This window comes from Rousettus aegyptiacus, unplaced genomic scaffold (genome assembly GCF_014176215.1).
Source record: "Rousettus aegyptiacus isolate mRouAeg1 unplaced genomic scaffold, mRouAeg1.p scaffold_m13_p_16, whole genome shotgun sequence".
In the NCBI taxonomy this organism is placed as follows: Eukaryota; Metazoa; Chordata; class Mammalia; order Chiroptera; family Pteropodidae; genus Rousettus; species Rousettus aegyptiacus.
The window spans coordinates 46318439-46895154 of NW_023416291.1; the positions used below are offsets into that span (position 1 = coordinate 46318439).

Sequence of the window (576716 nt, forward strand, 5' to 3'; positions counted from 1 at the left end):
TCTAAGTTAAACACTCTAAGAAAAAGGAGGTCAGGGGCTGGAGTTAGAAAGGAGCTTGTCTGAAGTTCAGTTGAGGCCAATGTTTAGGTGATTTCGGTCAGCATATGCACGCACACACACGTGCACGCACATACACATTCTCATGTGCTAGCAAGATAATAACCATGATAATAAGAGATGGGTACTATAGGTTCATTGTCTTATTTATTAACTTGATCTTATCTTCAAATCAACCCTATTCTCCCCTTCCTATCATTATCCCAATTTTGAATTAAGAAACCTGAAGCTCAGATACTTTAACTTCCAGAAAAGTGTTAAACATAAATTCGAACACATATAGCTTGAGTTCAGATCCCAAGCTCTTAAAAAGTCGGTGCTAGACAAAATGCTCTTAATTCAAGGTTGTTGTTAGTTCCTTTTGTATGCCTCTGGAGGCTGCTGGGCCCCTTTAGTTAATGAAAGTCATGGAAGAACTCAATTCTGGCCACTTCTACTCAGTCTAGCATTTTGACGGCTCTGTTCAAAGAGATGGCAGTTAGAGAGCCTTTCCTCCTCTTCCTGCGGAAGCTAGAGTGTATTTATTCCTACTCACAGGGAGATATTCCTACCACTCTGTCTCTCCTTATTCCTGTATGTGGTCTGAGATGTGTCTTGAAAGGGAAAATAGTACTTTCCTTCCTTTTCCTTTAGAGACACGAGTCTGCAGGGTGACACAGGTCTGAAGAGAAAGGAACTTATATTATGAATCTCACTGAGCTGACAGGATTAATCAGGAGACAGGTAAATGAGCCAAGAGTAATTTTTAATCTCAGCATCTACATTGGACATACCCAAAAGCCCCCTGTCAAGTCCTCTGTGCTAAGGTTAACATGTTACTTATGACATTATTATGACATTAAGTTGTTTTCTTTCTTTACTAAAATTTCGAAGATGAAAATCAATTCCATCCCTCCTCCCTAAAACCCAAGAGCCCCATCTTAGTTTAGCCAAATATATTTCCATTCAAAAGAAAAAAAAAAAGAGTGCAGTTCTTTTAGTTGTACCCAGGGTAAACTGAAGAAGGGAGTCAGCCTTGGGTTGGAGAAGTGTCCAGGAACTAAAATAGGGAGTTTGCCCTCCAATCCACCCAATAGCCTTTCCTTTGCTCTACTCTGCATTAGAGAGGGAAATGACAACTCCAGCTCGAATTGCAACAGTTTTATTCCAACTTATTCCAGCTAGGTTCAGCCAATCAAAGCCACTGGTGAAAGAATAGAGGATGGGACATTTATTTTTCACAGTTCTGGAGGCTGAATATTCAAGATAAGAGTCAGACGAGGGCTTTCCATGCTGGGTCAGAGCTGGCATCTTTTTTCTGTGCCCTGTCATGGTAGAAGGGGACTCTGGAGCCTCCTTTATTGGGGCACTAATCCTGTTTATAACAGCTCTGCCCTTATGACTTAATCACTTCCTAATACCATCACTATTGGGGTTAGTATTCACCATATGAAGTTGATGGGGGAGGAGGAGGAGGACATAGTCAGATAATAGTAGAAGTCTTTCTCTCCCCTGATTCCCTTAGGTAGGCTGCCAATGGCTGCATCTCCTCTATGGACTGAAAATAGCAGGTTGAGGAAGAATACATTCATTTATATGAGATTCAAAAGAAACCAGTATTGAATGCAAATCAATATAATACAGAAGCAATGAAGAGAGAATGGGAAAAACAAGCAGCAGAAGAACATTCATCAGAATTTGTTACTATGGAGCAGATAATACAGTGAAACAATCACTTGTATAAAAATGAGCGCAAAGCAGTTATATGTAGACTGTGAGTTCTAGGGGCGAAACAAGAAAAATTGATGAAATAATAGAGTTCGGAAGCAAAACATGAAAAGTTATACCATGAAAATTGTAGAGGACATATACCTAAAGAATAAAGTATAAACTGTATCCAAGAAAAAGGTAGAGATATAAGAAACTTTATATAGAATTTTACTAAAATTTCTTGGCTTCAAAGAATATTTTGCTTAGCCAGGTAGAAAGAACAAGTTACCTATATGGAAAAGAAGTTGTTGGCTTGACCTCACATTTCTCCCTAGCAATATTAAGTTTTAGAAGTCATAGTAAGAATGCTCATACACCTCAAGAAAAGATAGTGATAACCAAGAAATTTATCACCAGATTGGCACCAGGAAAACATTTTCAAACATCAGTTCAAATGAACCCTTCCTGAAGTTACTAGTCAATAAAATTTCGCCCATTGAGAAATATATGGGCATATGTATTGCAGATACTGAGCTTTATACCATTACAATTTAGGAACAGAACATAAATATTATGAACTCTACTGGAGTTTTTATGGGATAAATAGTTAAAACTAGAAGAGGAGAGAAGAGGCAGTGTAAGTACACTAATTTTCTCATCTTTAACCTATAGAAATTAAAAATAATCGAATAATAGAATGTAAATATATTTAAAATTTAACAGTTTAATCAAATAACAGTGATATTTCCTCAGAATAGGAATAGAAAGGCTCAAATATATAAAGTTGCTTATTTTCCCTATGATTTTTTTAATAAATTTAACATTAATAAAAATTCGATTTTTTTAATTTAATGAAATTATTCGTGTTCTAGATTCTTATAGAAAATAAAAAATAAAATAGAAAAGTAAAAATACAAGCATAGGCCTCAATACGAATAAGGATTTGTATATGACAAAACGTACACTTTTAGTAATTGGGTCAACTACACATTATTCAATAAATGATGACAGTATATGGATCCATCAAAATAAATTCAGATAGATTAAAAATGACACAATAAAAGTACTCAGACAAGAGAAAATTTGTTTTTTGTTCACTCATTATTTATATTCTCATAGAAGAGTTTTCTAGAAATAGCTTAGAACTTAGAAGCCATGAAGAAATAATTTCATATCATAAAATTTAAAATTTGTAGGTGGGAAATCATTATTAACAAACTTAAAAGCATATAGTAAACTATGGAGAAATATTTTCACCATGGAGCATAAAATAAGAATTTATTTTATTATGGATAAAAAGTTCTAAAAATCAAAAAAAAAAAAGCAATGGATAAAAATGGGCAAAATATGTAATTAGAAACTTAACAGAATAGTTCTTAAATTACTGAAAAGTTGCTCTACCTCACTTATAATAAAAGAAATGCATGAAGTGTTAAAGTAAAACATGTATATTTTTTGCCTTTTACAGTGGCAAAAACTAAAAATTTGAAAGTATGGAATGGTTGAAGGTGTTAGAAAACTAACACTATCAAAAAAGGGTGGTAGGCATGGAAAAGAACAAAAACTAGTGAGAGCAACTTGAGAATTTGCCTCCATTGCCATTTAAAAGAAAATACATATTTGAAAACAGTGATTCTTTTAAAAACCCATTAGACTGCAGTGGTGCAAGGTGGTGCTGTAGAAAGATCCTAGACTCGCTTCCTTTCGTGTACATCACTCGTCTATACCTACCTGTAGAATAACTCCCTCTGAACAAGACCTGAAAACTGGATGAACAAAGCTTTTACAACCAGAAAAGGGCAGCATAACATCGGGCAGGCAGAGGCTCAGCCCAGATGAAGTGGGGGGCGGTGGGGCACCTCAAATGTAGCATCTCAAAGTTACAAAGCTTTTCCCTGAAGAGAGGAGTCTTGTGCTCCACATCAGACACCCTAGTCCTGGAAAGAGAAACCCCCCGATGCCTGGCTTTGAGAACCAGCATGTCCAGGAAAACCACAGAACTGGAGGGAACCAAGAACCTACTCTTAAAGGGCTGGTGTACAGATTCACATACCCCAGAACTCAGCACAAAAGGGACCACTTTGAAAATTACTTAGACTTTATGTGAGGGAGACCCACTTACTCATTTTGAAGTGTTTGCCAGTGAAGCAGGGAACTGTTGGGACTTCCTTTGGTTATGGTGGCACCTGTAGGTGCCATTTTTGCAATCTCATCCCACCTTGCTAATGCTGACTCTGGCAGGTGCAATTCTGGAACAATGTGCTAGAGCTGGTGGGAGTGCCCACCGAGAACCCCGCCCACTGCTGCAATTACAGACCCACATGGGCCTCAGAAGGGGATGCCCCTTGAAAGCCTAGCTCTCCTAATCAGGAAGGATTGCACTCCAGGACCCACGTGACATCTTCTACACAAGCTGCACCTTCAAGACTGAGAAAGGTAGCTGATTTGCCTAATACAAGGACATAAACACACAGAATCAGACAAAATGAAGTGACGAAGGAATATGTTCCAAACCAAAAACGGAGACAAAACCTCAGAAAAAGATTATGAAATAACCAATCTACCTGATAAAGAGTTCAAAGTAATGGTCATAAAGGTGCTCACCGAACTAAGGAGAAAAATGGGTGAAATCTGAGATTTTCAACGAAGAACTAGAAAACATAAATTTCCAAAAAGAAGTTATAGATCTGAAGAAGACAATAACTGGACTGAAAAACAATACTAGTGAGTTTCAATAGGAGACTGAATGAAAGAGAATAATAATCAGTGAGTTGAAAGACAAAGCAAGGAATCTCACCCAAATGGAGCAGAAAACGAAGTTAAAAAGGAAAATGGTCCATAGAGGCACCTTTAGATCAACATCAAGCAGAATAACATTTGTATTATAAGAGTCTCAGAAGTAGAAGAGTAAGGGAAAGAGCCAGAAAATATATTTGAAAAAATAATGACTGAAAACTTATTTAATTTGGGGGAAAGAAATAGACATCTGGACCCAGGAAGCCCAGAAAGTTACAAATAAAAGGAACCCAAAGAGCTCCACACCAAGACACAGTATATTTAAAATGGCAAAATGGTAAATAATGAGAAAATCTTAAAAACAGTGAGAGAAAAGCTTGTTATGCACACAGGAAGCCCCATAAACATAAACTTTGCAGTTCAGAAGAGTGGCTTGACATACTGTACTCAAAGTGCTGAAAGAAAAAAGAAGAAAAAATAATTTCCAACCAAGAACTATTTACCTGGAAAGGTTATCGTTCAGAATTGAAGAAGAAATTAAGAGTTTTCAAGTTAAGCAAAAACTAGAGTTCATAACCACTAAACTGACCTTACGAGAAATGTTAAAAAGACTTCTTTGAGCTGAAAATAAATGGTACTAATGATAAGAAAACATACAAAAGTGAAAATCTCACCAGAAAAGGTAAATCATCTATAAAGCATGTATGAGGGTGAAAAGACAAAAGTAGTAAAAGTAACTAAAAATGGAATTAGTAAAAGGATGCATAACAAAGATGTAAGCAGTGACATCAAAAATATAATATTTGGGTGCATTACAATGTAAATGTTTGGAAAGTGTCCAAATTTAAGCTGCAATTAACTTAAAACAAACCATTATATATGTAGGATGTTACATGAGAACTTTACAGTAACCCAAAAGCAAAAACTTATCTCTCTCTCTCTCTCTCACACACACACACACACACACACAGAGAGACAGATAGAGAGAGATCTAAACAATTAAAAGAATTATGTGACACACTAGGTCACATTATAATTTGTATGTTGCAAAATACATTCATATATATATTGCAAGATGTAAATGTATCAAGTCAACATATTGTATATCTTAAACTTAATGTTATATTCCAATTAAATCTCAGTTTTTTTTAAAGTGATTCTTATCCAGCTTATGTCTTGCCCTTGTGATCCAGTATCTCTTTGATTCGACACACTGAAGATTTAAAAATTTCCGGAGCTTGCTTCCCTTACAATTAAGTCTTGAGCCTCATTCTCAGCCTTTGTACCCTCCAGCTTAGGCGATGTCAGTCTTTTTAAATACTGGCAAAGAGGTCCTCCCTTTCATATTTCCTGTAAATTAGTGGCTAATCAACTTCAGCTTCACTTTGCATTGTTCTATTTCTCAAATGCATCTAGTGATTCTCAGCAAAAGCCATCTAAATAATTGTCTTTATAATTCCTACTTCTCAATAACTTTAGTTTTTATTGCACTTTGCGGTATTTGAAGAAATTTCTCTATTGTCCACAGGTTAATTTCTACATATTGAGTGAAACAGCTTATCTAGTATTTAAGAGGAAATTTTATAGAATTCTATAAACAACTTCAGAATACGTAGAGCCAATTTTCTTAGTTTTATAATAATTTATGCCATAGGTCTCCCTACAGCAGTTTGAATAGTTAAAAATTTATTATAACATTCTTAGCTATTTTTTAAAAACCAAATAAATACTGTTATCACTAACCTTTTTAACTGCCATTAGAGAAAACTTTTATTTTTAGCTTATGACTTCAAATTTCAGCTATCAGTGAGATAAAATTGATTTTTTAAAGACCCTTAAGGTTTGGTTCCTCTAGAACCTTCTTTTAAGAAGGTTATTAAGTCAAGATTTGGGGCTTTAAGGAAATCACAATCCACGGCAAATAGAACAGGGAAATGTGTACACATTTTTATTGAAGTGTGTGTGTGTTTAACATTCCTACACAGGTTCTGGTTCTTACACATTAAGGGGAGGGCTTGCGATCATGGTGTACGAATACTATTTAGCATGTTGTCTTTGATCTCTTCCTATTCTTGAACTTCTGCAGCTCTGAACTGATTATAGATCATGAGGCATGAATCCACAGATCAATGATTAGTATATGAGCCTTGAAAGTAGTTTGATCCTTCGTATTATACCCATGACTATAAGATTTCCATAATGGAAATAATACCTTAATTGTCACCAGTGATAGGGTAGTTTTTACTATGTCAGAACCCCTAATTAATTAAGCTGGCAAGGCCAATGCTAGCACAGCTTTGTTCAATTTATGCCCGAAATAGGTTCGTTGTAAGATTTTAATCAAGGTTTAAAGTTTCTCTATTTGTCGCTGTGTCTCTATGCGTTTCCATGTCTGTAAAGTTGTTTCCTTTTAACTAGTTTTCCTACCGACCTCATTGCCCTGAATAAAAGCTGTAGAAAAAGATACCTCCTCACATAAGCCTTTGATCACAATGTACAGCTGTTAAAAGAAACAAGTTGATTACTCCTAAGAGCAAAGTATCCTATTTTTCTTACAACGGTGTACAGCCATAATGGGCAAAAACTATCTACACCCTCTTCTCTTAACTAGTGCTTTGAATTTGTAATGACGACAGCTAGACAGCAAAAGCCCCCAAAGGTAGCAAACACACAGGAACATGCTGGAGGGCTTTTGTAATCAAATGTAGAGATGAAAGATCTGTGAAATATGCTTTAAAAAAAAATACCATGGAAGTTATGACCTTTAAAATGTCTACAAAAGCCAATCTTTAACTACATGTTGAGAACTAGAGGGTAGTGTTTACATTGCAAGTGATGCTATTCCTGTAAGTGGGGAAACGTGAGAGAGTCCGAGATACCTCGACTAGTTACATGGTTAAGAATAGTGATCACTGTCACCATATCAAAATGTTCTTACATCTATTGATTAGTTCTGATCAATTTGTGGGAGAAAGTAAAGCAAAGGAGTGATTTAGAACCAGAGACTGATGGAAACGACTTAAAGTGATAAATCTCAAGGGCTATTGGATAACTGCAATGAAACTTCTTTGATTGGTACCATTTAAGAATAAATGAAACTAGAAGACATTTTAAGACATTACATGGTGAAAGAAAAACATTTTGAAAGCAAAACCTCTTACTGTATTTTAAATTAGAATGGACACTTTAAGAGAAATGTCCCTGACCTTCAAACACGTAACTTTCATATATTAAACTTCGATGCCTAAAATGAATATATTTATGCAAAGTGTTGTTTTTCATCCATTATTTGACAAATAATTTCAACCCTGTCTGCCAACCTCTGATATTGGAGAAACGGTCCAGTCTCATCCAAAATGAAAAAAAAAAAGTCAACTTTCAGCGCGCTGTATGGGCTGTACACTCCACTTGTTGCCGTGTGAACCATAATTGTACATCATAGTTTTAATATGGTTTTGAGTCTTCCATATGTAACCTCCCTCATAAACAATAGCTATAGGTGAGTCTTCGGATGGTTTTGTTTTCCTAAATTAGATACATCAAAACCACTTCTACATATGCAAATAAACCCAAGCTAATATAATAGTTTTTTGTCTTATTAAAGGCATTTCAGGAAGTTTCATTCTCTATAAACTCCATTAAAGATTTTCAATATAGCATTAATCATAACCATTTCTTATAAGCGCACCTGCTTTTCCTGATTCCATCAGCCTGCCATTCATCTGAGCAGTTATGTAATATTTATAGTGTTCAGAATACCTGCGCTGACACTAATAGATGGTATATATTTTCACAAATCACAAACTACTTCTGCTTGAAGCACTAATAAGAACAATGGTTGGCAATTACCTGGCGATAACAATATCCTTTGGAATAGAGTCCTTTAAAGAATTTCTAATGTTAACCACCCCTCAACTCCAGGGTTTCAGAAAGACCAGTTTATATAAAATATCTTCTTCATTATTATATCACATTAACTAGAATAACTCTGACTCTAAGAACTTTCATTCTTTTCTTCCAGTGCTTAATTCATTTCCCTCTTCCCCCCGTCTCTTCTGCCCATAGTTTTCCTTCGAATCCAGAACTAGTATTTCTTTTCCAAATCCTTTATAAAATATTGATGTGTTTCTGAGAAGTACAAATCCCCAGTTACCTTGTAAAGTTAATCTGTAATGCTGGATGCCAGAGGAACCAACGATGGCAAATACGAGTCAGTCAGTCCAACGTGACTTGTTTGTCTCAGGGGAAGCTCTACATGCTACTTGTATTAGTATGAGAGAGGAAAAGCACAGTCTGGTGAGAAGGAAAGCGAAATGGAAAGATTTCTACCTTATGGCTTTCTTCTAAATGAATAAGAATGCAGTGCTTATGAGTTCAGAGGAGTCTGGTGTTGAGCCACTTGGCCTGAATCCTGGCTTTGCCAATTCCTAACATGTGTGATTTGGGACAGTTAAACATTCTGTGCCTCAGTTACTACATCTAAGAAATGGGAATGAAATTAGCAACACTGACCTCACAGGGCTGTTCTAAGAATTAAATGTGTTAATACAATAGCCACTTAGGATAGTGTCTGACACATCGCAAGTGCACAATAACCGTTAAGGATTGTTAATATCTTTTTCTGTGTGAAGTCCTACTGAGTTACCACCTATAATATGTCCAAGTCAGAAGAAAAGGATCTTCAAGATTATCGATCATAACCACTCAGCTGTGCTTGAATCTTTTCCCCACATTTCTGTCAATCATTTAATCTCTGCTTCCACAATTTGCTTTATCTATTCCGCATATATTTCTGAATGTCATCATCATTTCAACTCCTCTCTCGTGACCTCAGTCTACTTGTGATTACCCCATTAGAATGCGTACCTAGTAAAACACAAAATGCCTCATGCTATAACACATAAAATAACTAACTACTGAATTCTGTATTCTGAATATTGCTTTTTTTATTTGTTGATCTTAAGATAAATGAGACTCTTGGGAACTATACCTGACCAAATCTTTGTCACTACAACAACTTTTTAGCAACTAACATTCTAATAGACAGTATGTCAAGGAATAGGGTTGCAAGTTAACTTTCCTAAGGCACTTAGTCTGGTAAACAAACCACCTAGAATTTCTGTGGTATGAGCTGAGGCAGAAATTTGAGAAAATCACTAATGATCAAAAAGCTCTATCTTTTTCATGAATCCTATTAAGATTTAATCTTCCCATATTTGTTTACTTCCACTTTTAGGAACAAAATAAAAGAACTATCTACGTTTTGAGTTAATAATTTTCCTGTAGTTGAGTTTGATCCATTTATTTATTCACACTGACAAACACATATCTGTTTATTTGATGTGTTTATGATTTTTTATATCTATGTTTAATGTTATCTATACTTTCATTCAAGTAATTGATAAAAATACTAAACATTCCAGGGCAGATGTCTAGTCTTACTCCCTTACATACAATTTTCTATCCTGAAGACAGAGTGATATTTTTGACAATAGCAATTATTTATCTTTATGTAATAGGATGTTGATAAGAATTTTATACATTTCTGGGAATTATGGCCACAGGCGAGGTACCTGCAGTTCAGAGAGGTTCACTGCTACCATTTGGAGCTAGTTAATGTCCTGTAGGTGCCAGAACTCACCTATCCATCAATGTTCCACCCTCTCCCAGGCAATAAAAAAGACAGAGACGTGAGGTTGTTGGTTGTCACCCTTGTAGATAAAATGTGCAACATCACAAGGAGTTATAGCACCCCTTCTTCAAGGGAGAAGCAGTGAAAGTGCTTTCCATTTAAAGTAAAGAGGGATTCCAAGAAAATTATGCCCCTAGAGGAAGAAGGTGATATCTAAATCTTCTGATGGCTGTTGCTGATGTGCAGAACTTTTATAGATGTCGTAATGCCAGCATAAGAAGGCAGTGTAATGAGTGAGTTCATGGGAGAGCCTTATAGGAGCCTAGGAGAGTGTTGGGTTGTCCCTTTCTATATCTCTGAATTTGTGGGGGCGCAAATGAACATTGAGTCTGGAACCACCTTGCGGTCCACAGATTTCTGAAGACAGGTGGCATGCCTACAGTGGTCCATGTTAAACCCCTTTGAAAAGCCCTACTTCATTCAAGTTTTCTCCTGTCTTGAGTGATAAGCAAAGAGAGCCTGTGATTTGTGTGGCTCCCTCCTAGCTCAGTGGATGGTAGTGGGGTAGGAGCAACGTATCTACACAGGTAACTATAAGGCCAGGTGATTATTGTGCTCATCGTGGGGGGAAAAACGAGGTATATATACCTGTGGAGGAAATACCTCTTTGTGAAGAGGGATCCTCAGGCTAGAAAGAGCAGAGCAAAGACAAAACTCAATCTTTATCCAAGGAACTCAAGCACACCAGCTCAGAGACAACAGTGTAATCAGAGTGACCAACATTACCCAGATACTGACTGAACCAGAGGATGACCTTGAACCACCGTTGATTTCCGACTCCACACAAAGAGGCATCTCTCTTAACTCCACCCTCAACCACAAAGACACCATTACCTAAAAAACAGAGTCGAAGCCAGGACATTGGCATCTGACCACACCTACTTTCCTCTACTGCAAACAGGAGTAGACACTTCAGTTACCATCCCTGGGAAGGAGGTGACATTGGTTTTAAACTGAATGTGAGACAAAAGTTTGAAATAAGGCTGAGCATTAAATACAAAAATTAGACTATCCTAATAAAACTAAAATTACAAGATAGTTGCAGAATAGCAGCAAAAAAAGTCTCATTAAGGATCGAGGTAAGAGAAAGGAACAGTTACTGGAAGAAATAACATGAAAGAGCTACAACTGGTTACCCATGTAATAGATACTTAACAAATGGATTTTATCTAAACCTGTCTAGTTCTGGGCACTATAGAAGGATTGTGGTCACACAATGCTAGCTTGGGATGAATATATATTAAGATTTTTTGAAAGAAAACTAACGAGTGGTCAAGTCCCAGTGTGTACCCAATCCCCCAGCACTCATTGTTCCACGGATTAGGCTAAGCATTGCTGGAGGGCTTAATCATCATCAACATTCCAGAAACAACTCCCTGTCTCCCCTAGTACTGCCCATATTTACAGGGAAGTAGAAAGCAGCTCTATTCCTGTATGTAAACAAGGCAGCCCTCTAGCTGGTCAGGGAGGTGGCCTTATTAAAGAGGGCAGCCTCTGGAGCTCATCAGGCCTGTCATCGGACAATTGCACCCCAGAGTTAGCTCAGAGTTCCTGGGCCAAATCTCTGCTAAGTTTTCAAAAAGGGCAGAGGAACTGTGAGGCCCCCCGCCCATCAGATCTGTCATGGTCTTCGCCTTCAGACATTTGCATTCTACAGATAGGCCGTATCCGTTTTCCCTGATCTGCTATTCTAATGACACTGCTCCCAAAAGAAATGAGGTTATTTGACACGAATTGCACTCAGTGTGCCCGTGCTAGGTCTTACTGATTACGCCTTCTCCTAGGTGCTCGAAAACCATCCCCTTAATAATTGGATTTAGAATCATTTGGGGAATTGCCGTCAAAGTCATAGAAATGTATTTTCTATTATACAGTGGCTTTTCCTTCCAGAGCGTCAGAGCAGATCCTCCCGTTTGCCACAGCTCATGCAGAGCCCCTGCCCCGTGATCTCCCTGGTGAAATGCCTCGGTGCCCCTGACAAGCCCTTGTCTGAACCTGGAGAAGGGAACGAATTTAAAGTTGGTAGGTAGTTTTCTTATAAACTCTTCATCTATCTCAAGTTTAAATTCATTTTCTCCAATGTTCATTCAAGAATTTGCCAGAAGTTTATTCTATTTAGAGGAGATGAGAGTCAAATCAATGTATTGATATTCACTTTGTTAAAAGAGAGTGATTATAAATCTTACATAATCTGTTGGTTTCACTGAGGCTTGGTGATGTACTCAATTATGACACCGTATGCCCTGGTTCCATGAGTCATTGCTGATAAATGTCCCCTTATTTCTTAGCTTTGAGAGATCTAACTTATCCATTAGGTCCCTGCTGGGGCATATGCAATGTATAATGATACACATACATTTTTTAAAGGCACAAAAAATGATTTTAGAAGTTTGACTTGAAATTTATACATATTCATGTTCCAAAGAGCTGGAAACAAGTCTTAGAAATAGTTGTGGTAAGACAATGTCTCAGACTCAAACTTTCTTTTCAGTTGTTTACATCTGTTTTATTTCTAAGTTCTTTTGGACTATCTCACATTGCAATATCTAAGAGCCTGCCTTTAATGTAGGCAGGCAGTTTTAACTCTATTAACTAGTAGAGAAGCAAAGCCATATCACGTGGAAAAAAATTAAACATTTTAGTTAAAATTATAAAAAGTTCCTTTCTTTATGTAACCGTCATTCTTAGATTTTCTCTACTGTGTACCATAGAATTTTTCTTTTATTTATTCCTCTGCTTCACGCATAGGTTCTAGTTCTCTTTGGTACAAGTTCCTATAATATTTCAGAATGCACCATACTATTTGGTAAATAGTTTTAGTTTTTTGTTTTTGTGCTTATGCAAGCGTGTGTGTGTTTGCTTCATCACATCCATGTGGAGTGATCATGGGAGTCTGAGTTCCATTCACAAAAGTTCCAGATATTAAAATATTTCCCCAAAATCAACTTTACAGAGTGATGGACAGTGACAGCTCCCTCCCGCCCGCTCCAGGAGTAAACAGCTATGTTGGACTTTTTTTTTTTTTTTAAGTTAGATGCTTAAACTTACATATTTTTAAACGTCATTGATTCTTTAAAAAAATAAAATTTTAGCTAAAATTTTATAAAATAAACCTATTTTTCATTAAAACTTTTTTTTTGGTAGGGATAGGAAAATTCCAGCTTTTCATATTTTTTTTTTTTTTATGGCTTGGAAAATTAAACCTGAAGTTTAAAACTGAACAAAATGTATAATAATGTATGCAACAGATATTAAGCTTTTCAAACAGTCTGGGTTACTGTTAATAAATACTTCAAAAGTTAAGCAAATGAGACAGATATTAAGCTTATATGTTAATTATAACTTACAGGCTTCTAATCATCTACAAAGTCAAATAGTGTAATGTAAAAATGGATATGAAAATATAAAAACTTAACATAAACATATGACATCTGAAAATTTGTGAGAGATAGTGGAATTGAAAGCCTTTTTCCTAGTTAATAATTAGCAGTAACATCTGTCCATTTGTATTTTGTACATCTTTAAGAATGCAAAACTGTTCATAATTTATCTAGTATGATTTCAGTAAGTTCCAAAATACCAACCACATTACAGATGAGTTGTCATTAAACTAAAGCTAGATACTGACAATATTCCCAGAGATAGACTGTTTTAAAATATTGATAAGGAATATATGCTATGCCGCTGAAATTCACCAGGTAAAACTTGTCTAGGCCAAAGGAGGAAACATGGGAAACAATTTTACTCAGAGAAGAAACTCTACTATTAAATTATGTTATGCTGTATTCCAAAACTCTTTAAGAGCATGGTACCATCTTTAGAGCATTGATAGTACCCAATTCTTTATGGCTTAGTTTGTTTCATCTAAAAAAAGATTCATAGATAAGAAGTCACAAAATAAAATACATATCATTCATTTGGAAGCTATTGAGCTTAATAAAGATTCTAGAATTCAAAAATGTTGACTGAATGGTATAAATGGTGTAATGGTATAAATAGGGTATAGTGACCACAACTCCCGAGATCATTTTTACAGATGTAAATGTAAAAACTGTGGACATACAATATAGCCAACAAGAAATTATGTGAAGTGGATAACCTGTCATCCTCATCCAGAGCCACATTATTCCATCTTAGCACTCATTTTTTATCAACCAGTTATACTTTCCAAGACCATGGTCATGACCCAAATCAAAGGGCTGTTAGAAGAATACTTGTTGATTTTAGAAGTGATCACTTATAAACTATGAAGAGACACAGAAACAAAATAGTTAAAATACAGGCGAAGTGTTTGAATTTATAATGGAATAAAATAATACTCTTGATAGTCATGAATATAACAAGTTGAGAATGAGTCATGACAAAAAAGTTTGTGCTCATTTCCATACTTAAAAAAGTAGAGGGTATTATTGTATTAGTTTCCTCAGAGAAGTCCTAACAAATCACCATGAACTGGGTGGTTTACAACACCAGAAATTTATTCTCTTACAATTCTAGAAGTCTGAAATCCGTGTGTCATCGGGGTTCCTTCCTCCTGGAGACTGAGGGAGAATCTGTTTCATGCCCCTCTCTCCCAGTTTCCAGCGCCTCCTGACAATCCCTGCAGGTGCATCGCTCCAATCTCCACCTTTGTGTTCACATGACATTCTCCCTTCCCATGTCTGTCTCCAGATTCCCCTTTAGATTAGGGCCCATCCTAATCCAACATGACCTACTGTAACTTGATTACACCTGCAAAGACTATTTGCAAGTAAGTTCATATTTATAGGTTCTGGGTGTACATGAATTTTGGGGAGCACACTATTCAACTCAATACACTTATATAACAGATTTTTAGACCAGAGATACTCATTTATTTTCTGCCAGCATCACCACAACAAGCTGTCCTCAAAATTATTTCCCTTTGTATGTATTGCTTATTAAAATCTTGGGAAATAGGAGGATATTGAGTCAACGTGTGTCCTAAAATTTTAAAGCCAATTTTATATTATCGAAAACAATAAGTAATTAAGAAAGCACAGGAAAATAGTTAAATATTAAAATTAATATAAGTGACTTCAATTTTCTGCTAGATTATATATTCAAATATTTTGATGTGGACAATCAAGAATTGACTATATTCTCATAAGACAGTAAAACACAGTCTTCCACATTCCTAATGGAGATTTTTACTAAACAAAATAATTACTAGGATTGCCTTTGGTTCTGATTGCATATTCCTCACAACCAGCATGATGTTGAATATGTGTTATATATTTACTATATACAAACATACATATGTCTATAAAATACCTGTGGATTATTTGAATTTAAATTTGAGCTCTACGATTAGCTGTGAGACTATGGTTCAGTTTCTTAATCTCTGTTGCCTCAGTCTCATTTTCTGTAAAATGAGAAGACTTATAGAGGCACTCTCATGTGGTCATGTTAAGGTTCAAATGACATAATGTACATAAAAGTGTTCAACTTGGGGCCTGGAAAATAGTGATTAAGAACATTGCCTATTCGCTTACCTGTTCTGATTTTTACCTGTAGATCAAAGGAGCTTTGTCCCCTACACAATCAGATCAAGAGCAGAGCTCGAAGCCTGCACCTACATCTTGTCAACACACATCTTTATGGATAAGTTAGAAAAAAAAGAGGTAATAATAATGATTAAAGAAAAGAAAAACAATGCATAGTATTTGGAAAATGATTGTGCGTTGGAGGAAGGGAACTCAGGTACATGTCACTCACTCTACCTGGAACACTTTTCGCTGTATATTTATAGACGTGCCCCCTTTCTTCTTCAAGGTCTCTGTTACACATTACTTCCTCAGAAGTACCTTTGTGGACAACCCCATCCACTGCTGCTCTTTCCCCTGATTTGCCTTATTTCTTTCCCCTATTAATTAAGGATACTTGGTAATTTTTATTTATTTTTGTTTTTATTTCTTCCCATTACTATATTTATTGTGTTTACTGTTCAATGTCATAACTCTGATGAGTAAAACCTCACCTTTTGCCAAGTGGGCACCATATAAACATTAATTGAATGAATAGACAAATGTATATTATTTGAAAGAAGCATATTACAGTTTTTGTTCTGTGTGTTAGGCAAAGGCAATAGTTCCGGCTAAGGCGAAACTTCTGGACACTGTGTATATCACACAGAGCTCTTTGTGAGTGAACATGACTGACATACGTTATATTATTTAACCTTCAAATCCCCAGTGAAGTACCTAATGTTTAGATTCCCATTTGACAATAATAAAGTGGGGTTTAGAGAGATTAAATAACTTAACCAGTTCGTGAGCAGCAGAGCCAGGAAAACTACTTGTATCTGATCTCATTGATAAAACGACACAGACATGAACAATGATACAAATCCACTTCTATTCCTTGAAAAGCAATCCAAAGCTCACAACCTTCCATGATAGCTCAGCAGCACCATTTGCAAGTATAAAGACAAAAACATTATAAAGTCCACTTCAGATCTTGACCTATTCATGCCAGATCGAAGAATTATGTGTATTAGCTAATTAGGAACTAAATAGAGTTCTTTAAATCCTCTAAGTGTGTGTTTTAGGCAGAAATTAGGAAACCCATTACTAAATTGCTGGTTCATTTGTCTGAACAGTCAATTTCTGCTTTTAATAATCAGTGTTCCAGTTATTGAAAGTCTTTTAAAATCAATGAATATTGTTCCTGTGTTATCATCAGGCTCCAGACCACATAGCACTACAGCACAGATTTTCAATAAGGTGGTAATTGTGGGCAAAATTGCAATGACAATTTACTCAGTAGTGATGTATTTTCATAATGCCTGTACTCACTGAGAAGTGTTTCAAGCTCCTTTTTTTTTTTTAAGATAGGCCTGAGAAATAGAAAATTGTGAGTTGGATTACCGTTAAATTTTTATGATAATAATTAGCCTTATTCTTATTTAAGGGACAAAGGTTTTCAATATTTAAAATATCATTAGCCAGGAGAACCTGATTATCTTCTTAGTATCTTTTAACTGGAGTATGGAGGTGTTTATTTCTGATTCTCTTTGTGAAATATGAATTGTGAAATGCGATTACCTCTGCCACCATCGGAATTTATGTAGTATGTATGTATTATCAGTCACTAGATCTGTGTATAGTTTATCAGTTTAAATTATCTGTAGAAGAATGACACAGGCAAGCCAAAGATTGAAAGAGCATCAGTTGTGGTCAGAAAGATACCATAAGTAATATTTCCTATGCTTTGAAAATATTGGATATATGGAAATAGTGAACAGATTCAAAAGTGTCCATTTCTCATGATCTTTTTAGAAACAAGCTTTTCTTACCAATTATTGACTTGCCATTTCTCTGACTTACTACGTACCCTACACTGACACAAACTAAGCTTGTTTTAAATCCCACTTTATAAGCCAATGTTGATTACTTCTTCTTAAGCATTTCCTTTAATTAGTTTTTCTGACATAACCACATTGATTTTTCCCTTAAAACTAGAGATACTTCTTTTTCCTTTGAAGACATTCCCTTGTTTACCAGGTGCTTAAATGCTTAAGTTCCTCAAGTTTGGGTCCTCAAGTTTGCACATCCTTAGCCCAGAACTCCCCACGAGCACTGAACTCATATAACAACTTCTCATTGGACAGCTTCTCTTGGGTGACTCACAGGCAACATAAATTCTATTATTTCAGCCATAAATTTATGATATTACTTTCAAATTTCATCAATTTCCAGTGACATTCATCTTAATGGTATCACACTCGATCTTGTCACTTGTCATTCTCTCCTCTTGCTAATTCCCCATGTTTGATTCATCACCAAATATTGCCAATATTGTATCTAATATCTTGACTGTATTTAATTAATTCTGTTTTCATCACAGCTATCTTAGCCAACCTCTCTTCTGATTTATTAAAAGTCTCCAAACTATTAAAATTCACATCTACATTGTTCCTTCTTCACAATGTCGCCAACCAGCATGATTATTCCAGAACACAGATCTACTAATGTCAGTACCTTGCTTAAACCCTTGTTTAAATGGCTTCCTAGCAGGACTTATTCAGGAAAACAAACTGCAATAGGTATTTCAAACAGAGAAGATTTCATTGAGAAGATTGGTTATAGTCATGTTTAAAAGCTGTAAGATAAAAAATTGACATAATCCAAAGTTTAATGACTGCAAGAAAAAGCCACTATCTCCAGTTCTGAGGAAACAAAAGGAAAAAGTATTATAAGAATTAAAGGGCTCAGAAGAGGAGTCCTGCTAGGATCTGGACCAAGCTTCTGAGAGGAAGCTTCGTGCAGCTGGTGCAGAATGTGGCAGTAGAACTTTGGACCCCAATGCTATTGCTGCTGCTCTGCTGATGGAAACTAGAGAACAAGAAAATTCTATCGCCTCTCTTCCTACCTTCCAGTTTTCCTCTAGCCCACTTCCTTAACGGCAGAGTCTAACAAAAAGGTCTGTGAGAACTATGTCTTACTTTGCTCTGACTGCTATAACAAAATAGCATAGACCTGGTGCCTTGTAAATGAAGAAAATGTATTTCTCAATTCTGAAGGTTGGAAATTCCAGGTCAAGTTGAAGAATGACTCAGCATCTGGTAAAGGCTTCCTGGTTCATGGATGACCATCTTCCCACTGTGTCCCCACACGGGGGAAGGGGTGATGGAGTTCTCTGAGGTCCCCTTTATTAAGGCACTAATCTCATTTACCTCCCATGGTCCCCACCTCCAAATACTATCAGATTGAGCGTTCAGATTTCCATCTATGAACATTGGAAAGGGGGCACAAATACGCAGTCTATAGCATCCTTCTCCTAAACCCTCAAAATTCGTGTTCCTCTCACACGCAAAATACAGTCATTCCATCCCAATAATCCCTAAACTCTTAACTTCTTCCAGAATCAACTCAAAAGTCTGAAGTCCAAAGTCTCATCTAAGTATTATCTCAATAAGATATAAGTGAGACTCAAAGTATTTTTTTTGTCCTAAGGCAAAATTTCTTTTCACCTGTGAACCTGTGAAATCAATCAAAGTACATAATTCTAAAATAAACCAATGAGGCTAGGATAGGATACGCATTCCCATTCCAATAGGGGGACAGAGGAAAGAAAGGAGTGACAGGTCCCAGGAAAGTCTAAAACCTAGCAGGGCAAACAACATTAAACATTAGGCTCGAGAACGGTCCTCTTTGATCCAACGTTCTGCTGTCCAGGGCTAATGAGGGGCAATATCACCCCCACAGTGGCTCCTTGCCTGGACCCTGCAGTGTTCTTTGCTAGAGCACTAATGCCCACAGCTCTGCCATGTAGCCAGCCCTGTTTCTTGAATCTAGGAATTGGCAGCCATGGCTTATGCCCTGTGCACACCGGTGAAGATGACATCATGCAAATGCCACCAAAGTTCGCTGTCTATACTCTCCAGAGAGGCAGCCACCATGGCCCATACCATACTGATGCTCACTAAAGCCCAATATTCCAAATCTTTAAGTTCTGCTTTATTTTTCTTACTGCTTTACTCTGTATTTCTTGAATTTTACTGTAAGCAGTCAGGTAGAACTAAGCTGCTCCTTCAACACTTTCATTAGATATTTCCTCAGCCAAATATCCCATTTCACGGCTTGCAAGTTCTACCTTCCACAGAGCGCTAGGACATGAACGTAATCCAACCAAGCTCTTTGCCACTTTATAACAAGGCTTGCCTTTTCGCCAGTTTCCGATAACACGTTCCTCATTTGTCTCAAATTGTCTTTACTGTTCATAGTCCTGTCAACATCCTGTTCAAGATTACTCAGGCGTTTTTGAAGAAGATGGAAACTTTCTCTCCAGCTACCCTCTTTTCTTCTGGATTCTTTACAGAAACACCGGCCACAGTCCATTCACAGAAATGAGGCTTTTTCTAGCATGCACCTCGCAACTCCTCCAACCTCTACCCATGACCCATTTCCAAAGCCCCTTACATTTTATTTTATTTATTTTTTTTTTTAGTTATTTGTTACGGCAGCACCCCTCACCTAGTACTAATTTGTCTTAGTCCATCCTGACTGCTAAGACAAAAATATCAGACTGTGTGGTCTATAAACAACAGACATTTATTTCTCGCAGTTTAGAATCTGGGAAGTGCAAGACCAAGATGCCAGCAGATTCAGTGTCTAGTGAGGAGCTGCCTCCTGGTTTGGGGTTGGCCGTCCTTCCCATGTCAAGGGGGATTCTCCAACTACCAACACGGTGCTCTCTGGGCGGTCTCTAGGATGGGCCTCCGTTCCTTTGCTCTCATGGCTCAAGTCTGACTAGCTACCTAACACATGGTGAGACGAGGTGAAAGGGCCCTCTAGAATCTTTTTTTGATAAGGGTGCTAACTCTACTCATGAGAGCTCTATCCACGTGGTCATTATAATCAAGTTTCCTACCTCCAGCACACTGTGGGGTAGGATTTCGACATGTGTATTTGGTGGAGACACACTCCGTTGACAGCAGACCCTGATGAGTGTCACTGAGAAGTGTGGTACTTCCCCCAAGAGTAAAGTAAAAACTGTTTGTGATTCTAAAAAAATTTGTTCAGTTTTTTAAAGAGCTAATACTGCACTCGCATGCGTACACAGAGACACAGAGACACAGAGACACAGAGACACAGAGACACAGAGACACAGAGACAGACACAGAGACAGACACAGAGACAGACACAGAGACAGACACAGAGACAGACACAGAGACAGACACAGAGACACAGAGACAGACACAGAGCCACAGAGCCACACACAGACACACACAGACACACACAGACACAGAGACACACACAGACACACACAGACACACACAGACACACACAGACACACACAGACACACAGAGACACACAGAGACACACAGAGACAGAGACACACAGAGACAGAGACACACAGAGACAGAGACACACAGAGACACACAGAGACACACAGAGACACACACAGACACACACAGACACACACAGACACACACAGACACACAGAGACACAGAGACACAGAGACACAGAGACACAGAGACACACAGAGACACACAGAGACACACAGAGACACAGAGAGACACAGAGACAGACACAGAGACACAGAGACAGACACAGAGACACACAGAGACAGACACAGAGACACACAGAGACAGACACAGAGACACACAGAGACAGACACAGAGACACAGAGACAGACACAGAGACACAGACACACAGAGACAGAGACACAGACACACAGAGACAGAGACACACAGACACAGAGACACACAGAGACAGACACAGAGACACACAGAGACAGACACAGAGACACACAGAGACAGACACAGAGACAGACACAGAGACACACAGAGACAGACACAGAGACACAGAGACAGACACAGAGACACAGAGACACAGACACACAGACACACAGACACACAGACACACAGACACACAGACACACAGACACACAGACACACAGACACACAGACACACAGACACACAGACACACAGACACACAGACACAGAGACACAGAGACACAGAGACACAGAGACACAGAGACACAGAGACACACAGACACACAGACACACAGACACACAGACACACAGACACACAGACACACAGACACACAGACACAGAGACACAGAGACACAGAGACACAGAGACACAGAGACACAGAGACACAGAGACACACAGACAGACACAGAGACACACAGACACAGAGACAGACACACAGACACAGAGACAGACAGACAGACAGACAGACACAGAGACAGACAGACAGACACAGACACAAACAGACAGACACAGACACAGACAGACAGACACAGACACAGACAGACAGACACAGACACAGACAGACAGACAGACACAGACAGACAGACACAGACACAGACAGACAGACACAGACACAGACAGACACAGACACAGACAGACAGACAGAGACATTTGTAACTGTGACCAAAACCTATGAGTACCACAGGCACTGCTACCTCTGCCTCTTACACCACTGATAGTTAATTTAACATGGGGAAGGAATGACAAAGGGTCAGGTTTGGAAACAGCAAGAGTCATTTATATTGCTTGTGCCGATATGTTTTTGAATATACTTAAACGATCACCTAGTGACTTCTGCTAAAATAAAACTGGGCCAGTACCTATAGCTACATTTCACTCTATATAATCTTGGAACTCAGTTTTCCTTGGTCTGATTCTTATAGAGAAATGTAAAGTTTCTTTATAAAAGCATAGTATAATCACTCTAAAGTTTTTTGGAGCTATATATTTTAGTGATATATAACTATTTTCATTAGTAAAAGCTGTGCTTAACAGGATATAAAAATTAAATTGTTTTCATTTAAAATTTTTCTTGGTATAAAAATTTAATTGGAGAAAATTTTAAGTACGATAAAAGGCAAATTTATGCTGGAAGATGATATTAATATCATTTTCTTATTAAAAAGCCAGGAAAATGTCATAATTACATAACGTTAAAAGCAATATGAAGATGTTCCCTTTAGTTATGCTACCAAAGTACAAAAAGAAATTAATTGTACTCAAAGCAAAAAAATGTCAGCAGAAAGGATTGTCAAAAGGAGGTTTACATCCTCAGGACTCGCTTGAAATTTTAATGAAGATGAAGCATTTGGAGTATGTGAAAAAATTTTTAAAGAAGATTTACAACTGGGGCTAATGAAAAAATATAGACCTCTATGTGGATTGAGCTTGAGAAAAATTTAGACTGAAACAGATTTAAGGATTTTAAGATTTAAACGATTCACTTTCACTTTTCTTATAAGACCATTAAATTTTTCTTGAGCCATTAAAGAATCATTTGCCAAAACAATTTTTCAATATTGCCCCATTATGTAGCTTTTTTCTTTGATTTTGCAAATTAGAAATCTTTATTATAACTGAAATTATGTTTGTCTCTGTTCACATCAATTTTTTTTAAATATAAAAGCTTCTGAAGCAATGATTATCTTAATTTTTAAGACATGGTTTTATTTCTCATGGCTCCAACAGTTAAGCACTGCTTGTCACAGTTACTTATATTCATAGCATTATGGATATTATCCTCATTTTTAAAAATTGATAAACACTCAAACCTGATCGTTTACTCTTGTTTGTTTCAGAAGCCTAATTTTTTTTAAATGAAATTTTAGAGGAAATGATTAAAATTTTTTTCTGAATATATAAATGTACATCATATATAAAGCAATAAATTAAACAAGATAAACTTTCGATGCATTTAATGGTTTGGTAATGTAAAACTTTGGGACATACATAAGCTCAGAACTATACTCAGTCTGATGACGTGATTTAATACAAAGAGTCAATTTTCTTATATTCCAATGTGAAAAAACAATTATTTCATACTTTGATATTTATACTATTATAGTTCCTTTTGTGTAATTTCTTTAGTAGATGACACTCATTTTGCATTTAAAAATTTGTAAGATGGATTTTCACTAAGTAAGTATGAGACATCCACAGACTCTCTGCTCAGCCTGCCTAGTATGGCAAACAATCAAACTAGACATGTTATACATCTGGCATCTCTTATAATCTAAGCTCCTACAAGAAGAAAAATGCATTTATATTCCATAATGAAAGGGAGGTGTCCAACAGTCAACTAGTACACATAAAAGATTACTATCTGAGTTGCTAGGCATGGGTTGTCTGACATTAAATGTTTTAGCAGCTAATTCTTATGAAATACTGATGTTCTCATCATTTAGCAAATGGATCACATCACTGTAGCAATTAGCACCCTGCCTCTTCTGTTTATCATAGTTAATGTGTCATGAAAGTGTTTAGCTTAGGACTTAAAAAATGGTGAGATTTATTTATATTCCATGGCTAAACAGAAAAAAATAATTTAGGTCTAAAGGATAATAGTTCAACAGGTTTATGGTCTCAATAGGGTATACGAAGGTATTGTTCTCTTTCAGGTATTTCTTGAGTGGAATAATAATGATCTGTTTATTTGGAAAGGTGAGAATTTAACATGTTCCCAGTTACCAAAAATCGCATTGCTTCTAATAGTGCAATGGAGTTTAGTCAGGTAGAGGAAAATAATTTTCAAAAGATTTGCCACTTCACAACCAGCTTTACATCTATTATTATTATTACTGATAGTTATAACTGAAAATATTCCACTTAAAATACCTTAAATAATTCCCAAATGCTACGTATTTAAATATAGTCGATATCATGAATATTATACTTTTATTCTTTTTTTGGTTTCTAGCTCCAATTTACAGCGCAGTATAATGTTAAGGCTTCAAACGTCATTGTCACCTGGATTGCATTTAAAAATACTTATGAGAGCAATATGGCATATCGTGATTTAATCATCCTTCAGCAAGTTTTATTTTGTTATGATCATAAAATTTCTTAATGTACTCGATATTAGCAACAACTCGGTTTATGCAAAAGTCTACTATTCCTACTAGCCAAGTAATTTTAGCTTCATATATCCTTTAAGTCATTTAATCTGGGAACAAAATAGCTCTTCAGCAGTTTGTACATTCCTACTGGCAGTAGAATTGTTTCTGGTTGCAGCCAAGTGATTGAATGCCTCTAGGTCCTGGGGTTCCAGGAATGTGATAACTCAGAAGCCAAGAAGTACACCCAGAGATTATTTCCCTTCTCCCTATTTACTCCTGACTGTCTGTAAAATGATTACATTTGCCTTCTCTCTGTAGTACTCAGGCACTGGGCTATCAAGCAGGGAGAATTGTTGGAGCAGGAAGTAGCTTTGTTGCCTGACACTAATTATATCCCTAATAGCTTGAGGGGGTGTGTACCTACAGGACATTACATGGAAATTGTCTTTGCACTATAAAGTTTAAAATTAAACCTAAGGTGATCCTGGCAATCATGAAAAATATATACAAATCAATACAAATGTTGAGCAAAAAAGTAAATCAAGATAAAACATCAAGTTGGAAAAATACAAGTTTTTTTATGGATTAGAGATAAGTGCCCCCAGATGAAGTTGAAAGCAGTGAAGAGGAACTTGGTAACTATAGTTGCTGTTATTGTTTTTTAAAGAGTATTCAGTGATGCTGCTCAACACTCTGATTTCCCTGGAGACATCTTTCACATCAACCCTAGAGCACACCTCAGACCTGGGATCATCAGGTCCCTGCATCTGTCTGGGAGACAGCTTGTGATTGCACAAATACAATTCCACATCATTTGGTGGGAAACTTTAGGTTAGTTCATCTCTTCTGGAATTCAAAACACGGACAGATTTGTCTAAGCTGTGTACATTGTAAAACTCTCAAAATCTCTCATGGTATTTATTAAACCATGTTATGAACTCGATCATCATCATAACCACACACACTCAACCACAAAAATCACGTTTTTTAGATACTCACTGTAAGGAATGTTAATTATTACTACATCCAATGTTAAAATCAGTGCGATTTTATCAGCCTATATTAAAAAACCTATTCTTTTGTTTGGCACAACCTTAGTCTATAAAATCCAGTACAGAAGACAGCATCAAAACTTTAGCGATCCAAACCTCAATCTTTAAAGTGGTCAATAAGTCAATCAAAATATTATTATTGAAGTGTGCTATATGCCAAATTATGCGTTGCACATGCAAAAAATGTAATAATGAACAAGACGTACTGAATGAATCTCTGTCCTCAAGTGCAGACCTGTTATTTTTCTATTCGGAGGACTCAGGCAAAAAAAAGGGGGGGGGGCGGGTGAGGGGACGCACATAAAGTGGTAAATAAAACCATTTTTAGTACCCCTGAAAGATGATCCAGAATATGATAGAGTTTGGAGGTGGAGGAGAGTTGAAGTTCTCTAGAGCCAGGGGAGTAACGATGGTCTTTCAGGAAGAAGACACATGAATTGAGAAGGATACAGTTGTACAAAGATTTGTGAGAACACGGTTTTAAGCAGAAAAGGGTGAGAACAAAAAACTTGACTTGAAAATGAGTACATTGTGTTGAATTAACAAAAAGTAGGAAATAAGACTGGAGCAGAGGTAGCCAGGAGTAGAGCAGAAGATAAATAAATGATGGCAGATAGAGTCCTATATCCACGGGCCAAGTGCAGGGTAAGTAGACAAAAATACTGGTCTCAACCTTTCACACGTACATCCCTTCCCCTCAAATCATTTGCGCTGATGGGATTTAGCTCCTCTAAGTATTGATTCTACTTAAGTGTTTAAGAGTAAACTCCTTAGCAGAGAAGTTCCCTGATAGAGTGGTGGCGCATAATGAAAATGGTCAATAGCGGTATACTGTATAATGTTTGGGCCTCGCCTCCCTTGGATTTATATTCTATTTTCTCTTTCACTCCTACGGATTGACATCGAGCCTAACTTTTTACCTCCCTTCTAACACAAGTGCCAGACAGAATAGCTGATGACCTCGAGGTAACATGAACACACTGGTCAAAGCAGCTAGACCTCTCAAGCTAAGGAAGATGAACTACACAACACGAACCACCTGAAGCAGACTTACTGCAAGATGACAAAGTATTTAAACTTGCCAGAATATATATAAAACATTAAGGAAAATGTTAACAATGTGAAGTAACACAAGATATGATAATAAAGGGCTAAGTGAAACTTGACTCATTGATAAGCTGGAGGGCTAGGAGGTCCTAACATTACCCTCCTTCAGAAAAATAACAAACTACAAGCTGATAAAAATAAGAAAGTACTGGGAAAGCTCTGGAGGACAACAGAGGAGCAGCGAACCCCGGTGAGCTCAGAAACCAGGGGTGGCCACATGGAAAAGCAGAGAAAGCATTTTACCTCGTCACCTCAGCTCCCAGTTCAGAGCATCTCGGCACCCAGAGAGATCCCTTTAGAGGAATTTCACCCCACGGGGGAAAGGAGGACAGAGGAACTTATCAGCAAGATGCACTGTAGTGGGTGTTTGCAGGCTTTGCTACCAAGGACCTCCACAGTCATCACTGGCACTAATCACTGCACACAGAAAAATGCCAGGAGTTCCCACTGCTGCCTCGCCCCTCCAGGGACGGAGCTTTTACTGCAGTGACACCTGCCTCTAGGTCCCTCGGCACTGCTATGTTCCCTCTCTGCGCATCAGGAAGCCGCAGCACCTTGTCATCTGTAGGAACAAAGCTGTTGCTCTGAGCCCTGCTCCTGAGTCCTGACATGTGGGTTTAACAGTGCATTGCCTGGGCTGTGAGTCTGGTCTGCAACAGCCCTTTGGGGCCAGGGATGGAACAGAGACCCGCCATCTCCAGGAGATGCTGTTACTTCCCTCTACCACCTGGGCGCAAACCCCTGCTACACCATGTCATGCCCAGACCCGTAATACTGCTGTATATTTCTGTCAGCCAAGTCACTGTGGGGAGCCCCAGAGAACTCAGCCCCGGTCACATGCTTGTACCTCTGACCCAAGTGCTACTGCTGCACCAAGTGCACCTGTCCCCAAGGACCTGGATACCATGCTAGTTCTGTGCGCACTTATCCCCAGGATCCCAACGCTGCTGCCACTCTGCGTGAGGGTACACCAGACCCGGCACCAAGAGGAATTCGTCGTGGCTAGAATTTACCCCCGAAAGCAAAAGAGGAGAACAGGAGGACCCCAGCAGCCTTGCCCTTGTCTCCATGGGACCCCAATCGCACTGGCCACCACAGCCACACGCAGGGACTCGGTATGGTTGCCCAAAGACAGTCGCCACGGTTTTTGCTGGCACGGGACGGCTGACCGGGCTGCATGGGTACCACCACACTGGGGTGGATCAGGGATCGGAGATGGTGCACTCCACCCAGCCAGCACCCTCCCACCATCTTTGAGGAAAGCCATTCCGAAAGGCTGCAGGGTGTTGTGACCGATTCCTCTAACGTGCAGGCGTCAATGCAAAAATGACCAGAAACACGTGAAAACAAGGAAACACGGCGCCACCCAAGGAATGCGATTTTCCAGTAACGGACACCAAAGAATTGGGGATCTGGGGATTATCTGAAAAACAATTCAAAATACTTACTTTAAGAAGTATAGGATGAGTATAATAAACACGAATTTAAAAGAGAAAGAGAATTGGGGCCCATGACTTAGAGAAGATTCTTCGACGTGGATAAAATTTAGCTAGGACTTAGGGATTTGCTTCGACTGACAAGAGCACATTATTAACTGATATGTATTATGTGTCTGACACCCTACACACTTTATATAACTTAATCCCACCGGGAACCCATTAACTGAGCTCCTGGCAATTTAAGTAAGTGGCCATGGTTGACATGGCCACCTGCTTACACAGTCTGTATTTGCATTCGGGTATTGACGCCAAAGCTCATATACTTTCCATTACATAGTGCTGGAAAGTATATAATATCTGAAGACAGGCATGAAAGATTAGCCAAAATTTGGGGAAGGGAAGAAAAGAACACGTTTAAAACATCCAGGGTTTGTCCAGGATAATTCAACCGAAACAAATGGTCGGTTGGGGAGGAAAGGCTAAAGGTACTCCAAAGATAAATGGAAGATGACGCTATAAATGGTTGAACTTTTCTTGAGAGCAACAGATGGCCAGAGGAATGAAATTATAAAAACATTGGTTCGAGAAGACTCATATTATGTCGAGGAGCAGGAGTGATTAACTGGAAAATAAATTAAAGGGAAGGAGACCTGTTAATTATGGCAACAATAATAGCGATAAATCTGACACAAGTTTGTAAATATTTTCTAAGCTTAAAAACTGGTGTCATAAAAAGAAATAAAAAGTATTAATGTTTAATTGACTAGAATCTTTATTTCTAGGTTGGATAACTACTTTGGCGGCATTTCAAAAAGCGTTTGAATCGCTTTTGCGATCATAGAAAATATAAAAACATTGTAAACAAAATACCTTTTATATATCCCTTGTATTGTAGAATTTTTGGACAGGTGAAAGAAAATTAAGCATGCACGTGTAGAAAATTTTAACATTTTAACATTTTCACAATGCTTACCTCTTTGCCAATATGATAAATATCAACTCATTTAGTTTTCACAATTCGATTAGACGTGTACTCTTGTATATTTATTCAACAGAGAAACAAACTTGGGGCAGGCAGGTTAACCAAGCTGTCTTAACACAGATAGAGGTTAGAAAACCTCGGGGTTGAGCCCAGGTAGTAAAACTCCAGGGACTAGACTCTTAACACCAATTTACTATTGCTCCTAATTTAAATAATGGATACAATGATGTGTATTAAATATGGTAGGCATATTTAATAATTTTGAGCCCTCAGAACTTTTCTAATACAAGTGGTCTATTAGTAGATGGAAACACTTTTTTTTTTTTTGTAAATTCTATACATGAAATTTTGATTAAGGGGGTAAAATTATGATTTTCTCATATTGGCATAAGGTAATTCTTTACCTAAAGAACATAAAGAGATCATCAAATTAGAGAAGTTGCACAAGTCCAGTCAAACCTATTTGGAAGCAGGGAATAGGTTCAAGTGCAAATAAATTCAAATTGATGTATAATTTGAATGCTTATGTGCAAGACATTATGACTGTTACAAAAAATGCATAATATACAACTTCATCTTCAAGAGATGGCAATATAGTGATCGACTAAATGAGAATACAGATAATAATCATGATAATATGATGAGTACAATTAAGATATAAAAACACAGTAATAATTGAAATTGGGGAAAGATCAAACTCAGGTGAAGAGATCAGAAAATGCCCTACGGGGAAAGTAGTTTCTAATGGCAACTTCAAGAAATGAGAAGAATTTCAACAAGCTTAAAATATAAATATTCATCTAGAGAGAAGGAAAGGTATGAACTGGGACAAGAGACCAAGACATTAAGAGATAATGCAGTAAGGCAGAATGATGTGAAGTGTAGCAAAAATATGGTAGGATTTGTACCTAAACAAAAAATAGTCAAATCACTGCAAGTCTTTGTTCTGTGTTAGTGGAGTAGCAGAGATATTTCTGAATTAAAATGATTTTGATTTATAGATGAAGACTAGGGAAGAGAGACATGTCAGGGGCAACTTTAAGACACCAAATGATTAGAGTTCGATGCAGATATTAAAATTAATAAGAACATGGAAATTGAGAATGGGGAGAAAGTTTGCCTATGGGCATGCTGAATTTGAACCCCTGATGAGGATGTGACAAGAGGAACTCGCTTTCGTTGATGGTGGTGATGCAAAATGGTACAGCCACTTTGGAAGGCAGCTTTGGGGTTTCTTACAAAACTAACACACTCTAAACATGCAGCCTTGCAGTTTTGCTCCTTGGTGTTTACCCGAAGGAATTGAAAACTTATGTCCACACAAAAACGTGCACATGGATGTTTATAGTAGCTGTATTCATAATTGCTAAAACTTGGAAACAACCAAAACGACTTTCACTTTGTGAAGATCAACTGCGGTACATTTAGACAATGGAATATTACTCAGCACTAAAAATAAATGATCTATCAAGCCATGAAAAGACACAGAAGAACCTTAAATACTTATTACTAAAGCGAAAGAAGCCAGTCCGAAAAGGCTACATACTATATGATTCCAACTACGTGACATTCTGGATAAGGAAAAAGCTATGGAAGAGTGAAAAGGTTGCTTTCCAGGGCTTGAGGTTTTGGGTAAAATAAATAGAGCAGAGAAGATGTTTAGGGCAGTGAAAATACCATTTGCTATCATAATGATGAATACAGGCTATTATGTTTGTCCAAACCCTTGGAACATACAAGCACTAAGAGTGGTTCATAAACTATGGAGTTCGGGTGATTATGCTGTGTCAATGTAGGTTCATCAATTGGACCATATATACCTGCAATGACTAACTACTAGTGATTGTTAGAATCAATTTTAAAATATAGGTTATTAGTATTCGAATAGATGTTTCTCCAACAGGGCAAATCAGTGCTACTCAATTCTAAATATGTACCTAAATCACTTACGAATTTCAATATATATACAAAACACACGCTCACATACAGCTAGCTCTACCTCTAAAGATTTAGGTTATTTGGTATTAGGCCCCAGAAATATTTGGCTTTCTGGAGATTGGTAAAGATTCAGAATAGCCACTAAAAAGATTACAAACTAAGATAACAAATGTAAAGTGAGAATGAAAGAGCTTAGACTCGGGTTTGTTTGATAATGGGGAGACACATTTGCTTGGCTCCCTTTATGTATTGTTGTAGCTTAGACAAAAGGAAATAGGATGTCCCCGGGCCATCATAGCCATGAGCCTTTTGTAAGGATCTCTTTGGTTTAATATTAAATGCCAACAAGCAAAAATATTAACACCAAAAACCTGTTCTTTAAAGATCTGCCTCAATGTAATTTGTCAAATGTAAATCGAATTCATCTTTAAAGTTATCCTTTCCTTGTTTTCTCATAATATGTTCTCTGGTTATGCTAAGTTAAAGCAATATACAGAATGGTGAGATTCTATGATCCTAAAAGAGAAAGTTATTTTCTTTTGGACTAGGCATTATTTTATGTCAAGTGTATTATAGTTCCCATGGTCAGGCCCTCTAATACAGGACCGTTTAGGAGAAAGAGCTCAGAGGTGAGTTAAGTGCCTGATTACAAAGTTGTGAGCCTGGGCTATGTGCTAAAAAGGGGTAACAATGCGAGAAGGGGATGGAGGTAATTTCTCCTTTTCAGTTTTAATTCATTTTTGCTCTATGCTGTAATTCCTTCCAGCAAAATTTTCATTAAACAAAACTCAGCGTTGGTCTTGTATTAGCCGTAACTAGAGAATAATGAAAGAATGAAAGGTCTGTGTATTTGGGGCAGAGCAAATTAGAAAATGTTGGAACATCCTTTAAGAAGGGGCTATAATAAGCTTTCCAAATGAGTGAAATGAAACTAGAGACTAGTGGTTCAAATAAATGATATGTGCCACACAGATAATAAGCAGTTCATACTTCTCGAGAATCTTTAGAAACGGTCTGATGGGGACTAAGTTTTCTATTATCAACTAGCATTAGTTAATCATATAGTCCATGAGGTAATGGTGCCTCCAAAATAGAAAAATCTCAGTTGTCTGGCCCTAAGATTTCAGAACACGTTGAAGTGAAAGAATAGCCAAGTTTTGACAACATCAACAATAAACTTTTTCAATACCAGTGTCGATGAATCAATCAGTAATGTCTCCATAACTTAATTCCAATAGTCTTACTTCCTAGGGCTTTTGGAAGACTCAGTTTCATTGCAGAAGAAAGTTACCATTTTTATAACTATCTAGATATCTAAATTACGACTTAGGCATTCCTCTAGAAATTTATATGATTTCATTATCAAAAATCTTACTCAGTTTGAAGAGAGCTTTATAAAAGTTCTATAGCTGATCATAGGCTTGAGCTGCTAAAATTACTGATAATGATGAAGAAAACAATATTATTCGATCTGATTCAGGCCATCTTAAAAATGATTAATTTTATTCCTACCCCCAAAATGCAGTCGTTTCTCAAAAGGATGCAACTGATAATTGGTTACTAATCCACTGTGTGGGGAATGCAATTTTTTATTTTTCAAATTACTTTGTGTGACAGATGTGGTCACACGTTGCCTAAACCTTGAAAAAAGGAGTCACAATTTAGTATGCTATTGAAATGAATACTTCAAACAGCTATCTACCTACTAGAAGCTTTTTTATTTTGATGACAAATGTTTTTTCCCCATTTGGAATTATGGAAGTTTCAAAAATACATTGATTTCAAATAGTATTTAATAACTTTTAGTATTACAACCCACAAACATTCTATAGTGTTATGCTGAAAGTGTTATACAATCAGAAAATACAAAAGAATATTTCTTCAAAGTGCTTTTAAAACCTAGAGAAAAAAATATACGTATTAGTAAAACAGATAGCACAATGAAGAGAATACAGGAATCCGAACTGAACTTTAATTTGCAATTTAGTCCTTATAAGACATCGTGAGTTATTTAAATTTTGTTTATAAAAGCTGTACTGAATAAAAGCTGTAGTATGGGAAGATTTTAGAACAAAAAATTAGGTATTAAATAGCATTAACTTATAAGATAATTTCAGAAAGTGAAACCATTAAGTGATTCGCTCTATCAATATTTTAGATGCCATTTTTTTGGTGTTCTGGTGCTAGGAATAGGAAGGAAATATTGAACAAAACCAGATATGATCTCAGTCATCATGTAGTATACAACCTTTTAGAGAGATATTAAGTGTTCAGCAGCTAGATATGAAATTCTAAAGGCTGCACTGAAGATTTCTGATGGAATTAATGCTTCTAACAGGAGGGATCTTCTAAAAGCTTCACATTTTCCCTGTTCTCTATAATTTTAGGATGTTATAAGCTCTAGAAATTTAACAGGGAAATATCTATCTCGTCTTGGACCCACATTTCATCTGCTTTTGTATTTCTTTCTTTTTCAACTGTGAATCTAAAAGGCAATATACCAGTATTCAATCTATTCAATTTTAAAGAGGTTCTTCTTTAAACTTTTGCGAAACTGGTATATGGCTTTGTATCATGTTTTATGAACTGCAGTTCAACATTTACTAAAGTTTGTCATATCTCTTCTGTACTGTCCATTTTGTCTTCCATATTTCTTTTCTCATGTTGAGTTGCTTCCTTAAGAACATTAAATAAGTGTGCTTTACCAAATCTAATTGTAACTGTCAAAAGAAAACTAGTGTCATTACAAAATTGTCAGGACAAATTAAGTCACAGAGAATGTGCTAATTCGTTTGAGAAATTGTTTTACAATTTGTTTCATTTTCTGTAGCTTAATGTAACTCTAAAAAAGAATTTACATTCTTTAGAAAACGTATGCACACCATAAAGAATGAGTTTTGTGAAAAGCTGTCTCTAGCTAAATGATATCTACTTCTAGACTTGAAAACAAACAAATGAACAGTATCTTGAGATTTATGTAAAATTTATTATCTTTGACTTTTGTATAAACATCTTAGTAACATGATTCCTTTAGAATGTGTGATTAATCTCTCTGCCAAGAAAGTTTATGAGAAAACATAGTTAGGTGTCTAACACCACTTTCATTCACAAATTCTACATTCATTTACCACTAGGCAGAAAATAAAGATGGTGAAAGATGAAAAAGATGACTCAGTTTAATGATTAAATCATTTTTGAATTTCGATGTTTCAAATTATGCATTAATAACTGGCTATTAGCATAATTATATGACAAACTCAAATACAAGTTTTTGAGGGTACAATTACATATACACAAAAACTCTTAATATTAAGGGAAAGCGTAGCCAAAAACAACATGTAAATATTCTTTTTGATGTTCTACTTTTGTTCTGATGCCTACTAGTTTGAGAAAAGAAGGCAGCAAAAAGGTAGACAGGACGTATATATGGAGACCAAAAACACTGGGGTTTAATTCTGGTTTTACTACTTCCTAACTATACTAACATATACTCAGTACACTAAAGCAAGTATAGTAAAGCAAGCGACTAGACTAACCAAACTAAAGCTGGCATAAAGCCTCTCTGTACCTCAGGAAAAAAAATGAAAATAAGTTACCTTTTCAGGTTATAGTGAGGATTTTAATAGATAATACATTTAAAGTACTTACAATGGTACCTGGTATATAGGAAAAGACAATGAAAGATGGATTTTCATTGTTCAAAATATTATCTAAAAAAAGTTTATCAAATTTTGACTGCGTAAATTATTTCATGAAACCAATACCTAAAATATATGCTCATGATGTTTTCAAATATCAGTCATGATCAAAGTAGTAATTCTTTTTAAAACATGGAAAGTTGTGTTATGTTCTCTAACATTTTATTTCAAAAATTTAAACATACAGAATAGTTGAAAGAACTTTACATTAAGCACTCATAACTACCACCTAGCTTCTACTATTAACATGCTATTATACTTCGTCATATATCTATTATTTCTCCACCCATCCGTTAATGCATCTTATTTTTCATATTTAAAGTTATAGATATCAGATTCCCTTTCTGAATCTCAGTATACATATAATTATCAATATTTACTATTTTCTTTTTCCAATGTAAAACTTAGATGCAGTTAAATGCACAATTCTTGAGTGTACAGTGTTTTTGACAAATATATATTTCACTATATCCCAAACTATAAAACAGACCATTACCACCTTCCCAGAAAGTACAACATTGTTTTTGAATACATTAGGGATATATGAAAAATAAATTAACTAAATGGCTTTGCCATTTGTGCCATGTCATCTAGAGACAACAGAAAATTGAGATTTTATTACAAAGAGGAAGCCATGTAGAAAAATGAGAGTAGGTAAGAAAATTATTCACTGAAGTACTGGAAGGGTAGTGACCAAATACTGTAGTAAGGGATCATTTTAAGCCCAGAAATGAGAATTCAAAGAACAGGAAGTCACCGTTTACATTTGTGTACCGAATGACAAAACGTTCATATTCATGTGTACATACTCAACATCCATGTTTTATTTAAAAAGTGAACATTTTGATTTCATTATTAAGGAACAAATTTAGGTAAAACTTGTCAAGCAAATGTAATACAAAGAGGAAAGATATTATACAACTTTTACGTTAAATGATATAACATTATTAATAGGGAGAAAGTAAGTGATTCTTTGATGTTGAACAAAAAACAGAACAAGAAACCAAGCAAACAAAGAGATTTGAGAAACATGTTTTCCTTCTTTCCAGCGTTCTATACCTATGACTATGTCATCCTGAAATAAGCTACAAAGTTCAAAGTTAGGAAATTCAAAGGCTTGAAAGTTTGAGGTTAGTAGGATCACCAATTGTGGACACCACAAATTCAAGGTAAGCAGAATGTAATCATGGCATGCAGACCAAGTGAGTTAGAGTAGTATCTCTCATGTAGCTGCAAAGGGTACTTTTAAAATATCTGCCAGAGAAAATTGACTTGATCGAGCCATGTGTAATTATAATACATAACTAGTTTCTAGTTTATTAACATATTAAGTAACAACTTGTATGTTAGTATATCAGAAGAGTGCCATTCTGTATTCACCATGTATACGACGACTGTGCATAACAGCAAGACTAATAAAAATTTTTAGTAGCATGAGTTAATGGCAAAAAGGTGGTCATTACAATAAGTAAAATGAGATGCTGATTTTTGCTTGTGTGATATTCTAGTCTTGTCACTCATTAAAAGGCTTCAATATAATCACATGAATTAAATCCTAAGTAATGATCTTCCTTCACTCATTTAACATGCCCTATAAACCGCACACTTATACATTTATATGCATACCCAATTTGAATCTGCTGCTTTAAGTAATCTATTTTCAATTCATTTCCTGGTATTTGGAAATCTCATCCATAGCCTACTTAACTTCTATACTTTTATGAAACTTCCAAGGTGACTTGAGAAATCATTCTCTTTTGCTGACCCACGGTTCCTAACAGGATGACATCAACCCACGAATGTCCAAAATTTCTTCCTACTATTTGCAATGAGACCCACTTTCTTCCTACATTCAGAATATATGAACTTAAACTTCATAGGTGTATTCCCTCTCTTCCCTCAAGAGCCTCCAAACTCAGTACAGCTACACTATTTTCACCTACCCAGCAAATGGAAAAAAAAAAAAATTAAAGACAAAACCATGGACTGTCTTTGAACCCCACACCTAAAGGCTCCATTTTCTCAGATAAAATAATACCAGTGGCGAGGCTAAACTAGAAAGTATGCAAGTCCGGATGCTGTTTCATTTCAGTCCAGATGCTAAGTCTCTCCTCCTATGCTCATTATATTTTCATTGATTTAAGAGACCTTTATGCTCGTTATCAGAAAATTTGGGCTGAAAATCCTGAAATTTTTAAGAATCTATAATCCTTAGGCACCATAACTTTTGAAACCTCTCCTTTACGTCATAACAAGATGAAACTTTATAAATATCCCACTTTAGACAGTTTTGATGAAAAATCTTTAAAATGATTTTCATTGATTAGGACTATGTTAAATATAAATTATTTGATTTTGTCATACACATTTTATCAACACAATTGAGTTAAAGTTCATTGCTTCATGATTTTATTACTTTAAAAAATGTTTTTTAACATTCATAATTTAAAGAGTATATTCGCACTTATGTTTGTGTATGGCGTAATGCATACATATATGTGCTTGTGTTTAAGTCTCAAAGAATTTTGAACGCTTTTGCAGAGCTTACAAACTTTGGATACTGGGTTTGTAATACCCAGTGTTTAAAATAGCCTCCGTAAACCCAGCATTGATAATGTAGTCTGTAATGACTGCATACAAGAACTTCACACCCAAGACTGACCTGACTTGGCTCATTAACTCACATCTCATTTACCTTTTCCAGTATGAAGACAAGAACAAGAGTCTTAATTTTCCTCCGCTGCCTTGAGTTTTCTCAAAGGTACTTTCTAAAACCATCCGTTCCTGCCTTTCCCTCAGTATTACCTTCTTCATTTTTTCCTGGCTGCAAGTTTCTTAAGGATAGCAAACTACCATTTCATTCTGTTTATCTGGAATCTTCTCACTCACCTAATCACTTTATATAAAATTCCTACATATTTCTTTTAGAAAGTAGGTTGTTATAAAGGTAATATCAAATCAAACTAGAAGTTGCAGAACATAAGAAGCTGTATTATCTGTACCTCTTTATATCTTAAGTTATTGATATTTTGGTATATTCTGTTTACATATTTTTGCCTTTACAGTATATAAACCAATTTGTGTTACTACTTTTTAAATAGATTGTGTGTGTGTGTGTGTGTGTGTGTGTGTGTGAGAGATTATAAATGAAACAACTGATCATCACAAACACTGGGGGAAATTTCAATACAGTAATTTTTAATGAAAACAGCCAGAATCCCCTCACACACAACTATTGTTAACATTTTTCTAAATGCCCTTATGGTGTCTTGTAATGATTTCAACACCTGTACATGCTTACAATTTTTTAAAAACCTGTCATTCTGAATTTTGCTAGAAATTTTCTAAGTTTTATAAACTAAAAGTCAATAGTTACACCTGAGAGAAATAATGCCAAAATGAAGAGAGGAGGAATGATTGAATATTATATTCTGGATAGCGAGTCACCAAAATTATATTTTTCTATTTCACCCTTCAGGCAAAAAATTAGATGTGCCTTGAGGAATTTGACTAATTTGACTAAAAACTTTAATAATGAACAAGGAGCCCCCCATTTCTATGCCCAGTTATAATACACAGCAGTGGAGTTAGCAGTTTACCATTGCTATCCTCATGTTCAGAGTTTCCAATCAGACTTGGTCTCTAAGAACAGATAACAAGGTGGTAACTTGGGACTATGGCAGCGTGAAAGACGTGATAAGGTTGAGAATCTTTTCTCCAAAAATCAAACATGAAACTGAACAAAACGATCAAAAACAACCAATCCCCAGGGCTCAGGACATTGACCAAAATAATTGATAAGCATTTACTCATGAAAACCTTCTAGTATTGTGGGTAAGAAGACTAGCAGGGTTATTGCCTGCAGCTGCTACCATCTCCCCAGCCCCAGCCTCATCAGATTTTACCATGAAAACCAGCAACATCTGTGCCACAGGTGGTAGACCTGTTTTCAGAAAGAAGGCAACAATTCATACCTGGTGTCATTTTTAAACAAGTAGCAGACAGTAAGAAATCAATGTGAAAACATACTACTCTCCTACCTTGAGGTTGTAATCCGAGGTCAGGTGGGTGTGGTATAGCCAAATATTTAACCAAGCGAACCTGGAAATAAGAGACGGAGGAGGGCTAGATAACCTGTCCAAGTGACCCTTCCTGGCTGGGAAATTTTGCTCATTATCAGTACAAGGAAGAACTGATAATGCCTGGAGGAAAGTAAAAGCCAAAGCAGAATTAAGATATGTTTGAACTTTGAATGCATTCCCCAAACCACGCGTAAATCTAGCAGCAAACAATGTAAGCATTATAGACTGAGTGTCTGAATGCATCCTCTGCCCAAATTACTAGCCGACGACTAAATTATGTAGACACACAAGATAATTCTAAAAATCCAGTCTAAACTATAACAAGATTTAGTCAAACTGAACAGTTATCAGTGATCGATTACATTAAAAGACAGTCAAGTCTTGGAAGACAAAAAAATCAGAATCAGGTAAAATAATTGCTGAAAAATATGCTATAGTATGTAAAATATCCAGTTTTCAACAGCAATAAAAAACCAAGAAACATACAAAGAAACAGAATTATGACCAACAATTAGGGTAAAATATCAGCAGAAACTTACAAAAGTAGGCTAAATTGGATCTAACTGGAAAACATTTGAATCAACTATTATAAATACGCTCAAATTAAAAAAATCCATATCTAAGAATTTAAGAACGGTAAATATACACATGGGACAATAATCAGCCTTTTAAATATTCAAACACACTAACACAAAGTACCATATTTTTCTATTAGTTACTTTATAGGAACTTTAAATATGATCCCTAAACCAAGTGAGGGTTTAATGACTAATGTATTCGCATTATTTAATTCCAACACTGGACAAATACTTTTTTGAGCATCTACAAAGTCCTAGGCACTGTTTTAATTTCTGAGCACATAGCAGTGGAGAAAACAAAAATTTCTGCCCTTATGGATGTGATATTCTAAGGCAAATAAGACAATAAACATAACAAAGAACTTTTCGATATTGTAATCATTGAGCAAACAAGGATCCTCAATAAACAGAACTTATAAAAAATGAAAAAAATATTTTGCAGTTGAAAATTACAATAACTAACATGAAAAGTCACAAGATGAACTCAACCACAGATTTGAAATAACAGAAAGTAAAAATGTGCCCAGTAAAACATGAGACAGTACCTGTAGATTCAGGTCCTCCGTGTAAACAGCTTGCAAGTCATCACTCCTCTTCTTCCTGTGTGAAATATCTCGTATGAAGTATGAAATATCTTGACAAACCAAAAAGGAACGACTTGTCTTGGCTCCGTCAAGGAATGGAATTTGCTGGACAAATAGCCAAACTAAAATAGAAAGTCACGTTGTCACAGCTGAGATCTATTTATTCTGAGCAGAAGCTGCCAGCTGCTACCATTTTCCCCAGTCCCGAGAATCTAGTAGGAACACCTGTTGGTAATTTATGCAAATTGCTGAAAGCTGAGTGAGAACTAGCATGAGAACGAAGAACTCCTGTGGTCCACGGTATTGGGGTATCTGTAATTTTGTGGGAACACGCCGGTTCTCACAATGAAAAGCAGGAAAAGAGCCCCTTGTGGCTCTGATTAGGAGAGAGGAAGAGTATCCCTTATGAAATACTCCAGAATGTTCTTTATAACAAAGGTCTGCTCTGCAGAGGAGGAGACTCCACCAGAAATTTATTGCACCTGAGGAAAGAGCATTTCTCTCGGGATGAGGTCCCGTGATCTTCCTGATGGGGAACCACATGGCTGGAGAAACACAGGCGTGCCTTGTTTAACTCTAATTGGCTTCGTTATGCTGCAGAGGTGTTGCTATTTTATTTTATTTTTTTCAAATTTAAGGCAAGACCTTCCACCAGCAAAAAAAGATTCCGACTCACTTTATTGGGATACTCAGTGGTCTGGAACCAAAGCCACAGTATCCCCAAGGTACACTTGTGCTTGTGAAAGTCATGGGCCAGAGAATGCTTTTGATGGGCTCTTGTGAAAAACAGCTGAATCTAGCTGGGCAGGAAAGGGGGAAGATGTGCCCGAAACACCTTGCAGTGCCAGAAAGTAAGAAAAATACTCAACAAATACCACCACACACACACACAGACACACACACACACACGCGCGCGCGCGCGCACACACACACACACAATAGTCACAATGTTAATGGCACACAGGAGGCAACTGTAAGAGCTCCCGGTGGCCAAAGATGGAAAAATTAGAACAAAATTATAAGCCAAAGTATAAAAGAAATACACGTGCCTCCTTGATTTCCAATATAAGTAAATAAGTAAATAAATAAATGGAGAAGAGGTGACGAATCTGTGCAGAAGAATTCCAAGTAACTTATGTAGGTCCCTCTTTCTGAAGGAGTTGTCTTGTGTATCGTGAATTCCTTCTAAAGAGACAGAAAGGCAGAGAAAGAGTAATTTTGCTGCACATCTGCCAGGTGTTTCAGGTTCACATCGATAATGACAAGACGAGTCATGTGGATATTCTGGACCCTTGATATGATATGATGAAAATGGCCTTCCTCTCAAAAACACAAACTCAAAAGAATTAGGAGAAAAACAGCAGACAAATCCCAATAGAGGGACACTTCTAAAAGTGCTTGACCAGAATTCTTCAAAACAGTCAAGGCCACAGGCACAAGGCACCTAAGGAGACGTGAATGGTAAATGTAAGGGCACTCCTGAATGAGACCCTGGAACAGGAAAAAGGACATGAGACAAAATTTAAGAAAATCTCAATAAAGTATGTAGTTTAATGAATAATAATACATCAATGTTGGTTCATTAATTATAACAAATTTACCCAGACTGAAGTAAGATGGCATAGTTGGGAAAAGTGCACCATCACTAATTTTTCTGCAATTCTAAAACTATATTCAAATTAAAAGTTTATTTAAAAGAAAAAGGACGAGGCCTGTTGAAAGGGCCTAGGAACCAAGCCAAAAGATCTATTATACAAATCGAATTGAGATACCTCCGTTAAAATAATTGCATTTCTGAAATGTCGAAACCATGAAAGGCTGGGGAATGTGACTGCTTACAACCTGGATCTCTGACCCATCAGAGCCTCACTTCACAGATCTGTATTCTAACTATTGTCATGGATTCGGAATATTTGTAATTGGATGGATGCAAATGTTACATCCTTGAAGGTAGGGGACCTCAACAAGACATTATCTCAATGCTAACTCTTTAGCTGAGTCTGTAATAACATGTTCCAAATGTTCTGTTTAGCTGCTTCGAGGCATGCATTACCTATAGCGATCAGTGGATTTCATAAAATTGCCTTGAACTGATTCTTTGTGAAACTATTGTAATAAAGCAGCCAAAATGAAGATGAAGACTTGGGTGGTGATGAAGGTAGGGCCACTGTAGGCAGGAAAGACAAATTCGCAACCAGTATTGTCATCAATCCAGTAAAGACTAGTTACAGGCACCTTCAGTGTGGGAAGGTCTGACGTCATCATCTCACTGCTAACTGGCCCGCTGATAGGAATTATTGTCCGTAATCCGGTCTTAGCTTCTGAACATTACATATCAGCATGTTTACAAGAAATGTTCAGTTTTGAAAATATAATAATTAATGAACTGAACTTATCAGGTTGAAAATTAAATTACTTCCTCAGAAGAAGGATATTTTAACAAATTGGATCTTAGAACTATCGGAGCAAAAAAATTGCCTTAGATAATTTTAATCAAATTTTAATAACATTTAAATAAAAAAAAATCATATCATTCTGGCCATATTTCTGTCAAAGGATGCATGACATAATGATTGTTTGCATAATTTTATGATTTGTAAAGTTTTATGTGTTACAAAAGTACCTACCTGAAAAATAAAAGCCTATACTCAACGATTTGAGAATATTTTATTCAGCCTCTTCATTCTTAATTGCTGTATCTCAGTTTCCAGAGTTCTCAATTTCCCAAAGAAGGTAAATGGTAAATAGTTTATCATTAAACTGTTAATGACTAACATGTAAATAACTGCCATTTAGGTGAAATAAATCAACAGGGGTAATAAATGATTTAATGCTTCAGTGCATACAGTTACACAAACATTGATTCAAGCTCTATCATGAATAATGTTCCACAGTTGATCAAAAAATATCTGAAGTAAACATATTCTCTCTTAATTATAAGTTTCCCTTTAGTATCCTTTTGAATTCACATATAATATTTAAATTAGTTGGGAGGCAGCCCAGAAAACTAAACTTGTTAGGAGTATTTCTATACAATGTTTCTTCCTGATACATAATTTAAGTGGCATGGTGATTTTATTCATCTGGACCTAAATATGAGCTAAAAAAATAACCTCATGTTATTGGATTATAATAATATATGGACACCAAGTCATTCTTCATACTTAATTAAGAGATATACCTGGTTTTTGATTAATAGTTGAAGACTTATTCTGTAAAATAAATATAATTATAATATAAAATTATAATCTATCAATATTTATGATTCCCTTGACTGTGAAGTATGCTTCTCTGTTAAAATTTAAAGAGCTGAATTAACACAAAAACATACTCCTCTTTCTATGAAATCATCTTCATATTCTTCCTTTCAGAGCATCAAATGGGAAACTCCATGAGAGAAAGAACTTGTTCATCTTATTCTTTAAAAATTCCAGTTACTAGTTAGTTAGTCTGCCTGGAAAGCATTGAATGAATCTCTTCTTCAGAAAGGCATTCAATATACACGTTATCCATCTCTTTCCCAATCCCTGGATTTTACATTAGATCATAATCTATATTCTGACTGTATTTCTTATTCCATATCAATAACTTCGATCATTGAACAACAAAATATTTTAAGAAACAAAACTTCTAAGAAACAAAATTTCAAAATGTGGAGAGTATATAATGTTTATACATTCCTCTTAAAGGAATGTGGCCAATAAAAAAAAGTTGTAGAGAATACCATATATAATTTTGAATAACAAAAAATTCTTATTAAACATTCGAATATGAAGGTATTTAAAGAAATCAATATAGCAGCAAGGTTGCTTTATGAGGGTACAGACTTTGAAATAACCAAGTGTGAAGGAGCAGCCAGAAAATAGAAAATACAAAATAACGAAATAAACCCATAATAATTTTGTCTGTAGTATTAACTGCAGAGTATGAATCACTAAGAATTAAGCACAACATTTTTTTCAGTTCTTCTTGAAACATGAAAGAAAGAGAGAGAGAGAGAAGGGAGGGAGGGAGGGAAGGAGGGAGGGAGAGAGGAAGGAAGGAAGGAAGGAAGGAAGGAAGGAAGGAAGGAAGGAAGGAAGGAAGGAAGGAAGGAACAAAGATAGATAGGATTAACTCCAGTAGATAGCCAATATGTTAACAGATGGCAGGGGGAAAAATCTCCCTTTCTGTTTAGCTTCTGTATTTTCTGATAAAGAATATAATCTTCAACATGATATAATCAAATAGAATAAAATAGATTTGGAATTAAAATCCATGGTTGAGGAGGATCTGGTGAGAGCTCACCACATGCCTTTACGTGAATTTAGGAATCTTGGTCAAGATGAGTTAGATCACAGGGCCAAAGGTTTGCAAAAATGATCATGGGTCCAGGTACCACAATGTATTTGAGAATTCATAGGTAAGACATAGTTAACATAAGATTTAATATAGACAAATATCATGGATTTTCAAGGGAAAAATTTGCAGTCTCTTACAGGCTGCAGATAGTTGGGTCTTGTTTTTTTTATACATTCAGCTACTGTATGTCTTTTAATTAGAAAATTAAACCATCACATTTAGAGAAATTATTGGCGGGTAAGGACTTCCATTCACCATTCTTTTAGTTGCTTTCTGATTGTTTTCCAGTTCTGTTCCTTTCTTCTCTTGCTATCTTTTTTTGTGAATTGAGGATTTTTTAGTAGTATATACTTTGATTCTTTTCTCTTTATCATCGTGTATCTATTACAGGTCTTTGCTTTATGGTACCAAGAGGCGTATTTAATGTATCTTATAGCTATAACATTTTTTTTTAAGTTCTACACTTAGCCCTTTTATGTTTTTGATGTCTCGATTTCCATCTCTTTATATGGTATATCTATTAAGAGAATATTGTAGTATAGATAATTTTAACACTTTTTTCTTTTAACCTATATGTTAGAGTTCAAAGTGATTTTACACACTACCATTGTAATATTATTTTTAATTTGACTATATACTCACCTGCACAGGTAAGTATACTTTCTTGTTGCTAATTAGTGAGTGTCCTTTTGTTATAGCTGGAAGAATTCCTTTTAGTACTTTTGGCAAGGCAAATGCAGTGGTGGTAAATTCTCTTTTGTTTGTCTAGGAAAGTGTTATTTCTCCTTTGTTTCTGAAAGACAACTTTACATATTATTGGTTGGCAGCTTTTACTATATCATCCCACTCTTTCCTGGCTGGTATGGTTTCTGCTGAGAAATCAGCTTATAGCCTTACAGGTATCCCCTTGTATGTGATGAGTCTTTATTTTCTGTTGCTTTTGGGGGGAGTGGGGGAGCAGAGGCAGCACGGCCCCTAGAATGACAGGGTGCATCTGTGTCTTGGGCCTGGAAGGCAGGGTGCAGTAGCAACCTAGGGACAATGATTCTAAGTCCAGATTCTGGCCCGAGGGAGCAGTCACAGACCGCGATGACAGGTCAAAGCCGTGACTTAGAACCCTGGGTGGTGCACACAGCAACAGCAGCATGACCTTGGTCACGGAAGGTCAGAGCCCCAAATTAGGACTCTGAGGTGGGGTGAGGAGCAGAGGCAGCTCAGGCATTTTAATGACAGGTCAAACCCGTACTTAGGACCTGGTGATGGGATGCAGAGCAGTGACAGCTCTGGTTCCTCAGACGACAAGGCGCTGTGATGTCCCAATCCCAGAGAGAGGGCGGAGTAGCGGCTGGGGCCCTTGGGGGCAGGTGTCTCACTGCAGCACCATCTCCAGCTGCAGGGAGGAGACACAGTGGCAGGGACTCGGCGTGGCTATGTCTGTCACCTGTGTTCAGCATCGGTGAAGATGTGGGAGTCCTCAGTGGCGAAGGCTATAAACATCCACAGTGGTGAGGCTTGGTAGGATCCTGGCTCTCTCTTTCATCCCAGTGGGGTAAAATCTGGCCAAGAGGATCCCATTCGGCTCCGCTCTGCTCTTGACAGAAGGACAGAGTAACTCAGACAAAATGCTTACTCTGCTTTTTTACGTGACTGTCTTTAGTTTTTGAGTTGCACAGGGTTTCTAGTGCCTCTTTATGGTATCCCAGAACTATCTTCATTGGTTTATTCATTGTTTTTGTTGTTTTTTGTATGTGTGTGGGAAATGAGCATTGGTACCTCTTAAACCTCCAACTTGCTGAAGTCACCTTAGATTGTCACACACATCCACAAACATACACATTTGCTGAAATTTTATTGTACTTACATCGACTCTATAGATAAATTGGGGAGAATTGGAAATTTTACAACACTAAACTTTTCTGTCTATATGTGTAACATTATGCATTTTATTTTTTATTTTATTTTTCACAGTGACATTGATTAATAAAATTATATAGGTCTCAAGGGTACAATTCAATAATACATCATATGTATTTTGCATTGTGTGATCACCGCCCAGAGTTAAATCTCCTTCCTTCACCACATATTTAACCAGTTTTGCCCTTAGCTACCTCCCCTCCCCCCTTCCCTCTGGTAACCACTAAATCATTACACATTTGAAAATATTCTTATATTTCTTCAAATAAACTATAAAGTTTTTATCTCTGTATATGATTACATGTTTTGTTAGATTGATTTCTAGAGATTTCTCCGATTATCTTTTTTTTTTAAAGAACTTACTGGTAATGTAAAAAATACATTGTAGTTCAATTATTCATTGTTTTAGACGTTTATATATTGGTATTATCTTTACCCAAATTATTGCTCTGTGAACTATTATTTTAGGTTTTTCTTCAGTTTTCATTTCTTTTTTCTATAAGCTCTTCTTCCTTTGTGGATGTCTTCAGTTCCTTGATATTCTTTTTAGGATGATTATAGGTTATAAACTACTATTTTCATTATGCGGTTAGGTTGCAGAATTCTCTAAAACCCGTGCTGTTTGACAATTCCTTAGGTAAGCAGTTTCTGTGACAATAGTCACTGACAGGCATGACAATGGTGAAGTAAACCACCTGTATGTGTTGTGGCAAGGTCAAGATTGATAACCTTTGTGTTTTCTTTTCCCATGAGGCCATGGCAGCTGTTTACTTAAATAACAGTGACTAGGAGTAAGAATATATACTAACACATTTTTTAAAAGTATTGATACCAGAAAGCAAATAACATAATAATAATATGTAAATAAATAACGATGAATCCCATGAGAAATACAGTTTCACAGACATATCTGTTTAGTACTTGCCTCTTCCTGCAAATATCGTCCATCAGTATAACAAAGAGTAGAAATACAAAGTAAGCTAACATAGGTGAGCAGAGAGGGAAAATCAAATGGAGAATTTAAAATATAGCCTCTCTCACCCCCTAATCTATTTTAGACAGAAATCTTAATGAACATTTTGGTGAATAAGACAAACACATATACTTCTTTTTAGTCAGTCAAGAAAACATATCCTTCGTTTTATAGTCATTGTTCAATATTGAGTACCCACTATGAAGGGAATAAATGTTCAAGGGATAACTGATTCATACTAATATCTCCATATGCTTATGAAGAATATGCAGTGATCAAGTATAGCGGGAAGGGTGTGAATCTCTCACTCTTGTAATAAAGATTGGTTTTAACTGGGAATAAATATAAGACTGTTTGAGTAAGATCAAATGCTATAGAAAAAAATTTACCTATTTATCCTTGGTTTTATTTTTATTGTTCTCAGTATTTAGCAAACATCTACTTTATGTGAGAAGAAAAAGAAAAGAAAGAAAGGGGAAGAAAAGGAAAGAAAAAAAGAATATACATTTCTTGTCCTCATGGAGTTCTCACGTAGTGGGCATTAAAGATTCTGATTTGTAAATGGAGAGTTGATGTTGAATACAAATATTATCATCCTAAAATAGCTATTGATTAATAACAGTGACTATACAATGAGGGTCTAACATGCAAATTTCTGTGGGTAAGCAGGAAAGAATACACTTAACTGGTATAAGAAAAATCTGGAACCTTTTCAATATTAATGAGGATTCGCTGAAAATACTCATTTCTGGTATTCTGAAGCCAATGCCATTGAACATTGAATTTTGATTAATTTTAGAAAACACATAAACGGTGAGTGGCTAACTGAGGCATGTACCTCTTTTATGCAACTGTTCAAAGGCAGATGATTCAGAGATGGATTAAAGTAGATATGTTTCTAGAACCATGAAGTTTTCCTAGTGTTTGGCAGTCCTCAGAGTCCCATCTATAAAAATATACATTGCTGTGTTTCTAGTTAAGTATAATTGTGGAGCTAGGTTCTGGAAGATAAAACACATTTGTTTTCGAAGACATAATAATATTCTAATACTAGATAAATAAAAAACATTCAAAATTGTGAATTTTCAGGATTTTTTTAAGTTATATTTCTTCTTTAAAAAGAAACTGTAAAGGATAGATAAGCTCACATTGTCTTACATATCACTGCTTATCTGTAGCATTATTTCATAAATTAGTTCATGAAATAGTTCTATAGCATTTTATTGAAACCTCTCTACACTTTATTTGGGCAACTTCATTTTCTAAGTATTTCATATTAATATTTTAAAAATTTTACAATCTCTGAATGATTTTTATGTTTTCATTGGAGTTAACAGAAGATAATATTTCAATCACAGTTTCAGAAAGCAAAATTCGAAATGTGCTAAGCAATGGTTCCGAAATTTCTTTCCATTAATTAATTCCTAAAATCCCAGAGAAGATTTTTTTAAGTTTCCTGATTCTTATTTTTTAAAGGAACATATAACGTAAATTATATATATAATAAATTATATATATATAATTTATTTGTGTGTATATATATATATAAAACTATATAGTTTCATGAAAAGAGAATAAAAACTCAAAGAGAAAAAAATGGGAACCAGCAGGAGGCTCTAAAGAGTATATTTTCACTATAGAACTATAGGCAGATTCTGGAGGAAATAAGAAAGAATAAATCGATATTTGACCTTTAATCATGTGGCATTTATTCTGTTTGATAAGTGTTTATTTTGACCAGGAAGTACACTGAACAATTGCCAATGAACTTAAACCCATGACAAAATATTCAGTATCATATACAACCTAAAATAAAATGGTTTCTAATTTTAGTATTGACATCAATCCATTTGCATTTAAAAATTTTAAATTTTATGATGTGGGAAATAAATTCTAGCTGCTAATTGTGAGGTGCGTGATAAGGAAAATTGCCACATTGATTGCCTTGCATTTTCTTAAGTTAATATGTAAAGTACTCTGTTAAGCTACGATTCTCAAATGTTGAAATAAATAAGATTGCTATATATTTTTTTAAATATATTAACCTAGTCATAGCATTCAGAAGGTTTTTGGTAAATGCTTTAAAACTTGCTTTGAAAACTATTTTTTTCTTTTAAAACTATTTTACAGAAAGAGAAGGGTTTAATAAAAAATTTACCTTAACTTAGATATTTTAGTTGAATGAATTATAGCATTTCGATTTATATCAGTTTGCAGTTTAGAGTTTTCTCTAGAATTGTGTTGTTTATTTAACATAGTAAATACGTGGAGCATTCATTATATATTTATTCTATGATACAATGACAGCATAAGAAATCTATTCTCATAGAATTATTGCTTTCCTATTTATCTGTATATATACAGATATTTACAGTTTCGTCAACTATTTCTAATGGTTCAAATAGATTTGAGTGAGTTTTGCTAATGCTGTACTAATTATTAACCACTGTTTTTTCCCCCCATAAAACTGTTTCTATAACCAGCTTATTGGAGAAATAATCTAATATTACACAGAAGTTCTGAGTCTTTGTCTCTTTTATATTTTATGAGAACACAAGGTAAATGTGAAGGAAAATCCAATAGTTCTTTGAATAATATGGGTAAAATATTGACTAGATTCTATATATACATGTTTCAAGCCTTGATGTAACATTAATCTCTAAGCTAGTAGTACCTAAGACCCATATAAATCATCCTTAATAACCAAATATATAGGAATAAAAGAATATAATGTCTTCTCATGTCAATATTTTTCTCAACTCTACACTTTAATAATTACTTTTTTTAATTTGCTTTAATTTTGTTTTTTAATTTTTAACTTGCATGTTTCTAGGATAGAAATATTCTACATATAAAGAACCAAACAAATAATGTCAACTCAACATTATGTTTTCTTCTTCAACTATTATACAAACAAATAATGTCAACTTAACATTATGTTTTCTTCTTCAACTATTATACTTAATCTACCATTTCTCCCCAATTTATTATTATTTCTATTGTTCATCCTTTCATTCTGAGTAGCAAATTATTTAAAAATAAATATCGTAAAAAAAATTAGACATGAAGTGCTTTTTAAACAAAATGTTTCTACCATACAAAAAAAGACTGGGTAGATGATGTATAGGACATAGTGAGACAGCAAGTTTTTTGCCTGCAGTGAGACAAATGGAATGAATGGCAGCATCACCGATGAGCATTGGTAGTGCCCTGTGTCCGTCCTCCCTTTGCTTGCATTCAATAAAAAACGTGTTTGATTGAAGGATTTTTCTCAGGTAGGCCTTACCAGTTACTTCACTAATGATCTCGATTTTGGCCAGTGACCCAGAAATGAAACACTACATTTCACAGAACTCTTGGAGTGCACTATAAACAAGGCTTGCAAAATGTCATGTCCTGGAAAACATGAAATCTAACATACTGGTACGTGTCTTATACTCGAAATTGAGTTCAGAAATAAAATGTTTCATGGGCCACAGAAGGTGGCTAGGTCTAATTTTGAAAAGAAACACAAATCTTTTGTCGCCTAAAAGCAAAACACACCAGGAAACCTGAAATGTGAAGTTACTGTGGTACCAGAATGACCACACAATGCCTTCCATAACCTAGAGGTGGCATTTCAATATTATTTACAGCTCTAGGGAGACTACATGATTTTTGAAAAGCATTGATTTGAGAACTCCTAGAGAATCCAGGTTTGCTCACATACGAAAAGTCTTAAATCTGTCTTAGCATCAGCTGATTGTGAGCTGGTTATTCTTTTAATCAAAATGATAATTATGCTGAACTTAAGAAAAAAATTTGCTTAACAATTTATATCTCGAAATGCTCTGGTTTTTGATTCTCTTGACCAAAGAGAAGCACCATTTAAACCTAATGAATATTCAATTTAAATACAGTATTAATATATATGAAAATAATTTTGATATTATTTAGTTTTCATAATGTTATGGTTTTGAGAAATATCTTTGATCATATATTGATTTGCAAACATTTTCTTGCATCCATGTTTTTCCTCCTTATTCTCTTAATAGTATCTTTTATATCCAATTTGTCATTTTTCTTTTATGGATTATGCATTTGATATTTTACCTAAGCAATATTTACCTAAACCAAAGTCACAAAAGTTTATTCCTATATTTTACTCCTGAAGTCTTATAAATTTTGGTTTAGCGTTTAGGTCTATGGTACAGTTTGATTTAACTTATATATGATGTGATTCACACTGGGTTCATTTTGTTTGCATATGGCTATCCAGTTGGCATAGCATCATTTGCTGGAAAACTTTCCTGTATTCATGATTAGAAATAGATTTTAATGTAAGATGCATAACTACAGATAAAGAGGATCTCTACAAAGTTAAGGGTTTTGCTCTGCTAAGACAATGTAATAAGTTTACTTTTATATACCCTAAAATATAGAAAAGTGAAAATTGACAAAACAATATTAAATAGGTCATTCGACAATCATATTGCAAGATTTTAAAAAGTATCTCTCAATAACAGATACTATACGTAACAGTAATATGTTATGATATATGATAATATAATAAATTTAATGTTGTTTCATACACAAATATATAATTATATTTAATTTTATATATGTATATATATTTTGCAATAGCCAAACCTAGAAAATAACTTCATGTTTATAAAGTTTCGAAAGAGGCAAAACTATAGTGATACAAATCAAAAATGTTTTAAAGAGAGAGAGGATAGAGGTTGGGAGAGGACAGGAAGAAGTCTTTTTAAATACCAGAAATATTTAAGCTCTTGGGTAGAATGTATATGGCTGTTCTCTTTGAGATAATTTACTGGGCTGTATACTGATGTTTGCCTCCTATCTATATGTGTTTTATTTTAGTGTTTTAAATCAAAACAAAAATATGAGAAATCTATAATTATTTAGATGATCTAATATTTTTAAAACGTAAATCCCCTTATATTAGTCGGGATTCTCCAGAGAAGCAGAACCCATAGGATGTATATGTATAAACAAAGAATTCTTGTATGGAGCTGATTCATGTGATTGAGGAGGCCGGCAAGTCCATACTCTACAGAGTGGATGGTGGATGGGCAAGCTGAACACTCGAGAAAGAGCCAAAAAGTGTAGTTTGAGTCTGAGAGTCATCGGTGCCAGAATTCCCTCTAGCTCAGGAGAGATCAGTTTTTAGTTCTATTCAGGTCTTTAACTGATTGGGTGAGGCCTACCTCCATTATGAAGGGCAATCGGTTTAACTCAACATCCACCAATTTAAATGTTAATCTACCAAAAACATTCTTACAGAAACATCCAGGGTAATGTTTGTCCACATATTCAGGCACCACACCCAGCTAAACTGACACATAAAATTAATCATTGCGCTACTTTATTGAAGCATGTTTATGTAAAATTCTTCAAATTAAAATCCTTCAACAACATGAATGTTTATGATACGCAATTCAGAAAGTGAAATACAAAAGACTAAAATCTACTGCTTTCATTCTTTAAATCCCAATCCTCTCTCACCTTTTTCTTCCCTATTCCTTATAATGGAACTAGTATTTAGGCATGGCTAACAGAATGCCGTTAAGTGAATTTGGGATGAATATTGAAAGGTCAAAGTATTTAAGATTATGTTACCAATTTTAATTTTAAATAAAATTTCTTTATAGCCAGAAAAAAAAAATTATGTTTAGCCAAATGTAGTATAATTGAATAATGATTTGATGACTACATATCCTGGAATGCTGAATTTGTATTATCTAAATTCCTGCCTGCAAAGAAATCAGTCTTTATTTAGTGGTGACTGTGCTCTTTAAGCATAATATACAAAACTTCTTTTGATAATTCTGCTGGCAAAATAGGTAGGCTAAATACTAGTTTTCCTGTAGGTCGATTCAAATTTTAAGGATTTACCTTTTGGGTTAGTTTAATGCATCTGTCAGATTGAGTCTTAAATTATATAGTAAGTCGTAAAGGTTAAATTCTTTTGTAATGGCATTGTTTTAAGATCTATTATGCCGATTAACCCAAATCTCTAAATGGCTTTTTTATTATCTGTAAAGCTTGATTCAGTTGAATGAATAGTCTGGGTCAATTGTTTCCATCGGTTAAGTGGTACCTTTCCCCCAAAGTTGCCTCTGTTAGTGTTTTTTAAAATATCATTATATCTTTGACACATTTATAAAATTTAAGTTGTGTGCTTAGAGTTTGAATGAATGAAAATGATACATCTTCACAGTTAGGAGTGTGTTAATAGTCATTTCTGCAGCCTGCCCTGAGACACCTAAGGATATACTTTATTCCTTAGAGATATGCAAGTACATTCCATGATTTCACTTTTCAATAACTGAGCAGAGGGATTAAGTGGGTTTAGTTTATTTTCTGCTTAGAAAACTAAGAATATGACTAATTAATGACCAATTAATAAATATCTTTCAATTACTTTCACCTTGTGGCCTATGATTTCCAAGCTTCTTCTGTACCCCTCTCTAAACCTCGTAAATGTGGACCACAAAAAACACACAAGACAACCAAATTATTCTATTTGCTCACAAGTAATGAGATACATGTTTTTAAAATCTATTTTTTTTTTTTATCTTCTTGCCCTTTTACACACTTTCCTTTATTAAGCTTCATAGTCTAAGTTCTGCCAGAGAGGGAAAGTGGAAACTATGTTAAAGTAGAACTCATATTTAGCATTCGAATTTGTAAAATAAAATTGCATAAAGATAAAGAAATAATGTTTTCCTGATTGATAGTCATTTTTAGAGAAATCTAGAGTAGCATTTTTGAAATCGTAGCCTATAACCACCTATGTGATAGCCACCTGGGTACTTTACTTAGAGATTTCTGAGGCCTCACATGAAATATCTGAACCTCGGAGTAGAAAACTGAGATGTTGTAAGAAGAGAGTGATAAAGCTAGGATTCTACATATTCATTCATAATTTTTCTTTGCACATATTTTTTTAAATCACTGTTCTAGAAGATTTAACAAATGGGTAGAGGTTTTTTCAAGTAAAAGAGAAATGACAATATCTGTAAAGCAAGGTTCTTCCCAACGCAAACATTCAACTTCAGTATGTTTTCAAACGAAGAATTATAAGAAGTGGCATACACAATCTAGCTAAAAAAGGCTGATAGGTCAAATAAGTCTAAATTCTAGGTCTAGAGCAAGTTTCCCACCTCAGAACTATTTCCACTAGATAACTTTTTCATCTGTGCATTTTAGGACTTTAACACCATACCTGGGCTCTACCGATTAGGTACCAGTAGCATCCCCATCCCATTCATGACACAACTAAAAATGTCTCCAGACACTGGCAAACATCCCTGATAGTTAAAATTGCCCCCATTCTGGTTGAGAAACCAGTCTGGGGAGATGTTTATGGGAAACATTCTTCTTCTTGCATATTCAGTTACAAGTGCCTTGCACTTTGATGGCAATGAAATCTGGATAGCTTGTAGAATATTTGTCATTGATATAGTTTATATTTCCCGTTTTCATCACAATTAGCCTACAGAAGTTGGTCTACCGCTGACACATTGGCTTTTACTAGAAAGACTGCTGTTTCTTTCTACTTCCTTCTTTCATTGATCACCCTTTTGTGTTACCCAAGCAATACTCCTGTCCTTTAATATGTTTTTTTTAACCGAGTTAATTGAGAGATGACTTCTTCTTCAGGTCAGAAGCAGATGTCAGTGTGTAGAGACTCAAAAGTTATTTCAGAACTATTTTATTGTCTATAAATGCTTTTTGTCCTTTTTAAAAAGTGTAATACTCTGTAACTTGAATTAGATGCATTGCTCATAAATTACTTCCTCAGTATAAACAGTAGTAAACTTGGTCTAGTAATTTTACATAAAATCCCCAGTCTTCCATTAACTTAATTCCTTAATTTCTAATTGGTAAAGCATTCAGTTCCCAAGGTCGCACCTCTCTCATTCCCAACGTGAGCTTTGCTGTTCTTTTGATCTGCACAGACAGCCCCCCGTTGATATCACCAGAATCCCACTGAGGACCGTAAGCAACATGTGGCCTTTCTATTGTGCCCTTAGGTTCATCATGAAGAACAAGCCTGAAACACGTCAAAAGCTATGCCGCACTGTCAGGCAAATGCTAATCGGTGTAAGCTCAGCAGCTTTTCCCTCTAGAAACAGTATAATACTGTCTGTAGAAAGCCTTCTACTCGGGCATAAAAATGGACAACAGAGGCAGTATATGCATTCCATTAGCTGGAGTACTAGAATGGTCCAGGGTTTTCTTAAAACTATTTTCTGATCAACCCCCATGAAGCACTTTATTCTTTTTCCAGTAAAGTAAATTTAAACTAAAAATTAAAGCAGTTTCATGTGCAAAAAAAAAAAAAAAATTATGTTACTATCTTAAGGATAAAAGGATTTTTTTTTTTAATTAAAAATGTTTCCAATATTAGCAGACCTTGCTGTTTGTATTAAGGTTTCAGAAATCACAAGGGGGCACTCTTACTAAATACATCAGCAGAAAGGACAATGATTTTAGTGTTTCACTTTTTTCAAAAAAAAAATCGTTTAAAATGATGTAATAGTTCTACCCGTACACATCTAATTATGTTTCTCAATGCTAAATTAAAAATATTCTAAACACGTGATCCTATACATAAAAGTAATAATTAAAAATTTTTTTAAAAACTTGTTTGTGGCAAAAAATATTAGAGAATTAAACTTACTTAAAATTATAGTACAAGAAAAGGACTTTCTCTTGAGAATGAGTAAGAATCTTAACTAAGAACATAAGTTTTAGGAAGTTTCTTTTCATTTATGTTTTAGGTATGGAATTTTTTGAAATAGTTTTTTTTTTCTGCTTATATTAACGATATTGACGAAGGTGTAAACATTTGTAAATGTTTCTTTTGTCAGCTAGTAAACATTTTCATCTTGCCCTAAATTTTATATTTTAAGCGGTTCACCAGAAATTCATAATATATTTTGCATTAAAATGAAATATTGTTATTCTTCCTGTATAATGATAATACTATTTTGGGTGATTTAGAGGTCATGGTAATATTTCATGATGAACACATGTACAACATTTACTGTTACGATTAAAATTGGGACTGAAAATATTAGATAGTAGGAATGGAAATAAACTAAGTGATCTACATAAGTACAAAACCAGCATTACAGTAAATAGAAATATAATCCATTATTCTGACTGATAGAAGTACATATGAAAAATAGCGAAGAACCCCAAAATAATCCTAGCACTTATAATTTCAATACTTTCCATGTAAGGGTATTTCAAGATGAACAATAAATGTCAAATTTATTAAAATGGTATTACTATTGCAATTTAAGATGATTCATTTAGACTTCAAATGTTTCAAATGAAAGATTCTGATTAAAGTTAATCAGAATCCAATAGATAAAAAAGTTATAAATCATAAATAGATAAAAAAGTTATAAATCATAAATATAAATACGTTATATTTATGATTTATAACTACCAATGATACCTCTAGAAGACCCAGAGGAGAGAAAATTTGCTAGTTAGCAAAAACAAAACAAAACAAAACAAAACAAAACAAAACAAAAAAACAATGTTACAATTAGAAAACCTAAGTATACCTCTGGCTCTCATTTTATTAGTTGTGCAACTGGTAGTGAATCAATTAACCCCTGGGGTTCTCCATTATTCCACTGAAAAATGAAAAAAAAAATGTAGCTTAAGTTTTAAGATCCTTCTCTCTCATATATATGATTCTAATAATTACCTTTGACACTATGTTTACCCATTATAATAAGCTTCCAGTTGCAGTTTGTTCAAACAATTAAGGTTCAAAACGGTTGGTAAAAGAAGCGAAGCATTTATTTATCGAGTTCTCAAATATCAGGTTACATGGAGCCATGTATACTAAGATTGCAATGACTGTTAAAATTTTAAAACAATATAATAATAGTTTATATTAGGGTATAGTTAAGAAATTTGTAGGATCTATACAAATTTTTCTCAGCAAAGTTATATGAATTTGGAAAGGAAATACTGTTGAACCAACATTAGAGATATGAGAGTCCTCATCATAATGAGCCATCATGAAGGTTTTCTATGGTTTCTTTTCATTATATGAAAATTTCCCTCAGAATTTATATCAGCTGTAGTTATATCTTGCTTGTAATTCTGGTTATAAAATTGTAATATAAAGATTTTTTGAAACATCTTTTGTTTATTATTTTTAAACGTTACTACTAACTCTTACACCAAGCACTCATTTTTGACATTGAATTTAATTATCAAATTTCAATACTATTTGATGAGCTTCTTTTCAGAGAAGCCAAGCTATATATCAAAGGTCCACAATTAGTTTTAGTAACAGGTTTGGAATTAGAACTCATGTTTTCTCACTCCAATCCCAGTGATTTTTTTTTCAATAATGTCATAGTTATCAGGAAATACATTTGCTATACTGGTCACCATGAGGCTCATGCCTTAGAATGACATTAAATTTTGAGGTAGTAAATACTTTTAAAATTATATTTATCATGATTTGTTTCCAGTAAAATAAAATTGACTTTATTAGCATGGATTTCTCCAAAAAGAAAGCCTAAGTTTCCTGTCAAACCATTTTATTAATATTACTAAAGAATATATCTATATCATGGTCAAAACTGTTCTCTGTTTTGAAAAAAAATATGGTAATAACACTTACAAATGGATGGTAAAAACAAAATTGAGATAATTGGAGAAGTGTTTACAAGCTGAAGGCATTAGAAAGAAATAAACCATTGTTCTTTATGACACAACCTATTGACTCATATCTGAAATTCTGAGTAACTCACACATGCCAGGAATGATAAATTACATTGAGTAAGATGGATGCATGTAACTGTATAATATATATCATATCTTATACATATATGCATATAACTCTATAAAATATATCAAGATTTGAGCCTGAAGCATCTCTACTCTTACTTTTTTCCTTCCTTTCTTTTTTTCTTCTTCTTCCTTCCTTTCTTTGGTTCTTCCCTTATCTAATTCTTCTCTCATATAAATCATCCTTATTCTTATCCGTCTCTATCCTTTCCTTAAAAAGTTTTTCCTTTTTTTTTAAGAATGTGATTGACTGACTAACAAACTTTTCCACAGTGCCACACTTTTGTAATATTTCAAAGAGTATTTTTTTAGACATGCTAGTGAGATAATGCTCATGTTTGTTTCCCGTGTTTTTATTCTTCTGGATGATTCATTCATAAATAAGTGATGAGTTAAATTAGACTAGATTTTTATGCCAACAAATCTAACAGTTGGTTGAATTCTTGCCTTTCCGACACAACTTCAATAAAAGGAGGTGACTCACTGTCTTTTTAAATGTATATTATTAATTTTTCCCTTTAGTAAGCAACAACATTCATTATAAAAAACACTAAAATATAGAAAATTAGAAAAAAAACAAAAAATCTATTACATTATTATTATTTTAATGCTTAATATTAATATTACCTTTGTTGTTTTGTGAGTTTTTTTCATATTAATTTTGATAAACTTGAGATCACACAGAATATACAATTTCTTTGTTGTTGCTCTTTTTTTCACTTTTCTAAATACGAAAAGTCACATGTTCTTTTAAGACCTTTGGAAATACTTTTAATTGCTGCGTAATATCCCATTGATTAATTATCTAGTAACATCATACAAATTCTCAGTTGTTTATCATTGCATAATGATAAGTCTGCATTTTTTCTGAAGCACAAGTATTGCTCACACCACTGATTAGGTTATTTCACCTAGGTGTAGCTATCAATGATGCTATAATACATATTTTAAATGTAATAGTTTGCTATTGTTACTGGTTTATTTCCTTTAGTAAACTCCCAGAAATAAAATGTTGTCGCAAAGGATAGTAAAAATGTAAGGTTCTTGATAATAAATGCTGATACTTCTCCAAAGATTATGCTACTTTATTTTCCCACTAGTTGCATAGGGAACAGCTGATTTGATGAACATCCTCTGTCAAGCTGCCAGTGATTTTCAATCTCATGTTATTCCACTGCAAGTAACGTGAACTCCAAAACTTGCCCCAATGCTCTCAATGATGTTGTTTTCCACAAGTGCTAAATGGCACCGAGGGAAGCATCCTTTTTAAAATTCAAGTTGACTGTAGAGAAGATCTCTGTTCTAATTAAGAAATTCTTGTCGTTAACAAAAGAGTAAAGAAATCTTACCCATATTTTTACAGCTATCTTTTGACATCCTTATCGATTAAGTGTCCCTTTGAAGATTATCTTTTTCACTCAATTACTGTTACATTTATAATGTCATCAGAGGATGACCTCAAGAATATTTTTTTCAGTGATAATACATCTTAAATACAAGCTAGAAAGAGCACTACCTAAGGCTAGCATGGTGAGCTGTCAGATTTTGCTATACCCCCTCCTCAGGACACTTTGACCTCTACTTCAGGCTGACCCATATTAATTGGACTTCCAAACTGATTTATATCTTAAACTGGATGTAAGATGCTATCAAAAAATGATTTGGGGATTTCCATTTTTTATATGGCATCTTACTGTTTTTATTTATTTAAGAGACGCATATTTATGTTCCTCAGTTAAGAGCCAAACGTTAGGCACCAAAGATACACATATAGTAAAGAATCTCCCTGCCCTTAAGCAGTTTAGATTCCAAAGGTGAATGAGACAGATGAATAATAAGAAAAGAGATCATTTTGTATACAATGAGCAATTGGTACATAAGGGAGGCACCAAGTGAAGTCTCCTTGAGGTTTCAGAGCCATTTGAAAGAGGAGTAGAAATTTGAAAGGAACTGTCTAGGAAGAGGAAATGGTATATGTTGACATAAGGAAAATTTTACATATGTATTATGGAAATCCAAAGTAAGAAGGACGTGCAGAGGTAGGGGTGATGAGTTGTAAATTGCCCCTGAAATTTCAGAGATGAAAATACAATGTTATTTGTGACCTCAGGGAAAGTAGTTCCAGAAGTGTGGTGTGGGCAAATGCTGAATTGTATTGAGTAGAGCGGTGAATAGGGAGTGAGAAATAGAGAGACAATGAAATAAAATAGAAAATATAGATTAATATCCGGATGGTGAACAAAATTAAGGCAGGTTGTTTTTGTTTCTATTTTCATTAGTAACTCACATTTATTAGCCACTTACTCTGCATTCTAAGTGATAGAAATATGGTAGAGAACTTCTTCTATTCTCAAGTTGCTGACTTTCGCGAGGGATGCAATATTAATATTTACAAAATAAATAGGTAATCTTAGGTATAGAGATTTAATGAAGAAACCAAACAAGGTAATATAGAGGTTAGCCACTGGGAATAGTTGTTTGGGCAAGGGACTAAGAAAGCCTGTATGTCGAAGTGATATTAGTATCGAGAATTACATGTTGAAAAGAAGGCAGCCATGAAAAGATCTAGTGGAAGAGGATCCTAAAAGACAAATAAATGTGAAGGCCTTGATACTGTTACGAGCATCTCATGTTAGAGGGACAGAGATTAGGCTAATGTGCAGGGAATGAAGGAGCAAGAGCAGATGACAGAGGAAAGATTGGCAGGAACATATCACAGGCCATGTGGGGAGGAGTTAGTGGCTGTACTTTGTATTCTAGTTTCAATGGCAACCTATGAAAAACTCTTAATAATATATACATATACATATACACCTGTATATGTTACATATACATATACACCTGTATATGTATACGTATATGTATATGTTTTTTATTTTTATTTTTTTTAGAAAAATTGCTCTCCCTGCTCTGTAGACTTTAAGAAAGAGAGGAAAGAGCATGACAATGAGTAAAACCAATGGGAGTTGAGTTTGCTGGTAATAAAACTGCTGCGTTGGAAGAAAATATTCTTTCGATAGTTACAGTATTTTTTTCAGTATAGTGCATGCAGTGAATTTGTGGATGCTACTTAAGCTTTATAAGCTTATTAGCCTCAGTTTGCTTAACTTTGTGATGGGTTAATAAAAGCAACTTTCCTACTTCTCGCTGGTTTCTTGTTTAGATTAGGGATATCTCTGTAAACGTCTTGAACAAGCCATACTATAAAGTATTTGTCTAACGTCGTTATGGGCTGTTCTGTTAGACTGTCCTTTGGCAGGAACATCTGCTTGCTCAGAATTGACTCTGACACTGAAAAAGTTAAAAAGAAATACAGTTTGCTTCTGCAAACCCACTGAAAGCACACGTTTCTGTGAAATGTGACGGAATGATATTGTTTCTGATGGTTAGTGACTTATCCGAATTCCCACAGCGATTTTAGCAGGCCTGACCCTACTAGTTCACTCATTGTCCTCAAATATCCTTTCGCTATTCAGAGATCAAATATTAACATTCCAGCCAGAGAGTTTAATACCAAGAGATTAAGGGGCATGCTTAATTTAATCAAGCCAAGAAATATGGCAAGTTATTTGTCTATCTATGTATCTTATTTATGTGGGTGATTGTTATCCTAATTATAGGTCTAAAAAGACCCAAATTCTGATTTACAGACACATGTCAGGAAATAGTCAAGGCTTGTGATGGTCTCATCAGTGTTGTTACTATGGTCACTCTAACAAGTTTTACTTTTAAATCCAGTAACACACTGAGCTACCTAGTCTCTAATGATATGTCTGACTTTTGATGTGTTCTAAGTACATTCTTCTGCTAATTCAACTCAGGGATACAAAATGCAATTTAACATCTAAAAGACATTGCAATTGTTTGAAGCCTAGGGTTTCCCATTTGTTTTGCCAATTACCAGTAAATTTAAATATCTCACCTAGGACAGTAGTTGACTTTTTGACCTGTAATTTTCCAACCAATTCCAAACTTATCACGGTGCTCCATTCCATTCGTAATCAGAATTTTTTCCTCTACTGAAACTCTCTAGACTCAAATACTTTTGAATTTTTCAAACTGTGAAATAATTGACCAATAAATCTATGGCAAGATTATATATTGCAAGGAGTAAATCTGTTGCTTCGAAATGAACCCAATTTGAAATTAATATTTATTCATTTATTTAAAAATTGGAAACCATCTATGTGCCAGGCATTATCCTCAGCACTTGGTATAATATTTGGACAAATAATCCATGGAACTAAGTTTCTTGATGCATTTAGACACAAACAATAAGCAATAAGCATAAGGTTAAATAAATTATATATTACATTAGAAAGAAATGTATACTATGGCAAAAATTGAGCAAGGTAAAGATTTCTGCATTTATTTATTCTTTTTTCCTCTGCTGATGCACTTCCACTGAATTGGCAGCCTCAGCATCAAAATCTACATTTACAGTTCCGTTTTGCTGTTCAGCCCAGACTGGCAGGCATTTCTCAATGCCATTTCCTAATTCCCGTGGGAGGGAATCTGATGGTTCCAACTTGAATCAGGGTTCCAGTCAACTACGGACCAGAACCAAAACGTCTTTAAATCTCCATTTAGAGACTCATCCCTGTGTATAGAGAAGCTCTCACAGAAAAGAGATTGGCCTAGACGCACACAGTACATTGCGTTATCCTCCAGTTCACAAGACCATTCTGTGTTATAGGCTAGAGGCAGGTTGGCCTGTTTAATGAAAGAGTTATGTATGGGAGGAATGTCTTCTCCAGAAGTGTTCCTTCAAATTTCTCAGATCTTATCAGTTAGTGCTAAGTCACTAGGTTTGGAAAATTAGTATCTGGCATGTTGATGCATTTGTTTTTTTGGGGGGAAGGCCATTGCCATAAGAAAAAAAAAAGATTTAGGCACCCCAATGGTGTCAGCTGGTATGAGGTTATCAAGAATTTTGACACCCCACTAATATATTTATCTTAGATGTGTCTTCTTTAGTTATTAACTCATACGAAGATTAAAAAGAAATGACTCTTTATTAGGAAAACTAATTTGGTTAAAACATCCAAGAGATATCATTTCGTTAGTTAAATACTGTAAATATCCTGAAGGCAACACTCATATATCTTACTGGGTATGTAATATGTGAAAAAGCCTAAAAATTTAAATATATAACTTAATAAATGATTACCAAACTTTTTGCTAAGGCTGGCCCAACTAAGATATCTAAAATCATGTTTCCATTAAGAAAGACCACATTAAGTGAATTAGTCTACTTTACACATATGGCAAACACGTAGTGTCTACTAAAAAATTAGAAAGTTTTTGGAGATTTGATTTTTTTTGCATATATTCAATGAAACAAAAACTCAAATGTCATTCACAGAAGGAGAAACATTTTATTGTCCAAACCTGGTGAATCACAGGGACACATTTCCTATAATGAAGACAAAAAAAACCCAAAAAACTAAGCATGTTATTCATGCTTTCATTCAATAAATAGTTTTTGAGCAACAGTTAGGAAGCTTAGGGTTCAAATGTTAAATTATTCATATAATCTGATCTTGGAGATCACCATTAAAATATTAAAAATAATAAACTAATTATTAAAACTAATTAAAAGTACTTAAAAATAATTAAAATAAGGTGGCCTTGGGATGTGTCCTGGTCTCTTGACCGTTGACCTTCCCCTTTCCAGTTACCTAGCGCCTCATGGCATGGAGATCTAAAGACCCCTGGGGGTCACCCATCTGCTCTGGGTCAGAGGTTCAGGACATGGGGAGCCGGAGGGAAAATAAATAAAATTAACGATCATCCTCCTCATCATCATCTATACAAATAAGCTAAAATAGATGCATGAATGCAAAACACTATATTCTGGAAGCACAGAAAAGTATCTAGCTTTGCATAGCAGAATAGAAGAAGTTTCCAGAGAAAGGAGGTATATGAGCCGGTCAAATAAAATTATTTTCCTAGGCAGTAGAAAACAAAGGGTCTTCAGTGGGAAGTAATCAACACACATGAAAACATAGAGATGTGCAAGGGAACTGATTATTTAGGAAAACTTAAATCTGTGTATTAAAGTGAGGAGACCTAAAGGTCAGACTAGTTGAGGTAGACACAGGACACAATGTATTCTGGGATTAGGGACCTTATTTTGTAACTCAATAGGAAGGTACAAAGTCATCAAAAGTGTTGAAAGAGGAAATGGTATGAAGAGAGGCTCAATGTTTATGTTGTGAGGGAATAGTAAATTAGAACAACAGAGAGATACCACTACACACCTATTAGAATGACTAAAATCTGAAACGCTCGCACCAAATGCTGGCAACAATGTGGAAACAGGAACTATCGTTTATTGCTGGTGAGACTATAAAATGGTGCAACTACTTTGGGAGACAGTTTGACAGTTTCTTACGAAGTTGAACATACTCTTACTGTACAATCAAGCATTCGAACTCCTTAGTATTTAAGCAAAAGAGTTGAAAACTCGCATCCACACAAACCCTGCACACAATATTTATAGCAGCTTTATTCATAATTAGCAAAACTTTGAGAAATCAATACTTTCTTCAGTAGATGAATGAATAAAGAAACTGTGGTACGTTTATACATGGGATGTTATTCAGTGATTAAAAAGAAATCCTCTATCAAGCCACGAAAAGACACAAAGGAACCTTAAATGCATATTTCTAAGTGAAAAAAAAGCCAACCTGAAAAGGCTACATACTGTACGATTTCAACCATATGATATTCTGGAAAATGAAATAATATAAACAGTAAAAGATCAGTGGTTGCTGGGGAAGAAAAATGTGGAACATTTTTAGGGAACAAAATTATTTTGCATAATGTAGATACATTTTATTACGCATTTGTCAAAGCCCATAGAATGTACAACACAGAATAAATCTTAATGTAAATTTTATATTTTAGTTAATAATAATGTATCAATATTGGCTCACCATTTGTAACGAATATACCACACTAATGCAAGATGCTAGTAATGAGGGACATTGGGGAAGGTTGGTAATGGGACATTTGAAAATTAATGATTTCAGTTTGACATAGATTGTGCAAGAACATGCTTGTTACTAGGTGGAATAATGTGATAGCAATGACTATATCTAAGATCTAATAAGAAATGGATATGCATATGGGTAGAAGAAGAAATAATATAGAACTTATGTTAGGAGTCTAAGAAACATCAGAATTGAGAAACGGATGAAAGAGCCAGCAAAAAAGAGGGTGAAGGAGCAGTTCAGTAAGCGCAGAGAAGAAACAGTGAGCTGGTTTTATGTGAACCAAGGATGAGGACGTTCTGTTGCGTCAAATGCTGCAGAAAGATGAAGTAGTTCATGAATATGAGAAAACAATGTGAAATCTAGGCTACTATTTTTAGCAAAGTGGTGGGATGTAAGCCAATTTTTAGTAACTTGAATGAAGAAAAGGATTTGAGCAATAAAATTGTAAGTTTAGAGTAATAATGGAAGAGTATGATAAAGTGAAAGAGGAAAGGCCAGTATTACTCTGTCATGACTCACTCTGAAAATGTCAAGGCAGCTCTTTTACTTTATAGGTCTTAAAATGGGAGATTTAGGTCTCTGATAAAATTGTGTTGTTGTTGGCATCGCATAAGCGAGTCAATCATATTCTGATGAGTTTGTAAATGTATCCATAAAATGCAATAAGCTTATGTGATACTCAATGTATAAAAGAGATTGCTCCAGAATATATTTAGCAACATATGATTGAATTTTTAAAATAATGTTAAATTTTATACTTGGGATACTAAACAGAATCCTCTGGAAAATTAATGATAGTTTACAAAATTACTTGATGACCTCTAATCTATGCTCTGTTTGAAATTTAAGATGAAATTATTCTGAAAATTATAGCTTTTATTTTCAAATAATGTATTGGGTTATCAAAAAGACATTTTTCTTATTAAAAGTTGATTTCCTAAAATAATCGAATCGATCGTAATTCTGACCAACATTTAGATAATCCAAATGGTAAATCACACTTTGCTTTTGTTTAGCATATTTATATTACTCTCCAAAACTTTTATGCAACAATAAAAATAATCATGTCACTGTAGAGATGATTTAATGAATGAATAAGGCATTCTTTTAGAAACCCTTAGAACAGTAAAAATTTCGATTATTTTCTGAGTGCTTTTGGTTGTTATAAGGTAGTTCTTTAAGTGGGTCTATGTTTCTAAACAACTTTATTAGGATTATTTTTTTAAAGCAATACTGTCTCTTAATCTGAGTGGGTATTTTGTACTGAAAATTTTTAAATATTAAAATATACTATAGAACATATTAAAATAAATGTAAGTTCTCAAACATTCATAGTCTTTAGTTGTGACTATACATAAATAGTGCAATATATCGAAAATATTACCAGAAAAATTGTGCTGTCCATGCGTATTGGTCTTTTGAGGAGATCTGAAGATTAAACTTGTCTCAAGCAAAAAAAAAAAAAAAAAAAAAAAAAAAAAAAGACTCTTAAGAAGGTCATGGCATTGTTTAAATTTTCTATTTAGAACAATTAAATCAGTCCCATAAGACAACTTTAGAAATTACCAAGTATTCTATGACAGCAGGATCTCTGTCAGTGAAGTGCTTATCAGGTTGCTATGGTCAATTTAACTAAATTAAGAAACTTTGCTGGCATAAAAAAAGTCAAATTGCTACAGGATAATTATTACAAATAATTGTAGAAAACTCTGAACCTTTCAGTTTTATCTATGATAAATAACCATGAAACAAAACAAATTTAAGTATATTAATGTAGCAAAGATTTGCAAGAATGTGTGTAATAAAAGGTAATTGGTTATTTTATTTATAATACATACAATGTAGTATTATGAAGTCATTTAAAATTTTTTATTGAAGACTATGTAATGACATAAAAGAGATGAATAATATTTAGATAAGGGGAAAATCCAATTTCAGGGCTTTTAGGGGGAAAGACTAATCTCTATTCTAATAAGTGATGTCCCTTGTGTAGCTTCTTGAGAACTGACCCCAGTCTCACAGTGAGAAGATGCTAGTTCTATAGCCTTTCTGTCTGTGCTTAGATTTAAGACCAATTCATATAGGGAAGACGTTTTCTACAAATAGGAATACCATTATGAAACTCACCTGTTTCATGTGTCTTCTTCAATTTGTACGATAATAAAGAAAGGATTGCAAGTAACTGGTCCCCGAAAGTTATTTAATTTGTTGTAAGTTAAAGTCACAAAACATTAGATTTCGAAGATCCCCTGGAAGTCATCTAGTTTCACTTGTTATTTATTAATAGGAACATTGAAGAATTGAACTGTTGACCTAGTCTAAGTTGTGCCATTGATAGCACATTTGGGGCTAGAATTCAAGACATGAAAGGTATTCAAAATTCATCATAGCTTTTAAATACCCCAAAAAACAACACTAAAAGGAAAATAAGTAATGGCAAGATTTTTCAGGTTTAAAAACTATATCTATTTTTTATTGACTATCTTTGACATATAACCCTGTGTAAATTTAAGGCATACAATATGTTACTTTGATACATTATATATTGTAATATGATTGTCTTGGTAGTTCTATTTATCATATTATAATTAATTTGCTTGTGTGTGTGTATTGGGGAGTAGGTGATAGAGAACACCAGAAAGCAAGAAAAATACCTAACACTGGAAAAATAAAATGTAGTAACGGACATATAATGTAGATATGTGAAAATAAAAGCAAAAAAAAAAAAAAAAAGCTGAAAGAGATAAAAGTAAAAAATAGATAGGAAAGAGGAAGAAAGGGATTGTTTTTTATAAAACTCCATGTAGCATGACTTATTTTTTTAAACTAGAGCATCCATCACTTTGATTAAGGTTTAAAAAAAAAAGCCAGGCTAATGTTTTTTAAAAATTGCATGTCAAGTCCATTAGTGAGTTATGAAATTTATTTAGTTGGTCAGTCCCTGCTTTAACAAAATGAAATACAACTGGAAAGAATAGCATAGAAAATATCAAGGTAATAAGAATCTTGCTGTCAATGCAGTAAAGGTGAGTTGTTTTGTGAGACTTGTGTTTGTGTGTGTATGAGTGTGTGTACTATGAATATACCGTGTCATGTATTTCTTAGTTCTTTTTTGGAAATATATGGTCTGGTCTAATTCTCTAGTTATACAAAGGGAAATAGACCCACATAATTGTTGACTTTTACTCACAATAGCCGACATGGATGAAAACAGAACTTCTCTTACAAGAAGGTTATTTGCAGTATAATGTCTTATTTAATGTAACGGAGTGTCCGGAAACCGTGAACTCCAAAGAACAAGACAGAAGACTCCAACCCAGAAGCTTCAATGGGAATGGGCAATAATGCTCTGAAAAAATCTTGTTCTCCCAAGTCAAAGGAGTGGGAAACGGATTAACAACAGAACATGTTTTTGTCAATAACTATCCTACGTTGATACTCTAGTCTTACCACTTAAATGATGTATAGAATTTTTGACCTCTAAGTTTTCTGCCATCTCTTTCCTATTCTTTTTGTCCATATAATTTATAACATGTGTATCCCTTTACTATCATTTTTGAGACTTCCTCAGAAATAAGAGATAAATGTGTAGACATTATTCATCATAATTAGACAAAATGCTGGCTATCCTTTTTCTATTATTTCATGAGTAGAAAGACTATAGCGCCTGAGGGATTCTGTTACTGATCAACTGTATGGTTTATGATAATATTTATTCTCTGAACTTTAACTTCCTCATGCATAAAATAATAAACCTGGACATGTTTCCTTCTGTCTCTAGAATCTACATTTCAAAAGTCCAAGTATTTCCTAGATTTTATGACATATCCCTCTCCATCCTGCCTCCCCATTTTTTCATTTTTAGAGTCAATATACAGCTTAAATTTGTATACCTAATAATTAGTAATTCTTATAATTTCACTAGGAATTCTATTTTTCAGGAAAGCCACACTAAATTAAAGGCATGTCCTACCAATTGGTAATAACTAGAGTCAAGAGACTATTGTAAATAAAATGAGGTGAGCTGTCTCGTTAGTATTTGAAAAATTATTCCTGGGTCAAATGTCAAAATGAATTGAGCTCAAAAAACTGAGGAGTTAAGTTTGTATGTGTGTGCATCTGTGTGTGTGTCTGACACACACACAGAGATACATGAGTGTTTGACTTTAGGGTTTGTCAACATCACTACCAGAAATCCTAACAAAGGAGAGGAGCGCATTTGGGCTCTTCCAGTAAAACATAATTTAAAAAAGGGATGGTAAAAGCAGATGTGAGTATAGGCAACTAGCATTTTCTGCTCAGAGAGTCAATAAATTAATTCTTTAAAAACAGTCAAAAGACTTCTGATTCTGACAAAGATGGAGTAGACCCATTTCTCCCAAGCCTCCTTTTTATAACTGGAAAAACCCTGTTCATAACTCAAAAACAGAGCTTGAGAAATAAAACGAAGATGAGTTTCTATTGCTGCCCATTTATCCCAGACACGACAGAAGGCTCCAACCTGGAAGCTTCAATGGGAAGGGGCAATAATGCTCTGAAAAAAATCTTGTTCTCCCAAGTCAAAGGAGTGGGAAACGGATTAACAACAGAACATGTTTTTATCAATACCTATCCTGGTGTCAGTGGGGCCCAATGGGAAGCTGATCCTCCACTCAACTGGAAACAAAAAGGCTGACTGAGGTGTTAAGAGGAAAAGATGGTTAGCATGCCTGTCCCTCTTCCCCTCCCCTACTCTCTGGTGTCAGGGGGCTCCAGGGAACTGAGCTTCTACCCCTACTCTGCAGCAACAAAGAAGTAAGAAACAGCCTTCAACTCCTTTCTTTCCAAATGTCATCAGGGAGCTCAGTCACTTCCCTTCTTGTATCTCCCACCTCTCACTCAACTCAGAGGCAATGAGGTATCCCACTTTTACTGGGAAGATGTTAGCAAGAGCTGAGCTACCAACCCAACCATCTATAGAGACAGTATTAGTATGAATAAGTGCTCCACTTTTGCAAGTAGTGGGGTTGGCAGGGGTCAGATTGGAAGCTGAACTTACACAGCCACCCAGCACTGTGACTATAACTTAACAGGGGGACTGCCTACTTAAAAAAAATTAAATAGGAATAAGTCATAACATAATATCCAAAATGAGAAAGATAATCGCCAAATCCAAGATGAATCTATTGTTTGAATTATCTGACATGAATTATGGAAGCATAAAAATGTTTTAACAAGTTGTTGTAAATTGTCTTGAAACAAATGGAAACATAGAAAATCAAAGAAATAAAAGTTAATGGAAGAACTGGATGAAAACATGGAAAATATAAGAAATGAAATATTAAAAATTCACTTGATAGGCTCAACAGTACAACAAAGATGACAAAAAATAAAATCCATGAACTTGAGAATCTGTGAACACATCAATTGAATTTACCTAATATAAACATCAGAGAAACAGACTGAAAAAAGAAAAAGAATAGAGTCTCAGTGACTTGTGGGGCAATAACAAAAGAACTAACATTCATATTATTTGAGTTAAAAGAGAAGACAAAGATGGAGACAGTGACTTGTAATAAATATGTAAGGGGAAGAAGGGTACTGGATTTAGTGGGGTGATCACTCTGTGAGTTGTATGGATCTCTAATCATTACGCTGTACAAGTGAAAAATTAATATATTATTGCATGCCAAATATAATTAAAGAAAAACTCATTGATCGTACAATGTAAATATGAGCAACCTATTGTCTATTATATTTCAATAAATCCAGGAAAAATTGTAAAGAAAAAAGAGACACTGATAAGGTACCTGAAGAAAAAATGAATAAAAAAATCTCCAAATATGGTGACAGAGACTGAGTTAATACCAAACAGGATATACCCAAAGAAATCTACTCTATACATATTATAAACTTCTAAAAAGTAAAACTGACAACAACAAAAACTTAAAGTTGGCTAGAAAAAAAACTACATTACTTATAGAGAACAAGAACTCACATAAGAGCGGATTTCTCATCTGAAATCATGGAGGGCAGAAGGAGGTGGTGCAGTATTTTTAAAGTGCTGAAGGAAAAGGACTGTCAATCATGAATTCTGTATCTGGTGAAACTGCTATTGAAGAATGAAAAGGAAATAAATATATTCTCAAAGAAAAGAAAACTAAAAGCAAAGATCAGTAGCAAATTTTCCTTGGAAGTATGGCTGAAGGAAATTTCCTAAAGAGAAAGAAAGTGATAACAAAAGAAGGCTTGGAAATTAAAACGTTGGACTGGTGGGGAAAAAAAAAGAGGGATAAATAAAATAGACTATCCTTATGAGTTTCTTAAATTATACTTGGTGGTTGAAGCAAAATTATAATATCGACTAAGTGGCGCCCATGTATGTAGAGGAAATGCATAAGACAATTACATTTAAAAAGTGGAGAAGGTAAATGGACCAAAGTTTCTACCCTTTGTTCAAAGAGATAAAACATCCGTATCAGTAGATTGTTATAAGTTTTATATATATATATATATATATAAAAAATATATTTCTATAGAAAAAAATATATTTTAATATCTGGAGAACTCAAGATGGACTATGTGTTTGGTATAAAATAAATCACAACAAATTTAAAAGAGTTGAAATCTTACAGTGCATATTCATTCTCTGACCATATGGAATCAAAATAAAAATTAATAACAGGAAAACAGTTTTGAAATTCTCCAAACATTTGAAAATTAAACAACACAATTGTAAAAACTGAGTCAAAAAGGAAATTTAAAAAGTAGTAAAAAATGCATAGAACTGAGTGCAAATGAACACAAGATATATCAAAATATGTGGGATGCAACTAAAGCAGTGCAGAGAGAAATTTATAGCATTAAATTATTATAATTAGGAAAAAAATTTCTCAAAGTAATCATAAATTTTTACATTAAGAAATTTAAAAAAGAAGAGCAAAATAAACCCAAATAGATAGAAGGAGGAAAATAGTGTATATAAAGAAATAAATCAGTAAGGTTGAAACTAAGAAAATAATAGAGAAAATCAATGAAACAAAAAACTTGTTTTTCAAAAAAAATAATAAAAATGATAAATTTCTAGCATGACTAAAAAAGATGAGAAAAAGATGCAAATCATCAATATTAGGGATAAAACTGGGGTTATTAATACAGATTCTTCATCAACCTAAAGAATGATAAGGAATATAACAAATCACTTTACGCTCATAAATTTGACAACTTAGAAAAAATGAATTAATTCTCTGAAAATCACCAATGACTAAAACTCAACCATAATGAAATATGTAACCTGAATGGTCCCGTACCAAGTAAAAAATTAAACTTGTAATTAAAAGCTCTTGAAAGGAAAAAAAAAGTCAAGAAAAATATCTTAATTCATAGTACAACCTGAACTATAGTACAAGCTGTGTTGTTGATTGCAACTCAGAACTTGACTAGTACAGCAAATCTTTTAAATTAGCATTGCTTGTTTTTTTTTGTTTTGGTTTGTTTTTTTTTGTTTTTTAATCTAAAAGACCAAAGTATTTTCTTATAAAAAAGGATAAGGTTGTACTATTGATGTGTTATCTCTTACTTTTTTTATGTTCTAAAAAATAAAAAAAAGGCCCAACCCTGCTTAGCTTCCGAGATCAGACAGGATCGGGCTTGTTCAGGGTGGCATGGCCATAGACTTTTTTCTTGTGGTTTTTTAAATTAAAAAAAAACCACTATGAACACATCTGAATTTGCTGAGGTAGAGTTTCACATTATTAAGCTGGCTCACGATGGAGAAACCCAATCTTCAGTAGTTTCATTTGAGCTATTTCTCTATAGTCATGCTTATCTCTAAACTTTTCAGTTATATATAGAACAATTAATTCACATTTCAGTGTCCTGGTATTGGTTCCGGAAGAGACCTGCTTGACATAATTCCTATTTTAACACTTGTCATACTGTACTTAAATTATTAATTTATATGATTGTCTCCCCAACAACAGTGTGAGTTTTTTTTCTTTTCTTCTTTAATTTGGTGCCGAAACCCAGGACCAAACCAATCAGCGTGAGCTTTTTGTGGAATGAGATCACGGAGTAGCTTATTCATCATTTTATCTCCAGCTTCAAATTCACTACATAGATAAACATTTTTAAAGTATAATAGTCCCACCATATCTGGCAGAGATATGGACCTCCCCATGGATACCACAAAGAGTATTGAATCCTATATATATTTTGTTTTTTTCCCCTATATATACATACCTATGATATAGTTTAATTTATAAGTTAAGCATAGTAAGAGATTAACAACAATAATAAAATAGAATAATTATAATGATATGCTGAAATAAAGTTATGTGAATGTGGCCTTTTCTCAAAATATATTATAACCATCCCTTACTGGCAGTCAGTGGTTTGATGTCACTGTTTCAGGGGATCCTTTGTGGAAGTCTTCATATAGGTTCAATGCTTTCCGGCGCAAGAGCTTGCCGTAAGTCAAAACACGGTTTCTGTTCATGCCCCTCCACCCACAAATTTAATGCCTTTTCCATCTTAACTGAGCACTTACGGCACACCGTGGCTGTCAGAACCCTTTTGCAGTCTTAGATGCAACAGCAAAACTCCGACAATTTCCCCCCCTCTTTACAATTTCCCTGATAGAAGAGTTGATCTTACCGTAGATCTAGTAACCTCAGCGTACGATTTTTTTCTTTCCTTACTAAGTCCAGAACTTTCACCTTTTCACTTAGAAGCTGCACTCTGTGACTTCTCTTTGGCACATCTGACTTCTAGCATCACTACTCTTGCAGCTTGGGGGCCATTATTAAGTAAAATAAGGGTGACTTGGGCACAAGCAACATGATAACACGACAGTCGCTCTAATAGGTGGCGGCTACTAAGTGACAAATGGGCGGGAACGTACAAAGCGTAGAGGCGCTGGACAGAGGCGTGGTTCACGTCGTGGGTGGGACTGAGCAGGACTCCCAAGATTTCATCATGCTACTCAGAACGGGGCATAATTTAAAACACGAATTGTTTGTTTTTGGCATTTTCCATTTAATATTTTTGGAGCATGGTTGACTGCAGGTAACTGGAACCATGGAAAGCCAAATTTTGGGTAAAGTGGGGACTATTGTAAAATAGCAAGAGAACTGCTTTTTAACTTTAAGAGAGGAGAAACATTATTTGTGAGTTGTTTTATTTTCTTTTATTTACTTTTTAGTTAGATACTTTCTATACTTTCAGCAATCCTATAGTGTCCAGAATTCTTGACATTTTATGTATAAATGGTAATCATAACTTTCCCTCTTTTTTAGTATAACTGCTTCGCATGGAGAGAATTCCTGATTTATCCAAGAGGACGGAATTAAATGGCAGTAGCACTAAGTATGGTTTTTATACTCTGAAAATAGTTAACCAATAATAATTTTATAGAGAATGATATATGATGCCTATTTTGTACTAACCCACTAAAACTAAGTAAACAAACAAATAAAAATTCACAAAGATAAACATAAAACTTTCTTCGTAGACCTTGATTTAGAAACTCTATCCATAGCCATTTGGGAAACGGCCAAATAACATTCTGAGTTAAAGAATAATAGGTGAATGTTATTATTGCATATTAATAAACCTGCAGGTCAAATTGTAAAAAAAAAACACATTTGTCTTAATTACAAAGACAGAAATATTTTTAAAAATCTCTTCGACCTGCAGATTTTTAAATTTAATAACCTTAGTATATGAATGTGCATTTCTGTGCATCTGTGTATATTGTTTAAATATTCTTATACATTTTAAATTATCCATTTTCATGTTAGTACCTTCTACCCCTCAATAGACTTTTTCACAATTAATATTCATTAAAATTAAACATTAATCTATAATATAGTCAATAAATATATTTCAATTTAAAGTAAAAACAATTCTAATTGTCTTATTGGCCACCTTCCAGTATCATCCCTTTAGTAATCAATTAAATTAATCAGATTCACCCCTCTGGTTTAAATGTTGAAAAATGCCTTTTTAAGAATCATAGTACTGTAATTGAACTGACTTAGGTGCTTCTCATATATTTTAAAACTTTCAAAATCTGTTAACATACTGAATGTTTCAGATTAAGTTAAATCACAAGAGGGCCTGTTCATCAAATTAGCTATCTAATATTTTCTAAGTTTGCTAAAGTGGAATTGATCTTTAAAAACAAACAAACAAACAAACAAACAAACGAAACAGAAACAACAAAAGCCTGTTATATTGTTCTAGCACTTCCACTCTAGTTTTTTAAATTTGTTTGTTTTTGAGCCTCTAATGCAAGTCTTGGTAATTAATGCTACCTTTTATTAAATTAAGGACAGATAATATAAGACTTATATATATTCAGTAAATAAAATTCCAAAATGAGGACATAGAATACTCCTTCTTGACATGTTTTTATGATGGTGTTGGCAGGTCTTTACTCCTAAATTTTCAATATGCAGGGTTTTATTTTTCCTTTTTAAAATGCTGAATTCACGCTCATAGATACAATTTGGCATATGGCACCATTCTAGATGGCTGATTTTTATAGATCAGGTATCATTTCCCTCACCTTTTAATGAAATATTTCAGACATGGCTAAATCGTGCCTTTAGGATAACTCATCTATCATTAAACCACAGCTTTTGGTGACTTCAGATGCTCTGCAGAGCCCCTGAATGCCCATCTCTCCTTATCTTCCACCAGCTGGCTGTAAAGAAAGGCAAACGACATTTGCTTGATTGGAAAACAACATTTTTGCATAAGGAGAGGGAGGCAGTCTTAGTTAATTCCCCTCTCAGTCAACCAGGTGAGTTGCCTGCTGGGATCCTGACTTGATACCACTCTGACTGCAGCTCCTAGAGGGCAGAGTCACTTGAGACAGGGTCAGCATGAAGGTACAATGATTTCTGCCTTAATTTAGTCGGCTGCCTGATTTAACCATTCCCTCTTTCTCTGACTTTACTTAGGAATGAATCCTATCTCTTGCTGAAATGGAGATAAATAAATACTCAATAGGTGGGGAGGAAAGATATGGGTGCAGTGGAATTGAAGAACATAAACAGGAGATGATCTAAACAGAGAAGTTTCTATATGGGGGGTGGGGTGGGGCAAATCCTAGAAGCAGTGTGGCATGATCTTTCTGGCGAGCTTCAGAGACTCTCAAGATCCTTCTTTTGTACTTACTAACTATGGGATCCTAGACAAGCTGTGAAGAATGAAGGACATTATGTGTACAAAGTGCCTGGCACACAAAAGATGTGCAATGAATCAGACCTTTCCTACATATCCTCGTGATAGTCAGGAATAACAACACAGTGGTATATTTTTATGGAAGCTGAGGAAGAAAGTAACCTTTGATAGACAACCTATGAAAGACAACTCTGTGTGTGTGTGTGAGTGTGTGTGTGTGTGTGTGTGTGTAAATAAATGGAGTTCTATTGAGATCTTCATTGATCCCAGTCTCAGAGGTAGTTAGAAATAGACCCCCTGTCTCTGGATACTTAGTACCTATCTTTCTAGAACTGTGGCTAATTTAAAAATGAAGGTAAGGAGACCTAGAAAAGAAATTGGTTTAATAAAAAAAATGTTCCTCGTAAAGTATTTTGCACATTTTCAATAATAGATGTTTGTTGATTAAATGTTTAGTATAGGAAGAATTAAAAGGATAAAGAAACAAATAGAGGTAAAGGGAAAGTTCAAGCTCTGTATGGCTCTAAAATTGTTTTTTTATAATGTAGATAAACTCTTTGGCAGAAGTGATAGAAAGGGATTGGGAATCTTAAGACTCCACTCTTGCTACGAAAATGAATTTTGTAAAGCATAATTAGAGACACGAAAATGAAGTTCTGGACCTGCCACTTACTTTTCTGGCACCGGCATCTTACTCTGCACGCCCTAAACACCCCACTCCAATTTCTGCTTTTTTGGCTTTTCCAGTTCCCTACACTAGTTCTCCACACAACTGGGAAGCGCAGTCATGAATTATTCCCTTCTGTACCCACCCACCGTGATGGGCAAGGTTACTAACTACCCCTTCCATATCTTACCTTCCATTAATACCCTTCCTGTCTTCTTCTCAGCTGTGTTTTGTTCCCAGCAAAAGATTTCAATTAATCCCCATTCAGGTGTTAACAGATAACCAAGGTGTTAACTGAAGTGTGAGTTCTCTCAGGATTATTTAAATTTTAATAGCCGGCTCTTTGAAGATTCGAACGTTGAGTTATGTAGAGAAACTGAGAGGAGACTTTCCTGTGATTAATAACATCACACCATCACACTTAGTAGACTTTTACTCGCACTACTAATATGCCTGGAAGCTTAGTCTTGACAATGAAAGTGGCTTTGGAGAAAGGTGAAGGTTTAAGGAGCTCTGCTAGCGATGAAAGTGAACTGTACCTTATCAGACCAGCACAACTACAGAAGTGTTCATTCTACCTCCTTTGATTCAGAGCATTTCAAACTTGCTGCTTATTGGTAAATCCTGCTTTCCTGTCAGATCTGGAGTTTGATACCCTATTAGACACTTTTCTCCTACACAAGTATAACCCACAATGTAGGTTCTTCAAGGAATTTTTACTTCTTGCAGTAGCCCATGAAAAGCTGCATTTGGGGACTTGCCAGTGAAATTGAGATGTGAAGAGCTTCTATGAATGTGTCAGGGTCGTCGGTGGAAACATGCATTTTGAAGCAAATGGAGGTATAAAGATAAGTATATATGCTTCCATAAATCTAAAGGAGGGTATGTTAGCCTTCGATGTCAATAACTATACTAAATAAAATATATTATAGACGCTGAAATGGGGCCAGGGAGATGGGAACAGATACTTTGTGGCAAACAACATACTACAACTTTTTTAAAAGGTAGTTTACAGAGGTTAAAAGGTGATTTTTAATTTAACAATTACTGACTTCTGCTACACATCAGAGATCCATCTAAGGCACAATATCTGGGCTTTAGCCATGAGATGTAGATTGTAAAAAAAAAAAAAAAAGAGGTTTTTAAACATGTCAAAATATTCTCATTGAATTGAGAGAGGAAAGTACTTCTTTAAATTTTGAGGTGGAGAGTCGAGGTCAGGCATGGGAGAGAGGAGGGACCCAAGAGCTGGATGAGATGACCGTGGAGGGTGGACCTCTGAACGATTACCTGTGACATTCTAAACAAGGATCAGAATATTTAAAAATACATGGCGTGTCCAGGTGCTAATAGGCCAAAATAACCATCTTCGCAGAATTGGTACACATCAGCATTAAAATTATCTGACGTGTGTTTACATCGATCAGGGCTTCTATGAATTGGATGTGTAGATTCTATTCCCCCCTCCCTTTACCATTATTCACCAGAGTGGAAATGAGAGACATTAAGAAAAATATCTTTCTTTTTCTGAATTAAAAAAAAATGAATTTTTTTCTTTCATTTATTCTACATATTATACATTCATTTTAAAATCCTACATTTAAAAATTAGAACCCAATCTTAATCGCTGTGTTTGATTTCTACTTTAATATTGTTCGAAGACATTACACAAGTGTCACATGAGATTGAAATAGGAAATATGAGAAAGTATTGCTGCCATTCAAATAGCTCTTGAAATTTGGAAGCTACGTGAAATGTGCAAAGGTCGTAGATTTGGGAGATGTAGTTTGGGCTGAAATAATCTTGAATTATTCAAATAAAGATCCATAACTTTATCCCAGTCTTCTAGCCTCCATAAATCTTTTGATTTACATATATTAATCACTTCACATAAATCTTCCTAAGTCTGTGGGAGAGACTCTTCATTACATTTTCTTTGTAAGGGGCCAGTTACTGATTTCCTTCCAGTTTATTTAAAATATTATGCCGAGAAGTCATAGAGAGCGGAGTATTTTTTCATAAATGGAGGTCTGGAGGGCAAAATTTGTGTTAGGTCCTCAAAACTCACTTCCATTTTGCAGTAGGGAGACATAGATTGGGCTTTTAAAGTTTTGATTCAGGTCCTAGGACGTAAAATACAGTTACCGAGTTTTTATTAAAGGAAAATACAGTCCAGTGGGAGATTTAGGCGTACTCAAATGCCCTACCTGGCAATGATTCTTTCTTGCAAAAAAAAAAAAAAAAGAAAGAAAGAAAGAAAATTCTACCCTTTAATATAAAAGTTTGCAATGTACTCTGTAATAATCCAGAAGTTCACGCAAACACACTTTAAAATCCTGAAATTAAACACATCTCCCAAGACGCTACAGATGGCTTTGCCTCAGGGCGGGAGCTCAGTCCGAGGGGTTTGCAGGCAGCCAAAAAGTCCAGGGGATTCCTGGTGATCCATAAAGTTTTCCTGAGATCCCACTCCCTAGGCCTAACCACCCCAGCTTCTGAAGTGCAGAGCCGAGGCAGCCAAGGGAGAGGCACAGCACACGTTGTGTTAAATAAATCCGGGAGCGGGGAGGATGATCAGGCTGCCGCGCGAACATGAGAACCTCTCCTGGCGCGGAGAGGCGAGTTAGAAAGATGCTAAGGCTTCCTAGGTGAGGAGCAACAGCATCCTCTGCCTCCAGCCAGCAGCGCATTCGGAGTCAACTGCAGCTCGCATCCAGAGAGAGGAAGGTGGGACAGGAGGAGGTGGGAGAGGGGGAGAGAAAAAAAAAAAAAGAGCTGGGGAAGGGAGGGGGCGAACCAACCCGAGTAAGCGGGAGAGCCGCGCGCGGGGGGGAGGCGGGGATGCGCGGAGCGCGCCCGGCGCTGGGCGCTGACTGGACCGCTCCAGACGGCGGCGCGTGCGGCGGCTCCTGAAGGCAGCGAGTCGGCCGAGCCCGGCTGCGTTTCCAGCAGGAGCCGCGAGCACCGAGCGGGCTCACAGCAAGGTGATGTGCCGGGAAGCATTCTTTTCCCCACTCGGGCTGCAGCCGCTGGGGCTTCCTTCCCGATGCCCCCACTTCTCCTCCCCCGGGTCTGCGGGTCTGCATGGGTGCATGTGCGTGCGTGTGTGTGTGTGTGCGCGAGCGCCCAGGTTTGGGGGGCGAAACCTAAGGGAGGGGACACCCTGTCTCTGCTCGTCTCCTCCTCCATCTGCCTCCGTCGTTGCTCATGCATGTTTTCCAGGGTCTCCTCGGTCTTCGTACCCCTTGTTTGATACGGTCTCCCCCCCAACCCCCGCCCCTCGGTTGTATTTCCTTCCCCAGATGCTCAAGGTGCCGGCCGTACTGTGCGTGTGTGCAGCCGCTTGGTGCAGTCAGGCTCTCGCGGCCGCCGCGGCGCTGGCTGCGGCCGGGGGGCGGTCGGACGGCGGTAATTTTCTGGATGATAAACAATGGCTCACCACGATCTCTCAGTATGACAAGGAAGTCGGACAGTGGAACAAATTCCGAGACGTAAGTGCCGCGCGCCCGCATCCGCGGACCCACGAGCGCGCCGCTGCGGGGCCGGGGCGGCGGCGGCCGGGGCTGGGTGGGGGGCAGTGGTCTCGCTTTCCCGAGCAGCCGGGTCGAAGGAGACGAGGCTGCGCGCCGCGGCTGGAGAAGTTGGCGGTTCCGGTGCCCCCTCCTGGCTGGTGCAAGGGGAAGAGTTTCCTGGCCGGCGGCACAGGAGTTCAGGTCTCCCCGGGCTCCCCATCTTCCTCCCAGCACCCCGCTCTCCCACTGTGGACCTCCCCTCCCGGCCTCCGAAGGTTTGCAAAGTGCTGTCTTTTCCCTTCTCAACTTTTGAATGGTATTTCTGGCTCTAGTAAACACAGCAGATGTGCTTTTTGCGAGGTAATGCTCCTAAAGTAAGTAGGATCGATCCCGTTACTAATGGTCCATTAAGGAATTGGAGGGAGGAGGTAGGAAGATGTAAGATTTATAAATGCCCGCTCTCCGAGGGTGGGAGGTTGTTTGGCGGCACCAGTGGGTAGAAGTTGAACTGCTCCTTGATTACATAAAATTGCTCATCAGATTTGTGCTTCGGCATTAACTTTAATACAGAACATGTTTACAGTGCATTCGATTGAGTTTTATTCCAAAATGAATCCCTGGCGTAAAATCTGCGGGGCGAGGGGATCGGGTGGCAGGGACTTCAGCAGGTGGTAGCGATGAAACGGTTAAACTGTAAGCTCCCCTGGGGGATTTCCCTAAAGGGCTATTAAGGTGGAGCCAGGTTTTAAGAGTGGAAGCTAATTTGGAGCCTGGAGGCTGTGATTTGCAAGTCATTTTTTTTCCCCTCACCCTGATCTGAATGAAGCTGCCTAAAGGGCTGTCTCAGCGTCATGAGCGCGGTACACCTCCGCGCGTGTAACTTAGTTATCCCGGACAGGAGGTTGATTACCGCCCCCAGCCGACCCCTGGGACCCAGAAGGCCTGAAAGGAAGCCAACGTGATTCACACGCATATTGGCAACCCTTACTGTGAGTGACATTTGAGAGGATCTCTCGTGGAGTCCATCTGCAGTACACTATGTGCCTATGAGTGAACTTTTCATCAGTTCACACTCTATCACGATTTGGGGAAACAAATGGAAGCTTAGACTCATCTTCATCCTGGCTCCTGTACCCCATCTCCCAGCACCCCTCTATTGAAATAACTTACAAGCCAGGGACTCCTGAACAAGCCCCGATTTTTACTTTAAAATTAGAAGTAGCTCATTGATACTAGGCATGGGTAGAGGGATGAAAAATGATAATGATAATACTTAATGGAGAGCTTTGCTTACATGCTTTATGAACAAGGCTTAAACATTTTATTGCTAAAAGAATGCTTTTATAAGAGCAAACCCCCATACACGTTTGTTTTATATTAGTTTTAGGCGTTGAATGCAGTCAAAAAAGCAGGCAAGTGAATGAGCCATTTGTCAACCTGGGCAAGAATTTCTGTTTATCATGCCCTCATTTAAAAGAAAAAAAAAATCGAACATTTTGACAGTATTTAAACGATGCGTCACATTATGACGTTTCATTTCTTAATGGCTGCTTTAAGACATCTTAAAAGTGAATTTTAGCCTCTAAATTTTATTTTAAATCTTAACTATCTTAGTACTTTCTGACTTTATTCATATTACTTTATGGAATTATTAAGAGCTTGGGAAGTTTGGAAATGTGTTCGATTTAAACTACGTAGGCAAGCTTACTTGCCTAAAAGAAACATTGTAGGATTTATTCAGCCAGCTTCTAGAGTATTTATTGCTATAATATTTTCAGTTATTCTTATGTGATCTCTGGGGGAAAATCCATCAGAATTATATGTTAAATTTAAGTAAAGGATTTACCGAAATATTTTTAGTAAATACCTGTTTTGATATATATATGCAATATATGAAAATATAACAATGATTTAGTTGAAAACCTTATTTGAGGTTTTACATAACCATTTAGTAAGACAATTACATTTTTGTAAGGATGACTTCCGGAGGGCGTAGAGAAGATAAATCCTGTCTTTCCCTCCCTTTAACTACCTGTTGCTTGTTATTAACATGATATAATGTATGCTGACAGTGTGACTTCTCAACACAGAATGCAAAATACTCAATACTTATTCAGACCTTCCAATCCACTGCTAATTTACATATTTTCATGCCCCTTTTTGGGAAACATTAGCTTAATATTTTTATGTATCTTCCAGGATGTTGTTTTTTATTTTTTTAGTTCATTTTCATTTGGAAGCCTATGGTTATGAGGCATTTCCTGAAATAAATCCGTCCTGCATAAATCTACCTTTAAATCTTCTGCATTGGCCTTGATATCTTAAGTAATGGATTTGCATACTCAGTTTATATAAAGGCAAAGAAAAAGGAAACTTGAAGCTTTTCTTATAGAAACACGTTAACTGACATTTAGATTTAGTGCTTTTGTCCCATAAAAATGCAATTAATTTCATTTAGAAAAAAACTTTGGATGATTTAGCATAATTGACACTAGACTTAATTTTTACCTTTCTTCATGTGACTGTTTTATAGTTGATATTATTTTATAAGTAGCTCCTTGATAAGAGTGTGAACTATATCTCCTCTTGAATTATGTTTGAAAACTATTGGGAATAATGCCTGATAATAAAATTCATCGTCATATTTAATTGAATGGTTTTTTAACATATGTACTCTATACATGTTATATGCAATATAAGCATATAAATATAGCTTACAAATGATCAAACTGTAGGAATAAGGAGCATGGATAAGAAGTGTCACCTGAGAGTATATGAATGTAAGAAGCCCTGTCACTGATGACTCATTTTCTCAATTTCCTGAGTATAAAAAACAGAGCAATAATAAACCTGAAAGCCAGCTACGGCAAGTATGTATTAAAATAGAAGAACCTTCCAAATAATTTTGACCACTTTATACTAGCAATGCTCTTTGAATTAAGTTTTGTTGCCCTTTAAAGTCTACGAAATGTCATTATATAGATATAGAAAATTTTTATCCTTTTGAAAATGATTAATACATTTGGTTATTAGTATACAAATACCTGAAGAGATTTTAATCCCTATGTTTTAGGAACAATAGAAATTTAATATAAAAATATAGTGAAGTTAATACATTTAAAAATAAGTATAGTAACTAGAACCATCATGTTACATTTGGGGTATTATTACGTGTTTTTAAAATAAAACAAAGGAACGAAAAACCTGGGGATCATTTTGAGTATCATTTTTAATGATTACCATTTGTGTTGCAAAACTTACCGTCAAGTTTACATTTGTCGTTTAAATCAGCAGTCCCTAACCCTTTCGGCACTAGGGACCGGTGCTCCTATGAGAATCTAATGCCTGATGATCTGAGGTGGAGCTGAGGCTGTGATGCTAGCTAGCCCTGGGGAGTAGCTGCGGATACAGATGAAGTTTCTTGGGCTTACAGGCCACTTACCTCCTGCCTGCTGGGTGACCCTGTTCTGAACAGGTCACGGATTGGTATCTGTCCATGGCCCCGGGGGTTGGGGACCCCTGCCTTTAGTGATTTTTGATACTCTTTTGATGTTTTGAAAGATATAGTCAGGTTTACAATTTAACTTTAAAAATTCAATCCGAATATATGTTAAAGGACATGTAAAATATGAAAATGTAAAATGTAGGTTGAAGTGTCTCAGAGGCACTTAAATTATACATTGACTTTAAAAAAAAAATGCCTGATTTGGATATATGGAACAGTATGTAAGTTTTTCTTAACTTCTTTATTTCCTTTTTTCATCTGAGTTGAGGTTCAAGAGTGCACAGATTATTTGAGATAATGGCCGATGGGGAGGGATATTTCCTGGCACTTAGTGGCTGCAGAGGAATTAAAGCCCCTGGGAGTCTATCAACTTTTAGTGCTCTCAGTAAGTAAATAAAACAATTGGTTTCTAGGCCTACTCACACTATTTCTTTAAATGGCATCAAAATTCCAACAGTGAGAATCTTTAAAGAATACTCTCTCAGTACTTTCCTGAGATTTACGATGCACCCCGGTTGTGCTTCTTGAATAGCCAGCGTACTGTTAGCACAGAGGGCTCCCTCCTTTGTGATACATTTTCTTTTTTTTTCAAAATTAAATTTCCTATCGAGATATAATTGATAAATAAAATTGTGTATATTTAAGGTATACAGCGCAATGATTTCATGTTTACAGTATATTTACACACACAAACGATAACCTTTGTGATACATTAATAGCAGGCAAGAAAGTTTTACTACTTTATTGTTTAACAATATGTACCAAAGGTAAATGAAAGAATTATTAATAATTTGGAGAACAAAGGAAACTACTATTCTCTGTGATCAGAGCACTTTCTCAATGATGGATAACCAGTTGTGATGAAAAACACATTTTCAGTGTTTCTCACTACGAAACAAAATTTTTTACTGTGGTAACTGTTACCTGTATTTTGTCATAGTTGAGAACACGAGATCCCCGTGGGAATTCTTCATAGTTGATTTGTTGCATTTTCATGAGGAGTGTTTCTCTCTCTCTTTTGATGACTGTGGGCCATATTGTATTTAAAAATTCACGAAAACTTTTGTATACAGTGTACATATTTCCAGATCAGAGCTGGTAAAGACTATAGCATGCAAGGGTCTTGATATTAGATTGTTACTCATATTGCTTAAGTCATGCAGGGGTATAGTAAAGAGAGGCCATTGACTGCTGGAGACAGCGTTAGGTGGTCTTTGAAGACTCTGGGGCCAATGAGTTACTGCAGCAGTCATGGGCTACCTGGCCCCATGCAATGTCCTGAACCCTAGCCTTGCCATCTGGGTCCTAGTTAAGCAATGGTGTGGTACAACTTCCATATCCCTATTTCTTAACCACACCACCTACCTCCATCACCACTATCACCCTCACCAGTCAGGGGTTAAGACTGGTTTTGTCAAGTCAGATGTCATATGAGGAAGGCAGGTCGGAGAATGCCCACTGATCTGCTAGTTTCTGGAGAGGGACTCTTAGGTAGAGTTGGTATCACATTGTCAGACCCCAGCAGGAAGTCTGTATTAAGTATAAAATTTAGTCAATTTGCTGTGGGTTCATTCTAACAGATAGAACTTATAGGGAAGTACATGATACTTTTAACTCTCCAGCTCTCATAACTTCTAGTGAATTATTAGGAAAATGTAATTAAGTGGATAGATAAATAAATTACTCTGTGTATGTGCATCTGTCTGTATATTGTATATGTTTATAGGTATGTCTGTATACCTCTATACATAACTGTACAAGTATACATACTTTATGTGTGTATACATGTGCGTCTTCAAACAGAAAACAGATGAGATAATTGGAAATCCAAAATGATTGTATATTATTGTATTATAGATATTATTTTATATGCTAATATTAATATTATTAGCACATATAATATTGCATCTCAAAAATTCAGAACACAATCTCATTTGCTGTTATATGTGTGGTCACTGTGTGTGCCTTCCTGGTCTTGTGGGAAGTCAGCTTGTTTGAGATTACATGCCTAAACTTTTTAGCTTGATGGACTTAAAGAACATCCTGTACTGCTATAAAAACATTTATTTTCCTACTCTTATAATAAGACTACAATGAGACTGCATTTAGATCTCATGACTCTGACTCAGGAACATTTTATGTTCTTATACAACTCTAGATTTCATGATCTGGGCCAGAATTATTTTATGTATGTATTTTTAAAGGCCGATCTGTGAATCGTCTGCACATACTGTCTATCTCCTATGAGCTCCTGCAGTACTTACCTGCATTTTTCCCATTTAGGAAATCCCTTTTATATTTTCTACTTCCAGTTTACAGATTTTGCTACCCTATTAGATTCTGAACTCTGCACAGCTCTACAATGTAGTCTCTTCCCCTCAAAATCCTACAGTTCACCTGGCATTAGTATAGTGACTGGGTCAGTGCTAGCATTAGAAAAATAAATATCTACTAAGTGAAGGAACATTGTATTAAATATACATTGTCAACTGAACGGTCCTTAACTAACGGCCTTTAGAACTCTATTGCTTTTTATTGACCATTTCTATTTCTGACCACCTGTAGTGCAGTTTTATAATTTGAATGAAAATTTAACTTATGTAAAATATAAGATTTCAAGTACTAAATTGACTTAGTTCGTAAGTTCCCAAATGCATGTCAATGGAAATGCTTCGCCAAAAGCGTCGCATTCATTTTTAGAGTGGTAACAGTAGATGGTAATGGTATGTATCTCGGTGCTCCCTCGGCCAGTTCGTCCAGTTCTTTTTCTATGGCTTCCCTTTGACCCCATCATTTCTATGCTCTGAAGTCTTTAAATGCTTTTTGCTGCCTACTAGGTAATATCAAAGGCCAGTATCTTTCCTGTCTTCTTCAACTGCTTCACTGCAACGAAAGGCTATGTGGATGAATCCAGATGTGTCACAGACCAGATTTATTTATTTGCTTCTGCTTCACTTACAATTGCCAATTTATTAGTTAGAGACAGATCAAGTTCCTGCAGTTATTGCAATTAGTTTCTGCAATCCGAGTGCCTGAATTAAGATAGAATTTTATTTCTCAACCATGTAACCATCAGGAAGTGGGCTGTCTAGGCCTCGACTTTCAGCATTAACCTCTCAGGGTTCTTTATAAATTGTCGTTTCCTATTGAACCGGAAGGATTTAAGAGAAAGTCTAGGAGACGTAGCTTACTCCAGAAGTGACCTGAGAGTTGTACATAACTTCTATGTGTATTCCGAAGGCCTACACTTAGTGACGTGGCCATTGCTAGCTACAAAGGAAGTTGGGAAATGTCATCCCTAATGGAAAGGATCGACACTAAAAGAAAAAAAAAGAAAGGAAGGAAGGAAGGAAGGAAGGAAAGAAAGGAGAAAGCGAAGATGGTACTGGGAGGAAAATACTGGTAATGTATCTGTTTCAACATCTGACTATCTCTTGAAAATATCCTCTTTACCCAGTGATAGAAATTTTTATCATTCCCTGTTAATTGTTTGCCTTGCCTTCAATCTCTTCTTCTTCCTAATTCCATATTCTTTATCCCCTATGAATGGTAGAACTGGAGCATCTGGTCCCTAAGATTGAGGTCAAATAGTGCTGTGCTCCTGTCTAAGAGGAAAAGCTGCAGGTGAGAACCAAAGCAGAGCCTCCACGTAGGATTTGAAGGAGCATCTGTACCTGATGACTAGTTCTATTGTCTAGTGAAATTGTTTAGCATTGTCTTTTCTAGTTATCTTTGGTCATAGGTCCAGAGTGCCCTATGTGAGGTAGATAATGGTGATTAGTGGAAAGGAATTAGAATTTCCATGTTATTCTCCTTAATTGAAGGACAGAATACTCTCTGTAGCAAAGGCTGTGTTTTCTATGATGCAGAAAAAGGCAAGTACCTACCATTAACATAAAGTAGCTTTCCCTGAAATAAATTTTAAAAAAGGATGCCATTGCTGGATTCATGTAGCTCTCAGTCCTGGAAGCAAATAAAACAAATTTTTTTTTTTTTTTTTTTTTTTTTAGCAATAGTCGTTAAATAACATCATTTCATTCAACATCATTTTGTTATAACGTTGATGAGGGGAAAAAAATCAATTCTCGGCCTGGAGCCACAGTTCATGTAGGGTTTGCACGTTCTCCCCATGTCTATGTGAATTTTCTCTAGGGATTCTGGCTTCCTCCCACATCGTAAAGATGTGCACGTTAGGTGATTGACATGTCTATTTAAATCGTTCCAGTCTGAGTGAGTGGTGGTGTGAGTGCGCCCTGCGTGGAAGGGCATCTGTCCAGGATGGGGTCCTGCCTTGTGCCTTAAGATATAGGGAGAGAGGCTCAGACCACCTCCGGTCCTGAACAGGAATCAAAGAGTTGGCAAATAATGATCTTACTGGTTTTTATTATTCTTAAATGTATGTATAGCTCACTTTTATTTCAGTGTTTAATACTAGAAGTGTTTTGGGTCTTGAGAAATTTGGTGATGTTTTTCTGACCAGAAATACGCTGTAAGAACTTAACTCTTGTTTATATCAGTTAGCTTATGGTAACATTGGTCGATATGTTTCTGTTATTTCTCTTAATGTCAGTTTCTAAGAACTTATGGATGAGGCTAATAGAGAACTTACTTATCTCTGGGACAGTTTATAAGATAGAAACTGCACCAGGTCCGATTTTCCAGAGGTGCCATAGAGGGTTAAGGCTTTCAGTCTTTTTTCTTGACATCAGAGGTGGCTGACGGCTCCGATGGCTGAGCTCCTGCCTGGATCATAAGCAAAGATGGTGAATTGTACTATTTGTCCATCAGGTTTTTTAAAAGAGATCCGTGACTCTCGCCTTCTTAATACTTCATACTTGTGAAATGAAAACTTTAGTATTTGTTCATTCTTTTTCCATACATATATTTATGGCACAATTATTTTACAAATAGTGATTATATAATTTTTGCTTAAAATTTTATTCACGCTTATATTAGAATATCTTATAATTAAGTTAATAATAGTAATAATACTATAGTGTTCAAATATACAAGGTTGAAAGGTAGGTAAAAAGTCTTTATAAAACCATTTTGTCATTGTAGTCATGTATTTCTTCCAAAGGATTGTTGCTTTTCCTAATATCCTTCCACTGGAAGTCACCTGGCTTTCCATAGTCTACTCTAAAGCTGCTTCCTTTATCAAGAAAATAATGGCCTCATCCAGAAATGTCTACCACTTCTGAATGTTGATAGCAGATTTTTCTATTCAGAATCTAGGGATAATGGCCTAATCCAAATTTTTATTCTGTCCTTCAGAAATAGCCATGATACTTCATTAGTTCATTTAATGGTTTTAAAAGTAATCACATTTAAAAAAAATGATTTTGAGAATTTGAGTGAGATAGACTATTTCCTTTTTTATAGGTAGTTCGTGTGCTTTGGATATTTTTAATCATTATCATCACTCTTATTATAAAATAGAGATAATTGAAGAAAATTCAGTAATCTGTTTTCGTGGCTGTTTCATTAGAAACAATATTGATTTTTAAAATTATGTTATTTAACTATGTGGAAAAGAAATTTTTAAGTAACTTGCTGTTGCAGCAATCTGTGGTTTTATTTTTTTGTTAGATTTTATCATCTGATAGTTTGGTTTACTACTGATATAAATTAGAAAGAGAATTTAAATTTAGTGTATATATGCTTTCTACACCTCAGTACCTAACAAGTGGCAAATATACGAATTTTTGTTTCTACCCCCCATAGCTTTCTTTTATGCTATTTACTATTACTTAGGGATTAAGTGTATGCCATGTGCCTATTTTCAGATGATTGTTTCAATATTTTGTCAATTAGATAATCTGTCTTCATATTTTTTGAACACAGAAGGGCAAATAAACTTTTTGAAGTTTGCTAGATTATTTTTTATAATGGTGATCCTCTTATTTCTCTATTTTATTCTCTGAAAACTCTAACCGTCTGCCAATTATGTTGAAATAAAAAACTCTAATTATGTAATATATATATATAATCACAAAAATATCAAATATAATATAAATGGAAAAATCGACGGCAGGGAAACTAGGCTCAAATTTATAGAAGTAAATGTAACTTTATTATGCACCATAGATAGAAATAATTTGATTATTTTAATTTAATTAATAGCTGTTACTCTAAACAAATGACTTTTAAAATAACTAAAATGGCTGAAATTTCTATATTTTATATGAATAGGCTACTCATAGTTGGACTGATGGCTAAAAATGTACTCATTCAGAATATCAAATATAAAATAAATTATAAAAATATACTAAATAATGACAGACTCTTGTCTAGATATTGATAATAATAATAAGCAATTTTATAGAGCTTATTACATGCCAGCAATATTACAATTTTTATGTATTAGTAACATCCCTGTAAGGAAGGCACAATTATTATCTCATTACATAGGTGAAGAAACTGAGGTCCAAGTCAGACAGTTAGTAAATATCAGTCAGGTATCTCTCTAGTACTGGTATTTTGGCTCCACAATCTTGTCCTTACACCCTGCAGTATAATACTTCTTGGTCTATACACACAATTTTGGGGTGTCTGTTATATGTCAGGCACTTAAAGCATTTTATCCCATTTAGTATAATATTTTAACAATATTTTATTTTTGATTGTAAAAAACATATAACATTTATTACAGTATCCACTTTTAAGCACAGTTCAGTTGTATTAAACGTAACCACTTGTTGTATAATCAATCTCTAGAACTTTTTCATCTTGCAAAACTGAAACTCTGTACCCATTAAACAACTCCCCTTTCTCCTTTTTACTATTCTCTGGCAACCACCATTTTACTTTCTGATTCTACTAATTTGATTACTTTAGGTATCTAAGAAAGCTTTTGACTTGTGGTGACTGACTTTTTTTTTTCCACGTAGCATAATGCCCTCCAGGTTCATCCATGTTAAAAATGGCAGGATTTCCGTCCTCTTTAAGGCTGAATAATATTTCACTGTGTGTTTATACCGCATTCGTTTCTCCATTCATCCATTAATGGGCAGTTGGATTACTTCCACCTCTTGGCTATTATAAAAGAGGCTGCTATGGACATGGATGTCCAAATAGCTCTTCAAGATCTGTTTTCAATTATTTAGATACATACTGTGAACTGGTATTACTGGATCATATGATAATTCTATTTAAACTTTTTAAGGCAACTTCATACTGCTGTTCATAATGGCTACACCATTTTATATTCCCCCAATAGTGCACAAGGGTTCCAACTTCTCCATGTCCTTGTCAACACTTCTTATTTTCCATTTTTTTTTTTTTGATAGTAGCCATCCTAATGGTCTTGAGGTAATATCTCATGTTTTTGATTTGTATTTCTCTTATAACTAGTGGTGTTGAGCATCTTTTCGTAATGTTGGTTGGCCATTTGTACATCATCTCTGGAGACACGTCTATTCATGTCCTTTGCTCATTTTTAATCTAAAAAGTAGACGTTATTAATCTACTTTTGAAAATAGGCAAGCTTAGTTTCAATGAGCCTAATTAACCTGCTCAGAATTAGTGAGATTTGAATCTATTCTGTCTAGCTCTAAAAATCATGTTTACTTATTTATTTATTTTCTTATTTTTTTAACATTTAACCACTTTAAAGGAATCATTACAAGCAACTCATTGGTTTTTTTTATCTTTTGAAATGTTATATTTGGTTCTTTTAAATGGTCACAATAACTGTATTTTCTTTTCTACCATACCAATCAATTGATAAGGACTTTGAATTTTTGTTACATTTAATTGAGAGGATGTTTCATACAAAATTAAAATTATTTTAATATAATTTGATTACTTTATGTTGAAGCTACAATAGAAGACTTTTAATCGCTTGTCCTTCATTAGTCTTTGAGTAAGTAACATTAGTGAATGAAAAGCAGGTAGGTAGTTGCCTAGCACATTATTCAAAGAATAACGATTATCCCTATATGCATACTACATATGAGATTGCACATTACTGACATTTTTACGAGTGAATTTTTTTGATATTACAATGCAATTCTGAATATCTTAGGTGGGCTGGACTGGTTGTTAAAAAGAATACTCATATGTTCTTACAATAGCTGTTGTTTGGCATATAAGTACAACTACAAAATCTTTGGAGAGCGGGAGGCATCGGTGTACCTAATTTTCATCCACTACAGTTGTGTATTTACTGTCAGAGTAGATCAGAGTGGAGAAGGAAGAGTGACTAATTCTTACAATTTAAGACTAGGAACTCACAAATTATTATTATATATGATCGACACCTACAAATATATTACAAGTGTCATCAGCATTGAGTGGGTTCTGAGACTGCCTACCAATTTCTGTCCATAGTAAATCGCTTGTTTTTCTATGTTTTCTTTGTTAAATTTCAAAGATTGAGGTAGTGTGGTTTACTTTAAAAAACGAAAACAAAATTGCATCATATATGTTAGAATATATCCAGCTTTTAAAATAACTTTGTTGCCTACTGATATTTTGGAGACATTTCCATCTAGAATTTCACTGAAGTTATGAAGTATGAACTATTTCCTTGAACATGGATTCTCTATTTTTAGAGTTTTGTAGCAAAAGAGCAAAATTAGCTGCCATACCGAAGAAAGTATGGCGTGAATGAAAATTCAGTGATTTTTATATTTTGTACTTACTGAAGTTAAGTAATACTGAATTTATTTGATGCTAAATTTCATATTAAGTATTCATATTAAACTAAATGGTTATTTGAAATATTCTCTGATAAAAAAAATTCAGTAAATTTATATGGTTGATTTTGGGACATTTTGAGTATTTCAGATAATTCTGTGGGCTTTTCATTCTTAGCAGAAGGAAAAGCCCATTTAGCAGGAATGAGAGGAGAGGGACCAAAAATTACAATAACTTAATCTAATTGTGTCTCCAAAACATAAAATATTACAAAGCATTATCTTCCTGAATATAGTAAAAATGCTTACTAGATATAGGTTCTAAAAATAGTAATTCGATAGCCTCTTAAACACAGCTCACTTTTACCTTTCTGTCACCAGCCTACTTTGTGACTTTCAAAATATTTACATAGGGTACTCTAGGCAGGATAGTCTGAAATATGAGCTTGCTAATTGCCCTGGCACATGGCATTAGCATCTGCTGAAGAATCAGTTTTAGAATATCAGGAGAATATTTATAGGTTTTCGTGGCATACAGTATAGTATGAAATTATAGGCAGCCTCCTAGTCTTCCAGTGAGGCTGTCTAAGGTGCCCTTGGCGACATCCGATATTCTCTCTAAATGTCCCTGAGGCAGTCAGATTCATCTAAAATGAACATTCCCTGAGGCAAAACTTTTCTAGAACATCCTATCAACAAGCATTAGACTCGAATTACCTGACAAAATTTTCTGTGATATGAAATATAATCTCTTTGAGTTGAGACATTATACACTTTACAGTTTTAAAAAACTATTGTATTTACTGACACTAAACTCTGCGAATTTAGGCAAACTCCATGCCGGTAACTGAGGAAATGCTTTTTACAGAAACTGTGAAATTTGAAAGTAACCCTAGGCAAAGTAATGTTTTTATGTAGATCAACACATTTAGCACATTATCCTCAGAGTGTCTTGTTGATTAAACATGCTAACTTTGCTTGGTAATGTTATTGTAATTTAAAATCATTTTAGAATTGAGAGTTTTCTGTTGTTTTTAAATTTTCCAAAGTAAAAAATTTAAAAACATGGTAAAATTGCCAGTGGGGAATGTCATGTTTAATTCAGATAGCAAATTCATAGTAAAGATAGGAGAAGACATTTCACATCATTTTTGGAGAATAAGAAGTCTTTGAAAAAATTTTATTTTGAATGTGTGTCATGCATCACGTTTTGGATATCACTGGGAACCACAGCAGTTTATAGGTCAGTAAATGAGATCTGGAAATCTAATTTCAGAACTGCTTTGTTTGCTCTGCGTAGCTGAAAGCCACCTGGCCTTCGCGGCCAGAAGTCTTGTGTTTATTCTCAGAATGAGTGCCCCTTTATTTACATGTGCTGTTTGCTGTGACATGTGGATTTGGGAAAGTACTAGAGGAAGCTTGCCATCGGTCTCACAGGTGACAAATGTATCTTTGGTGTTAGCCTCATGCGTGGTCTGTGAGGTTCTGAGACAGTCATTTTGGTGTTCACACACAATCACCATTTTAGTTAAAAGCAATCCACTGACTTCTGGTTGGTCTGCCTATTTGCTCTTGAATGGCTTTCAAGTTTTCTTACTCCACAGCCTTTCTTGTTGGAATCCACAATAAGTTCCTTGTAAACTGTTATTCTTAAAAGTAGTAGGCAGTTTGACATACAGGTCATCTTAGCTGTCATTAAAACATGTTTATACATAATTCTTCTACTGGAATAAGTAATTTAATTTTCATTCCTTGTTGTTGGACTAGACCGTGAAGTTTCTGACTTGTTTTTGTGGTTGAATGGACATTTTACTGTGGTTTGTGGGTTTAACTTTTTATTTTGCTTGAATGAACCTATACATTTAAATAGCTTTCTCCTAGATAGAATGATAAAAAATCCACAATTTAAAATTTTCAGGGATATAGCAATATTGCTATCGCATATAACTTCGATTGTGGAAACATCTAAGATTGAGTTTTAAAATGAACAAAAATTATGTTTACTACCAAGTTTCTTTCTTAAATGAATATTGGCTAAATCGTATAGAAACCTAATTAAGCTGTGTAAAAAACATATGATAGAATTGTGTTACACAAATTTGAAGTAGCATATTTTCCAACTTTTTCTAATATTTTAATGAGTTTTAAATGAAATAACTTTGTAAATATTATTGACCAGTTAAGAAAATTCAAGTTATTTTAAACAAGATTTTGTTTTTTCTTTCAAATTGAAATTTATTAATAAAAAGCAAATGAAATAGCACCATAAATTTCATCTCACACTGTTTAACAAACAATTTTTTTTTTTTTTTTTTTGCTCACAAAACCATTGGAATAAGGCAATCTCTGTATCTGTATTTAGTTTTGATATAGAAGTTTATTTCTATGCTCTGATCTCTTTTAATGTTTATTTTAGGATTTCCCTGTAATATTACCCAATTGTGAGTGTTTACTTCTGCAAAATAATAAAGTGTTTCTACATTTATTAAATTGGTGTTTTTCCAGAGCTAATCTCCACTGGGCCAAAAATTTGTAATTATTTTGGAGTAAAGAAACTCAGAATTCGAGGACAGCTATAACCAGTTTCCCAGAGAATGTTCAGATACATGCAAATTTGCATACGGTGTTCAGGGACCGCATAATTCTCTGCTGTGATTGTTTACAACACGGGTGTAGATGAGTTGTGCAATAAAGTCATTTCTACAGAACTTATGATAATCTTTAAATTAAAGCTGTGTAAATATGTTTAATGCTCTTGTGATGATAGGCAATGTCTTATTGAAAGTTCTTATTGAACTCTCGTCTTCCTCGCAGCCAATCCCAATCTAATCACTTGCAAGTCCCGTCAGGGTCTCCTCAGAAGTGCTACTGATCCACAACTCTTCACTTTTCCTTGGCCCAGATCCTCACTACCTTTCACTTAAGCTAGTCTTGTGGATGACCTCCATGTTTTCAGGCTTCTCTTTGCCTGCGGCATCCAATGCTTTCTTGATGAAGGAATTCTCCTCAAATAATAGCTCTGATCCTTTTGATCCTCTGTTCAAAAACTCCCACTCATCTTTTATTTTATTACAGAGTAGAATTGCATATAGCTGCAACTATAGATTACTCTCTAAAAATTTGTGAATGGGATTGCTTTCCGTGAGATAAACTGCGGAATCTCCACAAAATGGGTCAGTTCATGTAGAAGTTATAGTCATCTTAGAGGGAGATCATGTGATTCCTAAATGTTAGAGTTGGTATAAAGTGTTTGAATATCATAAAAGATACTTTGAGCAAGATTGTTCATCAGGAGTCTGAAATGAGAGAGAGGAAAATCATTTACCTCGATTAGCTTTGGCAGTGCTCAGGAGAGAGAGGCAGCATTCACTTTAAAGGTTGGTCTAATATTCTACAACTTGCGGATGATGAAAAAAATCCCTTGTCTGATTCCATGCTCACCCAGCAAACTTCTGATTTAAATGCAGCTCAGCCTCAGGGGGAGAATGTACCAGCCATGCTGACATGTGTTTTATGCTGACAGAACTAGGTTTCTGAGGCTTTGGGGCTGAAGGCCAGATCCTGGATCGTGGTAAATTCATCAAGGTGATACCATAGCGTGAGGTTTTTGGGAGGTAGCCAGGATCTTCCTGGTGACAGACAGGCCTCACCAGGAGCTTCGTATTTAAATGTCAGCACCAAATAAAATCCAAATTTCCTATCCCCAAATCTAAAAGCCCTTCACTACCTGCCTCTAAACTACATGTGTTTTCTCGTCCATATTTCCTCTTTCATTCACTCTTCACTCAGATTAAATTGGAATTATCATCTACCTTCCTGCTTTACTTTCTGCATTCTCTTTTTGTATGGCTTTCTCACAATGAACTGTTCATCTGGAATGGGAGTCCTTTGTCCTATTCTTTGTCTCTTTTCTAATTCTCATTTTTCCTGGTTCATCACATAGTCTCCTTTTTTCTCATACCTTCCATAATTTTCGCAGTCAAATACAGTCAGTCTTTCCTTTCCCTCTGTGCATTGCACTCCAGGAGTGTAGAGGGACAAATTAGTGTGTGGTTAAGCAAATGAGGATGTACCTGGTCTCTTCAGATTAAATCGATCATAGAAATTAATAGTTAATATAGGTATCAAAACCCAGATTAATACCAGTAGTAGATACACAACATTTTCTTCCTTTCTTTTTTTTTTTTTTTCCAGAGGTTTTATTAAGCATGTCATTTATGGAACCTATGTTCATTCCCAATTTTTTAGACAGTCTTTCTTAAATATCTATCTGATTTATTCATTTCAACTCTCATTTGTTTTACAAGAGGATTGTTGCTTTCAACCACTGATTTCGAACTATAGTAAATAATAAAAGGACTATTAGCAGGGGTTTGCTCCATCATCTGTGACATATTTTTGCTCTTCCAAGCAGCCAACTCCTGATCTATAATTACTATGAAAATGTCAACAGTAGGCTGCTGGATTTCTGCCATAAGTCATCATAAAAATTAGCCACCCTAAGGCAGTCTTCCAAAGCCAGGAAAAGTTTTTTCCCTGATGCTTTTTGTCTGAACCCATACTTTCTAAAAAATGAGAGTCCTAAAGATGATACATTGGTAAACTCTAAGACTCAGATGATTGATTTATTCACTGTATGTAACATACGAAGGGGATTTTTTTTTTTTTTTGAATATTCTGGAAGAGCATTTGTTGAAAAGTAACTTCTTAACCTGACTTGATAATAAAAATACAATGTTAAGAGCAATCATTTGGGAAACACCTATCGAAAAGACACACAAACTCTGGGATATATTATGTAGCCTGAGGTTTTATCTTGTGAATTAAAAAAAATATATAATTTTTTATTATCCCAAATGAAATTGAAATGACGATTTCTCACAAACTTATATTTTCTTTTTTACTTGTAATCTTATAGTGTTATGCATTCAATTTGGGAGAATCTAAAATACTAATGAAAGAGCAGATTTATAATCTATGACAGGTTAAAGTTACTTAAGAAAGATAATGACAACTACTTTGTGGCTATTTTATTCTTTAAACTATATACGGATAATAACAACAAATACAAACCCCAGATCAAGAATTACAATGACTATCTGTTCAGTGGTTTCACTCTGTCAGGCTTTGCTATTTTCTTAAAATGGTTTCTAAATTTACATCTTGGAAGACATCCTCAACCAACTATCATGGAAGCACTATCAACACTCGTAAAATCAAAAGCAGAATTCAGGCCTTTGAGAACCTAGTTTGAAATCAAGTCATGTGCTCCAATTACTGGAATATACCATAGCATTTTATAGTATAGGAGTATAGGATTAAAGTGTTTTGATTGCCTTTATAATAAAAATTCAAAGTATTCAAATCATGCAAGCTGTGCTAATGCAATAGATGAACAAATTCGTGATGAAATGTCATCTTGTAGTTTATAGTTTTGTATGGTGACTGCTTATGAACGTTGTAGTATGGTATTTTATATATAGTGTTCTTTTGTAAAATTTTTAAAGGTCCAAAAATTAAACGTTTAATTTGTCATGATTTTAGGATCTGAGGTTCATAAAACAAGATAGTCAAATTATATTAAACCCGTAATTTTTGATTTATAATTGCGTTGGTTCACAGCCTTGGAAATTCCCTCGGGTGAAATTCAGAGCTGGCCTCTCCACATTCAGAGGGCAAGGAAAAAAGCAGGCCACTCCAGATTGGTAGGCAGCAGGTTTAATAAAGAAAAGAAGTTATACGCAAGGCTTGTCTTGGGCATCAGCGAGGTGAGTAGATCTCCGTACCTATCCCACCACTATCTTAAAAGTTTATTAGAGGCCCTATGAGGTCCAGTCATGTACACAGTCCAGATGGCCTCAACATCACAAAACTCTCAAAGCCTCGAAATGGGAACAGGGACGGAGGTACAGGGAACGGGAGGGGGTGAGAAGCCTCAGATTGCCCTCTCTCAGGTCAGCTGGCTGTCCGGTCCTCTCCGGGACCTCCTCCCACAAACTGATGCTGAAACTGATCATGAAGGAAAGGAGATTTCTGTTTTACTCAGATTCGAATGAATAATTCTGGCAATGGTGTCTGTGTTTCAAACTAGAGCTCCACTTTCTTGTTTAACATTAAACAGCAGCTGATACTAGTGAGAAAAAAAATCATAGCAATAAAATAAAATTGTTCTTGCCAAATATTTAAGTTTTCTACATTTTTTGGAAAGCTATTTTTATAATATAACTTAGAACATGATTTTTTAAGATTATCATCAATGGAGTTAAATGATATGCAGAAAATAGAATAAAGAATATCTTCATGTAAATAGCAGAAAAGATTTAAAAATGATTCCAACTTTCGAGTATATTGTTATATACCTAAATGGCAATATCTATATATAGTCATTTGAAATTCTATTCAATGAAATTTCATTATATAAAAATAAATTATAATCAGAGAAGAAGAAGCAAATTTAAAAGTTTGTGATTTGGGTACTGTTCAGAAAAAAAAATTGTCATAAAAGAGGATAGATTTCAATATCATTTTATAGGTATCAGACACTAGAGCAAAATAATAGAAAAGTAAACATTTTTTCTATAGAAAATAGTAACTTCTCTTTTTCTCATACACCTGTAAGCTTCATTAAGTAAATATGATGATAAATAAGGTTAAGGGTAGGTGTTTATTATTGTTGCTATTATACTGTTAATGGACGCAACCACGCCATGAATGGTTAGAATAGCTATAAATGAATTAACTGTTCATTTTCGATTAGAGTTATACTTGGGACATTTTGTACAGGTGGTCCTTCCTTTCCTTTTCTGCACTTCGTTAGGATTCCACGTGACTCACAATGACATCTGCCTCAGCACAAACACAGGAAGAAGCTAATGCATGTAAACAGTTCATTTGATACCATGAGTAAAATTTAAAAAGATATCATGCTTGTCTTGGTAGCTGAGTTTCTTCCAAATAGCTACAGGAGAAGGGCAGAGCTATTTCCCCAGCAAAGAACCGAGACCTACAGGGCAAACTTTGCCATTTATTATGCCATCTATGCAAAACCTAAATGATTCAAGCACATGCTGCTGGGAGGATGAAAATTACTGTTGATGAACACCTGGGAAATGCCCGAATGTAGGTAATGCACCAGCATCTTTGTTACAGGCAGTGGTAGTAGCTAAACTAAACATGCTAAGGTAATTCTTAACTTCATTTAGACTAATACTCTGTTGTTACATTTCTTTTGTGTTTGTCATATATCTTGGAAAAATGCAAACATTCCTGCAATTTTTAAAAAATACCTTGACCTCATTACAAGGTTTCTAGTACCGTAGACTATAAGATTTCTCGTGACATTATGTAAGCAAGTTGAAAATGGTGTGTCATATCAATTTTGAAATGATTTTAAAAGGATTTTAGAATGAATGAGGTTTATGTTTTTTATCAAGATCTGGCTGAAGAAATGTGGCCCTTGATTGATGAGTCTCTGATCTTCATGAAATAGTTCACAGATATAGATATGTTTTTCTCTTATCAAAGCAATAGGAATAGAAAAAAATATGTTTTAAGTTAAAATCGTGAATTTTTTCTTGAATCCAGATCTTTGTGTAAAGTTGAGGTAAAAGAAGAAATCTTTTTTAAAAAAGCAAATAGACAAAAACAATAGCTTCAGTGAAGATTTAAAATGAGGATCACCCAGGAGCAGACAGCATTTATTGAACCTGTTTTTGTTTTGCATTATCTGTTTGTAACAACAACCTCCTAATGTACGTGTCACCATCGATATTTAGCAGAGAGCCTAAGGAACCAGGTGAATAGAAAATAGTGGCTAGGGATTTTTATTTTAAGTAGAAGAGTCATGCTTTATAATGCTAGCATCAGTGTGTTTATACTGTTTACTATATAGCAGTTTCAACTAATTTCATAGACGATAATGCAACTAGATCGTGAAGTCTGTGTTCATACAATTATATGCGTAGCCTAACATAGGAAAATTGCTCGATTAAGATCATAGGTTACAATTATGTTTTTGTCTATTTTTAAAATCTAAATACCATATTTATTAATTCTAATATGCATATTACATATTCCTGAAGGTACAATGAATTTTTAAATTTGTGGGTAGGTTTAATATGGCAATGTTTTTTGTATTGTTTCATGTACATCGATACATGTTAATCATTATTTTTATCATAACTATCATAGTTTAAATTTAAGTCGAACTTATTCAATAACCAGTTAGATAGGAAAAAACATTCCTAATATAATTTAAAGACTGAGAAACTAATCTATGCTAAGTGAACACAAAATTGATTTGATTGACTGTGGTTAGTTCCATGTTAGGTTTTATAGTTAAGTTTCCAGTTCTTAGTGGTCCATTAAAGCCTATTCAAAGAAGTCAAAAAACAGTTCATGTATTTGGTCTTCGGCATTGTCTAAGACACTGTGTATTAGTGGTTGGCTCATTAGATTATGTGGGCAATGTTTGCCTTTTATTTGGAGAAAGATAATTTGAAATGAGCTATCTCACCTGGGAAAAACAAAGTTGTTCCCATTTCCTAAGACTTTATCTGTTTTAAACGAAGGGGTGATCAACATCAGAAAGTGTTAGCATCTGTCTTATTGGAAGGGTTATGCCTGAGAGCTGGCATGATTCTTAAGCCCCTTGGACTACAAATAATATACTGCTTATAAGGAAAGAATTTTTTTTATATAAATTTCTAGAAAAATATGAAATAATTTATAAGAAAAAGCAGAGTTTTACTGTGTGCTGTTTTCTGAGATACTGATTAAACATGAACGAGTCTATTCAGAGATTCTTAGATTCTGTTATTCGGAGATTCCTAGCAATGATAGGCACTGTTTCTGAAAGTTCTTGCTATGTTATTAGCATTTTAGGAAAACCAAAGCCTGATATTATTAATCTGATTGACTCCTGGGCTAGATACATTCAATCATAGCAAAGCTAGAAAGCACTTCAATACACAGTAATAGCGAGGGGCCTTAACCGAAGTACAACAGAATCTTGGTTAGGTCTAGCGTTTGCAGTATAAAATGCTGTCATCCTGCAGCCAGACTCCCTGCGTTTGAACCCTGACTCTACTACTTACTACTAAATTAGTTTGAACTCTGGCGCTACCATTTACTAAGTGACCTTGGACAAGTTTTCTTCCATTCACATTTTATTACTCTTCAAAAAGGAGATCAATCACATGAGCACCTCTTGCATAATGTTGTATTAGAGGGTTACATGTTGATAACACATGACATTTTTAGTTCACAATACCATATATTAAGTACATAATACATGTTAATTATTATTTCTCAGTAAATATCATTGTTGAAATTTAAGTTGAACTTTAAAGAATCATCCATTGAAGACTGAATCACATTTAGATTAAGCATGTTGTCTGAAATATGTAGAATCTAGCATTTTCCAATATACTACATGTATATTCAATAAGGACTAATATCAGATATTAAAAGAAAAATATTTAGATTTGATAGCATGTTACACTTACCTATGTGCTCCAGAGTTAACCACATAAATCTATAAAGACTCAATTACCTAGTTTGTAAAATGAGGATAATATTTGCTCTTTCAGAAAATTAGGGGATTGTTATAAATATCAGATAGTCTAATGCACATGAAAACGCTTTGGAAAAGTGATAAATTGCTAAATTATGGTATCATTTCAAAAGTAAACATTCTATCTGTTTACCAATCTAAGTCTCTTGGCTAAATATACACATTTATTTTTAAATATTTGTAAAATTTATAGTAACTATCGAGACCAAGAACATATCAAAACAATGAGGAAAAGCTGCTTTGTTTTTATACAATTATGTGTTCCCTTTTAAGCCTTCTTTTCCTTGACGAATCCTTAGAGTAATTGAAAAGATTGACGTGTCGAAGAATGATTAGAATGTGTTGCGACAAGGGACGTAAGATAAGTACATGTAGATTGCATCTAAGGGGGAGACGATGGAAGGAAGGCCTCATAGAGTCTATGACACTTAATCTGGGTTTTGATGGATGAGTAGAGTTTGCCATTTGGACAAGGGGAAGAATGTATCCTGACAGGGATCTGCGTGCACAAAGTATGGAGGTGTGAAAGGACACGGGATGTGTCATACCTACAAAAATTTACATGTGGCATAAATGAAGAATGAATGATAGGGAAGCATTGGAGGTGAGACTGAAAAAGTATAAAAAAGTATTAGGACTAGAATTTAAAGATATTTCTAAGGCCTGCTAAGCAGATCGCCTTTCTAGACAGTGGAGGGTTCCTAAAATTACCACGAGCCGCGGTCGCTTGACTGATTTTGATGGAAGTCCCCAGGGTCAGAGTAAGATTTTTGCTGATCCTAATCCCTAATTGGCCCCTTCCCTCCTCCATATGTAATTCAAAATAAAAATCAGTGTGAAATGAGTGTAAGGAATTTCAGTGAAGTCCTGCCTTTTTTCTCCCTGTGATGTCTACTTTGATTCGATTCTTTCTGAAAAAAAGAGAAATACAAAATTCTCCAAGTTTTTTATTTTCACCGTGTGGGTGCCTCTAGTTTGCTTGTGTTCTAAGCACGTTTCATCTCTTGTAATGTTGCACTAAATTTTTAATCTTTGATATAATGGCTGGTGAATACATTCGCATTTTATAGTTTGCCTATTTAAATGAGAATAGGGACCGATATAATTTTGTATTGCAAAATACAAAATCTCTAAGAAAAAATAGGGATGTTTTGAACATAAGGACTTCTACAAATCTGAAAGTTTTCCTTTTAGTCTGCAAGCACAGGAAACATGATTTAATTTCCATACTATAACAGCCGCAATACTTCTCAGTGTTTGCATTAAGTTTCTTTGAAATAACATTTTTCTTTAAAATTCATGCACCATTTGTGTGTCATTCTCATACAAATAAAATCTACTCGTCTATGAAAATCCAGGTTAAGCATCATAAAACTGTATTTGCTTCAATTTAAAAATAATATTTCAAATACTTATTGAAAAACTTATGTGTTGGGAATTTAGAAAGAAATCACTACATCTCTAGCGGCATGAGCATTCTACGGCATGCTGCCTAATACATTTGCCCCATGCACAATGCTGAAAAAGCTAATCCGCCTTTCTCTTGGCTTATTGAAACTAAACTGTCGATGACCTCTGGCTTCAGTTTTGAACTGTAGTAGTTGTGGTTTTCTTTACATTTAATGAGAGAGTAGTCTGAATGTAACAGTTCTGTTCATCCAGTGTATTCGAATATTAAAATGTGAGAGGGGATATTTGACTGTTAGTGATTCATATGCAGCATTCAAATAATTATTAACTAACTAGTATTTTTATTAACTGTAATTTTTGAGAAGAGTGATTGCAAACCTACATAACGTATAGGCTGTCGTCCTTAATGTTTACAAGATTTTAATGTTTCCTTACATGAATAGTATTTTAGATTCTTCTCACCTATAACTACCATGGGAAAGGAGAGTTTTCTGGCAAAATATTAATAAAATAATCACTTATTTTTAATAGAAAAATTAATGCTAAATTCATAGAAATATTTTCTCATATTTTCAATAAGATCTACTAGTATAAATGAAAATTCTAAATTGAATGTCATTCAGTTTACTACCATCAATTAGCAAATGTATGTTTCTGTTTTCAAAAATGTACTTAGTTCAAAAAGGTATAAGTAAAAAGATAAAAATATATACATAAATTCCAGTTAAATTCAGAAAATAGGGTTAAGAATTTAAGATATTTGTTCAAGATAACTTAGCTATTAGGTCTTAGAGGTGACCCGTTTGACTCTGAAGTCCAGGATCTTACTCACTGTTCACTACTGACTTCACAAATTAGATTGAATTTTCTTAAAAGTAAAGGACTTGAGTCTCTAACCATTTGGAGTGAAGTAATAGCTCCAAAATAGAAGAAAACACATATATTTTTTATATTCCTGCTCATAGGAAGGAACAACTATAAATATAATGGCAAACTGCAAATAATTGCAAGATGTTACCTTTCTTGCTATATTATAAAACTTAATTTCACTTATTCAATAAATCGCTATGAAATCGCCTCTCCCAGATGTTCCCCTACTGTGTTAGGCAATGGTGATTCAAAGGCAAGTATTTAAGGCTCACATGTAACAGCTGAAGCATGATCAACCAAGGGCAGGATGGTGTCTGTGCTTCTTTCTTCAGTTTATCCTCTCCAAGGAATTTCTATCTAGAGGTTCGTGGTAGCTACTCCAGTTCTGCTGAAGTATTTCCATCCAAGCTATTGGGAAGGGGAGGAAAGGAGAAAGGGAGGGCAGGATTATGCTCTAGGGCTCAACCTAGGAAGTTGTACACAACAATTTCATTCATATCTGTTTGGCCAGGACTCGGTGACATGAGTTCACATACCTACAACGAGGTTGAGAAATACAGTCTTTAGGTGGAGGTTCTGTCACTGACTCAAGAAAAGCTATAACAAAATTATTATTTTGTAGTACTTATAAAGACCAAATACAATGAACTTAAAAGTCTCCAGAAGGTTTGAGGAGAAAAAAATATATAATATTAAAAAATATTTAAATATATGCTAAGTGCATTGGTATTTCTCTTTATATTTTAGTATTGCTGACCTCTGGTTTTGAGCTAAGAATGCTAGAATGAAAAAAAAGGCAGTCTTTCTAGTTTTGTTCATTAAATACTTATAAGATTATTTTGGTGATGGTTCTTCCTTCAAAAGTGTAAAAAAAGCCTGTTTCGTAGGGTAAAAAATTGACAGTAGGCTTTCTAAGACAAGTATAAAAGATAGAAGAGAATTAGAAAAATTGATCCCATTGCAAATAATGACATTATCTGAACTGATCTGTGGCATAAATGCGAGGATTTGTGTGATATCCCCGAATGCCCAGTGCATTGGTTGGAAAATAATCTCATGATATTAAGTATTAAGTGTCCTTTGAGGTTAACTGCCAACTAATTAAATGATCACCTTCATGAATCACACTATATTTCTTGTGCTTTGTATACATTATCATGTGCACAGTCTATTTTTTTTCTTTCTCTTATATTTGTCTTCATCTGTGTCTATGTCTGCTCATTAAAAGTGGGCCAAAACTAAAACACGATTCTATTGGTATCACTTTAGCCAGAATTGCTGTTTGAATAGAATAAGTAATGGATAGCAGTTTCTGTTATAGAACTGCACAATTGGAACATAATTGGATGAAAATACATTTCAAGCGTGCAGGCAAGATATGGTATCAAAGTATAAATTTTAACAATGCTATAACAAATTGACTTTTTGGATTAAGCTAACAAGCTCGTTCTAATAATGGTCATAAAATTATAAAATAGCATTTACTTCCTTATGATTTAATAAAATGCATTTAATTTTTGAAGCCAAAATATATTGAGTTGACCAAAAGATAAATAAATTGTGGCCTACATAGTAAATAAAGTTTACACAGTTGAACAAATCTGAAGAAAAGTAATTATACCCTTTGATCTTATGATCATGATATATGGAACTGAGGAATTGCTCTATAGAAGTGATGCCTAAATCATATAATTAATTGGGTTTATTCTGGGAATGTCTCCAGGTACAACTCTAACTTCTTTAGTCAGGATCATTCGAAGCTATTCAAGTTTAAATCTAGTTTTCTTGCTATCCAGTTAAGTTTCAGTATGTCACAAAGCTACCAGGTGAAATGTTTGGTTTAGTTTTCAAAATGGGGAAAATTAGACCCATATTGGTAGTCATTTAAATGAAAAAAAAATAAATGTGAGTTATTCTTCCGATAGGTCAGAAAATGTGTTTTTAATATGCATATTTATGCAAGAATAAATTTTATATTTTATTCATTACAGACATGTATACAGATATGTCTACCAATTAGTGTTATCCTAGCAAAATCAGACAGGCATTCATTTCAAACTCTTTGTTTCCAGTTTGTTTCTAAACTTTCCTTTTTAGAAGTACATCAGACACATTAAAGAAAATATGAGAAGTTTACTGATTAGTCTTCATATTTCTTTTCTCCTCAACTCCCATACATTTTGTAGATTTTTTGGCTGCAGATTTTTTTTGCCATACATTGTTCTTTTAAATGGCTAATAAAGATATCGTGGTAGTCTTTGTGATCATCAACAGAAATAGCTTTTATTCCATTAAAATGCTGCACCAATATACAGTTATTCGTTCGTTACTATTACTAGACAAGCGATCATGCATACGGCATAATTCTGATTCAAACCTTTTATGCTTTTACGTAATTCTTAAAGGAACGCATTTTTATTTTTCCTCCCCTGCCCTTTTTTTTTTTTTTTGTACCTCTCCCTCCCTCTCTCGTTCTTTGCTTTTCTTACCAGGAAGAAATTGTCGGTATCCCAAGAAAGACATTTTATTCAGCCCAGTTGTCTCAGAGTTTGATAAGAAGCTTTAATAAACTATGCGGCAAGAGTAAAAATTAAGTCGTTTAATTATAGCCGATGAGTCTGTGTAGAGCCACAGTGGGGCAGCTTCTTCCCCAGGGCTAGATTTAAGAGGAGAGACACAGTGCCACACCAAGGGGATGCATTTTATTTTTTTGTCAATGAAAAGTTCCAGGTATTTTGCTTTTCATAAAATAAATAATTTTTAGATGTTATATTTAATAGGAAGTGTGTTATAACTCAGAATTTCCACTGTGTTTTCTCATCGTCCGAGTTTAGAAATTCAGAGCCTGTTGCGGGACCTGGATGATGCAGAACTCAGCAGCTCCAGGCCAGTTTGCATCATTTGACTGTGTCTTGCTCCTTGATACCCACTCACTACCTGATGACTTTGCTGTTCATAGCTGTTGTCAGTTGTAATATTATATGTGTGTTATTACAGTAAAATTGCTAACGTGTGAAATATCCCAAAAAGATATTTGTTGACAGATGGAGTCCATTGCCTTTTCAATATAGCATTCCCTGCTGTATTTTGTAGTTAATAATTTTAGCTTATGGATTTAGTTGTTAATGAAATCAATGTGGCGTCCTCGAACAACATAAAGGTCATATGTCATGAATGATTGCCTTGTACCTGTTTCAGTGAAATTGACTAGATTTATCATTTATACCTTTCCTATGTATTTAGGCCAGGAGTAGATAATATTGTATTTCTTTGAATGCATAGAAATTTCTAAACCGATCATCCATTTTTAGCAGGATTTCAAACCATCAAGCAGATGAATCCCCTTTATACATCCTCCTTTGCATCTTGAATTTTCAGACAGGCAGTGATTATTAGAAAATGCTTCACTGTATTTAATATCTACTGAACAAATTCCATGCTTTGGTGCCGAGTTTGCCCTCTGGAGAAATAGAGAAATATACTTCCTTGTCCATATGATAATCACACACTCGAAGGCATTTATTATACCTTCTGTTTTATAAGCCAAACGTTCACCATTAAATTGAATAGTATGCATAGACTTTTTTTTTTTTATTTTTAGTAACTATAAAGTTGTTTCCCTTCTTTGTAAGATTTTTCTAAAGAGATTATTTCTTCTTGAAGTAAAGCTATAAAAATACTCAGCTTAGAAAAAAAAAATGCACATAGAGGAAGAGATATTGCCTGTGATTTTATCGTCCTGTGATAAACATGGGTATTTGCATTGGCACTTAAAGTTATTATTATTTTTAATTTTGTACTGTAACTGATTAGGTTCCCAGGGAACAGACTCTGAAACTTGCGTGCGGGAGATTTGTTAGGGAGTGTTCTTAAGATCTACACCTCTCAGGGGGCAGGAAAGCAGGACTGGGCAGAGGTAGAACCTGACTGGAATTTTCCTCACTATTCCTTCTTGGCTTTCAGCAGTGCCTCTTTCCAGACCTCGGGACTGCAGATTTCTGGGTATTCTTCGCCCTCATCTGCTAACAAATAACCTCTCTCTTCTAGTCAGTGAAGAGTCGAGAGCAGTCCCTCTCTCTGCCCCTCACCCTTGCAGGACAGTCCAAGTCTGCCTCATGTTCGCTCATTGCCTAAGGTACCACTCAAAGTCCGGAGTGGCCTTGCATGGTGCCGGTGCTCAGCATCATATCTCTGCAGGACTCAGGATGCACGTACGGCTTTTGCTCGTCTATCAGTGGCAAATGGTTTTGTTTACTATCAGTTTAAGGGGAGGAGGCTGGTTTCTTTCTCCTCTTCCAGAGGCATCGGTCCTTAGTCTGGCGTCAGGTCAGGGACTGGCCAGAGGAGGTGGAATTCATTACCCCTCCTTCAAGGGAGGGTTGTTTTTTTGTCCTTGTTCAGAAAAGGGCCTCATCTGACTCAGAAGCTTGTTCCATAGTCCGTCTTCTAGCAGCAGACAGCTCCTTCTTGTACGAGCCAAGGGTCCGGAGCATGCATGAGCAGGTGTCCTGGCTGTCCCAGACCGGTCATCACTCCACACCTTGTACTCACGCAGGGTCTGGAGGCTCACACGTGCCTCCCCAAGTATTCGGCCTTCATCACCAAACCTTGTCAGGTCTTTCATGAGGCATCAGGCAAGGACTCTCTCAAGTCCCCCTCTGCAGCCTCAAGCTGTTCTGTGTGCAGCCAGTGGAAACCTGGGGGAAAAGAGCTGGCGAACGGATGTGGAATCTCTTTGTTTCTGGGACTCTTACTGGTTCAAAACTGTCATCTGTCCCATACTGCACCTTTAAAAGTTTGTCAACATTTATGTAGTGCTTTTTAAAACTCATTTCTATGCTAGTATCTTTTCTTTCCTTGCTAATATGAAGGGAGAAAGACTAAAAGGAGGGAGGCCATCTGGCGAATTGTTGTTAGGTGGGAAAAAAATCCCAGAACCCTAAGATTGCTTTCTAGAAAGAAGGGGCAATGCTTTGTGCCGGTGACTCAGAGAAGGTAAAGACGAAGTTGAAGCATGGATGAATGGTAAGGTCACAGTCATGACTGAGATGGCATCCGATGGGTGCTTTAGAGGAATGAGATGATCTTTGCGACTCTATTAACTGTACTGTTTTCTTAACATGCAGTTATAATTTCTTACCTATTTTATAATTACATATTTTATATCCTACAACTGGACTCCTTTCTTGAATGGAAATTTGTCTTAATTATGAACAGGTATTGATGAACCATGAGAAATAAAGATAGAATATGTATTTTTGAGAGTATAAAATAAATATTTGGATTATTTGTATTTTTTTTTATTTTTGTTTTACGTTTATGTTTCCATGTGAACGTAAGTTTAAATGTGGTATCCAGGTCTAAAATTTTATAGTTGTTTCATGTGATCGTACGTTTACTGAAGGATGGTTACGTTAAAGAGCAGCTCTACATGTTACGAGAGTCTTCTAAATTATTCCATGTCCTTTTTCCAATATCAGTAATTTTATATTTTTTGAGTACTATTGTAAGTAAATCTGAACATGTGGGAGGAATATGAGGCATATGCTATTTTTGAGGATGTACAGATGTAGTTTAAATAGTAAAAAGCATTTAACTGTCCCCTTATTCTAATTAATACAATAGTGTTTGTCAAAGTGTGTAGGGAAAGACGTAACATTTTTATTTTTTTAAAAACAAGACATTTTATTTAAAAATGGATGAAAACTGTTTTAAAATAATCTATTTCTCCCTTACTAAACTCAGTGTTAGTTAATTGTAGTTAGATTTACCTTTAGTCACCACTTAACATTTTTTTCCTACAATTCCGTTGTCAGGTCCTAAATTCCAATTCATGTGAAGGGCAGCTGTCACTCAAGAGAACTGCTCCTCCCACACTGCTGGTTTAAGCTAAAATATGGAGAGCTCCAATCTGTCCTGGTTTCTCATGTTTCTTGTTATAGGTGTGACTTCATTGTACATGATATTTTCCTAATCATCTCAATTATTCGTGGCGCCAGAACCTGTACAGCAGATGGTATTTATGTAGGTGAACTTGACTCAGCCGGGGGAGGGCTCTGGATAATTTCCAGTTGGTTCAGTGGTGGAGAAACAGAAGGGAAAGAGAGGGAGGGAATGTGAATTGAGGGACAGGATCGGAGAGAAAGAGTGACTGTTGTCGTTTCTGGGTACAGGGTGACGTGCTTGCTCCCAGTAGTGTGGGTGCTTTTGGGGGCTTGGATAAGGTTGCTGATGTATCATGTATGAGGATATTATAGTAAAAAAATGAATGTATGACGTACTTGCCAGCTGAGCTTAGCTATTCTGTTAATATTTCATTAAAAATGTTTCTCATTTCTCCTTTCACATTTCATGTCTTGATGCAAGTCCAATACCTTAAGTTCTTAAGATTGCAGTGGATTTCTAAGAACCTAACACCGTCATAATCACGGCCATGTTTTATTTCTATTTTACAGAATTCATTTAATATATTGACCTTGAGGTAGAACCAGGACCTTTGATTTCCAATCACCCGTAATGCATAAAGTAAACAAAATTTCACTCACAGGAAGGCTGGTGAATGGACCCAACTTCATGAAAATATGGTGGGACAGGAGGTTTTATATTACAAATTCAAACAGCTTACAATTGAATATCAGACATCTGTTTTAAAAAATAGTTTCTATTTTATTTTCTGCTAAATAAGTGTCCAGACTCAACTTGGCTCTCTCTTCAACGCTAAATTGCCATGTATTGCATATTTAAATGAAGTTAATGATAGATTTTATTTTCTTTACTACGAAAACATTCTAAATGAATTCTCTCCGCTTCCAAATGAAGACATTTTTTCAAATCAAACTGTTCTCTCTCTAAGATGAAATCTGGCGATATACCTGTTTTATTTTTCAACATTTTTGAGTTGTGATATAATAGCTAAGAGTCTGCCTGATGTATTATCCTGATTAGCAAACTAATCCTGATTTCTCTAATCTGTAAAATAGAGATAACAATAGAATCCATTTCATAGGGTGGGTATGAAGCTTAAAGAAGTTAATTCTGGTAAAGTGCATATGGTGGCACCTGGCTTCATGTAAATACTCAGTAAAAATGACCTGTTACTGAATCCCATGTGAGTTTTTGCCACAAACTGAAGAATGCCAGTTATTACAGAAGAGAGCTACGTAGTGAATTAGGAGCATTCGAAAGCTAAATAACCAATGTTAATGCCATTGGCCTGAATTCCTGTGAGTTGAAATGTGCCACCTAAAACTGAATTGGCTATTTCCGAATTAAGTTTAGTGATAGATTCTCTTGCCAGACTAAAGGAAGAGCTAATGTCAATATATGCTTGAGGATTCTTTCGGGAAAACAGGTATAAGAGTGAAAGGGGATTAATTTCCAAGTCCAGCAAATCGAAGCCTTTCTTTAAGAGATATGTTCAGTGTGCACATAAAAAGGCTAATTTCTTTCAGTGTATATATACTTAATAAGAACAAATGGGAATTTAAGCAAATTACCTTCTCAACCCTTCTGATTTATTAGTGTCTTGGTGACTCATTTACCATTGGACCTCAAATAAATGATCCTGGTATGATATTCAAAAAAAGGTTTTTTAATCAATGTTTTATGACAAACTCTAAAAAAAGTTTCTTTGTCTAGATATTTCTTTTATATCTTCTTTTAATGTGCCCTGAGGGTAATGTTAGGTTGAATCTGTAAGCTCACTTGGCTGAAGACTATTTTCTGGCATTATTCTCATAGGCTTTCAGACAGTCTCTTATTTACAGTCTGATAAATTGTATGCTTCTCTTCATTCCATTTTTCAAAGATATCTTTTATTATTCTGGGAATTCATTTCTTTCAGGCAAACGATAGTTTTACATGGCTATTGTATGCTAAAATTCTTTATAGAATAATAAAATGCTAACATCAATGAATATCTCGTCTTCTATTTCCTTTATTCCTGTTTGTTTTGTTCCCACTTTTTTTTTTTATCATAAAAGCACTTCAGCATCACATTTTATTCATATCTTTCCCGAGAAGATGATTCATTAGAAATTCTTTCTATGCATTTTTTTAAAGTGTCATTTTTTTTCCCCCGTGCTGACTGTTTTGACCTAAATTTTGGTTGGAAGTCATTTTATATCTCTGCACTTGGTTGATTTTTTTCTGACTTATTATGAAGAAACCTTTCTCAGGAAGTTTAAAGGAATATTTTAGAAAGAAGATTCTATTGCCTTGTTATTAATGCATAACACACTACTTCAAAACTCAGTGGCCTGACACAGTGATCATTTATCTTTCAAATGTCTGTGACTCTTTCGGGATGGGGTTGGCTCAGCTGAGTACTTTCTCCAGGATTTTTGTGGATGGAAAACTCTGCTTGTCACTGTAGTTCCATGGGCTGGTTGGAGTTGCTCAGTTCCATGAACCTTTCTTTATTCTTGGACCACCCGGCTGGCCAGGGCCTGCTCTAACCATTGGAATGACCTAGGAACTTAAGGACAGTCAAAGACCCATACAACTGTTACTGTATGCCCTGAACTGGCACGCTATCACTTATGATATTGGTCAAAGCAGGTTATAAGGCAGAGTGCAATATTATGGGATGGGCACCTGTTCTTTGTCAATAATGAAGCTACAGAAAGGATGTGCGCACAAGGGTATATAAAGGATTAAGGACAAGGGTTCTAAGAACGAGTAAGAAAGGAAATGAGAACTTTGTTTCATTAGTACGTGTCAGTGTGTTTTTTTAATTGTGGAGTTTTACCGTTTATTTTCAGCTTCTTTTAGATATCCTTGAGTATTAGCATCAGGGATAGATCTTTTGTTTTTGTCTTTCTTTGGGCTTCAAAGAACCCCTCGTAGTGTTCTTTTGCTCATATATAAATATGAAAAGGCTGGCTGGAGGTAGGTCGGGTAATGTTAATTCTGGCTTCATGTTATACTTAATTATATGTAATTCTTATTCTGTTGGAAAAATGGCAGATATCACAGTCAGTGGTTGTATTTTGAGCGTTAGAAAATCCACCATGAATTCAGAATTGATAACCAAGAGGAAAATAAGGTTGCCAGTCTTTGCACAATGGATTGTCTAATAATGTGTTGGAATCATAAAAATTGCTGGAATTTTATGAATTGTAATTCTGCACAATGAGTTATTCAGGAAGTTCTGAAAAGACAGATTAAAACAGGATCAATTGATTATTTTAAAAATGTTGCCATTATATAATTTATTCAAAAGACCTTTTTGGAGTATCTGATACAGATATCCCGTGGATATCAGTGTGGACCTAATGAACAGTATCATGACCACATGCTACTTAAATTCTAATGGTGAGAGACAAATATAAGCAAAAAATGAGTATAACTTTGGTAGATTATTGCGATTAAAAAAAGAGATAAAGTTAATGAGAGGAAGAAGGTATACAGTATTGTATTGGGCGATCACAAAAGACCCTCTCTGAAAATGCAATGTTTTTGAGTATAGCTCGGAAAAAAAGGGAGGGAAGGAGCCTCGTATATATTTCACTGAAGAGGCTTTTATGGAGAGGATAAGGTGAATGCAAAAGCACTGAGTTGTGAGTGTGGGAATTAGAGGTATTTGTGGCTGGAATCTGAAGGAGAAAAGTCAGAGTGGTTTGTACTTAACAGCGGTGTTACCGTTGATGAGTTTCTGAAACATCTGTGCCTCTGTTTCTTTATCTGTAATACGGGGATTGAGAAATAGGAAAATAACTCTGATCTTTGGCACCTCGCAGCCAGGCGTTGGTGTTCTCTTATTGGAGATTTAAAAACCTCAGAGAACACTGACATCAGACAAGGTCATTCCGTGACCATCCTAAAGTGAGGCGAAACGAGACCAGCTGACAATTTTCTCAAGGGCAGACAAATGACAATGGCATTTTGTAAAACACAAATTACCTGCTGACATGAATGACCGTTGTTTCAATAGTCTCGGTGTAGTCTGCCCTACTTCTCAAAGAGGCTTAGTAGTATTCTCAATCAGGGAAAAGTAGAATTTCCCCTGCTGTCTGAGGGCGCCCAATCCAGAGTGAACCCTCTTCTCAAACCCCCTAACCAAAGCCCAGATCCTCTGCTAAGTTCTTTCTCTCACTCTCTGAGCTGCCCATGGATCTCCATGGGTCTACTTGCTGAAACAAGAATTAACTTGTCTAACTACAGGTGTTTCCCTGTGGTCTTTGACTGGAGGGCATTGACAAGAGATAATAATGGTAGAGTTTTTATGAGGATGAAATTAATTAGTATGTGAACTGCACTCGGAATATGGTTGGCATGTTAAAAAAAGGAAGGTGACATTAATCGCCAGTGTCCCACGTCTCTGTGTCCTGAGAATTTGGAACTGTGCCCTTCCAGGTGATACACCTTCAATCTTTTCATCTTCTCCTGTGCCTCTGCTCTCAAGCTGCTCAGGCCACAGATCAATAACGTCTTTGTGTCTCAGTGTCATAAAGATCTCACGAAAACTAGTGCTTTCTTAAATAATTGCCCATCTCGAAAATAGCAAACAATTTCATCTATTCAGTAGGGTTTAGTTGAAAATTGCCCTGTTAATGCCACTATTTGGGATATCTTGAAAAAGAAAAATAGCACCGTCTCGCATCTTCATCACAAATTCTTTTAGCAGTTCATACCACTGGGGACATGCTAGTGAGCAGATACGGTCCCTCCACTCAATGCTGCTGCAAACTCCTCCTATACCTACCACCTGTGTGTGCTGGGTCGGATGGGGCTCCGCCCCTGTGAACTCATTGATGGGGTGCCCCGTGCAGCAACTCCAACTATACTTTCATAGAAGCTGAGGAGGCCCCTACCTTGTGTGGACAGTTTTATTTTTACTTTATCCAATTTCAATCTGATTCTGTATACCATACTATTGCTGAGGTTCCATTGGTTTAGCTTTAGCAGACTTGACTGAATATAAGATAACGACTTGATATCCAAGAAATAAAAAAAAAAGATGGAGATATTACTTTTTATGTAGAACACAGTTATATATGTGGATAATAGAGATGTTGACCACAAAAATAACATATAAGTATATAATGTAGGAAGGTTTAGAGCAGAATAATTAATTGAATAAACATACAAAACTTTAAATCCACGGATATAATGGACATAATAATGGTATTGATGCTAGAGAGCTTGATGGGGCGGTGGGTCTAAAAAGGCACCCCTGACCCAGTTCTGGTGACCAGGTCCTTGTCTTATGCCATGAGGAAGAATTCAAGGACAAGGCAAACAGCAAGCAGGAAAGTGCTAGGTTTATTTTAAAGCGAAAATTCACACTTGGGAGGGAAGAGCTTGTTGTAGGGAGGCTGCCTGCGTTATGGGCTTTTGTTTTCCTGGGGGGCTGTATCCCGGAGGGAAGGAGACATCTGAAGACCCATCTATCCTGTCTCCTGGCTCTGGCTTTTCTCTCACACTGGGAGTCAAAACAGGGAGAGCCCTGAGTAAGGGACAAGGGAGAAATACTGGAGCCATATCCTGTAGGGGAGGGGGTCTGCTCCTGGACTGTCAATCTGCCTCAGTATCACTTAATAAAATGGTTGGGAGGATTAAATGAGACTAATAAGGTAAAGTGTTTAATTGGATGCTTCCGCGTGTTAATCACTCATCTGTGATAGGCAGAAAAATGGCTCCCCAGAGTTGTTCACATCCCGATTTCTGGAACCGGTGCAGATACTGCTTTACATGGCAGAAGGAATTTGGCAGATGAGTTAAGTATCTTCATACAGCGATAATCCTGAATTATTTCATGGAGTCAGTGTAATCATGAGGGACATTACAAAAAGGAAGGGTGTGTGGAGGGGTCAGAGTCAGTCAGGGAGATGGGGTGATGGGAGCAGAGGTCAGAGTGTTGAGGCCGTGACTGAGGGCAGCAGGTGGCCCAGAGATGCTAGAAAAGGCAAGAAATGGATTTTCTCCTAGAGCCCTGCTGACGCCTTGACTTTGGTCCAGGGAGATTCGTGACTTCTGGAACGGTAAAATACGAATTTATGTTGTTTAAGCTATTAAGTTTGTGGTAATTTGTCACAGCAGCAATGACATTAGTACTATCTGATGGCTTTATTATTACTAATATTGTTGAATTAGTTTGCTAGGTCTGCCACAACAAAGTACCACAGACAGGGTGACTTAAACAGGTATTTATTGTCTCCCAGTTCTGGAGGCCAGAAACCCAAGATCAGGGTGTCCCAGGGCTGGTTCCTCTGGGAGCCGCGTAGGAAGGATCCATTTCAGTTCCCTTTCCTTGGCTTCTAGATTGCCATTTTCCCTTTTTAGGAGGATTCCAATCATACTGGTTTAGATTCCACCCTAATGACCTCAATTGAAGCTATTTTCGTGAAGACTCTGACTTTGAATAAGGGCACACTCTGAGGTGCTGGGGGTTAGAACTTTAATATATGAATTTATAACCATCATGCGCATTCAGAATAAAATCCTGAAGTGTGAAAGCTATGACTGTACTTAGAAAATGTCTAGGAATTATTTTAACCATTACTTTCATTTGATGAAGGGGGATCTTTTTTAAAGGGCAGGAAGATTGGGGACTTAACCATGTCGTAGAGGTCCTGTGACTTACTGGCTTCCTAGGAAGCGGAACTGTTGCTACCACCACGAGGATGCAGCCAGAATTATGGGAAATGACAATTTAGTAGCTCTAAAAGCAACTCCTTTTTTTTCCTTGTAGAGAATTTCCTTAGCAGTTCAAAAGTTAAGTTACTCATGTTTTCTCATGAGGTCTGCCTAAGTGTGCTGTTACTACATCATGTCGAGTATCCCCAATAATTTTGCAGGTGGTAAGCACAAAGCACGTATAATACAGCAACTGTCAGCTGCATTCTACTAGAGAAGAAGCAAATCAAATCGTATTTACCACTGAAATTCGATGTTGATTAGATTTGTTTTAGATCAGCGGGCCTTAAAACTTCAAGGACTCCTTTGAGAATATGTATTTTTAAAACACTGGTTTATCGCCAGAAAAGTGCCTCTCTCTGTGTGTGTGTGTGTGTGTGTGTGTGTGTGTAAACACAAAGTTTGCATATATGTCATACCATTTGAACAACCTTTAAAGCTTATTTATGAGCCCCCCAGGGCTTTACCCTGTAACTTTTTTCCTGAGGATTCTGGGGAAGACAAACCCTTCTTTCAAGAAATTCACAAAGTATTAGGAATATAGGCTTAACATACCAGAAAGAAGTTACAGAATACAAAGAAACTTAAAAAAATGTAAGGCCATATTGTGTAAGCTATTTACATATATATCAAGAAGCCATAATATCAATGATTGGACCCACTGTAATAGGAATAGCAGAAAATAACGAAAAGTAAAAATACAGATATATTTCAATTTTTGTAGCAACATAAAATTAAGCGCCACTTTTGGAAAGACAAGCAAAGTGCTTATGGGCATCTGTTTCTCCTCTTTCATCCTTATAAATGAAAATAGGAAGGTACAGAAATATAACCCAGGTCAGATACATGGACTGCACCCTTGAATGACAAGTACCTGCTGCTAATGAATGACAGAGGCGAAAGGAGGACTTTCTATTTGCATATGGATCCCTAAATTTTCAGCTAAATTCAAATAAAGAATATGGAAAAAAAGAGAAGAGTATTCATTTTTGTGATCAATTTTGTCAGATTTTTCATTTTTCAGTACATGATTGAAAATAACTTACTTTTGAAAAAGTGTGAGCTCTGAAATGTTGCCAAATTTCCTGAAACCTTTGGTAAACTGTTAACCAGAGGTGTCTTTCTAGACTGAATTGCCCGCATTGATCTACACGCATACACACATATTGACATACATGCATGTGTAGATGTGTGTATGTGTATATACATATACACGCATATATAAGTGCATATTTTTAAAACCTCTATTCTAAATTGTAACTAATTTATATTTATCCATTTATATATTTTCACACATTCCTTTACTTTTCTCTCATCTGGCAACCATCATTTTGTTCTCTGTGTCCGGGACAGTTCCTGTTTCGTGTATTCACTTTTTTAGATTCCACAAATAAGTGAATTCATATGTATTTGTCTTTCTCTGTCTGACTTATTTCACTTAGCATAATATCCTCAAGGTCTATCCATGTCGTTGCAAATGGCAAGATTTCATTCCTTTTTATGACTAATATTTCAGTACATAAACACATTCATACATACACGCATTTTCTTTATTCATCTATCAGTGGACAGCTGGTTTGCTTTCCTATCTTGGCTATTGCAATTAATGCTGCAGTGAACATAGGAGTGCTTATGTCTTTCTGAATTAGTGTTGGATTTCTCTGGATAAATGCCCATAAGTGGAATTTCTAAGTTGTACAATAGTTCTATTTTTAATTTTTTGTAGAATCTCCATACTGATTTCCATAGTGATTGTACCATTATACTGTCCCGCCAACATTGCATGAGGGTTCCCTTTTCTCCACATCGTCACCAACACTTGTTATTTTTGAGTTTTGATAACAGCTGTTCCGACAGGTGTAAAGTGGTATCTCATTGTGGTTTTGCATTTCCCTGGTGATGAGTGTGTTGAGCATCTTTTCGTTCGTCTGTTGGCCATCTGTATCTCCTTTTTGGAGAAAGGTATATTCAAGTCCTCTGCCCATTTTTAAATTGGGTTACTTTTATCAAATTTATTGGAATGACATTGGGTAATAAAATTGTATAGGTTTCAAGTGCACGGTTCTGTAGTACGTCATCTGTATATTGCATTGTGTGTTGACCACCCAAATTCAAATCTCTTTCTGTTGTCATATTTTTGACCTCCTTAACCCTTTTCTATCTTCTCCCTTCCTCTTTCCCTCTGGTAACCACTAAACTGCTGTCCGTGTCTATGGGTGTTTGTTTGTTGCTTTAAGTTTTACATCCCACATATGAGTGGAATCATATGATTCTCGGCTTTTCAGTTTGACTTATTTCGCTTAAAATGATAACCTCAAGATCCATCTATCTTGTCGCAAATGGCAGTACGTCATCTTTTCTTTTGACTGACTAGCATTCCATTGTATAGATGTACTACATCTTCTTTATCCAATCATCTACCGAAGGACATTATCGATGTTTCTATGTCTTGACCACCATGAATAACGCTGCAATGAACATAGGGGTGCATATATCTTTATGGAAAATGTTTCAGATTTTTGGGATAGATACCCAGAAGAGGGATTGTTGGGTCTTAATTTTTTCAGGAACCTCCATACAATTTTCCATAGTGGCTGTACCAATTTGCAAGGTTCCTTTTTCCCCACGACCTCTCCAATACTTATTATTTATTTCGTTGATGATAGCCATTCTTTTAGGTGTGAGGTGGCATTTCATTGTGGTTTTGATTTGCATTTCTCTAATAGCAAGTGAAATTGCCTGTTGGCTGTTGTAAGTCTTCTTGGAAGAAGTATCTGGTCAGGTCTTCGGCTCATTTTTTAAATTAAGTTATTTATTTTTATGATATTGAGTTGTACGAGTTTCTTGTATATTTTGGATGTTAAGACCTTTATTTGATATGTCATTTCTGAATATCTTCTCCCATTCAGTAGGTTATCTTTCATTTGGTTGATGGCTTCCTTCACTCTGCAAAAACTTTTGACTTTGATATATACCAATTTGTTTGATTTTGTTTCTGTTTCTCTTTATTAAAAGACATATCTAAGAAGATATTGCTAAGACTAATGTCAAGTTTACTGCCTATGTTTTCTTCTAGAAGTTTAATGGTTTCAAGTTTTACATTTAATCTTTAATTCCTATTGAGTTTTTTTGTACCTGGTGTAAGAATGTGGTCCAGTTTCATTTTCTTACATATATCATTCCAGTTTTTGCAACACTACTTATTGAAGAGACTGTCATGTCCACATTTTATATTTTTGCTCCTTTTTAAAGTATTAATTACCCATATAAGTGTGGGTTTATTCCTGAGCTCTCTATTCTATTCCAATGATCTGTGTGTCTATTTTTGTGCCAGTAAATTGTAATCGATTTTTAAAAAATGTGTTGCTAGACGTAATTTGAGTATAATATAAATTAACTGATTTAACTAATTTCGACAAATTGGAGAAAAGTAGTTTGAAATTACTTGTGTGTTAGGAAATATGGTTTCTTTTATATTTACATACAGCGATTTGAACTATCTAAGGAAGAAATCCTCTTTCAGTACATAGATATGAATGGTTAGTTGTCATGTTCATAAACGCCGGATCGAGCAGATTCTGCTGGCGCTGAAGATGCCTTCTTCCAGGAAGTGGATGTTTCTTAATTGGGTAAGCGTTACCTTGAAAAGTGATGTTTGATAATTACTTGCAAATTGCCAAAGTAAAATTTAATGTAGTCTCTGACAGAATAATGACATGTAGTGAATCACTGAAGTTTATAAAAATCACCTGGTGATGAAATGCTGGTTATAAACTTTGGTTATCATGTTGGGTAATGAACACTGGATTTGTAAACACGGCATGTGTACCCTGTCTCCTTCGTCTGGCTCTCACTGTCAATGTCTCGGTGTCCCTGAGATTCCGGACTGCACTGCGTGGACCTCCCTTTCTTGGATGCTCACCACAGGGACTCATATAGGCTATGCTTTTCATTAGCTTGTTCCTTTTCTCCTCACCCAGTTAAATGCACCCCATTTGATACCTTCCTACCTCTATAGTCCCCATCCTGTCACTGTTCTATTGCTTTTTAAATGATCTGGGTGAAAAATTTTTTTCTCCTACTATTTTTTTTCTTAACATTTTTTTTCATGTTTCTATTTATCCCTTTTTTTGTTCTATATACAAGAGAATAGAAATTGACCAGCTCATGAGAGGGATACCTAATAGGACAAAGATATTTTATTCGTAAAGAAAAATAATGCCGTAGATTTTTTTAATGCAAAATTAGATATAACGCCAAAATATTACCATTAAGTTTCAAAATATTCTCAAAATCTTATAATCTACTATTGGATTATCCCTCCTGCCCATTCCCTTTTCTCTAATTAAATCTATATTGTTTTCTCAAGCACACAAACATTTAAGAGGAAATGTGAACTTTTGTTACTCGGTAATAACCATATTTTAATATTAGCTATTTTGTTGTAAATGTTAATATTTCTGCTGAATTAAAGACTTGATTAAGCCATTGGTGGTTAACCTAAATACCTTTTATGCATTATTTTTTTCCACATTGGAAAATGGGCTACGAGCTTTATGTGAATATTTAAAAAACACTTTTGGAAGCCAATCTTTTTGTATTTGGTAAAGCCTTTGTTATCTAAGCCTTTTAATGATGAACAGGGTACTTCATGCTTCTCAATAGTAGCAGACTTTTAAATTTGAATATTTTCAGTTTTTATCAACTTACGCACATTGTTCAGACTTTTAATCTATAAGTGGTGATTTAGAATCAGAATAAATCATTTGTCAAACAATCGAGCTCTTCCTTCTTACCTATTTAATAAGTCAGATTTTTATTTATAGCTAAAATATTTTAACTGCGCAACTTGAGAATTGTGTGAGCTGATCTGTCAGATTATCTGTTCTCGATTTCATCAAAAGACTACTTGGAAGCTACTTTTACCTTGATAATTTCTACCTCTTCGTTCCTTGCAAATTTCTCTTGTTTGTCCTCTTCCTCTTTACTCCACTTGCCTGTCTTTCATGAACCCCGAGAGCTGTCTTGATTTTTTTTTTTAGCTATGAGTCAGGCCTCCTGTACTGTCTTATGATTTTCTAAGCCAGTAATTAGAATCATCCAAAGCTCAAACTTAGAACAGCTTCAGTGGTTGAAATGTGACTGACTCTTCTCCACCGTTGGGATCTCATCTTCTCCGCATTCTGAAACATGTTCTTTCTGGTATTTTCTGGTTTTGGATAACAAATGATTTTTTTTCATGTTTCCTTATAAAAAGATAAACTTATAAAATCAATAGAGGCCATTGTTTTAAATCTGCGCTCAAAGCTGAAGTACCACAATTCAAAGATAAGTTCTGCCACTTTCTGGTCACGTGACTTTAGCAAGCTATTAGTTGTGTGCACCTCAATCTCCTCAGCCAAATAATAGGAGAATGATAGGAATAATAGAAGAATGATAGTGAGGCTTTATTGAGTCAGCGGAAGTAAAGTGCTTAGATCAGTGCCTTTTTTATTGAATTTGTTTAGTAAATGTTAGTTCTCTGCATTATCTCAGCTTGGAGAAATATAAGCATATAGTAAATATTTGTTGAATGAATGAATGAGTGAAGTATCACCTCTATACTTCCATAAACAACCTGGTGCAGTTTTAGAGCTTTCTCTTTCAGTTACTAAAAGAAATTAGATATTCAAAATTTGTTTCAAAGCTTGTAAAATTCAGGTAATTTATTCTGGCATTTTATGTAGGACAAATAAATTAGGTAATATCTTTTATTTATATTTACAGTAATGAAACAGCAGCTTTCAATAAATGGTGACCCTGGGTATACATTAGACATGACTAGTCTTTTGAATTGAATTTCAGCAATTTTAGTACTATTTTACTGTTATTAATATATAGTATTGTTATTACTCATCCTACTACTTAACATCATTTATACGTGTGTCAAAAGGACCAACGTGGGCAGTACACTGAACTTCCAGTGCCGACAATATTATATTTATGGATATGTGCACAACACAAAAACTATTAACTAACAACTTAAATATATTCTCGATCATTGATATAGGAATACTCTGTATACATTTATTTCCTTCACTGAACTATTTAAATCAATGATCTTATGTTTCTTAATTAAACTCATTTTATTTCTATTGCACCTTTTCATTATACAGTTCTTCTATCACAAAGAGTGGGGTTTTATATTTGTTAGCCTGAATTCTCGCACAAAACAGAAACTTTGATTTTATAGTCATCTCTTCATAGTAGTGGGAAATACCATACCTTCTAAGTTGATGATTTATTAAGATTTTCCAAAACTATTTTTACGGGCAGATGAAGTTTGACTCAAGATAATTATATTGTACTGCAAGGCACTTGCAGAAATAAGTCCCTGCTTTCAAATCATATCTAATAATTAGGAATTGCTCATGGCAGTTGTTGAAAGAGGAACGTTACAAAAAATCACCTCCGTTCTCACAATGGCCAAGAGACTACACACCCGAAATTCCCACCCAATTCAAAATCATTTATAAAAAAAGTCAAGTTTCAATACTATGAATATTGTTTTGTATGCTTATTCTGAAATGACTGATGATCCGTTATATTTGTTTTTAATTTAACTTTCATTTTTAATCAAGACAGATACAGAAAAGGGTACTAAATATTAAGGTGGAATTTGCAAGGGGAAGACAGGAATGTTACTTAAAAAGTTCAGGTTGGTCCAGCAAGAATTAAAAAAAAAAATCGAATTAGATGTCATGTGAGATAATTCGACTTGGAACTGTCTCATAAACTGAAGGAAATTTACTGGAATTTAATCTTTTTCATGGTTTTTCAACAATGTTTAGTGCTTAGAACTACATCACAATTATTATGAAAAGTTTCAGTCTATTTCTTGTGGTTAAAATCTTTGGGAAATAATCAGAATAGGAATACTTTATTCCACGATGGAGCCATTGGTACAAAACATTGCCATTTTCAAAATCCCATGCGTACATTTTTAACAGTTTTCAAAAGAAATATGTAAACTGTTCTGCTGAGAAGTGAAATTAATGGTTTGTGGGGTGCATTTCAACAGACCATTTACCTTCCATTGTCATAAATATTAGCTGTCTGACAGGACACTATTAACTAGTCCACGGGAAACTAATTGCTGAAAAGGCTTACAGGTGCTTTTATAGCTAGAGTTATAAAAATGCGGCAAACTCTGACAGTAAGAGCATATGAAGTCTTGACAGCCTAGTAAGAAATTCAACATTTTTCTGCTCTTGAGAGATGGATTGTAGTACCAGTGTCACTGACATATCAGTTTACCTTTTAGTGCAGAACAAAGAGAGGGTTGTAGGCTGTCAGACACTTCAGCAAGTAAGAAAAATGGTATAACCTTGAGGTACAGTTGAAAAGAATTGTGCCTATTGATTCTGTGAAACACTGTTATGTTTTAATTTCTTAGAATTTAGTAGGCATAGACTTATTTTTAAAAGATATTTCATCTGAAATGTCCTATTTTTGTCAAGGCAATTTTAAAACAGTGCAAATATTATTTAGTTCTCTTGAATGTCAAAGAAAATAAGCCTTTGGATTTGGTAAAATTCAAGTTTTATAATAGTACTGCAATTTTTTTCTTTGTAAAATTCCGGTCAGATGTGGGTATGAGTTACTCTGTTTTCTGTGATTGTCTCTGTTGAATAGTAATTTACCTTTTGACCTAGAGTTCATTGCCCCTTCAGTAAGATGGCATGTAAACCATGGGAATCTTCATAAATCAGTTTCTGAAATTTATTGTTTTTTACTCTCTCCCTTTCATTGGTTTTGCTAATGATGCCAATTATTGGATGAACATAATAGAAAACCTAGTTTTCCTTCATTCTCCTCCGTGCTGTGAATCTCAATGAGTGGAGCTTTTCCTGACTCGTCCCAAATTGATCTTGTTCCTTTAGCCCATGTGTCCTCTCAACATGATCTAATCTCTATCCATTGACATTTGTTTGGATTTTTCTTGAATCTCTGATAATCCCCAGTCGTGGGCATCGCAATTGTTTTTTGATAGACTATTTTACTGTGCTCAATATGCTTCCCTCATTAGAAAGTCTTTTCTGATTGGTATTTTTATATAGTCTTAAAATAAATATATTGTTTATTCATTTTAAACTTCAGTTGATGTATCTAATTTCCAGGAATGTAATTAAACTTAACATAGGAAGAAAACTAGCTTTTACCTAGTTTCAAATGCCTGTTCCTGATAAATCCCATTTAACCTCATTAATTTCTGGAATTCACAATTTTTATATATTTTTTCAAATCCATATTATAAAGACTTAGGGTAAATCAATACTTTTAAAGGTTAGAGTAATGTAATTGTATTACTTATAAAACCCACATAATTTTTGTATAGATAGGAATATGCTGAAATATTCTGTTGGTTTAAATGTTCATTGGCCTCAGCAATGCAAAAATGAATCAGTTGTTTGGGGATAGAATTAGTTCATTATCACAGTACAGCATGTTGCTATTTCCTGTTCCCAATGGAGCACGGAGCTGTTCTTGTTGGGACAACACTGAATACTCCTGTTACTCCTGGAATGACTATTCTGAAGAAAATGAGATCTGTAAATTTTAACTTCATATCCCATCCATGATCTTATTGTTTATTCTAAGACCTCAAATTAAAGTTTTAAGATTTCACATCCAGTTTTTTTTTTTTCATAGAATAAAGGACTTATGTTCTTATAGAATAATAGATAAGCTATAAAATCATTTACATCATTAACTTTTGTTGGAAGATCTGGTTTATCTTCGTATTTACTCTTGGGTTTTTTATGGATCATACTGACTAGAATTTCATACATTGTCTATTTGAGTGATTATCAGTTAATTTACTGATCAAGATAATTTGGTAAAAGGGTTATATGGTTATATAATAATATTTTCTCATATTTAACATGGTGAGGATTACCAGAATTTTAGATTTGTCAAAAAAAAGTCTACCTTTTAATTGCAAGAGCTTCACTAAAGTAGTACAGAAACTGTTTTTAAAGTGTAATAAATTTTAAAAATCTAAGAAATTACTAAATAATTATTTAATATAACTCGATTAAATAGATTTTGTCATGTACTATGAAACATAAATAAAATATTTGAAAAATTATGTCAGTTATTTACATTTTATTTAATAATCATAAATAAAAAAACATGTAAGAATGAAGAATAAATGTGGATTATTACCAGCACTATAGAGGCCTACTGTAGATCCCTTTCTGCGGTTTATTTTTTTAATTATTATTTTGTATACGGTTCTCTTGAGAATTTAATGTAGCATGATTATTATATGAGGATTGTGCATATTTGTGCTTAATTTTAAAAGTTACCCTTCTGTTTAAAGCCTTATAAAAAATTGAGATAACTACCATTAGCATTTACGAGCATTTGCCACAATGTAATGGAATCAGAAAGCCATGGTTTCTTCCTTCTAGCATGTGGCCTTTGGCAAATTCCTTCATCTTTCTCTGCTTTCTTTCCTCTTTTATTACCCAGAGATGTGTAATAACACATAAATACCTTAGAGCAGTACTGTGCAGTAGATTCACAGCGGAGATGGTCTATGTATTTTTTAATATGGTAGTCACTAGAGACATGTGGCCCTTGAGCGCTTGAAATATAATCAGAGTGATGGAGAGAATAATTTTTAATTTTAATAATTTAAATTTACATAGCCACATGGGGGCTGGTGACTGCCATATTGGAAATTGCAGACTTGGAGGGTTGTCGTTAAGTGAAATAATACATGGGTAGTACTTAAAATAATGCCCAGCATATAATATTATAATAATTATCATGATCCACACAGGGTTAAACGTATTTAACAAACTCTTTCTTTTTAAAAAGCAAGTGTGTAAAACAACCATTACTTTTCATGGGAGAAAACCGTATGTGTTAAATAACTTCTCTCAGGTTATAAAGGATTTAGGGCTCGTACCAAGGATTCATGGCTAATGTGACCTCTATTCATGTCGGCTTCCATGTTTTTGCTAACAAATATCATCTTTCTATATGTTTAATATTCTAGTCCAACTGACCTATTTACTTTAAATTTTTTTTTTTGTCTTTAAACATGTTTATATTAGCATTTTTTTCTGGTTGACAAGCTCTGCCTTCCAATACGCCTGAGTAGACATTTTATCCTTACTAAGCTCCCAGAGGGGGAAAAACAGACAATAAACAAAAATATTTTGATGACTTTTACTTCAATTTTATTTTTTCAAATGTCCTAGTTGATATCTACCTATATTAAATATTTGTAAAATAAATTCAGTGGCAAAGAATCTATAATACGTGTAGATAAATTTTACTCTCCATTTTGTTTCTCCTACACATTTTCAAGGAAATAGAGTTATGAACTATGTAAAAAGTCAAATGCTCTTAGGTTTTTGTTAATAACCATTACATATCATATTCTGAAAGAAAATCACCCTGTATCTTAGAAACTTTCAAAGGTTATTTACGTGGTTCAAGATAGACAAGTATAACCTGGTGAGGAGAGTGATCTGTATATAACACATCCTGACAAAGCTCTAATACACATCAGAATGAAAACAAGATGTGTGATAGTTTGTTGCTGTCAGGCTGGTGATGACACACACTCTATTTCTTACACATGTGTGTGTATTCCATTTGTTGGCCAGGCTTGCTATTTTGTTTTAATATCCTTTTCAATTATCGCAAAGTGTTTTTAAACAATCGTGTTTAAGAACATGACAGAGACCATTCTTGGAAGTGTTGAAATAATAAGGGCTCTATATTTCTGCAAACAGATACTAGACTCTGGTGTGTTCCCTATTTCTACATTTATAAAAGCAAAACCAAAAAACTCGTCTTATGGTAGAGTTAAAAAATATGGTAAACTACAACTGAGTAATCTTAGATTTTTTGTGTTTCTTTATCTTCCTCTGCCTATAACCAATTATTTTTAGCCTCAAAAATCTATGTTGTTATTAGGATGTAAAATGTTTTTTGGATATAGTGATTTTACACTTAATTATACTGCACACCTAAGTTCTTGCATTTTAAAATGAATAGAAATATTCATTTCTGTTTCTATTTCTGTAAGGAATAGAAAGGACCTTGGATTCTTAAGTATCAGATTATAAATATACAATGACTTGCACATGTGACTTATTGCAAAATCTATTACTTCCATGAAACTTTTTAGTGCAGTGGAGTGATGTGACATGAAAGAATAAAGGCAGAACGAATTATAAGTGTCCATGAATTCGGAGAAATGTCTGGGAAAACAAAACTAAACTTTTTCGTGTGTGTGTGTATTTTTTTTTTTTCCTCAATAGTAGAACATTTCTCCAAGTGCGCTTTTCAGAACCCTAGATCAGTAGTATGTACACTGAAATTGCATAAAAAGGGTCTTTTTAAAGACATTCAGTATATGAAAGTGCTTGGTAAATGTCTAGGAAATGGGACATGCTACATGATATTTCCCAAATGTTAATACCAGAAACACCACTCTATATTTTTTTTTTAACTGATCACCAAACGTTAGTAAAAGTTTAGACTTTGATGAGGATTATCAGCCAGGGACATTTCTAAAAACTCTTTCAATATTTTGTTCCTTTGCATGGATACAATTTAAAAACAATGAAAAAAGCTGAAATTGCTTTAGATATTTATTTACTTCACATTTTAACTTCCCATCTACCTAAGTCTTGACCTGGTACTTAACATTTATCAATCGTGGGGAATCTAACCTATTAATCTTTTCATAGCTAGTTGTTCTTAAAGATATAATAGCTAACTAGGCTTTGTAATTTTGAGTTTCCCCCTTCTTTCTACCTCTGTCACTCTTTGTTTCGTGCTTTATTTCATAAGTTATTAAAGCAGAATGAGAACAAAGCCACAAATGAATTTTGAAGGAGCGGTTCTAGAAATTATATTCTGTGTACCACCACTCCCTACCCAAACCAATGCAGTGAGAAATTTTTGTGAATAATTCTTATGCTAGAGATCCTGCATTGACACTCAGAATCTCAGATTAAGATATAGCACCATGATATTCGTTAAAGACTGCAAAACATTTTCAATGAGCACTTTAAGTAGAAAAGCAGTATTTGGCCAAATTCCAGTTTAAGAAATTATATTCTCCTTTCTTAAATTTTGCCCTATAATTTTCGTTCTTAAATTGTGGATAAGTCTATATGATTGTGATCATTTCAGTCTGTGTTTCAATTTAAGGTCTTTAAATGGTTTGGATGGGAAGCTCTCGGGGCTATAAATGCTTCAAACAGTATTTTCTTAGTTGGTCATGCTTTAAAGCATATTTGTCCCTTTCAATGGAATAGGGAATTTGCAGACGTTAGTTGAGCTACAGTATTTTATTTTTCAGGTTCTTTGCTTTAGTTATGTTTTTATTTTTAGCTAAATACTATATTTTATATTCTTTATAATTAAAAGAAAACTTTTATGTTCTAGTCTTTATCAAGTGATCATTGCTCATCTTCGCACATGCCCAGTCTATAAAGTTCTGTGTGATTAACGACAAACGTCTTGCAAGCATCTGTTCCTGATGCAGAGGAAACAAGGCTGCACATGTGTATGTATAAGTGCAGATATTTCTTGTCGTCGATATGAATGGGAGACGATTTAGAAGAAAAGAGTTCTAAATTACTAACTCCATGTGTTTTTATGGATTGAACTTGGAAGTGGGACAGGTCATTGTAATTGCCCTCTGATTCTCATTAACCATGTCTCTCTATCTGCACTGTCTAGAGAGGAGGCTACTGAGAGCTTGAAATGTGTTGTACGAATTGAGATTATGCCATAAATTAAAATAGAAAATGAATTTCAAAGACTTAGTGCTAAAATTGACATAAAATAGGTCAGTTCTTATATCGATTAAATTATAATTTTCAAATATATTGAATTAAGTAAAGCACATTATTAAAATTCGTTTTACCTGTTTTATTTTATTTTTTATATGTGACTACTAGGAAATTTAAAATTGCACATGTGGCTCACATAATATTTCTATTAGACAGGGATGATTTCCATCTTCCAAATATAGTCAATAGTATTCTCCCTGCCATTTGAGTTTAATTTTTTGATGTTTTTAAGCCTTTTATATTTGCTTGTTAACAAAGTTCTCATTTAATACCTCCTGTCCAACGATTTAAAATTTATTCTGTGAAAGTGGTGAAACTCCAGTGAATTAAGGTGTGTTCCAGACTCTTGGACTTTTACGAGTTGAAAAGTGATAGATTTTTAGTGGCTTTAAACAGCAATTTTTATTGTATCTCGTGTTATTTTTTCCCCCAAACTTTTGTTATAACTTCAGTTAAAATTCTTGGGAATATGGCTTTGTTTTATTTTCTGCATTTTAAAGGACTAGACACATGATGAAATCGTAAAATAAATTACATAACGTTACCAGCCGTACCATGTAATTTCCTCTTATGAGGGCAATAGGCACTTACATGGATGGACAATTTAACACAGGTATTAGGTTGAAATAATTTCAAGACAAAACATGAGGATAATTGAATACTGTTTTTCATTCAGTCATCACAGCTCTTAAGTGCAAAGAATGCAGGAGAGATTGGAAAGCATATCATTATTGCCTCTACTTTGCTAGATGCTAGTAATTTCATGGAAGGATCACGTGATCAGATTTTGGAGCTGCTGTTTTTCAGGCTTTGTTTCCCAGTCATTGACTCCAATAAAAATGCTCTGTTGTGATGCCCTTGAAATGTGTAGCAGTTTTGGTACATGAAGGTTGATTCGTTGAAAAGACACAGAAATGGTAGAAATTTTCAGCTTTTGTCAAATCCCAAGTAATTGTAGATAGGGAGGATTTTGAAGAGGTCATGGCAGGATTGTAGTAAAAGTGAATGTTGAAAAAACTTATTTTCGGGTTCTATTTAGGTGATTTTTTTCTTTTGCTCAGTTGTTTAAATCTGTGATAGCCGCATAGAAACTGGGAACTCAAAGTATGTGTTAGTATGGCAGACAGCTATTACTTTTTCTTTCCCATATCTCATATTGGAATAATAACTCATATAAGCCCAGCCTCATCTCACATAAATGATTCTGCTGAGGCCTTTGTGTGTTCATAGGACCTCAGTTCTGATCCCAAGATAGGCATGTGATCCAACTGGGCTGCTCAAACCTTTTCCTGGGAGGTATGGTGCAGAAACCAGAGAGAGAAAAATTTTAGTCTCTCTCTAGATGCAGGTGTTCATAAACATTGTTTTTGTCGCAAAGATCACTTTGCTGACGTCTTTCGACCTTTTCTAGGAATAACGTTTTCAAATGCATGTAATAACACACTTGGGATTGTAAAAAAAAAACAAGTTTTATTGAAATAACAGTTATCAAAATCTTTTTAAAAAACTCCCAAACTTGATATATCACTATATATGTGATTCTTAACATAGAAAACAACTGGCATCAAGGATATTGGGGAAGAAAATGAGAATGGAACAGTTAGGTTGAGAAAACAGAGATGAAAAAATGGAGACAATTCTGACAGTGATTAAAACGTTAGTTTTGGTTTTTTCCTGAAATCCAGCCTTATTGCTGATTTTTTTTCTCCACATAAATTGTGTTAGTTGATGACTTTGAGAAAAAGTTCCTCTTTATGTTTTGATATTGTCATTTTAATGCTAATGCTGTATAAACTATGTAATAGACATTACATATCAGGGAAATATTGCTAAAATTTAATCACAGAATCGAAGATCATTACTACACTTCTTGATTAACGTTTTTAAGTAACTAGTCTACAGTGCTGTCCAGCAGAACTTTCTTCAATTATGAAATTATTTGATATCTGCACTGCGTAAGGCAATAGCCACTAACTGTGTGTGGTTATCTAAGCATTGGAAATTTGGCTAATGTGGTTGAGGGAATAAATTTTTAAATTTTTATTTTAGTTAATTTGAATTTGACTACAAATAGTTACTTATGGGACAGCAATATATAATCGAACACTTTTCAAAGCAAGAGTTTTCAGATCGATGCTAAAAGTTGCTCTGGTTAATGTCCCATGGACACTTCATTTATTACCTGTTTTTAGGGTGTTACTGAGTGCATAGAAGGAAGATAGCCTTATGTAATGGACAGACCCTTGACTTAGAGGTGAGGTGATCTGCTATTCAATGTAAGCTTAGTCACATACTGACTGTGTGTGTTAGCAACCTTAGGGAAGTTATCAAAGCTAACTGAACCTCAGTTTCATCATCTGTAGAATGGGGATAATAATATCCTCGCATGATATTACTGTGAAAATAAAATTAAGAGTATTGAGAATAAAATTAAATACATCTAAAGAGCTTAGCATAGTACCTAACTGTCGTTAATCAGTAAACGTTTGATATTATTGGATTTTTTAAAATTTGGATACTTGTTAAAATATCCGGATAGATAAGTTGACTTTAGTTTATGCTAGAGAAATGGTAAACAATAAAACCATCTACCTTTGGCAGGAGATTCAATTTTTGTCTCAATATACTTGGAACATATTTTGAAAAGCATGCCTTGGTGAATATATTAAGGTAGATATTTGAATAGATTACTATACTTTTTTGAAAACGTGATGCTTTATTTAATTGTTGAAATTTTCCTACCATTTTGAAACAGATTTATTCTCTCAAAGTAGGAAATTCTGCTCTCCACTATCAATAACTGCTCATAATTATATTCTATTTGAATTTAAGTTTATGGTGATTATTAAAGGAGTTTGAATTTTAGTTTAGTCCAAGTTTGGATGATTTTTAAATGTTCGGGTGATACTTTCATTACACGGATTTGTCGGATGTCTGTTACTGACCTGTCAGGGAAATAGGCTTGTAATTATTCTATTCAACAGTCTTGATGAGTTGTACCATCCACATCCAAGAGGTTGAGAAGCTACTCCATGGTCCATTGTTATATCTGTAAAATATCAGCTTTGCCCGTATTCTCCCATATGTTACTACCCTTTATCATTTTGGGACTCATTATTTATGGGCAGTCTGACCTATATACATTGAAATTTATGTATCTAGCAGCTGCTCCACAAATAGTTTTCTAAAACATTTATATTAACAACATACTTTAGCTTGATATTTTAAGTTGTGAAATTATTTATGGATGTTTCTGTAACTAGTGGCTACTTTAGGGTACACAGTGCTATATTTTACAGTGATGTTAAGATATTTATATTCTTATTTTAAAATACCCGATCTCATTTTTAAAAAATCATATGATTCCTCTTTATTGATTTGTACTGGAGACTCCATTATACATTATATTTTAAAACTCAAACAAAAATTTCGGACACCAATGATTGTATTTTATATGAACAAAGAAAAAGGATTGTTAATAAGGCCTCTTTCTAGTATCAGAGCTGACAGCCATTCTGTCACTAATTTTAATTGAAGTCATTAGCTGTGGATTACTTAGCATAGCACAGCACTGAGTATGACATTATTTTCATGGTCAGAGGGAAGATGTTTAAGGCTGATTTCACTCTCTTTAATTTCCTCCCATATTTTCCTCTTTATTACTCTATGGCATCAAAACTAAGCATGAAAGCGAGAATGCTCTGTAAACAAAAGCTAGCAGAGGCTACTTGACGCATGGCAGGCGCGCACTCAGTTCCCTGTGTGCCCTCTGCCCTTAGCTCTCTCTGGCCTTTGTAGTTCTACCAGAAATGAGAAGAACATACAAAAATCATAGCAGCTGACTTTCTCACCTTAGAGTAGAGCACTGAGTCTCAGACTTGGCTACACATTGGATTCACAAGGAAGGCACCAATAAATGTCGATGCCTGGGTCCCAACCCAGAGATTCCAGTTCAATTCGTGTGGGTGTGGCCTGTACATTGAGATGTTTAAAAAGTGTCTCCAGATGATTCTAATGTGTAGCATAGTTTGAGAACAGCCATAGGAAGCCGGACATAACACCGTAGTCTAGTAGAGCATGTTTTAGCAAATGATGAGCTCAAATAGAGTTAACGGTCAGTTGTTTCAGTTATAAAGGTAAAACGAGGCAATCGGTTCTCTAAATTTTTACTTTCATCATAATCTTAAACAACACACATATTGCCGTAGTAACTTGGGTGTCTCTGTTGGTGACACTCTAGAGTACTTGAACTCATAATTTCTATTTTTTCTTTTCCTGGCACAGTGAACACACCAGCACTGGCCATGGGTACGAACTGCCCATCCTTAAGACCATGCTTGGGAAAATGCCACCCCTGGGAAGACGAAGTCAGCACTTGTGCTCTGACCAAGTGACCTCTTGACAGTCTCACACTCTCATTTTATAGACCAGACGTTAATACCTTAATTAGTCTTCAACAGTATAAAATCTTCACCCTCTTTACACATGCAAGGCTATAGTGAGTAACTGCTCCCGAGCCTGTGGTCTTCCTGTTTCTAACTACCTCTGTCCATTTTCCTTTTCCTGTACCATCAAAGCTAGTTTGCTCCTCACGTTTTAGCCTTTTGCTCTGTGTCCCATCCATTCCACCATCTTTGAGGTCATCTCTCCCTCAAATCACTTCAAATTTCAGCCTCTCCTCTCTCCATCTCTCCTACTTGTGTATAACCTTGCCTTTGAAAATCTACGTCTATTTTATCTTTGTCACCTAAATACCGTCTCTTCCCTAGATAATTTTCTGCCACACTTTTCTAATACTATGTTCATTTGTACATTTAAAATAGCATTTATTATCAGGTTTCTTCATAGCCTAAAAACCGGCATTCAGTCAAACCATTCTTTTAACACTTCTTTGTAACAAAATTGAATAAACTGCCCATTGCTAAATTCACGTATGTAGTTTCAGGGCTCAAAATACTCTAGGAAAATGGGACGGAAGCCTTTATTCCACTCATGCATTATTTTTAACAGTTATAGAATATCTACTTCATAGATGTCTCTCTGAGAGATGAAATCAGTAATAATTAAGAGAACACGTTAGCTAATGTTTATTGAGCAATAATTGTCTGTTAGATGCTTTGTCCAGATCATTCCATTTAATCCTCACGGCAGCCATTTAAATGAAATACCTAAACTTAGAGAAATTAAGTAACCTGTCCAAAGTCACAACACAAGTAAGTGGACAAGCTCATGTTCAAACTCAGATCTTTCTGACTGCACGACTCAAGCATTTAGTACATGTGTATATAAATGTGGAATGTTCCCTACAATTCAGGAGCTCATAGTTTAATAATAATATTTAATATTCAGTTATCAGTTTATAAAAATCCTGTGCTGACACATGTAGTTTTTTTAAAGATTCTCAAATAAGAGAAAAAAATGTGTGTCATGCAATGGTAGCAGCCATGTATAAATGGCTAAACACTAATAGAACCAATATTTAGCATTTCTACTTGATTTGAAAATGTTAGTGTATAGATTAACAGTTGAAAGTTATGTATTAATGAGTGATGTCATTGAATCTACATTATTCTTCAAACTACAATTGAAGTCCAGGGTACGTGCACCATTAAAATGAATCTTTTGACAGGTATTCCCTTATGAAAACTTTACAGGAATCTAATTATGTGCAACTGGACAGTTTTTATTCAGAAGTATTGTTTTCTATAGTAACTATAAATTGCTAAGAAAAAAAACGACAAAAAAATAAGTCAATGTATTCAGCCTGAGGACAAAGATCATGCTGAACTTATTTTCTGTTGTTTTCTCAGTATTTAGGAAAATATTTGATCATAGTAGATGATAAATATTTACTGTAGTGAAGAATGAGTTGAGAACTACTTTCAGAGCTGAATGATAGGCAATCATAATTGCTTTCAAATATCCTCCAGACCCAAAGCAGTTATTCTTCTCATAGTTACATGTCCTAGAATTTTTACTTAAATTTGAATCTCTTTATGCATTCTTAATGTGTAATGACTTTAGAGACCTATGAAAATATTCCTTTTATAAAATAGATATTCGGAGGATTATTCAAATTAAATTCATGCTTCAAAGTGAAATAAAGTGTTTATTTAGAACTGTTACGTAACATATTTTAATTATTTTTAGATGTCCTTTGTTTCTTAGAATGATGTTCTGATATATTTTCTTTACATTTCAGACATATATAGTCACCATGTCCACTTTGTCTTGCAAATTATTTTTAATGTGTTTAATCAACTTTATGAAATTAATTTTTCTAAGTTTGGTTTTAAGGAAGACAATGTATTAAAGGAAAATACAGCTTTCTAATGATTTCCAAATCTGACACTGAGAAAAAAATACACATGTCCTGAGGGGTATTGGTTTGAATATACACATCTATGTGTACATGTCAGACTACAAGCTATTGTTATATTTATAGGGCGCTTAGGGAGACAGAGTAAAGCAGAATCCTGCAGTCAGGATTCTTTTATAGAAATAATTATCAAGTCTATAGCCCTCATATTAATGATGGCAAAACTAGGTAGGTGGTAGAAGAGTAATAGCTTAATGTGATTGGTTAAAGTCAGTTAGTTATATTGCATCATAATACTTAAAACTGCTATGCCTTATTTGTATTCCACCAGTTATTCTGTCTCCAACAGACCAAGTAATGAGAAAAGATTTCTTTTGAAACATGTTTTCAATCTTACCACTATTGACATACTTAGTCAAATAATCCTTCGTTGTGGGGAGCTACCTGGTGCATTTTAGGACATTTAGCAGTATCCCTGGCCTGTACCCATTCGATGCTAGTAGCATCTTCCCTTCCCCGCTTCTGAAACTGTGACCCTCAAAAATGTTTCCAGATATTGCCAAGTGTCACCTCGAGGGCAGAATCACTGTTGGAGAACTACTGCACCATCACTCAGAGTGATAACATAGGGAAACGAGGCTTTTCACCTCCAATATTCTACTGCAACCGCTATTTTCAAGATTACCAGTGACCTGCAGGTAGCAGTGGTCATTCTTGGACCTCAATATGTTGACCTATCTGCAGCATTTATCAGTTGATCTTTTCTACCTAAAAATGCCTTGTTATTTTGGCTTCCAGGAAACCACGCTTTTGATTTTCCTCAGTCTTCATTGGCATCTCTATCTCAGCTTCGTTTCCTGGATCCTTCTGATTTTCGTAGCCTTTAAACATGGGAGGAACACACAGCCTCAGTCGTGACAGCTCCTCTGTCTTCACACATTTTCGTGATGATCTTATTCAGTCCTGTGACTTTTCAAAAGCATTTATGTGGTGTCCTGCATTCGTATTTTCAGAACTTACTACAAAGTCTCATATCTCTAACAGCTTAATGATTCCTCCATCGGATTATATAATAGGCATCTCACCATTAATATGTCTAAAGCAGAAATATCATTTGTCTCACCCTGCCAATCTACTTCCATTTTCCACATGTCAATAAATGACAGTCCTGTACTTTGATTTAACCAGAGAAAACAAAGAAATCTGGACTCACCCTTGACTTTTTTCTTTAACATCACATGCCCAATCTATCAATAAGTCATGTTGGCTGCACCTTTGAATAAAACCAGGATAACTCTACCATAACCACTCTAACTATATTGTCATCTTTCACTTGGATTAATTCACTCTCTCACAATTTAATGCCATGAAATCTTTTCTTAATAGCACTTGGATCCTTTTAAACCTTAAATGATCTCATATCGAAGCTTCGCTTAAAACCCTCCGTCATTGAGAGTCTTCACTATGCCCGATGACTCCCTACACCCTCTGGCTCCCGGTTGACTCTCTGACCTCTTCTCTTTCAAGCTCCCTTTGTCACTCTCTGCTTGTTTCCTCTTCTCAAGGGCATCAGGCATTGCTGCCATATCAGGTTCCTTGTACCTGTTTTTCTCTTTCCCTAAAGTTCTTTTTCTCTAGATTTGCATGGCTCCCTCCCTCACATGCCTTTCAATGAGACCTTTCCTGACCACCCTGTTTACTATGATGGCCTCCCCCTTTTCCCTTACCTCTCTTCCCTACTTTCTTTTTTCTCCATATTATTTATCTCCAATCACCATCTTACACTGTACTAATATTCTCTTTCCCCTACTTTCATTTCTTACTCTCCCCAATTAAGCCCAAGACCTAGAGGGACTTCCGAATTGGTCCTTTAATTTCCCTAGCGTCTCTCTCCTACTTTCCATCTGCTTTTCTTTTTGATCCACTTTCTGGAAGATTTGAAGATGTTAGTGCATAATTTCACAGAGCATTATTTTCCTATGTTTGGGTAATTGTACATTATAATGTAAAAGGTATTTTTAGTCGAGTTGAGTAGTTATTTCTATTAAATCACAAAGATAATTGTTAGGATTCTGTTTAGCAGCTTATGAATAGGAAAAGAGAGAAAGTAGACTGTTCACAAGCTTCTAAATTGAGGCTTTTGTAGATGTCGCTGATAGAAGAGAAAGAGCTGAGAATAGGAAAAAGCGAAGGCTCCGAGCAAAAATATGAAGCAAGTAAGTAGCAATTAATAGTCTGAAGGCCAAATACTCTGATTCAGTTGCATTAAATAAAATTTATCTTCCACCTGAACTATGCAATCAAGGACAGTTGGACAAGAGCACACACTGTGGACCCACCGGAGGCAGCTGTCATCGTGGAAAACACAGTGACAGGATCAGTAGCAAGTTTTAAGATCTCCATCATTTGCTACAGTCCAAGGCTGGACTGTAGTTGGGTCTCTTTGGGAGAGAGAGGGACCCTGACTTTAGGGCTGTGGGGATTTTAAACGTTACAACTAGAAAAATACTGGCTGCTCTCTGTTGTGAGTAGACACGAAGACACAATAGCAATGTAATGTGCTGGGTCCCTTGTTCAAGCTGTGTCCTGTCAATGCAGTGCTTCTGGTCAGGAAGATAAGGTCCAAGCCTTTTTGTAAAGACCATGCAACATCTCATCTATGCCAAAGGATTTGTCACGGGGGTATTTCGATGTGTGAAAGTATTCCCTCTTCTCCTGGCATACTCAGGGGCTGAGCACGAAACCCGTTAAGTTGAACAGAATTTATCACCTTAGGCAATTGCCCACAACCAGTTTCCATAGAGCTTTGCTGGAGGCCAGCTCCTCTGGCATAGCCTGAAAGGGGTTAGTCTTAGATTGACCTTGGTCAACACTGAACATTTTAGCTTGACCCCTGAGCATGTCTCTAAGCACCATACATACTTCATCAGCAGCAAATATAATTTTAATCTGCAGTGGCTTCGCTGTCATTGTTTTAGTTTTATAAAGGTATTTCGAATACTTTGTTCATAATTGCAATCTTTTCATATCGTGTCGAAGATATCGATGATAGGTGTTTTTACAAGCTTTCTTTTACCTGTACAGTTTTTGTTTTCTGAAGTCCCCACATCCTTCTTATGGAAGAATAAAAAGTGGAAAAAGTAGAGTGGAATCTCTGAGACTGTGGGAGTGAATTTTCTCAGACCTCATGCTTAAGTCAAGCAATCTTGGCTTCTTTTCTTTGGGGTTTTCTGTTGCCTGGTATGGATGAGACATCGTGGCAGGCTCTTTGTCTGTATCTTTAGGTCTTCTTTGTTAATATGATCACATTTCCCAGAGAGTCGTCCTCCAGTATCCTACCTGGAGGGTCAGGGTCTTCTTGCTAGAATTATGGGACCCTATTGAGAGAGATGCAGGATGTGTCCAAATGCAGGACCCATATGAGATGACTCGCCTCTCGTTTTCTTATGGTACCAGCTCTCTCAGCTGCCTGGTGTCTCTTCTCGTACCCCATCCACAGACCCATTGTTTAATCCTCTTCAGTGAATAAAACTTCAGAACTTTCCCAGAAGTGGGGGAGTAACAATAATCTAGAGATCTAATAGTCTTCAAACAGATTTAACCTAATCTTCTTTAGCAATGTCCTTTATTCTAAGTTCCAATCATGCCTGGTGCTGCTGATTATTGAGCTGTTGGAAGATTTCACAGTCTGAATCAGTTTGGCTCTTAGCTTTCCCGCCATGAACTTTAGATATGCCGTCTGTCTGCTTCCCAGCTCCCCAGATTTTTGTCACCATGCTACGTCCTCTAGTTTTCCATCTTTGGGATTTACAACTTGAATGATCTATTGACTGTAGTGTTTGTGGGGCTTGGGGAGCAAAAATTACACATATATATCTTAACCCAGACCTGAGAAAAGGATTTCAACCTTAAAAAAAACTCCTAGGCCAATAAGATGTTGAGTCTTAAGGTCTAAAAACATAAGAACAAAAGGCATTGATTGACTTGTATAATAATGATAATGAAAACAAACCCAGCTAACATGTTAGGCATATGAGTTATGGATCAAGTGCACGTCACGTGCTTTAGAACATCGTGCAGAGATAAATGCTATTAATAGCTCATTAAAAAAAAAAAGGAACACAGAATGTTTAGCCACCTTGTCCTACTTCACAGACCTGGTATATAGTAGAGCTCGAATTCAAACCCAAAAGTCTGGTTCCAGATTCTCTGCTATTTCCCCCTATGTCATACAGCCTCACCAAGTCATCATACTGAAAGGAAAGAGTCGAATCGCCCCTTGGGACATCACAAGCTCTAGACAGTTGGATCCTGTAGTTGTCGTGAGAGAAGAAACCAAAGTGATTTTGATTCTGAACAAAAATGGAGGTCAGATAATTTATTAGTAATGTAGAAGGGAACAGATTTTTATAAATAGGTAAAATCAACCTATATCACAATGTAGTTACTTCCTATTTCTTAATTTTATAGTTTAGTATAGAAAATTGTACCTATGTATTGCCAAAAGATTGATGTGTTCCCAGTTCTCTGTTCCAATTATAGCTATATATTATTAGGTTAAAAAAAAAAAAGATCTATTAGAGGAAAAATAATAAGTTATTAGCTACAGATTATTTTAAACACAGCCAAGCTATGAGCATCATAAGACTAATTAGGTATTAACTATGTTTATTAAGATAAATGTGTACAACATTTCGTAGTAACATTAATCTTCCAGAATATTTACACCTGTCACCAGCAATATGTTCTGGAAGATTTATTGTCTTAAATGCATTTGATCGTTGGCACAGATACACTCATTCAGCATGATCCAAGGTGTTTTGCGTTGTAAGCAACCTAAAATGAAACTCAAATTTAAAATAAATTATTTTATTATCTCATATAGGGAAATCAAAGGTAAAATGTCTCTATCTGATTAGTTCAGCTATTAATCATGTGACTGAGCACCCAGACTCTCTCTACTTTTATATTCTGTCATCCTCTGTGTGACAATTTTGCAGACTTGAATGTGAGCAGGTCTGGGAATCATACCCAGATATGACAGTGTCCAGGGTATTGAGAGAGTCCGAACACTTTTTTATCTCTTGATAACGATGAGAAAATTGTCCTAAAAAATCCTAGCGCAGACCCACGACTGGGTCACATGGTCTTCCCTAAAAGAAAAATTAGCTATGGTAATGTAATTATCATGAATAGCTTAGAATAACTATCTGAAATATGATGGATATACGCGATAATGGAGATGTTATTTGAATTGCCTTTTAATATTTATTAAAAAGATTTTGTACAATTAAATTTTATGGGATTAGTTTCACAGATAAAATGCTTATGAGGATATGAATCATTGCTGATTGCATTAAGAAAATCTTTAATTTGATCATTTTGTTTTGGAAATTCTTGTGACCATATTCTCCCATTTCACACCTAAAGAGAAATGAAAGCAATGTCATACATTAGAAATATATCGAGAAATGGATAATTAACTGTTAACGTATATGCTCTATTGGTTCAGATTTCGTTCTTCCATACAAATTTAATCTGCAGAGTGGTAATAATTTCAATTCTTTAGTTCTCCTAGAATTACTTTCTGTGCTTTTCGCCAGAGATAATCACAGAAATTTAAGCCATATTTAGGAACACATTAAATATATTTTTTCATTTCTTTCAGTGTAGTTCACTTACACATATATATCAGTTGAGCGAATAACATTCAATGATGGACAAATAAATCATTTTGTAAGTACCTTCTGAAAAATTGTTTAATAAAATAATATTCTTAGATGTATACAGTCAGTTTTTTATCTGACTTCTAATGGTTCTAAATGGATCGTTGGAAAAATGAAGCTATTATATGGACTTACAAATGAAACCTGGATTTAGAAGTTAAGGACTTTTACTAGAATCCCTTCATATTACAGAAAAATAACTTAGTAATAGTCTTCTTAAAAGTTATCTTGTTAAATGAAAATTTTCACCACTTTTACTCTCCAACAGATTTTTTGAACATTTTTTTGCTGTTAAAGATTTAATGAAGTAATTAAATTATGTCATTCATTGAAGATCATAGATCTGCATTAATTTACTCCCATCCTATGATTTTGTTTTTATTTATTTCTCCTTGTATAACTTACTCTTGTAAATGTTTGGAAGAGAAAATATCTGAGATAAAAATTTCTTCATAGTGTGTGTTTCCTCTTCTTCATTTGCATTTGTTCTTTTTTGAAATAAAAACAATAACGTTGCCAGGAGCGTCTTACTTTTTTCTTAAGGCAACTAACTGTTTGTGGAGATGTAGCAGGAAGCGAGTACTCATTCCTCTTCTTTCTGCCAACCTATGTGTTCGTGATATGGTTCTATTTGTATTTTTATTTAACGGGTATGCAACACTGTTTTTCTCACTAGGCTACTGGTCTGTGGGAAAATGAACAGAATGACCCCAGGTTATGGCAATGTAAGCAGTTCTTCTTTCCTCCAGTGAAATAATGTTATTAAATATCAAACCTGGAAGAAGAGATGTGTGAAATACTGAATCTAACTGTTGTTTTTCAGTCACTTCCTAAAGTCTCTCAAACACGAAATATATCTCCAATAAATTTTCACTCATATAAACAATTATGGAAGCAATGAGAATATTAAAGAATTTTTTGTCAATCATAGATATGCAGTAAATAGGACTAAACATTAAAGGAAAAATTACTGGAGATAATAGAAATGGTGTCAGGTTAACACTTGAATGTTTTCCTGGTTTTCTTATTTCTCTCCTTTATCACCTCCATCTTTACCATCTGACCCTGTTAAGTCTGTGGATATTGCAGAGTATTTAAAACAAACAAACAAACAAACAAGAATAGCCACCTCCAAATAGGAGCATACATTCTAGTTATCTAAAAATCATTGGAAAAATGTGACTTCCAGTGAAATGGTGCTGAAATAATTGGTCACTTATTGAAAGATAATTTTAGAACACTTTTAATAGCAGAACTTTTAGAGGAAATAGTAAAATAAATTTTAGATTATTTAAAATATTAAAGTGTAATATCATAAATAGTAGATAAAAACCAGATGTTCAATTTCTAGATCTCATAACAGAGAAGGACCACCTTAGCTTAAAACCAATAGAAAATTCACTTCAGAACAGATGGATAAATTTAAATACAGAAATATATATTAAAACTTTTTGTATCAAAAGTTATGCATATTTTAATATATATTAGCATAGAAGACTGAACATACTTAAATCAAAATATTTTAGTTGATATTTTTATGGCTTATATATTAAAAAAATTTATCTCCTATCCTTTTCTGTATTTTGCATATTACAATGGCCATGATTTAGCTCTGTACTAAAAAATATGAAACAACAAAAAAGTGGAGTTTTTTATGAGAGGGTTAATGATGTCTAAGACTAAGGTCAGGCTGCACTATTGTAATGTCGATAACAAGATAACTAAATTAAAATTTTATTTTGAATTTTAAATAACATATATAAAAATCAAATTCTGTCTAAAAATTGAATTGATAACAGTAATATGAATTTCAATTTTTTTATCCTCCATATTAAAGTTTTTAAAAGATGCAGAGCTATGATTAACATAATCAAATTTATTGTTTCATATTTCATTAATTCGAGTTCTTTTCTTCAATTGATGCTATGTATGAGAAACCCTCTGAAGGAAATGACTCTAAGTACTCATGATTTCCATTTTCACTGAAGGTATTAATTTGTTTATTTGCATCAGGTTGTTTTAGGGGAGATGGAAGTTTCTTCTCTGCCCTGTCTAGGTTAGCCTCAGAGATGTGCTCACCTAACAAAGAAAAAGGAAGATGAGGTGTCACATTCATGGACAATTCAGTATTATACATAAAACTATATTATTTGTCAAATAACCTAACGGCAACTCCAGAATCGTAATGCAGGATTGTTCTGTAGTCAAAGATGTTAATTTTATGAGTGAGACAATTGAGATGCCAAGGTGTTAAATGTCTTGATCAAGATCATTCACTCATCAAACAGTTATTGAGCACATACCCCATACCAGCCATTGCTACTCAATAGTAGAAATCTACCATAATATAACATAGAACTTTCTACTCTCTTGAAACTCATATTGTTAGGGAAGTGACCTAGTTTTCCTAAATGCTATTTCAGTACACAAACCCTTGTGCAGCATCCACTCAGCAATTGAAAATGTAAATATGAGTAAACACTAATGTTTGGAATTTTTTAACAATTAGAAATAAAATATTTCTTGGCTCTTTTCTGTTTACATGGCCTCCAACAATTCTAAATATACCAGAAATTCAAGATTCAGCAAGAACAACTCTATAACTCTAATTAAAATTTAAAAATGTTTTGATTGATATTTGTTATTGCAAATAATTTTGGTAATTAAAATGGATGCTAGGTGACATGATTGAAATATATATAATCTTTGATATGATAATACCTTTCACTTTTTTTTGTGGCATTCCTTACTCGAGTGCTTTTATTGTCACATTTATTTCATACTTTTATAGAAATATATATCGTTGTTCAAAATGCACAGAAAAATCTTAAGAAATTGAAAAGCATTCAAAATCTTATCGCTAGGAAATTGCAGTAGTTAATCTTAATATCATATCTTCACTTATCTAGCATATATTTATGATGTGTAGATTATGTTCGTAGCACATTGAGTATTTTTAGATAATTATAAAGTTTATCTCTCTTATTAATAATACAACTAACATATTATAAACATTTACATATTGTTTGATTTTTCTTTAAAATCTTGTTAATATTAACATAAATGATTAATTGAATATAACCCTATATTGATTTTGTTGTCTAGTTAAGTTTCCAAGAACAAGTATCTTTAGGAAAACAAAGTACAATCCTTATTAATATAATTTCATGTGTAACATACCAGTATTTTGGCAAGTACATCATTGGTAAAATCAGGAAAGTATTAAAGTTTTATGTTTTTCATCTCAAAAGTTATCAAGAGTCAAAAATTCTATAGAAGTTGAATATTCTCATTATTGACACCTACTCACATGGAAATGTGACTGTAGGATGAAGAGAAATTATGAAAAATTGTTTCCTTTAAGTCACTTGGGAATTAATATTCCTCACCTCATTCATATAAATGCCCCTAAATATAGGTAACTCAGAAAAGTTTCGCTGTTATGTAACACCATGGAACCTTTCTAACTTTGAAAAGTAGATCTACTGTAAAATATGAAAAAATGTATACAATACGATTTACAGTCTAACAATTTACTACTGTTCAAAGTGTTTACCTAGATGAAGACATGAAATTGATATTTCCCTTTCAAACAACTTTCTAGCCCAGTTCTGCCAAATGGGAGGAAGTGGTTCCTCAATAAATACAAGTATTACCACAGTACATATAGCTCTTCTGTTTACCTGATATTTTTACGTTGTTAATTTTACAGTAGCATTTCTGTTATTAAATGGCAGTTTGGAAATCATGCAGCAAATGAGTGTGTATTATTGGGTTTGGCAGCAATATATATCTGTGAGAAAACATACACCTTCGCACATGTGTGTACGCACACTCAGAGAGAATCAAATATCTTCTCTTTATAGATGATCACGGAACTTGCATGAGTATCGCATGGGGGCCTTGAAAATTCCTGGGCCCACACCAGTATTTGTGAACCTCATGGTTTAGGGTGGGACTTAAAAGATTTGCTTTTAAAAAAATATTGTAGGCAATGCTGATCCTGATAACTTTGCAGTCACCATTTTGAGAATCACTGTTTTTGAGAGAAATGTTAAAAATAAGCACATTTGGATACTCGCTAAACAGTGGGACGGTCCTTCCATTCCTTCTCTATTTGTAGCTTCAGAGAATTAAAAATGTAACATTAAAAAATGTCCATTTATAATAGGACATTGAGTGAATACCTTGGCTCTTTTTAGCTTAAATGATAGATCAAATCAGAGATGAGATGATACCTAGAGCAGCATTGTGCACACTGTAAAATGGATTTTTTAAAAAATATAGTCATTCACTTAACAAGGATCTACTCAGCAGTAAATTATTAAAATTTGTGTTCTAGTCTCTGGTTGATGAAAATAGCCTAACCATTTCACACACATACACGCACATTTTATATAGGACAATGTTACATTAATGTGTCTAGGTTGGAATCATTGTGAAACATTGCCTACTTGCCTCGCTCTTGAGTCGCTGTGAATTTCTGGTACATTCTCAATGATACGACTCTTAGTGTCTTGGTGGAATGTTTTTAGGTGGGTAAGACAAATGACCTCCGTCTAGTGAGACTGCTGAAAGATGAGGAAGAGTATAACTGCTTGTGACTGAAACTTATTACCTTCCATTGAGGAGAATCCTAAACTATTCTTTTTGATCTGTGTACTTTCTATGAAAAAAGTGATAAGAACAAGAAAGTTTTCCTTTTATTGTGCATCAAGTGTTGAAATTAAATATTTTCATATTTTAAAAATTTTCAAATCTTTAGATTTTATATTTTGAATACTGGTAGTTATTAAGGCTTAAAAGAAGACATTTTCCATATATGCATTTTTAGCTCTTGTAGATAAAATGATTGAATGACCTTTTCATTCTTCATCTAGACTTCATTGTATTGAGGAAAATTCAAATAATCAAAAAATTAAACGTTATATATTTATATATGTGTACTCAAGGCAACAAAGGATCTTAAAAGTATTCCTTTATGCTCTACATACAAGTAGAAAGTCTAGATCAGTGCTAGGATCAATCCTTTTCACTTTATGGATCCATAAACTCTAAATAGAAGTAGGAATAAGATATTACACAGTGCTGACCAACATACTTGGAAAAAGTCAATAAAATGAAATGGAAAAATAAACAAGTTTCTAAGGCAAACTTGTTTCATCACTACATCCTTTCATTTTTTGTTTAAGGAAATCTGATGTGGTGGAGCCAAGTAAATATAATCAGAACTGAAAGAATATATGCAACATAGAAGGTTCTATTAATGGTAAATATGGCTCTTGAGCATCTTTAAATACTTCTGATAGCCTTCGAGGCAGATATTTTTAATTTAAAATAGGAAATTAAGGTTTCTGATGTATAAGTTAAATCAGGAATTTTTAATATGACAACCATATTTATAAAAGCTGTAATATAACTATTCATACTTAATTTTCATGGTTTTAAAATAACAAAAGAAAAATAAGAGCAAACGAAAATTAAATTGAGAAACCGGGTCAATAATAGCAGTATTATCCTTGCCTCCTACCCTCCCACACTCCTGCCCTTCACCAACACAAGCCTTGTATGTAAGTCTTCTTGCTTATTATGCTTTCCACCTACTAATGTGGAGTGGTCCTGTCTCTTTTTATTTTGGCCTCTTCTTGCCATCATCATACTGGGGTCAGTTTTGCAAATCACTGGGAAGCTCACAAGGTTGTGACTCAACATTATGGCAGCCATAGGAAAGTAATGTAGTCTCTGAATATAAAAATTGTTCAAAGACATACTTTGAATACTAGGAGTTTTTCAAAAGATTAAAAAAAATTAGTAATAAATTTCATTGACTGTAAATTTATAATCTTAAAGGCATTCATATGTTGACTTATTTCTAAAAGATTATGTAGACATAACCATATCTCGAGATAAACCCAAAGGGGATTTTTCATTAGTGATAATTGAAAGATAAATTCTTGATCTCTGTATGAAATGTTGTTTTTATAGTTGAATAAAATTTTATAGCATTAGAAAAGGTTTACTGTAGTTCTATTGTTGTTGAATTAAGCAAAGTAAATTTATAAATCTCTTGAATTCATATTGGTTGAGTACAAATAATTTGTAAGGAAAGAAATACATTGGATATGACATGGTTACTCTGGATTCGAAATAGAAAACTTTTAAATAAATTTGAAATACAATGAGTCTTTAAAAGGATACTTGATAACAAGAATGTGTGAATTTTTTATTGGTATCATTATTTGTTTCTTATTTTTGACAGATTTTCTTGGATCGATGCTAGATAGAAAAATGAAATTCAAATATTAAAATCTGGGCCTCATTATAATTTTCCAAGGGACAAGATGTACTTATAGATGTCCTAAATATCATAGGAATACAAATATGCAGAAGGTATTTTTTAGTTTTTGAAATTCAAAGTACTTACACTTTGGAGTTTTTTAAAATTATGTTTCTCATCATTTTAAGAGATATATGTGTAAGTACTTATATGTATATATATACACATATATGTATATATTAATTTTGACCCAAGCTTGAATAATGTCTAAATTACTTTCAACCCAGAATAGTCCTATGGTATAAATGACTGTCAGAACCATAAATGCAGTGTTGAAAGCAGTTCTCAGTGAATGTAATAGAACTGTTATCAGAACCACTCCTGGTTTACGTGCCACGGTTTAGCACATGTTTTTATCTGGTTTGGTGCATTTGTTTTTATTTATTTTTAATAATTTAGTTTTCAATGTGCTAGGGAAAAACAAAACAAAACTGTAGCCACAAACACGATAAATGGCTCTGTCGCCCACCATGAGATCTAGTGGAAGTCTCAATTGTGTGTGTGTGTGTGTGCGCACGTGTAGCTGATTTAGCAACATTTGTAAACTATTCTGAACTTTAGAATTATTCGAATAATATTAATTGAGAATGTATGTTTTATTTGGGCTTTGTCGATATTTTTTCACCATTAGTTACAAAGCTTTAATCTGTGCATGGCCATCAATATGTTTCCTTAATGACCATTAATATGAGTGACATATTGAACTTAATTATTAGTAATGTTTCCATGTGGAATTAAAACATCTTTTCAATGAAGATCAAATTGTATTATCTAGAAAGCATATTGGAATCTAACATTTTCTAATGACGTGTTTATTAACAGTATTCTATAATTCGATCATTTCCTTCTAAATCTTCTATTTTTATTGACTACAAGACAACACTGATTTTATGTAGCTTTTCAGTAGAGGAATGAATTTTTTGGATTAATGTGCTTTTTCCAGTTGTTGACATTTTTTAAATATATAAGATTATTGCTTTCACAGTTTAATGTGATGTTTGGGTACAAATTTCTGGTGGAAAGATGTTTAGTTTAAACACGAAAACATTTAAATTAAATGTATCCCTTTATTTAAAGTTTCGCAAAAGTCACATTGTTTAAAATATTGATAATGAGTGTGAGCCATCAGAAATTTATATTATTATATCTAATGGTTTGACATCTTTATTTTCTCCGTATTCACTCTGCCTCTTTTTCCCTCATATTCTATATATTTTTTAGTTATATATTATATGCATTTTTCAGTAAGGAAAAACAAGTCCCCAAAATTTGATGTCTAAATTTGATGCTTAAATTAAAATAGATTTCATTTTGATATATCTAGTAAAGCGGAAGCCTAAAGAAACAGGAGGAAAGGGGTAATTAATTGATTTTGTAAGTTTCTTTAGAAAGTGGGAGGGGTCCATTGTTCAGAGCATTGGGGAGGAATTAGATCTCAAATGAGACTACTGTGACAGGCATGTGGTAATTTATTATGATAATTTCATTTTATCTCAGCTATAATGGGAACTTGAAGTTTGAAGTAATTTAAGGCAAATTTGAATTTCTTATTTAAGGCATTGCTATTTATCATCACTCTCTTTTGGTACACCTCTATTAAGTGAATAATTGGTCTCCAACTTAAGATATCCCCCAACACTGTTTTCTTGCCTTTTAGGTGGCTTACTTGATTTATTTTTCCTATCATAAAAAAGCAGACTTAGAAGTAATGCGAAGTACAGGGAAGATCAGTTTGACTCAATTAAGTGTGTGAGTGTGTGTGTGTGTGAGAGAGAGAGAGAGAGAGAGAAGAAAAAGAGTAATCTATAAGTTAGGACAACAAACTTAAAAAAAATAGTGTTTGTTAACATATCACACATAAAAGAATGCTAATACTTGATTCTGGATCAAGTCTTAATACCACCTTTCAAAATTACATTATTGGAAACCTTTATATCATATCTCCTTTTAAGCTATCTCTTTTTCCTAGAACATAAATAATAGATAAATAAATCTCTTTAACCATTTGACCATTCTGTACATAGTTCATAGATTTCTGAATTGTCAGCATGGTACTTCCTGGTGCATTTTGCAGGGCAAGATTGGAGCTGTCAGAAAAGGGGAGAGGGAGATACATGGGCCCAGACACATGACAAGGTGTTTCTGCTACCCCCCGCTGCTCACCACCAAAAACAGTGCAAAACTGTAAGGAGGGGCTAAGAGTTTGGTGTGAAAGAGCAAATAGAGGCTGAAACTGAAAGTTAGAATATGATTCAGATGCTTGGAACAGGAAGAAGCAAACAGAGTTTGTCCATTGTGTGTGGCTGTTTATTATACATCACATACTAAGTAGAACTTGGTTGTAAGGATGAGAGATAGGCAGGCACACTTAAAGTAGGTGAGATGTAGGGGGCTTAAAAAGGAGATTGTCGGCTTCTTGAAGGACGTGTTTTGAGTACTGTAATAGTTGGAAACTCGAAGAAATGTGAAACTTGCCAGCATGCCAGCAATAAAGTTTCTTTACAGGCCTCCAGTCAGACAGGATTGACTGACTTTGACGTAAGTGCCAATCATTGTGCTTGAAATGGGCTTGGAAGGTTGAAGGTCTGGTGAAAACTGTTGCCTGTTGTGATCTAGTAAATGTTTATCTTTTTGTTTGTTTGTTTGTTTTTTTTTACAATCAATCTGTGGATAAATACTCTCACATATCTCTTCACTGTATTTATCTCATCCTTCAAATGCCACCTATAAGAAATGAAGAAAGAATGACTGATATGTATGAATATTATGTCAGTGATTTTATTATATCTCTCTGAGTCACAGATAACTTTACCAGTACAGTATGACGATGTATTCACCCTACACTATGGTTTAGTGTTCACTGAGGTATTCTGTCCCGAAGGAAGCAATAGTGACTTTCTCCTCAGTCTTCACAGAGGAAAAAGGTAATGAATGAATGACTCTTTAAATTTTTGTTAAGAGGCAGTCTATTAGCAAAACAAATGTTCTCTTGAAAATTATTAACTGGGAGCTCAGACTAAGTTTTCCATGGTCGAGTTTACAGATTCCCTTTTTATTTTTTGTTGCAGTTATCTGTGCTGCTTATGTAAGTGTGTAAGTGATTTTTCACATTTCGTTCATACTATTTATTATAGTAGACATATTTTTGTTAAGGATATTATGGATTAATATGATAAAATTGCATATATTAATATTTTATAGGACATGACTTATTTTTGACCTCAATTTCTGAGAAATTTCAAAGCAACAGGATTACTATAACAAATCGTTCTTGTGGCTCTCCAAAATCAAAATGAAATGGTTCTTTTGGAATAGCAAACTATCACTGCTATGTCTCTACTTTCTAAAGATGAGAAAATATGGAGTTAGTAGATGAACATGAATCCTAGTGATAACATTTCTAGCCAAGACTAGAAATAAATAGTATAAAATTTTGTTAGGCAATCACATAATACAAGGAATCCTGTCAGATAAAATTTGGCCTTCCACTATCTTTCAATATTCTCTTATCTCTTACTATTGCTTCTTATCACTTGATTTAGCTCTAAGGTAGGAAAATTAATCTCAAATTCACTTTTCTTAGTTGAAACCTGAGAAGAAATCTCTATGAGGCACTAATAGATTCTGGCCTCTCTTACTTAACACTATAACACAGAACTCAGGGGGAGATACAGTAGGATTGCTGACAGATAGAGGGATGAGAATTGGCTAAAAAAGAAATTTTTACAAGGAAGTAATTACTATTATCTATCGTGTGATCTGACAGGAGAACTATAAGCTGTTTATATATATATTTTTAAAAAGCTTCTTTTAGTCCAGAGTGTAATAACCATTACACCATAGCTGTACACACACACACACACCTTACTGTTGAACTGTACACCTGAAACTTACTGGATTTCATTAACCAATGCTGCCATAATAAAATAAATTAATTAATAAATTAATTAACAAACAAAAAAATGTAGAAAATAAATCAAAAGGCTTCTTTAACCTGGAGAAGTCTTGTGCATAAAATGTCGATATTCCAAAGTCTCTTTTGGGTATTAACACATTTATATAAATTGTATATTATTTAAATATATTCTTAGATGTGGATATTGGTATGTTTTGTTCATTATTAACTTTAATTAAAATTTAAGAAAACAACTCTGATTGTTGAACTACTCAGTGCACTAGTTCTGAACTACTCAGAGTTTGGACTTGAAGAATGACTATCTAAACCTACCAAATGGTGAGGAGTACTATTAATCCTGTGGCTATTTTGAAAAAATTGAGATTTGTTAGAGATGTATATTTTTTGGAGAGGTAATCTTTATATAAACTAAGAAATGCTGATATTAATTCAAATGGTAGTATCGAGGATAATAATTCTTTGCTTTGAAGGGCATGAATTTTAAAAATAACATAAATTAACCAAGATGATTATTTTTGACATTAAAATTGAGAAAAATATAAATGCAGCTATAAACACTGTGCAGATAATTTTCCTTGTTATATCACAGGGTCACATCCATTAACATGTATAGCTAGTAGTAAGTTTAGTCACAAGTCCTAAACCCCAGGGGAAAAATTGAAAAAAAAAAACAAAACATCTTTTACATTATTTGGCAACTGAATATGCTACCAGAAATTACTAAGTACAATACTAAGTACAAACATTCAGAGTGATTTCATTATTTGTTTTTAAAAATCATTTTAACAATCAGTGCCAGAGTGTCCAATTATTAGTACTTTGATATGGTAGAGTATCAGTGTGGTTCTTTCTGTTTTCACAAATGGTATTTGGACATAGGTATTAATAATAACTGTAATATTAAAAATTTATGTGTCTTTACTAGGTATCCGATACTGTGATATGCTTTTTATAAATATTAGCTCATTTGATCCCCACACCAAACCTCTAGGATAGAATACTGTTATCATTACTGTTGGGGTGCGATCAATTCTAAGACCCACGGAGCCAAAAGAGATGCATTATGAGCCTTTATTAGCCGACCAGCAACTGACTTTCTCTACCGTGCAGGGTTAGAGAATCAGCCCTGAGCTCCCAAAAGAGGCAGTTTATAAAGCCTAGAACCACACCCTGGTTAACATCAAATAAGCAAGCATGTTAACCACACCCTGGTTAACATCACACAAGTAATCAGATTACAGAAGCAGAAGTTGTCTCAGTTGAAAATTTTCCACCCTGAACAGTTACCATGTTATACTTAAGAAAATTGAGACACAGTGGTAACTCCGAAAGTCACCTGCAGCTAGAAAGTGATGAGAATCTAAACGAAGGCAGCCTGGCTCTGGAGTCAGTCTCATTAGTCTCAACACGATTGTGCCCCTAAAAATTAGGCGTAATTTTGAAACTTGCATTTTAATGTACAAAGAAATCTGTGTGCACATTTATGACCATAATTAAAAACAAAACCTACAATGTATATAATTTAAGTGTACTTAACTTTATTTCTGTATAAGTATTTTCATTACCAAGGAATCTATCATCTATCTTTTCTTTTCCCTTTTTTTTTTTGTTTCTGTTGACAGTTTCGGGTCATTGGTGAGAAGAAAAAAACATTAGTTATAGTAGTGGTGATTATATGGGATCAAAATCCACTTGCCTGCATGGCTCAGCCAGTTAATGAAAAATTTCAAGTATATAAGACAATAAGGAATAATAGGTATGCTGGTAAATTACAAACATAGCATTCCCTTTCTATGCACTTCAAATCTGCTGTTTATACAGTATGCACCAAACAAGCCAATGACTGATGTCAGACTCAGGCCTTCACTTCTGGTTTCTTAACCTGCTGTATAATTATGTAAGTATTTCTTACGATGATTTAAATGACTTCAATAGAAATTATTTTGGAGGTGACTGGTAGAGTAGCAACAGGCATTTCCTTTATTATTCTTTTCAATGACCTTCAGTAGCCTTTTATTTTCAGATGGTAAAAGTGATTTTTAAGAAATAAGGGAATGAAAACCTTCCAAAAAATGTTTCCTTCTAAAGCCCAAGAATGTTCCATCCTAAATTATATGCTCTAACATGCGTTTCTTAGGAATTTTTTCATATGTTTTATCTTTTCACCGGAGTCCTCTCTTGTACAGACAGTTACTCTTGGATCATGTCTTTTCTGTGTGAGTTGGCTGGGACTTGTTCCTCACCCATCTCGGAACCTGCATTCCTGCAAAGCCAATACAAACTTCACTTCTATTTAACCATGGGATTGCCATTACAAATCATTCTTGTGGCTCTCCATAGTTAAAATGAAATTGTGCTTTCTTCTCCCCCTTCTAGTATAAAATATCGGTGAACTAGGTTTTGCATATTACTATTATTCGTGCATCTTTCATCTATCTACCCTGGAGCTGGGGTGAGCTTCTCTATTCTGTCCTGGCTGCTAGGCATATGGATGAATAAAAACGGTGTGATTGATGGCAGAGAGAGAGAGAACAGTTAGAGCCTGAAATAATCTTAGTAAAGGTAAGAAGGCCTGGAATCAGAGAAGTTAATAGTGAAGAAGTGATAAAAATCGGAGGGTTGGTATGGATTATATTAAATCTCTTCTCATAAGTTGGCTATTGGCATTCGAGCATTGAGGTAGAATGTAACAGATTACCCCAAGGAAACCAGCATTTCTCTTTCTTAAGTAATGAATACCAAGTTGTCCTTTTTTTTTTTTGTTTCCTGATGGGAAAAGCATTTAACATACTTGTAAAACAGCATAATGCCACTTTGATGAAGCTTTTTCAAGAATAACTAGTACATGAGATATGAGCAATTTGTCTATTTAAGATTTAACTAGGATGGCAGCTGGTGCTCAGAAGGATTCACTGACGTGAATTTTAAAGTTGAAAATGCTACATAAGCAATCATAAAATATAGACACAGTCAAAATAAATGAGACAGTCTTTTAAGGTATAAACTATTCACAGGAACATTTCAACTCTAAAACTACAGTTTTTAAAGAGAGTAATATGAGTATTTCTAGCTATCGTTAGAGTGAATTTATTTAATTAAGGGTGAATTTTAGAGATAGGTGTCTTTGAAATTTAATGGAACAGTAACCGAAAGAAAACGAAGGAAATAATAAGTTGGATTTATAAAGTGATTATGGAGATCCTCCAATAAGAAAGCCTTTAAACAAGACGTGTGAGTCTCATTACGTTATGTAAGCTTTAAAATCCCTTTTAGCATCTGGATCTAGCCAGTTTACATTTTGGATTAATTATAATCGTATACACACAAAAAGAAATATCATATCCATCCAGCGCATTATTGCTCAGCAAAATTCAGAAGCAGCAAATAGAAGATGATGATGTATGTAGAAAGAACTTTTTGGTCAGGAGATTAGGGTAGAAATACTTGTCTCACCAAAAGGAGTCTATGGCTTCTAATTATGGGTCATATTGCCCAGCACGTCAAGCATTTTGTGTAAAACAATAGTAAAAATGAAGTAGGTACTATTTTTTCTCACTCTGTCATGCCGCTAAGGTGGAAACTGAGTTAATCTAATATGTGTTTGTGCTAGGTCTGGGTTTCGTTGCTCTTTAGTCAGACTCGAATCTCCACTGGTTTCAAATGTTTAGAGTGAGACTAGGAGTTTTCCTGGGGTTTCTGCATTGGCAGCTCCAGAAATCTCATTATGCTTTAAACTTGTTTATTTGTTTGTTTGTTTGTTTTTTGAGGAGGGGTGCTGGGGATTGCCCTTTGTTCTCCAGGCCTCTCTGGGATTTCCACCTTCTCAGAGAGCCCTTCCCACCCTGCTGGTCTCCCCCAGACTTCAGGTGGTAGCTGCTCTTGATGAAAGCCTTGGGTACCCCCAGTGGGTCTCTGTCCCTCTCTGAGTATTCTATGTCCCTCAGGGGTGTTTCTCTCATTTTCATTGCTCTGATTTAGCCTTCTGCCTCTTCCGCTCTGTGTATTCCGGGGTGGATTGTTCAGCACTCTAGCCCAACTCCCAGCCTTCTCCTTGTTGCCGCGTGTAATAGCAAAAGGGCACAGAATAGGAAGGCGGTGAGGACGCACTTTGTGACTGGGGCTTCTTCAGAATTCGACTCCCTCATCCCAGCCCAGAAGTGGCAGTTTAAATTGTTACATATTATGCTATCCTTTTTTTTTTTTAATGCCAGGTTTTGAATTCACTATGGTTCCAGGGTTCAAGGTAGCCATGGGTCACTTCTGTCCTAGGAGGCAGTTGTCCTGAGCTGGAATTTAGTACCTTGTGGTTTCTTTAAATCCTTCGATTCATGATGGGCTTAAAAAACACATATGTTTTTACAGTTTATCTGACTTGTTTTCATTTTTAAAGTGGGAGCAATGGTCTTTTACTTTCTCTTCATTTTAGCTAGAATTGAATTCAAAGGGGCTCTGTGGAGGCACATTTACATTGTTTCTAATTTTTAGGAATTAAAATTCGTATTGCAATAAATTTTTTATCTATGTCCTTTGGGGTGTGTGTGTGTGTGCTTGTGTGTATATGTGTGTGTGTCTATGTATCTATGTACTTCTTGGGTATATTTATTAGAATGGGATTTCTGCATCATAGACTATGTATAGGTAGGTCACACATTTTAATTTTATATATATTTTATACTCATGAGATATTGTTATTGCTTGTACATTTATGATTTATTTAGATCTAACCATTCATTATATTCTTTAATGAATCTGTGTTTTTCTATTATCCTTGTACCTGAAGAACTACTTTTAGTAATTCTTTCAAATGAGAATCTACTGCTGATGAATTCACTCACTTTTAGTTTGGTTGGAGTTATTTTATTTTTATTCTTTATCTAAAGATCTGAGTGGGGTTATAATTCTATTCTGGCAGCCATGTTCTTTCAGGAATTTCAAAAGGTTGACTCACTGTCTTCTGGCCTTCTTCATTTCAGTTTATAATAGTTAACTATTGATTTTCTTGTTACCTCATGAAGGTTTAACTCTTCCCAACACCCTACCCAGTTACTTTTTGGTTTTAAATGTTTTCTTCTTTGCCTTATATTTTAATATGCTTAGGTGTCTTATGCTTTTTTGTCAGCGTTTCCCACTTGGCATCCATAATGATTCTTGAATTTATAGCATGATCTATTTCACCACTTCTAGAAAATCTCACCCATTTCTTCAATATTATATCAATAACACCATCTCTCTTCTTTCTTCAATTATAATTACATTAATTAGACCTTATTAATTGGACACATTTTATCTTACCCTTTCTTCATTTTCACTTAAAAAATTATTCTGGTGCTTCATTCTGGAGATTTTAGGCTAAACTTTATTCCATTCACCTATTCTTTACCTAAGCCAGGGATCAGTGACCTTTTTCTCGAAAAAAACAGATAGTAAACATCTTATGCTTTGTAGTACATACAGCCTTGGTTACAACTAGAAAACTGCATTGAAACACAAAAAGTATCATACACAATATGTAACCAGGTGGATATTATTGTGTGCCAAAAAAAATTAAAAATAGTATGACACATTTGGCCCATAGGCTGTAGTTTGCCAGTCCTTCACCTAATATAACTTAATGAATTTATAATTTCAATTACCGTATTTTTCATGTTAAAATTTACATTTCTCTCCTTGTATAGACTTTAGTCCTCTGATGAAATTTAACAAAATGCCAACTATTTTCTGAGCATTTGTAATTATTTTAACATATGTGTTGGACAATTCCAGCATCTGTATTGACTCTGAGTCTAATTCTATTGCTTATTTTTTCTCTTAGCATATCTCTTGCTGTGCCTGCTAACTTCTTTATGAAACTGAAGTCTTAGTTTGAAAAACTGTAAAGGCTCTGATGAGACATCACCTTCGGCATGTAGTTAGCATAGGGATGTATCACCTTAGTACCACCCAGGTTTGAGCTAGATCGAAGCTGAGAGAAGTTTTAGTACTTAGAAGACCTGGTGTATTTCAACTTCTCCCTTACTCCAAGGATTATTTTCAGGGGTCCTAAGTGAAAGTCTTGAGCATTTATTAGGAACCCTATTCATTAGAAAGCCCCGTATGCCACATTTCATATCCCCAGTACAATGTGACTGTTGAAAGCATTTAAATCTATGTGGCTTTACTGTACTTGCACGGCTCATGAATTGGTGAGTACCTGAGGAACTAGTGCAAGCTCTCTTATTTGGTTGTCTTAGAAGCTCTGGACTTCTGGATTTCAACTCTAGCCTTAAGAAAAGGGGAGAAACTCTGTTCAGATTTTCCTTCTCTTAGCGTTTATTCTATTCAGGGTCTCAGCTCTTTTCCTTGGCTTAGAAATGGATATATAAGCCTTGTGGTGAAGAGTGGCGTATGATATCAGGCTCTCCTCAGTGAGTTTCTCTCTCCCAGGGTCCTGACCCTTTGAGTACCGGCTCACTTGCTAGTTAGTTCTTCAGTGCCTTCGAATAGATGAATGTTTTTTTGTTGTTGTTGTTGTTGTTGTTGTCATTTGCTGGTTTGATTCATTTCTACCTTTCCTCATTTTTAGACTTCAACTATAGGCTAGTCTACATTAACCTGTTACTTTTTAATCTCTTGACAACAATTCGAAATGGTATTTTTTTTCTCTCTCTTTCAGTCACTCTGTACCGATTATTTTCAGTTTGCTGTATCAGATTCCTTCTCTGAATTTTCTTCTCTGCTCTGTCCCTTAGGAGGTCTCATAGACTGCATTACCCACACTCCCTTGCTGTCGAGCTGCCAAGGGGAGCACCTACAGGGAAGGTAGTGCTTTAGGCCACAGCTCCTGTAGGAAGGATGCTCTTCCACAGGTCTGCTTTCATTTGGTTTTAGGGTCATCAAGCTCTCTGCCCCTTTCATGTACTTTAGACCAAAGGAGAGGTAATGGGCTTTCCTGCTGTTGCTTGAAATTGTTGTTTAACTTCCCTTGGTCGTTCTTTAATCCTGCCAATTCCTCTCTTGATAGCCCCTTAGTTAAGGTTTTTATCACTTAATCCTTTGAATGTGCCATCTGCTCAGACCCCTGACTGATATACATTCTCATTTCTACTCTGGGTAATTGGAGAGTCTGTTGAGGCTGTATGACTAAAATGGTTAAGTTTTTGCCTGTAACTATGGACTCCATTCTTGCAGCCTCGTACTGGATTGAGAATAAAACCTAAATAGTAAAAATTTCATAAGAAGAACTCCCCCAGTGCAAGTATACATTGATGTAAATTGTGCATCTACAACATGTAGGATTAAAAAAAAAAAAATTAGGTTATTACGTAAAACAAGATACACAGAGTTGTTAAATAAGACTAAGTGACAAAGATGACTCAGTAATTAAAATGCAGTGTCCTGGACCTAAAGTGAGGTGGAGAAAGTCACCTGGCTTTAGTTTGTCAGTGTCATTGACTGTGAGTATTTTTCATCCCCACAACAATTGGTCTGAGATTTGCAGTTCTTCCCTTGACATGCTGACCTTTTCACATTGATTTTTTTCTACCTGCTGCTAAGATACAAAATCAATATAATCAAGCAGGCAAATCACTTGATACTGAAATAGCCTGATAATAGAAGAGAAAAATCTAGTTATCCAGTGTCCTTGGATGTGCTTATACTGTATAAAGACAGGCACACAGGCCTACTTCAGAACAGTTCTTGATTTATACTCATGTGCTAATATACAACCTGTATTTTTAAAAGAACATGATTGAACAGGAAGCAGGGAGCAAATGTGTTAGGCTAATTTTCGATGTCATCTCTCCTTGATGACAGACACCTCATGGTGTTTTTCCTGCTAAAACGGATCTGTGAAACGTCCTCCAATCCACATTTCTCTGTCTGCATTTCACCTGACACAGATTTAGTTGAAACTAAGTTTGCGATGCAACAGTTTTAAAGGAGTGAACCTAGAAAGGGATGTGAACCTTTGATATTTTTCTTCCTTTTCTATATTTTCCACCTCCTGCTGGAGATAGGCCAGTCATCTGAAGTAACTCCCTTAAGCCCCGTGTTTTTCTTGCCAGTGTCCTGGATCTTATTTATTTAAATCCAAAACAATTTATTCCTTTCACTTGAGAATAAATTTGGTAGAGAGACCTCCACAGAATTCCTAAACTCATAGCAAATCAGTAGGCATCAATTTATCAGTTAGCTTTAATATACTAAACAATTCATATTTAAAAAAATGACTGGAGCACTTGGAACATTTTTGAAAAGTCATTTTTAACACTGCACTCTATTTGGAAAGTGTTTACTGTTACTGTTTTACCTCCTGGGGGCGGGGAAAATACTCTGGGAGATTCATATGATTTAGATAGTTGCTAGAAATCATTTATTCATGTATGTTATATGTTCATAGTTTGCAAGTGTGTATACTGATTTAAGATGCTAGCACATTTCCTTTTGAATATTTCACCAAAGTAAAGTTTTTAAAAGTTATTTTAAAAAATAGTGGCAATATATTTTCTCATCCATTGTTATGAATCCTGGAATCAGCCCTGGTAACAGGAGAATTTTAAAAATTTACAACACACTTTTCCCTTTGGCAGCAGCGTTCATGTAACTCATCTGTGATAATGATACTCCATATTCTCAAAATGTGATGAATTGATGTTAACTGATGATAAGTTGAGATATTCATTTTTAGTGTGTGGTCAGAAACTAGTCTCGAATTTTAAAAATTGCTCTTTAAAGAATTAAGCAGTTCTTATGTAGACTAATGTATTTTTATAGCTTATTTAGAAATTATTCCATGAATAGGGCAGATAGGGCGAATTGGAATCATTATTTCAGTCAGGGCCTCATCATGTTCCGTGAAATTGGGTCTCATGACTGTAATATAAAAATGCATTCTGCCTAAAGACCAGTCATTTATCTCAACTTTTAGTGGAAAAAGAAGTGATCGGTGATGTTGCTTAAATTATGAAAATATTTGAGAATTGAACTAAATTTAAAATATGTTCTTTTTTTGAACTTTATTTCTAAAGAGCATAAGGTGCATAACAGAATCGAGAGAAATAAACAGATTTCCCCTATAAGCCCTGCTACCACGCATTCATAACCTCCTGCATTATTAGCATCACTACAGAGCTGTGCATTCGTTACCAAGGATGAACCTACGTTGACACATCATAACCACCCAAAGTCCATGATGTACCTTACGGTTCACTCTTGGTGTTATGCATTTTCTAGATTTGGACAAATGCATAATGACATGCATCCATCAATATACTATCATATAGAGTAGTTTTGCTGCTCTAGAAATTTTCTGTGCTCTTCCCCCTAAACCCACAACGAACTGATGCTTTTACTGTCTCTGTATTTTTGCCTGTTCCACAGTGTCATATAGTTGGAATTATACAGAATGTAACCCTTTCATACTGGATTCTTTAACTTAGTAATATGTATTTAAGGTTCCTCCTTGTCTTTTTATGGCTTGCTAGCTCATTTCTCTTTAGTGCTAAACAATATTCCATTGTCTACATGCACCATAATTTATTTTCCTGTCTACCTGCTGAAGGACATCTTGGTTGTTTCCAAATTTTGGCAGTTATGAATAAAGTTTCTATGAACATAATATGTAGGTTTTTGCATGGACATAATTTTCAACACTTTTGAGTAAATACCAAGTAGAGCTATTGCTGGATTTTAGGTAGTAAGAGTATGCTTAGTTTTGAAACTGCCAAACTATCTCCAAAGTGGATGTACCATTTTGCGTTCTCATATTCTAGAGTTTCTATCATTCCACATCATCACCAGGAATTGGTATTGTCAGAGTTCTAGATTTTGGAAATTGTAATAGTTGTGTAGTGGTTATCTCGTTTTAATTTGCATTTCCCTGATGACATATGATGTGGAGGATTTTTTTTTTTTTTTCATATGCTTACTTGCCATCTATATAGCTTCTTTGGTAAGGTGTCTGTTAAGGTTTTTGGTGCATTTTTAAACAGATTGTTTTCTTATTTTTGAGTTTTAAGAGTTCTTTGTATATATTGGCTAGCAGTTCTTTATCAGATATATCTTCTGCAAATATTTTTTCCCAGTCTATGGCTTGTCTCTTATTCCCTTGACTTTTTTTTCCACTGTGCAGAAATTTTAATGAAACTCATCAATTATTTCTTCATGGATTGTGTCTTTGGAGTTGTATCTAAAAAGACATCTCCATATCCAAGGTCATCTAGGTTTTTTTCTATGTTATCTTTAGGAGTTCTATGATACATCTGAGTTAATGTTTATGAAGTGTGTAAGGTTTATGTTTAACTGACTTTTTTTTTTCAGGAAAATATGTCCTTGTTATATACCTTAAAACTTTTATTTACATGTTTGTATCTTAAATGTTTCGATCAAGAAATTTTCACCCATCTTTTGTTTTGAAATGTTTTTCTTTAAGAATTTAATCTAAGTACATATTCTTTATAACCACTTTTTGAAATATATCATAAAAGAGAAATAAATAACACCGTAATAGTTTTTATATTAAATTATATTTAGATTTTTTTGGTCTTAAGAGGTCAATGGCTTATTATAAAATGAAATGTATTTGCATACTATTCTGAAACATGATTAGTATAACTATTTGGCATAGATATTTTGAATAATTATTTTTTAAATGAAAAAATTCTCATGCAGTATAATAGATTATAAAGTATCATTAATAACACTGACAGAGTTATCTTTATTTAGGGCAATATTCATTCATGGTTAATAATCTCTCGTTGGAAGAATTTTTGTTTTTGCATTACTTAACTATTTCATTTAAAATTTCCTGGGATACTTTATTGTATTTTAGAATATCCTTCCTACCCATCAATGCATGTCTTCAGTTATCCAGAAAATATTTATTAAATATTTCTGTACACGTAATAAGGGTTTAATGGGTATTTGTATTATGAATAAATAACTAAATAGAACACAAATGAAGATGACATGAATTCCTCCTTTGATGAATACTGACTTATCACCTTCTTTTTTTTGGCTCACCGGTCACTCATTCATTAAGAGTCTCTCATTTATCAGCCCTTATCCTGGATTTCTTACCTATAAGTTAAGGTACTGGAATCCTGTAAATGAGAGATAAGTGTCTTCTCTCTATATATGTATTGTTTATAAACAAAATAAGATTTTAAATGGCATTTTGAGCCCAGATCCCTTCTTAGTGTAAAAGGGAGTACAGATATGCTGGTAGGAATTTGTAGAATAGCTCTTCTTTCTTTTTCATTTGTTAGTTTGTTAGTTTGTTTATCTATTATTTATTTATTTATTTATTTATTTATTTATTTATTTATGTTGAGAAAGAGAGTAAAAGAAGTCATAAACTAAGTAAGGATGGGGAGGCGATATTGTCAATTTGAGGAGTCCAGGGTGTCTTCTGGAACTGGAGGAGAGGGAATGGGCTAGGGAAAAGGGTATTGGGTGCCATTATGGTCTCAGCCAAAGTGAGAGGTCACAAACTGTGACACAGTTTCAGTGGGTGTGTGCTTTTCTCTAGCTAAATGCAGCTTTGTGGATTCAGACCCCAAGGAGGAGGAAATTTGGCTTAAATTAGGATTGTAATTTATCCAAGCGAATTCTTTGAAGGGAGAGAGGTATAAGGGAGCTGTGGGTATTTGCCTGGAATAAATTAAAATAATTTACCATGGAATTTCAACTAGTAAAACTAGAAAGGAAGGCATGAGCGTTGGGTGATAAGGAATGTTGAATATGTAGTTGGGATGATGGATCGAAGGTACAGGTGAGTTCAAGGCATTTTTAGAATTAGAGTACTAGAGGAAGCAAGATGAAGAGATAGGACAAGGTGGTTGTGGGTGGGATATTTTAGTTGAGTTTTTAAAGCAGTGGCAGTTATTAGTAATTATAAAGTAAAGGTTAGATCATGCGAGTGGCCGAGGTATGTGGAAGGCAAAACTATTGGAGAATAGGAGAAAAGGAGCTGAGAGGCCGGCATCGAAAGTCATCAGCATGGATAATGAAATCAAGGATTTCGATGAGAGTACATAGTTATGGAGCAGTGGTCATTGAAAGTGTTCAAAGAATAAGAGGAAAGACAAAGGAGTCAAAAATTATAATTAGGGAGGAGGGTAGTGAGTGTAATAAGGAAGGGTAATTTCTAAAGACGTAGAATCAAAGTCAACGAATTTTAGGAGAGAAGGGGCGAGTGGGAGAGCATGGTTTAGAAATGATTAGCGGGCCCTGGGACAATTCCTACCCCACATCAAACCTTTGCAGAAAGAATATAATGGGGGAAACAGCCATGTTTGAGAGGACGTTGGGGAAAGCAGTATTCTCAGTGGAAAGCCTGTATTGATGGGCATATCGGTACCTGCAGTTAAAGTATAGGGAATTTTACCAAAGGCTGATCATGAGTTTTAAACATCACCATTCAACAGTTTCAGGAGATTTATATAGGAGCATTACAGAACTGAATGTGAATTTGAGACTCGATGATAACACATTGAGGTATTAAATCTTAGAAAGTCATGATACAAATATAAGAAACTACAAAGATTTGGCTAATGTTGCAACATACTCTGTTTCTTAGAGTTTAGAAATCAATTTCATTGGTTACTTGTTTAGGAATAATTTGGTTTGGGAATAAAATGATCTGATTAATGGGTAATTAGTTTAAGTGAGATTATCTCATAATTTAACTAACATTTAAATAATTAGTATATGATAAAATAGAAACATTAAAACTCTTTTGAGAATACTTTATTATTTTTATTAGAAGTAAATTCATTGTTTTAGAGTCGATGTTTTATGTCCTAATTATTTCTGCAGACTATTGATGCAGAAAGATTGGGATATGTGGGTGGGGTGATGAGGTTGACTTAGCGTTAATTTTTGAATAAATCTGAGAAATAATTTTCTGAGAGAGAATGAGGTAGTGTTTGTGTGTGTGCATAAGTGAGATATCTTCTGGTATATTTTTTATCACTGAGCTAAGTATTCAGCAAGAGGATCACTTTTAGCAGTCGAGACGAGAAAGTTGGCAACTACAGAATAAAGGTAGGTTAGAAGAGGTCAGTCAGCCAGGCAGAAAGAGAGAGAGAGAAAGAACATCTAACAGTAGCTGCCTAAGTTAAGTGGCATTTGAAATTACCGAGATAAAAGACCTTGGCAAAAGTACACCTTGGGTCACATAATTTATTAATGGAAATAAAATATTTGATAAGAAGTAAGTTGATAGTGGGAACTTGGTATTCACTACTTTTGAAAGGGATAGAATTATATTTCAGTAGCACAAGCATAAATTGATATAGAAGATGAGAAAAAATAAAGTTCTGAACACATTATTAGAGAAACAGGAAGGATCGAGTAATATTAAGTTATACCTATTATAAGAGCAATGACCAAAATACAGAATTGAGTGTCACGTAGAAAGAAATTAATATGTCAAACTGTACTTCAATTTTGATAACATCTTCAACTTTTCTCAAAGTGATTTCGAATACAATATCTAATATAATTTCCTCTGTAAAGTAATAGGTGAATCATTCAAAACGGAAAAATTTAAGCAGAGAGATGAAAAAATTACAGGCACTGGCAGACATGATTTGAATTGAAGTTCCTTAAATGCTGACCCAATGTTCTTTCTAAATTAAAAGAAAAAAAGTACAAAAATGTAACAATTTTTTAGTGATCACTGTTTATGCAATACTCTGTTGGTTTCAGAGGACAATGAAAAATTAAATTCTGATCAAGAGAGTCTTTAAACTTGTGTAAATGCCTAAGAGAAGATGATGCATAGCTAGCTTTTGTTGTGTGCTACCAATTCCTGAGCCTTCACAAAGTCCTGTCAGTCAAATAATGCTTTACATGAACTCCAACCTCTTGCATTAAGGTTCCGTATATCCCTGATCCATCCACTAAGTCATATATCACATATGTATCTAATTTCCTGCAACAAAAGTTATTTTGATATCTTTTGTGCTGTGGTCTACACATGTGTTCTTTATGTTTATTGTCATGTTAGTAGGAAATCAAGAAGCATATGCTCTATTAATATACTATATTTAACCCATTATTGAGGATTTCTGAAATATATAAGTAAAAATGAATTAAAAATCATAAAACTATTTACTGACAAAAAGGAAATATTGAAATATTGTTATTTGTCTTAGTTTCAATACATTAACCTAGATTCACAGTTACAGTTGCATATATAACTATGGGAAATAGAATGAAAATGAATAGGGAAAAAACCTAAAAAGAATCCAAGTCAATTATATTTTTACTAATCAGAACATAGTTAGTGTAGATAATTCTATTTAAGCAACATTACTTGGTGATTTGGAGAGCATGAAGATGAATCCTCGCCTTCTAGGTACATAAAATCTGGTAAAATAAATAATCCATAAGATAAATAACCATAAGATTATAACCAAGTAACCATAGAAAAGGAGCCATGCATCAGAAAGTGATAGATAAAATGTCTTGAGTATTTAAAAAATAAAAAGAATAGCTTTTCTAGAAGAGCTTTATGGAAAAATTGGCATAAGGTTGGTCATCGGAGGTTAGATACAATTTGGAGTTGGGGACAATAGCAAAGGGTAAGGATGGACCTACCAAGTGAGAGACAAGAACATAAATAAATCAAAATACTGGAAACAGGAAGTCGGCTAAGCCAGAGGGTCGGAGATGTGAGGCACAAAGAGAAAAACAACGTTGGAACTAGGTTAGACTTGGTTACGTGGTTCTGTAAGCAGTGAGGAGCTGTAAGGATTTCATTCAAGACTGTGAGATGATAAGAGCTGTGTATCCAGATTAGTCTTGCAACTGTAGAATATTTTACTAATTAAGGAATTATGTTGACAAATTTAAGTTGGAAGGGTGGAGCATAAATACATATATACTACATACATACAGTTTCACCTTAACTGCTATTCTGTTCATATATTCAGATGCATTCTCTATAACGACACTTAGCCTCCAGTGGGAAAGACTTTACAAAAGCTTTGTTCTATAGTTCTGGGATAAGGACAAAACCTTTCACTAAGGGATACTCTGGCTTTCCTGTCACTCTTAAAGGAGCAAAAAATCTACCATTGGAGAAACACTGTGAAGGGTCACAGCCCAGACACACAGGCGCAGTAAGAGACTAAGATTTAATCATAAGGTAATTGAATGCTTCTCTTCCTTCGTACCCAACCACCGCACCAACTAAGATCCGGTAGAGTAATAATAATCCCTCCAAATAGAAAGATGCACAGCATAGACTCTTTCTGAGGAAGGAGTACTAAAGGAAGTCCAAAGTCAAGAGGCGAGACAACAAGGGCAATCGGGAAGTATTACTGAAATGCCAAGAGAGGATATCAAATGGAATCATTTAAATGCTCGGATAAAATTAGGGCAGAAAAAAAATAACAAAGCAACAATTAGAAACTAGTTGCCGAATGGCAGATATTGGCCTACCACCCAATCATATGTTGTCTATAAGAAACTCACTAAAATAGAAACACTCAGGTAGGTTACAAGTAAAAGGAAGGAGAAATATATACCATGCTAACCTTAATCAAATAAAAGCTGAAGTAGCTATATTAATTTTGGAAAAGTCAACTTCAGAACAAAAAAGGTTATCAGGGAAAAAGAGGGACAGTACCTAATGGATAAAGGGATTAATTTTTCAAGAAGATAACTCTTTTCCTAGAACAAGTCCTTTGTCTACATTCTTTTGGGCAGGCGGGGAGGAAGGTCAAAGGGTTTTTTTTTTTTTTTTTTTTTTTAGTCTTTCTTTTCTTAGAAATAATCAGTTTTAAATAATCAATATCTCAAAAAAGACATTTGGAAATGGCAAAACTTTGCTCCCCGTTGCAGCAATCTCAATATATGTTAGAAATTCCATGGTGAATTGTACTTCGTTTTTCTCAAAATTGAAATGTGAGAAAGAAAGGAAAAAGTGAAATTAAACTAAGATCCAGATTCCTGGAATCACCATGGTATTGCTATGCCTCTATTTCCTAGGCTCATCTAGGTAAATGAAGTGGAAAAAAGCTCAGATGTAGTTCATTTATTTAGTCCATTTATAATTACATTTGCATATATTTTGTAGCCTAAGAAGTTTATCATGATTGATTTTTTATATGTAAGCTGTAGATCAAACTCTTACAAACTCTTGTAAGTATTCACATTAAATCATAATTTTGTATGAGAAAAGTAGATGTGAAATTTCCTCTTTAATGGAAAATGCAGTCTCTAGTGTGAGTTTCGCCCTTAGTGTCACAAACAGTTCCTCTTTGATTTGACTTCCGGTATCATTTCCTTTTTTAATGTCCCCAGCCTCCTTCCGGATCCTCTCACAATTTCCTGGCAAACATTCTCTTTTTAGCCTCCTGCATTGCTTTGAATTCTCTCTTCTCAGAATTACTACATTGATTTGATTTGATAAAATACATTTGAAACTTGCAGTAATTTGGTTTTGATCTTCCTTTTATATTAAGTAACCCTTAATTCTTTATAGAAATTGGGAAGAGTGATTATCTAGAGAATATAAATTTCTGGTATATCCTAAAGACTAACTTTAGTCAGATCCTTCTATGTCCTGGTCATTATTTTTGTAAACTTCCTATTCTATTCTATGTAGTGGGAAAGTTCTGCATCTTTTTTACTTCATTTTTCTAGACCCTGAGGAAGAGAGGTGCTGATAAGAAGTAAAATGTCCAACAGTGAAGAATAATGATTTTTCATTCAAACTCCTGGGTAATTCGTAAACTTAATAGCCAGCTCATAAAATTATTGCCTTTATTGACCCTGAAAATTTCTTCTGTATACTATGTGGTCTTTTTTCAATTTTCATAGTTCCTATAATATCAAGTAAACAGTAAGAGTTTTCCCTGTTTGTGAATTTTATTTTTTCTCTTGTCAAATCATGTATGAATCTCATATAATAAAAAAGGGTAGAGACATTCCAAAGATTACAGATTAGATGATTAATTTTCATTCTCTTCAGTTATTTAATTTTTTTTTTTTACTATCAACATCATGCATCTTAATTTATAAAGTCTTATAACTGCCTTATCATGATGGAAAGACTTTTTTTTACTTATTGCACATTAATCAATCTTGGTGAGCAATTAAGAAAATGTATCCATTTTATATCCTAAAGGCCAAATAAATAAATATGTCATATAATTTCAGGTACAATAAATGCTGAAATCTCATAAAAGAGTATAAGGCTCTAGAATAGGAACAATGATATTTTTCATGGATAGCAACAAGAGCCCTCATGTGGGTGAAAAGAAAAATTACTAGTGATGAACTCAAAAAGAAAGGCGGGGTCAAACTCTTTAGGACCTTGTGCAATAGATGTGGAGAATTCATAGAAACCATTGAATAATAAAATGGAAATGAAAACTCCTTGGGCCCAGCTCCCCATTCTCACATAGCATCAAGGACAGTGACTGGTGAATAGGAAGAATTTATAAATTAAACGTTTAGGACTTTAAAAATATACAAAGTATATAAAAGGAGGGATAATCCTTGAGAATTATTTTGTACGAACCGCCTGCGAACTCTGCTGCTATTTCTCTCTCTTTTTTTTTAAACAAATGTGGTGACCAAAGCTCTTGTGGTTTCCTTCATTTACTTACAGGGTCTCAAATTTTAATTTATAAGAATTACAATCTCAAGTGGAAATTTATAGTTGGAAAATTAGTTTTAGGACCTAAACTTCATATGACTCTACTCAGTACCTCGCACACTTGTAGATAATCAAGTGTTCTAATGAACAATTTTTATTTTCATTTATATTGCTTTTCTAATGCAATATACATTTCTTCGGATTTTTCTACTATTCAAACATCCAAGGTACTGAATTTTAATAATCTCTTTTAAACATATTTTGTGGAGGTTTGAGTGGTTAAAATGGAATAAGAAGCTTGAAACTTAGATACTTACACTTGTTATATTTTTGGTCTCTGAAGACTTTGTCTTAATCTATAACAATGTACTATTTATGAATATAAAGAAATTGATTGAAAATTAAAGATATGTTCTAAATCAGTAATCATATACCTTGTAGGAGGACATTGGATTCTTTTGTCATTATACAGTGACAGTCTTCTCGGCATTCCTAATCCCCCTTGCCCTGCTCTAATTTTTTTTATGCTACTTATTATGTTCTAATTTATACCTAATATAATATTATTGTTAATTTATTGGTAAAAAAAATTCTTAGTCTATCTCACTCCTACTATAATACAATCTCCACAAAGTTAAGAATTTTTGTCTATATTGTTCATGGTGTTCACTCATTGGCATAAAGAGGGCTTGGCACATAGTAGTTAGTAGATATATGGGTGAATAAAAAAGCGGATATATGCATGAAATTATTGCTTTGGTTTTCAAATAATAATGGAAGCAGAGAAAATCTTTGGAGGTCACTAGGTTGATAAATTGAAAGATCAATTCTAAATCACATAGATTTTATCTCTATACTGGACAATTGATAATGAGTCCTATATCATGGGTATCAAACTATTAAATTTCATCAATAAACATGTTGGGGCTTTAATTAGTATTTGCTTGACCTATCAATTTGGATAGTAATGATATCTTTCTAAAACTTATTGCATCTTATCTATAAATATAACATAGTTGTCTGTTGAAGTTTTCTCAATGGCTTCAAGTTTACTAATTATCTCTTTAAGTGTGACTAAGTTAGTTAATATATTCATTAGATTTTAATATTTACAGTTACTTAAGAAATTCCATGGGTTCTTCTCAGATCTGTCTCTGTACCATAGCCCTTTGTTGCTTTTTAAAAAAAATATATAATTCTTTTATCTTTATACTTTCAATATATAAACATGATATTAATCTTAGAACCCAATATATGAAATTTGGATCCGGAAGACTTAAACTTTATTATTATTTTTTTTTTGGTACTAATTATATTTTCTTCTTTTTACTCTTGTAAATGTTGGCTTGTTTCTTCATGTTTGGTTATTTAAATGTATAAATATATTTATATTTATAATATGTATTTATATTAAATATAAATTTGTTAAATTTAGTCTTTGGGAATACTGAGGAACCTGCACTGGTCCTGCTTTTGTCTTAACAAAGATTGGAGTTTGCTCCAGATTCACTAACTGAGTCTGCTTGCTTTAATCGATTATCTCAGTTTAGGGGTTCCTAGAAAGTGGTAGCTGTGTATATTGGGGGTTCCTAGAAAGTGGTAGTTGTATATATTAATGCATGAGACTCATGAAAAAAATCTATGATTACAAATTCCAGAAAACAATATTATTTCTATTGTTAATTTTTTTTTCATGAATAGTATTTCTTATTGGTTATTTTTGCTTGTAATTGGATTTTTTACAGCTCAATTTTTTGTTATATATATGCTTACCCATTTTAAGTATCTTAACTTTTTTTAGTACCTCTGGTTTAACTGTTCAGGTAATGCAAACATGGGGTTAGATTACTATTCCTCTTATTATTAAAAATCATGAAATTATAGGTTTCTGACCATCGTTTCTTCCAAAGTATCTCGAATTTTTAAATGTATTCATTTAATATTGTGTGTGTGTGTGTGTGTGTGTGTGTGTGTGTGTGTGTGTGTGTGTTAGCCTTTGGAGATTCTGGCATGCTTGGTAATGTATTTCACAATTTGTTTCTTATATCTTATCCATCATCTGTATATTTTATGAGAGCAAAGCCTCTCAGACGATCTAAACTTTTCATGTATATGTCCAAGTTCTATGAAGTTAATTCCTGTTCCTATCCACATTCATGGTTTATAGTTCGTATTTAATAAACGTTTAATGTAACAGGTTAAAATTTCTAAACAGTCTTACTATTTGTGGAATTAAAAAAAAAAGTTCTTCATTCCTTCTCTTGCTCTTTCTATTCCTTTATTTTTCAAATCCGCCCTTCCTCTTATTATCTTACCATTTGCATACGATGGAAGACTTACACAATTTCTTTTTGGATCTTATTCAGCAAAATATAAGGTTAGAAATTGTTGTTCATAGAACATAAAGAATTAAAAAGTGAGTAGGGAGAAATGGATAGATGGAAGATTTTCACCTTCTTTAGTCTAGAGAGTATTTTATATTTTAAATAATTCTGTGAGGTACATATTGAAATCACCATTTCACAAATGAGGAAATCAAGCTCTGAGTGTCGATATAAACTTGTCATATAATAATTCACAGTGGGGTACTTCTGTACCAATCTTGAAAATCTGATTCTACAGACATTTAGTATTTGATTTTGAAGGAGTTTGGTATTTGATTAGTGCTCATAATCAGTTCATTGTCAAAATATACGTTTGTTTTGTGACATTATGCAGATATTTAAACATTTCGAAGCTATTTAATATAAGTGGAATACAGTTTTTGACTGGTGCCTGAGGCAAAAGAGGGTCATAGAGGCTTCCTGGGCAAGTCTTAAGGGGACAATTTGTAGCAGTTTAGTGTGACATTCTTGAAACACATGATATTTTTAATTTTAACCGCTATAGTCAATTCTTATATTTGGTCAAGTATGTAGTAATGGGAATCAAAAGCATTTTTATATGATTTTAATTGTCTAATTTTGATTAGTAGTTCAAGCTTTAAAGGTTTTGTTTTCTGACCTCTGGTATCTATCCTCATTTCTACTTTAACCCTTTTTATTACTTAGATCTGAATTGTCAGAACAATGTAATGCTGATTATCAGATTGCTTTTGATTTTAAAACATTTGATTATACTCGTAACAGAAGATATTGGTTAGTAAAATGCTTTTTTAAATACCCATGTATTTAATGGCTCAGAAGTTGAAAATATGACCTGATAAAAATGTTTAAAGTGACTTCATCCAAGAGGAGATAATGGATGTCAAATAACCACATGAAAAGTTGATCAGCATTATTAGTCATTATGGAAATGCAAATTAAAACTAAAATGAAATACCACTACACATTATTAGAATGGCAAAAAAAAAAAAACCCCATGATAATGCCAAGTTCTGACAAGGATGAACAACTGTGACTCAGATGCCTACAGTGGGAATGCAAAATGGAAAACAATTTGGCAGTGTATTTACTTAAACCTATGCTTCTCAGGTGACTCAGCGATCTCAATCCTAGGTATATATCCTAGAGAAATGAAGACATCTGGCCACACGGAAACCCGTAGTAAATATGCACAGCAGTTTTATCTATAATTATCCCAAATTGAAAACTAACCAAATGTCCTTCAACTGTCGAATGGATATACCAGTTGTGGTACATATGTATAATAGAATATTACTAAAAAGAAAAAGACTACTGACAGAACATTATGGATGAACTCTAAAAGTATCATGCTAAGGGAAAGAAGCAAGAATTGGAAGTATACATCCTCTTGATTCCATTTAAATAACATTCTTGAAAAGAAAAAATTATAATGACCGAGAACAGACCAGTGGTCCTTAAGACCTGTGAAAAGAGATTCATTACAAAATGACATAAGAGAACTTTTTGAGGTGATGGAACTGTTTTATATCTTAATTGGAGTGGTATTTACATGATGGTATACACTTTACAAAACTCATTGTTCTATACACACTTAAAAAAGCAAATATTGTACATGTATATTGTACCTCAGTAAAACCAACTAAAATAAGACATATACAATTTCATAGTTTAAAAAGTCTAATTTTTAAGGTTAAAAATTCTCAAATATACTGGATGGTGGAGTTAAGTATTTTGGGCTGAAGATGCTGAAACCTCAACTTTAGACTTTGTTTAAAAGACATGTAAACTTTCCATGGTAACCAATCAAAGAATAAAGCGCTTATGAATTCTGTCAGTGCAAAGGTTAAAGGAATTAGAAAACCAAACTTAAAAAAAACCCTATAAGTTGATATTTTTAAACATAAATATTAGAAAGCTGATTCAAAATAAAATTGAAGTCTTGAGGCTTTAACTCATGTCACTTCCTCTGGAAAGTCATTTCTTGACATCTGAAATTGCAACATTCTAGACATTTTTTATTCTCTCTGTTGTCTGTTTTTTCTCTTTATTAGTTATACTGTCTCAAATACTATATTTTCTACTTATTTTAATCTTTATTGCAAGTTACTTGTGTGAAGGTTGTTATTTTTTCTACTCATGTAACACCAGCTCTGAATAAGTAATAGGTTCAATATGTATTTGTTGAATGAATTAATAAATTATTGAACAAAATTAATAAGCTGGCTTTTGAAATACATATGATAACTACAAAAAGAGTGATTATTCCTTTAGTGTACAGGAACATATTTAAATGACTAAAAATAAGCCAAATATTTACAACCTGTTTAATACAATTATAAGAGCTGAGAAAGTCTGATACATCACCAGGTATAGTTTACAGCTACTATAAAATGGATTTAAAAAATGTATGAGAAGTTATAATGTCTGAATTGGCCTTAAAAATGCAGGTTATTCATTCAAAGACTATAAATATTTCCTACGTCTTATTTGTAAGACATCTACATTTTCTCCATGTTTGGTAGGAGAAAGTCATTGTTTGGTGGCCTTTCCCAACTTGAGTCTGAAGATAAGATTAAGCTCTGAAATTCTAAAGCAGTGATTCTCAAAGTGCTGTCCCAGACCACCAGCAGCAGTATCACTTGGAAAATTGTAGGAAATTCAATTTCTCAGGTCCCACTCAAGACCAGTGGAATCTGAAACATTGAAAGTTAGTGTCAGTTTGTGTTATAATAAGTCCTCCAGGTGATTTCATTGTAAACAGATGTTTTCAAATGGCCTAAAGGATCTGTTACATGTTATTTTTTTCTCCTACACATCTAGAATGATGCTAGTTATGTGTCATCCTTAGGGAGAATTAATAGTCATCTTTCCTTTGACATATATATGAATTCCCTTAGTGTCAGTCATATATGATATCAGTGTTTATCTAATACCATCTTTTCTCTGGTTTCATAAACAACCAAGAGCAAAAAACATCTATACTTACATGACTGGATTTTATTAAGCACAGTCGTGATAGCTAAAAACTTAAAGCTTTTATTTGGATTATAAATAAACAATGTTTTTGAAGCAATGTGTTCTAGAATTGTATCATGGAAGACCATTTTAGCTCTCTAGTTTGTGGAAACTAAATGAAACTTGAGAAAATGAGGTATCCTGCATGTCAATAACTGTGTTTCCTTTCTAGATGATAACTTGAAATAAAGTCAATAACTTTGGGCGATTTTCTGCAGGAGCAATTGCAGATCACATGTACTCACACTGAGCAGGTCCAAGTGAGAATGAATGGTTCTCAACACTTATCTCGTGATGAAATGTAAGATTTGTTTAAGCGCCTGGGGGAAAGTAAGAGACATATTCTTGGGATAAGATTTGTGGATGAAGTATGTTGTTTTTCCACTATTACTAATAAAAGTAAATTTCTTATTCATACCCCACAGGTTCTTACTGTAACCTTAATATGTTAATTACAGACGGTCAAAAAATTATGCTCTGTATTTCGAGAGGGTAGTGATGAAACAGTTTTTGAAATCTGACATTATAATGTAATGGTTAGGAAAGCAGAACCTGAAGATCCTCTGCCTGAATTCAAATTCTGGCTCTGATTTTATAAGCTCTGCGATCTGGGAAATGCTATTTATTTAATCTCTATTTTGTAATTTTCTCATCCATAAAAAGGAAATTGTAGTTAACACTAATACCCCACAGGTTTGTTTTGATTATTAAATTAGTTAAAATTTTTGTATTATTTGAAACAGCACCTGATACAGAGTGTTATATAAGTAATAAAAATGAAGTGTGAGTTAGCTAGATAATTTTGTTTAAGGAAATATTTGTTATTTATATACCTAAATATACAGGTAGGCCAAATATATTCTGTTCTTGCTGCATCATCATTGTAATCTGGGTAGGTTTTCTTAACAATGAATTTTTACTACTGAGTACCTACCATAACTGCAGTCATCAAATTCTGATCAGTAAAAAAAAAAAAAAAAAAAAAGTCATACTTAACGTAGTTTCTATTTCTTATCTCATTCATTAATTCAATGATCAAATATCTCTTAAGCAATTTTATTGTGTATGTCATTGTGACAGGATATGTCGAAGATCTCAGAAGAACGAGACCTTGTTGTTGATCTTGAAGAGCTTTTCATTTAGTAGAGTAAATTATGCAATAATTTAGTAGAGTATATAGATATGCAATATTGCACATGATTAATACCAAGTGGAAAGCGAATACTTACATCTGACAGAGTTTTAATGACATTTCCTCAGTGCTTGGCAGAATGAAAGACAACTGATTCCTTAAAAAATCCTGTAAAATAAAAATTAATCATTTCCATTTAACAGTTGTAAGCATAATAAACCAGAAATTTTGCCTATGGCCATGCCACCCTGAACAAGCCCGATCCCATCAGACCTTGGAAGCTAAGCTGGGTTGGGCCTGGTTAGTCCTTGGATGGAAGACCACCTAGCAAGGTCAGGTGCTGTAGGCATAAAAAATAAAAATAACTAAAGATTGTAAGCTGACAAGGTCCTTGCAATCTGTGAGGTCAACCAAGGATTGTCTCCCCTAAGAAAAATATAAAAAAGACCTTTAAGGTAACTTTTAAAGTAAACTGTGATGAGTCATTGTTAACAAAACCCTGAACCATAGTCAGACTGGTCAGAGTCCAAAGCCAGCTCCTTCTCGTTTATTTCATTTAACCTCCTTTTGTTTTAACCTCTGTACTGATCTTTAGTTATTGGAGAACACTTAAGTCTCAATTTAGTAAATGAATTTTATTATATGAAACTATAATGGAGTTAATATGTGGTTCAGACTAATTTTACCATTTTATTATATTTGTTGAAGAATGGATGAGATAAAGAAAATAATCACTTAAATATATTAGTGAAGAAATGTAAAAATAAAGTTTCTAATGAAAATTTAAATACATCCTAATGTCCAGGTAGGCCAAACTTCCTATCCTGTCCTTTCTTTCTGAGTCATCATTATAATCTGGGTTGTTAGTTTATCCCAACAGTAGATGTTTATTTTAAGCACGTACAATGTCTAACATGTTCTAATGTATTTGACGTAAATATCTGCATCATAACGAGATGTAATTTTTTGTTCTGGGAGTGTAATGAAAAATATATTATATTTTGAGGTAGTATGGACTTAACCGTAATGCCAAAGGAGTTGACATTGGTTTGGGGTCTTTAAAAAATGGGAAGTATCTCCCTAATATGGATGGTAAATGAATTACAGGGACTCAGTATAGCACAAAATGAAAATCCATACTGGATTTCCAATCCATTTCTGGAATGTGCACATAAAATCGATCCTGTCTTTTTTGATTATGACTCATCCACCACGTCACTGGATATCTATTTGTAAAACATAAATTTCACCATTTGTTTCTCTTCCATTAAGAGAAAAATGATCTCCCATAGAATATAGAATAAAATCCATGGTTTAAAGATTGCAGCCAAGATAATGTGATTGTCTCTGACAGTTTAGAAAATTCTTCTACATATTAAACAAAAATTTGCTTTGATGTAATTTCTGAGAGGTTCTAGTTCTGCTTTGTTTATTGACCTGGTGATATATTATCATCATCATCGTCACCATCAGTAACTACTTCTAATGAAAGAGTTTCACTTTCAATCGACCATTGTAATCAGAATTTCACATAGATTATCCCATTTAATTTTCACCCCAATCTTCCAAGTTGGCTATTATACTTTTTGGTAAATAACAAAATTGAAACACCCAACAATTAAAAAGTCAATATGTCAAGTGACTATTAAGTTAAGGAGCAGTTATTTCAATTTAGGATTGTTTGATTCTAAAAACACTATACCATGACCTCTTGGAAATGGTCATGGAGAGAACATTGAAACTGGAAATAGAAGTCCAGGGCCAAATTTAACTTCTGACTTTTAACAGCCATATGACTTTTCTTCTGAGTGCTTGCCAGAGTTCCATTCAATTTGTTAAACAATTTAATATTAAATGAAATTGTTCTTTTACGCTTTTTCCCACCCCTTTTCTTTTTTCCCCCTATTCTTCGATGTCTTTTCTCTTCCAAGATAAGCATACCAAATTTTTCATTTTTCAGAGGACATGTAGTTTCAGATTTTACTATCAGATCACAGAAGAAGGAACTGTGGCTGTGACTTTCTTTGATTCTGACATTTTGCTTGCTTGCAGTAGATGGCATTAGAGTTTATTAAGTGAGGCCACTGTTAACTATGACTCATGTTGGCTCATGTCAACTTGCAGTAAGGTGAACACATCACCCTGGATATGCTTGGACAAAAGCAAGGGGAGGAAGGCAGAAGAAGAATCTTTAGCTAATAAGGCCCTCACAGCCAAACTGCATTTCCAAGAGCCATTGGTACCGATAAAATATTTATCATATAATAGGATTTTATTTATGATTACCCTCATCTTTGATATATGTGTAACTCATACTATCACTTAACTTAACATTTTAGTATGGAACTTATAACAATATAATTTATCACTGATAAATAATACATGTGTAACATGTTTAGTTTTATTCTAATTTTCACTAAAGACACCAAGATATAGGGAGAAGTATTAGGAGGGTAGACACTTAGAGGAATACCTATGTACCTTTAGTATGGATCACCCTGACTTCCTGCTTCCTGTGAAAGAGAATTTAGGACAATTTCAAAGACCAAAGTAATTATTATGACATTTTTGGCTACACAGTTTGCATAGGTGAGGGCAATTGTTGAAGCAACTGTCAAGACAATATTTCTGGACTATGCAAGTTCTATTCAAATTTGACATCAATCTACTAGCCTCAGGGATACTGAGTACCTAAAAAGTGAGCTTATTCTCAGAGAGGGAAACATATTAAAGAGAGAAATATATGAAAGAAGAAAGGTTCCAGGGAAACCGAAAATTAAATGGGAAGAAAAATGATAGGGGAAGAAAAATATGCAATAATTTCTTATTACAGAAATGATACTATTATTTGTCTTTCATATTTTGATAGAGATAATAATTTCCAGCATATTCAGATAATTCTTACCTATATCTTTTAACAGCTTTTAATATATAACCAAAGATTGAGAATATCAAGAGTTCTTGTCCAAGTGATTAGCAACGCATATTCTCTAAGCCATGAAATTTGAACTCAATGATTAGACCATGATAATCTTCATAAGTTCCATATGTCAAAAACAAAAAGATTAGTTCTGCATACTTAGAGTGACCTTGACAAACACCTGACTCCTCTGTTAAATAGTCACCCAAGTTATAGACATTGCCTAACAGATAGGATAGTTAGCCTATCCAGGTGATGTCATTATTTAATATTTAGTGATTTTAGCTGAAAAATATAATGTAGCAATTTAGGTTTAGGTGACTTGAAGCTAAATAAATTAGCTTTTGAGATCCCAATGTTAACTGATTTTCAGGAAATGAATACTCTGCCCAATTATCTAACCCATGTTGAGCATTTAAGCAGACACTTTCACTAGCAGAAGTCCTAAGGTAGGTCAGCCTCGATTGTAAGTATACAGTGAACTTGAAAGGAACAGTCGTGTTTTGTTGTCTAAAAAAAAAAAAAATGGTGATGTAGTATTTACCGAAGTTTAACAGTTTCTGCATACAGAGGCCCGGTTGTAACTTGGCTATGATGTAGACCGTGTTCTGTGAAAGGAATTGCCAAACACCACCAGGAACATTGAGAGTTGAAGATGCTGGGTTTTCAAAGTGTCGCAGCAAGCGAGATACACACTGTGGGCCGCTGTGCAGTGTTTCAAGACATGATACAGGATCTGGGCTTTGGTTGCGTAATTTTAGGGAGAGTCTCAGGAAGTGGAAATTTACTTTGGATAGGTGTCGTCAGCAAGTGGGGGTAAATCTGCTGGTGTCTATCTCAATAGATACATATTTATAGGGAGAATAGGCTAGAGCAAGGGGTAAATTGTAATTAGTAAAGTAGCAGTCATGAGTGGAGGATATTTGACATTATGTAGTTGGTACAGTGACTTTGTCTAAAGTGGATGTTCCGTGAGATTGTTAATGTCCAACAGGATATGGCTTAGCTGTAGGTCAGAGAAGTATACAATAATGGAGAAACCAAGCTGTGGAATCAGATAAATTCTGGATTTTCTTCTTTCTTTCATTCCTTCTTTCTTCCCTCCTTCCCTCTCTCCCCATTTTCCTTCCTCATATTGTATCCATATGAATATCTCAAGCTACTTAATGTACTATCTTGAGTAGATGTTCATCACAATCTGACGTGACTCCATCGCTGTCCCTACAATGCTGATTCCTGTTTAGAGTAATTCGAATGCTACCTCCAGGCTTAATAGGAAAGTCAAATTATGCCCCTGTGCTTCAGACTCTTCATACCAAAGCATTTTAAGGTACGTTACTACTCAGATAATGTATCTGTTTGACTATTATTTGTTAGTATAGAAATTTCCTCTGGTACTTAAGTATTTCGTATTGAACACGAGGATGCATACATTGATGAGAGGCACACAAAGGAGTTACTATATATTGTCATTAGGGATGTTGTTATAGGAGTGTCATTCAGATTTGAGACATGAGCTGATGAGTTTCTTTGTTTTCCTTCCATCTTTCAATCAGGCTCAGTTCTGCTTTCTCTGATCCCACTGCTTTATCTATTCTGTATATATGTTGTCTTCTCCACAACTTTATATTAGCTTCACATTTTGCTTCCTGATCTCTTTGGCTTTCTCCTAACATCAACTCTTTCATTGCCTCTCTTTTTTCAGAGTATTCCAAATATTTAGTACTCTACAGAGTTGCCATTCAAATTTTCCAGAGGGAGATTAATTGACAGAACATGGACTTGTTGTGAAATAACATTTCTGCCTTTCTTAAAAAGTGGGGGTGGCTCTAAAGGGTATGTTAATGTTGTCTTCTTTCCAACATTAACATACCCTTTAGAGCCACCCCCACTTTTTAAAAAACGTCATAAGCATTAAATATACATTAACGTCATAAGCATTAATATACCAAACCATAATGATATAGATGAGTGAGTAAAGACATGAATGAAGAGTTGGAACTATGAAAGTGTTAACAGAAGAGAGCTGACAGCTTTTAATTTGACATTATTTGGGAGCAGAAATAAGGCAGCAAAGTTTTCTTTGTTTGAGAACTCATTAAATGCCAAAAATTGTGCTTGGTGTATTTTCATGTTCTCTTATTGAATATCCACAAAGCCCTGTAAAGGTGATACTATCCAGAGTATTTCCGTTGAAGCAATTGAAGGTAAGACTGTCTAGCTCTGTTAATATCCTTCACCAGTTAATTGTAGAGCTTGAACTTGGACTCATCTCTGTATTATTCCTAAACTTCGTTCTGTACCATGTTGCCTCAGAAGCCAGCATGGTGGCGGAAAAAGGAATCTATGGGGTGAGCTTCAAAAGTGCACCACCCTGGAATACAGAGCATTATTTTCAAGATAAGGCAAGAAGTTGGCATAGAATATGACAAGCACAGTTGATTCCTTCCGACTTTCCACATGGGTGCCTCTCCCTGTCCTCCCTGACGTGGGGTAATCACTACTTGTTTTTTAGTGTTGAGTAGGTGGAAATAGAGAGTGTGGTTTTGTTCCCAAATCCTGAGGAAAAACTGCATGGGAGATGGTAGGGTTTTGTCATTTCACTTAACTTGTACAAGTCTCACTCTTAACCCAAGCCCTTCAAACTGCCCTGTGGATTTCCAAATATATCACCTCGACAGCTCCCTAGGGCTCTGCTTTCCTAAGCTTATGAAGTTCTCTTTTGTCCCTTCTAGTTCCTTCTGGAATAGAGATGGGAGGAAGGCTCATTCCCAGCACTGACACATCTTTGACCAAATTCTGCCAAATTCACCAAATTCACTTTAGTGAACAGGCACCGAAACAATCATGTCCCCTCATCTGTGCTTAAAAACCTTTATATTCTCAGTCCTCAGAAACTGACAGACTCCCAGCAGGAGAGGTTTTATTCCATGGCCTATATGGTCTCTGTCACACCCGCTAAACAACTACCCAATACTACTGTCATTGCTTCTTAGGAAAGACGTCGCATGCTCTCAGGGGTCATTTGCCATATAAAAAGAGAGTTGATTAATCCAAATAACAAAATTGCTGGGAAGATGGGAAACTCCTTTGCAGGTGGCTTTCCCCGTGTCACCTGACCTTAAGCTATTCCATTCCCTTAGGTCCTAGTGGGACAGAACACAGATCACGAGATTGGGACTCTGTTGTTGGGAAACCTCCCTTTCCTCTGTTTTAGAATGCGTAGTATGTTAAAGAGTAGGAAGTTGACTGTTAGGGCTATAGTTAGATCTAAGGGTGAGAACCATGAATACTAGCCAGGTTTGGAAAATGAAGTGGAGAACATTTATAAAAGGAAAATCTGCCAGCAATGCACTTTGAAAGAACTCTGCTTGGTGGGGAATTACCTGCTCCCCCCAGATAACAGATTCTCTTGCATTTTTCATCACAGGGATTTTTAACTCTGCTCCCTGCTTTTACAACTGTCTAAATCCTTTTATCTTTATAGCACATATGGCCTCCCTCCCTGAAACTGGAAAAACACAGTTCTGATCTAATTTAATACCCACATTACGATATGTTTTAAATATCATATCACTAAGTCCATAAACAACTGTGCTAATGTATGAAGTAGCTCAGCACTGCTCAAACACATTACGGTTGCCAACACCATAAAATGCCATTTACTTTTGCTTAAAAGTGTTTGATATTGAATTTGCTTTCCCCTGGATTGTAATTAACAACATTCTGAACTGCTTACAAGATTCAATTGACTGGCAATATTAATCACACATTCACGCAGAGATTGGCTATTGCATTTGATTTTTTTTTTTCCTTCTGCGTTCTTGGCATCTAATCACTGATTAAAACTAAGGAAATAGCTTTTTCACAATGTTCCATGGACATTTATTTTCTCAGTTTGTTTAGTCTACAAAAGTCCCCCCTCCTTTCCATTGGATCTTGCTTCTAAATGTCTACAGACATGGAATAAAACCAAGAACCAGTATTTCTTGTCAAGAGGAACAGTTTATTCCAGATAATTAAATCCAGGAATGTTAAAAGAAAACTCGGCAAGGAGTATAAATTAGATTCTATCAAGGGATGTGGGTTGTTCCCCATGAATGGATACAGACAAAGCAATTTTGTGATAAGCTTTGAAAAGTTATTAATAGTTTGGAAACTTTTGAAAACTAGCACATTTTGTAGATGAAAGCTACACGGTGTAGTTCTGTGTTGTAGAAGGCACTTCAGATATTCACAGATGCTTCATCTTTATATCTGACAGCATTTTTGGATTTGTGTCTATGATTTCTACGCATATACTCTTATGAATGCTATGGTAGTTTTTTTTGTTGTTGTTGTTTTTTGTTTTTTTGTTTTGTTTTGTTTTGTTTTGTTTTTGCATTTTCCTGAATGGCATTTGGAGAGACAAATAACAAAATGTAAATATCAACAGAGAATAAATTGAGAAAAACAAAACGAATCTTCCCAATGACTGTAGAGCCGCTCTTTTATTCATAAATAGTATATAGAATTGTACTGTGACATAGTCCAGAGTCAGACTCTAGGCTCCAGGAAGGCAGGGACACTTGATCTTGTTCACGGATTTTAACTTCTTGCTTAGAACTGGAGCACAATATAGAAAATATAAATATTTGCTAAATAAATCATTGAGCAAAAATAATAAGGTTGGATTTTCTAAATTATCTGCATGGTAAAAGTACGACTTGGACTTGGAAATTAAATAAGAAAATTAAAAATTACAAAATTGAAACAATAAAAATGAATAAGATAATGGACTCCAGAAGCTGGTGGTCCCTGGCTGTGGGACTTTGTCACATAATCTTTTTTTATCTGTTAATTGAAGGAAAGAATGATATTTATATTACATGGTAACAACAGTGTTTAATAAATTGACTGGTATGCAGAAAACACTGTATTAGAGGTGGTGGATATTATTGTTATTCCATGATTCTGGACTCTGTAGGTATTAAGCAATTATGCAAATACACCAAGTGTCTTGCTTTTTCTAGAAGCCATATTACAAACTTAAAACATTCAGACTAGCTTTGATGCTGGAAGCAGGGAAAAAATGTAACTTAAATCAGCAAATCTGGTTGTGATGAGTTTGCCTATCTGTCTCTGCCTAGCTGCCTTGCCTGTCACTATACCACTCACCCCGTCACCATTCCTTCCCAACATACCAGGTCCACACACACACACACACACACACACACACACACACACACAGTTATGATCGAGTGACTCGGGCACACATAGATACACACTTATATTATGATTCCATAAACTGAACTACTTGTAGTTTTCAGACTTCTTTGTGCTTTCTTATGTCAACATGTCTTTTTATTTGCTAGTGCTTCTGCATCAAACATTAGCACTTGCAAATTTTTAATCTTTAGCTCTTATGCTATGTACTCTGACTCTGATCATATCAGGCTAATGCAGACTTAATGCTTCGTTTGTAGCTACATTATGTTGTTACCATGATTATCTCTTTATAGGCTATAAAATATGTGAGAACAGAGATATGTCTATGTATTTTCATTTTCTGGTGGCCGGAGCCTACCATGGTACCTGGCACGTAAAATGTATTAAATGAACATTTAAGAAAGGCCCCCCTTTCTTTCCTCCCTCATTTCCTCTTTCCTTCCTCTGTTCCTTCCTCCTTTATTTCTCTCTTCCTTCCATTAATGAACTCATCTACAATAATTAAGCACAATAAAAATGAAACCAAGTATATAAACTATATTATAATGGTTACCATAATTTTTCTATAATTTTCAAAATGTACTTAACTTTTGACATTATTAAAGTCAAATGAGCATGGAGTACCAGTGAAACCAGATGTTTCATGTTAAATACTAGCATTGAGTCATATTTTTAAAAAATCATGGATTTTTTTTCTTGTATATTCAGAAGAAGGTAGAAGGAAGCAGAATTTGAATGTTTTATAATCTAAGTGCATGAAACTACTTTCTTTTTTTTCTACTTAAAACACATGTAATATAGATGTTGTCTTGCTTTATATCAGATTATTCTAAAGGGAATCTTGTTCCCTTAAAAATGTTCTGGTAATTTGAGCTACAAGATTCAATTAGATAAGAACATCTTGTTCATTTCTTATGAGTTTCAATTCTCTACTCTTTATTTGAGGCATAGCCTTTTGTCTTTTTTTAATAAGGATAAGATAATGGTAGTGCCAAACAGTAGGCAATGCAAGATTATTTGCAAACTGAAGAACTGTGGAAAGTCAATATGTGTGTGCACGTCTACACACAAAAGTATGTACCTATATGCTTGTTAAGAATGATTGTCTTCTCAAAACTGATCTTTCCGAATTATAAAACAAATACTGAAGGAATATCATGCTTTATTATTTAATATACACATTTTATTTAGTGTCTTGCTTAATATAAAGTGAGTGAATTTCAACTAAACGTCTTCTTTTGATTTTTATTGATATGTTTAAACATAATTTTTAAAATATCAATTTAATTCTATGCATACTTTTACACAAAAGTGTCAGATTTTCACTTCAGTCTCGTGTGTGTGAACTTGATATACCCATGGTAAATTTATCATTAGTCTCATTCTAAAAGGATGTAAAAATAGCAAGCAAGTTATTAAATGGACTATACAAATTTTAAAACATTTCTAATTTTAGGTTGCTGGTATCTGAAGTCACACTTTTCTGACTTCAGAATTACATATTTTGGTGATTATACTGCCTAATGCACAAAACAGAAACGACGACAACAAAAAAACACCGTGTCGCAGTGGCACAGAAGCCAAATTAATTAATTAATGGATAGTTAAGGAAATAAGTGGTCTGTATTGTTTTAAAAATTCGTTTATTCATTAGATTGCTTATTGTGCCAAAGGTTATCAAGCAGATTACAATTTTACATTGGCTTCTATCGTGTGTGCTTTAAGGGTTAAAATTTTTTTGTGTGTGTAGTTTATTATAATTAAAGTTGTAAAGTGCACAATTCTATATAAGATTACCTATGTTGTAAAAATTTACTGATTCATTTTATGTAAATTTTAAAATGTGTAAACACATTGACTTCCCATAGCTAATTTGTTGAAGCTGCTTACTTTTTGATCATTATAGGCAAAGAGAAGAGAGAATGAACTGGTTTGTATCTTAAATCACATGCAGATTAGAAGCAAAATATTGTTATTGATTTATTTCACTTATATATTGTAAGGTGAATATTATTTTTTTTTCATTTTTTTTAAGGGTAAAAGGAAAGTTTATTAGAAAAGGGATAACACTCTACAGAGCAGTGGTCTCCTCTAAGAGGCAGAGCGTGAGAGGGACCGTGAATGTTACTTTAATGGAATTTTTTCAACTGTGAGTTAGCTGAGATATTCTCAGCCTCATCTCTAACTACATCTCTATATCATAACAATCAGTGTAGCTCAAAGGAGGGTCCACAGATTGGTGCTGGTCCGCAATCTGACAGTAAACATTGAAAAAACTTTCATGGCAATTTGACAGAACAAATTTATTAATGTTTGGATTTTGTATGCCCGTTTTTTTTTAATTTTTAAAGAATTTATTTTATTGTGTTTTATGAAAGGGTTTGTTCTGCAATGGTTGGGAAAAATAAATAGGTTTGGAAGCACAGCCGCATAGCATAGGCAGACACCACGCGGTGAAGTTTACCGAATCTTAACATTAAGAAAATAAGTGAAATTTGAAATTCCTTTTCTTGAAAGTTTTGACGGTAGAAAAATGAAGTATTCTGATGTCAAATGACAAAGAGAGTTTCCGGCATGCCCTGTGGTAGCAGACCTGGAAGATGGCCCCCGATGGCCACCACTTCCGGCATTCATGCTTTTGTACTTGAATTTGGGCAGGACTTAGTGACTCACTTCTAATAATAAACAAAAAAAAACAAACAAAAATGCAATAGTTATGGCATGTTATGTTGAAATTAACTTTATAAAGACCGTATTCTCTGCTGGAGGCCTTACACTGAGGGGAGCCATGGTGTGACCTGCCCATATAGCAGGAAATTGGAACTGAACCCATGAGAAACTGAAACTGTGAGTCCAAAAGTTAGCAAAAACACACGAGAAAGATTGGAAGATGGTTCTTCCTTGATAAAGACTTCAGAAGAAGGTGCAGCCTGGTTGGTACCTTGATTGTGGCCTGTGGGAGACTGTGGCCCTAAGCTTCACCATGGCCAGACCTTTGGAAACTGTAGGATAAATGCATGTTGTTCTAAGCTTCTAGTTTGGCATAATTGAGTATGGAGCCGTGGGCAACTAACTAATAAGCCCTTCCTAAAAACGAGCGAGGGTGCCTCATTTACTACCGACATGCAGAGAATCTGATGGATTCCTGACAACAGTTTTTTAGCCACTGTCCTTCATATATATAAACATTTACTATTGATTATAATCCTCAATTTCAGTTTTCTGGTATATGAGGCTATTTTTTAAAATTATTATGTTGATATTTTCGCATGTCTTGTTATTTCAGTATTTCAAGAAATCTGCAATATAAAAAATATTGGGACAAACTATAAGATATACACATTACACTGAATTTCTGAACTGAGTGAAGGATCCTTCTTTTAGAAAGTCTTCTAATGCTGAGGATTAAGGAGAAGATGCTGGTCACAAAGGAGGGCTTTGAGGACAAGAATAAGTCATACTTTAGTTTAAAGATTTTTACAAACCAGTGAACTATGAACGTAACACTGTTACTATAGATAATAGTGACTGTGCATTAGAATCTCAATTTATAAATAATGAAATAAAATGATTATACAATGAAAACATCAAAAATCGTCTTAAAAATGAAAACTCAATGTGAGCAAACCAGCTTTCATTTTGTATCTAAAAATAGATATGTTCAAAAAGATATTATTCACAGGTATTAATCATGATAAGGGACCCAGTTGGAAATAATTGAAATTTGCTTATAAAAATTCTTCCCTACTATTTAATCAGTAGAGTCTGAAAAGGCTTATTTTTGCTGCTAGAAGAAAGAAAAAGTGCTGAAATACATTTTTGATTCAATAACGAAAAAACTAACACTTTATTTCTTAAGGAAGCACAATCTAAAAATGATAAATTTTATTTTGATTTCATTTATGATGATTATAGTTTATAAAGTATTTAGTTCATATTTTGAGTATTACTATATTTTCATTGACTGTACCTGCTAATAATTTACATGAGACTGGTAATCTGTTTTTAACATTTATATAACACAATTTTTTTTAAAAATCAGATTTGATATGATAAATATTTTTATTTTTAAACTGTATATGTTTAGTTTCATAGTTTTTAAAAATTATGAATTATGAACACTAAGAAAATAATGTTATAAATAACAAAAAATATGAAATAAATATGGGGATATTCATATTGCCCTTTGTTCCAATAACTAAATGATAACTATAAAGTTTCAATTTGCTAATCTGAGAAGTGTTCTAGGATTAGAAGCACTTTTATAATACCTAGAGGCACTTTACCTTATTTGACTATTTTTTTTAAATGAGTATCATGATGCCATACAGAAAACACATTTGCATCCTGTGCCTAAGAAACTTTTTTTGTATAGTGTATCATAAAGATTTTTAGAATCATATTATTCCTCGATTTCAGATTACTCATCTTGATTTCCTTTGCTAAAAATATAATAGATTCATTTGTAGATTATATGCAAGCTAGTTGATATATTTATAGTCATAAAGAGGAAATAGAATATTTGGAAAACTTATAAGCCTTAAGGTTTTGGAAATAAATCACACAAATTCAGAACATTAAACACCAAAAACACCTCCCCCCCCCCTTCTAAAAAGATTTGTTTCCCTATGTGGAAATAGAGAGGTATTCCATTAAATATTGTTTTCTTATTTTATTTATAAGCATTCTTTTATGGGAATAGTATAGTATAAGATAAATAGGACAGGGTCCTTTTCAGCATAAGACCAGCTTTGTAGGCCTTCATGCTTTGCAGGCTTGTGGTATCAGTCATAACTACTCCACTCTGCTGTAATAAGTGCCAAAAAGACATTTAAAGGACAGGTGTGGCTATGTTCCAGCAAAACTTTACATGCAAAATCAAGGGGCGGGCCTGGCCCATGGGTCATAGATGCTGTCCTGTGGTATCATGTGATGTTTAAGAATGCAGACTCTGAATCACACTTCGGAGGTTCAATTTCCACCTCTACTTTTAACTAGCTGTGTAATTCTCATCTGTAAAATAGGAAAGACGTTATAAACATTTAACTCTTATAGATGCTAAGAGTAAAAAGCTTAGAACAGTTCTTGGCACATGGTGAGTAACTTCAAGCCGTTTAGTCGTCTTATAGTTACAATGATGAGTCTCGATATTTAACGTCTTTGTTGATTAAGGCAAAGTATTTTCATGTCTTTCCCTGATGTGAATGAATCAAGTTTCATATGTCAGTATAAAAGTAGCCAGTACACATTCCATGTATATTCAGAAGGATTTTAACTTCAATTTGCAGATATTTTCAGAGGCAATTGTGGCTTTATCCCAATGGCGCTGTTCTTTTTGCATCATTTATTTTATTTATGTGTTTAATCTGTGGTGAATCAAGGAGCATAAAATATTCTTTAAAAAATAAAGAGTTCACCAAAGTGTTATAAATGTACTCTTTGGGAGTCTTAGGACATCACATGGAAAATGAGTGGTACTTGGTTAATCAGTGTGACACTTGGGGACTGGAACAGGTAGTTTATCTAATATATATAATTCCTTTACACCCAGACAATGCTTATTTACTCAATCTTATGATCGAATCACATTAAGCGTTTCTACACAGGAGAGTTTCTTCTTTTGTGACAATTACTTGCTTAATGATTATACTGGCCATTCTTTCCATGATAGGATGAGATGTGTAAATGAGTCATATAACAATTTCAGCAAAACGGTTTCCACTGCTAAGTTTTAGCTTATAGACCTAGCTTACAGAACTGGCAGTGCTATTGAAACACAACAAGCAATAAGAGTTGAGTTTTTTGAGAATGTTTGGGAGACATAATCACAAAATACAGAAATCCTAGGAAATTTATCTTCCCACTCAGTATAGATTCACACAATCATCACCATATTCTTTTTATTTCTGTGTACATGTAAAAAGTTTAACAAAGTTTTTGTCGATAAGTGGAGCAATAGCTTATTGTCTTTGCTTTGATCCTGGAGCTTTGAATCAAAAAATGTCATTGTTGAGGGTTAAAAATCAGTGGTTATCCTGTCTTTTTATTTCTCCAAATATGAATATTTTGTTTATTTGGCCCAATCTCTCCTTCCCCAGAGAGGACTAGGGGCCTAAAACACTCCTTAATTCTGGATGTGTTTATGACTATGTCCTATTTGGGTGAAATTTGAGACTAAGAACCCTTTGTCTCTTACTGGCTTGTGACTGGAAGCAGACTTAACCAAGTAGAGGCCAGTGGGTCAAGGTTGAGAAATCAGGTTAGTAGGTTTGGATGCAGAGTAATTAATGCATGAAAAGTCCAGGAAGAGAACAAAGTTATTATATAAAGAGGAGAATCCTGGAGAAAAATGATTAGAGAACAGACTGACATCTATATATAGAGCCAAGATGCTGCTGACTCCTCAGGATTTGCTCTGAGAGTCCTCTGCGAGGTCAAGTAACCATGTTCTAAGGCGAAAGCCATCATGCAGCATATGATACTCAGTTGGACTGACATAAGCATTTACCCAGTAGGTTACAGCTTAAATCCTGCAAAGGGCAGTTTGGAGGTCCTGTATTTGTATATCCAAAAACATGTTGTTATGAAAGACATACTAGACAAGATATGGAGATCGTGTGTGTGTGTGTGTGTGTGTGTGTGTGTGTGTGTATTTTCATTTTTACAACTGACTAATTGTATGACTCGGAGGCTTTCCAGCTATTCACTGCATTTGGCTTCAAAGGTCAGAGTCTTCCTTCTAGCATATGCCACATATTTTATTCAAAAATTTTATCTTTACACGATGCCAGTTTAAGAAAGATATTTCTTTGTAATATTATAATGATAGAGGACAATCACTAGAATGTTTTCCTGGTTATAATAATAACAGGTGTCCATTTTTAAATGCTTACTATGAACTAGAACTATACTAATACTTTAGACATACTATCTGATTTACTCGTTACACAGCTTGAGGACATTATTATGAATCTTAATTGCCATAAAAGAAAACTGAAGGCCAACTGAAATATCAGAGTACGGGATAGAGAGAGGATTCTAACCTAGAGTTTTTGGTTGTTCAGAAACCTTACACTTGGCCTTGATATTCTGTTATAATTTTCCTTTTTGTTTTTTCTTTTTTTGTTTCTAATTCATTAATTGAAATTGTTAAGCTAGCATTTGAACATTTACACAAAGATAAATTTGTCTTTAAATCTTCACAATTATTATTTCTGATATTTTCTGAAATTTTAATTTTTTTGTCATAATTTATTCAAAATGCAAAACAGTTACCATATGAATGACATCACCGATAAAACACTTGGTTTTGGAAGTATCCATTTTTGGAAAAAAGTTAAAAATGATATTTTAAATATTGTATCACAAATGAAATACAGTTTGTAAGTACTTAATATAATAAAATATGGCTATAAATGCCTTAGAATAAAAATTATTATATCAAATGGGGCTGTCAATTATAAGAAAAACTAAGAACTGCTGTAAGGGACTTTCTTCTTGTTGAGCATAGTGTGGACCTGATGTAATCACTAATGGGCTAATTCCTTGCAAAGACTTACTGTAATTATAAAGTGTCAGTACATACAGTTGTCAATACTATAACTGAACATGTGTGTCTGTGTGTATTTACTTTGTCTCTGGGATTAAGGCTTTTAGATTTCCATAGTTGTGTATAAGGTAGCTATGCAAAATTTTAAATGTCTTATTAACCTTATTGCACATGGATTTTCTTTACAAAGCCATAATTGGTTAAAATATATCTGACTTCTGAGATGTCTCATATGATTATAATATTTCAATTTTTTAAAATTTAACACTTATTTTACAGAAGCATAATCTTCTGTGTCTTATTTTATAATTATGAAATACTTTTTCTTTAGCTTAAAAATACTTTGTAATAGTTGTGTGATATAAATTACAGAATGCTTATGGGAATATAAGACACAATTGTGTCCATTAGCTGTCAATAGTACCTGTATTGTTTATTATTTAAAAGAAGCATGCTTAGCTAGCAACATCTTTTCAGGTATATATTTTAGCAAAGTTTTATTGACTCTATAGCTCTTTATAGCCACTGGAGCAAGTCGAATGGCTTAATAATGGCTAACATAATGCCTGAGCATTATGTTCATGTCTAGGCATTGTGGAGTTCTTAGGCTTTGAGACTCTCATTTCCACTTGGTCACTTATCACTGTCTATGAAGATGCTTAAGAAATCCCTGATCTAGTTTGCCCCTCCTTATTATTCCTTCAGGCAATGGGAGAATTTATCAGTACAGACATAGTAGCGACTGAATGAACCAAATAGTTGATCTTTGGATATAAATATGTCCTTCCAACCCACTCCATCTGGACAAGCTTGGGTGTAACCAATTATCGTCACAGGAAACTAGTTTCTCTATTCTGGGTACACCGTGTATTCCCAGTGATCACCTTCCTAAACTTATATCTGTATTTATAAGAAATATATGCTTAGGTATTTATGTGTGAGTTGTTATAGCCAAATATAAATGATACGAAAGCATAAACGTATGAAGAGATAACTAAATGGCAGTAAATCATACAAAAGGATATTAGACAGCCATTAAACATTTTGACAAAACACATTGATACAATCGTAAAATGCTCTTAATAAATGTTTACACAGAGACCTGAAGATAAAATTGAATGTATAATCTTATAATAAAACATTTGTGAAGAAAAATCTGTTACTGTTAGCAATCCATTGCTGTAGAATATTTTGATTTATGTATTTTTTTGTGTTTTCTAATCACGATATCAGTAGTCCTCAAATAGGTGATTTTTTTTTCCCCCTGAGGAGACATTGGCAATATTAGGTGACATTTTGATTTGTCACAGCTGGAGGGAGGTCATTACTGGTATCTCATGGGTTGGGAGCATGGATATTGCTAACCAGCCTGTGATGAACAGGACAGCCCGACTCCCCATTTACAAAGACTTCTCTGGCCCAAATATCAGTAATGCCAAGGATGAGAAACTGTGCTCTATATTAAATATGCAATTTTTTTTTAAATTAGGAAGAATAGAGCATTAAAACCACAAGGAAAATGTTTAAATAATAGGATATACAAATCAAAATTACTTAGGCAGATTACTTTTAAAAATATTAACAAACATTACTTAAGTATAGGAAATTGGCAAAGTCATAATATTAAATTGTTGTTGCTGCTATAATTCACTCACGTAAGCTTTGGAAGAAGAGTGACAAGAATTCGGCTTTTCCTGTTGAAACACTTAGGCTTAGTTTCACTCATCTGAACCTATATTTCTCCAATTGGGGACATTTTTTGCAGTTGTTATTTTAAATCCCTGCTTGGCTTATTTTGGATCTAAATTAAAGTCTGAGAACAACCAATATTCGCACAAAGCTTTTGGAGACAAAAGCAATTGCGCCTGAATGAACACTTATGTGAAAATACTTTTTATTTTTCATCCTGGCAAAATTCCTTAGATTTAATGAGGTGAAACCGTTTTCAGAAAAAAAGTCTAGTGATGTGAGAACACAAAGAAAAATACCTAAAAATAGCTGATAGGCTAACTATTTTGCTTTCTCGTACTATATCAGATCCACACAACTCCGAGATTGCCCTTGACATAACAAAAAGAACCTGGCTCGTGTTTTATATTGTGTTATAGATTTTTATCTAACTATGGTTCCAAACTAACCCAACGTGATCATGTTTTTCTGAAGAAGGTTAAATTAAAAGTGGTTGAGGTTAGATTTACCATAATGCGTCTCACACGCACACACACACACACACACACACACACACACACACTCACACAATTCCTGCTAATTTGTAAAGGTGTCAAGTATTTCAAATGTTATGTGTTGTGTCAAATTTGTCACTTCCATGTCATCAGCCTTCAGTGCTTTGACCGTCAGTTCCACACTTATTCCCGCTTCTAGAACTGTGATATTTAGACGGATGGTGTCATTGTTGCAATAAAAACTTACCTACATCTTCTTAGGTAGCTTATACCACTTCAGAATACTCTGAGGTGAGAGCAGAAATACTTGCCTGGTTGCATTAACTACTATAGTCATAAATGTAGGCGTTAAAAAGTTTACTGCAACTAACATTTGGCATTTGGGGCGGGGGCAGTTTGGACATCACTTTTACAAATGTTAGGAGGAGCCCTTGGCTCTTTCTCAAAAAAACTAAAAGATTTTGTTAGCAATGATGAGCTTGTGCGATGATGACATTACCCAAAGATATTTAAAGAGATGAACCTGGCCCGTGTGATCGTCGAGCATGCTTTAGCACCTCCTTTATGCCAGAGAGTGTGCTGGTGTTTACATTTTCTATAACTAATCCCCACAGCACCCTTACCACATAGATACGTATTATTTTCCAACTTTATTCACATGGTTTTGAGGTTTAGATCAGTTACCTTTTCTAAAGTTTTGCAGCCGATAATTGGTAAAGCCAGCCTTAAAATTCAAGTTTTCTTCTAGATCCATCACTTGTGTGCTCATTGTCTAGCTTTTAGTTATGCTTTGGGAACCACTCTAGCTCCTCTCTGTGCTCAGAATGAATAAATAGCCATCACCCCCAAACCAAGAGATACGATCTAAACAAGAAGGATATTAAATGATTGCGTTATGATTCTCAGCTAAAGTTTAGAAATTTTGAGTGGAGTAATTTAATTTGAAAACTTTGTTTTCTAAGAATTCTATCATGCTAAAATTGTTTTAAAAAAGAGATTTAAAAAAGACTCAACAGTCAATATTTATTTAAATATCCAGTGGCGTTATCCTCCCTTAACCTAACCCTAGATAATTTTGCAGAACCTATCAGTGTGGATAATCATAACATGCCCCCATCTTAATATAACCCTATCTCAACACAAATAAGAGACTGACAGAGGTGTCTTCTGTGATTTTTCTTTCTTTCATTTGAAATTGGTGAGGTGAGCATGCAGAAGGTGGTGATGAATAATTAGCCACAATAAGGGAAAGCTTTTGTAACAATTTAAAATTTTTGAATAAATAAATTGGAGAAATGTATTTATTTCCATAATTACAATACGTGCTACCTTTTCCTCTTTGTACATTGGAGGTTGTTAGCACAAAGATAAGGAAGAAGATTCAAAGTCTCTCTGCTTGGCCTTTGTGAATTTCCTATGTTCTGTAGCTTTTCAGTGGATTGACCTCGTGGCTCTAAGAGGATTGAGCTAGGAATTGTTTAATCAAGGATCTTCACCATGATGTGCTACCCTTTCCTACTGTATTGAGAATCGCTTATTAATTTAAACATTGAAATCTATTCTGTTTACCATAAAAGATGATATGTGTGAGGTACAAGGCTTTTAGGATGTAAAAACATCCAATAAAATACAGTCGATTTGGTTTTTCTTTTTAAAAATGATTTTCAGTATACATTACCCCACTTTTGTGTGGTATGGTCATATTTACTAACTATATGATAAATATATTGTAATGATTCTTTTCCATGTCAAAGATTTAAACTTTGGGCAAGATTGAATTAGGTTTGCATCTTTTTTTTTTTCAAGCTTCCAATTACATTTTGAACTCCTTAGATAGTCAATTAACAAGTGACTGATTTGTGTAAAGCATATTTGTACTTTATATTTGCACTGCATAGGCTAGTGCAGAATCGCTTGGTATTTCCTATGCTATATTAAGGGTTCCATTTATTATTGTACTCGTTGAAAATGAAGTCGTATAATTGGAAAATGGTAAAATACCTTTATAGTTTATTAGGTAAGGGTAATTATCTGCATGCTATATTGCACTTTTAGTAGCAATTAAAAGTATTGCATTATAATATTTAGATACAAGGGCAACCAAAAAAAGTTAAATTGTTATAGTAAACATTGGCTCACAATTTATTGAAAATGAACACATTTATTGAAAGACATTTCTATAACATGTGAACATTGTGTTTCCTTTTGATAACTGTTGTTTTTCTCTTGTTCTTTCTTTATTTTTTTATTTTTTATAATTTGCTGCTTGCCATTGCAGGAAGTAGAGGTTTGTATTCAGCTTCTGTATTTCCTATTTTATTTTAGATTTTCTATGAATGTTTACATTTTTATTACTCATATATACTCAATTCACATTATTTTCTCCCTTAGGATGATTATTTCCGTACTTGGAGTCCAGGAAAGGCCTTTGATCAAGGTAAGAATCTAATAATTTTAAAATAAAAAATTTTATGTGTTTATAATCACTGTACTTGAAACATGATATTGTTAGATTTTAAAATACTAAATGGAGCGCTTAGATGAATGGAAAAATTTATGCAATAATTACTTTCATTTCAGCTGTAGTTAGAAATAAGTTAATTAAGTATCATGATTATGTCAGGATAACTCTTATTTTTAGATACACATTTTAGATTACTAAATCGGGCTTGAGAACTATACTGTGCCCATTTTTCTCAGTTAACACAAGTCACTTCATCCAGTTTTTAAATACACTGACGTGCATGCACTACGAATAAATTTATTTGTTTAAAATTTCAAAACAAATGGCTTTGGTGTCTCTTTTTCAGTTAATATAAGCTTTCATTTTAAACAGAGCCGACTGGTAATTAAACTTAGCTGGAGTCTACGTAAGACCTAAAAGGAAAAATCTTACATATAATTACGGTTCCTCCCACCTCTGTACACCGTTTGCAGTTCTGGTTTGCTTACTTGAGAACAAAAAGCAGGAAGTATGCGTAAAAAAGGAAGTTCCCTCGTATGTGCAGTGAGAATGAAAACATCAAACTCAATGCAGTCATAATTATATAAATAATTAAATAGATTCGTGTGCTAATTTGTACAGTATCAGGACCAGAAACTCTTTTCAAGTTTGAAAGAAAATAAATTTCTCCTTCAAGTGGGCTGTAGTAACCTTACAAAAGATATTTACTCCATGAAGTAGTATCACTTACAAATAGAAGTCATTATTAAGAATAGGCCATGATGTGTTATTAAGAAACTTTTAGGGTGTTTGGCCTTGTCTCCAAACTTCTGACGTGATATTAGGAATGAACACCTCCATAGCCAACCTGGCTGGATCTAGACAGTGGCTGTCATCAACATCAATCTCGATCTGCAATTTGAAACACTCATTCACATCCAGTCCCACCTTTAATATTGGTTTGTTTCGTCTGTACATCATGTGATTACACTGTTATTTTCCAGTGTGTTTGTGGAATCTGCATTTTAAAATTCTAAAAAAATATGTAATTTTAATTTGGCTGCTAATAAGTCAATCCAAATGCACACTAAAAAAAGGCAATGAAAAAATAATGACATGGAGACTGAGATATATTTGCAAGCTTTCATGGGAAATGGAACTTTAGGATAGAATCATAAACCTTGAAAAATCAGAGTTATGTATGAAATAGATGTTAACAGTTAAATTTGCCGTAATTGGTATATCCAATTACAATAAAGATGCTTTGTTTTTTATTTTTGTGCATATGATAATGTGATGACCTCTAAAAAAATTAAATGAAATTAAAAAAGATTTCTGTAGGGAGGCTTCCAAACCCTGATGTACTATAAGATTGATTTAGTATAATTTTCAAAGAGGTTTTTCACTTACCAACTTGTCAAAAAAACATCACATTTATCAGGCAGAGAGAAAGCTCATGACATGATAATAGCTAATGTTTATAAAGTGTCCTATATTCAGTTGCTAGTCTAAGTATTTAATATATTAGTTTGTTGAATCTTCGAAACAGCATCACCAGAAGGTGAGGCATTGAAAGAGATTAAGCTCCTGCCCAAGGTCACATTCCTGCAAAGTTACAGAGTCAGGATTCAAGTCCAGACAGTCTGAATCCTGAACCCCTTTTCCTAACTACTGTGTGGGACCGTTACTCATATAATAGCTCGAAAATGAAATAACGGCATACGAACAGAATTTTAAAGTTTATGCTTTCAAAATAAATATGTACCTGAAGGAACATTTGAAATAGAGTTGATTTGTTCTCTATTTTAGAACAATATTTTGCAGATTATCGGACCCAGGCTTTTGATTGATGGAACATGTATAGTTGGTAAACATACATAGGAAAGTTTTATATAGTAAAAAAGTTAGATTCAGATACACGCATTTGTTTTCTGTTTATTTTTGGTTTTAAGTGAAATTAACCAGGCCATTCGCAGTCCATACCAGGAGTGAGAAAGATGATTCTTTTCCCATCTAGCTCTTAATAAGGAAGCATCATTTGGGTAGAGAGGACTTGAAATATGTTTATTTCTAATATGTTTCTTGTTCTTTCTGGTGACAGAATCCTCTAAATATTATTTTCAAAACCTGAGCTGTTGAACGTAAAATAATTTAGACGACTTTTTATGAATGTTTTTAATTTTTAATATAATGTTTTTCATTGGTTCATGAATAGCCATAGCATATTAATCAATATATAAGTTGATTTTTCACACTTTCTTTTTGGAGGAGTTTGCATATTTCCTGAAAAGAGTGACAAAAAAATTGACTTAGCATTACATTTTTATGCTGATATTTATGCCATTATTACCATATTCATTATAACATTTTACTTCTATTTCTATATACTGCCTCATAAAATATACAGAAATTAAAGTAGCACTAATGAGAATGTTAATTAATATTTCATAATTCAAGTGGCAACATTTCTCTGCCCAAAACTTCTCTGTACATATATGCATAATATGGACACACATATACATATATACATATAAACATTTACCTATTTACACATCCATAAACACATGCACAAGTTTGCAGGTGAACCTGAAAAATTGCTTCTAGGTAAAAATCTACTAATAGTTCCTACACATCTTCCTTCTGTTTTAACTGTAACAGATTCTCCAGCTCATGTAAGATTCTCTTCTTTAATTAAAACATTTCTACTCTGTTTACCACAAAAAAGTAAGAGTTTGGGGAAAACATAATAATTTAAAATAAATTTAAGTGAAACTGTTTTGATGGTGGTAAACTTGCTATAAAATAAAAGAAAACATACTGATGCCAAAAATGAATTACTTTAGATATCTCTAGGTGAAATTTTCTGTTCCTTTCCTTCTCTTCCTTAGTGTGGTTAATCATGAGTTGTCATGATAGAAACTGACTGAAAAAATAGTTTTAATGAGGACATGCATCTTCTTGAATACAGCATAAAAATTCTGTTTACTATGACAAACGAAAGAAGAGATATACGGATGAAGCTAAAGTGGTAGCATAATAAATATTTTAAATAATTTAATGAACGCGTTGGATGGATATACTGTAGCTTTAAAAATAATTGTTTTCTCTTTACTGCCTTTACCCTACCTTTCTTTGCATCACAGATTGATCTGGATGTGTAACTGAGAAATTTTTTAGCAGTATTTCCTCACAGTTGTTTAGAGAATCTACTTATATTGAAGTGCTGTATCTACAAGGGTCACCTTTTATGCAAAAGTTCTTTACTCCAGGATGTGATACCCAGATGCCCTGAGATAAAAGAGTTGGGAAGCTGTGTGCATCTTCTGTATTTACCTAATATTACTCTTCAAGGCAACTTGGAATTTCTTCACTTGGTATCTACTGTGGCAGTGAGTTATAAGCAGGAGACTCATAATAAAGAAGCAGGATTTATGTAAATGCAGAGATTTCAGGACAAATTGGTTTTATGTTTTTTGGTGTGTTTCACTTGTGCAGATTTCTAAGGATATGGAATTAGGGGCAAGAATTGTAGCTGTGACTTAGACAAGTGACTTCTGTCATTTCATAGCAGTTTCTTATGCTCTTCTCCTAAATCTGGACCTTTCTGGAAAGGGTAGCCTGACTTCTAGTGGCTCATTAGGTCGCATTTAATTCAAGAAAGATTCCCGTGCCCCTAAAGAAGTGAAGTGTTTGGGAACCATTGCTAAATTCAAGCTGCCCAAAATCTAGTCAGGAGAGATAGACACACGACCGGCTAACCTTGTTTCCAGATGAGCCATTCTTGCAAGGATTGGAAGCGGGGTGAAGAAAAGAGTAAACTTTTCGAAAGGGAAGTCATAAGCGTAACTATTTATGTATCGTTTCTGTTTTTTCAGGATCAGGTTTTAGAGCTTTATCTGATTCTCCTAATTTTTCTTATCCATTTGTAAAATTTGTGGCATATACCAACAGTCACAGTTTGACATGTCCCTTTGCAAAAATGTCTCTGGCTACAAAAGAAAAGCTATTGAGATTTTATCTGGAGCTTTTATCCCTTTCAATGAACAGGCTGTTGTATTATTATGACTGTAATTATTTCTGAAATTGAAAAAGGCTAGCCTCTGAGAAAATGTATTCCCCGGCCTATCTTTTCCTTCTTAAAATATATTACCATGCTTCTTAAGGCATGGCGTAAGTGGATTACGCAGTGTAGACGTTGTCTCTCTCCGAGGTGCCTATAATTTCACTTGTTTATATGAGGATTTTCTTTTTCATGGACTGAGATGGTATTTATTGATAGTAATCTGAAACAATAGCTAGATCTGATCCATGCTTCACAATAGAGGCATGGAAGTACCACAATACTGCTTTGTTTAAGAGTTTTGACTTTTGGCATCTTTCTTGTGGAGAAATGCTGTTCCCACAATTGAAATTCAGTGGGGACAATGTGCAAAGACGATTATATAATTACAGTATTTTTAAAAAATGCTTTAGATTATTTAAATACAAGTTCTGAACCATTATTTGATCAACTCATAAGAATTGACTTAGAATTTTCGTCTCATTTTGGAAAAATTACTTGTTAGGGTACCAAGTGCTGATAACCATGTCAATTTATATCCCACATTAGTTATATCATCCATGTTGGCAAACTTGGCTTATAGCAGCCCTTTGGAAGACCTGCAAAGACATTATATTCAATTGGGAAAACAAAAATGCATGTTAATTTACTCTATATCAGATTTAGTACCTAAGAACTGCATAGGGCTTTTAAGTGGGGAATGTATTTCTTCTTTTCCTAGTTCTGATTTCCCTATACGAGAATGGTACTTAATTTTTTTATACCATAATCTATAAAATATAGAAATCAAGAATCTTAGATTATTTTGTTCTATGTCAAATAGTGTTTTTTTTTAAAAAAATAGATAATATAGTATCAACGTCTTCATTTTTAATTTAGAGGATAAAATTGAGATTGATAATACTTAATGTAGTTTATATCACGGTAGTCTGCATCGGTATGCAAGAAGGCAAATTATACTTATTTCTTTTTAATGACCTTATGTCCTTATGTGTTACTAAATTGTGAATCAAATTTATAGAGTAAGAGGTTGATCGAATATACTTTTAAGGCATTTAGATATTTAATAAAGTGTTCTTATCTCAAACTTCTTTAACAGTAATAAATATGACAAAGATTGATAAAAACAGTAGGTATATACAGGAAGTCACATTTTTAGCAGGATACCTCTACTGGCTAAAGGAGTGATGATTTTCAGTCCTACCTGCACATGAGACTTACTGAGCATTCATTTAAAAATGCATTTGCCAACCTTGGTCCCTGAACATCTCGATTTAATTTCTTTGGGGCAGATTCTGGGCACTGTGTGTGTGTTTAATTAAAAAAATTCTGATAAGATATATATACTCAAGATTTACTGTTTTAACCATTTTAAGTATAAAGTTCAATGCTATATATTCATAATATGTGGCCATCACCATCAATCTGCAGAACTGTCCATTTTCTCAGCCTGAAACTCTGTACCTGTTAAATAGTAACTCCTCATTATCCTCTCCTACCTAACATATGTCACATGAATGGAATCAATCATATAACATTTGTGCTTTGTGACTGGTTTATTTTAGTTAGCATTATGTTCTCAAGGTTCATTCGTGTTGTATAATTGTCAGAATTTCCTTCCTTTTCAGGGCTGAATAATATTCTATCACATGCATGTATCACATTTTGTTTATTCATTCATCCATGGTGGACACTTAGGTTGCTTCCACATTTCAGTTATTGTGAAAATGCAGCTAAGGACATTAGTTCTTTTGACTATATACCCAGAAGTTATAATTGCTGGATCATATAACAATTCTATATTATTTGAGGAACCACCATATTATTCTCCATCCTAGTTTTACCATTTTACATTCCCACCAGCAATGCAGAATGGTTCTCAATTCTCCACCTTCTCATCAACATTTGTTATTTTGTATTTTGTAAAAATAATATTTATACTTGTGGGTGTGAGCGTGTGTTTTAAATTCCTCAATTTATTATTTTATGCAGATACACTTGAGAATCACAGGGTACAAGCAAAGACTTATCAGTCATTCTGTTGCACAGCACTGTTTTTTTTGTTGTTGTTGTTTGTTTGTTTGTTTGTTTTTTGTTAAAACAGCTGTTCTTTTGAGGGCAATCAAAAGTGTCAGGGAATTTAAAAACATATGTACCTTTTCAGATCTGGTGCCAGAAGTAGGTACGAAAGGGTTTGAGAATGGATCGTGGGGATCAAGACAACCCCTAAACAACAAGCATTTCCTAGTATCAGGTGTTATATATAAGGCAATCATTGTGCGAACCTTAAAAATTGCATATGTCCATTAATTTACAAAGGGCACTAAAGCTGAGAGAGGTTTATGAATGTAACAAAGCTAGTAAGAGTTGTAGCTAGGTTTGAAATCTTGCATTCGTAGATTTTGAAGTTCATTTTCTCTTTTATTACATAATACTGCTTTAGATTCAGCTTATCTGCATGCGCATTTGTGGTCTGTTTCTCAATTCAGATGTAACATCTTTTTATGAAAAGATATGATATGGGAATATGGGTAGCAAAAAGGTCAATTATCAGATACACATTGGATCATATTTAGAACTCTAATTCTGCGGAAGAAGATGTTTGTAACTGGTAGTCTAGTTTTTTGAATATAAGAATATAGATTTTAAAGTTACTTATATAATTGTTATCTAATTAGTGAAAGGGTTGCTGTGCTGGGTTTGATTTCCATGGCTTGGGAATCACTTACCTATAAGACAAGAAATTGTTCCAAGGCAGCATGACAGCTTCTGTGGAATACTTTCTTCAAAGTTACTTTTCACTGAAGTATCTTGACCACAATTCTCACTCCACTTTCTTATTTACAATTACAGAAAGGAAATACAGGTGTTTCTAGGATATTAACATTGAAACTTAGAGGTAACTATCTGATCATTAATTAAGGAACTTCTACTTCTTTAATATCTCTGGTGTCTGGCCTTGAATTAGATTTTCTACTTAGATATGTCATTCCCTCCTCACATAGCACTTATTACTTGAAAACAACTTCTTAGAATGTAATCCACGGCATTCTCTCCAATTTTTAGCCCTATGTACTTGACTGAGAATGAGTAAATTCATCCTTCTACTCAAAACTTATTTGAATATTTTAAAGTAACTAACGTGGTATTCTTTTTAGAAGCTTTTTGATTAGTTTTAAAAATGAATGTTTTTGATTAGAATACTCTGCTGCTCATCACGCAGAGGCTGGAATGCCATGGTAATGATCTTTTCTAGTTTTAATATTTCACAGATATTTTTATATGATTTTCCTATTTAGCCCTAGATTTTCTTTTCTTTTCTTTCTTCTCAGCGTTTTTTTTTTTCTTGCTAATCCTGTCCAGGCTCTCTTCTTCTGTGCTTTGGTATTACATGAGATAGCTGAAATAAATGATTGATAGGCAAGATAGTTATGTGAGCATTGTTTGGGCAACGTGGTCATGAGTTCGAGTCACAGCTATGGCAACCCAGGCTAAATTATCTTATACAAATAATTTAACCATAGTATAATTGTTTTGCCTTTAATAAAATATGAATAAATTCCTAATTCAGAGTTGTGAAACTGAAAAAAGGGTACGTAAGACCTATTCACAAAAATATGTAAAATATCAATATTTTTCCTTCTCTTCCTCTCATATTTCTTCTGAAAAAAGTCACAAGGTTTAGTAAACTTTTGCTATTTATTTTAAAACTTTTTTTTGTACGGACATATATTTATCCATTATGTACAATATTTTAATAGACAGAGTGGTCATGGAAATTATTATATTCAATATTCTGGGACAATAATTATTTCGAGGGTTTATATGAAAAAGTATTTCCTTTGGCAAATTTAGAGGGATTTATAATTTTCAAGGCATTGGATATGGCGAATTGTTACTTTATTATATTAATCGAGATAATTTTATAATTAACACAATCAAATCTATTAGTCTTCTAAGTAGCACAATATGCTTTGTTAAAAAGGAATACCAGTCTTAGAGCTTTTCTAATACGAAACTCAATTTTCTATAATTTAAAAGACAGACTTTTGAAGAGAATTGTATCAGACCTCCCCTACCCTATTATAATTACTTTCTTTTTTTAACTTTATATGCTCTGATAGAAAACGTATCTTCTTGAGTGTGGTGGTGTTAAAAAGATTTATCAGTGTTTCACCTGTAAAGCCTCGAAATTTACTTCTATTACTTTTTAAATGAGATGGGAAAGCCTGAACATAAAGGAATTCCTTTAAACAAGATTCAGTAAGTTTTTTCTTTTACATAGATTTTTAGGGGAGGGGGAGCAATTTTAGGTTTACAGCAAAATTGAGAGGAAGCTGCAGAGAGTTCCCATGTACCCCCTGCCCTCACACATGCATAGCCTCCCCCACCCCCATTATCAGCATCCCCCACCAGAATGGTACATTTGTTACAACTGATGATCTTGCATGGTGCACATCATAATCATCCAAAGTCCACAGTTTACTTTATGGTTCATTCTTGTTCTGTATTCCATAGTTTTGGACAAATGTCTGATGACATCACCATCATGATGATATTTTACAGATGATATTTACCACCCCAAAAACCCTCTGTGCTCCGCCTGTTTTTTTCTCCCTTCCCCTAACCCAGGACAACCACAGATAATTTTTTTGTTTGTTTCTGTAGTTTTGCCTTTTCTTGAATGATATGCAGTTGGAATCATACATGTAGCCTTTTCAGACTGGCTCCTTTCACTTAACAATATGCATTTAAGGTTCCTTCAAGTCTTTTCATGACTTGATAACTCCTTTCTTTTTAGTGCTGAATAATGGTTCATTACCTGGATATTCCACAGTTTATCCATTCACCTACTAAAGAACATCTTGGTTGCTTCCTAAGTTTTGGTGATTATGAGTAAAGATGCTATAAACATCCATGTGCAGGTTTTTGTGTGGGCATAAGTTTTCAGCTCCTTTGGGTAAATACCCAGTAGTGCGATTACTGGATAATATGGAAAGAATATGTTCAATTTTGCAAGGAAACACCAAATTGTCTTTCAAAGTGGCCGTACCATTTTGCATTCCCACCAGCAACGAATGAGAATTCCTGTTGCTCCATGTTCTCACACCACATATTTGCATAAATTATTTGCCCCTTAGATATTTCTACCTGTAACCATTATAAAGAATCTGAGAATAAATTTGATCAATTATTCTGTCTATTTTTTCTAGAAATTCTGTGTGCATGTCCAGAACCATGTGATTGTTTTTAATGATATCCAGTGTTTTAACCTTAAGGCGAATTAATTATTTTACTTTGTAGAGGGGTTGTTTAAGTATAAAATGCTTTTAAATGTGGATTCCTTTTTTCCCCACATACTAACTTTAGATATATTGATAAATCAGGAATGATCCAATCAAACCACTCATCAGATATACCTGAGGAGTGTTTCATATGCAGATGTGGGAGCCCACACCCTACCAGCTGTTTTCATGAGCTCCCTGGGTGGATCCATGGACTTGCTACTTTTCATACATTCCAACAGATGCATCTGACCCAGACCTGTTCCTGGCTTCAGTTAAAAAAAAAAATAAAGTTACATAACTCTTTATTTCAATCTTTGTTCTTGTTGTTTTAACTCAGCATTCTTTAAGCAGCATTTGCATTGCATTATGTCTTTTATTTAGGGATATTTTTTCATACATTTGACATGTCTAATTAAAGCACTGAAGAAATCTAATGAGTGGAAGCATAAAATTTTGAGTATGCTTTTGTCTTTCAAAGATAAGCAGATGAACTTGTCTGTTTAGTGCAGTGAATGTGATTAAGGAAGTTATGTTTAACCACATTAAAATTATAATTTACATTTACCATTTATTAACAGTAATTTGGCTTCTTTATAGAGATTTTTCATAGCATTTTCACATAAGTTGTTTCATTTGACCCTCACACAGAAAAAAATCTTCTAAGGCTTCTAAGTGGAGTAAGATTGTTGCTAATTCTAACATATGAAGAGACTGGGAATGATTTGGGTTTTGATTTACTTAGTCACACAAGTATTGATAAATGCAATTGAGCTTAGAATTCAGATCTTCTAGATAATAGGTCCTGTGATTTTTCCAAGATATCATGTAGCCTCTGTTAATTCATTAGTGGTTTTATAATAAGGATTTAATAGCAAAAAATAATAATAATAATTCCTACTTAACTTATTTTTTTAGAGCTTAATTTTCATGGGTTCAAAAATAATAATAATAATAGTTGCCATTTGTTGAATACCTGCCACATACCATGGGCATTTAGGTATTATCCCACTCACTTCTCACATCAACTCTTTTTATTGCCTTTACTTTGCTCCTATGTTTCTTTTTTAAAAATTATTATTGATCCCATCACAAAGAGGAGTAAAACTCATATTCGATGAAGGAAAATCATTTTTCCCTCATGATACAGCTATTCAGAATAAGAACCAGAATTCACATCTATCTCATTTGATTCCAAGTTCTGGGACTTCTCCCCTTAACACACGCTACCTCTGAATCATGACCTGGGCCAGCATTTATGCCAGAGGGCTTGGCTACCTCCATGAGCAATCATTGCAGCTTTAAGTTAGACTGCATGAGGAAGCTGCTTTTGTCATTAGAAAAAGGGCTGAATCCTTGCCACTCACCATAACTGTGTATGAATAATTTAATCACTTTGGCCTAATTTCTGATCTCTAAAAATCAGGAGGTTGCAAAGAATGATTTCCAGGTTTTAGCTCCTAAATTTGATCTTTCCAGTGTTCTATAAGTTCTATGAATGACATACATGTTCATCCTTAAACCTTTTAGTATGAATGTTGACATAACAATGCTATAAATAATTTTCATTCATATTGTTTTTCAAAGAACAGTAATTTGTCATTGGATGATTTTAATTTTCAAGAGAAATTTGCAAAAGTAATGTCTTAGAGTAATCTTGGATGGGATCTTTAGTAGCAATTTTATGGAGTTTATTTTAAAGCACATCCTTCACATTGCTGGCTAAATATCACTGAAGTGTTATGTCTGTAAGACTTTGCAGTTTTCCTCATACATTCTAATTTGAGGCTAACAAAATTTTATATGATTAAAAAAACAGGTCTTGCTATCCCTAACTTCATAATCACTCAGTAAGTAAGGGACGTCCCCAAAGTAATATTAAATCATTATAATGTTAACCATTTATATTAAGCGGCATATCTAGAACTAGAGCTCACGTCATTAATCACCTGGTCTTGTGCCTCCCTACTAAAATATGCTCCAGAATTATCACCTGCTGCTTTTAATCATCATTGTAAAATGAGTTAATTATTGCTGTACCGCAGTGGCATTGGTTATATTTCCGGTCAAGGCCAGAACATTTATAAATAAATTTTAAAGCAGAGAGGAGACAACAGTTTTAAAATTTCAAAGTGACCTTTGATGAAAGATAAGAGGCAGAAAAATTTTAGGAAAATTTTGTGGGCTGGAGAATCAGATAGTACTAGATTTGAGTGTGGGCTCTGCTCTGTTAATGTTTTAGGCTCTTTTTAGATTTTAAGTCTTTTATAAAGTAAGGGTCAGTGTTGTATGTTGAGTTGTGTTCCCCCAAAAGATATGTTGAAGTCCTAACCCCCAATACTTCTGAACATAACTTTATTTGAACATAGGGTCTTTGCAAATATAAACAAGTTAAGATGAGGTTATACTAGTTTAAGATGAGCCTTAATCTAAATGGCCAGTGTCCTTATGAGAAGACAAGGAAAGAGACAGATAGATACACACATTAGGAGAATGTCATGTGACAGTGGAGTCAGAAATTAGATTCTGTTGCCACTGGAAATACCCAGGATTGCTGACAGCCACCAGAAGCTGGAGAGACACATGGAATAGATTCTTCCCCTAACCATCCAAGAAGGAACTAACTCATCTGATGCCAGAAATGTGAGATAATAATTTTTTTTTTTAAGCCAGCTGGTTTGTGGTACTTAGTTACAGCAACCTTAGGAAAGCAGTACAGTTAGATGATGTTTAAATCATTTCTATAATTACTAGACCCATTCCCTTGCATAAGCATGAGTTGATTTACAAACAGGTTAATGTCTTCCTTTAATCTAAATATTAAATGCACTACATAAGATAACTTTTAATATATGAATTTTTAACCTCATGACATTTTATATAAAGAGAGTATGTGTGTGTTGGAGGCCTGTTCTTGCTCAAGCATGAGCTGTTTATCTGGCTTCAGCACCCTGATTTTCTGTTGGAATAACATGCCTCACTATTACTCTTACACCAGCAGGTCTCGATAGGTCGACGTCACTCCCAGAACAAGGAGTGGTTAAGTGATCCAAATCTGACCTAGAAGACAAACCTCCCTGCTCCCTGTTCTCAGCAACTAGCTCAAAGACGAGAACATGACCAAACCAGGCCATTAGATTCTAGGATGTGCATGGGAATTCGAGGAGAGAGAATCTATCTCTTTGCCAGTGTAGCTGTATAATAGGATAAAAGTTTGGTGATAACCAGAACCGCCTTGGCAAGAGCGCGGTGTTCCCAGAGGAAGTTGGCAGAAGCTAATCCTGAACATACACTTTGGGCCCCATGTCTAGCCTGGCTGGAAATAAGTTGCAATCATAGATTTCTCTTACCTTTGGTTAAGCCAGGTTCAATCAATTATTCTTACATCCTTCTGAAAGTATCCTAACCATGTAGAAACTAATAGCTAGGTCTGAGTCATAAGAAATCCTGAAGTGTTTGTACTCAGCTGAGCTGTGGTAGATACCATGGCATGGAGGACTTCCAGTCCTCGCGTGGGGAGCTGTCATCCCATGCTTCATTACAGAAGTACCGTGTCTCTTCTGTGGCCTGTTGCCTGTCTCTAGAGTTTCATAATATGTGCCTGTGGAAACTGATCCTTTTGGGGACTTGGTCAATAATTGTCTTTTCCTGAAAATTCCATATGTTGATAACATGCAATTGCATTTTCCCCAAAGCTTTACTTCATATTTCTGTGGCTTGTCTTGTTATTCTATCAATAGCTTACAAGCAAACACAAAAGTTAAGAAAAAAAGAAAGGATCTGAAAGTCTTTGACCTTATAAACCAAAAATTCACTTTATGTAATTAGATTTGAAGAGATGTTCAGGAAAATAACTGAATTTAACTAAGTCATGTCAAATTAAATAGTTGGTATGAACCAGATTTTCTTCAAAGATCAAAACTACTTCCTCTCATTAAGTTAGTTGTTCTAGGCGATGCATTAATCTACAGCGGATTCTTTCTTTCCCTTTTCACTGGCCTCTACGGTGGAGAGTTGGGAGTGTCTGCTGGGCTCTTTTGCTTGTTGCATATGGAACCTGAACTCCGAAAGCAGTGAACCAATCTGGGCAGTCACATCAAAGATGCTTTGGGATATTTTTTAAAATTCTTGGAAGTTAGGGAGCGTTACTGTTAAAATCTTCGATGTGGTTACCTTAGATGAACCACAGCAAGCATCCCTACCTTCTCCCCTATGTTGAGAATGGCGGTGAGGCACCTCAGTGAAGAGCTGAGCAGCGAGGGTCTCACATTCCCAGCCCAACAATCTCTTTCTTACTAATGCGTAATGTAGAAACCTAAGTCTCCAGTCTGTGTTACCACTTTATAATGGTCAAGCGCTTTCAGGCAGTAAGAACAACATAAGGAACTACATCCAAAACATCTCACCCAGGGAGAAACAATATAATCTCCGAGACTAAAGGTACAAAATAATAAAGCAATATGGATCTCTAACAACGCTCTGGTTATTGTCATAACAAGATGAAAGGGCCTTCGTCCCTTTGGCACACCTATTTTATTTTACTTTTGTATTTAAAACCATAAAAATCTAGCAAGCTAGAATAATATGTACAATATGTGACTTTGTTATCTCGGAATAGCCATTAGTTGCATATTTTCAGTGTAATGGATTATACTTGGCAGAGAAGGATAATAAGCAAATACAATTTAAGAGTACATCATTCTATTTAAGAAGTTTTATATGTTAAAAGACGTGTTCTAAAGGCATTAATACTTTACCACAAATCTTCTACTTGAGAGATCACTAAATAACAATCTAAAATCATCCCAAATAACTGTCAGTGAGAATATTTTAAAGCATTTTTTTTTTTTTTCAATTTTTGTATTTTCTTCTGCATCTTGCTTACAGTGGGATTGAAAGGTATTTCTGGTTGGAGCTGTGACTCTGCATAAGACTGAAATGTGGATTTAAATAAAGAAATGAGGTGAAGGAAGGCAACTGGCATACTTGAAGGAGAAGAAACTCTCAAACTCTGGGTGTTTCCTACTTAACTTAGAGAAGAGAAGCAAAGTGGAGAAAGGCAACTGTGAAGCCAGGCAATCAGTCCTAAATATCCAGGGAAACACATTTAGACGTATCATAAGATATATTAAATAGAACTCAAATAGTTGAGGTAATATCTGTGTTTTATTAGAATTGTCATCTTCTATCAATGGCTAACTACATCAATAGGAAGATTCTAATTTAATTTGTGTTATAAGCTATGTTAAATGATCTTTTATAAAAATTTAAAGTCCAAAGGTGAAAAACAGGATTATCTTATTGAGAGTTGCATTCAGCAGAAGCTCTATCTTTAATGATATTATTTATGCTGTGGTGACGAATTTAATTCAGGTCTAGCCTCTAAGGGATGGAGAAGTGGATGTTATTCGATTAGGTGGCTTGGGATGGTGTCGCCTGCATAGAATGATATAGGATTATAGGAATCAGGAAGAAAGTGATATTTGCAGAACTCCTGGTAGTAGCCATGTGAGTTAGAAGAATTTAGTTGGCCATTGTATTAATGTTCAAAAACAGGACATCTAACCCTTGGAAATGAGAATGAAGATTTGACTAATCTAGGGCAGGTCTAGTTATAAAGCCAGGAAACTGGGAAATGTCTCATAGCAAGGACTCTCGCAGGGAAAGAGATGGAGAAATAATTACCAACACTAAAGAAATTACAGGCTAGGTTTCAGGCTCAGAGAGCAGCCTATCACATGACAGACACATGATCAGAGGAGAGTTTGCGGAAGGAGTTGTGTATGATTAATTCACCTGAGAGTTTTAAACTGGAGTTCTTCAATTTCCTTCTGCCCGAAGAAAGTGTGTCCTATAGGAACTTCTGCTGAGCTGGGATGTGAGATTTCTATTTCATACTCTAGGAGATATATATGTTTTTCATCGTCTTACATTATTTCATCTGCTTGTCATGACACTTAATCCTGCTCCATTTAAACATTGCTCTTCAGTCCAAATTTTGAGTCACATTTAGGTGTTATAACCACATAGAAATAATGAAAGGCATAAATGAAAAATAGAAAAACAACAATGAACAAAAATTCTCCTGATGCATCAGGTTTTTGAGGTAGTCACAATCTATAGAAGAAATGGCATTTTTTTTCGTCGTGTCGACCTTTATCCTTAAGATTTTATCCATTTATGTTTTCTTTCTATTCGGAGATGACTTAAGTGTTAAAGTTAACAGTCAACTCTTTCTTACTTAATAATCACTAGTCTAGTCTAGTTTGTTTTATTGTTTTGTTTTTTCACCTAACCTAGAATAGGGTTCTATAAAGTTTTAAAGTAATTCATGAAAGTAGTATATGTTGTCAATGGATAGATGTTAATTTGGAGACTAATACATTACTCAAAATATACATAAGTGCAAATGTATTGTTGACGAAATAATTGCTTAATATATGAAGAGACTCAAGATTTACAAATTCTGTACGGACATAAATAACCTTTTTATTCAAGTACTCTGACTTCTTTTCCCACTCTGAAGACTACATCATTGTTGATTAGTTTTAAAATATCTATGCCCTTTAAAATAAATTTAGTATTGCTTTATATATAGATGTATTAAACTTCAGTAATTTTTCTAGCTAGAGCATTGTTCAGTCGAAATTCTTACCAGATATAGCTCTCGAAGGACATATTTTATCTTTATTAAAATGTTTGCTATTGACAATGCACATCTAAGAGCTATAGCTTTAATCAAAGAACATGACTTAAGTCTTGCTGAGCTGATAAAAACTGAATCATTGCCATGCTGCTAAGTTAGGTTCCATATTGCAGTTCTGTTTTTAATTAGATGGTTAAATTGCCATCAAATTGTGCTTTCAGACCTTATCTCTATCTTTCCATTAAGCAAATGACATTCAGTATCTCCTGCTGAGAGATACAGGAATGACCTTTTTATTTAAAAAAAAAATATATATATCAGTTTTGCCCTTGGAGGTATATATGTTATTCATCATCTCGCCTTATTTCGTCTACTTATTGTGACAATCCTGCCCCATTCAAACATTCCATTCCTGCTTTCTTAGGTTCTCAGCAGTTTCTGTTTTTGTCTGTTTATTTTGATAAAGCTCGGGCATTTGGATTCAAATTTTATCCCTAATTTCTCAGTTTATTATCTCGTTCAAGAATGATGTTTTTGACATGAAAAATTAATATACAGTATTTTATATATGTGTAATACATTATTTTATCCTGTATTCCTAGGAATACACTTAAATTGCTTTCTAGAATTCAAGAGAATTCACAGGGGTTTGAGAATCTGGAAATCTTTTAGTTCCAATATTGATTCTTTCTAAATGTTAATAAGCTTTGAGAATTGTACTTAGCCTATAGTAAACACTGAACAATAATAAAAATAATAATAATAATGACATAGCATACAATAGGTAAATATTACTCCTTGATTTCCAATGTTAAAGAACAATATATACATTGTTTTTTGTTTTCTCAAACGTGATATTAACTCGTACGTTTATTTAAAGATATAAATTTTTAAAAATACCCAAGCATAAATTATTTTGTACTAGGTGAACGTTCTTTTAAGTTTTAAAATAGTCACATATTAGTATTTGGCACTCCTGATTTCCTACTGCTAAATTAGTAGTAAAATGATGATGATGATGATGTCATGATACGATGATATGCCTAATATATGCCTAATATATCCTGCCAGGGGCTCTGAACTAAATTAAATCACAGCAGTAAGAATGGGCAGCCCTGCTGAGCGTCTCTGCTAAGCATGAACAATTAAGAAATAAAACCATTAGTTGTAACTGAAGAATTCATTTTTGTATGGAGTCGTTTTTTAGAAAAAAACTAAAGAGGATGAATCCATATCAGCCCCAAATAATAAAATAGTCAGTTCTCATTGCCTCGTTAGCATCTTATGAGATAATGGCTATTGAGTGTGTTTTCCAGAACCTAATTAGAAATGCAACTTATAATTTTTAGAACTGGATACAGAATGGGTATCATCAAAACGTCATCTAAATCGAGCCTTATGGGGGTTTTTTTTGCCTTTTTCTATAATAATAAAATTGAAATGAATTAAATACTTATCTCTTAATAGAATACAGTATTTTCTTTCTTTATAAAGCTTGAATATTTAGCCATAAACACACATGTATGTTTATATATGGTAAGATCTCGGCAATCAGTTTACAAGCATTGACTAAGCACGTAGTATCTACTGAGGGTGCTATAAAATACATCGTATGCTTTTCTTACTTGCATAAATCAATGCGATGATTTTACTGATGGAGAAGTCAAAATTCAATAGTGCCGTTTTCTGTGAACCTGACTAACTTCTAGCCCTCTGTACGACACAGCAGGGCAGTATCCGGGCTTCATTCCTGTTTCTTGTTTCCTTTACCTAGTCATACCCAGTTTGCTATGTACAGCAGTATAAGCACTTCCATTTTTGCCTCTAAAACTCCAACTGATAATTGAATATCTTTATATTAAGTAGTTTAGTCATGTGTAAAAATTGGGCACTCTATGTTTGTGTGACATACCCCTCTCCCTATAAAAAGCCCTAAAATGTGTGTTTTTTTTTTTAAATCGTATTTGTTTTTGATATTTCAGGCAGGCTTATAAGTTTGGACTATTTTTCAGCCTTTTTCTCTTCTTTAGTCATATTCCCTATTCATTTGTTGAAGTAATTTAGCAGTTGGCCTTGGCTAAGTTAAGCAAAAAAGGTAATGGCTAAAGGGACTTGGAAATAAAGTAAGGACATTGGCAACCCTATGTGTGGTCCAGATCTGATTGGCATGGTTCAGGCCCAGTGTTCATTTTTGGCCTGAGGTGGTTTCAGTTCTGTTGCTGGAATTGAACCACGTTGGCCTTGAGGATGGGCAGATCCACAGGGGAAAATACAGGGGTGGCAGTGTGGAGAAGGGATGGTTGCTGGCTGATACATAAAAGCCAGGAGTGCGTGCGTGCGTGCGTGCGTGCATGCGTGCGTGTGTTTCCTTCCTTCTCCATTCCTAGATAATAATACTCTACTTCAGGCCCCATCTTCTTTGACTCTAGTTTTTCTTTGCTCAATTCCATAACCCACAGGAGGTGAGCAAACCTCTTCACGTTGTGACGAGTTGAATGCCTCTTGCTCTTATCTGTCGCGCTTTTCTCTTAGCTGAATTGGATGTTTTATAGTGGGTTGTTACTGATAATATTAATATTGTGATGTTTTTCTAAGTACTTTGACCATAGAAACTGTAATTTGTATGACATATTGTCATCAGAGAATTCAATATTTTAACATTTGTGTTTGCTGAGGATAATTAATGCAAGTACCCATTTTCTAAAATAGCTTGTAGGTAATAAAACAATTTCTAAAATTTGGGATATAATAAATACGTTTATTCTATTCATCTTATCTTTACTCATACCTCTAATAGAGGCAGTGCCCTTTGACAGTAGACTCAATAAATATGAAAATATGATTAGACCATATTTTTTATTAATCAAATGGTATTAATCTGAATAGAAATATTATGAATTTATCTTAAGATTAAGGTGAAGATTAAACTCCAACTCCTGGTGATATTTGCTTTTTAAATTTGTTAATTATACTTTAAAGATGTGGTATTATAAATAAAAGATGAAAAAAGAAAAGATATGATCTTATTCAACACAAGACAAACATCTCATGGATCAGAATGGAGCGATAAGCCTGGATGGTACTATAGGCTGTTGGACTTCTGCAGCATAGGCCGTCTGAAATTCTGCAGGGGTGGCCAGCAGTGCACCTTATTGGGGTAATGGATCCAAATAGCCCTGGCGCAGAACTTTGTTTAGGAAGTAGGATTACTATTTAAAAACAAAGATAAGAGTAAGGTCCCTCCCTGCAAGTCAGGAAGTAGATAGTCAACAAAAACATATTCATGCATAGTCTTGATCCATGTGACTATGGCCATGAGATGTACCTGAGATTCTTGAACAATAAGTGGGAAGGATGGAGAAAAAACCTTGGAGGACTAGAGAAAGAGCTGACTGACATTATAGGATCAATAGGTCCCTCTGGGTGGCGTTTATATGGAACACGATTATCTACTTACCCTGTGTCTGTTCCTAGAAGACCATCTGCACATCTCCCCCACTGACTTTCTTGTTTCTGTTCATTCAGTCTTGTTCTTTATATAGCTAGGACCGGCCGGTCAGCATATCAGCCACTGCCCATGATTGCCTATCTGTAACTCAAGTCATCCCACCTCTCTCGCAAAGTGGATGATGTGATATACTGCCCTACACTCTGCCTAATGGAATTTACTTTTATCACTATATTTCAGGATTATCCCTAAATAGGACCATAAGACAGTGGAATTCACTTCTGACCTATCTATATACCTGGGCTTTGTTTTAATCTTATCTTTATCACCATATGAGGCTATAGTTGTGAGTTGAAGGATTTGGCACAGCAGTAAGACCAATTACCACTCAGTTTACTTATATTAGCCAGACCTATTTGAACCTTCTCTTATATATACAATTTTTATCTAATAATAGAACATTGTTACATTTTAGAAATCACCCAGTTTAAAATGGGCCAATGGGGCTACCTATTTACTTGATTTCCACTAGTTAGGCCTTAAATATAAGTTAGAGGTTATTTTTCAGGTTAATACTATTTGACGATAAAGGAGAATTTGCCTTGAATGAAGATCTTTGGGGTCTGTACTGTGATTCTCCTATTTGATCTTGAATCATAAAAGTTAAGTAACCATGCAGGGACTTTACACTGTGCTCCAAACTAATGGAACTCTTATCAACTTTGCCAAATGTGAGAAGTCCCAGGATTTTTTACAGCATTTACCCCCTATTTTCTGGCAAGTAAACGAATAGCTAATTTAGGTAGTACTATAGAACTATAATATTTATGATAGTATTATAGTATTTTCGATTATATATGGTAAAACTCCAAATCTCTGATAAGTGAGGTCCAAAAAACTTAAGCAGTTCAAGTGCAAGTGTTTATCTTGCATTACTGTGAGATTAAGAAACAATCTAGGTGTGTCTATGCATCCAGTCTGGGAGCTCGGTGGGTTGGTGTATGTCATCGGAAATGGTCTTCATTTGGACTGCTGTTTGGTGCCACCTGGTGGTGGCTGTGTGACCTATCTCTGTAGAGTTACAGATGTTTCTGAATCATGTGGCTTCCAACTACTTAGGACAGTGGCTGTGATTCTGGGAATCTCCCAGTTAGTTGATGTCAATTTTGTCTTCCTGATCTGGGGAAATTCAGCTGGGAGAGTCCTGGGAATGTGGAAACTCACCTGCTCTCTGGCATTTTCCTGCTGAGGCCTCCTTGCTTAAGTTACCATCCCTAGAAAAGAACTTTGGGCACCCACTTGAAGAACTTGCTTGACTGGGGAGAAGTAAGGGCATATTGCTCATCGCTGTTTATTTGTGCATTCAGGGGACTGACCGATGGGCTATCACAGATTTTACTATAATTGTTTTTCCTAACATTTTTTTTCCCCATCAGGACAAACTGGCAAGAAAATGGCAGCAATGGAATTGACTGACTTTTTAAAAAATTCCCTATGCTGTACTCTACATTCCTGTGACTGTTTTGTAACTACTAATTTGGTGACTTTCTTTATAAGTAGATTATTTTAAATGCCTTTAAAAATTGAATAAGTATGTTAATTTCTTTCTGTTTCTTTAAATAGTAAATATTTGCTCTAAAAATTATTTATTATTTCAAAATCGAAAATTTTTTAATCTGAATGTTTTGTTTCAAGATTTATTTTTCCAAGCTCCAAAATTTGAGATATTTTCGATGAGGATTTGGAACTCATCGAGAAAAAACACAGAAACCCTAAGTTTGCATCATTTTACCATAACCCTGAACATTTTCTGAAAACTTATAGTTTCCATGAATTTTTTTCTCCCTTGTTTTATAACATGTCTCGACTACATGGTTAGACTAAGAGAGATCCATTCCATACCACAGAACAAACTTCCCATCTTAGTCTTTCAGATTCATTGTTAATATGCTTAAGTAGGACCAGCAATGGTGTAATTGGAATCTGTAAAACACTTTTTTCCAAATATTTTCTTACAACGTATTTGAATTTTCAAATGTAAACTAACTGTTTTCTAGCTCCTTCTCACGTCTCACATGCAAGACATATCCAGCAACACATCCCACTTTCTTTACGGGAAAATTATATGAAATACAGCAAAGATTTTGTATCCAAAAAGACAATAGTGCAACAGAAATTAGCAACTTTTGAAATATTTTATTCATTATGTAAGTTTTAAAGTTGAACAATAATATACAGCAACGTTATATACTCTTCAGCTTTATTTCCCTGTTGATCGATCTTGAATTACTTTAGAATTTCCTGAGTTTATGTTCCATTTTCATTGTTATACAGTATTGTTCTAATTACGTTCGTTTTTTTTTTCCTCATAGCTTAGTCAGAACAATACATTTCTAATATTTCATATCAAAAACTCCTAGAAGTTAACATCATAGCCATTCATCTCTGCTGCTTTCTTCATATTTGGAATATGATATGGTACCACATTTTATAATTATATAGGCTTTTATATCAGTCACTGGAATTGGATTCTGCTGTAATCATTTAATCAGGCCTTATTGGGTCCCATTGTATTGTCAGTTGACCACCCCAAGAAAGAGACTTCTTGAATGTTTTGGAGATTTGGATAAATACCTTAGGCAACAAAAATTTCCAGTGCTTTTAGATTTCTAAATTAGGCATTTGTGATAGTAACTTGTCAGATATGGCAAACCATTCCTTTGATAGATTAATGCTAAAGACACAGTCCTATATACTAAATAGCAATTCGAAATTTTCATTGGCACCAGGATACAATACAGATTAAACTGTCTCGCAAAATAAGCTGACTCAAAGTGCTGTAGACATCAGAAAATGCACTATTATTTGATTTAGTTATCCAGGCAACTTACAGAGAGGTTTTAATCTAATCACACCTAAGTAGGTGGCAGCCAGTGAAAGCTTCATTAAATGATAGTCAGATCAGTACTTACCAACGGATATTTTTAGTAAGCAATGATATTAATTAGAAATGACAAACCGAAGGCTAAGAAAGATCCGTTAAGTCTCACTTACCTGCCATGTGAGTATCGTCATTGCTTTGCTAAAGTAGTGTATTATCGTTATTATTGCAGTTCTCTTAAGCAACATCAATCTCTTGAAAGGAAGAATATTTTTAAAATATTTAAAAGCTTTAATTCCTAAAATATGTTATGAAGATTACTATGTATATTAAAAAGCATTCATAGTTATAAATTCTATTAACTTGTTACTCCAGCCACTATTATCATTGGCTCTATAAACAGTCTTAGTTTTAAAGGTATATGTAAACCCTCTTTCCATTTATAGGATATTCAGATCCCGATAGTTATGTCCAACACCTTTTATTGCTGTTGCCAACAGTATTTGAATACAAATTTGAGAAACTGAGATCCAGTTTTACATCCTCTTGCCCGTTGTTACTCATTCATTAATTTTACCTATCTGTGGTACGGAGTATTTACTTTACCCATTGATGGGGAAGAATTGATTTATAGTATCTAAATTTTGCTGGTGAAATTTGTCATCTTTGTATGCTATGCTGCCCTGAGATAGTTAATTAAGAAAGCTTTAAATATTCTCATGGAGAATGGAGATTTTTAAAAAATGCCTCAGAAAAAAAGAGGAAGTTCTCTTTTTTTGATGCATACTTAACATACAATAATGCAGATAATCGAGATAAAGAACAATTCTATCAACCCAGGAATTCCTCAAACAGCCTGCTCTGCCCCACTCCGTCCCCCCACCCTCAATTCCCTGCCCCCCAGCCCAGGTGACCACTGTTTGGAAGTGTTCTGATTTCTTTCAGTTTTGTTTACCTTGTTTTAGGATTTAATGCAAATGGACCTACACCATTCGTACATTCTTATGTCTGCCATTTTTTGTTTGTTTGTTTAATATGATGTTTTTGAGATTTGTCTAATGTTATTTCATGTTTCAGGGCTTTTTTTTTCTGTCTCTTTTATGGAAAATTTTTGTATAACGATATGCATTCACTCATCCGTTAATGGATATATGTACGGGTTAGCTCTTATAACTCAAGGTGCTCTAAACATTTTGGTAATAGTCTATTTGTAAACATTCAAAATATTATCTTGGGTAAATTCATACATGTGGTATTATTTAATTATTTAATCAAATACCAAATTGTTTCCCAGAGAAACTGTGCAAGGTATCAATATATTGCGTCTCAGCTCTCAATCTGCCTTTGATTACCTGTTCCACAATAATGGAGCTGGATTCTGTAAGCTTGTCACCTTTGTACCGAACAAAACGTTAAGCTTTGTCAATAGAGAAGACCTCAAGGGCATTGCAGGGTGGAGCGTTTCTCTTCTGGATCTGGAGTACTTCCGTTTCTCCTGACTTCTATGAAGTGGTGCGTGAAGGGGAAACTTGCAGGGCGGCTTCACCCCATCTCCATGTCCAGTGGGTGCCGTCCCAAGGTGCTTTTACATACCCCGTCTTGGTGGGCACTGCGCACGCCAGGTCTTGCTCTTGCACGTGAGCTCCCCATGTTCAAACTGCCTCCGAGCACCTACCTGGCAGCTTCAGCCCACCTGTGTACTGGACGAGTGTTTGCTACTTGCCATTGTTAGCTGTGGTTCCCTGCCTGCCAGCTTTGGTGCGCTTGTACCAGATTGATGCATAAGGGACAGGTGCGGTATTGACTGCTTTCCCAATGACTATGGATAGCTCTGGTCCTGGCAACCAAATAGACTTCTTAGCCATGCGCTGGGCTGCAGCCTTCTCCAATGAGACCTGAATCTCAAATCTGGATGGGAGAGCACATCTTGGTTCTTTCTTCGATACCCCATCTCATCACTGAAGTATTCTTTAGAGTTTTCGTTAGAGTTTATAGTTACTCCTCTGCTGTCCTTCTCCATTTGAGTTACTGTGTCTTTTTTTCTCCTGATTGATTTGGACTCATAACAATGCTTATACCATTTTAAACTCCCACCAGCCATGTATTAGGGTTAATTGATCGGCATTCCTGCCAACATTTCTTATCATCAGGTTTTTTTAAATTTTAACATTTCTTCTAGTGGTGAAGAAGAAATGTGCTTTAAATTTTGTATTGAATTGAACAGATGCTATCAGGGGATTATCTCCTGCTTCACACCTAAGATCAAATTAAATGGTTATAATACAATTTCTTGTTTATATGTCTACGTTTGTGTGTGTATGTTGTGCACGTGCATATAAACTATCTAATGACAGCAGTATTTGACACAGCTTTCAGAGGAAACATGTCTATGCTTAGAAGGCTTGTTCTAGTATGCTGAGGATTAACTTTATTGTTCTTTTAGAAAGAGTTCATGTAGGAATTACTACTTTTACTAGTAAGCAAGCAAAAGATTTTATTGAGGGAAATGGTTAGTTTAGTCAGTGAATTTTGTTGCTTGGAGATATTTTGTGCCCTAGGAGAAAGCTGAGAAAGGCAAGAGTGTCACTCAAAATGGGCCAGGCATCCTTAATAGGGTGGTTGGAAGAGCAGCATTGCAAGTTATGAGAGATTTTTTTATGACCTTAATAGCTATCAAAAAAAAATACAAATGATAATGACCAAATATAATTCTATTTTAGTAGGACTTTTCTTTATGATTTTATTTCAGGCAGCCTTTTGACAAGTGCTAATTTAATCATAGATGTACTTCGTTCTAATATTGGAAAGAAAATCCCAAATATAAATTTTTGTGATGTGGATTCAGTATCATCATCTTTACCAAACAATAGATGAGAAAATAGAAACCAGTGATAATAGATTTTTACAGCTAATTTTTTGGGAATGTGTTTATTTTATAAAATAAACACTGTTAGCAATTATCGCTTTAAAAAATTTGGAAGAAAATATGATGAAGTGCTGACAAAGAAAATGAATGCTAAAAAATGGAAGAGAATGATATTTTAAAACATGCATCAATACTTGAGAACAACTGTAGCATGAAATTCTGTATTGTAATAGCATCTGGAGTTTTTATTAGTTTCGATTTATCGATGCAGTAGTAGTTAGATACATTTAACACACCTTTTATGACATATTGAAATAAACACTAATATTTCGATATATATTAATTATAAAATAAATGAATCCACCAATTGCACATGAATCTTCTAATTTTGTAGACCTCCACGTTTAATGTTTGTAATGGGAAGACCAGAGTTAAAGTGGATGGATTTTACATGATTGAAGTAATATTAAGGTTTGAAACTAAGAAAGTCACTCCAAAGACTTGCAGCCACATTTAATCACATTTAGCACCACAAAATTGCCTGTCAAAAGTCTAATTAACTATCAGGCATTAGCTCCATTTTCCAGGCTGCTCACTTGCACAGTCTTTCATTATAACATCTGGCAAGTTTAGAAAAAAATCCTAGAAAAACTCTTCTTCCTATAGTTTTACAAAATGTTATAGCGAAGTAAACTGTTGTTAGAACTACAACAAAAGCATAATTGATGCTTTATCATTGAACCATTAGGAAGGATTTTATCATCATGTTTGAGTTACTGGTCACTTTATTTTATAGGAGAGCATACAATTAAGCTTAAAGAGACATTTTACTAAGTGAATGCAGATATGTAGTTTGACTTCACCGTTTAGTGATGGAATTTTTACCATTTAAAAAAAAAATTGAAACAACTCTCAATTGCACAGTTCACCTGCTATCACGATGAATATCCAATTGAGTCTTTGTTTTCTTGATTTTTTTTCCCAACTGCTAAATCGTTCTTTCATCACCTAAATAGACTTTATGTTAGCAATCGAAATTCAGAGATAGGAGCATATTTGCTTACACGTTTGCTATTGTAGTTGGAGATAAACATTCCACAAAACAAAAACTTGATGGTGAGAAAATATAGTATCTTGGAAGTAAAGGCTGATTGTTTATAGAGAGCTACAGATGATGACAGACTTGTTAATTAATTAGAACTTGAAATAATAATTACTTCACTGTGGTTAGGAAAAAATACTCATCAAACAAGAATTCCAGACATAGCAAAATTATCTTTTAAGAGTGATTGGAAAATAAAGATACATTCAGAAAAAAATATATATATTAAAAGTATAGCATGAATTGCACATGTTGAAAGAACTACGAAAGGAAATGCTTCAACAAATAGATGGAAATTATATAAGAGAACATAAAAAGGAGAGTGAATTGCGAGAAGAAGTGATAGGGAAGGAAACTGGTAGAAAAATAATAATTAAAATGACTAATTTACGGTGGTGAGGTGCTGAAGTCAGATACAACTTATGGAAAATGGTGAGGAATATCAATGATTTGGTGTTAATATATTCACATTTATTTATGCCAGCCGTGCATGTAAACATCTAAAGGCAATCACTAAAAGAGATTTTGTAACTTCCAAAATAGCGGAAAGGAAAAAAGATACGAAATAAAATACATTTAATACGCTATGAGGCAAAAGAGGAAAGAAAAGCGAAGAAAAAAGGAAATGTTGCAAAATAGAAAGCACAAAATAAAGTGTTAGAAAGAGTCCAATTATATTTTTAAAATCACAGTAGATAAAACAGAAAAAGAAATATGTAATCTTATACTGGATTTACAAATCCACCTAAAGGTTTTTGATGGCTGCCCGTAAAATGTAAAGATGAAGAATTAAAAATAAGTGAATTGGGGGAAAACTCTTTCAGGCTAATACTAATCAAAAGAAAATCAGTTACAGCAATATTAATACCAGAAAAAAATCCACAAATTGTGGCAGCGAGGAGCTGGAAGTTAATTCAGTTGATTCAGGGGTGATTGCCCCAGCAAACGCATTCAAACAGATCGCTTGGTCCTCTCAAAATCACGTCTTTTCTGCTCTGTAGTCACCATCGTTCCCACGCCAGTCTTTCTTAGAATAGATTCTTCTCCTTTCGCTTCTGGACATTTGATTTCCCTGTCTTGATCATATATTCTTCGGGGTGTCTCCAAATTCTTGTGCAAACCTAATTAGGCTATTCTCCAGCTTAAAATTGTTAAATGACGTGGCATTACCTATGAGGTAAAACTCCAAAAAGTTAAGAAGTTTCTTTAGTACTCTTTCACAATACCCGTGGGTAGCATGCACATTTTATATTATTTCAGTAATCCTCAACTGTCATTCCAGGAATAGGGCATCTTTTTAATACTTTTATTTCTTCATACTGTCTCCTTATACAGCAGTTTCCTTTCATATCATTCACTATATATGTTTCAAAATCTAAGTTTTCACTCATTTTAATGATCCCAAGTTCACCATTATATGATCCCTTCATCTCTGTGTGCATGTATATTTCTACGCATGCGCGTGCGCGTGTGCTCACACACACACTGAACTCCTAACAATAGTCTAATTGCCTGTTTATACATCTCTCTTTCAATAGAAAAAAATGTTGAGTCTGGCGAGGCAGGATCCATTCCATGGAGGGTATCTAGTGCCAAAAAATGTATGCTAAAGTGCGATATACACTTCAAGAGCAGAATATGAATTTGAAGATCATCTGGTCCAAATACTTTATTTTTTAGATGGACCTAATAGGCTACATAGAGATTACTATTCTTTACTGTATTGGTCTTTGAAAAATCGGAGTCAGTATTGGGTTTCTATTACACTTGTCCAGTTGCTAAGAAATCTTTTCTCTGGCATTGGCTGAGCTAAGGTAAGTGGTTCATCATTAACTCACCAGAAATAATATACGGCATGATTTAAGAGTGCTTTAACCTACAATCATTAGGATTTAATAATAATTCTAAAATTTAGGCTTCTTGGAGAAAAAACACTTTTTTCCAGAAATGAGTTTGGTGCAGAAGTGAGTTTGTGCGGATTAGACAGTTTCAGTGTTCCTTGTTAAAGTTTATCTTAGTTCTTGATACTAACGAGAATACTATTTTTACGACATAGTAAAGCCACCTTTTGCCTTCCCTTCTTGCAAGGCCACCTGCACTAAACGTGATCAGTCATCATGATTCCTCTGCTCCACTGAGGATTCAGCCCCTTCGACCGTCCGTGTTTATTTTCCTGACCTGTCATCTACTTGGTGTCCTTACTTTTCAGTTCCCCTTACGTTGGGACATCTCGTCAACGATTAGATCTTTTCTTACTGACGTTACCTGTCCACACTCACATTTGTTTCCCATTCTCACCGGCGGGCGCAGGTACTTCTACCATTATTAACTGGATCAGGCCGGATACTTCCAAGGTTATCGTGATCTAGCAGTAAGCAGGAAATTCTGGACTAAAAAACAAGCATTCTGGCTAAAGACTGAAGTGTAGCCTACATCACAAATGAAATGCAAGGTTAACTTATCAGGCAATTGTTTGAAATTCAGAATACTTTTTCTGAAACAAAACAAAACCATGCAGTCTTAGGTCCCCAGATGAGTTCACATCCATCAGAAAGATTATGAAAGATTTAGAGAAGAAAAGAACACGGGCAAACGAAGTAAAATGCCATGACTGAAATATTTCTAGGGGTGGTTTTACAGGATACGTAAGAGAAAGTGAAGTACAGTAATGCAGGATAGAATGGGTAGAGCCAATCTGAAAAAGACGGGAAGAGGAGATCAACAGAGGGAGATGATGAATTTATGCCAGGCCTCTCTGAGATACGGGATTGATTTTAATCCATGGGCTTCAGCCAAGAGGATGTTGGTTGTGTTATTGTTGTGATTTCAAGAATAAAATCTCAGACATCTGTATTTACAGTGTGCGATATTTTTTTTTATAGTTTTAAGCTGCCAACAATGTGAATTCTACTAAAAAATACATATGGTTAAAATTACATGAACAGAAAGTGATCTTTTTCTTATTGCAGACCTCATGTATTTGATTCTTCATTTTCACTTTCTATTATATTTTCCCTTTCCTGACAAGTACCTTCGTTCTATTTTATCATTCATGTAGAATTTTATTCAAAACCTTCATTAAATTAATTTTCAATTGCTATATTTGTTCTGATAATTTCCTTGCTATATACCAATTTTTGATATCTGATTTAAACAGATGTGGCGTAAGAGGTGTCATGGAACTTTTAAATATTATTCAATGCAGTCTGTATAAGGAAAATGAAACCGAAACGACTGAAAATATTATTAATAGTCTGGAGTCAAAGATTAGATTAACTGTGTGCGGATTAGATTAACTGTGAAAGGTTTATATGTACTATAGTGTTTTATTTCAAAATTGAACTCTCCTTTTTGTAATAATATATCCTAGATTAACTATATTCACGATGAGTGTATGACATCTGATAATAAGGTGCAGTGTTAGTCACAATGACATTAAAAAACAAAATAGACTAAGAATTAGAAATAGTTCAATGCGTCCTAAGTTGTTGAATGATTTTCTTTTATGTCGTCCAACGGATATCATATAGTTTTAAGATGTAATAGTTCAATGAGATGGTTTAATTGAAACTGATAGTGTAATGAGAATGTTCTAGCAATTTGCATTTGACTAGTGAACAAAGTATCTTCCACATTTTATAGAGAATAAGATAACTAATATAGCTTATCTTAAATGTTGAAACTACTCAAATTAAGAGAAACTATAATTGATCCTAATCATTAGTCGTCAAAAAAATGTTTCTTTAGCGTGGAGGAAATTGAAACATTTGTGTTCCAAATAGATGTATTTAATGCATTGACAATTATATTATGGCATAATATATCTATTAGTTAACATTCAGACTATATGCATATTTTATTTTAAATATCATGCTTATTTGAAACCTCAAATAAGTGCTTTGCAGAACTATACTTTATATTTTTAAAGGAAATATGTGTTCATATATACATCTCTCTATATAAAGTTTATACGTGTATTTTCTTGAATTCATTGATTGTCAAAGCATATTCATTTTATTTAGGGTATTGACTAAATACGCTTAAAATTTAACATGTTTTAAAGCTAAATTTGATTTGTACCACAGATACTAGTTCTGATTTACCCTGGGTTTCAGACCTAGAAAAGATTGGCTCAAATTCACATTTCCTGTTCAGTGAGAGCCCAGGGCCCTCCCGAAATAGTTTTGCATATTCCGAATACACATGCTGGTTACCCCAGCTCCATTTTCCTACATGCATTCGAACTTTATTTTCAGTTTGCCATCTTTCATGGGGTCTTTCTCTCCATTTTGACCTGGACCCTCGGTGCCTTTTGCTTTTTCTTTATCTGTGCCAAGTCTCTCTCTATTTTTCTGCCCACAATAAATCAATACAAAATAACACCAGTGACAGCATTATTCATAATAAACAAAAGGAGGAAGCAACCCAAATTCCCATCAATTAGTGAATGAATAAATGAAATAGGACATATCTATACAATAGTAGGATATCCAGCGACACAAAAGAATAAAGTAGTGATGCAAGCTACAACAAGGTTGGACCTTGAAAAAAAAATATTCTTCCAAATAAAGGAAGCCAGACACAAAAGACCACTCATATGGAACGTCCAGAATAGGAAAAACTGTAGAAATAGGAATGAGATCAGTGGCTGTCCAGTATCGCTTGTTCTGGGAGAGCTAGGGAAGTGGGGGCGATAACTAAAGGGTATGATATGTTTCAAAAGGTATTTTTTTGAGGTGATAAAAACGTTCTGAATCGATTATGATAATAGTTTCAAACTGTGAATATACTGAAAACCAGTGAATTTTAAACATTAAAAGAATGAATTGCATCGTATGTGAATTATGTCTCAATAAAACTTTTAAAAAAATATCACACACTCTTTGTGTTGGCAGCCACGAGGACAAAGGTTTTTTTTTTTTTTTTTTTTTTTTTCTGGAGAAATGATGGTTCAAGTCTCAGGCAAAAACGATTTAAAAATGAAAATGCAACATCCAGTTCGTACCAGGATGCGCTCAGCCTGTCCCCAGCCGTACCTGTAGACGTTTCTTAGATATCCAAAAGTCATTAATGCCACTAACGTCTTTTTGTGTTTTATTCTTTTTCTCTACCCACCTGCATTTATATAAGGAATACGGAAGTATAAATTATAATTTTCTACTCACAGAAGTATTACAGAAACATACCCCAACTTTATTTCTTCACCTTTACTGCTTAGGAGGCAATAGCAACTCTAGAAAGTTTTGGTGTTAAAGTTACTGTTTTGATCATTTATTGTTTGACTGTAGTGCTATATGCATTTTAGCTTCTTAACAGAATGCGCCAGACTGAACTGTAACTGTCTATTAACTCTAAGATATGTGGGTAGAAGCAGCGGTATCTCTAATAGAGCAAGAATGTGAAGACAATTTACAGTTATGTGCTATATAAATTATTGGATCGAAGTATGTTTGATGGGATTCCAGATCTCCGTTTTATACAAACATTTTAATATTTTCTGTACACGTTTCTCTCTGTCTCTCTCTAGCTTTAGATCCAGCTAAAGATCCATGCTTAAAGATGAAATGTAGTCGTCATAAAGTATGCATCGCTCAAGATTCTCAGACTGCAGTCTGCATTAGTCACCGGAGACTTACACACAGGTAAACATTGTTAAATTAAATCCCACTGATTGAATAGTACTCCTTATACTTCAGAGTGTAAATATTTGGTAATGTCTGCTAAGCTCTTATCCAGAGTTTTATGGAAACAGCTTCAGAACCTTGGTTAATACAATTATGATTCACTTGGGTTAAACATAGTTATCAACTAGAATTACTATCGATTATAGAATTTAGGCACATATTATTAAGTAAGGAGGATTTTGTGAAGATTGGATTAAAGTGCTACATCCTCATACTTACACTTTTTCAAGTTTAAGGAATAAATATAGTTTCGGTACCCTCTAAGTATTTTTGTTTATGCCCCACTCAAGCATCTTATTTCCCTCAAGATAATTGGAAACAAAGATAAAGGGCATAAAATTACTTTTCAAAAATATGGAAAGCCACAAAATAGAGACAGGGCGATGGACTACTTCAGGGAACCATGCTTTTTGGAAGCTTTCATGCTGGTGTAATTCTTGTCCATTTCCTGGTTGCTGACACAAAGTCCCAAGAGGAGAAGAAAGGGTTTTAAATATATTTCATACTGATCATCACCGCTTCTGTAAGATAAGCTCTATTTTGAGAAGGATCAGTCATTCACAAGTAGCCTGTATAGTTTGGTACTGAGTCTTAAAGAATTGGAACAGGCCACAACCGAGAATGAAATCACCGGGTACCTGATGGAAGCCAACAGGTGTATCTGTATCTTTTATTACTTTTAAAGGAATTCTCTGTATGAGCACACTTTTCTGTGATAGTGGACCTAATTCGTGTTGTGCTTTTCATCAGATGAGCATTGGGATTTCTCTGTTTGTGTATGTTTAGAGAATAATTGGATTTGGCTTTAGTGTACTTACATCTAAATTCTGTTATTCAAACACCAACAGACTGAACATAAGAACATAAGTAGCATTTCTAGAAAACAGCAAATATTTACATTTCTTTGATGTCCTGTATTAATGTGAAAGGACATATGCATGAAGTCCTTTATTACGTGTTGAGTGGATTAAAGGAAATCTTTATTCCATAATGTCACATCTATCATGGTGGATTTCAAGGACCAAGGCAGGCTAATGTGATCAAGATAGAGGGTTTGGGAATGAGTTCACTTGGGATAAAGACTCATGGAATACTAATAATGTATTTGTAAAAGTAAGAAAGAGAGAGAGAGAGAGAGAGAGAGAGAGAGAGAGAGAGAGCGAGCATGCGCAAGCAAGCAAGCATGCTATGTTTAGGCATGTAAAATATAAAAGTTCTTCTAGGGAAATAGCATTTCTATAAAGTCTACATACTTTCGGAGGGCTCAGACGAGTGAAGCAGTTATTAATAATATATCCCCATTCGATCATGACCTCTATGTTTGTTTTGCAAAGGGATAGCAAAACTTTGGCCAGAATTTTATTTTTTTGTTTATTTCCTTAGGGTTCCTAAAAGCTTCTGAATTTCTTGGAATTCCTATTAATTAATCATCGAGATGTTAGTATGTGAAAATATGTATGGGGGGTGGCTGAGCAGAGAGTAGGTTTTTACTTGATAAATCAATATGGTGACGGTGTTGAAATGAATTCCTGTGTGATCCCTTACCCAAGTTACAGAGACCTAGTCAATCGTTTTGTATAAAAACCAAACACTGTTTTATCGCAAGTTTCAGAGACACTGGGAAAGATTTTCATCTACCCACACAGTTTCACCTTTGGAAAGGTTCATCTGCCATTTCACCTCTGACCCCCCTGAACCCAAGTCATTGAGCAACTGAAGACCTCACAGTATCATGCCGAGGGCAGGAACTCTCTCCTTTCTGCTACTGCTGAACACCAAAGCCCTGAGAGGTTAAAGGTCCTGACTCGAGGTCTCCAAGTTAGGAATTTTCAGACCACCGATGCCACTTCAGATTTAATAAGAGCAGAATCCATTCCTTTTACAACTTTGCTGACTCACTGCCTCTCTAACTTCTTAGTAAACAAAGCTTAACTACAGACAGAAAGAAACTTCTTTAACTGGTGAAGACATTCAGAAACTAATAGCTAAAATGTTTCCTAATGTAAAGTAGGTGGACTTCAAAGTTTTTAAGTAATGTTTAGTCCTGCTCTATTTCTGATAGATACTATTTTAAAATTTGGACTCAATAGGAACTAAATTCAATAAATAAAAAACTAGTTTCCAAAAAATTGATATTAAGATTAATATTTGATACATTTTATGTGCTTTGAGGACTGTCATTACATAGTGAATGTTTATACAAAACTAAGGACAGGAGTTTTGCCAAGCAGTTTGATCTGTAAAGGCAGCTAATATAAATAATGTAGATCTTAAATTTGGAGGTTTTATGTGTGTTTTGGGTATGGAGTACAGAAAACAGAAAAACAAAGAAAAATAAAGTTTGGCCATTTACATAGCTTAGATTAGAGATTTCTACTTTTTCATTTAAAGGAGAGTTTTTTTTTTTTTTTAATCTCCCTGGATCTCGTAAAAGAGAAAAGAAATAGAACTTGCCCTTTGCTTCTGCAGGGAGAATCCTGTTTTTCGAGGTCTCTCTAAGTCTATCTCCTCACCCCCAAACTGTGTATCACACCCCTTTTCTCCGTTGCCTAGAACCCTCGACTTCTCATCTTGTAATAATCACTTCATGTGTAAAAATCGTGTGACATCAGTCTTCTTCGACTGGTTGGAAGTTTCATGAAGGTGGGATCTGTATATTTTATTCACCACCGTATACTACTGCTTTAGTAGGTTTGTTTACATCAGCAGCACCACGAACAGTGCAGTAACTGTAGCGTAACTGCCTGCCTGCCGGCCGGCTTTTCTCTTTGTGATGCAAGGGTACAACTTAAGCTTTGAATGATGAGGATCCACTCCGCTCATTTCAAAAACAGCATTCAATTCCAGGTGGGCTAGCCCGAATAAACGCAGGGCCAGCTACACAGCTAGATGAAGAGACAGGCCACCTCTGAGGCTCCCTTTGTTTTATGTCTTGATTAATTTTGAAAACTAACCATTGGGATTACTTTTTTTTTTTCTTCCTGTGCCTTAACTTCCAGTTCTTAAGTTTTAAATTCACTAATTAGGAGTGAGCCCTAAAACCCTAGGCCCTCACTTTCTACCCTAATAAAAGCAGAACCCCAGGCCCATTCCCTGAAGGTTATCACTGAAAGGCATGTTTCAACCCTAGGAAGAAATGCAGGGGTGAGTCCAGGTGTAAAGTTGGTTTTCAAAAGGGGAGATGTCTGTGGGAAGCTCACAGAGGCTAGGGTGGGTGCCCCAGGCATTTCCAGCTGATGGCTTTATTATGGGTAGGCTGAGACTACAAAGATCAGTAACTCCAGGCTAGGACCGTAGGGTGGCTATGATGTCCAACTAGGTGAAGGGAATTTTTTAGCTCCATTCTAATCTTATGGGACCACTGGTGTATATGTCATCCATCATTTACTGAAATGTCACGTGCTACATGACAGGGATTGTCTTCTGAAATCAGAGCAATAGCCTGATCAGGAGACACAGTACGTGTGTTACATTAGCTCTGATCATTATTGCCAATGCAGAGGATTGTATAAACTATATAAATATGCCATGTTCCCGGTCATGTATTTGGATATTTGTCTCCTAACGGCTTTTTCTGTGAAGAATTGGCCTCAGACTAACATGATACCTGTTGTTTTGTGCCAGTTTTCTGTTACCATTTTCATCACCAGTTAAAACCAAATAGTTTAATGAACAATGAAAAAGAACTAGAGCATAATACAATTTCCAAAGTGTTGTAACCAGTTATTTAGATGGTTTAATATAAAATATAGAATGGCTTCCCAGGCTTTGACCCACTTTTTTTTATATTGTCACCCTGGGGGAAATTTCTGGAGATACTTTTAGCCGAGGGTTTTTTGTTTCATAGTTTTGTGTATTGTCAACAAGAAGCCTCATGTTTTATGCTCTTTTCGCTGCCTATGCAGCTGTAGATAATTAACACTATTTCTAGATCTGCGTTTCAGGCACCAATCAATGCTGCTGATATTAAAATAAAAAAAGAAAAGAAAACAGTTCAGAATAATGAGACAGAGTAAGTTGAAGACGTTGTTATATGACAAAACTAGACACGTTAATTTCTGCTTCATTTACACCAAAGGTTGGGAAAAAAAAATCAATAAGGAAATGCTTTTGGCCTCATAAGAAGGCATAAGAATAATAAAACTTATTTGAAATGCTATTTACCAAAATAGATATCAAAGGTGAGTCTTAAATCTCCTTTATTTTACGTACGCATTTTTGAATTTGTAATTTTAATGACCGTATTCAAAGAAAGACTAAAATTTCTTTAAACGATAATTAAACGAATGACTATGATGTTTATATTTCCATTGCTATCATGTTGAAATATTTATTATAGGAAGATTCAGTCACAAGGACTGAGTTATGGTGGAGTCCCAAAAGCATTTCTTAAATTAAGTTGAATTTATAACTATTTTAAAATAAGACACCTTATATTTATGTAATATTTCATTTCTGTGGTATATGAATGCACTGATATTGTCCTTAGGGAGAATCAAATCCAGCCTCTATTGTACGTTTTAATATGTGCGAAGCTTTTTACTAAGTGCCTTAGATTGATTTAGTTTTTACAACGACCCTAATGCTTTATGCCAAAGATTATTATGTCTATTTTATAGAAACAAAAACTGAAGCTCACAGATGTTGGTTGTTCTGCCTGAGATTAGTTATATAAAAAGATAATAACAGCTAGATAGGTGGCTTGATAGATATAAAGGGGCAGATTTAGGATTTAAAATCATGTCTATCATTTTTATATACATTCTTCGATAATTATAAATAAATTTTAATCATGTTTATGGACAGATGTTTATATAATTTTATAAGTACATAGCTCTCCATAAGTCTCTTTTGGTTAGAACAAAAGAGTGTTTGCAAGACTTTTTTTTTAAATAGACTTTTAAAAGATATCTGTGTGTGCGTGTGTGTATTTGCATATATACAACATACACACATGCATATGTATGCATAACCGATTTAACCTGGCGACAGTGATGTAAGGTAAAGTGGGTTATAATTGACACATGATAAAAGCAGAGACATGGAATTTCTATCATTTGCTCAGGTGCTAGACTTGGACGTTGAACCTGGCCATCAAGATTTCAGAATTTGTTCTTGACTGTTCTGTGGTAATATCTTTTAAAACATAATATTGGACACTTATAAATCATGTTGTATAAATGAGATATTCTTCTAAGCATTTTAGAGATAACTTATTTTGCCTTACAACAATTTTATATTCCTTATAAAAACCTGGATAAACATTGCCTATTGTACAGTTTCTCAGCATATTTTAACCCACATTCTTTCTTGCCGAACGCATAATTCTTAGGTTTTTCTTTTATTCTGGTATCACCCTCAAGAGGATATAATCCTTAGCTACTTGAGAATTTCTCATAAGGAGAAAATTGAATTCATTAAACTATACATCTAGATCAATTCGTATTGATTCAGTCATTTTATTTTAGACAATCCACTTATATAAACAAAAAACATGTTTCTCAAATATAAAAATAAGACAATGTTGACTATATTTTTAAAGTACACATCACATCATTATTGTAATATTATTCTCACTGCTGTTCAAAATCAGGCACCTGCTGATTAAAGCCCAATGCTGTCGGCATAGTCCCTAATAACCTGAACTAGGTAGCTTTATAGCCTGGTCTGCAGCTTTCCCCATGGTACATTATTACAGCAAGAGATTCACTGTGTGGAATGAACTCAGCGGCCAGAGCCAGATGGCCTGGCCTCACAGTCTAGTTCTACTCTCTTAAGCTGTGTGATCTTAGGCAGATAGCTTAAACTCTCTGTGCTTCAGTTTCTTGCACTGTAAAGTAGGAATGAAAAAACGGTATATTCTGATGATGTTGTTTTAAGGATTGAGTTCATACAGAAAAACAAAGAGAACGGATTCATAATAGGCATAATGTGTCAGCCACGACTGTTTTTTTCCTTAAACATATTGTATATTTTATAATCATCGACTGATGTTATGTCTGAGTATTTTTCCTAGTGAAATATTCTCCCCATTTATTCCTTTGTTCTCTGGCAAATATTCCATTTCTGAAGAAGCTTTTAGCATAATGGTTAATGGTATGTAATTTGATGCCAGTCTGGCTGGCTCTGAAGTCTGTCTCTATTTCTTGGTGGCGAAATGACTTTGAGCATATTAAACTCCCCAAGACTCGGTTTTCTTGTTTATATGGTAGAGATGATAATTGTACTATCTAGCTCCCTCTGTTTTTATGAGAATTAAAGACATAATTTGCGTAAAACACTTCACAATGGAAACACTCAATAAACATTAATTATTGAGACATCTCTATTCAGCTTTCTCTCATGTGTTTCCTAGCCCAAAGTAAAATTAAATTCCCCTTTGTCTTACATTTGTGGCCAAGGCAAATTAGCAACACTTTTGTCTACCTGTATTATAATTATTTATATATTTAATAGCTACAAGTTGATATGTTGAGTTGCAGCTGACACAGTATTTGAAAAAATTGGTTGACTCTTTGTCATGAAGAGATGGCATTTAAGATTACTTTATACTTCAGGTAAAAGGAGCCATGTGGTTTTGTCAGTTGAGAATGGAGAGAAAGGGACGATGTGTTGTATGTGTTGGGAAAAAAAATGTGAGAGACAGCTGCTTAAAGGGAAATAGGAAGGAAGTAGGTATATATTTGCTCTATTGAAAGTTATTAGGGTGCTGTCATTTGAACAAATTTGCTGCTTTTAATGATTTTCTAGTTTATACATTTTACCACTGCCCCAATCCCCATGGCCGGAGAAGAGGGGCTTCAGACTAGAAAGTCCAAAATAGGTGAGAGAGATTCACATGCACTAAATTCCTCCTGGGATACCGCCATTAATGATTGTCTATAGGTAAGACCTTTCGCGTCTTTCCAGATAGTTTTACTTCCCCAGTGGGCCTAAAGACCATGAGGTCCTTCTGCCTACTGGGAAACCAACCAGTACTTCTAGGAAGGAAAAACTGGGTCTGAGTGGAGATATTTTCCAACTCTTCTCACCACACATACTGGCTTTGAAGTCTGCATAAAATTTTTAATGAATGTATTTTTTGTGTGTACTTCTAAATCTCCTGAGCCCTAGATTTCAGCTGTTTGAATTGTGATGGTCAGTGATGGAAGGGTGAGCAGCCAGCCACAAGAAGCCTATACGGTAAATGACACAGGAAATAAATGAAACCCGGTTGATAGCTTAGTCATGCTAGCCAACCCAGGTGACGCATAGTGAGTGCAAGGAGTGCGTTTGCTCATAAGCCCTTTTTTCCTGCTATCTACTTCTTGCTTTTATGAATCTCTCTTATACAAGGAAAAGAGTAAGAATTAGAAAAAAGTACAACAAAGGAAGATTCAAATATTTCTTGATGATGAAATACAGTTTCCAAAACAGGCAAGAGAGCAGACGAAGTCTTCAAAGGGAGGAAAAAACTGATAATTCAGAAAGAAGTAACTTTTAAAAGGACACTTTAGATGGACCTTAGTATCTCCTAAGTCTATGTCTCTAAGTGATGAAGATTATAATACTCAGATTTAAAGTCCAATAATGTTACATAGATTTCTGAATTATAGGAAGATATAATTGCATACGTTAAATAGACGCTTCTTTAAATTAAAAGAATGTCCCCTCCTTTTTTCTGTTAGATGGTTAAAACTAATCACCTAGTTAAAAAAATAAATAAATAAAAAGAATATTCTTGTTCTTCTAAATAGAAATCTGTTTCTACATTGTTGTAATTTAGTATATTGAAACAAATCAGAAAAAAATATGATTGAAATGATTGTTTATTAGCTAAAAGTAAAAAGGTAGAAAATATTAATTTCTAAATTTAAACTCTTATGAAAATAACTTGTGGATAAGGGAATGGCTTCCTGTGATAGAAAAAGTAGTAAAGTTTGCATCCTGCGTCTGTGGGTCACTGAGTTCTACTCTCACTCTTTCAGAAATCTTCTACATGTACACAGTTATCTCCTAATGGAAGTATTTTATGCGTGCTTGTTGTGCTTCATTTTATTAACTTAATATATATTTTTACATTTGCAAATCAGCATATGCATTTTATCCTATCATTTAAATGGGCATAAAGAAATCTATTAGGTGTGTGTACCATAATTTACAACAATATGGATGGACCTCAAGGGCATTATGCTAAGTGAAATAAGTCACACAGAAAGGCAGATACCATATGCTCTCTCTTATATGTCGAATTTAAAAACAAAACAAAACAAAACAAAAAAATGAAGTTCGTGGATACAGAGAACAGATTGGTGATTGCCAGGGGTTTGTGGGGCATAGAAGGAGAGAAATAGGTGAAATGGGCATAAATTTACTATAAAAGAAAAAGAAAAAAATAGCAAAGTACAATACACCATATATCTTATGCTACACTTGTGTACGAAAGAAGTAAAAATAAGGCAATAAATATGTAGTTGTGATATTGTGATTTATAGTAAAAATTGAAAACTACTCTGCGAAAGACAATGAGAATTAGAACTGACATGCCACAAATTGGGAGAAAATATTTGCAAAAACCATATCTAATAAAAGACTGTTATTCAAAACATAGAGAACATTTAATACTCTGTTAACAGAACAATGTGACTTAAAAATGTACCATAGACTCTTAACAGATACCTCATCAAAGATGATACATAGAAAGCAAATATGTAAGTGAAAAGATGCTATATATCATACGACATTAGGGAAATGCAGATTAAAACAACATATGATATTATAATGGCCTATGAGAAAGGCCAAAATTCAGAAACTGACAACATTAATTACTATCGAGGCATGGAAACTTTCGTACATTGCTGGACGAAATACAAAACGGTACTACCACTGCAGAAGACAGTGAGACAATTTCTTATATAAATGACCACACTTTTATCATGTTTCAGCAGTCACATTTCTTGGTATTTACCCAATTAAGTTGAAAAATGTATATCCAGAAAAAACCTGTACACAGATGTTTATAGCATTATTCATTATTGCCAAATCCTTTCATAGGCGAATGGATAAATAAACTAGTACATCTAGACAATGGAATACCATACGGCACTAAAAAAGAAAATGAGCTATCATCAGGTCATGATAGGTTTATTATTGAAATGCTGTTATTAAGTACAAGAAAACAAAAGTCGAAAAAGGTTCTATACTGTATGATTCCAACTATATAACATTTTGGGAAAGGTAAAGCTATGGAGACAGTAAAAAGACCAGTGGTTGCCAGGGATTGGGAGAGAATGCAAGGAGGGCAATTAGGCGGATCACAGAGGATTTTTAGGGCAGCGAAACTATTCTGTATGTTGCCATAATGGTGGATACATGTCATTATATGTTTGCCCAAACGCACAAGTGTACAGCACCAGACCGAACTGTAATGTAAACTGTGGACTTTGGGTGATTAAGATGTGTCAATGTAGGCTCATCGAAAGCCTACAAAATACCATTCTGTTGGAGGATGTTAATAATGGAGGAGGCTATGCATGTTTGGGGTCAAGGGGCATATGAAACCCCTCTACCATCCCCTCAATTTTTCTGTGAACCTTAAACTGCTCTAATAAAATTAAGTTTTAATTAAAAATTGGTATAAATAATATCTTTTAATCTCTCTTTAGTTTCAAAAATGTGTGTGTGTGTATCTTTAATGGGCATGGATTGCATGGCTGGTGGTGGTGGTTTAATACCAATCATTTGTTTTAAGTTGTAACATGATGAAACATGACAAAAAATAGTGGCGAATTAAAGAAATTTGACTGTACTGATAACCTTTTTTGAAGTTGAAGCATTTTTTTTCCAGACAAGGGGATAGTTTTATTACATGATAAGATTTAATAATAATAATAATAATAAAGTCCCAACATTGAAAAAGATATGCTAGATATTTAAACTGTAACAAAATGTGCATTATTTACTTATCCTGGCTATTATTTAGACCTATTCTTTCAAAGCAGTTGGTGCTGTGATGTACCTAATTCTGTTTAACATGTTTCTGTTTTTGGTAATCTCATCAAAAGAATATTTCTCATTCTAAATACTTCCCTCTCCAGGTAATCAATTTTGTCTCTTAGTATTTTAGAGAATTTTTATTTTTCTTCTTAATATTGTGATTTCTAACAATCAATCTCAATCTTGCTATTCATTTCATTTTAATCATAAAATTTTAAATCTGAAACCCAAACTTTCTATTACCGAGTTTTTCTTAAAGAATCCAACATCATGGATAAATCACAGTTGAACCTCCTACTAGCCAAGTGTTGGCAGAGAGACAATAGTACTTCTGGGTAATGGACTTTATGGGCCAGAACATATTAATTTTTAAACTTTGCAGAAAGCCTTCTTTCTCTGGCTGACTAATGTAGATAAATAATTAGGAAATGTAGAGTCAAGCACTGGTATATTTCAAATGAATAATGTTTATTTTCCTAGATTTCTGTTTTATTTTATACAGTTTCTGCAGATTTAAAAAAAATACTTTAAAAGCATTTTTAATCTTGAGACTATTAGTGCTTCCTATTTAATTCTCTGTTTACGTTTTGATTTTTTTAATAATGTAATCTATAGTCTCTGATATTCATTTATGGGCGGAAGCAGCTGTCCATACAGCAATGGATCACACTCCCCTTCCAAAGGGTAGGTTTGTTTCTGGCAAGTGGCTACCAAGTCAGGTACCATAGTTTTCAGCAGCTTTTCACAGTAGCCCTTACTTCTTTGTGAGCTCATGTGACTACTTCTTGAGTGTCAAACCGGAATAGAAGTAATACTTGCCATTTCAGAGTCCAGATGGTACAAAATGGATACGAATGCCTTCTCTCTCATTTTCCACTCATGGGCTATATTAGCAAATAATTCTTAGTCCTATGGCATGGTAGAGCCACAGATACAAGGAACCTGATTACTTGAATTACTATGTGAAAGATCAATCAAGGAATAGGTATATTAGCATATTATATGGAAGAAAAATAAACTTGTTCTATCGAAATTTATACTCAAGAATATTTGAGAGTAGCATAATGGTGGAAAATCATGGAAGTATATGATGGAGTAAGAGTAATTATCTCATTAAGTTTTATAATAGTTAAAAAGAAAAGGATAACAGATAAGTGGTTTAAAGAACTTGTCTACTGGGAACCTCATCTGGATGAGATATAACCTTTTTGCTACATAGGCACCTCATCTTCTCTATGAGCAAAAGATACTGTGGGAAATATGAGAAAAATGAAATTCTTAAACAAGTGAACATGGTAAAAATTTGACTTTGAAGTGTTTTGCTTCCTGGCATTTTACTTTGCCTTTAAACCAGTGAGATGAATAGGAAAAATAGGTTTGTAATTGGGGAAATTTGGAAGAGTTAATTTTGAAGTGAAATTATTTCATTTTCAGATTCTTTCTCTATGATTCAAAATTCCATATGTTTTGATGCACTATTGCAGATAAAAGGAGAGAGATATTTTAAATGTTTAGAGCTTTGGGACAGGAAATAGAATGTCAGCTTAACCTTTATCCACTTTTTTTTGCATGAATGTACTAAACTTAGATAGAAATTTTGATATTTTGGCATTTGTAAGAATAAAATTTTCCACTGAGAGACAAGAAGTATCTCCTTTTCCTTTTTAGTTTCATAGAGAAACTAACTCTCACTCCGAGAATTGGTCTTTATTTTTTTAACAAGAAAAAAATTGTCTACCTTTTTATCTAATTGTTCTAGGGTTAATCTGAGTACCAGAAAACATTGTGATTATTTTATGTTCATAGATGCTTTTAAAACTTCATAGTTTTATAGAATAGTTTCCAAGGAATATGATGATCATTGTAGATGTTTTATTATTTATCTTATACTAATATGGGGCACATCATTAAGTTCTGAATTTGTTCTAAAAATATAAAAATGAGTACAAATTGAGCAGTTTTTCTTTATAGGAAGGTGTGCAATACAATAATGTAAAGTGTCATTCCATTTTTAAAAAAAGGTTTGATGCAGATGTAATTTTCTGCTAATTTTCCTGTGTTCAAAATTATGAGCCCAGATGATTTGACTTGTTTCCACTCTCCTGGCCAGGCTAAGTCTAAATTATAGCAAGCCGATGATCTTTGGAAGCATTTTGAAAGGGCATTCCTACTTTGATGCTTATTCCAATGTTGAATTTTCATCTTTAGAGATTTCTTAGATCTCAGGTTTCAAAAAATCCTAAAGTACCCTGTGGGAAAATAGGCTGGAGTTTAAGTGTATTTCATTCCCAGTTTCAGTAGTGACTCAAAAAGCTAATAAATATAACGAATAATGAAACTGTCAATTCTAAAGAATATTATACCCTGGGTTTCTCTTGTGGAAGTTAAAATATGTCACTTTTAATGTAGAGAATCCGTCATCTGTATCCTGAATAGCTCCTACATAGCAATTACCTATTTTCTTCTAAACCAAATATTTTCTATTCTGCTTCATTTATAAAGACAAGAAGTAGATGTAGCCATGCAATGAACTAAAAGTGTGATCATTAAAGACAACAATTAAAGAAGTCTTGTATATAAAACAAACTTACTAGTGAGGACGAACATTAACTTTTAATGGAACTTTAACAAAGATACTATTTTATATGTCTATATGTCTATATATCTATATCTATATCTATATCTATATCTAGAGCTATAGCTATAATCTATAGTTAATCATTTGCAAAAGATAAGATAGCTTCTAGGAGGCAAAAAAGAAGAAACCATGGATTGTGTACAGTCTTAAAGAAGAATCTTACCTATCTAGGCCATCTGTGCACTGTGGGAATGGATTCTTTGACATTGTCCCTATTGATCCAGTTTTTGCTAATCAGAAGTCTCTCTCTCATACTGAGCTAAATGTAACTCTGTAACATCTATCCTATTTACCCTTACATCAAGAATTTTTCAAAAGGGGGAAAATCAACAAACAAAAAGAATTTCACGGTATTTTGCAATAAAGTTAATACAAAGTATTTCACATGCCACAGATTCAGTAGTGAAGTTTGTACAGCAACAGGAAAGATGGATAGCCACTTATGTTGGGGTCAAACTACAAAGTATATCAAATTATATACTTGAATTTTTCTTAGAATTTTTTTCTAGAGTTTGTAGAAAAGCATTATCAGAGGATGGTGGAAGTAGTAAATTTCATAAAAACATTTTAGTAACTCATTTCTATAATGCACATTACATAGCATAAAGTAGAAATACGGTTTTAGGGCAGTCTTTATCTTCATGTACTGAAAGTTTCGTGTTCTTTGTGTTGCTTTAAATATTTTAGATATGAGTGACCAGTCTCACCCAGATCTAAATGGATGCTGAAAAGCCATATAACCATGTCCTTTAATCTCATAAAATATCAAGAAAAAAATGACTAAATTATTTAGAAAATATGAACGTAATGATAATTTAAAATGAATTTAAGTGTATTTGTTATATTAGATTTGTAAGAAATATCATTTTCTAGGGAGAAGTAGAGCTGATTCAGTTGGCTTGCATTATTATATTTAAACCTAATTGTCTGAAGACAGATTAGTATATTGCTGAAAGGAGATACTGCTTCTTGGGTTTTCTTCAATTTTCCTAGGAGAAACCATCACAATAAATATCTCTGTGAGACATAGTCTTCTCTTCCTAACTCCTGTGGAAAATCCAAACTAAAAATAAAATATACTACAGTTTGGATTTCAGACAGCATTAATTTAATAGAGATATAACCATGTAATTCCAATTGGATATAATATACATTTGAACAAAAATTAAAATATTTGTGAAAAAATAAATGATATATATTCAGTTTCATGCAATTCTGTGCTGTGCTATGCATCCAGACCATGTAGACATGAGAAAAGCAGAAACTGGCAGAGATGTAATTAATAGTCATTAAAATAGTCTTTTTTCTACTATTTCATTGCTGTATTTTACTCTGTTGAGTACTGACTCAATTTTATATGGAAAAAAAAACATCTTGGAAGATAATATTATATTATTAGAATGCAAATCCATTTTATATATTCGTACAATGCTCTCTTATTAATGAGAGCTCTATTTATAGTCATTGGACAATTACCTCAGGAAAGAACTTGGGGAAGAGGGGTTAACAAATTACAAATATTGCCACTTATATTTGTCAATAATTGATGACTATGCTAGTTCCTAGGAATGCATTATTTGAGTGCAGACCCAAGCTTTCTAGATATAGGGATGCCATGTTCTTGTCCACAAAATAAATAAGACTTGATTTCTACATCTTAATTTTCTACTCATTTTAACTTTGTCAGTTTAGTGACTCAAATGTATGCTGCTTCTAGATCATGTATGGAAATATAAACATAATATGTCCAAACTGTATTTTCTCTACTTTGTAAAATTCAGAATTGATTTAAAATCATTAACTTGATTAACCCTAAAATGGTTACTTTTATCTATAGAGGTTATTATTTAATGTTTATTGTTATGTGAGATTGCAAAAATGTGTTTTGATTTTTCCACATAAATGATAGGGGAAAGACAAATATCAAATACCAAAAGACAGCTTCATATTATCAGTAAACTCTGTATTAAGGGCATGGCATATCTTCCTCTGCAGTGAGCTCTCAGTTGACACAATCAAGCAAATTCTTGGTGATGACAATAGAGGAACACTAAAGAAGCCATAGCTATAATAATATTGTAATAACTATGTATGCTGTAAGATGGTTACTAGATTTACCAGGGTGGTCACTTCATGAGTTATATAAATGTCTAATCACTATGCCGTACACCTGAAACTAATCTCTTATTGTATATATTAACTGAAAAAAAATTAAAACAGAAGACATTACTGAATTTATTTGTTCATTCATTCATTTAGTCATTCATTCATTTATTTAACCTTTATTTATTATCTGCAATATACCAGTACTTCTAAGCATGTCATGTACATTAGTAAATAAAATAATTTTGTTTGCCTTTATGGATTTTTTAAAAGTAAAGAATAGATAAAGAGGTAAATACAGTATGAGATCACTGTGTAATCAAGATAGAATTGATATGATATCTTAATAGAGTCGTCAGACCTCTTGAAGGTATGATACCAAAGCAAGAACATGGAGGATTAAATGGAAGTTATGAGGCAAAGCACAGGAAGAAGAGTGTTTCAGACAGAGGAAATCATGTGTAAAAGATTTGGCAAAGGAAAGAATGTGACATATTTGAGAACCTGAAGGAAGGACAGTGGAACTAAAGAGTGCGTTGTGGACTAGGATAGTAGTTAGTCACAGACGACGAGAAGCAGATACATCAGTAATACATATCGATGTATTTTGAAGGTAGAAACAACAGGTGTCACTGATTTATTATATGTGGAAGGCAAAGGAGAGGTCACAATCAATGCTGGGTTTCAATTTATCGTGTTAATCAGCTCAGGAGATTATGGCGCCATTTTAAAAGTTTGTTGAAAAAGAGAAGGAACAATGATATAAAGCTCCAATTTGAAAATGTTAAGCTTAAAAGGCCAATGAGATATTAAGTGTATTAAAATTAGTGGAAATGGATGAGAGAGAGACAGAAGACAAAAAGAATAGATCCCTGGGAAATTCCCATATTCAGAGGTAGGCACTGAGGAAGAGCTTCTGCAAAGACATGGCGAAGTAGCAACAAATGAAGTAGGAAGAAAATCCGAAGTCTGTGGGGAAACAGAAGCCAAGAGAGAAATTTTAAGGTGGGAGAAATTGTTGCCTGTGTTCATTCTTCAGAGAGGATGATTGAGACATTTACAGAAAAAATAAGCGTTAAATTTGATAATTTGGGGTTGGAAGTTATAGTAGAATAGATATGGGAGTGAAGGAAAATAAAGAAAGAGAAGATATGTTCTGGGAGAAAATAATGGGAAAGTCTCATTAAAGACCAAGAGATTTTGTTTTGTTTTGTTTTGTTGTTTTGTTTTGTTTTATTTTGTTTTATGGTGGGAGCTTATCACTAGAGACCATTTGGTACTAATGAGGAATTTAGTAAAATAGGAAAGATTTGTGGTGCTATAGAAATAGAATCAAAAGCTTTCAGAAAGTTAGAAGTGAATCGTCCTGTCTACATGTGGGTGTGTGGAGAGTATTCTGTGTTGAAAGGAGAGGTGTTTCCTCGGGCTTCTCAGAAACACAGAATGAAGAAAATATGTACAGATGCATGTGAACCTGTAGATTTTAAATTGAGAATGTTTTTTTTTTTTTTCCCTAACACCTTCTAGTTTCTAAAAACGGTGTTAGTAGGTCATAGTTTTTAGCACATATTATTTTAAAAACTGAATTATTATGGTTTTTCTTGTTATTTGAATAAGGATGAATTCACACGTTTCAAGATTCAAAATATACCAAGTTATATACAGGGAAGGTTCTCCCTCCCTGCTTGTCCAGTGCAGTCAGCGTCCCTGTTCGAATGATGTTTTCGATGTCTTTTATTCTCAACACTAAGTTGTCTTGTCCCATTTCTCTTAACTATTTCCCTATTTGACTCATGAGGACTTGTTTTGATTTTAATTATCTTTTATTCTTACTTGAATCGATCATCTGCTTGTCCTTTGCCGGTCCTGTCTTAGGCAGGACTCACGGACTGAGGTGGATACCAGAGATCCTTCCAGCTAACATTAGGGAAAAAATGGTGGAAAAGAGAAGTAACATTTTTGGAGTCTAGGGGCTCAACAATCTTAACTTGAGAAACTGCTGCTTCTAATATTATTAATGTGGTTCTTGGTTCTGCATTAGTGAAAGCATTCTTATGATATACCTGATTTAACACTAAATCAAGAGCCCTGGATCAATATCTGCTTCCTCTATAACAGAAGACTCGTCCTTTGTTTCAAAAAAGTCAATGGAGACTTTTGAGCAGATTTGTAGCAATAACTCTGAATCATGGCTAGACTTGAGTCAAAAGCCTGTGTTACTAATAGGAATCTAAAGTCTTTGTGTATACGCATTTGCAGTTTTGCCAAGAGAAAGAAAATTGATGTAATGTTATACTGATTCAAATCTGTTTTGCATCCTTTTTCTTAAAAGAGGAAAGCTTTGGCAGCCTTCCCAACTAATGGAAGATTTCCAGAGGCAAAAAAAAAAAAAAAAAAAAAGAGTTAGTGACTATCAGATTCTGGCTTCACTATCAATGGAACAATCATTTAAGAAGCATTAGGTTTAAATGACTTACTCTAGAATGTTCATTCAGACTTATCTGATACCCAACTCTCCAAATCTCCTTGAAAATATGTATTCTGAAATTGAAAACATGAGTATTCAGAATCAATCCATTACACATAACTATGAAAATAAATAGACAAAACCATTAATGGAATTTTTATAATTTAAAATGATAGTCATTTTAAAGATCGACAAAGGAGATTTCCAATATTATTAGGGAATTCTATGTTTATGAAATTTTACAAATAATCTTCTCTTCTCTATTTAATAATCATCATAAATATTTTAAAATATTCATGAGATTTACAACAGTTTATATTTTTTGGTCTGTTATTCTATCTAAATTTTCATAACTGAGATTACATATAAATAAGTATGATTTAATTTAATTGACTCCACATAAAATAGGACCTTTAAAAACAAATGAATTGACTCTTAACTTGTACACTGCTAAGTATTACATGATTATAGAGAGATTAAAAACATAATATTTAAAAAAACATTTAATAATAAGGTATATTGTTTTGAGTTAAATGTCAAGTAATTCATATTTAAGTTCAGTAAAGAAATAGGGAAAAATCATTGGACAGTTCATTTTATTGTGAAAATAAAATGAGTTTTAGTTTTGACCTAAGAAGAGTTTGGTTTGAATTTTGCTTTGCCTCTTATTAACTGTGAGTTTCTGCTTCATCTTTCTGACTCCCAGTTATCCCACGTAAAAATTGGCTAATTTTTAACAATAGTTTAAAAGTAATTTTACAAGACAAATGTTATAACTAAAGAAAAACAATTAGAAGACATGTTCAGTATCTAAAAGATCTTCAATAAATATTAGTTTTCTAAAAACAGCAAGTGCCAAGATACTAGAAAAGGTGGTCAAAGTATTTAATATTTAATAGCTAGATTGAGCTCTCAGAACTAAACGAAATGGTACAAGTACATTTATTTCTTAGTAAATACTTGTTGAGCAAGTCTGTTTTATGTGCTTTAGTAGGCACTAGAGGTATAGAAACCTAGTTTTATGAAGCAAAAGAAAGGAAAGAAAAAAGATAGATGTGTTTGTGAAGTAGAGAGAGAGGGTATTGCAAGTTTAAATAGAGTAGCCAGGAATGTCTGCATTGAGAAAATGAGGATCTGAAGGCACGTGCGTATCCAGTTCCTAATAAGAATATCAAATTCTAAGGCTGAGGGCATGAGCGAGTGTTCTAGGAGCAGCAAAATCCGCTGTCATAATTAGGCTTAATTTTGCTTAAGCTCTTGAGCTCCGCTGAGACTAGAGTGGAATGGGCAAGGGCCCGGGCATGGAAACTAATTGCAGTAATGTGGGTGGGAGATGATGGTGGTTTAGGCTGAGAGTACAAGAGTGTAGGTAGTAAAAGGGGATTAAGCTCTGGAGATATTTTTTTCTTGTAAAGCTGACAGGATTTGCTAATAGACAAGACAAAAGGTATGAGAGAAGGAGAAGAGTCAATGAAACTTCCAAAAAGCATGGCCTGAGCAACTGAAAGGATCATATTTCCATTGAGATTGAAAGAGTGGTAGGAATGGGATGTTCGTTTGTTGGTTGGTTATTTTTTGGTGGGAGAAGGAAGTGTCGTGTGTGGTGTTTGAACAGAAGCTCACTTTGGGACACATTAAGACTGGGATATCTGTGCAATGGGACACATAAGTCTGGCGTTTAAGGGAGAGGCTCATATTCCGAATTATGCCTGTAGGCATGTAATTGGGTAATAATAACAGTGTGTATAGATAAAAGAAGAGTTCCAAGTTGAGAGCAGTGGGAAAGTCCAACATTATGGACAAAGTTGAAGAAGAAATAAGGATTCTGGGAATGAGTAGCCATTAGAGCAGAATGAAAGCTGAGAAACATGGTGTGATAGAATCTAAGTGAGTACGTGTTTCAGTGACTAGGGTGTGTTGAATTGTATCATTTGCTTCTGAGAGGTCAAATCAAGGACTGTGAATTTACCATTTGGGTTTTAGTAATGTGATAATCATTTATAAACTTGACAAGAGTGGTTTTGGCGTGGTGAGGGTTCAACAAAGCTTGGTAAGAGACCAATTAGACTGTACCTATTGTGAGGAATTTAGCTGTATAGAAAAAGAGAAAAGGTATATCCATAGCTTATTGTTAGGTATTAAAACATTTGTTATAAAGATTAGTTTGTAAGTGTTTTAAGTAGATCTAAATAAATAATATCCTAATAGATATGTATGATTCAGTTGTAACTGAATTTTATGTTTTTGCAAATTATCTGAAGTATATTATCTAACAACAATAATTTTAAAAGGTAGAAATAAAGTTTTATCATATGCACTAAACTCCAATTCTACATTCTGAATACACTAATACACCTTCAGAACTAAAAAGTAGACATTGGTGGTTGTTTGATTACCATTGTCAGTGGAGTTTGCATGGTTCGTATGAAAATAATATTCTGTTTATCCACAATAATCTTACTTGTAAAATTATTAAGATTGCTAAGGCTTTGATGAGATTCTTAAAAATGACTGGATTTATCTCCTGAGGAAGACAGGCTGGTGGGCTGGTAGGCTCTGGTAGTTTAATATTTTAAAGAACTGTTAACTCTTCCTATAGAAATAAGCAATATTCATGTTCATCAGATATATTTATTAGCTATAGCTAAATAATTTTATAATTAGAGTTTAAAAATATATATTATGTCCATTCCAAAAACTTGTGTTATAATTTTTTTTTGGTAAAATTTGCTTGATTTACCCTCAAAACTTAAAAAAAATTAGTTGCATTTTCACTGGAGTTGTATTGTTTTATAACTTTTTTTTGGAGAGGGAGGGGATTTTTTTGTTCTCGACTCTGTCTTTTCCAGTGGTAATTAAATCAACTGGAGATCAAACCGCTTTTGTTGTGGCTTATTGTTTCATGACAGTTTATTTAGAGCAAATTTATTTTACATGAGTTTTAATCCAATAATAGTGGACAAATATATTACTTTACATTGCATGCTAATTGTATATTTTATTAAGTTATTTGATAACATTTTAAAATTTAATTGAGAAAACAACTTCATCCAGGGACCACTACTTATAACAAAAAAAATTATCAGTTCTTTCTACTTAGGTATGAAGTGTCTCCCAATTAACAAGTCCTTTACGCTGTAACAATGTTGAATATGTTTTGGAGACACATTAATAATTATGGATATTGTATTATAGAAATAATAACATGAAGACGTCTAAGCCATGATAGTTTAAAATGAGAAAAGCATACTCTTTTAGGCAGAGTTTACTCAAGGTACTTAATTATTTTAATTGACTGTGATTGCCTTCAAGTGTAATTTGATTCATACATTGAGTAATTTTATGTATCAAAACTATTCTATAAATTCCTATATAATTTGAAGTATTTTACATAGTTTAATATATCACTAAGACTGTAGTGTAATTGATTCCATTGTTGATCAACAACTGAAAAAAAATCCCGTGTGTGTTTACTTCACAGTAAATATCTCTGAAACAATGTCGATGGCATGATGGACAAAATTTAATATACATAAGTGTGTATGTATACATTAGTGTACATTAATATCCATTAAGTGTGTTATTTTTTTGACATAGTATTACAGAGCTTATTTTAAACATAGGATTACAGAGCTTTTATTTAAATACTTTGAGAATTTTAAGAGCTGTCAATATAGAAAAATCATCATTGATGCTTTTGTGTTTCCCTCTGAAAGTGTTAAAAAGTGGCTGATGGTCTTGATTTGTGAGTCTTTCTTTATGATGTGCTTGTCAAAACAGGGAGCTAACTTGGGACAGAGTATTCTGAGGCTGCCAACACTGCTATTCAGAATGTCATCATTTTACATTGTAACGTTTCTGTGCGATGAAGGCCAGCTGGTGCATTTAAGTTTCTTATTGGAAATTTTCATCTAATCATTATTGTGATTTGTAGTTTTGTACATAAACACTCAATCATTCTTATGCAGCAAGCACTTCGGAAGCTGCCGAAGGCTTTCTCATTCACTGAGTAATTTGTGCTATCAATCTGCTGGTTTGGAAAAATTTCTAGTTTGTTGTATTATCGTTTGCTTGCACAGGAAGTAACGTACCACAGAAGCTGAATTTGTAGTAATGGTTTGCAATAGACTAATGAGCAGTACTTTATTCTTCATGATAATACTCTACTATAACTTGGATTAGCACAATTACCGTGTACCTATCAGGTCGGAATTCTCTCTTGTACCATCTCAGAGTCCAGCAGAGAATTACTTGTTTTCCTGCAAAGTCAAAGTTAACTGTGTGTCTTGCCTTGGTTGTATTTATTCCTTTATTCTAAAGATAAGGGACCTTAATATTTTGGCATGTTTCTTTAATAATTGTAACCTGCCACTAGTAATTTTACACAGATTAATTCTGCTTTTATCATTATCAAAAATTGATTTAAGAGTTGAGTTTGGTTGTAAACAGAAGCTGCTAATGTCTACTATGTTTCAGAAAAGTACATCCATACGAAATATATTACTTTTATTGCATTTGTGGAATATTAGGTTACTTATAGGAGTTATATTTTTAACCATTGCAAATTTGGGGTCATATTATACATACACACACACATATGTAAGTTTTAGATTCAAATCTAACACAGTTTTGGGCAAATGAAAGGTATTTATAGCAAATCAAGAATGAAAAGTATATTTTCATTAAATAATTAAAAATGTCTTTAATTGAAAGAAATAGAGACACTTCAAACATAGGAATGAATGAAAGTACAAAATGTCCTTAAATATCTGTTAAAGATATTTTTCCTCCCCTGTCCTCGCATCTACCTTCTAAAATAATTGAGCACAATCTCTTTTATGAATGAGCTAAACACTACTAAAATGTCACTGAGTCATGAGGGTATAGGTAACATTAAAACCCACCTGGTAAAATTCTCGACATATTCATGAAAAATCTAAGGAAACTTTCTACACAAATAAGTGTGTATCAGAAAACCTATGGCTCTTTTACACTTCTCTGTCTTATATCTTGGAGACACCCTCTCGATCTTTCTTCCGAATCGTGAAAAGCACACATTGAAATTAGATACCAGAAAATGCCTATGCCCCAGATCTAATTCAGCTTGTCTTTCTTAGTTTAAGAAGTCACATGATTGGAGCTGAAATGCACCAGATAACTTTGATATATGTGTGTGTGTGTGTGTGTGTATATATATACACACACATATATATATGTGTGTGTATATATATATATATATTTTGGTTTAAGATTATGTCATTTTTATGATACATTACCAGTTCTCAAGTCCTGAATTATTCTACTTTATGAAATCTTCATTTCTGTAATCTACAGTTGTCTGTAGAGTTTTACGAGCATGCAAGAAATGTAAGATAGTATGATTATACATGGATATTGCAGCCCCACAGCAGTTTAAAGAAGTATAGACATTCCATAATAAAGTCCCAAACATCTATAATAAAGTCCCAAACCTGGATATGAAAGGGAAAGAACTAATGAATGTCAGCCTGAAGATCTGTATAACAGATAACCGACTAGACAAGGAAAATCACTACATTTGGATAAAAAGGTCAATAAACTCCACAAACCAGAATCCAATAAGATGTTGAAGACATATGAGACAACTGTTTTCAGATATCGGAAGGCTGTACAGGACTTAGATTTCTAAGATCTCTAAGAGAGGCAGGATCACATTAGCTAGGAATCAGACACTGTGCAGATAGATCCCAGAACGGATTGGTCTGGCTGAGCCGGGAGGCAGAGCTCAGAATTTGGGGCTGCTGCAGTGGAAAAAGTTTGAAGGTTGGGCTAATGGAGCTGCACAGAGGAAGGGCTTCATAAATCTGCGTAGGGATTACTGTGCAGTCTTTTATCTTTGGCCAAATACACAAGATTAACCAGTTTACGGCATGGTATGGTTCATGGGCAGCTGTGAGCTAAATGGAGATTCCGGAGGTGGCAACATGTTGGTTGGTATGTAACCAGGCAGAACACAGCGATCCCTCTGTGAATCTGTGTGGGTTCCGTTGACACTCTAGGTGGGTTAGTTTTTGGAATTAGGGTTACATGAACAATTCTGCAGCATTCTTAAAGTGTGATCCATGAGCCCCTGGGGATCTCTGACACCTGTCCAGCTGGTCAATGAGGTCAAACTATCTTATAGTAATATAAAATTATTATTGTTATTAACAATAAGTTATTTGCCCTTTTTCCCCCACAGTGTTAATACTTGCATTATATTTATTTCCAAAGCATGGCAATACAAACCCTGGTACTTCAGCCCAAATTAAGGCCATAGCCATTTTGTTCTTTACTGGCTTGAAACTGCAGTAGCAAATAATAGCTTCACTTAAGAGTATCCTCGATAAAATAGCAAAATATATTTATTTTATTAGCCTCCACGCTTATCATGCCTTTCGATAATCTGTATGATGGAATCGGAATGCATAAAAAACTTTCTGCTTCAAAACGAAGTTAGAATGGTTGTCTCAGCCTGAGTTGCAAACATGCTAGCTACTTCCCCCCCCCCCCCACAGAATAACAATTTATATAAAATAATGACTAATAGAACTATGGTTATTTTGTCTTGGGGGTTTAAAAGACATTCTCAATAATGAATGAAGGAGATCTGTCACCTCAAAGGAAGCGCCTGAGAAACAGTGGATGGAAGAAAGATCAGAATTAAGATTGGTAAACATTTTTCAAAATTAGTGAAGTGAAAAACTAACAGTTTCAGGAAGTCCAATGACTGTCCAGCAAGAGAACAATTACACATTCCACAAAGGAAAACAGTGATGTGAATAATGACTAACTTGTCATCAGAAACAATGGAGGCGCGGAAGACAGTGGAATTACACAGGGTGCTCGAAAGCAAAAAAATGCCAAAGCAGAAATATCCTACATTATTAACCTTTAAAACTGAAGGTGAAATAAAGGCATTTTCAGAAAAACAAGAACAGAAGATTCATCGCTCACAGAACTTTCACTACAAAAAATCTTAAAGAATGTTTTTGAAGTCGAAAAGAATTCAGTCATTTTGAATGAGGTCTATGGGAAGGAATGGAACACATTGGAAATATATACGCGGGTAGATTCATGTTTGTAAATGCACATGTTTTCTTATTTTTCTGAAAAAAAAAAAGACATGACTTTATAAATTTCAGTGTTCATTATGGGGGTTTATGCATGTGTGTTCGTGTATGAACTTTTGTTATATATTATCACATATATATGTGTATATACATTTTGATAGAAAATACTTTGGGATTAAAATTCTGCCTACTGACTACTAAGCGATGGTATAGAATAAAAATAAATGATGAGGACATTAGTTGAGATCCTACATGCCCTAATTATTGTAAATGATTATGATTTTGTGTGCATTCTGAGTTGCCATTTTTCTAAGGGCTCAGAAAGAACCCGATACATAGCATCAACTACACGGTTAGAATTCAGAGATTCGATGTCTAATTACCTTTAAATCCTACAGCATTATAGGTTGATCTGCTGTGCTTTAACTTTTTATTTACACTTTTAGTTAGTTTTTTTTTTTTTTACTTTCTTTTGAAAATATTGCATGAAGAACACTGTTAAGGAGAAAGGAACTGTTTATGCACAGGAAATTTCTTAGGATAAATATAAGTAATTTAATAAGTAATGTGTTTAAGAATGCAGGGCTATTTTTATCCCTTAATTCTTTTATTCAGGATTTATTGACCGCCTAGTACATATTAACTACCACATGGGGTGGTGGCTTTACTCTCAAAGAGTATGCAGTCTAATAGAGGACGTGAGGTGGTGGGTTTACTATTATGTAAAAGTGAGTGTAGATGTTATAGAATTTAAGAGGAACAGAGCACATGGGTATAATATTCCAACCTGAGATTCTCAGGACAAGACCATTCATTTATATTTTAAATCATACTACTAATCAAGTTGTCTTAGCCAATGAATTATGATATCAAATACGTTATATAATAATGATCTATCTCATTTATTTTTTTGAAAATCAGGAGAAAATAAAATCTGATATTGGGATAAAAAACAAGTTTCAAATTGTGCCACCAGGATATTTGTATTCATGTCCTTCCATTGAGAAATAGAGAATGTTAGCCAAGGGCTTTGTATGAAAAGGAAATCAACGGCATTTTCTGTGCAGAATATTCAATAGCACGTTTTAAAAAAATGAATGCAAAATAAATAAAGTGTCATTTTAAAATGAATATTGGCTATTTAGGATTATCTCCTAAGGTTTAAACTAGTGAATTTTAATAATGGAAATTTTTGGCTGATTGACTCCCTTAAAAATTGTCTTAGTGTTATGGTGCAAATACTGAGTATATTTAATATATTTCATTATCAACAATGATGATTCAAGTATAAAATTCTAACTGATAGAAAATAATGTTGACTTCTTATAATACATATAAAAAACATTCATTCTGGTAATGTTAACTTCTCAATTTCTAAATAGCAAGTCATATTATGTTTATATGTGTGTGTGTGTCTATAATAAATATATGTTTATGATAGATATATATGTAATATACATATATAACATATTCATCTATAACATATATGTATAATTATACATTATAATATATATACACATATATTTATACATATAAATGTTTACTCATTTTTATTTATCTCTTCAAATTATCTGTATTTTTATCCACCTGTCAAAAGTATCAATAAGATGGTGCTGCTTAACTATTTTTAGTAATGGTAAAAAATGTATAGGACAAAAATCACAATCAGGGAAAGGGTCGGGAGGTCTGATTTCAAGCGACACAGAAGTAACAGCTAAGGTTTGGGAAAATAATAAGATTTGGCAATGCAGGTTACAAGGACAAGCAGGGATATGCATTGGAGAGATTTAGACTGCAGCAAAGAAGAGGAAAGTCGTGTCTGGCAGACAGTATGAACAAATGACTGACTGATTAAAGGAATGATATTTATTCAATATGAACCTAAATAGGCTAACATATAGCGTTATTTTGAAGCTAGCCATGTTGAGATGCTTACATGTTTGGATTCTCATTTTCTAATGAGCCGATTGATGCCTTCTAGTTTAAAATGAAACTGTAATTCTTGGAGTCCTATAGAGTTCTGTCTGGTGATTCACTGTGATATTTCCCATAGTTGGATTTTGACAATAATTTGTTTTTAGGAAATATAGTAAGTCATTCCCTAGGGCCAGCCCTCTGTTTCCAGGAGTTTCCAGGGTTTATGGAAGTTCTCATAATGTTTTCTGAAATAATTTTCTGGAGCATTATAACACACTTTAAGATGATATACTATCATTTAGGTACAAATTCAAAGAAAATCGGTTTCCACCATTACGCCTTTCTTCTTACTTTTCCTCTCCTACACCTATCCTTCCTAAAATACTTCTAGTTGTAAGTGACATTTGTGGTACCTGTAGAAGATTCTCTAATTCTATTGATAATCATATTACAAAAATTGACCTGAAAAATGTCCGAGTTTAACACTTAGATGACAGAAGAGTTATGAAGTATATGAGTTCACCCTAATCGCAAGCTTCTAAGTTAGCCTGACAGAGTTTCATGGATGCTGGAAGAACTTACGAGAACTGGGTCAGAGACAAAGGACATCATTACTCACGATGATACTAACAGCCAGGGTAATACCATTTGCTTAGGTTCCTTGAGCCCGTGTCCACAGGTTAATACAGCAAGGGCCATGTGACACTTCTGGAACACAGCTGTTTCTCTTCCAGGAAAGCAACCTCAATATCTTATAAGGGGTGAGGTAGACAGAACAGTGGCTTCCAAAGATAGTTCCATCTTAATCCCTAAACCTGTGAGTATGTTTCATTACATGTGAAAGAGGAATTAAGGTGGGAGATGGAATTAAAGTTGCTAATCCACTGACTTTTATGTGAGGGTGAATTTCCTGGATTATGCAGGTGGGCCAGTGTAATCATAAATGTCCTTAATGTGGAAGAGCAAATCAGAAGAGTCCGAATCAGAGTGATGTGATATCAGAAAGACTGCTCGTTATTGTTGGCTTGGAATAGTGACCGGGGCCAAGAGCTAAGCAGTGCAGGCCTCGGTGGAAGCTGGCAAGGATAAGGAAATAGAATGAGCCTCTAGAATGAAAATCCTGGTGACATGTTGATTTTAGTTTAGTGAGACCCATTTCAAATTTCTGACATCCAAAAATGTTAACATAATAAATTTGTGCTGCTTTAAGCCATTTAAATTTCTGGTAATTTTTTATAAGAATAACAGGAAACTAATACGTGAAGACTGTTAGCGAACCTGCCCAACCTTCCCCTGGAGTGGAAGAAGAAATTTACGAATCCTTTTTCTTATTTGTTTCTTTCAAGCCTCCTTTCAATCTCTAATTTGTGTATCTGATCTCCTTACCATCTCTGGATTAGTCATATAGGGATTCCATTCTGCTAATATGATCCAGGACACATGCAATGGGGGCCTTAAAATTGAGTTAATTTTGCTTAGATCAGTGCTAGTTCTGACCTCGGAGCCCAAGAGTGTGGCTCCACTGGGTCCATTTAGAGGTCTTGACTTGGGGTCTATGGTAAAGTCCACATAATTGTGCTGGGTTGTTTTGCAAAGCTAAACCTTATAATGATGACAGAAACAACATTAGTGGAGTAATCTGACTCTCTCTTTGTCTTTATCTAGTGGCACTAGAACTGAGCCCTTTTGATTAAGTAAGATGGCAGGATTCTTTAAAACTTGAAGGGTGGATGACTGAAGAAGGAAATACTGGACTCCACACAGTGACTTATAAGTACTTGAACCAACAATGAAATAAATAGATATGGTCTTATTTGATCGTTGTCGAAGCCATCCCTATTAGTAATATTAGCAATGCACACATACAGCCTTTTCCACAGACCGGAAAGATCTGTGGAAAGTTTTGGATAACATTTCATTACAAAATGTAGATCAACATCAAGCTATAGGAGATGCCAGACAACTGAAGAAAGAACGATATTCCCAAACACACTAAAGAACTCAAAATAATCTACTGCTCACCTTACATCCTGGGGCATGCTTATCTATCTTATCTTCAAATGTGTACTGCCATATTAATAGCTATTTTAGCAGATCGTGTGGAGTTTGTGGTGTTCTTTATATAGGAGGCCAAATTCCATCTAATTGTATAACAAGAAGAGATCCTATATTCATTGGAATGCGTAATGACTAATTCATTAGTATATACAGAACACAGTTGGGGCAGCAAACAGTTTTTGAACAGTAATGTAGTGCCGAAGGGCAATTGTATGATAGCCGTGAAAACTGGAAGCAGGACTTTTTATAATAAAAGGCCTATATTGCTTAATAGCAATTGTTTTGTAATAATGAAACTAACCATCTTGATGTGCTATATTTATGTCTTCACTCCCTTAATGCTCAGAGAAACTAAGAAATAGGAACCATCATGACTCTCCTTTCTCTGAAGATACTCAGGCTCAGAGGAGCTAGCAAGTAAGGAACTCATTCTCCAGGGCTTGTCTTCTTAACGATTATTTTATACTTGTTAAAATTGTTGATGTATTTTCTTTTCTTTGATTTATTGTTGAGTTATAAGTATAGAAACCCTCAGAAACTATCTTTGGAAAGCTTTTGGGTAGGTTTTCTTGTATAAAGATTAAGGACTAACTTACAGAACCCAAAAAGAAAAATTGCTCCAGGCTTCAAGAATAAACTTGAGCTAGGAACTCGAATACTGTCAGAAATCTTTGTACTTGCACATCTGTTTCAGTTTTCTTTCTCAAAAGGGACAGGCATCTCAACTTCTCTTCCCATGATTGCAAGGTTTACACACACAGAATGTCAAGAGCCTCGCTGAATGGATTAAATTTTGCATATGTATTACATTTTTTGACTCCCGCTAAGTTATTCTCTGAAAGATTTCTTCAATACATCAGTCTTCAAATTGTGAGAATACTCAATTCTGCATATCTTTATTTAGATTACATATTTATGTTCAAAATTTTTGTACATTTCTATGGATATAAATACTATGTATCCATGTTTAAATATTTTGTGTGTGTGTTTTTTTTTAAATTCGGGTGCAAGTCACATATTTAAAGGTTTTCTTTTGAATTTAAAATGTTCATGTTTTAAAGTTTTGTCGATTTCATGGCTGCAAATGTTATCAGTTCACCTCGTAATTCACTGAGGTTGAATTTAGTTTCTTTTTATCTTTTTTTTTGACTATTTAAATTTTCTCCTTTACTTTCTGATTATCATGTGCCTGTCTTTTCATTTTTGTCAATTCGTTAAATATATTCTGGATATTCTATTCATTATCTCAACAAACATAAAACTCCAAACCTAAACTGTCAGATTAATCATCCTTTGGTACAAGAGTGGTCATTTCTATCCCAAAGTCTTTGAAACTTTGTTGGATCTGATTTCCTCGTATGTAAAGAATTGACCTCTCCATCATTGAGTTGCTCTACAATATCACCTCCAGCTTCGTTCCAAGTATTCTGTCCTTAGACCTCTACAAGACTCAGCAGACTGGTTTCTCATAACCTGATCACTACTCACGTGCCTGCCCACTGTGACTATTCATCTCTTGCTGTTCCTTGCACGTAAATATTCACACACAACTTGCCCGTTATCAGTGTTTATTCTATTCTGATTGCAAGTACAATTTGTCACTTTCTGATTCAAGCATTGATTTAGCTGACCTGGCTAACTGGATGGGACCTCTTTTGTGTTTACAATTCCAAATGCAGTTGTCGTGCTCAGTAAAGAGGTTGACCTGCCAGAGAAGTTCTTTTATTTCTATGACATCGTATGAGTAACTGTCCTCTCCTGCCAAAGCTCTTAAGATTGATTATTTTATACTCTGGGGTAATGAATATTCTGAGAGCATAGATAAATATATTCATCCTTCTGAGTAAATTCCAAGTGTTTTATATTCAGTGAATTTTTTATGTTTCCCACCTGAAGTTATTTCTCCCTCATATTGTATCTCATAGAAATTTATATCCCTCATTGTGGCTTTTCACTATTATATGAGTGGTATCTACCATCTGCTAAAGTCTATAACTCTCCTTGTCTTTTTTATTTTTTGATTCTCCATATCAACCTGCACAAAGCCTTGCTTTGATGTTAACATGTAAAAAAAAAAATCACTATAAATAAAACTGTTAAAAGAGCAATTCTTGATTGTCAAGAGATTTCACTTCTCAGATCAAACATTTCTATATTGTTTGATATTTTTTCAATGAGTATACACTACTTTCACAATCAGAAAAATAAAAGAATTTTATGAGTTATTAGGTCTGTTCCCTGGGAGTAGTTTTGTGAAACGGTTCCAAACTGATTCAATGTAATTAGACTAAAATGTTTTGATTATTATTCTAACGTGTCTTTGATTGTGCTTCATTTTGAAAATAACCATAAAGGGGAAATAGAATTTTAAAAATTATTTTGTTCCTGCTCCCTTAATTAAAGTCTGTGTTTACTCTCTTATCATGACTATTTCTTTTATTTTCATCATGTTATATGGTATATTTATAAAATAGTGTTATTGTAATTATGATAGTGTTACTAGTAATTAGTGAAAAAATAATATCTCTAGATCTTTGTAAGGTCTAAAAGTGTTAGGTATATTTTTAAGTAAAATGGTGTTTCTTATTTTTATCTAATTTTGTATTCTCTTATTCTTCTATATTCTTTAGTAATTCAGCCTTTTCACCCACTTCCCCATTTAGCCTATTTTTTCTCATTTCTCTCATAAGCATTAATTAGTTGGAAAAAAATCATAAGTTCTGTTTTCTACCTTATTCACATCTTCCTTGATCACTCTTTATTTCCTTCTCTATTTTTTTCTTAATTAACTTAACAGGAACCAGGTAAACAATGTCAAATGAGCAAGCCATATTTGCAGTGAGCACATTTCACACATTCTAAAATCATTAGAAGTAATTAATGGTACGCTTAAAACATCCATTGGATGCTTGTCAAATTTTATGAAAATTAATGCCTTTATAACGAGTTATGATTGAATATAAAATGTTTTTAAAGATTTAAATAACCTTATTTAAGTTTATCACTCTTCTCCCTTCCCCCAACTTATTTAATGATTTCAAGTTCGAAGAGGGAGAGAGGAATTTTCTCTCTTGGTCATCTCTTTCTTGTGCCTATCTGAGTGGTCATAAGCATTTGTCGAAGGAATGTGTTTCTCAGTTCTAGGGATATAGCAGTAAACAAAGAGAACAATCCCACTTTTGTGGACTTTGCCTTATAATAGAAGGAGTAGGAAAATAAGCAAATTAAACAAATCTTCACTTAAACATCACCTTCTCAATTTGGACTTTCATAATCTTATTTCAAATGCAACCTTTCTCCATGCCCTACTCTACATGATTATTCACCATAGCACTCTATGCCTTCCATATATTATATTATATAATTAAGGGAGTAGGAGAAAGAATCGCTGTACTTGCTTGTCAGAAACAAAATCATGGGGTCATGGACAAGAATTGAGGCATCGAGACTTGTTAGAAAGCTACCGTAGTCATCCAAAGGAGAGATGACAATGGCTTGGTTCAACTTCGGGGCGGGGGAGGTTATGATAAGTGGCCAAATTTGGACTATATTTTGAAGAAAGAGCCAACTACTTTTGCTTCAGGTTCTGAGGAATATAGAGGAATCAGTGATGTCTCGGAAGTTTTTGCTTGAGTGAAGAGAACGGTGGATTTATAATTTAATGGGATGGGAAAGACTGAAGGAGAGACGTATTTTGGGATGAAGAAGCCAGAAGCTCAGGTTGGGCTATGTATTTATGTACTGTTTTATCCTTTAGGGAGGAGTAAAGGATAAATGTTCTCGGAGAACAGTGTGTGATTTCAGGGCCTGCTTACATTCAGTAGTCCATTAGTTTAAAGTGAGACCAGATATTGAGATTGCATGCCTCCTTTCACACATGAACATCTGCATGGGTTCAACAGCAGAGTCGAGGTCTTGCTAACTGTATGTTGAAGTGAGAGAGAGAGGGGAGCGATTTGAGTTGTCTTTCATGGACTCTAAACTGGGTAAGTAGAGAAGGGTGGGGAAGCCTGGGAAAATCGTTAGGCTTGGGATAAAAGAGGAAAGGAGTTTGAATCTGAGATCATGGAGCCCCCAGAGATTTATTGGTAATGACATAACTAATGGACGACCACAGAGACGAGTGTCTGCGGTTGGGGTGAGGAATTCTGTTGGAGAGTGAGTGACCCGGAGTAGGAGCCACTTAGGAACAATTAGGACGCGGGGTCCAGAGGTGACTATAAAAAGGAGAGATGGAAAATCTGATGATGTGAGAGTCAAATGTGGGTGTTTTTAGGGGGAAATGACAAAGGATAAGGAGCAAGGGAAATGTCGATCCTGTTCACAGTATGAGTCATACTGTGTCTTCAGGAGATGTGCAAGTTTGCTTGAAGCAGGAGCATGAAGGGAATGAATAAGTGTTTATAAATTGTATACTCGCAAGAGAAAACTGTTAATTACTAATTTATATCTGTGTGCTTTCAGGAATATTGGGAACTGTGCTTATGGGCTACTGAAATGTGCTGAAATGTTTTGAAATAACATGGAACTAAAAAGCTAGAATCAAAAATTAAATGTAGTGCTGATGAGTTTCACCAGGAAAAATGATTATTTTTTTTTCTTAAGGATCTCGTAATTGGAATAGTAACACATTATATCCTTTGATTCAATAATCTCATTTATGAGAATGTTTCCTAAGGAAAATGATTCAAAGGAGGTACAATGCACAGCTTTGCTTACAACAGCATTTTTTCTGCTCATGATAGTATTATAAATGAATAAGAATGAACATTCAATAAATACCGTAATATTTGTACTGTAGAATTTTGTTCATCATGATCACTCTAAGACTTTGAAAGCATGTTAAATAGTGGCAAATGTGGTATGCCTAGTATATTTAACTATTCAAATATATTCATAAATACAAAAACGGAAAAGTTAAAAAAACTCAGGAAGTTATTGAGGAGTTGTGAGGAACTGTTCATTTATATACAGTTCCTATTTAAAAATACAAAGTAATCGAAAATGAAAATGTTTGCATTATATAATTAATGATAACTCGTCATTTAAAAAGTGCAACTAAGTTAATATTAGGAGATAAAATTCTTAAGGAATTTGGCTTTTATGGCAGGGTATCAGGTGTAATATTCAGTGGCATTTAAAAATAAATTTTAAGGACACTTGGTATATTTATAGAACCTTATTGAGCAAATTATTATATACTTTAAATCAAAATATTTGGGGATTTTTCAAAGGTGATGTTGGACTTTTTTGGGGGGGAGGGGTGTATTTGTAGGTGGCCTTCCATCCAAGTACTAACCAGCTTCTGAGATTAGACAAGATGGGGCTCGTTCAGGGTGGCGTGGCTGTAGATGATGTTGGGTGTTTTGTATTAAACATTTTCACTCATTTATTCAGTAGTTGTTTATTGTCCAGCTTCTATGTCCCTGGTACTGTCATAGACATTCAGGAGATGCCTATGAACACAAGAGACACCATTCCTGCTCATGTGGCACTTTATAGTATAGAGAGAAAAGCTGTAATCATTCAAGATAGTAACTCGAGTTAAGAGACTATTTCGAAAAGGGCTAAGTGCTATAAAAAAAAAAAAATGTAGAGTAAGGTCAGAGAGCTCTGCCGTGTCAGGAGCGAGGCGGTCAGACTGCAGCACTAACGAGGTTGGTCAAGGAAGCTTCATTGTGAGCATGATATTTGACCAAAGATTTGAAGTGTTAAGGAAGCTGATCTTTTGAAGAGTATTTCAGGCAGAAGGGAAAAGCTGGATCAAAGGATTTAGGGACATACTGGCATGCTCTGGGCCATCAGGGACTGCAGTGTGGCTGGAGTAGAGTGAGCCTGAGGGATCAAAGTAGATAAGCTCAGAGAAGGAAGTGAGACAGGCTCTGATTATGTAAGACCATGTATACCTCTGCACTCTGAATGGAATGGGGAGGCATTCCAGGGTATCAAGCAGAGGAGTATAATGCATGAGTTATTTTTGAGAGGATTATTCTGGCAGCTGTGTCAAGAATATACTGACAGGTTTGAAAAGAGAAGTGGGAGGGAGATCGCAGAATGGTAGAAGAAGAAGCAGGGTCCTGTGAAGCAATTTTGCAGTAGCCCAGGCAAGGCTCTGAGCAGCCTCATGCCAGTGTAAATTAGAGGAACTGTGTTAAGTTTTGGTTGTGTGTTGAAACGCACGCAACGAGATTTACAAACAGGTTGCAGGCATGCTGTGAGAAGATGATGCTAAAGTTTGTCTCAAGCATCTTGAGTTGTCCTCACCTGGGATGAGAAGGCTGCAAGAGGAGCAATTTTGGGAGGAAGGACAGAATTTAGTTTTGAACATGCCAAGACTAAGATTTCTGTTTGTCATCTAGATGAACATTTTTAGTAGGCATTTAGGTATATGAATCTGGAGTTCAGGGCAGAGATCTAGGATAAAGATAAACTTGGCAGGTCTCAGCAGATAAGTGTTTTTTCAGAGCCACTGTCCCGAATAAGATCACCTATGAGTGAGTGTCATAGAGAAAAGTCTCAAGGAGAGATCCTTAAGGCAACCTCAGAGTTTGAATAGTATATGAGAGAGAGGAAGAGAAACAATTGAAGGGGCCTGGGATGGAGAATCTGGTTAGTAAAGTAGAAGGATAAACTATAGACTGTAGCTTTCTGGAAGCCAGAAGAAGTGACAGTAGCCAATTTAAAGGACTGTGACAGACAAAGTCTTGGCAAAATTTGAGCATCCTCATAACTATAGTACCAGATTATAGCCCATAGAATAAAATTGTAAATCCAAGAACACAATAATATAAATGAATCAAATCAAATGAAATCTTGATAAGGAATGGGATATATATATATATAATATATTATATATTTTATATATATTATATATTTTATATATATTATATATTATATATATATTATATGTAATCTCAAAGTACTTCTACCACAAATACTTATATGGAAAGATTCAAGTGACTAAGTTAGCATTGTTATTAATAGAAAATAAAATCATCGGCCACATAATATGATGCATGAGAAGAAGCCAGCACCTCTGTATTATTCCTGTGAAAGCTGCATAAACGGAATCTAATTATGAAGAAACATGGGTAAATCCAAATTAAGAAACATTCTACAATATATTTGGCCTAGAACGTTCCAAGGTACAAAAATTAGGAAAGCCGAGAAAAGACCAAAGAACTGTTCTAGATCCAAAGAGACATTTTTTAAAACGTCCACTAAATGGAAAAAAAAAAATTATAGGATTCTGTATTGCATTCATTTGCTTATAAGACATTTTTGGGACAATTAGCAAAACTTGAATGAGGTTTGAGGTTAGATGGAAGTAATGTGTCAGTATTAATTTTCTCATTCAGATGGTAGCATTGTTATTACAAAGAAGATATGTCTTTGTAGCAAATACACACTAACATATGGGGGGGGTGGCAATCTGGTGTCATGTAAGTGACTGATATTCACACTTTTGTACAATCCTCTCCATTTGAGTAGAAAAAGGACTCCTCTCTTTTGAAAGTAACTTTCTAGGACAGGATATTGAACCTACTATCTGCGTGACAACTGTGATATCATGGTTATTTATACCAATATCGAATAATGCTCTACATATATAACGTTAAATTGTTCAGTAAAAAATTTAGAACTTCCAGGACTTTTATTTTATGCTGTTTTTATTTTAACTATACACCACTTAAATTTCAGTAGTAAAATATTTGCAAAGTATTAGGAAAAGGGCACTTACTGGCATTTAGTGCTCAGACTACCTTTCCTCATTAATCTGAAGATTAATGGCTTAACCTTTATTTTTAACTGATAATTTAGAAACAAGGAAGTGCAGTTTATATGCATAATATGACCACATTTAGTAATTGTTGAAACAAGACAAGATGTAAGAACATACCTTTGATTAATACTCTGAAATATTTAAAAAAAAAATCTAACATAAGCAAAAAAGAAACACTTGGTATACAGTTCGACTTAACTTTGACAAGCTTTTTCCCCCCTAATTCAGTCTCTTTTCACCAAACTGTCAAAAATTGATCAACAGGTTGAGGTTGATTTTAGCTTAATGTTTCTGTGATTTCATGATGTGTCTTCTTTTTGCCAAATTTAGTGTAATCTTTCACTAAATAATATCACTGAGATCCAATACACTCTGACCTTTAATTGTTATTGGTCTCTTCTAGCTTGTACTTCCCCAAATATGTCTATATGATCTCTTGGTGTGACTGGCTAAAAATCAGTTCTTTATTTCAGATATTAATGTTATACCCATGAATGACAAACTAAAGAAAATCACGTAGCATTTTTGAAAGTTTTGTTAAAATAATACAAGTACAAATCCACAAAACACAAACTACTTAAGTAGAATGCACTCAATATTTTCTTCTTTCTACTTGATATGGAAAAAAAAAGAATATGTGCACATATTTTCTCCCAAACTGATATAAACAGCTTCTACATGTCTAAATTTTACATAATGAGGATTCTAAAATGACTCAAAATTGCTACAAGTCACTTTCATTAAGCTATGCATATTGAATAGCAATTATTGCTTAATAGCTTTTTATAAGACACTATTTACAGTACAGCTGCTAAGTTGCTATAAATTCTACTTGAATGTATCATGCAAATATCAACACCTGTGATACTTTTGAAGTATTAAGCCAAACTCCATAGAGTATTCTTAGTCTAATCTTTTCTGCCCCATAACTTTTGAGGTTTTGCTTATAGATATTTTTTAAATTTTACCTTGAGAGAATAGTATCCTTTTATTGCACGAAAAAGTACATAATTTTCTATGAATGGTGAGGATTTTTTTTTGAGGTAAAAGTTTTCTCAATACTTCTAGAGATCACATATTGGCTTTAACAGGCCAATTCATTAAAAACATATTTCAAGAATTAGAAAAACAAAATGATCTAAGCTCAACCTAGGAACTTAATTGACTACAATTTTATGTGTGGTTATTTTTTAAAAAAAGCTAAAGGAGATAACATTTAAATATTTTTATAAGCTACCTTTAAAATGTCAAATGATATCAAATTAGTTCTTTGTTTCTGTGCAGCAAGTTATTTGAAACCTGAGTCAATAAAACCACAAACATTCTCTGATTGAAGGTCTCTCATGAGGCTGCGTTATAAACTGTTGCTCTGAGTTGGAGCCATTTCAAGACTTGCCTGGGGGGGAAAGATCTACTTCTAAGCTCACCCGTGTGTTTCTTGGCAGGCGTCAGCGACTCATTGGCTGTTAGTCTAAAGGCCTCAGTTTTTATCATGTCATGGGAGCCTCAGAGAACTCACTACTCACAGCATGGCAGCTTGATCCCGCAGCTTGAGTGGTAGGAGGAAGAGCAAGAGAAAGTGAGCCCCTGAGACGTAGAGCAAACACGCTCTTCTTGTAACCTAATCTTGGAAGTAACAGCTCTTCGCTTTTGTTGTAGCCTATGTATTAGATGCAAGTCCCTAAGCTTCGTCCCCGCTGAAGTGGGGAGACTGCAGAAGGATGTGAACTAGGTGGCAAGGATCGTTGAGGACCAACCTAGAGGATGCTCACTCACGGATACTGAATTGTTAAAAAGATAAAATGTGTTACGATCCTCCCCACCCCTCCTTGGTAGTTTATCTTTCAGACTATGGGAAGAGTAATGTTACAACTAATAAAAAGGGAGAAAGTTCCAACATACATGGAATCTGCTGCCTTCAAATGTGTCTATGTTTTGACCTGAAGTTAGTAAATGATATTTTTTCTTAACTTCAATTTTGCTAATTCCAGGACAAAATTACAATAAAGGAAAACCATATTTTTCTATTTCTCTTTTTCAACATTCTATTTTATATTCTGCCCATGGAATTTGATGACTTTTTTCTACATTCTCTGGAGGCATAAATTGGTTGGCCTAGCTTCTCTCTGTTGTCCATTCTGAATCCATTTTAACTATGACCAAACACATCTGCAGGACCCACATCTATTCGTACAGGACGGCCAGTGGCTCTGTTTGAAGGGTGTTTAGGGAAGCTATAGTGGCCAAAACCAACATAAATCATCTGGCAGATTTGAGAGAAAAGGGAATATCGTAATCTGGGCATATACTCAAAGGTGATACCTAGAAACTATATCACGGTAAACAGAAAGATAAGGGAGTCACTAGAAGAAATAATTTTCTTTTCCTGAAAATTCGTTCCTAGGTTGTTTAAGCAAGAGTAGAAAAGGTGTTATTAACTAATCTGACCACTTCACTGTGTATGACACAATTGGCCATTGCATTTTCCCCCATTTCTCCAATTATTTTATTAATCTTATTTTAAATGTCTCTCCTTTATAACTACAGAAAATGTCAACTTTTTTATGTCAGTAAATCGATCCCTCTGGTTAGCATCAAATAAACTGTAGAAAAATAAAATTAATTAATGGATTTTACCCTATGTGTTGCTAGTTTATCATAATTTCAATCAGTGCTACCTCTTTAGTAGAAATGGCTTTTACAAGAGAAAAATAAACTCAATTATATTTATGAAATTTTATTGGGATATATTCATTAGAACACTCTTTTCCCCTCTTAAACATAAAGAGAAAATGGCTTATTTAGAGTATTATGATCAAGTCTCTGTTTTTGAGCTATTTTAAATAGGATTGAGGGGATGAGATAAGAGTAATTTAGAAATCAGTCATCATTTATTGAGTTCCTAATAGATATACTAAAGTGCCCTCACACACTCACACCCAGCCACAAACAGAAGCACATTTTTATCTAGTGAATAACTCCTCTCTCTTCAGATCCTGGCTCAGGTATCCTTTGTTGTTATGAAACTAAATATTTCCTTCCTTGTCCTGTCATAGTCACAATTTTACATTAATGTGGTTTTTTTTTTTTTTAAATCACAATTGCTTCCCACCCTGCTGTTATGTACATAAGGAGGAAGTTCCTGTGGTATTTCTGTTTATTGCTTCATTATTGTTATTGTATTTATGTTGACCTCTTTTATTCGCTGTCATCTTGCATCGTTCACTTTTCATAGTTTACTCTATTGAAAACATGAATGAAAAAAGAATGATTCCATATTATGGCATGGGTGTGCCGTCAACTCTCAACTATATTCAACAAGTAAGTTTTTGCAATCTATTTTCATGCTGCTCAAGTCTAGCAAACTATAATTTTCAGCTATCTTACATTATTCAAATCTGTCCTGTCTTTATGAAGGTAGATTTGGAATCAGATAATGTTCAGGTCATGCCATTTAACCGTATAGAGGATTTATCCTTACTTTAAAAATAGAGATTATAATACCCATGTTATAGGTCCATAGAATTTAATAAAAATCTCTCCTTCTCTCCCTTCTTCTCTCTCTTTCTCTCTGTGTCTGTCTGTCTGTCTTTCTCTCTCCGTCTCTCTGTCTCTGTCTCTGTCTCTCTCTCTCTGTCTCTCTGTCTGTCTCTCCGTACCTAATCAGACATATAGTAAACGCTTAATAAATGTTGGTGCCCTTTGTCTTGACCAGAGATATTTGTTATTGCACATAGCAGATCCTTTCTTGGAATTCTTTCCTTTCCAGACATTTGCAATATTACACTCTATGATTATACTTTCTATTTAACTAGTTTGTTACCAGTATTGTATTTTAATTATTGGCTGCCAAAATGTTGATTATGCCTTTTCTATCCACTTTATTTCCTTGTCTCCTAAATATATATGCATCTCACAATATCTGCTTTTATTCTTTTGTTTCCATGTTCTCTTTTTCAGAGATTTAATTTGTGTCCACAACTGAAACTACTGGCTTTATGTTTCTTAACTTAAATTCAGCAAGTTTATACTTATGTTCTCTTCTGGGTTCTGAGTTTAAGGTTACCTGCTAAAAGTATCTTACTGGATCTACCACCAGCATCCACAATTCATAACCAAATTAAATACCAACATATACTTACACTATAGTCATATTTAATTTTATAGAAATATAGTTTTACCTTAAACCAAGATCAAAACCAGAGGATTCTGGCTTATTCCTGCACCTGATCCATGTCTAAGTTTTGTAAATTTTCCCTTCACAAGTTTCTTTATAATCTGTCCCTTTCTTATCTTTTCTCTGCTTTCAGTTTTGTATCTTTATTAATTTGTAACTTGGCAATTTTTAAATTACTCACCAGGCCTTTCCTCTGTCATTTTTCAGAGGATGCTGTTCTAATCTTCGAAAGTCACCTCTTCTAGTCATTTGTTTAAAAAGTTCTGTTCAAATCTATAAACTCACATTACCTGGAGAATAAACTTGAAATATTTTACCAAACGATTAAATTAATCAAAACCCAATTATTTCTCCAGCTGTATTTGTTAGAACTTTCCAGCTTTTACAAAATTTGTTTCAGCCAAATTAGAAAAACCACAACTACTGAAATTGATTTGCACTGGAAACTCTGTCTATCTATCTATCTATCTATCTATCTATCTATCTATCTATCTATCATCTATCTATCATCCATCTACCTACCTATCATTTATATTTGAACTTATAATTTATAAGTTACTTTATAACATATACATCATTCACAACCTTGATCAAGTCCCCCATTTTCTAAGATTCTCTATGGTAACCGGGGGGGGGGGGGGAAATTTACTTATTTACTTTCTAAATTTCCAGAAATGTATTCTCCTTTATACTCATTTGCTACTGACAACTTGATGCATATTGGAGTTGTTTTCCACAGACGTATGATGTGGAATAATCTCTGTAGCTTTGGCCACTTTTGCCTATCAAGTCTTTATTGTAGCTTACACTAAAAGAAATTCATGTTCTATGGTGAGTGGGGCAAAGCAATCATCAACTAGTTATTCACAGTATGTTCTTTAACCATATGGAATTTATCCCAAAATAGTTAATAAAAAAAACTAACTAGAAAAGCCCTAAATGTTTGGATAGCAAACAGTATTCTTATAAATAACCCATTATCGAATTAAAAAAGCTTAATTAAGGTTAGAAAATATTTTGAATGGAATTGCAATAAAATATCAACTATCACACCGTGAAGACTTTGGAGATCTAGCTAAATCTATGTTAGCAGGAAATATATAATCTTAAATTTTTATTTAATAGAAAGGAAGAAAAGTTGAAAATTAACATTCTAAGTATTCAACTCAAGAAATTAGAACAAGAATTGAAAATTAAAATAAAGAAACTAGAAATAAGGAGACAATAGATATAAGGCAGGTTATTGTTGCAATGTGAATCACATATACGATAGAGAAAATCAACTAATCGAAAGCTTATTTATTGAGGGAAAACTAATAAAAAATATTGACCCCTATTGGGAATAATCAAGACAAAAGAGAGAAGTCACATCTTCAATATCAAACATGGGAAAAAACTATATCACTAGAGATCCTATAGACATTAGACCATAAGAGCTATTAGCAACTATTCTCTATTAGTGCATATGTTGCCTTTGATCAAATGTAAAAATTTTTACAAAAAGTCAATTTATCTAAACAGATTCAGAATAAAATTAAAAATGTGAAATATTTAGCAATTAAATAAGTCAATTCTCTAAAATCTAATCTCTAGAATGAGGTGTTTTTATTATGAATTATTTTAGATATTTAAAGAAGAAAAACACAAATATTGTACAAACACTTCTGGATCTTAGAATTTGAATTTGCTCAAATTAATTGTGATTAATTGTGATTAAAAGCTGGCAAGAACTAAAAAAAGTAACAGGCTAATTTTTTTTCATGAATATAGATGCAAAATTCTTAACAAAACATTAGCATGTTCAATCTGGTACATCACAGCTCAGTTTTACTTATTCTAGAAAAGCAAGTGAGATCCAACAATTTAATAGAGCAAAAGAGATAAACCTTATGATTCTGTCATTAGATAAAGAAAAGTGGCTTTTGAAAATCAGTATCCATCAATCCCCATTTATGATAAAAACTCTTACCAACGTGGGACTAAAGGGAAACTCCCTCGATCTACATTTTCCAGTTCGGATCTTTTTCTATAAATTCAGTTAATTATAGCTACATGCTTTTAATACCTCATTCTGATCTTTTATTTTATTATATAGCGCATCTAATCTGTCAGCAAATCCTCTTAGTGCTACCTTTGAAGCATATTAGAACGCAGCTGCTTCTCGTCATCTCCATGGCTGGAACTTTTGTTCAAGCCACCATCGTGTCGTGGCTTCACTAAGCCTTCACTAACGGAATTGCTTCCTTAACCATGTGTCTTCCTGTTTCACCCTGGTCTTGTTTCAGTCTATTCTCTACACGACTGACAGAGTGACCTTTTTTTTTTAACTGATCACATTAATTCTCTTATTCAGACTCGCTAATGGAACTCCTTATCACTCAGGGTCAAAGCCCAAATGATTACAGTGATTGGTGTGACCTTGTCAACAGCTAGCGAGGTCTAGGATTTTGCCCTGCCTGTTTTATGCATGCTGGCAGAAAATGTGCGACTCCTAGGTCAGTGACATAGTACTTTATTCCTCACAGCAAAACGATAGCCAGAGCTTCATATTTTGATTGGGTTCTCCATGTCCCTTAGTTCCATGATCCTTTTGATGGATACCAGCTCATGCAGTGGGCTACAATCCCGGAGGAGGACACTGAGCTTGGGGTCTTATCACTTTAAGTAAGTGGAGGAAGCCTGCTCTTTGTCCAGGGAGAAACATTACTTCATATCTGAAGCTTACTCTCCGGAAATTCAATTTTGAGAGACAAGATAATAAGTAATCATGGCCTACTTTTGAAATATCCATCAAGAGCCTGTGATCAGTAGCCATGGTGGATTGCCTCTTCCAGAGACCTACAAATCTGGACTGCCGTTATGATTCTGCTTTTCGTGTGCACTCGATGATCCTTGCTTATATGGCTTTGTATGGCCCTATTTGCTTTTCTCAAATCGGTCAAGTTCCTCCCTTCCCCGGCTACCACTCGGGGTAAATTTTCTTGTAGTTTTCACCACTTGGAGTTTTCATAGCTTAGTCCTTCACCTCCTTTAAGTTATTTCCCCTCAAATGTTAACATTTTAGCACTTAGCTTCCTATGTAAAATTGCAACACAATCACCTTTCCCTCTTTATTTTTCTTCAGAGAACTCATTACCGTTTAAACTGCATTTGTGGAGGGCAATGAAGTAAGGCAGTAAGCATTTTGTCTTGGATTTGGAAATCAAATTCTAGGAATTTCTGCTATAGAAATAATCAGAATAGACCTCTTAGAGGCACATAAAATAGTATTTGTTACAATATTGTTTACTATATAAGAAATTATAACAAATACAGGTAGATAGAGAATACTTTTTAATATAAATACACCACACAGCTGACATTAAATATATTTAGGTGGTGATATTATATGTGATTTTTATTTATAGTTCTCTTAATTGCTGGGTATTCCATATTTTCTTATTTCCTTTTCTTCTAAGTTTTTCTTCATATTATTAACAGATCATTCACATCTTTTCTCCGTAATAAAGAACTATGAAGAGTTTGAGATTTTACCCAAGTTGTAAGCTGACAAATTAGCCTGTCTCAGTTCCGCGGTTGCTAGTTACAGACAGCAGACACCTGTTTCAGAGACACAGAGCTTGATTGCTCATTACGGAAAGCAGCATGGCGCATCAGTGCATTTGTCAATTCCTCTGCTCCCAGTCCCACGGGGGCGACGTGGGTGGGCCCAGCTAGATACCTGCACACGTGTGGGTTACGATACAGGAGATAAATTCCGAGCACAGGTAACCCAAGATTTTTATAATGAGTACTAACTAAGCTTCCCTACGTTTAACTCATTATTTTTATTATTCTGGACATAGGGAGACATATCTCCATGTCCCAACGTGGTTTACAACACGTTTGTAAGATGCGTGGAAGTGGGCAGAGACTCACTTTGAGAACTGATTCCTAACGTGGCTTATATTGTTAAAAATAATAATGTAATAATATATATTTTTTTCTATTTGGATTGAGAAATGAGATATTCCAAGAGAGCCATTGAGAGAGAGGGAGAGAGAGAGGGGGGGTGGGAGAGAGAGAGAGAGAGAGAGAAAGAAAGAAACATAACGAGTGTCCCTTCAGTCAGGGCGGGATTCTCCATGGAAGTGACAGTAGAGCTGAGATCTGAAGGATTTCTATGGAGATTTATAGAAAGGGATTTATACAGACATGCCAGGCAGAGGGCAGGGTAGTGCGTAAGCCCCGCCCTGGGAGAAAGCACATGAAAGAACCGAACCTGGACCAGCAGAGCCGAGGGGAGGAGCCGAGGAGGGAGAAGCCCACGATGCTGGATGCTGTCGTTTCCAAGTCCAGCGAAGGCCTTTGTTGTTTGTCCAGAGATCAAAAGGAAGGAAAGCAGTGAAAGTTTCGCTTTTTGTGTTTTGTTGTTTGGTTCGTTTGTTATATTTTTTTAGCAAGAGTGACAGAATTAGATTTTCATTTTAAAAATGTCTTCTGACTTCAATCTAGAGAGATGAGTCGAGAACCCATTAGTGTTATTAGTAAAATCATAGTTTTAATATCGTATTAGTGAAGTTTATTCATGTTTGAGGTTTGATTAAAATTTGGCAGTCACATTTACTTTTCTTTCCCCTCCAGAGAATAACTTTTTAGTGAATTTATCAATGCATGGAGTTGTCAGTGCTTTTGTGCTTAATAGGATTTTTGTAAAAAGTGTAAATAGCTTCTTATGTTAATTATTGTATCAATCACAGTGGCCATGCATGAAGGTCAGATGGACACTAGGCACACAGAAAGACTTCCATGTTTGTGCTGACATCACTTTTAATATCATAGTACTTAGAAAGCCTTGTACTTTTTAATATACATAGATGAAAAGCAGAGAAAATATATTCAAACACATTTATTGATCTAATTTTATCCATGCATCCACCCATACATCCTATAAAATCAAATAGACTATTTCCCGATGAAGTTAAATGAAGCAATTACATTTTTAAAATTTCACCTAGATCTTATTTCAATGAGAAATTGGTTAATGTCCACTGAAACTGACATTTTACAAACAAAAATTTCCCAACATTTTACTTATAAAATAACTTCAGAGGAGTTCATTTGAGGCTGGATTTTCTGAAAGAAGCTTCATTGAAAAACAAGGCTCATTTAAATGACAAAATGAATATTTTGATGTATGTTCACTTAGTCATCATATTGCTGCTTATAGTTTTGATATTACCAGAATTAGTCTGAACTTGAAAGTTCTGAAATTATATGAAGAGTTCCTGAATCCTTTTGTAGGAAAGTGCTTTTAAGAATATTATTGAAGATTAATATTTCAGAGTATTTAGGAATTTTCTTGATAAAAAAATATAATACCTTGCTGTGATTTCCAAAAAACATGACATTAATAACTCACAGAACATCTTTAATTGTTTTCATTTTTACATAAATGGTGGGTTTATTAAACATTGATAATTTAAACAATGCAACAAGCTATCATATTTTCAGGCTTATTTTCTGTGGTTCAGCGATATGTGTGTACCCTTAGAAACCACATGTCAAATGCAATTTTCCAGAGCGATAATGGTAATGAATATGAAATGCAAGTTTCTGTCACTACTTAGAAAATATCGCTATTTATATTATTTGATCTAAACCTCTATATCCATGCACTTTAAATGTGTAAGATCTATAGAAGTGTTGAGAAAGAAAGAAAATAAAAGCCCTGAAAGACTAACAGAAATCAGGAACACCCATTAATAATGGGAAGGTGGTTCAAACTCCACAACAGTTTTCTGAGTGAGGCCTATTGAGCAACTGATACTGACTCCTCCTCTTATTTAAAGGAACTTAAAAACTTTAACTGTGTCACTTCTAGCAAATTCAGCATCAGAAAATATACCACAAGTGATTAATATAAGAAGTAAACTTTTCAGTGCAAATCAACACAAAGCATAAATTTAATTCTCTAAATAATGAAACTGGTGGTATGTAGAGAAGAGATACTTTTTATTGCCAGTTATTCATGTTTTTTAAATTAAGTATTTCTTGAGCGCTTATATATTAGGGAGTATTCTAGTCACAGGGGATATAATATTGAGTAAATATGTAGAAATATCAGCTCTGAAGGAGCTTACATTCTATTGGGGGTAAACCGATGATAAACAATTCAAATGTAGAAGATGGATATTAAATATCAGGTAAGCTAATGCAATGTAAGTTTTTTTTTTTTTTTTAATTTATACCAATGGATTGTTGTGGAATTATATTCTAATTGCAGGTCTAATGGAAATGCAAAGGTTTTGTTTGTTTGTTTTTGTTTTTTGTTTTTGTTTTCGCCACTAGCATGAGCAGGCTTCATACTCACAACATACATAAATATAAAAAGTCCCGTGTGTGTGTGTGTGTGTGTGTACGCGTGCATGCATGTGCGTGTGTGTCTACAAAAACTGTAGAAAAGACATTAATTGAATCTCCTAAATAGCCCATTTACTTTCTTTGGCAGGCGACAAGTTGACATATTTGCATTTTTTTTAGTGGCAGGACTAATTAGTTTTTATTTTACATTTAAAACACATTTTAAAAATGATCTTAAATGAAATCTTATCAAACATGCGATATTTGGGGGCCAAAATAAGTTGATCTTATGGTAGCACATCTTATAGGCTAATGTTTGTTAACTTTCTTGTCTATACTTTATCTTATGGTCACTTGACAGGAAATGCGACTGTTTTTCACAAGTGCCTTCTATGTTAATCTAAGTGTCTGACCTTTTCATAATGCAGTATTTTTTTTTTCATCCTTTCTGTTTGATTTATCTTCTCTCATGAAAGGCTGCCTTTTTTTCATTTTTATGGTGCCAGAAGAATTATTAAAGAGCTGTCAATTGAACTATAGCTGTCATTGTCCCTTTTTACAAGAGGAGAATATTAAACAGAATTTGTGTCAATTTTGTAAGAATAGCTCTTTTCGACATACAATGTACTTGTTACTTATAATGATAGAGTAAAATGCTATAATTGATGATGATAAAAAACCTTCACGAATATAGTATAAACAGTAAAGAAGTATGTTGACAGCTTTTATATATATAAACATTTATTACTTTGTGTTTTATAGCTCAATCTTTACTGCGCTTCTTCCTCCCCTCTACCCACACTGTTTTGAGAAAAAAATCATGTATTTTCTTTATTATTGCATTATATCTAATTTACTTTTGAAAAGCCAGTCATGCTTCTAGCAAAAACGATTTTCTAAAGAAAATCACTCAAATTTATCTAGCAGTAAAAGGATTAAGTTCAAAATGCTGTGTAGAATTAAGGAATAAGAGCTAGCAATTTATTAGAAAGTACCTTAAAACAGCATAACAATAACTTTGTATCCTAGTCCATATTTCTCATTGAAACCTTTTAGTTTGCCATTGTTTAAGTGAAAAGTTCCTAATAGTTTGAGTAAAGAAGACCACTACATTTTGCTATGATTATTTTTCTCACTCTATGAATTGACAATTAATATATATTAATACATTTATTATATATTGATATATTAATGTATATAGAATATAAGTATATAAATATAAAGTGCATAATATATAATAATGTATTAATATAAATTATTATTTTCTCCTGATCACACTTACTTAGAGGAAGAGGTCAGGGATCATAAAACAAGGGTAAAAGGTAAAATATTTCTTACCCACAATTGGGTTGCCATGGAGATGAAGGCACCATGTTAGAATTCTGCCGAAGACAGAATTCTGAAAACTTAGTTCGAATAGATCATCAGAGAAAACAGATCGCAAACCTTTCTACAAAGTTATTTGAAATGAGATCCGGAGAATGTAGCCCGAAGCAAATGCCAAAGGTGACAATTGTCTGTTAAAAGATGTATAATTTTCCTCATTTCCTTGAGAAAACTGAAGTTCCAGCAGATGTGGCTGTGAGTGTGCTGACTCAATCCTAAGCACCCACAGGGGTCCCATGGTTATCCGATGTGAACCACCATGAATAATGCATGAACTTATTTTAATTTCTTCTCATGCCCTATATTTAGTAAAGCTTCACAATTACTCAACATCTGCATTTTATTCCAATCTAAGGGTTTGTAAAATTTAGCTTCACCAAAGGGATTATTATATCACCATTTATTTTTCTCTTGATGACAATGGTCGAGATGCTATTCAAAGAATAATCTCTCCTCCAAAATGTCCTAAGCTCTGAAAAATAATCTGTCTATTAACCATTCACTTAAGTGGTTGTATACATTTAATGTGTGTAACGTCCAAAAGAAAAATATTATTTGATTTCTCTTTAAGATATAGATGTATCTGTGTACTTGTATAAAGTGAATTGTAAATTAATAATAATAATAATAATGCCTTTATGTGATTTATATTAATTATCTTAAAATAGAACATATTTTAGAACTCTTTCATATTGCTTATTAGGAAATTCACAAGCACAACATTAACTTTAATGTAAATTTTGTTGGGAATTATGTTCTGCTTGCTTTATTTCTTCACACTTTCAATACAAGGTGAGAGTCTATACGTGGAGAACTTAGAGAAGATAGAAAATATTTTTAAAATATAAATTTTACTTGGAGTGCTTGAATTGATGCTGGCTTCAAACCAGGAAGTTTGGGAAGTACTTTCTACCCTTTCATTTTTTTGATGATGTTCAAATCAAATGTATTTTAGTAAATACATACAAAATAAGTCTAGATTGTTTCAGATATCTGTGTCATTTATGATAATATTATGTTAGAACAAATTTACCCCTGAATTTCAGTGGTGTGACACAATAAAAATTAATTTATTATACACGTATTAAACCAAGAAATGTAGCCGTGGGTGATGAGAGGCTCTCTTCCTTCTGTCATTTTAGGAATCAGACTTTTATTATGAGCATGCTTACAGAATTCCTTTCTCTGCAGATGCTGTAGTAGTACGTAAACATAGATCTGTATCCACACCCACTGGAGTTTGTGGGACAGAATTACCATAAAGATAGATTTGGTCTATTGTTGGAAAGTGATTAAAAGAACTCAAGAATATCCAAAAATTTCACCAAAAGACACATGTGCAAAGAAAAAAAAATGTAAATAGATATATGCTGAAACTTCAGCATAAAACCCAATGCATGCCAGTCTGCTATGCTATATAACCCATGGAACACTATTTACACTTAGATGTCTGGGTAATATATCAATAAGATCAAAAGAAGCCAAAAGCTTTCATTGTCTACTATTGCCCAAATCCTAAGTAATCCAAGTTTGAATTTTACCAAACCAAGGTGAACAAAACAAACAAAAACCAAGCAAACAAAGCTTCCAACAAGAAACACAAAATGAGTATGCAGAAGTTAATTTGATCTGAAGTCCAAAGCAGAGTTGCTGTACATTAGATTACGCATTTGAGCTTCCTTTTAATATAGAAAGTCAGTGGCAAATTCCCAGCAGAGAATCTTTCAGGCCAGTTTAACTTAGCCTTGTGGGCACACATCTGTTGACTCACTATTCTTTTATTCAGCCTAGCAATTCCATTTGCCAGCCTTGGGTCAGTAAAACAAGAGTAGACAGGGTAAATCATTAGCCATCTTTCTACCTCTTGCAGGCAGAGCAGTGGGAGAGTTGGTTAATGCAGGGTGCTCTTCATCTACTGTGTGTTTTATGGCTACTGATGGTCAGAAAAAAACTGTCACAAGGGCAAGAGGGATGGTGACTGAGTATTTTTCAAAGGAAATGAGCAGGAGATTATAGATTAACTGGATTTTCTTGTTCTGAAAAGTCAAGTGAGGAACAACAACAAAAATGCAGTAAATTAGCAATGTTTTTAAAAGAGTTTAGGTATTGTCGAAAAGAAGCAGCCTATATAAATCTGTCTTCCCCATACAGTTGTGAAGAGCCAAATTGTTCATTTCCCGCGTTTGCTTCCTAAGATGAGTAATAGAGAGCATCTTACAAATTATATGAGCTGAGAGAGAGTCCTTGATAAACTGAAGCTACTGAAGTAAATAGTGTGAAATGCTCTGTCATGTTCCTTTATGCTGTAGCACAAGGTAATTAACTGTTAAGAAAAATAAGACTGTTGTTAGAATTCCGAGACAGTTTTACTCTATTCTAATTGACTGGCTTTAAATACAGCAAACAATGATGATTTTTAAGAAGAACTTAATTTACAAGTTATTCGTAAAAAGTTTATTCGATAAGAAAACAGTGCTATGGAATTTGTATTTCTTAAGTTGGCATGGAGCTAAGAAAAGAATATGGGAACCATTTTTAGTACATTAATCGGAGAGCCCTGAAATATCTCCAGTCAGTCTGTCTGTCTGTCTTTCTGTCTGTCTGTCTGTCTCTCTCTCTCCCTCTCTCTCTCTCTCCCTCTCTCATCCAGTCAGTGATATTTCTTTAGTACTTTGTTCCAGTCTCAGGGAAACATACTGGAAAAGAACAGTGAGTTGTGATTAAAAGATGAAAATATATTAGTGGAAGGAAAGTGAACAGGTGTAAAAATTTGGGAAAAAATTTATCAGCAAAGTACAAAAACAGAAACTTAGCTGACAATGAGAACAAAGCCTATTGATGACATTTTCTGAAATAGATTCCCAGTGTGATGCAATGGCTTCTCTCTTGTCAACCCTGGGTGCCAAGGAGACTTTATTTTTCTCTTTCTTATGACACTTAGTACATCTACCACTACTCCCTATCAACTTTCCCCAATGATGACTATTCCTAAATGCAAAAGAAAAAAAGACTATCATCTTTATTATTTTTTCTTCTCCCAAATAATAACCAAAATGAGGCTCAGATGAGACATGATAATGATTGTTATTTTTATTGTTTATCCATAAAAAGGCAACATTATTGTTTTTCATTCTTCACAACTCTAGCATTCAGATTCTCTAAAACTTAGTAAAGTGAAAAAATAAAATTAATGCTATAATTCACTTAGACATAATGTGAATTTAAGGTACATTGGTCGGGAAGCCCAGAACTGTTCTTTACTAACAGAAGAATCAATTGGGTCTGCCGATGGTTCCGTGGTTCTGACGAAGCCCATATTTCAGAGGATCACAGCCTTGCAGCTGAAAGACAGTACTTAAGTCCCAAGGGACTGTCAGGGATCATATATTTGTTGTTTAGTTGGAAAGGGGTCGATTAGAGTTATCATAGGGATAAATACGCTAAAAATGTGAACGTACACATAGATAGGATTCAGTAAGGCATCCCTCCAAACCAGGAACTCCTTTACTGGAGCTCCTTTCTTGTGAGAAAGATAAAATCTCTCTTTTTCCAAGTAACCTTTCTATAGTAGGCTGAATGGTGGCTCTAAAGATATATCCCATCTTAATTGGCAGAATCTGTGTGTAAGATCCTATATGGCAGAAAAGAGAATATTACCTTATATGGTGAAAGATGAAAATAAGTTAAAGATCTTGAGAGGGAGAGGTCATCCTGGATTATCAGGATGGAGCCTAAATGGAATCAGGATATAGTCTTATAAGAGAGACACAGGGAGTTTTGACAGAGATGCAAAGAGAGGGGAAGATGAGGTAAACATGGAGCCAATAGAGATGCGGGCACAAGCCAAGGAATGATGATAGCAACTAGAACATGAAGGAGGCAAAAAATAGATTATCACCCAGAGCTTCTTGAGAATGTGGTCCTGCCGACATCTTGTCTTCAGCCCAGTGAAAAGGATTTTGGACTTTTGACCTCTACAATTCAGAGAAATTAAACTTCGTTGTTTCAAGACAGAAAATTTTAGGTGCTTTGTGATAGCAGACATAGGAAACAAGTTAAAACTGTTTCAAAGGGCCTTTCTGATAACCTTTTAGATATGGTACAAGTTATTGAGATAGCATTTTTTGAAGAATATTTCCTTGTCTCGCAAATCTGACTCGATTTCACCAGAAGGTGTCGAACATGCTTAGAAGTACACACTTTCAGGAAAGGAATGAAATAAAATCTGGTAGAGAGAAAAAGACTATGGAATCATAAATTTAAACATTCTCTTTAATTTTATTAATTAATTAGCTTGAAACGTACTTTAAGAGCTAATGCATAGTGAAGATTTTGTGTTCTTGATCCTTTCTCTTGGCATGAAAATCAGACTCAAACAAAACATGGTACCTTCTGTCTCTTTTCTAATTTCAATAACTTTCCTTTTCCAACAAGCCACCGGGGGGCCAATGACAGTGACCTCCAGGAAGATAGCACATGGAGGAGAAGCTCTCTTTCCCTTCCCTGAAATTTGAAGGATTTTTAATGACTGTTTTCTTCAGTGAAATTTGTCCTTTATTTGTTAAATGATTCTGATAAAGCTTTCAAGTCTATTTATTGAGTAGTAGCTAAAAAAAATATTTCTTTTCTATTTAGAAGAACAAAAATCAGAAGAATTTTTATAGTGAAGACATATTTTGATATATAAAATATATTTTGATTGATCACTCTTTTCTCATGACTTTTGGTAAATGCTTTATCGTTTCACTGTCATTTTCTTTTAAGTGGAATATTTTCCCCTTTTTAAGCTGCATATCTGTCACTGTTATTTTAAAAATGTGAATACATTTTTCCAAATAGAGAATCTCCTTGACCTTTAAGAATCACGCATTTTTTGTGAACTCAAATCTCAGTTCATATTTAGCTGTGCTGACACTATAGAACTATTTAAGGTTAAACTAGTATTGAAGCTTCTTTATTTATAAACATTAATAATTGAAAAAATGAAAAATTTGCTAATTTTTATTTTAACTATAGTAAGTAGACTTAGCAAACCTCTCCTTTGCTGTATGAGCATATCTGGAATGAATATTCCTGTCAACACAAATTAAATAGAACCAGTATTAGTTAATCTCTATACTGATTCCCTAAATCATATGTATGGTGTTGTATTATTTATTACACTCTATATAAATTTCAGATTTAATTGGCCAGGTATATTTTCTATACAACACTTACTGGTGGTGGTGGATCTTTCTTTAGATACGATTTGAGGCAGCTATGCATTTTTCACTTGTTAATTCAATTGATGTTAGAATAGTTTTCAAAGATATGTTTTATTAATTATTCCTATCACTGCCTTCTGAAATATGTCTACGAGGGAGCTTTCTTTGTGAATCTTAGTTCTTTATGAAATATGTGGAGCAAGTAGATTTTTCTTTTCATATTGCAGAAGAAACTATGCCAACTTATTTTTATATAATGTTTTTTGTTTAGTAGCCACAGTTAATAATTTTTTTCTAGCATAAGTAAAGATTTGTTTCTTTTTATAGTATGTCTTTACTTGAAATTAAAATTAGTTACTTATGTAATTTGGCTCTTTGCTCAAAGTACTGTCATACTGAGTTCAGAAATCATATGAAGAACATAGTGGCCACTATAGTTTTAATGTTTTATATAGGGCTTTCTAACTTTCGTATAATTTTTTTTGCCCCAAAAGATAATTTACCACACCTTGCTAATACCATCTGTTTTTTTCGTAAGGCCCATGATGAAAAAGCAAGAGTGGTCTTGTTTCTTGAAGAGTTACAGCCTGAGGGGAAGAAATTTGGACTTGACAGTCATGCCTTAAGGAAGAATTCCTCCACAGTTCTAGCACAACTTTAAAAAACAAAACAAATAAACAACGACAACAACAAAAAACTGACTGAACAAAGGAATTGAAATCTTAGGTGTAGTGAATAGACAAGAAATACATCGAGTTGCCCTCAGTTGAGAGAGTCACTGAATATCTGTTTACTTGAATGCCGGTTTATCAGATTATAATCAGATTCTTTTGTCTAAGCAAAGTCATTAAAAATTAAGTTAATATAGGTACATAGAGAAAGACAAAAATGCACCTAAAAAAATTAAGACTTAGACACAGATGGTTTCCTTCTAAGGTGAATAGATAATAAATGAATTGGAATTCTATTTGGTTTGCATAGTGTTGGATTCAGAAACTGCAAGGCTTTAAAAAATATATAATCGTTTATAGTATAAATATGAAATGTATTACATTTTTATGATTTATTAGCAATGTTCCTTGATAGTATATCAGAAGTAGTATTAGGATTCTTAGATATGCTTTCATGGCAAACATGCCTCTTTAAATACAACCATGCTTCATTTTCCTTCTTTCATTAATTATGACAAAACGGGGCTGCCTCCATATCTTTCATTTGTTACCTTAAGTTAGCTGAGTTTTATAATTTCAGCATTCCTAGGAGTCCGCTGCCCCACTCGGCATCACCCTTCACACTATAATGACATCTTTGTTTCACTTGGAAACACTAAGTCAAGTTCCAAAATTATAACGTATGGCTAGTATGCACTATCCATGCTTCTAATTTTTGTCTAGTGTCTTCATGTAAGTAATTTTATTAAAGATTATAGATTCATGGAATCCTCAAGATCAAATGATCCATACTAATGAAACTTATCGTATAAGTGAAGAAATAAAACCCAGAGAGATTACCGACTTACCAAAACTGAGTAAGGACACGGTCACATGTGAAACTTAAATCAAATTGAAATGAGATTTTTTTTCTATTAATCATTTTGGTAACACCATTTATGCTCTTTCCAAAATCAATGTAAATCTTAAAACATTGAAGTTATATTCAAAATATGTCGTTAAAATGTACAACATAATTAACTAAATAGAAAACTAAGTACCATAATTGATTAAACATAGGTAGCAACAATTAACATTGTAGTTATTAGAAAAGTAAGAGATCGTTGTGCTTTTGTGTCTCTGAGACTAGAGGGAAAGATAAATCAATAACACAAGAAGGTAGCACAAGTAACAAAAAGATGTTATGACTCAGCTGCCTTGGAATAAGTTATGGAAAGAAATGCTAGCTACAGTATAAATTCTTTGTTAGTTTAATTTTCCATCTATTAGAAACACGATAACAGGTATATTGATATGAAACTACTTAGTGCCTTGAATGGTAGAATATAGTGTGTTTATATATAATATATATCATAGTGTATATATTATATATAGCCCAAAGCAAAAAAGCTTATATACATCCTGTACTGATAAAAGGCTCTTTTATTATTCATTAGAAGCCTGAACTTGGTAATAATTTCTCCTAATGTACCCAAAGAGCAAATAATTCATGTAATTTTATACCTTGTTTTGATTACACAAGTGGAAAAAACAATGCAAATAATTTTTTTGCCCTGCTCCATTTCTGTAATTTATGTTTTAAAGTAGTATAGAATAATGCTTCAGATTTTTTCAGTCATCATTTTAATTTCCATTAGAATATTGTGCCAATAGCAACATGGTTATTTTTTTCCACTGTATCTCTTAGGAGATGAACTCCGTGACCAGGCAAGATTTTAAAGTGGTCTTTTGGCAGAATTTACAAAGTTGAAATGAAGAAAATGTGTTTGCAATTATGATAGGCAATAAGATAATCTTTTATGGGACAGAAACAGTAGAAGATGGGGATGAGGGGGAAGAAGAATAATAAGCATTATCTTAATGCCTACTTGCATTTTGTCAAAATGCGAAATACATAGTTTGAACTTCATTCCTTATAAAGAAGATTCTTGCTATATTTCTTAATCGTCTTTGGGATCTCTTTTGTACATTTGACTTATTCATGAAAAGAAAATGAAAAGCAAAAAGATGCAAATGTTTCTAGTAAATCATCTTTTCTCATCCTGCTATAGACATCATATTACTCTCTCCATAAACAACTTTAATGACTGAGAATGAGTACTGATTTGCTAGAGTACTTCTAAATATTCATTCGGTATAGATTGCCTGTTGCTTTGCTTCTTATTTTTAAGCTCTTTACCCCCTCTATGTAAATTATTCACACAAATAGGCAGAGCAATAACACAGTTTAATAAAAGTGGAAAAACAAGTAAGTGTAAGTGTAGGTAGCCGAAGGGAATGGGTTCTCCCAAGTCATTCAAGGTCAAAGAAAGCCTCTTCGATCTATTTCGAGACATTTCCACACAATAAAATGAGGACTGGCTCTCACTAAACCTCATTTGACTCTCTGAATACTGGTCATTGCTAGAAAAGTGTAGTTCTTGATTGTTCTTTCTATATATGTAAACTGGTCATATTTTCAGTAGAATACGAGATGGCTCTTTAGAAGGTCCAAGATGTGTCCTTTATGGCTGATCAATTGTTGCTTCCATTTCCAGTGCTATCAAAAATGTATCACAACTATGAATTAAAACAAAGAAAACCACATATGATGAAATCTAAGTAATCTATATGTGAGTAGCAGAACATTGTTAAAGAGTGTATTCTTATTTTATTATAGGGAAACTTTGATATATAAAACAAAAGGTTACAATGAAGGCTACTCTATAGATTCATACATGGACCATGAGGATACAATTTCTGATTCTAATTTATTCTTCAATTTGGAGTGACAGTGGAGAAAAAGTATGATGTTAATATAAATTTGTTTTTTTTTTTAAATAAATGCACTAAGTGTGATTGTTTTATTTTATTTTTTTAACAGTATGAAAGATGCGGGATTAGGCCATAAGCAGTGGAGGGGTCCCATATTATCCACCTGCAAGCAGTGCCCAGTGGTGGATACCAGCCCCGTTTGTGGTTCAGATGGTCATACCTACTCTTCTCAGGTAAAGAAAATTACATTCTTTTAGCATGAAGTACATAATGCATATTTATTAGTAAATGATTAAAACTATTAGTTCTCTAATGTAGTTTTCCAAATAATTTATTTAACTTTTAAAACAATGTGAATAATCTCACTGGTTCGAAATATGATTCAATGTTTATTTGTTTCTCCTATATGAGAATTTTTAACTATTTTTTTTTTCCTGTGAGTAAAGTAATGTCCTAGGCCATTTAGGTGCCAAATCATGAACAAAGACCACAGAGGCAAGTGCCTTCTTGAGAAGGTCATTTTTTTTTTTTTTTTTTTTTTTATTTTCCAAACATCTACCTAACAGGAGATGAAAATAGAAGACAGGTGCAGGGCTCACAGGATCTCTCCCTGGCTTTGGTTCACTCATCTTTGTCAGTAGATTAAGCAAACTCTGACAGGACAAATTTAAACATCTTTTGGGGGCTTGTAGGCATTTGAACTCACAAAATTCGTGAGCTCCAAATTCTAAGCTCAGTGTGATCCATGAAGCTCTGTGCTTGAAGTTTCTAATTCCCCAGCTGAGTAATCTTTATATGATAAAATTTAGTCAGGAGCCAGATAACTATCCGTCCAGAGTGTGGGACCCTACATCCAAAAAGGAAGCCCAATCCTCTTCTCTAAGGCTTTTCATTGTTCCGTGTTTTGGACCACCTACATTGATATACAGGTGGTTTTTTTTGTTTGTTTTTACTATTACAATGAATATACCTATAGCTTCTATTTTAGACTAACCACAATGTTTCCTTATTAGTTTCAGTTCAATTTATGGAGACGAGATTCTAAGTTGTATTTCTACTCTACAACTTTAAGTGAAGGTGAGGTCGTTCTGGAATATAATAGGTACAGGAGATGGAGGATGGAGTAAGGAATAGGGTTATCAGAAGGTTTCCAAAAGAGGATTTTAATGAAATGACATAACTAGGATATAATTTTGGAAAGTACACTTCATTACACAATGTGACCGATTTTGAGTGAGTGATTATTTTGTTAGAGTTCAAGTTATGGACTTGTCAGCTTGTCTAGAAATCCTAAGCAGAGTATTTTAAAATGTGTACACAAAAAGACAAAGAACAGATGAGAAACTATGGAAAAATAAATTTAATTGAAAACATATTGGCATTTTTTTGTGATTTCCATGAAAAGTATTTTTGTTCCATTATCTGATTTGTTTTTCCTGTTAAAAACGATTGACTTTTTCTTTTGATTCACTTAATCTTTCTTTTTAAAAGAACCAATCTTTTAAAAAAATTCTTTCAAATTTAACAGTGTCAGAAAATCAAAATATAAATTTGGTCAAGGTTATTTGAGAGGTAATCATTCTGGAAATTGACACAAAAGATGAAGGTTCTTGTTTCTTTATTTCAGGCAAAGTCTGTTTTGATTGTAAAGTCAAGCTTCAGTAAGAACTAGGAATCGTTCTCCGATACAGCATCTGTATTAGACTGTGGAAATATTTGTCACTGACTTGTGTAAATTGTATACTACATTTGCTGAGCAGAAGTCAATAAATAATATTAATGTTTTAGAACTCAGCAGGGCATTTGTAATATAAATTCCCTGGAGACAACACAATGAATGATTTTGAACTCTTTTTCTATCATATTTAGTCATGCAGTGATTGGCAATTGAACTAAATAATGAATTCCTTAAGAATGAACATTGTTTATAAGAAATGCCCCTGTGTGTGTGTGTGTGTGTGTGTGTGTGTGTGTGTGTGTGTGTTCAGGGGAGGCAAATAGAAAGCTTATCTATTTTATACTGAAGTTCCCAACTTGGACTGCAGAGATGATACTTAAATTGGTTTGAGATGGGGCCCTATGAATCTGAATTTTAAATCTTCCCAGCTGATTTTTCTGTTTGGGCATGGTTGAGTACCACTGTTAGCATCTTTCCAAATTATTGGTTTTAAAATCTTAAATACAAAGATTTTTAAAAATATAAAATAAAACATTAACTTTAGCATTAAAGGGGAAGCATTTACCTATTATTGCAACTTGAGAAAATTCCCTTTTAAGTTTCAACATTCTACTATGATTTTTTAATCTTTAATTTTATTCATATTTGAGCCATTCTGTTACTTTCTGTTAATAACTGTGACTAATTCTACTAGCCATATGTACATTTTGAGAGAACATTTCTTACACATCACCATTTTTATGCATTATATCTTATTATTTAGCATTTGACTGTCCTGTCTACCTTTCTTTAAATACTCTGTCTGAGCTGTGATACTTTTATGTTGGAATATCAACAGTCAGAAATGAATGTGCACAATTTCTGTTTGAACTGTTTTCAGCACAGGCTAGGTTTTGCTTTTGGCTTGTGTATGGCAACTTGATCAAGATTACAGCTCCAGCATATTATAGGAATCATTGACTGGGATAAGCTCTTATTAAATCACTGAGTATTAAAGGAAATAATATGAGTTAACTTTATCAGAAAATCTCAGTTTTAAAAAGAACTCAATAGGACATCTAGGACAAACTTTTACACAATATGCAAGTCACTGATAAGATACCGTGTTCTGTGAGATAAATGTCTATATTTGAGGGGAGCTCTAATTGTCAGAAAAGCTTTTCTCTCCTTGCATTGATTTGGCTTCCAACAACTCTCTTTTATTACCCTCTTGGGCATATATTGATGCCCAAAACACACATTCTGTTTTTTTCAGTTATTGGGAAAAAATAATTCTTAAATTTTCCATTTAAAATGTAATGAGAAGCTAAAAGACATTTGCAAAACAACTGAGAGAGTACAATATTATTTAGTTTTTATAGAATTCTATTTCCAGTCTTTTAGAATAATTGTATACACATTTATTAAGATATAAACTTTTTAAATATAGCTTACCTTCATATTATCTAGGACATTTAATGATTTAATATTGTTTTCATAGAAATGCGACACTCTATTTTACCCTTATATTTAATCATATTAAGTCAGAATTAACTAAATCGTATTGTTATCATATTAATTTATTCGAACAGATTTTAAGAACCAAAAATGTGGAGTGATAGTAAACATAAAACTCACCAGACAGAAATGTGAACGTTTAGAGTCATTTATTATTCTTCAGTGTTCATTCAGCATGCTGTGGATGTCTGTTTCTTCCTTAGAGGTTGACCAAGAGAGAACTTTCAGTGTAATATTTTATTGTAAACTAAAAATTATTTATTCAGGAGAAACTAGTTAATATGTTCCTCTTCTGTAAATATTATATGTTTGAGTTAAATATCATTACCAAGTAAAGGTAACACACAATTTTTTCAGTTGAATTTGAAAGATTAAAAATAATCACTGAATTGTTATGATTAAATATTTCCTAGGAAAATATTGAGTGAAAATAAATCTTAATTATTTTGCTCTTCAATTCTGCATTATTTTCTCCTTACAATATTTGATATGTATAGAATATAATGTGTTGAGCAATTTAGGTGTTTTATAATTTACTAATTCATTACTAGTATATTTAAATACACACACAGAGGTAAGGGAAATAATAATTGATAGCGATGAATGGTTTTTGTTTTTCAAAAAGGAAAAGGAGAAATAAGAAAATTAAGTTTAAGCATGAAAACTCTGTGCCATTTCTATGGAAATATTCTTATAGCAAACAAAGTGTAAAAGTTAGAGAGACTTATTATGTTTCCAACTTTGGCCAACATGCGTGAACTGTCAGGAAACTTACTGAGCAGTGTGATTGCATTTATTTTCATAGGAGAATTCTGGTGGCTGAGCCAGAATTGAGTTTAGCCCTCCAAGCCCTCTTTGGATAGGCTGGCATTCAGAAAGTACAGCAACCAGGCCAACCTGTAATTATTGTTAGGGAAGGAAAGAAAAACCCTGAGTGTTTAAAATAGTTACCTACAACTCTTTTCATCCTGTCAATTACCCAAGAGCCAGCTGAGAGGGTATGTTGCCTTTCTGGAGATAGAGAAATTCAGCGACCAAACTCCCTCCAGTGAAGGAAGTAGAGTCAGAAATCTTTGGGAATAGATTTTTGAAGAGACCATCCCAATGCTTACAATGTCAGATGCTTGCTGATGGTAAGGAACATGGAAGGTTCATTAAGTATCTTGCCTGTCAGCCCATAGTTGAGTAAATTTTGAGATAAAAGTTGCACTATTGCCAGACTACAAAAAGTCCAAAAAGTCAAGCAGTTGACACAGGTTAGTTTTAAAGAACACAACGACATGGCCAGAGTCACCTCTTGGAACTGGAATAGCAACAGCATCATCTGGAAAAGTGTCAGGAGAGACTTGTAGCTGAAAGAGTTTATTGGGGTTGTGACCCCAACGTAGGGAGTGTGACCCCGCTCACTGCACACTGCATGGCTTCCAAATCAGCCTGATAGTTTAACGGACAGAAAGGCCAAAGCACAATATCCAGGGGAAGCACACAGACTTTCCAATACCCAAAAAATCCAGTTCAGTGGTAGGACTCCTATTTGGTGATGGTGACCAAAGAGAGAGCAGTATTCCTTCACTGTTGGAGAAACTGAGCATTGTAAATCCATCCTGATTGTCCTAAGAATCTTTACTTAGGAGCAGGCCCCTGAATTTCGTGAGGAGTTTATCAGCCATTTCCGCTAACACAGGTTTACTAATCCTGCAGAATCATAGAGACTGAGGTTTCTGATTTTCCAGCCAATAGCATCCTCTGTACAGTAAGCTAGCTCAATTAATGTCAAACAGCATTTTCAGATAAAAGCGATTGAAGACAAAGACGATTGCTACATGATGAGTATCATGCTAATTCATCTGGAAAACGTAAAATAATAATGCTAATCTTCTATGTATATAATAAGAGAGTCTCAAGATATATAAAGCATTTTCTACAGGGAGAAAATATCAGATCTCGCCAACACATTGTGAGATTTCAGCACTCCTCTCTTAGTATTTGATGGGGATACAGGGGAAAAAGTTAGACTCAGAGAAAGTCAATGAGACCCACTGCCCAGTGGTGAAGGGAGAAGGGTGAACCCCAGAATACAGCCTTGGAGGCTTGGCTACCTATGTCTAAGGACGTGGGTATTGAGTGGGGAATGCTTCTGGAATTTCTATGCTGATGAAATGACCAGAAAGATCATGAAAATGCTTCTGCTGAGCAATTAAGAAAATAGATTGAGCATATACGTAACTCTGCGTTTCTCATTGTTGGAGAAAGTACTGACAAACATGGGAAATAGAAAGTTGGAAAGAATTCCTAGACGTTGGATTGGAATTGGAGCGATTAGCGTGAACTCATTTTGAGTACTTTTAGGGTTAAAAAAATATAGGATACATATGGAATCGTTGCAGATATATGTTTGTGGGCATGTATATCCTAGGATCGTTTATTTAGAATACTTAATTATTAACTTCTGAAAGGTTAACTAGTTCACGTCTGCCTCTCCGTTTCTCTGTACCCTTGTTTTATTTTTTATGTTCACCTTTACTTTTTAAAGTCGTCTTTAATAATACGTTTTAATCACCCCAGTTAGCAGATCCTCCGTTTGCTACAGCCAACCCTGCGGGGAGTCTTCCTCTCCAAACATGCATGAGCCGCGGTCTTAGATGCACATGCATTCCCACAATTAGTCAACAGAGGGCGCTTTCACTCTGGAGGTAACGGCTTCTCACATTGCTCCCTCAGGTCTACCCAAGAAGAAACTCTACACAGTAGAAAAGCTGAGTTTTATATGTTTGTATATTTGTGTTCAGGCTAATCGTATCAGCTCCACCTTTCCCTTTTAGCGCATTCCAAAGTTTATCGTTAATACCAGTGCATAAAACTGTGTGGGGGCTGTGGATTGTTAAGCATATATTTTAGCTATAAGGATAGTACATATTTTTAAATAGGATCTTGTTATTTCTTAAGCATAATAAATAAGAAAGTGTCAAAGTTTAGTTTATTGAAACAGTTAATATGAAACGTTAAGTATGTAAAAACTCCATAGACATTGAAATGTATGCACAAGCTATCACACTTTAGTATTTTGATGTTTGTAGTATAATTGTTGAAGTCATTTACTACATTGAAGTCTTTAGAGTCCTTTCTCTTTTTAGCTAAATTTAACCTCTGTCCTGAATCTTTCAACTTATTGTATGTTCTTTTAAAGTACATCCCTTTTTTTCTTATTTCCATTCTTTTAAAAATATCCACTCCCATTATCTGTAAGAATAATTTCTTCTCAAATGTCATCCTCGTTTTTAGTAGTACTTGATGTCGTGACCTTTTATTTTCATCTATTTTAAAATTATTTTAACCACACATGCACCTTTCTGGAAAATATTATAAGTTATCTGTCAAGCCCATATTATATACTAAGATAGATAATGAAAATATAAATTAGTAGTAAGCTAAAATGATTTCATTAATTTTATGTATGTATGCAAACAACATGTTTTTATAGGTTATATTTTAATTGAAGCTGTTACTCATAATAGAAGCAGCATTGGTCTAAAGTTAAATGAGAATTTTTGTTTAATAATAAAATTCAATAAAACATAAGATAGAGTGGAAGTCAAATAAGTATTCTATCCCATTGATCTTTTAAATGTTTAAATTTATTACCAGATTTTGAAGTCTAAAATATCTGTTTAGGTCTAACAAAGAGGAAAATATATGCATAAATGCTGCCTTATGCACAGAAAACACAAAATAAAAGGCATTTGACTACAGTTGATCTTAACAACTGAATAATTCTGTAATATGAAAAACAGTAAGATATTTTATAAGCATATACTCATAATCTTGACTGAAGCGAAAGAATGGACAATCCTGTCGTTCTAGGACTACTTTGGATTAAATTGAGTTTAAGACAGAGTGTAATGCAGCAATCCTGTGCACATCTGTGAACATATTCAGATACCCTTCAAACCATCCAAAATCCATTACTGTGTCCATTTCTGAGTCCATAAATCACGGGTCGAGTTTTCTTGATACGATGCTCTAATACAAGATAGTGTAACCTGTGTGCCAAATGAGATGTTTATCCTGGATATTTTGAAATGTGTTTAATTTTTGAAGAAAAATAAAATTTTTATAACAATAGTTCACATTTGAAAAGTTGGAGATATACTGATCCAGATAATGTGCTACATCTAAAATAATGTGTTCAGTAAGATCAGGGTTAAGTATACTTCTGTGCCTCATTTTCTTCCTGGCAATTCTCCATGGTCAGGTACTCAATCCAGTTGCCAACCGGAACAATGTTTTTACTGGTTCATGACTACATGGCAAGGATTGTAAACTTCTTCCAAGTTTACAGTGGGTTGACATGTGCTTACTGCCTTCATCTTATCTCACTTGACTTAGCTTTAATTCAACTAGCCCTTTATAATACCCAATTTCTAGATGCTGACTTGAATGCCTGAAATGATAGAAATATATAACAAGGGGAAATTGACCCACATATCAGTCAGCCTTAGAGAAGGCTGAAGTTAAGGACGCTTGGTCTCAGGACTCCCTTGGTCCTTTTGTGATTTTGACTTTGCTTTGTAGCATCCGTGCTCACATCTCTGGCATTGTCCCTGGGAAGGGCCTCAGATCTAATGAAGAACGTGGGAAAGTGACTCTGACCTGCCTCATGACCTATGACTTTAAAAAGAAGAAGTTTCTCAGAACAAAAACTTTCTGATGAGAAGAGCCGTTACCCAAAATAAGCAGGGTATCATCCTTTATGAAAAGCAGGGTGTTAAACAGAGAAAGCAATGATATAGTGTCCACGTTAGTGCGCAGGGTTGTTAAAGGCTGTTGCTCTGTTTAGCTCCCAGCTTGTGTATGGATGATACGATTATGATATGAGTGTAAATGGCAAATCTCAATTGAACGAATGCATGGATTCAAGGCCACATCGAGTCTTGTCTTCTCTCCTTTAGTTGTCTTCGCATAGAAAACACCAGAATAGGGAACAGAAAAACTCAAGTGGAGGGGATTTGCTAGGAAAAGGGTTAGCTGTAGCTAAGTATGCGGAATTCTATGCACGATAGCTCTGCTCATGTCTAAGATATTGGTTGTATAACGTATTCAAGAGATGATATAATGCAATATATTAGTCAGTCCAAGGTAGATTAAAGCAGAGACGAAAAAGTGATCATAATTGCAGGCTTTCAAAGTTGGTTTTTTCACTTGCACAAAAAGTGTTTAGCACTACAAAAGAAATAGAACTTTGTTGCTATTTTTTTCTACTGCTAATTATATACTTGGTCTACATTAGAAGCACTATAAAATAGTATTTGAATCTCATTTTAGCTATGTTTTTGATCTGTTGTGTAAGCTCTCTAAGATTCACTTGCAAACTTTATTTTAAAAAATATCTTACTCTGATGATCAAAAGAGTAATGCATTAAAATTGCTTAATATAGTGCTTGACATGTAGTGATGACTCAATGAAAGTAGTCTTGTATAAACTGTATTTTGTCATTTTAGCTGATTTGTATTTTCAGTTTTTCTGGATAATCAAAATGCTGATAGTCGGTAGTTCACTTATACCATTGTTTTAATTGTATATTCATTACATTAATGAATGCCCAAGAAAAAGTTTCTAAAGGAATAAGGAAGAGATCTTGAGAGTTTAGTTAATCCATTTGTTGGGTTTTAGTGGACCAGTGCCTAAATCAGGGCTTCTCACTCTAGGCACTGTTGACATCAGACATCATATAAAGCTTTATTTTGGGGAGCTGACCTGTGCATTGTAAGATGTTTAGCAGTATTTCTGGGCTCTAGAAGACGTCAGCACCAATCCCTCTGCCCTGCCAGGTGTAACAACCAAAACTGTATCCAGATATCTCTGGGGGATAAAAATCACCCCTAGCTGAGACCCTCTGATTTAAGCCATTTAACATGGCCATGGTGATTGCCATCATCTTGAAAACCTGTAAGAATAGCCTTTCACACTGTTTGCTGACTCCTGATTGTTGGGCTCTTTTCTGTGGAAAACTCAGATCTCTCTTTTAATAATATCGTATTTTCTTCTTTGATCTTGTTATTAAGCAAAAGGCTTTAACTTACTTTCGCTGACAAATGTCAACTTTGACCATTGTGATATTATTCTGTGGGCTTGCTTTTCACAATAACTGATAACTTAAGTGTTCTCAGTACTCAAGTTCTTAATTAGGAATGCATTAATCATGTCTTTCTCTACAGTATTTGCATTTTTTGGTAATTATAGACTAATGAACATGCCCTTTATGTGATATTTTAGTTCACTTATACCTTTATAAATATTTCAGCTTTGTGATAATTAAGTAAATTGAACATTATTAATTAGAAATGCAATCAATGTAGTTAACTTTTTTAAATACTACTTTTAATATCCTAATATTCTTTGAATAATATTCTTCACAAAGTTTTTTTTTTTTTGTCAGAATCAATCTATAAGTAAATAAAACTAAATGGTTTTCTGATTATAGGAAGCTAAATTTGTAAAACTATACATATAGGTTACATTTGCTATACATTTGATTCTATTGTTCTTTATGGAAACAGAAAAAAAAGTGACAGATCACTCTGAAGAAAAATTGTTTCATTTATAAAGTAATTCTTTTGCAAAGCTTTAACTTTATCATATCATGCAAATCTTAAAGATAGCTTCAAAAATTTTAATTTACAATTATGCTAAAGAAAATTAGCTAAAAGGTGAAACTTTTACTGAACACGAAATCGGATTTTTATAGATTGTTCTCTTATAAATTATTTGCTTAATAACATTACAATTAATCATCAATATTTGAGCAGAAAATGATTCCCCTTTTTAATAAATAACTCTTGTATTATTGTTCAAGTATTTTTTGAACTTTCCTTTGAATAAAAATATCATTACTAAAGTAAACCACATTTAAAATGCAAATGAGTATGACATAACACCTTTGAAGGGAGCTAACATTTACAAATTTTAAAATTCAATATTAACTATAAACAATATTGACTTTTGGATTTATCTGTTCACATACGACTTTTAATTGTTCCTGAGAATTTCTTAAATTATGTCATGAGTCAGAATTTTTTTATGACCAGATCCAGGGTTTTAAAGAATTAAATTAAAAGAAGTTACAGGAAAGAAGATTAATTTGAATGTGAAGTTTCAGAGTTTTTCATAACTTATTTGGCTTTCATTAAAGAACTCAAAATTTAACTGTTTATTTCTACTTTTGATTAGCTATTGGGACTTTTTAATTACATTTAAAATTCATCATGATTTTACATGAGAAGACCTTTTTTATTATTTAAATATTGAAAAAAAATGATACATTTGATACAGCTTATCCCTCCAAAAAGACCCACTAAGCCACCACAAACATATTTCAAGTGTAATACTTTTTAATCACTTGTTGCAGAACTAGTTAAAAATTGTGCCTGTCCATTAGAGAGTTATTTGACAAGAAAAGAAAATGTTGTACAGAAGAAGTGAGTAATCTGATTAGTCATTGGGTGTATCATTTCTTCTTGGTATCAGCTGAAGCTGAATTAAATTAGTCACTGGTGCATTTGTCAGTTGGAGCCAGAAAGTCTGCTCTATTTAAATTTAAAATAGTTTGTACTGAGTAAATTATGGGGGTAGCCACTAAAGAAATCACATTACTTCAGAATTAGCAAGATCAATTTCTTTTAGGGTAAGAGATAATTATTGCCCTTTAAAAATAGAGTAGGTTTACAATTTTTTTAGTCATGTCAAACATCCATTTATAAAATATTATGAATGAATTAAAGATACTCAGGCTTAAAATTCTAACAAAGAGTAATGCTTACAAAGGAAATCAAACCTAAACTAAACTGAAAAAAAACTATATGCCATGATAATTTTTATTACTTACCTTTAATTTTATTCAGCTTTTGTAAACATTTGCTGAACCTGGCTCATGGTTGCTATTGGTGTTTGATTCTTAAAACTCTGTAGGTTAGATGTTATCCCAGTTATTCATGTGGGGAAATTGAGTCTGAGAACATTTAAGAAACTAACCCCAAGTGCCACATTTAAAAAGTAGCACTGTTAAAATTTGAATTCCAGTTTGATACTCTTTGTTCTAATCCATTCGTTTATCTTTTCCAATAGCGTGTGCAGTAGAATCACAAGTGTATTATCATCACTTTCTTGACTTTCTACCATTACAAGTAAATGTATTCGAATTATTATTTCTTTTCTCTCTTTATGTAGTGCAAACTGGAATATCAGGCATGTGTCTTAGAAAAACAGATCTCCGTCAGATGTGAAGGACGTTGCCCGTGTCCTTCGGATAAGTCCACAGGTACAAGCAGAAATGTCAAGAGAGGTACGTGGTGAAAACTTATTTATAGTTTTACATTTTTTTACTCTATTTAAGTGTCATTATGTACACAATGAACCATTATATTGTATTGACATTGTGAATATGAAAAAAAAGTTATTTTCTTTAGCCTCAAATATTAGAGCAAGTAATGTTTTACTATAGATATTTTTTATCTTAATTGCAGTAACTGGAGTCTTCTTTTCTACATGTTCACCATATACAATAATCTAAAGCAATGCCTTCTATGAATTACTATGTCTAAAATGTTTTACATTTTGTTTTCTTTTTTGGAGCAAGCAACTTGATCAGCGGTAATATAGTAAGTTATAAAGTAGTTGGGTTCAGAGTAGAACTGATAAGTCAGTAAATAAAACTGTCTATCCTGTGTAGAATGTGTGTGTTTATATGTGTGTATAAAATTTCCTACTAAATAATTTCATAAATTAAACTTTTTGATTAGATTTAGAGTTCTTAAATCTTTATTTTTATAGATTTGATGCCTAATGATGTATGTTGACCCCGATATATGTTATAGTATATAATTTGACTTTTCATCATGGTTTATATGATATTATTTTTATATTTAAGGTATTGTTTATGCCTTTAAAAAAATCTCCATGGGTGCTAGTTTCAGCTCTTTATAACTATATAGATAAAGAAGGAATCATAAAGAGTAGATGTTTCATTAAGTCAGACTGTTTTATAGAACATTAACATCAACATTTATCATATATTTTATAATGATATGAATCTTATAATTTAACAATTATCATGGGTCCTTAGTGCAAAGCCTTTATGTTTGCCTTTTTTTCTGAAAAAAATGTAAATGATATATATGTAGATAAGAAAATACAAAGTTTATTTAATGTAAACTATGTGTTTTCTTGAACATATTATATGTGATATTCTATATTACAGTCCCGTGATGAATATTTAATTCCAGATACAACTTTGAACTTCAGTTATGCCATTTATATTTGTCTTGATTCATTAAGTAATATCTGAAATAATTTAGAATTTAAAATGTGATAGCATCACTTTACTGTTCCGAAGTAAATTCATTGATTTGCTTACTAATGGTAAGCTAGCGTTCAAATATTAGTCAATGTACAGAATGACACCAATTAGTAGGAGAAAGGTTCTAAGCTGTCTCCCAGGTGCCCTGTTCTTTAATCCTCACCCTTGCTGCCTCGACCCAGCCTAGAATCAGTTTCAGCACTTGATTCCTTCTGGACTCTCCACCTCCATCTCCCAATCTCCTCTCTCTAGCATAGCTCAAATGAGGATATTCAGGCATGACCTTGAATACATTAATCAACTCCTAGATCATTAAGAGTAATTATAGTTTTCTTTTAATTGAAGTACTTCGATATCTCTTGCCTTCCTCATTCTAGTTACATAATTAAATATATTTTCCTCTGAAAATTACTTTAGGTATGAAGCAAATCCTACCTTACTGTTCGATATTCTTTTTTTTTTTTTCTGTTGGAGGCTATTGAAAACACCTGATATATCATAGCCCTTCATGAAGATTTCCTTTCAATAAGATTTTCTGCTTTTCAACTCATTTTGAATGCGAAATATGTTTAATGCGGTAGCAATTTATTACAAGCTCTCACAAACTACAAAAGGAACTTAGTATGCATTAAATATGGAAGGTAACACGTCTTGGAAAGATCCCTTCTGAATAAACAATAATTATGTTTCATGTTGCTCAAAGTCTCTATACAACGTTTATATTAATATGTCAAAAAAGGAAACTTCTCTTAAAGTGATATCATCAGGGGATAAAGATCATTTGTGTTCAATTGTGTGTAAAAAGAGAGGCAAGAAGAATTTAAACTAATCCTGTTCCGAGGGATCGTCAGGGCAAAACAAGTATAGGATTTTGCTAGCTACTGTCGAAAAGCAGTACAGAAAATTATGAATGTCATTTCTCCAGAGTGCCAAAGGCCATGAGACATAGGAACTGTAAAACTTAGTTCAGTATCATTTCTCATCTTTCAACTGTCATTTGCATTAGGAGCATGCATTCACTAGAATGTGTAGTGCTGGAAAATTTAATTTAATAGCATGTGGGTTCTAGAAAAAGTGAGAAAGAAACTAACACCAAGGAAATGCCTCTTACATCTTTCTGACTTCCTACATTTGAGGTCAAACTGACACCAGAGTAAGTTTTTGCGGTGTTAAAAGCTGAGTGAATGCTTTCAAGTGACTTGAAATATATTAAAACTATTAAAAATACATTTCCTTTATACAAGAGGAAGAAACGAAGTTCTCTGTTCTCTTAATGCAGTCAGTAATGGGTGTGCATAAATTGGTCCAAACATATGCATTCGAGTAACCCAAATAAAGAAAAATAGTTTACACTTGAAACATTTATTTTTATATTTTTTTATTATTATAAGTTCATACTTTATAAATTTTAGATTCTGACTTTACGTGAGAAGATAATCGTACCCTTCTTCAATCAGTAACCCAACTGTTCCGTTTCTTGCTTTTCTAACTTATGAAAGTAAGAGTACAAAAGCCAGTGCTTTTCATCCTTTTCCTCCTGTATTACTTCTTTCCATTTTTTTTAAGATGTTGTTTGCTGACAAATACAGAATGATCACGTAGAAGGTTAATCAGCTTCATTCAGAGACTATACGTTTTAGCTGATTTTTAACCCCCTAATATATTTTCCATAGCTAGGTTATTATGAGATTCATACCTGTGAACATGGACTATGAACAGACTGTTTTCTACAGATTTCGTATATTGTTTTGTTTTGTTTTTGGCAGCTAAGTTATACTCGGTGACTGATTTTGTCTTTGCCAGTAATTTATTTAGCACAGGTTTGCTGTGGGAATTATAATAATTTCACAAGCCAATAGCATACGTGACAATATTTCTTAATAAGCCAATAAAGAAATAACATATTTCAAACAAATGATAGATTTAATCACACGATCATTCTGAGAAAGGGGAAATAAAGTCCAAATTTGTCAAAAGTGTACCTTTTTACACAGGCTTGGGATTTTGGGAGAGGTGGCTTGATCAACCACGAGCTGACTTCTAGCTACAAGCGTAAAGATGAAAGTCCCTTGGTGCTAGATAGAGCACATTGCTAGGAAAAGAAAGGTAAATGGTGTTGGTGGACAACTTAAGCTGCTCAGAGGGTTATCACTCTGGGGACCATTACATGGTTTAGCACCACTGTTGACCAAATTGCTGCCTTGGCCAGGGCGGGGGCAGGTGTCTTAAGATCTTCAGAGAGCTCTTTAGGTCAGCAAAGTATGCCTCGCCCAGACCAAAACTCTTGAATAGTCCTCACAAAATAGTCCTCTGTTTATTGTCTAACTGTCCCCTTGCCATAGCTGCTTCTTCACATGTTCTTTTCAGTAAGCCCTTAGTGGGGTCCCTCGGCAACTGGACTGCTAGGTACTTAAAAACATCAACAGATGGCATGATGGCGTCTGGACACAACTTACATCATTCTTATAGCGAAAGAACTTTATTTCCAAGAATGATTTGTCTTTATGATAAACAAGTGGATCAAAATGGCTTCACTTAAGTCATAAACAAGGGGATCTTAAATCCTATTAAACCAATACACACAAAAATATTATATGTATTATATATTATATATTATATATATTATTATATTATATATATTATATATATAATTTTATATTATATATAATTTTATATATATTATATATATATATTATGCACTCCTAAATCTAGAAGGGCTTTGCAGGACCAAAGGTGAAGAGCATTGGAAAGGATTCTTTTGCAGATGGTAAGTCCAAACACTTAGGAATCTACCCTAGATGTATCTTAAATCATCTATACAGTAGTGGTTCATGAGCACAGTAAACTTTAAGCTTATGATATATTGTTAAGTCCACCATTAAGTTATTTATTTGATTAGCTATATTCAGAAGATTCTTTTAACTGGCATTTCTCTTTTGTTTCAAATTTGAGTATTTTATGGCCCAAAATATTTTTCTTATTTTTATTAGTTTTACATAGCTCTTGTTTTGTACATCTAATGCCTTCAAATTTTTATAAATTTTAAATAATATACCTTTAATATTTTTACCCTCACCCCAACATGCATCTAAACACACTCATGCAGACCTTCATAATTGAAATGTTGAGTTTGAATAGAGGTAACCATAGAAATGTCATGGCAGCACAATTTACAATAGCCAAGATATGGAAGCAACCCAAATGCCCATCAACAGACGATTGGATAAAGAAGTAATGGTTCATATATACAATGGAATATTATTCCTCCATAAAAAAATGAAATCATACCATTTACAATGACATGGATGGACCAAGAGGTTGTTATGCTGAGTGAAGTAAGTCAAACAAAAAAAGATAAATACCTTATGATTTCATGTATATGCAGAATCTAAGGAACAAAAAGAACAAACTAATCAAAAACAGACTTATAAATATAGTAGATGGTTTGGTGATGGACGGAAGGGACCGGGGTTGGGGGTCTGGGCGAATGAGGTGAAGGGTTAAAGAAGTACAATTAGTAGCTAATGGCTGGTCATTGGGATGGGGAGCACGTCATAGGGAATGCAGATACCGTTAACATATTGGCTAGGTGGAGGGCCAGAGGAGAGAAGGAGTTATTGGGGGATCATTTTATAAATTATATAAATGTCTAACCAATATATACTGAAACTAATTAAAATAAATTATTTTTAAAAAGTAAAAGAAGACAAACTATTAAAGATTTTACATTATCAGAAATATTTTTAAAAACATGTTGTTGAGGATGTAGAGAAAAGATAACCCTTGTACAGTTTTGGTGGGAATGTAAATTGAGACAACACTTCTGGCAAACTATGAAAGTTCCTCAAAAACCTAAAAATAGAACTACTATATGATCCAGCAATCCCTCTTCTGGGTATATAGCCACTCAGAGGAAGTCAGATCAGCATCTCAATGAGATAATCTGTGCTCTCCTGCTCATTGTAATATTATTCACAATAGGCAAGATATGGAAACAGCCTGTGTCTTTTGACTGATGAATGGATAAAGAATTTGCAGTATATATACATTACAATGCAGTATTATTCAGCCTTTAAAAAGGAGATTCTGCCACTTGCAAATATATGGATGAACCCAAAAGACATTCTGCTAAGTGAGTTAGGCAGACAAAAAAAGGGAAAAAAAAAAACCCTGAATAATCACACTTGTATGTGAAATCTTAAACAGTTAAATACGCAGAAGCAGAGAGTAGGATAGTCATTCCTATGGGGGTGGAGTGTATGGGGAGATGTTGGTCAATGAATACGAAGCTATAGTTATGTAGGATGAGTCAGTTTAGAAATCCAATGTACAGCATGATGACTATAATTAATATGTTGTATGAATACTAGAAATTTGCTGAGAGAATAGATTCGCCATGTTATGACCCCACACACCAAAAAAGGAAATTATGTGAACGCCTATGTTAATTAGCTTGAGTGTAGATATTTCACTATACATATGTATATCAAATCATCGTGCTGTACGCCTTAACTATATACAATTTTTAATTAAAAATAAAATTAAGTTAAAAAGGCTTAACGAATAAGGCTGGGTGAGAGAGGATAGAAGAGATGATGAAAACTAAAAGCATTAAAAGCATGGGACACATTGGAAAAAAGTATGTATTCCATTTGTGCTGGCGTGCAGGGTAATTTTAAGGAAGATACAGTGTAAATTGGGCAGTACCCGAGATGAAATCTTTGGATATAATTATGTTAGAATTAGGCACACGAAGGCGTTGAAGTTCTTCAGCACAGAGTTAACGTTTCCAATTTTCCTAACTTTTATCTATGTTATTGTGCGAGAGTTCTTTTTTTTTTTTTTTTTTTTTGGTTTGAGTAGGGTGGGTTAGATGCATTTAGAAGGCTATTTTATTACTTCAGAAAGATGGCAATAAGGTCTCGGCCAGGATAGTAAATGTAGAAATAAGAAGAGAGATTGAATTTGAATAATATTTCTGAGGTGGAATTTACAGAGCTTGAAATTCAATTGGATATGATTGAGAAGGAAAAAGGAATGTATTAAAGATAATTCTGAGTTTAGTAATCTGGGTGATTTATAGAATGCTAACAAAAAATACCGGCTTATATTTTTTGGACCTGTTCATCTTTTTCATTATATCCTCACTTGCAATTTTCTTGTATATCTCAAGCTTCCTGTCATCAGAAGCTGAGAATCATGCAACTCATTGTATTTCTCTGTATGCTTTGTTCTATATTGTGTCAGAATTAAATAGATGGTAACTCTGTTAACCTGCATACTAGACTTACTTGCTTCTAATTTTGATCATTTGTGTATGTATGTGTGTTTTAACTGTTTTACGGAATTTTGTTTTGCGTTGTGATCCTGTGAGATAGCATGATTTATTGGCTAAGAGTACGGATTTTACAATCCCAGTTTTGTGCTGGCTGTGTGGCCTTTGGCAATATATTTAAATTTATGAATCTCGGTTTCTTTATCTGCACAATAGAAAATATATAAATCGCAAAGATTTATGAATGCATTTCCTCAAATTAAACCATCATTGCCTTTCTATTTCATTTGAATCGATGATGCTTGTAAAATACTGTTGAATTCTAATAAGTTATAGAATTTTTATCATACATTAAATATCACTTATGATTTTATTTTTTACACTTTCATTTATCAGGATGGGTTATAAAAAAGTTGGAAAGTTTTCACATTTCCTTATAATCAATAGTATTTATATACTTTGAAAATTTCTGTGTATTTAGTGTTTGAAATAATTCAGCAGTAGCCTTCTATGACCTAAGAGCTATTATTATTGGTTATTTGTTGATAAATCTTCCACAATCTTTCACTGCTACTGGCCTTTGCGCGTGTGTGTATTTGTTCATGTGTGCATGTAGCTTCTTGATGCAATTGTTAATTTATACTTTCTCAAATAAATACCTGCTCATTTAGATTTGAGATGTGTTAACCTAAGTTGTAAATTACATATTATCTTTGTAATGAAGAACACTTTTTTTAAGTCATTTAAGATTCTCAGGAAAGATACATTATAATAACCTTAATAACAGCTCTGAACACATTTGTTAATGTCTCTACCTTAATTTATTCATTGTCTTAGCAGTTATAATTTTGTGAGTTAATTTATTTAGAGTTTCTTAAATTCTTCAATACTTTGTTTTTGCTAATTAGTTTATATCAGAATGTGTTTGTATTAAAATGCATTTGACACTAGAGGACAAGAAAGAAGGTTAGGAGAAAGTAGTTTTGACAATTCGTATGCTGTTGCCAAGAGTGACCAAAAGACATTTTTTTTTTCAAACATTGAGCCTTGAGGTCGGACACACATTTCTAAGCACAGTGGGTTCAGCAATAGTATATTTGCCTGCTTCTGGTCTTCCTTGGGAAACACATCGTCAGATACAGCGTAGAGAAGGAATCATTTCTGAGTCTTTGTTGTATCAGGTATCACCAGCGCCCGTGTAATTTTAGTGTGAAGTCAGAGATCATACAACAACAAAGAAAAAGATACTATCCTTTAACAAGAGATCCTGTATGTAAGACTGATTGAAGTGTTTTTAAATAGATGTGGAGAGCTATAGGGTTGTAGCATCTTTAGTTGTTTTTCAATATACTAAACTAAGAAAACCTGATAGGTTTTATCCACGTAAGATGAGCGGAGGGCATGTTTTCTTCTGTGATCTGACACAGTTTTTTCCTCTTCATTTCATTGCTCTGAATCCTATGGAATCCTTTTAATATACAGAACATATTTAATTGTCATGCTATGATTATAAACTTATTTATTAAAAGAAAGAATATTGACTAAGAACTTACATATACTTTTTAACTAAGTGGCCAAAAATTAGTTTTAACATTTCGTTTCAATAATAGACTTAAAAAAAAATCTCCTTTATGATAGAAAGAATTTTCACTAAGAAACAGTTTAACCTCAGTGGATTAATATACTCTTGGAATATGTATATTTTTCATGAAAAGTAGCATTTATAAATGATAAGTTCTATAATTTTATTGTACTAGATGAATCAAATGAAATAAAGTTATTGGGAAGTATTGCATGATGATTTATGATAGAAATGTTTTAAATTTTGAAAGACAGTCCAGGATTAAAATTAATATTTGCTCAGAAATAGAACATAACCTGGAAAGAGATGGCTTTAAATGCAGAGATTGTTAGAGCTCTTCTCCACAGAACTATTTTTTTTGTGTGTTTGACGCTACTTAATTGGTCGATTTCAAATTTTACACAAATATTATGTCTTAATTGTGAAATTAATTTTTATCTTTTCTATAAATTCTAGTTAGCAATTTGTATTTTGAGTTTATGCAGTTATATGTTATCAGGCGTACATCAAAGAACTATTTACACATAGTCCTTGTTTAACTCCTCTCCAGTTTATACTCTGATGTGGTCTTTGAAACCAATTCGATACAATATGTAATCTAAGCAGAGGTGATGGTCACAATATTTAATAAGGGGTATGGAATAGACTCCAGCAAATTGGAATTGATGTAAACCGAACTAGAGTTAATGTCCCCTGTGCTATGGCCTATAAGCGCTTACTAGTTGAATATGAGGTTTAAAGACAGCCAAATATAAAGTCAGAAATTGAACATTTTTCAATTTAAAATGCATATATTGAGCTTTATTAAGAGTTTGATATCCATCGACCCTTTTCCTGAGATTGTTATGTAAAATGTGCACATTTCTTGAAAGAATAAATAAAATTCTACTGGATGGAAAGATTCTGTTATCCAAACAGTCTCTGTATTCAAACCAATATCCGATTGGTCTTACATTCCACATACTTTAGAGACTTTAATCCTAATCTAGAGACCACATTCTATTCAAATTTAGGAAAAGGAAGAAAATAAATAATAACTATATAACCACAAATAAAGGTACAAAATTATGCTCTTTTAAATAATACATATGCCCACCGTTCCCTATTTCCACACAATACTTATCTAAAAAATATAATTTACCCTATACTCAACAGTATTGGCTTCCACCAAAATTAAATATATGTAAGATAATAAGAAAATGCTTGCTATTCTACTTCTAATATAGAATTATTATCTTTCCTAATGTAGTGGTGAGGCCAATTGATTTGCATTTAGAAGATCTTGTGTGAAATTCTTTTGTGAGTAAAGGAATCATAAAATATACTTAAAGTTTAACTTCACACATTCTAAACAATCTTTTGGAATAATATTTCATAGTTTAAATTAAAGTTTCTTTATGTAGCTTATTAGCTTTTTTCAAACTTCTCAATGAGTTCCCGGGATGCTGATGATAATTTTAAGCCACAAAGTAGGAAAGGAAAGCAAAGTCAATGAAGTATTTATATAGTCTCATAAAAAAATTGTTGATTTGACATTTCAAAAAATAGAAGAAAAACATAGTTCATCAATTTTAGATATAGAAAGAATGTCATCTATATTTTGTAGAAGAAAGAAAGCATGAAGTGAAAGCTAAATTAAAAGCAAAAAATGAGAATATATTCTTTCTGTAAAATGTATTTGGAACAAGTAATTTAGTTGAAATAAGGACAATGAATATACTAATTTCCTTATTTTGTAGTACTTTTAAAACATTTGATGAATTATTGATGAATATACTGAATTATTATATATTAGAAGTAAAATAGATTCTGTTAATTATATATCTATTACCTGTTACCTTGCAAATGACTAAAATAAGAAAAAATTTAGTGCAATTGTGTGATCGACGTGTCTATTTACAAGTTAAAAATGTAAACTAAGCCTGTATATATTTTTTAATTTAAAAAATTTTTACAAAAACTTATATTTTGTTGTATTTTATATACCTCAACAACTACTTTTAAAAGCACATTTTGAGGTCTTCATGCCTTTTTTTTTGTTTTACTATTAGTTTGATTAGTTTACTTGGAAATTATATTTTAAAAATCTATGATTCATGAATAGTATATGAAAGAAGTAATATTTTGAGTGAATATTTTAACGAACCAGTTCATAAAGATATTCACTGAATTCAGCATGTCAAGAAAGGTCATATTTGGAATTTTAAATACTTAATTTAGGATATGTGAAGGTTAAGAATGATGGTGGGAAAATGAAGAGGCAAGAACAGTAGGGAAGCTAGTAATAATTGAGGCACGAGATGATAGTGATTAAGGTATTAGGGATCAAAAGCAAGTAATGAATGTAAGAAATATTTTGGAAGCTAAATGGTCAGGACTTGTTGACTGATCGAATTTGGGAAAGGAGGGGTCTCCAGAACTCAGCAGCAATTCCTGAGAAGATCATAAAAGCAAGATGTAAAAATTGTTGAAATATCTAGTTTAGATGGGAATATCTTTAGGTTCAGTACTGAACACAGTGTAAGTAAGGTGTCTATGGCCCAAGTTTAGACATGTTTGCGCGTTCACATCTGAAAGAAGAGGTCTGGGTTGGAGTAGATACTGGTGATCCACAGAGGCGCAAAACATGGGAAAAGTAGGGTGAGGGATCAGGAACAGGCTAATAATCACAGACAGAAGAGAAAGAAGATTCTTTGGAGAACTTAATGAGGTTAAAAAGAGAAACAGGAGAGAACAGCTTCCAGGAGCTGAAGAATAAATTCTGACTTGGAAGAGATAGTGAGCTTGACTCTTGAATGTTTTGTAAGTAGGAATGTTTTGTAAGATGAACTTGAGAAATGGCTACAGACTTTGGCAATTAGATTGTCGGTAGGGATTATAGAAAGAGCAACTGCAATCTATTGGGAGTTAAATGAAATAATGCAGACAATTTTTTTTTTACCATATATAATAGATATTTAATAAAAGTGTATTCCTTCTTCTACCTGTGCTCATCTCCCGTTCCCAATATGTAATTTATTTCAGCCAATATGGTGGCATTGAGAGAATACAATACATATGTAGAATGTGAAGGAAAGTGGTGAAAATAACATATATCTGACATCTATTATGTGTAAGGTACTTTGCCCCTGTTATTTCATTTACTCTTTAAAACATGTGGGTATTGTTGGTATACCAGTTGGACATTTGAAGAAAGTAAAGGTTATACAGTTAAAAGATACTCCTAATTTAAAGTAGTTACTAGGTAGTCTTTCTGTCTTTTAAGCCCATTTTATACATATTTCTTTCTAAGAATAAAGAGACTGATTTTTAACCCAGGTTTATCACCTTGGGGTGAGATTTGAATAAATTCTTTAAATGTGTTGGGTTTGAACTTTTAGTGAGTAAAAGGGCTGGACTAATATCATTTAGCCCTTATTAGCGTATGCTTGCCACTCCTTTAGGAGCTTACCTGTACTATTTCATTTAATTCTCACAGAACCCTAAGAAGTGGATTCTATTTGTATTCTCACTTTACAGATGATTAATCTGCATCACAGAGAAGTTAAGTAACCAGTCTAAAGTCACATAGCTACTAAATGTCAGAGCGAGGATTTGAAGTTATGCTTGCTTTTCCTTTATAACTAGTCATTAGTGTAGGCTCTTTAGGGTCTCTCTGCTTTCCTGGTCATAGGTCATATGCTCTTTCAATAACAATATATATTTTGAGGTATATATGTAAAATAACTTACAGTATTTATATTATGTTACAGATACCAAGAAGAGATATATAAGAGACGACATTAGGTTTTCAAAATGAATTGAGTACAGGCGAACTTTTCTGTATACATTTAAAAGAAGCAATTTAAATCATTTTAGTTTTCTTATTGAAAGTCTAAAAATTTATTGGCTAACTTCACCTACAATCTTGGGCAACTTCTGATAGTGTATCATTTCTGGAGCCAAATTTTTATAAAATAGTATGTAATAAACATTCTTAGATGCCAACAAGGAAACATACATCATTTGGTTTTCTCTTCTTAGATATTTTGTTTGTATCTTCCCTGGTAGCATTTTTAACGTTTCCAGGGAGATGCAGAAAGATAGTTATTTTAACAATATACAACTCGCTCGATATATTACTAATGAATCTCTTGTGAATTTTCTTCTAAAGTATATTCATGCCAGTTTTCTTCTTATTGGCAAAATGATTACTGTTTCTATTATTTTTACAGAATTAGTAATATTACACAAATATAAAATCACTGGTAATAAAGTTATTACCAGAAATAAAAATCTGTTCAAGAATTTTAATGTGCGATTTTATCCAAATCGTTTCTGATAAAGTATGATTTCCCTCTGAACAAAAATGAAGCCTTTTACCACTTTATTTTCTATTAACTGTTCATTTTAATTTTTTCATGTTTTTCCTCTGTTTATCCTCACCAAAAATCTGATATGAGATACCATTTAATTCATTTAAACTTATATCACATTGCTTTAAAATATATTTGTATTTTTTTTATTCTTAGCTTAGACGTTCTGAAGGATACAGTTCTGACTATTTTTTTTATTTTTTATTATTTTTTTTTTATGCCTACAGCACCTAGGCTTCCTAGGTGGTCTCCCATTCAAGTACTAACCAGGCCTAACCTTTCTTAGCTTCTGAGACCAGATGGGATCAGGCTTGCTCAGGGTAGCATGGTTGTAGACTGATCATTTTTTTTAAATGAAAATCTATACTGAAGTATGACAGTAAAAGGAAAAATTTTAACTTTAATGGTAGAACTCTAACAGTAAAACCAAAACAAATTATCAAAAGGTGTTAAATAGTACCAAAGAAAATAGCCACAAAAAAATATTTTTTTCAAACCACACAAATAAGTTTAAAATGTTTCTGGAAGTTTTAGAATTTTAATTTCTGTAAGAGGAATTTTTTTTGACACTTCAAAATAACTCATACTCATGGTAAAATACTAACTAGTTCCAAGCAAAGTATAATGTCTCAGCCATTAAAATTCCATTTTGTTGTTGGAGGTAACTAATTTAACTATTTACGTATTTAGTTCTTTTAGTTTTTCTCATCATTACTCTAATATATGTACTCCTTTACTCACGATGTATAAATTATAGACAATATTTACTGAATATTTTGAAAGATAAAAATTTGGCTTATTTCACTCCTCAAATGCCATTTATCAATAGTGGCAATCAGGTATTATTACAGTCAGGTATTACAGTTCATCTATTGGTGATTTTCATAACTTTAAATAATATATGTTGGGAAGCAAATTTAGTGGTGTTTTTCTTTAAGTCTTAATATTTTCAAGCAAACCTCTTTGGACCCTAGGTCCAGTGTCGACCTCCAGGGTAGAGGGCAAGTTTATTCCATTACAGGATGGTAGAGCCTCCTGCTTCCCTGGGGAGCCTTGCTTATATCCATCATCCCACGGAGCCACTCTGTAGTGGTCCACTGCGGAGGTTCCACGTTGCCTCTGGGGGGACTCAGGAGAACCCACGTGGACAAGCAGCTCATGCTGCTTGCTGTTCTATGAGTAATAAACTATCTCATCTTTTTTTTTTTTTTCAGGATTGTTTCAGTTCTTACCGAATTTATGGAAATGGGGCAAGCAACATTCCAGTTTCATAGAACCGCTTGCCTTGCACTTGACACTGGGTGTTCTGTAACTTTCTAGCCTTCTGCTCCACCCCAGACCTGTCGTTGTCCCGAGCCTGCAGTAAACCTTCATCTCTAGCTCATGTGACTTGAACTTCTATACTGTATCCACATATTCTTGGATCCAGTATCTTTCTTTTTCTCATGTTGTCCCCTTTGATTTTCTCGAATACATCCTTTCATGCTTTCTTAAAAGGGTTGGATAGATGGTAGACCTCTTTAGAACTGCAGTATCAAAAAGTGTTTATTTGATTTTTAGGACTGGTAAATAGTATAGCTGAAAAAAAAAATCAAATGAAATATCATATTTTCTCAGTAATGAAAAGCATTGATTTTTTGTCCTCTAATTCCAGTGTTGTTAAGAATGATATCCTATATAGTATATTAAATGCTATAGTAACTGAAAAAATATCATAATTATAGCATTATACCAATAACATTAATGGTACATTTATAGACTAAAAAAGAGTGCCTTCCAGAAAATCCAAAGCTATATGTTAAACTAAATAGGGATTTAACGTCCTTCAAATGTAAAAGTTTTAATAATAGTTTTCAGTTATTCTTTTAAAGAAAGAATGATAGTACAGAAGTGTGGCATTGATTATTAAAAGCAATGACCAACATATCCTAAATTAGTACCTGTATGTTATTAATGATTCATATACTATAAATATAACAGATATTACCATATGTCCTTTAAAAAACTTTATATAGCAGTTACTGCTATCAAATAATTTTCTTATGGATGTTAGCCACATTTAAATATAATAAAAATAAAGCAAACATTTATTTAAGAAAAAAAGGCTTTACTTTTAGACATATTACCAAAACCTTTTGATGTCCTAGTCTATTCATATACTAAATATAAAGTATTGGTCAGGCAATTTTATTAAAATTCTACAACTTTAGGCATTACTTCTTTCCAGAAACTATTAAATTTGCATCTGGCCTAATTTTCCGTCTGTCGTTTTACATATATCTTATGTACTAGATCAAGTTCTTCAATTTACATTTCTAAAAATTGTGGTCATGATAAAGTTTTTTATTTAAAACCTGAGTATCCAGGGAGTCAGTGAATCCTACTGTTTAAACTCACAGGTGTCATGGTCAGGCATACGCTTACGTTAGTGATCCTGACACTGAGTCGATGTTCGACCTTGAAGAAAACAGCGAAACAGTCATTTTCAGTTTCCCATTTGTAATATCATTAAAATAAAATCCACTGGGTTTGAAGATTAAATTGAATTAAATGTAGAAAATGTTCTCAGCACAGTACCTAAATTACAACTTCTATTCCTCAAGGATCTTTATTCTTCAAAGATCTGGGATTTTTCCCAACTTGGAAGCCAACAAATTAGCCTACATAGTTTCAGAGATGCTGGTGGCAGACAGGAGACTCCTAGATCGGAGCCAGAGGACTGGATTGCTCACAAGACAAGGTTCATGTTCACAGTTATTCCCCTAAACCCCTGTCCCACAGGTGTGATGTGGAGCAGCCCAGGGTGATACTGTGCACACAGTGAGTTTTATCCCCATCTGAGAAACCCCAAGCTCAACAGTAAATATGTCCAAAGTCAACCCCAGAGGGAGACTTCATCTTAATTTTTCTGGACAGAATTATACCTGCTCTCTGCTCTGTAGGTAGACACTCTTAATCTCCTAAGACCATTTGCTCTACAAAATAGTACAAGAACGCAGGCTATTACAATATGTGTTGGCACAAAGGAGAGCCCATGCAGAATTGCCTCTCAACAATATGATTAACAAATCCTTCCTTGCTTCCTACTGAATATCTATCTACTTGCTGTTGAGCTCTTTGATTCTACTTTGCCTTCTTCTTCTTTGCTTTTGAATCTGTCCCTCTGACGTCTCCCGAGTTCTATACCCTTCCCCAACTACCAAGCCCACTTCATACATCTTCTCCAATGCCTTGTTTATAGAAGGTGGTCAGAAAACAATTGTCGAAATTAAATGAATTGCGTTTATGAATTTGTTGCTCAGGAATCAAAACAATGCATAATAAAAATGCATCTTAGAGAAGGGACATTAGGGTTTTCTATGCCATAAGTTTAAAGCACAGTACGTCTTCTACAGACACTTGAGTTGAAGACTTCCGTTTCAATGAAGGTTTATTATGAAAATATTATTAGTGTACAAAGTTCTTTATTTTAAGGTAATTAGTTGCTGAGTTTGAAGCTAATTTTAAAAATCGAAATGCCTTTAATCTATACAGAAACATTAACTGAATAAATAGTATTAGAGCAAGAACTTAGAATCCTACAATCTTCGTTTGATTTCTATTCTATTAATTAGTTATAGTGATGGGCTATGAACACTCAATAAATTGTTATTATTGTTCCTTTAAACACACAGCTATTTACTGGAAATAAATTGCCGTAGTTTTTATTTATTTGAGAGACTATTTCTCCTTTACTTTTGAAGAATAATTTCACTGGTTATAGAAGTCAAGTTTGGTGCGGTTTTTTTGTTTTGTTTTGTTTTTTTAAATATTTTAAAGATTTCACTCCCATCTTTTTTGCTCATGTTGTTTCTGATAGACGATTATAATTCTTATCCTGTTTCTCTGTAGGTCAGCACTCCCCACCTCAGCTTTCTTTAACATTTTTGCATTTTTTACAATTTGAATGTGATGTATGTATTTTTTTTTGTTTTTCTTTTCATTTTGCTCTGTGTGTTTATTTAAATTGATATTTTCTGTACTTTTTGAACCTGCGGTTTGGTGTCTATCATTAATTTTTAAAGGATCTTATGTATTCTTTCTTTAAATATTTTGCCATCCTGCTGCTTTTCTCATTAAACAAATGGTATAGCTTTTGATAAAGTCCCGTGGTTCTTGGATGTTCTGGGTGTTTTGTTTTGTTTTTATTTTATGGCTTTCATTATTTTTTTTCTCTTTGCATTTTAGTTTAGGAAGTTTCTCTTGACCTATTTTAAAACTCACTGATTTTTTTCCTTGACTGTCAAGTTTACTGATGACCTGTTGAAGACATTCTTCATTCCTATTATTGTGATTTTTTTTTCTACTACTTTCTTTTGATCCTTCTATTTTTTATCTCTATGCTTATGTTAATCATTTGGGTTTCTATGTTTCCTCTTCTCTATTAGAGTCTTTAACATGTTAATCATAGTTATTTTAAATTCTCTCTCTGATCATGTCACTATCCAGTCAAATGACATTGGCTCTCATGATGGGTCACTCTGTCTCTTGAGAGTGCTTTTAATTTTTTTAAAAAACTTCATAATGCCTTGTAATTTTTTGTGGGAAGCTGGAGAGAAAGCTGGTAGTAAGCACTGAGGTTAAATAAGCCTTTAGCGTGAGACTTATATTACTGTGGCTAGGATTCGAGCTGTGTCTTGTGGTTATTGTAGCTATAGGTATCAAAGGTTTTAAATTCCTCATCATCGTTTTGTCCTCCTTTTTTTTAGTGGACTTGTGTCTTAGGAAAGTGATTTTGTCCTTCCTCCAGGCATAGAGGTTTTTTCTCTTCCTGACCACTGTTTCCTTATCCAACTGTAGAGTTCGCAATCTAGTTTCTTAAAGCTCTCTCCCCTGTCTGTTATGCTGTTCATTTACTTATTGGTTGGTTGGTTTGAGTCCTTAGGGAAGATAAGGAGATTGGGAGATTGGAGGGGCTGGAGTTGGGGAAATTTCCTGGCCGGGAAAAGGCTCTGACAAAGTCTTTGCCCTAGAAAGTAGGTCTTTTTATGGAGAAAGCTCTGGGCTTTTTTCAAAATGGTTAATCTTTCTTCTCCTACCAGAGCCACAGAATGATAGTCCCTTGGGTTTCTCAAAGGCAAACCTATGACTGTAGAGACTCCACAAGATGGAAGCCCCCAGAAGTTTCTCATCAGCAGCATTTTGTCAAAATTAACATTTCTGGGCCCTTATCAGTGTCTGCCTCCAGCATCTTCTTCTCTGAGCCAGCACATCCTACCTGCCTCTCTCTAGCTACTGTAGAGCAGAGTTCCCTTCCCTGGATTGGGATAGTGTATCAGCAATGCCCTCTGGTAAAGTCCTTATCCTTGGTCCCCAGAGACTAGTTTTTCAGGGAAAGGGGTCAGAAGACTTCACAATGGTTACACTCATTCTTGCTGCCAGGGCCAAGTAGAAAGTTTTCTTAAATCTGCTCCATGAGAATAATGTGGGGTTTCTGGAACAATAGCTTGTAAAAGTGAAGTCGCTAAGGGGGGTGAGTTGGGGTGGTGGAAGAATGCAGTTAGCATTAATGTACTGGTGAGGTGGGGTGCCAGAGGAGAGAAAGAGCCATCAGGGGGATCATTTATAAACTATGTAAATGTCTAACCAATATACTGTATACTTGAAACTAATAATAAAGTAAAATTTAAAAAATAATTTATAATTTAAAAAAAAAAAGTGGAGTCAGTCTCTTTTAGGCTTCAACTTCCAAGAGTTTCTCACTCTCAAGCTGGTTCATGCTCAGCCTCCAGCAATAAATCAAAATTACTATTTATGTGTTTCTACCTTTTTATGACATGCATCAGCTTACCTGTGAAGTAAATAAATCTCAGGCGTTCTAACTAAATTTGTTCAACTCATAGATTTCAGGGTGGTAGTTTGCCCTGTAACCTCAGTTTTCTGAAGAGTCCAGAAAAAGTAAGTGACTTTTAGTTTCTTTGAAGTTTTTCTTGGTATAAAGACAGGGATGACTTTCATGCTCTTTACATGTTGGATCTGAAACTTGAAGTCTAAAAATACTTTTAAAATATAAATCACCATACGACTGTTAATGCATCATTAGTTATTACCATATAATTTATTGGCGTATAATGCTCCTCCGTTGTCTTTTGAATAAAGGATGACATTGACTCAATAGCAAAAAGAAAGAAAAATGCAGTGATATTTTCTTCCTATAAATAATATAGATGTTTGAATGTATTCATCTTCTGACCCAGATAATCTAGAAACTGATAGCAAAATGTGTAAAAAAGCTACTGTGTGGAGAGTTTTGTATAGAACTCTGAGAGAAGGGAAACTCAAAAGTTTTACTGGTTTATTAGATGGCCTTAACACTTATAACTATGAAAGTGTTGACTAATTCAGCATGCGTTTATCTCTGAGGATTTAACTCAAAAACAAAAACAAAAAATAAAAATGAAAACAAAGTATCACCATTTTACACTTTATAAAATGGACAGCACTTTTCTTTTAACTATTACTGCTGATCTTGCAAGATCAAGCACCCGAGAGGCCTCCTAGGCATTTCTCAGCGGTTGCTCAGTGAATCAAATTGAGAGCCCTGCTCCATTAGCGTGGGAGCAGCTTTGTAATTTTCTGAATAATTAATGAAACACAAACTCACAGTTCTTCCCTCTAACTGAAAATTTGTTTTAGCATATGGTTGTTCTTAAAAACTTTCTTTTTTAAAAAATTTAGGCTTTATTATTGAAACTAAAAAATTTCACTAAAGCCACGGATAAGTAAACATAAAATCATGTTAGAGTATCACAGTATTTTAATGATAATAATGGGGACATTTGGTACGATTTTGGCCAGAGATAGGTTTGGTTTAGATAGATCCTGATTCCAAATAGTATGGGGAATTTACACTTAGAACGGTGTCAATGTTTGATTTGCTGTATGGCATCAAAGGAATAAACTTATACTGGTAGACTTTGACTTTTTCAGCAAGTAATCTTTTTTTTTTCTTATTAATAAACAAATAGAAGGATGAGTAAGCTTATAACTTAGATTACAGATTCCCAGAGGAATTTGAGTTTTATTTTGTGATCTGTATTTGAATATTGTTATCATTTCCCCTAAGAGTATTTGGTATAGATTTTATGAAAATTAAACTTTATAAACCCAGGTTATTCCAGATGGTACTCAGTGTGTGATTTATTTTAGAAGTTTTTTTTTCCACCATGTGCAACTTTGGAATTAAGAAACAACAAAAATAGAGTTGGAATTATGTAATAGTTTGTAGTTAATTAAATTATTTTGTTAAAATGACAACCAAAATACAAATAATAATTTTTGAAAATAGTGCCATTTATTTCTTAAGCAAACAAATTACCATATATATTAATATACATATAAAATAATAAAATTTAAAACATGTTTTTTCTAGTGTGCGTGTGCATGTGTGTGTGTGTGTATATAGAGGCAGTTAAGAAAATTTTTGCTTTAACACGAAGCTCTTCTCAGTTTTACTTATTCCTTTCACAAATCAGTCTGTACTACTTAAGAATGTTGGTATTACCGATAAAATCATTGTAATTCTTTTATGTTCTGATTTATTTTTTATTATATTCCTACTACTAATTTGGAACCATGCCTAAATATAATTACTTACCTTTTCTTTACCTTTAATATTAGCATATGATGTTTATGTACTTAATCTTTAAAACCATTAAGCAGTTTTCTTTACCTTTAATGATTTCATCTTTAATACAGTTCATTAATCAGTAATCACTGTGAGCCAAATGCCTTTTTGAAAATCATGACATTTCATTCTCAGTGTACAAGGCTTATAAACCATTCATCTTAAAGTGTGGCTATGTATTAAACAAATAATGATGCCTTTTTTTGTAATAGTTACAGCAACTTAAACATTGCTACTCACACTTCCTTTTGCATTATTTTGGAACAAATCTCTCCATTATAGCCTGCTAAATTAAGGAATATTTCCTTTTCTCACCTGTATTAAACTCTCTTCTATGACTCTTTCTCATGAATCTAAAGACCTATGGACTGGAGACAGCAGCATTTCATTACCATTACATTTATTATTATTGTGCTCTCCATCCAGAATGTCAGAGGACAGGGTAATTTAAAATAGGAGTGTGGGCTATGTTATTCCACAGAATCTCATTAAATTATTTTACTTCAGGTTCTGCACACTGTGAATTAAAATACCTTCAGCAAGGGTCTCCTTTGTAGTTCTCAGGAAGGACTTTTAACTAATGTTAAAGTTGGAGAGAGTGAGGCTTAACTAGTTCACTCTTAAAGCTCCATAGTCATGATTGAAATTGCACAGAACCGCTGTGTTTATCACTATATTTAATTAGAAGCCCAGTTTCGTATGTGATAAATATACTTGTCTTAATGGCAGAATCATGTATTTAATTAAATTTATCTCAAGGTATTATCAACCTAGAAATAATGTGTCCATGCAATATGGAGTTGCTGATGTAATAATAAGGATTAATGAGGATTAAAAACTTAAGGATAAACATTTATACATGTAGGTATTCCATTAGCTGATATCTGATTGAATATAAAATACTTTTCAGGTGTGTATTCTTCCAAAATTTATCAATTTTTTTTTTTTAAAGTTGTCAACTGAACTCTTTGTTTGACCATAACTAATACTATTTTCCTTCCTACTAGAGAAAATGGAGTGCTAATTTTGCCAGGACATTAGCTAAGGATAACATCTGAATCAAAACTGATGACCAATACCTATGCAAAGCCCAGTTGAAAACCAAATGACGATAATGATAGTATTAATTGCAATCGATATAATAATAAGAGAAAAAGAAATAATTCTCATTTTATTTAATGGAATTTTACAAGTCTTTTCCTGGATTATGTTAGAAGGATTGGATATGTATCGGTTTTCCATACTAGAATTGTTGCACTTCAGGGATTGTTTTCGATGTGATGTTCTGGTTCATATTAATAGATGAGAGAACTTTCTTTGTGAACTTATTGGCACTGCTGATTGCTTTATGTGGTCACTTTTTTATGAGTACTCACAGGAAATTTTCTTTCTGGATTTGTTTTAGATTTCCTAGATGAAAAAAAAATTAATTTTTAAACAAAATCTTACAAAAAATACCATACTTGCCTCAGATAAATTCTTTATAATGTCAAAAAAAATGTAAGACTACCCTCTATTTTCTCGAAGTATTATTAGAAATGTGGGCCAATTGTTTAAGAAATAGGAATAAATATGAAGATAAGAGGAGAGACACAAACCCATTGCTATTAGCAAATAATATATTTATTTCTATGAACTCTAACAAAATTTGAAAATATAAGAAATGAAAATTCAGAAATATCTGGATAGAAGAATAATTTATAAAATCAATAATATTCCTCTATACCAGGAATAATCAACTTGGTAGCATAAGCAAATGCAAGTTTTTGTTCTTAATAGAAAGCAAATCTCTATAGAACGGAATGCACAAAAATTTTAAAGAGGAAATAATATATCATATATAATAGAGAAGATGAAAAAATACCCCAAAACTTGAATATATATTTATCACATTTATAAGTAAAAATATTTAAATTGTAAAGATATTTATTTGTCCCAAATTAATCTATAAGTGTAATATTTATATTAATCAAAGTTATAATATGCATTTTTAAAATTACAGAAAAATCTTATTTTAAAATTTATGCTTAAAGCCAATTCTATTAAAGAATAATATAAAGGAGCCTTGACAGCTACTAAGACATAATAAAAAGTATAGTCATAAAAGCAGAACATATAAATAAGTCAACATGATAAAATATAATAATTCAGAAACAATGTGAGTATGGGACCTTGATATATATAGAGAAATGCAGTTAGACATTAAACTTAAAATCTGTATCTTGAACTCTGGTTGAATTAAAGACCTCAATTTGAAAAGCAAAAGTGTAAAGCTAATTAAAGCAAATATAGGAAAATATCTTTGATTCTATAAAATGGAAGGATTTTTTGACAAGGTCCTAAAAATCAAAAGCAAGGGTGAAAAATCAGCGGATCTTGTTATATCATATATAAGGGTTTCCATTCAAAGAAGGACGTCTAATAAACATGTGTTTTGAAGATATTTAAAATGCCCAAATTTCACAAGACATTAATAATTATGTAGAATTTCTATAAACCAAGAAAGAATATTACAACCACTAGAATATGTGATAAATGTGATATGTGCGTATGTGTGTATATGTGTATATATGAGAGTATGTGTCAATATATGTACATGTACATAGGTATATATATGCATATATATAATGTGATGAATGAGTGCATTTAAAAAATACCATCGAATAAGAAAAGTATGACCAAGATGATTTCTAAAACAATAATATTTACATGAATTAAAACAAGCAAAATCAATATGTCAGAAATATGTAAAAATATTAAAATGCGCACCTATGGGGAAAAGAAAAGGAATATAGGGGTCTACTGTGAAGAGGAAAACAGATAATGGAAGAAAATGGGTGAGATTTTTTATGATCTGAGGAAGAGAGTGTTTCTTGAACTGAGGAATATAATTAACTCCATTCTCTGTACCAGAAGATAAACTGAGTACCCATCCCTGGCTAATAAAAACAGATGATCATTTAATGTGAATTTAAAGCTGTCTATTTGACATGAAAAATCTATGGTGAACAAAATACCCTGACAAAAATGGAAATGTGGAAAAAAAATGAAAATATGTACAATGTTAGATTTATCATTAAAATTAATACAAAATATATCAATAATTAATATTTTAATTAGTAAAATCAGTGACTATAAAAGGAAAAAAATCAAGCAAGAGCAAAAATTGATTTCGAAAAAAGATAAATTAGGATTTAAAAGCTAGTTTTTTAGATTAAACACAAAAATAATAGTATCTACAACTTGATAACATTACATTTGAAAATGTGCCTGAGGAGAATAAATTTATAGGAAAATGTTAATACAAAAGGAAGACTATCCAGAACAGATCTATAGCATTAAATAAATTGATTCAATAGTAAAGCATCCCACAAAGAAAACATCATTCCCAAATTCTTTTACCTAAATCCTAAAATGCAAGAAACATCTAATTTCAGTCTGCCCACAATATTCCAGAGATATCCCTTCCCCTCTCCCTCGGCAGAATCACTTCTCAATTCTTCATACGGTGGAAGCCTTGGCTTCAAAACAAGCATAAATAGTGTGATAGGAAAAAATTTAGTCATTAATGTAGATGAAACATTTCCAAATAAAATATATTAGCAAACAGCTCTGAGATAATAACATATATGCTACAGTGAGTTTATTTTGTGTTTATCTCAAGGATGCATGACAAATTTAATATTTGTTCTCTGAATGATAGAAGCATGCTTATCAAGACTCCCAAGTTTTATGTATTTTGCAATATATACCTTTGCAAAGTAGTTTAAATAGCTAAAAGAGTATGTTATTTTTACAAGTCTTCATAGATAGAACCTTTAAAGAAATGGCAACTTAGACATGGTTTACATTTTACCAGATAATTGTACCAAATCAAGTTGTCTAAACATATTCAAAGGCAAAAAAAAAGAAAAGAAAAGAAAAGAAAAATGTAAGGAATATTCACTACAAATATTGTATCCTAAGGCTTAATATTTTCAATGTATTAAGAATCAGACAAGAATTGAAAACTATCAAATTCTCATAGAAAGATAAAAGGAATTTTCCAGAAATTTCATAAAAATGTATTTTTATTGCAGCTGTTCAATTTCACAAATCAAACAGTTCAAATTAAAGTGACTATGATATGAATTTTGGACTTTCAAATTAACAAAATAATGATTGCAAAATAATAATAATATTGGAGCTTAAAAGGTATGGTGAAATGAGCCTGGCAGAGAGGGTACTATAAAAACATAAATTTTGAAAACCAACTAACATCAGAATCCTTAAAAGCTCTGAGTCTTTGACCTAATATGGTCACTTCTGAGCATATATTTAAATTAATAATCATAAAAATCACAAAATTTTTGAACATAGGTTATTATTGAAGAAAAAAATATGACACAGATAATTGGAGACAATCTAAATGTCCAATAACATGAGAATAGGTAAATAAAGCATGGGTAGTTTTAATGAAGCCATTAAATTATTTTAGGAATATTAAGTGTTTTGTAAAAAAAAAAGTATAGAATCCCAATTATGTTACTGCATTCATATCAATGTTTATCTCTCTTTAAAAAACTACTTTCCCAGGATTCATATCAATCAACAGATTTCCTTCTCTGGGAAAACAGAATATTTTTTTTCTTAATGCATTTATACTTCGTCTAAAATTTCTGAATAGCCATATATTTTCATTTGGAACAAAGGGGTAAAAATTATTAACAAGTTAGAATTATTTTTAGCAAGTTAATAAACTTAACAGCGGCCTTTTAATATTATGCTTTCAGAGTAGACATGCATATATGATCAGATAAAGAGGAAATTGTAGTAAATATTCCTGATTTTTAATAGTAAAAGAATTAAAACAAGATGTACTTCACTGTAAATCTTATAATCTTGCATGACTATTTGATAACCTGATTAAATTATTCATCACACTCTTTAAAGAACACTCTACATAGAGCTATAATATTTGAAATTGTCTTCTCAATATACTGAGTTTTCTCCTGTTTCATAATTATGAATACTCTACCTTTGTATTAATAATAACTTATAGTTATTGATTTGATTAGTTAATAGAGGGAAACTTTAAGAAGGATATTAATAATTAAAATTTATTTTTACAATTGTTTAGAAATAGTACTTTACTGCATTTTATAATGTACTACTTTGCAATCTTATAGAAATCAAATAGTACACCCATTATTTTTAAATTAAAGAAACAAAAACTCAAATAATTTATATAAATTGAATAATGCTACATGACTTAGTGTTTGTAAAATAGATTTAAGCTGGGTGTATGATTCCTAGCCGCAGAAACATGCTAAAATGGAATAATAGTAATTATGTAAAAGTTATGCTACTTATGACTACAAATTGTAAATTATAATATAAATGGAACCATTGGTAGATAGGAGATGGCTATTGAAAGTTTTTAATAGAAAAGTAAAGAAATGATGAAGATATAGTTTAATACTTATTTTTATTTTCTTTACCTGCTAAATATGAGGACATTAACAACACAGGAAAAAAAAATGATTCAGGCACTATTAATATAAACATTTTATAGACTTCTGGTATCTACTCAGAAAGAGTAATTTGTCCGAATTTTTATGCAATTAATGAGCATAATACATAATTTTAAAAGAATTTTTAAATGTTTAAAGTTATTTTTTTTATAATATAAGAGTTAAAGTCATACTCCAACTAATTAATAACCAAATTGGGTATTTTCTCTTAACTCTCCAAATATTTCCCTTGTCTACCAACCCATGGACTTGACAGGTGTATCGTATCTTCTTTTTGTTATTTTCCAATTTAATTCGTTACCTTAAGTATTTTTAATAGTTTTACTGCCTTCCTATTTTTTTTTTCTTTCTAAGACTCCTAACTTTGTTACGTTCAAACATCCCAAGCCACAAAAGACATATCATGTACATGGAGTAGGAAGTCTACCTCCCACCTGCTTTTTCTAAATTTAATCCCCACACTCATTTTCTAAGATTTTATTTCTGGCTTTTGAGGGAGTCTGACCCAATTCCAACCTACTTGCTGCATACACTCCTGAAGTTAAACACATTTCAGAGCTTAAGGTTCTGTGCTAAAAAAAAAAAAACACAGCTGGCTAACAGAACCAAGGTGAAGACTTAATTTGATTAAGTACAATATGTTGAACAAATGCCATCATTCAGGCTAGCTAGGGCAGACAGTGTAAATGTCCGGAGGGCCAAAAGAGAGCAGAATATCATCTGGGAATTACTAAAGTGGAGCTAATGAGTCCACAGATGTAAAAGAAAATTCTTATGAGCTGGAGAAACAAAAGGTGGAGTGTCAAGAGGAATCCCACACTAGACGAGCATTGAAAAGTTTTGTAGCCACTGCCAAAACGCTCTCCTTTGTGCCGATTTTGCTGATTGGCAATTTTCATTTCGGTATATATTGCAATGAAAACTGCAGGAAAGTCGGCACAAAGGAGAATGTGGGCTTCTATCCTGCAGAAAGAGATATACAACAGCCTCTCAGAATCTCCAGTATATTGTATATGACAGGGGTAGGTCCAGAGGTCATTGCTGCTGGGAAGTGCCACACTGTAGAGCACCACGCTGGAAGGAGCCAGCAACATAAATAGCACAGGAAAGGCAATGGGGGATCCCACACTACAAAGAAAATTTATTTAACTTTATTTAACCTTAAGCAAACTTACTGCTCAAGACTATTTCGGCATATTTTTTTTAACATCTATTGAAGTGGGGTTTTGCCATTTTAAAAGTGCTGGCCTAGAAGTTTAAAGTCGAATTCAATAAAGTGGAATTTACTTTTATCGAAGTATAAAGGTGAGGATGTTTTTAGTGTTTGCCGGTAAAGAGTGTTGAGAAAGGTATGGAGAACACAGGGGAGGGGAGATGGGAGGGGGAGGAGGAGGGGGAGGAGGGAGGGATCGACTTGCTGCTTCAGTCTGAACCAACTGAGGGGAAGACTACGTGTTCCTTGATGGAGTAACCTCCAGGACACTTCCTTATCTAAGTATTTCATTTTGTTATTCACCCTCCAGTGATCATACTCCATGGGACTCATTTAACGCCACCGAATTCATTGCCTAATGCATTTCTCAGAAGGTCCGTTTGTAGATAGGTTCTGAGTAGACTTCGAATCAGATCCATGACTTTTGGATGATCCTAATGGTTATTTCACTCTTAGGATAAGGACTGATTGATTACTCCAGCTACCTGCGCAGAGAACCAAACTCCATAACTAACTGGTCAAGATACTTCTCATTAAAATGTTTATTTGTAATGATACCCAAAATAATTTTATTTCCAGTTCTATTGTCCTTAGAAAGGGTTATTGAGAATCACCAAACCTACGTTATATGTGAATTTTGGGTTGTATAATACAATTCATTTAAACATGGAGCTGTGTTTATGAGTGTGTGTGTGTGTGTGTATGTGTGTGTGTGTGTGTGTGTGTGTGTGGCACGCTCGTGCGCATTGAGAATAAGAGATGTGGTGGGAATCTCTGACAAGCTTGGTCCCTTCCCGACATGTGTGTATGGAAACCCTTAGCAATACGTGGTGTAGCGGGGAGCGCTTCTGTGAGCTCTTCACCTTCTGTCTGCCTCGTCCTGTATTATTGATGAGTTTACCAGATTGGTCATAGAGTGCTTGCACTCCTATCAGGGATTTTACACGATTTAGAGAGGCTCAGTCTTTCTGTTTGCAGCATTTCGACTTCAATAAGAATTTTGTTAACTATTTACGATATGTTCTTCTCACTGCATTTGCTCTCCAATAACAGCCCCCATCCTTCTTCTCTCCTCACTCCTTCCTTTTTAAAAAACGCCTGTGTTCCATGTTTTTCTCTAGCGATTCTTTAAAAAAAAAAACTATTATTGCTACATTTCTTCATCCATAGAAACTCTGCCTCCACCATAGGGAAGAAGTGATTGGCATTTTGATAGTTAACAAAACATTTTCATTTGAACACCACCATTTTAGCCAACTGGGCATCCGTGCTGGTGAGAGTCACTCAAAGCATAATCATCCCTGGGGGATTCAGGACACTCACTATCACTAGGTTTTCTCTATTCTGCTTACCACTTCTTCAATGATATACCACGTACTATACCTGACTTATGAGGACACAAAAAGTCTGTTATGCATTTCTAGCTAGTTGAATGGATTGTAATTTTATTAGAATCTCTTATATTCCACTGGCATTTTTTATAACCTAAATTCTAACCACCTTGCTTAGTCTAAATAAATTGTGCTTGCTCTTCTTGAGAGATACTGGTAAACACTTTGTTCTTGACAATAATGAATTTATAATGCTCTTTGTTGTCAGGTTATTTATAAAAAATGAAATACTTCTGGTATTGTTGGCTGTGTAGGTTTTTACTAGAGTGTCTTTGGAAAGTGACATTCTCAAATTCGGTGCTCTGTTTCTGAAGATGTGACCTATTTAGTTCCAGAAATCCCCTGGGCACTAATTACACTTTCAACATTCCCCTTCTGATCTCTCTTTATAAAGAAAAAATATGCTTTTACTACGCTCCCAAGTTTACGATGAGTAAAGTACCCAACTCATAACAATAAACTGCATTTGACTTTGTTCTAAGAGGCATGAATTTATTTTTTTAAAAAAGCATGTATGCCTAGCATATGTGTGTGATTAAGGATGTAAAAGTGTTACAGCACTGAAAATAGTATCTGTTATATGTTGTATGTATTGTTTATCAAATATGAGATGATTTCTCCCAGATCAGCCTGCTTTCTTTATAATTTTTGACTTAAAAAAGGTAAATACATTTGTGTAATTTTAAGCTCAAATTGACTTAATAGAAAGTACTTGTTCTCACAGAGTAGATGTGGTTAAGACATAAATCTCTGTTAGAAATAATGCAGATGGTTATTTTTAATATCTGTATACAACTCAGGCCATCTATATCTATGTGTATATCTTTAGAATATATACCATACATATCTATATAGTGTGTGTTACATACAGCCATATATACATAAATTTATTAATACAAGGAAAAGAGGCTATCAGTGAGCAAGGAGGAAACAATGTACTTATGAATTTCATACTCGTTTTACTTAAAATATATTATTGATTTTTTCACTCACGTAGCATCTCTTCTGGTAGTCCTCCTCTGTCATCTTGTAAAATGTTAAAATTATTCTATTTTGAATTTAAGTGGATGATCATTCATTTTACATATATTATACTTCACATCAATACAAACTATTTGCAGAGAGTTTAAACCTACTCCTGTTTTATATTCACTTAGAAAATCTCTTGATTGAATAGTCGGTAATATTGGCAGATATAAATTTATGAAGGGTGTAGAATTTTTTCTCCAAGAATTCACAGGCCATGCAATCTGTACATAAATACTCTGGTTAGAGGTAGAGACAAACAAATGCCATAAAAAAGATGGAGTTTAAGTTCTACAACAGTTCAGAAGAAATCAGAGTGGGTTAAATGAAAGAGTTAGCATTTGACATAGGCCAAAGTATGCATATTAAGATAGAAATATGAAGAATGTAGATAGAGCAAGAAGCTTGATCAAATTCATAGCAATAAGATTTCACAAGGCGTTTGGTAAATTAGGGAACCTCCCAAATTCTGAGTAGAATGTTCATACTTGACCTTTTCAGACTTTGTTAATTTATAGATAGTTTATTACTATCTATTTGGCATTACATTGGGTCCGAAGTGGCTGCTGAGTGTAATGAAAGAAATCACATTCAATTGAAATAAATCTATCAAGTGTCTTCTATACACAGGTGCAGTGCTAGGTGCTAAAAGGACACACATAAACATATATATTCCACGTGCTACATAATTATGCTATGAAGTCAGCATTGTGAATGCTAGAATCAAAATATGCTGGCTAAAACAGTTATTACTCATGGTAGAAAAATACATAGTTCTAATTATGGACCATAGTTTGAAGAGAATATATTCTGTTGTACTATCATTTCCAAGATGTATGTACAGGTGAACATAGTTCTAACAAAATGGGATGTTCCAGATCACTCTTACTTAATAAAACGGGCTAAAATCTAACCGTATACACACATCCCTGAAGGACTGTGGGTAACATGTCTGATGTCTGGTGGATAACTCCTACACTGCTTTCCCTGCATATGAAGAGATTACTTAAAAGACTTCATGTTCAGAGCTACTAACCGTAAAAGGAAAGATAGTCATTTTAGCCGTGACACTTCTCCAGAAAAGTTATTTTTTTCTTAGTCTAGTCAGACTACCTGTGATGGGAAATTCAAATGTAACTTTTCAATTTACTTGCAGATTGTACCTCCATTGCAAGAGAGGGGATTGCTCTGAGACTCCTACGTATAGTTATTTCTTAGTCAAGTTTGAGTCCGAGGCATACTGGGAGCTCAACAATGAATGGAGAGAAAGCCTAGATTCACCTCCCAGACACATGAAATATTAAAGGTAGAGCAAGAGGAGTTTTGAGCTGCCTTATGTAGTCTCTAAAGGTCTGTGTCCACAAGCCTCAGCCTTCTCTTCAGCTGTGCTACACACTTGGTATGGGCTTCTGCATCCACCGGTGTGAATGCAGCTCAGCTCCCTGCCCGAGGTGAGGCCTGAGCCCCCAGGACAGTGGTGAGGCGGCCATGTTCCCTGGTGAGCCCAGTGCAGTTCTTGCTGACCTGTGAGTGGAGGACCCGCCATCCGCATAGGCGAACTGAAAAACCAGAGAGGAGAGAAACTAAATTCTTAAAATTTTAAAAGACGATCTTTCGTATGATATCATTTATCCATTTTAGGGTCAAAACAAGAAATCAGCGCATCTGATTGATTTGCTTTACCTTTGAACCCTGCCTGGATGTGGCTTCCAGATGATTGAGTGCTTTATATTTGGTTAGCATAGTAGGCTCAGGAATCTGCCCATGAACATGTGGAACTGGAAAATCAAGCTGTTCAGAAGAAATGCTGCTTTAGTGTATATATGAATTCAGTTTGGTTCATTGTCATTGACACAATAATGGGAAAGGTACTTTTTAATCTGTTCACAGTCTTTTTCCGCTAGAATATAAACTAGATAAGAAAAGGTACTTTGTTCCCCTTGCCTCTGCCACTCTTAATACTAGAAGGCTGTCTAGACCAGTGGACTCAAGATCACCTGGGAAATTATTAGGAACTTGTTAGGATTAGAAATGCAAAATTTTAGCTCCCCTTTCCCAACTACACACTTTATCAGAAATTCAGGGAGTGGAGATACAGCAATCTGTTTTAATAAGCCCTTCAGATGATTCCGATACAAGATATTCCTGGTACATAGTAGATACGTAATCAAGCCTCGTTAGAGGCATGAAGGAAGCTTAAATAAGAGCGGTAATAGTGACTTAAGAGAGTAAGGATCACGTTTCTGTATTTTCCTGTGTACATAAATTACTGAGTAAAGGGTTTTCTCTTACAGCAAGAATTTCTATAAAGCATATAAGAGTAACTAGCCTGATTTATTATGAAACACAGTTTGCCCTACATAGAAATCCATTGGTTAAAATTTTAGAGCAATCAGGAGCTAACTGTAACCCTGTATTATCACTAAAGATCTGCTTCTCAGGGAAAGAAAGAATACAGTTCCCCTGTAACTGGAGGTGGCCATTTAGCTCTTATCTCATTTTCTGTATACTGTGATCATTGTCACTCAGCTGTAATTTATTTTGATTTTGTGCATTTGGATTTTTTAACCTTCAAAAAGATTTTATATTGTATTTCTTAAACAATGGATGATAAAGTTTATAAAGACCTGTAAGAAGCACTGAGCAGACGATACTGCTGGTGAGAAGGAAAAGAACTGTCCTATAATACGAAGCTCACTTTTTTGAAGCTGCTCAATGATTATCTGTATATTTTTGACAACGACTTAGTTAATAAGTTGTTAATGATCTGCAGTTTGTCTTATTTTCTTTACTAATGAAATTGCAACTGGAAAGTGAATTTGCTGTGTCTTAAACTCTCCAACCCCTCTCTACCTTCTCTGCTCCCCTTCCCATTTAAACAATTCTGTCAACCCATAATTTGAACACATATTTTTTTAAAAGAATTAAATTCTTAAGTTATACCAAAATAGAAATATAGTATTCTAAATAGAATGGACAATCTAGAAATTTTATTGACAGAAATCTTGAAATGAATTGTAGCTCATGGCGAGGGCATGCATCTTTTATAACTTTTCCTAATAGAGTCAGAGAATCCAATTTGTTGAAACTATTTAGGTATTTCTTAATTATTCTGCTCAGTGAACAGAGCTGAGCAAATAGTACTAAACATAATCTGTTAGTTAAATCAGAATTTAGACAATTGAAAATAGGTTATATTTATATTCCAAATCAAATCATATATTTATTCTGAGTGTACTGTGTACAGATTATCATGGTAAAGTGCTTTTGGAAACATAACAAGTGTCAGAAATGTCTTCTAACCCCAAGAATCTGCAAAAAAAAAAAAAAACATGAATTGAAATATATTGAGAATTTTAACAAAAACTGTGCTTTGCTATTATGGGACAGTTCTATGTTTGTTTGGGGAGGGAAGGTTTATTTGTTTGTAACTTTAGTATATTCCCCAATAGTTATAATGCCAATAAGGAAAACAAAATATATTGAGTTGAGCTATATGAAATTGTCTTTTACTAAGGGAAAATCATAGGATAAAAGCAAGTTACTTGTCTCAACTTACTATTGTTTTAAAAGGCTGCTTTACATTTTGCGAAATATTGGGCTTTATTTTTGGATAGTTTTGCTCCTCATTCAGTGAATAATTTTGAGAGTTCACATAATTTCTATTTACCTGCATTCCTCACCCTGTAAAATACTCTGAAAATTTCTTAGAGAAAATTGGAAGGAGATTTTTAATGCCTTGTTGTATTGCAAATTAAATAGTTCTGGGTGGCTTTGAAGAGTAGTTTCAGTTTTGAAAAATAAATAGTTGTCTTGAGAGAAATGTTTATCAAAAATACAAGGAGTTCAAAACAGGAAACCTCTTATACTGCTAAATATTTAAATTTTATCTATATGTCATAAAATTGATGTAAATAATTTAGAAATTATTTTGGCCTTTATTCATTTTTGCAGTAAAATAATTAATTATATTACATTTGACTTTGAATTTCGCACATTACCAATTTTAGTACCTCTTCTGTTGCTATGTTGTGTGTTGAATAAATAAGCATATACAATTTTATTTATAGAAATACTAGCGACCTATTTCAGTATCCAACTGGATAAAATTTCAATACATCATGGAATTCGAGATTTTAGTTTTTGAGAATGTGTGACTTTGGAGATGATCTAAGTTCCTTATTTTGTAAAAGAAAAAAGAGTTAAAAAACTAACCAGTAAATAATCATCCCAGAGATTAAGGTTAGAACCAAAACCTTCCTACGTCTTGTAGTTCTGCTAATTCAAATTTTCTGAAGCAGAGCATATACTTTTAAAAAATAATTATGTTGTATTTTAAAATTCACTGTGAATTTTAACGATTACAATTTTAACAATATATTTTGTGTCTTTTATTCACTCTCGCACAATGCTTCCATACATTATATACCTCTTTTCTTTAAAATTTCTAACTTCCTTTTCAGTAAAATAAATTCCAAATTGTTTAGCTTCACATTCAAGCCTCTTCAAAGTTCAGAACCAACCTGTATTGCAGCATTATTGCATAGAATTTTTATTTCATCCGAATCTGTTTATTATTGTTAAAACATAGCAGATAAACCACAATGAGATATTCCCTCAACATTATGATGGCTTTGGTCAAAAAAAAAACAAAAACAAAAAACAAAAAAAAACAAGTACTGATAAAGATGTCGAGAAACTGGAAAATGGGAATTTTTATTGGGATTGTAAAGTGATACAGCTGCAATAGAAAACAGTTGGTAGTTTCTCAAAAAAATATAAAATGAAATTACCATATGATCTAGCAATTCCACTTCTGGATATATATCGCAAAGAACTGAAAGCAGAGTCTCAACGAGATGTTTGTATACCTGTGTTCATACAGCATTATTTACAAAAGCCAAACATGCAAGCAACCTAAGTGTCTGTTGACAGATGAATGAATAAACAAAATGCAGTTTATACAAATAATGGACTATCATTTAGCCTTAGAAAATAAGGGAATTCTGACACATGCTACCACATAGATGAGCCTCAAACATTATGCTAAGTGGCAAACACTATGCAAGGGAAATAAGCTAGTCACAAAAAAACTAATATTGTATCACTCCATTTACGTGAGGTACCAAGAGTAGGCAACTTTGTAGAGACAGAAAATAGGAAGGTGGTTGCTGGAGGAAGGGGAGAATACAGAGCTGTTTAATGAGTAGAGAATTTTAATTCTGCAAGATAAAAAAGTTCTGGAGATTTGTTTCACAACCGTGTGAATGTACTTAACACTACTGAACTGTACACTTAACAATTAAGATGGTCAATATATGTTATGTTTATTTTAACACAATTAAAAAACATAGCAAATGAATAGATACCTTTTTAGTGTTGTTCCTGTGTCTACAGTAAGACATCTTAAAATTTCCTGCTCTTTCCTTGAAGCTTTCCCTGACAAAACAAGTGTTGAATGACTTTCCTCTAATTGTGTATATTTTTAGTGGTCTCTCTGTGGGGTACACAATAGCCCAGAGAGGATAAACCAATGCACTGTAATACTGAGCAAACATTTAAAACTTATTTCTTTTATGTTTTTACTAAAGGAAGCAATTTATATCTTAATATGTAATATACAGATTGACAGAAGTACATACACATATGCATAATTTATAAATAAATAAATATAAACAAGAAAAATACATACAAAAATTTTGCTGATGAGGATGCTTGATAGATAACAGTCTTATAATATTGATTGTTTATTCAGTCTTGCTGGCTTACTTTGAAAAGTACATGTCTCACTTCCACAATCAAAGTACAGTTTCTTCAATTACAAGGCCTTTGTTTTAGGTACTTATGTATTTACATTTCTAATTCTATAATTGTGTTTGTTTAAATTAAAAATCTTGATAACATGTTGGCTTCTTACAGCATTTTTTCAGTCTTCAAAAAATGAAGTCTAATCATGTTCATGCTGTTGGTAAATGTAGAAGAACAAGCGATGACATATTTTTACTTTACCTTTAAGAAGAATGGCTAACAAAAAAAAATGATAGCCAAAATGATTCATATCTATATAATAGTATGGATCGAGTAAGATGTTTAGCTTGGAACCAAGATGAATTAGGTATAAGCCCTCCTCATACACTGGTAGGCATGCTGGCTCCCAGAATCACTTGCGTACTCACTGGCTCAAGCATCTCCTTAAAGCTCTGAACCAAGGAGCAACAAGTATAGACACATTCCGTTAAACATACACAGAGTTCAAATGTTGGTTTACATTTGATCGTCTGGCTGTTTTTGAAGTCGAGTACTTGTTTTAGGAAGCATCCAACCTGGAACTCAAAGTACATTTCAGCTCACCAAGCAGTTCAAATCAGAGTGCTTTCCTAGTACATCCAGTGAAGGTTTTTTATTGACTATTTTCCATGTTGTATTTTATGTCTTAAGAGCATTTCAAAACATCATTCTGTAACAAAAAGCATTCCCTCTGCCTTCAGGCCAACTAATTCAGGATGCTGCAAACCCAGACGGAAAGGAAATGGCATGCCAATGTTTCCACATTTTTTTCCCCTTTTTCCACGAGTGTTAAATACAAGTTCTCTGACTCCTTTCTTGAGTTGATACTGGTACATATCTGAATAGTTAATTAATCAAAACTCTACTCAGTCATCCAGCAGTTGATAACATGCAATTTTAAATTGTAAACCAAATAAACGGCTAAAATTACATATATATAAAGTTAAATGATTAAAGAGATGGCTACTGAAATTAGTGTGGTCATTATGATGTATTGCTAGAGCATCGACGTTTTGGTTGCTTTTCATAATATTAAATGGCTCCTTAAGGACACTACCATCCAATAGTCTGAATTAATTTTAAGGATTATCTGTGTAATTCATAGGAAACTTGGTTGTATTTTGATTCTGGATTATATGCCAGATGGCTCCCAGTTTTGATTTTAGTAGTTTCATGAAAATGTTCACAGAGTACAGATGATACAAATATTCTCTAGTTTGGCTGCATAACTAGAAGTCATTGAATCACTCTGTGTATCACATAGGAATCGTCAAAAATTTATTGGTATTGCTTTTGTTTTTCTGTTTCATTCCGTGTAGAGGAATTTCAGCTTATCATCTTTCTTAAAGTTGAGCTATATAGAGATAGCTAATCTTCGATTATTAAAATAAACCTGAGAATTATGATTTCAAGCTGTGAAAAATAGTAAACATGATTCATAATTTAAAAGTCTAGGAATTTCCTCTTATATTTGCCTTAAATTCATCTAGAATTCTTTGGTTTCTCCAAAATGCAAGACAGTGTGAAGGTTGTTGACCAATGGGTGATGAGCATAATCTCAGTTTCCATTTGGTCTTTAGCAGCACCATTTCAAGTACAATGTCTGCATGATCTTGAAGAGAACAACCATGCCATTTCCCCTCAGAATTTCAAATTTAGCGCAAGTATTGTATCATATTAAAACATAATTCTTTAAGATACTAGAGGCTCTAAAATGTTGAATCCCTCAGAACCCTTTAATTTGGATAAGTCATTGGTCCGAAAAAGGAAATTTAGTCGATTTTTCAAAAAGTTTCCATATTCTAGTTATCTGATTGAATAAAAAAATAAACAATCTCTATACTTGCTTCAGCTCCTTCTAAAAGGTCTATGAACTGGTAAATGAAAAGTGCCTACCTTGACAAAGAAACACATTTTTCTTACTTTCTTCCATCATTTTACAAAGAATTTTTCAGTACAAGATGACACATCAGACTTTCATTTTGATGTAAGGTAATGCTTGATATTTTTTCTTCTTTCTTTCTGTGTGTGTGTGTGTGTGTGTGTGTGTGTGTGTGTGTGTGTTCTATTTATGTCCAATGAGATTAACTTTTACGTGTAAATCTACCCTCTAAAATTGACTCATAATGTACTACTTACTTAATATTAAAGGATTAATTTAATTTGTTACATTTTATGATTTAACCACATTTTATGAACGTTACCTGAGTTGACATTTTTGAGTGTATATTTATTGGAAAATTCAGATGAGAATTAATTTTCTCTTTAAATCATCAATTGTTGTATTTCGTAAGTATGTCTACGTGTTTTATGTAAGGACTACGATATGCTGTTCAGTTATTGATAACTTAAAAATTCTCTTGTAAATTATCATACACCAAAAAACTTACATCAAAGTGATTAAAATATAAATTTTAAAAAAATGTAAGTAGCACTCTACAGCATTAAGCTACTACAATTTCCTGATAGCATTACTGTATACCAATGTCAGTTATCTGAAGGAAAATGAGCTAATGAAAAAAAGTTGGGGCTTTAAACTGTGTCACCATTATCTGAAAAAATATATTATCTATGATGTATCAGACTAAAATATTTATCACGATTTTTATATTTTTATGTAAATTAGATAAATTATGAATGCTTTTCCAACCTTTTTTCCCTGTTCACTTTTAGAATGTTTGTGTGATGATATTCATAATTAAAAGTAGATGTGTTATATTTCAAAGAAAGCTGAAAAATGACAAAATGTTATTAATGGTGGGATTCACATACTTGAACGTTTGTTATATTTTTCTTACACTATGCTTTAAACTTCCAGAATGAAGTAAAACTCAAAAAGCTGGGGACTACCGTAATTTGCTAGAGTACCTGATTCAGGACATAGTGAATGATCTCTTCAGCTATTTTTCTTCATGAGATATAATAAACATGGAGCAGAAGAACCAAGAATACAACTTACAATAAAGTCTCACTATGTTGACGTTGGTAGAGTTAATATAACAATATGCTTTTTGAGGATAACTCAAAGATTTCAGTAATGAAGCAGCCTTCTTTGCAAGAATATTTGTATTGTATCCCAAAATTTCTATGGCGATGAATAAAAAAGGCCCTACATAGGATAAATGATGCTTAAAATCCGCAAAAAAAAAACATAGCTCACTAAAGCTGAAATATAGAACAGCATGCAAGAAAGCTAACAAATTATTTAAGAAATAGTTTGACAGCAAGGGAACAATGAAACTTTCTATAAAGGTAAATGAAAAATGAAGGCCTGGTTTCACATTGGCTATTCCCTTTTGGTCCTTTTCGCATAGTTTATGACACAACATAAAAAATAACCTCAGATGTTTAAAAATGGATCTCTTTTGTTTCCTTAGGTAACTTTTACTTAAACATTGTTCTTGAATCTTTTCAACAAAATGCTGATGTCATTGTTGACATATAAGCATTCTTGGTTCCATGAATTCTGAGAATAGACAAGTATTTTTTAGACATTATAAATAGTATTTAATAGAAGTTTAAACTGTAGGAAAAAAGAATTTCACAATCTATTATTTTAGTTCCTTGTGTCCTTAGGTGTAAATTAGTGTGGCCAATTAGTTCAGAAGTCTTTACCGTTTTGTGATTAACAACAACTTTATAGATAAAGATATGACATTGTTATTGGGACAATACTTACATAAATATAATAGCAAATTAACAGAACAACATTTTATTGTCAATTTGTTTATACATTAAAAATTTATATGTCATATTAATAGTAAATCTTTACAGATCCATTTCAGAAAGACTAAAACTAAATCTACCCAAAAGGATGTTGAGATATTAAAGAAAATGAAAGTGTTTTATAGAGCTATTCTTAAGTAATCAAAGAGCACAATAGAGGCACTAATTGATAGAAACATATCCAATTTTGCTATTTAACGGAATAATAATGAATAAAAAGGAGAAAGTGAGAGAATCTCTAATCGAAATTATTCTCAAGATGAATGTAGAATTCTATAGTCATATACATTTGTATGTTTGTTTGTTTTTGGGAAACAGGGTTTCATTTTTAACACCATTTTTTTGTTTGATTATATTTCATTTTTTTGTCTAATTTCTCATACTTTCTAAAAGAGTGGATGCTTTTTGAAATACACTTAGATAAAAGATGCTGAACAAGATAGTTTCTTAAAGTCACACGAGGAAGTACAGTTTAGGCTTCTACTTAGAATGTAGAAAGTCCCAAGAGATAGTCGATCTCACCTGAATATTGTCACTTGAACATAGAAAAGCAGCCTGATAATCAAAAAAATTGTAGTTTTACTTTAGCTCATCAGAGACCCGTAGTAGTAAGACAATCGGATAAACTGAATTCCAAAGAGAAGCAAGGATCCACTAGTGAAGAGAGGCCACAGGAACTGTTTCAGAGCACTTGAGAAAGAAATGACTGCCCTATGGGTAATAAGAAGGCGGGAAATTGTCTGCATTACTAATGCCCGAATATGGGAATATGAGTCAGTTTGATATAGGTGGGAGCCCCAGATGTAAAAGGGATTATATTCACTGCTAAGATGTTTTCCATGAGCTTTCACTGGAGCTCAGGAGAAAGACTTGAGGCAAAGCAAAAGATCCGAGTGCCCTAAGTTATGTAGGTGTGCAGAAGTGTTAAGCCTCTAGGGGAAGTGAAACACATCCTGTTGCCCCCAAGGAGATCCTGTGATCCTGGAGAAGTAAAAGAGAAACTCCTTTGCTCTAGGGCAGTGGTCCCCAACCTCTTGGCTCCAGGGACCGGAGCTCCTATGAAATTCCAATGTCTGATGGTCTGAGGTGGAGCTGAGGTGGTGACGCTGGCGCCAGGGATCGGCTGCAGACACAGATGAAGCTTCACTGACTCGCCTGTCACTCACCTGCTGAGGCCCGGTTCCTAAGAGGCCTTGGACTGGTACCAGTTCACAGCCCAGGGGTTGGGGATCTCTGCTCTAGGGCACAGATTGGAAACCATCTTGTCCTTAGACAATTTACTTCTGAAATAGAAGTAAAATCTTTCAAAATGAAGAAAAGCAGGACTCCTCAAACAGAGGAACAGGCAAAACTAAATTTTACCTCTAGGAGAGGGCAGGTAACATTCACATACCAAAGAGCAATCACAGATGCATGACAGAGTTCAGCCTCCACTGAGTGGATAGACAAGAATGCTTAAAAGGACATATCCGTAAGGCTTATGTGCACTAGGCCTGCCTAGGCGATACAACAACTAAGCTATTAGAGGAGATAAACTGATATAAAACCATTCAATTAACTTAAAAGGCAGGGGAAAAAAGGAACAGAGACTAGATGGTGCAAATAGAATATAACTAGTTTGTGGTAGGTTTTAATTTAATCACATTAATATTTACAACAAATGCAAGTGTAATGCTAAATACATTTGCATCGAACAATAGAACTTTAATACATGTAAAACAAAAACTGACAAAACTAAAAGGATCTACTCTTATAGAAGACTTCAACATTTGTCTCCTAGTAATCAATAGAATAAGTAGAACATTAGTAAGGTTATAGAAGACCTGATTAACACTATTAACAAAATTGACATAATTGGTGTTTATTGAACATACCACCCAAACCAGAGCACGATGCACATTCTTTTTTTAAAGTGCACATGTAGTATTCACCCGGGTGCCCGTTTTATGGACCATTAAATAAATTTCAATGAAGTTGAAATCATATAATGTATATTATATGATATCAATAGAATTAAACTAAAAATAGCAGAATGACATATGACGAATTCCAGAAATGTTTGGAAATTAAGCAACATATTTCTAAATAAGCCATGGATAAAAGTGGTAGATACAAGTGATATTAAAATGTATTTTGAATTGAACAAAAATAAAAGTATAATATATCAATACTTAAGGGACATGACTAAAGCAGTGTTAGAGGGAAATCTGAGGAATTGAAGTCTTGTATTATAAAATGAGAAAAGATTCAAATCTCTAGTCTCAGCTTCTACTTTAATAACCTAGAGAAAAAAGAGTAAATTAAATACAAAGCAAGCAGAAGTGAGGGAATGTTAAAGATAAGAGCCAAAATAAATGAAAATAAAAACAAAGAAATGAGAATATTAAAGAAACTAAAAGACGATTTCTTGAAAAGATCAGAATAATAGATAAAACTCTACCCAGACTTGTCAAGAAAATAAGAAAGAAGGCATATTACTTTAGACAGTATTTAGAAGAATAATGAGTATGTTGTAAAATCTCATGACAATGAATTTGATAACTTGAATGAAATAGGCAAATTATTTCAATAACATAGACTACAAAAACTTCCTCAAGAAGAAATTCATGCCCTAAATTGCCCTCTATCCTATTTTCCTACATATTTTAAGGTAATTTAATTCATAATTATAAACTTTCCTACAAAGAAAACTACAGAACCAGATAACTTTACTGGCGAATTCTAACAAACATTTAAGAAGGAAATTCTACCCTTAATTTTCTATATAATAGGAAAGGAAGGTACACAGTCGAACTCACTTTATGAAGTTATCATCATCTCAATAAAATTTAGTGCATAAAATGAACAAAATATTATGAGTAAAATTAAAGACTTAAATAAATGGAGGTGTATATACCATATTAGTGAGTCCGAACATTCATATTGTTAAACAACTATTTCTCTCCTGTTCTATATTTTTCTTATTACTTTTTAGAACTTGAAAAACTGATTCTAAACTATTTTAAGAACCCAAGAAACTACAACAGCCAAAACATTTTAAAAAGAAGAAAAAAGTTGGACTCAACGCAACCTGATATCGAAATTTGAGCTAGCTTTTAATAATACCTGTGCAAACCAATGCAGAAATTAATAAGATAAATAAATAATTTCTTCCGTGAGGAAGTTCCATAGCTGTTTTTATAAATTTAAATTAGTCTATCCTTGGTCATAGCCTGCTTATTTTTGTTTCCTCATAACTTAGAAAGTATGCTTATGAAATCTAAGTATCAAACAATCTTGAGAAGAATGGATTCTTCCAGGAATGATACAGTGAGACTCAGACTTGTTAAAAGAAACCATGAAATACCTTTGAAGCAACAAGTTTTAAATAAATAGAAATATTCATAAAGATTTATATTTAAATTTCTAAAAATTCATTTCAGAAATGACAGAATGAGAGCGACCTGATTTGAAAGCAATTTATGTGAAAAGTAAATGTATTTTAATTCCCAATATCCTAGATGGAGACAACAGTGTGGACTATTGTAAAGGTATTAATGCAAACTTGTTTAATGGGAGGATACAGATGCAAACCACAGGACAGGGTGGTGATAGATAAGATGCTTATCTCATGCAAGATGAAGAATCATTTAAGGAAATAATATACTTAACCTGATGAAAGTGAAATATTGCTGGTTCATAGAGGCGATCATTTTAAATTTCCAAGGGTTACCCCGCGAAAGAAAAATGAGATTTTTTTAAGTTCTCATAAATACAAACCTTCAGAAGACACAGATGACGCAATCAATAATGCAACTCCTTCTTGCATAGAAAATCTTTCTGTGTTCAGAATAATAATAGGTTACCGGGTCATTCTAAAGTGTACAAGCTTCGAAAACAGTTTTTATTCATTTTTTTAAAAATGACTAAATAACTGAATGCAATTATACTCTCTTTACTTAATTTAAAATATTGATAATTTTAAAAAATTCCAAAGTCAGCAGAAAGAGAGAAAGAAAAAAAGAAGAAAGAAAAAAGAAAAGAATAAAGAAAAGAAAAGAGCATTTGAAATAGTGCTTTTTCCTTAAACCCACAACAAATTCAGCCCTATTTACAAAATGAAATATAATGTGAGTACAAATGTAATCTACCATCTGGCTAGTCATGAATGCTGTCATTCTTTACAAAAGTGGTTCTTAGAGTTATCTACTAACCTCTAAATAGGATCAACTCAACTTAAAATTACAATAGTCTTGATTATATTGAGCCATGTTAATCTGATACATACCATAAAATCTTTATCAACAATGTAAATTCATATTTCGGTGCTTGTGTATGCGTGTCTGTGTGTGTGGGGTGAGAGTATATCATTTCTTTAAAGTTCTTTGTTTGGAAACTGGCTACATTAAAAACAGGATAGTTAGACCTGATAATGCGTAAGTAAATTGTTTAAATTGGCTCATTAATTGTCTTAAGTAAGCAATTTCATAGCACCCTCAATATTTCAGATAAAAATATTACTTAATAGGGAAACATACTAGATATATATTCAGACTTCTCAATAGAAGCATTACAAGCTCCCTATTATTAAAAGCAAGATACATCTTTCTTGGGGTAATTCCAGACTTTTCAGAAAAGCTTGGTTAATGAAGATCAATGGTAAAAAGAAATACTTGCTTCATTGAAATGTGTTATTTGTAAATTCATCCATAAGAGCCACTGTGTATGTGGTATCCCATATAGGTATTTATGTTCTTAGTGTATTCAAATTAGAATGAAAAAGTAATCCATCCATATAAATGCTTGTTTTTGCACTGCCTTGATGCAAAGCAATAACTTTTCCACCATCTCAGTGTCAAGGAGGCAGCTTCTTATCCCAAAAATATGATTAAACCCCATGATAAAATAATCTGTGTGCTTTGGGAGATAAGTAATATGATACTATTAGAGAATCCCTGGTGTAAAGCAATAACAGAAAGATTCTTGCCCACATAATATGATAAGTTGAATGATATTATCTAATTTCTACATATTGCTGAAAATAGATATTTTTTTTTTACTCTGGAAGCAGTCATACAGAAAGTGTAAATCCAAAGTAAATTACATTTGGAAATACATTATGATTTACTAATTGAATACAAAGACAATTTTGGAATAGTTGGCCAATCAAAATTAATTATTTACCCATGAAACTGTCTAGAAAAAATATATATTCTGGCACTAAATTCATAAAGTATGGCTAATCACTCTATATTTTTCAATTTATAAGGAACCAAGTAATATCCACTTCAGTTCTACAGTATTTAGAATGTAAAGAAAAAATTATAGGACATATCGAGAAATAATTTTTGAAAATCTGAAGACATTATACTAAATTTTATACCAAAATCAATTAATAAAAATTAGGGAAGTAATTAGACTGTTAAGAATTATACTGTTTGTGTATTTTTCTAAAGTGCCATTTGTTTTAAATGACAATAATTCAGATTTGATGAGTTTTGGGAAATATAAAACTAATAATTATGGACTTCTGCAAGTTTTTTCCTCGAAAGAAAGACTCTGTGATCAGTGAAAAGTGTTTAGCAATGCAATAAACAAGGTTTAATTTGCTACCAGAGAATCAAAGTATATAGCACAATATAATTGTGTGTTTAATGCTATTAAATTTTGTCTAACTTGATGAATAATATGACCCATGGAAATAAATTATAATGGCTGCCATCCTTTTGGGAATTATTTGATGCCGGGTAGTGTTCCCAACTGCTTTCCAAACCCTATCTTACATAAATGCAAAAGATCTCTTGATTACCTATTTTTTTTTCAGAAGGCAGGAGGTGGTCTTCAGAAGTCAGTATATAATAATTAAGTCACTTGTCAAAGATTAAATATTTAAGGCAATCTCCATTTAAAATTAGTTTAATTTGATATTATTCTTTAACAATAGATAAGTTAATTCCAGTTTTCAGGAAATATTCTCAAAAAAAACTCCAATGTCAGTAACATAAAAACTAAATAAAACATCAAAACTAAGGTTCAATTGAATACATGTTCACTGACTACTTCGTCTGCATTTTTTTGTAAGCTCTAGATAAACAAAGAAAACAAAATAAAATAATGTTTTATTTTCTTAAGCCTAGCAAAATGTTTAAAAACCAGGTTTCAGTTTTAGTCTTAGCTTCATCCTTTGTCCAATCCCTGGAAACAAATAAAGCCAGACATTTTGATTTTTGGTCTAGGCCATTTTTTTCCTTCCGTGTGTAGTTCTATCTAAATAAAGAGGTTGCCACAAAGTGCAGGATAAGATAGATTTAAAGAAAAGGAAAAAAAAAAAACATAAAGACAAAAAACCATTTCTATTAAGGTATAGTGCACCCCGAGATAGGGACATTCTCATATAATTCAGGTTCAAATACAAGCTTAAAAAACATTTTATTTACTAAATCTAAAATTAGACATAACTTTTGAACCAGTAAGTCCATTGCTCAATATATATTCAGAGAGTCATTCACAAAAATTTCAGTCAAAGACAAAATAATGAGAGCACAGAACAACTAGTTTGGTCATTTTCTTTTTTTGAAATGATTGTTCTACCAGCTATTTGAATGAATGAATAATTTTGACTTGACGGTACATTATATCAATATTTCATGGAATCAAAGATGCACACATGATACACCATTATTTTATATGATACTAAGAAGTTTTTTATTTTACTTTTAAAATACCTCAATGACCAATTTTTAAAACATTTATATGAAAAAATGTTTATCTTATAATTGATGGCATACAATAACACAAATAGACTATAGAATATAGGTCAGTATAAATCTTTGTTTTATAGATTATTCTTATAGGGAAACAGATCACTTTTTGCAAGTCGTGAAAGATTTTTTTATTGACAAGTTATTAAATATAAATAAAGATAAGCTTTGTAGGTAAACAATTAAATAATAATAGAATACTAATACCTTTATTTTGTACGTCAGAAAAAAAATAACAGAAAAACACTGGAAGCCATGCTAAAAGATAGGGCAATGTCAAATTTAATATTATTTGAGACTTTCATTAAATGGATTATTTGCTTAGATTCTTTAAGTCAGATAATAATGACCATTTGTATTCCCAGGAGTCATGTATATCCAAAATATAATGCATATCATAATGTCTGAACAAATGAAATATTTTAAGGCCAAATGATTATTCCATAGCTCAATCTAATTAAATCTGATTACATTCTTATAGGGAGACTGGATTTCTAATTTGGTATTTTTCTTTTCATCAAGTAAGTTAAAATGCTTTGATTCCCATTGGCAGTACAACTTTGGTAAAGTATACCAATGAGGGAAATTTCTTCTGCAATGATATGGGAAGTCCAATCAAACTACACCTAAAATAATATGATTTATGATCTCCCATAATATGTATAAATGTGGATGCTCCAGAATTGATTAATTTGGTAAAAATTTTCATTGAAGGCCCAGGTTCTTTCTATCTTTCTACGCCTACATCTTTAGTACAATAAAATATAGTTCCAGGGAAGAAATAGCAATACCTAGTAGAATAAAAAGCCTGTTTTTCCCGTGTTTTTATTTTACTTTTTTAAAAAAAATTTAAGCAAGGAAACCTATCCGTAAACTTCCCAGCAAGCATCATGTGTTTGGTCAGAATGGAGTCACATGCTCATCCAGAAGCCTTTCACTAGCACATTAACTTAGACTGGTCGGATATTATCACATTGGAGAGACAAGGTAAACTTTGGAATAAGGTTCAGGCTCTGCAAGTATGGAAGAAAGAGAAAGCAGCTGTTTGGGGCTGACAGTCGTCAGAGTTCACTTCAGCAATTCAATTAATGTCTGAAGGCTCTGGTTTTTGACTTTTAAATGTGAATAATTTATTTGGCCTACTGTAGAGAGTTCGAGAGATTTTAGGCTGATCAAGGAAAAATGTGGGACCGAAATAGGTAGGAACGAATAAGCTTTATTAGGCAGCACTTGGACAGGGTTGTATGAAAGGGTAATGATTGTGAAGAGGCTTAAAGCCCAGTGGCTACCAGCTAGAGAGGAGGAGGGTAAGGGGACCTCTAAAAAGTGCCACCTTAGAGAGGTGGTTTATGTGTCTAGGTTGGATGATTTGTCATCCTGTTATTGAGTTGTAGAATGTCTTTATGTATCCTGGTTATGAGTCCTTTTTAAGATATATGGCTTGCAAACATTTCCTCTTAGTCTGTGACCTATCTTTTTGCATTCTTGATGGTGTCTTTGGAAGTGCAAAACATTTTAACTTTTGAGATCTAATTTGTCGATTGTTTCTTTTATTGCTAGTGCTTTTGGTTTTGTAGCTAAGAAGTTATCAGCTAACCCAAGGTCATAGAGATTTACTCCTGTTTTGTTTTTGAAGAACTTTATAGTATTAGTTCTTAAATTTAGGTACATGGCCCATTTAAAGTAAATGTTTGTGTTTGATATGAGACTTGGTATCTTTGTCAAAAATCAACTGACCATAAATATATGGGTTTATGTGGCCATAAATATGTGTGTTTATATCTAGACTCTCAATTCTGATCCGTTGATCTAAAATGTCTATCTTCGTACCAGTACTACACTATTTTTATTACTGTAGCTTTGTAGTAAACTTTGAAATCAGTTCATGTAAACCCTCCAACGTGGTTTTCTTTCAACATCGTTTTGGCTATTCTAAGGTTATAGTTTTGCATATAAATTTTAAGAGCCAGCTTGTCTGTTTCTGGAAAAAAAAAAAAGGTCTGCTGGGATTTTGATAGAGATTTTATCAGATCCATGAATGAATTTGGAGAGAATTTTCATCTGTAATATGTCAAGTCTTCCAATCCATGACAGAATATCTCTCAATTTATTGGGAGCTTTAATTTATTTTAGCAATATTTTGTTGTTTCGGTATATACTCATTTTGTTAAATTTATTTGTAAATATTTCATTCTTTTTGATACTTTCATGAATAGAATTGTTTCTTGATTATCCTTTTGGATTGTTCATTGTTAGTAGTATAGAATTATAATGAATTTTCTTATACTGATCTTATGTCTTTGTGACCTTGCCAACTTCTTTATTAGTTGTCATTGGTATTATTTTCTGTGTGTGTGTTCCTTAGAACTTTTTATAAACAGGATTGTGTTGTCTGCAAATAAGGACAGTTTTGCCTTGTCCCTTTCCAATTCTGATACCTTTTCTTTTTTCTTGCCTCATTTCTCCAGCTGAAATTGCTCAGTGTTGAGTATAAGTGGCAAGAACAGACATTCTTGTATTGTTCTTTATCTTAGGGAAAAGCATTCAGACTCTCATCTTCAGTTAAGGTGTTAATTGTAGGATTTTTGCAGATGTCTTTTATTTTTCCCTCTTGTTCCTAGTTTGAGAGTTTTTAGCATGAATAATGTGTATTGGATTCTTGATTTTGTCAAATGATTTGTTGCATTTATTGAGGTTATCATTTGTTTTTTTTTCCTTAATAGATGTAATTTTAAAATAATGACAACTAATGATAAATGAGTACTTGGCTTTCCTTCTTTTATTTTTTCCAAATACTACTAGTACCATGATATGCTTAAAGTCAATGGGAAATTCACAATTAAGTATACAATGCCTAGGAAAAGCCTTTTATATCTCAAATTATAATAAGTCCTAGAGACTTTTAAAAAACAACTCGTGTCTTGATTAGATAATTTTAATTTATAAGTTTCTTTTGGTTATAAAAACAGGAACTTCAAAAGGTTCTATTTTAAATTCTATTGAGTGTAAACCTTTTTAAGAGTCCTATCCATAGTTGCAATAACATTTAAACTGAGCTGCCATGTTCTAAAGTTAATTTTAGTATGAAAACTGTATGTTCACGGAAGAGTATAAGTCTGCGGTGTCATTTTTAATAGCAACTTTTAGCATTAGGTGTGATGTGTGAAGTATGTGTCTGTTTTCATTGGTAACAAGAAAGAGGGAACGTATTTAATAGATACGACGATTCAAGTTTACATTATTTAAAAAGGCAGCCAGTTATGACCAATATAAAACTACGTAAATCAAAAAAGTAAGTTAAACCTTATTTTTCCAAGGGAAAAACATGAAATTGTTTTCTTTTTAGAAATACAATTATTTTTTAACTCCGATCAAAGTATCTTCAATATTGTTAGTGCTAGTTATTATTTTAAAGCATTGGTTGTACTACACAAAGCAAGTGTGGTATTATATAATAAGAGGCAATATTTATTGAGCCTATTTATAGGTGCTTTACAGAGAGATTTAAAAGATTTGACTACTTCAGTTTTCAAAGCAATTATCTGGCAAAAATGTTTAATAACTGTGTGACCTTGAACAAACTGCATAACTCCTTGTACTTTGGTTTCTTATTTTAAAAAAACTAAAGATAATAATAGTCATCTACTTCATAGAATTGCTGAAATAATTAAAAGAGACAGTAATTTTAAAGAGTTTATAACAAGGCCAGATGCATTACTAGATGCACTAACTCAGGAACTAACTCGATTTTAGGCTTCTCTTTTTATGTATTTGTCAATTACTATTATATTTTCTTAATCCACTGCTCCTCTGAAAATTCCTCTTTCCTTTGAGTTATCGTTGATGTATTAATTTTGTTTCTTATTAATATTGCTTCCCTGGTCTATCTTTGCTTTGAATTGCCTGTTATTTCCTTCTGTATTCCTTAATTTTTAATATTTCTTAGAGCTCCTCTTTCCAGATTTAATGGCTTCAACATCGGATTGGATAGGGAGGTGTTGACTAGGGACCATCCAGGAGTGGATAATGTATTTATATCAATTAGACTCTGCTTTTCATCCATGTTAGACTCTGGTTACACCCTGAGACCCTGAATTTCTGCTACTACCAGAGGCACCGACCGGCCTCGTTCTAGACTGCCTTTTCAAATATCCCTATGGTAAACAGCCTTCAAAGAGGGAGAGCATGTCTCCCTTCAGAGCCAAAGTCGGTTTCCTTCTTCCATTGAAAGATAGGAGTTAATATTCCCAACTGGAAGAGGGCTTGTCATTAGAAAAGAGGCAGGTTTCCTCCGCTCAGGATTCCTAACTCAACACACTGCATATGCAGGCATCACCTGCCCTCGTTGCATCACGGAGCCCTTGTCACATTGTCCTGGGTGAATCAGGGCTTGGGGAAAAAGCAAGAAAATGATTATACTCTGGCTACTGCTGTTTCTGTGTAATAAACTGACCTTTGTTTTCGGCCCAGAGTCTTCTGCCAATATCCATAAAGCTGTAGCAGCCTACCGTGTAAGTAGGTTAAATTTCAGACCCTTCACAGTTCTTGACATTATCTTCCTGTCATAAAATGATGAAAGGATAAGAAATGATTTACCCAGTGCAATATCGAGATAAAAGGACATCAGATTTGTCTGCTTGCCTTGGAACCCAGTCCTCTTAGCTAAAGTTTTCTGTTTACTGCACAGAGGTCTTTTCTCTTCTACAAGATCTTGAATAATATTTTTCTTAATTATTTTCATCCACATATATATTTCTTACTTCTATGGTTTCTCCAGGTTTGGTTTGGGGGAAGGAATAAGGATTATGTACTTTTTCAACATTTTGTCAGACCACATAGATTTTCCATGATTTAAAATTAGTTACGCATTCATCTTAACATAAAGTGTTTGATTTGTATATAATTTCCTTTCCAATCAACACAGTGATATCATGTGGCTCCAGAGGAAATTTGCCCTCTCAGAGAGAGAGAAAAAATAATAATAACACTTTTGGCAGACTGGAAAATTGCAGCCTTACAAAGCATGCGGGGCGCTTTATAAAAATGCTACTTGATGGCAAAGAAATTAATTAAAAATCTGCAAGGCCAAAATGTACACACACATAAGAATCATTTTGGCATGAATTAGCACAATGAATAATGAAGCTTACAGCACCAGTTATCCAGGGTATATAAAGAAATTTGAGACAGCCTAGAGGAAAAACACATATTAAAATTGCATACACATACACAATTGAAATCACATCTATGAACAGACAATGAATATTTTAAAGCTAGAAAAGAGATTTAAGGATAACAGTAATTTTAGGAAACTATAAGCTATTTATATGAAAATGGCATTAAATGATTTCAAAATGAATTATTTTCATTGCTGCGGAGCAAAGGACAATATGAGCTGCAATTGAAGCAAAAATTATTTAAGTTCATTTTCTAGATACTTTTTCTTAATAGAGGAGTTATTGGATAGTTCCTACCAGATTATGTAAGGCATGGGTTTGAATTAACCGTGTAAATACTCTGAGCCTTAGCTTCCTAATTCTTAAAATGGGGATAATATCTCTCAGGGTTGATAGATAAGATAATTATATTGAAGACCTCTTATAAGGGTTAACTTATGTTGGAAACTTAAAAATGTGAATATCCATTTATTAGGTCATATTCTATATATGTAAGTATTTTATGGGAGATCAGATGATATATTCAGAACCTTGGAACCATATCAAATGTATAGTTTCTCATTCCTAATAAAGTCAATGTCTATGCTACACTCAGTATCGTGATACATTAACTTTTTATTTGTTTATCGTGATTAGGCAGCTCTGTGGTCATATGTCCTTTTCTCTCAAATTAAGGACATTATCTGTTTAGTGATGGTCTGACAATATAGCAAAAGAACCTCAACGACAGGAAGTGTTTCCCTTGCATCTGTTATATCTTAGGAGTTCTGAGGGTAAAAAATTCTTCATGAAGCTTTTAAAATTAGAAAAGTTTTCCTATATTTTTCCTAACGACCATTTTTGTATCAATACGTATACATACAATCAAAATGTATATTTATTTTATTTTTCTCAAAAATGTAACTTATATGCAATATAATTATATTACATAATATTCTAATTATACATGTGTATTATATATAATAAAATGAATACATATCATAAATAAAAATAATATATGCAATGACACACATTACTCTCATTTAGCTCAATCATATTTTTGAATGTGCTCTCTGCTGATTATTCCTCACTTGAATTAATTGTTATTTCACCGAATGAATATTTGAGAATAAACTTCTAATTGCTATGTAAAATTATTTTCGGAGTGATTGTTCTTCAGTTCGTAGTAAGCAGATCGTCGATGTCGTCTCACGCACATTCCTCAGTGCCTCGCTTTTTGTCCAGTCTTGCATTTACCGGCTGTTCCTTTTCCGTCTTCAGATTTGCCTCGCAGGGCGTGACTGTGATGTTTTATGTATGAATATGCTGCAGAGAGTTTCTAAACCTTCCCTGAATATGTATTGCGTATTCTGCCCATACAGCCATTTAGTTTTGTCCTAGAGATTGAGTGTTAGTGGTCTTACCAGTTGTGACGAGACATTGAGAATTTTAATTTAAATCATGTGAAGCTTTATGATGTGTTAATCATGGACAGAATGTATGTATGGAACTTTACTCAGAAGCAGTAAGAATAAGTAGCTATGCCTCCTTGGTTTGATAACTATGGTATTTACATTAATTATTTCATGAAATAGAATCATTAGAAGAGAAAATTTATTACTGATCATTAAAGAAAATAGAAACCAAAATGCTCTTATTTATTAATTTTAAAGTGTACCGTCCTCTACACCCACATCCCCCCAAACTGGTAATACTTTTAATGAAAGAATATGAAAAGTGAAATTTAAAAAATATAATTGTGTTACCCTATATGTATGTGCATGTGGGTATATGTATTTGTGTGAATTTTGAAAATGTAGACTTTAATATCTTTAAATAAAAAATTTAATTCTTTTTGGTGAAGAATTGTGATCCAGTGAGAGCATATCTGAATATTCAAAAAAAATTTTTCAATATCATGCTGTCGATATATTTCAGATATTTTAATTGAACTAATACAAACAGAAATACATGTAAATAGAACCACTATTTCTAAAAATAGAATCACCAGAATTCTTCAAGGTTATTCCGTTAGAATCTCTTCTGCTACAATCATGCTGTACCTGGAGCATGCAAGAAACTCAGGCGGCGAAGATGAGAGAACATGACCCATCTTACCTCAAGAATCCATAAGTCATGGTTTCCTTTCGGTTTTTATAGATGGTCACTTACCCCATGGCTAGTAATGCAGCCCCTTGAGTGTTGTGTGACTAGCTTCTTGTGACCAGCTTCCGCTCTCCAGGCCATTGGGATCACCTCACTATGGGTTACTTATGACTCAAAACACTCAACAGTGAGGGACAGATGCTTGGTCTGGCATACAGTCTTTGGCTGGATTCTCTTTTTTTTTTTTTATTTTTCAATTCAGTATAGATATTACTACTAAATCTTCCTTAAACTAGTATTGCAGATATGTGAACCTTAATCATTGTAATGTATACTTTAAGACAAATCAATTATAATAAGAAACACTGACAATCCAACAATATTTCTTTAAAAAAGGTATTAAAAACTAATTTTTTAAATATCTGATATAACATCCACACATTTTTTAAATAAAAGATTTTTTAAATTATTTTACTTGATAAGAAGTATTTTTATGAAAAGTCACATAAATAGCCATTTAACTTCAACATTGTATAACTTAGCTCCTTTACAAGCAAAATAGCAAAATAGAAGAGTGTCATCCCCTATCTGGTGGCAAGTCCTCTTGATTATAGGTAAATTGCCTAAGGAAAAAACAATCTCTAGGGAAATGACCTTGATAAAACAAAATGATTCACTATGGCAAACTGCAAAAAAAAAAAAAAAAAAAAAAAGGAGCAATAAAATGTGTAACATTACATCTTGCTGAAAGTCAAAAGACTTAATTTATTATTGAGGTCACAACAAAAACTGGAACCTTGTGAAGTACTTGAAGATACAATTTCAGGACATTTTCTAATTTGTGGATTCAAATTATAATGTGATATGCATTTAACTGTTTCTATATTGTTTATGTACATAACATTTAAATAGTACTCATGCAGTAATTAAGAAAAGTATACCTATATGTTAAAAATATTGCATAGTTTAACCATTGTTTTAATCAGCGTTTTTAAGAAATAACACTACACCTCTCAATTACCTTTGTATTCAGTGTATGGAGTATAATTTCATTAATATTTTATTGTGTTTCTACAAACAGCAATTATATTCTAATGTGGTATTAGATTGTATCTTACTATTTTAGGAAGAAAACTTGTTACACTATGTAACTAGTATTTATTGTAGGAGATTTTTGGAAACATTTATTTATAGTGTTTTATAAACTTAAAAATTCTCCCACTTTTTCAAACTTAAATATGTTGGTTGCTCTTGCAAAGGCAAGTCAATTTTTATTTCGGATGATTGCCAAATATCAACCTTTGGGCTTATGACTTCATTTTTACCCTATAGTAATTCTCTTAATGGTTACTAGAATTGATTGTAATAGCAAGTGTGTCTTCGATTAATATTATGCAAGAGTAAAAGCAGTACTTGGCAGGTTCCAGAATGGAATATATTTGATTAAATATGCATTTTTTGATTACTGTCTAACCTTCAAGACCTTAGTGTCTGCCTTTTGCCATTAACGATTAATCTGCCAGTCTATAAAATACAATAATAATCTGAACAGCTTCGCAATACTTTACCTCATTTTTCAAATGAGATAACTTATTTTTACTGCGTGTGTGTGCATGTGTGTGTGTGCGTGCGTGCGTGAGTGTGTGTGTGTGTGTGTGTGTGTGTGTGTGTGTGTATCTCCATTAAAATACAGTCCAGTGGGAAAGAAAACCTACTGGAATGCAATGGTATGTTTGTAAAACAAATAGATTTTCAAACCTAATTGCTGGATATTCAAAATTTACCAAACCTATAAAAAGGAAACTCTCGAAGGAAAAAATAAAATTAGAAGATTAAAACTATAGTTTCCATTGATTTACTCATCTACTTATCCAACCAATAATTTTCGAAGTCTTATTTGTCGTCAATGTAATTGTGCTGTGCAGAGTAGACATTTATGACAAAAGATATGATAGGTATAGTTCTGTTTCCCTATGTGGAGTGCATATATATGTTTTTCTCCATAGAACATTATTGCTCAAAAGAAAATATTGTTCTGTGATTAAAAAAATAGATAAATAAAGATTTAATAATACTATATATTTGACCATTTTTAGAGATGTATTTTGGTTGAAAAAAATTCTTGACAAATTATGCAGAAAATAATTATGTTTAAAATTTTTTCAGCTCTGTGTTTATCAAACTCTTGACTATGGAACTCTTCTTCTTAAACAAAATGTAACACTTCACAGAGCTGTGATCTGTGAGGCATGTTTTGGAAAATGCGGTGGTAGAACTGACCATTAAAATGAGTGTGGGCAGGGATGAGAAACCAATTTGCACAGAAATGAAGCATATGTTATCTTTTTTATCACTTTCTTCAATATACAATTATGGATGACAATTGTCAAGGATATTTAATGTTTGAGATGACAAAATGTATAAAGATCTTTAAAATACCTGAAAACATATATTTAGGAGCAAAGCTAGCTTTTTAACATGAACAATATAAGTTTCAGATGATTTGGATTATATTCTGCAACACTCTTACAATGTGCCATCAACTCAATACATGCCTACCGTTGTGGGTTAGTTAAATCGTGCCCCTCAAAATTCATGAATGTAGAAGTCATAACACTTACTGCCTCCGAATGTGACCTTATTTGGAGATTGGGCATCTAAAGGGACAAGGGAAAATGAGATTATATTAGTAGTCTCTAATCCTCTATGACTGACTGACGTCCTCATAAGAAGAGAGGCTGGAGTCGCACTCAGTACACAAGGAGGGACCATGTGAGGACATAGTTAGGAGGTAGTGAATTGTAAGCCAAGGAGAGAGGCATCAGAAAGAACCAACCCTGCCAAAACCTTGATCTTGGACCCTGTCCTTCAAAATTGTACGAAAATAATTTCTATTGTTTGAAACACCCAGTCTTTAGTATTTTGTTGTGACAACCCTAGAAAACTAATATGCATGCTTAGCATTTTCTTTCAATCATATGGTCCAATAGGGTCCTCAAACCCAACAAAGTTCACAAGTCAGTGGTATTATCAAGCCTCACCAGGGAGAGCTGTCTTAAAGCCCCCTTCATCCAAACTGCTAGCGAAACCCTCCTCCTTTCAGTCTTGTAGAGTACTTCATGGTCTGTGGTTTCCTAGTGAATATGGGATAACTGGGTAAGGTAGTGAAGGATTTTTCCTTTGATTAACTCTATGGTTAATCTGCATTTAATAAAAGAATAAAAACAAATCTCTATAGATTCAGATGATTTAGATAAATATATCTCATTGCTCTGTCTAGAAAGGTAAATTAATAACTCCAGACATGAAATGATAATAACCTTTTGTTTATGTTACTAAATGTCATAGATAAGTTAAACCTTGAGCGTCATGTTCCATGAGCAGAAGAGATCAGCAGATATTTGAAGTCTCAAAAATGTTGATTCAAAGGCTTTAGTTGAAAAAGTGTCGACACAACCTGATATTTATTCTCTTTGTCTAACGACAGAAATGGATTTATCTATGTTTTGTAGGACATGAAATATTTCAACAGTTTGTCATCTTTAAGACATTTGCTTATAATGCTACCATGTCTCTTGATCCCATCCCTAGTTGCTCCTGCTTTTCAGAGAGACCTTTTTATAACCCAAAATGTCACTGACTGACAGCAGGTAATGAATCATGTATTACTACTGTCCAGACTCCTACTTGGAGACACACCTGCTGTGGAATGTCTGAACAAAATGCCTCTCAGAGTAAAATACTTCCATCCCGAGGCTGGTCCTCAAAAAGCAGATGATTTATACATCAAAAAGTTTCAGATACACTTGTGAACATCAATATTTTTAACGGCTGTAGAAATTGTAGCTCATGTTTTAATAAAATTGTATGATTTATAGCAATGCCGAAAACTCATGGTTTCACTTCTATAATTTATTAGTTAAAAATTTTAGTATGACTTTAATGCAGTGTACACTCAGACTAAAATAATCCTAGGTAAGGAATTTCTGTGTGTGCGTGTGTGTGTTTGTATTTGTCAGAGGATTAAGAAAGTATCTTACCTGATTTTGTACTTTTTGTACTAATTCTGTACTACATTCAGCAGAGACATGACTGCTCTAGTATAATAGAATCTACCCCAAATCCTTCTCTGTTTCTATGATAAATACCGGAGGAATTTTCAACTGAGCTTTGTAAGAAAGACGTAGTTTAAATTGCTCAGCCCTGCTCTAGAAAGACATGTACCTACATTATACTCTGTAATTCGTCAAGTAAGTGTGTTGTATGTGTGTGCGTGTGTGTGTACATTTGAATTTAAATATATATTCTGTTCTAAAATTTCAGGCCCTTTTCATTTACCAGGCTAAGCGTCCAGAAGAGTGCCTTTGATCAGGCATCCTCTTTTCTTCAAAATGTCAAAGACATGCTGGCCTTTGTCTGAGTCCATGCTATTCCTGTTCCTTCTGTCTTTCTCCGACACCTTCAGTCTCTGCTTATGAATTTTCTCATAAGTCTTGAACTACTGAATCTTAACAACAATAACGACAACAACAAAAACTCTCTAAAAAACCCGCAATATGTCCAACGTTACTTTTATTATCCAGGAAATGTTTTTGTTTTTTCTAACTTATACATTTTCCAATTTATATGTTCTTGTGTTTCACAGGTGTGTCATCTCAGTGATGGATATCTTTTTACATTCTGGCTCGGAATAACATGATTAAGTCCCATGTTAAAAACCGAATTCACAATTGAACAGAGTGTCGAAGTTGCCATTTATTTTTAAGTTTCATAAACACATTCATAGGGGGCATTCAATCCCTCTTTCAGTGTCTGATGGCAGTTATTATGTGGCCCACACATGCTGTATGTATTTCAAGTTAGATTGTCCTAGACAAATATGTAATTCATGCCATTTTTCCTCACCTTCATTAAGTTTGTTTAAATCACTACATATCTCCACTGCTCCATTTCTCAACAATTGAAATGTAAATTATAAAATTTTAAATAAAGCGATGCATATTTTAAATACATTTAAAATATTTAGTGAGGTTAAACATTTGTATTTTACAGAAACTAGTTGTCTTTATATCCCAAGAGCCTTTAAATGTTTAGATGCTGTGATCCAGTAATTTATTTCTAAAAATTTTCAAAGGCAGTAGTAAGAAAAACCAATAATTTCATGAATAAAGTTTCACCCCTAAGATTGTTTATATGATCACAAATTAAAAACAAATTCTTCATATATAATATCCATTGTGGAGATTTTAAACAAGTTACATGTTGATATAATGGACATTTTGCATCTACCACACAATTTGTTATCAGATATTTTAACAACATGAGAAAGCTATTATTTTATAATGTAATGCAAAGGAGTAAGATTAAAAATTGTTTGACATGTTCCAAGCTATGGAAAATGCAAACTGAAATATTTTAACTATGGCTATCGGTTGTTGGTGGTGATGAATATGTGGTTTTATTATTATTACTGTTAATATACATTATGAGGTGTATATATTTACAAAATTGGCATCTATTACCCCGGTAATTAGAAAAAATGGATTTTTAATACTGTTGTAAAAATAACTTTACAAGAAGTAAAAACTTTTCATTAGCATGTAATGCGAACTAAATAGTTCATAAATGGCTTTTCAAATTATGGCATGAAATAATTATGAATATTCAGAGCCTAGAAAGAAGAGATAGGAATTCTTAAAAGGGTATGCTAAGCTAAAAGTCAGGCACACACAAAAAAGCCGTGAGAGTCTTTTGAGATTATGCAATTTTAGGTCATTATTTACATATTTGAAGACATCTTTGTCTGAACGTGGGTTGAAAAAGATCAAATAAAGCAAATAGACAAAGTTTTCTGAGAAAGTCATTCAGAAATGTGGAAATCTGTGTCCTTTTTAAAATACTTACTAATCAACTCTTTAATGTGCTGGCACAGCTAGGTATAAAAGACAGGGATAACTCAAGAACAGATGATGACGCATACTCAAATAATTAAGAGTTGAGCCCAGTAACGAGGAAAATCTCTCTACTTCTCCTTAATCTCAAATAAGCTTTGTGCTCTTGAGAGCCTTTTCCCTTATGTTGTCTTTTTTTTGTCCCTAGAACACCACGGCCTGTGTAATGGGTATATGGTAGTTTGTGTTGAGTGACACATTGCTTGGATTTTCGTTTTTCTAATAAACTTGATCTTGCAAGAAAACATTTGCATCAAGGCAGCTTAAGCTCTTTTACCTTCAGAGAAGTTTCCTGCAGGGTTTTCATTCTGTCTCATTCACACATCAACCTAATCTCATCAAGGAAGCTATCGGAGTCCCTATAAATTGTTAGAAGGAGCGATGACATACATTCTTATTAACCAGGAGTGAGGTGTGGCGATGTTTTATTTCTTCACTTCATAGAAAACAGACACTCAGGAAAATCTATTTGTTCTTTACCAAAGGCTAAGAGGTAGAGAAATACCAAGTCCATTTGAGTACCTTATGCAATTATTTTCTGCAAGAATGAATGATGATTTGAGAAATACTGTTTAAAACCTCATGAGTAACCCTAACAGAGATAGGAGTCAGTTTGCCCTACTACTGTATATTGGAATAGAACTTAAATCTGAGCTTCTTATTACATTGTTTCAATGAACAACTCATGGTGAGTTGAGTTGTTCGTTCTTATTATTCTTTCTTTATTAAGTGGTAATCTTAATTATTACACTTAAGTTTGTTACAGTGTAAGCATATCAGCAGCATTTGAATTTTTTTTTGTAAAATATAGGAGTCTAGGAAAGTGCTTGGGACTTGAGAAAATATTTATTGTCCCTAAACTACAAAACAAAAAGAACAATGAATCATCAAAACTAACAAGTGCTGAATTTAAAAGTTATAAAATATGTCAACTTTATTAATTTTTAAATTTTATGTTTATGACATTCAATGAAATTGTGGGAAGTGTGTGGTCTAAAGTTTCTGAATTGGCAAGAATTCCTGCTTTGCCCAATGCTTTTGGATAAATCATTGCCAGTTTTAAATTAAATGAGTTTACCGTTGACAAAAGAAAATTAACTTGCAACATTATAAAAATGTCTTCAGTGATTTGATGCCTAAAATATTTTTAATGTATGCTGCAGATTGGGGCCTCCAAAAGTTAAATTTCGTGGGCTTCTGGAAGGCACTGAAATGTTCCCCAAATCCTTCCATTAATTCTCCCTATATGTGATCCTCTCTGAATAACGCCAAGAACTTAGAATCTTAAATACACGGTATCCTTATGTACACCTTCCACTGATATATTGTTTACGGGTAGGAAAAAGATGCTAGTTTAGCATAATAGAAATTAATCTGAATTGAAGGTACCAGATTTGTCACTAAATAACTATGATTTGAAATGCAGTAACAAATTCCCTCCACTGAACGATGTTAGAACAGAAGCTGATACCTCGATGTTTGATTTAATGAGTATAATAATAAATGCTCATTGTCTTCCCTCAGCCCTTTGCCCACAACATGCATTTAGTATCACCCAGTTTTCATGGAGAGAGATGGTGCAGGGTGAGGGTGGCCCTCTGCCACAGATTTTCAGTGAAGGGGTTAAAAAGTTAAAAGGTATGAAAGAGTGTAATGAAAGCCAACAATCAATCTACCCCACTTCTCTTCATCCCCAGCCCCATGTCACAGAGCTGATCATTTTTAAGCCTTACTGCTTTTCTCCATCTGGTGATGAGCTCATTTGTGAAATGGCTATTTATCAACTTCAAATATTACCTTTAGATTTTCTACTTTGATAAATGAGAACATATTTCACTTCCCTCCCACTTTCCAAATATAATTATATGGCTATTCTTAGTCTTTGTTTTTTTTTTTTTTTTAAACTGGTTACAATTTAAAAAGCAAAATCTGTAGCCCAACAAAAACAAAGACACTTAACCATCTGTTTCCAGTTCTATAGACATATCTTACCTCCTCGTTTTGTAAAATGAGAACATTAGCATGGTCATATTTCACTCTACGTGTCTTTACTCCTACCTCTCTATATCTAGTGGCTATAGTTGGACCATTCATTGCCAAAATTAATAATACTTGTATTCTATAACTATTGTTAAGTCTTCTGTGAATTCTTTATAAAGTGAGTCAGTTTGCATATCAAAAACTTTGACAGCGTCATGATGATGTAAATATTGTTCACTGAAAAGTGAGAATTTATGCTCGAAAAGTCAGTGCAAATGCATTTTTACATCTCAATGGGAGAGTATTACTAGCATCAATTTTAAATGCATCTACCATTTTATATCCCACGTGCCTTTATTATGACTATGGTAAGTTTTTACAAGTTGTCAAATCAAATTCCTTCCACCACCCAGATTTGTCTCTCCTTGAGGTGTTTGTGAGCTTGCTCCATCTTTAGATGCACTACACAGCTAGTTTGAGTACTGTGCTTTTCGGTTGTTTTGTTTTTGCTTTTGTTTGAGTGGAGTCCCTCTTTTATAAATTTCATGTCTTGTATTTAAAAAATTTTCTCTCTCATTTTGCCGCAGCCCATTCTCATGGAGGCAAGGAATGCAAAAATCCGAGTTCTTGCATCCCTAAAAATGCCTGTGTTCACTTCTTGATTGATAATTAACCGGATATGAGATACTGAATTAAAATTGATTTTCCTTAGAATTTTGAAAGCTTGCTGGATATTCTTCTATAATCCATTATTGCTAATAATTATTGGGAGACCTTTTGTTTGTTTTTTGGCATGATTGTTTATTTTCTTCATGAAATATCTTATAATCTTTTTCTATATTCTAAATTTTAAAAAGGATGTTTTGGTGTATATATATATCTGTATGTTTAATTTATTCATCTAAAGTCTCAGTGGTTTCTCTCTGAAAACTTCTCTCTTCTTGCTGCTACAGGAATTATTTTCTTTATTTTAAAAAATAATCCCATCCATTTGCATTCTTCTTTCTTTCTTAATAACTTCTATCAGTCAGATATTGGATGTCTTAGAATGATCCTCCATGTCTCCTATCCTTTCTGTTATGTTCTTCTTCTCTATTGTTTTTACATTCTAAAATCTTTTCTGGTGTTATTTCCACCCATCCTATTATATGTTTTGTCTTGTCAAAGACACAAATGGGAGTATGTGTGTATGCGTGCAAATATAAATATACTTGTAACTTTTTAAATTTCCAAGACCTCTTCCCTTTTTATTCTTTTGTTTTATATAATACCATGCTCTAATTAATAATTTGGTGCAATTGAAGAACTTTGCATTGAAACCTAACTTTTCTATTATTCAAATTTAATTTTAAATCATTTTTATTATGTTGTCATGATAAACTGTTATTTATTCCTGACTAAAAATACAGTTAGATCAGTAAGTACCAAGTACCAATCTAGTTAACTACTGGCTATAAAATTTAGGGCAGTTATTTAAATTCAGTGTCCTAGTTTTCATAGCTGAAAAAAATAATCCTTTACCTAATCTTTCAGGCTTGATATTAAAATCAAATCTAAAACCTCATTAAAAGCATTTCATGCTTTATAAATGCAAGATATTATTTCTAGGGAAAAAAAAAACACATAGTAGAACTGTTAGAAAATCTGAAGAATAGACATTAATTGACTTCATTTAGAAAAGCATGGTAATAAATTACTGATGACTGTCAGATACTTGCAAGGGTGAGATCTGACTGGTCATAGTCCAATCAGAACAAAGGATCTAGTAGCGAGTGAAATAGAAGTGTCATCCTCTAGAAAATGTTATATTTCAATATTGTATAAGCTAGGTGCTTTATTTTGTGTGTGTGACAAGGACAGTTTGACTCATGATTTATAAAAAAAAAAAAGAAGAAGAAAAAGATGAAGAAGAATGGCACCATTTTAGCCTCTCTTAAAAAAAAAAAAAAAAAAGGACAGGCAAGTCTTAACCGATAACCTCCATCATGGACCCTTATTACTGCTGAGGAATACGTAGTAGCATGTAACATTGCTTAAAAAGTGGTCTTGAAGGAAGAAACACAATTTCTTTAAAGTCAGGAAGATATATTTATATAGATTTATGGTATTGTCTTCTAAAAATGTGTTTTGTAACATTATACATCTCTGCAGTGACAATCATTTTATATCGCTTCAGTCATAACTTACCGAAATGGAAATTTATAAGCTTCTAGTGAAGCAGTGCTTGACATGTCTGTTCTAAGTTGTAGCATACTACTTTGTCGCTGTTGTAGTTATCGTTTGTTGTTGTTGTTGTTGTTGTTGTTGTTGTTGTTGTTGTTGTTAGGACTACTGAGGTAGTTCGCTACAAGGATTAAGACCTTGGACTCTGTATTCTATTTTTTTTGGATTTAGAATCTGGCTCTGTTGCTTGTCTGTCTGACCTCAGGCAAGTTCTACGGCTCTTGCTGTTTCGTTTTCCTAACACTTAAACGGAAGCGTTACTCGCATACATTTTATAAAACTTGTATAAGGATTAAAAATGGAGAGAAGTTGTAATGGTTAGTATGCAGTGTTAGCTGCTATTATTATTATCAGTATTACTGCAGGGTTCTTAATTGCTAAAGTATACCATTACAGGACATGCGTAACTTTATATAGAAACTGAAGCTAAGGTATATGTGGCCCATAATAAAGGCATATAATGTCTCATATTTGGGTAAAATTTTTAAAATGCTATTTTTTCTTAAATATAAAATACTTAATCTCAAAAAATACAAATTCACAAATATTTCAATAGATGTACATGAGAAGCACTATATCACAGAAATACACTAACACAATTATGTCGATTTCTTCAAATTTTTTAAATCATTTTCCAGGAGATATTTTTCTGGATAAAACTTTGCTTTTTGCTAGGTGTGTTTCGTGAAAAAAAATAAATAAATAAGAGAAATATAGGAAATTGAGAAATAAATTTTATTTTTAAATGTTCGTTTGTTTAAAATAGGGAATACATTAACATGCTTTACTTTTTAAAAGTTTAAAAATGTCTGTATCGTGAAGTACCCCACCAATTCTCATCCCCTCTCCTGATTCCCATTGCAAAGGTGACAGCGTTTCGCTCTCTTATGTGGATTTCCAGAGATATTTTAAGCACATATAAACAAATGCATTTTTCCCCTTTTTATATAAAGGACAGTATAGTAAACACACTTTTCTGCTCCTTGTGTATTTTTTTTAACCAAAATATATTGTGGGTTTAGTTCTATATCAATACACAATGAGCTGCTTTTTTTTTTTGTTTCGTGATTGTTCATAGCGGTATTATTCTTTTGTTATTTTTCAAATTTTATTTTATTATTAGTCCCAAATATGCTGTACATTGGTTACACATTTATATAGTTTATAAAACAATCCCCCTCATTGCTTATTCTCAACTCTGGCTCTCCACCCAGCCACAGTGAGCTTCTTAAATATTTAAGAACTCGGAGCTTCTTTGATTCTGTATACCTGATTAATTTACCAGGCCACTGCAGATGGACAGTTGTCGTGAACACACTTGCTGTTATAAAAGTGCCAAATAAATAAGTTTATCCAATTAAATGAGTTTGTATATGGATAGTATACCTGTATGATAATTTTTAATAAATGGAATTTCTGGATCAGGGGTTAGATGCATTGTAATTAGTTTTTTTTTTTTAAGAAATTTTATTTACACAATTTTTCTTGAGTATTAGTACAGGTATATGGCACACAATTCAAAAGCAAAAATATATAAATGGTAAAAATAAACATCGTTCACTCCACTTCCCCCCATTCATCCAGTTCTCCTAACGTGATAACTGGAGCTATCTATATATATCTATATACATGAATTCCTCTTCTTCAGATGAGCTTTTATCTTCTTCTGCATAGTAGTTTATTTGATCAGAAGACCTTTGCCTAGATGTTGTTTAAACAGAGATACCAGGCAAGACCGTAAATGTTTATATTGAGAGCATACCATAATCTTGTCTTATCACTCAGTCTCAGCCATTGTCTATCTTATCAGTAAGTGATGTTTTCTTGGACTTTCACTATAGTTCATTGTTTTCCTATAAATTCTGTACATTGCTCTATCCTTGACCTAGGATTTTCAAAGCTACCACTATTGATCTCTCCACTTGGCACACAGCATGCATTCTAAGATTCCTCTTTACCATCTTTCTAGAAATTTCTTTTATTTCGCTCTTAAATCTTTATTTCCTGTATCTTCTTTCTCAGTTCTCTTTTGTGTATCACATCCTCCGGTGGCTTCCTGGAGTGGTTATTGTTTTTGAATGTTGTATATTTGAAAATCTCTTTAGCTTACTTTCCCACCTAATTTTTTCTAGATATACAATTCTCAGTTTAAAATACACAGTAATTTTTCAATTGTTCTGCCTATCTATGTTGCTACTGAAAAAACCTGAACACATTGTGATTCCTTATTCTTTGTAAGTGACAATTTTTGTTACTCCCCCACACGGCAGTTTGCAGTATCTTCCCCGACCCCGCCCCCCACCCCCCCACCACCATCAGTCTTCTAAAATGTGACAATGATTTACTAGTATGGGTCATCTACTTTACTGGGTACTGGGAGTATTCTATTGGTCTGGAATTTTATTCCCTTTAACACTAGAAATTATATTACATTATATTGTACTACATTTGTTATGTTACACATGTCATATAACATGCGATAATATAATGTATATAGTATGTATTAACTATAACGCAACATTTATAATATCATTGCGTAAATTATTTTTAACAAAATGAACAAGACGAATACTATTAAAGAGCACTTGTCAGCTCAGGAAATTGCACATTTGCTACTTGCAGAGGAGTTAGACCTGTAGTCACAATGCCCTCTAAATAATGTAAGTAAATATTTCTTATATTTTTGAAATATTTTGGCAATAAATTACTGAATTTGGCATACCATATTTTAGCATTAGTCTCATACACACATATACACATATATAAATATACATATAAGAATTCTGCTACTCTTTATTGTTTAGACTATTATAAAAATATTATTATGAATAAATAATATTTTTTAAAAAGAGAAATTATTTTGTTTCCAATGTCAAAGTTTCTGACACCTCATTTTTACAGATGTGATATCATTTAAAAAAATATTTTATTTTTTTCCTAACATTAAATATACTAGCTTCTCCTTTTCTGTGTTTAAAATATATAGGATTGAACCAAATAGAAACAGCATGTATTTGTAGTTGATAATTTCCACATAGATTGAATATGCTGATGCCAATTTATAAATCACAACATTATAATAGATATGGCTACTAATACATGTATAAGTGTTCATTTTGAGTTTTTAGCACCTGATTTCCTTCAGACAATCCACCATCTTACTGTGACAGTGTTCGATATGTAAATATTTAACTCAATATATATGATGTCAACAGTGAGGACTTTCAATCACTGTTCTATTCTAGTGAGAAGTGGAAGTAGAAACCTATTAATAATATTCCTTTGTTAAATAAAATGTTATGACATTACATCTTATTATGTTTGAAACACATTTTTCAGTTTTCGAAATGCTGAAACACGATTAGTAAGCGTATTACATTTTTTCTTTTAATTATTGTTACCTTTCAGTTATTGGAATAATTTGAGAACTAGCATTGACCTTATGCTAAGTTATTATTCAAGATTTGTGTTGTCGTTTCTCTTTGTTTTTAGCATGTAGTGACCTGGAATTCAGAGAAGTGGCAAACAGATTGCGGGACTGGTTCAAGGCCCTTCATGAAAGTGGAAGCCAAAATAAGAAGACAAAAGCGATACTGAGGCCCGAGAGAAGCAGTAAGATGTCTAAATTTGATATATGCCATTGTCTTTGATATGGGATTTTATTTCCAATGAATCACTTAGATCAAAACACATATTTCAAAGTTTATCCTTCACTTAGGTGCTAAAGAAAAACCAGAACATTGTTATTATCTTCAGGCACAACCATATTTTGCAAGGAAATAAAACATTCGTGACAACCGTTTGGTGGAAAAAGGGATATCCCTTCAGAGACAGCATTTAGCTTCCAGTGGAATTGAAAGAGTAGTAATAAGATATTGAAACATGAGCTTAATTTTAGGGAATTTTCAAAGATTGAAACATTTGCTCTAAAATGGGAGACGAGGAGGCAGAGCAGTGATCATGAGCAGCATCTCGGAACTGACAGACTCCCAAGTGTGCACCCTTCTTTGCTTACTGTGATGTGGCCCGTCCACTCTCACTTGCAATCCTTAAATATCAGTTTCAAACAAAATCATTTATAAAATGGCGCCGTCATCTATAATCTATATTTCCTAAATTACCTCACTTGTTTTCTTCTCATTAAGGAATTTTCTAGTTTCAACCTTTTGTTTTTATGAAACTTATTTATGTTCTTAAAGAATTTAATAGTTCTTAAGCTATGCAAATAAGCTATCATTGACAGACATAATAATTATCTTTGCATATGTGATGACTATGCATATAATTCAGAAAGAGAGTATAGTGTTTTTCCTAGCCTGTGGGAGTATTTCTCAGATTTGTCTTTGGAATTATCAATTAAATTTTTGGCAGATATTAATTTTTTTATGCCTTAAGAGTAGGATGCCTCATGTTACTTAATAGAAACAAGCATATTTGCTCCTTTATTCATGAAATAAACATATCTAGGGTGGAATAAAAATTTGTTCTAGATCCTTACATGTTGATTTTTTAAATTCATGTCTATTCCTTTCCTACCAGTGTTCATACTTGAATATATTTATCAAGAATAACCCAAATGTTTTTAAAATTTAATTCACATAATTTAAATAAGCTTTGGCAAAAAAAAAGACTAGTTTGCTATTGTTTTTTTTTTTTTTTTAAAAAAAACAGCTCTGTATGCAAAGTTATCAACATTAAGTATAATACAGGTGTAAATTTCTATTCTATTTAGATGTGTTTATCCTAAACATATAGGTAAACTGATGGAACAAGTTGCATAACTTTTTCTATTAGTTTAATTTTTTCTACAGTGTTATAATGAGGAAAAATACAAATCAAGGCATAACATCTTCTGTTTTCATTTATCCCAGTTTTATAATCCAGCCTCATTATATAACTACATAGCAACTAACAATCCTTAAGCTGAACGCAGAATGAGTTTATGCTCTCTACCTTCATTTTTTTTTTTTGTTTCCTACTCATAAGCTAGCTTGCTAAAAATAAAGAGTACAAATAACTCCTGTGGCGTAATCATTACCTGGTGTCCTCTCTGTAGGTTCTAAGAAGTCTTACGGGACATTTTGATTAACTCCTCATGATGGAGATGCTCGCTTCATATTTGCTGGTTTGGGGGCCCTCGAACGCTCCTCACCCAGGTGTCTGTGTTCTCTCACTTCATCCGGCATCTTGCTCAGTATCCAGCAGCATGTGCATTTCCTTTCACCACATGGAAAATGCACCACCATAGAATGTTCTTCTCCTCTTATGCTGCTTTGCTCTACTTTATAGCATATGTCACGACCCGATGTATAAATAAGTACTAGTTTTATTTTGTCTCATTTCCAAATAAAATGTAAGTTCTATAAGACCAAGAATTTTTCACTGTAGAATCCCCAGCTACTAGAGATGGCACCGGCACATAACACGGACTAAGTAACAATTAGATTAATGAATAAGTTAATAAATTTAATTATAAGTTATGTCAAAATTGTCCTAGTTTCAAAACAGTGATAAAAGTAGCTCGTAGCTGCTTTCTCATTATTACTGAATGACACGCAGGCCCCACGACAGCCTATCTCTGACGGTAGCAAGATTGAAATAAAAGGGTCACGACTTGATGAAACGTAAATCTGAAGAAACTCTGCTTTTTTTTTTTTTTAATAAGGCAATGAACTTCAAATGTGGACTATAGCTTTATAAAAAAAAGGGAACTTACTAGCCTTATATACTGGCTACCAGATTAACACTGCTATATATTTTACATTAGTTAAACACCTTATTACACTGCCAAAAATATTTTGAGGTGTGGTGAAATAGTAGATTTTTTTTCTCTAGTAGTTGTTGTATTTTAGTACACAATAGGAAACTAACCTGAGTTTTTAATTGACCAAATTGCATCACAGCTGTTACATAAAGAATTATGTAACCATTACCAAGAAAAGAATAGATCATTTATCTGAATCTTGGCTAGTGTAAATATTTCACAGTTAAATGGTTTCAGTTAACAAAAAAGATCAATAATGCTATATAGCTTTTTAAGTAATTAAGCAAGAGGGTAAAGTTTGCCAGTTTTTAACAACTTAAATCTATTGTATATTAAAAAATCAGGCTTCTTGGATATGTTTTGTTTGGATATATTTTGGAGTTATTACTGACAAAAGAATGACTTTTTTATTGAAAAGTACTAAGATAGCAAAAAAATTCAAATGTGTTTTATGATAAGAAGGTGAAGGAAATATAACTATTTATTTAATATAACTATATATTTAAATATAACTGATTGTATTATCATCATATCCTGAAAATACTTATTTCGGGCTTTTCTCAATAAATATATGTTTACTATTTTATAATCTGTATGCTTTGATATTTTTTGTTTTACTATTTAAATCTCCAAAAATTATAAAACAGAAATACTATACCTAGATTTCTTTTTTAAAATATGGTTGCAGTTGAGTGTGTGAGTGTGTGTGTGAGTGTGTGACTGTGTGTGCATATGCATCCTTTGAAAGAGATATTATGTTAATTTTCTTTTTGTCCACTTGGAAAACGTCAGGACATTACAATCATATACAAAATCCTCAGATTAACAGTCTGACTCAGATTAAGATAACGTCTTATTTTTTCTTTCCTACTTACCAAATGCTCTCCTCAGTCAGAGAAAAAGATAGAATTACTTACACCCTCAGGGTAGATGAATGTATTCTAATTTCTTCACAAGATATTGCTCATTTTATGTCATGCTGTCTTCACATTGAGAGGAAGATTCAATTTGGAATTGGATGGCTTAAAAACAATGCCCTATGAATGCAATTAGAAGCCTTCTAGTTATAGCAGGGAATTCCATCTTTTGAAAACAAAGATTTGTAAAGCTGAAAGTAATAAAATGGATGATACATCTTTTGTTAGGTAGACACAATAACTAAGAGTTTGACTAGGAATAGCCTTCTTTGTATATATTTTGCTTGAAGATTGTTGCATAGTTTTAATCTGTAAATTTACCTATTTAAACACATTTTCTACCATTATTTTCTCAAATTATTTTTCCTATACCATCTTTCTATTCTCTTCCGGGGCTTCGATTCCCTGTGTTGTATTTCTTGATATTACCTAGCAGTTCCCTGAGGCTCTATTCATTTCTTTCCTTTGCATTATGTTATTATAATTGATCTATATTCAAGTTTAATTTTCCTTCTGGAAACTTATTTCTGCAGTTGGATCCATCTAGTGATTCAAAAAAATTATAGGCTGCTTTGTTATTTCGTTCTTGAATTTTCATTTAATTCTTTCTTATAATTTCTTTTTCTCTACTTGTAGTTTCTCTCATTGCAGAGATTACATTTTTTTCTTCATTAAAAATAGCTATTTTCATTCTCTAAAAATTTTATCTGCTAATTCCAACAATTGAGTCATCTCAAATTTGTTCTTATTGTCTTTTCTTTTAAGTATATGTTCCGTTGTCTTGGTGCTTCTTAAGTCATAATTTTGGATTGTGTCCCAGATGTTATGGATATTAAATTATGGGGTGCTTTATTATATCGCTTTAGTCCAATGACTGCTTTTTGTTTTAGCACATAATTAATTTTGTTGGGCTCAAAATGAATACTGTATTTCTAGGGTTTCAGCCCTGATCTCAGTTCATGTTTGCAGTCTCTAGCAGAGGTGACTTGAGTCTACCGTGTGTATGTGTGGTTGATGGACCATCAGAATTTGGGTCAGGCAATATTCTGCCTCCTTTCCTTCCTGTATTTCTGCCTCATTGTACTTCAATGGTTATACAATATTTTCTGGCTCTCTAGGCTAGAATGTCTACATTCTTTTTTCAGTGTTTCTATTGCCCTTGCTCTCCCAACTCTGTCTGCCCCAGGATAACAGTGAAAAGCAAGAATGTACTTCACATCTCCATAAAACTACCCTCCTCAAAATGTAGACTTGCCACCAGAATCTGCCATCTGCCTGCTTCTGCTTCTTACTCACTCTTCTGTTTCTTTCTGTTTTTTTTTTTTTTTTAATTATTGCAGAGTTTAAAAACTTATGGGTGGGGTTTTCAGTCCAGTAAATGTTACTCAGCCATTACTGGAAGCAGACTATAAAATAACTATTTAAATGACTAGTTGAAGGGAGGATTTTTGTCTTATCTGTCTTTGAATCAACAAAGCCTAGGAAGTATGTATTGAACCCAGTATGGAATAAAATGACATTTTAATTCTTATTCCTTACTCCTGTTTACCCCTCTTGCTTATCAAATCAAACAATACTTTTTTTGAGGTGGGGGAATTACAACATTTTTTAAAACATTAAACCTTCATGACTGAGGACAGTCCTTCAGCCATTTTGAATGTTTTGCTGCAAGCATATTTACTGAGTTTTTGTTTTCTTTTGAATGATGTTATATCAATTTATGTTAATTTCAGTTATGCTAATAATATATTTGCTGACTAAGCAAATGGAATTGTTAAAATAGGCTTGCTATTTCACAGGATTAGGAAGCAAACTGCTATGTGTCTGCATTCTGAAAGTCAATAAACTTATTTTTTGCAACAGCATAAACATTCAGGGAATATTAAGAGATATATTTTAATTATAAAGACTTTGTGTTTAGTAGCTTCTGCCCCAATCTTAGATCTTTTTTACTTGCTCTTTCATTTACCTGGAATGCTCCCGCTCCATAATGCCTGGTTACTCATATTTACATTTTTATATTTCTGCTCAAATATCCTGTTTAATTTAGAGACAGTGTAGGGGGCAGAATTCTAAAGATGGCTCTTCCAAATATGGTTACTCAAATAAATACTATTTGGTTGCTCAAATAAACACTATTCTAGATACCACTGTTAAGGAATTTTGCAAATATAAATGAGTTGCCCTTAAAATATAGGCAAAAGAGGATCTAAAAGGATAAAGGAAGCAAAGATGCCAACAGCCTTTATGAAGAGGATTTACTTAGAAAGAGCTCTGCTATGATTTCTTGAGTTCTCTAAGAAGAAACAAACATGCCTCCCTTCACTCCAGGTTGAGGGAGGGATTTCAACAGAATCACTCAGTTTTTTATGTGCTCTCAGACCAGTGGATTGTGGTCTGAACTTCACCAGGAAAATCTAAAAGGTAGAGATAGCCATGAGCTGCTTACTTGTTTGGCATCAAAGAAAAGGAAAGTTACTGCTGCTTTGGAATTAAGTGTCTGGGCAAAAAATGCAAAGATAGTAACCATGGACAACATTTGAGCCACATGAGTAAGAACTAATGTAAATTCTGCCCAAGAAGGCCATCTGAAATAGTGAGTGAACTCCAACAGTAAGATTGGATCACTGGATGGTCAAGGACTAAGAGGTAGTGGCCAGCCAGAGGAAAATATCACGTCTCAGAAATATAGTTGAAGTGTGGATGCTCCTGGGATCCATTGCTTGCGGTTGGTGTCTGAAGTGTGGTGGCGGGATGCAGGGGGCGGGGGAAAGGGTAGAGAGGGGAGACTTGCAGATTCTGCACTCGAGTACTCAGTAGGTCGTGTCATAAGGGAACTATAGGACCCTCTGTTGTTGTCCACAGAGAAATGGAGAATTGCTTGGGGAGGAAAACCCACATATTCGCTGTCACAAGTATTGTGTCAGAGAACAGATTTTCCCTTAAAATAAGAGAGATTTTTCTTCTCTCATTTTTAATCACTTGAAAAACTAATAAGCTACTTAGAGTAAACATCATAACAAAGTACTGTGGGCTTTACAAATTAATGTAGAATTAAAATGGATGACACTACAGAAAATGTTGGAAAGTTTAAGTATACTCTTGTAAGTGTCTGATACCATATGCGAAGTGGTATATTATTTGATGGTAGATTGTGATAAATTAATGATGTATGCTGTAAACCCTAGAGCAACACACAAAAAAATCTTTATTATATAGTTAATAAACTATATTAATTTTCTACTGCTGATGTAACAGATGACCACAATGTTTAGTAGCTGAAGCAATAATAATTTATTTTACATTTCTGTATATGAAAAGTTAAAACAGACCTCACCACACTAAACGCAAGGCATCTGCTGGACTACAGGCCTTTCTGGAGGCTCTAGGAGAGGGTTCATTTCTTTGATCAGTTGTATTATTGACAAAATTCAGGTCCTTGCAGTTATAGAACCAAGAGTTCTGTTTCTTTGCTAGCTATAGAGTGAGGACTAGACCCAGCTTCTAGATACCACCCACATTTCTAGGTTTCAGGTCGTGTGTGTGTGTGTGTGTGTGTGTGTGTGTGTGTGTGTGTGATTTCTATCTGATTGCAACTGGAAAAAGTTTTCCACTTTTAAGATTTTATGTGATTAGATTGGATCTCTTTAGATAATCCACAGTAATTTCTCAGCTTTAAAGCCAACTGATTAGCAACTTTAATTCCATCTGCAATCTTAAGTCCCTTTATATTTGTATTGAATTATATGTAGTAACTATATAACATTATCCAAGAATTCTAAAACTCCAAATAGAATCTATTGCTCTAAAATTCAAGATAGGATAGGAAAAACATTTTTTTTTCAAATTAATTTGCATCAATTGGATCTTATTGAAAAGTATACATTTAATTTAGAATGTCAAAATAATTTTATTTATATTCCTTTTGTTATTTATCATTCTGATGACCCTTGTAGCAAAATTTTGTGTATAAATATATCATTCAAATAACATAAACTCCTTGCATTTTTTGGGGTTTTTGTTTTTTTGTTTTGTTTTGTTTTGTTTTTGCTTTTTATCTTTAAGGCAACATAGATCATTTTTGTAAAATCCCCACACTATCTAGGTGTGAACATTAAAGTTTAGGTATATTGAGTAACTTAACCAAGCAATGTAGGGGCAGAACACAGGCCAGTAACCTGAACCCAAATTAGACAACTTGACATTCTCCATTTAAAACATTATTACATTTCATCTAGTTGATCATTCACCAGACATAGACTTCATACAAATGTAATTTCCTTTTAACACAAAAGATAAACTCTTAGTTCTATTTTGTCTAAAAATTGTTAAACATCTGTGCATTTCATATTTTCAGAAATATTATTTTATGTGTTAGTGCCTGGGTTATAGAATAAGTTCTCAAAATAGAGTTATAAAAATTATTGAAAGGTTAAAGATACTTTTACACTTTATTGACAAAAATAAAGGAGGATATATTAAAACTGACAAGGATGTTTACATGCTGTATCATAAAAATGAGGCAGAGATACTTTTTATATTTATGTTTTATAAATTGATGGCCAGTCATAGGAAACTCAAAGCATTTGTGAAGATGTGATATAAACAGTCCCCCAAAACTTCGCACCTGGGCTGTTCTAGTGGCTTCTATGTTTCCCCAGCTTTCACACTTGCTCCTATAATCCACTTGACAGATAGATTGTGTTTTTCTTTAAAAACAAAAATTATATCATATCACTCCATACTTTTAACATTTCAGTCATTGGTTGTTCTGAAAAGATGGTCCCTTAGTGTTTCTTTGAATCCGAGGCTGTCTTATCCCTCCACAATTCACCACTTGTCCCTAAACAGGAAACACTGGTTGGTGTTTCCCTAGTTGTAGGCCTTTTGCTCACTGTCTCTGGGCCGGTGATTATATCTCATCTACATCTGTACGCCCAACGCTGAGAGTGAGTCTGCAGGCCTTGGTTGAATCCCAGAGAAGCCTTTGCCTTTGATCTGCATGGCTGGACATTATCTTTCCCACTTTTGTAATAGCAGGATTCGTGGAAAAGTAGATAAGCAGATAGTCACCTGGAAATCAGAAATCCATCTCTTCTTGCAGATACTTGTAGACTTTACTAGGATTCTCTTAGAGCCCTCCATGCTAAGCTTTGGGAGACAAACCAGTTGAGGCTCCATTCTCAAAGGGTAGGTGAAAGGAGAAGGTAGCTTCTCTTCACTAACTCTGAAAGTTCATCAAAAGGTAATAGTTCGTCTCTTCTTCTCATAGCTTTTATTCATGCAGTCACATATATCACCATCGTTGGTCTTCATCGTTGCCCAGAAAATGAGATCAGGAGGGAAGGTGTGGTTCAAAGGCATACCAGAAATCTCATACCTAGAACTCAATTTCTTTGAATGGTTTTATAGTATTTTGTATATTTGTTTTCTACAAGTTGCTTTCTTCATGTAATCCCTGAGCATATTACAACTTCTAGTAGTAAGAAACAGTTTCAATCAAAATCTCAACCCGTGCTATTTTAAGAGTAAGCTCCAAGAGAATAGGAGCCTTATTTACATGTTTCTACTCTGTATTCCCAGAACCATGGTGTCAGGACCTGGAATGTCATAGGAGATGAGCAATTTATTTTGTTTGAGTGGTGGGATTCTGTTTTGATTCTATAAACAATTTTACAAATAAAAATGTAAATGATGAAAACAATATTGTTAAATTTCTCTACACTTTTATGAAAGTGTCACAAATAACTTTTACCTTGCCCCTATTGCCTAGCCTGGTGATGACAGATAGAAAGCAGTAAATAGATTCCGAATACTTTAATACATCTGAAAAGGTAGTGAAATTTGAATTTGGTAGATCCGCAAATCTCCTGGAGTCAGTACTTTTTAATTTTTAATCCTAAGTATCCTAAAAATGCTAAGTAGGATTGAAAATTATTCTAAATAACTATATCTTTATTTTCAATTATTTTTACATCATACCCTATCAAAACAACTATTTCGTTTTTTTATTTGGCTTCCCGCCGATGGTGACTTTCAGATGTAACTAATCCTTTTCTGTATTTGCCTTTAGGATTTGATACCAGTATTTTGCCAATTTGCAAAGATTCACTTGGCTGGATGTTTAACAGACTTGATACAAACTATGACCTATTACTGGACCAGTCGGAGCTTGGAAGCATTTACCTGGATAAGAACGAACAGTGTACAAAGGCATTCTTTAATTCTTGTGACACGTACAAGGACAGTTTGATATCTAACAATGAATGGTGCTACTGCTTCCAGAGACAGCAAGGTAAAAGACGAGAAACCTACCGATGCAGAGAGTTGAACTGCACGTCAAATTTTATCTATTCCTTCACAATAAAAAAAAAAAAAATTGCACACTATACCCATTCATTTTGGTAGATACTTTTCTAATTAGAGTGTTTAATGAAAGAACAAATAAGTATCACGTTGAACAATATACTTCTGCTAGAGATGAAAAACATGCTAAATAAGATGAAAAATAGTAATGAATAATTTATATTAACATACTTCATTGTAGCTTTCATTACAAACCACCAAGAAGCACATAGAAATATGAGAACATCAATATAGAAAGTAATCATTAAAATTAATTTTCTATCTGCAAATAAATATTTTTTTATCACTATACAATAGAGTTTTTATGTTCTATTTTGATCTTATTAAATGAGCTGAATGAACCACAGCATTCACCATAAAGTTATTTTTACTTATCTGGTTTTAAAATGACTTGGTCTTTCAAACTTTTCAAAATTACTTAGCTTTATAAAAATTCGGTAGCAAAGAAAAGTGTCCTGATTCTCTGGAAGAGATGGGGTAACCTGAAGGGTCGAAATGATGCTAGTTCTTAATGCTTTTTTCTGTATTAGAACATGTTAACATGATATAAAATTAAGTATGTAAAGGAAAAACATCTAAAAAAACTCACATTATGATAAAGTTTGGGGAAAACTAGGGAAACGCTGGTATCACTTCGATGCTAATTAAAAAGCAAACTGGGAATTAGTCTAATGCAGTACACTTGCTATTGTCACTGCATTTTAAAATTCTTGACAAGAGAATGAATAAGTTACTTGAATCTCTATTAATGATTCTCGGTTTTCATATGGAAAACTAACATTATTTAAGGCATCGTATTATCTCAATTACTCTTTCATATGTCAGTCATAGTTTAGTAATTAGGGATGAAGTGATTATCAATAAATAGATTGGTAGTGAATCAACAGCAGTGTTTGTAGAGTAGCTAAACTATAAACCATTTTGAATAAAGTTTAAAAATTGGATTTGCTTTATTAAAATATTCTAAATCATACACACAGACACATACATACAAAAATACATCATTGACGTTACTATTACATATGTGCTTCTAAGTTTTTGAACACCCCAAAAAAATACATCTTAGTTTTAATGACTAGTATACACTTAGATCATTTAAAGAATAAAAAAGTGAAACCAGGTAAACCACCATAAAAAGATAGGTGGTCTTTTTTTAATAATGACAAATTTAGTTTTTTGTTATGATAGCACATATAAGTGTTTATAAATGAACAGTTAAAAATCTTCTGAATAACTTTGAATGTTTCTTCTACAGAAATAAATACTTTAAAAGTGTTTCTGGATTTTACAGTAATATTTATAGAACTGATTAAAGGTCCCCAAAGAAAATTTTGCTTTATATACTTTTCAGTTATTAAGCAGTATTCTTCCAAAGTGTTAAAATTTTTGTAGCCACATGAAGACATTATCTGAGATCATTTAATACATAGTAGAAATAATCTAATTAATGGTACCCAAGCTGGCAAAAGGATTTATACAACTTCCCAAAAGCTTAGGAGAGTTCGACAAATTACGTTTATTATTTTAATATGCTAGAAAATATTACAAAAGCTCTATCAGGGTAACTGAGTTATTGAATTAGTCCATTAAGTAATTTTATAAAAAAAGAATAACCATTAATTAGAAAACATTATTCAAATATTTTACTTTATAAATAATTTTTTTTCTTGTTTATTCACTAAACAAATTCTTGTTTACTATAATAAAGTCACTTTAAAATTAAGTTTTAACTCTATAGTACACACATTAATTCATTGTTTAGTGAGTAAACAGAAAATAGTTATATATACGAAAATTATATATACTATTAATACATATATGGAAAGAGAGAGAAAAATATATAATGAGGTATTATTAATCCACATTGACCTAAAGCTCCAATCAAGAGGATAGTTATATTGTATTAGAAAATATCTGGAAAATAAAGTAAAGGTGTTTTTTAAAAAATGCCTTTTAAAAATTTGAAATTAAAGTTAATTTCAGAAGTTTAATTTAAAAAAGGTTGATAAGATAAAATTTCAAGCAAGTGAAATCCTTGTAAGTTTCCAAAGAAGAAACCTATTTTAACTTTAATTAAAATATAAATTTGTTTCTATGACTAATTTTCTGAAATCATGACAATTAAGCAATACAAAATGGATATAATTGTGGTTTACATATTTTTTCTAAGTAATCATGAAAGAATGAGTAGGAGAAAGAATAATTGGAGAGTCTGGTTGCCTTAGGAGTTCATTACTTACTTTCATAAGGTATAGTATAAGCCTCCGCTCTGAGAAAGTAAATCAATTACTAGTTGCTATTTCATTTAAAATCCTGCTGTGTATGATATAGAAAAGAGAGCAAAAACAGAAAGACCCAACTTTTATTCATGTCCATCTAGTCTTTTATATATAAAAGTGAAAATATTATTTCTGTTTTATAGTTAAAAACAGAAATTTATTCATCTTAAATAATTTCACATTACAGAATGAGTATAGGAACTGAGATTTGAAATGACCCTTAGACTTCTGTCTCTAAATAATTTTAATTCTATATTCAGAATTTGCAAGGTAACTATATAAAAAAATGTCATAGAGACATCACTGCGCCTTGTTGGCAAATCTTATTCAGTACAGATAACATCAGCAAGTTACTATTTCAGTCAACAATATATCCACTATTTTTCCTCAGGACTGCAATGAAAATAGATATTTTTAGAGGTTATTTATACTTAATCTACAGAAAGAGATATCAAATGTGGGTCATGTGTATTAACTTTACAAAAGATTTTTTTTCTATTTATGAAAGAAATTAGAGACAATTTTGTCCTTTGGTATTAGGAATATTTGAACTCTACACTGATGAAATAAACTTAATAAAGTTATCTAAGTATATCCATGAGAGGCTATATGAGTAATAAAATATTGAGGAAAGGGGGAATAAGGACAATGGCTTACTGAGAGGGAAGTTAGCTTCCTTGCTGTCCAACTCCGGGGCACCCTTCATAATGTAGTGGAAGTGAATGGTGTCCCTTTGGAGTTGTGCAGTATACAACCTGTGCAACCATATGCTGTCTGCTTGGAGAGTCATTCACAGACCTCTATAACATCCGCTTTTCCATTTTGACTCAAAATGGTCTGTATATTTGACAACTAATGAAAATTGATTCCTCAGAAATGACTAGTTGTGAGCACAGAAAAAGCATTTGTATATTAATAACTATTATAAACATATAGATATTTCCTTATCTATTTTTGCCTGTGACATTTTATTTAATTCGAAATCGTATGGAAAGAAAAAAAAAACGCATTGGTATCATTGTGTTGAAAATTATCAATTTCTAATATAGATAATGTGTGAATGGCCTCAATAGAGGCATTTAAGTTTTTAAATTCAGAATGCAAAACAATGAACAATGTTATTGTCAAAAACAAAATTTAAAAATTTAAATATTAAAAAATTTTCATTATGGTTCATTTTTTTAATCTAATGTTTGAAGTATTTACTTGTAAACTTGTCGATTAAATTAAAAGATTAATTCATGACTCTCTTACCATTTTAAGCATATAAAATTAGAATTTTCTATAACCTTAAAACGCTGTTTGTTAGTAAATAGAGTAGGGAAAATAAATTTTGTCATAAATCTCATGCGTATATCCTAAGCTGAATATTTAACTCTAATCATGTCCAAACCTTCAGCTAATTAGTTGGGTTACTGTCCTTTCTCTAGATCAGTTCTTTGCAAGTGAATTTAAATGGCAGGCGAGTCTCAATTAAGCACTGCAAATATATATAAGTTAAAGGGCAGACAGAGCTGCCTATTAAGGAATAGGAAAAATATTTCAAAATCAGACACTGTATGTATGAACAGCCTAATCTGTTGTGATTTCTCTTGAAATCTTAAAATGTTCCCATAAAAAGAGCTTGTAGAACTAGTAATCAGGTTTATTCAGTTTACTAATCAAGTCGGACTCAAGCATACTTGGATTTTTCAGGCAATCCAGTTGTGAATATAAAAAATTGTTAACTTCTACCTTACAGTAACCGGCTATCAACAATTCTTTTAATTGTTCATAGATCACTTTTTTATAGATCACTTTTTCAATGCAAAGCTATTTCTCCATATCATAGGAACATTTAAATAAGAGGAAAAGATAATCGATTAATTGGGTGGCAGTCCATTATTGCATTTACATTGCTGAGTTGATTGATCTTTTAAAAGTAAATAAGGAACATTCTCCATCATAGAATAAATATTTTATACCATTTTCTCTCTCTCTTTTTTTTTATTCGCTTCTGTTATTCTGAGGAAAATCAAAATAATCTAATATTAACAATCAGGAAAGTCTCTCTGTCTCTGTCTCTTTTTCTGTGTGTGTGTGTGTGTGTGTGTGTGTGTGTACACATATGTATCTACATGCATGTATCTTCATAAGTAGAATAACTCTGTCTCTGTCTCTTTTTCTGTGTGTGTGTGTGTGTGTGTGTGTGTGTGTACACATATGTATCTACATGCATGTATCTTCATAAGTAGAATAACTAACATGTAATATGTGTTCTCTAAAGCAATGTAAAGGCTAACTGAAGTTTGATAATATAGAAACTGTACTTTCTTTGTTTAACTATAACCCTTGAAGTATCGTTTTTAATGTCATTGCAGACCCACCTTGCCAGACGGAGCTCAGCAATATCCAGAAGTGGCAAGGGATAAAGAAGCTCCTGGGTGAGTAATAGATCATTTTTCTGAAGCCTTTATTGCTTACATAAATAACCCCAGGGAAACAGCAACATAAAATCAATATTAATCCAACAAAGACAGACTACACTAAATTTCAGTAACAAAATTTATGAAGTTTTTGAAAGCCATTAAACTTATTTTTATTATCTTACCTATTGAAAGATATTATGTGTGTTTTATTACCCTAATATAATGTTCATTTTGAGAGTTATTAAGTAAAAAGGAGATTTAAACAATGCTAAAGTTAAAGCATCAGCAGAAACTTCAATTCTAGTTCTATGGTTAACAACTCAAGAATTGATAGTACATATATCGCATATATATATATATGAAAATGAAAAAATACTTATAGGTGATAGATGATAGATAGATAGATGATAGATAGATAGATAGATAGATAGATAGATGATAGATAATAGATAGAGATAGAAATGGAGGTGAAAGCATGCCCTGAGTACCTCAAGAAAATTTGAACACATTCTGTCGTGTTTTTTTATTACAGCTTCTTACTAACTTTTTATAAGTAAATATATGGGATAGATTAGATAGATAGATAGATAGATAGATAGATAGATAGATAGATAGATAGATAGATAGGAAACGGACAAAGAGATAATTTCAGATTCTACCCAAAGCTATCAGATATTAAACTATTATATGTGATTTTGTTTATCCTTATAAACATATAATTTTTAAACTCCTTGGAATTCTTTCAGATTTAAAAAAAGTTTACAAAGATAGTACGTAGTTTCCATATATCCTTCAACCAGCCTGACCCAAAGTTACCATCTTACTATGTATCAAATATCCATTGTATATTTGTCCAAATTAAGAAATTAATATTGCTATAATTCTATTAATTAAACCTCAGACTTTATTTAGATTTCAGGAGTTTTTCCACTAATGTCCTTTTTTTTTCTTCTAGTTTTAGGATCCAATGCAGAATACCACGCGTGTGATTTTTTAACGTGTATTAAAGCCCTTATGTATTTAGGGGCTCAAAATTTTATAATGCTTTGAATCCAATTAATCGGCATTGTATTACGATATGCTATATTATTATACTGTGTGTTTAGATGTGAAATCTTTTCATATTACTTGAAAGTCCTTAGTTCAAAATTAAAAGTTTCATTTTTTGAAATAAAGCAATTTTAATGTGAAGAATTACTAGTCAGAAAAGCTACAATGTGCCATGTTTCTTTTAAGTCTTACACAAAATGTGTGCCACTTTACAAGTCACGAAGGGAAATAATACTTTCATACATTGGTTTGTCCACAAATCAAAGTTTAGTAATGTACAATGTTCAGCTAAAATTATTTTAGACTTGATCAAGATTTACTAGTGACGAAAATCTATTAATACTTAAGGCTTCGATGATTTACTTTTATTCTTCTTATATAATAACAATGGAAGTCATTATTACAGAATACTGAATATCTTAAATATGTTTTCTAATTTGCGTAGGATAATGGTATTTGTCTGAAAATTGATCAGTTATTATATAGGAGGGTGCCATGCGTTCCAATTTTCAAGTTCAGTCTTGATTGATGTCTGAAGTTTGAGCATAATTCTTAATAGTGCTCTCTTTCATTTTCATAGTCTACTTCCAGAAAAGATAAACTAACAAACTATACATCATCACATTTTTATGTCATATATGTTAAATTATAGAAGTTTTTTTAAGAGGTAGATGAAGAATTTCGAAAATTTTCCTTATTATTTGCTGGCCTCAAATTCACAAAAGTTTTTCTCAAGCTTTCCACATTAATAATATTCTGTCTACCTCACTGAAAGACTAGTAGTTCAAATCCTTCAAGTGAATTATAATTTCTAGACTAAATTAATTATATACCAGAATTTTTAAGCTTAAAAGGGACAATTTATAACCCCATGTACTTGCAAGACTAAATGAGTTTCATGTTTTATCAATTTAGTCAATATTTTTCCTTTCACCAAATAACTATAGTGTGTCTAGTCATTGAAAAAAAAAAGCATGGTTGGGAAAGACAGGAAAATTTTCTGATCTCTTAAAGCTCACATTGCAGTGTTTGAGAGTTTATTGAAGAATGCGAATTCACTTCTAAGTTATTAAACAAACATTTATCATTAGCAATGTGCCTATGCTATATTAGATGTTATAGATATGAAAATGAATGTCTATTGTTTCCACTAAACTGAGTATAAGGGTTATTAATATAACAATCAAAACCAACCTAAAAATCCCAGTATAGGATTTCAGTGTAGTGGTAAAAGCATGCAATGGCAAAATACATGCGCGCATGCATGCACGCACGCGCACACACACACACACACACACATACACGTGAGATGAAAGAAGTATATCAGAAATCCTCCAGCTGAAGAGAAGGCTTCACACTGGAGTGCGGGAGGTCACATTTAAGTCAAATTTTAAATTGGAAGAGGGAGTGAAGAAGGGCAATTGCAGATGAAAAGAAAAGATATATACAGAGGCGAAGCAATCCTGAAAACAGCTTGATGTAGAAAGAACTTGGAATGTGTGAATGAAAATTTGGGAAAATGACAATAAACAGTTGGTAGTGGTAAGATGGTGAAGGGTCTGGTATTGCCATTCGAGTGGTCTGGATGACAATATGAGTGCCATTAATCAGATTCTAATCCTGTATTATACTTGTCAAAACAGTATTCTTTGCAGAATGAAAAATTAGTAAATTTGCTTAATGAAGGAAATGTAAGCATTTCATAACGACGGGAGCCAGCTTTGTAACCTGGAGTGGGAACTCCATATGTGTATGTTTCGAGTGAGTTAATGTATAATCGACGACTATTCAAAAGGAACACAACCTATTCATAACGTGTATGCATGTTTCCACAGGACAGTACATTCCACTGTGTGATGAAGATGGTTATTACAAGCCAACACAATGCCATGGCAGTGTCGGGCAGTGCTGGTGTGTGGACAGATATGGAAATGAAGTCATGGGATCCAGAACCAATGGCGTTGCAGGTTGTGGTAAGGAAAATGGTACTTAATATCCCAAACGCAGGATAAATACTGAAGGATCTCATTCGTTTGTTCAAGCATTAAGGACATACCCTATGCAAAGACTATAGAATATATTAGAGGAGATGACTAAAGGTTCAGTCCTAGCGTATTAAAATGTGTATAAATAACAAATAGAATTGAATAATTTAGATATTTTAAGGCATAGTAACTAAAAGGTGGCTTATTTTTACTACTTCAAATATAGAAAAGATGTTAAATACCTCCTGTTTTCCTCTGAGGTAAAGCAAGCATTCATTATTCATTGTGTTCCAAGCCAACCAGTCCTAGTGTTATGCGTGGTTACAAGCCTTTGCCCTTTTGTTTGTACACATTTGGAGAAGTTGACTTAGGGAGTTTGTAGGCTCACCAATGAAAGAAAAACGAACTTCTTAAAGTAAAGGTCCATAAATTGCAGCTATATGAGCTCATTTCCTTATGTTTGGGTGAGAAAAATATAGTTTACTTGTTTGATGGGTTGTTATGATTAATATTCTAATTGTTTTTATGAGTATGCATTTTTACGTATCAACCTAAAAATTAATATTACAGTGGAGTATCACAAAAATGCATTTTAAAACTTTAAATGTGGCATCCCTTTTGTTTCATAAAATGTTTTTCCAGAATGCAAGTTTCAAATCAATATTTTTACTTATAATATGGAGAGTTCTCACTACACACACACACACACACACACACACACACACACACACAAGGAATTAAATGGATTGTGTTTCAGCTGATACAAATGACCAAAAATGAAGAAAAAAATACTTGGTCAGTCTTGTATTTTAGAAAATAGTTGTCTTTATGCAATTTTTAAGCTGATAGGCTGTGATTATTTTAGAAATACATAAATGGTAAACAATATAAAATAATTTCATTTAATGCTTACATACCTATTCTGCATTTGTTTCACCCATAAGATTTTCAATAGCTTTATTTTGGTTTTCTGGCCAACATTATCAGACAAGTAGGATGAAGTAGTACTCAGCAGCTACTTAACATCATTTTAACATGTCTTTATAATATGGAGTTTAAATTAGTTGCATTATTAATTACTTAATTATCAGTGATGCCAGTGATAGGTATAAAATTTTGATTGTTTTTATGTTGTAAAGAAAAATTACATATAGATATGAATGTGATACGTGAACAGAGAGATTGTTTTGGGAATATGACTTCTGAGTTTTCTTAGCATGTCGAAATTATTAAGAAAATACATGAAAGTAGGAGAAGAGAAATAAAGTTTTATTCTCATAAGATGAATTTCAGTGTGTATTATGAAATCAATCAATTTATAAATAATGAATGACGTTAATAGGATATGTTATAATTAGCTACCTAGGAATCTTAAGATTAAAATATTAGAAAGGGTAGAAAATAAATATACACTAACATTAGAACAGTTAAAAATAAATACATGCTGAATAATATGTGTATTATTATCCCATAAATAGTAATTGATATATTTCTACATTTAAAAAAAAAAAACCTATGTTATGACTAGCTATGTTAGTTTTCCATTGCTCTTGCAACAACCTCAGTTCTGTATATCAGAAGTCCAACATGTGTCTCCTTGTGATAAATATCAAGATATCTTCAGGGCTGCATTCCTTCCTTTTCTTTCTATTCTCCACCTTCTAGGGGCTGCTCACATCTCTTAGCAGTTGAACCCTATTCCCCAACTTGAAAGCTAACAGCACTGCACCTCTCAGATCATTCTTCTGTAATCACATCTCCCCCTAACTCTATCTGAGCAAGGTTCTTTGATTTTAAAGACACAAGTGATCATCTGGGCCCAACCGAATAATCCAGAACAATCTCACCATTTTAAGGACCTCAATTTAATCATATCTGCGAAGTCGCTTTTGCCATGTAAGGTCCCATATTGGTAGTTTGCGATGATTAGAAAGTAAAGATCTTTGGGGGAGGGGCATGGGAAATTATTTTGCTTACCACAGTAATAGGACAGATTTTTAATTCTTTGTGAAATTCAGTGTTTGACATGGACTCTACAAAAACTGAGCTGATATCGATGTTACTGAACTGGAAATCTTACATGTCAGACTTCAGTAACAGTTCTTTTTAACACATAATTTTTACAAATGATAGGGAATAGACTTTTCCTTATCTTTGCTAAGCTAAAGAACAAATTAAAATGTTATTAATTCTCTCCATTTTTATCAAAATTTTACATCTCTCAGAAATTATCCCACTACTCAATCAGATAACATTAGCATTTACTTATTTTCCCCAAGCTATCGATTTTGAGATCTCTGGAGATTTTGCAAGTGGAGATTTTCATGAATGGACTGACGATGAAGAAAACGAAGATGATATTATGAATGATGAAGATGAAATTGAAGATGATGATGAAGACGAAGGAGATGATGATGATGATGATGGCGATGATCATGATGGGTACATCTGATTGATGAGAGCTGAGATCAATAAATTTCAAATTTCTATTATTTACAAAGTGATAGCCCTATTGAGAATTACCTTCTTGCCCCCAAACAAAATAATTCTAAAACTCACATATATTTTGTATAATTATTTCAAATATTGCAGCTAAAGTCATAGAACTTTATGTTTAAATAAGAATAATTTACTTTGAGTGTTTTATGCCTTAGAGAAAAAGGAAACAAATATGGAGTCTAGCCAGATGAAAGAAAGTTATGAAGAGTTACAGAAAAAACAAATTTTTATAAGAACTATGTAAATCTCCCACAAACAAAATAACATTCAATGCTTGAGGTCATCTGTGTTGTTTTCTGAGAGATATCCTAAGTTAAATGTACAAAAACTGTTCGGTGACATGGGTCTCAAGGATTTTATGAAACTATGCATGACCTGAACTGGAATTCCAAAGTAGCATTTTCCCCTACCTAGAACGTGTTAGTGATGAGTGAGGGGATACCACAGGGTAAGAAAAATAAACTGACGATTGTAGAGTCCTCCATCTTATTTACATTATTAGTGATGTTTTTAATTATGCAATTATTCTGGATATGATATTTTACGAAATGGCAAGAAAGGAAATCTATGGATTCTGAAAGTTTAAAACTGATCTCTCTTTCTTAATTTTCATTTTAATTTGGATAGCAGTCCTGTGTAGATGTTTTTTATATTCTTAGACAGCATGATTTCTTTACCTTTCCAAGTTTCTTTATCTTTCTGACCAGCAACTTAGGGTGCAGAATTTAAAGTAGGAAGAGAAAGAGAAAGATTCATTTTAAGCATATTTTCACGTATGGTTTGCCACTTGCCCCAATGTCAAATATAAAAATCTTCATTTTTGTTTTATTTCCTATTTTAGATAAAAATTTGCATTTAATCTAAGAATTATACCATTTTTGTTACTAGTGTCAAAACTTAGAGAACGTATTGTATGGTGCCTTGCAAAATAGAAATAGAAAGGTTTTAGCATGCATACCAATATAGGATATTAGGCAATATATAAGCACACCTAATTAACAGATTAATACCAGTCAAGGTACTGCTGCTGCTGGAATGAAGAAAATGGAATATGTTTCTTTCTTTTTTTCTATTGTTACATAATTGCCATGTGGACTTGTTTATGATTATTGTGTAGAGTAGCATTTAAGATTTAACTGTAACAAAAATTAATTGCTATACTTAAGTTAGCATGTTAATTAATTGTGTGGACATTTTGGCACACCATCACTTTTAAGTATATCAGACCTTTGATTTTGTGCCCATAATAAAAATGGAAAAACCTGTCAAATATTTCATCTTGGTATTATAATTTAAACAGTGGGTCAACTGGTTTCCCAAGATACAATTCATTGAAAGTAAAATTGGTGGATTCTTTCCATTTGATTAATATACACTAATAAAGAACCTTCGATGTTGACTTTATGTAATATTTAAAGTATACTGTATTTTTTTTTTTTACTGTTTATGTATAGTTTACAAAATAAAGAATCTTGTAACCAAATTAAACTGTTCCTTAATGATTTTCTGGGAGTATAAATAGCATGAAAAGTTCTTAATCTATTCCTTGATTTTAAAAATGAATACATCACAAACTAGCAAGCAAAGTTTTTGAAAGTTTGATTTTCAAATTCAGAGCATTTGCATCTTGTATATTTTTCTACCCATGTTAAAAATGATCTTTGTATTGTTTTAATTTTTCATTTGTTACAGTGTTGCAAAGTAGATAATTTTCTTTGTTGAGGTTGTTATTTTTAAAGCCATTTTTTGGTATTATATTTAATATATTTAGATAAATTTCTATAGCAATGATATTTTTGAAGAATGAAAGACTAACCTTTTCTATTTAATGAATGAATGCATAAGAATCATAAAACATAATTTGTAGATTGAAAAAACACAAATAATTAAATTCTGCATAGAGGTTTAGAGAATGAATTTAAAGTAGGAAATATAGTGGTCTTGAAGTTAAGCTATTTTTTTAAGGAATCTTTCAGACTCTCGAGAAAGCGACCAATTCAACAGTAAGTATAAAATCAAAAATATTTACATTATTAAACTTTATATAAAATATTTGTATACAATTTATATTTGTATATATGTGAACAAAAATTCTATTTGTGATGTGTATCAGGTCTCTTGATCATTATTTAATTAATTTGAGATTTCGATTCAATGCAATTATTCTTATTTATTAAAAATATCAAAATTGAGCACCTATTGTAACCCAGGCACTGTAGATTCATTGGTGAACAAAACAATTACGGAGTTACTATTCCAGTGTGGATGACAGGCGGTGCATTTATCCTTAGCCCATAACATAATGTGATTGTTTTAGCATTGAAAAAAAAAAAAAATCAAAGCTATTTCCTAGGTATAATTTGAATTTTAAAAAAATGTGTTTTGAATCCTTAAGAACAGTTTTTGATACAAACTCAAAATTTTGAAAGAGCATTTTGGATTAAAAAGAATCAACTTATCCTAACAGTTTGTTCTTTCTTAAGTTGAATTCTGATGCATAGACATGAAATTATACTGTGCGTTATACTTTTTAAGCCTTGTTTCACTAGCGTTATTCTTCTCTAGTGCAAGTAAAAAACTATAAGACAGTCTGAACCACAACAAATTGAAATGTAAATTAATAGAGGAAAAGAGTAGAAACAAATAAAATATCAAATGTTCCTGGCATGGTCAAAAATCTAGTATGGATATTTATTAATTATTTTGTTTTTGCGCATGTCTAGCATGATCATTTAGATATACTACTTAATGCTGTTGACGAAACAAGTTAAATTAAAAACAAACATACAACATTTAAGTATTGATCGAAAGGACACAAGACCTAAAGCAAACTTTTTATTCCTGGCATTATTTTAAGAGAATAATAAAGTCAATAGAGCCAAAATATTAATTCATTAGAATTTCCTAATTAATTAATAAAATACATACTGAGTGCTTTATTCTCTGTATAAATATTTATGTATTATTTTATATGGAGCTAAAGATGTGAAAATTAACTCACAAGATAAATGTTATCCTGCATGGCCTATTCATTATTCCTTAAAGTGGGTTTAGAAAGTTTCATAAACAGTTATTTTCTTTGAAACAGACATTTGATGATAGGATCCTATGGCTATATGCAGTAAGTCATTCAGAAGCCCACTTTTAGTATACTTTGCGAAATTCCTAACAGCTGAGAGGAAAAAATGGAGAAAGTAAACCAAATCGAACAGAACCATAATCATAAATGAGTTGGTTTTGTCTAATAAATAAAAGCATACATGCAAACACGCACACTTATTTAGTTCAGCTTTCATCTTTGATTTTAAAGAAAATGGCAATAGATCAATTCACATTTTTATTTTTCTTCTCACTTTTCATGAATGAAATGTACTCAGTCATGTCACGGATTTCGCAGATTAAGTAAAAAAAATTCAGAATATCTACAGTGGTATGAATGTGTAAATAAGTGATAATATGAGCTCCCTGTAGTTTATTATTTTCAATGTAAATAGTTGATATTGAGATTAATGTAACCAAAAAAAATGCATTTTCATTCATCCTGGTACACATTTTGATATAAAATAATATTAGTTTTTTACTTTCATGTCTTAAAAATATTTCAGGAATTGTAATGGCTTTGTGAAATTTTTACCAGTGTCTAAGTCAATAAAGGGAACATCTTAAGCATTTGCTGTGTACAATACATATGACATCCGTCCTTAGGCATATACAATTTGGAATAGTCTTTTTGAATAACCACTATTTTCTTTCTTTAATTGCATTTGAATTTCTGCCATGTCTGTATTACCTAATGCCTCTTTTATTTATTTGTTACATGACTCAAAAAAATCTTAGCAAGTAAAATTAATATATATCAGTTTACCGTGAAACATGATTTAAAATGACAAAATGAAAAGTTGTAGGTGAAAAAGATAAAATTGTCATCAACCTGTCTGTGTGCCCAAACATACCTATTTTCAACTTTTTCAAAGATACCCTTGGGGAATGTATTTTTCGTATATTTTTAATGTTAAATCACCTTTGAGCTTTAAACACATAAATACATACATACATATACTTGGATTTGAAGCCTCTATGCGTCATCTTTTTCATCAATCAGAAGTAGCTTAATGTCCTTTTATCCAAATAGGGGTAATAAACAGTACTTACATCACAAAGTTACTGTGAGTATAAAATGAATTAATGTCTGGAACATACTAAATACCAAATAAATATTATTATTATTATTATTATTATTCTTTGGACATGACATAGCAAAATCACATTAAGAAATTTAACAATACATTTCCAAACTTAAATGCCCTAGCTAGTTGGCTTTCCTAAATATTTCTTCATTTTTGAATAGGTCTTTTACAAGAGTAATATTGACTAATATTTGTGTACATTTGCTATATGTTCTGTATATTAAATGCTAAAATCATTAAGTTCATACAATAAGCTAGGAGAAGGGTAATATTATGTTTCTTATGTTAGAGGTAAAGTACAGAAATCACTAGGATTCACCATACCCAGTTTTCCTCTTCCTGTGCACATGAGACATCTTTTTCTTTTCTTCACAGTCAAGTTGGGCCCATATGACCAGTTCTGGTCAAAAGACAGCTGAAGGTATGAGAATGGTGATTGAAAGGGCAGGTGTCACTACTTTACAGGCAATAATAGAGTTACGACTTCAGCCCACGTCTTCCATTGCTAGGGGTCATTTTACTGTCATGCTACTTCTACATTTCAGTCTGAAACAATTACGAAATCTAATGCCTTATTCTTATACGACATACAAATTTTGAAAGCACGTGAAATCCCTCTAACGTGAAGCAGAACACTGATAAATTAATCCAGTTGATGAATGAAACAGCCCTGCATGGCGGTATAGGTAAGGCAGCTTCTGGAGTCAGAATTTCTGGGCTCAATCTGATATTGCTTTGTGACATTGAGCAAATTATTAACTTTGCTGTAGAGTTTCTTCACTTGTGCAATAACAATAATGTGAGAATTTACTTAAAGCTATTATGGAGCTTCAGTAGGAATCCTAGTAAAATACCTACCTCAAAAAAAGTTAGGTACGATAATCAAAAGAGTGTGCAGGGTGGTAAAAATCTTGGATATGATGGCCTGGTTACCAGGTCTCAAATACTGGCTTTGGCATTCATTGGTGTGTGACTTTAGCCAAGTTATTTAACATCTCTGTGGCTCAAGTTTCTCATCAGTGAAATAAGTATGGCATTAATTATCATTTCATGGGTTGTGAAAGAGAATTACAACTTCTAATACTTTTAAAAACAGAACAATGTTTGGCACTTAGCACAAAATAATATTACTAAGAAGAGGAAAAGAAAGAAAAGTCAGTACACTATCTACTGCTTTTAGATCACATTTTTTTTTAAAGATGGGAATATAGAAATTGTTATTCTTGTTTCCTCTAGTCCAGAAAAATCTGTGAACTCTAAAGGTCACCAGAACATCTATATAGAAACTAAAACACAAATTTGGGTAATAGCAACGCAATGCAGTCCAATTTTAACTTGCTTTTGATATTTCATAAATGTTCTCTCTTAAAATGTACTTTCTATTTAAGAACTAACCTTTCAAAACATCGGTTATCTGGAGTTTAAGATGTCCTATCCAAAGGAGTGGTTATTTACAGAAATTTCTCAATATAGGTTTTCCTTCATTGTTACTTTAAATGTGCCTTTTTGAGATGTTATATATTGCCAGATTTCATTGTTTTTTAGTCCCTTTGGGTTAAGATTTATAAATTCCAGAGTTAAAAAAAGAAGCAATAACTAGCTATTATAAATTTATTTCAGGACTTAACAGAGGTTGTAGCAATGTGTCATTTTGGATTTTTAGATTAAAAAACAAAATTTGTGAACAGCATTACCTATACATTAAAAATAATTTAGCTTTTTTGGGGGAAAGCAAAAGTAGAGATGTAACAATGAGAAGAATGGATAGGACAATTTGATATTCTCAAATAGTCTCACAAAGAGTGTGAATCTTTAACATGAATCATTTTACAGTTGTCTAAACTTTGAAAATTCTTATTTTCTTATACATAAATATAGAGATAGTAGTATGAAAATAGACCCTTATTAGTAAACTATTTCTTAGTTTACTTTAGCCAGATATACTTTTTCCTGATATGTATATAAAAATTTAATATTTTTCTCTTTTAGGATAATGTGTTCCAAGTGCTCATCATCATTTCACTCCAAACGACAGGTACTTTTTCCTAAACTAATTTGACCATCTGGAAAAATACAAATGATGGTAGAAAAATGCCCTTTATCATAAGATATCTTTGTGGGAAAATGAACGAATTAAAGATTCTAATATGGGCCTAATGTTCTTATACCATAGAACGACAACAGGTAAGTTGTTCATTGTATTTGGCCACAAAACTAAATAATTTTGTTTCAGGATTGGTCCAGTCAGTCACATGAATCATGGACTATTGGGAATGCTGATTTATTAATTAAAATGTGTATTTGATATCAGCTTCATAATTATGGGAGCAATGGGTGCTAACAGCAATCTCAGTCTAGTTTCTCAAATTTGTGATCATTTGGACAAATGTTTATTTCCGTGTCAATGCATGTGGGTCTTCTGGCCTTAGTTTTTATTAGAGCTTCCTGGAAAGACTACTAGTTAAAATAAACCTGCATGTTGGCAATTTGAAACAAAGAGGAACAGAAGAGTTCATGAGATTAAGCATATTCCACATTAATCATACATACACTTGGCATTTATGAATGTAGCATTCAAACATTTGAAGTATTCCATGGCCTTGCAGGCATTTTTATCTTGAATCCCTCATGCTTCTAGGCAAGTGAGAAGCAATTTCATAATAGCTTTACAAGAACTCTCTCGCCTGTTTGGAGGAATTCTCATTTCTGTTTTAATCCCACTTTATGAAGAAAATTGCAAGCCATAGGATGTCAAGGAAACTTTGGCAAATATCCCTGAAGAATGTTGAGTGGGCACCAAACTACTGCCAATAGTTGCTTGTTGCTTGTTGTGTTTAGAATTATCCCTAATACGAAGTGACTTCGTGGCCGGTGTTATCTGGATAATGACTTACTCTCTCCTGTGATTATGGAACAGTTGTGCCGGAATCTGGTCCAGATTCTTGCAAGATGAAAACACAATTGATATTGCGGCTCAGCTGTATTCTTCCCCAGGTGGCTGCAACTCGAGCTTCTCTAATGCCAGGAAAGACACTGTCATGTCTTATCAGCAAAAACAGCCTCACTCTGCCCATATAGTGCCTCAGGCAGACTCATTTTAGCTCTGGACTTCCATGGGGCTCCATTCAAAGAGCTGTTTGTTTAAAACACAGTGTAAGATATACTGTAAGGAAAAATTGTTCAGTGTTTATAATAGCACACAGTCTCTTTTAATTCTTCATGCTGAAGGGGAAAAAAAGACAAGTCCAAAATGAAAATTAAATTTTGATAATAGATGTTGTATGTTATTTCAGTCCCACTGTTTAAAATGCAGCATCTCTACTAATCACTTTCAAAGGTCATTCCTTTCCTGGGACATTCTTTGTGCATGCATTATTATGGATGTGGCTACTCCCAGATTTGTAATGCAAATCTTTTGTTTCTTCTATTTCTTTGACTCCTCTTTCTGACTTCTGGAAAGGAAAATGGTGCTTTAAAAGAGAGAAATCACACAAGTCAGTCCTAAACAAAAAGAGGTTAATATTAATAGATATAATTAATCTGGGGAAATTATACTGGATTTTCGTGATTCATACCCCAATAGCATATGTTTAAAAAAAATCAACCGAGTAAATTTGAAGAGCTATTTGGCTTTATTATGTAATTCATGACTCAGTCAGCTTCCCATCTAGCAACTAGAAGGGCACTCTAAGGGGCCGCAAAAAAATGGAAGGCTTTTATAGGAAGAAAGGTAGGTCAAGGGAGCTATTAACAAAAGAAAAGATTATTTTTAGATCAGGACATCTTTTGAGGGGAAAGGGATGGCAAGGGCTTTATCGTCCTGAGTGCTTCTTCTGTCTGTGGCAGATGGAGAGGGCCCAGGTGACAGATCGCCTCACCAGTGCTTGATCAGAAAATTCCAGATTGGTTGATTAAAGTTATATTTCTAGGAAAGGTTGAAATACTAATTAGGTCAGGTATTAAGTCCAGGTTTGCTATCATGGGCTTAATTAGCACAAGTGATGTCGTTTGGGCCTGTGGTTTTCTCTAGAACCCATATATTTTCAAACAAATGGGCATTATAAATGGAACTCCATGAGCAGAATATATGCCAGTAAACAGCAAGTCTTCCTGGAAAAAGAAAGTCCAAGGGATTCGGTGAATGATGACGTCCCTTAGCAAGGAAGTACCTGAGTCCCTGGGGACCAGAGATTGGGACCAGGAAAGGGAAGTCTAGGCTGTGACCTGAGCTGGAGAAGCCAGGCCCTCCGAGTTAGCAGAAACACCCAGGAAGCACTCGACGACTAACAAAATAAAATAAAAGTCATGTGATTAAATTAACATCTTAGTGGGCTTTCTTTTTTGTTTTTTAACTTTGACCAAAATATTGGCCTATCCTTTGAAGGAAAAAAAAAAATCTTTTCCTAGCATGACTCATGTCAATCACACATCTTTAGCTTGCTGATTATTCTGTGATGCTAGACACAATTCAGGGCAGACTGATTGTGAAATTTATTCTTTAATTGGTCAGCACCCATTTCTTGCCAATGCCACATAGCAGCACGATTCCTAGTTTAGTTTTGCTGGCCATGTGAGGCCTTAATTTCAGAAGCTTCAGCTTGAACCATCCCTTTACCTTTTCATTGGCAGATAGAGAAAATGACTAAAGCTTATCCTGTTTCATGGTAGTGTTCAGTGTGGTAGGCCTCCACATGGATATTTATAGCCAGCAGCAAAATAATTGATTGTTCTATGTCATTTTCTCTCATACAACTATTAAACATGTTGATTCATTCTTTTCCTTCGAGTTCTAGCTCTCTCAGAAATGGCTGAAGATTGACATACTTCCCTCTCATTTACCAGAATTCTTTCTCTTTTCTACTTCTCTCTTTTTGCAAAGCATTAGAAAATTTTAAATTATGCAGGTGCACACACACACGCGTGCACCCACAGACACACACACACAATTCCTCATACCCACAAACACTGAAGAGAAAGAAAATACCCATTGACTTTTATTTAATCAGAAGGCTTACATCGAAACATTCTTGAGTTCCCATTCCTCCTTGCCCAGCATGCATAATGAGCAAACGTATAGAATGTGATTACACTTGGGAAGTTGTTTATCAATTTTAACATGTTAAAAACTAATTATTCTGTAGGTTCTGTCAAAGTTGTGCTGGCGCTGATGGAGCCTTGATGATGTCTTCCTTGCATGAACAGACCATAGACAAATTGCCGCTGCCTTACAAGCACATTAATTTCTAATGTAGGAGGAAGTTGCTTTTTACACAAAACTGAGCTTGCAGTCCAAGCTTTACCACCTGCCTAATCATAAAAACATGATGTGATGTAACTGAGTCCTAAGTTAACAACTTTATAAAATTAATGAGTAAGTGATTGGGTATTAAAATAAAATACTGAGCGACAATCTTCTATTCCTGCATAAATACCTGTGAAGTAAAACTCTTGGTAAATTATCCTTTCTGTAGTTGTCATATAAGCGTAGCAATTTATTCTTCTTGAGTGTGTGTATTGAAGAAGCTCCTGTGTTCTTTTCTTTTTTATCATAGTCCTTTTTAGATATTTTAATATACCAAGTGTCCACTCCTATATACAAGACAGCCAGTCACACGGATGGAAAGGTTTCCCTGTAATTCCTCATGCCTGCCCCGCTATTTATTTCTATCATGCTGACACACATGGTCCTAGTCCCGTCCTTCAATCAGGCTATCATTTTTACTTAATTTAGCATTCTGCTTCCTTTGGCTTTCAGTTTCGTTTATTCCTTTTCTGCTACTCTCTCGCTTTGCACCAGGGTGATCAGCTCCACCAGCTAAGCCAACCTACCCTTAGCTTTCTTTTTTTTTTGCCAGAGACAGGCTAAACAGACATTTTTTAAAAAATGGAAAATACATTTTAAACACTTTAATAACTACCAAAAATAATATTTTTATTTCTTTATCTTTATTTGGTTGTTTCAGTTATGCTATAAAGTTACATGTCAAAAGGTACTTTAAATTAGCTTAAATAACATGTCTCTTTGAAAAGATAATGATTCCAATGAATTCTGACACTTTTTTTTATGACCCTGGTCTCTGATGCTGATTTCACCAGAGATGTTATAAAACACCTTGATACCTATGAGAATACAACCTTTTAAAATGGATTTTACACGGGCATTTTTTAGTGTCTCAGGGTGTAAAGAAGAATGCATTTTGGGTAGTTATTATCTAATTTACTACAGTTTTACAAAAACTTCTAATACAGGGGCCACATTCCATGTTTCTGAAATTTCTAGATTAAAGTGTAGCAATTAAAATAGCTATGTATATACATAAAACTGCCTTATCCTCACAAGTCGTGGATGCCATTGATAGAAACTCCATCTTTAAATTATTTTGAATAATTAAAGCACCTTGATGCGCTAAAAATATGAGATCTAAAACATTGAAAGACCAAGAATAGAAATGACGGCCCTCTTATTTTTTTAATTTACAAACTCTCTGTAAATTTTAACATATGGCGATGACACTTCTCTAGCCTTACTATCCGAGATGCAAGGGAAAGAAAATTACGATTCCTTTGGCAACCTCTCTTCTTGTCATTTTGCAAGATTACAGCTTCCCATTTTTTGTCATAGATTAAAATGATACAATGATTGTATAGGGCAATTAATAAAGATCATCAATCACAGAAATGGCAGTGATAATAATTTGCTATGAAAACAAAAGTCGCAATGACCTTTTTTCCAAAGACTTAATTTGGCCCAGCTGCATAATTTTCTCTACATCCTGAAATAGGAAACTTATAATTGCATAAAAGGTAAATCGCTTGGACTGCTCACAAGGTAGGAATAAAAATGGAAGGAACGTAAGAAAACAAGACCTTTCTTGTTGCCCTTTTCTCCTGTGTTCACACAGCACCTTCATGGCTCTGTTCTTCAACATCTTTTAGCAAGATGGGTGTGACACCCTTCTACCACACTGCTGTCCTTCCAGATCCCCCCAGTCCCGACCTCTACCAACAGCCACTTCAAACCGCTGCAGCGTACTCTTATAAAATGCGTATTTGATTACCCTCTCCATTTGGAATCAATTAATTATTTCCAGTCACTTCAAAAGCCTTTGGTATGAATCCTCCAATCTACCCAGCCATATGTCTCTCCACATACTCTATGCTCCAATTGTCCCAAATAAAATGCCATGCTCATGTCCTGCTGTGCCCTGACATAATATCTGAAATAGTCTTCCTTCTCCACCTATACTATTTCAGTGCATTCTTTAAAGCTCTGTATCAATGAGGGTTGCATTCAGACCATCAGTATTCAATGCTCCTTCTTGGAGAGACTCTCCCTGTGGGAGGATGATGCACACTCATCCTGTTTAACTCAGACGAAGATCTGTGACTTGCTTTGCCTAATGAGATGTACGTATAACTGGCACGAAGCTTAAGAGTCAGCATGTGTACTCTATGTATTTTTTCCCTACCCCATGAGGCCGTAATAATCCAGATAGAGGCTACTCTATCAGCTTGTGTGTCTGAGTGAAGATGATGGCCTGTGACATGCAGGCAGTGAGTGCCGAAGCCACTAAGACGTTACGGTCCTTTGTTATCAGAGCATAAACATGTTGTGATTGATGCGTTAGCTATTTCTACATTGTAATTTCTAGCTTTATTGTTTTCAATTATGTCTCCTTGAACTTTTTGAAGAAAGGAACTGCAATTTTCAACTTTCTTTTTTCTCTAGCAAATAGTAAAATGCACTGCACATGAAATGAAGTAAGTAACTGTTTTTTGAAGAAATGAGAATGAGAATAAAGATTTATTGTAAAAATATAAATCAACTACTCCATACTAGCTCTAGGATGCATATAAAAGCATAATCAATTTAATAGTTCAGTAGTAAATCAATATTTTGATCCTCTGCAGCTAGTTTTAGATTTGACAGGTAGATAGACATAAGCACACACATTTGTACTGAGAAACAAGCCTGCCCTCGACAAATAGAGGGTTCTAGAGATTCAGGAAATATGGCATATTAACAAAGTGGTCAAAAATAGGTAAGATTTAATCAGGTGCAATGAGCAGGGTAGGCATTTCCCATAGAGGAAGAAGGAGGCATAAAGGTCAGAATGAAAAGAAAGCACGGAAAATGATGTAGAACGGTGTAGTTGAGGAGCAGAATGTGAGGTGGAAAATGGTAATAACAGGACCGGGATGTAATGAGGCCAGATTAGGAGGCACAGACATGTGACAGTGAGCAGTTTGGACTTTATCATAAAACCTCTGGGGAGAGCATTCGAAAATGTATTAAAGAAGTGACGAGACCAAATTTTTAATAGAGAGATTTCAATCTATGTCTATGTAGAGACCAGATGGGGCTGACGAAGATGGTGAAACTAAAGATATGGCCAAAGGTTTTAAGTGGTGGCCTCGTGAAAAAAGATGGGCTGGGACACGCATATTTCTTTCTCATAAAATTGGAAAGTTAAAAGAATTTAGCAATTGTAGTGCAAGCTGATGACGGGAGGTGGTGATGGCAACCAAACTTACGAAGAGACAGCTTCGATGATGATTAGAGACCATTGGAATGAGGAGAAACTGGTAATGACTCGGTGCCGAGTAATTTATGTCAGTCATGGAGCAGTGGAGTGACCATACGCACACCTGCTGCCAAGGACTTTAGATCTGCTTTAGCTCCAGCTCCAGCTCCAACTTCAGCTCCAGCTGCCATGAGCTTCGCCTCTACTGTGGCTTCTCTACTTGGTGCCAAGCGACATAGCCATCTCCTCTGTTATTGCTTCCCACATGTCCTTAAAATAGCACCCATTTGGGGACCTGAGAGTTTCTGCTCTTCATAAATAAAAGATCTCAAAACAGGCAGTAGATCGATAGCCACATGTTATTAATAATAACTCACGTGAACTTCATACAAGTGATCACACAAGAGGAAGTACGGCCTATGGGATATAAAGCTTGACATGGAGGGTGAAATGACCTCAAAGGAGCAAGAGATTTTTTTTTTTTAATGTTACATGCTCTGAAACAAATATATACTTCGGCTACTGGGAAATTAATCAATCTGTCCCTGTATTTCAGTATAGGGGAGTAATTCAAATTGCACGGCTTGAAAAAAGTACCTTGGGATATTTCCAGATGAAAGATATTATCTTAACTAAAAGGCTCTTTTGCTCTTTGGTATTATATATTTCTCTTTAAATAAGTTTACCTGCTTCAGGGAAATAACATTTTGCTATAAGGGGCAAAATGTTTCGGTGTGTATCAGGATTCCTGTTCAATATTTTCTCTTGTTTGAGATTCCATTGCACATTGTTATTTTGGGCCCGATGGGGAAAAGGATCGTGGGTGACAGAACAATAAATTGAAATATTTGACAATCTTCTTGCAAGTTTTGGTTCCACTGGATTCTCATGTCAGTAAAATTGTGATGATCCAATTTATGATATAATAAACTACATCTGAAGAATAGCCTTAGGTCGCTTGAGAAAGGTAGTTGCAAGTCAGTGATATATGAGAATTATTTTTTTCTATTGGCTGTGTTAACATGTGCTGAAGGATTTGGTGCAGGAATGAAGGGTGAAAGGAGGGGATCTTTTCTGCAAAGCCTTACGATTTAGGTTGGGCTGTGGGCAGTCACAGCGGTTGTTACAATGTGGTCCAGAGGTTAAGCATGAGAATAGAATCAAAACATCTGTCCATGCACTTGGTGCCATAGGAGTCTCACTATTTATGCCTGGTTCCTCTATCTTTTAAATAAAACCATAGCCCTGCTTTTAAATATCAGAAGTTCCTATGAGTATGAGTGAAGCAAATGCACTTAATGCTCAGAGTTGTTAAGTGGAAGATTATTGTAATAACTATGCAAAGCTCCGAAGGAAGAGGACACCACCTCTCTCAGATATATTTGACAGGATATGCTAGACCTTAATTATGACATAGCAAATTATAATTTACCAGCTATTACTTCAAGAAATCACTCATCGACAGCGTGATAGTAAATGCAAATATAAACATAAAAACTGCCACTGTGTAGCAATTGTTGATTATTCAGATACTTTTAAGATGGCCATAGGTATTAGAGAATCATAAAAATGATAAATAGGATATTAATTAGCATGAATTATATTGACTTGAATAAATTATTTTATTATTATAACTTGATACAGGGAATGATAGAGTTCTAGTAGCGACTCGTGAATCCTGAAAAATATCTGTGGGCCAGAGTGAAAACAGTCCTAGAGTGTACATGGTATGAGCCCTGCCAATATTCAACATCATTTGACTGATAGACTCTTTAGAAAGAGAATTCTTTTAATATGTTTGCAAATAAATCTTGCTGATGTGGGAACTAGTCAGACTTTTTAGATATGTATATTTACTTTTTAATCAATGTATTTTCTGCTAATTTTAACTGTCTCTCCAAGTTCAAAGGGCACTCATTCTTTGATTATGTATATTACCAAAAGTTGCAATGCACAAAAGGATTGTGAGTATCCTTTGTATATCCATGGACATGGTACAATGTCTCTCTCCTAAACTATGGTACAGACACTGCGAATTTTTCTGTTACTTTTCCTCTGACTCAAATCGATATCATTCAAACAACCCCTGAAGAAGAGTCATCTAAACGCGCTTTAAATTTAGAATTCCAGGTTTACTTGTGAGCTGTTCTGGAATCTGTGTTGTCCAATGCAGTTGTCACTAGCCAATGTGGCTACCGAGTGACTGAAATGAGGCTAATACATCCAAGGAACAACCGGGTTTTTAATTTTGATTCGTTTAAAATTTAATACTGAAACAGTATCAAACATTTTTTTCTGCTGAACACAATTTAGTGTTTTCATGGACTACATCTCACTTTAAATCCATATTGCATGATATATTCTTCTTGCACTGTAGTGGGTGTTCGGGACACATATGCCAATTTTAGTAATATACATATGTATAAGAAGCTATGTAAATTTAAACAAAGAAATAATCCTGATTCAAAATCAAATAGAGATGCAGAAGCTAGTACAGTTACCAGAAAAGTGGAGACAGGGAACAAACTTTGTACATTTCATGATGAAATACAATTATAATCTGGTAGAGCAGAGCAATATAGAAAAGCTGTGTGTGATATAAACTTAATATGTTAAAGCTGACACAAGGAAAAATATTGAGACATTTTCAGCATATAGATAATGGACTTGAGGAAGATTTTCCTCAATACTCAAAAAACTATCAGCAAACCATGATCTCTGAAATCAAATGAACAACAAAAAATTTTAGACTTTCTAAATAGGCCATCCACTTGTAACTTTAGCCAGCTAAAAACATGGCTGTGGTTCTTGCACAAAAGGAAAACTATTTTTTGTTTATAAATTTATTTTAATTAGTTTCAAGTATACAGCACATTGGTTAGACATTTATAGTTTATGAAATGATCCCCCCCAATTTCTCCCTCTCTCCCCAGCCTTCCACCTTGCCAACATATTAATGCTAACTGCAAACCTTTTTTAAAAAGTGGAGATACAGTAAAAAAATTATTTCATTTATTTTTTTGTGAAAAATTATAAAAAACTTAAAATTTTTTGACAAAGATCAAAGAGCTGAAGCCATTAAATAATTAATTTTCCATAGAAAATAAAACATTTCTAAAAATATTAAAGATTAATTGACTCAATATCTGAAAATTTGAAAACAGTATTCAACTTTAAGTGAGTCATACAAGAGGCATTGCACAATAAATATACTGGTATGTTTGTTTCAAAAGGTTTCCAAATTTACAAAGAATTGTCATTTAGCAGACTAATCAAGTTCAGGGCAGTTATATTTTGAATCTTTTATTTATTTGAAAAATAATTTCAGCTACTAATGAATAAAATTATTGCTATTACAAAAATCCAAATTTATTGAAATTTTAAAAGACAATTTCAAATTCAAATCAGTTCTTCCCAAAAAGATGAAGTGATTTTATCAGTATGTATACCAAAAAATAAATTAAATTTTTTTGAATTTGATTTAATTATGGGAAATTTTAGGTTTATTTGGAATGGATTCAATATATGAGTCTTCTTCAACTATAAATCTCAAGCTCTAAACACAGAGTAAGTAACTTCTGGAAAAATTGCATCAAATTAGGGTATAAGTGTAAAATACATCAGATTTTGAAGTTTGAGTTTAAAACTGTCAAATATCTCATTATATAATTAATTCATTTCAACCACTAAGCTCTGCGAAGGCAGGAATAAAAACTGATATTGATTAACTTTATTTTCTCATTACAAAGCAAAGGACTTGGTCATTCTACATACACAATACACACTTTGAATGAAAGACAGGAAAGAGGGAAAGAAAAAAAAAGGAAACAGCTTTAAAGACATTCACATAATACTTCCTATGTTTTCATTTCAATGTGTGGTGGCTCAAATGAATATTAAGCAATGATTCCTCAAAAAAAGCATAATTACTAAAAGTGATAGGTATTAAATAATAGGTAAAGGCGTTATGAAAATGGTAACTCTGAGAAAACTATCCCATTCTAGAGTTGAGAATAATATTTTATCTGAAGAATTCCCTTTTCTGTCTAGCATTCAAGTGAAAATTTTATCTGGAAAGGAAATAATGGAGATGCATTTGAGGACTTATTCGAGTGTATGTCTGTAAGAGTTGTACAGAGTATAATATGTAATGTGACTTTGATGAGGGTCAAGCAAATCATTGTTTATTCCTCTTTAGAGGAAGAAATGCTTCGATTTTTGAACTGATAGCCTCAGCATTAAACTCAACAATATAGGATGGACCACAGACAACTCTATTAAAACAGGAGACTTATTTAAGGCCAGAAATGAATAGATCACATAAAATAGTACTTTGGATGCCTGTATCAAGATTTTCACATAGGCTTAGAATTTAAGTGTACCAATCAAGATTTATTTTTTTGTGTGTATATCAGACAGATTTATCAGAAGCACAGAAAGAACTAGGACAAAGGCAGAATTTGGGGTCTTTCCCCTTACCTAATACCTAAGAAATAGAAAGAGGGAGAAGTAAAGTGTGAGACCTATTATTTGTTACTTAGTTTTTTTTGTCCTTGATGAACAAAGGAAATGTAACAGTCCCAGCAGCAATTAGTTCCTGGACATATGAGGGTGTAGCGAGGACAATTCTTTGAATTTAGAAGTAAAAATTACCAATGGAGCTCGATTAAAGTTATTTTTTACCCACTTAAGTGGACATATTTCTGACATAGAGGCTTTGATAGAAATACATTACAGGTGTCAGAATTTCCACCAAAGCTGGAGTCCAATGCTTGACACCAGTACTATCCTGTGGGTATATCTTATCTCTCTTCTGTACTCTGGGTCTCTTATGAAACTAGGTGGCTGTCACTTAATACTGTAGCTAGGGACTTATTTCCATCTTTATCTGATGCTTCAAACAGGAGTTTTGGCTAACAGTACTCTGCTCTTCTTAGTGATTTATGCAGGTGACCTATACGGACATGGGTTAGGAGTCCTATGCAGGAGGTGTGCTTACTGCTAAGCAGTACAGTTCATCATATTACCCTAGTTCCCATAAACATGGTACCAAAAGAATTGTTTTATGAATAGTATCAATATTTTTGTTGTAAGACTAATACTACTTGGACCATTTATATATTTTAAGCACTTGAGGCTGTGGTCCTTACCGTATAATGGCACTTACCCAATTTCACGTGCTTTAAAATATCCATCCTGGCAACAACCATCTCATAGTCTTTCAAGATCTCCAGGGAAGATAACATTCCCATTAAAATGGACTATTACTTGCTGAATCAACTGTCTCCTTCCAAGCATTTGCTGTTTATACATAAGGCATGTCATCCTTTTTCAGATATATGAGGCATGTAATTGGCAGCAGATTTTTTATTGCCAGCCATTCAATTCATTTTTTTTCGTAATTTAGATTTATATGTATTGTTCCTCAAGGCTGACAGGGAGGAGCCTGAATGACAAATGAATGACTTGGCATTCATCAAGAGAGAGATTTGCTTCCATTTGGGCAATCTCGAAGAGAGACAATATGGATTTTTTAAGGTTTGAAAATAATTCTTATGTATATATGTACATATATAAATATAAATATATATAATGCTGATTATAAATGCATCTATATATTCTAACCAAATTTATTTCTATTCTCATTCATCTCAAATAAATAAATAATATCCCTTTATAATCAGACAGGACAACACAGGTATCTTTCTAAGCAAAAAAAAAAAAAGCTTTTGACTACCTCAGAAAAATATTCAATGTGATTTTGGCCAGACAAAGAATAGGGTAAATAGATTAAATTACAAGCGTTATTCTTTCTGTCTACAGGGTGTTAATATCAATTTTGTTTTTCTGGCTATCTGTATGTATTCATATGTACTTCATATATGTGTACTTAAATCATAGTAGAATCTGATTAGATTGTTTTCTTTAAGTTATCGCGTATGCCTTCTGTGTCTTTAAAAACTTTGTTTTGAATGCTGCATGTGTGTATAAGATTGAAGGAGGGAGAGAGAGCGAGAGAGAGAGAGAAAGAAACAGATTGGGAGAGAAAATATTGATGAGAGGAAAAGAAAAATATATACAACATGAAATTCTAATGAGGAAAAAAGAATATAAATCACCAATTATTGCATTTTTACTATGTGCAAAAATTGTTACTTTCACATATACTGTCTTGTTTTACCTCATTACAAACCCATATAATAACCATTATTTTCCACAGTTTACACATTTATGACAAAACTGAGGCTCACAAAATATTTTTCTAGGTCACAGAATTAGTAGAGATGTAGGACTTAAATCCACATTTGCCTATCTGCCTATTTCTATACCCATTATATTTATGCTATATCATGTTTCCAATTTTAACGGAATGAGGCAAGCTACACTTTATTACCTTAGAGTGATATCTCAAAATTAAAACATTGTTATTTGTTGATAAAAACATAAATTTCATTTCAGATCAGTCTGAACAGGGAAGCAAAAATTTTAGTATACTTATTTTCTCAGGTTTCTTCAGGGAGATAAATGAAACTATGTTATATAACATAGTTATATAACATTATAAAATAATGTTATATAACATTATTGACCCCAAAAGCCTATACACTGCATAGCATACACACACACATAGTTTCATTTATCTCCCTGAAGAAACCTGAGAAAATAAGTATACTAAATGACAGCTTATTTCCGCCAAGAAAATCTGAACACAAACGGAACCAGTGAGAACAGTAAAGATCAGGATGCTTAGCTTTTAAGAATATTTTAGGTTTGCAAATAACAGCTAATAAGCTTGTAAAAATTAAGGATGTACTTTTATTCTGAAAAAGAAGATATTTTACTAGAATCCCATAGAAAAGTAAATAACAAAAAATGTCTGTTTAATTTTAGAGTTGTAACAATTTGTTTTTCTTTATTGACTAGCACTAAGATGTTGAAATATTTGTTTCTTTTATAAATGTAAAATCATTTAAGTCCACTTTGTGTTTTAAAAATGTATTTCTGTCATTTACACAAAAATATAACCATTTGGTCTAGGGTAATAAAAAGCAAACAAAACTACAGCCTTGAGGGCAATAACTTTGAAGAATATTGTAAATTTAATTTAAAATAATGGTGCTGTATTTCTTATTGACATTATTTTATAAGCATTCACTGTGAGCGATCCTTCTTCCAAGTCCTTTGCTGGTCATTGACCTTCTAGTTTTTTTTGTGTGTGCTTTAATCCTTGCTACCAAAGAAGATAGCTGAATTTGTCATGAATTCAATGAGATATAAGAAAAATTGGTGATGAAAGGCACTAGGGCGTTTTGTAAAAAATGAAGAAACACGTCAACCCATCAGTGACCTGTGTTCTCCAAACGAGTCTGCCTTTGAAATATATAAAATAAGAACACATTGAGTTGTTTGGAGACTGTGTCCATAAAAGACGTAACCATTTTAACACTTTTACAAAGTTTTCTGGGATTGAAGAACCAAGGAGATTTCTATGTCTTTGGATCATTGTAAAAAGCTTTTATGAGTCAGACAGCATAAATCTGAAAGAGCAACCCCAGGTTAAAACAGTTGGAACACCAAAAAGTCTGAAAAGACCAGAGAGTCAGAGGTAGGATTGAGGTCAGGGTTACAGAGCTGAATCTCAGCAGCTGAGTACAGAGAAAAACGGGTGTTTCGGATAGACAAGCAGCTGCGGACCGCCCGAAAGGGAGTGGGAGGGAGACATGGGATCCCTGGGAAGGACCTCAAACAAATGATGGCGTCTGGTTTGTTTCTAAAAAAAAAAAAAAAAAAAAATGGGGATGAGGGATGAGAGCATACTTTTGTTTCGAATCAAAACATGTAGGATTTACAGATCTTTAACCATATTCTTTGAGAGTTTAAGGCCCCAGGGACTGAAGAAAGTACATACTACATGAATATTCTCAACCCCTTTTTCTTTCTATGCTTGCCTTTTCCCTTGCTGGTTTTAGGTTTTGGGGTTTGTTTGTTTTCTTTTACTTTCTTTCTTTATTTAAGATTCAAGGAATTACCTGAGAACTTATAGGCCAATCTGTATCTCAGGCATGAGAAATCAGAGAAGTATGATTTCTTTTTTTTTTTTATTTTTTATTTCAGCACTTCCCGCTCACCACATTTGCGTACGTCCTTAGAGATATTCTGAACCAGGATTTGGGATGACTGCGGCATCTCATTGGACTGCAGTTGTAGAATTTGGGGTGGGGAGGGCGTGTTCTCTCAAACATCAACATTAAGTCTTAAACTGGAGAGAGGCATACTTCTTTCTCCTCAAATCAGAAAACTTAACTCTTCAGTGGGAGTGATTTGTTTATTTTTAACTTGTCAGCTCAAATTTTTAGACACATATGCCCACCTTACCCTAATATGTTTTTTTTTTTTCTTTTTTATCCCTTAGGCTGTAAGCTGGGGGAAAAAAAGTTCATTTTTCTCCAGTTTGGTTTTGTTCCTTTTGTCATATGGTTATATATAAACTCTTTTTTTCCTATGATAACCATCCAAATATAACATCTAACATAAAACTTCTTATTTTTATTTATTTATTTTTTTCATGCTTTGTTACACTAGATTCCTTTTTTTAACATGGACTTCTCTTCTTACAGTCCTTGGACAAGACTCGAAGGTGTTCTGTAAACTTTCTGGCACAGTATAAACTAAGTTTTGCTTGATGTTTATGCAATGTACATGAATGAGTCCATTATAGTTGGTTTCAAGTAATGGCACACTTTCCTTTTTTTCAAAATTCAATTAAATAAGAATTTGGTCCTAACTGCTTGATTGGTGGAATATCTAATTTTAGACGTTTGGTGGTTTCTCTTCATATGGTTAAAGTTAAGTTGCAAAGAAGAGAATCTTTAGAAAGGGATTTATTCCAGGATGTTAACATCATTAGAATGCTTGATAGGGCTACAGATACAGACTCTAGGACAAATTTTCAATTTGACTCCCTGTGCGAGCCACCAAAGAAGCTGCTGCTTCTAAACATAAAAAACTACCACTTCCGCTGCAGGTTTAGAGCCACATCGTCCTGTTTACCAGATTTCTTCCACTGCAGAGGCTTCTGCCAGTGTTCCCACTGTAAGACTATCAGATAAATGAGTGCCCACAATAGGCCTTTGCTTATAGTACAGTAGGAGGAAGAGATGCCTATAAGGCCTGGGCTTGCATAGTAATAGAAACATTGGGAGCACGGCTTCTGACTTTTCTACCTCTTATGTGACCACATCTTATTGGCTAAGAATCAGAGAACCTCATTCTGAGCCCAGGTGAAGAATCTAGGCGATAGAACTTTTAGCCTCCCCAGGGTTCAGTACAGGAAGGCACGCTCGAAGGAGGTTGCGTATATGTTGAACTATAAACCATAATATTCATCACGTGCCTTCTCCGTTCTTATTGTGCAAGAACCTTGCAGGTAATGGAAGTCAGGAAAAACGATCAAAGATGTCTTATCAATTGTTTATAGTCTCTGATGAAATTCTCATGTTCAAGGCTGCATGGATAGCACCAGTATGCTAAATTTTAGAGTCACTTACCCCAATAGGCTTTAATTTCAGGCCCTAAGTATAAGTGCATTTGGCCCCATCGGTAGACCTGTTACCTCAGGGTTTAGTCGCCAAGGTCTCTGGGACCCTAACTCTTTCCATGAGATTATAATAGACTCTTCTCTTAATTCAAAATATGGAAGCCTCCTTTTTCTCCCCCTTTAAGAAAATTTATCTTAATCTCCTTTTTAAAAAACAAACCGATAGAAGCCCCAAACTCAGAAAATCAAGAAATTTTTAAGTGAAAAAATAATTACGATTTCATTTATACTGCTTTTTTTTTTTCAAGTAAATGGAGTGAAGCAAAAAGGCAAGGCAATAATTAATTTTGCAATAACTCATAGCATTATAAGTCTGTGCGTTTTGAGGGTGGAGCAGGTAGAGAATGCCCCAGAGCTTTCCTTGGATTACGGAATGACGTCTGTGAATGCAACATGTTAAAACCACTACTTATATGTTTCTATTCTAATCTACGAATATGATTTATGCAACTTTCTCCGCCAGCAGGTCCTGCCCCAGACATCTCATAAAAGACTTGCACTTCTTGTGTTATATAGCCTCTGGCATTCATTCAAGACCGCTATGGTGGAGAGCTTAATTTGACAAACTCCTACCTGTTCCTTGGTCTATTGGCTATTGTCTGTTACAAACAAAACAAAACAAAACAAAACAACAACAACAACAACAACAAAACCCTTCATTTAGGGGTTAATCTCTCTATATGCCCACAAACTTCAAGGTATCATTAACACCTCCTTAACGTCCTGCTCTAGAATTCAGATTCCAGATTGTCTTCTCAGCCTCAGATCTCAGAAGCCCTTTTCTAATTGCTACTCCTACTTATTTAGCGTGCTTGAATGGGGGAAAAACACACATAAATCATTTCTTAATACATGATGTGGCATTTAAAGTTAATATCTACCAAATATGATTCGTCATAGAAAATTGATTCACCTTATTTTGTATTTCTATACGACATGTTTAAAATACATTTCAAAATTATCGTTGTACTACTGTGTTACCTTGATATTAAAAAAAAATTGATTTGAATTATTTGAAGAATGGGTGATATTGCCGTATTAGCTGTGAGACCAAAGGGGAAGGGGTAACATGTCCAAAATTGATCCTTTGCAAACTGGCCTCCCAGAAGAAAATTCCATCCTCTTCAATGCTCCTAAAAACCAGCGATGGTGGAGAGCTGAACGCAATTGATAGTAACCAAACATAAGGCTTGGAATTCCCCCCCGATCATGCTAAGGGAGAATTTGTCTTTTCCCAGCTACGAAGGCTGACGTGGCCAAATCCTGGGAGTAACCGGTGTTGTCATGCATCTGTGACTGCAAATCTTGGGCTCAGATTCCCTGACGATCTCAGGCGAGGAGCAGGTGGCTCCCCTTAACTATGAACACTGAACTGGCAGGTTCTGCAATGTTATTTACATTCTCATTATATCCCGGCTCTTCATTGCGCAGAGGTTGGACCAATGCATTTCTGGTCATAAGATTTCCATTGCTCCTGTAGCTCGTATAATATAAAATTATTTGAAGTTGATAACAAAGATCAGAAGTGATATGTTTTCTACTTGAGAGAGAAACAGTGTTTCCTTCCAGTTCCGCTAACTGAATGGGATACATTTTTTAAATTTATCTGGTTGAATCAAAATTCTCTCTTTTCATACACTTCATTTGCTCCCCATGTCAGTCTTTGTTGACTTGAATAAAAGCAACAGCATAAATCATACCAGGCAGAAAACCTTCCCATATACACTTTTATTTACCTACCTGTAGTCATTTTAATTTATAACTATCCTCAATTTTTACCTGCCTAGAATTCGTTCTCCCTCCCCTGAGATTTCACATGCATTAGATACACACACTACTAAATTCAAGGAGGCATCTCACTATGCACTGGATGAATTTCCCATCTATCAATTGGTCTTTGTTTACAGAAAACAGGTGTATCTCTCACCATTAGGTGATGCCAAGGGTTTAGGTTAACCTGAAAGATTTAAAAGAAAATTCAATATGATGAAAACGTTTGACATTAAGTATTATTTGGAGTAAAGATTTAATGCTCGTGAGACTATTTTATTAGATTTGTTTGTTGTTGATTGACATTTGGCATGTACCACTGGGTGAGTTGATTTTAAATTATTTGGTACAAGGGGGAATTCTATTTAAAGGGATTTTAGTGAACAAGCCGGAATTATGTATGCTTCATTCTGCCTAGCAGGAAAAAGTTGAATTGAATTGTGGTGTGATGATGTTGCTTATTTATTGTGCCCTCACAGGGGCAGCTCTGAACGTGTGCCACTTAAGAAAGAAAGCTGTCAATCCATCTTGATTTGTAGGTCTCTTTGGGAAATGAGCATTTCTTTGCGGCTGATAGGCTCAACAGCTAAACAACCCAGATGGCTGTTATCGGAATGACACATCTTCCCTTCCCTTCAGGTTATTATCAGTAGTAATATTTATTACAACTACATGTTTTCTCTTCATTTATATTTTGCCATTATTGGCTTAAGCTGATAGAAATCTTAGCATTGTTCCTTTTTGTTTGTATGCAGAACAAGTAAGGATTAAAAGATATAAACCAACAGTGTACTAAAAAGACTACTTTTCTAGCAAAGCAGAGGATTTCAAGTTTTTTAAAGGATTTGAAGCTCTTTAAAATTTGCTGTTATTCTATAAGCCTTATTATTTGAAAACAGTTTTTATGACTATTCATACATTTATATATGTGTGTAATTTATATTATATTTATATATATTTTAAATATCAACTTTATTGAGGTGTAAGTCCATTTAACAAAATGAACTGCATTTAAGTGTAGATTTAGATAAGATTCAAAGAATTTATGTACCTGTGTACCACAAGAAAAATTAACACACAAAAGCTATCACCCTCAAATTTCCTGTATGGCCCTTTCCATTGTCTGTCTATACACACATTTATCCTCAGACAACTACTGGTCTGCTTTCTCTCACTAAAGATTACTTTGTCCTTTCTAGAGTTTCATATGGAATCTCATCATATGTATTCTTTGTGTCTTGCATCTGGCTCTCAGTTTTAACAGTTTTGGGCTTCCTTCATATTGTTACTTGATCAGTAGTTCATTTTTTAAATTGGTGAGTAGTATTCCAACATAGGCTGTTGAGTGAGATATCGATTTTCTCCTGCCCTCAGTGCCTCTGGTTCTCAGGCCTTCAGACCCAGACTTGGATCTATGCCATTGGCTCTCTGGCTCCTAAGGCTTTAAATTATGTCTCAGGCTCTCTTGGGTCTCCAGCTTGCAGACCCCAGATCATGAGACTAAATAGCCTTCATAAATGTATGAGCCAATACCTTTTAATATATCTCTTGATATCTGCCTCTATCTATCTATCTATCTATCTATCTATCTATCTATCTATCTATCTATCTATCATCTATCTATCATCTATTTGTCTATCATCTCTCTATCTCTCTATCTATCATCTATCTATCTATCTATCTATCTATCTATCTATCTATCTATGTATCATCATCATCTATCTAATCTATCTGTCTCTCTAAACTGTATGAGCCAATTTCTTTTAATATCTCTCTCTCTCTCTCTCTCTCTCTGTTGGTTCTGTTACTCCAGTGAACACTGCCTAATACACCCACTTTCTTGAATGTCTTAGACTCCATTTGTGTGTGTTTGTGTGTCTTCCTGAATCCGCGAGATGGCCAAAAGCTCAGGCAATTTCTTTAACTTCTAAGTAGTATGTTTCTACTGTGTTCCTTCTCCTTTTGAGTAGATCAATTTAAGATTTATCAAATACCTTGAGGACAAACCTGGTCTAAATGCCCAGATAATTTTTCTAGTGATGCTGCTTTTCTAGGTTTTGTCTAAGTCCTTCTTGGGAGTTCTAAATTTCAATCTTTGCCTCCATATTAGCAAGGCTGCTACAAATTCTGAGCCACAGTTTCAAACGAGCTTCTAGAGCCTGAGACAAGTAATGGCAAATGCACCAGGGGGAAAAAGTGACAGTAAACATGAGTCTCACATAAATGAGTTTTCATTTCCTACCGATCTTGCTTCCCACTCAACCCATGTCTTAGCTATCTGGTTGCTTAGCAATGTAACCAAAATTCTGTTTTTATATTTCATCCCATTTTTATATACTTTTTGGTGAGCTATAGAAAGCGATATCTTCAAGCCTCTTTGCTATGGAAAATTGTTTTCTATTTATAAATCTACCCAGTATTTTTCATGTATTTAAATTCAACTTGAATTTAAATGAATTCCAATCCCAAGTAGAGTAATATATTACAGTAAAAGATTAATAATAATTTTTATATTTTATCAATGCTATGCTACTTTTAGTTTTATCTCCTGGTCTATGAGCCACATCCCCCATTTATTCTAAATATTAAAGTCCTGTAGTCATCTGTTTTGTAACCTGTATCTGAGTGAGGCAGCCATACTGCCATCTGTTATATTTCTTGTATGATGACTGTTGCCCTCATTATAGGTTATTACAAGTCTCCGAGGGCTAGAATCTCTTTGCCTTTGAGCCATTTTCTAACAAAATAAAAATGGCTTGCATTTTCTTCTGTCACTGCACAAGCTGTATTGTAAAGATTGCCTCAATTATAGCATCGCTTATGTTATCTTAAGCAGAATTGATTTTGTTTTCATGTGGTAGAGATGAAAGTTGGCTTAGTAAAAGCTTTTGTAAGTACTATGTCACTGTACCTGAATCTTCACATTATTCTGATTTTGCATAATGACAATGACATTATTTAGTATTTATTTTGGATATTTAGAAAGAAAAACCTTTTGAGATACAATCTACCATCTGTGTGCTATAGGGATGGGGCATTCTTAGAGTTCATTATTACGACATTAAAATAACAGGGAAATCTTTCAATTCAGCATTAAGACATGAGTGTCGATTATTTTCTATTACCCTGGCCAAAACCAGCAGTTTTTATAGTACTATAAAATAAATCTTGTTATTCAGCTTTTATGTCCTGATAGATAATATGAGAGGCATATTATCTGTCTGAGCATTTTTCAATCCATCCTTCTATTTTTTCGCTAAGGTACAGCTAAACTATTTTTAACTTGCTGAAAGCCTAATGCTAGATTCTGAATGCCTGTAGAATTTGACAACATCACTGTGTACCTTTACTATCAGCCTCAACTTTTGATTTTTCTGTGCTCTCTCTGGATTAGACCTGAATTGTGTGCACGTATTTTTAAATTAATTTTAGTAAAAATGTCATTTATCAGTTGGACAGATTTTTGTACAGTTATTTTGTGGTTCTTAGCCATCATGGGTCATTATTTCTTTAATGCTTCTTCTGTGAATTATGAAGCATATTTTTGCCTGTATTCCTGAGGTTTAAAAAAAAAAAAAAGGTCAATTATAGAGATTGGTTCTAGACCAAGGTTTTAACTCAGCTTCTCTGAACCCGCCTTCTGATCTAGAAATTTTTAAATGTAATTTTTTTTCCCATGTAAAATCTAAGAAGAGTGTATCAGTTAACAGCTCAGAGACAGGAACGAAAGTAATAGAACAAAAAAAGCTTCTTGACACTGATTTTAGCAATGATTTTTTGGATATGACACTACAACTACAGGCAACAAAAGCAAAGATAAACAAGTGGGACTACATCAAACTAAAAAGCTTTTCTACAACAAGGAAAGCAATCGACAAAACGAAAAAGCTACCTATGAAACTGGAGCAAACATTTTCCAACTATGTATCTGATAAGTGGTTAATATATAAAATGTGTAAGTAACTCAAAACTCAATAGCAAAGAAGCAAATAACTTGATTTTAAAAATGGACAAAAGACTTGAATAGGCATTATCTTCAAAGAAGATATTCAAATAGCCATTAGATATATGAAAAATTACTCAACATCACTAATCATCAGAGAAATGTAACTCAAGAACATAATGAGATTATTTCACACCTGTTATGATGTTTTGTTTTTTGTTTTTTAAATGAAAGATACCAAATGTTGGCAAGAGTGTGGAGAAAAGGGAACCTTGGTACACTGTTGGTGGGAATGTCAAGTTGTATAGCCATCACAGAAAACTATACGGAGGTTCCTTAAAAAGTTTAAAATAGAATTATCATATGATCCAGCAATTGCGCTTCTGGGTATATATCCAAAGGGATTGAAATTGGGATCTTGAAGAGATATCTGCACTTTCATTTTCATTGCAGCATTATTTACAATAGCCAAGATATGGAAACAACTTAAGTGTCTATTGGCAGATGAATGGGTAAAGAAATGCAGTATATATACACAATGAAATATTATTCAGTCTGAGAAAAGTAAAAAATCTTACCATTCGTGACAACATGGATAGACCTGGAAGGCATTATACTGGCATAAGCCCGACATAGAAAGACAAATACTGTATGATCTCACTTGAGTGTACAGTCTAAAATAATAAAACTCCTAGAAGCAGAGTAAAATGGTGGTTGCCCAGCACTGTGGGGAGAGAGAAATTGGAAGGTGATGGTTGTAGGGTACAAACTTTCATTTATGCACAATAAATAAGTTATGGAGATCTACGATATAGCACAGGGCCTATAGCTAAGAATGCTATATCACATATTTAAAATCTTGTAAGGAGCTATAGTGGATCTTATGTTGAATGTTATTACATCAAATAATAATAATAATATAGAAGGTGAATAAAACTTTGGGAGATGATGGAGATGTTTATATCCTTGAGCTTGATTATAATTTCATGGCTTTTGTATTAATGATGGTTTCATGAACATACACCTGTCCCCAAACTTATCAAATTATATACATTAAATATATACAGCTTTTTATAAGTCAATCATACCTCGGTAAAGTAGTTCTCAAAAAAATCAAGCCAAAGGACCACATAATGTATGATTTAATTCACGTGAGATGTCCAGAGAAGGCAAATCTACAGAAACAAGAACTATACCAGTGATATCCAGGGGTGGGGAGGATAGAAGGACAGGGCGATGGCTAATGAATGCAGAGTTTCTTTGGGGGATAATGAAAATGTTCTAAAACTGTGGAATGGATGCGCGATTCTGTTAACATACAAAAAACTGTCAAATTATGTACTTTAAATGGGTGAATTTTATGGTATATAAATTATGTCAAAATAAAGTTGGTTAATAAAAAAAGAACTCTATTTCCATCTTACCTTATTTGAAATGAAATATAATATTCATGTTTGTTATAAAAATTATAAACATTACTTTAAATCGTTATAGGTATTAAATTGTTATAGGTACTTAAAACTCACATAACTTTACTGGACCTAATATGTCATTATATTTATATTCAAAATGCATAGCATTTCTAGATTAGCTTGTTCTCAAAATAAAATAAATTCAATAATTGGTCCCCACAAATGGTCAATTAGTTATATAAATTTCATAAAAATTATAAAAATTTAATTATATGACTGTAATTAGAATTTTAATTGGAATATTAGCCACTAATGATTTTGTTTATTATGTCATTGAAGAAGTGAAAACAAGCTCTCTGTTAATCATCCATCAGCATGCAAACCTTAAATCAAGAAGACTAAAATATTTTCTGGAAGAAAACCACAGAATTGGAGGTGGCAATTGGAGATGACTAGTAAAGTTATGTGAGTTTTAAGTACCTACAACAATTTAATACCTATAACGATTTAAAGTAATGTTTATAATTTTTATAATAAACATGTATATTATATTTCATTTCAAATAAGGTAAGATGGAAATAGAGTTATTTTTTTATTACTTTGACTAAAACTGGTGTATATATTTACCTTCACACGTATATCATTATCTTTAAAATGCTTTTTAAAAAGTATATGAACTGTAACATTTTATTTCTTCATTTGTTTTTAACCACGTGATTCTTTCTCACTTTCACCTGCTTCAGAGTTGTAGTCACATTTAGCTTAGTTCCTGAAACATAGAAAATGCTTTTACTAATACATTTGGATATTTATAAGATCGATGTCAGACTGGAAAGGGAGAATGCCTGACCGAGTTAATTAACATTGTAATAGCACCAACATTTTTATAGAGCTTTATGCTTTTCAAAGTGCTTGCACGTATTTCATTTGTCATTATTTCGATGACTATTTTGAACACCTAGTATGTGTTAAATCCTGTTCTAGACACTGATAATACCTTTAATGAATCGAACAGAAAAATATGTCTGTAGTAGTACATTATCTGCTTACATTCTAATGAGAAGACTAACAATAAGTAATATAATAAGTAAAATACATTTTGCAAGGGAGGGAGATAAGGAATGTGGGGATGGTTGCAATTTTAAATATGTTGGTCAGGAAAAGCCTCTAGGAAGTTGCAATAATAAGTAAGATGTTGAAGTCGGAATATAGATCTCTAGTCGAATAGCATACTAGGCAATGAGAATAGCAAGTTCAGAGAACCCGAAGTGAGAGTAAACATTTTTAATTGTGTAGGTCTTTATTTACAGGCTTATACAGAACCAAATAATGTAGACCACTCTAAAAGATTTATTTTCCTCTATGACTGAATAAGAACTTGGGATGAGGGGGTCTAGTTGGAACAGTAAAGTGACAAGAACCGATTTAAACTATAGGTGAGTTTGAAGATGAGTTTATTAGTTATGTAATAATCTAAGGGAAAGGGGATGATGGCTTGGATATGGTGGTGTCAGTGGAGGTAATGATATGTTTTGAAAGAAAACCCAGTAGGATTGGCTCCTAGATTGGATAGGGTGTGAGTGATGGAGATTAATCAAGGATGACTCTTAAACTTCTGACAAGAGCAACTGTAAGATTATGTTTAGACATGAGTTAAGATAGTGAAATCTGCAGGAAGTACAGATTTTGGGTAGAATAATAAGGGGGTTATTTTTGAATGTGTTAGACTGAGATGTCAATTAGACATGTAAGTAGCTACTTTGAAATAAAATAGATATGCTTGTTTGGAGTTCTGTGGAAATATAATTTGGCAAGTCATTAGCATATAAATGGCATTTAATGTTTTAGGGGAAGCTGAGATACTACAGAACAGAAAATAAGGAAAGACAGAAGTTTGAAGTCTGAGCTTTGGGGCTCTTTGGTGTTTAGCAGTCTGGGGGCTGAGAAAAAATATAAATAAAAAAGCCAGAGAAAGAGAGATCTTGTAGTAGAAACGATGAGAAGAATAAATTTCCTGGAATTAGAGTGAAAAAAAAATTTCAAGAAAGAGGAAATTGTCAAATAGATAAATGTAAATGAAAGTTTAAGAAAAATGAGGATGAGTTTTTTCATTTATCAACGTGGAGAAAGATCATTCGTGATTTTGCAAGAGTCAGTTCAGTGGCAATATGTGACCGCAGCAGTTTTAAGAGTAAATAGGAAAAAAAAGAAAGATCGGAGCCAATGAATAATGACAACTCTTTAGGAAAGAGAAGAGAAAGGGATAATGTCTGGAGAAGGATATAGGATTTTAATAAATAGTCATGAGCTAGAAGGCAGGTCATGTAGGTTTGGGGCCTGGTAAGTATAAATAGAGTAGTAGGAGTTTGTGAGTATCTCTGATTTTTTTTTTTTTTTTGTATTTTCTCAGTGAAAAATGAATACTAAGTCTCTGTGAGCAAATTTGAGGCTGGAGGGTTTAGAGGTTTGAGAAGAGAGACATAAAATTATTATCCACAATAGGGGAGAGCGAGTGGTCTAGTGGCTTGAAATATAATTATTGGACAGTATGAATAGCTGTTTTGACATTAGAGGTCCTGCATTTAGGGTATTCAACAGGCTTGTGTATTTTTTTCCAATTATATTTGCTTGCGTAGGTGTAGGCATGGGCTGGGAGGAGATTAAATTTTAAACACTGCTAGAGCTGGCAGTATGAGACAGAGAACCGAAGGCAAGGGTTTCAGGGATAATATGAGAGGGCTTTTAGTATTTAAATTGTTTATAGAGGAAAATTAGACTATGGAGAAGCAGTAAAAATGTTAGAATCAATGATCTATAAATACCAGTGAGGTCCAAAGCTCATAAATAATTATGCATATGTGTAATAGTATGTATAATTTCCACTTCTAGGTGACAAAAATTGAGACAGAAAGTTTAGGAGAGATGGCTGAGCAACTAACTCCTGTCAAGGATAAAATTCAAGACACTTTGGACTCTGTACTCACTGTCTTACCATAAGATTAAATCTAGTTCTTTTGCAATAATAATGAAAAATGTCTGCTGAAAATATTTGACTTTCAAAAGATCACCACTTTGGCATTTTTCACAATGATAAACCCAAGTATTTTTTTTTTTGTAAACACCTATTTTGAGCAGACATTTCTTGACTTGATAATATCTTAACTGAGTGCTTTTATACTTAATCCTAAATGTCTATGAACATTTTACTTTAGCTCTATTGCATGGTTAAAAAAAATAAAAGCATTAGACTTTCAAATGTGTGACCCTCGTTTAACTTTGTATGGAGCAAGTTATCCATGCCTCATGCCATTGAAATTACTTTACTCATCTCTGTTTCTCTTTAACCACCAGGTCATTTAAAAAATCAGATTTATCACTGATAAAATGTAACACTAATTTATTGCTATACATGAACATTTGTTATGCTTAAATTTACCCAATCACACACACTCAGAACTAATCGAGAGTAAGAACTTGGAAAAAAGGATTATTTTCAGCTAAAACGGAATTAGCTCTTTGTGCTGTCTATTTTTTGTCTAACGGACAGAGACAGATCTATCTAAAGGGGAAAGGGACATGTATCCAGTGAAACTAATTGCAAAGTGGGACAGCAGGAAAGGGAAAGATGTAATAATTAAAAGTGGTTCCTCATGGTGGTTTCTGTAAAAACCTCTGTTCCAGAAGCCTCTCCATGTATCAAGCCTTTAGCCTGGCTCAATAGCATCTGTGATTAACCATGGGGGAAACTTTACTCTCAGCATGTCTTCAACATAATAATTTGACATGATATTCATCAATTTATTATAGCTGAAACAATTAAATGTGCTTTCCAAAGTTTTTTTTTTTTTTTTTTTTTTTTTTTTGTAGTACGTTATAGTGAAAAGTATATAGAATCTGAGATCACATAGCTAAATGTCAAGCATGGCTTTTTGTCCAATAACTTTGATCCCTCGGGTAAGTCATTTTACCTCCGAGCCTCGATTTCCTCATCCATACAATAAAATTTTAAAAACAGTAATAGTAGGCATAGCTGTCTCACAAGATTGTTTTAAAAATCAAATGAGGTAATCTATACCTGACAATTTTAGGAAAATCATACTCAATGAGCAGTAACTCATATGTTAAGCACATGTCACATGCACATCTTCAGCGATAAATTATCTCCATTTTTTTAAGCTGTGGAAGTTGAGACTCAGTGGTGATAATTAGTGGTTCAAAGATCAGAGCACAATGCGGGATGGTGCCAATGTTCAAAGCCCAGACCTGTCTGATAAAATTATGGGCATTTTCTTCTGCATTTTGTAAGCTATGGAGGTAAATCGGTGACAGGGAGACTTCTGTAGGCCTTATTGCTCCACTTGTGAATGCATTCTCCCTTGATTAATCCCATTATTTAGAGAATTTAGGCTTTCGGAGGGCATGACTGGAGCTAGCGTGTAGCATTTCTAAGTGTGTGTATTCAGTCGGATAAGTGCAAGAATTGACTAACCTGAGATGTACTTGGAAGAGCCATTAGGTGTGGTCAAAAGGTTAATTTTCAAAGCTTCAGAAGTAGAATTAGGATTTTTATAAAACTATAAGAAAGTCTTTAAAGCAATGACTCTCCATCAGAGAGATAAAGATCAATTGTGTTAATGATGTATTTTAAGTAATTCAAAGTACATTTTAAAGCTCAGGTTAAGGCCTTCAGTTTAGCCGTTTACGTAGTCTAAAGCATTATGAGAATGCATGCTTTCTTTCCTTTAGTGTTAAGTAAAAATAAAAAGAGGGGCCTTTTAGTCTCACACTTTCTAGTTTCTCTTTCTTACTTATGTTAGAATGCCAAAGGAGAACACGTATGAGGATATTTTTTTTCTAAAAAAAAAAAAAAAGGTATTTTTTTCTAATTCATTGATAAAAGTATATGAAAAGATTTAAATGATGATATTTGACTGTTACCCAATATCCAAGATGTCTATATCCACTACACTTGATAATCCCACTTATTTTCTGCACTATAGCATAAAATGAATTGGAACTTCTGTCTTTCAATTTACTCCATTAAAAATTATAAATTTAGTCTAAGGCCAGGACACCCTGAACAAACTCGATTCCATCAGATCTCGAGGCTAAGCAAGGTCGGGCCCAGTTAGCACTTGGATGGGAAACCACCTAGGAAGACCAGTGCTGTAGGTATAAAAAATAAAAAAAATAAGGGATTGTAAACTGACAAGGTTCTTGCAATCTGTGAGGTCAACCCAAGTTGCCTCGCCTAAAAAAAATTATAAATGTATCTATATCTATATACCCAAACAATTCCAATTATTGATATTTTTCAGGAAGAATTTGCACATATAATTTTAGATTTATATTTAAAGTTGTGTTTACATAATAATTTTAAATCATTAAAAAAATTTAACAATATAAATGCCTCCAAGTAGAAATTTGTTATAGCAGTATACTATATAATCTACGGATATATTTACACGAACACACACACACACACATACACTGATCAGAAATAGTAATAGTGGCTTTTACTATGGGTAGTGGAATCATAGGAAACGTTTAAAATTTTCTGTGTGCTTTATAGTTAGTTATGAATTTTTTTCTCAACAGTCATAACTTTATAATTAAAAAAAAAAATGCTACTCAGATAAAAATTGGTGTTTTGCTGTAAAACAGCACTAAGCTCTCCCCAGAATTTTTTAGTCTATAAAATTTCATCATTCAGAGCTTGGAATAGAACATTAAGTATAGGCCATTTCCTAAAGTGATCAGAAGAAAAGCATATTTAGCAAAATTACTACCATTCTAAGAATCATATAAGCAAAAGAAAAAGAATTTTCTTTGGCTTCCCATTATCACAACTTTAAATTAATTTTTTTTCTTTTCATATCTATTTTGTTTCTATGTGGCTTAGAATAGGTTCATTTTGTGTGAACGTCTCATCTCTATAGGAAATCAAAGAAAATAGAGAAAAAAATGGCGAAGTTGGAATAAATACAGGAAAGAGCCAAATCATTCCTTTGGTCTTTTTGTTGACTGTGATTGTCTAGCCCACCTATCTATTTTCTTGTTCTTTTGCTTAAAGTTTTCACCTTCTCATTTTTTATTTTTTGTGCCACCTGTGAAACAGATTGTCTTGCTGATCCTCATTGTGTGGAGGAAAGGATTTGCTATCATAGATAATAGCACCAGCAGGAAAGTTGTTTTTATCTTTGCCAATGTGTTTGAGAATCTGAGGTAAAGTAAATAATGGCTCCTTGTTGTTCTAGTGCTTTGCTTTATTTTCTTTCTCCTTGATTAAAGTTCTATAAATGGCTACTTAGTAAAAGAGTAGAGCTTTTCTTTTCTATTGACTCTCAAATGAGAGCCTTCTCTCTCTGGGTAAGGTGAAACCAACATATAGATGCAGATTCTCTCTCTCTCTCTCTCTCTCTCTCTCTCTCTCTCCTTCCCTCCCTCCCTCCAGAAGATTGACTTCAATAGCAAAATCTCAACATGAAATTATTTATTGCTCCATTTTCCAAAATATACACTGTTAAAAAACTGTTGCACACAAATATGGTAGTTGAAAATATCCACTGACACAATAATAGATATAAGAGATCGACAAAGGTGATGGGTATGAGTTCAACATTATAAACAACAAAATAGCAATACAATAGCATTTTTATGTATACGCGCAACAACGACAACAACAATAGATTAGCCTAGATCATACTGGGGATGTAGACCCACATAGAAAAAGAAATATGTATAAGGACATTCAAGATTTGCACATAATTACTAGTTATAATATTCTATATAAAACAATAAAAAGTAATAAATTCCTAATAAAATTAGCAGTAGCTTCAATGATTCAAATTTACGTCATGCAAACAACGACACCAGAGAGACAGTACTCCTTGGGTTGGTTTATCATATTTTTGCATGTTTCTGAAAAAAGACACTGCCTTGGTTTAATATTAATTTTTCAAGGACTTTTTTGTGTGAATAGTCTTAGAAGATAGAGATGGTGTCTCCCTCCAGAACAAAGTTCAGGCATGCTCACTGTTCATTAGAAAACACTGATGTTCCGCTAAGTTCAATGTTCCTCTCCTGGAACACAACAAACTGCATGTGCAGCAGGAGTCACCTGGACCTCTTTGCATCGCACTGTAAGTATTGGGGCTTAGAAATCAGGCACAAGAGAATGGGATGGAGAGTCTAACCTCTGCCACTGCTGAGAATAAAGACACCCTTTGTTTCTGAGCCAAGAGTCTTATGTCTTCAGCAACTATGAAACTTTGGCAGGCCGATTTGTAAGCTTGCAAATAGTGTAAAATTTCGGAGCTTCATAACCCTTGACGTGACTTATATGGAAGAAAATTAGAGCCACATGTATTTATATGAGCAAACTATAAAAGATGTTATAGAGTAAAATTTGTATTTCATACACAATATAAATGTTTATGTAAAGTCTTTAAACATGCAAAAACTTACTATATATATTTTTTGAGTATATACATATACAATGAATGTCTAAAATTACTCCTATCTATGAGAAACACCCAAGACTAGATAGAGGAGGATCAAAAAAGTGTACCCTGGAAACTTTTAATGTTTTTGTAATTTTTTTAAAAAGAAAAATGGAGGACTTTGTTTTCTGGTCTGAAATGTAAAGAGATAGGAAGCCATCACTCCTGTTTTTTAGAAGGAAAAAAAAAACCTGAACAAATGGAAAATCAACAACTCTTCTTGGCTCTTTCAGAAAATTGAGGTCAGAGGAAACCTGCTACTACAAAAATTGGACAGAAAGGTAAATAGAGAGAATTACAGCTTATTGGGAACAGAAGCCCGGGAACAGAGAAGCCTGCTGCTAAACTCAGTACTAGAAGGAACACTCAAACTGTAATGGAGGAATTGCTGGATGGATGGTTAGTGATCTGGTGAGTTAAAACTTGGAGAGGCCTATCTTATGGAAGGGGCATTAAGTAGGTCTCAAAACAGCTATTACATAGCCATAATCTGAAGTACTGATAACACCCAATGCTGGAGAGGATGCAGAGCAAAAAGTCACTCATTGTTGGGGGATGCAAAATGGTCTGGCAAACTCCTGAAGACAGTTTGGAGGTTTCTTACAAAACTAAACATATTCTTATTACACAATCCAGCAATCAGACTCAGTATTTACCCAAAGGACTTGAAAATTTACATCTACACAAAAGTCTGCCCGTGGATATTTATAACAGCTGTATTTGTAATTGCTAAATTTTGGAAGCAATCAAGATGTCTTTCCATAGTGAATGGATAAACTCCAGTACATCCAAACAATGGAAAATTATCCGGTATTAAAAAGAAATGAGCTATCAAATCATAAAAACATATAGAAAACTTAAATGTATATTACTAAGTAAAAGATACCAATCTTTAAAGGCTATGTTCTATATGATTTCAACTACACAACATCCTGGAAAAGGCAAAACTATGGAGACAGTAAAAAAATCAGTGGGCTGTCAGGGTGTTGGGGAGGTTGAAGAAAAGGAGCATAAAGGATTTTTAGGGCAGTGAAAATGCACCATCCGCTACTATAATAAAGGATATATGCCTAATCACATAGAATGTACACCACCAAGAGTGACTCCTAATGGAAACTACAGATTTAGATGATAGTGATGTATATCTATGTAGGTTCTTCAATCATGACAAATGTACCACTGTGTAGGGGAGGCTGATAACGTAGGAGGCTGTGCATGTGTGGGCCGGGGGGTACATGAGAACTCTGTACTTTCAAGTCAGTTCTGCTGGGTATCTAAAACTGCTCTAAAAATCAGATCTAGAAACAAACACACTGAAGCCTCTGAGGTGGTTCTTCACAGTCTTAAAACAAGAGGGTCGAGTCTTTGAATACCGACAATGATAAGTCGTGGATCCCCTCAGCCTATGTGAAGTTGTATTATTTGGGGCCAGGCAACATTCTTCAACCACTGGTAATTTTAAGGGTGGGGCTTAGTTGTAAATGTGGCGTTTCTAGGTGGGGTGAAAGCGCTTAGGTGTATCTGCAAGGCCCACCATAGTTGCCATTAGAATGTTTTCTTTACTTGAAGAGGTGCTTTTAAATAATAGGAAAAGGATCTTAAGCTTGTATTTAACATGAAAAACAACACATAATACAAACATAATATTGTTTTCCATTCAACAAGTATTTATTGAGCCTGACAGCGCTGTGCTACATAATTTATGTTGAAATCAATGTTCACTATGGGTACTGTTTCTGTTTTTATTACAGTAGAACTTAATTGGGATAAAATAGCTTTGAAGATGAACTAAAAACAAAGTTTTGTATATATTGATGACACTTCTTTACTTATTATTAACAAAAAGATGTGAAAATAATTAGCATGAGGATTTTTCTTGTGGTTTTATTGATTACTATAGCTTTCTAGTCATATGTTTTAAAGGTAGTTCTTCCATTTAAAAAGTCGTGTTTTCTTTCCAACCATTTTTTTTCCCTTATCTTTTTCCTCGGTTGCCAAGGGGGACATGTCAACCTTACAGATTTTTATTCTTCAAAAAAAATGGGGAAGAGGCACTATTTACAACTGTTTGTAAGTCATCCTTTCAGGAATCAAACCGTGCTGTGGCAACAAATCCTTTTCTTTTTATTATATTTGATACCTGGCTGGATTTGTTCTCCATTTGGTCCTGTGCTGTAACGTCCTGCTGATTTTGATGCAGTTATTATTGCTTAAAAAGAGAGCAATTGTGTATTTAATCTCAGTGTGTTCAATTGTGTATTTGGTCTGTCCGCAGTCAGGGATACTTAAAGATAAGCTTTAGAAGTTTGAAAAGGCTTATTTAATGTTTTTATGTAGTATTAACCAATTTATTTAGTCTTCCTTGATGTTGTCCCAAATTTGAAATGATTCTGTTTCATTTGCCTGTGTTTGGCTTATCATGAACTAATGATAGAGACACAGGAGACATATATTTCTAGTCATTAAATGCAAACTCAGATATTTTTATTCTGAAACTACCTCTCCTTAGGGATGATGAAGTTTTATTTTTAAAACATTCTGGTTGAAGCAATTGAGTCTTTAAAAATGGAATCTTATTAGTCCAGAAAACAGAAAAAGCTGAGCAAGATTTCCAAATGTGAACAGAGACACTGTCTGTGACAGCAAGATGCACTCTTCGATTTGTCTAAATAGAGTGACAGATGTAGCAGGAAGGGTTTAGCACAGGTCTTCCTCAGAGATTCACTAGTGCAACTTAAGAATACTTAATGATATTTAATGTAAATATCTTCAAACTATACATAACTATATGTTAAAAAGAAAATCTCATGATACCCCTTCAGCCATCTTTAGGATTACTCATCCTTAACAATTTGATCTGTATCAGTATGCACCACTTTATTATACATAAGTATGATTATGCATATGTTTGTCAGTGCATTTTCTGATTTAGAATGGAATATAATTTTCTTCTTCAATTTGAAGTGTTTCTGTTATATTATATTGTGAGCTTATATTAACATTCTTTTAAATGGTTGCATAACATTTTATATTGTGGCTTGTAACTTCCTTATTGATTGTTTCATTCATTTATTCGATATTTATGCATTACTTTATGCTGAACAGTGACTATACACTAGTAATCAAGACAGAATACTCTTTCTGCCTTCACGGAGTTTTATAAAGGGGAGCTATAAAATAAATAATAAAATATTTATTTATTAATGAACATAAGCTTCAAGTGGTTCTAATGCTGTCTTTCAAATATACTATACTTTCCCAGTCAATTTATTCTCAGATGCCACATAATGACAATTTCACACCTCTTCTCTTCTCACACTTGCAAGACCTCCTCCAGCACTCTCACTGTTAATGTTGCTTCAATTTACAGAGAAAGTTGAAGCAGTCATAAAAGATCTTAAAGACATAACCAAAAGAAAATTCTAGAAACCGAAAACACAAAACCACAGTGAAGAATGCCTTCAATGTGCTCTTAGGTAGACATAAACCAACCAAGGAAAGAAACAGTGAGCTTGAAGCTCACCAGGCCTACGCCCCACCCAACAAGGGCAGTGGGATGCAGAAACTTCTTAAACTAAATTCAATGAGAAGCAAATGATGGAGAAAACAAAAATGAAAACAAAAATAAACAAACAGAACAAAAGAGAGACTAAAAAATAAACAGAACCTAAAAAAAAAAAAAAAAAGAACTATGTAGAAATGCATGAATAGTGCTGTAGGAGAAATATAAATAATACCAGATGGAGTTAAGAACAATATCGAGGTGACAGAAGAAAATCAATAAAATTGAGAAATAGAAATTACCCAACTGGGAAAACAGAAAGAAGAGTTTTGAAATTGAACAAAGCCTTAGTTTAGTGGCTATGGGACAATATCAAACAATAATTAGAATTTTTAAAAGAAAAACAAAGGAACAGAAAAAATATTTGAAAAAATAATACTTGGAAATGTTCCAAACTTGGCGAACTTAACCCTGCCAACAAACACACGAGAGAGTTTGGAAGTGGATCCTCCCACCACTCAATCTTTCTGATAAGACCTTACACAGCTCCAGCCAACAGCTAGACTGTTGAGTTATGAGAGACCTTGAGGCACAAGCATCAGCTATGGTCTATCTGGATCTCTACTACTTTAAGATAATAAATGTTTATTGTTTTAAGCTGGAAATTTTCTTAGAAATTTATTGCATGCAATACATGACTAATACGTAAATGTATTTTGATTATGAGATCTACCTAAGTATTAAGCTATATATTATAAAGTTGAAAGTAAAAGGATCGTGTGCTAAATTCATATCATTTCCCAGATCCACTCCACCATGGATTTTCTGCCTGATGTTACTGATGAATCTCTAGGATGATCATGTAAAAACAACACCATTCTTAACCCACAAAAGGGATAATTCAATCTTAATCAAAAGTTTTGTAATATATCCTATTTTGTTATGGTTCTACATTAGATTACTTACGGGATTTTGATTTACAGGCTCATTTTGTTGGAGAGAATTTATTTTCGGTTTTGCAATTTTGTGGTTTGTACTTGGTTGCCCTGACTTTTATTCCTATGTTCCAACATGGGGATACCTCAGCGCTGTGCCCTGCTCTGTGCCCTTAAATGCGTTACTTTGTTTCTGGTCTCTAGGCTGTATCCCCATTTTTTTCACCTGGCCTCCTTTTTCAATTGAGGTGGCCCTCTAACAGTGCCTGAGGTTAAGTACTAAGCGTGATTCCAGCCTCCTGTTTCTCAGATTGTTAATTTAGTTTGGAAACTAAATTAACCACTATCTTTGCAATTTCCTAGAGTGGCCATATACTTTATTTACTAAACCAGGCTGCTTTTAGGAATGAAAGTGGACACTATTAATTACTGTGTTTAAGAAAACAAGTGTAAAGGTAGATAGTAACAAGTAAACCATACTCTGTGCTTAATGATAACTAGCACATGGTTTCTGCACCATTGATCCATTCCATCTATTTTTGCTTTTTTATTAACATGAATTCCTTCTAGGTAGGAATCGAAGGGGTCACATTAAACTTGACTGAACTTGATTTGAAGTTCAACTACTTCTCAATCTAACTTTTTATCTACACTTTTTATTCACCCTCTATTGTTGCACTGAACTCAAACTGGGTTGCACACATTGCCACGTGCATTTCTCAGGTCTGCATTTGGCAACTCTTGCACTAGAATAACAAGAATTAAAAAGTCGATAGCTGTTTGCACCTTTAAATCACTATTTCTATCAATAAAATACACTCTGATAGAATTTGCCTATAATGATATCTTATCTGTGCTTGTTAAAATTTGGCTGTTTTTCTCATGGTATTTTTCAATCAGTATAGAATTCAAAAACCTGCTATAGATCTAGGAAGAATTCTCATTTAAATTTCATCTCTGCTTTTCTTTCTTTCTTCACCATTTAAATGATTGTGTGATTTATTATATTATAGCACTACTGCTTGTACATTTTTATGGAATATTTTTCATATCTCCCTACATATCTAAATCTGCCTTTCTTTCTTTCTTTCTTTCTTTCTTTCTTTCTTTCTTTCTTTCTTTCATCATCTATCTACTTATCCATCTATCTTTAGTAATATGTTATGTGTCAGCTTTACTATAAGATATTCAAGGGGAATACCATATATTATTTTTTAAAATTCCTGCACAGCGTTTTTGTATTTAAATGCTTTTAAGGACTTATTAAAAACAAATTGAATTTTTTACAATCATTTTAAATCCATGAATACTTTCTAGATTAGAATTATGAAGACATATTAATATTATTTTAGAAAATAACATTAAGAGTCATCTGAAAAATATTAATAAGAATTCAAGGCATATAAAAGATTTTAAGTATTGACTGAACTAACTTCTTTTTAACTCCAGACCTCCTGAAACTGACAGAAGCATTAATGCTTAAATTTTTGTAGGCAGTTGACAATTGACATATTAGTTAAATCAGGTAAAGGTATTTTCTCTTGCTTTATCAATCCAATCCTTCTTGTAGATAAGACATGAGTCAGGAGTCTTGTTTTTCTATCTTTTGGTACCTTTCACTCAACAATTAACAGAGGAACAGATGATAGTAAGATGTTTTGGAAGTTTTTAATTCTCACCAAATAAGATTTTCTAGCAAAGATTTCATATTAAATAAAACCAAAAGATGCTATTAGTAGTAAAATTATGAAAAAAAGGAATAAAACAGAAATTGATGCAAAAATTGTTGTTATTTTATCAATCTCAGTGGCATTATGATGACGCTAAACTTAGAATTAAATTGCTCCAGCAATGTTTAATGCCTAGGAAGAATATTTAATGCATTTTAAAAATGTCACATAGGTGAGATTTACATGGTTAGAGATAGTGAGATACACATATAGATATCAACTAATCTTTGCTTAGCTTTGATGATTATTTATTACTGCAGGTCTATGACAGAGCACAGAATAGATTAAAACACTTTGTACAGCCAATAGAAGAGGCAAATCAACTAGTTGTCACAGGATTTTTAACTGGAAAATTGCTGACTATATCCAGGTATGCTAATAATTTTAAATTATTGTTTTTCTATATCAGACAATTTAATAAATTAAAGATATGGGACAGGAGGAACAGATATTTCCATATTTCATATTTTCTGGTTGTATAAAAAGGATAGTCAGACATTTTACATCTGAGCCAAAGTAAAACTTTATCTCCAGAAGAAGGTATATCATGCGATTTAACTTTCTTTGTTCACATGGAGCTTTACAATTTCCTATAAACTCAAGTTTAACTATTCCTTTGCTATGAGTCTCATGACTCTGAATAAGCTAGTAGTGATAATATCCAGGAGCTTTGTTTAAAATGTTCCATCTAGAAAATTATAGTAAATGCCTGCAGTTTTATGTAGAAAAAAAAATCCTTCAACACAAACTCTTGCTTATTTAATAAACTCCCTTGTATCTCTTCTTAATAATGGACCCTTTAGTGTTGCAAGCTATTGTTCTTATCAAAACCCTAATAAAACTTCAAACGAACCAGTTGAATTAGGAGAATTCTTGACTATAAAGGCAATCTAGTTTCCCTATTATGATAGAGCTCTAGATAACAATAATTGACAGAAAAACGTGTTCATCTCAGGCTGTGTGACCACAGTTAATTGCACTTTCTTTTCTATTTTGTATGTGTGTGTGTGTGTGTGTATGTGTGTGTGTATACACACACACATATATTCATTTAACAATTATTTTATTTCCTTTTTAAACTAAGTATTATACAGAGAATAAAAGCTAGGGCGCACAGTGAGGTCCTAGAAGCTGGAACTTCAGATCCACTCTATTAAAATGATAATATCACAAAACTTTAGCAAAGTTCTTCATATTCCAGGCTTACCAGCTTCTCATTGCCTGCATACATTTTTAATAATGCAAGACCCAAAATAAAACAGAAGCTGGGAACCCACTGCTTGCTTTGATTTGAAGAATTTATTATCAAAACATCATTTTAAATATTTAACAAGGAATGGTGAAACCACTGAAACACTCTAACTCTTTGGGGCTATAACTGTCAATTTCTGCTAGTTAGTTTTATTTTTAGCACTAGTTGCAAATGCTATTTCAGAATGGATGTGTTCGTCTATTAGAGAGAACTAATTCTCTGAATGGTGTATGAGATAGGATCCAGGGCACTCTTCTATTAATGCCATTTAAGACAAAACAAAAAGCTAACAAAACACTCTTCAAATGGTAACTTTTGCTTGGATGATGGATTGTCAGGTCTGTTTTTACATGGAAGTTATTGACAATGTGTGTGATTTTATTTGCAGTATACCTGTAACCTCCGAGATTCCCAAGGAAAATAGATCAATAAAGGGCAAAGGTATACTTTATTAACCAACTACTTCAAGATAGTCTTCTGGCCAGGTGGACTTGACAATATGGAAAACACATGCCTATTTCGATAGTACCTGAAGCTCAGGACCACTGCAGGATTAAATGCTAATTTTGCCACGTTCCCCACACCAGTGGCCACTTAACAAAGAATAAAGATCTCTAATGCCTACCATGGTTCCCAGCACATAACAAATGCTCAATTAATATTATTGAATGAATGAGCGAATATCACCCTCACGAAAAAGAAAAAGAAGTCTGGAGAAAAAAGACAGAGAAGAGAATAAAGTGTCTGCCCATTTACTAAGGCTCATTCCTAAAAAATGTAAAAGAGATAGTGGTCTTGATTTTGCATAAACAAATAAACAAATATACATGCATATATATATATATACATGCACACATGCACACACACACACACGCGCACACACACACACACACACAAACCTTTTTCATGGGAGTAGAGTGAAGGGAGGTGCTATAAAAAAATACCATGAACTGAATAGCATGTAAACAACAGAAATTCATTTCTCAGTTCTGAAAGCTAGAAGTACACAATTAAGGTGCCAGTATGGTCCAGTAAAGGCCCATTCTGACTTCAAAAGCAAAGACAACAAAAGCAAATGTAAACAAGTAGAACTACATCAAACTAAAAAGCTCCTACACAGTGAAGGAAATCATCAACAAAATGAAAAAGGGGTTAATATCCAAAATCATATAAAGAACTGATACAACTCAGTATTAAAAAACAAGCAATCCAATAAAAAATGAGCAGACTCTGAATATACGTTTTTTTCCCCAAAGAAGCCAAACAAATGGCCAATAGGTACATGAGAAAATACTCAACATAACTAATCATCAGGTAAGTCAAATCTAAACAGCCGAGATATCACTTCAGGCACACAGAATAGGAAACCTATTTTAAATCACATAGACTCCAAAAGGCTTCACGACTCCCACATAGCTTCATTGGAAAACTCATTGCAAGAAGCTAATGAACAATCATGTTTAATTGGAACATTCCCCATAATGACCATCTAGGTTGTCTTAGTAAAATTTGACAATTTTGTATATATGTAAAGCTTCCAGGACCACAATTCTTATAAATAAAATAAGTAGGTATACCATATATAATTCTTTGAAAATTAAGGACCCCATTTCTTTAGCAAAGACTTAGATCTTTCGGAGCCGGCTTAATACCTAAGGGATGTGCCACCAGATTAGGGGGTTAGTGGTGTTTTACAGTGTATCTCTTCACATGGAAGTTTTCTTGAGGTTAGCAGGGGATGTAGTGCCATTTGAACCTGTTGCATTACCAACTTATCTAAGCACAGGGGGCTTGGAGTTAAGTAGTGAGTTTTCTAACAACTTCTATGTGCTCAAACTGTGCCCCTCAATTTTGCGGCTTTTGCTTTCAAGATAAAACTCTTATTTAGCAATGTGGTTTCTTTCATGAGATTTCTTTATAGTGGCAGACACTCTGATGGCTTTTAATAGTCCAGATTGTGCCTACTTAGATTTTGATTTTGATGATCAAAACAGTTCGAATTCTTGTCTGAATTTATTTTCCCAAGTCCCCAAGCGATTTACGCTGTGGACTTAACTTCAAGTTTTGTGAGTTTCTTAAATGGTTGCCATCTGTTTCAGACTCTTAATATAACTATCCCAGGAGCCCAGAACCTTTCTGCAAACTTTAACAAACCCTGGAACCTATCCAGGACCCCAGAACCTTTCTGGGATCAATACAAATTTATTTTTAAATTAAGTTTGTTTGAATCGGGGAGTTGCAGGCAAGGGAGCTAAGCTCAAATCTGAGAGTGACTTATCCACTACCCAGACAGGGAACTTAAACGGATAGGAAGGCACCTCATCTCAGCTACTCATAGTCCCCAGCTGTTAGAAATCAGACTGGGTTCCCATTCCTTATCAAAAAACTTAAAAATACTTAAAGAAAATGCTTTAGGTGACACAAATTTTATCTAATATTTCATGAAGCCCACAGTCTCTTTGCTGAGAATGGCTAAATTAGGCAGGCAGAAGGCAGAAAGCTTTTATAGAATAGGGAATAAAGATTACAGAAGCGCTGAAGAGAAGCTATGTGATTGGCGCGGGGTTACAGAGCCAACCCGTTGGGGGTGGGAAGGGAACAGGAAGTAGGAATAGCGCCCAGCGGGCTTGGCGTTCATGATTGGCTGGCTGGATAAGCTGTTTCCGGTCACGCGGCGCAGTTAAAGGAAATCGAAACTTTCCCGAGTTCCCCATTGCAGATGCAGCACCTGGGTAGAAGCGTTCCGACTTCGGCCTAGAATGTTACTTCAAAAATAGGTAAGTTTTATTTATTTTATTTTATCTTATTTTTTTCCCCTCTGGCGTCTCTCAGGATTTCTTGTTTATTTTTGGTTTTGTGGAGTTTGAAAATGAAATTCGCAGTGAATATTGTTTCAGATATTTCCTTCGTTACTTTCTTTCTCCTTCAGCCATTGCTGTGATAATAGCCAAGTAGGTTAGGTTTTGGTGAACTAGTTTCCGGCTAAGACAGGCCCTGTTAAGAACAAAATGCTCTGGTGTATTTGAAACTGTCCCCACCCTGCCCCTGTCGGAGGCGTGAAGGGATTTTCTACCCATGTAGCATGTGGGAAACTGAGCGCCTACGGGTAAAATCCCACAGTATTTCGCATCTGCTCCCCACCTACCCCACACCCAGCTGGGTCCTTCTGGGGTTTTTAACTCTCAGGCTTGTCTACACTAAGCCTCCAGCAACTCGTAGATTACAATTTAGGTTTCCTACCATGACACTGGTTCTTGTCGTTTCCACTTGTGAGTCTGTCTCTGCTCCAGATAGGTCCCTTCTTCAATGTGGAGAGGTAGAGGGGAATGGAGTTGGGTAAAATAGTTTCCGTTGAGTGCAGGTCTTGTGACGAATAAAATGCTCTGGCTGTATTTCAAAATGGCTCCTTTCCCCCTCTACTGGAAGCATGAAGGGATTTTTCTCCACCCTTTCTGTGATAATTTAGTAGGACTTCTAGAGGTAAAACAGAAGAAGTGTGTGGCTCTCCCTAAGACTGGGATCCCTGGAGTTTTTAACCCTCAATCTTGTCTACACTGCACCTTCAGTGATTTATGAGTACTGGTTCTTCTAGAGGTTTCTGTTCATGAGTTTCTGCTCAGGTAAGTGGTAATTCTCTGTATGTCTATACAATTTTGGGAGCAGCAGTTCTCTGTGAAAGAATGAATAAAAGAGAATGTTTTACTCTAGGAGAGGTTCAAGGCTGCTCCTAAAGTCCTACTATAGCCTTTCCAGGAGTTGTATCAGTCTAGTTCTTACTTAGTAAAGCCCACCAAAACTTTCATTTGGCCCTTCTCCTTGGTTATAGTTGAAAGTTAATTCAATATCTACTCCCATTCAGGAGCTAGGCCTGAGGAATTGCCTCACCATAAGCTCATGTTTCCTGCATGACTGTCAATTTTACTCCTTTTGGTCTGATTTTAATGATACAGCCTATCTTCTTATAAGTGAAGGATGTTCTTAACTCTTCCCTTAAACTCTTAGTAGATGACGAGAGTCTTCTAAGTGGTTAAGCTTATTTTTCTGGATTTTTATATTGCTTTTGATTTCCAAAGTTTTTGTTATAGGACAAATATTGTTATTTAGATTTCTACATATTGATCATGTGCTTGAATGAATGTTTCTCAAGGATTTTTTAAGGGAGTTTGTTTAGCAGTTTTATTCATAAATGTTCTTAGATCCCCATCTTTAATATGATCAAATAATATCCTACTCTCAACATGTTCTCTAGAAGTACTGAGGTCCATAAAATTACCCTTCGTTTTCAAAAGAGTTAGTAGTTGTACCAATATATTCACATGTTCTAACTCATAATGGGAAATAATAGCAGCATTGTAAAATAATATTCAAATATAAAACTTTCAGTAACATAAGCAAGTAAATGAGTAACTCGTGGATGGGTATAGCAAAAGTAATATTTCTCGATGCTAATAAAAATTGCACATTAGATTTTGACTTGATTTATTGATAATTTTTGTTCTTATGTATTGTGATGGAGCGAGGTGTTACCAGTTGATAGGACTTTTAAAATAATATTTTTAATAATAATTTTTAAAGTTTTAAAATGGAGTTTTGTTAGAGTCAGTTTAATTTTATCTTCTTTATGCCCAGAAACACAGTAAGTAAAAGCCATACTAAGTAAAAGTCACGTGTACAAAGATTTCGGGGAACCTTGAAAACTAACTATACACGCAGGATGTTATAAACTCCATGGTGGACACGTATATGTTCGTAACTGTTTGTCTTGGTGATGAGATATTCGGGGCCTTGCAGTAAGACGTTTTCGATCTCTTCTTTAGTAAGTTCTTCCAAACAATGTTATGCTGATATGACGTAGACGTGTGAACAACAGTCTAATGTTAACAAGTGTATGTGTCTCCTTTATTGAATTTTTGTGTATTCAACGTATTGTTGCCCAAGATATTGAACCATTATGAAATTTTGATACGTTGCCGTTGTTCACTATTGAGATTGAGAGAGATTATTTTCGGTGAATTTAGAAGCCACCTAAAATATATTAGTGAATTGAAAAACATTTCTATTTTACCTGCCCTCTTCTTCTCAAAGATAGCGACACTTTTGTGGTAGGGTTTAAATGGTGAACCTAGATTAGGATTGTTTTTGAATTCTTGTCTTGGTCATTAACATACTGAGGCAATTATATTGATAATTTTTTTTTTATAAATTTAAATTTCTCTTCCTGTGAGTAAAGGAAATTAATACAGCTTAAATTTTTTTCTAAAGTAAGTTTTTTTATTTCATATTACAGTATCCTAGAAGGTTTATAGACGTCTCCAACCTATGGCAATATAAATATGACATTTTAAAATACTTCTTTGTTAGAATTACAATATGCATTTTAAACAAATGTATGCATAAATTACTAATTATAGCTCATTGAATTTTCACAAAATGAACACATGTCCCTCTAGCACCTAGACCAAGAAATATATCACTGGAGGCTTACCCCCTGCTACCACTCAATCACTGTCCCTCAACAAGGTAACCAGAATCTACACTTTGAATATACTAAACTAAATATGCCTGTGTGTGAATATTCTCTAAATGCAATTGATAGCGCATATTGTTTTGTGCCTGGCTGTTTTTGCCCAGCATTATATTTGTGAGTTCCATCCATAGCCTCCTATGCATTCTCATCGCTGTGAGTATTCCATTGCATGAATATATTTCACCATTTGTTCATGATATTAGAGGAGGTCATTTCAAGGACATGACTTCAGGTTGACCTTCAACCTGGACTCATGCAATCAGAGGCTCCTCATCCCCTCCTCTGTCCTCGGAATGTGTGCTCTGCTTGCCTTCCCTGTGCTAACTGGTGCCCAAGGGTATAGCCTTGAGATAACGATGTGGTTTGGGGGGATACCATCATCTAGATGGTATATCTGACAGCCAAGTTAAGGCTCCTATATAAGCTTTAAGGTTCTGGCAGGGTCTTGTGGAGATCTATCCATCTTGTAGCCACCCAAGTCAACACTCGTATGTAAGTACTTTTGCTTATTTAACCTGCCGCCTCCCACTCTGTAGTGGTCTGCCTCTTTCTTTGGCCTCTCCCTGCCTGCCTTGTAAGGGGACCAGTTTTGGATTACACCAGGAAAGCTCTTGAAGTTGGGAAACAATATGTTTGGATACTGATTTAGTTTTTCATTATTTATCCAGTTTTCAACTGATGGACATGTGGTCGTTCTATGTTTTATATGTTTTGGTTATTACTGCTGTGAATTGTCATAGAGAAAACTAAGTCCAGATACCATTAACAAAATCGTTTATACATAAACAAACACAACACAAAACTGAGACTAAGCTTTATTATGCCACTGTATGCCTTTTGAATTTTTAAAATTTATTCCTTATTATGCAGACATAGTCAAAATTTTTAAATGCATAATCTCCAATGGAAAATTTTAAAAATATAGCACAAATTTATAGAACTAGTATTATTTGTTGAGCATTTGCTATGTACTAGGTATTTCCCAAGATCTTTACATTTAACTTATTTCCTCAAACTGTATTTTCTTAAACTGTTATTATAATGTTTTTCCCAGACCCCAATTATTTCAACTATAGAATTCCACCTGTTCCCAAGATAAAGCTTTTATTGATGAATAAGCATGCATAACTTTTCTCAAGTGAAAAATTTAGGCATCGTTTTGTTCTTGCTCTCATAAATTAAAAGACTACTTTGTTAAATTTCTTAAAATTGCACTTGTGTCTTCAGTCTCAGAATTTCTGCTGCCTCTCCTCAAATTCTCAAAATGTCTCAAACCTTCCCCTCTTATTCCCAACAAAGCCTATAAATCCTTTTTATCTCCCCCCCCCCCCCAGTTTATTGCTTATATGCAGTTTCTTCACAGGCTATCTTCCTTGCATTGTGGTAGTAATAAAAATAAACTTTTCATGCCTTCAGATTATTTTAATAATTTTCAGAAAAGTCGTATTATTGCCACTTTTTGTTTGGGAATCCAGGTACTCCAACCCAGGTATTCTGGCTGCAGACAATCCTCCCCCCCGCCACACACACACACACACACACACACACACACACACACTCAGACTCTAATCTCCTAAACATACAAACTTATCACTCACTCTGCACCATTATTTCAAATTCTTCACTTTCAAAGTGATTAGTTAAGGAAATTATAAAAACCTTTATATTTATTCCTTCTTGATATTTTTATTGAAAAATAATTTTTCCATTTAGAAGTTACATGCATACTTTAATAAATTTATCTTCATGATAAATAAGCTTAATGTTATCTATTAATGAATAGTTATTTTACATTTACTTCTCTACTTAAATAGTTTTTCTAGACGGTTTTTTAATGTCAGTCACAGTAGATGATACTTACCTAGCATAAGCACAGTATTTGTATGTTGATGCTTCAAAAAGATTTGTTGTATTAAAAATTTCAACTTATTCAATAGGCAGTTGATACTCATCAAAAGCAAGAGATGTTATAAAAAACCCCCAAATAACTAAATATATTAAGGATCTGAAATTTCATTATTTTAAAAAATAAGGGTGTATATATGGAATATTATATGTGTGTATAAACATATTTATCCTATTGTGATTCATAAGTCTAGAAAAAAACATAAATATAAAAACTTTTGATTTGAAGGCAAAGTTATAGAGAATCCTGTTTGATAGTAATCACAGGATTTTAGTTGTGAATTCATTTCTCTGTGATTATACTATTTAATTGTGAAGCCATTTCTCTGTGAGCAGTGCTATTTTGTTACTAAAATTTAATTGATTTTTTGGGGCACAGAAATAAAAGGATTTCTGCCGGAAATAAAAAGTAAATAATTACAGGAATTTCATAGGATACATAAATTAATTTCGCCTTTGAGTCTGTATTCATTACTCCTGTCTGATATTTTGACCTCACCCATTCTATTTTACAACAATATTTATGTGTAATCTTTAAGATCTGTCTTTCTGCTCTCCATCTGCTAACCAGTTGTCTAACATAAAATTAGCATGTCCGGAAATGTTAGTGGCAATGTTTGGTCCAATATGACTTTGCCTCCATGGCTACTCAGAGAACATTTGTCAGCCCATTTCTCTGTGTGCACATTAAAAAAATTAAAAAGCCAGCTATGTGATCTCTAAAAATCTGCTCTTTTGGCACAGGATTTATGATAATAAAAAATATAGCACTGAATATTGCCACTGTGAGAATACTCTTCAATATTTATTAAAATTTCAAGTTACGTTGAAGCCTTTGGGTGAGGAGACATTCATGTTACAGATTTCTATAATTTTTTTGATAATGCAGAAAATTACAGTAACATTAAAATTAATGTTTTACCTGTGCTCATAAAGAAAAATTCCAACATTTAAAAATGTAACAGAAAGCACCCTAAATTTAATTAAAATAGAGACTGATAAATGCAACTACACAATAATAAACATACTACATGACATGTAACATTCCCATTATAATCATGAACAATTTATTATTCTTTATACATTTCTTACCAGTGCACTCAGATATGGAATATAAACAACAGATTTAATTAAGGATCAAAAAAGGAAAGGAAACATTATGAATATGTGATTTGATTGATGTCTACAGAATTCAAATGTTTATACTGAAATGTACAAGAGATTGTACCAGAAAATGAAGATTAGGTGTTAAGTGCTTGCTATTTCCAAACACCACAGTTTCTTGACATCAGCTGTAATGTTTCCAGCACTAAAAGTTATGGAGTAGCTATTTGTGACTTAGCTTACATATTTTACCATACTGTGTTCTTCAGAAATCTCTGAATTATATTTATTCACTGGTAAGAAATGATCATACTTAGTAAATAACAAATTTAAATTAAATACAGAACTTTCGGACTCCACCCTTCTCAATTTTATATCCTGAGCCTAATAAATCTAGAGAATTTTCATTCTGCAAATATTGTATTAAATAAATTAACACTTTAATTTATTTATACCTTTAAGTTAATTGAAAATTTACTATACCTGGGGACAGAGAGTAGGGGTCAGTAGATGACTAGAACGAACTATAAGCATGCTTCTGGGATTCTGGTCATATTGTGTTTATTCATATGTAGATTACATGGGTATTTTTATTTTGTGAAAAATCTCTGAATTGCATAAACATGATTTTGCTTTTTCTGTATGCATACTATATATTTCTGTATAAATATTACCAAAAAAAAGTAGTAAACCAAGACTCTTTTTTTCTGTTGATTGCATGGAACATTGAAATTCCCCACAGAATTCGACTGTCAGCTATATACTGTTTTCCCTAGTAATTTGATCATAGCTAGGAAAGAAAGTGTTTCCTTGCATTTTCCACCTTTTAAGGGTTGTTCACATTCCTGGCTCCTGGCCCCCTTTCTCTTTCTTCAAAGTTAGCAGTGTTGAATCTCACCGACCATTCTTCCGTAGTCACATCTCCAACTGACTCCAGCCAGGACAGGTTCTCCACTTTTAAGGGCCGATGTCATTACCTGGATAATCCAGCGTTGTCTCCCCATCTAAAGATGTTTAACCTTAATGGAAACCTCTTTCCTGTGGAATGTAAAATATACACAAGTTATAGGGATTAGGAAACAGACCACACACAGTGTTCTTCAACCCTTGTAACATCTTCTTTAGGATTCAGTAAGTTTTATTTTATTTTTTTTATGTCATTTACCAACTTTCCATCAATAGGTAATTGTTTTAAATGATTTCTGAGAAGTAGAAACATGTAACTAACCATTTAAACTGTGGTTTATAGTTTTTAAATAAATTTTACATGCAATTTTATTTTATATCATAAATTTAATAATTCAATTCCAAAATGTCAAGTTAGCTTCACTTTTGTCAGTCATTTGCACATTCTATATTAATCCGTTTAAAATATTTATACAGAATTAAAAGGACAATAGAAGGAAAATTTAAGATCACATTAAAAATGTAAGAGATATGAAGAAGGTACATTTAAATTTCCTGAAATGTGACTATAAGGGAAAAAAGTGAATTGTATAGAAGTGTTGTAGAATCAGTGTTAATGGAGTTATTCATGAAAGAGACAATGAATAATTTACCAAATATTATCATATGGAGGGTACATAAAAAGCAAAAATAGATTTGATGTTTTCTTTCTATAAAATGACCAGATAAGGAGCTTCTGTATATCACCACAATACTTAATTCTCTTAAGTTTGTTGCAAAATTTTGATAAAACTTCTCTATTTTTGAAAAAGAATTATTTCTACTATTCATTGTTATTTATTGTTTTGCATTTACAAAATAAAGACTTTTTTTAAAGTACTACTATAACTTTGCTAATATTCATCTCTTCTGGCAACCTCCGTTGATATTTTTGTCTTTACCATTTCATATTTAAAATTCCAAAACAAATTAAACTGCGGAAAAGCCTGTAAACTAACTTACTTTTTGGGTGTTCCCTAGGACAGTCAACAGGTAACATGAAGTTTTACTCCTCCATATAAAAGAAAGGTAGAATAATTTGGATTATTATAACAGGATTATTTGGCATTATTTAAATTTGTATTAACTTGATAACATGATGAGAGCTCTTTAGTTGATCATATTTAATATAAAAATCATGACCCCAAAATAAATTTTAGTTATCTTATGCTAATTATGTATACATAAAAAATAAGATACTTCAGTGATTGTGCACATCTTAAGAATATACTTGTTTTCATATTCAAAGACGAGTTACAAAAGATGTATTTCTAGATTACTAGATTCCAATTTCATTGTCAAGTATGTTAAGTCTCTCTAATAAGCTTTGTGACATAATTCAAGAAACCCTGAAGATTTTCAGTGTCCTCACTTTTTATAGTACTTTTACCCCCAGGGTACTCATTGAATATATTGTTCTAAATTAAATTTGTGTTATGCCTCAAGAGATAATTCCACTCTTATGATTGTGATTTTGGTTCAGGAGATTTCATCTTCTGGATGAAACATCAGAATATGCACTCTTGAACCTCAATGAAGAAGATATTGTCAGAAAAAGATATTTAAAGAACTAAAACTAGGGTATTGAGACTTAGATCTCTGTCTCACAATTGAAGAAATTTAAGACATCTTCAAATTATGAAAAACTATCTTAGCTAGAAACTCAGGCCAGGGCCTTACGTGGCATTCAGTCAGATTTTGAGGGGCATACCCTTTATACAAGAACATTGATGAAAATGTCCTGCATAAAGGAGACCACTTCTATAGAAGATTCAGAAAACAAGCTCCAAATGATTAGAGGAACAGATTGTCATGTTTTAATCGATGACATTAGTTCTTTTCTTTCATAGTTATTTTCTCTTTACTTTCATAGGGATCTGAATCATTAGCAGATACTTGACTTTCTTATTGATGTTGTCTGTGGTTTCCTATCCTTAAGTTTGGTTTTGCTACTTGTAGTCATCCCTTCGTGTCTTTTGAATAAAAAATACATCCAATGTAATTATTGTTTATACTTGTATTCCTTTGGATAACAGCCAGCTTCCTCTGATATTAATTTATTGCAATAAGAAGGATGATTTTCTATATAATTGGATTCACACACTAAGTGATTTTCTTTAGGTAAAAAATACAACAATGGGTAAAATGGCCAGAAATATAAACCCCTCTGCCAAACCTAGGTATTAAGGTACCTGTCTCAACAATAACAGTACTTGGCAACTTTTCCTGGGCGCCAGTCGTGGTAACCAAACTTTCACAGATATAAAACTTGTACACTCTTAACTCCTTCTTAAAACGTGACTACAAACCCTGAGTCAAGTCTTTCTCTTAGTATTATTCTATGTTGCTGTGCTCAAATGTTTCATCTGCAAAATCTGAATGGATATTTTCCTTCAAGTGACCCAGCAATTTACAAACAAACAAACAAATCTGATACTAAGCAATGTTGGAAATACTACCAGCAGAACTTGTCCGTACAGCAAGAAGCAGTGAGGATTTACATTGATTATGTTCTCACTATGTCCATCAGTCTAAACCTGTAATGTCTTACACATTGTCTAAACCTAAGTAGTTTCTAACCTTATCACTTGTCTTCAAATTCATTAGCTGGCCAGAACCTAAAAACCACATCATTCTCTACTTTCTCTTTTTGAGGTGTTGTGAAAATTCTGCCAAGATATTTTTCTTTCTTATTTCAGTAGATCCAACAAAGTAAACTTTGCTTGCTCAGCAAGTTTTGTTGTTGTTGTTGTTGTTGTTGTTTTAATGATGGTTTGCTAAGTTGAAAATTGACAAAAGCTATAAACACACAAATCAATAGTTTATCTGTAAGATAGCAGCAGGGCATCCTTGGAAATAGAATTGGGAAACAATTCCTTTCACGATAGATACAGTAACAATAAAATGCTTAGAAACAGTGTAGGCACAGGACCTATATAAATGAAGCAATCAAATCATATTGAAAGACATAATAGAAAATGTTAACAAAATACAAAAGCATGCCACATACTAGGATGGGGAGGTTTCACAGGAAAAAAAAATATTCCAATTTCTCCCAAATTATCAAAGAAGTTATACAACCTTAAAGAATCACAGTGTTTTTATTTTTAAAATTCTAGCTGGAAGTTAGTATAGAAAACATAAAAAAGAAGAACTGTGGGTACATTGTCCTACTAGACATTAATTAGCATGTACTGCAAAGGGACCACGGTGAAATCCAGATTCATTGTGCTGGATGTGGGAAAAGGAGTAATCTCACAAATTACTGGTGGATATGTATATTGTTGCAATATACTATTTGGAAAGCAATATGTGTATTGTTACAATTTCCTGTTCGGAAAGCAATTTGGTAATATCTATTAAAATTAAAAATACATATACTCTTTGGCTCAGCAGTTCTACTCCTGGGAATTTTTCTCACAGAAATAAAAGCATAATGGTCATAAGGACATATTTATTACAGAAATTTTCATACCATGCAGGCATTAAAAAGAATATGCTGGAGCAGCACTTCTCAAAAAAGTTCGATTCATGAAACCTTATTGAATATATTTATATAGAAATATATATCATATAATTCTGTAACACAATAACCAAAAAAACCCTTACATGGATATTAATACATGCATATGCACAAGTATGGCTATATATGGTTTTAGTTGGATGGATAAAAATATGTTTTTCATATGAGTTTATGGGTATAAAGGGAAATGTGTGTGGAAATGAAGAATAAAGAGAACATAAAGACAGACATTTTTTAAAAGCCCCAAATTTGAAGGGTTTATGTAAACATATATATGTCTATGTGTTCAGTATATAAATCAAACTCACAAGTAAAGAAGCCTATTTGAGATATTTCTCTATGTAAATTTGTTTGCTTTTTTTGTGAGCTTGGCTTGATTATCAAATGGGGATTTTACTAATGGACATGAAATCTCCAAGGCTGAGATTTTTTTTTTTTTTTAATTTGCAACTATACGTTTGTTCTTGAGGAGAAATTACTACATTCTTTGCCCAGGGAATTTTGAGGGATGTAACTGGAAATTGACACCTGGCTTCTGAATGATTTGTTGGAGGCTTGGGCAGCAGTGCAGAGAGTGATAAGAGTGAGATTAGTTCAGTGTATTTTGGAAGGAAAACAAATCCTGCCTCCGAAATACTAGAATATGAAATCACGCTGTAGAGAGCAGTATGGATAGCTGATGTGTATATACACTCTAATACACCAAGCTCCTTTACATTTTCTAGTATCTCTTATAATTATTTTGATGATGAATTCAGTCAATGTAAGCAGATCTGATATGTGTGAGACTTTCTTAGGAAAATAACCTGAGTGCATTTAATTTCAGTAACATGGATCTGACTGAAAGCAAGAGACAAAAACTTACAAAATTCTGAGTAAACTATATTGCCAAAGAAGTCACAGATGTGAATTTAAAACAATTTTTGCCCTTGTCAGCCTAAAAACATTACTTCAGCATTATACTTTTCAGAACGAATTAGGCTCTGAGAGCTGAACAACACACAGGAGGACATATTCCCCCAAACCCACTTTATGTATAGCCGCAAAAGAAACAGATAAGGAAAGACGAAAGGGCCTCTCCAGAAAACAGATTCATATCCTAATTAAAGAATTCTCAACAGTCTGCGTGTGGCTTGTCTTCCTAATACCTGCTCAATGGGATTTTAGAATTGCTAGGACAAGAGAGTGCTGTATCTTTCACCTATTTCCTTTCCAATAAAGTGGTTATTGCAGTTTTCCAGACCATATTTTGTCATTTTATTTTGACTATATCTTGTGGAGAAGGGGAAATAATTTGCTTTTTGATACCTTTTTTGACTGAAAGAAGAAAGTTCTGGAGGTGATGGAAATGCTCCAGTGCATCACTTATAAATCCTAAGTGTTGAGCATTGCACTGATAAGAAGGGACTTTGAATGGCTCCTCTCAGAGAAGGGAGTGCATGTTCTTTTGGTGGGAAGGAAGGAACAAAGAGATCCTTGGCGACAGGGAAGACGTTACCTGAATTAATTCCCAGTGATTGTCCACGAGCCATTTTGCATGTTGTAGCATATTTTAGAGTTAGGAATGAGACTGTTTTTGGCCAGTGGATTGAGAGTGGAAGTAATGCACATCACTTCTGATGGAGTAAATGAGTCAGCATGGCGCCTCCATCTCTCTCTCCCTTCTTCTACAGTGACTGTGAAGCTGTGGCTTCCCGATGATGGTGATTCAAGGGGAAGAATGTCTACCTTGCATTAGAGCTTGGGAGACTGAAATATAAATTTTCTTTGTGTAAAGCAACTGTGATTTTGGTGTTTTCCTGTTGTAGTGGGCAGCTTAAAGTACACTCTGGTACACTGAACAAACTGAACTAATAGGGAATTTGAGGAGGGATTCCTCAGAAATTAACATTTGAATGAATTCTGAAGGATCTGTGTGCATTTATTAAGCAGGATGTTTCTAGGGAGAGGAGAAACAGGTGACAAATAAAAACATTATGACCCTTGGTAGAGAACAACAGACCGTCTGCATATCGCAAATGCAAACAAATACATTTTATAAAGAATATGCAGACACCTCTGTCAATCAGGATACAGAAATTTGAACTGACCCCGTGCAACCTGTAACCCCGGATGCTCATCCTTATGATTAACATAGATCGGGCCCAGGAAACTTCTCCAAATTTATTTCCCTATATAAATTTGTACCAGGAGGTGACTGAATACTGTGAAGTTTTGTATATTTTTCTGCCGCCAGTGTCAGAGACAGGCATAGGTTTGTACTGCAGTAAAGATTTGATTGGTGGGAGCTTTTTTAGGTAAGTGAAAAGACAAATTTATTAACTTGTCAAACTCTTCCTTTCAGATAGCAAGAATGTAATAGATTCTTACATAAAGAATTATCCTTGTCCAGTAGTGCTGACAGTCTGCTTTCTTCTTTCTTTTTACAATCCAACATGTGGTTCTGGAGTCGTCATGAATTAGCATTGCATTCATAGTGATTGCAAAGAGTGGCTGAAGGATATTTTACAACATTAAGCAATTCATACCATTTGTAAATTTATAACTTTAGATCAAATATGAAGTCTTACATTAGTAATTTATTTTGGCAACTAAAAGGAAGTTGAGTATAGATTTGCATTTGTTTAATTTTTATAAAGTAAATAAGGTTTGAATCCCTTATCAAGAGTGTTTAAATTCAGCTTAAAGTAATTTTGATTTAATTCTAAAATATTTTTATTATAATCCAGCTTAATTTTAATCAGTAATTTTGAAGAAAGGTAATTATTGAATTTTGAAGAAATGTAATTATTATTGAATTATATAAGAAAAAGGGATGTTTAGATGGGAAAATTTTTTAAAAGCCATATTTTGTTAACGTTATTACCTTCATTTTAGCAAAATCACTGAACGGTTATTCATATAAATACTAATTTTCCTTCAATAGATCTCCAAAATTTGTGCAATGATAAATTTAATAGTCTTTGATATTTTGTCAAATAGCAATCATAATTTTAGACATGTTTTTAAATTTTGTCTTTATGAAGTTAAATGTTTTATTTGATAGTTTATTAGTTTTTATAACTATGTCTTTAAAAATTTAGGTACATCATATAGCTGCCTTGTTTCAATGTTTTGCTTTAGGCAAACATGTTAGGCGGGACCTGCAAATTAATTAATTAATTAGTTTTAAAAGCTAGCAAATGTGCAAAAGCATGGGATGTCGAGACACAAAGGACATTCTGGGTAACTGAAGCATGGAGATTGTGTTGCCCGTTGAGGCTGCAGAGATAGAGGGAGTTAGGGACCCCTTCATGTGGGACACAAGGGTTATCGTGAGGAGAAACCACTCAGAGATTTTGAGCATGGTACTGCTGGGCTAAACAAGCTTTCTGTCTCATTGATTTTATATTATACCGGGCATTAGCTATAAACAAAAACAAACATGGAAAAATGGAAACACCTACTTTTCTGAACACCAAACTCATTTGAGTTTTTCCTGAGGTAAAGGATGGAGAATAATATAGAAAGAATGGGTGTGGTTAATAAAATCACTTACAGATTTCTATTGAAATGATAATACCTACTATATTATGGAGAAAAGATTGATAAAATTCCAGACTATATGTGAAGAGTGTGTTTAGAAGTTATTTTGGTAATTAATAAAAGATCATGTTGGCTTGGGTTAGCTTGGGGCAGTGGAAAGAAAAAGGAATGAAGAAAATCAAAAAATTGAGGTAGGGATGAACCTTGTTAAAGATGAATCCTAGGTTTTTAGCATACAAAACTGGATAAAAACCGTTATCATTCACCAAGATCAGAGGTTAGAGAAGAGAGAATTATAAGGGGAGGACAGTGAATTTTTTTATATGCATATTTTTAAGTATTTTTGTAGCATTTAAGTATACACGTGGAGGAAGGAAGGAAATAGGAGTTTAGCTGAGTTAAATGCGGCCTTACAGTAGGGATTTATTTTGATTCTTTTTGTCTCTACAAGACCATTAACAACTTGGAGTACATGCATGCACAATTGTGCCCACCGAAATGGACACAAATTCCTAACTGAAGAGGTGAGGGATGGCTGAAATTTAGCCTGCTGTCTTACACCTCTGTGCTGTGGGCCAGAGCATTGTCAACCCAGAAGGAGGGGTGTCTAGAGAAAGGACATCTGAACGAGCTTGGGGCTGTCTTAAAGGATTGCCTATCCCATTTCAAAACATATCATTGTAATTTGATCAGTGAGGCTTGTCAGCAGCTTTGATAAATACTTTATTTATGGAAAATGAAAACAAGACAAGGTCAGAGACTACACCTGAGACTTACTGAGTTAACATTTTTCATTATGTATCGAGGACTTCAGCACCGTTGAGACCTCCCTGGTGACCTCGTGACTGCATGAAACATTATTCCTTGGCCTTTCATTCTGTATTCTTTTGAAAAATAAAAAGCAGAGTGGGTATACATGTAAATGTTCAGCTCTTTCAATAATATTACACAGTTTTAAGTACCACTTATTATAGAGCATTACAGGAAATTAAGTGACGCTTTTAAACCATAAGAAAAAAAAGATGGAAATGGTTTATTTGTTTTTTCTTTTAAAACAATAGCTGAAAAAATGTAAAGGCCATTCCTATCCAGGTTAAATAATAACATTGTTTTATGAACACCAGTTATTGTTTTTTGTCAGTGTTTTCTATAGGAGCAGGTGGCAATATTTTTTAATTACAGAATAGGCATGTATAATTTTAAAAGTCAAGCAATTCAGTATATGAAGTCAAGCCTGAAAATCATCTATACTGACAATTCCTTCCTGCTTTCTGCACTTCAGATTTGTCCCACCAGAAGTAAATGATCTTAATGGTTTGACATGTATATTTTTTCACATTTTTCCAAATATGCACAAATACACACATACTTTTTTCCCCCAAAAATTGAATCTTGGTGTAAATTACCTTTAATATTTTTGTCCATTTCTAAACACTGTGGCATCTCTCAGTACAGAGTGAATAGGAGTCTACTGTAGTTACAATACATATAGTTTTTTTAATCAATATTTCAGTCATTTTCAATTACATACTAATAAATCTCCAGTTAAATTCTCATTTATATTTATTGTGAATAAAAATATTCCTGCATATTTAATTGGAGAACTGAAGGATATTTGGAAAAATGTGAAAAATATACTCTTCCTACATCCCAGATATCCATGTTCTGATCTCTAGAACCCTTGAATGTTACTTATGTGGCAAAAAGGAATTTGCAGATGTGATTGTTAAGAATTTTGAGATGAGGATATTATTTTAGATTTTCTGGGTAGGCCTTAACTATAATCACAAGAATCCTCATAAGAGGAAGGCAAGAAAATTAAAGGAGAGAAAAACAATGTGACAATGCAAGTGAAGATAGGCTAAATAGGTACAAAAATTAATATAGATATATGTATATGTTGGGGTTTGTATACATACACATATTTCCTTGCTCTGCCCACTGAGCAGGCCCAGAATCTCTTGTATCCTAGTAGTCCAGATCTTGATTTATGGGTTTGTGAGCTCCTTGGAGAAACAGTTTATTCTAAGGTGGGGCAAGAAATTTACAAGATGAGCTTAGAGTGTTATTTTAGTGCCAGAAAATAAGGGAGTGCTCAAAGCAACAAAGTAAATGAAAAATTAAAAGAATGAGGCATATCAAAAGGGCACAAGAATCAATATAAAAGAATCCCCCAAAGCCAGAGATGAAACACTTTGAGGAACAAAATAAGTAATGACTATATAGGACTCTCACCTGAAGAATAAATAATAAAATTCTTGAGTCCACACTGATAGAAATAAATGGTTGAAAGGATGGACAGAGAGAGAGAGAGAGAGAGAGAGAGAGAGAGAGAGAGAGAGAGAGATAAATGGGGGATAAGAGATAAATCTTTCTAAGAGTTCTAAATAATGTATGCAGATATTCTCTACTCCAGGTTTAGAATTTAATTCCTTTCTCCTTGAGTGTGGGCTGGATTTAGTGTCTAGCTTCTAATATAGGGACTATAGAAATGGAAACACAGCTACTTTAAAGTAGAGAAACCTCAAACTGTGTTAGACAAGTGATCAAGATTAACATTGACAGTGATACAGACTGGTATCATGGACCCTTTCTATGATGAGATGAGAAAGGCAGTTCACCTGCATGTTATACCCCCCAACCTATTCACAGTCACATGAGGAAAGATTAGACAAGTCCAAACTGAGGGACTCACTGCAGAGTATCTAACCAGTACTCTTGAAATCTGCCAAGGCCCTGAAAAGCAAAGAAAAGCTGAGAGTGTTACAGATTTAGAAATGACTAAGGAGATATGATGACTAAATGCATTACGGTGTATGTACTCGAATCGAACCTGGTTTGAAAAAAAAGAGCATTAATAGAAAAACTGATAAAATCCAATGAAGGCTATAGTTTAGTTAATAGTATAGTTTAGTTAATAGTGTCGTGCTAATGGTAATTTTTTAGTTGTAACAATATAATGCATAAAACAAATTTATGTAAAATACTAATATTAGGGGAAGATGTATAAAAGGTATATAGGAACTCTGTATGATCTACAGTTTTTCTATAAATCTAAAATTATTCCAAATAGAAATTTTTTAAAAAATAAATTATTAAAAAAAATAAATTATTCAGTACTTACAAATATAACCACAAACAAAAACTCATAGACCCAGACAACAATTTAGTGATTACCAGAGAAAAAGGGAGAGAGAAGGGAAGTAGATAAAAGTAAAGGGGGTCACATATATGGTCACAGAAGGAAATTTAACTTTGGTGAACATACAATGCAATATACATGTGATATATTATTGTACACTTGAAACCTATACAATTTTATTACCTGTGTCACCACAATAAATTTAATCAAAAATAAAACAAAATAAAATTGAAAAAACATTTCACCAGGTCTTAAAGGTGTTATGGGAAAATACCACCAAACCTTTAATAATACCAAACATTTTCCTTAACATGGCAACCAGTCATGGAGCTTTTAGTCATTAGTTTCTTATGTGTCATTCTGCTTACCTCTTTTCTGTTGGAACCATTTGAGAACAGATTTCTGAGAACATAAAATACAAAGATCATGGTATTATTGAAATGAAGATTAACAATTCCATTTTGCTTGAGATATTTTTTCTGATAATGACTAAATTCATTTTTTTTTTTGTAAAAATACTCACTGCGTTAATTTGCCACAGCGTTAAATACTTTCCCTTTATAAACTATTAATGGCTATTTTTAAACTCATAAATCCTGCAGGTATTAGTTTAGTGAATATTTATTTTTTTTCCTATGATCAAAAGACCATAGAATACTCAAATGTAAGGTACTATTAAATTTTCTGTGCTGAAGTATGTGTGTTCCCCCAACACCTCACCAAAAAAATACCGTAGTCTAATAGCAAAGCAGAAATTGCTCGTGTTGCCACAAATTTAGAAAGTGACTTTGTAAAAGCAATTTGAGTTTCAATTTTCTCTGATTTTTCATTCTAAGAGCTAAACACAATACTTTTGAAAAAAATGTTAACAGATTTAAGGATCTCCCACAGACTTAAGTACCTGACTGCTGTCATTATGACCTGTAGGAGTGAAGATTAATCTCAAAATATTGTCCACGCCAGAGGAAGCATTTAAAATGCTGAACTTTACTGATTCTGTAGCTTTCCCTAAAATGGATCATAAAACTAAGTTCGTAGCTCAGTCTTAGAATTTTATCCTTTCATCAGGCCTGAAGAGCTCAACCTGGGTTTGGATTTCTTCTCAGGCCTCTCACCCACCCCCTCCCATTTTGGTCATGAGTATCCTCTTCTGTCTGTTTTTCTGATATTAATATGTTCTAGATTTAAAAATTATAAAACGATCTGTTTTACTTTTCTATCTCATTTAATAATTTTTATGAACCAAAATTATGGCAATTATCTTAAAGCTTCTCACCGATCAATTCTGATAGTTGTATGTTGGGCTGATGTGTATTTTTCTGATGAGTGGTGATATTGAGTACTTTTTCAAGTACTGTTAGTGTTTGTATATCTTCTTTGGAAAATGTCAATTCGGGTCCTTTAGAGGCTGATTTTTACCCATTTTAATGTTGAGTTGAAGCACAATAAAAAGAGCCAAAGTCACACAGCTTTGTTAAATGACAAGGCTGAATTAAAAAACAGATCTAGCCAGCTCTGAAGCTTAGTTCTTAAGCACTATGCAGCATGATTTTTCTCCTCTGTCTTATTTTTTAAACATGAAATTTCAAATATAAAAAAGATTTTATTTATTTGCAAGTTTACTGCTGTTTAAAGATTTAATTATATAAGTAATATCTCTGAGAGCCTATTACAGGACAGATACTGTTCCCTTCTAAGTGCTGTGCATATATTTATCCTTAGAATCTTAAGAGGTATTTTATTACTGCCTCATATTGCAGATGAGAAAACCGAGGCTCAGAGGAATTAAACAACTTGGCCAAGATCAAAAAGTTAAATGAGGGGACAGGATTAGTCACAGAGTCTGTTTTAAGAGATAATGCTCTTAACTTGTGTGCTCTAGGAATCAAAAAATATTTCACAATACAAAAAATAAAAAATTTGGTCTTGTGTTTTTCTGATCTATCAGTTCTTAATGTATATCCATTATTATGTCTTTAAATATTGGAATTTGTGATAATGTTCCATCTATAAAAATTGAAACTTTAGCCAAATTTTTCAATAAATCTTTTAAAGATGTTTCATGGTTTGATTATTCACATTATGGTGTGATAGGAAATGAAAATTCCTTGTAGATGTATAACTGCATAGTTATAAAAATTTCATGGCATTTTAAAAACACAAACAAATATCTTCACAATAAAACTGATAGAAAATCTGAGAATATCAGGAAACTAGATGTTCATATTATGTAATACTTGAAAATAGAGCTATATTATATTCTAAAAGTAAAAATTAGTTTTTCAAGCATAAAAATAACTTGTTAGACCCAGAGTGTGATTTCATACCAGATAAAGTAAAATGCAAAAAATAACCTAAAGAAATACAGGCTTATTTTTGAAGAGACTAAAGAGAAATTGAATGTCAAAAGAGACAATAATTGACAAGATGGAATGTAGCAATATTTCTGTCACTGTTTTGATTGGAAGCCTTTCCCTTGACATGATGTTACTGGAGACCGTGGTTGGGTCTATTTGATTCGTCTGAATCAGCAGAATCAGATGTATTGAAATGTGTAAGTTTTGATATTCTGAAGCTTAGGGGAAAGCCTTACCAGATTTTAGTGTACAGAGATTTTCATTACTTAGAGTACCGGGTCAACAATTTTCAGTAAACTACACAGTTATCTTTTGCTTCCATTAAACTTTACTGTGATGAGCTAGAACCAAATACATTTAAGTGTATAAATCATATTTAGGATCATTGGATTTAGTCCTTTAATAAATGAGCCTCACAGATAAAAATGGTAATCTTATTTTCATTCATTTCCCTGATAACAATAGCTGGTATTTATTGAGTGTACCAGATATTAGTCTGTATTTTAAATGCATTATCTAGTTTATGTTATTGTAACAAAAATTATTGGATATTGATGTTTAATATCCCATTTCATCTAAATTCCCAAAGCTATAAAGAGTAGAAGAATCATGTTAACGTACTACTTAATGTAGGAAAATATATAATTATGCATTTAGTATAAAAATACATCATCCAATGAGCATATTCTGCTAATATATGATGTTATTGCACCAGATTCACATTTCATCTAAAATCAAACCCAGAACAGTCAACCCCAGAACAAAAATCTGTGCAGATATCATCCACATTAATCTAATCTTTGTGTGCGCGTGCGCGTGTCTGTGTGTGTGCATGCGTGTGTGTGTGTGTGTGTGTGTGTGTGTAAGAGTGTGTGACCTTTCTCATCCGGGAACTGGAATATGTGTGTCAGTACGTGCTGTTTAATAGAAGTATTTAAAGTGATTTGATTTTGAAAAAGTGAGGATAAATCTGAGTACATTTTGAAGAAAAATATGCTTTACTTTGTCAAGTGTATATCTTTTAAAATAGCCTTAATATCAGTAAGGTTTAAGAAAACCTTGAAAATATATATTAAGTCAGATCAAAATGATATTTTAAAAGGAAAACATATCAGAAAGTGTCAGCAACACTGATTATTTAAAACATCGCTAAGATACTCAATCAGATTATGCCTACATTTTAGTAGTTGCCAAGAAGTCATTCCATTGACAAGGCAGGGCCATTGCTTTAAAGTGAAATTTATCTTGGATAAATTGATTTTTCACTACATTTCCTCAAATGAAACTCATCATAGAAATAAACTTCGCTTATTTCAGAATATATCTTCCATTATTATCTTGCTTCATCAAAATCAGGCTTATCAGACATTCTGGTCTAAATTTATAGCTTAGCAAACAAGAGATTACTCTAAAATTGTGTAATCCCTTGACCTATCAGGATGTCTTGATTCTTGAATTCTGTCAAGACTTCCTGAGTTCCTACTTACAAATCTTTTATTTTTAGGACCTCACATAGTATATGTCATCTAAGAGAACATCAATAAAGACTTATCAATTAATGTTTTTACAAACACAGGAAATGTAGAACTCTTTTTCATTTTTATATGCTATCTTCATTTATTTTAATGTCATTTATACCGCATTTAGAAAACTTATGAACTATATTCCACATTAAAAAAAAAGCTACCAGTGTGACCACTATTCGGAGGAAGATTTATCAGACTTCATTAGGACTAATCCAGATAGATCACTTCCTGTGGGTGATGCTATAAATAGAATTGATAGAAATTAGGGTTGTATTAACTTTATTGAGTGTAACTGATGTATAACATTGTATAAGTTTAAGTTGTACAGTGTGGTAACTTGATACACATACATTGCAGAACGATTGATTACCACAGTTAACACCTCCATCACCTCACATAATTACCATTTCATTCTTGTGGTGAGAACTTTTAAGATTTATTCTCTTAGCAGCTTTCAGGCATATAATACAGTATCGTTAACTGTAATCACCATTTTATACATCAGATCTCTAGAAGTTATCTATCTTATAACTGAATGTTTTCACCCTTTGTCTGACATCTTCTTTTCCCCACCTTCCAGCTTCTGGTAACTATTATTCTACTCCGTTTCTATGAGTTCGGGTTTTTCTGTTTAGTTCCATTACAGAAGGCTTTCAGGAGACCCTTCTAAGTAGATTATAGTTGAAGGATTTTTGTACTGATGTGTTCTTTTATCATTTAAGTTTAATATTTTGATGTTATGCCTATTGTTGTTAGGCTTGTTACTGATATTATTCCATTTCTACATAGCTACATTTCATTACATCAATATATTATTTGTGAAATCCATAATCGTAGCTTAAATTACTGATGATAGTTTGGCATGAATATATTTTATTTTGTAATCATTTTATTTATTTTTGTGCAAACTCTTATTCTTCATGTTATCCTTTCCCAAGTATCTGTGATTTTATCTGTTTCTTACGACTTAATAAATTTGAATTGTTAAAAAATCACTTCATCCAGTTTGGCTTGTAAAACACAACCCATCGTTTTTAGATAAAGAATGAAAATATTGATGAATACATAAATATATAAATGTGTGAGCTTCAAAGGATTTTTGACTTGAGTCTTTTTATTAATAACAACAACCAAAAATGTTTATTAGAGAAATTGTATCTAGACATTTGTTTGAAAGGGTAGTTAAACCCCTCCTTTAGCTGTATGACTATCTGCTAGTCATTTATTCTCTCTAGCTCTGTTCTTCTTGAAATCTAATAAGAACCAACTCTTTCTAAGGAATGTTACTTATGAAACAAATGACCCCTGAATGGCATATTACATCTGTACAAGGAGAAATGATAAATGAATTACAAATACTTGATTGGGAGCCTTGGCTATGGCTTTCTCTGAAGACAGTAACTTTTGAATTGGCTTGTTCATGGGATGCATTGAAAGGGAGGCCTATGAATTATTTTAAGAGATCATTGGGCCCTGCATGGAGCTGTTGTGGGCACCACGCCTACACATGTGGATCTTACCTTTTGGCACCGGGGCTGTCATCAGGGGTAGAATAACTCCTGAAGTGCTGCACCAAATGCTGCTCAGGTCAGCACTGCCCTTCTGGCAAGCAGGGACTTGTGACTCCTGCCCCATGTTCTTTAGAACAGTTGGTGTCAAGCCTAGCCTGTGATCGCCTTCCAAGTCAGAATGTTTAGCAGACAAAACAAGACCTCTTGGTAGGCAAGGCAACATTATGGACCATAAAACAGCAAAAATTAAAAATGTTATAAATGTTGCTTTATCTTCCCAGCTTATATATTAATCCTTTCTCTTCCCAGTAGTTTACGTGGGAATCTCATAAACTAAAGCAAAATATATTAGAGAAAAACAAATATTTGAGAAGTATAAGAATATCACAATAAATTCACAAATATTTATTGAATTCTTCAGATGCAATACCTAAATCACAAGTTTTTCACTTTCAGTTACAGGCACTTTGTAAATGACCCAAGTTACTGCCATTGGTAACTTTCGTAGAGCCTGGATGTTTTAAATTATTGGATCAAAATATTCAGAAATGCAAATGAAGAAATATGTATGTGTGTTTGTGTATTCACTAAAACTTTTGTTCAAATTTTTATTTAAATACTTTAGAGTCAATAACAAGTGAATATGTTAACTCTTGCTCTAAGGAAGATTTTTCAATATTAAATTACTGTACTATTGTGCTTATTTGAGCTTAGCAAAGATATCTCTGATTTAGAATACCAATGTATACTTAATATGCTTTAAAAAAAAAACTCATGACTGTCTTTTATTATAGCAAAAGAATGCACAGTAAGATCCAAAAAGAAAAAAGACACATCAGGCAGGGTCTGGAGTTGGGCAAGGGGAACGAGGTAGAGGGGACCCACAGAACATGCTTCTTCCTCTAGCAATAATTATAATTTAGATAATCAAATTCTGATATTCTTTTATCGATAAAACAGTAGTTAAAATAATGGGATAAAAATGAAGTCATCTTCAAAACTACATTAGAGAAGAAAAATCTCACTAAATTAACATAAGTACTTAGTAATTAGATAATGATTGAAGTTATATTACAGCTACAAAGGGTTCACATAAAACTGTTTAGGAAGAGAGAACAAGTAATAGCAATGCATCTAAGTATTATTTTCTCTTTTTAAAGTTCCAGCGACTTAAAAATTCATGTCTTTACCTCTATCTCAGAATCATTTCTCGAGTATATTACTTTTTATCATTAATCACTGAGAACGATGGAAAATGAATTCTTTTTAAGACACACATTTCAACCACTAACGTCATCATTGAGTTCTTTTAATTACATTGAAACAAAACCTCAGCAGTCTTTCACCTCATTGTCATCTGTCTTTCGAACCAACATATACTTCTGATATTTTTTTGAGACAAGAAAAGCCTAAAGAAGAGAGGAGTCAGGCAAATAAGTAATTGCTATGCTGTGTACTTGTGAATTGGAAGTGATTTCTGTTTTTTTTTATAACCCGAGTTTAGTTTTCCCTTAGTGACTTTTTCTTCACACCTTTAATATGTGCTGAGTTTTATCACAAAAATGCTGCTTTTAAATGAAATCCAATCTCTTCTTTGAAATCTCTCAAAAATGTTTGGCCTTGTGTGAACAAAAGAACAAAAACCACGTAGAACAAATATGAAACTATAATATCTGAAATTTCTTATTCCACAATGAAAAAAAAATGTTTTAGAACAAAAAATGGTAACATAATAAAAATAAGACTGAAGGTCACAGAAAAATCAAGCAGTAAAATGAGAAGTCTTTTCTCATGGGTAAGAAAACATAAGATGTGAATAATTCAGATATGAGTGCTCAAAAAATTAGCACACTTTTAGTATGAATACAGATTTCTTTATTTAAAGATGCTTTTTATTTATACAAACATGTTCCATACAAGTGGAAGAAATCTAAAAATAATATTTTGAATATACTATTATGATATGATAGCCATAATTCGAAAAATTTTGAGTTTGTGTATTACCTATATTTATGTAAAAAGATTCACTGGACATCAGAGCTAAAGCTGAATTTGCCCAAAAGGTTAATGGTGTTCAAAGGTTAAAAGAAAAAAAAATCTGGTTTATCAATTGGCAAATCCGAACTATTTTAAAATAAACACCAATTTAAATTGTTTCAACTGAACATAGCACTTTTTTATGATTAAATGTTAAACTGTTTTCTAAAACTATGTGAATAACAAAATTAAACCGCTCTTCACATAAACAGCTCGATACCCATTTTGTAGCATTCAAATAAAAAAGGAGAGAAAGATTAAACGAACAAACAAACAAAGGGACAACAAAATCACAATGATGGGAGAAGATTAAAAGTAGCAAATTTTTGTTTAAAGAGCATATTGTTTCAGGATTTGGTTATCACATCCAGTTTTTAAATAGTTTCATCTATTTCACTGATGTGCCAACTTTTACTTTAATGTCAGGGCTGTGTCACCAGAATTAGGTCATGGCATTTTACTAATAAGACTTTCTGCCATTGAATTTCAGTGTTGTGAGCATGTAAAAAAATTGAATATGGGAAGATGTAGGTGAAGATTGTGTGGCCTTAGACAAAGAATTATGTACTTTTAGGATGAGTGTGGATACTTTTAAGATGACAGTGCTGGTGACAGTTCACATTCTAAGATGTGACTTCAAAGGCAGATATTATTAAATAGTAAACAATACTATATTAACGTTGATAAGAAATTAATCCTTGGCCCCCTGGCGCCTCCCCTAATACCTACCAAAAGTCAACAGTGGAATAACACATTAAACAAAGCAAAAAAATTAATGGCTTAGTTTTTGCTTTCCCACAGTGTTTTCTTCCTGTACCTTTAGTAGCTATATATTTATATCTAGATTTAAATCCCAGTAGGAATGCCACTTAAATACTTAGTAGTCTGAATCCCTGCCCCTCCACCCGTCTCCCAGTAAACAGAATGCATCCTCCGAGGTGCCACAGAATTTAATGAAGAGGCCATTGACCAGGCCGTGTGCAGGTTTCAGGAAGGCGGAGTAGAGAGCCATTGCCATTCCAAGTCTCTAGCTGTGGAGAAGGGCTGCCTTCTGGGATCTGTGGCTGTGGGGAAGGTAAGGTAGCCATTAACAAGCTGTTCAGTAGGTGGAAGAATAAATACTCTGTCGCCGCTCTCTTTGCACTCTCTGAGCAGTTAAACTTAACTGGAAGCCAAGGAGCAGGGAGCCTGGGCCATATAGTCTGCAAGGCTTGGCCAGTGCTGGGAAAGAGTGAGGAAAATGAGGAAGAGAGGGAGAGAAAAAGTATTCAGTGCAGTTAAATACTATGAATGTGGTTCTATTCAGGAATGACTTGAAAATTTTCAGTTATGTGCCTTCAAATTAAAATCTTGTCAATCTATTGTAGAATCACTACAATAGAAGTAACTATGTAGTGCAAGTATTCCTGAGTATTTGTGTGTTTGTTATCTTCTCAAAAAGGACCTCACTTGGTACTTGCGTAGTACCTAACATAATACACTTGATAAGTCATGGCTGGGCAGAATGATGAACTGGACAAAGGCGGGAAGCAGGGGTCGGGAGAGACGCGATCCGCTACCTTTTAGCATCAGGCAGTAAGAATGCACGCAGAAGAGATTGGGCCCCCTGTGGATGCGCCTCTGAGCGGGTTTTTATTTTCACATCATAATTTATCATTTTATTATTATTTCAGAGTTTATAAAGCTAAATGTAGGGGAAAATAAATGACTATGTTGCTAGCCTGTACTGCAGGCTTTTTAATGTATTATTTAATCTTACAACAAACCTAGAGGTATGTTCTGTTTACCTCTTTCCACATATAGAGATAAGCAGGTTCAGCAAGATTTTGTACTTTATCTAAGATCACATAGTCTTCCTTTAACAAGAAGACTATGTTAAATGTATAGTCTGAAACCTATGCATTTCCATCTTACGTGCACACACACGCACACACACACACACCCCAAAATAAAACAAAGGAACTTCATTTATGGTATTAGTTTTGTTTACATTTAGTTTTTAAAACAAACTTGAAGAATTATGGAGGTGCGCCCATCACTGCCTTGCCGATGTCATTTAATTGATATCTTTAATAAGATACTGTTCTGTCTCGTGTTTTGTCACATCTATTCTGTCAAGGGAGTTAAAATGAATCTTCTCTACATTGGCCTTACCTACTTTGTTATAGCCCTTAGACATACATTTTTCTTTGACAAGTACAGAAATTAGGTCTGTCTCTGCCTTTTCCATGTTGTTATTCAAATTTATCTTCTTGTACATTCAAATCTGTATTATTCCCCTTTTCTATCCTGTAACATTTATATATTCTATTCCGTGCTCTTCTCAACATAGAGGTACATTCTGATTCACTTTTCATTCCTGTGCTCTGTTTCTGCTTAGCTCTTTGAGTGGGGCACCTTTTCATTGTCAACCTATTTTTTTAAATATTTTCTCTTTATTTTCCACTAAAGTCACATTATATTCCATTGCTATCTAATATATTTCTGAGTTGTTAATAAGTAGAATCTCTTTGATATATTTTAAATGTAGTATGGTTCTCAAGAGCATGAAAATAATAAGCTTAATTCAGCTTGTTAATATTTAATCGCTTAACAAATGTTTACTAAGAGCTGGTTGTGTACCAGGCACTCATATGGGCTTTAGTGATGCAGGCAGTGAGTGAGCAACCAGCTCAGATTCTTGTGGGGGGAAAAGAAAATGACAGGAAATTAATAAATACATAGATAAAGTAAGCTATGTAGTATATAGTGATAGTTCTAGGAACAAAACCAACAGGAAAGCGTTTTGTGAATATTAGGGTGATGATACAGTTTTTAAAAAGATGGCTAAGGATTATCTAAGAAGGTATCATTTAAATAATAGTCTGAGGATAAAAGTTGTGTGTGTGCGTGCGTGTGTGTGTGTGTGTGTGTGTGTGTGTGTGTGTAAAGCGAGAGGGAGAGATTTGTAGGAAGAGAGCTGTTAGAAAAGAGAACCCGAATGTGAAGACCCTTAGGTGGGGGCAGGCTGCTGTGTGTTTGCAAAGCAGAGCAAGGAAGCTTCTCTGCCTGAGGCCAGGTGAGTGGGAGAGAAAAGAATTGTGGTCTGACAAGTGGTGCAGGGCCTTGTAGGTTATTGAAAAGACTGTGGATAACATTCCTTAAGAGAAAGAAAGGCTTTAGAGGGTTTGGGATAAGAGCGGCATTATCTCATTTAATATCTAATAGCCTTTAGAATTATATTTAGCATTCAATTCCATTACACAGGCAATTTGTTTATAAGTTTCTGTAGAATCTTAAACCCAAGCATTTGGTATGGTAGAAAAGCGATATGCTAAATAATACATATTGTCAATATTTTGATTAACTTTACTGCAGCCTATGCTGATCTTGATATGTTTACTCAATATCCAGTTCTTATCTCTGGGGTACTGTTATGTTTAAACAATTTATTCAGGAAGAAGATTAAATAGTGTGCTGTTTTATTATATTGTTATGTGTAGTACACCTCTTATATGTGTAAAGATTTATACATTCTGTTCATAACCATGTTGTCAGGAGCCACATTACTGTTATGCTTGTATAACCAACTCCATGGGAATTTTACGCAGACTAATGGCAATTTGGCAGTTCATTAAATGAAAGGAGTTAAAATGAAGAAAAAAGTTAGAAATACCTATAGGTACAGTGGCAGTCACAAAATTAAACATTGTATATATCTCATGAGTGTAAAGACATCTTAGGAAATGATGATACACATTTTCTCTAGTGTAGAAACCTTTGTATAAACATATTACTCTGAAGAAAGACTTCCCCCATTTCACATTTTTTTTAATGTATTTCATGCACAGGTTTTTTTCTGTTGTAAAGAAAAAAAGTAGTAATAACAAACTCTATTGATTGTAGGAAATTAGTTTGTTCAACAGACAGTTCTTTTTAAAAACCAGATCAAGACTAACCGAAGATAATTAAACTCATTCACTTGAAACATCCTCCTTACGGGATGTAACTCCAATAAATAAATATATTTATTCATTGTTTTCAGAAAAGTCAGAGTTCTGCTGTTTAATACTGTGTTATAGTATGTAACACTTGTTATTCTTAATGTTTTGACACTGTACCCCTGGATTTTGGCATGTTTTTTACCTCACAAATGCACTGGTTCCTTGACTCCATACATCTGCTCTTTAAGGCTCATACGTTTCATGGTTCATTATCAACGAGGGGATAGTTTTACTTTGACTGTGCCCTGTCCCCTAAGAGACTGTCAGGATGCCAGCTGTGCATGAAGAAGTCTCAGATTCCGTTTGATTTCTGAATTAAATGAAGAACATCAGTACAGGATGGGAGAGTTGGGGGATCGCAGGGCAGGTTAATCTGGTGTTGCCTAACAAACACTGCAGTAGAAAGTCTCAACATCATTTTTTGGAAAAAGGAAATAGGCTTATTTACCTGAGTGCAGAGGACAAAAGGTGATGAAACACCGATCTTATACCCTTGGTTCCAGGTCTGGATAACCTTACAGCACCAAATCTCTCTGAGAATGTAAGCGACTGGTGAGGGAGAGATGTAACATTAATGCCTTCATTTGTCTCCTGACCTTTTGGTTGCTTGTTCAATGAGTAGAAAGCCAGGGGTGAGGAGTTAGGGCCAACCAAGCATCCAAGCGAAGTAATGCGTGTTCAGTCCCAGTAATGCGTGTTCTTTCAACAGAGGGGGTTCCCTCTGGTCCATGTCCCCCGAGAATATTACCTTAAAAATCCTTAATTATTATGAAGATATTTCCTCCCAAGAAATAATCATTAGACACATTAGTCTATTTCTATTGGCTCAAACACATTATTTTCCATAAGGAATCACACTGGGCATTGAAACAATTTTGTAGCCCTCAAATGCTTGATGAGAACACATTTTCATTTGCTTTTGTATTATATTATTAGGCATAAGTACACAAATCTAATCTCTTTTTCTTTTTCTTGGCACACCTGGCCAAACAATTACTGGTTATTAGAAATTATGAATTGTCTAATATGTGCTTAACATTAACAGTGACTAACCATGATAATAATTAAATTCAGCCATTATTTTTGCTTCTGATGGATTTATAACAATAAATATATAACTCATGCCTCTGGCATTCTCTTGACCATTTGCTCCTAATATACACCAATTTATCTACATTTTAGATCTTATTACATTGTAATATGATCATGGGTTGACTAACTTTTCTTCCCTGGGAAATTATCACAATTCTCAAAGGACAGGTATTATATATTTTGTGAGTTTGTTGTAACAAATATTCAGATTTAGAATCAAATGTATTATTTTTTCTTGACTTCAAAGAATAAAGAGGCTCTGGGAGGTTGTCAGAAACAGAATTAGCTTACTGGAAACCTTTAGTTGGTAAAATAACATGACAACAAAAGATCAAATTATGTAAGGAAAATAGAAGTTTCTTTTTTCAGCCATAGCACGTATAGTTTGGTTGCAATAAAATAATGATTATATATCTCGTTTATATGAAGTGTTTAAATGTTGCATTACAATACTGTTTTAGTAAATTTCAGTACCATAATTGTTACATTTTTTGCAAGCATATAACAGTAATCGATATTCTTACATAGAAAGAATAGAATTCATTAGTTTTAGTTAATTCTGTTGTCACTATCCATCCTTTATACAGTTAATCCTGTGCTTGAGTATTTATCTGAAATAAGTCCATTTTTCATATTCTTTCCACTGGAATATGATATTTTTTAGGGTCTGACGATCTGGTTTTAGCTCTTAGAGATGAGTCAGTGATAAAATGTATGTGGAGCTAAATAGTACCATCGACTTGGTTTTCCAGCCATAAATTTAGAAATTATCCTTCACTTTTTCTTCTCTCAATTAGTCATTATATCCCACGAAAGACAGCAAGTACAGTTGATTAAATAGTTTTACTGCTTTAGTTCAAACTACATTATTTTTATTTCAATTAAACTTCAATACTCTGTTTTATAAAAAACAAAACAATAATTACCAGTAATGTAGATCTTTTCAATCTACTTTTTAAAAATTGACATGAAGTAATGTGAAATACTTAAAAAAAAAAAAATTGGGCCTTAGTGGGGCTATTGAGATAGACCCCATGAAGTCTCCTGCCTTTAGTGTGGCCTTCCTTTAAACATCTCTCCTGTTTTCAAAACTTCAGAATTTTCTCATTACATATGTCCAAAATTTGAAACCTTTAAAATGACACACAAAAATCTCCATAATCTGTACCTTGGGAATCTCACTTATCCCGTTCATCATGCTCAAACATCTACATTTTTTATATGCAGAGTCATTTGTAATTCTTTTTATCTAGCATATGTCTCATCTTTGCACATTGTTGCTCTCTTGACTGCCTAAAAATCTTCTATACACTTTGAGAGTTAACCAAAGTGTTAACTTTTCTGAGAGGTCTTTGATTCTAGTTTCAGTTGAATACTCTTCAGAAAGTACATTTGAACATTTACTTTAAAAGATTTTATACTGGACCTTTGATATATTTTTCCTGCCCTCTAAATATGCCATAGGTTAGTGAACTAACTATGCTCCTTTCTCTGTAGTCCATGGTATATTCTATGTACCATGAGAAGTATTAGTATCACAGCATAAAGAAGTGGTTGATTTATATGTCTCTCTGTCCCTGTAGAGATAAAGGTTAATGGTTTAATGATTATTGTCTTATTCATCACTGAATCCCCAAACTCAGAGATAGTTTTCAGTAAATATAAATGGATAAAAAAGTTATGTACTTTATGTAACTTATTTTTAGTATTTGAAAAAGAAGACTAATTTTCATAAAACAAAATATATTATTTTTTGTCACTATCATAATTATACACTGCTTAAATTCTAGAGCCATAACTTCTATTTCTTCTAAGTTCCTTAAATTGTCCTTGAGTTCTCCATTTAGTAGATTTTCTATGTGTGTTCTTAACGGATTAATGATAACCATAATTTAAAGACACTGGTAAAAAATGAAAGGCATACATGTAAAACAATAGTTATTTTTCTAGGATGTAAATATTTTAACACTTATTACATGAAGACTGACAGTGTTGCTTTCAGGGACATTCGCTGTTCATTTAATAAACATCTCATTTGGAAGCTATTTGATTTCACTTAAATCTTAAACAAAAAGAAAAATCCAATATAATGTACTGAAGAGCCAGATTTCAAACATTAAAAATTAAACTACTAAAGAAACAAAGGAAGAAAATGTTGTTTTTATCAAAGATTTAATTTATCTATAACCAGCGATGATTATTTCAGTACTTTATTTTTTGGGAAATATATTCCTTGAAAACTCATGTGAGATGCAGACTCATCAACATTAGAATTAAATTTTCTTAATATGGCATGGCATACATAGATCCAACTAGAGTGTCATTTTCTCAAAAAAATGACTCAATTACTTCACTTAAACATTCACAGCACTGGATTTCAGATTTTTTCCTTAAAGCCAAAGAAATATGTATTTACTTTAAAATTTACTGGAACTCCAAAATGCTAAATGGGTAAAAGGATATGAAGCCTAGATGTGGGTTTTAATCTCTACCTGCTCTGTTATCTCCTTGCACGCAGACTTCCAAAATGCCTCACAGGAACTAGGTGCTCTGCAGTGGAGTGTAAGGGAGATGGGCGGCATCATTTATTTGCTTGAGTACCAGAAGGTTATCTGTTCTTTAAATTCTTGTAGCCTACTCCAGATTGCCCCGCTGGTGTGCTTAGATAAAGGTCTGCCCATGGGACATTGAAATGAGCGAGCATTTGATTCAGAGGGATTGAAGCCCAGCAGTATAAAGCTCCTTTCTTGCCACTGCTGGTGTCTTGTTCCTGAGGCTCAGATTCCTCGATTAAACATCATCTACCTATTTTTCATATACACATCTTTGCTTACTAATCTTTTTTACTTATTCTCTGTAATTGCGTGTGTAATATCTGAAGTCTGAGTATGCAGAATTTTGAAGTATAATGCAGATTTGTTTGGGCATTTATTCGTGTTTGCATTAAACTGTCCTGTAAATCCTTATCCCTTACATCCAGTGAGCTATCAACAGTACTGCCCCTTACCAGGGAGCCTCCTACCCTGGGCCCCGTGCTTCGTTGTTTCTTCTTTGACAGAGCATGACGCAAGGGGTCCTCATTGCTTTGGAGTGTCTTTGAAATAAGTCCTCCTCCAGTGACTACAATGGGCCATGCAGGCAGGTTCTTCTGAATTTAAATCCAGTTCATGTGGGTCCCAGTTGTCAGAGCACCTACCTCGAAATTTTCTAAGTCCAATTCCAATGTCTGAGACCAGCAGGGGCTGACCAGTACCATTTCTCTTTTTCAGCGAAAAGAAACTGTGTGACTTGCAAGGTTATCTATTGTAATGGTTAATTTTATATGTCACCTTGACTGAGCTAAGGGATGCCCAGATAGTTGGTAGAACATTATTTCTGGGTATGTTTGTGGGAGTTTCAGGAATAGATTAGCATTTGAATTGGTAGATTAAGTAATGACTGAATAAAGATCACCTCACCAATGTGGGTAAGCATCATCTAATCTGTTGAGGGACTAAATAGAACAAAGAGATGGAGGAAAAGTGAGTTTACTTTCTTTGGTTGAGCGGAGACATTCATCTTCTGCCCTTGGACAACAGCGCCTTTGGCTCTCAGGCTTTTAAATTTGGACCAAGAATTATACCATTTGCCTCTCAATTCTCACACCTTTGAATTTGAACTGAATTACACACTGACCATTTTGGTTTTCTGGCTTACAGGTGATAGATTGTGGGATTTCTTCCCCTCCATAACTGCATGAGCCAATTTATATAATAAATCTCTTACATATGTCTGTATACGTCCTATTGATTGTGTTTTCCTAGAGAACCTTGATGTTCTAAAAGCTCATACCTCCTCTGTTGCAGTGCGTACTCTCCAGACACCTACTTCTGAAAATATTCACTTTCAGAACCCAGCCACCATGCTATAAATATTTCCAACTACAGGGGAAAGCCATGTGTAGGAACTCCTGCTGGTTCCATACCAGTCAAGCCCCCTGGGCGGGCTGGCTGGGGTCCATGGGAGTTGACATAGTACAGTGCGGGGCCTTGAGTCTCGGGCTGTGGGGAGAACCTGGGGTCTGGCTCTGCTGGAGAAAGCGTACTGCTGTGGTCCTCTGGATGAGCTTTGGTGCCTGGGATCATTAGGGCAGGACTGGTTCTTAAGTATATGGGGGCTGAGCTGGTGCAGGGGTCAGCGGGAGCAATCCTGAAGCATGGATCCATGGGTGGGGGTGTATCTGTCCTGGTTCCCCAGGGACAGGCTGAGATCCTAGGTAGTGGGACCCAGTCTGGCATTGGGACATGCTGGAGCCTGAGGCTCTAAAGCTGGGCTGCTGCTGGATCGGGCCTGAAGCCTGAGACCACCAAGGTCAGCCTGGTGTGGTGGCGGGCCTGGAACCTGGGGCCCGGGGCCTAGCTCTGCATCAGGGTTTACTGTGGTGGACCCATGCTGAGGTTCAAGGCAAACTCAGGTGCCCACCTCCCTTCTGTTACTTTAGGCAGGTATTTTTAAGCATGGATGGTTGTTCAAAATGATTTTTTTAGGGGACAAGCATTGGAAACTCCTATTCCTCCATTTTTCTCAACAACAACAGATTTTTAAAATAAGTTATAGTACGTCAATTGAAGAGTATATGCTAATCAAAATGACAAAATATTCAAGATATATATATATATACTATATATACTTTTTGTTTGAATTAGAACATATTTCAAGTGATTTACTTAAAATATTATCAGTTATCTGGTGCTAGTGGGATTTTGAGGGTTTTTTTATCTGCATTGTTTATATTTTTGTCTTTAATCAATTCGGTTATATAATTAGATATATTCAGTATGTGATTTAAAACAAGAGGATGCTTTAACAGTGATTGTTTTTCACAAGCCAAAGAATAGCCATCTTTTGGTACTTAGTTTTATCTTATAATATTATTTGCCTCTAGTTATCTCAAATATAAGAAAGGATATAGTTTGCCAAAAGTAAGGTTTTTTTTTCTTATTTCTTATAGCAACTGCCTTCTAAGAGGCTTTCATTATTATACATTAGATTGCACTCAATTGAAAAATATTGTTAAAAGTGCTCTTACCAATTTGATTAATGGAAAAAAAAATCACAGTATTCTTGTAAGTGAACTTCTTGCTATTCTTCAGGTCATAAGCAATTATGTTTTTAAATAGAAAAACAATGCAATTTTATATATTCAAATCATTTACATCTCTCTCAATTTCAAAAATTTAAGCTCTCCTTTTTAATACATAGGTGGTAAATCAAGACCTATTTTTTTAAGTCCTCATTAAGCTTTCCATTTTAGAGAATACGACATTAGTTGTCATAGTGTTACCCTTGACTTGTTTAAAAATATCGTTCTCAATAGCATTCTTCCACTTAAAAAATAGCAAGCTGCTACTTGGTTGAATTAACAAAGGAAGCTGTGAGGGCTGAAAAGTGAAATCTTATAAAAATACGAATCAGCTCACTGCTGTTTTTTGAAATATTTTTTAAAGAACCATGGGAGTGCATAGAATTTCTCCAAACTGTGAGAGTTCTCGTGATATACATAACTGCCACACAATCAATAATTAAACAGGGTTCTGATACTCTATATGATTTAATTCTAATCATAGGAAATCTGATTGAGCCTTTAATTATATTAATGGAAAGTCCAATTTTGGCCTTTACCTTACATTACATAACACTAGACAGTTTCCCATTTGGTCTTGCTGAAAAATTTTCTTCAACTGATGGGACAGAGTGCAGAGAATTGTCAAAAATTCTTTGCAGGTCTTTGCAAAAATGTTAGTTTTAATTTTCAGTCTCTTTAATTTGTACTGGACTTGTTTCTGACTTTGACCTATAGCATGGGGTAGAAGAAATGTGTAAGCCATGAGCCTAAACCTCAAGAAACATTGCCAAGTTTGCATTCTTTACATTGGGAAGTTTCTGCCCTGTGGATAAGCTAAAGCCAGCCTCTGGGAGAATGGGAGACCTCGCAAGCAGAGGCCTCAGCCATGCCAGCCTTCCCAACTGAACATCCAGATGTGTAAGTGAGCCCAGCAATTTTACAGAGCAAACACAGATCATCCCTGCAGAGTCTACCCCAACATGTCAACCCACAGAATCATGAATAAACAAATAATTTATTAAGCCAGTATGTTTTAGAGCAGCTGTCAAACAGCAATAGATATTTACTACACCTGTCTTTCAGGACACCATATCTTTGTTTTCCTTATACCTCTGTAGTCATTACTTGTTAGTCTCTTGCTGATTATTTCTTATTTCTCTCTCTTTTTGATTGATTGTCTTCTCTGTTACTGTCTTTATAATCTTATTTGGTCAAATGCTCTGAAATACCATCAACGTACTGACAATTACTACTACTACCACACACGCACACGGTTGGGAGACCTTTGTAGATTTATATAACCAAACGTCTACTCATTTCCGCTTAGATCTAATGGACATCCAAACTTCAATTTTCAATGCTGTACTCCTGGTTTTACTCTCCATGTCTGCTCCTCTAAGAGCCTTGCTTATCTAAGCGATTGACAACTTCCTTATACCAATTCCTCAGGCCAAAACCCTCAGTGTCCTTGACTGCTCTCTTTCTCTCATACTCTACGTCCAGTCCATCAGTAAATCCTACTGGCTTTATCATAAAATTATCTAGAATCTTTTCACTTGACCTCATTTCCAACCTACCATCCTGGTTCAAGCCACCATCATCTCTTACCTGCAGTAGCCCTCCAGGTGATCTCTTACCTTACTTTCTTATGGCACAACCCTTTCCTGCTATATTCTTTAATCTATTCAACAGACAGTTTAGTGTCATTCCATTAGAATCTAAGATTGTGTTTCTGATTTCCTTAAAACCTTCTACTAGTTTACAAGGGTCTAACATCATCAGTGCCATTCATAAATTGTTGATTTAATTTGCTCTTACTCTAATTTTCCTGGTCTGTCCTCCATCTTCAGTATTCTTCACTCTTCAAGAAATTGCCAAAAACAAATCCAACTTGGTGTTTCCCCTGCTGAAAACTCTCTTCCAGTCTTGGCTTAAATATTTTTTTAGGGCTTTTCCTGACCACTTTTCTTAAGTTGCATTGTATCCCCCATTCAAGCCTCTAGTGTTTATCTTTTCTACTTTATTTATTTTCATGCAATTTACTACTTCTTAATCTACTGTACTAGATAGATGGTAGATAGGTGGGTAGGTAGATAGGTAGATGGATACATACCTACATACATACATACAATTATTTTAAGTACTTTTTTATTTCCCTAACTAGAATGTAAATTCTGTTTGAACAGGAATTTTTCTCTTTCATTTGCTCTTCTATCCCTACTGCTTGAAACAATGACTAACATAAAATAATTGCCTAGTATTTCTTGAGTAAATGAATTAATGAAAGTACCTTGGATCATAGAGATCAATCCTAAAGAGAGATCACAGGTCAAAGTGATTTTAAAAATTATATGGTCACATTAATGACTGAATTAAATTAGAATGCTGATGAACTCATTGTCTAATTACTTATTAAGTTAATCAAAAGTTGATTTTTAATTTCATGTGATATTTTTGTTTTACCTTTTGTCTTGATTATCTCTACTAAATATGCTCTATTAACTTATGTATCCAATTTCCTATCTCATATCAAAGACAACACCCATTTGGGTTCAAGCACTGTGCACGAAGCTCCTCCAGAGAGGCTGAAGAGTGTGCTCGCTTCTCATATTGCACGTAGTAGCTTCAGCCTCAAACTCAAATATGTTATTTGGATTTTTGTTGTTTTAGATTCTATTTTCTCTTACATTCTTAAAAACAAACTCACAGTAAGATGTAAAAAAAAAAAAAAACAAATCTTGGAGGTAGTCCAGCCATATTTAAAATCCTGGTTTCAAAGATAAACCAATGCATTAGTTTGGCTAATTTATTGAAGATCTCTAACACTCAATTTCATCATAGGTAAAATAGAAAAAAAAAATAGTACTTACTTAATGAACTCACTGTGAGGATTAAGTGAGGAAATAAATATTGATGGTACTGATATTCATTGCACAAAAAATTTCTGTCATTTTTACACCATATAATGTAAAATGAGAAATAAAAATATTTGATGTAACAACTGTAAATCTGTTATTGGAATATAAATGGTTAAAAACTTATGAAGAAGGACAGGCCATGCAAATGAGCAATGATTAATTCCAAAACAAAAGAGATATTAAAAATTCAGAGAGAGGCTGAATGGGTATTGAGGAGATTGGGAATAGAATTGTTCACATATTAAAACCAAAAGGAGCACAAGTAAAAAGGGTTCTAATACGTGTCTGAAGGCCTTGAAGTTACCTTCACTCTCCTAGGTAATGTCTCTCCACTTTCAATCTCTTTGCTCATTAAAGTTCTGAGAAAGTTCAGCATCCATAGAGTAAATTGCTAATGCTATGCAGGTATTTACAATGGTAATCAGAGTAAATTATGTCATTATGCAGCTAGAATCCGGTCTGTTTGGTAGCAGAGTCTAGGGATGTATTTGAGAACATGATATCATTCATGATTTGTAACAAGATCGCTCTTATGCGACACCCTAGGGAAAAATCTTAATACCATAGGTATAAATTATCTGTCAACTGAAATGTTTCCAGTTTGGGGCCACTATAAATATTGCTTCTATGACCATTCACATACAAGTCTTTGTGTGGACTCATTTTTTCATTTCTCTTGATATAAATATTTAGTAGTAGAATTGCCAGTTCATACAAAAAAGTACATACTAAAATTTTAAGAAACTGCTACACTATTTTACAAACTGGCCTTACTGTTTATGTTTTTACCAATAATATTTGAGGGTTGCAGTTCAATTTAGTTTCTTTATTTCATATAGGTCTGTTAAGATCTTCTGTTTCCTTTCTTGGCATTTTTAGTATTTGCTTGTTTCTAGGAATGTGTCCATTTCACCTAAGTTGTCCAGTTGTTGGCATATATTTTATAATAATATTCTCATGACTTTATACAGTTTCTGTAGTGATGCTCTTTCATTTTTCATTCTTGACTTTTGTAATTATTATTTTTTAGTCAGGGTAGCCAAAGATTTATTAATTTTGATGATCTTTTCAAAAAATCAACTTTTGATTCCATAAATTGTCTTTTTCCCCCTGTTTTCTATGTCATCGATTTCTACTCTGACGTTTATTGTTTCTTTCCTTTAACATACTTTTTGACCATGTTTATAATAGCTGATTTAAAACTTTTGTCTACTCTATCCAACTTTTAAGTCCATTCCGAGTCAGGTTAAATTTATCCTTAGTACCCGTTAGATTTTTTCTGTCTTTTGTATATCGTGTGTGTGTATTTTTTTTTCTTTAATGAAAGCTAGATATTTAGATAGCATTTTAGCAACTCTGGATCATGTTTTATTTTTTTCTCTCAATGTACAGCCATTAATATATGTAATCTTTTTTTCATTTTTATTTTTCAATCTGGAAACCAGTGGTCAACCTTTTGCATAGTTTGCTCACCAGTTACTGCTTTGGGCAGATATTGTGTTCAAACACCTCAAAACCGAAAGCCTTCTGTCTTCTACTGAACACTGTGTGTGCTGGACAATGCTGCAGCTTATCTTTAAGTCCCATTTGATTTTCACTATGTGTAGAACTCCTTTGGATCTCCCCTGTGGCCCCGCAGATTGGCCGTCAGGCTGACACTCATAGAGAGCTTATCTCAGCCCTTCTATGTCTTCTTCATTTTCCAAATCTCCCAGTTAAATTTCTGCCTGGTCAATTTCTTAAATCGGGGATTTTTTATTTTTTTATTTTTTCTTGAGTGCTCCCAACAAAACCTGCCATTTTTAATTAGAAAAGTCATGGCCTTTCAAATCTCTGGCTTTGAATAGAGTTTTCCAAATCTGGCACCAGCCTTAATCTGGTAAAAGTGCAAATTATCCCTGCAAATCAGGGGATGGGATGATGGGGTCAGCCCCCAGCAAGACCGCACATGACAACTTTCCTCAGTTTTCAAAAAGAAATGCTTCTCAACGTGTTTATAATTTTGGTTGATTTCCAGTATCCTGAAATGTTTTTGACAAACTTTGCCCAGTTTTACACTTGTTTTCTACATACTCCCCATTTTGGCCCTCCCTTCAGGCGCTCTTATCCTAAGCACCTCTTATAATTTCATTGCGAATAACTCAAACATGCTACATTTTCAAGAATAATCTCTAATTCTGTGCTAGAAATTTTGATATTTATGTGGTAAACACGATATCAAGAATATCCAGGATTTTCAAGTGTTCAGATATCTGTGATAATAGAGACACACATAATTAAAAGAAATAGCTAATTGGCTGCTTTCGTATCATCACTAAACTAAGGAAGTTAAGAGCAGGAGTTACAAAAGAAAAATTCATTTTCCTACAGTGTGAATTAGGTGTATATCTCTGTGGAACACACATATCTTCAGTTTTGAAAGCATTAATGGCTGTTAGTCTTCCAGAATTTGAAGCACTGAAGTATCTGTTTCTATCTGAAGAGCAAGCGTCCCAGCTCGGCCTCCCGCTGTTCTATTGCTCTTTTGTCATGTCTCAGTTCTCTTCCTTGAATAGACGTTGAAGGAGCTGTGGACTGGGGCTTGGGGCATCCAGTAGGGTGAGGAAAGCTGCTGCCTCCACTGGTCTTGCCCCTTCTTTACCTGAGCTGATTCTTTTCAGATAGATGTTCACTCATAGGAGAAAAATGTTAAGTCACCTTGATTGAGTCATCTCAAGTACTTGATGAATAATACTTCTGGGACTTTAATAAGGTGGAAAGTCAGTGAGCAGAAAAGTATATTTTTTCCTCCATCAGAGATTGCGAAGAAATACTTTCTATGGAATAAGAAATGATGACTTTCCAATGTTTGCATTTGCCATTGATACTCCTCACCATTTTAATGGCTGATTTAAAAAACAGACTTTTTTGTTTGTTTGTTTGTTTGTTTATTTGTTTTGTTTTTCTTATAAGGAGAAAAGAATGTTCATCTATCTTTTACTCTCAGCCCTTGAAGTTAACCCTTAAATTTCTCTCCTTGGAATGGTGTAATTCAGGTATGTGGGGAGCTCTTAAGGCTAATTCATAATTTGCTGAACAATTATCTGAAGTCATTTATCAAATAGTATTTCTTCCATTTAATGGGCAAAAGCATTTCTTTTCAAATACCGAAGTTTCAGAGTAAACCTAAAAACAAAGTATAAAGTATAGACCATATTGATAAAAAAAAAAAATGTGAATAAAACTCTTTCATTTCCTTTTATTTAAATGTAAGAAAACTGCATGACAAAGAAAAAGCTAACCACGAATTTAATGGAAGTTAGTATTTGAATTTAAGTTATTTTGTCAGTCATGCACACTCATTCAGCATACTACTTTATCATCTTGGGAAGATTCATCTTCCTCCTTTGACTTAATAGAAAAACAATGGTGTCAGTTCACATTGCAGGATAAATTTAAGTTTCAAAGAAATAATGTGCAATAATTACAATGCACTTATAGTCTTTTTGGTCTGAGCCAAGAAGTAGTGAGAACAGGAAATCGTATCATTTATCACTTTCTGATGTGAAAGATTTTTCTCTTCCTTTGGCTGTTGCTTGTTTACAGTTAGTAGCAGCAGGTGGGGAGGCAGAAGCAACTTTCTGCCTGCTCTGCTTCAAATTGATTTATATAATTTTCAGCAAAGCAGACAATGTATATGATGAATGTGCCGTTTAATTAGACCATTGTAAAAGCTGTAATTACATCTAGTAAGTGCACTTTTATGTCTGCATACATAAGCAACTTCAAGGAACGTTAATTATACTCCACAAGGCATTGTCTGGGCTTCTGGAATTGTTTTTTGTGTATACATACATGTGTGTCTTCTGGGGTTTTATTTTGTAATCAATAATGACTTTTAAATGAATGATCTATTTAAAAATATCTTTAGAAAATACAGAAGAAAAGGGAAATAGAAACAAAGAGATCTTTAATGTTAACTATGGCTTATTGGAAAAAAAACATTATGGGTTCTACATTTAAATTAAGCCATTTAAAACAACGATTTTGAACATTAAAAAAACACACACACACAACTATCTGATATCCCAATCTGTTAAAAAGCTTATATAGCCATTAGCATTAAAGTCTAAAGAACTAATGGTGTTCAATATACTCAATTTAGACTAACATTTGTGTCATGTTCCTACCCTCTTTGTGATCCATTATTAAAATGGCTGTGCCTTATTGCATGGAATGAAAGTGATTTTTTTTTTTAAGGTTGCTATTAGTCTTTGGACTCATGCTGTATCTTCAGCTGTTAGAGAGCTATTGTAGCCAATAGAAATACATTCTACATCTGAGGTTGATGAGACACATTTGCCAAAAGGCAAAATAAAATTGATTTGAACAATTCCGAGATTCTGTGTAAATGAGCTACTATTTTTTTTATTCTTGTTTTCAAATTTTTCTTTTGTGTTTCAGTGTATCATTAACATAGGTAGGCAAACAATATATGCAGTGCTATTAAACATAAAGTATTTTTAAATGGAAATATTGTTGCTTAATAGGCCTAGATAATCTTACTAGCTTGAAACAAAACAAAATAATTTAAACAAAGCAAACAAAGTAATTTAAAACTAGAAAAAATCTCCATCTGGAGACTTAATTTATATTATCCATGTTATTGTTTTTATTAACTCTTAATATTGTCCTCTGGCCCCTCCTCTACTCACCTTCCACCCACCTCCTCAAACATTGTACCTTCTGTCCCCCCAAATTAATTATATTGTACTAGGTTCGTTTGTATTTCTCTACTCTGAATGTTATTATAAGGAGAATAGTGTGTCCTAAAACATAGCAGATGAACTTGACATACTTCATTTTTATATATCTCAGGTCTCTCCACTGTCATTCCTCATACGTACTGATGTGTAGTTTGAGGAATGATTAATATATTGATAAAATATTTTGCATAAACAATAGATACCTATATTTCTTCTATATATTTTTTCTCTTGTAATTCTTTTTATTGCTGAAAAATTGGTAGTGTTTTCATTTACATTTTTGATTTTAGTAATTTGAAGCTTTCCTTTTTTCATAATTAATCTACTAAAGCCTTGACAATTTTGTTGATCTTTTCAAAGAAACGTTTGATTTAGTTGATTTTTTCTATTATTTTTCTCTTCTTCATTTTATTGACCTCTATTTTGAAATCATTTATTTTCTTCTACTTGGTTTAGGTATAGTTTGCTTTTATTTTTGCTTTTGCTCTAGGTGAGAGGTTATGTTATTGACTAGAGATATTTTCTTAATTACAAGTATTTAAAGATTTAAATTTACCTTAAGCACTACTTTAGCTGCATTTTTTAATATTTTAATTTGATTTGGTAGCATTGTCTTATGTACATAAGCTTGAGTTTGAAATAGCTTTATAAATATTAAAAGCACATCTAAACAGGCTTTAATTTAAATGCATTTAATTTAAAATGCAATGCCTTTTGAAAATTAGAAAATATCTTGTTGCTGTAGACACTTTTTCTTCATGTTCTGATTTCACAAGTCTTTTCTAAGGTTCAAATAATCATGACCAAAGTGGTTTTGGAAGGATATTTCACAAAACAACATTTTTTCCATAATAATAAAAAAAAATTATAAATCTGTTTATTTACCTTTTGTTCACAAGCTTATAGTCAATTTTGGAATGCAGCATGACTTCTGCTTAAGAAAATGGGTTTTACAACCGAATTTCCTGGGCTCAAATTTTTATTGTAAGACTTACTACTGTGTGACTTTGAGCAACATGAGCTTACTAAGATTAGGTTGCAGATTAAGGAATGAGGATGAATAGAATGGTTTCATAGTGTTCACGGATTAGTCATAGCAAACATTTTATAAATAGTCCTAAAATTAACTGCAAAGTAGAGATGTTACTATATGACTTATAATTCTCAGAATAATGTTCATATCTTTGCTCTTTTATAAATTGTTGTTTAATGGTTTCATACTACATTAGCTGATATTTCCAGTATTTCTTGAGCACCTACTCTGAACCAGACACACTGTTCCCTATGGTGAGGAAACAGCAGAAGAAAACAAAAAAGAACGAAAGAAAAAAGGAACGAAGAAAAACAGGAAAAAATAATTTTCTTTTTAATGAATTTATAATGACAGTGAATCATGGACTAGTTGAGGCCCGAGGATGAGCTAAGGGTCAAGATGCCATTTCTCTAAAGCTATAGCAAGAGTCACGTTGCTTAGCAAAGGGCCTGCCATGTAGTAAGTGTTCATTAAGGATTAGCTATTATTATTTACTTTATATCCATTGTGAAGATAGCATTATGAAATTCCTCTTCTTTAAAGATATTTTTATGATTATTAGATTTAATTTTATATTACTGCATCCTAGCTACACTAAAGTTAGATGTAATTTTTTTTTCTTTCTTAGTTTGATATCCAAAGGTGTAATATAAATGTGACCTTCCCCCTCCCCCAATAGTTTGCCTGTATTTCTTCTTTTTAATCTACCATCTTACCCCAGAACTAACCTTTGACATGGTGAGCCTTCACAAACTTCAAGAATTTTTTGTTAGGGATGTTATTTTTATAGAAAAAATATTGGATATCTAGACTTGGCCTACATTATTTACATTTTACTTCCATTCCAGTATTAAAACTAACATTATTTATATTCTTTGTTCCTAAACTGAGGTAGATAACAGAAATGAATATGATTCCAAAGATACTTTGTGAATTCAATCACAGTTTTCATAACCTTGCCAAAATATACTGTGAAGTTTATTGTAAGTTTTAACACTTACAACATGACTCTGTCTTATTTCCTGAAAGAAAGAGAAAACCTCCCAGATTTAACTCAGTCAGAAGATCATGCATTAAGTATTGATTTTGACTATGAACATGTGTGAGAAACGGGCCAATGTTAACCAAGCTGGAGGGCATTTGCAGCAGGCTTAAGTGAGTGTGGTCTTCAGAGACTTCTCAGGAGCCGGGCTTATCTTCTTTCTGTGTTCTCTATGCTCGAAACAAGAACTCATTACAAAATAGAGAAGTAGAAGACTTTGGAGCATGATTTACATTGTCTTAATTTTCTGTGGAATTTAGTGGATCGCTGATATTTCCAAAGAGGTGGAGCTAAGCATGAGAAGTAGTCTGTCTCTTCTTGATGTATTATAAAAATAACAGAGAAAAGAAGTAAAAAGAAAGCCTTTAACTTAAAATATCAGGTAACATTAAAATGTGCTGTGCTGAGACATCTATTCATAGAGAATATATATATATATATATATATATATATATATATATTCTCATTAAAACACCTATTTCAATGTATGTTCAAGGTAAAATATCAATTCTACACATCCCTACTCACACAATCAAAAGTAATGTTGAAAAAATTAAGGACATTATTTCTCATGGTTGGAAGAGGATCCAACCAATCATGAGAAATGAGGATAAGTTAGCAGATGCTAGCAATCATAAGAGACTTATTTAGCTCTTATAATATTCACAGATTAAAGTAGGAAGAAAAAATAGGGACAAAGCTACATATATGGGACACATCATTTGTTAGGAACTATGCTACCTGCATTGAGAGTTTTGTCATTAATGGAGGTGGATGGTAACCTTGTTCAGCACAGTGAATTATCTCAGGGATCCACCCCTGTTCTTTTCTTACATTCAGCATACAAAAATATGGAGTAAACAACATAAAAACAGTCCATGCCTTCATAAAGTTGAAAATCCAATGGAAATTCTTAATTTATGTTCGGTAGTATAGCTTCACAAATGGCCAATGTTTTATTAAAAGGTCGATAGCTATATTGATGTGTGTTTTAATCTAAGATCCATCCCAACTCAACTCCAGATCTCTTTATGGCAGTTGCCATGTGGAACAATGTTTCTAGAGATTTGCAGAGCCGAAAGCAGATGTCAAGTTCTTTAGAAAGAACCTATAATTCAGCTTTTCACCATGACTATCCAAACTCTGAACTTCAAGATAATTTATCTATATTCCCAAATAAAAATATTACAAAATACTACAAATTTGAATCTCAAGTAAAATTTCCCAAATTATTTGGAATTGTTTGGGTGTTTATTTTTGAGAAGAATGAATTTGACATAACCCAAACCTTGATCAACCTTGTATTTCTATGTTAAATAACAGAACATTTTGAAATATTTTAAAATGTATTTAAAACTACTCAAGAAGCTGAACCACATATGGTTCAGGCAATATGATAAAAGGGAATTAAAAAACACCTTTGTTTTCTTGAAACAATCTGGTAAATGATTTTTCTCATTACAAACCATGAGGTTTGCATTTATTACTGCTAGCATATTAACACATGTTAGAGGCACAGTTTATTGGTGTACATACATATTGTCTTGCACAATCTTTTATCAGAGAGAAAAGTATTTTAGTAAGTGTGACAGGAAAACTCTTCACCTCTTGATGATTCCGATTCCCTGTGACATTCCGAACACTTTATTTTAATGAATTTTTTGTGTCCCTTTGCCCGACTTCCCTGTCGATTGACAGTGATCTACAGCTCACAAAGCAGAAATTCTGATAGAATGTCGAGGAGCCGTTCTCTTCCCTTTCCAACAGTGGCTTTCATCTGTTTCCCTATTTTCTGCTCATTCATCTTTGGCTTCATCAGTCACCATGCCGTACAGTTTACAAATATGGGTGTGACAATTGTCAATCAAATAATATGGAATCAATCAAATACATGCCAGACTGCTGCTTGAAACTCCCCCTTAAAGCTCCAGTCAGAACCAAATCAAGGCTTAGAGTACAGTTTTTCTTTAAAAAGTAAATAAGTCCCCCCTCCTTTGATGACCTGCTCTGAATATGATAGCCTATTGATGGCCTTGATCTTCTTTTATTGAATAGATGCTGATCAAATTCTGGGAGGCAATGACAAGAGAGCCATTGACACCTTGGTTTCTCTCTGTTAGCGCAAGCACACACATGGCCTACAAAGAGAACTCACATTAATACTTAGCTCTCTGGAAAATACAGGTTAATACCAATTGCTATGTCTGAGATGAAGACAGACTAAACTCATTGTGGAGTATCGTATTTCTAAAAACTGGAAGATTTTTTCCACAGACCTGGATGAAATCATCGCAACAATAATAAACTCTATTGTTTTATAATGTCTCATTTTGTGATTACTCTATTTCTTTCATAAAAATAGATTCAATTTTGATTGAATTTAATTACATCTGATTAAATTTAATTGAGTATTCACGATTACATATTTCATATGTTCTTATATAGATTTTTTTTTTGCTAAAAAACTAGGCATATAATTTTAAAGATAAGAATAACACATAATTTTCAGAATTGTTTTACAAAGCAAATAGGGCGATGCGTGAGTGTGATCTACCCAGGGTCTGGCACATTTGGGTTCTCAATTAATAGTAGCTGTTTTTATTATCAATTACTATTATCACTATTACTAAAAATCTTGAGGCATTATAAATTTAGTAAAGTGTAAATAAAATTGTAAAATATAATACATGCAAAAGTAAATGCATATTGAAACTAATATGATGTTATATGTCAATTGCATATCAATTAAAAAAATAAATGCACATATATAAGCTATTTTTATAAAGACACCCAATAATATGGTTCCGTGAACAGGGGTGGAATAAATCAATATTTCTAAGTTAATTAGTAATGCCTGGTTGGATATAGCAGGTATACAGCTAAATATAGGATATGAGAAAGGTCTTGCTGTCCCAGTTTTGAGGGCAATATGATTAAAATCGGTATATAACTTAAGGGAAACTTTTTTAGTACAGTTAGAAAGCTAGATTACAGAACTGTATTTCTGTCTGGTACATTTATAATATAATGATTATAGGTATTATTTGTGAACAAGTATAGGGAAAAAAAAAACATGACCATGATGGATTAAGTAAAAAGAAAAAGAACAGTCTGCATATCCATTAAATCACTAATTTATTTGCTCAAATGGCAAAAGTTCATTGAGTGGTTTCAGTGCAACAAGCACTGGGAGTCAGGAAGCAGATACGACAAGGATAACTGAGGCAGAGTAGCATGTTTTATGTTTCCATTGCATTTTTGGTGATTAATAATCTCGAAAAGCATGGTTCAAAGTATTGTGGGCCATGATTAGACCTATTGCACTGATTTCTCGTATGAGCCTTGTAGCCTTGCAATATATGAATCATGGGAGTAGAATTATTATAAAACTGTGTAGCAGCAAAAGTTATGTATCTAGAACTGGGTGAGACTATCATGCTTTTGATATTCCTCTGCCAGGCAGGCACCAAGGAGCCCCAACCACCTGTTCCATCTCTACTCAAGGTTTTCCATGTATCTTTTGCATTCCACGTTAGTGCAAATAAAGCAGGAGCCATAGCACCCAGTCATTAAACCTGGCCAGGTTTCCATGGCCATCGTGCATCCTGATTTTAGCAAAGTTTTTGATAAAGTTTAGTCATATCTTGAGTCATCCCTAAATAGAGAAAAGTATTTCCTACATGAATGTATAGTGGGTCTGTAGCTAGAGAGCATCCCTCTCCAGAAAAACTGAATGATGTTTATTATCATACTGGACAGAGATCTCCATAGGAAGACTTGAAATACACCCCCTGTGAAAAAGTAGGTCTATTCTACTCTTATTTGCAGATGAAGATGCCGAGGGTGAGAGAAGTTGAGCAGCTCCTCAGAACAGATTTCTGAGGAGTGAAGTGAAGGACTCCTACAGCCATTTAAATGTCAGTCTGTTTGGTTCCTTCATGCTGCTGTTGTATTGCGAGATTCATGTGGTGAACTTCGGTTTCCACAGCATCAGGAATATGACAATATGAGCAATTGAAATATTTTAGTCTAATAAAAAAATAGAGGCACAAATTGGACCCCAGCTTTGTTGTTGTTTCTGATATATGTGTATATACATGCAGACTTCAGAAAAAATTCTAGTTTAAGATTTGTTTTTCCTCATTATTCATGCATATTTTCTTAATCTTAAAATATTTAATTTATTTTTAGCAGTCCTTAATATGCCTATCGTATTTCCAAAAAATTATTATTCTGATTTGATCTGACATTTTATTTCTCTGGTGTTCCTAGGTGAGAGCTTATGTTTATAGAACTTATGTTTACAAACAGCGGAATGAAAAAAATGGAACAGCGATTAAAAACGAAAAGACAAATCATAGAAAACTAAGTTTTAATTTTTCCATTTAAACTACCTAGCAATAATTTGAGACTGAGATTAAAGGAAAGGATAAACAGAAAAAAAGAGTTAAAAACAAACTGTGTTATCTAAGGGGAGAAATCTGCATGCTAATGATTTTATTCTTTAGGTACAAATAAAAATCCATCCTTAGGAGGCAAGAGGACATATATTACTCTTCACCCAAGAAAGAGCAGGTGAAAATGTATTACTATGCAAGTAGGAACATTTTAATTTAGACATAAGAGCAGCTCACATGCCTATGGACTTTTAAAGTTTTCCATAAGTTAAGAATTGCATAATTGCAATGTTTTGAGAACTTGGGTAGTGGAATAGAACAAGAGTTTTACTATAATACATTTGATCTTTACTCTCAAGTTAATCTCATTGTTACCCTACAGTATCTCTCAGTTTCCCTGGTCAGTACACTTTCACAGCGATTATTTGAAATATCTCACACTTTTTTAAAACACCAACTCTTCACTCCACAATAAATGACCTCCCACCCTAGCTTCATAGATAATATCAGATAGCATCACTCTGACTTTTCAGTCATGATATTGGCTAAAAGTAAAATTTCATAGACAAATTTTTCGGAAGCACTTATCAAATGTTATTAACTTGCAGCGAAGGAAACAGAATTACAACCAGAATTTTGCCATTTCTAGGGAGCATATGAAAAAAAGGCATGCCATTTCTGACAGGATATGAAACATTTCACTTACATAAATAAGCAGCTAGTTTTTTAAGTAAGAACTTTTTTCAGTTTTATTTCACACATTTAAACTTTTTCATATGTGAATGTGTGTTTCAGTGTGCATGAATATCCATAAAAGTTCTTATAAAGAGTGTCTGCTGCAAGAGGGAATAGAAAAACAGCCCACAGACAACACCAGTATTAAGGATACGTCTGTATGTGAAGTTGGAATTACGGAGCTTTATACCTCAACATTAGCTGAAGATAGAACCAGCTAATAGGAAAGTGTGAAAAGAGATCAGACAGAAATCAGAGGCAGAAGACAAAGCAGTAAGTTCTCATTTTAAACAAGCCACCATTGAAGATTTGTTTTAGGCTGAGAAGAGGAGGATCCAAAGTTTGCTTATTTGTTATGTTTACAACAAAACATTTCCTTTAACAAACCTGTGAATTAACTTGGCTCAAAGATTTCTTCCCTGTAATCAGCAGCGATGGAAGTCAGTTTCTCCCTTCCTTTTAAAGAGAAATCCTTCTTCCTGTATTATTGTTTCTGAACTCAGGCAAATTGCCAGCTGTTCTTTGTGCTGAATTAAAATAAATAGGTATTTACACGAACTCAAATACTCTCTTCTCAATCAAACAACCCCCACCCTACATTTCGTGATCCCTCCACTCCTGGCTTACTTTTCTCCTTGAATTCATAAACAATTATTGAAGATCTTTTCTCTGCCCTTACAACTCACTGTAAATACTCTTTCCTACGTCATGACTGTTCTCTCTTTTGCTAAATTCAGTATGCATGTATATCTACATAGATAGAGATATATAGATAGAGATTATATGTATGTAATTTTAGCTCTTTTATTACTTGAAGACTTCTTAGCATTGACAATATTCAAGTATGTGAAACCTTTCTTTCAATATCACCTAAAATCCTATAATCACAGCAATTCCTCAGTCTTTAAGATATTTTGGTTGCTAATATAAACTTGTATTCACCCTCCATCCAAGTGCTTCCTATCCATCTCTCCCTTTCTTGATGTCATTTTACTTTTTCCCATCTTCACATGAAGCCTTACTTTCCTCATACAGCAAGAGAGATTGACTCCAGTTACTCCCATGTCTCCTTCCTTTTCCACCAATGATGTACTTCCCTTCTAGGTCTAATACCTGACTAAGGGCCTTGGGAAAGTATTCTAATTTTATAGCCTTAGTTCAGATGCCTGTTCTCATGATTTACAGGATCAGAATACCATGACTGTCAGCCCTCACTAGAATCATAAGAGAGAAAAGATCATTTTCTGATTTCTAGAAAATTAAAGGGTACTGCTTGAAGCATATCCTTGCTATAATGCCTAGCATGATTCCTGCCTCCACACTTTTATATCTCATACTAACTCCAGTTTCTCCTTATGTTCTCTAGAATTTTTTTTTCCTGAGACATAAGGTGTAATTAAGTACCTCATCTATTTTCTCTGGTGGCAAACTCTACTGACCTCAGTTTTAACACTGTTTACGTTATACCTGTATTCACACGTTTTATCTGTGTACTCCATTAAATTAGGGTGTGTGAAGATGAGAGGGGAAGACATCCCTGTGTTGTTCGTCACTATAAACACTCACTATACCACAGTGCTTAGCATGTGATAATTGCTCAGTATCTGTTTAATGAAGAAATGAGTAAATGAGTGAATAATCTGTCTTGTTATGACTTCGTTCAATTATATTTATATGCTGTTCATGCTCAGTTCCAGTCCCTTCCCCCTAATCTCAATCCTCTAATCTTACTTAGATGATTTCATGTAAATTATAGCCTTAATTGTCACATATACAGAATCACAAGTTGATATTACTAAACTTTTTCTTACATTTGTACATTATCAATCTTTTCTTTAAGCCTAATCTCATATAACTAATTTCTTAGTTGCACCTCAGATCCATCAGAGCCATCTGAATTCATGATTTCCCACACCATTACTCTCTGAATGTTGACCTTAAACTGGTCATTTTTCCGGCGCTTTCCATTATAGGTAATGGCATTACCAACTATGAATTTAAACAAGCCATTAACTTCGGAGCAATTCATGGTAACTCCTTTTTTCTTCCTACATAACCATTCCATCACTCTTATCAATTTACCTCCAGAATATTGTCTCTATCTATTGCTACTTTAATCCAAACTACTCTCACATGTACTTGGGCTATTGCAAAAGTTTACTTTCTACCATATGCCATCTTCTCTGATTCTAATGTGTTGTCCGCAAAACAGCAGGATTAACCTTTTTCAAACCTGACCATATCATTCTCCTCCTTAAGCACATTGACATATCTCTGGTAGTGTTTTAAAATACACCCACTAGCTATTTGATACTCTTTCTTTTCAGAAGTAGAGCCTGATTCCTCTCCTCTTGAATGTGGGCTGGACTTAGTGAATCACTTCTAAGAATAAAATAAAGTAAAAATGATGATGTTCGACTTCGGAGACTAGGTCCTAAAAGTCATTGCAGCTTCCTCTCTTGGATCACTTGCTTGGGGGGAGCAGTTAGCTGCCATGTTATGAAGATACACAAGCGGCTTATGTGAAGGTCCATGTGGCAGGGAAGCGAGACCTCCCGCCAGCAGTCATGTGAGTGAACGACATTGAAAGCAGCTCCTTCAGTTCTCAGCGAGCCTTTAGCTGGCTACAGCCTCTGCTGACATCCTGTTTGCAACTACGGAAGAGGCCCTGACCTAGAACCACCCACATAAACTGTTCCCAAATATCTCATGAACAAAAATGTGAAAAAATGTTTATTTTTCCTTAAGCCACTAAATTTTGTTATAAAGCAAGTGATAACTTATAGTATCCTAATAATAAGACTTCTTACCATCATCTACTGAAATCTCTAGTTTGATCTCTGCTGCCTTTCCAACCTCTTTATGTGCTGTGACCTCCCCCCCTTGCATACTCAGCCACAGTGGCCCTCTTTAAGTCCCAGGTGTTTTCTGTGACTCCTACTATTGCAGCACAGGCTTTTTTTTTTTTTTTCCCCCACATTATATTTCCTCTTTTGGATTTTTTTTTTAGACTGTCTTATTATCATAGTAATACCTAGTCATCTTTTAAAACTCAGGTCAAGGACCATTCTTTCAAGAGCTTTCTTGGACCTCTCTGATTCCTCTTGCTGTACCTTGTCTCTTTGTGGTGCTTTTCATATCGTGAATTTACGAGTGCTTGTGTTGTGTTTGATTACTATTATGAATAGCGATAGGAAACTCCATGAGTTTGTACCCATCACTATAATCTGTAGTACTGGGCACTATAAATAAGTCAGTGCATGTCAACTATCAAGGCTCAACAGTATAAAAACAAACAATTTGATATTACATTTTGGTATATTAAGTCCAGTTACCCGGTGAAAGTAGATTTTTTTTTTAGATATGTACTAATTCATAGACTTCCCATGTACCGCCCTTTAAAATACTTGAAAAATAAAGGGGAAAAGGACAATAAAATATCCATATTTAAAAATTGAAATAATTGATCTGACTAATGTGATTACTTAAATTTATAGTTGAGTGTATTCACCAGACACATCCATAGTATAAAGTATTTCTTCACGAATATACAGAAAGCTTGCAAAAAACGCTCTCACAGAAACTCTCACTTAACATTTCACAGTGGTGGGAGTAAAACTGCCTGTAGAACACATATTAATGTCAATGGGACTCACTGACAAATTCCCAAGCAATACTTTGAAAACATCTTCAGCGTTGCCTTGGGGCTATTGGTAATGCTGTGCACAAATAAGATTTAGCTCTTAAAGACACAACTGCTTTCATACTGCAAGGCGTATGTCTTCATTGATGCTAAACAGACATGGCAACACAAGAATGCATCATTCTTCTTGCTTATCTGAAAGGCATTATCGCAGTCTTTCTCAACTGTGTCCTGGTTTAAAATAAGCAAGACAAACTTTCTCAAAGCTGCAATATGATTAAATGGAGATAACTTAAATTTTTTTCAAATACATCTATTTTAAAACGACCCTATTTACAGATAATTCTAAAAAGAATTCTGAATTCTTTAGATATATATTACAGTAACTATGGATTAAAACTCATTTACTATATTTACAATTCAAAACTATATAAGTTGTCTTATTTTTGATCTAAACATTAGATTGCAAAAATTAGAAGACCAAAAGAGAAAGCATATTTTTATGTGTTCTCTAGAACTCTGATCTTTAGTAATGATATTTTAGGGAAGTGCTTTCTGTATATTAGTCAAAACAGTTTGTCAAATTCTAGAGTCTAGGTTTTTAAGGGTATTTGTATAAAGCATTTAAATGATAAGCAATTGAAAATGAATGTTCAGGGACATTTTAAATAGTATGGGTGACTATTGCATTTTGCTCTATCACTTTTTTCATAATTGTTTTCTGTGCTTTCAATTTACTGTTGGGAAAGGAGGATTTTGGAGATAAGCAGACTTGCCTTTTTTAACTGATTAAATGCAATGGAAAGAGAGAGGGAGGGACTGCCAATGGAAATCAGTGGAAACCCTTGGTAATATAAAAATGGCGTTGGTCTTGTTTTTTGTTAAAAAAATGTTTAATTTATATTTGTTAACATTTGACAATTAGCATTCTATCTTAATGGTGATAAGCAGTGCTCTCTGTATATAATCTGAATAGAATATACTAAAATGGCCTGTTCAGTGATTTCAATGGAAAAATATCTGGACAAAAGATGATTGGTGATGAACGATTGACATGGAGACCATTAAACTGTATCAAATGGCCGTTGGGTGCAAGTCTGCTTTGAGTTACCATCTCAGTTTCTGTATAATAAACAGAACTGACAAGCAATGTTGGCTCAAAAGAGATTCTTGAAGCATTTCTACAAAATATCTCCCCAACCGACTTGTTATTGGACAGTGTTTGAATTCTTGATGACAACATTTCTGTATTACAAGATAGCTCAGCATCATGCCATTGGCATTCTGTTTCCTACAGTAATATGTAGTGTGTTCTTTATTCTCATTTTCAGTATAACTAACACAGTAGTATATGGTTACTTTTAAGTATATTTTTCAGTATATTATTTTAGTTCAGGTTATCATTTGTTCATTTCCATTTGTAGGTGGCACCTTACCTGATAGTTGGCATTGACTCTGGTGGACTGCATATGCCAAGCTAAAAGATAAAATAGTCACATGATATTTTTACTATGAAAAATTATTCAGGTTCTGTAGAAGTGGCATCTTAAATAGCCCTGACTCTCTCTGCTTCACAGCTCCCTCCCCAAAAGTAAATTCTGTAACTTAGTTTGTGAATTATCTTGAGATAAACTGTACTTTTCCAAATTCTCCTTGTCGTTCTGTTCTGGGTGGTGGGCCCAATCTTATTGACCCTTGTAGGCCTGAGAGAAAATGTCATTTGTGGACTGAGTTCATTTTAGTACTGCTATAAGAGAAAGGACTTGCCCTAACACACAGTGAGTTCTGGAGATAAATTCTTTTTAGTCTTCAGCATAAGGGTTATGGATTGTTAGCTATTTTATGGCAGGCCACGACATCAGAAAATTTTGTACCTTCTACGTGTTCTGGTCTGCCTCCGTTCTAGAGAATTTAAGAACTTCATCTGTAGAAGTTCGAAAGGAACACAAAACCACAAATGGGTAAAGAAGCACACTTCCTTAAAAGAGGTCCTGTAAGTAAGGGTGGACACTACACTGCTTTTGTCATGTCGTAGTTGTAATTTACAAGTCCTAGATGAGGAAAAAGACAGCTGTAACACTTAAATCATGAGAATTCTGTGTCTTTCATGAACTATATAATCCCCAAATTTCTCTTATTAAAAAATCATTTTAAAATACTGGATAACTACTATATATATAAATGCATGGATGAGTTCAGAACAGAATAAAGTAAATCTCAACTAAGCAACTAGAAGTGATGCTGATGAAGATTGTAATTGATTCCTCTATATAAAGTTACACCTTCGATAAATTACGGGGTTATTTTGGGGGGAAAAAACAGAATTCTGAAAGAGTCAGATGTAATGGAAGCCTGTCTTTCTCAACTTGAGCTCTTTGAAATTTCAGAATCACAGTTATGTTCTCAATAAGTTTGTGATGTGAATAGATATTACTGAGTGGCTCAGAAAACTCCACATTGAATAAATAACACATAAGATAGCCCTAAGGCAGAAAGAGACTTTGACACTTGGCAAAAGCAAATGCAAAACTGATTTTGACAGATACACCCTCAATCCAGGTAACCTAAGATTCAAAAGAAGATGGTGTAGAATCAGAAAGTAACCAAAAATAATCTCCCATGAACAAAAGGCACCACGTATAATGAACCAATAAGGATTTCAGATAACAGAATAATGAAATATTATAAAATAAACATTTATAATGATAAAGACAGATTGTAAAAATGGAAGACATAAAAGAACAAGGCAATATTTTTTAAAAGGTCAGATTTGAAAAGAAAAATAAACATTAAAATAGTCATTTAAGTAATAAAATAAATGGGTGGCTTAAACAACATATTAGACATAACTAAGATGGGAATTAGTATATCTAACAATTGAGTATTTGCTTAGAATAAAATATAAGCTATGATAGAGATGGATTATTTGGAAAATATATCAAAAGACATGGAGGATAGGATAAGATGATCAAATGTGTGTCCATAGAACTTATAGAAAGAATAAAAACAAAGGGGTACAGGTAATTTTCAAAGATATAATGAGGGAACATTTTTTCTGACTTGATGAAAGACATAATATTCACAATTCGCAACGAGTCCAGAGTATTTAATGCTAATTCCATACCCAGTCACACTGTAAAACTATAAAAATCCAGTGCCATAGAATATCTTCAGAGAATTCAAAAATAAATGAAGTCTAAAAAAAAAAAAAGAAAATTGGCTGACTGAAGGTTTTTACCAATAAACATGTCAGAAAAAAATAGAATATTTTCTGAGTGAAGAGGGAAAAGAGAATCATCTATAGTCCATATATATGTGTGTGTATATATAGTACATTATATACACTGTGTATGTATATATATATATACACTATTATATGTACTATTATTCAAATATATACTATACATATTATTTAAAATGTCTGTTATTAAACACTATATACTATTATTCAAAATAGCCAAGAAGATTGTCTGTATTTGCTGTCTTTAAATCGTTTATCCCTTCTCCTAAATCCGTTGAATACCAGAGTCTAACCATATTTCTTCTCAGAAACCCCTCTTGTCAGGGTCAGCGCAAACCACATTGTTATCATTAAAGTTAATTAAAAATGTAACTTATTTAACAGAACTCCAACACTAGGTACTACTGACATTTCGTCTTCCTTGAAATATTATTTTTGATTTTTTCCTGTGATACCACAGCTTATGATTTTCTTCCCATCCCTATACCTCCTACCCAAGTTCCATGTTCCTTTTCCTCAACCTATTGTGAAAATGTCAACATTCTTTAGAGCCGTGCCCTAAAAACTCTGCTTCCTTTCCTCTCGGCACTTTTTTTGTCTTCTCCCAGGTTGTATGTAATTAATATATATTTTTACAGTCTCTTGTCATAACATGCACTCTTTGTTCTCTTCTATTTCCTACATGTTTATATGGGGACTGAGTTTATATATATATACTTCTTTCCTAGGTCCTGGAGCATTACAGTTCAAGGGGCCTGTCTAAGTGCTTTTCCTGGGCAGCCAACCACTCATGCTCCTACTTTGGTTGGCTTCTATGTACTGCTGGTTCTCAAATTGTTATCCTCATCCTAGACATTTCTGCTGAGCTCTCGACTCCTATATTCAACTTATACTTAGAAATAGCCTCCTCATAATGCTCTAGCTACTTCACATACCATATCCAAAATTGAATACCTCTTTGTCTCCACATCTGCTTCTCTCTATCCTCCTCAGAGTACATTTTAGCATCGTCTTTCCTATCCTTAGTATATAACTTTTGCCATGATCCTTCATTCCTCTGCAATCCCCCATCGAAATACTCATCTAGTCCTAGCATTTCTGTATCTTACCATGTATCAGTCCTCCCCGTTCTATCTCCACGAGCACAAGCATTTCTCAGTTCTATTACTTCAGCTACCTCCGAATTACTTTTGTCTCTCCAACATTGCATTATGAATGTTAGCCCCAAAGAGGTGCTTTCAATATGTGAACCTCATCATGTCTTTCCCCAGCGTAATATTGCTCAGTTGTTTTGCATTGTCTGTAGAATAATGTGTAAGTATCATAACGTGGCTTACAAAGCCTCTCACGAGATAATTTTGCTTACTTCTTCAGGTTTAACTGCTTCTACACACCTACATTCCAACCTGTTTAATTGTATTACTCATTGTAAAGATGTCTGATATCTGGAGCAAAGTCTCCCTTTGCCTTTTGCCTATTATTAAGTTTGGATGGTCTTCTCTATTTCTTTCTGATAATCGATTAAAATAATAACAACTTCTTTAAAGAAACATGTCTGCATGTTTATCAGGTTCTGTAAATGAAGATAAAGGAAAAAAATTAAACTTGGGATTTTCGATATTTGGCTTACGGACCCATATGTCGCATAAAGTTCACATTTTTTGGTGTGTTTATGAGGGAATGCCAAAGTTCATAAAATGCAGAGTGTAAACAACATTTAGAGACCTCCAGGAACATAACTATAACACAGCAATGAATGCTTCTCTGTAAAAAAATGTTAGGCTTGTTTTGCTAAGGTTGATGGAAGCAGAGGTTTCTCTGAACTGAGTATCCTCAGGAAGTAGGAGGGATTCTGTGACTTGGTACTTTATATTTATTTATTTATGTATTCATTCATTCATTTACTGAAAACCAGGAGAGTTGTAGGAGATAAACCATAACTGGTAAAAACAACAACAACAGCAACAGCAGCATTCACTAGGTGAGAGGGGAGATAGGAATGATCGGTCACTTTTGTGGTTGGCGCAGTTTCTTGTTTTGATCTCTGCTCAGTGGATGTTGTGGAAGGGTCTCCCTGAATCCTGGTCATAGAGGAGCCTCCTGATAAAATCTGTAAAAGTGTGTATGTATAAGAGGGGAGTGCCATTTCCTAGCTCTCAAGGCTGTCAAGGCTGCTTTTTCTTTCTTAAAAAGAGGTAACTGGAGACCATGTCAGACAAAACATGAAGGTAATAGTAATCACTCCATCCAACTCTTCTACGTCAAATGGATGGGAATAATTGCAATAAGTGATGGAGAAGGATGGAAAAAGAGAGGTGCTTTTGTAATATAATTTTAATACACAGTCTTTGTGTAAGTAATTCCGTAAGTGCAGTTTGCTCTGGGACATTGCTTATGGCCGTGGTGTGGGGAATACTATGAAAACAATCATTTCTCCCAGGATTCCGTTCTCTGTTAGGGCTGTGACCAGAGAGACCACAGTTATGGCGGAGGAGGTGGTAGAGGATTGGAGGTTATCGTGTAGATCCTAGGTTGATCTTAATTAGCCATAAAACAGACATATAGATTAAATTTATATCTGGTTCTGTGAACATACCTGTCTCAGAGCTTTTGCATATGTTCTTGAACAGCTTTCTCTCCACTTTTATCAGTTAAAATCTATTTATATTTTAGGCTACAGGTTAAAATTCTCTTTCTCTGTTAAACTTTTTCTTGGCCGTCATGATTACTTTCTGTGCCCTTTACAGGACCTTAAACTTTGATTATTAGACACTTAGCATGATTTACTGTAGTTATTTCTTTACTTGATCCTCCATTGCTAGAAGCTGAATTCAGTGGAGGTAGGAAAGGCGTCTGTCTTACTCAGGGTTAGTGGTTTACTGAGATTAAGTTTGGAGAGTTGTTCTGTATGTATGGCAAATTTGGGTAACTCAAAATGTCTTGAACCCTGCTTCTCAGTTATTCTTTGCATGCCTAATTTTTCTTCTTGCTACCAATCCACTTCTTTAACTGGTTTTTAATTCATTCTCCAAAGGGGACTCTGTTTTAAACACTAGTCATAACATTGTAGTTTTCAGTTCTAATAATTATTGTCTGATTTCTTGTTTGTTTTGTTTCTTTTTGTTTGTTTTGTTTTTTAAGTTTCCAAGGGAGAGAACATGACTGGCTAATCGTCACTGCATCAGAGACCACAAACACCAGAGGGCCATGGTTTCCATTAGTCTGGATGTGTCAGTTTTGTTTATGGAGGAATCACAGATAGATATAGTTTATCACATTGAAATGATACAAATGAAAAAATAATACAAGATGAACAAGATTGACAAATACACCAATTCTAACATTTTAATATCCATTTCCCTAAAAATGAAAGCTAAATTTATATAAAGCAAAATAAATTAGTTGTAAAGCAATGTAATTCTTTATATAATGCTAAAAGTATATTTTTAAATGTCTCTCTGAGCTATAGAAAAAAATGTAAAGAGAATCAATATGTGCCCCAAACTGAATGAAACAGGCATTGATAGATGTAAGGAAACTCAGAAGCTAGTGTGTCTCTGAGGATCTTTGCCCATTGTTAGTGACTCTGATCTTCTGTTTTGATGTCTGGGAAATGTGTGCAGTCAGGAAGAAGCCTGAAGTTTGCTTGGAGAGACCACCTTAAAAATTCAGCAGAAAGGCCAGCTCACCTGGTAGAAAAAATCATATCTCACCTGAGAATTGGTAAATCTTTACATAAATTTGAGTCTCATCAAGTAGATATATTTTTACTTTAAAGCGAATGTCCCAAGCCTGTAGTGCTTCTAAATATCAAATACAAATGCCCTGTGCAGGAAAAACATCAAAGCATGTAGGACGGCATACCTATCAGCAACGACAATGTGCACAACCCGACGATGAGACATCTCAGCCATTACTGAAATTTATTTTACATGTCTTTACAAGTACTTTTTATATTTATATTCGTGTCCATATTTATAACATTTAAGTGCAGAGTTTTGGTTTTTCAGTTTCAATGTTCATTGTTTCTACTCTTATAGGAATATCCCTAATCTTGAGTTATTTATTTTATTTCTCTCTCAAATTCCATTGGCCGAATTGTTTTCTATAAGTATATAAACGTGTGTGTGTTCAATTTTAGAAAAAAGCAGAAAGATAATATATGTACTTCCTGAGTTATCACATACCAAAGCATGCCCTTCTGTTTCAAGAACATAAAATATACATTTTCCCCTAAAATCTTCTGCCATTGTTCCAGGTTTTTAATACTTTGTGTTTTTGAGTAAAGCATTACTTTTTTTTTCTTTTAATATAGGAAACCTTATATTTTTTCCTTCCTATTTCCAGAAAACTTTTATCTCTTCAATTCAAAATTTTGTCAGAATAATTCCAAGGTTTTAGATTCTCTTTCAGACTTTAAATTGGATAATTGATAAAAAGCATCAGTCATTGATTGTTTTCTTATGAGAAAGTTTTATTCCAGTGCATCTCAGACGTTCTTTTACATCCAGAATCATTGAAGCAAATACAACAGGTACTCAAATGATGTCATTTCATTTAAAGTCATTTCGTTTTAATCTTACGAGATGCTATAGAAACTCAATTCTTATTTACATTAGTTAGCCTGTGGTAAATCTGGTTTCAATATACAGAATTTTGCTTAAAGTCGCAGAACCTATTGATGACATTAAGTGAGGACTTACTGTATTGTAACTCTGAATGCCAGCTTCCTGCTTAGCTCTTCCTGGCCAGCACCCTTTTTAAAAAATTTTTTATTGCTGTCTATATAAACTATTTATATAGATGATTAAGAAAAGATGTCGATCAGTGTATGAAATAACACAATATACTACTAATAGACTAATATGCAAAAACATATTCTTATCTCACCAATGCTATATCAACTGTGATCTTTTTCTGTCTTCTATAGTATCTAATCTCATACAATTATGTACTGACATCTTTGAATTGATTAACAAGGAAGCTAATTAGATTCAAAGGTTAATTCATCTTTTAGGTACTATTAATTATTTCTGAAAGATGAAGTATGAATAAATATATCATAATTTATATTCTAAACGTTCTGCTTGTGTATACCTAACTTTGTTCCTGAAACTCTAACTCCAACATATTTTAGGCAGAATGATTTAGGAAAAGAAAGAAAGGAAGGAAGGAAGGAAGGAAAGAAAGAGAGAGAAAGAGAGAGAGAAAGAGAGAAAAGAAAGAAAAAGAAAGAAAGAAAGAAAGGAAAGAAAGAAAGAAAGAAAGAAAGAAAGAAAGAAAGAAAGAAAGAAAGAAAGAAAGAAAGAAAGAAAGAAAGAAAGGGGAGGGGAGGGAAGAAAGGAAAGAAGGAAAGGAAAGGAAGGAAGGAAGGAATGGAAAAAGGGAGGGAAAGAGAGAAAGGAGAGGAAGGGAGGAAGGAAGAAAGAGAAAGAGAAAGGGAGGGAAGAATGGATAGTGTTCTCATTGATTAGAGCTAATTCACTAAGGCTAACTGTCTCAGAATTGATCGGGAGCTGTCAATACTTTGGCTCTCATTGGATTGAATATAGAGCAAATCAATAGAGTTGAATTAAAGGTGCTCATGCCTTTTATAACCGATTAACATTTTTGTCTGTGTATAATTTATTTTTCTGTATATAAAATTCAAATAAAACTCAAGTTCAAAAGGAATAAATGGAGAGCTTTAGCTATTATTTAGCTATTTTTTGCCCTTTGGTTAGCACCTACAACGAAGGCTGAAAAATCCTACTTTTCATAAAAAAGATCTTGCTTGTATATATTACCTCTTTAATATGTGAGATTTCTTTCTACCTCCCAGTACACAACATAATGCACTATCCCTGCTGTTAATTAATATTAGTTATTTTAGGTATAGTTTACCACAGTGAAATGATCGAAAAATAAACATATTTCCCCCTTATCTTTATTATAAAACATTGCAGCTCAGTGAACCATTATCTTAGCGAAGAATAGTTTTATGTTTGCAATTTTCCGTAATCTTCTTAAAACAAGAAAATGAGTTTGCTAATGTCAGTGCTGAGTCTGCTATGTATTGACCTAATGCTGTGCTCAATACTTAATCTTTTCCTCATTAATGGTTTCAGTAAATATATGGGGATATCCCGCTGAGTTCAGATGTAAGTAGGTCTCTCTTATCAATTCTGTGGAGAATCATTTTAACACTTGGAAACTCTCCTTAGAGAAAAATGTTGACATTTAGTCTCAAACACAAATGAACTTCATAAATCCTTCACTTCTAAATTGAACTGTCATCTGACATGAGTTAAATCAGTCTAAACAATAGACGTTAAAGTCTCTTATATGGTCAGTGAACTTGATCTGATGGATTTTCCCGAGGATCTACCATAACTTTATATAAATGATCTTAAAAAGTTTTATCTCATCTCATGTCTCCTTCTTTTTGGTTTTATAGTCTCTTCGTAGACTAATCTAAAAACTTTTTTGCACGCTGGTTTCATTTGACTTTATTCTCTTATGACAGGGACCATTAATTAAATTATGTTAATGAGAAGAAGCGCCAAGTGAAAAAGCAAACTGAATTTTCATTTTATTTCCTTTTCTTCAGAGATACCAAGAATTTGATCTTTATTGGATCTGTGTCCCATCCATTTATTTAGTGTGTCTTCTACTTTAGCTTCATACTGTGAAACTTCCTATAAGTTGCGAAGCAAATCTAAAACATTAAGTGCCAATATTACTTAGAATAAGCGTGTAGATGAGATGAGGAAATAGAATGATTGATTTTACTAGAAATCTGACAACTTAACTTTTTAAAAAAAGCACCAAACTCTTGTAGATCAAAATGAGGGTGAAGCTTTAAAAATAAAATATAATAAATTAAAAATAATAAAACAATGAATCTCAGTACTATTATTAAAATTTTTATAGTGGATATTATTCATTATATGTTTCAAGATAATCACGAGGGACAAAAAGTGATGTATATTTGTACAACAGTTTTCAAAATGTTTGGTCTCAGGACATTTTTGAACTTTTAAAAGGTTTAGAGGAACTGAAAGAACTTTGTTTATGCATGTGCACATTATTGTTATTAAGTGCATTAGAAATTAAAACAAATGTTTAAATTATTAATTTATTTAATAAGAAAACAAATCCATACATGATAGCGTATCAAATTTTAGTATTACTTCAAAGAAATAGAAGATCAGAATTGTGTTTTATTTGTCAAATCTATTTAATGTCTGGCTTAATGGAAGAGAGCTGTATTCTTATATCTGCTTCTACATTCCATCTAGTGTGATATTACCTCTTGTGGAGCTTCTGGGTAACACTACTGCACAAAGTTAGAAAAGACATATATCATCTTAGTATTATTAGGAAAATAGTTTCATTATTTTAGATTTCTTAAAGGGGTGTCAGGGACTCCCAGGGTACTCTTTGTAGGCCATGGTTTGAGATTGCTAGAATAGTAGTTAAGAACTCTGGCCTTAAATTTGGGTAGACTAGACCTTCGTTGTCTTTACTTCTTGCTAGTTATTTGTTTTGGGGTAGGTCACTTAACCCTGGTGAACCTCAAATATTGCATCTACAAAACGGGCTTACTTATAATAACCACCGATAAAATTGTTTGAGGTATAAAAATATAATATTTGTTATATATAACTATCTAATACTGAAAAAAGTCTGTAGTTGCATTCTATTATTATGTAATTCAAACATCTATTAAAATTAATTTTTAAATAAATTATAATAATAATTAAATTATTTTATTTTCCTGTAGTTGTTTTAACTCTAATGACCACTCCTTTTAGGAAAGTTGTTTTGAACAATAATTTATTTATCCTATATAATCATAAAACCTAATGATTCATCAGTTTCTCTTTCTAGTCAACAGGTTTCCATTTTATATAAAACAAAGCTCCATCCTGTCAAAAAAAAAGCATCAAAAATAACTAAAAAATTAAAAATAAGATTAAGGAAAAAGGAGATAGGCATTATGAGTATGTCAATTGAGTAAGCTTCCTTCAAAATGTTGATCTGTGTAAGAGGCAATCATAATTGCTTTTCTTACTGTATATTTTCTAAAAGTCTAAGTGGGAAAATATAGTTTTATTTTTAAAAATTGTGTCTCAAGAAATTAACAAAGTTGTGATACTGTGATTATATATGTTTGAAATAGTTATTGCTAAAAACATTGTAAACGCATGTAAGATATAGCACAAGAGATTCACTTAGTTTATTTTTTAAATGGGAGGAAAATAAAAACTTAATCACAAAGGTTTAACATATAGAAATTATATTTCTTATTACTATAATTAAGTAAAATTTATGAAAGAGCCAAGCTGATTTATAATGGTGCCCAAGTTTTATAATGATGTAGAATGTTATTTAGGCAGAGAATGAATTTTCTTACATATCAATTTCACATATATGACTTTAATTATTATAATTATATGTTTAATGTTTAATTTAATTAAATATAGTAATTTAAGTACATATTTATTTGATATTCTCATTAATTTATTTGTGATGTATAAATGGCATTTCGTCCGTAGTTATCTTTTGTGGTAAGAACACTAATGTGAGAACTATTCTTTTAAAAATTTTTGTGTATAATACAGTCTTGTTAACTATTCTAAAAATATTATACAGCAGATCTCTAGAGATATTCGTATTGTATAACCCAAACTTTATATGTGCTGAACAGCTAATTTCTATTTTCCCCTCCTCCAAGCTCCTGGCAACCACCATTCAGCGCTCTACGAAAACGAGTATTTTAGATACCTCATAGAAGTGGCATTATGCAGTAGCTGTTTTATTTTAAGTTATTGTATGTACAGTTGAAATCACATTTATAGACAAGTGAACTCTCAGCAGTCAGAATGTCCACCCCTCCTGTCTGCTCTCGCACACCTTTCTTGCTTGGGAATGTTCTTATTTCAGATGTTCTGACATTCTCTTCCATCCCTACCTCACCACTCTTCCCACCTGAATGATCCACCTCAGGGACCCGGAATGCTTCATGCCGTGAGACAGTGGAAATGCAGAATCATAAATTTACAAAGAAATTTTAAATTTAAAAATAAAAGCCTTTCCCAGAGGAAAGGGCAGTGTTTGCTCAGGATCTTTCTTCATTCTTCCTGACTGATAGATGACAGATAGAACATAGTGAAAACAAGAAAAGGTCTCAGAGAGACGTAAGCCAAACTCAAGGAGAAAGATAAAAAAAAAAAAAATCAATCTACATTTAGCATCTGTCTGACAGACTTGGAGCAGATACTCTCTGCTGCTAAGTGAGGTTCCAGTGCAGATAGAAGGAAAAAGGGTCCGCGGACTTTCTGTCTGTCTGACTGTGGCAGCTGAGATTGAATGGAGGAATACAGTGGAGGAACATTAGAGTTTTTACAACTCAGAAATTACCTTGTAAACAGTTGAAGAGTGTATTTTACTCCAAAGGAGACTCTAAAGTATAAAGAAAAAAAGTATTTAAAATATGTATGTGGTTACCAAATATCAGAGAGGCATGAAAGAAAGAACTAACAAAAGGCAAACAGAGAAAGCTACTAAATCAGTTTCAGATAGAATTCCATGATTCTTTTGTTTCTAGACGATTTCTCCAACATCCTGGGAGGTTCTTGAAATATCCTTTAGTAGCCTTAACATAGCCAAATTAGTCCCAGATATTTCTAAAATCCCAATTGAGTACATTTTTCGGGAGAATGAAGAGTAGGGGGAGGTGAAGAAGAAACAATATCACTCTGGACATCCTATGTGGATTGTTTTTATCTTACCTTCTAGTTCAGATTTATGACTACATTGCTGCTTAACGTGATGCCAGAAAGCTCACATTCCTCAAATTATGCTTTCTTCATTTACTTGCTGACCCTTGAAATTATTTTAGCGCAGGTCATTGGCTTTACTTGTATAATTAAAGTGTAAAGGATTAAAAGATAATAGCCTAGCCATGGGAGGAAAAAACACATTGAGCGTAAACATTCTTAAATACCTAACATCTTTCTTGAAAACTCTTTGATTCTGTTCAGCAGAGAAAAAAGAGAATTTGAGATTATATAGGGGAAATTCAGGCAAGAGATTATAGAAAGATGAGACTCGGGATAGTTAAGATGAAAATTCATGTATTTCACATCAAGTGGATTTATTTAATACTGGTAAATATATTTAGAAAGACATATAGCAGTCTGGCTTCTTGGGTTGCCCTAGAATAATGGCAACTACAGAACTCAGAATATTTCCCACATCTTCAAAGAAACAAAAAGGAGCAAAAAGATCTACAAGGAGAGCAAAAAAGAACACACATACTTATACCTTCAGCATCACAAGGAAATATAGAATACCATGGACCCCCAGTTTTTTGTAAATAGAGAAATAAACACCAAGCTTATTCTCTTTCCTGTTCAGAGAGGTGGGTGGAAAGCTTAATGCCATTAGAGCACAGAAAAAATCAACACCAGTGACAGTCCTAGGCCAGGAGCAAAAATGCTGAGAACATACTGACACCTGATATATCAAAGCACTATGTCAAGAAAGGGACTTAATGTCAACATTAAGAAATTATTCAAAACTTTATAATAAGGTAAAAACATGGATTTTTATAGCATAGCTGAAACATTATGTAATAAGCTAGCTAATGGGTCATCTGTTTAAGAAAATATAACTTTTTTTGGGAGGGGGTTGCTATTCAATATTAATTAGAATCCAGACATTTATAATTTTGTAGAATTAGATACTAGTAGGATACTCGTAAAGACGTAAATAAGTCTTCACAGTGGAGATGCAAATAATTTCTTTCTCATAAAGAAGAAAGATGATAAAATTATTGTCCGGAAGGACATTTAATTGGTACTCTTGTATTGAACTATTCAGTTCATTCCAGCATTTTTTTTTTGTTTGTATGTTTACTTCTCTGAACATATATTCAGTTTTTCATGTCCTGCTTTGCTAGGTCATTATGTCATTATTCTACTATCCTACTAGGTTCCTCATTAATAAAATAGACATTGACATGAGAATCATTATGTATCTATTTTATAATTATGGTTTTAATATTTTGAAAATTCTCCTTTATAGACCTAAGATTTAGTCTTGGGAGGGCACTGTTTCCACCAAGAAGGTTAGTAACTAGGAAGGTAGGCAACATTCGAGATTTGAAGAAATCTATTTCAAGGAATTGGATTTATATGATTATGGAGGCTGCAAGTCTGAAATTTGTAGGTAGGCCAGCAGACTGAAAATTCTTAAGCTGGAGCTGTTATTGCAGCCTCGAGGCAGAATTTCTTCTTCCTCAAGGGAACCACAGTTATTCTCTTCAGGCCTTACAAATGGTCGAGGCTCCCGGACATTATCAAAACAATATCCTTTACTTACAGCCAAATAATTATTCATGTTAGCCACATCTATGAAATACCTTCACAGCAACACCTATATTATTGCCTAAATGAGTAACTGGGTACTGGAGCCTAGCCAAGTTGACAAAAAATTAACCATTCTGTAAATAAAAAAGTAAAAGAAGAAATTAAATGTCCTGAAAAGCAAGAACCCCAAAATAAAAAGATACACGAATATTCTCTAAACCCATGAAAACAATTCTGTTTAAAGAATAGATCTATATGCTACCTCTCACTTTAATTTATATTTGAGTTATGTGGAAACTACCAGTAATTTCACTATAATTAGGGTTTCTTTTAGAATATAAATAATTATATTGACCATTGACGAATTTCAATTTAAACAATGAGTTGAAGATCATTAAAATATGAGTAAAGATGCAGCAATGCTGGAAACATCTTTTTAATTTGCTTTATGAGAGATAGTAACAAATTAACTCAGATTATGCATAAAACCCTCTGATATCACTGAAATAATAAACTTCACCACTTTTATATTTTAAAATATTTAATGTTAATGTGCTAGTTTTCAAATTATTTATCCTTGAATATCTGAAGTTCAAATACTATATTAGCCATGATAGATTTACTTTGTGCAAATATCTTCCAGAGTTTCAAATTTCTCACTCAGAGGTGTAATAATCTCATTAAAAATGAATTCTAGGAGCATATTTAAAATATAAATGTGCATTAAATCTAGAATTTTATATAATTCTGCCTCAAAAATAGGGAAAAGGAAATGCTATGTTAAACATGAAGTAACTGACTTTTGTATTTTGCTTTCTGCTCAATATCAGATATCTGTGATGACGCTATAGAATATTACAGTTAATGTAAATGTTCGATTTCTTTGAATATTTTCTCTATATCACAAGCTAAAGCTTCAGTTCTCAAAGATGAAAAAGCTTTCTTCTGTATAAGAGGAAAAACCTTTAGTGCCATGCAGAACTGACTGTATTTTCTGTAGAGCCAATTATTCTTAAATAATTAATGAGAATACCTGGTCCTTTGGTAACTTTTTGTCATTATGATGCACCAGGAGTGGCAAAAAATGAGTAATTGATGCCACTTAGTTGCATGTCAATTTAACTTGAAATCTTCATTGGCACTGATTTATGAATACATTATGTACAAACCTTAGTTCATGAATGCAAACTTCAGTAGCACAGGACGTTTTATCAAATACAACCATAAGGTGTGATAATGCGGGCTGTTACTGATTTCTTATATGCAACAATTTCTCTTTAGAAATCAAGCTAAATAAAATAATCTGAGCAATATTTTCTGACCCCAGGCCTCTATTAGGGCTGCTAAAAATATTGGAATGTGGTATTTGTTTGTTCATATTAATTTTGGGCAAATGTCTGTCAGTTTGGAAATCGAAGTTAGTCTATCACACATTTAGAAGCTCTATGGTGTTTTTTAACATTTGGTAGAGCTAGTCTCTCCTGTAATTAGTATTTCATATGAAAGTGGCTCTTGCATATTTACTTTTCCAAAAATAATTTATCAACTTGTCCACTTCCAGGGAAAAAATATTATTGGTGATTTTATTTGGGTTACATAAATTTATAGATTAATTTGGGGAGAATTGAACTTTATGTAATATTCACTTGTCATATCTAAGAACACACTTAGATATTTATATTTATAGTATACAATTAATTTTTTAACTTCTAACCTGCAACCGTACTGAACTTATTAGTTCTAATAGTTTATCAATGAATGCTTTAGGATATTCTGTGTACAAATCATGTCATTGGCAAATAGAGATAGTTTTAATTCTGGATACTTTTTATTTCTTTTTCTTTTTTTTCTTTTTGCCTAATTATACTAGCTATAACTTCCATGACAGTGCTAAAAAGAGGTGATGATGACAAATATCCTTAACTTATTCCTGATCTTCTGGGAAAACATTCAGTATTTCACCATTAAGAATTATGTTAGCTGTGACTTTTTCATACATGCCCTTTATCATATTGAGAAGGGTCCAGATGCTTTTTCTGCATCAGTTAAGAAGATCATGCAGTTTTTCTTCTTTGTCTTATTAAGATAATATATTACATCAATTAAATTTTGTGGATTTTTTAAACCAAGTTACATTTCTGGAATGAATCTCACTTGGTCATGGTGTAAAATCTTACACTTTGGATATTGCTGGATTTTGTTTGCTAGTATTTTGGTGAAGATTTTTGCCCCTATGTTTATACTAAACTCAAAGAAGAGTTTGGAACTGTTATTTTGCATTCAGTTTTGGGGAATAGCTTTTAAAGGATTTGTGTTGATTCTTAATTAAACATTTGCTAAAATTTGCCAGTGAAGTAATCTGAGCCATGGGGGTTTTCTTTTCGAAAGTTATTATTATTATTATTATTATTACAAATTCAATCATACTACTCTTTATTGGATTATTTAAAATTTTTTTTAAATTATAAATTTCATGAATACTTGTTTAATACATCATGAAGCCCAGTTATTAGTAGGCAAAAACACTTGTATAATTATTTTGCCTTTCTGATTAATTGACCCTTTTATAATCTTTAAAGCATTTTTATTTTTTTAATGATCCATTCTTTTCTTAGAATATACTTATCTTTTATTGAGTAAGCCATTCCATCCTCCTTCTTACCATTTGTATATCTTCTTTCATCAATTTTCTTTTAACTTCTCTTTTTCTGTGTGTATCTTGTAGATAGGACATAATTTGGTCTTGTTTTTTTATCTTACTACTGTAACAAACACTTCCTATTAATTGCACATTTAATGTAATTATGAATACAGTTGAGTTTGAGTCTACCATTTTGTTGTTTGTTTTCTATATGGCCTGTTTTCATTTCTCTTCACTTTTCCTTTATTTCATATTATTTGAGTATTTTTAAGACTTTATTTTAATTTTACTATTCTTTTTTTTTTTTTTGGTGATGTTCAGGAAATTACAAAATAAATCCCTACTTTTCATAATTAAGTTACTGGTAATATTGTATGCTACATATAAAATATAGAAATCTTGCAGACGCAAGTTTACCACCCTTTTTCGTCTTTTATACAATTTACATTCATATGTGTTAAATTTACATGCACTGTAACCATACAAAATAGTGTTCTACATTTAGCTTTAAACAAGCATGAATTGTATAGCTATTAAGAGCAAAATAAAAATTAATTCTTTTATATTTATCCAGATATTTACAATTCCTATGCTTTTCACTTCCTTCCAAGTATCTCCTCCATTATAAACTCCCCCACCAGTATTCGCCTTCTTCTGTTCATCTTCAGTGCCTTCATGTAGCTCCTTTTTCACTATGTCTGGGTTTTATAGCTGTTTTCCGCTGACTGAATTGGAGATCTGCGTAGTCGAATCTTGTTACTATCATTAACAGAAACTTGACTCAACGAATTTAAAGCGCTCTTTATATTACTGAGTTTTATGACCCTGAGGCTACAGTTCTCTGACTGGAATACCATACTTTCCAAATAGCATTAGCCGAAGAAGGATTAAAATGCAAGGACATAAAACTCAAGGCAATGTATCTGAGAGTCCTGAAAGAAATTAACATGTCTCTAAAACAATGTGTTGTGAGAGCATTATTTGCTTTAAACATAGCATTACACATTTAGACCTAACATCAAATCTGTAGATCAAGTATTTGTAATCCAGATTTTACAGCTGGGTTAGCCGAAGTTTAATAACAGATTTGACTTAACAACTGTCTAGCTTCAAGGCCTATGATTTTTTTCTGTTCACTGTGCTGTAGTAACTGTATCATAAGGGTCATTCTGAAAGGAAAGGATGTAAGGAGCCGTAAGAAAACATGATGCCTTCTATGCCAGAAGTAATTCTAAACCAGAAATGTAGAGTGTTCAGATTCATTTACCCATTTCTTATATCCTGCTCTAGGTCAAGTTTCATCTATTGTCTATGAATGATGAAGGAACATCTTCTGGAAACAAATAAAAGAGATTGGCATGTGTTTCAAATTATTTATTTAAGAGGTTTTGCAAATTCACTCATGGAGAATTTTTTCTGCTGTTTGAGTGCCCAAATATTATGAATTAGTTTTCATGAAATAAACTGTTTTCTAAATGCGGATACATGGGTTATTTATAACAGAAATTGTTTTTAAATGTCTAAAGTATATAGATTTCTGGCTACTAAGCCCGGCTGGTCTAACTTAGTAGGTCTACAATGGTTCTAACAGTTTGTGTTTTTAAAAACCACACCAAGTGATTCTGATGAATAATGAATTTTATAAACTATTTAAATAGAATATATTGAAATGGAGCCTGTAATGAAGAAGGAGGCTATTTTTGTTTCATTCTTGTAATAAATAAAGTATACAATAGTCCCCTTTATTCATCGGGGCTATATTCCAAGACCCCAAGTGGATGCCCAAAACACCAGATAGTACCAAGGCTTATATATACTTTGATTTTTTCCTATTGATAAAGTGTCATATATAAACTAGGTACAGTGAAAGATTAACAACAATAACCAATAATACAATTAAACTATAACAACATACTGAAATAAAAGTTACGTGAATATGATGTCTCTCTGAGAACTGAGACTGCTACTAAGTGACTAACAAGCTGGTAGCACACACAGCATGGATAAGTTGATTCACGTCCCAGGTGGGACGAAGCAGGATGCTGTGAGATTTCATCACGTTACTCAGAATGTCATGCAATTTAAAACGCATGAAGTGGTTATTTCTGGAATTTTCTTTTCAATATTTTTGGACCATGGTTGAATAAGGATAACTGAAACCCCAGAAAGCGAAACGCAAATAAGGGGGGACTACTGTATATTTCTGTCCATGAAGAGTTGTTTGCATTTTTATGTTAGATGAACCTGATTTAAGAGGAAGATGCTAAATTTCTGAATTATTGTAATTTGAAAAATTGGCAAAAAAATAACTAGAATGCTGAGCCAGCAAATATTTTAGTCTTTCCTGGGTCTATTATAGAATCTACCTTAATAGTAGAAAAATAAAAGCCTAATTGAACTTTCATACATTTCTCGTACCATTTCTTTGTTTAAGTATGAGACCCATGAGCTCAGATCATTCCTGCGATGTAGTGAAGTAAGAGGTTATAATGGGACCCGTGTGCACTTGGAGTTGCTTCTACATAGTAGTTACTTAGGAAGGCCTTAGGTGGTACAGGAGTCTCTCTGAAAAAAGGACCAGATAAACAAATCATTCTTTAACCTGTTCTTTTCAACAGCAAACCTAAGTGGGTGGAATTTCGTTTTCTCTCATGAGCTGTCGGGTGGCCCTTCTGTTACTTTTCAAACTTATGAAGAGAAAGCCATTGTATTTAACTTGATATATCCTGTGTAACAATGCCCGAATCAATGAGACTGAATAAGACTATAGGTTTCATGGGACATCAAATTATAATAGTTAAGGCCTTGAAGTCTGTTGTCATATAAAGCAAGGGGATAAAATTGTATTGGTAGGAATTATTTCCCAAGAGAATAGATCAAATGCAGAACACTAAGATTTGACAGTATCAGTCTCTCTGCTACCACGCAATTGAGAGTCGAATTGATTCTGTGGTTGAGGCTACAGATTGTATTATGATTTAATTTAAGTACAATAAATGAAAATGATTAGAAAATTGTGTTTATTGAGAAAGTCTTGTAGTCAAGATTTAAGGAGTTAATAGGCACGTATAACATATTCATAATGTGGCATTGGTAATCTTAGGCAATGCAGAAGAAATTGAGGAAATGGTTCATGACTTTAATGACAATCTACTTAGGATCAGCTAGCAAATATAACAAACATTTTTAAATATAATTTTAAAATTTTACATAAAAAACAAAAATTGTTAATGATTATCAAAGGAAGCAAACAGTGTGTAGTAGAGGTCTGGACTGTCGTATAAGTAACATGATGTAAGGCAATTCACTTAACTCCTCTCAACATAAAGTTTCTCCTCTAAAATCAGGATGACATCATACTTCATACAGGTTATTTGAAGGATTTAAGATTATCTCCCCGCCAGAACATACCCCTTAGTAAACCTGCACAATAAGTGTTATTTCTTTTCCTTTATCACCATAAGAGAGGCATTGTTGGGGGTGGAGTGGGGAAGCAATAAAGAAATCAGCTTTTCTGCCCTGTAGTCCCTGTTTAGCTTTTGCTGTACATGTTCTTGGGCAATCAATAGATACTCTTTATTCTCCAGTTTCTGTTGAATAGACTTCATGCCAATTGCTCTAATCACCACTTATGTTTGCTTTTTAAAAGCCTAAAACATTGTTCAAATATGCTGTTATTACTAAATGGAAAGTTGAAGAGGGAAAACAAGAAGCTTCAATGTCAAAAGAAACAAAAACAACTTGTATTTTAGTCTAAATGATCCAGACACACTGCCCATGTTGACTGCACTTAGCAGGAATGGAATGTTCTGTACTCCCACTTCCCATTGCTGATGTAAGGGCAGCCACACAGATTGAATGTGAAGAAAAGAGCACAAGGTGTAAGACTGTGTCAGAATCTGTTGAAGCGCACAGATATATGAGTTTGCGTGTGTAAGCTTATATTGGGTTACTGATCCTTCGTGAAGTTGTTAGATTTAACTAATAGAGACCATAACAGTGGGCATTTACTGTGCAGTAGAGTTATAATGTACATGCCTTTGTTTTTATTCACATCGAAGATTTCTTTGGATTATGCATTTCATAGCTTCAAATCTTGGCAATTATACATTTAGAATACCTAATAAAAGTTTTGTTTTGTTTTTTAATACTATTGAGTAGGAAATTTCTACTGTTTATTCTATCCCCAGGCAGAATTTGTACAATTATATACAAAAGATATAATTGCATGCATATTTTTCTCAGGATTTAGATGCCTTCAACAACGTAAACTATAGGTAGGGAGTATGATGATAATTTATACACCATTAAACTACTTCCGATCTGAAAGCAAGCTGAATGATATAATACGTAAGTCAGTTTGGATTGATGACAATTCCTTGTCTATTAGTACCCCCCTTTAATGACCCTTTATATAGTTAAAATCTCCATTGTAGGTGCTTTAGGGAACACAAAGATGAATGATTAAATGTGATAACTGCTATTAAGAGCTTAGAGTGGAGTCAGGGAAACAAATATGAATACGCCAAATAACAGTCCAAGTGAAGAGGTAATATGTACTCTCAAGGATACATAAACATCATGGAATTTCAGAAAAGGGAGGAGAGATAACAGATGTCTGAGTACAGGAAAAACTTTCAGAGGAAGGTGATACTTAAGCTCGCCCTTGAAGAATGGCTAACTATTGACAAGGAGAGAATATTCCTTTAATATATTGATCATCAGGTAAAAGTGACTCTGATGTATAGAACTCAAGAAGAGTAATAAATCATGTTAAAGAAATTTTATCCTGATTTTTTTTCAATCCCTGGCCATGGAGAGGAATGTAATGCAGGCTGAAGCATTATTAATGGTATCTATTTAATTATAAACTAGAGATTTAAAACATTGATTAAAAAGTTTTAAAAATTGTAAGGCTATGTTTTGACAGTTCTGATTTGGGATGGATATTGAACTACTGTCAGTCCGACACAGCAAATACATTTAGACAAGAGACCTATCTCCTTCACCACACTTCCATATTACTAAGAAGTGCGACTCTGTCTCTGGGGTTTTCAAGTGTCCTAAGATGTTTAAAACCAAGATACTTATACAGTATCAGACACTTTGAAAGCAAGCAAATTCTTGGACCTCAGATGAGTACCATTCCTGGTGGATGATTAAAAAATAATATGCCAACTTATCTAAAAGGGAGAATGCCATCGAATTACATCTAGGACAGCTAACGTGACTTCTAGACTCAGAAAACGTGCAGTGGAAAGGACCACGAACAGGCTGGGTACCGACATGGCTCCGAAACGGGTCCCGGGAGTGAGCGCTCAGTCTGGTGGGGAGGAGATGATTTCGAGTCCACTTGGCCTCATTCTGCCCCACGCAGCCACCTAATGCAAACCTGTGCGCTGTCTCCCCCTATCACACCTCCAGTCCTATCCATACCCGGTCATGGCTGGGAAAACTTTATTTTGACTCTTCAGGCCTTTCTATGTCTTTGAGTTTACTAAGAATTTCACCTTCTGAATCTCAAAAGCTTTTGTCTGGCCTATAGAAGTAAGAGAATAATCTACTGTTTACACTAAGGCCCCATATAGAAAGGAATGGTAAGAAATGGAAGGATTAGAAATTAATCAACAAACAAATAAAAATTGAGAGAGGGTATGAACCAAGATGGCGACATGGGAGGCTCTTGATTTTCCTCCTCCCATTATACACTGACTATATAGCTACACACACCGCAATTCTCTCTGTGGAAAATCCAGCAACTAATTGAGTGACTCGTACATAGCAGGCAACTGGGAAAACACCCACAACAAAGTAGACAGGAAGGGCTGGGACACGCTCTCACCATAAGCCTTCATTCTAGGTACGTCGCTGTACAACTCCTAGCTTCTCCCTGAGGAGCAAAGAGTTGGACCATGCATCTAATGCTCTGATTGTTAGCAGAGGAGAGAAATATAGCAGATCCTCTGGAGTTTTGCCTGAGGCCTCAGATGTATTGATTTTTTAAAGGCCAGTCTAGGCCAGTACTGAAATGGTAGGAGATTTATTTTTTATATTTCTGATTATGGCCTTTGAGTTCTAATATACTAATTCTAACATACTTTAATAACCATAAACTGAAGCTGTTTTGGAAGTACATTCAACTTTAGGGGTGAGAAGTATTTATGGACACCCACGTTGTAACCACTGGAAAGGATGAGTGACTAAGTTGTATCTAATGAGCTAGAAGGTTGGATTAATTATGATTAATAAACATTAATATAATCTCTGCTTGGATCTTTTCATAAATGTCAAACCTCAAAATGAGCATTTATTTCTTAAGATTTCACCTTTTGCCATTTTGGAATAAGAACAGATTATTATAGATGTGATCTAAATTCTTAATTATAAAATTGTATAAAATTTAAAATTATGATATTAACATTAAATTTGCTTTAAATTAAATTTGCTTTAAATTGTATTATTTTTACATCTGCAAATTCATTTTGATTCTAATAGCTTACTCATTATGGGTGGGATCATTTTCTGATGTAATAGTTAAAAAAGCTTATTTAAATATCCTAGAATTTGGATCCCATACAAGGTAAATGCAGTAAAAGTTTAGTATATAAAAGGTCTACAACATTCTCGGAATAAGAATTTTTATGGTAAATCTGGTTTCACATGTCAAAACATTGAAATTTTGGCTATTGTTACATATAGAGTATCTTTTTCTACATATCCCTTTTGGTAGTAATCCAAAACTACAGATTTGATAACTCACTTTTCTTTTTCTATATCTGAAGGTTGCAAAGAGAGAAAATTATTTGATTTAATGCAGTTGCAGTTGTGAGGGAAATAAATCATAAAGCATGGCAGTAATAGCCACTTTGACCTTGAACAGGAGGTCAATTTTGGTAGGTCAGAATATTTATTGTTAGAAAAGTCACTGTTATATAATCTAATTTTTCAGCAGTTTTGATGTATATAGAACAGTGCCCCTATAAATGCACTTTTTTTCCCTAAATACAGCAGAAGAATCAGGTGCTGAAATGATTGCCTGATAAGTTATATTTAAGCAAGCAACAAAATCAATCAAGGGTGGTCAATGGAAACCACAAAGAGGAGAGGATTAATGTATTATTTAGGAAAAAGAAGTCTCCCTACTTCAAGTCTATGCTGCAAGTATGAATATAACGAATGATTGCTTGAATTCTTCTTTTGTTTGCTCTCTTCTTTTCACTTAGGTTATTTTTCATTACAGAGAGACCCAGAGGGTTTATTTTTGTCTCAACTGATTTTTTTTTTCTTTGAAGCGCCACAAAGGCAGCTTCTGACTCACATTGATTTTAGAAAAAAGGCTATCCCTGTTCATTCACAGAATAAAAATCAAGTGTAAGTGTATAAGCTGCACGTGATATGAAAAAGGTGGCTTTCGTGAGTTTTTTTTGTTACTGTATTCAACTTTCAGAAAGTTTATAGTAATATAGTCGTATTTAGGACTATCTAGAAATTATTTTATCATTTTCAAATGATTGTAATTGAAAAATTCTTACATATCGTGCATTGCCGGATCCACATAGCATTTGTAACGGAAGTTAGGGCGTCCCAGACTGCACCTGCTTCGTTTTCCCAGCAGCTCACTCTATTTCTTGTATTAGATGTATATGCTAAAAAGCTGTCTTCGTAGGTTATTTGGTTTTGTCTGCTTTCTTTATACTGCTTTGGAAACCCATTTCTTGTTTTGCTAAATTAATTTGATGATGAGCAACTCTTCTATCACATTTGAATAGTTTGTTTTTTCTCCTGTCTTATTAAAGGTATATGCATTATTTGAATGCATTTTACTGTTGTAGTTTCTTAGCTGTGTTGGCTTTATGTTTTCATTTCATTCATTCATCGTATTTCTATTGGTTACCTAAAATACACTAGCCCCAGGATTAGGCACTAATAAACATATCATGGATCCTGTCTTTAAAGAACTGAATCTTCTAACAGATTTAGAAATGTAAAATATTTTCATAGCATGCTGTTAGAAATTTTAAAATGTAAACCTTCTAGTAATAGGAAAAGAAAGAAAATTACCAGTTTCATTTGTCGAGAAGGGGAAGGGAGTGTTAAAGGCCCTTGAATTAGGAGATATGTTAGGTTTGTAAGAATGAGTAGACCTTATAAGGACAAACAGCAGTACAAATGTGCAAAGGCACACAGATTGAAATAGAATGGTTCATTCAAAGATTTGCGATAATATCTTTGTGTATAAACTTTTTATTAAATTTATTGGGGTGACATTGGTTAATAACATTATGTAAACTTCACGTGTACAATTCTGTAATACATCATCTGCATATTGTGTTGTGTATTCACCACCCAAAGTTTAGCCCCCTTCAATCACCATTTTATTTGACCCCCTTTACTCTATTCAACTTCCTCCAACCCCCTTTTCGCTCTGGTAACCACCATACTGTTTTGTCTGCGTCTGTGAGTTTGTTTGTTTTGCTGGATTGGTTGTTGCTTCCTCATTTACATCCCACATGTGAGTGGAATCATATGGTTCTTGAGAGTGTCATGCTAAGTGAAATAAGTCATGTGGAAAAGGACAAGAACCATATGTGTATGAATTTGAACCTGCCGATAGAGAGTAAGTCACTATGAGCATGAAAAACTATGTAGGAACTAGATTATGATTGACTATATTTGTGTGTCTTCTTTTTCCAGGAGAGTTTTTTTTTTTTTTCCCCAGGTGTCTATTGTTCTTGAGATTGTTTAGGTAAATTCTGTGTTGACTGGTAACACAGATGCCATCCTCAAGTTTCTTAAATTAACTTTTCTGATGGGAAATTGAATTTCACAAAGAAAATTTCATTGAGTTATCTAAAGACAATCTTTATCAAATATAACAGTGTGAAACAGTGAATTTTTCACTTTTACAGGAACAGATTTATATACTCAACTAAAACTTATTTGTTTAATTGGAGCAATAAAATAATACTTATAACCTAATTTATATGTAATCATGTTGTAAATTAAGCATATATGTATTTATCATAGAATTTTGTTGTGAAATTAAGATAATATCTGTAAAATAATTTCTCATTTGGTAATATGTTTCATAAAGGTTATTTTGTTTCTCTGAATTGTAATAAAAATAATATTATTTATATCATTTACTGTTGCTGTATATCAAAACACCACCAAATTTAAAAGCTTAAAGCAATTAATCTAGTATTTCTCCTGATCCTTTAGGTTGACCGGACAGTTCCTTAACGGGTCTTACCAGGGTCGCTCTCACATCTATACTCAGCTGATGTTTGTGCTGGGATTGTTGAAATTGCCTCGATTCACTTCCACATAGCATGTCTCCGTAGCTTTAGCTTGGACTTCTTCAAAACATGTTGCCTTGGGGTTCCAAGAGTGTGGGAACTTTAACTACAAAACTTCTTAAGGTATAGTCTGGAGCCGGCATAGTGCCAATTCGTTCACTATCTATTGTTCAAACAAGTCACTAAGATTCACGGTCAAGGGGAGGGAACATGGTCTCCATCATTTTATAAGAGAAGGAAGGAGCATGGAAAACGTTTTTGATGGGCATCTTTGGAGGTGATATGCCACATAGCTAGCAGAGTCTCATTTTTTTCTTGAAAAATTTAGGGGTTTTGAAATGACAGTATAAAAAAATATCTTTAGAAAGTGACCAAATTAACATACTCAACTAAAATTTATTTTCAAGCCCGCAATGCTAAAAGAAGTACTCTTAGATACCAAGGAAGGAGAAAATATATATATTTTTTGTTTGTAGGGGATCCCATTTGTAAACTGCCAGAATTTGTTTTGCAGATATTGTTTTTCAATGTATCAGCATTATTTCCTTTCATGCTTACTTTAGGGTTATTTCCTCTTGTTTTAGATTCATCGGGGAAAAGCTGAGGCAGTTTATCTGAGATCTTTCTTCTTTGCTAATATAGACGTTTAATGCAAGCCATTTCCCTCTAAGTCCTGCTTTAGTGGCAATCCACCAATTTTGATATGTTGTTTTTATTTTTACTTTTTTTCAAAGTAATTTCTAATATCTCTTTTAATGTAATGTTTATCGATCCAAGGTTTTTCTAGTTGTGAAATTCTTAATTTAGGAGCAATTAATATTTTTTCCTTGAATTCATTTTTACATGTTTCTCATTTCATTATATTTTGATCTGATAGTCTGTCTTGCTAAGTGTCTAAAATTGAATTAATTAAAATCTTGGGGCTAGTTACATTAATTTTTAGGTTAATGAGCCATGTACATAGGGAAAAAAATATGTAGGTTCTACTTAGATATGTGTGCTCATTTTGTAAATATATAATAATTCTGCTTGACTAAATATAGCATTTAATTCTTCTGTCTCTTTTAATATTCATTTATTATTATCTATCCAGACTGATGATGGCTGTATTGTGTGTAGTATTATATTTTTATTTGTAAGAAATACACATCGAAGTATGGAAGGTGAAGGTAAATCAGATGACGACTTTCAAATAGTCTAGGAAAAATATTTACACTGAATATTTCTGTAAAATGTGTACATTAAAAGGAAAATATTGACAATGTGGGTGGACCTTGAGATAATCATGCTAAGCGAAATAAGCCAGACAGAAAAAGTTGAAAAACACATAATATCACTTATATGTAGGCTATAAACCTAAAAGCAACAAGCGACTAGAACAAACAGAGACTCATGGACATGGACAATAGACTAGTGAATTACCAGAGAGTAGAGGGAGAGGGGTTAGGAAGGAGATAGATGGGGTAAAAGGGGTCAAATATGTGGTGACAGAAAGAAATCTAACTATGGACAATGAACACACAATGCAATATATATATGCCTTACTGTTAAATTATACACCTGAAACTTAACTAGATTTTGTTAGCCAATGTCACCATAATAAAAAAATTAAAAAGAAATAAAAAATTAATAATCACATATATTTGAGACTAAGTAGGTATATGACCAGAATCTTCAAGAGATCCTTTGAGTTGTTTGTTTTATAAGTGTAGAGAGATCTTATAACTGTAAATATGTGGAAATATATTAAAATCGATTTAGAAGGTTCAGAAAAATTTTGTGAGATTATTAGCCATAATCTGACCTGTGATAGTATAGTCTTGCCAAAGATGCATAATCTGAATCAAGTCATAAGGAAACATTTTTTTAAAATGAAGGTCATTCTATTCTGCATTGACCTGTGACTTTTGAGAGTCACAAGGTCATGAAATCAAAGAAATACTAAGAAACTGTTCCAGATGGAAAGAGACTAAAGAGATATGATAATCAAATATAAAGCTCAATTTTGAGTGGGATTTTTTTTCCTATGATTGACACATGGAGGAGATAATTGGTTAGATTAGAATGGAGTCTGAAGATTAGATAATACTAATGCATCAATGTTAATCCTGAAGAGATATATCAGAGTCCCTCACTACTTATAAAAAAATTTGAATCAAATTCTTATGATCTAATAGTTTTTTTTTTTTTATTTTATGCTTTTGGCTACTATGTTACATACATGTAAATTTGTGATGGCTATTTTTTTTCATTGTATTTATTACCTAATGTCTGCTCGAATTCTGTTTATTGACCTTAGCTTATATGTATTTATAATATCTAAGGTAAAATCTTTATTTTCTACCTTTTTCACTTCAGGAATTTTTGTCGTTTAACAATCTCATCATACTTTGCATTTTAATGGAAATTTCTAGTTCATTCACATTTAATATATGACAGGTTATTTTATTTTTACATTTTGCAATTTATATTGTTTTCTTCCTTTTTAAAAAGTATTGCGATTTGACCAAGTTTTCTTTTCTTTTGCAATTAATTTCTCCCTAAATAAGTTTGTAAGATCTAGGTTTTTTTTATGCAATTAATTTTTTCCTAAATTAGTTTGTAAGGTCTATTTAAAGCTAAATGTTAACAATTCATTCTCAACCATGATGCACCTTTCCAGATTCCCATTTTTCCCATTATGCAGAGAGATGAAATAAATTTTGGCTCTAGAGATATCATCCTGACAGAGAGGTTTCCATTTGTATCTACAACAGAGAGAATATGCCGTCATAGTGATTTATAACAAATGTTCTACCCCTATGTTTTAGCTCTCATAAATTCCATCCTTTTTTATAGGTCAAACAATGTGTTAGAGCTCAAAATTGGTTAAACCACATGTAAGTCTCCTAAATTTAAATTTGACATAGTAGGGAACATTGATAAAATAACATGTTGACCTATTTTAAAAGTTCTCATTTAGAGCTGCATCAGTTTTCCAAGTTTCAAAGGACTGCCCTATATATTTTCAGGTCAGAGTAGCTATAGAAGTAAAGGTTCTCCTGATGAATGAGCTAATTTTGCATTTCACTAAAGCACAGTTATAAATAGTTACTAATGATTTTTAGAAGCCTTGATGGCTTCTAACACACTATACATACTAATTATCTAATCATTCGTAGCGCTTTGATTTTTCTCAGGACGAAGATGCTACTGGAAGTCAAAGAATTTCAGATTGAGCCTGTAGATACATTAAAGAGCCACAAAACCTGGGTCACATGTGATAGGTAAAGCTGTCATAAGGTATGTAGCAGTTATGCTAGCCACACTGTATTAATCCAATTTCCTTGGAAGTCTATACAAATAACATATTTCACAGAACTGTTGCCATTCCAGAATTATGGAAGGGATGCTCCAGAGTCTTGATGCAGAGAGAGAGAAACAGGAATATATTCACCAGGACAGACCAGGTTATGCATGATAACAAGCAACTCCCAAACTCAGTGCCTTCAAATGGCAAATATTATTTCTTTTCTTTTTTGCTCACATGACTTGCCCAGGGCAGATTGCTCAAGCGTCATTGGCATCATGGTACTCTGAATCCCAGAGCTAATGTAATAGCTGCTATGTTGAACATTGCCAGTTTCCCTGTCAGATAGGAGAGACTTCTGGAGAGGCACACTAGAATTAAATGCTCTTCTCAGGCTCACATCATATTTATTTATAGCTCATTGGCCAGAAATGTCCATGTGACTTTACCCACTTCAAAGTGGGTCATGAAGTGCAGTTCTTTGGTGATTAGCCCTGACTACCTCACGGTGTATGCTGCCTTTGTATTTGCCTCGTGAATATATAAAACCCAGTTTTCTGATATGCCCAATTTAGTGTCATGTTCTTTTTTCATGGACATTATTCAGCAGATCACCATAAAATCCAATCTGTTAATCATAACAAGTACATAGTAAGGACCATGAGGTGGTTCCTTAAAGTTACCTGAGGTAAATTATTTTTGAGTAATGTATGACAATGATTTCTAGGACTTTATAAAAAGAAAGCTTTTGGTAGAAAAAAAATACAGACTAAAGTATAAATAAGTAATAAAGCAAAAATAAACGTTCTACATAGCTTCTCTTTTTATATGTTAATAAAATAATAGCTATATAATATTCCATTTAATGGATGAATCATAACTTGTTACCATTTTCCTATTTGTTTTTCAGTGTCATAGAGAACATTAAAATGGATATATCTGTGCAATTTTTTTCTGAAATTTATGTTATTTACATAGAATTAATAAATATAAATGAAACTACTGAGACATATTAGTAAGTTCAAAGCTCCTTATCGAATTGTTTAGCTGTTGAATTATTTATTTATTGAAAAATATTTATGGAAGACATGTTAAGTGGCAATTTCCTAGTTGACTACATACACACACAACACACACACACACACACACACACAAAACAATCTCTGATGTTCAAGAATTTACATTCTATTGGAGTAAAACCAATAATAAAAAGAAGATTAACAAGATAATTTCAGACTACCAAAAGTGCCATGAAGATGTCTCATCAGGATAACATGATGGAGACTGGGGGCCTCTTAGGAAGTGAAAGCAGGGAGCTCTCTCAGGAAGGTCTGTGTTATTAGCTGATGCAAACCCGGGGGTGGGGAGGGGGCCACCAAAGTGAAAGAGTCGTGAGAGACCTTCCTTTAATATGGGAATGACAATTTCCCTGTGTAGAGGCTGCTATAATTGCTCTTAGTTATTTAACTTTGTAGATCGTACGGATAAACATTTGTGCATAATTTTGTTCACACTTGAAATGTAAGTAGCCCTTGTGGAGAATAAATGGAATCATCAGCCATTAACATCTGGCACAAATATATATATCAAGTCCTAAGGTAAATGACAGGCAAACTGGGAGTCGCATGATACCGAGAAGATTTCAGACGTGTGATTTCATGCCTGGAAAAGATCAGGTGGGACCAACAGGCTCATGGAAAGAGATCTGAACCATGACGAAGATTACAAAGGCACATGAGCAAGCAATGCTTTTAATTTCTGCTTTACATTCAAGCCAAGAGAAGTCTTGGCACGTACCTCGTGTCTCTTATTCTTTGTCAAATTCTTTCTGCACTTTTATCATCACCTTTTGCCCTTGTTTTGTTGGTATTATACTTTCTTCTTTGGTAAAAATGTACTAAAAACACATTATTACCACACTACATGACTATTAAATTGGTTTTCCACCAATCCTTAAACAGCCACCAAGGCATGTATCCCCATCTGAATAAGCAGTGACATTTTGAGACTGGGAATTTAATACAGGATTTGTTTAAATGCCTGAATAGTTTCTGGCTATCTCTTATTTATTTGTTACCTTAAATTTTCTGGATGCCTGATTTAACCTAAAATTGTTTTTCTACTCATGTATACAATATAATAAACTAAAATATTGTAAAATTAAGCCAATATTTATTTTTTTGGAGAAGTCATCTATTATTTTTCCAGAGAGAGTATATTTCTCACACCTACAAAACTTATAAACAAAGATATTGAACATGGTAGTGTTTAATGAACCCATGAATCTATGTAGTAGGCCTTTCACTCCTAGAGAAGTGAGTGTGTGGTTGTGAGTGGGCCAAGGCCATATACAGGCTTCTTGTGTGTAAGAAAACAATGCTTCCATTATCAAAATTGACATATATTAAGTGACACTTCAGCTGATGGAGATATGTACTAAAACTACATTAAAATTGTTTGTTTTTTAAGATATTTTTTACCCCCGAAGGGCTGGGTGTATGGATTAAGTAATTTTATGTCCCTCTGTTCACTAAGATATTTAAAAATAAGATGAAAAATATTTAATGGAAGTCGATGTATAAAGACCGCTGTCAGAGAAGAGCCTTTGTGAATCAGATAACTTCTTCCATCCTTTTAAGCTGTCACTTCCTCAAAACAGCTCAAAGTCAACATCTAAAGTGCATTCACGTTCCCCTACATAAAATAACTAAATCTTTTTTTCTCATCCTGTGTATTCCCAACTGCCTGAGACACCCTTAATCAAGTTTTAACTAAAATAGTACATCCAGCTGGCCACTGTTTTCTGTAAATCTTACCTCTTTAGTGTGTTCAAAGTAGATATATTCAGAGTAACCAGAATCCACTGATATTTTCAAATCATGCAAAAATTCTGCTTAAAATTCATTTGGTTTTCTTTATGTTTCTTCTGTTTCTTTGCAGATACTTTTAATCTTTTTACTTCCAGAGTGAGCAGGAATTCATGAAATACAACAGATTTTTCCTTTCCTCATGAATTTGTTAACCTAGGATTGACATTTGAAACCTAAAAAATTAACATGGTTTGAAAGCGTCTTTAATCTATATGTGTGTAACAAATAGGATCACTACTAAAACAAGGGAGAGAATAAAGGAGTCTGCTTTTCTGCATTCCATTTTAAATGATAAAATATTCCTTCTAAATAGACAGTGACACCCAAAACTTACTGGTTTTTATTAACCAATGCCAGCATAATAAAAATAAAAATAAAAAAGTGCAGATATAGGATCAAAAAAATGGTGAAAAGTTAAATATATATATATCGTAACCCGTAGAGCAGCTACTAAATAACAAGAGCTGTAGAAGCAGCCACCAAGGCAGAAAAAAAAAAAAAAATATGCAAAGTGATAAAACATAAAATGGATAAATTTAAAAATACGGTTGGCCCTTGAACTATGGGGGTCAGGGGTGCACAGCACGCACACAGTCAACACTCTGAGAGTAACTGCAGTTAGCTCTCCCCATAACATGAATTCTCAATATTAGTGGTGACCCTTAAACAACACAGGTTTAAACCTCAAGGGTCAATTTATGGTGGAGGTAGAACCCGTGTTGTTCAAGGGCCAACTGTACCGAAAAAATGGTCAAATGACCCAATGGCAGGAAAGTGGAAATTGCTGGACAAAAAGCAAAGGAAACAAAGAGAAAACAAGTAATAAAATGTTAGTCTTAAATCCAAACGTATCACTGATTGCAGAAAATGTAATTCCTTTAAGCACACAAATTAAAAGATTGTCAGAATGTATTTCAAAAAATGAACCAACTCTATTTTGTCTATAAGAAATCCAACACAAATATATACTATAGGCAAGTTTAAAAGTAAAAGAATGGAAAAAGTAATTAATTTCCTACCTACTAAAAGGAGCATGGGATGTGGAATCAGACAAACGTGTATTTTAACCTGAATGTTGCCTTTCACTTTCTGTATGGTTTTAAAAAAAGATATTTAACTCTTAGTTTCTCAGTTGCTTCATAACAATGCCATAATAACAGCCAAATTATAGAATTTATATGAAGATTAAAAAGATAACTTTAGTAGAGCGTCTGGAACAACATGAGCACTAGGTGAATTGCAGACTATTGTAATAATCATTTTTCTATGGCATCTGTAAAGTACTTTTCAAAATAGGCATGTTTAGATAGATATGTACTCTTTATTTCATTTCATCTAAACAAATTGTCTTGTCCCAGTTGATATGAAAGTATATTGGGCTTATTCATTTGTAGTCCTGATTATTGATTAGGACACTATAGAAAGTCCCCTAAAAATGTTTGTACTTTATGAACACAAAAAGTAATAAAAACTCTTAAACATCTGCATAACAAGTTTTGATGCATCTGTTAAGTGGAATATCATACAACTATTAAGCATTTCATTTACATAGGAAAAAAGAAGATATGCAGGATATGTTTATTGTTGTTTTATTACATTTATTTATACTTGTTCTTTTGTCCACTTATACACTAAATAATAACGATTAAAAAACTTTCTCTACTTTTTGGGTAAATTTTTGAAAATTCTTGTGGAATAGGAAGTAAAATTCTCTAGGAGACCTGCTTTTAAGTAAAAGTACATAATTCCTAAACTGCTTTCTAGACAATATAGGCCCAGTAAAACTCAGGGTTTTGGCCTGTTGGGTGGGCATACTGTGCTGAGAGAAATGCATCCATCCGAATTGCAAAGAGATTTTTTTAGGAGGAGTATTTTCTAGAAGGAAAGTCTGAATAGGAGAGAAAAGCAAATGTCTCAGTTGAGAGAGGCTCGAAAAGAGATGTTTACAGATGCACATTTAAAATTCAAAATGTAGATGATTTTGTGGGTAAATCCTCCTCCAGTCAATCCTAAAGAAACTTCAGTACACATTTCTTTATTTTTTCTTTAAATTAAAAAAAAATTTCTTACAGTTGACAGACAATATTATATTAGTTTCAGGTGTACAACATAGTGATTAGACATTTATATAACTTACAAAATGATCACTTTGATATGTCTTGTTCCCATCTAACACCATATACATAGTTATTACAATATTATTGATTGTATTCCCTGTGCTGTATGTACATTTTTCTTTCATGATTATTTGATATAGATTTGCTTCTGGTGATGAGAATAAAGAGCTAAATCCTGCTTTAGAGGTAGCATATGTCAAATCAGAGGCTGTCCACAGAAGGCTGTCACACATAGGTTATATAAAATATAGTTAGAATTAAAGTGCCCCATTCTACAGCTGGGTTTAGAGAAATAAAGGGAAAAAAAATGAACTTATTCTATTGAATTACACCTAAACTTAAAACTTAATGAGTTTCTTTAAATTCTCTTTTTCTAAGGGAAGTTAATGGTTGTAAAAACTATGTTAAAGAACATTGAAGTTTTATTTGAAAAGCTAGACTGAAATACAATGAATTGGTTAAACATATTGATTTAAGCATAAAACAGATAGCCCTTATAACAAAAATAATTGTTTATATATGTTAAGAAATAAAATTATTTCCTTTTCCTAAAGTAACAATTTAACAATTATAAAGAAGACAGGTAATTGTAATGGTGTCCTTAGAAATAGTTTCTTCAGGCCAGATGATGATTATTATTAATTTACAGCTGCTCCTACTATACTCCTAATTTCTAAATTAGATCATAATATTCTTCACATAGAATGTATCTTTAGGCATACTATTTTCACAAACCATATTTTTATGAAAATGTTATGAATTCATATATATTTATGAAATGCACCTAAAATAAAAAACAAAACTTGTATTGAATAAACAGTTCTCTGAACTGATTCTAAAAGAAGTCATATATCATACATTAATTTGTTTTTTTCTTCTGAGTCAATTTTGTGTTATACCTTAAAAATAACATTACATACCAGATATGATTATTCTGGTGATAATTTTCAAGTGGATTATAAAACTTCCATTGATACTCTAAATGTCTAAAATCTAAAAAATTAACATTGGATATTAAACTATTAAAATGTAGATGGATTTGTCTCAACAAATCAATTGTTAGAACCATAGCTGATGTATTTGATTTAGTATTTGCAATATATATGGCTCTTATATTCCAATGCATGTCCCATGGTCCTGTAGAAAAAAATAATAATTGCAAGAACACAGCTTTTCCAATAAATTGCAGCAACATTTACAAATACCAAAGTAGTTGAAGTCATTTAAATTAATACCATAATTCAAAATGAAGAAAATAGTTCTAAAAAATTATGAAGGACAAAGTATTCTGATTCAAGAGCTTAAGAGGTCAACTTCCCTATCAAAAAAGTTTTAGAAATACTCTGGTGCTTCGATAGAAACAAATATAAACTATTTACTGTTAAATAAAAATGAACAATAAAATTTAGAGTAGAGGAAATAAAAGTTTTCTGTTTGTTTTATTAGTTTACATAATGTGCAATATATTCTGGGAAGATTTTTGGACCAAAGTAAGTATTGATTTCCTTAAAGTTACTTGCAATTTATTAACTCCAGAAAGTTTCGGAATATGTCACGGGAATGGTGCTTTGTACAGTTATCCGAACAGCACTGATTTGTAAATACCAAAAAAAGTCTCAGAGCGAACTGTCAAAAATATACTCTATTGACAACTTTCCCTTCAGGACCCTATTGTAAACACAGATGTTTCAGTTTTAAAGGAGAGTGTTTTTCTTGATGTTTTCCCTTGGGATGGGGAGTGGGATCCAGGTGTTTGAGTGATGGGGGTATAACAATGCTGCTCTTCTGTTTCTTCTGGAAAATAAAAACCACCATGTAATCATGAGCACCTCTCTGATGAGTAATTTTATTTTATTTTTTTTTACTTGGGACTATTTTTGCCAACACCTAACTATTGTCCAGAAGAGGATTCTTTAGCAGGGTTGTTTTTATTTTTCTTAGAAAAGAAAAACAAGGAACGTTAGGCTTGCATTGACCTAAATAACCTTCAGGCCCCAAGAAATTTAATGCACTCTGTTTCTACGCAATACAGCTCTGCCTGGTCTCTTAGAGACATTGTGATTTCCTATTGCTCTTCAAGAACATAAACTCAGATTGAGTTAGGAACCAAGAAGAATAAAACTACTTTTATTCTGATTAAAAAATACATTAAAATTGATTTAGTTCCTTGATTAGTGACTGCTCTTTCTCACCATGGCGATTCCCTGCTCTCCTGGCTAAACATACTTTTGCTTCAAATCTCACCTTAAAAGTTTATCTTTCTATTTTTTTGCAGCTTTCCTGGGCTCTAAAAATTGGGTTAACCTTTGTTCCCACAGTACCTATAATTGTCATACTGGCTTACACTTTCCTGTTTTCTGTCTATAGCTCCAGCAAACTGTGAACTCAGGTTTACTGCTGGATACATTATGCACTCTGCCTGGTATTGTAGGAATCAATATTTGTTGAAGTAATATTCACTTCAGAGGATTTACAATAATTTGTATTCATGTAAGAGATGGAATGTATGAATGATCTAGATTGCTAAAGTTCATGTCATCCTCACTCTTTGTTATATACTAGCTATTTGTCTGCCTTGCCCACAATATATGGTATTTCCAGAACCTACTATGTGATTCATGCATATTATCTCATCCGAGAGTTAGCAAATGTACATATGAGGGAACAATGAATAAATTAAAATTTAAAAAAATATTCTTTCTGTACTTCTTATTGCTTATTTGCAAGCGTATATAGAATATAGAAGCTCAGAAGACAATATTTCTGTCTCTGAAAACATTTAGAAAGAGGCAGTATTCTTTGAAGAAAAAAAAAAAGCTAATTTTTTAGATGGAATCTCATCAGTTCAGGTTTTTCGTTTCCCTCAGCACTTTTGTCTCAATATCTTATAAAGACAACCAAAAAATGTATTGAAAATTATTTAACTCTCAATATTAAGTGAGTATTCTATATAGATCATATATTTGCTCAAAACTAATAATTACCTAGAAATATATACACAGACTCTGCTGTTATTTTTTAATTCCTCTTGAGTAGCTCCTATTAGTGAATCAGTTGGCATGATACTTTTAAGGAACTCTGTTCTTTTGCTTTTCTGATTTCTGGTTCTGTGTGCTCAGTTTGGAAATGGCCATTTCCTTCTATCAGGTGTAAATTATAACCCTTGGTTTCAGGTGCTGAAAGGATTTGTTTCTGCAAAGATAAATCAAGTTTCACATACGTATAGAGAAGAGTAACCAGGACTATAAAACAGGTGAACAAACGTGAGAGGATCAGACTCAAGCATGGTAGAAAATCTAAGGCCAGAGTCCAAGAGAAGCAAGGCCAAGGTAGAGGTCTACAGCAGTAGCTACGGTAGGTCCTCCCAGTACTTCTTGCTTCTCTCGTTAAGTATCTCCTGCACTTGGAGTTTTCAACTGAGTATTCAGAATCTCTTAGGAATTTCACACTTACGCAGATTCCCCTATGCTTATTTAGTGTAGGAATTATAGGCTACCTTTTATTAGAAATAGTCGTATAAAAGTATTTGTCCCACACTACAAGCAAATTCCTGAAGGACAGGATTAGTTTATAGAAGAGATGTGAAAATACCACATCTTCCTTTCTAGTCTTTGGATTCTTTTGAATGGCTGATATGACACTGGTCTAAAAGCGACTTGTCTAGTGAGTTTCTAATCCCTTGGCACTCAAGTAAACAGAATTTGCTACATTCAACCCTTCCATTTCTACAGAAGAACAGTCATCAAACAAGGGGCATGGTCCAAATCAGGATTGTCATATGTCTTATAGTTTCACTGGAATATGACCATGCTCATTCCTTTATGCATTACCTATGGCCCCTTTCACCAAAGGCATAGTTGAATAATTGAAATAGAGACCATATGGTACGAAATACCTAGTATATTTTCTTTTGGCCCTTTAAAGAAAAGACTGAAGCTAGAGCCTTTATAAGATCAGGTTATAAGATCTCTACCGAGTATAGTCTCTTCATTTTTCCTCGATTTGCCTTCATTTGTTAATCTGAAAAGCAGAATAAAATTAGAATAAAAACTAAGTATGTTAAGTTGATATAAATGCACCCATGATGTGTAGCAGATTATTGATAATTTTCCATTTACAGTATTTTCATTATGTGAGACTAAACTACATCTTATAAGTAATGCAAAATTGTAAGAAGGACCCTGACTGCATCACTATCAGCTTTCTACAAAGAAATGACTTTCCATTTCTTTCAGCAATTTATAGTATATAATTTAATTTGGTTACATATGGACCATTAACAGTTGACAGCTGTTCAATAAGGTCAGATAAAATGACTCATTAAAGTCATGTTATAAAAAAGAGCCTGACTGACTGTTTTGTTTCCTATAGTTTCAATTTTGGCAAGAATTCTCTTTTATCCTCATGGGTTCCCAAAATAGGCAAATACTCATGTGATATGAGTTTAGTCATGCCAGAGAAATTTTTAGCATCCAGTGTAAAAATAAGTATAATTTAGATTGATTTGGTAATTGTGTGTGTGTGTGGGAGCTATGCACATGATTTTGTCAACTTTGAACTACAGAATTTTTATTGCAGCATGTAGTTGATTTCTGTCCAGTTCAGTTAGCTTTATTTAAAAGGATAACTCATGGATTATTTAAGTCATTAATTAACTTTTAATGGGAAAATTTTAGTTAGAAATGACTATACTGACATTTTGATGTAAAATCGGTATTTATTACATAGTATGTTGTGATATTGGTCTTCAGTCCTTCCTTAAGGACTAATGGTAATACTTGTATTATTGAGAAAATTACCTCTAAATGTATCTATCTTGAAAGCTTTGTGGTGTGTCCTAGTATATTCTTGATCCTCTTAATTCAGCTTTTTTTAATTGCATGAACTTCACATTAATAGTAGAGTTTATAGTTTTTGCTTTATGCACTCATTCAAAGTAGTCTTTATTTATGACATTTTTTTATTGACACATTCCATGTATTAGTCAGGCTGACTATTACCAAAATACCATAGACCAGGGGGGTTAAACAACAAAAATTCATTCCTTAAAGTTCTGGAGAATGGAAGTCCAAGATCAAGGTTCTGGCCGATTCAATTTTTGGTAAAGGTTCTCTTCATAGCTTGTGTATAACCATCTACCTTCTTGCTATATCGTCACATGGGGGAAAGAAAGAGAGAGAGAGAGAGAGAGAGAGAGAGAGAGAGAGAGAGCTTCCTATTTTTATTAAATTTAAAAATATAACTTTAGAAATTAAATTAAAAATTTAACTCTTAGAAAATGTTCCAAGTAAAATAATGTGTATATTGGATATGAAAAATATTATACTTTTACTTATTCTCCTCTTTCTTTACCATGTTTCGTGTAGCAATAGGTGACTCTGTCCGTAGTAAGATAGTCTAACTTGTTTTTGAAGCCATCAGTGAATCGTAGTGAACATAACCATTTAAAAATCACTCTCTTTATGAGGGGAAAAAATGGAGGGATGCAATTCATGTTCATTTTCCTTCGAAGTTTGCTATGTGTTATATATCTAACATATGCATGTGGAAGGCTCTAGGGTAAATCTGAAAGCAGAAACAAATCATGACGTTTATAACTATTTGCTAACACAAGGCTATATTATTTCAGGCTGTTGTAAATTTGTCGAGCGTCACCATCTGTGTCTTCTTAAAATTTATAACGGGATAAAGGAGAATACGTCTCAAAACTTCAAGTTTATTCTCTCGGCATAGCATAGATCTAAACCATCCACTTCTGCCCTAAACCCAGAGACTTTGCATATTTGCGAGTTTTCCTAATTGCATGTCAATTACTACTAAAAACCAATATAGAGCAGCGGTCCCCAATGCCTGATGATCTGAGATGGAGCTGAGCTGGTGATGCTAAGCGCTGGAGAGCAGCTGCAAAATACAGATGAAGCTTTGCTTACTTGCTATCCGCTCACCTCATGCTGTGTGGCCCGATTCCTAACAGACCAAGACTGGTACCGGTCTTTGGGTTGGGGGGTGAGGACCCCTATCTTATAGTGCAGAATTCATTTTTACATATGGTCTCTATTTGAGAACTAGGAAATTTTTTACCTCCCTGTTATTTTATTATTCTCCTTAATATGAGTACATTCATATTGCTCTATAAAATGATATAATTACCTAAAAATTAATCATAACTAGTTAATAAAAGGTGCCCTGTGGATTTTTAGAAACAATTTGATGTGACTAATATACTTTTTAGTCATCACTACTTTAAAGAACTAGTTTTATCATAAATGAAATTTTTAAGTCACCTTAATTGAAAATGACAGTGACAGTAACTCGAAGACTTTTAATTTAAATTTAGTCATACTACTTCAGTACATAAATTAAAAATACAGAGACAGAAAAGGAATGATTATTTTTATTTACTTTTAAGTAATTTATCATGCTTTATTATTTTCTTAATACTCATGATTTGTGAAGTACTTTAGGAGTAAAAAATACCTTCTATGAAATGAGTAAGTTAACTTTAATTTATATTTCTGTTTATTTAGTGCATATGTGTTTCCTCCTGAATTTTCAATTTTCTGTTCCCTTAGTTGTTTTTTTATCTTTATATCAATTTCCTACTATATTAGTTACGTTACAGTAGGCCTTCATATGTGATAATGTAAGTCCTCCAAATTTGTTCTTCTTTCTCGATTATGTAGGATATATTAAATCCTTTGAATTGTCATGTAATTTTAGAGTTATCTTAACTATTTCCACAACAATTTCTACTGTGATTTTGATTAAGACTACATTCAATTTGTGGAGAATTGATGCCTTTACAACACTGAACATTTTAATCCACAAACATGGTACATTCTCTACTCAGGTTTTTTAAATGTCACTTCTTCAATAATATTTTGTAGTTTGCAGTGTAACCTTTATTAGACTTATTCCTAGGAATTTTATATTATATGCTTCTTTTATAAATTATATCTTTATTTATCAGTGAACACTTGAGTCGCTTCTGCTTTTTGACTGTTGCAAATGATGCTAAAGAAGATGGGTTCACACATCTCTTTGAATCTCTACTTTCAGTTCTCTTGATTATAAACCCAGAAGTGGCATTGCTGGATCCTAGTCTTAATTTGTGGGGGAACCCCCATACGTTTTCCGGCAGCAGATATAGCATTTTAAAAATATTTATTTATTTATTTAAATTAGTTTCAAGTATACATTACATTGGTTAGACATCGATATAGTTCATAAAGCGATTCCCCCGATTGTGCCCTCCTTCCCCTGGCCCTCCACCTAGCCAATGTATTAATGCTAATTGCATTCCCTATGCCATGCTCCCCATCCCCGTGATATCTATCAACTACTAATTTGTACATCTTTAACTTTCACCCCATTCCCCCAGCTCCCCAATCCCTCTCCTCTCTGTCCGTCACCAAATTGTCCACCATATCTGTGAGTCTGTTTTTGATTGGTTTGTTCTTTTTGTTCCTTAGATTCCACATATAAGTGAAATCATATGGTATTTTGTCATTTTAAATTACAGCCAACAGTGCACAAGGGTTCCATTTTTTTCACATTCTTGCCAACACTTACTTTCTATTTTTCCCTTCTTTTAATAGTAGCCACCTGTAATTATGATGTAGTATGTTATTGTGGTTTTAATTTTCATTTTCCTAACGATTAATGAGGTAAACATCTTTCATGTGCTTATTGGCCATTTCTGTATCTTCTTTGGAGAAATATCTATTCAAGTCTTTTGCTCATTTTTGAATTAGATTGTTTGGGTTTGTTTTGTGGTTGACTTGTCAGGGTTATTTATCTAGTTTAGATATTAACCCCTTATTAGATATAATTTGCAAATATTTTCTCCCATCCCTTGGATTATCTTTTCACTCTATTTCGTAGCATCCTGTGATGCACAGAAGGTTTCATTTTGATAGAGTACAATTTATCAGTTTAACTTTTTTTTCAATTGTTGTCTATGCTTTTGATATCAAATCTAACAAATCATTATAAACCCAGTGTTTTAACTTTATTCTTGGAAGAATTTTCTAATTTTAGTGCTTACATTTAGGTGTTTCATCCATTTTGAGGTAGTTTTTGCAAATGGTATCGATAAGCATCCAACTTTATTCTTTTGTATGTGACTATCCATTTTCTCAGCACCACTGTTGAAAAGATTGTCCTTTTCCTGTTGAATGGTCTTGACGCTTGTCAAAAATTATTTGATCATAAATGTGAGGCTATGGTGTTCCATTGGCATGCGTGGCTCTCTATACCAGTACCACTTGTTTGATTATGTAGCTTTGTAAAATATTTTGAAATTGAAATCAGGAAGTGCAACACCTCCAGCTTTGTTCTTTTTCAAGACTGTTTGGCCTAATTGGTGTCCCTTGAGATTTTATATAAATTTATGTAAAAAAAAAATTCTGTTTTTGCAAAAAAATATCATTTGGATTTTGATAGGGACTACACTGAATTTGTAGATCACTTTGGGTAGCATGGACATCTTAACCATATTAGATTTCCCAATCCGTGAACATAAGATAGCTCTCCATTTATTGGTGTCTTCTTTAATATCTTTCAGCAATGATTTTTAATTTTCAGTGTATAGTCCTTTACTTCCTTAGTTAGGTTTATGCTTAAGTATTTTATTCTGTTTCATACTATTATAAATAAAATTGTTTTCTTAATTTCGTTTCAAAATTTCTACTGTTATGTAGAAATGCAACTGATTTTTATGTGACAAATTGAAATCCTATAGCTTTGCTGAATTAATTTATCCTATCGTTTTATGAAATCTTTAGTTTTCTATGCATAATAATATCCTGTCATCTGTAAACAGAGATATTTCTTCTTATTTTTATTTGAATGTCCTTAAAGATAATATTTTAATTTAAAATACCATTAGTTAAAGTAATATGTCATTTAATCTATCATTAATACATATTCAGTCTAAGATTACCACAGGCAACTGGAGAGAGAATATTTTTATCCAAATTTAGCATAGACATTGAAAGAAATTATGATGTCTAATTATTTGGCAATCAATGAGATCGATCTCATGAACCTACTTCTTGAAATTATTTTTTAATAGGTCATTTAAATAAAAAATGTATGCATATTACCAATGTATGTAAAGTGTTCATGGCTGCCCTCCTGCCCCATACAGAAACATTTAAATTGAAGCAGTCCTCAATATTCATAATTCTGGTTATATTTTATGTGGGACAACTGGCCTAAACTACATTACTTTACTTCATATTTCTAAAGAAATTCCAAAAAGGTTTGAGTGCAATGCTTTGGTAATTGGGTAATTCTCTTCCTGTTCCAGTTCAGGGCCAGAATTTCTCCAACTAAAATTGGTAAATATTCAGAATCTTACATAGACCGTTTGCTAAGTAACAGGAATGAACTTGTATTTTTACTTATGCTTCATCAGGGAATAAAGTAGTGGTTTTCTGTTATCCTTAAAATTATATATAACTTTTATTATATATTTTTGTTACTATTTCACCAAACAATGTGCTTTAGTATATAATGTTTATACCTTTGAGACGTGAGAAATAGACATAAAACAAATGGTAAATTTGTACTTGCAAAACTTTTCCCCTGAAGACTTTTTAATGTTTTTGAAAGCTGATATGTAGAATAGGGCTAATTAACTACATAAATTTAGTTAGGATTTATTTAATTTTTTTATTAATTTGACTTTCAAGAATTTTTCTACAGTTACAATAGCACAAGCACACAAATATATTGTATATATATTTATATGCATATATGTTTCTCTGTAACTTTATGATACTGAAATTAGAAACTTCAATAAACAAATATTAAATGATCATTAATAAAATAATATATCTGTGATATGACATACGTATTCAACAGAATGTGAGATATTGTTAACTAACTGTAAAGCATTTTGGAAAATATGCATTTTCTAAATATATATTTGTGTATTTGTTCATCCTGATGTTACTTATATGTATATTAATATTCAGAATATTACATTAAGAAACAAAAGACTTAGTTACATGAAAAGTCTTAGTGTAATTTTATGTCTGGAAATTTTAGTGTGAAAATATTCAGAGCAATTTTGTAATTAAAATTATATGAAACTTAAGATGTAGCTTTTTAATATATTTTTTGCTGCTACTGATGCCATATATGATGACAAGACCTAAATATATACAGCTAAAATGAATTTTATACTCAAAATGAAATATATACTCAAAATGAATTTTAAAGCAGTTATTAAAACATATTATTCAATACTAGTAAAGTCTATGAATAAACTTTATCTAAGAAATATATTCTGAAGCAGATAGTGTGATACTTTTTAAAGTAAAACATTACAAAAGCAATTGTATCATGAATAAGTTTTCATCAGGTCTCCACTGTACCCTGGATTTAACGGGATCATTAACTTCATTGCAGATTTTAAGCAGATGATATGAATCAAGGATAAACATTTTAAAATACATGAGTCCATTGAGGTTCCTCATGTAAACATTATGTTCAAGGAGCTAGAAAAGTAAATAGAGTTTTTGCTTTGAGTTTGCAGCAAGCCAGGTGGTCAGCTAAGGCATTTGCCCCGAAAGACTGTGGCTTCTGCTCCTGCCCCATAGGCCACATGTGGAAGCTGGAAGGCGGCCTCACGGGCGCCTCAGGATCAGCCCCGATGATCAGATGCCTTCTCCCTCAGGGCTTTCACAAAAACCCTAACCTCAGCACTGTTTTTTAAAGACCACTTTTTAGCCGTAATTTTGCTACATTTTAAACCGTGGTGTGCTGGGGAGGAGGGAGAGGGCCTCAGAGCCCTGATATGTAGCGCTGGCTGATTTCTGTGGTGTAAATGCTCCCACAATGGCTGATTTCAGGCTACTACTGTGAAATCACTGAATGAGCGTAGAGTCACAAAGAGATGCGAATCATTGGCTCTTGCAAGTCTCTTTGCAAGCCAGCTCCAGCGTATTACTTATTAAACACATATTTGGTCTCTCTTTGCTTTTTTATAGCCTCTAAAACTATTATTTTGTTAGAGTTTTACAATGACTTTTATATTCACTACACATACACACAAACACAAACAAATGTCCATAAACCCAAGAATGTGTGTATCTGTGTATGTATGTCTGTACGTGTATGCGTATGCATGTGCTTATATATATTTGTATATAAACGTGCGTAGATAGATAATAGATATTTTTACATGCCCTTTCTCTCTTCCAAAATGACATAATAACTAGTGCTATTCCAGAAAGAGGCTGCTGAAAAAGCCTTGGTCCCAGAGTAATGAAGACATGGAGCCAGGGCCATAGCTAGGCCACAGTGGACTGGCGTGAGCAAGAAATAAGCCATTATTGTTGCAAACAATTCATCTTTGTAGGTAGTATGGTACCGCACCATAGAGCTAATCTCCAGGACTAATACAATTGTATTATCTAACTCATGTTCATAACAACTTGTTCAGGATAATTTTATATACATATATACACATATATATGTGTGTGTGTGTGTGTGTGTGTGTGTGTGTGTATAAATAAAATTATGGCAATAGTCTTTGCCTTAAAACCCTAAATGCAGGCACAGAAAGCTTTCAGACCATACCAGATGGTCACTGTGACCTAGAAGACTCTCTTGGGGAAGAATGACAGCCTGATAATGGCAAAGATTCAGGTTAAAATTTCCTACTAGAAGAAAAGAAATCTTTCCAGCATTGACTCACAAGAATGTCTTGCAGTGTGGTTCCTTATATTTTGAACCACTGTCCTTGTTAAATAACAGAATTAGAAATAACAGTGACCACTTATCGTATCTTTTTAAGTATGTAAGAAGTTATCCTGATACAGGGCTTTACAGCGCAATCTCAACTCAAAATTTTATTAACAAATCAGATAACCTTGATTTTCTTTAGAAAGCTCCTCTGAATAAGGTATAATGTAAGATCTTTACTTAAGTTATCATAATCTTTTTACAGCAAGAGGCCTAATGCATAAAACAATCTTAAATGCACTGCTGATCTCTCATCAAGACAAGCCTTAAAAGAATTACTCTACTTTCAGCATTCACTGAGCACTTTTATAAAAACCCAGCATCAGTTTTCTGTTTCGCACCTACATAGCTCTTTGTGACATGAGACTGCCTGGAGGTAGGGAGGCTATTGAAGACCTTGCTAGATTTCGGAAGGAATCACAAGGACTTCCTAAAATGCTTCAAAACTCCTATCAGAAAAATGACATTTTATATACAGGCACATTGACCTGGACCCCCCTTCTGACTTCCTTCATTTTGATCCCTTCTCAGATGTCCAAGTTCCCCATGTTTCTTTGCATTTTAGTTTGGCCAATCTCTAATGAGTAATAATTTTTTCAAGGTAGAATTTTTATTTGTTTCTATTTTTAATTTTTTTCTATTAATTTGCTCATTTTTTTTTCACAGCTTTCTCTGAGATATAGTTGACGTATAACATTATGTAAGTGCAAAGTGTACAACATGATAATTTGATATATAGATTGCAAAATTACTTTCTTGGCTACCTTCAAATATACAATGCAGTATTTTAACTATAGTCACCATGCTGTACATTACATCCCCATAACTTATTCACCTTATAACTGGAAGTTGTACCCTTTGATAATAGTTCCTATTATCCTAGGAACTATGCTTCATAAATACCTAGATGCCTGATTTATTTACTGTAATCAGTCTTTATTCAGAGACATTAAGAACTTTCCATAGGTTTGAGACCTTCCTATAAAAATAAAATTAGTGTACTCCGTAAAGTGCTTTCCCCTCCACACAGTCACCAACCTGTTCTCTCTTTCTATGAGTTCAATGTTTTAGATTCCACATCTGAGTGAAATCGTACAACATTTGTCTTTCTCTGAGTATAATCTTGTCATAAATGGTAAGATTTTCTTCTTTTTTATGGCTGAATAATACTCCATTGCATGCATACATATACCACATCTTAATGAACACTTATGCTGCTAGCAAACATGGGACAAAGATATCTTTTGATGTTAGTGATTTCATTTTCTTCAGATATATATGCAGAAGTGGAATTACTGTATGTTATGGTAGTTTTATATGTTAAGTTTTTGAAAAACTCCATACTGCTTTATATAGTGGATGCACCAATTTACATTCCCACCAAGAATGAACAGTGGTTCTCTCTTCTCTGCATCTTTGCCAACACTCATATCTTTTTTTTTTTTTTTTGATAATAGCCATTCTCAAAGGTGTGACATGATATCTCATTGTGGTTTGATTTGATTATTGATATTGAACACCTTTTTATGTACCAGTTGGCCATTTGAATAATTTCTTTGGAAAAATGTCTATTCAGGTCTTCTGCCCATATTTTTTAGCTGAACTGTGCGTGTTTGGTTTCTTTTTTTATTGTTATTGAGTTATAGGAGTGCCAGATATATTTTAGATTTTTATCTCTTATAAGATATATGTTTCATAAGTACTTTCATTTGGCAGTTTTGCTTTTAATTTTTTGATCATTCTCTTGCTGTTCAGAAACTTTTTAGTTTGATATAGTCCCACTTACTTATTTTTGCCTTCGTTGCTAGGAGTAATTTGTTTGTTTGTTTGTTTTTAAACTGAGTACACTTACCCCTACCAGATCTTAAGTTCAATGGTTACAAAAGTGGAGAGGGACAGTAAAATTTACCTGGTGATCTTTATTTAATTATAAAACTTTTAAAATATATCCCATAAAATTCACCTTGCCTAATAGTCTCTATAAATATCTCTCTCCATCATTTTTCAATGAGCTCATGAAGAATATTGTGCCTCATATGTGGTCATATTCAATAATTCATCACCTAACACTAATCATCATCTGTTCCTCTGCACAATTTTTTAAGATTCTTTCGACTTCTGATGCTAATCTTCAGGTGACCCTTCATTCAGTTTCATGCTCAGTTAGACCATTTCTTAGGTCCCACCTTTGTGTTTAGCAAACTTTTTAAAAGATCTTCTATGCCTCTGGCATAAAATCAAGGATTTCAAATTTTTTCGAAATGAAGGAACTGGAACTGCATTACATCACTATCATGTATATCCTGAAGCCTACTGATTACACTGGAGTTAGAATCCCTTTTCTGTTTAATCACATAACAAAAAAATATTAAAGACAGATGGATCTTCTTTAACCTACTAAAAAGTCATTATGTATTCTGATAGCTACATATTGATGTCAGGTACGTAGCAGAAGGAAAATGAAATGTTCTAATATCTTGGTCTGCTTATCTAACACAAAATTATATTTCCCTTTTAAAACATCATGAAAAAATTTTTTGAAAAAATTATAGAACCTTTCTCATTCAGTTACCGTAAATTCAGTATCTCAGGATGTTCCTTCCCGTGTTTTCCATCTCGGGGTAAAGAAGGTATCAAGGTGCAATGTACAGGCCTTTACCTTACAAGGTGGGGGCTATTTAAGTTATGAAATATCTTACGAAAGTTGCATAACTTATGTGGTATTATCCTAGGAACTATGCTTCATAAATACCTAGATGCCTGATTTATTTACTGTAATCAGTCTTTATTCAGAGACATTAAGAACTTTCCATAGGTTGAGACCTTCCTATAAAAATAAAATTAGTGTACTCCGTAAAGTGCCAGTGATTTTATCAATGAACAAACTGGATTGCTGAACTTTTTTTTCATTTTGAGCATTACATCCCTTCATGTCCCCACTTAACAAAAGGATTGACAATGCCACACATCAGATTTGTTAACTCCTTCATCTCTGTGTGTTTCCTACTGTTGCTGTAAAAAAATTGCCACAAACTTAGTGACTTGAAACAGTATAAAGTTATTATCTTAAAGTTCTGTAAATCAGAAGTCTGACATGAATTTCACTGAGAGAAATCTAAGTTTTATCATGGCGGATACATTTAAAGATATATAATAAAAATATTCAAATTAAAACTCAAAGACAAAAAAATCTGAAGAAAAAAATAAAGTGACATGTGAGACAAAATCAACCAGTCTAACTTAGATGTAACTGGAATCTCAAGAGAGTGGAAAAAGGGGAGGGAAGATGTAGAGAAAAATATTTGAACAATTAATGGCTGAAAATTTTCTAAATTTGATGAATATTATAAAATCACAGGTTCATGAAAGCGAGTAAACCCCAGGCAAAAGAAACATTTATGCGCGCACACACACACTGTAATCAAGTTGCTGAAAAATCAGTAAAAAAAAATTTAAATATGGCTAGGAAAAAAACACTAATAGAGAAGAAAAGAAGAACAGTGAAATTCTCAGAAAATATAAAAGGGAGAAAACAATAGAACAACTGAAAAAAAACAAACAAAATTTTTTCAACCTAAAATTTCATACCCAGAAAAAATAAATAGCCTAGTTCAAGACTTTTTCATAGCAATAAAAACTGACTTTATTACCAATAGATCTTCATTGCCAGATAGCTATAGTAGAGCCTGACAAAATAGCCTTCAACGTGGTAATCTCTTATTTCAAAAATAGAGTTCTTGCATGATAATATAATGTTTAAGATACCCAGGAAAATAAGCAGTAATAAACTTTAATAATAAAACTTAGCTTTTGCCACGAGTGAGTGGGATGGTATTATGATCATTGCATTGAAAAAAAAAAGCTACAAGACAAGTTTAGAGAGAGAGATCAAAAGTAAATTCATGACTATGTTAACTGTGAGATGTATTCAGATATCCAAGTGGAGATATTATGTAGGTAGTCAGATATATAAGTCTGAAGTTTAGAAGAAAAATCTGGGCTGGAGATAACTATTTACATATTGTCATCATATAGATAGATGGTATGTACAGGCTTGAGACCAGATGAAATCAACAAATGAATGAGTATAGGTAGAGAAAAGGATCAAAGACTGAGATCTGGGGCACTTCCATGAAAAGAAGTTAGGGAAGAGAGGTCGATATAGCAAAAGAAACTTAGATTGAGTGGCCAGATAAGTAGCAGAAGACCAGAGTGTGGTGCCCTGAAAGCCACGTGAGGAAAGTACTTCTAGTGGGAGAGAATGGTCAGTTCTTCCTTGCCGCTGACAGAGCAAGTAAAGCGAGGTCTGAGATTTAACCATTGGATTTAATAATCAAATAATCAGTAACACTGACACAGTTACGGTGGAGATATAAGACGGTTGGGTTAAAATGGTTACAAAAGAATAGAAGGAGAAAAATTAGGGACAGAAAGTGTAAATTTATCTCTCATGAAGTTTAAAGATGAGATTTTCTTTTAAGGATAGTATTACAATATTATTTTATGTGTGTGTGTGTGTGTGTGTGTGTGTAAAAAACATGGTAAACAGGGAAAAACAGTAGTGAAGGAATTAAACGGTGGAATTGCTGGGCCAATTCTTGTATAGGAGAGAGGAGTTAAGGCATAAGTAGAGAAATTACCTTTAGATATTCTATATATTTTATCTTACTAGAAGGCAGAATGGCAGAATGTATAGTGCAGATTGCTGGCATGTGGATAAATGCAGTGGCAAGAATCTGTGGTGGTTCTCTTTTTACTGCTTATATCTTATAGTAAAGAAGAAAACAAATTCATCAGCTGGCAGTGAAGATGGAGAGAAATATTAGAAATTAAAGGAAAGAAGAGATGGTTTAAAATAATTGCGTAGAGAAGCATGATTCCTGGACAGAATTAATGCTCAGTTTATAGTCGTGATCATAAATTTAAAGTGGGGCTAACCAGTGTTGTCCTGTATTTGTCAAGTCACATTCAGCTGGGCAGGTGAAGATCTGCAGTTGAATTCGGGTGGCAGTTACTCCATGGTCACCTCCATAGTTTATAGAACAAAGACTACTCAGTGTCATTTCACTCTCTGACAATTTTTAAGCTCACTTATATGAGCATGAGGTAAATAAACATATATTTGTCACTAGCATTTGCCATCAGTACGATAAGAGAAATATCATGGGAGCAATAGAAAAGTATTTCATTGAGAGCTGAGCTTCACACTTAGGTCTGTTGGTTAGTCAAAATCCACTGAACAAAAAGTAACATAAATTGGATTACTGTTGAAAATTGAGAAAATAATATAGTATTCCAAAAGCAGTGTACAGCTCTTAGTTATATATATTATTCCGACGAAGTGTTTGAAACAAAGAGATGTGTCTCCTCAAGAGTTTATTGTGCTGCATTGTAATTTTATTAGGCAAATGGCCAGCCGTAAAAAACAATTATAGAATATATTCTACAAAGTCAGGGCACACTGCACTGCATCGTCAGTTTTCTTCCTCTAGTCAAAACAATTCATTATCGTTCATACAAGTGATGAAGAATTGCATCAAAAAGTTATAGAAATAACATGAATCTTTAAGCTTCTTCTTTTTTCTTTTCTATCTTGTCTAACTAATTATTCATATGCTTCAAATTTTTTTCCTTCTATGAGTCTTATATTAAAGCAAAGCTCTTTGCTCTACATTAGCATTATGATCTTCTTCTATTTTTTTTTTTAAATTTAAGCCTATGTATGATGCTTCTAATTTAGCAGCATTGTGTCCCTTACAAAGACATAGAAACAGTGGGTAGTTACAACTATGCAACTCCTTTCTGCACAGTAGCTATCGTTACCATGGCAACAATGGACAACAGAGAACAGCAGCACACCAGTAAGTTCCCTGCACTTTAATAAATGGTTCTCTTTTATCTCTTGCTGTACTTAGAGCCTATATAGAATTTTAAACCAACAGGAACCTAAAATCTGCAATGCCCATATAATAGCATAAGAAAATACTATTCTATTCTACTTCAATTTTTTATATATCCTTCACCATAGTGCTTTTCACTATGTAGATGACTCATCACTCTATAGTACCAATGATTTGCTAAAACAGAAGAGTGGTAAACAGAAAGCAGTGTATGCTGAGCAAATGCCTCACTATTTCATGTTCAGCTTTTGTGAGTATGTGCGTGTGGGCACAGATCTCAGTTTACTGAAATTCATATGGATAGAGTCACGGATCTGACTTCGCCAGTTAATATTTTTTCCCCTTAGACTCATTTTTAACGAGGTTTCTAGAAAATAGAACGATGTTACTTAAGATGAACGCTGAGTATCATTATACCTGGTTAGCCATCAAAGCCACCTAGCTTGCATTTATAAAAGCAAACAGTAATTAAACTAGAATAATTGACTCATTCGGGTAATTCAAAATATGTATCCATTAAGCATTTTGTAGAGAAAACATCAGAATGAAAGATTATCACTCTCTCTCAGGCTTCATTTTAAATGATCCTGATGGATCATTTTTAAATTATCTCATTTAAAACTGTTGCATACATCCTTTTTTTAATTTTTAATTTTTCATTTAGAGTTGACATTCGATATTATATTGTTTCAGATACACAGCATAGTGGTTAGACATTTAAATAATTTATGAAGTGACCCCCCCCCATTAGTCTAGTACCACCTGACACATACATAGTTATTACAGTATTATTGACTGTAGTCCCTGTGCTGCACTTCACATCCCCATGACTGTTTCGTACCTACCAATTTGTACTTCTTAATCCCTGCAGCTCTTTCACACCCCCTTCCCCAACCCGCCTTGTATCTGTCAATCATCAGTTTGTTCTCTGTATCTATGAATTTGGTATCTGGTTACTTTCTTTATTTTATTCTTTAGTCCACATCTAAGTGAGATCATACGGTATTTGTCTTTCTCTGTCTGGCTTTATTTCATTTAGTATAATACCTTTAGGTCCATCCCTGTTGCACGAATGGTAATATTTTACTTTTTTATGGCTGAGTAATATTCCATTGAATGTATGTACCATATCTTCTATATCCAGTGGTCTGTCGATGGGCTCTTAGCTTGCTTCCATATCTTGGCTATTGTAAATAGTGCTGGAGCAAACGTAGGGGTGCATAGATCTTTTTGAATTAATGCTTTAGATTTCTTCAGATAAATAACCCAGAAGCGGAATTGCTGGGTTATCAGGTCGTTTTATTTCTAATTTTTTGAGAAACCTCCATACCGTTTTCCATAGTGACTATCTCAATTTGTAATCCCACCAACAGTGTGCAAGGGTTCTCTTTTCTCCACATCCTATGCATTATTTGTTTTTTTGATTTCTTAATGACAGCCATTCTGACAGGTGTGAGGTGGTATCCCACTATGGTTTTAATTTGCATTTTTTTGATGACTATTGACATCGAATATTTTTTCATTTGTCTCATAAGTCTTTAAGCTTCACATCTCCCCTGAACTTTGCTTACGAGGTGTTTTTTCCTCTGCTACTTCTAATTTTGACCAACAACTTCCTTAATTTTTGCTGGAATGATGAACTCATGCTTTGATAAAACAGGCCTCGATCCTTGATTCTCAAAAACAAATGCACAACCCTAGTATGACTTTGAATCTATTTGCTCTTTCATTTCCTGGCTGTCTAAACCGCCTGCCACATACTTCTTTAAATTGCGATGAAATTGTGATTACCCTCTATCTTTCTTGCTTTAAATAAGGCAGAAATTGCACAGTTCACAGGGACTGTCTTTTTTAAAGTTTTATTAAGATAATAATTCACAATTTAAAGTGTGAATTCATCAATTTAAAGCGTACAATTCAGAGGTTTTTAATATATTCACAGATATATGCAACCATCACCACAGTCGTTATCAGAACACTTTCTCATCTCAAGAAAAAAATCCTGTACTGTCCTATGGTTATCATTACCCTCAGCCCTAAGCAGCCACTAATCTACTTTCCGTCACTATAGACTTCTCTCTTCTGGGCTTTCATATGAATAGAATCATGCAAGATATGATTTTTTGGGGACTGACTGACTCTTTTCACTTTGTACAGTATGTTCTTAGTGTTTATCTATGTTGTAGCATGTATTGGTAATTCATTCTTTTGTGGCCAAATAATATTACACTACATGAATATACCACAGTTCGTTTATCCATTCATTAGTTGATGAATATTCAGGTTATTTCCACCTTTTGGCTATTATGAATTGTGCCACTATAAACATTCCCATGCAAGTTTCAGTATAGATATGTATTTTTATTCATCTAGTGTATAAACCTATGATTAGAATTGCTGGGAGTTGAGGGTCGACCTAAAGTACTCCATAATATCACTGCCTTGGGATCCATTTTGTGTGGCCAAGCAGCCTGCAGGGGCCCCAAACTGATACTATCCTCTCCCGCGAGCATTTGCCTTTGATGACAGCCTGCAGAGTCACGAGTCAGTTAATGTCCTGCTATGTCTCCTCCCAGTGACCCTTATGATACACACTCTCCCCCACCAGATTAACAACAGGAAACAGATTAGGAGCTATATGTTTTATAGTTTGTATCTTTTCCCAGGCAAATCTCTGAGCCAGGGCTCTGGAGCTGGGGTTGGGGACAAGAGCAAGCTTCTCTTTTAGTGTCATCTTCATGCAAATAACTGAGCACTTGGTGGAAGAGAGGCAGTGGCCTGTCCCTCTTGATTTGCCTCTCTTGACGTGGGTTCACCTACTCATAAGCTTAGAGAAGTGCTATTTGGCCTTCAGTATTCTCAGCATGCCATGCTCAAGGTAGACCCTCCATCCCATTAGCAGGAATGGGGCAGAAAAGAGAGTTCCCACCTGATGCCAGCACTCATCTAGGACTTAACCTCAGGAATAAGCACCTGGGGCACAGTGAAAAATGCTCCTTCTGTGAAAAGAGTCATCTGGCTGGGAGCTAGCAGGTAGAGAGGCTCGTGTTCTTGGCTGTAGCACTCTGGAGTGGAGTCTCCACCTGATTAAATGTGTGGACTGAGGGAGGGAACTGTCTTCATTCAAATATCACAGATTTTTGCTTTCGTTACTGAATTTCTGTAAATTTTCTTTGATAGCTATCTTTTATTTGCCATTTGACCTTAGGACCATTTTCAAAAGCTTTGATTTTTTTTTTTTTAATAATTTTTGCCAGTTTCACTGGGGAATGGCCGTCTGAAGCTCCTCACATTGTCATACTGGAAGTCAATTTGAAATGAGCAACAGAAGTATAAACAAAATAATTCTAAATGGGATAATTTAATAACGTATTCTAAAAAGAATCTCAGTCACAGGGATCTTCGCACTACAAGAACAGGCTTTTTAAAAAAGAAATGAAAAAGGAAGACGAATAGTGGGAAGTAGCAAAATAGCACAGGACACTGAAATTGGGTGTTCTAGGGTTGAATTCTTGTTTTGCTACTTACTCCTTTCGTAAAATTGGGTAAGTTAATTTAGCTCCCTAAGCTTTTGTATACCTATTCAGTAGAATAATAAATAATAACTCCTGGATGATAGGAATTAATGTGAATTAACTTGAGATAATTCATTGAGATAATGTGAATTAAGAAATTGGTATGGCCTCTGGGTGAGGTAAAATGTTCAATAAATATTATCTACAAATATTTTTATTGGAGTACCACTAAAGCTTTAGTTAGAAGTAAATTCAGAGAATTAAATATTAATAAGTAAATTGTTATTAAGTTAAAAATTTTAAAAAATAATAATAAACTGGTTGAACTCCAGAAGGATGAATACAAAAGAATAGCAAAATAATCAATGAAAGCTTGATCTGAAATTACTCACTAGGAAAATTTTTGAAAGTGTATATAAATCTGCAAGATGTAAAAAATCTAATTAAAAATATTGAGAAGAAATACTCAAAATTATGAATGAAACAATGAAATTGATCATTAAATACATAAAGGACATTTCTGCTGAGGCATCATGCAAAACACCTGTTAGAAACAGAGTAACCACAACAACACTTAACCCTTTACACTCGGATATAGGTCTCTGGAAGCCTTTTCTTACTTTAAACCTAACTTTAGTATAGTAAAATGACCCAGAAAGAGTTTTTTAGAGGGAGATGTATATTCTCTTGCTGGATGTTGCCTCTTCGCAAGTAAGAGCAAAGTGTTTTACTTAGAGCATTGTCTGATTTAGTTGGACAAACAGAGCAAGAGTTGTGGCTGACTGCTTCCTGGAGGATTCGAGACGAGTGAGAGACTGACTGACTTCTCTGCTGGCAGTCAACGAGATCGCCAGAATGAGCATAGCATGTATTTCCTGAGGTTGCCAGGACAAAGAATGTGTTTTACCTGTGAACTAGGTGGGAAATCATGCATCAGAGAGAGCTGATATACTACAGCCTATTGAAGAAGACTATCTGGATGGTACAAATACACATGATCAAAGAGTAGATGGAATTCTTGGGAATCATTGTGGCCTGAGAAGAGGAGAAAGACGAATTTACCCATGTCAAAGAAGCTGCAGTGGAGAGATTTCCTAGCAGTGGGGAAGAGATTTCCTGTAAGAACTGAAGACATCCAAGAAAGAAAGAGTCTGCTTGAAATCCCATCATTTCCAGAGAATCCCAAGATTAAAACTTTGCAGACTTGTTAGTCAAGAAAGTAAATTTCCAATCATCTCATTTATCTTTCCTTCCAGTCTCAATTCTGGCAGGGTGGGAAACCAAGGTTCAATGAAGTAGGCAATGGTAGCATTAGGTGAAAGAGGAAGAGGAAACCAATTATACTTCCTTAATAGTGGAGCCCCTGCATAGTAGCCAGCTTGAACCTGATAAGAGGAGCAGGAGCATAATTGGGAAGACCGAAGATGAAAACCTTCCTTTACAAGGGACCCCGTCAGAACCAGTTAGAGAGCTCTGAATAAGGTTAACTCCTGAACCGTAGAATATATCACACTGTACATAGTAGCTGTGATCAGAAAATAGACTGCAAATATACACACATGTAGAGAAGATTAAAAATTATGAGACTATTACAAATAACTTCATGCCAGCATGTAATTACCACTTGTTTCAGATGATAAGGTTATTTGCTTCAGAAAATAGACAGTAAAATTTAACTGTAAGAGAAACTTTAGTGAAGTAGTTCCACATCAAAGAAAAATATCAATTAATTAAAAAATATGAAATAAATATAGCTATTTTAAAAATATTAAACCAACTACCATTTAAAATATCACTTACAAAGATCTCAATGTAAACTAAATGAAAAATCCTATGCAAAGCCTATAGGAATAAAACCACAGAATTCATCTTCAGATGAAAGAGAAAAGCTGAGTAGAATGAAGATATAAATAGCATGTTCCTGATGGAAAAACAAAATAATGTAATGTTTGTTCTTTCATTCTCCAAGTGGCTGACTGACCTAGAAAAGCAATTACAATCGATATTCCAAAGGGATTCTTCTACTTGACAAAATTGTTCCACTTAATTTGAAATTAAAGTGCATAAAAGAGTCAATAAAATACTTTAAATTTGTCTAATGGAATAACTTAAAGTGAAAATTAAAAACCCTTTTATAAATGTGTAATAAGTAAGAGGATTGTTTCAATATGAATAAACATATAATTAAAGTATAACAGAACCGAAAATACAGAAACATAGAGTGTCATATATATTTAGTATATGATGATGGGAAAATATTTCCAGTGGAATTACTCAGTATAATCTTCTGGGGCAACTTGTTAAATAATATAGAATAGAATAAAAATAATACAGGATAGAATGAAAACTAAAAGACAGAACCTAACATCTTATTAAATGATAAAGTAAGCTCCAGAAGGAAAGTAAGAATGATACAAAAAATATATACAGGCATACATTTATTTGATTTTGGAATGCAGAATGTCATAAAAACTATGAAAGAAGTAATAAAGGAAAAATTGGTGAAATTGACCATAGTCAATTTTAAAAATTCTTCAGTTTAAAATTCTGCATGGTAAAACAAGCTACCATTAACAATCGAAGCACATAAAGTTAAGAAAAAATGTATATTTTTGCAGCATATATAATAAGAGATCTATAACATTAATATACAAAGAAATCTAATGACTAAAAGAAAACACAGTTGAACTGAGGATATGGACATGTGTTGTTCATAATAAAACTATGTGTCATAAAAAAATGTCAACTTCATTGGTCATAAAAATGCTGTGTATTGGATTAAGTAGTGCTAGTTACAACAAGCAGAAATTTCTGAATTTAACAGAATGAAAAATATATTTTTCTCTCACTTTATAGTCTGTGTTGTATATTAGTTTCCCAGGGCTGTCTGAGCAAAGTACCACAGACTGAGTACCTTAAACAACAAAAATTTATTTTCTCACAATTCTAGAAGCTAAAAGTCCAAGATCAAGGTGTTGGCAGGGTTGGTTTCTTCTGATGTCTCTCTCTTTGGCTTGTAGATGGCAGTCTTCTCCCTGGGTCTTCACATAGTCTTGTCTTAATCTCCTCTTCTTATAAGGACGCAAGTCATACTAGTTAGATTAGAGCCCACCCTAATGACCTCTTTTTAGTTTAATTACTTCTTTCAAGGCCCAGTGTCCAAATACAGTCGCATTGGTGTTAGCAATTTGACATACGATTTTGGGGAAGGCTCAGCTCAGCCTATAACCTGTGGTCAGATGTTCCTTCTCTCTTGTGGCTAAGCCATCCGGAATGTACAGCCACCAAGGCCAATATGGTAGACTTAGCATGGTCTCTGCCAAATGCTATTAAATACAATATATCCATTTCAGGGAATCGACTTAGAAAAATAATCAGAGACAAATGCCTAGCAAATAAACATGACTATTTAGTATAAAATCATAACATTATAAACTTTGTAAGTGGCCTATATTAAGGAAAGGTAGTTAATTATACCAATGATTGCTTCCTGGCAATTGTCATCAGTTTGACTCAAATAAACTCATTAAAATTCTCTTAAAGGTTTGAATGGTTCTTATGTTGACAGTATCATTGAGATAAAATGAGAATTAGGTATTATAATTTTAACTATGGTTAACTGTGAGTAATGATACTATAGATGGCTTTTATATTATATTTTTATAAACTTCTACTCATAAAGCATTTCCTTTGCTGAGATCTTAATGGGTAGAAATAAGAAAAATTTCTTTTAAACTAAAATATTTCTCAAACAGCATTATGGACATATAACTTGATTAATAAAATTCACCCATTTGAAGTGTACAATCGATAAAAGTTAAGTAAATTTGCCAAGTTGTGCAAACATCACCCCAATCCAGATTTAGAGCATCCTCGTCACCCACTAAGGTCGCTCAGGCCTATTCATGATTGATCCTCATTTCTGCTCTCGGCCCAAGGCAACCACTGATTATTTGCTGTCTCTTTTGGACATTTCATATAAAATGAAGTCATACAATATATAGTTTAATTGTCTGACTTCTTTAACTTGGCATAATCTGTTCATTTCTTAGGATGAAATCTTCAGTTTGATTGGGAGAAGGGAAAGTTTGAGGTTTGCAAAGTGAAATTAAAGTTTCCATCCAAAGAGCTAAACAGCTCCCATTAACATATACAGTGTTCTTCCTACTGTTATAGAGTTATATTTCCACAGATTATGTTCCATTTGAGAGAAAATGGTGTTTCTTTGATTTGCTCACATAGAGAGAATCAGTCTCATTAAAGATAATGTTATCAAATGAGGATCAGTCTCTAGACTGTCTCAGATTATGTCTTCTAATTCTCAGTGCTATCTATACTCAGATCATTTGACTGAAGAATTACACGTATAGTAGGAACTCAGCCTTCTACCCAATACCCATAGACAATCTGGGGAAAGCAAACTTTATTTTTTTGTTCACTTTAGATCTATATATTCCACTCTTTGCAAATTACCCAAAGTCCATCTTTCTTCAAGTGAAAAAGCACTATTAGAGGAGAGGTAGCTTTACTTAATTTGGGGATAGGGCTCGGGTAGAGCAGCTTACATCTCTGTGAAGCAAAGCCAAAACTAAATGTTGAGCTTAGAATATCCAAATTATTAAAATTGATTAGTCATTTCTTCCTCCAGGGAGTTTTCTTTTGGCAATCTTGCCTTTAACCATTTAGTGGGGCCAATTCAGTCTCAATGGACTCCTTTCATTTCTCCTTCTCTTAAGACTTTATTTTATTGTACTATGAAAATCTTGATACATACCAAGTACTAAATATATATTAGCATTTACTGTGGGGTTTTTTTTGGTGGTATTTACCCAATGCTGTCATGATTTTTACACATTATATATTATTAAACAAAGAGATTTCTTAAACCTTAAGAGATATTCTGTTTGTGTGTATGTGTGTGTGTGCACGCACGTGTGTGTGTTTGCCTCTTTCTCACACGTCTAATGGTAACTTTGTGGTTGTTTATTATATGAATTAAATCTGTATGTAATATTTTGTAGAAAAATACATTATTTTTAGAATCAGAAAACTACATTTACCTAGTTGTGTCAAATGAGAATGATATAAAGTAAAACTTTTGAAAACAAAGTCAGCAATCTAAAAATCATTAGGAAGGAAAAGGGCATGAATTCATCCTGACTCTTCAAAGCAGTTATTCCAGAGTCAGAGTTTTCACTAGGAATGGGGTAAGCATAAGTGATCTCGAGCTGTTTCTGCAGGCTGCAATCTTGAGGTCAGAGCAATATCATCTAGTAGACTAATTGCCTCTGGTCAGATGAAATTAGGTTGAGGCCCTGAGGAACCCTCCCCCTCACCATTCTTGTGCTAAAATTTTGCTGAACCCTCCCTTTTTTCCCAGGAGCTATTGATGTTCATTCTTGACCTCATTTCTTAGATTTTTTTTAAAAAAGTATATGAAGTTTTACTTTATGCAGATAGGAAAAGGTCTTGAAAATTATTTTATCTTAATTTTTGAGTGAAGTTATCCTGTTTAAAAAATTAAAGCAGAAAATATGTCAAAATGACCATATATTAAGATGGTCTTTGAGTTGATGCTGAAATATAAGCACAAGTTAATTTAGAAACATAAAAGATAGATATGGGCTAAAATGTTTAAAAGTCATAATCTTTTCATTTTCATCAAACAAGTTTTCAGACTTAAATTTTGAAAAATTTCAGATAAAATGGTTCAGGTGCTTATAATATGTCTGTTTCTGTTATATTGAAAAACTTGGCCTCTATAGCAAATATTAATCTAATATTAAGTTAAAATACTTTTGAATATATGTGATCAATATACATGTGTCTGTTTTTATCATTCCACATTTAATTAAAACACTTTGTTAAAGTCAAATGTTCCCAACATCTATCTGGTAGTCTACATTTATGACCATATTTTATGCTATGTGGGCAGTTTGGCAATTTCCATTTTCAAAGAGAAATAAATTAGGGTTTTTATTTTCTCTGAGGAATTTCTCCTCACAAGTTTATTAATATGGTTAATGAATTAAGTGTTATATAATTCAAGTTATGTTATTTAAGATGTATATAGTTTTATAGAAATGTATACAAAATAGATAAAAGCTCTTTTAAAAATATTTAGTTATGCCATACCCCTTCAAAAGAGTGAGCGATGGGTAAAATAATGAATAAGTCACCTAAGATGTATCTTGTTTCTGTAAATAGATCAATATTTCAAAAGAGATTACAATTTATAATAGTTATTCTGAGAAGCTTTGACTTGAGTGTAGGGGAAATGCAAGTTAAACTTAGAGCTGAAAGGCTTACTTTAGCTTCGAAATGAAAATATCTTCTTCCAAAATAACAAAATTATAACCTCTCAGTGTGGGCAAAGACCTTGAAGATTTTCTCAGAGAAAAGTTTTCTACTGAATTCTTTTACAGAGTTGTTCAAGTTTTGGGTGAATTTTTTATAGGATTTTTTATTATTTAATTTGAGCATAAAGTATCTTTATATAATTTCTAACTACTTGGTGCTGCCCTCTGGAGTTACACAGAACTATAATCAATGAGACGATCTTTTAACAATTTAAAAGCAGCTATTATGTAGGCCCTACATCATCTCTTCGTTAATATTTTTTGTCATTCCTAATGTGTTAAGTTTTCAGTGCCCTTTAAATGCCATAATTAGTCACCTCCAAATAAGCTCCAATGTATTAATGAAGTCTTAGAATGGAGTTTTAATGATGAATTGAACATTGAAGGAATAGTTAGATAACAGACCAGAGTGAGATTTCTTTGATTCTGTGTATTTTTTCTATTAAATAGTGCAGTGGTCATTTTTACTTACCACACACTTTTATTTACAGTGGCTACAAAAAATAAATAAACAAACATGTGGGACTACATCATACTAAAAATCTGCACAGAAAAAGAAACCATTAAGAGAATGAAAAAGCAACCAACCGAATGAGAGAAAATACTTGCAAATCAAGTATCTTATAAGGTATTAATATCCAAAACATATAAGGAACTCATACAACTCAATAGCCAAAAAAAAAAAAAAAAAAATCCCATTAAAAAATGAGCAAAAGAATTGAATAGACATTTTTCCCCCCAAAGAAGACATAACAGATAGCCTAAAGGTAAATGAAAAGATGCTCAAAATCACTAATCATCAGGGAAATGTAAATCAAAACAATGAGATACAGCCTCCCACCTGTGTGTTGGTGAAGGTGTGGAGAAAAGGGAACCATGTGCATTCTTAGTAGCAATACGAATTGGTGTAGCCACTACGGAAAACAGCACAGACGTTCTTCAAAAAATTAAGAATAGAACCACCATGTGACTGAGCAGTTCCATTTCTGAGTATGTTTCTGAAGAAAACAAAAACTTTAACTTGAAAAGATATATGTTCCTTCATATTTATTGCAGCATTACTCGTAATAGCCAAGATATGGAAACAATCTACATGTCCATTGATGGGTGATGGATAATGAAAATACATAAATGATGGAATATAATTCAGCCATTAAAAAGAATGAAATCTACCACTTGTGATAACATGAATAGAACATTATGGTTAGTGAAATACGTTAATGACAAATCCATGTGATCTTATTTATATGTAGAATCTAAAAAAACAAGCTCAGATACAGAGAACAGATTGGTAGTTGCCATTGCCAGAGGTGGGGGGTGGGGATGGGCAAATGTGTGAAGGTTGTTGAAAGATACAAACTTCCAGTTATAAAATAAATAATTCATGGGAACATAATGTACCACATGGTGAATATAGTTAAAAATACTGCATTGCATATTCGCAAGTTGTTAAGAGAGATCATAAAGGTTCTCATCACAATAGAAGATTATAAGTATGTATGGTGATGGTGTTAATTAGACTTATTGTGGTGGCTATTTGCAATGTATTCAAATATTAATGACTATGTCATTGACCTGAAACTAATATAATATGTCAAATATACCTCAATAAAATAAAGATTTCACTCTGGTAATTTTATTTACTATAATTGTGGAAAGACTGACTCATAATAGTTCCAAATGCAGAGCGAAGTTGGAGCCCACTGAAGAGCCATTTTATACATAGAGGCGGATTTGGTTTGCTGAGGAATGAAATTAATAAGTGAGAGCTAAAATGATGTGAACAAAATTACATCATTTTGTATTTTATAGTTGAGCTTTGGAATATTTTGATATTTAGGAATAATTTTTTGTTGGGCTCCTATTCTAAATTTGAATAAGGTTCTATACTAGAATAAAATGGCATTGAGGAGACCTACATCTTTTCATAATTTAAATTTGGTGTAATCATAAATACAGATATCATAAGTAACTATTTTTCTCTTGTAAAAATATCTGTTGGGAAAAGATAGTCCGAATAGAAGTTTTAATAGTTTTAAAATTTATTAATCATAAAATCTACATTTATGATTACAGACATTTTTATGAAAAATTTGAAATAATAAGACTATTTAAAATTTTCTTTTCAGAAATATACAAACAATATTAAATACATGTGGCCAAATTTATTATTTTTCTTTTATTATTTTTAATAAAAAGATAAACAATTGAGTGAAGGTGGGTTTGTTCCAAGTTTTAATACAGATAATTATTCATTTTTAAAAATAGTTTTAATTTTTAAAATGTTTTGAATGGAATTTTTATGTCTACAACATAATAAAATCAATTTTGACAACAAAATATATTTTTTAATTATTCATTTTAAATTATTTTATAATTTCTCTTACCCTCTTAGAAATCTCCATATTTAGATGATAAAGTATACTACTGTCACTGTATGTCTGTAGACCAAATATTGTATAGTAAGCCCTCTGTATCCATGAGTTTCAGATCTGCGAATTCAACGAACCATTAATCAAAAATATTTGAAAAAAAATTTATAGAAAGTTCTAAAAAGCAAAACTTGACTTTGCCACACATCAAGCACTATATTAGATCCATGCCGTGTGAATAGAGTGATGTTTAGACATCCCCAGCTGTAACCTATGTCCAAATATAGTTTATATGCAGATACTGCACTGCCTTATAGAAGAGACTTGAGCACCTGCAGATCTGGGTACTTGTGAGGGTCCTGGAACCAGTCCCCTAATAACTACATTTAAATGAAGTCCAGAAGACTGCTGGTATAATTTAGGGGCTAGAATAAAAACCTATAATTAAAAACTTTGTACCTGACTATAAATCTTTCAGAAAAAGATAACATAATCAAAGTAAACAAAATGATAGATTATGAACCATATATTTGTATTGGAGATGAAAAAGTACTAAAATCTGTTATCTTTATGGGATCACTGTATTTAACTTGCAATTTTATTCTGATCCTTAAAACGAAAAAGCCTATGATACTGGTTTGGTTGTTTGTCATTTTCTCTTTTGACTATTGTCCTACTCACATGCAGCAATTCAAATAGTAAATATCTATCAATTCATTAGTACAAGCTGAACACATAAAATAAGTCACTAGGCATGCAGCAGCTTTTTTGTCCAATAATAAAGAACAAAATATATGCTAAGTTATTGGGAAAATTTAGGTTGAAATAATAAAGACAATAAGACATGATAAATCCCAGTATTAACATAAAATAATATATGTTTATTTTAAGGTCATTATATTGTTTGAGCGTTGGGATCGATAATATTGATAATTACAGTAAAAGATATATATATGTTTGAAAACAACTAGTTTAAAGTAAACAAATTTTACTTTGACATTTAAGGCCTCTGGTAACCTTTGTGCTAGACAAGTCTGTAATATATTAGTCTGCGTAATCCTTCAGAGTGGTTGGTTAATGTGAATTCAAACCATACTCAGAAACCTGTGAAAATCCTCCCTGGACTTGAACAGCAGGCTAATCCCAAGTATAAAGTAAATTTTTTTTTTCCTTTAAAAGATTTTTACATAATTTTAGGCATCTTGTTTTACTCATTCAATGATGCATTGAGAAACTTCATTCTACTCAACTAATTTAGTTTAATTCATTTTCTTAGCATTGCATTGTATTTCATGACCTAGAAATGCCAAGACTTTTACATCCACTTCCCTACTGCTGTACATTCACATGTTGCTAACTTTTAGCTACTGCTGTGAACAGTGCTACAATGAATATGCATTAACTATGCACTAACGTACTTATGTTTTTATTTCTGTGAGATGGAGTCCAAAAATTAATGACTGGATTTGAAGGACGTATGCCTTTTTTGTTTTATTTTAATAGAATCTGCCAGATTACTTTCCAAAAAAGCACAAAGCACATTCACATTACCATTTTGCAATATATGAGTACTTTTTTCTTTAAAATCCATTAGTAATTGGAGTTTCTGAAACTTTTCCAAAATCAAGAATATACAGTTAAATTTCATTTTTACTTAATTTTAATTTTTTTTTTACTAATATTGAGTTTGATAGTATTTTATATATAAAAACATATAGGTACTCTGGTTTGATTTTTCATTATCTGTCTATTCACATTCTTTGCACAATTTTCTACTGTGTACTTTGGCTTTTTTTTTTTTAATGGTTGCAAAAACTTTGGTAGATAACATTTTAGTACTTTGTCATCTCCATTGCAAAACTATGGTTCATGACATATCATTTTCTGTTCACTTTGCTTATGTTATTTTTTCTGAAAGACTTATATCAGCTACGACTTTTTTAATTACTAAGTTTTATTCTAGCTCCTAAATTATACTAGCAGTCTCCTAGATGTCATTTAAATTTAGTTATGTAATTGAAATGGTCTTTCTATGGCATATAGTAAAAGAAAAGTGTCCATTTTGTACCATGTAGAAAACCACAAAAGCTATTATGATTTATTAAATAATCTTTCCATTTCTCTGTGATTTAAACCCCTGTTTTTCTTATAAATTGATTCTCATATATAAGAATCAATCATTGTAATATTTTTTCTGCACCATTGGTTGATTAATTTTCATAAAAATAGATATCAATTTGACTATACTGTCTGTTTTAATTCTTGTCTATTTCTGGTTATTTATTCTTACGAATAAACTTCTGAATAATATCTAAGTGGAAGATAAATCCTATTAGAATTTTAATTGAAATGAAATTAAGTTCACATATAAATTTTAGAATAATTGACATTTCCATGATCTAAAATCCTCCCATGCAAAAACATGGAATGGCTTTCCATTATTTATGTCATATTTTAAGTATTCAATAGAATTTTACACTTAAAAAAATAAGTCCTAAATGTTTCTTATTAAATGTAATACTAAATGCTTAATTATTTTAGTCACTATATTAGGTAGAATACAATTTCCTTTTTCATTTCAGGTTGTTTTTTGCTTCATGGTGGAGAATTATATATTTATCTTATATTCAGTACTTTCCAAAATCTCTAATTCTAATGTATTTTTAATAACTTTTCTTGGACTTTCAATATTTTTACAGTGCTTACATACAATAAATATATTATTTAACAACTCATCTGTGGCTCATAAAATTATAAGATTCATGCTTTTGGTGTTCATGTGCTGTATAATTCCCTCTTCTTGAGTACTGGCAGGAATGGATGGAATTTTATTCCCATGATTAGGTTAGGTTATGTGGAAAAAGTGAAGGGATTTTGCAAATATAATTAAAACTCCTAATTAACTGACTCTAATTAAAAGGACCATTAGCCTGGTGGGCCTGACTTGATTAGATATGTACGTTATTTTAAATTTATTTTTAATTTTTATATTTTATTTTACTGTGGTTCAAAAAATACTTAACATGAGATGTACCCACTTAAACTTTTAAATGTATGACACATAGTTAACTAGAGGTGTAATGTCATACAGCAGATCTCCAGAGCTTATTCATCTGAGTGAAGCCAGATCTGCTGTATGACATTACACCTGTAGTATTGTGCGTATTTTTATAGTTCATCAAGTATTTAAGAAGAGAGAAAACATTGTCAGAAAAGAGGAAAAAGGCTCTTCCACACAGCTAGAAGAAGATTTGCAAAGACACGAAGACCTGAGATAATGCATCACATTTAGCATATTTAGGAAAGTATAATAACTGGTACAGCTATAGCATAGAGAATGATATGGTGAAAAGTAGAGCTGGAGAGTATCAAAGGAAATCTTTGTAATATTTGGCATTCTCAGACAACTTCAAAAGTAAAAGAAAATGGAGAATAAATAAAATGTGATATTATTTTGCTTATAGATAGGCTGTTATATAATTAAATATTATAATGATTTAAAATCTTGATGTTAATTATTTCCATATAAGGTAATTATTTTATCTGTGTATGTTTTGGCATTTATTTTGCAAAGCCAAAAACTCTGAATAAATCAAGTCAATGGGCAGAGTTTCTAGCAAATATTAACTAACCTCCATTCTCCTTCTATTGTTCCATGTAGAAACATCAAACCATGCATGACGCCCACCAGTTCTGGAGCCTGTTTCTTCTAAACTTTTCTTTATTGTGTTCTCTTTTAACATCCCTTTTAGAATTTGTAAAAGTTCTGCACTAACACTCTCAAAGACATAGAGTTCTGACATGTACGCACTAAGCTGTTACTATGAAGTAGGATGAAATGTATTATACAGAATTAAATACTTTAGCGTTTAGAATTAGTTGATAAATACAGGACCTTGCTATTACAAAGCCTTTGGTAAAATGGAGAATTATAATTTAAAAAATAAAATTGAAAAAATAGGCTACATTAGTATATTTCGTTGATATTTCTATAGTGTTACATATAAAGTTATTTCAATGCATTTATGAGTTTTAGTACTTTCGATAAATCAAATACCATGTACTTCTCTTGTGAGTCACTGCACTGACAATTGGGGATGAAAAATATACATGCCAGACCCATCTCTGCCCACTTGGGTCCTTAAATGTGATAAGAGAGACATTTCAGTAAAAGGTATCAGGCTATAAAATAACCACATATAATTAAAAATTGTAAAAAGTTCTATAAAAGACATACAGGGATGAGCTAAAGAATAAAATAATAAAATGGGATCCTGTTTTAGACAAAAAGTTAAGAAAGGTTCCTTAGAAGATGCAATATTTAAGCTGAAACCTTCAGAATAAGGAGAAGTTGGATACAAAGCCAGTGTAAGGAATAGCATTCCTAGTGAAGAAAACAGCGCGTGCAAAAGGCACCGATGTGTGGAAGTATTTACTGTACTAAAAATCAGGCCAGTGTATCTGGAACAAAAAAAAAAATGTGAAAAGTAATGTTATTATAATAAGATGTATTTAATACCCAAAGAAGATAGACATTTGCTAAACCCTGTATCTACTGAATATTTCTGAACCATGATGGTTTATCAAAATATGGGGGAGGTGATAAATATAATATTCAAAGCAGCAGCAGCAGCAACAACAAAATGCACATCATTCTCCACGCCATACATTCTAATACAAACCTCTGGGGCAGAGGCTACTTTAGGAAAGAACGCTGTAGAATTACTCTCCTTACACACAGGAGATTCTGATAAATAAATGAAGTATTCACTTGCGTGAGTTCAATATTAAAAACCTACAGGGTTACGAAGTTGCAGACTGTTGTAGGTGCCGAAAGAATCAACAATCCAATTATTATGCTAGTACTGTCAGAGTTACAGTTGAACAGACTAAATTTTATACACAGGTATAGTCTGTATAATTTAAAATAGTTGTGAAAAGCCGAAGAAGTTTAATGAGAAGGAACTAAGAAAGGTTGAAGACAATGTCTTTTCTGACAAGGTTTGACAATAGAATTACTTTCTTCAATAGTTCAGTATCTCAGGGTTTGTACCGAATGACACTGAGAATTTTGATGCTAGGGAAGTTGGCTTGATGTACTTTCTGTTTTGTTATTTTACCGTTTCAGTTATAATTGTAATAATAATTATTTACTTATGCTCAGCTCTCATGAGGTCTAACAGAAGTCTTAGGATTGGGACTTATCGAGGGTGTGCTACAATTCCTAAAATCTCATAGGCTCTCACTGTTTCTCTTCTTTGTTGTACAGCATGCTCTCCCTCCCACTCATGTATTCTGCACATGATAGCAACCTGGAGAGAATGCAAACTTCCAGAAATATCTTAGACATGTTTAAAAACCATAAGACAATGTTTTAGATGATATTGATTTTTACTAGGTTTAGGGAAATCACTTTATGACTTGCCAGATGTCTTGGATAAAGATTCTGGCATGCTTGTATTCAACATTGTTACTTTACTACGTAATTGGGAATATGAAACCAGCATCATTAGACAGTACCTTAGGACAGCAGTCCGCAACCTTTTTGGCACCAGGTGCCTGTGCTCTTATGAGAATCTAATGCCTGATGACCTGAGGTGGAGTCGAGGCGGTGATGCCAGTACTGGGGAGTGGCTGCAGATACACATGAAGCTTTGCTTGCTGGCCCACTGCTCACTGTCTGCTGTGTGTGGCCTTGTTTTTAACAGGACATGGACTGGTACCAGTACCAGTCTGTGGCACGGGGATTGAGGACCCATGCCTTAGGGGATTCTAGTCCTCGCCTGTGATGAAGGGTACATATATAGTCTACGAAATGTCACAGTACGTATTTAGCCTCCTATTTCTTTACTGTGTGAATAGAAGTGTTTTTATTCTGTGGCATAACTCCACTGAGCTCTTTATTTGCAAATATTCTACCCATAGAACAACCTAGAAGGATGTTCAAATTAAGATTTTCTTCTGGCAATTTACTATTCTAGTAAGACCTTTCGTAGTTTCTTTAGCATGCACATTTCAATGTGGATGCCAGATATCATTTCTATAGATCATATCTGCTAAAAAATACACATACACACATACCGCACACATAACATATACAACGTAATATTTGAATCTTAGTTAAGCATATCATTATAAATATAACACGTTAATGTATTTACATGTATAACATATTTAGCATACATAGAAAATAAAAGTTATACTACTATCATTCAAAAATAACTGTGGTTATCAATTTGGTCTGTTACTTGGTTTTTTATGCAGGTATATTTATATATGTGTATATTGATATCATGCTTTAGTTAGCCAATGTATAATGCACAAATATAAATGACATTGTATATTCCTGGAGATAATATATTTTATAGAATATAGAATACTTATCGAGCAAGCTAGCTATCTGCATCTACATATCTATATAAGTAAATATTTATTTCTTATTCATACTTTTTAAACAATGAGGTAGTTTCTAAATTGTAAGTAGTATAAATATTCTTACTCTGTCTCCTTCTCATTTAATGGTAATTATGCAGAATCTTAAGTCTACTTTCTTGAAATACTATTATCAACATTTACATGCCAAAATAGATAATGTGCTAATTATCTTTTCTGTGACTCAGTTCTGTCATTTGTAAAATGTGGAAAGTAACTATTATATAGTGTAGTCTGTGTGCTATTCAAATGAGAATATGTATGAAGATATTATCGCAGTGTTCGGCACGTATTAAGTGCTAAATGAAAGTTCATTGTAGATACTCTTACTGTCTTGCATATATTTCTGTGTTCATCTGTTATTACAGTCACATAGCACATTCTTAGTAGTGGTATCACTAGGACCAAAGACAGAACAGTTTCTAAAACATATTCTATGTGTTGCTAAATGATCATCCTATAGTAATTAGTGATTTTTATTTCTTTTAACAAAACCATTGTACTTCTTTTAAGCCAGCCTTGCCAAATTCTGTCCTGCGACATTTCTGTAAGTGAAGTTCTTTCTTTTATTTTAAAATTCTTTTGTCTAAAATGCTCATTTGACAAGACAGAGAGAAGTCAGAAAGCAGATGCTATGAAACAGTAGAGATGCTCTATTACAGGGAAGCATTTAAGAAGAAGCGAGTTGAGTTCACATGGTGGAAAGGGTGGAGACAGCAACTCACAGCAGTTGTGTTAGCTCAGCGATGGAGGGCTAGAGTCGCAGACCGGGGCCCGCTGCTGACATGGTTGCAGAGAGAAGCGGAGCTGCAGGTGCGCCAGATTCTGAAACACGCCGCATTCTCTGCGAGCACCAGTTATTTGGTTGCTCAGACCATTTTCTGTCTTTCTTGCTTTCACTGAAAGTAAACTCCCATTATCTGAGGTAATCTAATTGCGTTTCTGTTTCCTGACACTTGAAAGAAACCTGACTCAGCCAGTGTGTGCATAAAGTGACAGCTGGATATTAGCCAGGCTGACGATGAACAAACACAAGTGGCCTGATATCAGTCCTACAAAGCGCGGACCACGTCTGCAGACTCTGGGAAGACGTTGTGCTACTTTAAACGGGAGATTGATGTGCTGTGGATTGATGGGTTAGGATAAGAAAGAGGCTTTTCCTCTAAAGGCAGTGAAAGATGGAAAATAAAGGGGGAGGGATAAAATTGGAGTCAGAAAGAAAGGAATCTTAGCAAAATAATCCATCAGAGAGAGATTTAAGAATAGAAATGATCCAAAATTTGTGACTGATTAACAACAAAATTAATCACTAGGTTTCATGTATGCATAGTCATATAATAAAGTATGATTGAAATCGGAAGAGGAAGAATGGTGACTTGTGGGTTAAAGATAGATTATGATTACAGAAGGAAAAATCTAACTTTGGCATGCTGAGTTTTCAGTATTGCAGGGACACCCCAGTATTAATGTTTCTTAGAAACTTGGATATTTGAGTTGCAGCATAGTAAATAAATCTTTTCCAGAATTATGGATTGGATGCCACCAGTCTTTAAGCAATCATAGAAATCATGACCTTTTTCACTGAGAAGCTACAGTAATTATAGCATAAAATAAACATAGGCCACGGACTATATCTAAGAACTTTGACCATGCTCACAGGATAAAATGTATCACCAGGGAAATTTCTGGAAAAGGAAAAACTATGCAACATTTCTAAAACAAAAACAACAAATTTTAATCAAAACTTTGTATATAATACAATCTAAAATAGATGTTTCCAAAATGCAGTGCTCTTATTCTTATAAAAAAATAACTACTTATTGCAAATTCTAAGTATTTATTTTTCTGTACATAATTTTTAGTTTCTAAGTAAAAAAAAATCTGTTTATACAGGAAAACAATGACTATGTTTTCTACATTTTTGCAGAATTTGCAATAATCAGTAGTATCTGCCACTAACTTGGCCACTTTTTAGGGTCATGGGAGACATTTCATTCTAAAATTTTTTTTTTAAATTGGTTTTTACATGAGTAAAGTCGGGTATTAAAGGGTTATAAAATTATACATTGAAGTGTACGCCATCTTTTTACATTCACAAAGTATAATTATAAAAAATAAATTTTAAAGTATTATATGTATTCCTATCTTTGTACCTTTGAATTTATAGAAATAGAGTTTTAAAAGACATCACTTCTATCATAAAAAGTACTATTTATTCTAATAAATGTTTTGTATCAATTTAGGCTCTATTCCCAGATATTGTTGCCAATTAAGTAAACTACTGTATGACATATGCTGCAGAAATTGATAGAAAGATAACCAAGAGACCTCAAAAGAGTAAATGCATTTCATCAAGGCTCTAATGGGCTAACAGGAAGTATTTAAGCACCAAATAAAAAACCAAGTCAACTCAATTTATTTTTTAAAAATAATCATATAATGTATATTTTTAGGCAAAATGTTGCTAAAACATATAAATAAGTTAATCACACTAAAGTTGGTGAAAATTAAAAAAATACATTTAAAAACAGCTAAATAGTCTTGGAAAATAGTACTGTGATTAGAAACTTAGGCTAAAGACAAAAATAATTCTCAGATGTTGCAATCTAGTTAGTAAATGTGTTATTTACAGGAGAATGGGTTAGCACTTGTAACTACATTATGTATATACTAGAATTGAACAAGTAAATATTATATTTTTGAAAATGACAACTAAATTTTTCGCTGTTGAAGAGACAATTACAAATGAGGAAAGGAGAAAGGTTAAAAAGAATGCTGTGAATTTGAATTGGAATCAGAGATGACTGTGAACTCATGATAGGTTATACACACAAACACACACAGACACACACATACACAGAAATGAAATGTAAACATGTATAAAGAAATAGTTTAGTATACTTACATATATTTCCTAGTTTTATCTGCTGAGTGAAATAAATCTGACAGAAGAAGTTGAGAACCATATGATTTCATGCATTTGTGGAAGATAAAACAAAACAACGATCAGGACAAACAGAGACTCATGAACAACAGACTCAACGGAAAACAGTTTAGTGGTTACCAGAAAGAAAAGAGGGAGAGGAGGAGGTAGATAAGAATAAAAGGGACAAAATACATGGTTACAGAAGGAAATTTAACTTTAGATGGTGAACAGACAATACAATATACATGTAACATATTATTGAATTGTACACTTGAAACCTACATAATTTTATTAGCCAATGTCACTCCAATAAATTCAATATAAACAAACAAACAAGAAAGTGTAGTTTTGTTATATTTTAGATATGCAAAATTTTCTCTTCGGTTTTCTAGATTATGACTTACAGTGTTTTTTTCTTATACAAAAAAAAAAAAGCTTTCTAAGAATGGCATAAAACATCTGGTAACCTACATAATAAAGTGAATTTATAAATTAATAAACTATATAAATTATTCCAACTGAATAATTGGAGCTACAGTTTTAAAAGTAGTTAATAATTCTAACTATAAGTTAATTTTGGACAAGAAAAGATTTACTATCTTTATACAATGGACTTTAAAGGTAACAAAACAACACTAAAATTGCCTGTCATAAAAGATATTATCTAAATAAATACAAAATTAAAGGAGAGTTTTATGCAAAATTTCAAAGGCTTCTTTTCCTCAATCTTGTCCATTTAGCACTATTGTTAATAAACACTTTGGAATTCTGAGATACTAGGCGTATTGTATGTAAACCCAACATTCTTTTGAACAGAGATTTATTTTTCTTTTGAGAGAGTAGATGCACAAATAACGAAAAGAAAGATTGTATGTACATCCCTCAAGGCACCAGTTCCACAGGAGTTTATTTGAGGGCCAAAAAGAAAAGGAAAGAATACTAAATAAGAATTTTTATTACTGGCTAAATAATAGGATATATAGTGCAGTATATCAAACACACTGGAAAGAAGATCCTATTCCTAAGCTTCAGTAAAAATAAGGTTGAATTTCAATCAGAAACATTGAATTGGTCTCTTGAAATTTGTATTGTAGTCATTTGCTTACAACAATAAAAAACTACTTAGACAAAATAAGAAAAAAATGTTTGAAGAAAATGAAGAGCAAAGAAAAGAAGACAGAAACTGGAAGAAGTATGATTTTTAAAAGAACATACCTGTTTTTTCTCTTGAAAGAAGTTCTCAGCTTTTTGTGGTACATGGGAGACAGAAACCAACATGCAGAAAACAACAGTTTCATTTGGCTAAGTCAGAATTTGTCATTTGGGTATGCCAGAGTGGCTGGTAATTGGAGAAACAGTCTATTGCCCAGGGAACGCCTCAAAATCTCTTTATAGTCTCCGCACAATTCCTTGACTGACGCACACCTAAGCTGTTAATACTTGGCATCAGAGTACAAATCGCTCGTAGAAGTACAGAAGCAAGAAGGCTACAAATTCTCTGTAGAAAATTCTGAAGCTGCCCAGCAAAGAGATATAGTTTGGATTTAGAGGGAATTAGTGAAAAATCTGTGGATTTCTACTGGAATCCCGTAAGAACCATACTTTAGATTTATGAAATACACTCCTAGACTAATGGCTATGCTCTAGGGCTAAGGGCAAAAATAAAGTTTAAAACCAATCCTCCACAAGGTTAATTTTGCTACCTAACAGGAAAGAAGCCAACACTTTCCAGTTAAAGGTAAGAGTCCTTAGTCTCTATGGATACTACATCTCGATATACATTGTGTAACCAACAACTACTAAATCTGAGGAAATTACAGAAAATTTGACCCAGAGTCTAGAGAAAAATCATTCAATAGAAATAGACCCACAAGTGATCAAGATGGTCATTTGAATTGGGAGCCAAGGATTTTAAAACAACTATGATAAATATATTAAAGATTCTAGAGGAAATAATAAGTGTAACAGGTGAACATAAAGCCATCTGAGACAGTAGAAATGTAAAAAATAAAATAAAAGGTAAACATCTGAAAAATAAGAAAATTAAATATCTGAATTTAAAAATTTATTGATGACATTAATGCAGATTGGACACAAAATAAGAAAGCATCATGAAATTGAAGATTGGTGAATACAAGTTACCAGAAGACAGAAATAAGGATTGACCAAAAACAAACAAACACACAAAAAACAAAACAAAACAAAACAAAACAAAAAACAAACGGAGTCTCTGTGAGACGATGCATCACCTACAGAGGGAAACAAGAATGAGAGTTGCTTTGTCATCAGAATGTAAACAATAGCATGACAGCTTTGAAGTGCTGAGAAGACAAAAAACAATGACAATAAAACAAAACAAAGAAAAAAACTGTACAACTAGATTTCTATATCTATAGAAAATAGCTTCTAATGAGGAAGGAAGACATCTGTTCCTTGATATGCACTACTGGAGCCAAATTTACCCTCCATTAAAAAATTAGGAAACCAGATAATATGCATGAAACAATATTTTCAAGAAGTTGCTTAAGAGGCAGAGCAGAGCTGTGATCCTGGAGAGAAAATTAAGAGAGGTAAACTGTAGATGGTGATGGCTTACTACAAGGAGGCAGTCGCTAGGGCACAGTACAGGAGGGAGAAACGGAACAGAGCCTGGTGACTTTGCTGACTTGAGAAGAAAGAGATTGGAGCTGGGGTAGATCAAGATAGCTGGAATGTGCAGAGTAGAGGTGGAGAGTACTCTCACGTTCTGCAGAGGGGTCCCTTAGAGTCTTCCGCTGAGTTTTACTATGAGTACGAATGACAAGACACAACCCTAAAGCTAGGAAAGAACCACCAGTAAATAGTAACATGTACTTATCGTGTTTTACAAAAGTATCAGATATGTATTAAAATAAAAACAAAGCAAAATATCAAAATGAAAAATTGGCCCTCACAAAAGATGATTAAAAACCAGTTTTTGTCATGAAGAAAAGCGATAAAGTTACTTATTTTCTTTAAGGGCCTATTATGTGCCTGTTGTTATGCATTTGCTTCTCATATGACCCTGTTCAAATACATGAGGGAGAGGCTGGTATTCAGAGAAGAAAGGTATTTATTTGGCAGGAGCATTTATTTTGTTCTATTTCTTTGGAACTAAAGCATGGTAAAAGAATAACCAAGACACTGTAGGGTAGCATGATTTACAAAGCAATACTGTACAAAGAAACATGTTGGTTAAAACCTGGAAAAATGTCTAGTTCTGATATTTAAATTGAATTCCTTTACTTTTATTTAAATTAAAACATTATTTCTTTAATGTCTCCCCAATAACCCAAAACTTTCTCTGTTACTTGAAACAAGTACTTGAAGAATATGCTTTCCGAGCCAAATTCATGTCGATGCTTATTATTTTAAGGTGTTGGGTCCACAGGCGTAAGCACTGACATTTGTCAGCAACAACACAGCCTTGATCTTTGGAGCAGAGCAATTATCTAATTCTTGATTGATTTCTTCAGACTTTGCCAGAATATCTGTTCCTTAAAATAGGCAGAAGAAATTTTTCCTAACATGTTCTTGTAGAGTTTCAAATTACATTTATTCTTCCAACCTGATACATCTCAGTATGACCCCATTGCAAGCATGTGATTTAAAGAAAACAACAGCAAATATAAATACCAATTCACTCAATGTAAGCCATGGTATAATTCTTGATAATGTACTGCACTGTTTTCATGTTAGAGAACTATATATGCATGAAATCTTGGGATATTTAGAAACAAATAAAAATGTTAATATTTTAAATTTATTTTCAGAATAGAGGCAAAGTATTTCCAAATGACTGTGTAGAAATCACAATACACATTTTAACATATGATAACATTTCTCAGATACTAAATACAAAAGAATATTCTTGACAAAGCTTAATAGCCCAGTTAGTTATAATATGTAAGTGGGTTGGATATGTTCGTTTTACATGCAGAGTTATTTCTGTAATGATAAAGAGTCACAGTACTATACACTTTTGGATTTTTCTTACTGAAATGATTACTTCTTTGAAGTTGCACAAGGTTGGAAGATTTGTTTTCAAAAATGCTTCCTGACAGGAGATAAAAGATATTGTTCTTTGTTCTGTTTCTCATATTGAAGTGCAATTTTTCTCTTGTTGCATTATTTTTAAAAAACATGTGAAGTTGAACTGATATTCCTTTAAAAAGGGAATAGTTTGTATGATAAAAGTACAAATTTTTCTAAGTACATTTATCCTTTTGATATCTACTTAAATAATGTCAGCCCATTAGCAAAGCCACCACTCTATAAAAGCAAGTATAGCTTAGTATTTTTTTCATATAGCTCTTTTTAATAAGGCATGTTTGAAAAAGTGGTAAGAAAAATTTATTTGTAAATACCGATTTGGTGTATGATTACCTAAACTTGTTTCACTATCATTCACATGAGCATGTCTCTATAAACAAGTACACATAGATGCATACACATATAAATAAATTCCTTCCATTGTATATGCATTTATAGAGGACTGCTTTGTTTCAAAAATTGGATATTCATTAAAAATATAATTTGTTAAGTTCAATTTATATAAATCAAAATAAAGTCCTTTATAAATCAAATGTAATTGAAGATTTAAAAATCTCTTAATGATGCACAATTTTATCAAATAGATTTGAACACTAGCAAAATATGTAACTTTCTAGGACAATCAGTATTACTAAATTTGACTCAGTTGATGGTTCAAGTTCTAGCAGGAGAATGGCAGAAGTTAAGTTTTCAATCTTTTCCCCTCTCCTACCAAATACCAAGTAAAATAGCAACGATAAAAAAAAAAGTAGCAAACCTGAATGACATCTTAAACAAAAAAACTGTGTGACAGGAAATCCCCCCTGGAAACATGTATTGGGTACAGCAAATCACCACTGCAGCAAATCTAGGGAGAAGGAAATGATGAGTCCTGCAAGGCACAGAGTTCAGAAATAACAAGTGTGTACTCACTTGCAGAATAATTAATTAGAGCTCTGCTGTGAGTGTGGTGAATAGGTCTGCAATCAAGCAGTAAAGCTAGGTAGTGACAAACAGAAAGAACATTTTTCAGGGGCTCCGAACTGAGTGTTGAGTGCCAACAAATGAACCACCAAAGAGTGAATGCATGGGGGGGGGGGGCGGGCAGCTTAAGAACTGAGGAAGATCAAGGTGTTCCGAGGGGGTCTACTCTCTTGAAGATATCAGAAATATCTAGCAAATATTCCCTGCGGAGGAATAGAGACTGCTCAGGGAAGGAGAGGTGAGATAACATAGAGAAAGAAGTATCAGATAGTAGAGATGATTCCACAGGAAGCAAAATTCAGCTTTAAAGGTGAGAGTTTATCTGTGGAAGGCAGGTTCAATTTATGCTTTGGTTCCCCTGAGTCCAGGATATCTTTCCCATGTCTTGGTTGGTAATAATCTGAAGATAAAGTCATCCTGTGTCACTGAGAAAGAGCCCCGAGATCTGCCCAGAAAAGTTTGTTACTCTCTTTCATTGCCTGATTTCTTTCTCTTGCTGTGCTGTATCTTTACTTTTCTCAAAGCTTTGAAAAATAGAATTCTTTATGGAGTCTTCTAAGTTCTCTCCTTAGAAACATGAATCCATTGTTATGTGATCACGTATTATTGCTACCTGAACTTCCATGTAAAATACGATTGAACAGACTGAGCTTCTGGACTTCATTGAGCTTACAGAGGAGGTTGTAGAAATTCAGTTGTGTCTACTAATAACTGCATTATGCTTGCTGATATTCTGCGAGCTAATTTGATGATGGCCAAATCTGTATCCGAAACACAAATCCCTCTCTTTTGATAAGATAGTTTACCTTACACCTACACTTGGATGTCCTAGATGAATGTCACATTCAGTATGTCTAAAACTGGACTCCCAAAACTTTCCCTCGATTGTACACTCTTGTAACCCTATCTCTAGAATATTCTCTAAAAATAGAATCTAGGAGAGACCCGATATCGACCATAATTACAATCCAAGGCAACCGTGTTTTCATCCTCCATCTGTTCTCTAGGTCTTGACACCACCTCATTTTTATTTAGGTCCTTGAACACTGGAGAGCCTGATTACTTTGTCTGCCTAGACTATTGTTCAGCTGATTGCTTCCAAGCAAACCCAGGTCACAGGAACAAAGGACATTTTCTATATGGAGCGGTCTGGTAGCTCTTCCTATATGACCCACAAACAGTAGAGCAGTGATTACTCTCCAACTCAGACAAAAGCGCATGATTGCTTATAAAGCATTCACAACATAAAGTTCGTCCATGCCTCTGAGGGGATTCATCCTCTCTGGTACACATCTCCTTAGATAAGAAAGAAAAGAAAAAAAAAAAAACAACTGTATTCTCTAGCATGGCATCTCTTCCATTTAGAAAAATGTGAGCTCTAGAGCCAGAGAAACTTGTCTCTGTGCCCCTTTATCTAGCAGTGCGATCGTGGGCAAATTATATCATCTTTAGAGGCCTGTTTCTCATTTGTAAAACCGAATTAAATGATAGAAAATATCTCCTAAGGTTAATGTGATGAGTATGTCATTTTCTAAGAATTTATTGATAAGCACAGGGCAATTTCATAATAAGTTATATATGAATTTATTTTAATTATTATTACCAAAAGAATATTCATTTCTACTCTAATTGACTGCTCCAGATTTTCTAAACATGCCCAAGTACTTAATGCCGTACTCCAGACCACATGATACTGCCTTCACATTCAAGTTAATTTCAATCCTACCTCACTAAGATCAACCTGAATTTGACGTTCTCCTCAGTTATCACACTGGACCAACCTCTTCTTTTGTACATCAAAAGCACTTGTCGATATACCACATTTTGGGCATCATATAGTAACAACTTTTGAAGCATATATATTCTACATATTGTGAACTCTTGCGTGACAATGAACTGGTTTCTATTACTTTACTTTCATATCACCTACTTAAATGTTTATAAATGATTGTTCAAAGTATTGTTTTTTTCATTATTTTGACCAAGTATTTTATAGTTAGCAAGATAAATTAGCAATTTTTGAGGTAGCATAGAACAAAGACCTATAACTAATCTTTCAAAGAACAAGATTTAACATATTAGAATCTCAAAGCCAAAGTGATTACCTTTTTAACTTATTTTTTTTAGCTTTGCATTTTGAAATAATTACAGGATAATGAAAAGTTGCAAAACTCAGAACAAGTCTCCTGTACACACTTCACAGAATCCTCAAATGTTAATATTTTATATTACCATATGAAATGATCAGAATCAAAAAATTAACACTCTTACAAGCTGTTAACTATTTTCAGACTGTGTTGAACCCACTAATACTCTATTTCAGGTGCACAATCCCACATCTAGTCTCCTTAATATCCCTCAGTCAGGAAGATATCTGCTTTTCATGATCCTGAGGTATTTGAATAATATTGGCCAATTATTTTGTAGATGTCCCTGAATTTGGGTTCGTTTTCAAGTATAACCTTTGGATAAGGTACTACAGATATGACACCGCATCCTTCCAAGTGCAAAGCATCAACTGGTGGATTATATTGATATTTCTCATTATCAGTAAGATTGGCATCGATCACTTGGTTAAGTCTGGATAGGTAACTCCATATGTTTTTTTTTCCTTTTTAACTAGAATTTTCTTGGGAGAGAGTTTAACTTATATCATAGTTTCATTCATTAACTTTAACTCCACTGATAATTCTTGCCTGCAGCAAATATTAGTGTGGTGCTTTTATATTTCATATGGATTTTATATTTCCATCATTATTTCTCCATTTATTAATTGGAATTCTACTGCAATGAGTAACTGTCCTATTTATTTACTTACTCAATTATTTCTTCACTCATGGATATTTATTTTTTCCTAGGATTATAATCCATTACTATCATTATAGCTCTTTTTTTTTTTTTTTTTTTTAAGATTTGTTCACTGGAAGCATCTTTGAACTGTCTCCTATACAGTTTTGACATGCTTCCCTCTTGTATTGAGAATTTTATTATTAAATCTAAATATTTTTTACATATTTCATAGTTTGCATATTCTTTTATAAATTATGCACCCATATTGCTAATAACATCTACCTTAAAAGAAGAAAATTTTGAAAAATTATGTTTGGGGAGATTCATAATTAATTAGTTATTGGGCCATCTATATTTGATCTATATTTCCAAAATTTTATGAATTTCATAGTTTTAAATACTAACTTCTCTATTATTCTGCTTTAGTCCATTTTTAAGCCCTCTTGTCTCCTGGCTATCATCTTTCTACACTGATAAATGAAAATAGGCAAATACATTGCATTGTGTAGTATTTCAATTGTAATTGGAACAGAAGAGATTGAATATATTGTATTTTCACCTGGCTTCTTCATCCTTATATTCTAGGTAAAGGCTGGTTAATTTTTCTTCCACGTTAGAAAATTTTTTTTTCTAATGCATAATTCTAATATTTAAAAAGATTTGCTAATCACGGTTATTAGATTTTTCTCATAGGATCAAGATGACTCAAATTTTGTTTAAAAAATAAAATTTTTATAAAATGTATACTCTTAGTAAGTTAAAAGCATTGTGAATAGAAGATAAGGATGGAGAAAATTTCCACAAGTAAACGTAAAGACAGCAAATATCTACTTAGCTTAAATTTCATCAGTAATTAACTATTTTGAAGGATACATATTAGATATAATATATAAGAAAACATAATAATGGAATGAAATGGAATAGAATTAGAATAGAATTAATAGAATGGAATGGAATGGAATGGAACAGAACAGAACAGAATAGAATGTGATATAAATATTCTACTTTTTTTTTTTTTTTTTTGGCCTCAAACTATCTTTTAAAGCAATCCTCTTTAGGTACTTTTGTCATCTTTATATCCTTTCTGTGGCAGAAGGATGGAATCACTAAATATCAACACTAGAAGGACATTAAAGGTTTGTTATTCTTAATGTAAAAGATAATATAAACAGAGCCACTTTAAAATGAAGTCAGGGCTGCCATCCTAGAGGAGTTGCCTTGTATATCTTACTCTTCAAACCTTTGGAATGTTAAACTTGGGTAAAATAACCTTTAGACTGGGCCTAAAGGAACATTGCACCCCAAACAACTGTTTGCAGAGATAACAAGAGATCAGATATTATGATTACTAGATTGTAAATTTAAAAATATTGTTTAGAATTAGTGTCACTATGTTAACTTATCTGCACCTATAGAAATTCCTTCTGTATACTTAATTGTTCCCTTACCTTTCTCATAAAAGCCCTTTGTCTTCTTCACCTAATCTGAACACTATTGGGTTTCTGCCTGTATCAGTACTTCTTGGATAGCTGTTCTTTTGGATCTCAAATAAATGCTTATCGTCTCTCACTTTGGCCTTTTATTTAGGTTAATGTTAGGCAATACTGTTTTCTTTCTATAGAAAGATTTCGATTATGCATAAATTGTTCACATTCATAACATAGCCCTAGTAATAGTTCATATTCAAATCTCACAGTTGCTGCAGATCTTGATTTATAATATAAATATTTTAAACAAATAGTAACCATCACAATGATAATAGGTATAATTGACCATGTTTTTATGCAGAAAGTCGTTAAAGGAATATCTACTGAATATAGTAACAATAAATGTGAAAGAAGTTATTACGCATTTCACATTCTGTATGATCTCATTTCTCTCCATTATCACCCAGCAACTGGAAAAGGCTTGCATTTAACATGGCCTCCCCCTGCTCTTCTCTCCAAGCTAGCGGTCTCATGTTTGATACACATTCCTGTTTCTCATCAGAATTAACTTCTTTCCCTTCATCAGGTTTCCTACCACATTTTTTTTCAGTTATCTTTATAATTTTATAATAGATGCAATATCTTTTTAAATTAATAAATAACAAATTAGATGAAGAAGCATAGTCACATTTAGAGATGTTATTTTAGAAATGCCTATATTTAATCTAAGTTCTCTTTTGACAGCAAAGTGGTTAAATTCACATCCTCTAAGTTAGCTTAAGATGTAAAAATAAAAACTAAAATTTAAGTCTTCAGCTTGAATGCTATTTCCAGCACCTGCAGGCTCTTTCCATGCTCTCTGCATTCGTTTTTTTTTTTTAATATAATTTGAAAGAAATTCAGAGTAAGACATGATTGTGGAATAAAATTGGGAAATGAGACACTCTGCCAAAAATCTGAAATACTTGCCCAAGGGACTTTAAAATCGAAGTTGCTCTGTAATTGTAATTTAAAAACTATCAAGGACATGAAATAATTTGATAGAAGTAAAATAATAGACACATAATAATTGGATATTCTGAACTTAAAATTGTTACCCTTTCTCCACAGTTTTTAAATTGTTAATTCACTTTCAAAGTATTCCTGAATACGTTTAATATAAAAAAAAAGTATATGAGGAAATATTTATAACAAAAATCATAAGATAATTTTCATGAGAAATAATAAGTATCTCAGCATATTTATTATAACATAGGAGTGAGCGTAGTGATTAGAATGCTCAGATAGTGGAGGGAGAAAGACCAATTCAAAGCCTTGTACCATTTACCAGCTGTGAGATATTAAGTATGTTTTTAAATTATCTATGACCCTCTTTCTCATCTAAAAAAATGGGATAATAAAAATAGCAAACTTACAGATTTATTGGGAAGATCAAAGGAGAATATACACATTGCCATCGTAATCATTTGTTATTATTATTTTAATCAAACGTTAAAAATGCAGCTATTCATTTTCTAACAGACCTCTGTCCCTTTAAAAATGAATTAAGATAATTCTTCAACCTTTTCTCAACTCCAAAAATAAATATGGATGAAATAATAATCATTCGTTTGACTGGAAGAAAAAGCCAAGTCAAAGAATTTTCTTTTTAAATTTCAAACCAAGGTGAATGGACCATTGACACCTGAGTCACATACATTTACTGGCATGGAAAGTTATTGTAAGCACTCTGATCTAATGTCCCACTGAGTACCAGACCCACGTTGGCACCTAATAAATGTTTGATTAAAGGGCCAGACTATTTTGCATTTCAAACATTTATTTCTAAAAGCTTATGTTCTTTCATTTCAGCTACAGACACTTATTTCTATTCTCTGCATATGTTTCAAAAATGCAAAAATTGTCAGTAGGTAGTTCATGAATGGTATTATCAAAAGTCTTTAAAGGAAATCCAAATATAAAGAGAATTTCAACCCATAAAAAAAGATATGCAGCCCTTATGAATGAAATTAAAGTATGGAGAACATTCACAACCAGCTTTTCCTGCGAAATAAAGATTTTAAAGGAAATGGAAATGTGCCGTCACTAACCAGGTTAATATTTATAATTCGTAGGTTGCTGTTAAAGATTATATATAAAATTGTGTGGTATTATGGTCCTTTTATATTCAAGCTTTTTATATTTTAAAGAAAAATATAATTCTCCTATAAGCTGAGTTTCTAATGAATCTTACACCTGTGGTAAATTCTAGGACTGAAGAAAACAGCTGGCCCAAGTGATGCCCAAATCGTTTGTTTTCAGTTGACTTTTTGATAACTTCAGAATGAGAGCCTTCTCCAATGTCTTTATTAAAGGAAAGTACCTGTTATTTTACTGATTGTTTTGTGTTGGGATGCAGGCCTGCCCAGTTAGCTAATAGTTATTTATTAAGCTGACTTTTCAAGTTTTCAATAGGTCCAGTATTTCCTGTAACTTAATGCCGACACCTACAACATGAATGACAGATGATATACCTCTTTTGACATTTTGAATGATAAATGAACCACCACTAGTTTTAGTCAAAACTAAATTAGTTAGATGGAAGGCACTGAAGCATTTAAAAGAGTCTGTTGAACTAAACTAAAAACACTAGAGACCTGATTTTCCCCAAATTAAGCAATTTTATTACTATAAACTGTTGTAATAATTAGAAGTAATGCATTTTTCTCCTTTTTATTTTAACAAGCTGGAAACTCAGCCACATCCAGACTGAGTAACTTTTAAAAATTGAAAATATGGCAATTATTTTTAATTACTAGGTTCAAGGTAAAGCAATTTAAAATGACTAGAGCTTCCTTTTTTTTTTCTCCCAACACTTTAATTTGGAACTTGGTCAAGTAATTCTCCACTATGGCTATCTAAATTACATTAAGCCAATTAACAAATGGAACCTCTTAAGAATCATAGATGAGGAAAAAGCCATTAAAATAAATAAAAATAGATATAGAAAATTATTAGAGTATAACTATTCTGGACTGGGAACAAGAATTAGTCCCATTTTTTTTTTTTTAAAACATGATATAGAAGGAGAAAAATCTATGTAAACTCTAATCTATACTGGTGAAACCATATTCTGAGAATTATATTCATTTATAGGTGCTATAATTTAAGAGTCTTTGCCAATCTAAAGCACATAAAAAGAACAACAGTTTGGGTCATTAAGGAGATTCAAAATGTGTGACATGTAAAATAACTGATGTAATTGGAGCTTTTTAGATAAGAAAAGGACAAAAAAGAAATTACAACTGTTTTAAAAGTTCTCGAGTAACTGTGATTAACAATACGAATGCTTGTCAATTTCTAAGTAAAAAGTGAATTAAACTTAAGGACCAAAAAATGAATGTGACCATAGAGTGCATTTATAATTGGTTTGAGAAATCATTTTCTATCGATTAAATATAGACAAATGTGGTTAAAATGAGAGGTCTTTATCCCAAAAATTATACCAGTAAAACCCAGAAGATTAAATTTCAGGGAAGTTTTAAGGAGGATGTATGCATCAAGCAGAATGTTAGATTAGATTTAACTTGCCTAGTATAAGAGACATAAATGGAGACTCAGAAGCCAGAAATTTAATTTCCTTTCTCCCAAAAAAGTAGTGTGATAGCTAGTCTTTTTAAATAGAAAGTTACAAATTAATATATGTGACCTTTTTCTCTAATATCAAAACCAGATCTGAAATTGGAATAAAACATTAAAAAGAATCCCTTATTTCTTATTATTACTTCATTTCCTTCTTCAAGAATATAAAATTTAACTTAATAACATGTCTGAGCAAAGACTAAAGAACTTTTTTTTATAGTAAACAGTCTTTCTCAAATATTTTCATTTGAAATAAGCTCAATATTAAAGGCAAGTCAATATGTACCCCAGGCCTTGGTGTATGGTTTGAAATGCCCCACGCAAGTATATATGAGGTCTCACTGTGGGCCTTTAAGATGCATTCGAATGTTTTATTTTAATATTAAAAGTGTTAAACATGTTATATAATATTTTCCCAAAAACATTTTGAATAAAATTGCTGCTTTAGATAAATGTTTATTCAGTAACTTGGAATACCTACATTTGCAGGAAAACATAGTGCACATTTTGAGAAAAACATAAAGATGTCGAATACACATCGTGGAAAATTTAGACATTTACTTTCAATTACCATGTAATTATTGATATTTGAATGAATTATTACCATATTTGAAAATAACTATAAGCAAAACAGCCTTTATGGAAGTTAATAAAGACAAATGAAAAATACATTAACTATATGGGAGAGCTATGAATTTGAAAGGATGTTTTCTAGCTTTTTCCAAAAGCAATAGTTAAAACTATTTTACATGAAGTGGTCTAACCATTTATTTTCATTTAGAAAATGTACAGCACTTCAATTCCATTGACTTTAAATTAGTATAAAAATTTTCTAAAATTGAGTCATTATAGTTTAGACCATTGGTCTAAAGTGCTACTTGAAGATATGAAATGAAAAGTAAGAATATGACAAATATGTTTCATTACTCCCTACCACCTAAGCAACCAAGTGGAAGATGTGCTTCCAATAAAATATGATTAAATAAGTGACAGAGTTCTCCATCCAGTAGACTAACACTAAAAGTTATTTCATAAGACTTAAATATTAGAGAATAATCACTGAATTGAGAAATGGAAAACTACTGAGAGGTCAAATGCTCTGTTTCCCAAATATGACATAGAAAGTAGAGAAGGGCTGGTTTGCAATAAACATATTTTCCAAGAAAAGGAGATGTTTTAATACCTTTCTAAAAATTAGTTGCAGAAGGAACTAATGAATAACAGAAGAAATAGCAATTTTTTTTTTTTACCCTGTTAAAAAATGCTTTCCTGAGAGGTCACTTGTTTCTTTGGAAGTTTTCTTCATGACAGAGATAGAATATTATTATTAAATAAATTGCTTAGTATACACAATTTTAATTTAAATAATAAAAACGTCTCTGATAGTTATTTTCCAAGTAACTTTCTTTTTCTTCACTCCTCACAAAAATTTACTGAATCTATTTGTTTTCAAAATTAAAATACAGAGTTAGTTGAGCTAGGCAGGTTATAAACTTTTAAGTTACATTTGTAGATTGGAAATATTTTATAATTCAGAAAAGACATTTATTGTTAAAATTCAAGCACTTAAAAACCCATAGAGATAGGAAGCTTTCTTCTTCCATTGATACCAGGTTAATGAAGTATTAATTTTCATCGCCTCCAAAAAATCAGACATGAAAGAAAAAAAAAAAAAAACAGAAGAAATACTGAGGTGACTCCCACCAAAAATCTACTTGGAGAAAGAGGTAATTATATGATACTTGTCAGTTTTTGTCAAATGTGTTCAGGTTAAACAAACCTTGTTTATATATAGTATGAATTGAGTTATTTGTAATAATGTGGCTTGATTCCAAACTGTTACCAACCAAATAGTGAAATAGAGAAAATGAAAGTCACGGGAAAATGTTAAAACAAAATACTAAATGAATGGTAAATGATATGGAAATACAGTTAAATAGCAAAATAAAATGGAAATATAAGGAAATAGATACATCGAACTTTGAAGTCTCAGCCTTTTACATATATATAAATAATAATATACATAACACCCTATTATTGTACGAAAAACATCACAATAGAAAATAATTGAAATTGTAGAGTACAAGAACTTATTAAATCTTCAGGCCATTTTTAACCTGGAAAGGAAAGTCATAGGCTATAAACTTGTCCGACTCTCTAATTTGTTCAGTAGCCTTAGGAAATGAAATAAGGACTGGCAGTAGCTGAATTATGTTCCAAGCACTATATTCTTTTTGTGCATGAAAGCTTAGGGGCCTTGAGATTTATATATTGTTCTTTCCATGTTATAGCTATAAACAGAGGTTATAGTCATTGAATGATAAGCACTTACATTATTCTGTCTCTAGATATAAAGAAGCACTCATTTCAGTTTCCATATACAGCCAGGAATCTGTCTTTTAAAAGTCTCTCTTAAACAGGTTTCACTAAATAGCTCAGATTTTATCACTTCAATTAAATTATGTGTCAATTGCATTAATATATAAATGTCATTTGACTCTTACTGCTTTGCCCACCAATATTAGATTATGAAAAAGAGAACAATTCTCAAAAATTCAAGGTTTCCAGGAAGATGTAATTTTTGTATTGCTTTCTACAATCCTTTTAATGTAATTTAAAAAGAAACAATATTAACAATTTTCTTAAAATCCTCAAATATCTGTGCTAGACTAACCATCTCCTCATTGTACCAATGTTAACTTGGTTCAGAAAAATGTCCTTAAGAATGTAAATATCTTCATTTAAAATCTATAAACCTGTAAGTCTAGAATTTTAATTATAAAACAAAACCGTTGCCCCATAGTCTAAAGTGAACCCTGCTTTGATTGTAAGTCTGGAATAAGCAGCCATAAAATTACATCTTTATTTCTGTAACAACAACAATCAGTCAAATTGATGCAAACTGCCTGCTTTATACCAAGCCGTGAACATGGGTCAACAAGATCTTAATGAAAAAAAGGATGTGTTAACTTTCTTCAAATAGCCAATAGTTTCAACAGACTGAAAGCCATCAAATTACAATTATTCTAAAGTTTCATTATCTTTAACCATGATGCATCCAATCTATCAATATTTAAGCTTAGTCTAAACCATAGCAACCTATCTGTGATTAAAATGGACAAATCTCACTCAACTTCATTTTGCTAAATATCTCTTTCCAGAAGACCTGTTGTAAAGTGTTTTGCATTATTTCTGTTACCTAGATTTATATATTAATTTATTGCATGGTTTGTTGCTTTCTGTGAAAGAATTTTTGAGTTGTTTTGCTGACATCATTGAGGAGTAGTTAATGACTGGATCTCAGCAATACACGTATTTGTGAATTTGCTAGCATTTTTACTGCTTTATTGTTACTCATCTGTTGAGACTTATTTATCTTTTCCCCATCTAACTTTCTCATTGGAAATACTGTCTACCACAAGGAAGTGAGTTATAATCCTAAAGAAAAAAAATTGCCAAGTCCAACTGAAAACTCAAGATAGAGTAACAATCTTTTGTGCTAAATTAATTTAATCCACAAATATATTGTATTTCAGAGATATCATCCAAATAAAGCAGGTTTTAACATGCATCGCTAAAGCTAGAGTTTTATTTATGGGAGAATAGCTATCATATAGATTTTTCTGATGTGTCACTTTGTTTTTATTGGAAATCAAGGATAGTTACAAATTCTCTTTCAGATTAGGAATTGTCATGAAAGATACAAAAATAAACCTTAGGTAATATAAGCAGAGAAATATCTTAGAATCATGTCATTGAAGGAATCACAAAATCAACGAAAGACCAGAGAGCAAGAACTAGAAAATGGCTAAGAACCAAAAGATTATTGGAAGGCTGGGCCTAAGGAATCCCAAAAGGAGTTCCCCCAAAAGATTTAGTCTGGTTTGCTGCCACCACAGATAGTCTGTGTTTTTTATTGGTGTATTTAGACCATTCACATTTAAAGTGATTCTTGATATAGTTGTGTTAATACTTATCATGTCTGTAACTATTTTCTGTTTCACTGTTCTGCAATTTTTAATTTATTCCTCTATCTTCTGCCTTTTTTGGTTTTAAGATTTTTATTTGATTGTACATGGTTTTATTTCCCTCTTCTCTTAAAATATCAGTTATGCTTTCAAAATTTATTTTTGTAGTTGTACTAGAGCTTGCAATATATATTTTTGACAAACCCACTCCACTCTCAAATAATCCTATTTTGCTTTACTGGTAGCTCAGTTTTCTTATAACAGAGTATTTCATACTTTTTCACGCCCATCTCTTATACTATTGCTGTATTCATTTTATCTGTCCATAAGCTGCAGTCACTCAATACATTTTTAATAATATTACTTTGGTCCGTTACCTATTAGAGCAATTAAGAATAAGAAAAATATGTGCTTTCATTTATTCCTTCTCCAACAGCCTTCCTTTCTTTATAGAAATCTGAGTTTCTGGCCATCTTAGTCTGCATGGGCTGCTATAGTAAAATGTCATAGACTGGGTGATTTAAATGATAGAAGGTTATTTCTCACAGTTCTGGAGGCTGGGGGTCTAAGATGCTGGTAGGTTGGGGTTTTGGCGAGAGCCCCTTCCTGACTTGTGGACAGCAGAGTTCCTGCTGCGTCTCACGTGACCTTCACTTGGTGGATGCTAGCGAAGGGGGTTGGGGGAAGATCTGAAATGTCTTTCTCTTTTTACAAAGACACCAATGTCATCGTGGGGGCACCGCCCTTAAGACCTCAACCTAACCATCTGCCACAGGCCCCTCTTCCAAATACCATCACTTTGGGTATTAAAGAATCAACACATAAATTTGGATAGAAAACAAGCATTCGACCCATAATCCTTATTTTTGTCATTTTTAATCTCTGGAGTACTTCTTTTAACGTTTATTTCAAGGCAGGTCTCCTGGTGATCAATTTCCCCAGTTTTGGTTTGTCTGACATCTTTATTTCTCCACAAATTTAATGACTCAAAACAACACAAATTTATTATGGTTCTGAGGTAAGGGAGCCTAAGTGATGATTATTGAACTGTACTCCTTCTGGAGACTCTTAGGGCACCGTTTATTTTCTTGATTTCTCCAGGTTCTTAAGGCCACTTGCATTTCTTGTGTCATGGCTCTTTCCTCTACCCCAGAGCACGCAGCACAGCATCTTCAGACTTCTGCTCTTTCTCTCTTGTGACTTTCTTCCTCTCCGTTTCACATTTAAAGCCTTCGTTATTATGTTGGGCCCATTTAATTTATCTAGCATAATTTTTTCGTTTTAAGTTCAACATTAAATTCTATCTGCAACCTTACTTTCCTCTTGCCATGTAACATAACATAATCATAGGGCCCAGGAATTAGGATGTGGGCATCTTTTGGGGAAGGGGACATTATTCTGCCTTCCACAGCATCAGTAGTGCTTAGGAATATGCAAACCAAAACTACAGTGAGATATCACTTTACACTTGCTAAGATGCTGTAATCAAAGAGATGAACAATACCAAGTGTGTCAACAAATGTGGAGAAATCGGAACCTTCATATACTGTTGATAGAAATGTGTAATAGTGCAGTCAATTTTTAAAAAGTTTGGCTGTTTCTCAAAAGATAAAACATAGATTTATTTTAAAAATTGCACTCCTAGACATTTACTCAAGGGAACAGAAAAGATATGTTCACAGAAAAACTTGTGCATAAATGTTCTTAAACTCATTATTATTAATAGCTAAAAAGTGGAAAAAACTGAAATGCTCATTCATTGCTGAATGAAAAAACAAAATACGATATATCCATACATCAAGATATTATTCAGCCATAAAACATAAAAGTGAATGAAATGCCGATACATGCTATGGCATGAATGAGCACTGGAAACATGGTAAGTGGAAGAAGTTAGCACAAAAGGCTACATGTTGTATGATTCCATTTGTATAAAATGTCCAGAATATGCATATCTATTGATTTAAAAAGTAGATCTGTGGTTGCCGAGGCTGGAGGTACAGAGAATTGGCGGGTGACTGCTAATGGGTAGAGGGTTTCTTTGAGGGATGACAAAGAAATTAGAAAATAGATAGTGGTTGTTCAACTCTGTCAGTATACTAAAAAACACAGAATTGTGCGCTTAATTGATTGATATTATGGTATGTGAATTTTAATTAAAAAAAAAAAGTAAGTGCTTATGATGCGTTTACCAAACCCTGTGCTAAGATGCTAAGTACTCTCTATATACTTACTTTTAAATCTCACAACTACCCTCCGATGTGATTGCTATTTTTATCATCATTTGACAAACAGGGAACTGTAAGCAAAGTGAAGATAAGTGAGTTTCCCAAGGACCATTAGGAAATAGGCAGCAGAAGAAAGACATGAGCCCTGGCTCTGGCTCCACAACCCACTTCCTGGGCTGCTCAACTCTGTAGCTATCTCTACAGCCCATGCAGGTTGGTTGGTCTTACCAAGGAGATTTTGTAGATTCTGGGTTTCTTGTTGACAAGGGTTTTATGAGTCTTGGTGACCTCCAGTGTACAACATATCAGTGTAACATGGCCTCTGAGAGAGAGAAGATTGTGATATGACTACATGCCTCTGTTGGTTACAGGCTACATAACTTTGAGGCTAACCATATTACTAACAATCATATTTTGAATTTTTAAAACAGAAAAAGCAATAGTAACTAGCTTAGAGAGCTGCCGTGACTACTAATGAGGTGTATATAAAGTTCTTGTTACATTGTTTGGCATTCATTCATTCATTCATTATTTCAGTAGATAATTATTGCGTGCCTGCTTTTTGTGCCAAGTACTATTTTAAGTGCTGTTGATACATTATTGATTAAAACAGGCAAAATTCTTGCTACTATATACTTATATTCTGGCGAGAGTCATATAGAATAAAACAAATGTATACACTATATAAAATGCTGCTATATGTTAGAAGATTAGAAGTTCTAGAAAAATAAAATAGAGCAGACTGTTAGCATGGTGCGAAACGTGTATGTGGAAAGGCTACAATACAAACGAAAAGAC

The 576716-nt window shown here is 33.7% G+C and overlaps 1 protein-coding gene and 2 pseudogenes across 4 annotated transcripts; 2 read left to right on the plus strand and 1 right to left on the minus strand.

Annotated features, from left to right (window-relative positions):
• The first annotated feature begins 79448 nt into the window (after positions 1 to 79448).
• Positions 79449 to 384108, plus strand: SPOCK3 (SPARC (osteonectin), cwcv and kazal like domains proteoglycan 3). Of its 4 annotated transcripts, none has more exons than XM_016121111.2 (12): positions 79449 to 79600; positions 80176 to 80364; positions 196437 to 196445; positions 196550 to 196595; positions 228417 to 228531; positions 285249 to 285372; positions 296539 to 296653; positions 362850 to 362969; positions 372112 to 372333; positions 377044 to 377106; positions 379977 to 380114; positions 382406 to 384108. In XM_016121111.2, exons 2-12 carry the CDS (start codon positions 80176 to 80178, stop codon positions 382576 to 382578), a joined length of 1314 nt encoding a protein of 437 aa, XP_015976597.1. In that variant the 5' UTR covers positions 79449 to 79600; the 3' UTR covers positions 382579 to 384108. The 4 variants fall into 4 exon arrangements, with proteins under 4 accessions (XP_015976597.1, XP_015976596.1, XP_015976599.1 ...); XM_016121110.2 differs by lacking the exon at positions 79449 to 79600 and adding an exon at positions 79725 to 79857; XM_016121113.2 differs by lacking the exons at positions 79449 to 79600; positions 196437 to 196445 and adding an exon at positions 79751 to 79857.
• On the plus strand, positions 176529 to 176647 carry LOC118612616 (annotated as a pseudogene).
• Positions 309098 to 309216, minus strand: LOC118612607 (annotated as a pseudogene).
• Positions 384109 to 576716: the final 192608 nt, after the last annotated feature.

What these genes read in the sequence shown, in the direction of transcription:
- SPOCK3 (XM_016121111.2), top strand. Translation starts at nt 80,176, where the DNA reads ATGCTCAAGGTGCCGGCCGTACTGTGCGTGTGTGCAGCCGCTTGGTGC. An exon ending in AGGAAAGGCCTTTGATCAAG is followed by an intron (nt 196,596 to 228,416) that starts GTAAGAATCTAA and finishes GTCTCTCTCTAG; the next exon opens with CTTTAGATCCAGCTAAAGAT. An exon ending in CAATGGCGTTGCAGGTTGTG is followed by an intron (nt 380,115 to 382,405) that starts GTAAGGAAAATG and finishes ATTTTCCCCAAG; the next exon opens with CTATCGATTTTGAGATCTCT.